Source organism: Polypterus senegalus, chromosome 7 (assembly GCF_016835505.1).
Source record: "Polypterus senegalus isolate Bchr_013 chromosome 7, ASM1683550v1, whole genome shotgun sequence".
Lineage (NCBI taxonomy): Eukaryota > Metazoa > Chordata > Cladistia > Polypteriformes > Polypteridae > Polypterus > Polypterus senegalus.
In genome coordinates this window covers 21955525-22532240 of record NC_053160.1, presented here as the reverse complement: position 1 = coordinate 22532240, position 576716 = coordinate 21955525, and the positions used below count along the sequence as shown (strand labels likewise).

At 39.4% G+C, this 576716-nt stretch overlaps 2 protein-coding genes across 2 annotated transcripts; one reads left to right on the top strand and one right to left on the bottom strand.

Annotated features, from left to right (window-relative positions):
- Positions 1-196109: 196109 nt before the first annotated feature.
- On the bottom strand, positions 196110-516057 carry LOC120532397. Its single transcript, XM_039758350.1, has 11 exons — positions 515944-516057; positions 467224-467273; positions 463271-463370; positions 450601-450689; positions 446390-446504; positions 398893-399015; positions 329486-329716; positions 260467-260625; positions 237527-237674; positions 227043-227177; positions 196110-197383 (listed from the first exon to the last, which is right to left on the bottom strand). The coding sequence occupies exons 1-11, from the start codon at positions 515977-515979 to the stop codon at positions 196902-196904; spliced, it is 1668 nt and encodes a 555-aa protein (XP_039614284.1). The 5' UTR covers positions 515980-516057; the 3' UTR covers positions 196110-196901.
- Positions 516058-516330: 273 nt separating this feature from the next.
- Positions 516331-545970, top strand: riok2 (RIO kinase 2 (yeast)). The gene is made up of 8 exons (XM_039758349.1): positions 516331-516512; positions 522838-522976; positions 523878-523994; positions 526587-526762; positions 528562-528650; positions 535353-535544; positions 537046-537138; positions 545473-545970. The coding sequence occupies exons 1-8, from the start codon at positions 516447-516449 to the stop codon at positions 545939-545941; spliced, it is 1341 nt and encodes a 446-aa protein (XP_039614283.1). The 5' UTR covers positions 516331-516446; the 3' UTR covers positions 545942-545970.
- Positions 545971-576716: the final 30746 nt, after the last annotated feature.

Below are 576716 nucleotides of genomic sequence, written 5' to 3'. Positions count from 1 at the left end.
CTATTTTCCCTCTCAACTCCATTTATTGTACTGACTGTACATGTTCTTTTGATTGTTTCAGAGTTGGAAAGAGTAGTAGGAGATGAAGAATAAAGAATATTCAGTAATAAATAATGTCTGTGTGGTCTGTGAGCCTAAATGCTTTATATTCATTTTAATCAGCAGGGGATGCTCTGAAAGAGCCAACCAAAAAGAGAAACCAAAGTATAACAAATAGACAAGTAAAGTAATAACCATGCAGCCTCTGCGGGGCTGTCAACAGGGCCAATGAAAGTATTCACCCCGTGGAAGTTTTCATATTTTATTGTTATACAGTGCTGAAGCGCAGTGGATTTAATTTGGCTTTTTAGACACTGATCAACAGAAAAAGACTCTTTAATGTTAAAGTGAAAACAGACCTCTGCTAAGTGGTCTTAATTAATTACATGTATAAAACACAAACTAATTGATTGCATAAGTATCCACTCATGTCAGTATTTAGTCGATGCAGCTTTGGCAGCCATGACAGTCTTGCATCTGTGTGCTCAGGTCTCTCTGTCTCACTATTAGTCTTCAACATCTGGAAAATGCAATTTTCCCCCATTCTTCTTTGCTAAACTACTCAAGCTCCATTGGGTTGGATGGAGACCACCAGCGGACAACTGTTTTTCTCTCCAGTGATATTTAATTCTGTTTAAGTTTGGCCTCTAGCTGGGCCACTCAAGAACATTCAAAGAGTTGTCCCTCAGCCACTCCTGGGTTGTGCTTATTGCCATTTTCCTGTTAGAAGTTGAACCTTCGATCCAGTCTGAGATTCTGATTGCCCTGCAGCAGGTTTTCATAAAGTATATCTCTTTACTTTCCTCTGTTCAGTTTTACTTCAGCCCTAACTAAACTCCCACTCCTACTAGAATTTTCTCCCATCTCCACGCAGGTTTTCTGGAGCTCAGCCCGAGTGACCATTGTAAGAGAGAAAAAGATACAGAGACACACACGTGAAAACAAACCCTGTAAAACTGCAAAAATAAAACAAAAAAAAAAAACATGTTAATCAAAAGGTATTGAAAAAATGTTAATTCACACAAGTTTGCCATAAAGATGGCGATGCCTTCCCTGTTGAGGTCTTCCAGGTGGAAGAGGCAGGTCCAGGTGGATGAACATGGAAAGTGACATCATCAGTGTTATAATAGTCATTCTTCCAGTCTGCAAAAGTGGAAGAGAAAGAGCGTTACTACACAGTGCCAACCCATAGAACGGCAGGGAATTGCCATCCAGCAGCCATACTACATGCACTTCAGAACAGGTCATCCAACAGAAGCTAAGCATGTTCAAGCATGGGAGATCAACAAGGAAAAAGCTTGGGTTGCTGCTGGAAGAGGTGCAGGGAGTGCTTACCCTGTGGTCTGACTGTGCATCCCAATGCCCCATTGGATTGACTGGGACACTGTGCTGTAAAAATGGCACCACCCTTCAGATGAGGTGACATGTTTGAAGTGTTTAAAATCAAATTTAAAATTAGTCCAGTGGATCATGACTGAACACGGAGACACAGTTGGAAACTTGTTAAGGTAAGTTTTTCTTTAGACAGAGAACCATATAGACATTTGGAATAAGCTACCAAGTAGTGTGGTACACAGCAGGACTTTAGGAACTTTCAAAACTTGACTTGATGTTTTTTTAGAAAAATTAGGTGGATAGGACTGGTGAGCTTTGTTGGTCTAAATGGCCTGTTCTCATCTAGATTGTTCTAATGTTCTAGAAACCGAGGTCCTGACTCTCTATGGTTATAAAAGATCCCTGGGTATCTTTTGTAAAGAGTAGGGTGTACCCCGATGTATTGGCTCAATTGCCAATCTCAGCCTAGTCATTTTGGACCCCTAATTAGCCATCTCTCTCACCACTCCACCACCTAACAGCTAATGTGTGGTGAACATACTGACACAAAATTGGCTGCTGTTGCATCATCCAGGAGGATTCTGCACATTAGTGGTGGTTGAATTTGCTTCCCACTCACTATGTAAAAGCGCTTTGAGTAGTGATAAAAGTGCTACATCTTCTTCTTCTTTTGGCTGCTCCCATTAGGGGTCACCACAGCGGATCATCTTCTTCCATATCTTTCTGTCCTCTGCATCTTTTTCTGTTACACCCATCACCTGCATGTCCTCTCTCACCACATCTATAAACTTTCGCTTAGGCCTTCCTCTTTTTTTCTTGCCTGGCAGCTCTATCCTTAACATCCTTCTCCCAATATACCCATCATCTCTCCTCTGCACATGTCCAAACAAACGCAATCTCGCTTCTCTGACTCTCAACCGTCCAACTTCAACTGACCCTCTAATGTCGTTATTTCTAATCCTATCCATCCTCGTCACACCCAATGCAAATCTTAGCATCTTTAACTCTGCCACCTCCAGCTCTGTCTCCTGCTTTCTGGTCAGTGCCACCGTCTCCAGCCCGTATAACACAGCTGGTCTCACTACCGTCCTGTAGACCTTCCCTTTCACTCTTGCTGATACCCGTCTGTCACAAATTACTCCTGACACTCTTCTCCACCCATTCCACTCTGCCTGCATTCTCTTTTTCACCTCTCTTCCACAATCCCCTTTCTTCCTCCTTGCTTATCCGTTGCACTTCCTGATTCACTATCTCCACATCATCCAACCTCTTCTCTCTCTCGTTATATTCATTCATCAGCCTCTCAAAGTACTCTTTCCATCTGCTCAACACACTCTCCTCACTTGTGAGTACCTTTCCATCTTTCTCCTTTATCACCCTAACCTGCTGCACATCTTTCCCAGCTCGGTCCCTCTGTCTAGCCAATCGGTACAGGTCCTTTTGTCCCTCTTTAGTGTCCAACTTCTCATACAACTCATCATACGCCTTTTCTTTAGCCTTCGCCACCTCTCTCTTCACCTTGTGCCTTATCTCTTTGTACCTCTCTCTTCACCTTGTGCCTTATCTCTTTGTACTCTTGTCTACTTTCTGCATCTCTCTGACTATCCCACTTCTTCTTCGCCATCCTCTTCCTCTGTATACTCTCCTCTATTTCCTCATTCCACCACCAGTTTTCCTTTTCCTCCTTCCTCTGTCCAGATGTCACGCCAAGCACCCTTCTTACTGTCACTCTTACTACAGGTGCTGTAGTTTCCCAGCTGTCTGGTAACTCTTCTCTGCCACCCAGTGCCTGTCTCACCTCTTCCGTAAACTCAACCTTGCAGTCTTCCTTTTTCAACTTCCATCATTTGATCCTTGGCTCTGCCCTCACTCTCTTCTTCTTCTTGATCTCCAACGTCATCCTACAGACCACCATCCTATGCTGCTTAACTACACTTTCCACTGCTACACCTTTGCAGTCCTTAATCTCCTTCAGATTGACTCTTCTGCATAGGATGCAATATACCTGTGTGCATCTTCCTCCACTCTTGTACGTAACCCTATGTTCCTCCCTCTTCTTAAAATACGTATTCACCACAGTTATGTCCATTCTTTTGGCAAAATCCACTATCCTCTGACCTTCTTCATTCCTCTCCTTGACACCATACCTACCCATTACCTCCTCATCTCCACTGTTCCCTTCACCAACATGTCCATTTAAATCCGCTCCAGTCACCACTTTCTGTCCCTTGGGTACACTGTTCATCACTTCATCCAACTAACTTCAAAAATCTTCTTTCTCACCCATTGCACACCCAACTTGCAGTGCATATGCACTAACAACATTCATCATCACACCTCCAATTTCCAGCTTCATAATTACAGTATTACTCTGCCTGACACTCTTTTTACCTCCAAAACACCCTTGACATACTGTTCCATCAAGTTCTTGGTCACCTCTCCCACTGTTGTTCCATTTGCCAGCTCTAGGAAGAGTCGTGGTTGTTCCAAATTATTTCCATTTAAGAATTATGAAGGCTTCTGTGCTCTTGGGAACTTTCAGTACCTGCACAATTTTTTGTAGCCTTCCCCAAATCTGCACCTCAACACCTGTCTTGAAGCTCCTTTGGCAGTTCCTTTGACCACACAGTTTGGTTTTCACTCTGATGCACTTTAACAGCTGTGGGACCTTCTCTTGACAAGTGTTTGCCTTTCCTAAACATGTGCAATCGATTGAATTGACCATAATGATGATCAACAAAGTGGGATGCAACTGAGTCAAATTTTAAATGTCACAGTAAAAGGGCCTGGATACTTTTGTCAATGTGATAGTTCTGTTTTTAATCTACTATATAAGAAAACACTAAAGTCTGTGGGGTGTGTCCCTGTCTCTTAGAGAAGTATGATTGGTCAGTTTGGGTTTGGTGTGATTGGTTAGTCTGACTTTGATGGCACAATCGTTGAGAGCCGATCTGGCTAGGAACTGCTTGTGTTGGACACGACAGAGACACTGATGCTGCTTTTCAGACCGTCAGACGAGAGGCAGAGAAATTTTTGAATCGCGGGCTGCATTTGCAATTCTCGTTTTTCAAAGTGTAAAACACAGCAGCGTGCTGTGGCAAATAGAGATGGGACAGAACTGGTGATATAACTTGCATTGGTCCAAACGTGCTTTGTCCCCTGGTGGCTTATGGTGATAGGTACGTGATGCTGCTGCAAAGTTTGATTCACTTCTGAGAGCAAATCCCATGGGGTGAGCCAGGCTATAATGCCATGCATAAAAAGTTTCAGAAGATGAAAAGAGGTGACGGTTTCATGCGGGCAGAAAAGGTGGCAGTGGAATGGCACGATGGCCTTGTCTCTACTACAGTCCACACTAACATGTGAGAAACAACAGACAATTGAAAAGTAGGCACCAAAGCAACACGTTGAGCAGTGATGTGGCAATGACTATTGGCTGGAGCGACATCAGACAGTGTAAAATGTATGTGAAGTCATAGAGTATGCAGGCTCATACAACATGCAAGACAAACATTTGTCAAAAGTAAATATGTTTTGTTGATTTGATATGTTAAACAATTGCTTTGTGTTCTTTTTAAAAATGTTAGTTTTGAAAAATATTCAGCCCTGGGAGATAAGAAACAAAAAAAAAAAATTAGCCCTAAAAGAGTTAAATCGCCCTTTAAAACCGTTCTCACCTCTCAGCCAGACTCCTTTGTCCTGTTAATGTGCCAATAGAAACAAACTACAAGCAGCTGGCTATTCCATCCCCCCACCGACTTCGAACGTACACAAACTTCTCCCAGCTCATGCCTCGATTATCTGGGAGTGAAGTGGAGTTTTAGAGTGGAAATAATAGATTGTTATTTGGAACACACGCATTTCATGTGTGTTCTGTTTCTACAGTAATCTGTGTAAACACAATGTTAAAACAGAAACTTTTTCATATTTTAGTAATAAATGTTATAAAATGTAGGCATAAACTATCTGTTATATTTATACCTTTTGTGAAAGTGTTTCTTTGATATTTGGACTTCAGGCTTCATGCATTATATAGTTTATGCCTACATTTTGTCATTTACTACTACAATATGAAAAACGTTTCTGTTTTAAAAATGTGTTTAGACGGATTACTGTAGAAATGGAACACACGTGAAATGCATGTATTCCAAATAATGATCTATTATTTCCACTCTAAAACTCCACTTCACTCCCAGATAATCAATCAAGGCATGAGCTCGGAGAAGTCAGTGGAGGATGGAATAGCCGGCTACTTGCAGTTTTCTTTATCTGCACATTTAGATTACAAAAGACGCTGGCGGAGACGTGAGAACGGTTTTAAGAAGTGATTTAAGGTGGGACAGATCTACGAGTTTTTTCATAGGCTCTGGTAATTCTAGTGTTAAAAGTGGGAGCACCAGCCAAGAGAGGTTCAGACACACTCGGATACCAGGGAAAGGTGCTGAGGGCACAAGAGAGCAAATAATTTTAAATTATTCAATTACATGGCAGGTAGCATGGCTGGTTTGTAATAAATTTGCCAATATTCATAAAATCCTGTTTTCGCTTTGTAATTCTAGGGTATGGAGCGTCGTTTAATGAGGGAAGTAATTAAATTAAACAAATTAAATTTAAGCATAAGACTTCAACATATTAAAACGTTGTGGTAGATAGGGGGCGCTCTCGCTCACTTGAACCCCTGTCCACGACTCCAAACACCAGATAAAAGTCCTCAAGTTGACTTTATTAATTCGCCACAGTGTACAAAACACCCTCTCCTCCACAATACTCATAAATACACACAATAATCGCTATAAACCAATCCTCCAGCTCCCAGACGCGTTGCCACCCTTCCACCCAGCTCAGCTCGCCATCTGGGAGCTCTCACAGTCCTTTTATATCTCCTGACCCGGAAGTGTTCCCAATCCCCAGTCCATGCGATTCTCAATCACTTCCGGGTCAGGTAAAAACTCTTCTCTTCAACCCGGAAGCCCGTCGCTCTTCCAATGGCGAACTTCCAGGTCATAGGGCACGAAGAAGTCCTCGGTCCTCCCTGCAGCTCCATCTTGTGGCCCCCATGGCATCCAGCAGGGCTGTGCATAAAAACCACATTGTCCATGATGTCCTGCTGGTCTTCTGGGAACCTCCATGCTGCAAGGAGGGCTTCACCTGGCGGCTTGGGGGTATTGGCCGGGATAAACGGCCGGCCATCCACCACAACGTGTAAAAATTGAAGGGGTCTGCATACTTCCTGAAGGCACTATATGTTCCATCAATTTATTTTGCACTATATATCCACCTAGTAAATATTACCTCATTATAAATAATCTTCCCACATTCAGAAGAAATCATATATATTGTACATAAAATGAGAATAAATAAGGTAAATACTTAAATAAGTTAAATATAACAACTATATTTTGCAGTAATCAAAATTACATTACAGCATAAAAATTACCTTGATTAATTTCTAAGTTTAAATTTTTATTTTTAAAAGTAAAATGTTACAGGGCCTCCCAAAAAGAATAATCAGAGAGTTTCAAAAAGTGAGTGCAACTGCCTGAGTGAGAAACATCAAGGCCTCAGAATAACCAGGAGGCAGACTTCAGAAGTCCTCAGCGGACACACAGCTCTATATGGCGCTTGCTGCTTATAATCAGACTCCAGGGTGTATATTTTCAGAGCTTTGTAGGAGAGCCTTGAAGATTATCTAAACTAGTGAAGTTACGAAGGCCAGCAAGTTCCTTAAAAAACAGCAAAACAGCCTTGAGCAAACTTGTGTTATCAGCCATCTAAATTTATCTAAACTGTCTTAGAATTTAATAAGTAGTCCTTCAAAAAAGATTTAAGTTTCACCTGAAATATTGGAGTGAAAGCAAAGTTACATTTAAATATGCAGCATAAATACTGTAAATCCTAAATGTTTACTCCCAGTGCTTATGTTTAACCATATACTGGGAATAGAGTGGAATAACAAAGTTTTCAGACGCCTTCACTTTTTTCACATTTTGTTAGTTGCAGTTTTATGCTAAATAATTTCAGTTCATTTTTTACCCACATCAGGTAGCACTCAATACTCCAGAATGACAACGAGGAAACAGGATTTTAGAAATATTTGAAAATTTGTTAAGAATAAAAAACTGCAAAATATCAGATTAGCACAAGTATTCGGACCATTTACTCCGTTCTTCACTGAAGTCCCTTTGGCAGTGGGGTCTTCATGGTCTCAAATGACAACATTAACATGGGTTTAAGGATTTTCTGCCATTCTCCTCTGCAGGCACTGAGTGGTGGCACTGAGGTTAGGGATCTGCCCCGACAATTGGAAGGTTGCCAGTTCAAATTCCACTCCATTGGGCCCTTGAGCAAGACCTTTAACATACAATTGCTCCATCCTGGGTATGACGCTAACATGCATCCAGTTCTGCAAGCGTATCCTTCAACTTGCAGGGAAAATTTGGGGATTGGTGGCAGGATTTTCATTCCAGCCACTGTAGAAACCTCACACTATTCCATTCCATTTGAACTGGTGTGGTGCTGAGGTGTCACCCATTTCACAACCGCACTTGGGTCCTAATTTGGCATCCTGAGATGGTTGGCTGTGCGGTGGGTGTGACAACACACTGTAACAGCGCATGCTCCCAATCTCTTCTCTGCAGATCCCTTTTCTGTCAGGTTGAATAGAGACCATCAGTGGACAACTTTTTTCAGTGGTGCCAGAGATGTTCAAGCCCATCTGGGCTGTGCTCCTCAAGGACATTCATAGAGTTGACCCTAAGCCACCCTTGTTTTGTCTTTGCTTTGTGCTTCGGGTCATTGTCCTGTTGGAAGGTGAACCTTCTGAGTCTGAGGTCTTTGTAGCAGGTTTTAATTAAGGATATCTCTGTACTTTTCTCTGTTTAGCTTTCCATCAACCTTGATTAGTCTCCCAGTCCCTGCTGTTGAAACATAGCCCTACAGCATAATGGTTCCTCCACAATCTTTCACCATGGGAATGGTATTAAATGGGTGACGAGTGGTACCTGGTTTCCTCCAGACATGAAGTTAAACTTAGTTTCATCAGACAAGACAATCTTGTTTCCCATGGTCTGAGAGTCTTTTGCATGCCTTTTTGTAAACTCCAAGCGGGTTTCTATTACTAAGGAGAGGCTTCTGCCTGGCCACAATCTCATAAAGCCCAGATTAGTGGAGTGTTGCAGTGACAGTTATCCTTCTGGAAATTTCTCCCATCTCCATACAGGTTCTCTGGAGAGAACATCAGATTTTTGGTCACCTTATCTTACCATGGTCCTTCTCCCATGTCTGCTTAGTTTTGCTCAGTTGCCACTTCTAGGAAAAGTTGTGATTGTCCCAAAATTATTCCATTTAAGAATTATGGTAGCTGCTGGGCTCTTGGAAACCTTCAATGCAGCAATGCTGCAATGTATTTGTAGTCTTGCCAGATATGTGGCTCAACACAATCCTATCTCTAAGCTCTGCAGGCAATGCCTTTGACTTCAAGGATTTATTTTTGCTCTAATATACATTGTCAACTGTGGGGCCTTCTACACACAGGTCTGAGCCTTTTCTAGTCATGTCCAATCAATTGAATTGAGCACAGGAGACTCCAGAAAATGTTATATAGAAACATCTCTGCGATGATCAATAGAATGGGACACACCTGAACCAAATTTCAAGTGTCATAGCAAAGGGCCTGAATACTTGGATCCATATTATATTCAAGTATTTTTTATTTTTAATCAATTGGCAAAACTTCTAAAATCTTGTTTTCTTTTTGTAAACTCTGGGATATTGAGTGCTCCTTGATGTGGGGAAAAATGAATTAAAATAATTTTCGCACAGGGCAGCAAAATAACAAAATGTGAAAAAGGTGAAGGTGTTCTGAATACTTTCTGAATCCACAATCTATGCTAAAGGCTATGTAGATCACTCATTGATTTCCTAATTGCTTTTCTAGCTGTGGATAACAGTGGCAATATGGTGAGGTCAAATGACCAGGCCACCCTATCCTCAGTAAGTTTCCAGCTCTTACTGACTAATTTCCAAGTATTCTTATGGCAGATAACATTTATAACCCATCCAGTCTGCCCTATATGCTTTCCCATTAACAGGAGTACTCCTCCTCTTATAGGCGCCCATAGCAGGCATCTGGGCAGATACCACATTTTTGTACCCAAAACAACTTGTTTCTCTTTTAATTAGAAGAAGAAGAAGTCTTTCAAATTTGCTGAGCTCCTCATCCCATCCCAAAACAAGAAGCCTGGCCACCCTGCAGAGGAATTTTATTTTGATTCCTTGCACATGCATTGATAGGGTTGCACTTCAATGTAAAATGCATCACTGTTGCCATTTTATTTTCAAGCATGTAGAGAACCAAGTAGCGTTTTCCTGCAAACATAAGAAATACAAGTTCTTTTAATTGGTATTTTAGGAGTCTAATAGGTTAGGGCCCCACTCCAGCCTTAACTTTCAGATATGTTTTTCTCCGAAGATCCTCCTCTCTGTTCCTGCCGCTAAGCAACATCTGTTATACAGCAGTCACATGATGGAGATGAAGGAAAACAAAACTACCAAGTTCAGAGGAGGACTATGTGGACACAAATGGAAACTTGTTAAGGGTAAATTGTACACAATTCCTAGAAAGTTATTCATACAGAGAAACATAGAAACATGGATTAAGTTACCAAGTACTGTGGTAGACAGTAGAACTTTAAGGACCTTCAAAACTCAATTTGATACTATTTCTGAGAAACTAGATGGATAGGATTGGTAAACTTTGTTTGGTGGAATGACTTGTTCTCATCAACATTTTTTAATGTACTAATATTCTAATAGCTAGCTCGATCTACGTGGGATGTCCAAGGTACCTTGCCCATTTGGAATGTGCATGTAATGGAGCGACAGCTGGCAATGTAGTCTCTGGCTTCCTCATTTGCTCGACTGCTAGTTTTGTAAAATAGCTACACAAAACACCCTAAACTAGGTTGGTACTCGTCTACAGGCCTCACACCAGGCAGTCAGACCCCAAACTCAAAAGGCAAGCTTTGGCCAGCACTGGTCCAAAATGAGTGAACAGCATGAAGAAGGTTGTTGAGCTGAATAGGCTGTTTTCTTCTGAACATTAGAACATTTAATGTTCTACAAACATACAAATTTAAAACAAAAGTACGTATGCAATATTTAAACACTGAATAATTATGAAATGCACAATATAAACAGTATATATTAAAAAGACAAATTAAAACTATAAATATATTCAACAAGATGAAATGGCAAATAATATTTGAAAAACAACAAAACCATTAAATAAACAATAAGCTTAAGCCAGTGATACAACTCCGGCTAAACCACAGCACCCTCCATAAAGGCCCCAAAAGTCAGCATGGGCAACAGTATAACAGAAAGTCACAGAGAAAGAAAACATGCTGTGGTATGTCTAATATGTGATTTGTCGGCCTACTTTCGTGTAGTATCCATTCACTTTCCATATTTGTAGGCAGATGCTGTTATTTCCTGGCACTTGTGGAAGCAAAGTGCCAAAGAAAAGATGGAGTGCTAACCAGCTCACCCCTTTTACTACAAATGTCCAGAAAATTGAACAAAAAAATAGCATGCGGTGGTGCGACAGAAAATAGGTGCAAAATCTGCTTTATTTAAGCCTCAATGGCTTCTCTGTACTTTCGGCTTCATCAACCTTCTGGGTTCTGGGTCTGGGAGTTCGCTCATACGGGATGTAGTTCCTACAGATGAGACACTATTTTCTAAAAGAGCCCATGGATTTGTATTAGTCCCAACCAGAAGAGGCATGGCTTATTTGAGTGGACACGTGACTGAGTCACCCTCCTTCTCGGAGCTAGTGAAGTGACCAAATACAGAGGAGTTGTGGGAGTGAAACGTGGAACAGAGAACACCAGTCGAGCAGCTGCATCTGGAGGAGCTGGAAAAGTCACATAGTGGTTGAAGGAAACCCAACCAGAAGAGAGTTGTAACACTCCAGCTGAGAGAGAACCAGTGCTTGAACATGGAGCTGCAAGGCATTATTAAGGAGTAAGTGTTGAATCTTCTGAATATTTTGAAGAAAGAAATAACATAATTGGGGCATTTAAAAATATATTAAATAAATGTAAATGAGAAGTCCAGAGCAATATGGAGCTTCCTAACGGTGATTGATGAGTGACGTCTTCAAAGCAATGCTTATAGGGTGTCACGCATGCGCGAGTAGGAGCCCGCGGACGGACCTTAAACCACTTCGAAAGACGTTCGCCGGCAGGGAGTGGCAGGGTACTAACCTTTCTCCTTTGTCTTCCAGGAAAAAAGACGCTCCGCCATTGTAACCTTCCCTCAGTACGTCCACTTCCGCCCTTCCTCTGCCATCTTCCTTGACGTCAGCAGTCCCATCCTCCCTCACGGTTCCTTCCCAGCATTCCTCCACTTCCGGCTCCTCCCCTATAAAATGGCGCGCGCTCTCAACGGCGTCGCGCATATGAACTGTTTTTGTTTATATCTTTGACCTGTTTTTTCATTGTGGAGTGTCCGCAATATACGGGGCCGGAAAACCCCAAAACTTTATGCTGTTTGTTGCTTCTTCTTTTACAAGGGAAAAATCTAAGAAACAAGAATCAGAAGAACCATTACTCAAGACAAGAGTTTTGCAGCAACAGGAATCCAGTGAAGAGACCAAAGCAAAGGAGCTGGAAAAATTTGATAGTGGTTGAAGGAATCTTCGCCAGGACAGTTGCAATATTCTAGCCGATAAAGAGCTAGTGCCTGATAAAGGAATTGTGTGGGCATAATTAGTAGATAAGGGTCAAATCCTGTAAATATTATGTAGAAAGAAAGGCTAACAAGATTCTAAAATTCTAATGTAATTGTTCTTGAAACTCATTTTATATTCCAGGACCACAGCTCGTTTTTGATGAAAAATCTCTCTCCAGATTTTAGCATCTCTGTAACTGAAGGCTGTATTGTCAATGGAAAAAAAGTACCTCAAAGCCACTTATGAAATTCAGTCATTTAACCTCCTTACTGTCAGACCCGAGTGTCACTTGGGCCGTAAAAACAGTTTTAAAAGCAATAGTCCCGAGTGTCACGCGCAAGCGTTAGGTCCAAGTATTACTCGGGCTGTAAAAAGTCTCAACAACCTTAGTGCCGAGTGTTGCTCAGGAAATGATGTAGGCGTGTCTTGTGTAAGTGACAGACCTGCGTGTTACCCAGGCAACAGTGTAGACACGCCTTCTCCTAGCCTCATAATGGAATCTTGTAAGAAACGTTTTTCAGCAGCCCTGGCGTTGCACGCTTTGACAGTGATGACGAAATGAATCTGCCTTTAGGCAGTGAAACTGAAATAGTGAAATCGAAAGTGGTTCTGATGAATCTGAAAGTGACACTCGTGTCAATCGCACATGTGCAGTGTGTTTTTGAAAAGCTGATCAGTGTGGAAAGAAAATCTGGAAGGAATCACACTACTATTGTCCCGACTGTGACGTAGTATATTTCGTATCCAAATCGTATTGTGTGATATCATCTATTGTTGATTTCTGCTCTCTACTTAGAATTAGAACAATCTAGACGAGAACAGGCCATTCAGCCCAACAAAGCTCGCCAGTCCTATCCACTTGTTTCCTCCAAGAAAACATCAAGTCGGGTTTTGAAAGTCCCTAACGTCTTACTGTCTACCACACTACTTGGTAGCTTATTCCAAGTGTCTATCGTTCTTTGTGTAAAGAAAAACTTCCTAATGTTTGTGCGAAATTTACCCTTAACAAGTTTCCAACTGTGTCCCCGTGTTCTTGATGAGCTCATTTTAAAATACAAATCTTGATCCACTGTACTAATTCCCTTCATAATTTTAAACACTTCAATCATGTCACCTCTTAATCTTCTTTTGCTTAAACTGTAAAGGCTCAGCTCTTTTAATCTTTCCTCATAATTCAACCCCTGTAGACCTGGAATCAACCTAGTCGCTCTTCTCTGGACCTTTTCTAGTGCTGCTATGTCCTTTTTGTAGCCTGGAGACCAAAACTACACACAACACTCAAGATGAGGCCTTACCAGTGCATTATAAAGGTTGAGCATAACCTCCTTGGACTTGTACTCCACAGATCGTGCTATATAACCTAACATTCTGTTAGCCTTCTTAATGGCTTCTGAACACTGTTTGGAAGTTGATAGCTTGGAGTCCACTATGACTTCTAAATCCTTCTCATAAGGTGTACTCTTGATTTTCCGACCGCCCATTGTGTATTCAAACCTAATATTTTTACTTCCTATGTGTAATACTTTACATTTACTGACATTAAATTTCATCTGCCACAAATCTGCCCAAGTCTGTATGCTGTCCAAGTCCTTCTGTAATGATATAACGGATTCCAAATTATCTGCTAATCCACCTATCTTGGTATCATCTGCAAACTTAACCAGCTTGTTACTTATATTCCTATCTAAATCATTTATATATATTAAAAACAGCAGCGGCCCTAGCCCTACTTGTAATATTTCTATTGCACTATTATATTGTATTGAGGATTACTTGTGTTCTGTTCTGTGTATTGTATTTACCTCCTTTTTTTTGACACCCACTGCAGCTTAACCTACCTGGAAAGGGGTCTCTCATTGAACTGCCTTTCCAAAGGTACATCCCATTTTTTCCCTACAAGGATGTTTTTGGGAGGTGTTCCCCATAGCGTCACTTCTTGTGTGATTTTGGGCTATACAAAAAATAAATTGTATTGTATTGTATATTTCACGGTGCTTCAAGATGTACTGCACAAACAGCACATTATTATTATTATTATTATTTGTATCATTATTATACTTTCTACACTTCTGAATTTGTACTTTTAACGTTTTGCACATTTTACAGTAGAAAGATGAGATTAAATAAATATGTCATCTTTCAAGTCAAAACATGCAGTGCTTTTTGCATGTCACGCTAAGAAGGTTAAACCTTTGAAGACTCACTACCACTGACTCTGCTTGTGATCTCATTTGGTTTTCCCTAAAATTAACTACTTTTATTATACCATGACTTTGCTTTGAAATTATTTGAAATCTTTCTATCTTTCCAATTTCCAGCCTCTTTTATTTGACTTGAAGCCACTTCCACGGGAAAACAAATCTGTTTTTTATAGGCATTTGTTAAATTTTAATGTAGTCAGATTAATCCAAGTGCCATGTTACAAACATTCCCTGCAAGCTGGTGCCAACAAAGAGTAACGAATGATGAGTTACTGGGCATTCCTCTCACTGAACATTTTTCAATTCCATTTTACACCCTGTGGAAATGAGACGTTCCTGCTGGGGGCTTCAGGTAACCTTGACAGCCACAGGATCAAAGCCAACCAATTTGGCAAAGACTTAAAAGTTCTTTATGTTCCAGATTGCATTAAGCACATGCTGTATGGTACATGATAACCCGTACTTGTTTCCATTCACCTGTTCAATCATTTTTTATGTTCTTTAAAGAAAATGTTGGGAGATGACTTTCCGTTTATCTTTGGGTTCATTTAAATAATAGCAGCTTATGCATTTTTAGTGTATTACAGCAGCTCAAAATGAAGTCTGACAGATTTGCTTTCATTTTTTAAATTCAATGACTCTGGAATATGTAGATGGGCAAAAGAGGTCATTTTAACGTGCCTTAGTTTTAATCTTTTTTGCTAGGCAATGCTCTTGACTTACATACAAAGTCAGTTTAGTAAAACAATTCTGTATGTTAGTTTGAACTTGCACTGAAATTGTCTGTTAATGGTAATATTGGCAAATGTGCATAATGATATGTTACTTATTTTTCATATAAACATTTTAAAGTTATTAATAGTTGATGTTGAATCCACATATACTGTTGCCAGCTCTGCTAAACAATGAGCATGCTGATAAATTATAATAGCAGGGAACATAAGAAACAAAACAGTTTTTCCAGTTTTTCATTGTTCTTAGAAAATAAGGTACAAAAGTACAAGATTTAGTTTTTAACTCCCGCAACACCCAAAAAGGAAAGAAACAATAAAAAATACCAATTTCTGTCAAATTTGTTTAAGTCATTGTCAGTAGAGGCCATCCTTGCAAGCTCTACTGAGTCTAATTTAAACTGTAGTCATTCATTAGACTTGCCTCTCCCCTTTATTCATTGGTCAAGAGTGCTGCTTTCAAGTCAAAAAGCCAGTCCCATGAGACTTTGGTTTCCTGTTTTGTGATGTGTGCTGATTATTCTGGAAGTACGATAAATCTTCGTGAATAACCTGCTTTGCGACACTTGCAGTCTAATCAGGCCTATTCATGGAAAAGCTCCTTCCTGCAGGTTGTGGGATCGAGTATGGACAGACATCAGGGTGTTGTATTCATGGCCATGTCCATCAGAAAAAAAAAATGAGATTGAGCAATAACAGGTCTGTACATGTGGTGTGTGTCTACCTGGCACAGAGAGGTGTGGCTCAACCATTGAACTCCAATCATGGTTTGCAATTGTTCCCCACGAATGAGGAATTTCGATGAAGTTTAGGTCATATGCTCACGCTGATTAAGTCCCTGCTGTTTGTACACACTGTTCATCGCTGCTATCAATTGGATGATTTAGTGGCGTCCTCAGATCAGCTCCACTGCAATCACTCACAGCCCGTGACAGAGCGCCTAGAAGATGATAGAACTTAACTGCAGAGGAAGTAAAAGTCGTAACAAGGTTTCTGCAGAGGAAACAGTGTTGGGATCATTACCAAGCCTCGAGGGGTCACAGGGGATGCCAGCGCGTCATGCTGAGGTGGTATCCCACCAGAATCTAACCCTATTTTCCCCATAATGTCAATGCTTCATATACATAGGGTTTGTTTCAAGACTGTAACACCTGTGGATAATGAGAATTGATTGTTTCTACTGTATTTAGCAATATTCAGGCAAAAAAGCATGTTTGGCATGTTCTAAGTATATGATTGGATAAAGGACATATGGATTGTACGACACAAGTAACATGAATTTTTTTTTACTTTCTTCCAAGGACACTTTCCACATTGTTAGCTGGTGTACAGCATTGGTCACTTTTGACATATCGTATCATAAACTTATTTCTTTCTATTCTGCATGAAAAAGATAAGATTGCATTTTTTCCTCAGCCATTGTGACAAACAACATGGGGTAAGTAACATATAAAAAATATCATTTTTGGATGGAGTATTCCTATAATGGAAAGTCAAATTATGTCAAGTCAAGTGGCTTTATTGTCATACCGTACAGGCACCATAGTATAGCATACAGTGGCATGAAATGACATTCACCAGGGGCCTCATGTATAAACGGTGCGTACGCACAAAAATGTTGCGTACGCCCATTTCCATGCTCACTTTGCAATGTACAAAAACTAAACTTGCCGTAAAGCCACGCACATTTTCATGCCAGCTCAATCCCTGGTGTACGCAAGTTCCCCACTCGGTTTTGCAAACTTGCGGCATTCAGCGTCAAAACAGTGGTTTTGTTCCAGTGTGGTTTCCCTTTATTTTTTAGATCCACATCCCTGACGCAGCTTTAACAAATACACTGAAATTACCCGCATATTGTTTATTAGTTTAAGGCATCAGATTGTAATTAACCTATAACAATATAATGGTCTACGGAATGGCCAAACTATTCCAAATACCATAGCTGCTTTAGCGTTGTTACTCTCACTGCACCTCTCGGAGTATTTATATCACTGTACCTGAGTGTGAAATCACAGCTCTCAAGCAGCTGATCGGAAACAGAATTATTGGTATACAGCATCAAGCAGACGCTGCCTCAGCCATGCGCTTCAGAGCTTTTCCTGTAGGGACCTCGCGGTTCAGAAACAGTTTCATCCCAAGAACTATAAACACAATCAATTAGTCCATCAAGTTCTCCAGGTATAACTGTTTGTACTTATTAGTACAATTACCTCACTGTAAACTTGCGATACAGTTATAATGTTGCATAACCTGAGCCACTTTATGAAGCGCGTATTTACAGATGATGATGACTGGCTTCTAAGTCGATTCAGATTTCCAAGTGCTATCTTCTTGGTGCTCTTGATATTGTGGGAGATGGCTGGGTCCCATTACCGGCTGGGACGCCCCTTCGACATATGTTCCAGGGGAGCTAATGGGGAAGAGAAGGTCCGGGCGGACTCAGGGGTTGGCTGCCAGACGCCGCCACTCTGGCTGGCACCACGGGTTGCAGCAGGTGGTAGGTGACTGGCCCAGGGGTGATGGGCTCAGAGAATCCTGCTCTGTGTTTTCATCTACCTGCCTCCTAGATGCCAAGGGGCGGGATACCTGTTGGTGGCCGGACGACTGGCCCATGGCCTCACGGGGCTCATCTGAGAGAGGGGCAATGTGGCCCAGACATCTGAATGAGTGAACTGCATTCTGTTTCAGTTAGTAGTGGTTGAAGCCGCTTGGGCTGAAGAAGGGGGTGACATTTGCCAGAGAAGATGCTATCTGTGAATGGGAAAGAACGGTGGGAAATCCATTACTGAGGTGGGATATTTTATAACTGGAAAGGCAGTGTAACTGTGTGCACATTTTCAGTAGTCTACCTCACAAGTGAGTTCCAAACAGAAAGATTTGAAATAAAGCTGGCATTTGAACCAAGACACCCAAAAAAGTAGTCCTAACCACTAATTCAATGTGCCTTCTAATTTATCTCTTTTTAAAGTCAACAATATTTTAAATATTTGCTGTTAGCTAAAATGTTCATGGGTGGCACGGTGGCGCAGTGGTAGTGCTGCAGCCTCGCAGTTAGGAGACCCGGGTTCACTTCCTGGGTCCTCCCTGTGAGGAATTTGCATGTTCTCCCCATGTCTGCGTGGGTTTCCTCCGGGCACTCCGGTTTCCTCCCACAGTCCAAGGACATGCCGGTTAGATAGTTTGGCAATTCTAAACTGGCCCTAGTGTGTGCTGGGTGTGTAAGTAACTGGTAACCCAGGGTCCCGACTCAGGGCACACCTGTCCCAGTGTTTGCGTTTTCAAATCTTCTCGGCTTTCTGCTGTAATAACATAGACCGGTGGCTAATTAAGACTGGGTTTTAGTAAACGTGAGTGGAGTGCCGGCTTTTACTTAAAAAGATGTCTTTTGATAACCTTTGGACTCAATGCTATGGTGAGCAGTCACACAGTGAAAAATCTCTTAAAAGGACAATTTCAAGTCACCTGTGACGGTACCTTTGCAAAGCGTATTAAATGTACAATTAAAATACCTCAAAATATTCTTTGAATGCCATCCTTTAAAGAATTTATAAACTTCTTGTCACCAGTGATGTCATCTAGACAGGAGCTAAACAGTAAATGTCTCTGTACAGTGTCTCATTGTTAGAGTTTTCTTGCACCTTTAGCTGGCATATTCTCCACCTTATGTAATTCCATTATTTTTATAAGACTGAAATGGATTTCTGTTAAATATTGCATATGAGGTATTTACGAAGAGTGACTAAGGTTTTATTTTTGTAAGTTCTTTCTAATATAAACTCATTCCTGGCCTTAGGCCCTCTATTAGTAAGACATTGCTTTAACAAATGTTATTTTTAGCATGCAGGTTTTCTGTGGAAAGCTGAATTCCTGTATTTGTGCCATCTGGTGCGTTAGTTTGTTAAAAGTATTTTAAGTAGAAGGAGTCAAATAACTTTAATCAGATTGTCAAAGGTCAATGGTTAGAATGCTCTGAAGCAACACTTAAAGAAGCAGCCAATTATAGTCATGAAATAGTCATGCCTTTCCATTTACTGTTATTATCTAATCATCCAATCATATGGCAGCAGCACAATGTGTGAAATACTGCTCCGGAGCTACAGTTAATGTTCACATCGAAAACTAGAATGGGGGAAAAAATGTGACTTCAATCATAGCATGACGGTTGATGCAAGACGGGGTGGTTTGAATATTTCTGCAACTGCTGATCTCCTGGGATTTTTAAACACAGCAGTCTGTGGAGTCTACTCAGAATCTTGTGAAAAACATCCAGCGAGCGTCAGTTCTGCAGACGGAAAACTCTTGTTGATAGATAGAAGGCATGGATGAGGCTCAACTTCCTTCAGCTGAACAGATCTAAAGCAGAAGCCATCTTAACTCTTTCAGGGCTGGTGTTGACTTTTGTCAAAAGGAGGAGTTGACGATAATCGGTAATCAGCTGTAAACTGTGACAAAACCAACCGTTACATTTTAGTTAAACTCTCTTTGGTAGAAGGAAAGTTAGCTTCATTGGTTTTGAACGAGATTTCCTGCACTCCGGTGGGTAGCAAGGGGCAGACAATGGCAAAAATGGCACTGACATCTGGCGAGAGATCAAAGTGAACGCGTAAAGCAAAATACTCTGTGGATGATGTTTTGCCTGTTCTCTCTGAATTGGACTAAGACTTGTCGGACTCTAATTTTGATACAAGTGATGAAAAACGAATATGAAGTTTTGCAGATTGGTCCTTAGCTAATCGTGGTGCTGAACAAGTTCATGTAGCTGACACAGCCTATGGCACTTTTCACCTGGGAGGAATGCCACTTAACAATGATAAGAGATAGAAACCAGATTGCAATCCACTATGACCGTGACCACTGCTGCTGCCCCGTGCAGCCATGTGAACACAGCCTGGCAGGCTTGCCTGCCACACATTCTTGGCAAACTGGCAGCCACAGCATGCATGCAGCAACAGACATTTTATTTTGATTTCTATGTGAAGCCATAGAATGATTTTTGGAAAAAATATTCAGCCCTCAAAGAGTTAATTGGCACACCACACCATCTTCGCTCTTCTACCATCACCAGTATCACTTTCTCTGGCGAAAACATTCCTCTTTCCACATCTGTTACCAATTTGGGTGTTAAAATGGACTCTCAACTCACCTTTGACACCCACATCAAACACCTCTATAAGTCATCTTTCTACCACCTCAAGAACATTGCCAATCTCCACCCAACACTCACCCTGGCAGATGCAGAGAAGCTCGTCCTTGCATTTGTCTCCTCCAGGCTGGATTACTGTAATGCGCTCCTCATTGGGATTCCTGGCGAGAGTATCCAGAGACTCCAGTATATCCAGAACAGCGCTGCCAGGATCCTGATGAGGGTGCGAAAGCATGACCACATCACTCCCGCCTGAAAACCCTTCACTGGCTCCCTGTCCCACTCAGAATAGAGTACAAGGTCTCCCTCCTCACCCATCAGTGCATTCATGGACATGCCCCCCTTTACTTACAGGAACTCCTCACCCCTCATACCTCCTCACGCTCCCTCCGCTCTGTACACACTAACACTCTCCAAGTCCCTAGAACCAAGCTCAGCAGCATGGGTGACAGGGCATTTTCATCTGTGGCGCCGAGAGTGTGGAACGCCCTCCCTAAATACCTGAGAGCCCCACAGTCGACTGATGCTTTAAAACGAAACTTAAAAACTCATCTTTTTAGAAAGACATTTTGTTAAAGTATTTTTATAGATTCTCTTGTTTATTACTTTGTTTTTACTCTGTAGCACTTTGAGATTGTTAAAATGTAAAGTGCAATACAAATAAAATTTTTATTATTATTATAAAAGAGGTCAGAAGAGAATGGCTGGACTGCTTCGAGCTGACGGAACGGCTATTGAGATAGAACCATACTATACAACTGTAATGAGCAGAAAAACATCTCAGCATGCACAACACATCGAATTTTGAGGCAAATGGGCTGCAACAGCAGAAGACCACATTGGGTCCTTATAGCCAAAAACAGAAAGCTGGGCAGCTGATGAATGGAAAAACGTAGCCTGGTCTGATGAATCTCAGTATCTGGAGAGGCACATAGATGGCTGGTGGTGGAGGTGTAATGCTTTGGGGAATGTTTTCTGGGCATACTTTTGACCCTGTAATACCAATCAATCATCACTTGACTGCCATGGCCAACTTGACTATTGTTGCTGACCATATGTATCCCTGTGTTGCCACAATTCACCCATTTTCTAATGGCTGCTTCCAGCATGATAATGCGCCATGTCACAAAGCAAAAGTCATCTCAAAATGGTTTTTATAAACAAGACAATGAGTTCAGCGTTCTTCAGTGGCCTTCCTAGTCACTGGATCTCATTACAAGAAAACACCTTTGGGATGTGGTAGAACGGGACATTCACAACATGAAGATACAGCTGACAGATCTGCAGAACTTGTGTGATGCAATCATGTCATCTTGTGTAATCTTTGCCATGAAGGTTTCAGAACAAAATGATGTCAGAGTCAATATTACAGTATGTTCGTGTTCCTAAGAATTTGCTCACAGAAAACTGTAGAGCAATCAATGAACCATGAGTGCAATCCATCCATCCATCCATTTTCCAACCCGCTGAATCCGAACACAGGGTCACGGGGGTCTGCTGGAGCCAATCCCAGCCAACACAGGGCACAAGGCAGGAACCAATCCTGGGCAGGGTGCCAACCCACCGCAGGACACACACAAACACACCCACACACTAAGCATACACTAGGGCCAATTTAGAATCGCCAATCCACCTAACCAGCATGTCTTTGGACTGTGGGAGGAAACCCACGCAGACACGGGGAGAACATGTAAACTCCACGCAGGGAGGACCCGGGAAGCAAACCCAGGTCCCCTAACTGCGAGGCAGCAGCGCTACCACTGCGCCACCATGCCGCCCATGAGTGCAATCTTGGAGGCTAATATAATGTGATGACCTGTCGAATAAGACATACAGGAACCACCTTACTAGGGGAGTCTTCCAAATGCCGACTGACGTTTTATTTGATATGCTGCAATATAAATGGGGCCCTTACACCGCCCATTGTCTGGGTCACAGGAATACCTTGAAAATAATAAAAACAAATCACCTTCATCCTGTTTGCCTCTTGCCTGCCTTTTAACCATTCGCACTTCTCACTCTGATGTTGTCTTCCTACCTACTCTAATGCTTGTCCTCGCCAACCACACACTACCCCTTTTTTTCTGGACACACTGTAAATTAACCCTGACCCCTGTCACTCAGTTCTCTCTAATAGGGAGGTGCCCTGAGTCCTAACAAAGTCCCAACCCCGCTTCCACTCCCCATCGCCCAAGCAGTAGCGAGACACGTCACAATAATAATGAAAAGTGGTTAATTTATTTAAAGGCAAGTAAAAGAGACCATACCCTCAGGGCCTACCTACAAATGCCGAAATCTCTCACTTAGAAATTTGGTCTATAAAACCACAATAGAAAAATCATACTTCCTGCCCACCCTTTTCAACCTCACTCCTTCTTTTACTCTGACCGTCAGATCTTCCCATCATGTGAAAAGGTCACTTCTTGGTACACCTCAGTAACCCCTCCTTGGGTCCCAGATAACATCACAAAAACCTGAAGCTACACGACTAGAACTTCCCCTAGAGGTATGTATGTGATGCTTCTTCATTCGTAATACATGGAAGATCTTCCCAGTGCTTTTGTAAAGCTAGAGTAAGTTGTCGCTGTTGTCTTGCAGCTTGGGGAATGCCAAGTCAGATAATCAAAGTTCTTATCTTTAACTCCTGATTTCTTAAGAGCCAGTTCCAAGATGGTGGCATGTTTTGCCTGTCACAATTGGTATCCTGAAATGCATTTGTCATACCCATCTAAAGTACATCCATCTAATTCACCCGACTGACCCTGGATGAAAGGGTAGACAAAATTATTTACACCTACTGTATGACCCATGTTATTATTATTATTATTAATAGTATTATTTTACATAGCTATTATCCAAGACAACTTGATTGATTGAAGTATAGATGCACCTTATCTTGAAGAGCCAACAAGCAACACAGAAATGGCTTAAAAACTTTGAACCTTTACACCATTACTGTTAGTGTGGTTGAAATTTAACATCTTATTAAAGAAAGAAACATCCTCTAACAGGTCAATTCAGTAATCAGATAGGAGAAAAGCTGTTCATTGTATCTTTTAATTACTCCTCAGCAAAATGCCTTGGAGGGAGCATTCTTCAGAAGATGTCCATTACAGCCTGGTCAGAATGATCAGAATGGTCAGAGAAACAAAGAATAGAAGTTCATCTTATAAACTATTGAATTTACATAAGGGGTGGCACGGTGGCGTAGTTGTAGCTCTGCTGCCTCGCAGTTAGGAGACCTGGGTTCGCTTCCCGGGTCCACCCTGTGTGGAGTTTGCATGTTCTTCCCGTGTCTGTGTGGGTTTCCTCTGGGTACTCCCAGTTTCCTCCCACAGTCCAAAGACATGTAGGTTAGGTACATTAGTGATCCTACATTGTCCCTAGTGTGCACTTGGGGGGTGTGTGTGTGTGTGCCCTGCAGTGGGCTGGCGCCCTGCCCGGGATTTGTTCCCGCCTTGTGCCCTGTCTTGGCTGGGATTGGCTCCAGCAGACCCCTGTGACCCTATGTTAGGATATAGCGGGTTGGAAAATGACTGACTGAATTTGCATACAGTGTCAATCAATGCATATATTTTACTCTGGTTGGTTCACTGGTTCACACCCAAATGATTTATATAAAATAAAAGTTTATTATATTATATTGTGGTTCTTCTTATACCTTTGAGTTGCGCCACCACCCTTGAAATTTCTGTGCATATATCAACTGTCCATTCTTGTTGCTTATAGTACATCTGCTGATTTCTTAGTCATCTCCATCCTTCAGTACATTTTGTATATTACATCAACCTTTCTTCTAGTACATTCTTTATTTACTTGACCATCTTAGTATTTTTCCTAAACCAAATCTTATATTTAAGTGTACATTTTGTTGTTAACTTGACCTTTATTTGGTTTCCCACATTTATTAACCCTTTATGCTGTTTCTTTAAGATGAATGCTATGTTACCCTAAAATTATTCTTTCACATTAGTCACGCTCAAATTGCCCCCAATCCGTCCTCAGTAATGAGTATCGATATCTCGACAACTTCAGTATGCCATTTAAAAAATAACAACACAAAACATTTTCTCTGAAACAAGTTTAATCCAATTCAGTGTTGTGGAGAACCAAAACTCATCCCAGAGACACTGGACACAGGGAAGGACCTATTTATGTACAACCACAGTTAGGAAAGCAATAACTTTGCATAGACAATAACCAGGATACGAATACAGGACACTGACTCCATGAAGAGGGAGCACCTGCCTCCACCTTGCTGCCCATGAATTTTACTAACTAAAGTAGTATGCTGGGTGCAGTTATTTTATATTTGTTCATAACTACTATCTTAAACATGGTAAGACTGGTGCTTAGTTGCACACATTAATAAAGAGAGGAGAGACAGGTATCTGTCTCATCTGTTCTAATGTCCTCTGAGACACCTTCAGATTGAAACACCATTACAAAGTCATGCTGTTACATTAGAATCGTGCTGACAGTAATTAATAAAATTAGCATTTACACCTGGGTTTCGCATAGCACAGCTGCAGCATTTCCAATGGCCTTGGGCTAGTGAACATGGTACCTAATAAAGCATTTCAAATAGAGGATCTGTAATTGTCTGTGTTTATGGTTAATTAGCTTCACCGCTTCAGATTTGGTCAAAGAAAAAAATCAGCAAAATTTTTAACTGTGCCGCCTAGCACCGTTCACCTAAGGTGGGTTCACATTAACTTACAAATTTACCATAAGTAATTTTCTAATGTTAATTTTGGACTTACAGTGTGTGCGCTTTTGTAAATGAACTGAGTTCATTCTTAACTGTCAGCATTACTTGTAAAGAACCCTTTGAGAAAGAAAGAATCCAGAGATTTCAAGGTAACATCCAAATTTGACTAGTAATACTAGCTGGTCATAAAGTCAGAGAGTGGCAATGTCGATTAAATGTTCGAGTAAGAATTTTACTGCACTCTGTACATTTGACAATAAACGTGGACTAAAATACTTTGTTATTAAAAGCAGTGTTTTGCGTGAGGTACTGTATTTAATATTTAAAACAGCCTTGCTTTTCCCTATTTTCATTTCATTAAATCATTAGGTCGATTGGCAACTTCAGATTGGCCCATGGTGAATGTGAGTACCAACTTAGTTACACACAAAGATGGACATCTTGCCCTCATGACCCTTGTAATGGTGGCGTTGCACATAAAAGGTGGAATCTGAGTGAGAGAGAGCTCGGCTGACGTCACCAGAAAGCGCTGTGCTCACAGTGTTCAAAAGTGGTATGTGTGAACCTGGAGCTGGAAGTTCTTCTCTTGGCTCATGCTTTAATGAGCTAGACATTGGAGGTTTGTGTCTAACCACCAGCAGTTCACCACAGTGCAAACCTGTGAACTGAAGTGTGAGTCTACAGCAACACACTTGGCGATGAGGTTGGGATTTGCACTATGGATAGGTGGAGTGTAGTTGCGGTGAGAGTGAGAGAGAGCTAACATCACTAGGAAGTGTTGTGCTCTCATTGTTCAGAAGTGGTATGTGTGAATTTGGGGTTTGGAGTTTTTCTATTGGTCCACGCTGTAAGGCGACCACTTCTGAGTCGGATATTGCAGGTTTGTGACTAACCACCGGCAGCTCACCACAGTTTAAATCTGTGAGCGGAGATATTTTGTAGTTTGAGTCTACAGCAACACACTTGGTGATGAGGTTGGGATTTGCACTATGGATAGGTGGCGTGTAGTGGTGATGTTACACAGATAAGGTGGGAGCGGAGAGTGAGAGAGAGCTAAACTGACATCACTAGGAAGCATTCTGCTCGCAGTGTTCAGAAGTGGTATCTGTGCAACAAGGGCTTCTTTTAGCTCACGCTGTAAGGAGACCCCTTCTATACCAGATGTTACAGATTTGTTACTAACCACCGGCAGTTCACCACAATGCAAATCTGTAAACTGAGTGTGGTGTGAGTCTACAGCAGCACATAAGGCAATGAGGTTGGGATTTGCACTGTGGATTAGGGTGTTTCACTGAAAAGGTGGGATCTAAGAGTGAGAGAGAGCTTAGCTGATGTTACCAGGAAATGCTCTGTTCACAGTGTTGCTCAGAAGTGGTATCTGTGCAGCTGAGGCTAGGAGTTCTCCTATTAGTCCATGCTATAAGGAGACCACTTATGAGCCAGACATTGTGGGTTTGAGGGTGACCACCGTCACTTCACTACAGTGCAGATCTACTAACAGATGCTTTGTGGTGTGAATCCACAGCATTATAGTTTTGAATTGGATTGAGTAGGTTTGAGAATGTAATGTGATATCATATATTTAACAATAACAACATTTGTACTCAGATATTTATCTCACAATATTTGTTTAAGTAATATAATTTTCTTAATGCCTTAGGGTGGCACCCTCATGCAGTAATTAGTGTGCCTGCTTCACAGCTGCGGTGTTATGGCCTATTTTATATCTGAGCAGTAATCTCCCTTACTTTCTGTTTTTTTACTGGGTGAGAGGAGGTTGGACTGGCACCTCATGGTTGACTTCTTCCTTGTTCCTAGGGCTATCAGAATACATTCCAGCATCTACAAACCTGAATGAGATTAAAGGAGATCTTTAATGATGGGTGGTGTCACATTACATCTGTTGTAATCTACGTTAATAGATCTTTCATTTTCACTTTTGAACCACTTTTGTAGTTGTTTTTGGTAAGAGCATTATTTGCATGGGTAGTGTAGTGGTAGCGCAGTATGGAGTCCAGGGTTCACATCCTGGGCCCTCCTTGTGTGGAGTTTGCATGTTCTCCCCATTTCTGTGTGAGTTTCATCCCACAGTCCAAAGACATGCAGACTAGGTAATGCTAAATTGGCCCTAGTGTGTATGTGATGTGTCAGAGTGGGTGGGTGTGTGTGTGTGCACAATGGAGTGGTGCCCCCTCCAGGGTTTGGTTCTGCCTTGTGCCCTATGTTAGCTGGAATAGGGTCTAGTGTTATGCATTTTCCATAGAATACCAGAATTGGCAGGTCCACCACTGGTGCCCTGTGCTTTTCACAGATGAGAGCAGGTTCACCCTGAGCACATGTGACAGACATGAAAGGGTCTAGAGAAGCCATGGAGAACATTATGCTGTCTGTAACATCATTCAGCATGACCACTTTGGTGGTGGGTCAGTGAAGGTCTGGAGAGGCATATCCATGGAGGGATGCACAGACCTCTACAGGCTAGACAATGGCACCTTGACTGCCATTAGGTATTGGGATGAAATCCTTGGACCCACTATCAGACCCTATGCTGGTGCAGTAGGTCCTGGGTTCCTCTTGGTGCATGACAATGCCCAGCCTTATGTGGCAAGAGTATGCAGGCAGTTCCTGGAGGATGAAGGAATTGATACCATTGACTGGCCCCCACGGTCACTCACCTGACCTCAATCCAATAGAATACCTCTGGGTGGGATACCTCAGACTGTCCAGGAGCTCAGTGATGTCCTGGTCCAAATCTAGGAGGAGATCCCCCAGGACACCATCAGTTGTCTCATTAGGAGCATGAAACATTGTCAGGCATGCATACAAGCACCTTGGGGGGGGTGCATACAAACTACTGAGTATGATTTGGACTTGCTGCAATGAAATTTCAGAAAAATGGACTAGCCTGCTGTATCATTTTTTCACTTTGATTTTCAGGGTGTCTTTTGAGTTCAGCCCTCTGTTGGTTGATAATTTCATTTCCGTCAAACGATGAGGCATCCTTTCGTTCTTAACACATCACCCAGTCGATATCAGTAGAGATAGCCAGCATATTTTTTTCCCATTGAGATCTGATGTGTTTTCAAAGCGTTCTTATCATTTTTGATCAATTTTTGGGTATGCTAATGCATCCAGATTTTTAATCCATTTATTGTGTTTTTTCCTGTAATAAAACTTGTTAATGATACATTTCACACAAATATTAGGAACCTTTTCTTCACACAGAGAACTATACACACATGGAATCAGTTAACAAGTAGTGTCATATGACTCTAGGGACCTTCTAAAATTGACTTGGTGATATTTGAAGAAATTAGATGGATTGGATTGGTGAGCTCCGTTGGGCTGAACAGTCTGTTCCCATCAAATGTTTTTCTAATTTTTAAATGTTTTTTCTAATTTCTAACCTTGACTTAAAAACATTGTTTTGCCCCTTGGTCATGGATGCTCAATCTTGTTTTGTCTCTAAACTTCACTATTACTTTTAAACACGATTCCTTGCCTCCCTTTTATCTCATACGTTATTTTTCACTTGCAATAATCATTGAGAACACTGTGTGCCCTTAAAAAATATTTTGAGATCTTGTTTTGCTGTGGGCGCCACCTTTCTATGTTTTTGCGGGTGGCTGTGGTTGTGTTTCTTTATAGGACTAGCAACCATTTCTAGTCGTGTGACTGGACAGTGTTGTGACCTGTGACATTATCACATGATCACTATGTAACAACGAAAGTGCACAATACAAATTATGTGTGTACTGCATTCAAATTCAAAAACCAAACCTAACATTCTATTGGATAGGGGCAAACAAAATTGCTAGTAACAATCTTCTTAAAGTTTTTCTTTTGACTGCAATTCTGATTCTGCAGCTAGACTTTGATATTCATTTCTTTCTGTTGTTTGGTCCCTGACTTTCTTCTGTATATTTGACATTTTGTTCTTATTTGTTTGCGCTACCACCATCTACTCAATGCACCGAAATGTTCTAACAATGATGGATGGATTAAAAGCCAGAAGTCTGTATGACCACCAAATCAAGTGACTCTGTGAGAACCGTAACTACAAAGAGGACTGTTTCATTTATGTTAGGTAGAATGCCTAGAGGGGACTGGGCGGTCCCGTGGCCTGGAACTCCTGCAGTTTTTATTTTATTTTTTCTCCAGCCGTCTGGAGTTTTTTTTTCTGTTTTTTCTGTCCACCCTGGCCTTCGGACCTTACTCCTTTTCTATGTTAACTAATGATGACTTATTTTAATTTCTTATTTTGTCTTTTATTTTTCTTTTCTTCATTATGTAAAGCACTTTGAGCTACTTTTTGTATGAAAATGTGCTATATAAATAAATGTTGCTGTTGTTGTTTTTTGATCTTTTTTTTAGTGAGGGAGAGAGGTTGGGAGCATGCACTGATAGCATGCTGCCGTCGCCCAACCATTATATATCCCCCCCCACCCCCCATATATGATGAACCACCTACATTGGGACCCAAGTGCAGCAGGTGACACCTCAGCACCACACTTGAACAGTGTGAGGTTTTTTACAGTGGCTGGAGTACCAATCCACGCCACCAACCCCTAAGTTTTCCCTGTAAATTGGAGGAACTACTTGCAGGGCTGGATGCAGGTTAACGTCATACCCAGGATGAAGCAATTGCAGGTTAAGCCTTGCTGAAGGGCCCACAGGGGAAGAGTCAGTTCTTGCATTTTATGGTGTTCAAACTGGCAACAACCTTCCAATTACTGGCACAGGTCCCTAGCATCAAAGCCACCACTGTGCTCCAGTGAAGAGGAAACTAAAAAAGAAGTTTAGTACAGCACTTTCTGTTTCTCCTTGAATGTGTATCCAGGTTTCTATGTTCATCTCAATCAGAACATTATACCAGCTTCTCAGAAATCAAATACCAATATGATGTGGGAAATTCTAAGAAACAGGACAAGGAACTTGTGAAGCCTCAGAGTGTGGACTCACTCTTTACAGAGTAGACACAGAAGCATTTCAAGGAAGCCACACCTAGTGAGGTCAAAGGAACATTGTAGGAAGTTAAGACAAGATGGTCGCCATAAGAATATGATCTGCTGCTTCCAGGCATCTTCCCTCTGCTGCATAAAAGGAGCTCAGAGCAAAGTACTCTTTTACAGGGCCAATGGACTCGATTTTTGAGCACATTGTTCATAATGTTCGTTCTTCAACTATGGGTTGTGTGCTCTGCGAATTTGGGTCATTCAGAGTTGTGATTCACAGTAGTACTCAATAACCAGGTTGCATATGGTTTGAAGGGCTTCTTGTAATGGGTCGCTGTGGGCAGTTTAAGCACACACTATCGCTTCACTGTAATCTGTGTCAGTGATTTTTCCAAGGTGGAAACCCCCACCAATGAATGACTGTCACTGGTGATTCCCCAAGGAGGATGGGATGTCTGAATGAATCAAGAGGATGACTACCACCGCCGATTCTGGGTTCCATAGACACAAAAAAGGGTCATGAGAAAAAAAAAGTTTAAGGACCACTGGCTCAGAACATGGTGTCACTTTGCCAGAACACCACTTTGCCAACCTTGATTATGTAGACAACATTGTCTTATACTGGTGCCCTGCCGGGGATTTGTTCCTGCCTTGTGCCCTGTGTTGGCTGGGATTGGCTCCAGCAGACCCCTGTGACCCTGTGTTAGGATATAGCAGGTTGGAGAATGACTGACTGACATTGTCTTATAGGACGCATTGCCCACAAACCAACAGACCTCATTAAAACAATTTAAATCAGAGGCATCCCATCGGGATCTGCATGTGTCTTGGCAGAAAATGAAACTGCAGAGTTTAGGGATCTGGAACAATACAGATGACATCATCTTCAAATTCAGAAAGTAGAAGAGGTCTTAGAGTTCACATAACCTACCTAGGAAGTGTACAGAGGTGCTCATCGGACATCATAAACAGAATCAGCCATGATGTCTAAAAACTCTGGAGCCAGAAGATCAAGACCACGACCAGAAAATATCAAAACCTGCGTTTTGCCAAACCCATTTTACTACTGGACTATGCTGTTCCCCAATATATAATGGCTTGAGTGTTTCTTCTTGTCATGCCAATGCCAGATACTCTGGCTTTATTGGTATGATTTTGTGTGGAACCCCAAAGTCATCTCTCACAATGCCCTGAAACTGATCAAGGGTATCATCGCAAATTGTCGGTTCTCACATTTCAGCCACTGTTCCAGCCCATGGTGCCACTGTGGTTGCTATTTCTCAAAAAACTGAAAGGCATACCCCATAAAGCAGGAAAAGACCTACAGGTCACCCCCATCGCACTTGGGTAGAGAAAATTAGGGACGGGACACCATCCAGCTTGCCTTGGAACTCTACCATCAGCTGCAGCCAAACATTATCAGCTCTACAGACCTCTGTTTTCTATATGTGACAATGAATGAATGAATGAATAAATGAGAGCAAAGGCCTTGCACAGAGAGGAATGCCACCCTGAACCAATATGGTTTGTAAACCGGAGGGTCCTTATCCCTCACTGCCAAGGTTGAAGAAGAACTCAAAACAAATCATTTGTTGTCCAGAAGAATTGCTAAAATGGACTCAGCTAGACCCGAGGTCTCTGGAATACCTACAAGTGGACTGTTTTGCACGTAGGCTGGTTTAGTTTTCATTTTTGCTCAAAATAAAGGTGTCTGTAACACACAGAATCAGTGGATAAATGTCTGTGCAGGAGGCATGTGTCATACTGACAGTTTCTCACCATTGCTATCATAAGAACAGAAGAATCTGACACCATTCCGTTCACCCAGCTCTTCTGGTTAGGTAACAGCTAAGTTGTCATCCAGATACTTTTTAAAAGTTGTTAAGCTTTACGCATCCATAAACTGAAATGACACAGAAATCTGGAAATAGCATCAATCTGCCTAAATGCAAGATTTTGATATTTTATTTACATTCACAGAATTTTCATTAAGAAAAAAAACCCAGACTTCAAAACGTCTGACATATAATTCATTCAAGGTCTCCTGTCAGCTTGACATTGTTTGTCAGACACGGCCAGCAGTCATTGGTGGGCTTATTAAACAAGACCTGTACAAATCCCCTAAATCCCTTCAGACACCCAGGCCAAATGGGTTTGTGAAATTCGCTCTCACACAATATTTATGGAGGCCGTGCAAAGAGAATGTCATGTCAGCAAATGTTTTGGTATTTTTGACAGAGAAAAGCCTTCATCTGTAATTTCAGAGAATTTGTTCTGTGATGTTGCAAAAATAACAGTCTTTTGTATTTATTATTATTCTTCCAAAGAAAAGAAAAAAAAAACACAAAAAACTTGAGTCCAGTCACATATTGCAAACTCTTGGAAAATAAATGGGTGTTTATATTTAACAAGAGACAAACGATCTAAGAAAATATGAGCAAAAGCTGCATTATGGGAGATTAAAAAATTGGAACTTTAATTCTCACAGCTGTCCTGCATGGATAACTAATGGGCTGATACATATGTCGTCACCATTTAATATTGACACATTTTACATACATAAGTTCCCAATTTAATTTGGGATAGTGGGAAAGCTGAAGGAAACCCGACAGCTCACTTAAACTCGACCAATTTAAAGTTCAATTTGAAAATATTGAGAAACAATCCTTAATGACGCAGGAAGAAAGTGCAGAGGGGGATTCAAAATGAGGAAGCTGGAGCTGTGATGCAGCAGCATTTACTATCTCCATACACGGCTGTCCTAAATGAAAAAAATCATATAAATAAATTATAAAATGCCAATTGTAATTATCAAAACTGTTTCATAAGTCTCAGCTAATCATCTGGCAATTAAGTATGATCCATTGAAATAGAAACACAATTTCTAAAATCAATATAACTGAATTCAGGGACAACATTCCAACATTTTTCAGCTTATGCAAAAATAGCAGCGACAGAAGCTTTCAAAATGATAGAACCAAAATACAAATGAACAAATCATAACTGAAACTAGGATGGGAAGCAAACCTGGAGAAATTAATAGGCCATGTGAAAAAGTAAGTACACCCCTTGGAAACTGTTAACTGTTCCAACATATCTAAACAAGCAAATAGTAGATCTTCATGCAAGACAATGTCTACAGGTAAATGTGCTATTCTTGAACAAACAGCAAATAAAACTGACATGGTGTTTTCATTTTCATAATCTAAAAAGAGCAAAAATGCAGATTTGTCACATGGGAAAAGTAAGTGCACCCCCTACATTTATCACCACTTCAGATCCATCAGATTAGAATCAAGTGTTCCAGCTTTGGTGCCAATTATCAGAACCTCCTTATGGATTATGCAGGAGGACCCCATCTAATTAAACCACAGATATCGAGGATTTGCTGTTCTCTTTGATATCGACATGTGTAGTGTCATCGTGCCAAGGCCAAAAGAGCTCTATAAGGCCATCAGAATGAAGGTTGTGTGTGCCTATGAGTCTGGCAAGGGATTTACAAATATCACCAAAATATTTAAAACCAATCATTCCACTGTAAGGAAAGTCATCTACAAGTGGCATGATTTCAAATGACTGCTAATTTGTCCAGCACTGGCTGGCCTAGCAACTTCAGCCCAAGAGCTGACTGTTGCATAGAAAATAAGTCTCCAAGAACCCCAAAATATCATCAGAGGATCTGCAGTTGGTGTTGCTTTACTGTCCAAAAAACATTAGAGCAAGACTACAGTTGGAAAAGACCAGACCTTCTGAATCAAAGGTAGAGTTGTTTGTAACAGTAGACATGTCTGGCACAAACCAAAGCCAGCATTTCAGGAGAAGAACCTCATACCAACTGTGAAGCATGGTGATGGACATTTCATGGGCTTGGGATGGGCAGCTTGCAGTTATCAAATCAATGATGAATTCTGTATCATATGAAAGTGTGCTTGAGGAGAAAGGCACGTCATCTGTCCAAAAGCTGTAGTTGGATCTTTCAACGCGATAATGTTCTGAAGCAAACTAGAAAATCCACCAAAGAAGAAATGGGGGATTATGGGCTGGCCAAGTCAAAGCCCTGATTTGGACCCTATTGAAATGTTTGGGGATTTAAAATGGGCAGTCCATGCAAGAAAACCCACACCAAACATCTTCCAGTTGAAGAGATTTTGCCTGCAGGGGTGATCAAAAATGTCACAGAGTTTTCCCACACCAACAACTTTGTTTTCAAGAACCAATGAGTTCCTGTATGACGTAGACCCTGGGCCACTTGTGGTGCCTGTCCACTTTGGTGTGTTGCATTCCCACTGCAGAGCAGGAACTGAAACCTTTATGCAAAATATGTGACTTGCAAAGAAGAGTGATGCAGTGCAAAGTGCAGTGCAATTGGGAGTTTACTAGGGCTCTCTTTATTGGTTTGACAAGCCCTGGACTTCACGGGGGAAGCAGTGCCTTGCATGGCACACCAGGAAAATGGCTATGAAGAGTGATGTGGTGGGGAATGTAGTGCTCCTTCTTCACCGATAACTCTCGAAAGTCCAGACTACTAACACATTTGTAAGCACTAGTGCTTGTGGTCAACCAATCAGCATGATTCAGCACCCGAGCCCCACCCATGATAGTTCCTGGTTGAACAAAAAGTATCTACTATACCCTGAAGTGAGAGATAAAAAGTGCAGTGCCTTGAACTACAAATGGCCCAAGTGGGAATGCTACAAATGTTCCTGAGTTTCTACAAAGTCCCAGGTTCTTGAAAAAAACTCCCTGCGATGGGAAAGCACCTAGAGATAGGTGGGCAGCTACAGTATACAAGACACCCACAAGAAGTAATTTCTGCTAAAGGGGTGATACCAGCTTCTGTGGCCAAGGGTGGACTTACTCTTTCCCTAGTAGATCATTACATCTATTGATACTGTTGTTGAATAAATGATTGAAAAGCCACATTTTCTGGTGTTTTTATTCAAGTATATCACCTTTATCTGGAGGCGTTGTTTACATGAAGGCCTACTGTTTGCTTGTTCATATATGTTGAAAAAGTTAAGAGTTTTCATTGGATCTACTTACTTTTTTCACATGATTGTAAGTTTATCACAGGGCATACATACTGGGGTCAATTTAGACTGACCAATCCACCTAACCCATAGCTGGAACTGCCATCAGGGTGACTTGGGTGTGCATCCAGGGGTCTTCTTCACAAAGGGTTCTTATCACATGCACCTAATAAGAGGAAATGGTCAGATTATCACTGGCAGGAACCCACCGCAACCTTGATATCCAGCACCCAATCATATCCCACTTCTATCCACACGATTATAAACCTCCATCCATCCACCCATTTTCTATCTGTTTTATTGAATTGAATTGAATTCCTTTATTGTATTTGTGCACAATGATATTCAATGTGCAATTCCTCCACAAAAACAAAAAAATCCCATCAAGTAAGAAAAATAGCACAATTAAACAATCCAAATATACAATAGCCGTCTTCCATATTAGTAAATCAGGACAGTGAGGAGGGCTCTGCCCTGTTCCCCACTCCTGATGTCCCGCTTCCCCCTCCCCTTGGCCCACAGCCTCTGTCTCGGATTAGCGTCACTATATCACTCCTGCAAGTGAACTCTGATTTTTAGTGCAATGTGAGAAGTAGCAAAATTAACCGGAATGTTCAAGCAAATTATAGAAAAACATCTGATCTAAATATGTTAAGTTGTTCTCTTGTTCGCTAGCTAAGCGGAGGTAAGGTACACACCCTGAGGCTAGCACGTGAGTCCTCCACTCGGCCCACTACATGTGTCTAAGATTTGCGCAAATAAATCGGTAGTGCAAGCAAACTACGATACTTAGTGCGATAAGAGAAGTTGCAAAATCAGCCGGAATGTACAAGCAAATTATAGGAAAAAACCCAATCTAAATCCGTTAAGTAGTTCTCTCGTGAAAAGCAGACATACAGACAGATAGACAGACGTTGGATTTTACATATTTATAAAGATGAAAACATAGGTACACCGTATATACATATAGTGCAAAGTGCTCTACTAAGAGCACTTAATGAACTGATTGAGTTTGTTTATAGTTCTTGGAATTAAAATGTCTCTGAGCCTCGAGCTCCGTGCATGAAAGGCTCTGAAGTGTTTGCTGGATGGGAGAAGTTCAAATAGACTGTGGCATGGGTGAGTGGAATCCATTCAGGTGCTGGTGGCTTTCCTGAGGTAGTGTGTGCTATAAATTGGTTTTATAATTTTGGTTAATGCCCTAGTCCATTCACGTATAGATTACTGTAAACCTATACACTCTGGCATCCCACAAAAACATATTCATCGCTTATAACTTATTTAAAATTCTGCTACTAGGACAATAACCTGTTCTAAATTCACTGAACATATTACAGCTATTCTTTCCCAACTTTACTGGCTCCCTGTTTACTACTGAATACAATAGGAAATACTACTCCACAACCTTAGTCCTCCCTACCTCACTGATCTCCTATAGACTTTCACTCCCTCTCGCTCCCTCAGATCCCCATCTGCAGCTCTACTTTCTGTACCACACATTCATTCTGTTCTATGGGAGCTCGAGCATTTTCTCATAGTGCTCATCAACTCTGAACAATCCTCTGTGCTCTCGACACAACCTGCTGTAGAGCTTTCTGATCAGCAGCTGTGCAGCTGAGACACCACACACAGATACAATGGGTTAAAATACTCTCAGGGGTACAACGATAGAAGGTCAGCAGCTCCTGAGAAGGGTCACAGGGAAGCTGCAGAGAATCCCAGCAAGCATTCATTTTAATAATATTAATAATTCTTTACATTTATATAGTACTTTTCTCACTTCTCAAAGAGCTTTTCATAGAGAGTGGGGAGCCATTTCAATCACCACTAAGGTGTAGCATCTACATGGATCATGGAATAGCAGCCATTTTGCACCAGTGCACTCACCACACATTAGCTGTTGAAGGAGTGGGAGACACCCAATTAGAGACAGAGGATGATTAGGGGGCCGGAATGACTTGGCCATGGTGGGCAATTTAGCCAGGATATCAGGATACACCCAACTGTTTACAAAGGATGCCCAGGTATCTTTTATGACCAAAGAGAGTCTGGATCCTCTGTTTTACATCTCCTCTGAATGACAGCACCATTTTCACAGCACAGTGTCCCTGTCACTACACTGGGATTAACATTCGGGCCACAGGGAAAGTGCCCCTTCCTGCAGCAACCCAAACTTTTTCTAGATGGTCTCCCATCCAAGTACTGGCTGGGCCCGAACATGCTTAGCTTCAGGTGGGTGGTCTCAACTGAAGTGCATGTGGTATGGCTGCTGGGCACAGGGCATGTACTATACAGTCCCTTGACAAGCCCCCAGTTCTATGTAATCAAACCTAAATGGAAAGCTTTTAAAAGAAAAATATTAGTGTGTAGGGCACAATCCGATCAATCAGTGTCACATAGGCCACGTTTATGAGACTGTATATTTGATGTGTAATTGTGCCACAAAAAAGGAAACTACAAAATTGATGGTCATTCATAGTAAGAGCCCAGGAGTGCGATGATACCTGATATTTACATCTTAAAAAAATTCTAAATGATGATTTGAATAAGCTGTAATAAAGCAGTTGAGATTCATCACGATTCATAATGCAACAGCATGTCTGGTGTTCAACTGGTCAAGGCGGGCACATGTCACTCGTCCTTTCAGATCACTACATCGCCTTCCTGAAGCAGCACATTTTAAGTTCAAAGCCTTGATATTTTCCCACAGAGTACTCAAGGGGTCAGCACTTATATATGGTGCCGTCACAAAGTATTTGCCCCCTCCCTGATTTCCTTTATTTTTGCTTCATCACAACACTTTATCGTTTCTGATCACCAAACAAATCTTTATATATAATACACTACTGTGTCTGTTTGTCTGTCCAGGATTTTAAATCACCTGTAGCTTGCAAACCGTTTCACCCATTGACCTGAAAATTGGTACACATAATACATGCCATCTACTATCCACGTTCGGGATGATGATTGACCTCCAAAGTTATTCCTCTTTTTATGAGCCGTTCTCATTCCTACTACCTTTGCCATCACTTCCCCCACCTCTTCATATCTTAAATCATTCTTGAGGCAGATTGAAGACTTTAGTGTCAGCTTAAGTGAAAAATTAAAGATAATGAACTAAGCAATTGCAACATAAACACTGACTTAATCAGTTTTAATGCAAAAATATGCAGGCGAAAGAAGAGAAGAAGCAGGCCATTAGGGTAGAGAAAAGAAGATCTGCTCTAAAGGCAGAAAGCACATCAACCTCTAAGCAAACAAATGTTAAACATACAGAGAAAGAGGATGAAGACTATGAATGCTCGTCAAGTGTATTCACTGCATGCTATCGTGCAGTGCACCGTTATTGGTTTAGTATAATGCAAAAGACAACCTGTGTAAATACAATACGCAGTTTGTAATTGATCATTTGATTAATTGAAGGAAAAATGAAGATTCACTAACAAACTAATTTCCCCCTCATTCACTTAATCAACCAATGATCCAATGATCCAAAAATTAAAATATAACAGGTGTGGCGGGTGGCTGGGGCAGGTACCCAGCCAGGACGCCCAGGAGGACCGGAGGACGGCTTGTGCCTCCTCCAGACCACGAGGGGGCAACCGTCCTGGTTGTGTTGGGGGCCACGGGGAGAGGGCTTGGAAGCCCAACCCTGTAGGGGCCCGTGGCCACCGCCAGGCGGTGCCCCGGTGCCTGAAGAACCCTGGACCTCAGCACTTCGGGGAAAAAGACTGGGGACACCCGGAGGGCTTCCGGGTGCACAGCTGGCACTTCCGCCACACAGGGATGTGTCCGCGGAGGATTGCCGGGAAGCAGCTGGAGCCCATCCGGGCTCATATATAAGGGGCCGAGAGCAAGAGTCGGGTGGAAGAGGATGGAGCTGAGAGAGAGAGGAGTGGAGGCGGCCAGGAGGAAGGCACTGGAGACTGTGAGGCCTGGACTTTGGGGGATCGGGGCTGGAGGCACTGGGTTGTGCACTGAATTCTGTTGTATATAATATTAATAAATGAGTGTGTTGGGTTCTAAAACGATGTCCGTCTGTCTGTGTCCAGGTCCCGTTCCACACAGGTAACATAAGATTAGACACATCCAAGCTCAATGGATGTCAGGCCTATTGAATTTTAACATCACTTCAAGAAAATGATCCAGCAATGTGAAGTTGGCTAAAAGGCCTCAATCAAAATAAATCCATCCATCCATCCATTTTCTAACCCGCTGAATCCGAATACAGGGTCACGGGGGTCTGCTGGAGCCAATCCCAGCCAACACAGGGCACAAGGCAGGAACCAATCCTGGGCAGGGTGCCAACCCACCGCAGGACACACACAAACACACCCACACACCAAGCACACCCACGGGCCAATTTAGAATCGCCAATCCACCTAACCTGCATGTCTTTGGATTGTGGGAGGAAACCGGAGCGCCCGGAGGAAACCCACGCAGACACGGGAGAACATGCAACTCCACGCAGGGAGGACCGAAGCGAACCCAGGTCTCCTTACTGCGAGGCAGCAGCGCTACCACTGCGCCACCGTGCCGCCCCTCAAAATAAATTCACATTAAAAACGAAAGTTACTTAAATATATCAGTTGCAAAGTTGCAAAGCAATCTTTAAAATCCTGGGACTCAGCATATCAGGAGCAAAGCACCAACTAGTTGTGATTATGATGAGTTCAACTCAGAGTATACTCAAGATCACTAACAGAGGGCCAATTTTAAGTCACCAATTAAATGTACCCTTACCTGAAGAAAACTACATTACACCACCATGCTACCTTATTGTGATGACATTTATAATAACTATTTATTTAAAAAAAGTTGAAGGGAGTTCTGTTATCATTGAAATTGGTTTGTTAGCACAAATCATAGAACCGGCATGCTATGTTTAAATCTTGTGCCTGGCCATTGTCTGTGTGAAGTCATCACATTCTCCCCATGTCTGCATAGATCTTTCTTTATTTTGCTTTTCTCTTGTTTTCTTTTCTGGTTCTTTTGCGGTGGCAATCTGTGCCATCACTACCTGATCAAAGTCCTGTGTAGTCACCTGTGATGTTTGAATGTTTGAATGAAAGCAGAAACCTCAACCTGCCATGAGGCCCAGTGCAGACAATAGTCTTAAAAAAATTACTACTTAAGAACATTTATGTTAGGCAGAATGCCCAGTAGAAGCTTGTGATATATTTTTTTTTCCTGTCCACCCTAGCCACTAAACCTTCTCATCAGATCATCATTTAGAAACAATTCTATATTTAAGGACTCTATTTCTCTTAATTATTTCTTTATCTTATGTAGAGAAAAGCCAAGCAAAATGACACCTTTTATTGGCTAACTAAAAAGATTACAATATACAAGCTTTCGAGGCAACTCAGGCCCCTTCTTCAGGCAAGATGGCTAACACGGTACAACACCCTTTATCTTATGTAAATATGCATTTTTTATTTTTGTATGTTTTTTATGCATTATTTTTCTTATCTAGTTTTTGCATGTAACTACTTCTTTGACATCTTGTCAAGCATTCTGAGCTGAATTGTTTGTATGAAAATTTTCAGTACAAAGTAATGTTGTTGTTGTTGTTGTTATTTCAGGTTTTCCATCCCACACCTGAACAAAGTGCAGTTGGAGGAATGTGGCTACCCTTAAAATAACCAAGCATGAGCAGTTATAGGTGTGTGTGTGTGAGTGAGTGTGAGTGGCCCCTTGTGACAACCTGGTCCCCTGTCCAGAGCTGCTTCTTCTCTTGTGGCTAATACTACTAGGACAGTCTGTGGCCCCATATGAGAATGTTAATTTTTTGTAAGAAATTTCCATTGTATTAATAAGGCATAATGCATGAAACTGTACATTTGTAAATAAAATGTCTATAAAACACCTCTCTAATGGATTAGAGAACTGTTGTAAAGTTTATAGTAACTTTAAATAAAAGTACTTCTAATAAAATCACAGGCAATGTTGACATTTATGACAAAAAAGGTGAGCAACATATTTTTTACCGAGCCATAAAGTTGGAACCTTGACAAACAAGATATATGAACATCTCAGCTATTAGGTAAGTGAACGAGCTTGATGAATGGAATAGTCATTTGTCAAGCCAGCCAAGAAATACAATCCTTTCGGAGTGTCCTGTTTCTGTCTTTCCAGCTCTAGAAGGAAACTCCCCTGGAAGGAATCCTTATGACATTCCCAATCTACCCCCTCAAACCAGAGTAGGATTACCTCTACTCCGAGGCTTTCGTGAATTGCTGAACTTCTCACCCTATCATAGAGTGGTAGCCCAGTCTTCCTATTGAAGAAACCTCATTTCTGTTGCTTGTACTTGTGATCTTTTTCTTTCAGTTGTTATCAATGGCTCATGACTAATCTTGATCAGCGAATTTCTCCAAAGTGTTATTCGCAGCGAACTGGCTGTGTTCGTGTTCACCCTCGTTTGTCAAATTATTTGCTGATAATTTGGCCGGTTTAGGAGAATTTTTTCCCCAACACTCCATAATGCGTACCGAGGCCAGCATGAAATCCCCCAGAGCTGTAACAGCCAACATTGGATGGGACCACCACTCCTTGAGTATATAATGCTGATCATTTGCATTACAGACTCTGTAGGAGTTAGTTAGTGGTAGAACAGATAAGTAAATAATGCAGGTTCTCAAAATTTTATTTTTATGAAACATATACAGTATAAGTAACAAGTTATCTCTGCTTGTCTCCAGATGTGCACGTTGACCTTCGAGTTCCACGTCAGTATAAGAGATGGAGGTGTGTGAGCCCATGCATACGTAATTAGCCACATGGAGATAAGAAAACAAACCTTGAAGGAGCCTAATACCCATGCCAAACACAGGAGACTCTATGAAATAATAATAATAATAATAATGAAAGCTTTATTACTATTTACAAGACATTTCATATTTTTTGATAGAAGAAAAAGTGCAGAGCATTACCACAGACAGTTTAGAGAGCCTTCAATGAGACTTCAAAAAACAGAACGAGCCAGCAGTTTCAATCATGACACACCACTTTGAATTTTCTGCCTTTAAAAGATCTATGTATTTTTTTGACTTTTAACTATGATTTTTGCATTTCCACTTTGTTCTAATGAAATCTATGATGGCGCGTCTCAGACAGCATTCTTTTTTCTTTGATCTCACCAAGGCACGGTAGTTAAGTGGTTGGCACTGCTTCCGCAAAGCTCAGGTCACCTTTTTTGGCCACAATAATCATTCCAGTATATTTGACAGAAGTTTCCATAGTCCTCAGGGACACATTAACTCTTTGAGGGCTGAATATTTTTTCCAAAAAGCACACAAAGCTATGGTTCCACACATAAATCAACATAAAACATCTGTTGCTATTTGCCGTGGATGCTGTTGGCGCATGTTCGGCATCTCTGGAGGCAGTGGCTTTGCAGGGGCACCTTGATGGCCAGCAGGAATGCACAGTGAGCTGGCTGCCTTCGGACAGCAGGTGGGCAGTGGTGGCAGTCACAGTGTGACACAATGTGGTTTGTACCTCTTGTCACTATAAGTGGTGTTACTCCCAGGTGAACGCAGCTACAAAAACATGTTCAACATCATGATCAACTGGGGACTGATCAACTGATGCTGGTACCTCACTTTCGTATTCAATGTCCATCTCCTGATCACTTGCATCAAATTCCAAGTCTGACAAGTCAAAACGTACATGGCGTATTTAGTCTCTCGCCAGATGTCGATGCCAGGTTGTTTGCTCTTTGCTACTCATGCAGGGAATCGAGGTTAAATCAACAAAGCTACTTAACTTTCCTTCTAGCAAAGAGAGTCAAACCTAAAGGTAAGGGCGAGTTTTGTCACAGTTTACAGCTGATTACCATCCTCTACCCCTGAATTTTGACAAAAGTCACCATCAGCCCTGAAAGAGTTAAACATGGTTGCATCTTCATAGTCCAGTCAAATCTCGTTCAGTTAGTTTTTCCCCACTCACTTCAATGCATTTTGCCGCATTCAGCAATATTCACAAACACGTTCATGATTTCTCAGAACTTGAGGTGAAGTGAACACCATGGAGTTCGCTCATCACTATTTATGACCCTAGCTGAGGACAGGGTTGTAGATTGACTGGTAAACCAAGAGTTTTGTCTACAGACTCAGCTCCCGCTTCACCACCATGGACCAGTACAGAACCCACAGAACAGCTACCACCACTCCAGTTAGCCTGTTTATCTCCCATTCCCTTTTTTCATAATTTTTCTTGCTTTTTCTGAAAATTCATTATGAGACATGTGTTCTAATGAAAAACACAGATTTTTAACAGATTGGGTATAAATAGCATCATACATATGCATCAAGAAAAGAAGCCATAAATGTGGGAGTGAATTCAGTGTACGTCTGATTTTTCTTGGTTCAGTATACAATACAATACAATAAATCTTATTTTTTGTATAGTGCTCTATAGGGTGCAGAGTGCTGTGAACAATTCGCAGTTGAAATTCAAATACAGCTTATAACAATGACTAAATATGGCACTGCTACGCATTTAAATGCAGATTTGTTAAAAACTGATTAAACATAAATTGAAACCAACAATGTCTGTTCATTATTTTAATTGATGAACTATGGCAAGTTGACAACATTGGAAATTAAAAATCGTAAAACAAAAATCAATAATAATGTCACAATCTTGAAGAATTTGGCCAATTGGACACCTACCTGCACCTGGGTTTTCTGTAGTGGATATGTGTTAACCATCCAATCTGATGAGAGAATTTTTCCATCTAATGATTCCAATGCCACTTTATCTGAGATGACTTCTTCATGCAGGACAGCAGCCTGGCAATAGAGTAGTGGCACCAAGTGCCACATCCAGATACCAAGAAGTGAAACAGAATAGAGACGGGATAGCAATAGTTTAAAAATATTATGATACTTATATTTCTATACAAATGACTAACACACAGAAATGCAGTATGCACAGTTAATCAGCAGCTCTAGTCAGGATATGCTAAACTGAAGCTGTGAGTCGTCAGCAGGATTTGTAAGCTGAGGTTGAAGGGGCATCACTTATATTAACAGGCAGATCACTCCACAGCTTTGGGACCCTGTAACTGAAAGCTTCACCTCTCACTGTTATTTTTCATTGGTATCTCAAGTAGCCTGGTATCTTGAAATCTTAATGTGCACTCTTGGTTTGTAAGTATTGATAAGCTCAGATAACTAGGTAGGGCCTTGGCCATTTCATAGTTTGATAGGAGGATTTTGAAATCAGCTGTAAGTTTAACTGGGAGCCAGTGTTTGGACTTGAGAACTGGAGGTATCTGTTTGTGTTTTCTGGTTCTTGTAATAATTCTTGCAGCAGCATTTTGAATTATCTGAAAGTTGCATAAAGAACCATTTGAACAGCCAGTGAACAACTCATTTCAGTAGTCAGTCCTAATAGAAATAAATGCATTAATTAATTTCCCAGTATCTTGCAAATTTAGAAAACTTCTTAATTTTCAAATATTTTTAAGTAAAAAAAAGACACGTTTTGGATTGTTTTGTAATGTGTGCTTCCAATAAAATGCTAGTGACAAAAATAACACCTACGTTGTGTGGTGATTCAGTAAAACTTAAGGCCATTCCAATTGAGAAAAAGAGCATGTTGTTGTGGTCGGCATCATTCCCACCAATAACTAACATTTCTGTTTTTTCTGCATTCAGAGACAAACAGTTCTCATCCATCCACTACCTTAACTCACTAACACAATTAATTAAGAACGGCATCAATGAAAAGTCATTTGGTCAGATATAAAGGTATATTTAAGTGGAGCGGAAATTAACATTATGTTTTCTAATGATAGTTCCCAATGGAAGCATGCAAAATAAAAAACAGTAAAGGTCCCAGAACTGTGCCCTGCGGGGCAACATATTTAACTCCTTGATCTAATGATGAGACACTGTCACCACATTTCTTGTTTTTATTAAAATTTTATTGATTTTATTGTAATCATTCCATACAAATAGATCAATTTTTACAAAGAATAGGATTGAAAACAAATCAACCCCTACCCATGTGAAAGAGAGCATGGCCAACGGAGTTAAACGTAAAGCTAGTAAAAATAAATAAATTGTTGAGTTTAATAGGCGGATAAAGATAAATGGAGAAGAAAAAGAAATGGGGAGAGAATTATTTCCTCAGTGCTTTAAGAGCTAATTCTAAAATGTTATTGATTAGATCCTGTCAGGTTTTGAAAAAGTTCTGCACAGATCCTCTAAGTGAGAATTAGATTTTTTCCAATTTCAAATAATATAAAACATCAGTTACCCACTGACTTAAATGAGGAGAGTTAGGATTCTTCCAGTTTAGCAAGATAAGTCTTCATGCCAGTAGTGTAGTAAAGGCAATCACAGTTTGTTTGTCCTTCTCCACTTGAAGCCCATCTGGAAGAACACCAAACACAGCTGTTAATGGATTGGGAGGGATTGGGACACCAAGGCTGTCTGAAAGGCACTTAAAATTTTTGTCCAGAATGATGTTAATTTGGTGCAGGCCCAAAACATGTGAGCTAGTGAGGCTGGAACTCGATTGCAACGTTCACAGGTTGGATCTCGCCCTGGAAAGATTTTGGACAGTTTTAAGTGAGACAGATGTGCTCGATATATAATTTTGAGTTGAGTAATTGTATGCTTTGCGCATTTGGAGCTCGAGTGAATTCTCAGCATTGATACCTTCCCTCCTTTTTTTTTTTTGTTCCTTATTTCACTTCATACAATTTCTTGTATTAGGAATTTGTTAGTTTTCGCATACCCCTTGGGGTCAGAGCACAAGGTCAGCCATTATACAGCGCTCCTGGAGCAATTACAGGTTAAGGGTCTTGCTCATGGCAAGCAGAGTAGGATCACTTTTGGCAGTGATGGGGATTCGAACCAGCAACCTTCTGGATACCAGCACAGATCCTTAGCCTCAGAGCCACCACTCCGCCCTGATCTGATATGTTGAGCGAGAGATCCTTTTCCCACTGTCCTCTTGGATCTTTGAAAGGGAGGGACTGTAAAATAATTGTATATATTACAGAAATGCTGTCCAAGTCCTCGAGACTGAGCAGTATTTTTTCCAGCATAGAGGAAGGTGGGAGATGAGGAAAATCGGGCAGGTTCTGTTTAACAAAGTTTCCAATTTGAAGATAGTGAAAGAAATGTGGTGCTGGAAAGTTAAATTTGGAATGTAATTGTTCATAGGATGCAAAGATGTTGTCTATATAAAGATCTCTAAGTAATTTACTCCCAAATGTTTTCCAGATATTAAAAACTGCATGTGTTTGCGAGGGTTGCAAAAGGTGGTTCTCATGCAGAGGTGCCACAGATAAAAGATTCCCCATCTTAAAATGCTTCATACATTGGTTCTATATTCTGAGTGAGTGAAGCACATTTCTGTACATACTGGTAACAATTCGATAAATAAGAACTAAACCAGATGTGCAGAGTGCCTGTAAGCCCAATGTAACTTTCCAGCTTCAGTAATAAAACAGAATGGTCAATGGTGTCAAAAACTGTGCTTAAATCTAACAACATAATAGCTGTGGAATTTCCTTCATCAGAGGATATCAGAAAGTCATTTACAACACGGTATGCAAGTATGCATTGGTTCCTGCAGTAGACCCTCCATTATTGTGGCAGTTGCAGTCCTGAAGATCTGATGATCAGTGTTGCAATCTTTATCAAAAAACAACTCAATTCAATTAAATATATCAATAAGTAATATTTATTCCTGTAAACCTAAATGTCTGCATGTTCCTTTTAAACTTCTGCACATACCACTGTGAGCCACCTGATTCCTTAAAAAAAAATTCTGTTTCATGCATATACTGATGAAATGCAGTGCTACATGAAAATTACTCCTGGATAAGCTCAGTGGCTGCGTCAGCGCTGTCAAGTCTTGGGCAGCTGCAAACTTTCTCCAGCTAAGCACCAATTAAAATGGAATGGCTTCTTGTGGGGTCTCACAGCTTAAAAAGCTTTGCACTTTTATTGAGCCTTGAATTCTCTCCAACACTTCCGGCAACTTTTTCTCACCGGCCTTGAGTGGCCTGAGCTTTGAATCTTCCATGTCTGCACATAATCCTCAAAGTTTGATTAAACCTTTCCATTGCAAGTGCAAAATACTTCCTGCTGTTGATTTTTCAAGTTCAAGTTGAAGTTTGCATTCTTATATACCAGAGTACGCTAAAGCTCTTCTTACTTACAAGTGTGAATCACATGTAACACGTTGCCTCTCTCTGGCACCATGATTAGCAAGTATTACTAGTCAAACGTGAACCTTGACTTGATTCCTTTGATTTTCACTTCATTAACTTATTTTAATTCAATTCCCAGTGGCCTTTCGGTAAATGCCAACAGACCCCAGATGGTTCCTTTGCTTTATTTCTGACTGATGTGTCTCAAACATGTCCACTCTCCTTGCCACACCCCATTACTCTGCAGCATCCCTGACTTCCATATGACTTCTCATTTCACGCCAAAGACTTTAGGGCAAGAGTGTGTAAGGTTATCTTCTAATTAGCCATAACCAGCTCATGATGTGACCCCTGTCCCTATTCCTTTTATATTCCTTTATTTCTTGTACTTCTTGTTACTTGTGTGCATTTTACTAAATATATCCTTTATGTTCTGCTCTCTGAATGACCTTCTTCATGCTTTTCTCTAATGGCTTCTATTCTAAATCCTTACTTGAAATCTCATTAGATTCAAGCCTTACTCACCGTTGTTTTAACATTGAGAAATGGTGCAGACAGATTAGATAGACCAGGAGATGAAACTATTGACTAAACCACACAAAAGTCAAAACTAGGAAAACAATACTATCTGATGTAAAGCCGAAGAGCAGAAACAAAAATCAAAGTCAAAAGGAAAGAGCTAGTGTTATGAAATGGAGTCTTCTACAAAGGCAAAATGGGTGTGAGGCCTCCTTAAGCTCCACAAAAGTCAAGCCAGTAGCTTCATTATTCTGCCCAGAAGAAGCACACGTCACTCCAGCCAGAACTCATATACTACCTGCCGACTTCAGCCAGCGAAATCCCCAAGAACGGGAAGTTGACTAAACAACTCAAAATTTTCCAAAAGCCCCACAAGAGGCGGGATAAACATAAACTTTTGGCTTGTATTAGAAAGGGAAAACAAAGAATCTTTACAAATGAAAGATGTATTTATAGAAACAGTAAAATACAAAAAAAAGCTCAGCAGAGCTAAAACACAAGCACAAGGAGTTCCTAAAAAAATCAGAATCCTTAATCAGAAGCAAGAAAATAACAAAAAGGAGTCATTTCACACAGAAAGTAGTACTTACAGGATACCGTTGTAAAATGAATGATCTCCTACTCCTCAGCCTTCTCAGCTTATTTAAATAGCTTAGAGGTGTTGACAGAACAAGGAACATAAGTAAACTTAAGAAGAAGAATAATAATACACAGTGTGACAGATAGGGGGTGCTGTCAACCCCTGAACCCTTAGACAACACGTCAGAAACCAAATAAAAGTCCCAATAATAAATTTATTAATACAATAATGTGCACAAAGCACCTCCACCTCCACTATACTCAATAAATTAATAATAATAACAACAATAATACACAATCCTCCACTCCCAGCAGCTCAGTCACTCTTCTTCCCAACTCGGTTCTCCCTGCTGGGTTTTCCCACAATCCTTTTATAGTCCATGGCCCGGAAGTGCTTCTATCCCTCAGTCCATGTGATTTCCCAGCACTTCTGTGTCAGATGAAAACTCCTTGTTTTCTTCAGCCTGGAAGTACGTCATTTCCTCCGTTCCTGTGACTGGCAAGTACTTCCGGGCCATACTGAAAATACAAGTCCGTTAGCCTCCCTGTAGCGTCCCCTGGCAGCCAATTATCCAGCAAGGCTGTGAATTAAAACTCCAAGGTCCATGATGCCCTGCTGGAATTCGGGGCACCTCCATGTTGCAGGGAGGGCTCCATCTGGCGGCTTGGGGGTATTAGCCGGGATAAACTGCCGGCCATAAACCACAACCGACAATAAAAATAACAAATATAAAATACACATACATTCACACTGATACATAACAACCAGCATTTGTTTGCCAAAAATTCACCTTACATTGGAATAGAGTTTTTGTAAGGTATCCACAAACTTGGACAATCAATCCCTTGAGATGTTGACTCATATATCATCAGGCTTGTTCACTGCCGTTGACTCGCAGCTTAATTAATCTAAGTTTGAAGATTTGCGCTGTGATGATTTGTTGGTGGTCAGCCATGAGCCCACAGCATCTGACTCAGAAGCAAGTGCTTTGCAGCGTGACCTAAATGGACAGCTCCTGGTCTCAGCCACACAGACACTATTTCTGAACACAATGAGCGGAGAACTTCCTAGAGATTCCTCTCTCTCAACCCCAACCTTTTCTATTAAGTACCACCGCTGCACTCAAGCCATCTACAGTGCAAATCCCATCCTCACCGCCAAGTGTTCTGCTGTGGACTCAAGGCATGAAGCATCTCAATTCAAAGGTTCACACTGCAATGAACTGTCGGTGGTTAGCTGTCAGCTTACACCCTTTGGCTCAGATGCGAGCGATTTGCAGCGTCAGCTTAACAGTGGGCTTGGCCACCCAGATGGCTGTTTGGACACTGTGAGAGGAGTGCTTCCCAGTGACTTCAGCTGAGCTATCTACATCTCTCAGCCCCAATCTTTTCTGAAAAACACCATCACTGCATTCTATCTGTCCACAGTGCAAACCCCATCCTCGTTTGTGGATTCATACTGCAAAGCATCTCATTTTGATTTTGATGATTTGCAGTGTGTTAGAGCTCCGGTGGTTAATTGCAAGCCTGCAGCACCTGTCTCTAAATGGTTAGCTCTGTCAGTTGGCTCTGAACACTGCGAGTGGTGTGACATCAGTTGATCTCTTGCTGAGTCAGCTTCCACCTTTTCCCACGCACATTACTGCTACACTCTGTATTTTAAAAACATTGATTCACCTTTTAAACCCACTTATTTAGGGTAGGCAGCTGGAGCCTCTCCCAGCAATCTTTGGGTGCAAGGCAGGAACAACAAGGACATCAGTCCATCACAGTCTAAGAAATCTACAGTAAAAAAATATTGAAGCTTGGATAAAAAATATATAAAATCTTCATTACTGCTGGGGCAGAACAGCACATTTCTGGATGTGACCAGGTACTGCCATTTGGATGTGTCATCTTTTCAAGTATGCTAATATTACCGATATATTTTAATATAAATATATATTAACTACTGTGAATTATGCACATTAAAAAAATAAATATTGATTTGATTACTTGTGTTGTACTTGTGCTCCAGAATGACTGTGAATTCATTATTTAAAAAATATTTAAAGCTAGTTAATCAGTAAGATATTGTAAGTGCCATGGAGAGCAGATGGGCATTCTAGCTGGATGAAAAAATGTTCTTCTTGCCCAGCATGAGGAGTATAAGGGATGGACCAGCAGAAGTCGGATGTCAGGAGCAGTTCCTTCCTTCATATGACAGGTGGCAGTAGACCTCTCGAGGCATCCCAGTTTCATGGGTTCATGGGAGATGGTGTCTGGAAGGGCAGCCCTATTGGGGTCCCTGGGTTCCATTTGAAGGTACTGTCAGGGGAGGATCCCTCTGGTTCCCAAGTTATCTGGAAGTGCTTCCAATAGGACGCATTCCCGGGTCCGGCTTAAAAGGGGCAATACTCATCAAGAGGGGGGAAGGAGAGAAAAAAAGGATCCAGTTTGTCTTAAAGTTGTTTATTTATTAACTGAGATACGCGGTGTAATGAAATCCCTTTATTTGAACAAAGGATTGTGTTGACCACTTCTGTGTTTGGGATTTTGGGCTCAGTTGCGCCCCCCACTGGTTACAACATGTAGACAACAACACACTGTAAACTAAACAAAATGACAAAAGTTTTGTGGCTGTGTTTTTATTAAAATCAGCAACAAAATCAAACCTGATGAAACGTCAACAGCTGAAATGTTGTGTTTCTACACAGCTCATGTAGACTTAACATATCAGGAATTGTTTTTGCAACTTTCTTTTTTATTCTTTTGGCATGGAATGATCCTTTATCTGTTTTCACAGATGCACTCTGAAGCTGCTCTTCTATAAATCTGCAAAAAAATCAACAGTTACTATTTATCAATGATTTATTTTAGTTTGAGTTTAGGGGTTGAACCTGACAAAATTTATATTTAATCAGATTTCTGTTACTGCAGTTGACACGTGAAAACTTCCTGCATCTGCCAAGAGGCCTAACTTGTTTAAATATTATACAGGGAAAAATAAAAAGTACAGAACAACGCAAATGTTTTAGGCCACCCAAGAAAACTATTTTTAGAGTGAGCTAGCTGGCTTGTCTGGGTAGTGAGAGGTTGTGTGCTTGTGATGTTAAGTGCTGCATTGTCAGATGGTGCAGCAGGGGTCCATTATTTGTAGGCAGGTGAGGGTGAACCTCCTTATGTCCAGCTGCAGATGTACTGCTCTGTCAGTTGCCCCTGAACTGATGCCAGTGTTCCAGCTCCAGAGCTCGTCCTTTATCTGTGCAGGATCGTCATTGGTTCTGCTTCACATTGCTCACCTGGGATCAGTGACAATACAATCTGACAGAATTTTCCTGACTCCATGGTGATTCTGCGCTGATGTCATACTCAGGCTAATGCAACATCTCCACTTGTCACTGCCATTGCAATAATACAATAATAAATCTATGGTTTACTTTGATTTTAAAGTCATGGGATGTTTTAGCATACTTAATCCCGAATGAGACATCAGTACATCACTGTTCACTATGACATGCATGCCAATGCTCAGTCACCCTTTGAAAACCAAAGCCATTAACATCCAGACAACCACGTTAAGGGGTAAACTCAGAGACTGGCAGGTCCGTGGACCTGTGGTGTTCTTGATAACAGACTTCCAGTCTGGCAGACCACAATCTGTGAGACTCAAGGACAGTACCTATCTATCTATCTATCTATCTATCATCTATTATATAGTGCATATCTATCTATCTATCTATCTATCTATCATCTATTATATAGTGCATATCTATCAATCTCTCTATCTATACTAATAAAAGGCAAAGCCCTCACTGACTGACTCACTCACTCACTCACTCACTCATCACTAATTCTCCAACGTCCCGTGTAGGTAGAAGGCTGAAATTTGGCAGGCTCATTTCTTACAGCTTACTTACAAAAGTTAGGTAGGTTTCATTTCGAAATTCTACGCGTAGCAGTCATAACTGGAACCTACTTTCGACCATATATACGGCCATAGCCTGCAGCTCGGTCGCTGCGTGAGGCGGAGTTGCGTCCCGCATCATCACACCTCCCACGTAATTGAGTGTCTGCCCATATAAGGTAAATATTCGCGTGTGAAGGACTGTGCTTATGCAAATGAAGATGAGATGGTCTAGTGTTTGGCACAAACTCAGCGAAAGTGCGAAAGAAACTTTTAAGTGCCAGGTCTTAGCTAACATTAAATAAAGCCGTGGACATCGCAAGATCACATAAGAGAGCGGCTCACGTGAAATGACTGTGAACACAGTAAGTAGAGAACAAGGAAGAGCTCCAAAGAGCGCTGAACAAAAAACACATTACACAATTGAGAAGGCAGCAAAAGAATATGAAGTGAGTGACGCATACAAGCATATTCATAAGTGCAGCTACTGCGGAAACAAAGCACGATGTAAACCGTAAGTTTAAATTAAGTTTATAGACACGCTGCCACTGGTGTTTGTCATGCCTACGACGAATACAATATTCGCGAAATACAAGTTTAATGAGAAGACACGAGGTATAAACGAGACTTTGGATCACTTTGTACCGGAGTTAAAATTGCTGTAATGGAGTTAAACTTGCGGGTGAAGGACTGTGTTAATGCAAACGAATACGAAAGCAAGGTGTAAAGCTTAACTTTAAATTAAGTTCATAGACACGCTGCCGCTTGCGTTTGTCATGCCTAAGACAAATTTGATATTCGCAAGATACAAGTTTACTGAGAGGACTAAGGGTATAAACAAGACTTTTGATCACTTTGTAACGGAGTTAAAATTGCTGGTGAAGGACTGTGCTTATGCAAACGAAAATGAGATGGTCAGGGAGTAGAATAGTGTTTGGCACAAACAGAAACTTTTAAGTGCCTGGTCTGAGCTAACATTAAATAATTGCTGGTGAGGGACTGTGCTTATTCAAACGAATAGGAAAGCAAGGTGTAAAGCTTAACTTTAAATTAAGTTCATAGACACGCTGCCGCTGGCGTTTGTCATGCCTAAGACGAATACGAGATTCGTGAGATAAATGTTTAATGAGAGGACGCGGGGTATAAACGAGACTTTTGATCACTTTGTAACGGAGTTAAAATTGCTGGTGAAGGACTGTGCTTATGCAAACGAATAGAAACCAAATGTTACGTTATTTTTAAAATGTTTCCTTTTCTTTTTCATAACTTCTTTAGCACACTTCTTCTCCGCTGCGAAGCGCGGGTATTTTGCTAGTCTTTTATATAGTGCATATCTATCTATTTATCTATCTATCTTTTATATAGTGCATATCTATCTATTTATCTATCTATCTTTTATATAGTGCATATTTATTTATCTATTTATCTATCTATCTTCTCTACACTGCCTACCTTTGGGATTTGGAAGGGAGCCCAAATACTGAGCAGAATTTCCAGCAGTTAGGAATAAAAGCAAACTGGACACCGACACCAGGTGAACTACAAGCTGAACTTAGAGCATTGTGCTGTGTCCACGTTGATCGATATCCTCCACCTTGATTGAGTTAATTCACAGATGTACAGTACAGTTTGTGTAATGTTTTAATGGAGACATTGAATTCTACATAAACATACTAACATTCAGGGGAAATCTGTACTTCTGTGTTATTAATTTTTTATCATGTCTTCAGTACAATATAACAGTCCTAGAAAGATGTGTGGGCTATAAATATTGTTATCATTGATTCAAGAGATGATTTTTAATTAACTTTATTTCATCTGAGGTAAGGTACTGTCATTCACAACACGTGTAAAAATTCATGAAGTTTGAGGAGAACTTGATTACCTTGGAGTCTGGTAATAATGGCCATTGCTTTATTGTTATTTTAGACAACTTGACAAATATACTGGTACATCAATAACACAAGGGCGAACACAATCTATGTAATGTAATGTAAAAGCTCTCAGAATGAGATTGCCTGCAGCCTCCAAGCTGTGATTTAGCACTACATCTTTTTATCCTTTATTGTTGTCTAAAGCTGGAATTTATCTGAAAATAGCTTTAACAAGGCAATTTAAATAAAGTAATACTAATATATTTAACAATAAAAACTTCTAAGAAAGAAATATTTTTAAATAAAGAGAAAATAACATAACATTATCAAGGGTTTGTCTGGGGAGAAGGTGCAGGACTGAGTTGCATGGAGAAGGCTGATCAGACACATCAACCACATACAGAAGTGGAAAAAGATGAAGAGGAGGAGGAAGAAGAAGAAGATTATCAAAGTAATTGAATCCAATTCAGGTATGTGCAAATCTAAGAGGACCCTGAGTGAGTGTGGACATTTGTGAGTGGACTGGTGTCCAGTCCTGGGTTGGTTTCTGCCTTGTCCCTGATGTTGCCTTACCACAACATAGAATGTTTATTAAAAGTATTCACCCCCTTGGGAGTTTTCATACTTTCATGTTATGCAACATTGAATCATAGTGTTTTTTATTTAGATTAGCTTCAAAAAGGACTCTTTATTCCCAAAGTGAAAGCAGATCTGGCCCTGCCTGTATAAAACCAGGTGGTCCCCAAAAGATGGCATCTGCTATTAAACCCTGAACTAGACCTGGATCAACATCCATGATGTTGATACAGTTTCCATGACACTGAAAACAATTCCATTTATTGGGCTGAAATGTCATCTTTTGCTGTGGCTATCTCACTCGGTTTTTGTTTTCTTTTACTTTATTAAATGTGGACACCCAGTTGGTGCTCCAACATTCTGAAGTGACTAATGCAAGTCTGTCCTCCAGTCACAACTTTCGTATATGTAATACTAGCTGTAGTTGTAAAACAGAACAAACTCTAAAAATGAATTTAAAAAATGTAATTCTGGCCAAGCGGAAGGTAGGTATGCTCCAATGTCAGATGTTGGCACTGTATCTAATCGTGTTCATCTCTGACGGGAGAGTGTCCCACATGGGGAGAAGAGCACATGGCTGTGATATCTGTGCCAATGAGCAGCTACCCTCTAAAACACATGTAGCTCTGATCTCTCTCTCAAAAGTGACAAACATTACTCCTTAACAGTCTGTAGATGATAATGTCTGTTGAATAAACAGGAACTGCTAGCTAAGCGGAAGAGAGGTACGCTCCAACACGTGACAAGAGGTAGAACGACTTGATTGGAGGATGGAGTGTGAGTGAGGAAGGCCCCGCCCCCTCCTCTCGGCCTGCAATCTTTCTCTTGGATTTGTGCAAATGAATTGGTGCCGCAAGCAAACTATGATACTTACCGCAATGAGAGAAGTCATAAAATCAACTGGAATGTTCAAGCAAATTATAGAAAAAAAACGTCAAAATCCATTGAGTAGTTCTCTCGTGAAAAGCGGTAAGACAGACAGACAGACATTGGAAATTTATATATATATATATTGTCACAGACGGCTGGGGTTCTTACCCGTCCGGGACGTCTAAAAGGACCAGAAGGTAACAATAATAGCATTTGGGTGAAGACAGGGCAACCGCCCTGGATAAAAAGAGGACCACGGGAAAGGGACAAAAAGATTTTAACCCGTTGGGACCCATGGCCACCGCCAGGGGGTGCCTTAAGCCTCGTCGGACCGGGAGAATTGTCACTTCCGCCACACCAGACAAGATGGTAGCTGAACCTGCCAGGAACGCCCGGAGTGCTTCTGGGGCAAAGGGCAGCACTTCCGCCACACCAGGAAGTGCTGCCGGAAGATCGTTTCCAGCCACCTGGAATGCATCCAGGCGGGAATAAAAGGGCCCGCCTCCTAACAGTCGGGGAGCTAGAGTCGGGAGAGGGAACAGGACGAAGATCCCAGGAGGAGATTGGCAGCCAAGGACTGAGAGAAAGAAGTCTAATTGTGATGATTATTGCTTTGTGCATCGTGTGGTGTTTCGGGACTGTATTTATTTATGTTAAATAAACGTGTGAACTTTATAAAGGTGTGGTTTCCGACTGGTGGTGTCTGGGTAAGTCTCACAATATATATATACAGATATAGATGTAGATATAGTGAAGAGCTGCCAGTATCTGGGAGAGGTCCTTCCAAATGTACTCTTTTTCCTCCCACATCCTCAAAGCTATGCACGTTAGGAGAATTGTCGATTCCAAATTTGTCCCTTAGTGAGTGCGAGTATGTGCATGCATGGGCACTGTGATGGACTGGCACCTTGTCTTGCTTTCAGTGCTACCATAGAAAAGTCACTCAGGGCCTCAGCCCAGTCCTTTTTAAGTAGTCACACAGAGAAGGAGACCGAGGGCCTCCCAGTCAGTAACTGGAACCTTGATCATTTGTGCAAAAGATCAACCCAGTAATTAAGCGGGCTTCTGAATTTTTAGTTGCAACATGGAGGGCATCGTATTACACAGTGCCAGGCTGTCTCTCTCTACCTTATCACCAACAATGCTGGAACAGACTTTTGTCTCCTGTGATCCTGAATTGAGTAAAACAAATATGCATCTACTAAATATGATTATTATTATTATACTGACTGGACCCATAAGAAACATTTGAAATATGGTTAGTTATCATTAGTTATATTAGCTTCTTTTGTTTTTCTAATTGGGGTAGAGGCAGATGAAGAGTCTTGGCCATGGTCATATAGTGTCAGTAATGGGGTTTGAACCCACAACCTAAGGGTTTGAAGGTGAATGTCTCAACTGTTGTGCCCCAGTGCCTGAGTTTTCAGGCCAGAATGAATTTGATGTAATTGGAGTACAGTAATATAATTACTAATAGCAACTAATAGTAAAGTGTTTTATTACCACAAAACAACTGTCTATGCATTTCACCATATGATGCCTGTACGGAAAGTATCCGGCCATGTAATATGAAAATAGATACATTTATTGAAGAAGATACAGAAAACATTTTACACAGGACAATGACGCCTCAGTCCCCATCAAAGTAGGCACCTTGGGACCTCACACAGTTCTCCCAGCGTCTCTTCCACTGTTCAAAACATTCTGCAAAATCCTCCTTTGCTGGAATCGCCATCAGCTGCCTCATCGTATTTTCCTGAATCTCATCGACAGTCTAAAATGTCTTCCCTTTCAAAGGCAGAAGTCGCAGGGTGCCAAATCTGGGGTGATTTGATGTTTTGCCACTAATTGCATCGTCCCTGAAAGCCTTCAGAATCATCCGAATAGTTTCTGCAGACAAATGTTCAAGCTTAATGCAAAATTTGATGCAGATTCATTGCTGTGCTCGCTCAGTCATTTTGAATGCGATGGCCACACGGTACACATGCTCTCTCAATGGTGTCTAGTGCCCCCACTGACTACTCCAGTGAAGTCATTATTGTTCATGCATGAGTGTTCCAGTCTGCTCTCCTTGGCTGCCAGGTTACATCGAAGCCACACAAAATGTTTTCATTATTAACAATGGATGGATTTTTCTGGACTCAGTATGTCACTGAGCACGCAATGGAAATACTTTCAAACTGTAAAAAAAAATGTCAAGATACTACTTGGAAAATCTAAGGCTGTTCTGTGACTTTGCTGAGATCTTTACAGAAACTCAAGAGGAGGATCATGAGACAAAAGAAAATGTGTAAATTTTATTTCTTTCTGATCTCCTTGTTTTGATTTCCACATTTTTCTCATGCCCCAAGAACGCGTACCAAAAGTGGCCATGCTGTGGATGTCAGAGCACGGGAAACAGAAGCAAACCTGACAGTGCAGCTTTCTTAGGACCGATTTATACTTCACGCTCAGAACGCGTACACGCCAGCACCATGGCTGCGAAATTAACGCGACGCATGCGCGAGTTGCAGTACCAGCAAAAAGTCGGGGGGCGCAGTGTGCTAAAAGTCGGAACATGACGTCAGTGTCTCTGTTTACTATCTACTGTACATGTGATAGAAAGCCTCTATGCAGATCCTACGGGATGAATGCTTCGATGTGGTGAAGCAAAATGCCAACATACAGATGCATTCGTGGTGCATTTATATTCAAGCTTTGCATATTCCCGATCGTAATGACACGATACATTTTAAAAGTTTCACATACCATCTTTTGTGCCATCTTTTTTTTTTTTTTTGCAACTTAACAACAGCAACATAATGTATAGCGTTATATTTGAGCCACTGAGAAAAAAATAAAGGACACGGTGAAAACGTGTATTTTGTGATTAAAGTGGAAACTTCGGCTTTAATCTCGAAATGTCCACTTTAACCTCGTAGTTTACTTTATCATTAATGCAGACCATCGTAAGTAAATCCCAGTTTTTAAACGCTACGAGCTTCTTGGACCTGACAGCAGCGGCAAGCAGCAATAGATCACCACACAGAACAAATTAAATGTATGATATTCCAGCTCTCTGCACATTTAGAATCTTTAGATTTGTACTTGATACCACATTCATGATGAAATGCATTAAAGTGTGTATGTTACATTTTACATATAATTTAGTTTAAATAATGAATACTGTTAATAATTACATACATGGGGGTGTCACGGTGGTGGAGCGACAGCACTGCTGTCTCGCAGGGAGTTATGTTGCTGGTATTTCCTGCTTGTATTCCACACTGTGCTCCGGTTTCCTTCCAAAGATATGCAGATTTGGGGATTTGGTGCCGCTAAAATGACGCTAGTGTATGCGAGTGCTTGTATTCACCTTGCGATGAGCTGATGCCTCGTCCAGGGACTGTTTCTCACTTGTGCCCAAAGCTTGCTGGAATGGACACATCCTTGGATTGATGGATTTAATCAATAAACATCCTTTTCAGAGATATTACGGTAAGGTGTCATCGGAATTTAATAGGTGTTCTAGGCAATTCACAACACAGCAAAGCCAAACATGTTCTCACCGTGATAGTATCTTGCACTGCCACCTGGCGGATTCCTCCAGATTTACGTAAAAGTACGCGCACAAGTATAAACACTACAACGCTTGCGTAGCAGGAGCGTCCGCTGCAGCATGCGTTGCGTGAAGTATAACTCCGGCCTTAAAGACCTTGGAGCAGTCATCTTGGTATTGGACAAAACTGAGGCCGCTGCTGCTGACCGAGCTCAATGGCGATCACTTGGCACCCAATGTGCCACCTGGTGCAGGAGGAACTAAGTCTAAGTCCTCCTCATTGTCTAGGAGAAACCAAGAAGACATTTTTGATTTTCATTTCTATGGGGAATACTCATGCAGCTCAGAAGATTAATACTTTTAGACCATTTTGACATAATTTAGCCTTTTTCTATCGATCAATATCAAAAAAGGCAAATGAATTTCACCGTGTTGTATAACAATGAAATGTGGAAACTTCCTGGGAGTGAATATTCTTTATAGGTATTACACAATCATTAATTAATTAACATCAGCGCACACCAACATACAGTGAAATGGGCTGTGCCACAATCAGTAAAACCACTAGGTGAGACCAGGTAACCCACCTATAAAGTGCAATGTGACCGACTAACAAACTTCACTTTGGGGTGGTCTGAGGTGGCTTAACTGAGACACAGCTCACCTGATATTACATATTTAGTATAAGACCTGGGAATCCTTCATATTAACAAGTAATTTTACCATCATGTCCAAATGCCACACTGCACAGAGATGAAGAACCGATCTGCTGATGTTTTATAAGTGTTAAGAAAACCAAAAGAAGCCTTTGTTATATTCTTGTTAAATAATAGTAAATTAATAACAGATGCACGGCAAGTGCACACCTTGTGCTCCATAGTCACTCAACAGGAGCGATCCCACGGCCTCCTCTTAAGCATTGGCCAATACGCTCCTTGCACCTGCTTCCTTTCCTCTAACACTGGCTTGCTTGTTCCAGCTTTTCTCTCTCCTTCCTTTAACCTCCTCTCTTTCTTGTCTGTCCTTCTCCTTGCCCTTTTCTCTCCATTTTCTCTCTTTTTGGATTTTTTCCTCTTCTGTCCCGTTCAGGTTCCTTTATCCTCTGCTTCCTATTTGGGTATGGGTGTGAGGAGCCACTCCCTCTGCAGCATCATTTAGGTGCCTGAATGACCCACCCGTCTCTGGGCAGTAAGCCATTTTCCCAATTAACTGCCGAGTGAAACGCACTCACGTACACCCACACCCCATTGGAGTCTGCACATGGGCACTATGATGTATTTAAACATTGGCCACCTTTTTCTGAGTTGCGAACCCACTATAGCACAAATACTCTAATTCAGGGCTCTCCAACCTTTTTTCCCCTGAGAGCTACGTTTACAAAATGAAAATGGCCGAGAGCTACTCCTGTTTTCTAACGTTTATTCTCATAGCTTATTTTGACCCAAGCAAACTGAATAAGCTTGTTTTGCTTGAACATTTATAAAATGTTGGTGTCCACAACTCACATGTTGCATTAAAACATCACAAATAGCATTTAGTTCACCTGCAAGTGCATTTTGTATGTCTGTATGCATTTTCTAGCATATCTCACACTACTGAATTAAAACATGAATGCTGTCAAAACCAAACAATGCAATTCCAAATACACAGATCTTCCTTATTCATTTGTCATTTTGTCACATGTCACTGTTTCACTTTATTCACAGGTCCAGTTTCATGTCTGATGTGTTTTTTAGTTAGTCAGATGACTGGCACTGCATGGAGTCACCAAGAGAGGCAGGTGTCTGGTGGAGTGGAGCCACTGAGGTTCACTCTTATGGAGTCTTTTAAATGTTTGTCTGTCAGTCTTGTTCTGAACTTTGATTTCATGACATTCATGTCAGACTCACAGAGGTATGGAGACCCAAACAAAGCAGACATTTTCAGAGCTGCTTGGTGAAGATTCTTGTAGTTATCTGGCTCTACTAAGCTCCAGAAAGGCTGAGAATGCTGTTGAGACTTTAACTGCACATTATTTTGAAGGTTTACTAATATATAATAAAGAAAATCCAATGTCTGTCTGTATGTCTGTCTGTCCGCTTTTCACGAGAGAACTACTTAACAGATTTAGATCGGGTTTTTTTCTATAATTTGCTTGAACATTCTGGCTGATTTTGCGACTTCTCTCATTTCGCTACATATCATAGTTAGCTTGTGGTAACGATTTATTTCTGCAAATCCGAGAAACACGCAGCGAGCCGAAGGGAGAGGCCTTCCTCACTCACTCACCAGCTTCGCTGCGTGTTCCGTAACTACGCTTAGCTCACGAATGAGAGAGCAATTGAATTCAACTTTGTTTGATATTTAAAATAAAGTGTTACTGAGGTCTTGATGAGTTTGAGTCCGGATATTCTCTTAAGTGTATGCCACATTGAAAAGATAGATTGCAATTTTGTGTTAAAAGGATCGTGATATGATTTTTTGGAAACACTGTCCACCCCTAATTTGACTAATCAAGTTTTCAAATTAATGTAGGATTCATTAGCCCTTTGCTGAGTTACTTGGAGGGCGGCACGGTGGCGCAGTGGTAGCGCTGCTGCCTCGCAGTTAGGAGACCCGGGTTCACTTCCCGGGTCCTCCCTGCGTGGAGTTTGCATGTTCTCCCGTGTCTGCGTGGGTTTCCTCCCACAATCCAAAGACATGCAGGTTAGGTGGATTGGCGATTCTACATTGGCCCTAGTGTGTGCTTGGTGTGTGGGTGTGTTTGTGTGTGTCCTGCGGTGGGTTGGCACCCTGCCCAGGATTGGTTCCTGCCCTGTGTTGGCTGGGATTGGCTCCAGCAGACCCCCGTGACCCTATTCGGATTCAGCGGGTTAGACAATGGATGGATGGATGAGTTACTTGGAAAGGGGTTGTGAGCTACCGGTAACTCGCGAACGACGTGTTGGAGACCCCTGCTCTATGCAGTATATAGTGAAGGGCTGCCATTGTCTGTGCAGGGTTCTTCTGCACGTATTCTCTTTTCTGTCCTCAAACGTGTGAACTTTTCAAAGAAAATAACATGAAGCTAAGCTCATTGTCAGCCTGAGATCACGTATTCCATGAGTTTTTACTGATCGACTTAATCTTTTAATCTTCTCCAATGGCAGCTTTTTCTCAGGTGCTCTCACCTTTGCTCTTCTCTTCTGCCCCGAATTTGTTTCATCCTTCCCCTCCATTTTATTTTACCCACTTTTTCCTTTTTTAGTTGCACACCTGATGAAGGATATACAGTCGAAATGTTGTGTCTTTAAACTTCTTTCCTTTTCATTGTGTAAATAACCTTTAACTTTTTTTTCCTTTGCGGATGCACACAGACGCATCAATACGCGAACTCCAAAGTTTAATTAATTTCAATTTCTTCCTTTTTGTAGGTTTTCTTAGCAGAGAATTAGTGATGATCATCTGCTGTAATTTCATTTTGTCAGTCAGAAAAAAAAAATTGCTACAAAGATGTATCTTGTGAAAGAGAAAGAACATTTCATACATAATACCTAATTGAACTGGATTCAAATTTAATTTGAAAATTCTTAGCTACCATGGATAAATAATTCAGTTGAATTCTTTGTCTAATAGATGCAGGAAAAAAAAACTCTTTATGTGTTGGTTGTAAACCATCCATTTAGGAATTTATGTTAACACAAAACACCTCAAAGTGCCTAAAAAAGCACTCACTAAAGCTACAGTTGCTTTCAGAAATGAAAGCAGGGGATCAATTAAAGCGAAGGCTATGCTATGTTTTTACACTCTGTTTCTAATTGTTTGGCCGAGCATTACATTTCTTTTTGTTCAACACAATTACAGCCAAGTGGGACAAAAGCAAACTGCCACTGTCAGCCCCTGATTGTCACAAACACAAAGGACGTTGAAACACCATGGACAGGAAGAGACTGAAAGGGTGCTTCATCACAAAGAACAAGCCGAGGAGGGCAGACCCAATGCCATTATTCACTCTAGACTCAAAATCAATTATGCCGCCTCGAATAGGTGTTAATTTATGCAAGCAAAAATACACAGCAAGTGTTATTAAGGCCATGAACTGTTCATTGAAATGTCTATCACTACTGCAGGATTTGGAGTGATGCGTGTTTGGCATTTCTGATTTAAATACGGTTTCCTCGCTTAAGATCTGTTATTCGCACTCCTGGTTTCGCTGTCCTGATTGTGAAGTAAGCTGATAATTGCCATGTGCCGTGACCCTGCATTCAATACTTTATTTAACGATCTTGGAACTTGCTTTCTGAAAAATGTTATTTTAAGTAAAAGATATTATGAAAATGACTTGCAGTTACCTTTCATATGGTAAATGATGGGTACACGTTACGGTAGCAACTAATGAAGGAAATTACTGTTTTTAAAGCATCCTTAGACAGATTACAAAAGCAGATTTATCAATTCTGTGCCGTTGTTTGATTACCAATGTAAGGAAAGCATGAGGGAGACAAAAGGTTGTCTAATGTGTTTTAGCATGTAGAAACCAAAACAGCATCTACTTTCAATTTATGTCTACAGGAAAGACTCTGCGTTTTGTAACGTCTGAACAACAGCAGCATGTCTCATTGCATTAGTCACTGAATGTAACAAATCTCCACTGTAGTAATGTGCAGAAGATTAAAACCATTCATCCATCTTCTGAACTTGCTTTATTCAGGAAATGGAGCTCTGAGCACAAAGCAGAGACCAGCCGTGGAGGGCATACAGTACCAGCCCCCTTCACATGGTGCGCTCACTCGTACCTGCTATGACTTTGTTTTGTTCTCATTTTTTCTAGCTTACTCAACGCAATATATTTTGCTCTTTAATCTCCCCTAGTTTGGTCTGGACTATGAGAAATATTTGGTTATTTATGGCATTAGAAAAATGTATTGTAACAATGATGAAATTATTTTGTGCAATTTTTGTTTAGTTAAGGGTGACCCCATCGTGAAGACATGGCTTCCCACCCAGAGGAAAAGTGGATGGCTTATGAGAATTAACAGAGATTCTCATTTATGTTTCATTTAAGAATCACTTTGTTACAGATGTTTCCCCTAAAATTCCTTAGGAGAATTAGCTTTAGAAAAAAATGAGATACAACTGATATAAAAGGAGTCGACATTGGGAATTTGGTTTGAAAAGCATGGCATATTTTGTGAGATGTCTTTTTAGATAGATAGATAGATAGATAGATCGATAGATAGATAGATAGATATGTAAGGCACTATATAATAGATAGATAGATAGATAGATAGATAGATAGATAGATAGATAGATAGATAGATAGATAGATAGATAGATAGATAGATACTTTATTAATCCCAAGGGGAAATTCACATACTCCAGCAGCAACATACTGATTAAAAAAAATAATAAATATTAAATAAAAAATATTAAATTAAAGAGTGATAAAAATGCAGGTATAACAGACAATAACTTTGTATAATGTTAACGTTTAACCCACCCGGGTGGAATTGAAGAGTCGCATAGTGTGGGGTCTCCTCAGTCTGTCACTGAAGCTGCTCCTCTGTCTGGAGATGATCCTGTTCAGTGGATGCAGTGGATTCCCCATGATTGACAGGAGCCTGCTGAGCGTCCATCGCTTTACCACGGATGTCTTGTTTTAATCTCTTTCAAGACTTCACAATTATCTAATATTCGACTGATGTCTTGATCTGAGTTGGCGTACAACATTTGAGATGCGATTGGTTACATTTCTTTTGTTTTTCCAACTGGAGAACAGGCAGATGAAGTTACTTCCTCATGTCACACAATGGTGTCAGTAGTGGGATTTGAACCCACCACTTCAGGATTTGTCTTAACCATTGTGCATGATCTAATCAGAGCACAACAATAAAAATTAAAGCAAATAATAGTATTATTCAGAAGCAAGAAGTAAAATTTTGTAATCATAGTTAAGTATTTTATTACCACAAACAGCAGTCCATGCATTTCATTAGATATTAATGAGCACACAAAACAAATACTTTCAAACTGCAAAAAAAAAATATATAAATAAATAGTAAAGAGAATCTGAGTCTATTGTGTGACTTTGCCGAGATCTCCCCTGAAACTCAAGAGCAGACACTTGGGTGGTATTTTTGCCCCAGGAAGCATGACACCAAAGAAAATGTCTCCATATTATTCCTTTCTGATGTCATTGTTGTCTAGGGGAAACCAAAAAGACAATAAGGAGGTCTCTTTTTTGATTTTTCATTTGTATAGGCAGTTACTTGAAGCGTGGTGTCTAGTCATCTGTTACTAACAGGTAGAGATGCATTGTCAAAATCGATTGATTTTGGTTGTAATTGTATTTAATACATCAGTAGAGTTGTACAGTTGAGGGTGCTTTATATATTATGGTGGAAGGAAGTAAAAACAGGTTTTTTGGAGGAAGTGGAAGTGATGTCATTGTTGGAACCAGAAGTGATGTCATCATGGTGGGACCGGAAGTGACGTCATCAGAGGGAGCCGGAGGTGATGTTACCGGGAACAAAATGGAGTGGAAACACTGTGACGGCCACACATTTTAAAGCTAAGTTATGGGTCTTGATAGATCATGTTATCTTTGTTTAAAAATAAAGGGAAAACTACCTCAATAAAAATTACTTCTTGAGCAATCTAATCCAGTAGAATTTCAGTATTTGACCTTGAGCCCATCTAATGATTTTGAGTTTTGTTTTGGCCCTTTATTTTTCATTTTCCAGTAAAATTCAGTGCTACCATCAAATTCTATTATTTATAATTTTCTGAAATGGGAAGTCCAAAACCATAAAACATCACTTCCTAAAAACAAAACTTCTATTAAGTGTTTCAGTTCAAATGCTTATCAAATAAAAAGGACAGAAACTTGAAACAAAACCAACAAAAGAACTAACTATTAATTAACTAAACGAAAATGTGATTCTTAGCTCTAGTTAATTCAGTAAACAGAAAGAAAGGTCAAACCACAAAATTCAACTAAATAAATTTCAAACTCAAAAAGTACCACAAACAAAACAATAAGCCTTCTTCAAACAAAGGTCAACATCCAAAAAAGTCTGTTCTGCTGGAGCCAAACAGAAAGATTTTTGAAAAGTAAATGTTTTCAGAGACACGCAAAGTTCATAAACCAGAAGGCAATTCTAACTTTAGTCAAAACAAAAAAGGTCAAAACTGAATCACAGTCAAAAATTAGAAAGAAAGAGGTCTTGTAATGTCAGAAAAATCGAAAGCAGTGATCAAGCAGGAGCTCACAGGTGTGTACTAAATCTCGGATAAACTAGAACCAAAATGTCAAGTTGCTGACATCATTGTTGCACTGTCCCGGGTGAATTGTGGAAAGCGTTACTCACTGTCGGTGGTAAATGACACAACATCCACAAAATAGTGGCACCCATTTTACAAACAAAACAGAATCAAAAGATAATGTAAAAAGTTCTGAACATTTTTATAAAGACTTTAAAAAAAACTGCAGGAGTGGGTTCATTGGGTCCGAAAACCTAAGAAAAGAGACTCAAAATCCATAAATCGCTTCAGAAAGTGCATAAAAGTCAATACGGAAATACATTTCCTTTTAAGAACTTCCTAAAGACTTTCTCATAATGTGAGGCAGCCATAAACAATCAAATCCACAGCAAGCAAGGCACATAGAGATCTTTTATAATTGCTTCAGGTCACTGCAGCTGTAATTGTGGAAGCACCTGAATGCCCTGATTCTGTACAAGGCACCACACCTTTAGGCTTGACATTAAATTAAGTTAACTAGTATTGCATCTCCACTGGGTAAATAATGGAATTTGGAGACAGAGCATGGTTTGATTAACAAGCAAAGGTCAATACCAAGAAGACAATGCTCTAATAAAAAAGCCCTGGACAAAACAACAAAACTATAATTTAAAGAACATAGAGGAGTAGTCAAAAACCAAAATAATTTCATGCAACCATGGTCAAAAGAAAGATGAAACCCATAGTCAGTTATCACAAACGTCAACACTTAGGAAGTGTATGATGCTGACCTTTATACCCTTGACCTGGTGATGTCATGTGCCACACACTTTCAGCTGAGCTTGTTAGCAACTGCTTGGCAATCAGACCAAATAGAACAAAATGGTGGTGCTCATATCTGAAACAAAATGGCTCCACAGCAAAATGTATTTATTTTGAACATTTCTAAGAATATGTCCAAATAAAAAAAAAAGATGAACAGATTGTGAATGACTGAAAATACAACGGATAAAAGAAAAAAAAAAAAAAACGACAAAAAGGTAAAAGTGGTGGAGCCAGGAACAAATCCTGTCATGTTCTGCACACTTTATTGGGTTGTAGATTTAGTTTGAAACAGTTAAATGTGCCATTTTTAGCCCTCAATCTACACTCAATAACCCATAATATCAATGTGGAAACATGTTCTCAGAACATCTTGAAATTTTAATAAAAATAAAAAGGGTCTCAATACTTTTAGAATCAGAATATGGAGTACCGATCAGGTGGTGACATCACAAATGTGTGCCTACATCATAAATAATTCACAAATGTACAAAATGGAGCATCATCCATAAGAGTGAGGTAGAGTACATTTACTGTACAGTACAGCACAGTTGTGACACAAATCGGGCAGGTAACACAGAGCATGTAGTAAAATCCCCATACAACATGGTTGTTACAGCTCTGTGATGTTAACCCTGTCCTTGCAATGCATCATGGGAGATTGGGAGAAAGGTGTCTAAGCTGGCTGCATGGTGAATTTTCAGACAAAAAATTTGTAGCAGTGCTAAATTTGGAGCATTGTAGTGATGCTACATGATTGATGTCGTCGTTAATGTACAGGGTGGGCCATTTATATGGATACACCTTAATAAAATGGGAATGGTTGGTGATATTAACTTTCTGTTTGTGGCACATTAGTATATGTAAGGGGGGAAACTTTTCAAGATGGGTGGTCACCATGGTGGCCATTTGGAAGTCGGCCATTTTGGACCCAACTTTTGTTTTTCAATAGGAAGAGGGTCATGTGACACATCAAACTTATTGGGAATTTCACAAGAAAAACAATGGTGTGCTTGGTTTTAACATAACATTATTCTTTCATTAGTTATTTACAAGTTTCTCTTTGTTTACAGCCATTAACATGTCGCAGAGGTTAACACGTGAGGAGCGGATAGAAATTGTGTTGATGTCTGGTGAACGCAGTAACCGGGTCATTGCAGCAGATTTCAATGCAAGACACCCTACGAGACCACCCATCTCCCATGCTACAGTTAGCAAACTGCTTGCTAAGTTTCGTGAAACTGGTTCAGTGTTGGATTTGCCAAAATGTGGATGCATGAAAACTGTCACTAATGAAGAAACATCAGTGGCTGTGCTAGCTTCATTCAGCAAGAGCCCACAGCGTAGCACTCGCCGCATGTCACTGGAGAGTGGCATTAGTGAACATCCCTTCGGCGGATATTAGCTACTCACAAATGGCACCCTTACAAACTCCAGCTACTGCAGCATCTCCACGAGGATGACCCAGATCGGCGCACTGAATTTGCAGAATGAGCAAAACAAAAATTGGAACAGGACCCTCAGTTTACGCAGAAGATTTTGTTCAGTGATGAGGCAAACTTTTATGTGAATGGTGAAGTTAACAAACAAAACCACCGCTATTGGTCTGACACTAACCCACATTGGATAGATCCCTCCAAGACTGTTGGAACAAAAAAATTGATGGTATGGTGTGGTATATGGGGTACAAAGATAGTGGGGCCATTCTTCATCAATGGAAACCTCAAGGCCACTGGATATGCGAAATTGCTACATGATGATGTGTTTCCCTCTTTATGCACTGAAGCTGGCACGTTCCCTGAGTTTTTCCAGCAAGATGGTGCACCACCACATTATGGGTGTCAGGTCCGAGCATTCCTAGATGAACAGTTTCCTGGAAAGTGGATTGGTCGTCGTGGGCCAGTTGAATGGCCCCCAAGGTCTCCCGATCTGACCCCCTTAGACTTTTATCTTTGGGGTCATCTGAAGGCAATTGTCTATGCTGTGAAGATACAGATGTGCAGCACCTGAAACTACGGATACTGGAAGCCTGTGCTAGCATTTCTCCTGCGGTGTTGCTATCAGTGTGTGAAGAGTGGGAGAAGAGGGTTGCATTGACAATCCAACACAATGGGCAGCACATTGAACACATTTTATAAGTGGTCAGAAACTTGTAAATAACTCATGAAAGAATAAAGTTACGTTAAAACCAAGCACACCATTGTTTTTCTTGTGAAATTCCCAATAAGTTTGATGTGTCACATGACCCTCTTCCTATTGAAAAAACAAAAGTTGGATCCAAAATGGCCGACTTCCAAATGGCCACCATGGTCACCACACATCTTGAAAAGTTTCCCCTCACATATACTAATGTGCCACAAACAGGAAGTTAATATCACCAACCATTCCCATTTTATTAAGGTGTATCAATATAAATGGCCCACCCTGTATTTTGAGTCCTGTCTTTCGTCGCGTTGTCCTATTTGCATGGTCTGTGTGTATGTAAATATGCTCCCCTGGAAACAAAAAGGGAAGGATAACACAGTGGAACCATGGTTCATCATGATAATTGGTCCTGTCAATCCCATCACCTGCATCCGGTCATTCGCTATTTAAACGAAAGGACAAAAAGAAAGAAAAAACATCCTGTTTTACTAGATTGCCGTTTCACTACAGAGATATGAGAAGACACCGCTTCAAATCATTCACACCTTTGTCTACCTGCCACTTTCAATGCCCGACAACAACAGCTTTGCAACGCAAAACCCTGGGGTTCTGGATTACTCCACGTACCGAGGATAAGCATGGGGAGACTGTTTCTTGTTGTTTGGGGAGAGGAGGAATCCATCATTTTCTTCCGTTTAATTTCCGTAGGGCTATATTTTCAGCTGAACCAGGTTCACAAATGTATCCATTTTCTGGTAAATCTTCTGGACTTTTATGTGCATTTCGTACTTTCTTTGTGTCTTATTAAGTTTGTGTTCAGTGTGGAGTCAGGGGAGGGTTTTACTGACATGCTGAAATTCTACAAGAAATCAACATATGATCAAAGTGGTGTTCATGGTATTATTTATTGTGACATTTGACATTGACTGGGAGGTTGGGCATCAAACTAAAAGAAGTGCGAGTTCATGGTGTTGTTTGTAGATGGATGCAAAAGTGGCTCAGACACGGGAAAGCAGAGGTTTATGATGTGAGGAACCTCATAAGAATTGGCTGATTTTAAGTGTGGTGTCCATTGGAGAGCAATATAAGTTACAAGGTGCATTAGCAGATAATCTTGAATCTGTTGAATCATCACAGGACAGCATACAGGTTTGGGCGGATTTCTGGCAGAAGAAATTTAATGTCAGTAAATGTAAAGTATTACACATAGGAAGTAAAAATGTGAGGTTTGAGTACACAATGGGGGGTCTGAAAACAGAAAGTACACCTTATGAGAAGGATTTAGGAGTCGTAGTCAATAGTCAACACTACCAACAGTGTTCAGAAGCCAATAAGAAGGCAAACAGAACGTCAGGTTATATAGCGCCTTGATGTGTGGAGTACAAGTCCCAGGAGGTTCTGCTCAACCTTTATAACACACTGGTGAGGCCTCATCTGGAGTACTGGGTGCAGTTCTGGTCTCCAGACTATGAAAAGGACACAGCAGTGCTAGAAAAAGTCCAGTAGGCTGATTCCAGGAGTACAGAGGGTGAGTTATGAGCAAAGATTAAAACATCTGAGCCTATTCAGGTTAAGCAAAAGTAGATTAAGAGGTGACTTGATTGAAGTGTTTAAAATTATGAAGGAAATTAGTCTGGTGGATCAAGAATGTGACTTTAAAATGAGTTCATCAAGAACATGGGGACACAGTTGGAATCTTGTTAAGGGTAAGTTTCACACAAACATTAAGAAATTTACACAGAACACCACAGACACTTGGAATAAGTGACCAAGTAGTGTGGTAGACAGTTGGAGTTTAGGGACTTTCAAAACCTGACTTGATGTTATTTTAGAAGAATTAAGTGGATAGGGCTGTATGGCCTCTTCTCATCCAGATTACTCTAACATTCTAATAATAATGTTTCTGATATTAAACGGCAGAAAGCAATTACTAATAACAATTTATAATGTCAAACTGATTGTATTTTGAAATGTTGTATTGTGTAGATGATTTGTCACTGTTTTTTTAAAACTTCCTTCATTTACAGTATACACTTTTTTTAAGCAGTTTTCCAAACTTCGTTTTCATGGACACCTTGCCAAAAATTGATGGGGCCAAAAAAGATAGGCTAATATATAACAGGAATCCAACACCAACAACAACAACAATAATAATAATAATAATAATAATAATCCCTATACTGGAGAAGCATGGGAGACACGGTCGCTTGTGCCTTTGACAGCGTAATGATGCCATGCAATTTAAAAAGATGCTTTTGAAGTTTAAAATTATGTGCGGCTGATTCCTTCCTTAGAAGTCAGCGTTCCCTCTCTTAGTGTGCCGCACTGATCAGCCTCATAGCACCCAGTCTTTACCGCGCTCCCTACAGCAGTTTCTGACGCTCCTTTGATCTCAACATTCACATCCAGCCTGAATATCTCCCAACTCTCCTTTTGCATTATTGATCTCAGAAAGTGACATTTTCACTCTCAATGTGTGAAGCTCAGCTTCTGGTGTCCATACCTCTTATTTTGTCCACTCAATGCACTTTCCTACCAGCTTTGTTATTCTGCCTTTATTCTCTTTTAATGTTTTTTTTTTTTTTTCTTTTTTCCATTACATTGTTTTACTCCTTTTTAAGTACATTGGCTGGGACACTAAGAAATGTGCTACATGAAAACAAATGTTAGCCATACAAGAAGTTGTCTTTCATCTTACTAAGTATGTAGCATGGTTGTTGAAATTTTGTTAAAAGAGAACTCTTACTGTTAAATAATTGCTCCTAGGCTGGTTTTCCTTTTCAAAGCAGTGCAGGGCTGTATATTACAAAGGCTGTGGCTTGAGATCATTTTTCTGTTTACACATAAGAACATTAGAAATGGTGGCACTAATGTGGTTACTGCTACTGACTCATAACGTAGATTCAAATTCAGTCTGGTTCTTTTCTGTGTGAAGTTTGCACATTGCCACCATGTCTGTATGAGTTTTTCTTGGGTACTCATATTTTAATCCACATCCCAAGCAGGGGTGGCTCTAGCCTTGTGGCGGACCTGGGCAGAGAAAGAACCGGTGGCCCCTTCGCCCGCCAATGTCAATATGGTATCTAATGCATGTCGGATGGCCACGTCCGTTGTGGACACTGCATAGCCGTGCTCATGACACACGTGTTTAACTTAGGATAAAGTTCAGGATTGCTCCTTGCTGTGACGCAATGAAAGCCTCCTGAGCTGCCTTTCTCTTTCGTTTCGAATAACCAGATTTGAAATCTCTTCATTATGCTTAGAATGGGTATGTGAATGTCTTGTGTCCCCTATCCAACCAGATATTCACTATGACTATTGCACTAACACTAATACTTTATTAAAACTAGGTGAAACATTATCTTGTAAGACGACTTGCCCACTTGCACTAGCTTCGCTTCAGCTGTCAGCTGTGTCGTTATTTTCTCTTTCTGCTTTATATTCAATATATATTGGTGTGGCGGCCCCTGGGATTTGGCGGTCCTATGCAGGTGCACGGTTTGCACATGCCTAAGGCAGCCCCTGCCCTAAAGACATTTGCAATGTTCTCATTACAAGCCTCATTGCTCAATTCTGATTTTTTGCTCAAATCGGATTTGCTTCTCTTGACGGTTCACATTCATAAGTACATGTGACCTGTACCTAAGTATGAGGGGGATACCCAAAAATAACCAGATTTGAAAAAAAAAAAAGTTCAATAATTTTTACTTACTGAAACTTTAGTCTCCTTCAAAGTACTCTCCGTGTAAATAAATGCACTGGTTTTCCCACTGGTGGAAACATTTTTGAAATCGCTGAAGAGGAATGTTGTCCAATACCTGCAGCGATTTTTATTTGACTTCCTCCACAGTACAAAAACACTTTCCTTTGAGTTCTTTTTTCATATGCAGGCACAAGAAATAGTCACATGGAGCAAAGATCAGATGAGTAGGGAAGGTGGCAAGAACTCCAAGACACACAAGTCAATTCAAAAATAGTCCAGCGATGATCTTTGTAAATTGCTTTGCAAACTTTTTCAACATTTTCAGTATTTCTAGTTGTGGGAGGCCATTCAGATCTTACATGGTCTTTAAGTGACATTTCACTCACCACTCGTAGACCTGTGTTTTACTTTAAGCTTCTTCTTTAAAAGTAGTTTCATGCATCACTACAGTTTCAGGAGCTGTTTTCCCTAAGAGAAAACAAAATTTAATGCAGACTCGCTGTTCTTTATGATCATCCATCACAAAAACTGCAGAACACGTTTAATAAGCACCAAGAAACACCAACATGGAACGCCGTACAAACATACAGAGCAATGACACTTGGCAGACTGCCACAGAATACTATAAGTATGCTACACCTCGCGGCGAAATTCGCAACTAAGTCTAGATTGCACACCAGGTACGGATTCCGGTTATTTTTGGATACTCCCTCATATAGTGTGAAGGCATCTGTCCTCCAAAAAGGCACACATTGATACATTTGTGCTCACATCATCTGTGTCACCAAGAACAATAAAATGTCATTTGTCTGAGATAAGTCATGCATTGTATTGAAACCGACAAAATATACACACTAGTAGCTAGATGTGCATCGCGTTTTGCTCTGGGGGATGGCAAACAGTTCTTCAGCTGTACCTAAGTAGGTCGAGAAAGTGAACAAAAGCCTGGCTTTTACTGTTCCCTGAGATTTGCTGGCTCTGCTCAACCAAGAGATAGGTGGGTCCGAGAAAGGAACCAGCAATGGTGTTATCGAGACTGTTGACACAGCTGTAGTTCTCCTCTATTGTAGCTCTCGCCTTGTTAGAGGTGTGCCCTCAGAGGTCGTGAACCCGCGTTTGAAACGTCACCCCTGAGGTTTTTTCCCTATCCGCGTTTCCGGATTCCAAAAACCCTTTTAACGCTCGATATTATGACGAGTTATTCTCTCTGCTTCGTTTCCTTATGGTTTTGACACTTGCCTGTGATTTTTTTAATTAGATTTTTGCTTCTCATTTTTGCTTTCACACGATGCATTAGACCTTACAGTTTTGACCCAGACAATACCTCTTTTCAGTACACCTACGTCCATGACCAACTTACATAGGAGTGTCCTTACTGGATTTAGAACTACAAACTATGTTTCATCGTGAGTTGTGTTGACTCTCCTGCAAACCTACAATCCTGGTTTCCCATTGGAGTTGTTTTCCTCGATGCCTTTTCTGTTCTCCTCTTCACTTTTTGAAAAAGAAGTCGTAACTTTGGCCCTGCTCGAGTTGAAATTACCACATGTCTCACATTGATGGCCACTTCACGTAATTTCCATTTTGAGTTAAAAATATCTTCAGTGACTCAAAACTGTCGAGGTGTCAGTCACTAATATGGTTTCTTTTATTCTTTCATCTTCTTTTACTTATAACTTTGGTCACTTTTGGAGTCTCACTGCCATCATTTAAATTTCTGAATTGGGTGCACCGTACAATGTGTGTGCTACACTATGGGACTGGTCACTGATCCAAACTACCAGCTTATTTTGAGAGTGTCCTTCAGCCTTTTCCTTCTGGTCCTTTGTCTTTAACTCTTTTTCTTTGCTAATCCTGGATCATATTTTTTCTCCTGGACCTCTCTTTCTGACTTTAATCTCATTTCTAAAGACTGCAGGATGTTTTCCTTGGGTACCATTGCTGCCAAGTTGGCACTAGCCTCATGCTGGAAAGACCCTGACTCTGTTTCTGCCAAGTCTTCCTTCTCCGACTTGCTTTACAGATTTAATAAGTCATGTGGCTCCAATATTAAGAGCGTCTGGTGCTCAGCTGGTCAAAAGCTTGGTGGCCTGTGGTCTGTGAGATGGGGATCTCAAAATCTTTCTTTGGCTTTACCTTTCAAATACTATATTTTTTTGAGCAGCCATCCTCTTTTGTGGTTGTCCTGGCATTGCCTGTTTTTATCTTTTTCCTGATATTTTCTTCACAAGGCTTTAGAGTGACACATGGCAGAAAGGTTAGTGTCTATGTTTTATCCATTCTTGTAAAGTTAGATGTTAACAATTTAATTCTTGCAATGTTTTAATTCCATAACAAATTACTCACATAGAAAAAAAATGTAAATGTAAATTAAAGAATTGGAAGTATTATATTGAACCATCTCTCTGTGTATGTACTTAGCTACAGTCAGTGCCAATTTGGAGCTCTAGGCAGGGTTAATGGATATCATCCTTCACTGTCCATAGCAGGTAGTCGGTATTATTAGACTCTGACAACCTGTGGTTGGGGCCCTCTCACTGTCTGGACCTTGTGTCCCTTCAGTTGTACAAATGGTCCCCCTTTGTGGGTGTACCATGGGCTTTAAGAAGCACACGCCACTTAGTGTATGAAGAGGGCAAACTTCTACTTTCATATACAGCATATACTGCCCAGTGTGTAATGGTGCTCACTCAATATCATCAGAGTTCGACAACCAAAAGGGGGTTCCCTGGGGAGATCCCTTCAGAGTCCAGAGTGCCCCTTTAGAAACTCAAACAGCACCCCTTTGTGCCCATGCCCACAGGTATTATTTTCATACTGGGAGGGGGGTGCCCCCTTGGGCTCTGGAACATGCATAGCTTAATTTTACTTTCATAAACGATGCCCCACAGATGATGGCATATGTCACCTACTGGACTGACCGAAACCTGTGCATAAAGACATCATTATCAAAACCAAATAATAAAGTTTAGGACCACAGGAGTTGGAGCCAGTATTAGGTCTGGTGCCAACCCATCAAAGGGTACAGTCATGGACAACTCCATACTTTAAAGAGGGTCAGTTTGAAATTGCCATTCAACTTAACGCACATACCTTTGGAATGTAAGAAGAAAGCCAGATCACCAAAAGAAAACTCCACCAGACAAGGAGAGAATGTGCCACAAAGACCATGACCAGGCATAGGAGTCAAACCTTGGGCATTGGATCCATTAAGGCAGTAGTGGTAACCAGTGTGCCACAAATAACCTGAAAATGTGTTTAGATATAACAGTCAAAAAGTATTTTTTTTTCCAGAGACCTGAATTTGACCTCTCGAGAGCTAAAAAGAGAAAGAAATGTAAAAAACTATATATAGTTTAGATTTACTCTCTTGTCTTTTGTGTCGCAGTGTGTCTAGAAAAAGCACAAAGGGTAATCAACAACAGTGACACTTCACCACAAGAATGTCAAGAAACCAAGGTCACTTGTGCAGCCTGGGAAACGACAACTTTCATGTCAGCAAGCGCAAATCCTGAGATGTGAATCTGCCTCTGTCTCCAAAGATAAAAAGCATCTTTTGAAGTGAGTTACCTTAAAGCACAAGCCCAGAAACTGTGCAACAAGCCTTTGATTTGGTCTAATGCAATCAATAGAGGAAAGATCATTTTACCCGAAAACACAGGGAACTACTTTTAAAAAAACTGCAGCACCCTGGAACAAAGGACCAAGGAAAAAAAGACGAGCTGAGAATCTAAACAACCATGATGGTCTTTTTGTAGATCACTCTGGTGTTTATTTGTATTTTTTAATTGTGAAATGTAAAATAAACAGTAGTAGCGATAATATATTTTTAAAAATATCTACACTGAAGGCCACAACAAAGTCAATATCGACAGGGAAGAAGTAAAGTGAACGACATACACTGAGTAGCACTATCACATATTAAATTCTGACAATAAACTCAGCATAAGCAAGTTTATAACTGAGAGGCGACCATTTCATCCATCCAGCCTGTTTGATTAGCTAACAAGTAAATTATCCCCATATTTGATCTGATTGTCTCTCATGAGATCTCTCCATAAACAATGATACTGAATGTATTTTGAGTGGCAGGGACTACTGTGCAGAGAGCACAAGAAGTGATCTATAAATAAGCAGGATCGAGTACCCAGACGGACACGTCACACCTCTCAGTCAATGGACCTTTACTAAATCTTATGGACATTTGCATGTGTTTATTCTCTCCTTTAGAATAAAATGCTAACTCAGGGCACAATTTGCTATGCCTAAGTGTTACAATCAGAAAATTAAAAATTATAAATGTTAGTAGTAATGCAACAAATATAAAAATAAAAGATCAAAAGTACCTAATACAGGTCTTCATAATTCTCAAACACATCATTAAAGTTATGGGTGGTGCACTGGTTAGTGCTGCCAGCTCATGATTCCATCATCCAAAATTCAAATGCCAGGCCTGGATGTTGTCCCTGTGAATTTTTCACATTCATAATCTTGCATGTGCATACATAAATTTGTTCTCAATGCACGCTAGTTTTCTTCTCATATTCCTAAAGAAATTATTATTAAGGTTAACTGTTGATTCAAAAGTGACCCCTGCGCAGGTTGGCCTGACAATGGACCAGCACTCTGACCAAGTTCAGCAAAGGGCTCAGTAAAGGCCCTTTATTTTGAGAAGGCTAAATGGTGGGAAAAAAATCCTTGTGAACTTCTGCTGTTGAACAGGTGAAAGTATCTTTACTGGATACATCACAATATGGTTTGGTAACCTTATTTTCCAAGATACTTTCTTCTAAAATTATTGTGGCTGATCTTCCATAGTTTCACACCATCTACTCCACCCAATGTCTGAGGTGAACTGCACTATTGAAAGTATCCTGACTGCATGCATCATGGTGTGGTTTGGTAACCATACTTGCTACGATAGCAAGCTCCTCCTATGGACAGACCATACTGCTTCTAAAATCACTGGGGCTAACCTTCCATAGAATCACATACCATCTGTTTCACAGGATATCTGAGGAGGGCTGCACTATTGAAAATATCCTGACCAGATGCATCATGGGAATGATTTGGTAAGGTAACCTTACATGCCAGGACAACAAGCTCCTTGCAAGGACTGTCCACGCAAAACATTAGATTAGATTAGATTAGATTAGATTAGAACAATCTAGATGAGAACAGGCCATTCAGCCCAAACAAAGTCTAGTTTTAAAAGTCCCTAAAGTCTTACTGTCTACCAAACTGCTTGGTAGCTTATTCTATGTGTCTATGATTCTCCGTGCAAAGAATTTTCCTTGAACAAATTTCCAACTGTGTCCCCGTGTTCTTGATTGACTCATTTTTAAATTGCTGTCTCAATCCACTGGACTATTCCTCTTCATCATTTTAAACACATCAATCCTTTCTTCTCTTAATCTACTTTTGCTTAAGCTGTAAAGGCTCAGCTCTTTTAATCTTTCCACATAACTCAACCCCTGTAGCCCTGGAAATTAGCCTAGTTGCTCTTCTCTGGACCTTTTCTAGCGCTGCTATGTCCTTTTTGTAGCCAGGAGACCAAACCTGCACCCAGTACTCCAGATGAGGCCTCACCAGTGTGTTATATACCTTGAGCAGAACCTCCTTGGACTTGTACTCCACACATCAGGGCACTATACAACCTGACACTCTGTTAGTCTTCTTAATGGCTTCTGAACACTGTCCGGCAGTTGATAGTGTTGAGTCCATTATGACTCCTAAATCCTTCTCATAGGATGTACTTTCAATTTTCAGACCTTCTCTTGTGTATTCAGACCTCAATTTTTACTTTCTACATGTAATACTTTACATTTACTGACATTCAGTTTCATCCGCCACAAACCTGCCCAAGCCTGTATGCTGTCCAAGTCCCTCTGTATTGATTCAATGGATTCTACATGAGCTGCCTATCCACCTAGCTTGGCATCATCTACAAACTTATCCAGCTTGTAATTTACTCTATATTCCTATCCAAATTATGTATATAGAGTGGGATGCAAAAGTTTGGGCAACCTTGTTAATAGTCATTATTTTCCTGTATAAATCGTTGGTTGTTACGATACAAAATGTCAGTTAAATATATCATATAGGAGACACACACAGTGATATTTGAGAAGTGAAATGAAGTTGATTGGATTTACAGAAAGTGTGCAATAATTGTTCAAACAAAATCAGGCAGGTGCATAAATATGGGCACCATTGTCATTTTATTGATTCCAAAACTTTTAGAACTAATTATTGGAACTCAAATTGGCTTGGTAAGCTCAGTGACCCCTGACCTACATACACACGTGAATTCTATAATGAGAAAGAGTATTTAAGAGGGCCAATTGTAAGTTTCCCTCCTCCTTTAATTTTCTCTGAAGAGTAGCAACTTGGGGGTCACAAAACAACTCTCAAATGACCTGAAGACAAAGATTGTTCACCATCATGGTTTAGGGGAAGGATACAGAAAGCTGTCCCAGAGATTTAAGCTGTCTGTTTCCACAGTTAGGAACATATTGAGGAAATGGAAGACCACAGGCTCAGTTCAAGTTAAGGCTCGAAGTGGCAGACCAAGAAAGATTTGGATAGACAGAAGCGAAATAATGGTGAGAACAGTCAGAGTCAACCCACAGACCAGCACCAAAGACCTACAACATCATCTTGCAGCAGATGGAGTCACTGTGCATCGTTCAACCATTCGCACTTTACACAAGGAGATGCTGTATGCGAGAGTGATGCAGAGGAAGCACAAACAGAGCCGCTTGAGGTCTGCTCAAGCACATTTGGACAAGCCAGCTTCATTTTGGAATAAGGTGCTGTGGACTGATGAAACTAAAATTGAGTTATTTGGGCATAACAAGGGCGTTATGCATGGAGGAAAAAGAACACAGCATTCCAAGAAAACACCTGCTACCTACAGTAAAATATGGTGGTGGTTCCATCATGCTGTGGGGCTGTGTGGCCAGTGCAGGGACTGGTAATCTTGTCAAAGTTGAGGGACGCATGGATTCCACTCAGTATCAGCAGATTCTGGAGACCAATGTCCAGGAATCAGTGACAAAGCTGAAGCTGTGCCGGGGCTGGACCTTTCAACAAGACAACGACCCGAAACACTGCTCAAAATCCACTAAGGCATTCATGCAGAGGAACAAGTACAACGTTCTGGAATGGCCATCTCAGTCCCCAGACCTGAATATAATTGAAAATCTGTGGTGTGAGTTAAAGAGAGCTGTCCATGCTCGGAAGCCATCAAACCTGAATGAACTAGAGATGTTTTGTAAAGAGGAATGGTCCAAAATACCTTCAACCACAATCCAGACTCTCATTGGAACCTACAGAAAGCGTTTAGAGGCTGTAATTTCTGCAAAAGGCGGATCTACTAAATATTGATTTCATTTCTTTTTTGTGGTGCCCAAATTTATGCACCTGCCTGATTTTGTTTGAACAATTATTGCACACTTTCTGTAAATCCAATAAACTTCATTTCACTTCTCAAATATCACTGTGTGTGTCTCCTATATGATATATTTAACTGATATTTTTTATCATAACAACCAACGATTTATACAGGAAAATAATGACTATTAACAAGGTTGCCCAAACTTTATAAATTTTTAAATCCCACTGTATATTAAAAATAGCAGTGGACAGCGCTGGCCCATGTAGAACATCACTGTTAATGTCAGCCAGTTCTGATAAGGTTTCTCACACCATCACCCTCTGCTTACTGTGTCTGAGCCAATTTTGCACCCATCTACAAACAACATCCTGAACTCTTGCTTATTTAAGTTTGATGCCTGACCTCTCATGTGCCACCTTATCAAAAATTGCTTCTAAAATCATTGTGGCTGATCTTCCACAGGTTTATACCCATCTACTCCACCTGATGTCTGAGGAGCACCAAATCCATCATGGGTGATGCCAGCCATACAGCTCATTCCCTGTTTTCACTTCTACTATCTGGTAAACAGTACCAGAACCTCACCACACGCTTCAGCTGCTTTAGGGACAGATGTCTTACTCCAGGCCATAAGGTCATTGAACTCCTGATAACCTGATCTTGCCTTTCCTGCGCTGTACCCACATGCTGCTTTACATGTAATTCCACAGTATGCCCAGCTGCACTTTTTTTGTTCTTTCCCACCTCTGTTTATTTTATATGTATGCCTTATAAAATTATACGGAACAAGGCAGAAAGGTTTGGGGAATCCACCCCATATATTGTCGTCAAAACAAAGAGTCGAATTTTAGAGTAGCCAATACAGACCGAGTCAAACATTAGACTGAAGTGAAGGGTGGAGGGATCGGTCTTATAGGAGCTGTGCAGGAAGAGGCAGGTTCTTAGGCGGAAGTGAGGTTTGTAGGAGGGTGTGGTCTGACAAAGGAAGTGGGTGGAGTTGTAGGTTGTCTTCCCTTCTGCTGGTCTGTGGAGAAGGAAGAAAAAGCATTAGTACCATTCATCAACCCTGCGCCTTATACCCAGTTAATCCCTTAGACTACCTCCCATGCGTCTGTGTGTGACAGTCTGTACAGTTCTGTTTTGCATTACTTTATATACATTAGGCCATTCTTCTGCTACTCTCATTTATTTATTTATACATCTTCTCATTGTCTTATTGCCCATATATGACCCCCTGAACTGACAAGACTTTTACTATTCTCTTACAGTGTATGTGGCAGTAAAGATTTAACCTAATCTAACCCGTGTGACCTTTGGTATGCCTATGTAAACCTTTGCCGTATGGTCTAAAACAAATGCTTTGTAAGTCAAAGTTAGAGAACAGAATAACTCACTATATTTTGTAATGGTAGCATGATGTAAAAGTAAACTTATGAGCCTACATTTGCTTCTGGTTAACCACAATGCCACATTATGTGCACAGGCAAAAAGTGCAGGGTTAGTTAATGCCTTCTACCTGAAGTTTCTGGGATTGCCTCCAGTATCCCATAACCCTTAATCTGAGTAATCAGGTTCAATTATTTTATTTTATGTTAATAGGTTATGTTAATCTAGTACCACATGAACCATGGCTGACTATATAAAATGTAACATAATTGTAGTTGCATTTTTTCCAAAATGACCAAAGTTCAGCAGCTCCAGCATAAAAATTTGATTCAACCAAAGCCTGATGCGCTGAAATGATTCTACAGACAAAATATCTTTGTTTTTAAAGGTTTTAGTTAAAATTCAAAGTAAAATAGTTCACACAAAAAAGAAAATTAAAATAGCAAAGTTAAGAAAAGTTCTGTTCAAAGCTTAAATCTTGTCACATTACAAATCATTACAATTCATTTCTAAATGTTTCTGAACTATTTCTAAATGGTCAAAAAACTATCCCATTTCTAAGGTGAAAATGGGTTTCAAGTCCCTGTTTACTGAGACCTGTTCTAAGCAACAACTGACACGATTAGCACATCGTATGTCAGTTATAGCAAGAAAGTTCTAACTCTTACTAACTTATTGGGGGAAAAGACTAGTGATGGATAGAGTAGCCAATTATTGTACTGAAGTAATAGTTGCGTTACTTTAAAATAATATTACTCATGTAGAAGTAAAAAGCAGGACGGATGCATTCAAGGTGGAGGTGAGATTACATCAGGGATCGGCTCTGAGCTCTTTCTTATTTCTAATGGTGATGGACAGGTTGACAGACGAGATTAGACAGGAGACCCCATGGACTATGATGTTTGTTAATGACATTGTGATCTGTAGCGATAGTAGGGAGCAGGTTGAGGATAACCTGGAGATGTGGAGATATGCTGTAGAGAGGAGAGGAATGAAGGTCAGTAGGAACAAGACAGAATACACGTGTGTGAATGAGAGGGAGGTCAGAGGAATGGTGAGGATGAAAGGAGTTGAGTTGGTGAAGGTGGATGAGTTTAAATACTTGGGATCAACAGTACAGAGTGATGGGGATTGTGGAAGAGAAGTGAAAAAGAGAGTGCAGACAGGGTGGAGTGGGTGGAGAAGAGTGTCAGGAGTAATCTGTGACAGACGGACAACAGCAAGAGTGAAAGGGAAGGTCTACAGGTTGGTAGTAAAAGCAAAAAGTATGGTGAAGTAAAAAGTTACTCAAGTAAATGTAACTCGTTACTACCCACCTCTGGAAAAGACTATACACTTGTCTATGTCTATGAAAGAAATTTATATTCTATTTAAATTAAACAAACATTAATATGAGTTTAACTCAAAGCTTAAACTTTCTGTGATTAGCTCTTACAGTAACAATGTGGTCTTTCTTTGTTTCTTTTATTTTAATGTCTCTGGTGTTTACTACATTTTTCAACTATAAAATGGATTTGGTGGGTACAGTAAGTGGATGGATGGATAAGTGGATGCAGATACTGTATGTATAGTTTCAAGTGATATAATTAAATTAGGTCTGTGCAGGTCGATTTTTGGCTGGTTTACCACAATGACATGCTTCTTCTTCTGATGCCCAGGGCCAACTCTACCATTTCAGCAAACATGGCGATTGCCTAGTAAACAAACAAAATACTAGGAAATACTTGGACTCAATATAATTATATTATTTTATATTATTTTTAATATTATTTCTTATGTCTTACAAGTAGCATCTAATGTTGAGTAAAATCATATTTCTTTTTTACCAATCCATTCATCCATCCATTCCTGTATCTGCATTTCCATTTTTAGTAATCTCATCTTGGTTGCCATTCCCAAGGATGGGACACTCCATTTCCAGACATGAGAACAAGTTCTATTCTGGAATGAAGCAAAGTGCTAATCCTCGTGTTTCGTATCTAAACAGATCTGAGCACATCATCTTTTTTTATTCTTATTAATAAATAATATGTCATAGAAGCTGCTGGAAAAACGCACTTGTTTTGCTTCATAGAACATTGTTTACAATCAGTCGTATTAGCACATATTGGCATGCCACTTTGACATTAGCTCAAACAAAACCGGGCACACTGGTGTCAGGCTGCTGAGTCAGATAAGAAGAACGCTTTTGACCTTCACTGGTTGTGCGTAAATGATTCCATTTATCTGTATAAAAGCTGCTCTTTGCTTCACTAGATATGGCAGCCTGTGATGACAAGCTAATCCTCAGATAAGACAAACTGTGGGCACAAGCCAGGGTCAGATAAAAGCTGACAGAGTCAACATTCTATTAAAACAACAAGGCTTGGAGATGAACAATTGGATCAGAAGGCAACCCTTTCCCTGCTTGCCATAGAACCTCCTCCTTATTGTCAGTGAAAAGTTGGCCAGGAATCTGGAGGACAAAAGTTTAGCTGGTGGAAAGCGGAAAATAAAGCAAAAGATCCAGAAGCTCACGTCTTCTAAAATGTATTAGATATCATACTGGTTGTTAAACTGACTAAACAGACAAATGTGACTACCATATGTTGTCTGATTGCATCATCATGCAATTGTTCACCCAGGAGTTTTATCAATTGTTAAACTATAACTGTTAAGCAAGAGATGGTCATAGTTTTACCACATTATTATAAAGCTTTATTTACTGCACATGTTTATAAGGCTGTTTCTAAGGAACAATAAATCAGTCATTAGACACCTGTGGAACCCAACTTGGGGTACCAATCGCATGAAGTCAGCATCTGCTCTGTTTCCACTGGTGACTCCATTTCCTCCTGCATCTCCAAGACATTCAGATGTATTGATTGATGGCCTGATGTTAATAGTTCAATCATGTATGCAGTTAATTTACTTGTCATTGTGATCTCTTAAAGTAATTGCTATTCAATGGCAAATATCATCCCATTATATAAAAAGGGTGACAGGGCAGATCCAAGCAACTATAGGCCAGTAAGCTTAACAAGCATCACAGGAAAATTAATGGAAGGAATTATTAAGGATAAGATTGAGCAACACATGACAAGGACAGGAGTTATTCTGAACAGTCACCATGGGTTCAGAAGGGGGAGGTCGTGTTTTACTAACATGTTGGAATTCTATGAGGAGGCAACAAAAGGATACGATCAAAGTGGAGCTTATGATATTATTTATCTGGACTTTCAGAAAGCATTTGATAAGGTGCCACATGAGAGGTTGGGCATCAAGTTAAAAGAAGTGGGAATTCAGGGTGATGTTTTTAGATGGGTGCAGAATTGGCTCAGACACAGGAAGCAGAGGGTGATGGTGCGAGGAACCTCATCAGAACTGGCTGATGTTAAGAGTGGTGTTCCACAGGGGTCAGTGCTAGGGCCGCTGCTATTTTTAATATATATAAATGATTTAGATAGGAATATAAGTAACAAGCTGGTTAAGTTTGCAGATGATACCAAGATAGGTGGATTAGCAGATAATTTGGAATCCGTTATATCATTACAGAAGGACTTGGATAGCATACAGGCTTGGGCAGATTTGTGGCAGATGAAATTTAATGTCAGTAAATGTAAAGTATTACACATAGGAAGTAAAAATATTAGGTTTGAATACACAATGGGCGGTCGAAAATCGAGAGTACACCTTATGAGAAGGATTTAGGAGTCATAGTGGACTCCAAGCTATCAACTTCCCAACAGTGTTCAGAAGCCATTAAGAAGGCTAACAGAATGTTAGGTTATACAGCATGCTGTGTGAAGTACAAGTCCAAGGAGGTTATGCTCAACCTTTATAATGCACTGGTGAGGCCTCATCTTGAGTACTGTGTGCAGTTTTGGTCTCCAGGCTACAAAAAGGACATAGCAGCACTAGAAAAGGTCCAGAGAAGAGCGACTAGGCTGATTCCAGGTCTACAGGGGTTGAATTATGAGGAAAGATTAAAAGAGCTGAGCCTTTACAGTTTAAGCAAAAGAAGATTAAGAGGTGACATGATTGAAGTGTTTAAAATTATGAAGGGAATTAGTACAGTGGATCGAGACTTGTATTTTAAAATGAGCTCATCAAGAACACGGGGACACAGTTGGAAACTTGTTAAGGGTAAATTTCGCACAAACATTAGGAAGTTTTTCTTTACACAAAGAACGATAGACACTTGGAATAAGTTACCAAGTAGTGTGGTAGACAGTAAGACGTTAGGGACTTTCAAAACTCGACTTGATGTTTTCTTGGAGGAAGCAAGTGAATAGGACTGGCGAGCTTTGTTGGGCTGAATGGCCTGTTCTCGTCTAGATTGTTCTAATTGTTCTAATTGTTCTAATTGTTCTAATTTACTTTTTGTAATGTTAAGCTTGCTTATCTTGTTATACAGAATAAATAATCAAAAGCCAGACTAAAACTACAGGACAATGTGGTAGAGACTCATGAAAACAACATGATTACTTAACAGCCTGAAGGACACTATTAATGGCATGCCTTATTTTAGTTCCTACTAGTCAGTTACCCTGCAGTTTAAATTAAACTAATTTATACAGGGTGGTCCAGATCTAATTATGCAGATCCAGATTGTCTGGATGACTTTGATTTATGCGGGGACAATTCCAGTTTGGCGTGAAGACGATTCTTCATGTCGTCAATTCGCACACTTCTCGATGGTCTGGGATTTTTCGGGTGATTTTCTATGTAATAGACTAAATAAGTTATAGCATAATGAAAATTGATAATTAGATCTGGACCACTCTATAGATTGTATAACGATGTATTAAAATGTTTTATGGCACAGCCAGAATGTTGTCTCGTCTCAAGTGTAGATAGATGAAGAAGGGGGCTCTGCACACCCCTGGAGGACGGGGTAACTCCTCCAAGGCCCCCTCTTGAACGCTGTTGCAATGGGAACAAATAAAGTTTACCTCCTCTTTGCTCCGTTAGATGCTGGACGGCTGCTGCTGCTGCTGTGTCACGTGATCTGCTTCTCACGCAGTACTTCTTTTATTTAAAAGCATGTACAGCACCTGTCCTTTTTGCTTAATGCCTTGTCTCACTTCTCCCCCAGAATGAATCTGTACAATTGTGTAACGAAAGCTTGATGATAGATAGATAGACAGATAGATAGATAGATAGATAGATAGATAGATAGATAGATAGATAGATAGATAGATAGATAGATAGATAGATTCCTTCTCAGGACCCACCTACCAAAGACATCACTTCCTCTTCCAGTCACGATGGACTACCCCCTTCCTGTCTCCACCATATAAATGCCCCTGTTTTCCCATCTGTATTCAGTTCTGTTTTAAACTCAGTTGTAGCCATGGTTTTTAACATTTTTTGCATTGCATTTTTCAGTATACGCGGGGCCATCACCAAACCATTTTGAATCTCCTGCTCTCCTCCAGTTTCATTACTGGGCAGCAAATATACAGGCGATAAGAACCTGGACACAAATAGAAGAACATACACAGGCTTGGACCGCAATAGAAGTAAAATCCTGCAGTACTTCTTTGTATTCCTTGCTCTGTGCTCCAATAAACACACGTTATCGGCAATACACTAATAACCCAATTGTGCTCCACTCACTTAGAATCTGGAACCAATGTAGAAAGCATTTTAAGACGGAGAAGCTTCTATCTGTGGCACCCCTGCAAGAGAACCACCTCTTTCAACCTTCACAAACATATGCAGTTTTTAATATCTGGAAAAAAACTTGGAATTAACTTGCTTAGAGATCTTTATATAGACAACATCTTTGCATCCTATGAACAATTACATTCCAAATTTAACATTCCAGCTACACATTTCTTTCACTATCTTCAAATCAGGAACTTTGTTAAACAGAACCTTCCAAATTTTCCTCATCTTGCACCCTCATCCACGCTGCAAAAAATATTGCTTAATTTCAAGGAATTAGACTCCATCTCTACAATATATAAAATCATTTTACAATCCCTTCCTTTCAAAGATCCAAGAGGACACTGGGAAAAAGATCTCTCAATTAATATATCAGAAAAGGAGTGGAAAGTAGCAATGCAGAGAATTCACTCGAGCTCCATATGCGCAAAGCATACAATTATACAACTCAAAATTATATATCAAGCACATCTATCTCGACTAAAACTCTCCAAAATGTTTCCAGGGCATGATCCAACCTGCGAACGTTGCAACCAAGCCCCAGCCTCACTGGGTCACATGTTCTGGGCCTGCTCCAAATTAACATCATTCTGGACAAACATTTTTAATTACCTCTCAGACAGCCTTGGACTCACAATCCCTCCTAACCCATTAACAGCTGTGTTTGGGGTTCTTCCAGAGGGGCTTAAAGTGGAGAAAGACAAACAAACGGTGATTGCATTTACTACACTGTTGGCACGCAAACTTATTCTGTTAAACTGGAAGAACCCAAACTCTCCTCTTTTAAGTCAGTGGGAAACCAATGTGTTATATAATTTGAAATTGGAAAAAATCAAATACTCAGTTAGAGGATCCGTGCAGACTTTCTTCAAAACATGGCAGGATCTAATCAGTAATATTTTAAAATAAGTTTATAAAGCACAGAGAATTTATTAATTTAGGTATGTTTACAAGCCTTAAATTTTACGCCGTTTGGCTTGCTCTCTCTCAGTGGTGGGGATCGATCTGTTCTTAACTCAATTCTTCTTTTTGTAAAAACTTGATTGCTTTGTATGGATTGTAATAAAATTAATAAAAATAAAAAAAATGAATCTCCTGCTCTCCTTATTTACAATAGATAGATGGACAGACAGATAGATAGATCTACACACACAAAAGTTAGTCATGTGGAGAAGATAGATCTGCAGAACTGCATCCTCCACTCCAATCTTTGTCAAATTGATTCTTTAATCTTTTTTTTACTTAAATACAATTTTTTATATTGTGTGATTAATTCTGTTTTTGGTTCTGTTTGTTAGGCCTCACAATGAAGGTTACCAGGGTTAAAGGGGTGTCCAGCAGATGAAACATATGACAAACAAAGTATCAAAGCCAGAAAAGCAGTCCACTAAGTCAAATCATGAAGGAAGAATCGTAAAGAGGATAATGAAAGCAAATGTCAACAGCCAGGGCAACTGAATAACAAGTACTGTTTTTTTCTTTTCTTTTTGTACTTGAGTAACTGTGATTTCAGATAAGGAAGCGTCATCACAGGTAGACTTTTAACTCATCATGTACATGATGTCAAAGCGCCTTGATAAAATGCAATATAAAAAGACCACAAAATATTCTTGCCTATTAGAAAACAATATTACATAAAGAAAATAATGTCAAAAATTAATATTGCAAACCAAAAACCTGAAATTACTGACAAAGAACAGTAGAATAGACTAGGTCTTACAAAAATTAATAAAGATACCAGTCATAACACTGTTTTGTCATTTCATTTATTTCATCACGCAGAAATCAATAATGATAACTGATCAAATGTTTACCTACGCTTGAATGTTGGGGCTGATAATATACACACAAGCTGACACACAGAGGTTCAAATTAAGGCTAATTAATGGAGAGGGTCCACACCTGTAATCCTCTTTGATTGTAATCAGTGTCTGTGCATAAACAGTCGATTTAAAATCATGTAGAGCTGCACTGACTTTGCTGGATACCAAACCACAGGGAAAGCAGAAGAACTGTCAAAGGACCTGCAAGAAAAGGGTTTTGATTTGTATAAATCAGTAAAAGGATATAAAAAGATATCTAGAGATCTGAAAGTGCCTGTCAGTAGGGTTCAAATTTTGACAAAAAAAGTGGAAAGTTAGGGGTTCTGTTCTTAACAAGCCATGGTCAGGTAGCCACAACTGCCAGGATCATTTGTCGAGATACCAAGAAAAACCCACAAGCCACTTCAGCTGAGATACAGGCTTCTCTGCAAAAACAGGTGATGTTGCTGTTTCAAGTTGCACAATAAGGAGGAACAAAAATAGGATGCATGGTCGAGTTGCAAGAAAAAAGACTTAACTGCGCCAACACCACAAACCAGCCTGTTTAAAATACGCCAAACAGCATCTTGACAAGCCTCACAACTTCAGGAACAAAGTCTTTTGGAGTGATAAGACCAAAATTGAACTTTATGGTCACAACTGTAAACGCAAGGAAAATAACAAAAAGTACACCATCCCTACTGTGAAGTATGAAGGTGTTCTGGATGTGTGTGAGCAACAGAAGCACAGGTAACTTAGTGAAAATGGATGGAAAGATGAATGCAGCATGTTACCGGAAAATATTGGAGAACAACTTCCATACATCAGTCAGGAAGCTGCACGTGGGACTCACTCGAATCTTCCAGCATGACAATGATCCAAAACACAAGGCCAAGTCGACCTTTCACTGGCTACAGCAGGAAAAAAAATGAAGGTGCTGGAGTGGCCATCACAGTCTCCTGACCTTAGTGTCATTGAGCCACTCTGGGGAGATGTCAGACGTGCAGTTCATGCAAGACAACCCCAAGAACATACAGGACCTGGAGGTTTTTCGCCAAGAAGAATGAGCAGCTCTACCACCTGATAAATTCAAGGGCCTCATCCACAACTATCACAAAAGCCATCATTGATGGCCTGTGGGGGCCTGTGATGATGCAGGTCCTCTTCACGCTCCCATCCGTCTTTACGGGAGCCCTTGAACCCAACACCATCAGTAATGTCACCGAGATGAGCTGACAAGTGAGGACAAATCTCTCACATGAAGCCAGGGGATATCCAAAAAGTGCCAAAGTGCTTTTATTAAAACAACAGTGTCCAAACAAAAGTGCAGTACATCTGGTTTCAATAAATAAATAAATACTCCCGAAAACAAGTGTCCAGTGGGGGATAAAAATCATCAATTAAAAAAAAACCCTTTAAAATGCGAGGTTAAAATAAAATGCAGAAGTAAATTACTCATTACTCTCCGGCCCACCTCCGTCACTCTTTCACCCCAGCTCACCCATTGCTCTCGCAACCAACAGAGACCCAACAGCCATGAGCTCCTAAAGCCAACCTCCATCTTGGCCCCCTTACGGATGTCACTGCCAGACCGACGAGGCTAGCTCTCTTCCCTTCATCCTTTGCGCACCTGTAGTTGTTCCTCAGATCCCTCGGGAGGACACCTGCCTTGCTCACCCCACTCACTCGAACTTTCAGTGGGGCGAACTAGCCCCCAGAGTGCAACCGGTTAACGCTCCTTTGCGGGGCCCCAGCTCATTTTGTCTCCTGCTTTAGGTGGCCCGATCCTACTAGGACTGCTCTTTCCCGCCCTTTAACCTCCTTTCTCTCCATTTTTCCATTTCTCCCCCCATCCTAGTGTCGACCTGCTTATATACATCCCTCCGCTCCTCCATGGGTACAGCGCCTAAATCACACACCGCAGGAAGTCAATGTGGCAATCAAGAAAGACCTCACCCACACGTGCAGGTGCAACTCGCACCCGTTACCTCATTAACTCCCCGAATCGCAATCGCGCCAACGGAGAACGGCACGGCTATACGGATTTAAAACCTGAGCTTTTTATTGGACTCGCTATACCACAGGGCCATACACCGCATTAAGAACTAATGGTATGCAAACTTTTGACAATCTCATTATTTTCCATATTGCTATGTTTTGTTTAATGGTTCTGCTATTCTGCCATGCCTTATAGTTTAACTTGGATACCATTAAAAGTAAATGAAATGTGTTTTGCCCGATCAGTCATCTTTTCTTTTAAATATGGTACACATCTCACAAATTCTGCCAGGGTATGTAAATTTATGAGCCCAACGGTAGATGGACATTAAGGGCATAGAGTTTTCAGACCGCTGCATAAAATGATATATAGAGACTTTAAAAAATGTACCCTAAACAGTTAAGCAGAATATCATAAGTTTCCCTTTTGTTTTCTGTGTGTGTTATCAACTTTTTTTGTGTGTGAGTTGTCTGAACTTCAGTAAAATCTTAAAAAATGAAGACATTTGGCCTGAAGATTATTTTTTGTATAGCAAGTTATACTAGAGACGGAATGCCTATCTGGTAGCTGCAGTTGAACTATTCTGAACCATTTGGAAACCCTTGTCAAATGCAGCTACACAGACAGTGGACATTCCAACGGTGTTTTACTCCAGGAATGCTGTTTTCATTTTCTTCATCTGTCCATATGCCAATTACAATGTTATCCGGACTTTATATTGTCATGACACTTCACCATTGAGATAAATTCTGCTTTAGTGTGTGTTTATGGATGTTTAAATGTCTTGTTTTGATCACTAACCAATGGCTTTAATCTTGCAGAATTTTTTCTTGCCTTGTTTCACCCATTGCGGTGGAGTGGTGGCTCTGAGGCTAGGGATTCTGCACTGGTAATCGGAAGGATGCCAGTTCAAATCCCGTAAACACCAAAAGTGACTCTACTTTGTTGGGCCCTTGAGCAATGCCTTTAACCTGCAATTGCTTCGTCCGGGGTTTAACATTAATCTGCATCCAGCCCTGCAAGTAGGGCCTCCAACCTGCAGGGAAAAACCTGGGGATTGGTGGTAGAGTTGGTACTCCAGTCACCATAAAAAAAACCTCACACTGTCCTATTCCATCTGAACTGGTGTGGTGCTGAGGTGTCACCCATGCATGGCTGCACTTGGGTCCTAATCTGGTATCCTGAGTTGGTTTGTCATGTGGTGGCCGTGGCAGTGTGCTGGATCAGCGTGTGCTCCTAACCTCTTCTTTCCCCATCCATGTCTAACATGTCTATCTATGCTCTTAGAACCCAGACTGCATCTTGGACCTGGTTGTGAAGAATCAACAGGAATTAATAGCCTAAACTGTATCCAGGATGGATTCCTTTGTCTTTCAGTCCAACTCATTTTTATATAGCGCTCTTCTCCAAACACAAGCTGTACTTGGAAAATTAATGACGCTTAGAGCTGCTTGAGTAACTGGAAAAGCCAAAATCAAATTCCTCAGGATTAGCATGCAAAGCATGTGTGCTGAATATCCTGGATCTGTGGACAGAATTATTGGGAAATGACGGTAATATGACTCCCAAGGGTAGAATAAAACCGAGAGGTGTTTGCTCTCCGCTCAGCACTTTGGCATGTTGCAGGACTTGGATTTGAACTGATTGGATTCAAAAGGTGTGATTGAAATGCTGTTGCCTTTAAGTTGGTCAGTACAAGCAACATCACTCATAAAATAAATGAGTAATAGGACATCAGTTCATATTCCACTCATAAATATCATTCTGTGGGACAACTTTTATTGTTCTGCCCCACATTTTGTTAGTTGAGACTGTTATTTGTTAAACCGTGCTTGCTTCCCCTTCATCTTGTCATTTATTAACACACCAGTCAGTCACGTCCCACACTCACAATGGTACTGTAAAAGTCTATGAAACTCACGTAAAGCACGTAGGTCACCTAATAATCATTTGAATACAATACAACCCATGTGTCTCACGTAGGCACTCCTTTATCTCTTGTTTCGGTCACGTCCAAAACGTATCCTTTGGGTATATAAACCCCTGTGTCTGGTTAGTTGTGGTACGCAGCAATTTGAACCTCTGTCTACGTGCTTCTCTTTGTCTTGATCCATTTGTGGAAATCACTCGCCTTGTAAGTGTCTTTTAAAGCTTTATTGTTTAACGTACACTGTCTGCTATGTATTGCTTTGTAAATCATTCTTTATTGTCTTTGATTGTACTCATGTAAATGCCTGTATGTTTCTTTTCTATATATTTCAGTTTAGATAGATAGATAGATAGATAGATAGATAGATAGATAGATAGATAGATAGATAGATAGATAGATAGATAGATACTTTATTAATCCCAGTTTACAATGAAGTACGTTCAGTAAAAGCCTTCAAGATAGCTCGCACACCCCTTGTCGTTTTTTATGTGGATGTGCCGAGTTGTTTAAGCTCTCTGTGGCTGCATTGCACAGACAGTGCGGAGTGAGGCAGAAAACGGACAGTGAATTCATTCGTCATATTGACAGCCAGCCAATTAGAATATCTAACAATTATATCTTGCAAAACCCCCCCGGTGAAATTTTAGAATAAATATGCCTCGTCTGAGGAGAGATATAGTAAGTAAGTGAGTAAGAAAGTAAGGAAAGAGGGAGGAAGAAGAAGGAACGAAGTACGTCCAGTAAAAGCCTTCAAGATAGCTTGCACACCCCTTGACGTTTTTTATGTGGATGTGCCGAGTTGTTTAAGCTCTCTGCGGCTGCATTGCATGGACAGTGCGGAGTGAGGCAGAAAAGTTATGCTTCATGGTTTTTTCGTTTTGAGGTTACTCCTTTGCCATATTGTCTTTCATTTCTGTAGCTGCACTTTTCACATTTCAGCTTGACCAGTCCACCTTAACCATTGTTACACATGTGTGTTGGAAGATCTCCTCACAGGTATGTGATAACCCACCAAGGCATAAGGGGACGCTGTCCCTAATATTCTTTCCTCCTTCTCTCATGGTAGCACCAACAAACCACCCAGTGAGGGCCTGTAGTCCTGCCTCTTCTGGTCTGTGCATTATAAGAAGCCTGGCTGCCCAGAAGGAGGCCTCTTTTCCGCTAACAGCAGACGGAGCTCCAGTGATCGACACGTATTCTACAACCAAAAGCCGGATACTTTGTTGTTGTGCCGGAGAGGCTGTTTACTTAGATATCAAAGAGGTGTGATATTTGTTTGGACTTCAGTTACTAACCAGGATGAGCTGATTGGTGTCCCAACTTTTCATTTGTGTGGCAACCTGTCATCCTGCAGCCAGGCAACACAGTGTACCAGCCCCTCGGGACCCCATTCCCATTCCTGTGCGGCAAGATTATAATACAGTATGCGTTACCTTAGAGTGGCAGCAAAAAGAAAAGAGAATGAAGAAATGATCTGGCAACACTACTTCCCTACTAGCCACCAACACGTACGGAGCGCACCAAGAGAAACAGAATGTATAACTGAAATAAAAATATTATTGTAAACAAATACATCCAATGCTGCAGCGCACCCCACCACACTGACGGATAACAATACTAGACACTCTACTAATGAAATGTGAGTACACATAGGACAAATGTCATAAAGGATTAACTAAGATTAAGAAAAAAGGCTCTTTGAATGTCTATTGGTAAAAATACTGGGATTTTTTATTATTTTTTTTTTATGTCTTTTATTGCAAAGGAAATGCTAAGCCATACCTCAATATGTGCAATGGAGAACAAGCAAGTGCATCTTGGGACTTAAGGACATGTCCTACTGTGACAGACTCAGAAAATTAAACCTGTTTAGGCTCAAGCTGAGGGAACTCTGTGGAGACTTAAACCAGGTCTTCAAAATTCTCAAAGGAAATGATAAAGTAGGTCCAGCACAATTCTTGCAGCTTAATGGTGAATCAAGCATGTGAGGACACCAGTGGAAATTCAGTAGAAAAGCATTTAAGGCTGAAGCCAGGGAGCACCTCTTTATGAAAACAGTTGTGGGGAGCTGGAATAAACTACCGAGACATGGAGTTAAAGCAGAAACCTTGATAACATTTAAGAAGAATCTGAGATTTTTGGGCACCTTAGCAATTTGCTAAGCAAAAGAGCTTGATGAACTAAAGGTCTCCTCTCGTTTGTCAAATTTTGTATGCTCTTAGCGTTTTATATTTGAAATTCATTTAGACAATTTTGCCAAGTTTTGTTGTCAGTTTGACAATAAAGAGTCTTTTTCTGTTGATCAGTGTTGAAAAAGTCAAATTAAATCCATTGTGACTCAATACTTTATAAGTATAAAATGTGAAAACTTTTATGGCCCTGTATACATTTCCTAAGGCTAAAATGGCTCATTCATATTTTTCGACATCTACTTGCAATGATTTAATTTCTTCAGGAAAAGAACCATAGAACCATAGACATGGAATAAATGAGCAGGTAGTGTGGTAGAGAGTAGGGCCTTCTCAACTTACTTTGGAGAATCGGTGAATGGGATGGGCAGGCTTGTTGGACTGAATGGCCTGTTCTCATTTAAACTGTTGTAGTGCCCCAGGCGCCCCATCCAGGACAGCTTCCTGCCTTGAATCCAGTATTAATGCCAGCCCACCACAAATACAGAAATAGTTCAAATGGGTTCAATAATGGATGCATGAGTACTGTTCAAGAAGTCTTTGTTTTCCAGTTGGACTCAAAAAAAATTCATCATATTTACTTTTAACTGTACAAGCGCAAGTATTAATAAATGCAGAAATCGGGCAGTGAAGTCGTATCTCAGGAAATCCTCTTGTTACTGCATGGTTTCTTATTAACTGATTAAGCCACGGATCTTCATCTTGGTCCTGGGGGACCCCTGTGGCTTTTTGTTTTCATTCTAATCACTTTCTTAATCAAAGGCTAATTGCTGCTTTCCATTAAATTATTTGCTTAATTAAATCTTTTGTCATCCTCTTTCTACACACAGTCTCTCATTAACGAATGTCTTAACTGTGCAGGACAGTCGGCTTGCTTGCCTGTGTGCTAAAACACCGAACCAGCTGAGTGTGAATTATCCGACACAATTTCAAATCCATCCATTTACAGAACATGCTAGCAACAACGGAAAAATGTAACTAACCCTGGATGGGTTGCCAGGCCACTACAGGGCATACATGATCGCTCCAGGCAGATTTATGTTAAGACAGCAATTACTAGGAGGATAGACAGGAGTCACCAAAAGATGAAGCACAGAAGTGGGAAGAAATACTGAAACCTGGGTAACACTTTAGTCTCTGCACCGCAAAATTGCATATACTGTATTAATCATATACTCTTATGTAGCAAGACCTTAACACAGGCTTCATTTTTTACTCTTATTAAACATCAGGTTATTATCTCTGTGGAGTGTGGCATATTCGATATGCTGGTAGTATTATTTGTGAATATGAAGGATTCACAGGTCTTATAATGAAGTATGCAATTTTCAAGAGAAAGATATCTCGCTTAAATCACCTCTAAAGTTATTTTAGCAGGTCACATTGTATCGATGGTTAACCACTTTTCAGAAGAAGTCTTAACTTAAGTTTTTGTTACTGTGGAGGATGGCCGGCTGTTTATCCCGGCCAATACCCCCAAGCCGCCAGGTGGAGCCCTCCTTGCAGCATGGAGGTTCCCAGAAGACCAGCAGGGCATCACGGACAATGGAGTGCTGGATGACATGGGGGCCACGAGAGGGAGCTGCAGGGAGGACCGAAGAGTTCTTTGTGCCCTATGACCCGGAAGTTCGTCATAGGAAGAGCGACGGGCTTCCGGGTTGAAAAGAAAAGGACTATTTACCTTGACCCGGAAGGAATAAGGACTTGTGGACTGTTGGGCAGGAGCACCTCCGGGTCAGGGAGTATAAAAGGACTATGGGAGCTCCCAGACGGCGAGCTGAGTTGGGAGGCACGGTGGCTAAGCGTCTGGGAGTGGAGGATTGGTTATTTGAGTATTGTTTATTTGATAATTGTGGAGAGGAGCGTGCTTTGTGCACATTATTATAAATAATAAATAATAATTGGACTTTTACCTGGTGTCTGACGTGTGGTCTGAGGGTACGAGGGTGCGAGAAAACCCCTCATCTGTCCCATACGTAAGAATAAGAGTAAAGGAATAATAATAGATGTAATATTGCAGTAACTATAATAAAGTGATACAGAAATCTGAAAACAGCTCAAAAGAATTAGACTAAAAATATTAAATAGAAATCATTGTCAGCAATAAGACATCTGAAACCAGAATTTCCTCAATCCAAAACCCCCCATTCACAAATATAAACTTTCAGGACATACGTATATCTGTAAAGTCACTGTTGCCACACAACACCAGTAATTTTCATTATGGATCCCCACAGGATAAGTTACGTCTGGAAAAATTACAGAGATAAGTGTGCCCTTGACAGTTACACAGTGTTGTCACCTCGAAACAGCCATCAAGATGTAGCTATGGATCCTACCCATAAGAAAAAAACAATTATGGTGGCACCTAGAGAAGAGCTGAAACTCTGTGCCTCATCTCCGTTTGGGATGACTGGAGTTACCAAACCCAGTTCGAGTAAATGGTGTATAAACATTTGGTTTGGGTGGGCATATTTAAAGACTTGCGTGAGAAATACCCTCTTGTTAAGAAAGCTTTTAGAGACAATTTGTCCAGAATTTATCGAATTCCTTAAACAAAAGTACAGGAACTGCTTTCCGCTTGATGTGGTTCAATGTGGGTCACACAGAGCATGGACAAGTTCTTTGACTGCCTCCATTCTTTCTCTAAATCCCTGGGAAAATGTCATTTTCACAAGAAATGATGAAATTGTACTAACACGTTGATCTGCATGGGACTAGTTCACCTTGCTGTTACATTTTATCAACTTTTAGGTAGGTAGCTTCGTAATCCCAGGAGGTGAGGTAAAGTAATCATTACTGGAGGACCTCTTTAATGTTTAAACTCTATTCAGATGGGATTCATTTTATACCAAAGGCAGAATAAATAAACTATTACTGGAAGACCTCTGTAATTTTAGTCCTGTCCAAACCGTTTCAATGGTGGAATATTACTAACATGTCGATACGGCTGGACTAGTTTAGCCTCAAATTATTATGTACAGACTTTTTGTGGAAAGTAAAAGGCTCCAAAATCTTTACTGACACTTGAACAAGCAGGCCTTAAAAAGGCACTGACATGAGTAATTTGGACTGGACTAAAATTACAGAGGTCAATCAGTGACAAGTTGCTTTATCTCACCTCCTGGTGTAAAACAAATCCTGTCCAAATAGGACTAAAGACTTTTAAAGATATTTTACTTTTAATTCAATACTTGGACCCCAGAAGCCGAGTGCCTCCATCTTATATAGGCAGGAAATGACAATTCAATAAAACACATCGCCTCCATTTCATGTGATTAAAAATAGTCATAGCAACAATAAACTATATGATCTGCCAAATGAAGGTAAAGACATTTTTTTTTAAAAGAAGGATCAGGAGATAAAATGTAATCAAAAAGCCAGGCCAAGTCTGATACCAAAAATCAATAAAGTGTGACATATAACTTAAAACATTAAACCAAAAACACTAGCAAAACCTTTCAAATCGTATTTGTAATTTCAGATAACCAGGAAGTATATGACGCTGACCTTTAACTCTTTGACATGGTGATGTCATGTGGTGCTCAGTTCTGGTTGACCTTGTCCAACAGCGTAGCAGCTGTCAACAAAAATCTCTCAAAATGGTGGCACCCAAGTGAAACCAAATGTCATTTCTGGAGAATGCTAAAATATATTCAATCAATACTGCAACTATTCATAACACTGCATGGCAGCACTCATGTAAAAACAGTGAAAAAAGGCAACGACCATTCAAGACCATAGAACAACAAGTGGAGTCGCCAAGATTATAAAACGTCCAAAATAAACAATGCATACAAAAATGGCTCTATCAGGATCTATTAGAAGAGAACATAACAATTTAGATTAGGCAGTTAATGTAAGATGCACTTTTTTATAATGTGCAAGAAAAACTGAACTGCAGGGGATGAGTTATGAGAAAAGATTAAAAGAGCTGAGCCTTTCCAGTTTAAGCCAAAGGAGACGAAGCGGAGACATGACTGAGGTGTTTAAAATTCTGAAGGGAATCAGTCCAGTGGGTCGAGACTGTGACTTTAAAATCTGTTTAACAAGAACTCGGGGACACAGTTGGAAACTTGTTAGGGGTAAATTTCGCACAAATGTTTTCTTCACACAGAGAACCACAGACACATGAAATAAGTGACCAAGTAGTGTGGTAGACAGCAGGACTTCAGGGACCTTCAAAGTTTGACCTGATGTTGTTTTGAAGGAATAACATGGGTAGGATTGGCGAGGTTGTTGGGTTGAACTGCCTGTTCCTGTCAAAAATTTTCAAATATTCTAATCTGGTGAAAACCCCACACATTCATTCTAAAAGTTAGAATGCAGAGCAAAACCTGCAAACAGTATGCAAAGTCGGGGTCGAATGAGATGAGGCCTCATGAGATGGCAGGTATCCCCAACGCAGCCTTTTATCGCTTACATCAATATTATAAAGCTAAAAAAGTAACACTTTTTATTTAAATTGTTCATCCTTGTACAAATATAAAAGGTCACCTTTAGCTAAACTGTACTAGGCCTAGCTAAAAATGTCCTTTTTCAACCAGCCTCCAGAGCACAAATTCTTTGACCTTTTATTGATCCGTGTGCTTAACCATACAACTCACATTCATCTATATTATATAAAATCTCACAACAAATATACGCTCTCTTCAGTCATCAGTGTCAGTTAAATTACAAGAGACTAGCTTTCAGGTGTTGGAGTTTTAGTATTATTGTTCAATGATAATTCCATTGGAGTTAACAATGGATCCTTATTAGCGCTTATGCCTTTCTTGCCTTTATCTACACCACATCTTCTTCTTTTTCTTTCGGCCGCTTCCGTTATGGGTTGCCACAGCAGATCATCTGTCCTCATATGGATCCAGCTCTCCTAAAGTAAATAAAGGTGCGAGTGGCAGCCTTTCCAGCAGCTCCGTGCATCAGTTTGCTGCTGCTGGACTATGTGAATTTCCCCTTGGGATTAATAAAGCATCTATCTATCTATCTATCTATCTATCTATCTATCTATCTATCTATCTATCTATCTATCTATCTATCTATCTATCTATCTATCATATAGTGCCTTTCCTTCCTATCTATCTATCTATCTATCTATCTATCTATCTATCTATCTATCTATCTATCTATTATATAATGCTGTATCTATCTATCTATCATATAGTGCCTTTCCTATCTATCTATCTATCTATCTATCTATCTATCTATCTATCTATCTATCTATCTATCTATCTATCTATCTATCTATCTATCTAAAGCTCCTTCCACAGCCACATGAACCTCATATTACAGTCAGACTGTACCATCCATTGCATACCACTTGTAATGAACAGCATTAAAGAATAATTTCAGTATTTTTTAAGTTGAAGTTATTTCTTCATAATTGATGTACATTTTAATTTGTCAATTAAAATTGTCTTCTAATGTGATTTGTTTTCTATCCATTTTTAAAATAACCTGTCTGCTTCAGCAGTTTACAATGGGGATGAAGAGTACCAGGGCTCAACCCTGAAAGAAGGGGCTTAAACTTACAAAGACCTCAATTTTTCAAGCCCAGTATGTTATCGCATATTAATCTGTGTCTTGAAATTGAATAAATGTAAAGCAGTGTACCTCTTGTCACACACGTCGCACAATCTCCTCATGGACTTGATCAAGTTATGTCGCTAACATTCTCTTCTCTTTCTCTCTCCACCACATCGAGAAACCGCCCAGTTAGGGCACTTAGCCCCGCCAGTTGGTTGATATAAGGCGCCCGAAAGGAGGCATCAATTGCACCACAAGCGACCCATCAAACGGAGCTGCAGTGATCAACCCTTATTGTACGGCAAGGAGCCAAATACTTTGTTGTTTTGCCCAAAATGCTATTTATTCTGATGCCAAGAGGCCTGATTTTTGCATGAACTTCTGTCATTAAATGGGACGACCCAGTTGGTGCCCCAGTTTTTCATTTGTGTGGTGGCCTGTCATTCCTACACCTGGCCACACACTTTAGAAAGTAATAAAAAAGTAAAGAAACTATTTGTGAAACTAGACCATTTTAAAAGAAAAATGGTTCTGCGCCTCATCTCACCCGATTATCTCTCCATTCATGACACTGAAACACACAGAGACATCTGTTCACAATTCAGTTCATACTTACCCAGAATTGCCATTTCAAATCGAGAGAACACTATGCTAAGTCCACATGGACAACCGCCAGGTACACGATTGATACCCATAACGCTACATCCATGAAGCAGCGACTAGTAACAATTGTTCTGTTTTGCCACCTCACATAACAGCTACTCATCTATTCAGTATTCACTTTGCTAGTAAACATTTCCATTGTTAATATTCTGCGTCTCTACATTTCAGGCCTCTTCAGTTGCAACTGCCTTGAAATGTCCCACCTGAAATATGTTTACGAACTGTAGTGGGATTTAGTAATGGGTGATCAGGAACACGTTTTCTTTTCCTTTTTGGTTCAAACAGTTATCTGTAGGCCAGTTTTCAGTGGGTCTTCCATTTACGTGTTCAGATCCAAACTAAGTGTGACAATTCATAACTTTAAGGCATCGTGATTACTGTAAGGAAGTCGCTGGAAACTGTGAATGCCTTGATTTTTAAGTTTTTGTTTACATCTTAGATATGCGCATTTTCACACTATTGTCTTGTAAAAATTGCTCTAAACTGCTTCAGACACGTGTTGGGCTTTTATGCTGATCAACTTCCTTATTTAAGTCTAAGCTCCACCACGAAGGAGGCTGTAAGTTAGCAGACAAGCGAACAGGAAATGTATTCTTACCTCAAGAAAAATAGTTCCAAGAATCTGTGAAAAAAAATAATTTGTATACTCGTGTGTAAGTCGAGTCTTGAAACCGAAAAATCGATCATAAAATCAGACCCCGACTTATACGCCCGTTCAAAAATACACTTCATTTTTTTTTCCATCTTCTTGCTTCCTCCAATCTCGCACCAGTTTCTCAGACACATCAGATTTTGTTGCAGCAGCACAGTTACCAATTTCTTTTGCCACTTCAACGACTTTTAATCTTTTCATTTAAAACCAGCTTCATATTTTCTTCTGATCGAACACTCCATTGTAGATAAGGGACGCTCTTACGATAAAGGTGTATGAGAGTGTGAGATACAAAAAAGATAAATCAGTGCAAATGTTGCTTCAGAACAGTTTGGGTATTACCGTGGGGTCACGTAGGCACAGTACATAGAATTAAAAAGGCCGTGTGCTCGGAGGTTACTCTCTCAGTTGGGCGTTAGCATATCATAATCTCTTGAACCAATAGCGTAAGTTTTCCATATTCGACTTATACGACCAACATTATAAAATACCGGAAATTATACGGTAAAATCAAGTCCCAACTTATCCGTGGGCGAACTTAAATGTGAGTTGTCACGCACGCGTGAGTAGGAGACCGCGGACGGATTTTAACACACCTGGGAAAACATTCGCTGGCGGGGAATGGCAGGGTACTAACTTTCTCCCTGTGCTTTCTTACAGAAAAAAGGACGTTCCGCCACCATAAGTCGGCTTTGCCCGCACTACGTTTACTTCCGCCCTTCCTCCGCCATCTTGTCCTGACGTCATTGGTCCCAGCATCCCTCACGGTTCCTTCCCAGCATTCCTCCCTCATAAAATGGCCGCCGACGCCATGCTTTGGCGTCTCGCATTTGAACTGTTTAGTTTATGTTTGACCTGCTTTTCTTTTTTGCATTATTGTGGACCGTCTACAATATACGGGGCCGGAAAACTCCAAACCTTTGTGCTGTCTCCTTTTGGAATTATTACAGAGTATATACTTTAATTATTACAAGTTACAAGGATACCTCGTAAATGTGGAATTCGTGTTTTCTTAAGTCGAAACCTTTGCTGCTGTAAAGTGGACACATTTGGTAAGTTTTAAGCCTTTTCTTCATGTTTGAATCCTGGTACTCTTCAGCCCCATTGTAACCGCAAGAACAGTGTAGTTTTAAAATTTATAATAAAACACTTCATTTTAGAACACAATTTTATGTGACAAATTAAAATATACCATAATTGGGAAGAAATCACTTTGACTTGAAAAATACCAAAGTTACCCTTTAAGGTGCCACTGCATGCCACTGTTCAAGGACCGCAGTGGCTCCTCTGCAGGTTCTCCTATTTTCATCTGATAAAAGTAACCAAAAAAGAACGCGGCCCGAGCTTTGCTGATGTGTAATGCTAATTTCATTTTCTGTACTCTGAAAGAAGTCATTGTAATGCGTGCCCAGGGCCAGCAAGGGTCCATTAATGAAAGGGCAGATTCATTTAAGGTTTTCCAAGCAGAAAAAGATGGCAGTAGAGGCAAAAGAAAAACACATACGCAGTGAAAAAATAAAACACCCAGAATATTCTTTTGATAAGAGAATTCTGGAAGTTCAAAGACCTTTGTGATCAGAGTTCACCCTGAGGTATTTATAGCTTTCTAAGTTTAATACAATCTTCACAGGCAACATGATCTTGCCGGCTACTGCAGGCTTGAATGCAGCAACAAATTCAATATCACTAAAGCTTTTTTTTCACAACCCACAGTGCAGCAAAATCAACTTAAAATGTAATTTTTTAAAGTTCATTGCATGTCAGCCCCTTTGTTTGAGGGTGTCAGCATGCCTCTGACAGATCTATTAGTACAGCAGTTAAAATACAGAACACTCCGTAGTCGGCTGGGAGGGATTTCAAGCCCCATACTTTATCGCAGTGTCATTTTCAGTGTTAATTTTCTTTATTTTGAACTCAAGTTGTCCATGTTGGTTGTCACAATTAATGAAGTAATGTTTGTTTTCTAGGAGTTCATTAGAATTGGAGCTAAATAGGCATAGAAGGCATGGGGGTGCAGTGGTGTGTGCTGCTGCCATCTTATGGATCCAGTGTCTGGGATTTGTTGAAGTGGAGTCTGCAAATTCTCCCCATCACTCAGTACTCTAGCTTTCCTTCCACATCCCCCAAGAGGGGCATTTTAAGTTGATTGGCCACTCTAAGTTGGCACCATGGGATTGTGGACATGAGTGACCCCTGTGATGGACTGAGTTTGGCTCCTGTTTTCCATCTCCTAATGATTTTGCCTCCTTCTTCACCTCCAAAATCCCTAACATCCAAAAGCAGTTGAAGACTCCTGAAGCATCTTCTGACTCACCTTTGTATCGTTCTTCTCTTTCCTCCTTCACCATCAGCCATGGTCCTGTGTCACTCACGTGCGCATGGGGAACAGTTCACAGGCTCAAATAGTGTTATTTATGAGCCAGACCAGGGGTTGATGCTCGTAACTGATCCTCTCTCCTCTCGTTTCACTGCAGTTCAGCCAAAGGCCCTGCCTCTCAGTGACATCACCACTGAACCACCCACTAACATCATTTCTGGTACCCAGAATTCTTCTTCCTGCCACGTCAGTTCCTGTTCTCCACTTCTTCCTCCTACCCACCATATTTATAGAACAGACTCATCCGGTTAGTTCAGTTCATTTGTGAACTCCAATCTTCTTGTATTTTGCCGATGTTTCAGTATACGGAGTGGCCATCCCCAAACCTTTATCTTGTCTCTCGCCTTATTTTTACCACACCTGTTCATGACTCTGACTTTTCTGACCTGCTGTGCAACTACAGACCCACCACCCGCACACTTCTTCTGACCATGTGTTTCCTTTAGAAGCAGAAGCTTCCTAGTTGGAATACAGTAAGTTCTTTTAAATTGCGACGTTTTAAGTAACCAGAAACTATATAGTGTGGTAGATAGGGGTGCTCTCGCTCCCTTGAACCCCTGTCCACGACTCCAGACACCAGGTAAAAGTCCTCAAGTTGACTTTATTCAAATGCCACAGTGCACAAAGCACCCTCTCCTCCACAATACTCATACAATACTATAATAATCACAATAAACCAATCTCCCAGACGCGTTGCCACCCTTCCACCCAGCTCAGCTCGCCGTCTGGGAGCTCCCACAGTCCTTTTATACTCCCTGACCCGGAAGTGTTCCTTGCCAACAGTCCACAAGTCCTTATTCCTTCCGGGTCAGGGTAAACAGTACTTTTGTTTTCAACCCGGAAGCCTGTCACTCTTCCTATGACGAACTTCCGGGTCATAGGGCACGAAGAACTCTTCGGTCCTCCCCGCAGCTCCCTCGTGGCCCCATGGCATCCAGCAGGGCGGTGCATAAAAACTCCATTGTCCACAATGCCCTGCTGGTCTTCTGGGAACCTCCATGCTGCAAGGAGGGCTCCACCTGGCGGCTTGGGGGTATTGGCCGGGGTAAACGGCCGGCCATCTTCCACAATAGATATAATGTAAAAGGCGATATCCTTCCCATAGTGATACGGTGGTACAAAAATCACATAAGAGAATTATAACTTTCTTTAATGACGATTTACGCGGCATAACAGACGAAAGGAAGTCATAGCAAGACAATATCAAGGTGGGATCTGGATCTGTAGAGTCTGCCATTTTTCGTCACTGCACTGAAAGGATTTTCCAAACGGATGACATCATCCATCCATAGTTTGGCTGTTGTCCAAGCCTTTTATACTGGCTGCTCCATGTGCCAGTCCTCTCTGGTCTCCAAACAAGGAAAGTAAAGGACTCAACCCCACTTCCAAAAATACAAGAACAGCACAATGCCTACACCTGCAGTTGCCCCCTTCATTCTTCAAACTGCTAAATGTAATGGTTTTCTAAATGCAGGCAGACTAGCCCCTGTGTGCCAAACTTGGCCTGCTCATGTGAATGAATCCATAAAAGTGTTTTACAGAGAGAGTAACATTAACCTTAATATTATAACAAACTTATTAGAACACCATGTCTTTTTTTTTTTTTTTGATCTCCTACATCTCTTCTCCTGTTCCCCCAGTACCCCGGGAGGTGGTATCCCTCTGGTATGGCTCCCGTTTGTGCATCTGCAAGGCTGCATGGGAGTTGTAGTTTTGCTGGGCAGCCTTGTTGGGGTCCTCAGGTGCTGCTACTGGGAGCTGCTGGGAGTGGACTCCCCTGTTACGTAGAGGTTTCACCTTATCCAGAAGGTGGTAATCCTGTTGCACCAGAACTATTCCAGGGTTTGGGTTAAAAAGCCTCATTTGGGAGTCGAGAGGAGATGGACAAGGCTTTCATGGAGAAGCGTGGAAGTGGAAAAGGAAAGAAAAGAAATTGTGACTGATTTACCAGGTGATAAAACTTATAAAAGGCATTTTGTTGAATAAAAATATCCTTTCCTGAACTCATTTGGTTATGATTGGCTGTTTGAGGTGCAGGTGCGCCCCCTATGGGTCACAGCGTACAAATGCAATTTCATTTTACATACATGAAGCCATTTGCATCTAACTTGTTGAATTAGATTGCAAACGGATTAACAGGCCAGAGACAAAGGGAACAGATTAAAGGAGAACGTCCCACAATGGAAGAAGTCATCAAGTTCAGGATCTGAGCTCAGATATTTACTCCTTCTAAATGATATTAATGATGATGATACAGATATAATGAGTAAATATGTGAATTGTGCACATAATTCCAAAATTAGAGCCATTGTAAAGACTACAGAGGCAACAAAAACACCTCAAAAAGACTTGACAGTTACTGAAATCAACTGGGCAAACAAACTGAGGAAGCATGTACCATAAATTAAAAGACCCATTGTCCTCAGAAATCCGCGAACCGGCCAAAAATCTGTGATATATATTTAGATATGCTTACATTTAAAATCCGCGATGGAGTGAAGCCGCGAAAGTCGAAGCGTGATATAGCGAGGGATTACTGTGCACATTTTTTCAGAAGATTTGTAGCTGATAAAATTTAATATTAGAAAATGAAACGTATTACGTATGAGAAGTAAAAATGTTAGATCTGAATACACAATGGGAGGTCTTCCATAGGAAAATGTTACTGCTCAAAAGTTGATCTTTGATGACTTGTGTGACTTCAAAGAGATCCTCATTTGTGTTTCGTTTAAGGTCTGACTTCGTCACCGATGTTTCTCCTAAAGACAAAAAGGAGACATGAGATACAAGTGTGGTAAAGGAAAGTAAAATTTGAGAATTTGGTTTGGAAAACACATTATATTTTGTGAGGTCTCTTTCTAGTCTTGTTTTAATCTCATTATTATTGGACTGATGTCTTTATCCAAGGTGACGTCCAGCACTTGAGATACGATTGGTTCCATTTCTTTTTCCAACTGAAGCACAGCCAGATGAAGAGACTTTGTTGTGGTCACACAGGTGTCAGTAGTGGGATCCAAACCTGCAGTAATGATAAAAATAAATAATACATAGAAAAAAACTGCAGGGTATATGTAACATTGGATACAAATGTTTTCCTGAATAGAAAAATGAAACAGATAACAAAGCATTAAATAGAATAAAGGACAATAAACCAGAGTAAAATACTACATTCAATACTAAAAGAAAAACTTAACAAATAACCTAATTTGTGATATAACAGACACACAAATTATCCTGAGCACCTGGACAGAGAGATAAACTGAAAGAAAGAGCAGAATGTTAAGTTAAAGTTAAAAGCCTTCCTAAATAGATGAGTTTTAAGTTGTTTTTTAAAAGAATGAATGGAGTCAGCTGATCTGATTAATTACGGGATGTCATTCCAAAGTCTGGGTGCTATGGAGATGGCGGTCCTGTCAAGTTAGTGTGAGGCACAACAAGATTATCAGAATCAGAGGACCTTAGTAGGCGAACAGGAGTCTAGTGATTTAGAAGTTCACTGATGTAGTCCGGTGCAAGGCCATTTAAAGCTTTATAAGTTACTAGCAGAATACCCGCGCTTCGCAGCAGAGAAGTAGTGTGTTAAAGAAGTTATGAAAAAGAAAAGGAAACATTTTAAAAATAACGTAAGATGATTGTTAATGTAATTGTTTTGTCACTGATATGAGTGCTGCTGTCATATATATAGACACAGACACACACACATACACAGACACATACACATATATACATATACATATATAGCAAAATACCCGCGCTTTGCAGCAGAGAAGTAGTGTGTTAAAGAAGTTATAAAAAAGAAAAGGAAACATTTTAATAATAATGTAACATGATTGACAATGTAATTGTTTTGTCATTGTCATGAGTGTTGCTGGCATATATATATATATATATATATATATATATATATATATATATATATATATATACATACATATCTACATATATACAGACACATATTTACATACACCTATATCTATCTATCTATCTATCTATATATATATCTATATCTATATCTATCTTATATATCTATCTATATGTATATATCCATCTATCTATATAATCTATATATCTATATCTATATCTATCTATCTATATATGTATATCTATATCTATATACATTGTAACCTTGAACCCGGACACAGGCAGACAGACATCGTTGTTTTCACCACACACTCGTTTATTTACAGTATTTACAAATCCCGAGCTCAACTCCCCAGTGCGCTTGCACCAATTCCCCAAATCCAGGCCTTACAATGCCTCTCTTTCTCTTCTCAGGCCTTACAATGCCTCTCTCTCTTTTGCGGCCCCTTATATAGTGCTCCCGGATAGTGCACCAGGTGTTTCCAGCATTCCCTCCTTGGCCACGCCCAAGCGTGGCGAAAGTGCCGGCTGTCCTCCTGGCAGCTCTCCGGGCCCCACAATAAGTCTTCCCCCCAGCACTTCCTGGTGTGGCGGAAGTGCTGGGCTCAAGGTTCCTCAGGCTCCAGGGCGCCGCCTGGCGGTGGCCATGGGCCCCTACAGGGTTGGGCTTCCAAGCCCTCTACCCGTGGCCCCCTATACAACCAGGGCGATCACCCCCTTGCGGTCTGGAGGAGGCACAAGCCCTCCTCTGGTCTTCCTGGCGTCCCGGCCGGGCTTCATCCCCGGCCAGGGACCACACGGGATAAACCGGAATCGGGGCGCCGCCTGGCGGTGACCTCGGGTCCCTACAGGGTTGGGCTTCTAAGCCCTGTACCCGAGGCCCCCAACCTAACCAGTACGGACGCCCCCTCGCGGTCTGGAGGAGGCACAAGCCCTCCTCTGGTCTTCCTGGGCGTCCCGGCCGGGCTTCATCCCCGGCCAGGGACCACACGGGATAAACCGGAATCGGGCGCCGCCTGGCGGTGACCTCGGGTCCCTACAGGGTTGGGCTTCTAAGCCCTGTACCCGAGGCCCCCAACCTAACCAGTACGGACGCCCCCTCGCGGTCTGGAGGAGGCACAAGCCCTCCTCTCGTCCACCTGAGCCCGGCCGGGGACCACAATATATATACACATATCTCCTTTGGGGTGCGAGGAGCTGTTGCTGGGGGTGCCAGAATCCATTGAGGAAGAAAAATTTAAAACATTATTTGTACAAAATCTTAATTTATTTATCCATTCCTAAATAATTAAATGGGCAGGCTATTTCGTATCAGTGCAATATGCTGCTTGTTAAAATGGATGACTCCCGCTCTTACGTGCACTTAGTGCTGCGTGGGTATTTGCTCAAGTTCTATTTAAATTTTAAATATAAGTAATTTTTATTTGGTCGACAGAAATATGTTTAGTAGGAATGAAAGTTAAATTTAGTCATCATTGCATAAATTTTTCTTCACCATAGAAATTTAAAGACTAAATCCAACTTCCATTCCTACCAAAGATATTTCTGGCGACTAAATAGAACCTACTGTAGTATATCCAAATTCGAGCTATTGAGCTGTCGCCTGCCTGCCTGAGTAAGCCTCGCCGCTCTTACTTTTTACCGTTCATTTAATCTTGGCTAGTCGGAAATATTATAACATGGAAGGAGGATTACACGAGTATGGCTTTACCAAAACAATTATTGATGTCGAATAAAGTATCCATGATTCCTAAAGCTTAAATTGGTGATCTGGTTTTCTGCGTTAACCTCATATTTTTTCATACTTCTTCCCAAACAGGGGTTGCGAGGGTAAAATGAATCGTTAAGCGCTGATATATATATATTGAATATATTAAAATAGTTTTACTATCAAATAATGCAAACAGTTCGCCCTAATTCTGGGCTCATCAGGCAGTACACACTCACTGCACCCGTCTCGAATCAACCTCAGGCGTCAGCGCTAAAGCGAAGCCTCTCATGTTCGCTATGGTGTGTGGGTCGTTTATTTGACAGTATGTAGATCGGGTATATATATATATATATATATATATATATATATATATATATATATGTATATATACAGGTATATATATATATATATATAACTTTTGAGAATGTAACGTATAGTTTTGTCCAGGAGGAAAGCAATGTTGCCAGGTTTGATGCATGGAAGTGATCACTCGTACTGCGTTCAGTAAGTTCTCGTGAGCTGCTATCTTGTGTGATGTTGCGATGTCTACGGCTTAATTTAATGTTATCTAAGACCCGGCAGTTTCTGGCTGCACTCCGGTTGTAATATGACGAAGGTGCGCGAACTCACTTTTAAGAATGCAAGTATAGTTGTCCAGGAGAAAAGCAATATTGCCTGAAATCAATGGCATCGTTTTGTAGGGTCTGTCCCTGACACTTATTACTTGTCATCGCGCAGCTGAGCCTTACTGGAAATTGGAGGCATCTGAATTGAAATGTGAGATCAGAGGGTATAAAGGGGACGCGAGGAATACATTGAGTGTGGAGAAACTCTAGAGACAGCGTGTGTATTAACTTGTGGATTTTCTGTGAGTATTTGGTGGCAGTGTGATGAAGTTGCTTCGGAAGACGGCGTTAGCCGCGGAGCTTAGCTCAGAGCGAAATGAGGTAAATGGGAAGGGAGATGATGACGTGACTCCCCCACCCGCCTTAACTGTCAATCCCCCACAAACACAGTCTCTCGGAATTTGCATAAGCACACCCCTTCACCTACAATTTTAACTTTGTTACAAAGTGATCAAAACTCTCGTTTATATCCTGCGTCCTCTCATTAAACTTGTATCCTGCATTACCTGTGGGTATGTGAAACACCAGCGGCAGCCTGTCTATGAACTTAATTTAAAGTTTAGGTTTACACCTTGCTTTCTTTCCGAAGTAGCAGCACTCATGAATATGGTAGTATATCTCACTCGCTCGCTTCTTATTGTTTCGCTGCCTTCTCAATTATATAATGCATGTTTTCTTCAGCGCGTTTTGGAGCTCTTCCTGGTTTTCTACGTAGTGCGTTGACAGTCAGTTCACGTGATTACGTGGGAGGCGTGATGATGTCACACAAAACTCCGCCCACCACTGCTTTCAAGCTGAACTCCATTACAGTAAATGGAGAAAAATACCTTCCAGTTATGACCATTACGCGTAGAATTTCGAAATGAAACCTGCCCAACTTTTGTACGGAAGCTGTAAGGAATGAGCCTGCCAAATTTCAGCCTTCTACCTACACGGGAAGTTGGAGAATTAGTGATGAGTCAGTGAGTGAGTGAGTGAGTCAGTGAGGGTTTTGCCTTTTATTAGTATAGATTAAGTGATTTTTATATTCAATCCTGGAAGGCGCAGGGAGCCAGCAAAGGGGAAGCAGGATGGGTGTGATGTGCTCACTGTTGCTGGTTCGAGTAAGGACTCTTGCAGCAGAGTTTTGAATCAACTGGAGCTGTGATGTAAGATTAGAAGGGGCACCTGCCAGTAGCGTGTTACAATAATCAATGCAGGATGTGATAAAAGCATGGACAATTTTCTCAGCATTAGAAAAGGAGAGGAATGAGCGAGCACGTAATATGTTATGGAGGTGAAAGTAAGAAAGTTTCTTAATGTGGTTTATGGGGGCGGAATAAGAAATGGAGGAATCAAAAATGACACCAAGATTCCTTGCATCAGAAGAAGGTCTGATGAGATCACCATCAAGAGTGACTGAAAAGGAGCTCATTTTCTTAAGTAGCGCTTTAGTGCCAATTTGCAGGAGTTCAGTTTTGTTGCAATTTAATTTTAAAGAGTTCTGCTCCATCCAGATTTAATTTCACTCAGGCAAGTTGTGAGCTGAGAAAACTCTGATGAAACTGCACTTTTGACATTGAAATAGAGTTGAGTGTCATCTGCATAAAAATGATAACCCAGTCCATAGCTACGAATAATATGGCCAAGGGGAAGCATATAAATACAGAAGAGAAGAGGGCCAAGGACAGAGCCCTGAGGGACTCCTTGTGTGACTGGCGTTGAGCTGGATCTGCTGTTGCCAAGACTAACAAACTCTTGCCTATCAGTCAGATAGGACTTGAACCACTGGAGGATAGTGCCGGAGATACCCAGCATGTTCTCCATTCTGGACAGTAGAATGTCATGTCTGACCTGAGTGTCAAATGGTGCACTGAGGTCTAACAGAATTAATATGTTGGTTTGTCCAGAGTCTGCTGCCATAAGGAAATCATTGATTACCCATAGCAGAGCAGTTTCACAGCTGTGCTGCACCATGAAACCAGACTGCAAGGGTTCCATCAAATTATTAGAGGTTAAGTAGTTGGTGAGTTGGGAAGCTACAACACACTCAAGAACATTTGACAGAAAAGGTAAGTGGGAAATAGGCTGAAAATTGTTAGGATTGTCAGCATCAAGACCAGCCTTTATTAACATGGGAGTTACAATAGCGATTTTAAAAGTGAGCGGCACAAACCCAGTGTCGAAGGATGTATTGATTGTTGTCATAACAGTCGGGATTATGGCATGAAAGCAGGATTTAAGAAGTGTGGTGGGGTTGGGGTCCAGTACACAAGTAGTCGGCCTCATCTTACAAAGCAGGTCATTAACAAATGCCGATGTGACTGGTGAGAACTTAGAGAAGGAGCTGGATGGAGTGGGAAGACAGGGAAGGATATAAATGGGGGATGGATTTATGTTAGTTGAATTATCCATCCATCCATCCATCCATCATCCAACCTGCTATATCCTAACTACAGGGTCATGGGGGTCTGTTGAAGCCAATCCCAGCACTCCACAGGGCGCACACACACACACACCCACACACACTAGGGACAATTTAGAATTGCCAATGCACCTAACCTGCATGTCTTTGGACTGTGGGAGGAAACCCATGCAGACACGGGGAGAACATGCAAACTCCACGCAGGGAGGATCTAGTTGAATTATTTAGATCTCTAATTTTATTGCGGAAAAAGTGGAGGAATTTTTCACAGACTTCAGTAGAGGAGGTAATTGGGCCAGAAGTAGTTTATTAACTACAGAGAACAAAACCCTTGGGTTATTGTGGCCACTTTCTATTATTCTACCATAATGGGTGTTCTTGGCTACAGTTACTGCTTCTCTGTTTCCTTTGATGGTCACAGAAAGCCTGGATGTGACCAGTGAGCCCAGACTTACGTGATTTTCTCTCATGGCGTCAGCCAGCTGCTTTCATAGATCGTATCTCTGAGTTATACCAAGGAGTTGAACGCTTAAAGGAAACCTCCTTATGTTTTAAAGGAGCTGTTTTATTTAATGCTGAATGAAGGGCTGAGTTATAGTGGTCAACGAGACTAGCTAGTGTTGACGGAATAGGTGCAGACAGACAAAGATCAGAAATGGATCCAAAAAGGATAGAGGGACAGATATTTTTAAGGTTTCTGTAAGAAATTTGACGTTAACAGGTAAGAGGAGGGAGAGATAATGAGACAGTGAAAAATACTGCATTATGGTCAGCGAGTCCCAAATCAGTGCTGTAAATGTTGGCAACAGATAATCCAGATGTACAGATCAGGTCCAGTATATGACCACCAGAGTGGGTGGGGAAAATCAACATGTTGTGTCACGTCAAAACAGTCCAGTAAGGATAGGAATTCATTTCTCAGTTTAGATGTGGGGATGTCAATATGGATGTTGAAATCGCCAAGAAGAATGGCTGTCTGGGAAAAGGGACTTAAGTGGGTTAATAATTCCGTCAGATCAGATAAAAAAGACGCATTGTATTTCAGGGGACGATAGACAACAATAAGTGAGACAGGACCAGATTTTGTTATTAGCTTAAGAGCCAGACATTTGAAAGACAATTGACTGTCAAAGGGGATTCTTCTGATGTTTAACTTCGATCTAGAAATTACTGCGACTCCTCCGCCTTGTCTTGAACTGCGAGACTCCATGAAGTGAATGTGTCCGGGCAGGGTCACCTCCGTGACAGATGTAAAATCATTTGGTTTTTGTAAGTTTCTCAATATTATATAAGTCCAAAGTCTTAGCCACTATGCCACACCTTTACTCCCAGAAGGAGTTTGATCTAATCGGAGCACAGCAATATAAATTAGAGTTTTGTAATCCTAGTATAAAGTGTTTTATTACCATAAACAACTAACCATACATTTCACCAGAGAATACTGAGCATACAATGCAAATACTTTCAAAATGCCAAAAACAAGTCAAGAAACTACATAGAAAATCTGAATCCATTGTGTGACTTTACTGAATTTTAGGAGAAGAGACTCCCAAGGTTGTTTTGTCTAAGGAGAAAAACCTGAGAAGCGGGAGACAAAGGAACACGTCTCCATTTTATTTCTTTCTGATCTCATTGTTGTGTAGGAGAAACTAAACACATAGCAAGGAGGTCTCTTTTTCGATTTGTCATTCCTGTGTGCTGGAACTTGAAAGCGCCCCTCATGAGAAGGACTTGGGAGTCGTAGCAGATTTGTCACTATACACATCTAGACAGCGTACCGAAACAAAAAGGCTAACGGAAAGTTAAGTGAAGGCCATGTCACATTGCACAAATTTTCCAGTGAATTTAAGTCATTGGCATAATCTTAGTGAGTTGGGGCAGTCACAACGTACACCCGTCACTGCTGGTCATGTAGTGTTATGACGAAGCCACAACAAACTGTTGTTTTTCAGTTAGAGGAGTTTTTGGGTGGAACAATCTGAAATTTCTTGCTAAACTTTTATTTTGAAAAGATTGCTTTGTGCAATTTGAAGACAGGAAGGACTTTTATTTTGAAGCCAAATGTTACAGGAAGGTTGCCACTGGGGAGAAGGGTGAAGATCTTCCATCTTTGGAAAACAGGCTTGTAATGGTGTTACACATTCAGAAATATTTGAATGTAAACCTTTTGGACTTTTATGACGGATTATAGCACAGTTGTGGATTCTAATTGAAATGAAGAACCTTCAGGATAATTCATCTAATGGAATATATTCACTGGATGATCTCAGACTTAAAAAAAAACTAGCATTGCTATTTAGAAAAAAGTTCCATTGGTTGGTTGGGTGAGATCAATCTTGGGTCTGCTTTGCAGAAGTGGTAAAAATAACAGACTTGTTTTTTCTTTAGTTTGATTTAATAAATTCTTAGTTTAGATATTCCTGCTGTAACGAAACAGAAAACAAGGACAAGGTAAAGGTTTGGGGATCCACCCTGTACACTTGAAAATAAGCGCTCAAAATTTAAAGAGTCATACAAAACGAGTAGTCTCTCGCGACTGAGTCTGAAAACGTGACTTAAGGGTGAAACAGAGGAGTGGCTTCTTTATTGGAAGCAGACAGGAAGAGGTGTGTCTTCAGTGGCACATCTGGAAGTGAGGTCAGTGACGGGTTTGGACGGGGGAGGTCTGTGGAGAAACCGGAAGTGATGTCAGAAGTGGAAATGGAGGAGGAGCTGGAAGTGGGATCAGGCAGATTTTCCTTCGGAGGATCGGTAGAAGAAGTGGGAGAAAAGGCATCAGTTTATACCACCAACCCTCGGTCTGGGGTAGCAATACAGTCAAGCCCATCGACTGCCTCCCATGTGCGCATGTGTGACACTGCATAAGTATTTCTTTGTGATTCGAATTTAAATCCTCAATACATTTAGTTTTATTACATAATATTTAACCCTTAAACCACTGGAACTGGCTATAGTTGGTTTCCAGTGCAATTTGTCAGCACGCCAGAGCTAAAAAGTCCGTGCCGTACATTCTTTGAGCAGCCAGCTCATGACCACTGGCGCCCCCTAGCGAATCAGGACCACTGCCCCTGGGACTGAGCCGCTGCGCTAGACTGGCCTGCGAGCCTCACCATTGGCCTCTGTGTGCTGCCAGTTCAAGCGCCGTTGGCTCAGTGATTTACTGAATTTCATTGATGACGTCAGTTGCGCTTTGTTCATGTAATATGTAATAATGCACTATATAGCACCCAGCCGAGCACAGACTGATGCAGAAGCATGTGCTAAAATCAAAGAGTATTTTATTTTTCTTCACCTGTGGGGCACGTCTTCCCCGTGAACCCCACAGGCAATACACAGTCCCAAAGCACTCAGTAATCAACAAACCCTCCTTCTGGCACTAGGGTGGCTGGCCCCTTTTATAGCCCACCCGGAAGTGGTCCAAGTGCTTGGCCACCTGGTCAAGGTGGGGCTGAAGACTTGTCCATGACGGCTCCAGGATCCACGCAACACCACCTGGCGGCCACCCCAGATCCCCACAGGGTTGTGGAGAACTCCATCTCCCATGGAGCCCTGTGGGAAAATGAGGCACCATCATCTTCCGGGGAGGCTGCCACCATGTGTCCTGGGGGAGGTACTGAGGAGCCCACGGCTGCTCCCCCGGACCATATACAGCTGGGGCGTCCCGGCCAGGCATGGGACCCGGCTGCCCATTACAAATAATAGATTGTTCCAGTAGTTTTTTAAATAGTTTTTACAGTTCATTGGCAGTGTGTAAAATGATCAGTGGTGCAGTAATTGTGATGGTTTTTGCATGAAAAAAATACATGTTCCATTAAAATTTCACATTTAATGGTGAATTGTGACGTTTCTTTAAAAAGTGCTGCAAAAAAGTATTTGGCGTCCAGGGGTACATCAGCCCCCAAGTATGTGGCAGTTTAAGGGTTAAAGTGTGTATAGCTATTTCTTTTGCTCTTAGGATCCTAGAACTCCACCTTGTTTTTCTGTAGCTCAGCTTGTCAGAAGATGTGGTAGTTGATCGTTACAGTTTGACATACCAAGTGGTTCCATCTAACTAGTGTGCAGGACCACCCTAATAAAATCAGACAGGTTTGACTTTGTCTTTAGTCGTCAGGGTGGGCTCTTTGTGCATGAGACCTCACAACCAATGAGCGCTCACTGAGAAATAAACTGCATATAAGGAGGGATAAAGAGCACGGGTGTTTTTGGATCTGACAAATAGAAGAGAAGCTCATCTGTCTGATGCGTCATGTTTTATGTACCATGATAAAGTGGAAAAAAGAAAATGAAAGGGCCGAGACTGCAGCTGAACTTGCCATACCTGTGAACCCTTTCCACAGGCACCAGCTCCATCAAGCAGCACATTATTGTCTGTCACAAAAAGGGGGCAAGCTCACGATACTTCAGAAATGTGAAGCTTTGCTGCAAGGTCATCACGATTTGTCATGTAATCTGACAAGAAATGTGTGCCAGGACCTGTGGCAGCCATACATGCCCAAACCAAAGCACCCCGACTGCCATGTTTAACAGATGAGGTGGTCTGTTTTGGATCTCAGGCAGTTCCTTTTGTCTCCACACTGCTCTCGCCATCACTCTGATGAGATTCATCTTTGTCTTGTCTGCCCACAATACCTTTTTTCAGAATTCTGCAGGGTCTTTTTTTGCCAACTGTAATCCGGCCATCCTGATTTTGTGGCTAACTAGTGTTTTGCATCTGTATTTCTGTTCATGAAGTCTTGTGCTGATAGTCGTCTCTGACACACACACACACATCGGCCCCCTGAAGACTGTCTCTGATCTGCCAGACAGGCGTTTGGGGCTTTTTCTTTACCATTGTGAGGATTCTCCTGTCATCAGCAGTGGAGGTCTTCCTTGGCCTATCAGTCCCTTTGTGATTACTGAGCCCACCAGTGTGTTCTTTCTTCTTCATGATATTGCAGAGATTTGATTTTGGTCATCCTAAGGTTTTACTGATGTCTCTAATGGTTTTAATCTTCTTCTTTTTCATCCTCATAATGGCTTCTTTGACATTCATTAGCACAGCAGCTCTTGTCTTCATGTTGAACAAATGGCAACCACAGACTTCCAAGGGTAGAAGTAAGCCAAGATATCTTATGACGCAATGAAACCCAACTGAGGAATCACAAACACCTGAGACGCCAATTGTCCCGATCATTGTGGTGCCCTGAGACGGGGGGGCCTTACAGAAGAAATGTCATTTCTAAATGCAGTGAACAAAATGTAAGCAAATCTCCTTCAATGAAAGTGCACTTTTATGATGTCTGAATTGTTTGATGTGTAATTTTAAACTGTGGAGCAGAGGTGGAAATCATTTACAAAAATGTGTCCAAACAGTCCCAAACAGTATTGGGGGGATTGTAATTGAACAATTTACTATTTTTATTCCTTTCCAGAAACGTACTTTTAATTGAGGATTAACAGTGCAGATTCATTACAAACTGCAAATAAATAAATAAGAGACAATAACGAGGAGGAAGTGGAGAAGGAAATGAAAAATGTTAACTAGAACAAGACCTGACAATTGGAGAGTATTATTAACAATTTGAAATAAAAGAGAGTTTATTCAGGCGTATGGCTTAATATTATTCTGCCGTCTCATTTCTTTCTCTTCCAGGCTCACAGTAATTGGATTTAATGGCTCTTGGATACCATTAGAATGCCAGTTACATATAACAGTTTGAAATGTTTCTTGTTACGAGGATTTGTGGTAAGTGAAGATGAACTTTATTAGCTAGATGAGGAAAGCCTGTCATTTCTCGTGTCCCGAATTATCTGTTCCATGCTGCCATTTCTTGTGTTTAGGTTTACCAGCACTGAAGAGGAAATCCACTCTCCTGTGCGTCTTCATTCATTTAATTTGTTAAACAGACTTCTTGGCAAACAAAATCAATCTGATAGGAAATGTGCAGGCCCCAGAATGCACCAGTTGTAGGTCGCTGTTCCATTTACATCATGAAGGAAGCACGGTGGCACTGTGGTTAATGGTCCTGCCTCACAGTTGCAGGGAGCAGGTTTCACTTGTCAGCTTGAGGTCTGTCATCGCCATGTCAGAGATAATTTGGTTTCTTTCCAAAACCCAAAAACACAATGGGTGTTGACTGAACCTCAAAAGTCACTTGATACGGAAGATTCGGAAAGGATTCAGACCCTTCTCTTTTGGCACACTTTACTGTGTTGCAGATTTCATTTCAAATGGATACATTTGCCATGTTTGCCCATCAATATACACTCAATAACTCATAATGACGAAATAGAAGGGTATTTTCAGAAAGGTTTGCAAATTTATTAAAAATCTAAAACTAAAATCTGCCATTCATGCAGGTATTCAAACCCTTTGTAAGAGCCATTTCCTAGTTACATAAGATTCATAAATATTTTACTAGATGACAATCTATCTATGGGAGGTTCCTATAACCCCCATAAGTTGAGTAGAGTTGGTATGTTCTAGCAATTTCTATCTGCTTTGACTAAACATTATTTTTCAGTTAGTGAACAGCCTTGCCATGTGTAAGGTGTAGAGGGCACATGGTTTTAAACCGTGCCTATGAGCCTACAGGCCTTGTGAGTGTGTGAAGTAACTCGTAAGACAACACGCTTATTTAAGTGCAGAGCCGTACGCTGAAGGCGTACAGAAGAAGAGGTTAAGAACTTCTAAGTACAGAAATAACTAAAGTTTATCAAGAAAAGAAGGTTGCTGAGGGTTGTGTTGGTGTTACTGGTGTTCCCTGAAGGAGGTGTTTCATCTCGAAGGGCACCCTGGATATCATCGAGAAAAGTCGCAGCGCACGGCTCAATGGCAAATCTGGTCTGTACCGGGAACTGAGAAGGACGGCTGTGAGGGCTCTGAGGGCAAATAAAGATGCGTTTGTTAGAGGAATCTGTGAGCAAGTGACGCACCATCTGTGGTCTAGCGACCCACGTCCTGCTTACAGAGGAATCAAAGCATTACGCACATCTGAATCTGTACCTCGGAGAGTCGCAGTCAGGGCGGCTGATGGAACGGTCCTTACGCATGACACTGCAGTTGTGACCCGCTGGGCTGGCTACTTTGAGCAGTTGTTCAAAGCTGATCCTCCGGCTAGGACGTTGGATATCTCTGGGTCCACGGTTCTAGAGGCTGATTCTCCAATTAGCTGTGAACCACCCAATCTCACTGAGATTGCACAGGTGGTGAGCCAGCTGAGGGCGAGAAAGGCTGCAGGGATCTGTGGTATCCGGGGTGAACTTCTCCAGGCTGGTGGTAAGGCTGGGTGTTGGGCAAGGTTGTGGGATCCAGCGGCTGTGGGGCATCTGTTGGTGAAGAAAGATTCACGGATCTTGACTTTGCTGATGATGCTGTGATCTTCGCGGAGTCAATGGAGGCTCTGATCGGGATGCTCAACAGACTGAGTGAGGAGTCTGAGTGTCTGGGCTTGCGAGTGGTCCTGATAAAAACCAACATCCAGGCCTTTAATGACCTCTTGGACACGGCCATCAGCAGTGTGTCTGTCAGCGGAGAGAGAGTGTTGACCTCGTCGAGAGATTTACTAACCTTGGCAGTGACGTTCATGACTCTGTTGACTCTTCCTATGAAGTCAGTAGATGGATTGGGAGAGCATGGGGGGTCATGAGGTCACTGGAAAGGGGTGAGTGGCGCTCCCGATATCTATGCAAAAGGACAAAGGACCAAGTCTTTAGAGTCCTGGTGCTTCCTGTCTTGCTATATGGTTGTGAGACATGGACGCTATCCAGTGACCTGAGATGAAGACTGGACTCCTTTGGTACTGTGACTCTCCGGATAATCCTTGGGTACCGTCGATTGGCTTTGTGTTGAATGAGCGGTTGTGCATTGTGAAGGAGCATCAGTTACAGCACTACGGCCATGTGGTGCAATTCCCTGAGGGTGATCCGGCTCGTAAAGTCCTCATTGTTGGGGACCTGAGTGGTTGGACCAGGCCAAGGGGTCGCCCACATAACACATGGCTGCGGCAGATAGAGGGTAATTTCCGGAGGGTGGGACTAGACCGCGTGTCTGCCTGGGAGGTTGCGAACCGGGATCCCGAGGTGTTTCACCGTGTAGTGGGTGTGGCAACGTGTGGTACCAGTGCATGATCCACAACTTGACTTGACTTGACTCAAGAAAAGCTAAGTTTAGAGAAGATACATTTTTCTTTTTTTTTGCCTTTTATTCTATGTGTGTAACTATCTTTCCTTTATTCTTGTGTGGATTATTTGCTTTTAACTTTTACTAAATATTTCTAAAAATTAACTTTTGGACTGAGAGATTCCTTTCGGCACACATTTTACCCATGCTTGAACTTACCTTATACTTCGGCGGCTACACCCTTAATTCAGTACGTTGTAGAAGCCTGTTTGGCAGCAATTACAGTTTTGAGTCTTCTTGGGTAAATCTTGATAACTGGATTTGGGCAGCTGATCCCATTCTTCCTGGCAGATCATCTCCAGCCCCATTAGACTGGATGGGAAGCGTCTGTAAATTGCCATCTTCAGGTCTCTCTACAGATGCTACAACAACAACAACATTTATTTCTGTAGCACATTTTCATACAAATGGTGTAGCTCAAAGTGCTTTACAAGATAAAAAATAGAAATATAAAAATAAGGTTAGGCGATAGTACAGTAAATAACAAAGAATAATGTAAGTTCTGATGACGAGGAGGACACAAAAAATGAAAAAAAAAACTCCAGGGCGCTGGAGAAAAAAAAAAAAAATCTGCAGGGGTTCCGAGGCCAAGAGACCACCCAGCCCCCATTAAGCATTCTATCTAACATAAATTATCACAATCAGTCCTCAGGTTTTCAGGCTTCACATTGAAGAACTTAATGATGATGGTCATGTTGACAACTGGACTTCCATCCTTCAATGTAGGGACTGCACGGTGCTTTGATCAGGTGGTGGTGGTGACGCAGATCACTATCTTTCAAAACTTTCTTTCAAAAGTAGCGTCCCCGGTCACAACTTTATCTTACACACACACACACACACACACTGCAGCTTTTGAAAATGAAAGCCGTGATTGTAACCTCTTCAAATTATCAGGTGGAACTCCCCAGTCTCTGCACACGATCATAAAAATAAAAGAGGAGTATGTCCTCCAAACTTTCATTTTTGGCCCTCTGAGACACAAACATGAGTAAATCTGGTTGACGCCAGCCATTACTGTAATAATAATAATAATAATAATAATAACTAGTGTGGTTTCCCGGCCGGGACACCCAGGAGGACAGGAGGAGGGCTTGTGCCTCCTCCAGACCGCGTGGGGGCGTCCGCCTGGTTATGTTGGGGGCCTCGGGTAAAGGGCTTGGAAGCCCAGCCCTGTAGGGACCCGTGACCACCGCCAGGCGGCGCCCCAGTGCCTGAATATGCCTGGAGCCCAGCACTTCCGCCACACCAGGAAGTGCTGGGGGGAAGACGACAGGGGACACCCAGACGGCTTCCGGGTGCGCAGCCGGCACTTCCTCCACACTGGGGCGTGGCTACCGAGGAATGCTGGGAAGCAGCTGGAGCCCATCCGGGTTCCTATTTAAGGGGCCGCCTCCCTCCAGTCAAGGGCAGAAGTCAGGTGGAAGAGGACGGAGCTAGAGAGAGGACGGGATGCGGCCAAGAGAGAGGCACAAAGACTGTGAGGCCTGGACATTTGGGGGAACGGTGCTGGAGGAACTGGGGGTGCACTGACTTCATTATTGTAAATAATTGTAAAATAAACGTGTGTTGGGTGAACATAAGATGTCCGTCTGTGTGTGTGTCCAGGTTCAAGTCCACAGTGGCGTAGCCGGCAGGATACTCCACCTGGGTCAAGATGGGGACCTGTTTTAGAAACAAATATTTCTGTGGACGACCCAGCGCAGCAGCGGACCCCACACACTCGCCGCAGGAGCGGCATGTGCACAACCCCGCAGGAGCAGTTTACCCCAGGGACCGCCGCCGGACTGCAGAATGGCCATCCCCGGGTGGCCAGGAAGGAGAACGGCCGTCGCCTGAGTGCAGCGGGCACCGAGAGTCACGCTATCGCGAAGAACGGCCCAGCCGGCGTGGCGACACAGAAGGCCACACCGAGGCAGGGGCCTCGGAGTGATGGGATCCGGGAGGTAAGTGCCCTGCCCTACAGTAATCGGCCCTTTGGGGTCGCACTTACCTTGTTTTCCACAGGGAGGGACGATCCGGATCAGCGTCCGTGGCAGGAGCACGCCAGGCCACGGACTGTAGACAGCGCGAGGGCGGCAGCGGAGGAGGCTGCGAAATCGCAGCAGCTGAAGGGGAAGGCGGTCGCGTCGGGAGAGACACCGTGTGACGTGGAGGATCGGCGCGACGCTGGAGCCTTTGGCCGACAGAGTACCGCGGGGAAGGTAGATCTTGCCGTCCCCGTAAAGCATGAGGGGGGATGCACCAAAAACGCCCGTGACTTTGTTAAGGAGGACCGGCATCAAGTAGGCGATTTCCCAACAGTGGACGCAGCGGTGCAGACGGTGAAGGGCCGTCCTCTGCGGAGGCAGAGAGAAACCCCTGGGCAGCTGGACGAGCCGACCGCGAGAGTGGTCCCGCTAACACCAAGAGGACGGGCATGGAACCTGCGGCGGAGGAGCCAACCAGGCAAGTCGCGGGCTGTCGGTAGGGGGGGTGAGCACTGCCGGTACAGAGACCGACGGGACGCTCGGGGTGAGTGTCCAGGCAGTGCTTCTGGCCCTCCCTTTTCTCTTTTTACAGGCCCGAAGCCCCAACGAGCGCTGGAACCGACGTCGTTAGGAACCTGCCCTCCTGGAACAGGCCGCTCCGCGGGAGGGCTCCCCGCCGGGAGGCCGATGGTGCCCCAGCTGGCAAGGACGGTGGAGGCGATAGCGGCACAGACCAGAGGAGCGCGTTGGCGTCAGAGGGGGTGCCGAAGTAGGGTGTCCCAGAGTGCCGTGTTGGACCCTGGGGACATAGTAGGACCCTCTATGGGGACGTGCTGCCCTTTCGGGAAGTGCCGCTCGGACCCACGTGTCTTCACTAGCGGTGGGGCACTGTGGTATCCAGCTCCAGCTGGAGGCACTGGGAAGTGCACTGACTTCATTATTGTAAATAATTGTAAAATAAACGTGTGTTGGGTGAACATAAGATGTCTGTCTGTGTGTGTCCGGGTTCAAGTCCACACTAGCCAACCCGCAGCGTACCATATGCCGCATAGTCAGACCGTTTTTTTAATGATTTTTAAGCACAGGGAGAAAATTAACATTTGAAAAATCGGTAATGTAATAAATCAGCAAGAAAAGCAACATTGTAACAATGCACGAAACGAACCAACACACAATCGTCTGTGCGGTGCTCAGGCGCGGAGGGTGGAACGGGAGGAGAGGAGAAGGACGTCCATTCAGCTCCCTCCGTCATGCTAGTCTGCTGATTTCTCGTCCAGTATGCACTGCCTGCTCATGTGTCCACCTCGTCACTCGAGTCGTTGTCATCTTTGTACAGTCCAGATGCAGCTGTGACTCACGTAGACTTTTCATTGCTCTGTGCGGTTTTGGGTGCCTTTCTATATATAATCCACCAAGACACCCGACCACGGTAGTAGCGAGGTGAGAGGGGGGTGTGTACAAAGTGCAGGAGCATCTAAGAAGACGCATGTTTGTCGGGGTGCGAATTGCTGTATGTAGCGTGTAAAACAGTTTGCTATGGTGCACGCAGTCGTGCGTCGTAACCGAAAACTCGGTTTTTAAAGACTGCTTACTTCATTGTGTTTTAACCTCAGTTGTAAAGGATTGTTTTAAGGATCCCATGGGATACCCCCTCGCAAACCGTTTTACACGCTGCATATGCCGATTCACCTCCACGAGAAACATGCCTCTATTAACAGTCAACGTAGCTTGGAGTAGCATATGACCTCTACGACAGACGAATATTAATGACGCCGTTTTTTCTGTGTCGTCGCGTCCGAGTTGGTGGGCGTGGCTCTGCGAGTTGTTGTCGTATCCAATGGTCTTGGAGTTGGTGGCCGTGGCTCCTCTCTGCGTGCGCCATAGGTGTCTCACTTGTCGGTGGCTTAGTGAATCCACGCCCCTTCCAGCGTGCTTTCTATGATTGTCTTGCCTTCGTGAATTATATATATAGATAATCAATCTGTCCATTTATATCACACTTTTCTCACTAAAAGCACTTTATATAAGGAGTGGGGTGAAACCTCAGCCACCACTAATGTGCAGCATCCACCTGAGTGATGTGACGGCAGCCATTTTTGTGCCAATACGCTCACCACACAAGCTGTTAGGGGTGAGAGAGATAGCCGCTTAGAGATAGGGAATAATTGGGGGTGGAATGACTAGGCCATAGTGGGCAGTTTAGCCAGGATATCGGGATACACCCCACTCTTTATGAAGGAGGCTCAGGGATCTTTTATGACCACAGAGGGTCAGGACCTCGGTTTTACGTCTCATCTGAAGCACGGCACCACTTTTGCAGCACGGCGTCCCCATCGCTGCACTGGGGCATTGGGATCCACACACAGACTTAACGGTATGTCCACCCTGCTGGCCTCACCAACACCTTTTCCAGCAGCAACCCAAGCTTCTCCTAGATGGTTTTCCACCCAAATAAATGGCTTAGCTAAAGGTGAGTGACCTAAAGTGCAGTTGGAATATATATTTGTATTAACCGATCAATGAATCAATCAGTCAAGCTCTCCTTTTATTGTGGAGTCTATCACAAAAAGCTCTTTAGAAAGTAATTAAGACCGCCATTGCAAATCATGCAGAAAGAGTTGAACAAAACAGGAGGTTTTCTACTGTAGACAGCAAATGAATTTTTGGAAAACCCTGCAATGACTTGATCCAGGACACATCTGCTGCGTTTCTACTTGTGAATAGTCTGCTTCATCTGTTTTCCTTGCTTAGTTTAAGCTCAAATAGGACAGAGCGCTCTTGAGTGACAATGGACCCCCGCTCTGAATGTCCCTAGTGTGAAGCTTCGAATAATAGACTGGATGCAAGCTCATTGTTGCCTGATAATGGACATGAAATTGGCTTTTGACCGAGTGAAAACACGCGTTTTGCAGTTGCAATAATGTTTTTGTTAGACGTGGTTAACCTCGTTTCACATTTGGCTTGCCTTAATCTCCCTCTTTTGACAAAGGGAGTTGTTTTAGCGGCGCTCCACCTCTCTTTTCTCTTACTGTACCGCATTACTCATTCTCCATTCCTCTGTGAATAGCTTGGCAGAAGACAATTTCATTTCAGACAATCCTTCCAATCTCCTGGCCTCTCCCTCTGGTCAATACGCGGCTTGTCCCAAGTCCCTGAGCTCTCCCTGCTTTTGTTAATGGAAAAGCTGAGGCCTTTGTGTCTGTGGCTCATGTGTGCGTGCGAGACGAGATTCCCCAGGGCTATTAGCTGACCAACTGTGTTTACAGAGCACTGGGGGTCAGCGGCCCGGTGGGATAACAATTTGACGTGCATTCATCTGACATCCTGGACAAAGGCACAGAGGATCTTTTGCAGTTTTAAAGATGCTTCCAATTGTGGCCCTCATAATGGAGCAGGTATTGTGATATCCTTCACCGGCAGACCAATAACTATAAGCTCTTACACGTATCAGCAGTAGTGAAATGACAGCACGGTGGTCCTCTGGGCCAATGCCACTCACTGCCTGATCTTAACACACGTTGGATTCAACCCCACATACCTCAATTAAACAAAATAGCTTTTTATTATGGAAAAAAATGATGGTTTGCAAGTTGCCTATACTGGTATTGTGAGTGCTGTGCAGAGAGGAGGCAGGACCTCTGTGTTTTTCCCAGTTGACTCTGGGGTTCGTCAGGGGTGTGTTTCTGCTCCTACTCTGTTCAATGCTTGCATGGACTGGGTGGTGGGCAAGGTTGTGGGGTCCAGTGGCTGTGGGGCATCTGTTTGGTGAAGAAAGATTGACTATTCTTGACTTTGCTGACGATGCTGTGGTCTTCACGGAGTCAATGGAGGCTCTGATCAGGGCGCTCGAGAGACTGAGTGAGGGGTCTGAGTGTCTGGGCTTGTGAGTGTCCTGATAAAAATCAACATCCAGGCCGTTAATGACCTCTTCGGCACGGCCATCAGCAGTATGTGTGTCTGTAGAGAGAGTGTCGACCTCGTCGAGAGGTTTACTTACCTCAACAGTGACATTCATGTCTCAGCTGACTCTTCCTATGAAGTCAGTAGACGGATTGGGAGAGCACGAGGGGGTCATGAGGTCACTGGAAAGGGGTGTGTGGCACTCCTGATATCCACACAAAAGGACGAAGGTCCAAGTCTTTAGAGTCCTGGTGCTTCCTGTCTTGCTACATGGTTATGAGACCTGTGTCACACACGTGTGATTGGGAGACATCTGAAAGGCCTTATGAATAGTAGTACCTCACCAGACCAGGGGGTGGCAAGCTGCACTAACTCTCTTTCTCAATCTTCTGCAGACCTTCCACAGGAAATCTAACCAGGTCCCAGCACCGTCGATGACATCACTTCCATTTCTGGCACCAGTGATGACGCCACTTCTGGGATAAAAAACATCACTTCCGGCCCCGGTGACATGGATGACATCACTTCCAGTCCAGAAGATGTCACTTCCGGTCCTGAGCTTTAAAGCTGCCATCTTTTCCTGTTATATTCAGTTTTGTTGTGGACTCGAACCTGTGATCATCTTGATCAATTTAAACCCATTTGCAGCCAAGGTACAATATACAGGTGGCTGCCCCAAACCTTTTTATGTCTGCGGTCACCTGTTTGTGACACCTGAGATGAAGACTTGACTCTCTTGGTACTGTGTCTTTTTGGAAAATCCTTGGGTACTCCTGGTGGTCATGGAGTCCTGAATGAGGCCCATTACCTGCATTGTGAGGGAGCGTCAGTTGCGGCACTACGGTAATGTGGTCCGATACCCCGAAGGTGATCAGGCTTGCAGGATCCTCACTACTGAGGGCCAGAATAGCCAGATCAGGCCAAGGGGACGCCCACGTAGCACCAGCAGATGGTGCAGCAGATAGAGGGTCATTTCTGGAGGGTGGGACTGGACTGCGTGGCTGCCTTGGGGGTTGCCAACCAGGATTGTAAGCTGTTTCATCCTGTTGTGGGTGTGGCCACAAGCTGTACCATTGCGTGCCCCCCAACCTGACCTGCAGGTTCTCATTGAAAAAGTTGTATTCATTTATCATACAGTATTAGACAGAGCACCCTTAATAGTGAACACCATGCCCAACATTAAATAACATTCTCAGAGCCCCTAAATCCGATTCAAGGTTACACAGAGCCAGAGCACATCCCAGCAAGCATTGGGTGCAAAGCAGGAAACTGCAGCTCCCAGTTTGCACAGTCCCACACTCACACCTGACCAGTTTGGAACTGCTGAAGACAGACACGTCACTGGGGATCTGGGAGGAAAACGCAGGGAGGAAATCACACACGGTGGACTCAGAAAGTGAAGACCCCTTCACTTTCTGCACACTTTATTGTGTTGTAACTTTTATTTTATATGGATATATTTGCCCAATACTCACGTGCAATGGGAGGACCTAGTAACTGCCATTGTTTATTTTAGTTTTTGGAGTTACTAGGACTTTCCTGATGTTATACACTCACCTAAAGGATTATTAGGAACGCCTGTTCAATTTCTCATTAATGCAATTATCTAATCAACCAATCACATGGCAGTTGCTTCAACGCATTTAGGGGTGTGGTCCTGGTCAAGACAATCTCCTGAACTCCACACTGAATGTCAGAATGGGAAAGAAAGGTGATTTAAGCAATTTTGAGCATGGCATGGTTGTTGGTGCCAGACAGGCCGGTCTGAGTATTTCACAATCTGCTCAGTTACTGGGATTTTCACGCACAACCATTTCTAGGGTTTACAAAGAATGGTGTGAAAAGGGAAAAACATCCAGTATCGGCAGTCCTGTGGGCTAAAAATGCTTTGTTGATGCTAGAGGTCAGAGGAGAATGGGCCGACTGATTCAAGCTGATAGAAGAGCAACTTTGACTGAAATAACCACTCGTTACAACCGAGGTATGCAGCAAAGCATTTGTGAAGCCACAACACGCACAACATTGAGGCGGATGGGCTACAACAGCAGAAGACCCCACCGGGTACCACTCATCTCCACTACAAATAGGAAAAAGAGGCTACAATTTGCACAAGCTCACCAAAATTGGACAGTTGAAGACTGGAAAAATGTTGCCTGGTCTGATGAGTCTCGATTTCTGTTGAGACATTCAAATGGTAGAGTCAGAATTTGGCGTAAACAGAATGAGAACATGGATCCATCATGCCTTGTTACCACTATGCAGGCTGGTGGTGGTGGTGTAATGGTGTGGGGGATGTTTTCTTGGCACACTTTAGGCCCCTTAGTGCCAATTGGGCATCGTTTAAATGCCACTGGCTACCTGAGCATTGTTTCTGACCATGTCCATCCCTTCATGACCACCATGTACCCATCCTCTGATGGCTACTTCCAGCAGGATAATGCACCATGTCACAAAGCTCGAATCATTTCAAATTGGTTTCTTGAACATGACAATGAGTTCACTGAACTAAAATGGCCCCCACAGTCACCAGATCTCAACCCAATAGAGCATCTTTGGGATGTGGTGGAACGGGAGCTTCGTGCCCTGGATGTGCATCCCACAAATCTCCATCAACTGCAAGATGCTATCCTATCAATATGGGCCAACATTTCTAAAGAATGCTTTCAGCACCTTGTTGAATCAATGCCACGTAGAATTAAGGCAGTTCTGAAGGCGAAAGGGGGTCAAACACCGTATTAGTATGGTGGTCCTAATAATCCTTTAGGTGAGTGTAAGGTAGTGGTGATGGCCAGATGTCTTCATTCCGGTCACAGCACGATGGAAGAAGTGAGTATGTACACAGTAATTTACATACTGCAGGACAATAACTCAGCAACCCCACTGACCAATGAGGAAAGACTGCCTACCAATGAAAACGTCGGATTACAATCACATGATTTAAATGCTGCGACTGTGTCACTGAAATGGCAGTATTGTGTATGCGAAGCTCATGAAAAATGAATTCTAGAGATTGTTAATTAAAGGGGCCACATCATTTTCTCAATTTGCCAAAAACCTGAAAGACGTGACACACAAGGTTTTTCCATAGTTGGTGAGAATACTCCATAACTCCATCCATCCATCCATCCATTTTCCAACCCGATGAATCCGAACACAGGGTCATGGGGGTCTGCTGGAGCCAATCCCAGCCAACAAAGGGCACAAAGCAGGAACCAATCCTGGGCAGGGTGCCAGTCCACCGCAGTACTCCATAACCCATAATGACAAAGTGACAGCAGGTTACCAGTAACAGCAGGTCTTTGGAGATGTGAAAGGAAAAGCAAAACACGCACAGGAAGAAAGAAAGTGCAAAACACACGCAGGCAACAGCTGGGCGTCGGATTCAAAGACAGGGCACTGGATCCATGAGGTGCCAACACAGTTCACTGGGACGCCATGCTTCCTCAGCACATTTTTATCTCCAACTCTTTTCAACTGAGACTGAATAATTAAAACAACAATCACCGCCTGTCACATTTAGGTGTTGGGTTACGAAAGGCGGATTGAAGTTTTGTTCAATTTAAAATCAGCAGTAAGGCACAGCCACATTCTTGGTAAAATCCTCAAAGTAAAAGATGGCATAGGCTGCCATTGGCATACATTTACAGTCAAGAGTTGTCCACTTTACCTGCAAAAAGTCCGGTTGTGATTAGGGTTATTTTCGAATTAATTTTAAATGTGTTTTTCAGGACCCCTTTTGTTATTTGTTTGACCAGTAACCTGATTGTTTTAATATTGTGCCCTTGTCGTTTTTAATGATATCATTTTTTTTAGCATTATGTTATTTTGGGGGTGGCACAGAGGTAGCACTTCTGCCTCAGAGTACAGAGACCAATGTTCTTGTCTTGGTTCCTCTCTGCGTGGAGTTTGCGTGTTCTCCCCGTGTCTGCTCCAGTTTCCACCCACAATCCCAAGACACGCAGGTTAGGTGGATTGGCATTTTTCTATTGGCTGTGGTGTGTCTGTGTGTTCACCCTGCTGTCTGGCACGATGCCTGCCTTGCATCCTATGCTTTCTGTGAAAGGCTCCAACTCCCTGTAACTTACCAGTGTTAGAAAACTGCTATGTCAGGCAGTCATTTTCTAACCCACTTAGTCCTGAACAGCGTCATGGGGGTCTGCTGGAGCCTATCCAACTAGCATAGGGCACAAGGCAAGGAATAAACCCTGGACGGGGTGTCATTCAGTGGCAGGGCAAACACACATCCACACACCTCAGCCACACACTAGGACCAGTTTAGCAAATGCCAGTCCACCTAACCTGCATGTCTTTGGACTGTGGGAGGAAACCGGAGCAGATATGGGAAGAACATGTAAACTCTATTCAGGGAGGTCCTGGGACATGAACCCTGTACTCCTTGCTGTGAGGCAGCAGCACTACCACTGTGCCACCCAAAATAGTATGCTATTTACACATTTATGTAAAGTCATCAGGCAGTGACGTGACCAGTTCCATCTCGTTAATGACATATTGTCCATTACATATAAACATGGCAGGGTTTACACACAAAGGTATCTCTCAGTGGATAAAGAAACTCATTGTTGAGGTTCTTGGTACCTCAGCCTCAAGAAACAAGTAGTAAGTTTGTTGTGTCTTTTGTCTTTTATGGTTTTCAACCTTTGTAAGTCTGATTATGTTAAAGAGGGTCTTGCCGACAATCTCCCAGTCCCTTTGACTTTAAAATTCTGCTTATGGTTTATAAAGCCTTAAATAATCTCGCCCCATCTTATTTATCGGAATGTCTGACACCTTATATTCCAAATCGTAACCTTAGATCCTCAAATGAGTGTCTCCTTAGAATTCCAAGAACAAAACTTAAAAGAAGTGGTGAGACGGGCGGCCTTCTGCTGTTATGCACCTAAAATCTGGAATAGCCTGCCAATAGGCTGATACGGTGGAGCTGAAAACACATTACTTTAACATGGCCTTCTCATAGCTTCACTGTAATTAAAATCCTGATAATCTGTGTATCCAACTCATTATAATAACTATTCATGGTGGCTCTTAAAACTGTACTAATCCCTACTCTCTCGTCTGTTTCCTTTTCCGGTGTCCTTTTACTACTGAAAGCGCCGAGATGTTCCAACAATGATGGATGGATTCAAAGCCAGAAGTCTGTATGACCATCAACATCAAGTGACTCCGTGAGAACCCTAACTACAAAGAGGTCTGTTTCATTGATGTGAGGTAGAATGTCCAGAGGGCACTGGGCGGTCTCGTGGCCTGGAACCCCTGCAGATTTTATTTTTTTTTCTCCAGCCGTCTGGAGTTTTTTTTTTGTTTTTTCTGTCCACCCTGGCCATCAGACCTTACTCCTTTTCTATGTTAACTAATGTTGTCTTATTTTAATTTCTTATTTTGTCTTTTGTTTTTATTTTTTTTTTCATTATGTAAAGCACTTTGAGCTACTTTTTGTATGAAAATGTGCTATAGAAATAAATGTTGCTGTTGTTTAGCTCTAACACTGACCTCCGTGTGGCGCACCTGAGTGTGCACTCACAACAAGTTTACTGTAGCAGAGCCATTCAATCATCTGCTATGAAAGTTAAGGGGTGCATTGGTGCCAGATACCAACGTGGACTCCCCCCAGCACAGGGTCATAGAAGTATGATTAATGTTGTCCGCAATAATGGGGCTCCAGTGGTGTTTGCGAAGGTGCATGTGCTCCACACACCTTTGGGAAAAGTCAAAGAGTTGTCATGATGCTGAGTGGCCGCCATTACCCACTTATGAAAGTAAAACTGTACACGCTCCGCACACCTCATTCCTTAAAGTCCATGATATATCCATTTGTGCTATTGGATGGGGTCCAAACACTAAGGAAGACCTCCCACCATATGTTGTTTCAACTGTAATAATAACAACTACCTGCTGTAGACAATGAGGGGCAGCACCTGTCAACCCCGCTTTGGCCTCCAAATGGGCTTCGAGCAGCACTGCACTGTCACTCAGTGAGGTCTACTCCTCTACAATTGTCCCCCAGAAGATCTGAAAGCCAAGTAACTTGAGTTACAGCAGCCAAAATGGCCAGGAAACACTGACCTAGATATACATATACTGTACGTGTATTCTTTTTTAAGTCTGAATCGTAATTTGATTATTAGGTGATTACTTGCCTGGTACCGCTTGTGGTTGGTCAGCCATGTGACAAACATCCACCACGTCCTCTCAGTTGCGAGAAGCAGCTCATAGACATGTGATACAATATCTGCCAAATAACACAAAGAGTACACGACACGTGTATCACCCTTATTGGGGCTTGTCAGGTGTGCGCACTTTTGCATATACTTACGAGGATCGAACCCCGCGTATAAATATATACAGAATATATATACAGTATATTGTCAAGCTTGGGTCACAAAGTTGCACAGGAGAGTACAGGAGGATTTCCGAGGAGTCGAAACTTTATTGCCGTTCAGGTAGATACAAACACAAGTCTTTTTCAGAAGCGACCCAGCCACACAAGGAACAGCTGTCAAACTTGACGCCTCAGCCCCAAGTCCTGGTTAAAAAACACAAAAAGTCTTCCTCTTCAAGGTGGTACAGCAGCTCAGAAGCAGCAACCGGAGCAGAGGGAGTCTGGGAGAAGAGAGACAGGAGAGTCGGACCTCGGGATTGGCCGCAGATCGGTCTTTTAAATGTTGGAAGCCCCGCACAAGGAGCATGTCGCTCGGCAAGCCTGCAGCTGAGTGTATTTGTTTCCCATTAAAAAACTGTTTAAGAGGGGGTTTCTGAAGAGTGGTCACGTCCCCCTACAGTAGCAACAGGACATACATTTAACTGGGACAATGTACAAGTAAGATTTAAAGCCAGTACTAAAAGTGCCAGAGAGCTGGCCGAATCTTGGCTATCAGACAAAAGCGGCATTAACAGACATTTGGACATAAACCCAGCATATGCAAACTTAAGAAGGACATATTCATAATAATTAATAAAACGTTACGACCAATACCCCCCAGGCTCCCCTCGCCATATATATATATATATATATTGCCTGTGATTCCTGTATGTCTAAGCATTATCCTCTGATGAAGGCTCCTGTTGGAGGCTGAAAGCTCAGGAATAAAAATTACTTTATGATACGTGATTCACTCTTTTTTTTCCCTTTGTGGATCTCCAGCTGCTAATATGCAAACCGTATCACAGACCTTTGCTTTCATATATATATATATATATATATATATACAGTGGGATGCAAAAGTTTGGGCAACCTTGTTAATAGTCATTATTTTCCTGTATAAATCGTTGGTTGTTACGATAAAAATGTCAGTTAAATATATCATATAGGAGACACACACAGTGATATTTGAGAAGTGAAATGAAGTTTATTGGATTTACAGAAAGTGTGCAATAATTGTTCAAACAAAATCAGGCAGGTGCATAAATTTGGGCACCACAAAAAAGAAATGAAATCAATATTTAGTAGATCCGCCTTTTGCAGAAATTACAGCCTCTAAACGCTTCCTGTAGGTTCCAATGAGAGTCTGGATTGTGGTTGAAGGTATTTTGGACCATTCCTCTTTACAAAACATCTCTAGTTCATTCAGGTTTGATGGCTTCCAGCATGGACAGCTCTCTTTAACTCACACCACAGATTTTCAATTATATTCAGGTCTGGGGACTGAGATGGCCATTCCAGAACGTTGTACTTGTTCCTCTGCATGAATGCCTTAGTGGATTTTGAGCAGTGTTTCGGTCGTTGTCTTGTTGAAAGATCCAGCCCGCGCAGCTTCAGCTTTGTCACTGATTCCTGGACATTGGTCTCCAGAATCTGCTGATACTGAGTGGAATCCATGCGTCCCTCAACTTTGACAAGATTCCCAGTCCCTGCACTGGCCACACAGCCCCACAGCATGATGGAACCACCACCATATTTTACTGTAGGTAGCAGGTGTTTTTCTTGGAATGCTGTGTTCTTTTTCCTCCATGCATAATGCCCCTTGTTATGCCCAAATAACTCAATTTTAGTTTCATCAGTCCACAGCACCTTATTCCAAAATGAAGCTGGCTTGTCCAAATGTGCTTGAGCAGACCTCAAGTGGCTCTGTTTGTGCTGTGGGCGGAGAAAAGGCTTCCTCTGCATCACTCTCGCATACAGCATCTCCTTGTGTAAAGTGCGCCGAATGGTTGAACGATGCACAGTGACTCCATCTGCTGCAAGATGATGTTGTAGGTCTTTGGTGCTGGTCTGTGGGTTGACTCTGACTGTTCTCACCATTCGTCGCTTCTGTCTATCCGAAATCTTTCTTGGTCTGCCACTTTGAGCCTTAACTTGAACTGAGCCTGTGGTCTTCCATTTCCTCAATATGTTCCTAACTGTGGAAACAGACAGCTTAAATCTCTGGGACAGCTTTCTGTATCCTTCCCCTAAACCATGATGGTGAACAATCTTTGTCTTCAGGTCATTTGAGAGTTGTTTTGTGACCCCCATGTTGCTACTCTTCAGAGAAAATTAAAGGAGGAGGGAAACTTACAATTGACCCCCTTAAATACTCTTTCTCATTATAGGATTCACCTGTGTATGTAGGTCAGGGGTCACTGAGCTTACCAAGCCAATTTGAGTTCCAATAATTAGTTCTAAAAGTTTTGGAATCAATAAAATGACAACGGTGCCCAAATTTATGCACCTGCCTGATTTTGTTTGAACAATTATTGCACACTTTCTGTAAATCCAATAAACTTCATTTCACTTCTCAAATATCACTGTGTGTGTCTCCTATATGATATATTTAACTGACATTTTTTATCGCAACAACCAACGATTTATACAGGAAAATAATGACTATTAACAAGGTTGCCCAAACTTTTGCATCCCACTGTATATATACGTATATATATAGTCAGATTACTAGTCAAAATTATTAGTCAAATTACTCCACCTTCACAATTCCCAATATAAACGAAATGCCCATTAACAGCTTTCTTCTGACCTCAACTCCTTCCTTAACCTCTTTTATCCTTTAATGAACCTGATTGACAAAAGGGCTGTGAACAAAATAGACACTTGTCAATCTCACTGATTGTCTTCCCGGTCACAAATGACCTTCCTTCTGCCATAATGAGCCCCGAGTACTCTTACTTGCTAACCCGGTAAGCAGAACTGTGTCTGTTTCATAAGCTTCAGCTTTATCCTTCTGTCTAAAGGTTTTCTGAATCAACAGTTTCATAATACTGTAGTGAGCAGTCATTCCAAGAAATCTCACGCCGCTTACTGTTATCTTTATATGTATTTCAGACACGGAGCCCTCTGAGAGATGCACTTGAGTTAGTTGACTTGTATGCATTTACCAGGTTGTGAATGTGTGTGTGTTTGTGTGTGTGTGCTAATTTGGGGACATTTAAGAAATAGGCAAACAAACAGAGACAAGCAGCTGGGGCATCGGAAAAGCGGGCTACCAGCCCTAACAGCTAACGAGAGTGGCCAAGGCCCAGGGTCAGATCTTGCGTACGCACACAAAGAAACTTGAAATGGACTGGAGGGGAAGTTGTTTGTCAAGAGTATTTCCTTCCCCAGTGCAATATATGACAATGCTCCACTGGCATGGACCCCTGCAAGGATCCTTCGGATTTGTAGTCATGAGTGACAACTCAGTCAGGGTCCTTGGGTGCTACCAGAGAGTCCTGCAGGGAGAAGAACTCCCTGTTTCGTTTGGCTTCCACCATTCAGTGCTATGTCAGTGCCAGAAGTACTCCAGGGTCCAACATAAAAGTAGCCGCTTGACCTTATCCGGGTGAGTCAGAGTCAGGAGACAGAGGACAAAGTTCACCTAGAGGAGTAGAAGGAGCTATTGTGGACTGAAGAGTGTGTTGTGGACTTGGAAAAAAAAAAAGGGATTTGTGAATGAAAAAAACATTTATTTACTTCCAGGACTGCCTTGGTGTGGTTGTGTTTGTGGTCTCAGTGGCACCCCCTGGAGGTCACAACATATTGTGAAGAAATCAAAACACAGAGAACTAGGATTAAGAGTTGGGGACATTCACCTTATAATGATTTATCTGAGAGTAGCTGTAAATGACTGATACCAGGTTGTGCAGTAAGTATGAAACATCCATCTATCCATCCATTATCCAACTTGTTATATCCTAACTACAGGGTCACGGGGGTCTGCTAGAGCCAATCCCAGCCAACACAGGGCGCAAGGCCGGAAACAAACCCCAGGTAGGGTGCCAGCCCACAGCAGAAATATGAAACAGACGTATGGCAAAATATTCCAGTTGCTTGGAAATCAGTCAGAGGAATTGAGTTGGCAGGAAGTGATATGAATTGATGAGGACAGAGATGATGGCTTCATCAGGGGAAGGAGGAGACGTCATCTTTTGGAGCCGGAGGTGAGGTGATTAATACGGGACCAGAAAGTATGTCTTAGGCAGGGGGAGGCAGAAGTGTAGTCTTTATGGGAGGCTGGAAGTGGCGTGTCGTCGCAGGACCGAGGTACTTCCTTATTGGTGTTCTTCTGTTTTCCTGGTGAAGAAAGAGAGAAGCCATTAGTACTCCGCTCTAATTCCCCATCTTTCGATCTTCCACGATCGTTTGAGCCCTTTGGCTGCCCCCCAAGTGCACGTGTGTGACAAAATATATAAGGGATGAGGGAGGTCCTTCAGCAGTGATGCCAGGGTGGCCCCGCCTCTTTGGGTTCCATCCACAAAACACACTTAAATGCACAATACAACATGCTAAATAATAAATAAACATAGCAGATATTACATTAAAACTTGAAAAATAATAATTCAACAATAACAAAAGCAACAATAAAAAGGAAAATACATATACAGTGGTGTGGAAAACTATTTGCCCCCTTCCTGATTTCTTATTCTTTTGCATGTTTGTCACACAAAATGTTTCTGATCATCAAACACATTTAACCATTGGTCAAATATAACACAAGTAAACACAAAATGCAGTTTTTAAATGATGGTTTTTATTATTTAGGGAGAAAAAATCCAAACCTACATGGCCCTGTGTGAAAAAGTAATTGCCCCCTTGTTAAAAATTAACCTAACTGTGGTGTATCACACCTGAGTTCAATTTCCGTAGCCATCCCCAGGCCTGATTACTGCCACACCTGTTTCAATCAAGAAATCACTTAAATAGGAGCTGCCTGACACAGAGAAGTAGACCAAAAGCACCTCAAAAGCTAGACATCATGCCAAGATCCAAAGAAATTCAGGAACAAATGAGAACAGAAGTAATTGAGATCTATCAGTCTGGTAAAGGTTATAAAGCCATTTCTAAAGCTTTGGGACTCCAGCGAACCACAGTGAGAGCCATTATCCACAAATGGCAAAAACATGGAACAGTGGTGAACCTTCCCAGGAGTGGCCGGCCGACCAAAATTACCCCAAGAGCGCAGAGACGACTCATCCGAGAGGTCACAAAAGACCACAGGACAACGTCTAAAGAACTGCAGGCCTCACTTGCCTCAATTAAGGTCAGTGTTCACGACTCCACCATAAGAAAGAGACTGGGCAAAAACGGCCTGCATGGCAGATTTCCAAGACCTAAACCACTGTTAAGCAAAAAGAACATTAGGGCTCGTTTCAATTTTGCTAAGAAACATCTCAATGATTGCCAAGACTTTTGGGAAAATACCTTGTGGACTGATGAGACAAAAGTTGAACTTTTGGAAGGCAAATGTCCCGTTACATCTGGCGTAAAAGGAACACAGCATTTCAGAAAAAGAACATCATACCAACAGTAAAATATGGTGGTGGTAGTGTGATGGTCTGGGGTTGTTTTGCTGCTTCAGGACCTGGAAGGCTTGCTGTGATAGATGGAACCATGAATTCTACTGTCTACCAAAAATCCTGAAGGAGAATGTCCGGCCATCTGTTCGTCAACTCAAGCTGAAGCGATCTTGGGTGCTGCAACAGGACAATGACCCAAAACACACCAGCAAATCCACCTCTGAATGGCTGAAGAAAAACAAAATGAAGACTTTGGAGTGGCCTAGTCAAAGTCCTGACCTGAATCCAATTGAGATGCTATGGCATGACCTTAAAAAGGCGGTTCATGCTAGAAAACCCTCAAATAAAGCTGAATTACAACAATTCTACAAAGATGAGTGGGTCAAAATTCCTCCAGAGCGATGTAAAAGACTCATTGCAAGTTATCACAAACGCTTGATTGCAGTTATTGCTGCTAAGGGTGGCCCAACCAGTTATTAGGTTCAGGGGGCAATTACTTTTTCACACAGGGTCATGTAGGTTTGGATTTTTTTTTCTCCCTAAATAATAAAAACCATCATTTAAAAACTGCATTTTGTGTTTACTTGTGTTATATTTGACTAATGGTTAAATGTGTTTGATGATCAGAAACATTTTGTGTGACAAACATGCAAAAGAATAAGAAATCAGGAAGGGGGCAAATAGTTTTTCACACCACTGTATATGTCACCCTGTCTGTAACATAACACAAATGTGTAAGACAAGTTGGCACCAATTCCACAAGGAGAACGCAGGTATCCCACACAGAGAGGGTCCAGGCCATCCCAGCATTGTTATTCAGTGTAACATCATGTCACCCCCATCTTAAATATCACCTATAATGCAATAAATAAACCTGTAAACATGTAAGTGAGCCGACATATACTTATACCATATACCACATATACTTCATGTAACGAGACATTATATCCTGACCTCTGAGATGCCAAACCATGACTGGAATAAAAAACTGGAGTTCACGTATATGGAAGTTTAAAAAAAAGATTATTAGTAGCAGAAAAAAAAAAAAAACACCAAGTGAGCTTATGGGAAAAAGGCAACATTGCAGACCGGAAGACACCGCTAACAGGCAGACTTTCCATTTTATCATTTGAAGTTAAGAAAAAAAAAATGTGTCTCCCATCATTATTTAGCAGCCTGGGTTCTAAGTCTGCTTTTAATTGAGCGGCTTTCTTGACAGGATGGCGGCTCCTCTGTGAGTGTTTGATGCCGCTGCTTGGCTTTGTGACAGAGAGCTAGCAGGAAGGTCGAGCAGAAAAAGACAACAAAAGCTGGCAAGGGAGGCTACAGTGGCGGGGGCAAGACTTGGAATCACTCCGTATCAATCATCTGCTAGGCTGCCTTCATTTCAATATTCAGCCCGAGCTCATTAAGCCGCCTTCCTTTTGCCCCTTGGTATAATTTACACATCACTGCTTGTACTTAAAATAAAAAGGGGGGAATGTAGAAAAATGACTGGGTCTGCTTTGCATATATGCAATTAGGATGTTCATATCCTTGTGTCTTCTCCCTGGGGTTACCCAAGATGAATGTGGCACACAGGAACTGTGGACGACGCTCCGCAAAGTTACTCAGGCTTTACAAATAACAGCCTTTGATTTATGAGCTGGTGACATATGGGCTGGAAATTGTAGAGTTTGAATAATTTTGATGATAATTGCTTGGGAGGCAGAAAGCTGATGATCAATAGTGTTGCTCTTGGAAGGCCAAGGCTATTGATTTTCTAAGACTTTAATTTCAGTTTCATTATAAGGTGAAGCTGAAGAAGGTTACAGTGCAAGTGGCAGCGTGTCAAGAGAGGAGGAAAACGTCACGTAGACATGTGCTTGTCACACCTGACATAGACAATTAAAGGACATAAAAAAAACTCCTAAATATGTCTGAATGGGACTCTGAGATTAGGTTGGGGAATGGAGGACTCAATGGAGTCCAAAATGTTCAGAAGGCCAAACATCTCTTGAGAAGAAGACAAAAGAAAGACTTGCATCATCTTATCATTTAAAAGAAGCAAAAAGACAAACACAATGGTGCATAATTACTGAGGCCTTCAGCACCAACTTGTCATTAACATTGTGGGGCAAAAAAATGATAGGCTACAATGTCTACTACATAAAAAAAAACCACTAAGATCTGTGAGCGGCTTGCCCCACAGAGCAGTCTGATTGGTCAGTTTGGCTTTGGTGACTTGTTCAAGAGAGAAGGTGCGAGTGACTAAGATACTCGTGCAGGAAAAAAGGAGTAGGAGGTGCGCTGAGAGTCACCTTCAAAGATGGGAAGTGTAAAGGCAGACAGGAGTTGGGCAAGGCGCCTCATAAATAATGAGTGTCTCAGGCGTAGGCTTTGCAGGAATGCGTTCGACCGACGGAGCGCCAGTCAGGAAAGGTTCAGACAGCTGTGGATACCAAGGAAAGGCGCTAATGGTACAGGAAAGGCAAGAGATATTAAATATTTTTACATTTATAACATACCCTGTCCTGTGATGAGCCCTGTGCTAGCTGGAAGAGGCTCGGGCACCAACCCCGGTAACCCTGTTCGAGGTGACCTTGTACAGAACTAAGCAGGTTGGATAATGACTGATTGACATACCCTTTCTTCAAATAAATAATAATTCAACAATAATAAAAATGTAGCAGTTGCAATGACGCTAAAATTCACACCATCTGAAGAAGGGGATTTGATTATTTTGTTTGTAGAGACCCAGGAACACACCCAGACTTGACCTGGCATGCACACAGTCACACACAGAGACACTGTTTGTGGCATAAAGAATAGATAGGTAACAATGAAATATATTAATTAAATAATGAAACAAAAGGAACTCATAATACAACCAACTCAATGGCCCTCCCCAGCTCCCTGATGGCAATAATAAATTACAAGTCTAACAGCGAATACTAAACAATAAACTCAAACAATAAACACTAATAACAATGCCCAAATGCTGTCCAGTCTAGTAGGAGCAGTTGATGGATGTGTGAAGGAAAAACCCTGTGAACAGCTTTCTGAAAGTGATGTAAAGTTTTGTCCTACCAGGTTCCTGATGGAGTGTGGAGTTTGAGGTGATTGGGAGGACTCCTTCTAACGAAGACGTATCCGACCACTGTGGTCTCACATGGACAGACAGGACCAGGACAGCACATGCATCCAATCAGAAACTTTAAAACAATGTGGTCAAGTCGTAATCCAGTGGTGTGTATGAGGTGTATTAATAAACAGATGGATGGCGTCTTTTAGGTTCCTTTTTAAAGGACCTGCTGGCTTAATCTTCCTCCCAGCAGCCCCTGTGAACTCCAAATCTGTCCAATAGTGTTATGGTGCCAGGGTCGCAGGGAGGACATATTAAGTAGCGCTGCTTCAATAATAATAATAATCCTTAAACTGAAGTAGCATAGGAGACACAAACACAGCAAAATAAAACATTATGATCATAGGACAGCATCTCTGAGGCCTTGAATGGATTTCTAAAGGCTGATTTAATTCAAAGTATAAGCATCTCTCAAATGTGGTTATAATAAATGGTTATATTCAAATTCCACAAAAATCATCCTCCTTTGTTCACTGTCACCTGACTTGAATATTACACCCTTCGCATATCCTTCTGGCACGCTAAAAAAGTTCTTCCTAGTCAATCTCTTGCTTCAAAAACTCTACCGTTGTGCATTGATTGGATGGTGATATTGCATTCCTTGCATAGACTGGGACACCATAAACAGGAATTATAGGTAAATGTTTAAAGATAATCATTATATGTCAATTTCAATACATTTAATGTATATGTTTATGGGGTGGCTGGTAAGGTTATGATTGTGTTGGCACCATCACTGTAATCTATATGTTAGGCTGATGGGTTAAACAGAAAGGTACCCTTTTCAAATACCTCTTTTTACTGCTGCTAAATAAAAATTTCTTTTTCATTCATGTGACAAAGATAGGACATATAAAATTGTGGCTGCAGCCCAGTACGTGTTTTTCTGAAATGCATGTATTTTTTCGGAGAAAATTGTGAAATCGCCATTGAAGTGAGCTTTAGTGTTAGTTTCACGAAACTGTACTTGAGAGTCAAAAGTTGTTCAGAAAAGCAGGGGGGAAACTTATGCGGCCAGAGGAAAAACAATGCCATCTCCATACAGGAGGCATGTGGGCACGGAGTTCAATCTCAGGACACTGAATGAGAGAGGCTGTGGTTCTACCGACAAAGCAAAAAAGTTACACTGAAGTGAAAAGGAAGATGTCGGTACTAAAGTCCATTGGAGGGTCTTCCTTACAATACTCTTCTTAGGTCAGCGATAATTACCTTATAAAATAAAAAATGAGTTACTGAGTGCTAGGATGATATTTTTTACTCCTGACCTAGTGGAGAAGCAGGCTTTTGCTATAAACTTTAATCACAAAATAAATGATACTAGAAATAATATAGTGCAGGGAGGTTCACTCGAAAGAGGCCCCAAATATTCTTTTGTAACCTCCCGTTAGGATGACGGAATCTGAACCAAAAAATACGCTCTATACCTTGGCATATGTGTAATTGATTGCATTACATGCGATGCTGGAAATGGTTTCTGTTTTCTGCCAGACACATTTCGACGTGGCGCTCCATGTTCCTGAACGTATCGGCAAGCATCTTGGGGGGAACAGCAGGAATTTCACGTCGGAAGTTTTCCTTCAAATCTTCCACATTGCGAGGCTTGTTCCTATAGACTTTTCCTTTGCACATACCAAAAAAGAAAAAAGCCTGGTGGTGTCAGATCTGGCGACCATGGTGGCCACCACCCCTTTGAAATGACCCTGTTGCCAAAGAAGGACTCAATTTCTGCCATTCTCCTTGCCGATGTGCGACACGTTGCTCCATCTTGCTGGAAGTAAACTTCTCTTAACTCACGATCATCCAGTTGATTCTGACATCACTTAAATGAATTGGTGACCCAGTAGATTTGCACCATGAAGACGTGCTGCTCAATTCTGTACACCACCACCCTGATGAGAAGTCGAGTGATTGAGTGGAGGGGTACGGGCGGTATGCACCCAGAAGTTGCAAATGGAGGCTAAATGTCACGACAGCTGTCCATTCCTACCTCATCGCTTCGACGCAGGGGCATCCCAGCTTGTTCGAAGCTCCATATACTGAGGAACACATTCAACGTTGTTTCGTCCAGATTGCTTCGTCCTAGCGAGAGATATTACAGAACATTTGGGGCCTCTTTCGAGTGAATCTCCCTGTACATCCCCCCAAAGTTAATCCAATTGAATCCCAGCATGCTCTTTTAAGCAAGTTAAATTCTATTCATTGGAAATGATCGACCCAAAGTACGTAGAGTAATTTCTCAACTGAAACCCTCCACCTGCGTCCTTGGCTCAGTACCAACAGACTTTTTTAAAGATGTCTTCAATGTCGTTATCGACAGTGTACAGTGTTTGACATAGTGAAGTCGTCATTAGATGCAGGGGTCTCCCCGAACTTCAATTGTTAAACCCCTGCTTAATAAAAATAATCTCAACTCCTCCGTTTTTGACAATTTTAGACCAATTTCTAGCCTGCCTTTCTTAAGTAGAATTCTAGAAAAGGCAGCTAATTAAGCAGCTTAACGATTACTTAAATAATCATTCTATTCTTGACAAATTTTAGAACAAATCACAGTACAGAAACTGCGCTGGTTAAAGTAGTAAATGATTTGCAGGTTAATGCTGACAGAGGTCACATATCAGTTCTTGATCTCTCATTTGACACCATAGACCACCGTATTCTAATAAATCACCTTAGACAACAGGTGGGCTTTAAATTGGTTTCGGTCTTACTAACAGGTAGAAACTTTTTTGTCAGTTGTGCTGATTGTACCTCAGAGACCTATGATATTACTGTATATATGGTGTACCACAAGGGCCTGGTCTGGGTCTGCTGCTCTTTTCGATCTGCATGCTTTCATTAGATCAGGTTATCTCAAGTACAGGGAGAGCTACCACAGCTATGCAGATGACACACAGCTTTATTTATCGATAGCACGAGAAGTGATTCCACTCCATTGGGCCCACGAGCAAGGCCCTTAACCTGCAATTGTTTTGTCCTGGGTATGATGTTAACCTGCATCCAGCCCTGTAAGCAGGTCCTTCCATCTTACAACAAAACCTTGGGAGTTGGTGGCAGGGTTGGCATTCCAGCCACCGTCAAAAACCTCACACGGTTCCAGTGTGGTGCTGAGGTGTCAGTCACCTGCTTTACTTGGGTCCCAATTCGGTGGTTTGTCATGTGGTGGGGGAGGCAATGAGCTATAAACGCATGCACCCAACCAACCTGATGACCCTGACGCTCTTGTTCTGTGATTCAGTGTTTAGCAGTATTTCCGAATGGATGAGTAGCAACTTTCTCAAACCAAATAAAGAAAAAACAGTCTTAGTGACCGGCAAATATGGAAATAACGAGGGTACTTGAAATAAACTTGATCCCTTCAGTTTAAAAGTCAAGTCGGAGGTAAAGAATTTAGGGGTACCTATTGACTCTGACCTAAATTTTAAATCACATATTAACCACATTACTAGGACTGCATTTTTTTTTAATCAAGGAGCAAAAGTTAGATCTCTCATAATTTTACAAGATGCTGAAAATTTCATTCACACTTTTGCTTTTAGTCAACTAGATTACTGTAATGCACTCCTAACGGGACTACCTAAGAAAGACAACAATCGGGTGCAATTACTGCAGAATGCAGCAGCCAGAATCTGAACTAGGAAACAAAATCCGAGCACATCACACCAGTTTTAGCGTCGGTACATTGGTTACCTGTGTAGTTCAGAATTGACTTTAAAATACTACTAATGGTTTATAAAGCGTTAAATAATCTTGGTCCGTTCTATATTTTGCAATACATGTCCCCCTACACTCCAAATCACAACCTTAGATCTTCGATTGGAGATCTGCTTATAACTGTAAGAGGCAACCTGAAAAGAAGAGGTGAGGCAGCCTTTTGCTTAAACAAACCTAAAACGTGGAATACTTCACCGATAGAAATTTGCCAGACTAATACTGTGGAACATTTTTAAAAAATTGCTAAAAATCCATTATTTTAATGTAGCTACATCCATCCATCCATCCATTATCCAACCCGCTATATCCAAACTACAGGGTCACGGGGGTCTGCTGGAGCCAATCCCACCCAAGACAGGTCACAAGGCAGGAAACAAACCCCAGGCAGGGTGCCAGCCCACCGCAGGGCACACACACACACATACCAAGCACACACTAGGGACAATTAGAATCACCAATGCACCTAACCTGCATGTCTTTGGACTGTGGGAGGAAACCAGAGTACCCGGAGGAAACCCACGCAGACACGAGGAGAACATGCAAACTCCACGCAGGGAGGACCCGGGAAGTGAACCCAGGTCTCCTTACTGCAAGGCAGCAGCGCCACCACAGCGCCACCGTGCTGCCCATGTAGCTACATTTCAGTTGTATTTCTAATAGACTATACTTGCCAAAGCCCGCCGTAGCATACGGTGGTGTAGAACAGGAACGGAAAACGATGAGAAAGTCAGAATTCAGTATAACAAAGGCTTAGGAAACCACCGTCACAGTGTAACGAAAATAGCAAGGAGGGAAACCAATGCCGATGGTCGAGAGAGTACCTTCCTGTAGCGGGCTACGGAAAACATAGACATATATAGATAGACACCGCATTCACTATGTTGCCCAGTTGACATGATAAGTCAGCGCGTCCGCACTATTGCGAGTGGCAAAAGTGCCATTTAAATTAATACTGGTAGACATGGAAACCGGGTTTTCTGATGAGAAAACAATAACGTTTTAAGCAGTATCGTTTACATACAACAGATTTTGGCGAATCGTTTACATGCAATTATTTATATCCATGTATACAATAAATGCGTGCGTTTCCCATGGTCTTAGAGTTGGTGGGCGGAGTTCTGTGAGTTGGAGGGCGTGGCTCTCTGTCTTGCTTGCCCTTAGAGTTGGCGGACGGGGCTCTGTGTCTTGCATGCGGTGTAAAGAGGTGCATGTGGACTTTTGCACAGACGTAAGGGACTGAGGCTGTGTTTGGCGAGTTGTTGCGTGCCTCGAGAGCGACGCTGGACTTGAGAGAACGGTTACAGTTGGCGTGCGTGGCTCTGTCGAGCTTATCCTATGGTCTTAGAGTTGGCTCTGTCTTGCTTGCGCTCACTGTCTTGAGTGCCCTCAGTGTCTTGCATGCCCTTAGTGAATTATATATATAGATGGGTATAGGAAAATCATATTCTTCAGAGATCCGCAATCTGTACTAATCCCCACAATACTCTGCTGTCTTTTCTGGTTCTTCTGTGCTATACCACCACCTGATCAAGTCACCATGCAGGCCCCTGAGACGATGGAATGAAGGCGGACACCCCAACTGACCACAAGACCAACTTCATCAAATCCTGTTATGTGAGGCAGGACAGCAAAGAGGAATGAATTAAGAACATTTACTGTATGTTAGGTAGAATATCAAATGGGGCTCGGTGGTCTTCTGGCCTTGGAACCCCTGCAGATTTTGTTGTTTTCCTTAAGCCTACTGGAGTTTTGTTTTTTCTGTCATCCCTTCCCTTGTTTTGTTGTTCCTTATCTCTCTATTCTAAAAAAAATCCTGGAGAGAAACAGTAGGGCGACGAGACGTGATCTTATAAGATCATGGAAGACACTTAAAAGACCCGCAAGACTAGAGAGATTGGCCACGGAGCGTCTTGCGGAGCTTAAACATGAGACTTTGTGCCAAGAGATTGATCCAGGACCATCTCACAATGACGTAGAACATGAGATTCTTGCAAGACACGCCGTACTTACAACCAAATAAGAACACAGGCAGCAACACACTCAGTCGTGTTTTGGCTTTGAGCAGACACAAATCCAGGGCTCTCAGCGCATATAAAGTGTATAAGGACAATACGTTATAAATGAAACGTAGACGACTAAGCGAAGAAGAAAGCAGCACGGAGAAAAGAGACTTAAAAGTGTTGGAGAGACAAAAAAGAAAAAGAATAATCTAGGTGCAAATTCAGAAAATAAGGAAAGTAATTATCAGCCCAGAACAAGTGGAATTGGAAAAAAAAGCACAACCAAACCGGATGTTGGCACCAAACACGTGCAGAGCAGGTTAGAGATTACAAAAAGTGCAATTCAAAAGACTCAAAAAAAAAAACATAGGCGCGAAACACTTGCAGAGCAAGATACAGAGTCTGAAAGTAGAAATAAAATCGTCACGACAAAATGGTGAGAGAGGCCAAGAGAGTGGGACGCGTACGTGTGCATTATGTACACATTATGTACTAGGTTATAACTGTTGTAACTGCTGATGGCATGCCGTGAACAAATAACTCAGTCGAGGGTTGGCATAACGCGTCGTATACAAAGCGGAATTACCTAAATAAGAAGTCTAAATACACTCAACTATCAAGATGTCTTGCTGCAATTCTTCCTACATATGCAGGGCGAGATCTTAAGAACTATCTGCGTGCCGCGTCTCATAATATTGACTTCTAAAATGAACATTATTATATATGCTTTAAACTAGTAATTCATATTTAATGAAACTTTTGCGATTTTGTTGACGCGATTTTGTCTGCACGATTTTGACGCCGCGTTTTAATGGCCGCTATTTTGTCGGTGCTCATATGTCTATCATGTAAATGTCGGGTCACGCGTTGTGCTACATTGTTGTATGAAAATGTGTTATATAAACAGTTGGCGTTATTTCTGATTATCCATTTGAGTATCTGGTTTGTGCACATATAATTCATATTACAGCACGCCACTCCATCCCATAATCACTCACATTTCCAGTAAGTGCCACACCCACAGGGTAGCAGCCAGCAGTGAAATTTCAGCCCATTCTGACTGCTGCTCCTTTACAAATAATGGCCAGGATTTCATAATTCTTATTAAACTGCCCCAGATGTCATTACCTAATAAAGATTTAAAGAACTGTTGAAATACACCGTTTTATTATAGTGCCTCCAGATATATTGTTAAAAAGCTCATTTTTATTGTTTTTAGTTCATAAAAATGCTCTTACATTTAGCACAGTGGTCACGTTAGAGGTTTTCAGCTTATTAAATTAGAGTGCTGAACATTTTATTGGAACATCCAAGATCTCTCTATGAAATTCACAAATCCTAACACAAAGCTTTTCTTTCCTTTTTCTTTTTTTTTTCCACCCAAAAATCTGTGGTGTTGACTTGTTGGAAGCTCACCCAACATGACACTGGCACGCAGTCTTTTCTGGAATTTTCTTTTAATGTGAAAAATAACACTCTGCTGGGTCTGTAGCGAATCAAAAATGCAGCCTAGAGTTGCTGTCTACTTTACTGGATGGACTGGAATTACACTGCCAGGAAAGAAAAAATATTAGTAGGCTCTTCCAAAGGAAAACTTTTTTGACATATTTTTCAAATAATAGCCCTGCATGGTTTTCCCCTAAAAATAAGTATTAAGAAAAATGAATGCTTGAAAGGGAAGAGTATAGGGAGAAGGCCTAAGATCCGATTTTTGATTTTTGAAATGACTTCCCATTTACTCCCCTCTGCTCGTCTGTTTTGTTGCCCTGTAAAGTCAAATGACTCTTTTTTGCTCTCTCATTGTGCCAAATATTTCATAGTGCGAAAGACTTTTGGGGACACCACTCTTTAAAAAATAAATCTCCTTTTATTAAATGCACAGATTCTTTTCTCGTAGAATACAGACATATATTTCACCTCTGCTACTGTTCCCATTTCCCTATTGTTACACTTACCAGCCTTCAGGGATGTACAATTTACAGTTACAATACACTCGAACCCAGGACTGCAGTCGGTAACTTTCTGTCAGATATCATCCAGCTATGACTGTCTCGGTGGCTTTTTACTTAGGAGTGATCTCTCTCCATCACTTTTAAATGACCTAGATGTTCCCATCCCCTGGCGATAAAAATAGAGCAAAATGTTTTAGCTGAACGACAGGTTTAATTGGTTTTACACAAATAAATAAAGCCAAATGAAAGCAAATAGAATGTGGCATTTCATACCGTGCAACCTCTTTTAATTCTGAAAGCAGATGAAATCAGCATTTTTCAATGATTTGCTTCAGAGACGTCTCTCCTCTCTGTCCAGTCAGCTCTTCTCTCTACTAGTCAGTGCTTCTTCTGACTTTATATTTACTTACTTAGTTGTCCAGTCCCATGTCTCTGGACTCATAATCTGAAAACCTGTCTCGCATCCCCCAAGCTTTCTTCCTAGTGGTTCTGGCAAAACTGTCTATGAAAAACTCATTGTTCGTTCTCGTTTCCACACTTCTGTAGTGTACATATGCTACATCACAGTCAGATGAGGCACTGATGCTTGTAAACTAAAACCAGTAAGAACCAGTTTATACGAAGAGCTCTTGTGAAAACAAGCAGACCTGACACTCTTAGCTGTGTTTTATTGCAAAGTGGCATGGAAAGCCATAAACATAGCAGTTCCTATTTATCAAACACATATTCCTAAAAGCTCTGGACCGACAATGCCTCAGTGTCTCTGACATACCGTATATCCTCGCGGATAAGTCGGGATTTGATTTTACAGTATGACCTCTGGTATATTATAATGTCGGTTTTATAAGTCGAATGCAGAAAACTCCCGCTATTGGACCAAGAGATTACGATATGCTAACGCCCACCTGAGAGAGTAACCACAGAGCACACGGCCTTTTTCTTCGATGTGGCCGAGGCAATGCGCTGTATCAGCGTGTCCGCCTAACCTCTCTCTCTCTCTCTATTGCGCCTACGTGACCACACGAACTGTTCTGAAGCGACTGATTTGTGTTTTTCGTAACTCACACCCTCATACACCTTTATCGTACATCCCTTGTAATATTTAAATATTTATATAGCACTTTTCTCACTATTCAAAGCACTCAGCGATTGTAGGTTAAAAGCCTTGCTCAAGGGCCCAACAGAGCAGATTTCCTATTGGCATTTACGGGATTCGAACCGGCAACCTTCCGATTGTCAGGGCAGATCTCTAGCCTCAGGGCCACCACTCATTCCTCTAGGATAGGGCGTTTAATCAGAAGAAAATACGAAATTGGCTTTAAATTAAATGTCATTGAAGTAGCGAAAGAAATTGGTAAATGCGCTGCTGCAGCAAAATTCGATACGTCTGAGAAACTGGTGCAAGATTGGAGGAAGCAAGAAGATGTAAAAAAAATAAAATAAAAAATTAAGCGTTGCATTTGTGAACGGCCGTATAAGTTGGGGTCTGATTTTCTGATTCCTTTTTCGGGTTTCAAGACCCGACTTATACGTGAGTATATACGGTATACACTTACTGTCAGCAGGCTAATTCTTTCTTTCAAAGATATTATACAGACAATTATCACAAAATACAAGAATTTACAAATACACTGTGCAAACAGCCATCATTCGTAAGCTGGATTTTGATTTGAATTACAGCAGGGTGCAGGAAGCATTCCTTGTAAATTACCGTCTGGTCTTTGCTGACTTGATGGGTTTATGCATTTCTGCCCATTTTGTTTGGCCGCACGTTCACACTGTGACCCTCCAATTCCACTTCATTCCAAAGGAACTCTACTACATGGAGATCTGGGGACTCTGTAGGCCATTGGAGTAAACTGAAGTGCACCGTCATGTTCATGGAACCAGCTTAAGAAGATACATGCTGTGAACGATAGGGGGCGCTCTCGCTCCCTTGAACCCCTGTCCACGACTCCAGACACCAGGTAAAAGTCCAAATGTTGACTTTATTTTTCTTCCACAGTGCACAAAGCACACTCTCCACCACAATACTCATATAAATCAACAATTCTCAAATAAACCAATCCTCCAGCTCCCAGACGCGTTGCCACCCTTCCACCCAGCTCAGCTCGCCGTCTGGGAGCTCCCACAGTCCTTTTATACTCCCTGACCCGGAGGTGTTTCTACCCAACAGTTCACAAGTCCTTATTCCTTCCGGGTCAGGGTAAATAGTCCTTTTCTTCAACCAGGAAGTCCGTCGCTCTTCCTATGACGAACCTCCGGGTCACAGGGCACGAAGAAGCCCTCGGTCCTCCCTGCAGCTCCCTCCTGTGGCCCCCACGGCATCCAGCAGGGCTTTGCATAAAAACTCCATTGTCCATGATGCCCTGCTGGTCTTCTGGGGACCTCCACGCTGCAAGGAGGGCTCCACCTGGCGGCTTGGGGGTATTGGCCGGGATAAATGGCCGGCCATCGTTCACAATGCTTAGTGAAATGGTGCTTTATTCCTGCTGGAGGTAGAAATCTGAAAAAGGGGAGATCGATGCCTTAACTCACAATGGTTCATAATAACACTAAGAGCAGACTTCCTATATTCCAGCAGACAAACTTGCAATGACTGAAAAGACCTTTTGCACAGAAGCAAAACTAGAGCTAACCAAAGAGCACCACTCAATCCTGGTCACCAAAACAGAAATGCAGCCAACCAATAAAGCACAATAAAGGTTTCAAACATCATGGCAGGTCCGTCTCTTTGCAATGATTTGACAGATTCTAACTTGTCTGCCATTCCACCTAATTTGGTAGCATCTGCAGACTTAGCCAAGTTGTTATTTATATTCTTGTCCAGGGGTGTGTATCCCAAAAGCTTCTTTATCTCATACTTAAGACCATTAATTAATTAGCAACACCCTTCATAATTAAAGTAATATATACTCTCATTTGGAAATTAAAGTGTGCAACTGACCTGCTCATTATTTTCAACATCATTCTTTATTTTGACTTTTCTAGCAATTCATTGACACCGTAGACTGTATCATCATGTGGGACAAGGCTATTCCCACAGACCATACCATCACCGCCAAAAGGCTGGACATCGTTTTCCATGATAAGAAGAGCAAGTCGGGCAACTCCATTGATGTGGCAATCCTAGATGACAACAACATCCTGAGCAAAGGGGCAGAGAAGGTCATCGAATTTAAAGACCTAGAGATCGAAGTCAGATGTATGTGGAACACGAGGACAAAATTGGCTCCAGTAGTCATAGACGCACAGGGAACCGTCAAGACCACGTTCCAAGAGCAGCTGGACAAACTCCCGTTTAGAGTCAACATGAAAGAGATCCAGAAGATTGAACCCCTCAGCATGGCCTGCATTCTTTGACGAGTCCTCAGCTGAACAACAAGCTGAGTTCAAAGCCTGCAAGGTCTGGTTGACCTATGACGAATGTACCAGCATACCACAGACCGCTGAGAGGAGGGTATAATAATAATATTAATAATACTGGTAATAATTGCTAGCAATATTTTGTCTCAGACACAGGAAGCAGAGGGTGATGGTGCGAGGAACCTCATCAGAACTGGCCGATGTTAAGAGTGGTGTGCCACGGGGGTCAGTACTAGGGCTGCTGCTATTTTTAATAAATATAAATTATTTAGATAGGAATATAAGTAACAAGCTGGTTAAGTTTGCAGATGATACCAAGATAGGTGGATTAGCAGATAATTTGGAATCCGTTATATCATTACAGAAGGACTTGGACAGCATACAGGCTTGGGCAGATTTGTGGCAGATGAAATTTAATGTCAGTAAATGTAAAGTATTACATGTAAGAAGTAAAAATGTTAGGTTTGAATACACACTGGGCGGTCGGAAAATCAAGAGTATACCTTATGAGAAGGATTTAGGAGTCATAGTGGACTCTAAGGTATCGACTGTCAGACAGTGTTCAGAAGCCATAAAAAAGGCTAACAGAATGTCAGGTTATATAGCGCCCTGACGTGTAGAGTAAAAGTCACAGGAGGTTCTGCTCCAGCTTTATAACACACTGGTGAGGCCTCATCTGGAGTACTGGGTGCAGTTTTGGTCTCCAGGCTACAAAAAGGACATAGCAGCACAAGAAAAGGTCCAGAGAAGAGCGACTAGGCTGATTACAGGACTACAGGGGATGAGCTATGAAGAAAGATTAAAAGAGCTGAGCTTTCACAGTTTAAGCAAAAGAAAATTAAGAAGTGACATGATTGAAGTATTTAAAATGATGAAGGGAATTAGTCCAGTGGATCGAGACTTGTATTTTAAAATGAGTTTATCAAGAACACGGGGACACAGTTGGAAACTTAAGGGTAAATGTCGCACAAACATTAGGAGGTTTTTCTTTACACAAAGAACGATAGACACTTGGAATAAGAGACCAAGTAGTGTGGTGGACAGTAAGACGTTAGGGACTTTCAAAACTCGACTTGATGTTTTTTTCTTGGAGGAAACAAGTGGATAGGACTGGCGAGCTTTATTGGGCTGAATGGCCTGTTCTCGTTCAGATTGTTCTAATGTTCTAATAATAATCGTACTTTGATATTGCATTGTAAATATAAAATTATAAGGTGGGTCATAAATTAACACAAAAGGAGCTCTTTGTAGCTTTAATACCTCTAGCCAATCTAAGTACATGATGAGTTAGTCAATCAAACTCACTATGTAATCAGACGCATCCTTTTCAGTGTGAAGGTGAATCACCCCATAGTACTAGCAAAGACAATGGCAGCTGTCCTGGAATTGTGCAACTGGTGAAGCAGTTTGAAACAGCGTCATCCAAGAAGCCAACTCACTGAATCCCTTGGACCATATCAGTACTCAGCAATTAGGAGAGAAATGCAGACTGCCCTGGAGTGAAATAATAACCTCCTTGGTCTGGTGCAGGAAGAATTGGAACACACAGGAATTTTGTTTCCAGTCCCACCGTGCAGCTTCTGATGGCTCTCTATTTCTATTCCACCAGTGGATTCCCGAAGACCGTTAGTGATGCACAAGGCCTCACTCAGCAAGGCTGTTGTGTCCAAATCTGGCCATGCAGTGATCAGGGTACCATTGTGCCATTCAGACAATTACACACAATTTCCAGCAGGAAGGGATGTCTTGCATGACAATAAGACTGATTTTCATGCCATAGCAGACATACCTGGCATTGTGTAACGGATGGAATGCTCATCATTATTCATCCTCCCAGACACTTGAATCCCATTTACACCTGCCAAAAATGGCTTGCAGTACTAAAGGTCGAGGTGATATGCAATCATCAGGGATTTTTTATAGACATTGTGGCCAAGTGGCCCAGGACCAGGCATGATGCTTACATCCGGTTTATCTCTGGAATGTGTCAGATGGCAAGGGATGGTGAGTTTGCTGGTGACTGTTTACTGGGAGACATTGGCTGCCCTCTTTGTGAATACCTGCTCAATTCAACGTTGAATCCCCAAACCACGACCGAGGAGAGGGTATAACACAGCACGCCCACACACATGCGCTGTTGTAGAGTGCGTGCGCTCTGAGCATGTGGAAGATGGGATTCCAGTGCCTGCACAAATCCTTAGGGGCATCCATAAGCCTTGGAAAACAACACCTCTTTCATTTTTGCTGCCTCCACCATAAGTTGTTTTAACTCCTCTTTTGTGAAGTGTTCCTTTTCCTATCACTGCTCACCATTGTTCTTTTTCACAAGGAAGCCATGTCACGTGACTTTTATAGATTTATACGTTAAGTTAATTTGGTCATTTAATTTATGTGCTTTTGCATGTTTTGATTGTTTTTATTATTATTATTTTTTACATTTGCACATGTCAGGTGTGACTATAGAACATATATTTGATGACTGAAATATGTGGGATTGATTTTCCTGTTATCAACCATCTGCTTTTCTGACGTGGAAGCTGAGGAGAACTCAACAAAGTACTCATTCATTAAATGTCGGATAACAAAGGGCTTTGGGAAATACTCACAAATCTCACATGCTCTTCACCTACATCTTTCGCTATCTTGTTCGTCATTCACTGAGGTTAAGCATTTGGCCAAGGATCATTTATAATCTCACGTTTTCATGGAAAATGGACATAACAAATTGTCTGACAGAATGTGAGTCTATGGCAACCATCACTGGAAAACAGCACAAAGTATCAAAACCCATCCATGAAAAAGTAGAAGACAGGACTCTTGACCAGTGAATGATCAATTGAAAAGCGTCTTCCAGTGTGATGGGGCTTCTTGTTTGTAGACTACTAGCGTTTTGCACATTTATTCATTTAACAATATTTTAGCAAAAAAATACCTTTGCTTTGCTGATTTTGAACATACAACTGGATATGTGGATTATGCGACATGAGTAAAATAAGATTTTTTCCATGGACGTTTTTGCTATTGTTTGCTGTTGTCCAGTGTTTGTCATCACAGGGTCCATTTCTATTGTGGTATAGCGGGTCCACAGCTCATGTCAAGAGGCCAGTTTTAAAAAAATAATCGCCGCGCTTGCAGCTTAGTGAGGGAGCGTCGTGGTTGAGTGGCTGAAGCAGTTTTGGGGGAATTCGTGGTGTGGGCGCTTCACACCTAAGTGCACAGGTGAGAATCCGTCCACATCCGTAATTGTTGCCGGGGCAGCTGATTGCTACGGCTGCCTCGTCCTCTTCATAAATAGAAATGCGAGGCGGCTAAAAAGGGGAGAAAGAAGTAAGAAGAAGGGAAGGAGAATGAGAAAGAACGATGGAGGTTGCAGGAAGAAAAGCAGGAAGCAGCAAAGAGAGAGAGATAGAGAGCGCCGGTGTGAGCCCAAGCAGGGGTGTTTGGCCGACACTAGGTGGGGCAGAAGGAAGTGGTCGCTCCAGCTGAGCGATCAAGGAGTTGGAGTGACCGGAAAAGAAGGGCAGCTGGCCGCGTAAGGCCAAGAAGGCAGCGGGAGTCGGGAGGCTTGGATGTAGAAGCCCCAACGTGAGCATCCTGGCCGTTGGTTTTAAAGCCAAGTCTCGATCAGGAGAGCGGAACCGAAGCCAGGGTTCGGGGAGCCTCCAGATCAGTCATGTGGAGAGATGGCCAGCTGTAGAAAGGGCGACTCTCCTGTTGCGTGGCCCAGATGGGAGAAGCAGAAGAACCGCCAGGTAAAAGAAGCACCAGGCTTTGTGTTGTTTGTAAGAGACTGCTTCAAGCATTGTTTTAACCTCATTGTTTTTAAAAGACCTTTTTCTATTTATTGGATTTTTAATCTCCACAATAGCACCTGTTTTTATAGATTATTTATTTATTGACTTTGGAGGCACTGCACTTTATTTATTTGGACACTTTGTTTTTGTTGATGTTTTTAATCAAAGCACTTGGCACTTTTTTTTACACCATCCCCTTGCTCCATTTGTTGTGCCTCACTGCCGAGCTCATCGGTGACATTACTGACGGCGGTGGGTCCAAGGGCTGCCGGACAGATGATGGGAGAATACAGTGAACCCGTATCGTCACATCTATCAGAAGTGTTATCTCATTTTTGGGTGTAATATTCCTCTAAGTCAGTTTTGACCCATCTGTGCACTGTGTCGTTAACTCTCACTTCCTTTAGTTTGGTCGCTCGTCTCTCATATGGAATCTTATAAAAAGCTTTCTATAAATCAAGATAAAGAAAATGATATATACTCTTAGATCGCAGGTTTTGGTTGCTTCCTCATTGAATTTGAGAGTATTAATGGACCCTTTTGAAACACATGAAACACACACCCATGCTGACTATTTACCAATATACCTTCATCATAATAACTATTCATGGTGGCTCCAAAATCCGTACCGACCCCAACTCTCTCTTCTGCTTCTTTTTCCGGTATCTTTTGGTGGCGGCCTGCGCCACCACCACCTACTCAAAGCATCATGATGCACCAACATTGATGGACTGTAAGCCAGAAGTCTACGTGACCATCATCATCAGGTCCTTCCATGAGAACCCTAAATCCAAAGAGCACTATTTCATTTATGTTAGGTAGATTGCCCAGAGGGGACTGGGTGGTCTCGTGGCCTGGAACCCCTACAGATTTTATTTTTTTTCTCCAGCCGTCTGGAGTTTTTTTTGTTTTTCTGTCCACCCTGGCCATCGGACCTTACTTATTCTATGTTAATTAATGTTGACTTATTTTTATTTTTTATTGTGTCTTCTATTTTTCTATTCTTCATTTTGTAAAGCACTTTGAGCTACATTTTTTTTTGTATGAAAATGTGCTACATAAATAAATGTTGTTGTTGTTGTTGTTACCTATTTCTGATATGGGGAGCTCAATGTTTCTCTCTTTTCTCGAATTGTTTCCATTAATGTTAGGCTTACTGTTTTATAGTCACTTGAATCAGCTCAGTCACCCTTTTTTGCATAACATTTAGTAACATTTGCTAACCTTGCGTGTTTAGGAATGTCCCCAGTGTAGAAATATTTGAAAAAATATGTGCCAAGGGTTTATAAATGTACTCGCTTAAGCACTCTAAGAGAGATGTTATCTGGTCGTGATGATTTGGTTGATTTTAGCCTTTTAAATCTTAGCAGCACTTCCCTCTCTAAAACTTCCAGATGACTGATTTTCTCATTCACAGTCCCTGCAACTGCTGGGAGGTTATCAATTGCTTCACATGTGAAAATTTCCAGAAAAATGCTACTTTAAACTATTTGCTTTTTATAGTCAGTATATATTAGTTTTCCCTCACTGTTTTAGCACACTTCACTTCTTCCTACCACAAAAAAACTGAAAGATCTCTTTGGGTCATCTTTCTCATTTTGCACAATAATTCAGCCTCCTTTAAGCTTTCAATACAATGATTAACTGTTGATCTTATAAGCTCAGCAGTTACCTGTCCTGGCCTGGCAGGAAACAGATAACTAATTTTTGAGACGAACCAGGAGATACATGAAAAAGGCAAAACGACAGAAACAAAGACGAGAGGAAAGGATCAAAGTCAAAAATCAGGCAAGACACGAAGATCATTTAGCAAAGAGAGTTTTGTTTTTAAGGATAAAGCTTGATGCATATGTTGACCTTTTATTGCGTTGTACCAATGATCTCGAACTTTAGGGACCACATCCCTAAAAAATCCGGGAAGCAACCCTAATGACATTTACGTAAAATAGTATCTAATATGGGAAAATAGCAATAGCACTCTAACATTCAGCCCTGATCATGACATAAATGCTGTTGTATACGAGCATATACTCATAGTATATGAGTTACTAGTTGTATATATACCTTATAGAGTTGTATTTTTTTTCCTTTAAACATTTCGTTCTGGCTCTACATTTATCCCCTACAGAGTTCCTTTTAATTTCTTACTACTTTTAACTTCAGAATGAACTTGTCCTAGATTGCATATAAGTGGCTTTTAAACCCGCTTTACTCTTAAATCTTTGTGTTGCTTTACTATTAGACATCGCCAGATCAGGTCAAGCACCAGGGTTTGGTGTGCACTCGTTTGATTTTAAGCAGAACGGTGGCTTCATACTAAAAGTGGAGGGACGGTAGACACTGAGGTGGCAACAAAAAGAATTCAAAATGAGCTGGACAAGCGTCAGAACTGGATGAACAACCAAGACCTGCAAAGTGCTACTCGTGGGCAAAGGGAACATCAATGATGTGAGACAATGTCTTACAGGAAACAACCCCTGAGAAGGATTGGCACAATGTTCTCATCATCTACGTAATGTGCAGAAGTGATTTAAAAGGTAAATAAAACAGGCTATATCATAAAAACTGTTCAATATAAATCAAGGGACTTTATACTCACAATACATAATGCACTAGTGAGATTACACCTGTAGTACCATGTTCAGTTCTGGTCACTTGAAACTGTGCAGAGGAGAACAACCAAGTGCATCCCAGGACTTAAGGACATAGAAGGATGGTGGCCATGATGCTAGGGATCTCTGCCGGCAATCAAAATGTTGCTGGTTTGAATCCTGTGAACGCCAGAAGTGATTCCACTCCTCTGGGCCCTTCAGCAAGGCCCTTGGTCTGCAATCGCTCCATCCTCAGTATGACGTTAACCTGCATTCAGCCCTGTGAGCAGGTCCTCCAACTTACTGCGAAAACCTGAGGGTTGGTGGTAGGATTGGCACTCCAGCCACCGTCAAAAACCTTACACTGTTCTAGTGAGGTGCTGAGGTGTCACCCGCCGCACTCGGGTCCTAATCCAGGTGGTTCATCGTGTGGTGGGTGCAGCAATGAGCTATCAGCGCATGTGCCCAACCAACCTGATGACCCTGATGCTCTTGGCTCTCCGATTCAATGTCTTAGCAGTATTTCCGAATGAACGAGAAGTAGCTTTCACAAACAAAATAAAGAAAAAACAGAAGACTTGATGAATGGCAAATATGGAAATAGTGGTACTGAGGTGTTACCCACTGTACTTGGGTCCCAATCCAGGTGGTTCGTCAAGTGGTAGTTGCGGTAAGGTGCTATCAGCGCATGGTCCCAACTTCTCTCTCTACTGTGACAGACTCAGAGAATTAAAATTGTTCATGCATGGGGACCTCATCTGGCTCTTCAAAATCCTCAAAGGCATTGATAATGTAGAATATTTTCAATATAATGTCACACACGTGTGCATGGGAGGCAGCTAAAGGGCTTGAGGAAGGGCAGCTCTGAATCAGACTGGGATGTAGCAGAGTGCACTGACTCTTTTTCTCCTTTTCCTGTAGACTTTTCACGGGAGATTCCACCTGGCCCTCTTGGCATCACTTCCGGGTCTGAGCCTATGGAAGGAGACCTTGCCGGCTCCGGCCCCTGTGATGTCACGTCTGGGCTCGAGCCTATGGTTGAAGACCCTGTGAACTGGGACCCAGACACAGGCAAATGGACAACATAGTTCCACCACACACTATTTATTTATAATAATATTTACAAATTCGTGCTCACAAACCCCAGTGCCTCTTGCACCAATTCCCCAAAGTCCAGGCCACACTCTCAGTCACTGTGCCTCTCTCTCGACCGCCTCCCGTCCTCTCTCCAGCTCTGTCCTCTTCCACCCGACATCCACTATTGACTGAAGGGAGGCGGCCCCTTATATGGGAACCCGGATGGGCTCCAGCTGCTTCCTGGCACTCCCTCTTGGAAACACCCCTGTGTGGCGGAAGTGCCGGCTGTGCACCCGGAAGCCGTCCGGTGTCTCCTGTCTTCTTCCCCCCAGCACTTCCTGGTGTGACGGAAGTGCTGGGCTCCAGGGTTCCTCAGGCACCTGGGCGCCGCCTGGCGGTGGCCACCAACATAACCAGGATAGATGCCCCCTCGCGGTCTGGAGGAGGCACAAGCCCTCCTCTGGTCCTCCAGGGCATCCCGGCCGGGGACCACAACCCTTATGAGCCGGACCCCTTTGACCTCACTTCCTGTCTTCCCCTTTAAAAGCCTCCACCTTTTCCTTATTCCCTCAGTTCTGTTTTGGACTCAGTTTTGTGCACAGCAGTGCTGTTTATATTTTCGCAACTTTGCAGCCAGGAAACCAAATATATAGATGGCTGCCCCAAACCTTACTATGGCTCAGAGTGGAGCTTGTGACAGTAAGGATGAATCAAGTACTCGTGGAAATTAAGGGGAAACCAGAAAGTTGTTCATACTCAAAGAGTTATGGCAATCTGGAACAAATGACTAATAAGAATGAATTGATGAGAACAAATTTCTTGTGTAATGCTGCCCCACAAATCCAGTGTCATGGATTCAAGTCCTTCATCACAGGTGTACAGGAGTGTTAATTAGCACCCCTGACATTTTCTCTTTTATGGTGAATGAATGAGTGGGCCCTGGGTTGGGCTGGTGCAATTTCGAGGCGCTGATGTTTCCAGCCGCCCACAAACCTGAAATAGAATAAGCAGGTTCAAGAATGCTTTGTTGTGATATTGTTTGAATTTGGTGACCAGATAAAAGTAAGTGGGTCACCTGTTTGCCACTCTATGGTAAATCATCTATATTCATTAGTGGGGAAGAGACTCTATTAAAATTTGCAAATAAAAAAGACAAGAAGATAAAAAACAAGATACGTACACGGTTGGGACTCCAGGGTGAACCCCGTATAACTGAGAGTTGAAAAGGCTGAAGACGTTCATGCAGATTGTTGCGGTAGATATCTTGTTCAGACAGGAGTCTTACTAGGACTGACCCTAAGATGGAGGCAGAGTCAGTTTTCAGAAAGATGATGTAGAAGGGCGGGTTCAGGAGGCCGAAGGGTGGAATGACATCACAGGTGGATTGTCTGTCAATCATCCGTTCTACAAAGGGAGGAGGAGAAAAGTGACAGCGCCACCCCCTGGCTTGGATTATAATTACAAGTAGATGAGCCCTGAAGTTGTCGCCCATGCATGCGTGTGTGTCACAACACAATGGCGAATGAAATAGTTGGGACAAACTACACGGATTTGAAGCAGAAACTCTGACAACCTTGAAGAAGAATCAGGATGAGATATCGGGACAGCTTAGCTATTAGCTAAACAAACGGGCGTCATGGACTGAATGGCCTCTTCTTGTTGGTCAAACTTCTTATGTTCTTCTGTACTGCTACCTCACACATCCAGTGTTATGGATCTGAGGTCTTCATCCTGCATGTACCGGAGTGTTTGTTAGGTTAATCAATGATCCTAAGATTGTCCTGTCAGGCACTCAGGTCCTTAACAGATAAAACTGGCAGACCCCAAGTCCTTGATAGAGGGATCGAGGTCAACGGGACAGTAAGAGATGCAGACACAGAAGTGTAATTTGACAAAAGGTCCAATTTATTGTGCAATAAATGGCTAAAACAGCCCCAAAAGTTGTGCACTGCAAAAAAGGCAAAGGAACAAAAAAAAAATATATATCAAACAGTTTATAGAATGTACTAAAAATGCCTCCCCCCCAAAAACAAAACAAAAAAAATGACTATGAAAATTGCACCCATCCAATTGTTGTTCCATCAGGGTCGACTACAGATTCCTATTATTAACAGACTCCGGACGTCCTACCCGCTCACACAGCTTATCCTTTCCCATTAGGCTTTTATAGCAACCAACTGACAAGGGTCCTGGACACCCATTGCCCTGTCATGTGTCTCGTGCCCCTTTATACCTGGGAGTTATCCGCACGCGCACTCTCACCAGATGGCGCTAGTTCTTGCTCACGTATGCTTCCCGACACCTGCCCAGGGCGTCCTCCACTGCGCCTCCTCAGTGGACAACAAAAGCAGCAAAATAAAAAACAAATTTTAAATTAAAAGCAAATGCAGTCTTAAAGGATTTATTGCTGTGCTCTATCTTGCTGCCTCGAAGCCCTCAGCAGCAAACAAGAGCCTGCAGAGGAAGCGGATAAGCGAGAGCCCGTCGAGGAGAGATGCCACTAAAATCCTCCCAAGACGCGTCACTCGGTGACCACTGACATTGTCCTACACTCCATCCTGAGCCCCATAAAGGATGAAGGTACGTGCCATTCCTCAAAGTTGGATGGACAGGGCACAGTTAATTCTACTCATTAGGACACCTCTGGGAGGAACTATAAACTGTCCTGCATGAAGCCATTAAGGACTAACATACACCTACGTTGCGGTGAAGGGAGTTGCATCTTCACATGTCCCTTTTAGGGCGAGCGGATGAGTAGGCCTCGAGTTTCCAGGCGAAGTTCTTACCTTTCACAGATGCTACTGGGATCGGTTCCAAGTCCCCAACAACCCTGAAAGAGAATAAGCAGGTTCAAGAACATTTTGTTACGGTATGGAATTTGAATTTAGTGGGCAGGCAAAACGAATTGAGACGTGAAACATGAATTATATATTTAAAGAAAAAAGATGGATTGTTCAAATATGACCTCTCGACAAGGAGAAGGCGTTGAAAATAAATAAGAGACGCACGGTGTTTGACATTCAGCATGTTTCTTAATGAATAGTCATGCTAATGGCCACATGGTTCTTGTAATTGAACGTAAATGTTTCGTTTCGACATAATCAGCAGGTCAGGAGGACCTTGTTTGCGTTATTATTTGACTGCTTTATTCACTCTCATATTTCAAGCCATTTTTATAGTTCAAAAATACGTCTCAGTTGGAAAAGTAATGTTAAATGCTGTTGTTTCTGCGCTGACAGAGGCATTTGGTTAATTATACCTAATTTAATTATTTGCCTTATTTAAAAAAAAAAACAAAACTAAACTAGCAGTTCATAAAGACAAAGCGCTTCATAGAGTAGAAAGTGTAAGGTGTGTCAGCTTCGGCCCTTAAATTATTTTCGCCTGTAGCCCTGGGAACTCTGTATAAACCTTTTAATTTCATTCTGTTCACTTTTGGTTGTATTGGGTTACGGCTCTTTCAAGGCAGCTGGCACTGGAATCTGTCCAAGGCTCCGAATGTCAGTAAGGATATAATCAGAGCCCAGCAGTTACAATCTGAAGGAAATGATTCATTTATTGAGGCTCTAATTACAGGTAATGAAACAGCTGGCTCTGGGCTCTGGATCCACGGCTGCCTTTCATTCCAACAGCTGTTCCTGAAAACAGTCCGGCCTCATTTTTACGCATGTGCTACAATCCAAGTGCCCCGGCGGGCTCTGACCCAAGAGAGTGCCAGGCTGCCATGTCAGTGCTTACAGCTCCTGCCCAATGATAATGTGACTCGTCGGGAGATTCTGCCAAGAGATGTGACACACCAGTCAGTGACAGAGAAGGGCGGACGCGGCCTCTGAAATCCCGTTTGGCGATCGGTCAGGATGAGGAGACTGAAAGGGAATTCCCATCAGGTTGGGGAGCATGCGCTGGTACAGCCGCACCTATCACATGATGAAACACCTCGGGATCCTGGTTGGTAACCCCCCAGGCTGACACGCTGTCCGGTCCTACCCTCCTGAAATGACCAGTCAGGTGTTACGTGGGCGTCCCCTTGGCCTGGTCCAGCCACGAGTCGGATAACCCTTGGAGAATCGCACCACATGGCCGTTACTGACGCTCCCTCACAATGCAGGTCATGTGCCTCATTCAGGACTCCATAAGCAACACAAAGTCAAACCAATGGTACCCAAGGATTCTCCGAAGAGACACAGTACCAAAGGAGTCCAGTCTTCGTCTCAGGTCAAAGGACAGCGTCCATGTCTCACAACCATATAGCACGACAGCACTCTAAAGACTTGCACCTTCGTCCTTTTGCATAGATATCAGGAGCGCCATACACCCCTTTTCAGCGACCTCATGACCCCCTCATGCTCTCCCAATCCGTCTACTGACTTCATAAGAAGAGTCATGACTGTCACAGCCGAGGTAAGTAAACCTCTCGTTGAGGTCGACATTCTCTCCGCAGACAGACACACTGCTGATGGCCGTGCCCAAGAGGTCCTTAAAGGCCTGGATGTTGGTTTATTATCAGGATTCTCGCAAACCAAGACACACAGACTCCTGATCAGGGCCTTCATTGACTCCACGAAGATCACAAGATCGTCGGGAAAGTCAAGATCAGGAATTCCCATGACGTGAAATAACGAGGACAGATGGTGTTAGGGTGCCATTGAGGTGTGTATTCAATGTGAGAAGAAGGATAACGTTCTAAAAGCAACATCAACTTAAAGAATCAAATAAAGAGTCAGTCAGTCAGTCAGTCATTGTTCAACCCACTATATCCTAACACAGGGTCACGGGGGTCTGCCGGAGCCAATTCCCTGCCAGCACAGGGCGCAAGGCAGGAAACAAATCCCGCCCACCGCAAGACACACACACACACACACACACCAAGGACAATTTAGGATCGCCAATGCACCTAACCTGCATGTCTTTGGACTGTGGAAGGAAACCGGAGCAAAGCCACACAGACATGGGGAGAACATGCAAACTCCACGCAAGGGGAACCCGGGAAGCAAACCCAGGTGTCCTTACTGCGCCACTCTACCGCCCTAAAGAGTTAGTATTATTGAAAAATTGCAAGAATTATGTAAGACAAGTAGATGCAAATTAGTCATATCAGAGGACACAGAAAACAGGCCAGACATTTCTAGGAGGATACAAGGCAGTGAATCAGACTTTAACTCTGAGTACGACTCGGGTTTGAAATTCTATGCAATTACGGTTAACCTCGAGTCTAACTCGGAGCGACATGTAACGATACACATTACAGGTTTAAACCAGAATAACACTCAGGAGATGGTATTCTGCTGCCATCTAGTGGACGAAAAAACATCATGCTGCAAAAAAAAATCATTTTACCTCTCTAAGGTAACTCATCAATATTCATGATTAGGGCGGAGCCTCCACTTAAAAACTGTGAGCAAACGAGACAACAAGTCATAAGGGGTTGGGGCACCAAGATGAACCCCACATAACTGAGAGTTAAAGACATTGAAGAAGTATATGCCAATAGTTCCAACGGGAATCTTATTAGGACTGACCCCAAGTCAGAGGCAGAAGTGGTGGGTTCAGGAGGCCGAAATGTGGAAGTGATGTCAATCATCCATTCAGCAAAAGAAGGGAGAGAAAACGCACTTAGTGACAGCACCCCACCCTGGCTTGGAGTGTAATTACAAGCAGATCTCGTCTTTCATGTGCACACGTATTTGACAAAACGCAATGGCAAACAAGACGCTGTAAGGGCAGTTTAAGAAAGGACTAAAATCTGAACAACTGCTCGAACAGAGGACAAAGAGCCTCTGACTTTGTTATAATGTCTGTAAAAGAGGAAATCGGACACCTGTGAAGTTACTGGCTTAAATAAAGCTCCTTGTAGTTGAACCCATGACTGTTTTACGTAGATGTGTCGGGTGTTTGGGTTTTGAAAATGTCTTTCCATTTAATTTGCATGGGTGCCTGAGGATCACCTTCCAGGCTCAGATAAGGCACCGACACTAATGACGCCATCTCTTTTCTCCTCTGTTGATCTGAGAAGCCACCCAAGAAGAGCATGGAAGCCACGCCCCTTCACTAAGCCATACCTCTTCCAGTCAGGACAACATTCATTCCGAAGGCTCCAGGAAGATGGTGTCTTAGTCAGAGGAACTACGTCCCACATGAGCGAACTCCCAGACCAGCTCGATAAAGCTGTGTGTACAGAGAAGTCGCTGAGGCTGATCCGATGCCGATTTTCTTCTGCTCCACTACCCGTTCATTTTTGTTTTGTTTTCTTGACGATAGCAGTAAACGGGGTGACCCGGGTTGGCTCCCCAAGTTTTCTTCAGTTCTCCACTTCCTTATTTGCCTTTCCATATTTGTTATGTTTTGAATGACTTTCACCGTTTCCTATCTTTACTTTGAACCGTCCTTCTGTATGATTTGAATGTTGTGCTCAGTATAAAATGACACATTGAGTCACGATTATCGTTTTGAAGTCCTTCCTGCATTTCTTGAATTCATGAAGAGTGCAGCTCATTCACTTTGTTCAGTACGTGCCATCTCTCTAACAGGATTTGTTTTCTGTGGTTAATTTGTTTCCAAGGGGGGGCATCCATGTGGCACTGCCAGCTCTTCCCTACTCAAGCTTTGAAATCCTCGTCTTTGTATCTCATCGTGAACGGGTGACTGGAGCAGAAACTTTCAAGGCTGCTCTGCGGGTGTCAATGGGTTGGTGTCCATCTTGTCATGGATCAACTTGTGAGTTTCTGTGTTTCTTTGTTATTTTATTAATTGTTGTCTACAGTCATTTGAAAAAGGAAGTACAATGTAGTGTATTAAGACTGTATGAACATCACGAAACAGTCTCGACGAGAACAGCCCAACAAAGCCGGACGTTGAGATCCACTTAATTCTACTAAAATAACATCAAGTCGAGTTTTGAAAGTCCCTAAAGTCTTATTGTCCACCACACTACTGGGTCGCTTATTCCAAGTGTCTATCGTTCTTTGTGTGAAGAAAAACTTCCTAATGTTTGTGTGAAATTTATCCTTAACAAGTTTCCAACTGTGTCCCCGTGTTCTTGATGACCTCATTTTAAAGTCACCATCTCGATCCACTGGACTAATTCCCTTCATAATTTTAAACACTTCAATCAGGTCTTGTCTTCATCTCCTGAAGGCTCAGCTCTTTGAATCTTTCCTCATAACTCATCCCCTGTAGACCTGTAATCAGCCTAGTCGCTCTTCTCTGGACTTTTTCTAGCGCTGCTATGTCCTTTTTGTAGCCTGGACACTAAAACTGCACACAGTACTCCAGATGAGGCCTCACCAGTGTGTTATAAAGGTTGAGGAGAACCTCCTCTGACTTGTACTCCACATTTCAAGGCGCTATATTCTAGTGAGTTTCTCTTAAAGTAGAATGAGGAGCTCGGCACACACAAAAATCTCCTACTCTTAGGAAAAACTAATATTATCAGGAACGGAACCAGACAGAACCTTAGCCCCAGTTTGATCCCCTCAGCTGGAGGTGTCCTTTAAGAATTTACAAAAGGAAATAACCACCCCAGCAATTATTTAAACAAACAAGAATATATATATTATAAATCAGTCAAACAAAACACAATCCTCCCCAAATCCGTAACAACTACACAAACACTAATTAATATGGCCGCCCCCTTGAACCCTTCTATAATACACTCCCCAGAAAACGGCAAAACAGAAAAGAAAGAAAGAAAGAAAGAAAAGGAAAGGAAATATCACCTATTTACAGACAGCACAAATATATTCACAGTTCATACATATATATATTGTGGCACGCAGCTGGGGGTGGTACCCAGCCGGGACGCCCCGGAGGACGGCTTACGCCTCCTCCAGACCACGAGGGGAGGACTGCCCTGGTTGCTGTGGGGGTCTCTGCCAGGGGGCGCCCCAATGCCTGGAGAGTTCTGGACCTCAGCACTTCCACCACACCTGGAAGTGCTGGAGGGAAGAAAAGCAAGGACACCCGGAGTGCTTCTGGGGATGCAGCCGGCACTTCCACCACACTGGGGAGTGTCAGTGGGAGATTCCCAGAATACACCTGGAACACATCCGGGTGCTTATAAAAAGGGCCGCCTCCCTCCATATGATGGCTGGAGTCGGGTGAGGAGAAGGACTGAGCTTGGTGGAGAGGAGTGGAGGCAGCCTGAAGAGAAGAAAAGGCAGAGAGTGTGAGAGGCCTGGACTTTGGGGGAGTCTTGGGGCTTTTTGTGTGTGTACTTATTGACTGTAAATAAATGTGTGGTGGTGCATAATACTGGGCTCATTCCACAATATATATACATACATACATATACAAATATAAATTATACACACACATTCCCCACACATTCCCCAGTCCCTTTTATATTAACTTTGTTTTAAGTTTGTAATCCAAATGGCCTGGGAAGTCTGCCGATAAATCCAATGTACAAACCAAATATATTCCACTGACTTGTTATACTGTATATGTGTATGTACATATATATATATATGTATATATATATATATATATATATATACATTGTGGCATCCGGCTGGGACGCCAAGGAGGACCGGAAGAGGGCTTGTACCTCCTCCAGACCGCGAAGGGGGCAACCGCCCTGGTCGTGTTGGGGGCCACGGGTAGAGAGCTTGGATATACATACAGTGCATCCGGAAAGTATTCACAGCGCATCACTTTGTCCACATTTTGTTCTGTTACAGCCTTATTCCAAAATGGATTAATTTCATTTTTTTCCTCTGAATTCTACACACAACACCCCATAATGACAACGTGAATAAAGTTTACTTGAGGTTTTTGCAAATTTATTAAAAATAAAAAAACTAAGAAATCACATGTACATAAGTATTCACAGCCTTTGCCATGAAGCTCAAAATTGAGCTCAGGTGCATCCTGTTTCCCCTGATCATCTTTGAGATGTTTCTGCAGCTTAATTGGAGTCCACCTGTGGTAAACTCAGTTGATTGGACATGATTTGGAAAGGCACACACCTGTCTATAGAAGGTCCCACAGCTGACAGTTCATGTCAGAGCACAAACCAAGCATGAAGTCAAAGGAATTGTCTGTAGACCTCCGAGACAGGATTGTCTCAAGACACAAATCTAGGGAAGGTTACAGAAAAATTTCTGCTGCTTTGAAGGTCCCAATGAGCACAGTGGCCTCCATCATCCTTAAGTGGAAGAAGTTTGAAACCACCAGGACTCTTCCTAGAGCTGGCCGGCCATCTAAACTGAGCGATCGGGGGAGAAGGGCCTTAGTCGGGGAGGTGACTGAGAACCCGATGGTCACTCTGTCAGAACTCCAGAGGTCCTCTGTGGGGTGAGGGAACCTTCCAGAAGGTCAACCATCTCTGCAGCAATCCACCAATAAGGCCTATATGGTAGAGTGGCCAGATGGAAGCCACTCCTTAGTAAAAGGCACATGCCAGTCCACCTGGAGTTTGCCAAAAGGCATCTGAAGGACTCTCAGACCATGAGAAACAAAATTCTGTGGTCTGATGAGACAAAGATTGAACTCTTTGGTGTGAATGCCAGGCGTCACGTTTGGAGGAAACCAGGCACTGCTCATCACCAGGCCAATACCATCCCTACAGTGAAGCATGGTGGTGGCAGCATCATGCTGTGGAGATGGTTTTCAGTGGCAGGAACTGGGAGACTAGTCAGGATAAAGGGAAAGATGACTGCAGCAATGTACAGAGACATCCTGGATGAAAACCTGCTCCAGAGCGCTCTTGACCTCAGACTGGGGCGACGGTTCATCTTTCAGCAGGACAACGACCCTAAACACACAGCCAAGATATCAAAGGAGTGGCTTCAGGACAACTCTGTGAATGTCCTTGAGTGGCCCAGCCAGAGCCCAGACTTGAATCCGATTGAACATCTCTGGAGAGATCTTAAAATGGCTGTGCACGGATGCTTCCCATCCAACCTGATGGAGCTTGAGAGGTGCTGCAAAGAGGAATGGACGAAACTGGCCAAGGATAGGTGTGTCAAGCTTGTGGCATCACATTCAAAAAGACTTGAGGCTGTAATTGCTGCCAAAGGTGCATCGACAAAGTATTGAGCAAAGGCTGTGAATACTTATGTATGTGTGATTTCTCAGTTTTTTTACTTTTAATAAATTTGCAAAAACCTCAATTATGTCATTATGGGATGTTGTGTGTAGAATTCTGAGGAAAAAAATTAATGTAACCCATTTTGAAATAAGGCTGTAACATAACAAAATGTGGGCAAAGTGATGCGCTGTGAATACTTTCCGATGCACTGTATATATATATATATATATATATATTTATATATATATATATATATATATATATATATATAAAAGAAGCGGTCTCACTGGCCTGGCGATGTTGAAGTCCGCCTCACCAGGGAGAATCTGCGTTAACGTCCGTCCATGGCAGACACCAGCATCAAAAATACAAAGTAAAGCCGTGTGCTCTGAAGATCATTTCTGGTTAGTCAGCACTCCTTTCCGTGCGCCTGACCCATTCATGTTACGGAGCCTTATTTGCTTTACCAACAGCTTCCTTTTTATATTCCACTTTCCCAGCTCCTTCTTAAACAGTCTTTCTCCTTCTTTTTAAAATACGCGCCTCCTTGCCTTTTTAAAGTTGGTTCTACTTACGTCATACAACAGCGCGTTTTGGCAAGGACCTACAGGCGTGGTTTGGCCCTCTGCTCCCCTTAAAGAGATATCCTCTAAGACAATCATTCCCTCGGACATCTACTGCAAAGGGAGCAAGCGGCAGAAACAGATAAAAGCACACAAAATAAGTGACAACCATTACAATATAACCTACGTTTGTGTTTTCTGACATTTTGGAGTTGAAAGTTGCTATAAAGTAGCAAACATAGATTATTGGGGGTTGTGCGATAAAAGTTAAAACAGCAGGGTGCTTGACCTACTTACTGAAACTGAACTGATACACCGCAAAAATTGACAACGAGGATTTAAAGAGTTATAACAAAGTGAGTCAACTGGCTCATTTAGGTAGAACTGATGAATTTAAGCCAAGTTCCGAATCACGGTCAGCTTGTAAAGATTTAATAACTAAACCATCAAATTATACCTAATCAGATGCATTAGTCAGAGATTATTAGTTCACCCAACCTTCATATCACAAACATGTTTGGTTAAGTAAAAAATATTTTAAATGATTTGTTTGAGCACAAAAACTTACTTTTTCACCTCCTTAGCATTAGACCTGAGCGTCACTTGGGCTGTAAAAACAGAGCTAAAAACGTGTTAGTCGTGAGTGTCACTCTGACGTTAGACCTGAGGATTACTCGGGCTGTAAAAGTGGCAACAGCATTAGTGACGAGTGTTACTCGGGCAACGGTGTAGGCGTGTCTCAACAGTCAGGCCTGAGTGTTACCTGGGCAACGGTGTAGGCGTGTCTTAAGAGTCAGGCCTAATCGTTACCCTGGCAACGGTGTAGGCGTGTCTTAAGAGTCAGGCTGAGTGTTACCTGGGCAACGGTGTAGGCGTGTCTTAAGAGTCAGGCCTGAGTGTTACCTGGGCAACGGTGTGGGCATGTCTTAAGAGTCAGGCCTGAGTGTTACCTGGGCAACGGTGTAGGCATGTCTTAAGAGTCAGGCCTGAGTGTTACCCGGGCAACGGTGTAGCAGCATCTTCTCCCAGCCTCATAATCCTAAGAAAGGCCTCTCATCAGCAGTGATGACGAAGTGAATCTGACTTCAGGCAGTGAAATCGAAACAGTGAGACTCGCGTCACTCACACATGTGCAGCGTGCTGTTCATATTGTTATTATTATTATTATTGTTATTAATTGCAAATGGATTTTTTCCAAAAGTACCACAGTTCGGCATGTCCAGTTTGCAAAATGGGATCCGGCGATTGCTTGACATGTTGAAATGATTCCACAGACAAATATCTTCGTTCTAAAAAGCTTTAGTAAAAATTCTAAGTAGAACAGTACACACAAAAATAGAGAAAAAAATGGCATTTCAAATTAAAGAATAGTTCTGTTTAAAGCTTAGAAATCTTGTTTCTAAACCATTACTAAACGTTCAGAAAACTGTACGCCTATCCCATTTCTGTACTGTAAATTAGTCTTTCAGTCCCTGTCATAAACTCACGTATCACACTGTGCCTTAGTTATAGCAAGAAATTCTCTCTCTTATTAACTTACAGGGGGCTAAAGGCTACACCATTGTCTCTATCTATGACTAGACACTAATATGAATTTAACTGAAAGTATGAACTTTCTAAGATTGGCTCTTACAATATGATTATTATACTTGTAGTGTTTTGCACGAGTTAAGGGCCGACATGTACATAAGTGTACGCAGTGTGCCGACTATACTTGCGCACTTACTTTAAGTAAATCTGGAGGACTCCACCAGGTGGCAGTGCAAGAAATCATCACGGTGAGAAAACAACGTCCGGTTCTCCTGAGTTGTAAGTTGAATCAAGAAAGATGTTGAAGATAAAACTTCTTTGCATTCCAATGCTGTAGTGAAGGAAACAAAAATAGGCAGCAAGAGGTACACCGCCGTATACTCCATGGGCGTTGTCGACTTTCTCAACCCAACGTACCTAAACAGTCAAAGTTTATTTAAGCAGGGCTGACAAATAAAGGTGACTTACTTGAATAAGTGGCACATAAAATTGATGTGGTGTATTCATTCTCGTTATCTAAATGATCAAAACTGCAGATTTGTCACGTGGGAAAGGTAAGTGGACCCCTACATGTCTCAACACCATCAGATTAGAATCAGGTGTCCCAGATGAAGTGCCAAAGATCAGGACCACCTTAGGGAGTACGCAGCAGGACCCCATCTAATTTAAACCACAGATATCAGGGGCCTGGTGTTCTCTTTGCTATTGATGTGTGTGCCCTCATCATGCCAAGATCAAAAGAGCCCTCCAAGGCCCTCAGAAAGAACATTTGGGACGTCTAGGAGTCTGGCAAGGGACTTACAAAGATCACCAATGTAATTATTATTTTTATTTCATAACTGCGATTTTGTTCATTTCATCTTGGCACAAACGGTACTCCATAGCCTTCATGATGTCTGATAAAACTGGGGGGGCTGTGAAGGATCCAAAAGTGACCCCGGCTCATTAAATGAGTCACATGACTGCTGCTACACGTGTCACCACGTTGGTGGCAGGGAGTCTCAATTTAAAGAGGATCTGCCGTGTTAGCCACCGCGCGTGCCTCTGAGGCCTTGGATTGTTATCTCTTCACCTGTTTCATTTTCGGCCCACCACGCACACACTTCACTTTCATTTCCCTCAGGTGTGTTACATAAACTGGATAATCAGCTTCAGCTTTTCGTTTCCACAGCTGAGGCCAACTGGAGGGTTTTGTTTTTAAATCTCATAATCCTCCAGTCCCAAATGGGCACCCGACTCACGGTAAACAACAATCTGCTAGCTGTGTGTGGTAAGCCCAGCCGCCTCGCTCTTGACAGGCTTCATGAAGAGAAGAGCGGCTTACAGCTGAAGGACTTTTAGAACTGCAAGTGGCTCAGCGATTAGTGCTGCTTGCTCTGGTTGCTGTCTTTGCAGAGTTTGCGTGTTCTCCTCATGTCCATATGGGTTTTCTCAAGGCTTCTCTTCAAGTTTAAGTTTGGTATTTAGCAAGTCAAAGTTATTTCTTCACAAATATACCACATACAGTATATCTGCCACACCAAACTGTGTTCTATAAATTAAAAACTGGTAATGAATTTTATTATAATAAATGTTTGTGGCTCACCATCTGTTGGAATGACAAATGCAATGCCTTTTATTACCACATGCATTACAAAATACATTCCAACAGATGGAGCCTCACAAACATTAACACTGCTTTTATGAATCCCATACCAAATGGCAAATACCAGAGACATACACATTGCATTTGTCATTCCAGTAGATGGCACATCACAAACGATTGTAGCAATGCATTTTATTAATACAAATGTTTGTGATGCACCATCTGTTGGAAAGACAAACACAACGCCTTTATTTTCCACGTGCATTACAAAATACATTCCAACAGATGGAGCCTCACAAACATTAACACTGCTTTTATGACTCCTATATCAAATATAATACAACAGAGACAAAAGCATTGCATTTGTCATTACAGAGGATGGGGCATCACAAACATTTTTAGCAATAAAATGCATTGCATTTGTCTTTCCAACAGATGACGCATCATAAACATTAACATTAATTTTACAAATCCCATTTCAAACGGCCCATTACAGAGACAAAAGAAATGCCATTTGTCATTCAAGGGGATGGCGCATAACCAACATTTTTAGTTATAAAATGCATTGCTTTTGTCACTCTAACAGATGGCGCATCACAAACTGTAACACTGCTTTTACAAATCCCATATCGAATGGCCTATTACAGAGACAAAAGCATTGCCTTTTTCATTTCAAAAGTTGGCACATCACACACATTTTAGTAATAAAATGCATTGCGCATCACAAACATTTGTAGAAATGCATTTTATTATTACAAATGTTTGTGATGCACCATCTGTTGGAATGACAAACACAATGCCTTTAATTTCCACATGCATTACAAAATACATTCCAGCAGATGGTGCATCGTGAACATTAACACTGCTTTTACAAATCCTATATCAAATGGCATATAGCAGAGACAAAAGCATTGCATTTGAGATTACAGAAAATGGTGCATCACGAACACTTTTAGCAGTAAAATGCATTGCATTTGTCTTTCCAACAGATGGCGCATCATAAACATTAACATTGCTTTTACGAATCCAATATTGAATGGCATATAACAGAGACAAAAGCATTGCACTTGTCATTTCAAAAGTTGGCACATTACAAACATTTTTAGTCATAAAATGCATTGCATTTGTCATTCCAACAGATGGCACATCACAAACATTAACCCTGCTTTATGCTGTTTGGTATGTCTCATATTAAATGGCACATAACGAGACAAAAACCAGTCGGCAGTGGGCTTTCAGCTGTTGAAGAGCAGTTATTTGTAAGACTGCAGGTGACTAGGAAGCGCAAATGCTGTCCACCTGAACGTTTCTGTCAACATTTTCATGTTCCTATTTAATCTGTTTGTCACCTGGCCTAAATGCCCCCTGCATTTGATAAAGATGTCAAATGTGCCGTTCTTCATTCAGTTCCCTATAAAAATTGCCATTGGAGCATTTGTGGTGACTTGTGCACTATCCTGGCATAAGTATGACAAAGAAATGAAATGCGGATGGATGGGACCACCATGTCATCACAGGTCACTGTGCAAACCCATTCCAACGGTGCAGCATGACGGTGACAGCATCACGCGGTGGGACTGGGAGACCAGACAGGGCTGAGGGAAAGCTGAATGGAGAAAAGTCCAGAGATACCCTCAATGTAAATCTTTTCCAGAACGATCAGGACCTCAGAATGGGCTGAAGATTCATCTTCCAACTGGACAAGGACCATAAGGACAAAGCAAAGACAACGCAAGAGATGTAAACATCCTTGAGTGGGCCAGACTTGAAACCAAACAAACGCCTCTGGAGAGACCTGAAAACAGCAGACCACCAATGGTCTTCATCCAAACTGACCGAACTTGAGCAGCTCTATAGAGAAGAATAGCAGAAAATCCCCAAATCAGGTGGGAGAAGCCCATCACATCAAACCGCAGAAGACCCCAAACTGGAATCGCTGCAAAAGGGAGCTCAACAAAGTACTGAATGAAGCGTCTGAATACTTGTGGCATTTCATTTGTTTTTAATATTTAATAATTTGCAAAACTTTCTCAAACCCTGTTTTGTTATTTCATTCTGGGGTATTGAGTATTAGATTGATAGAACTTTATTTGTCTCCAGGGGGGAAATTGGCTTTTTATAGAACTATTCAAATAAACAGATAGATAGTGTGGCAAGAAAAATGAAGGTGCAGGACAAAGCCAAATGCTTGGGGTGCCAACCGGGCAAAAATCCCATTTAACTGGGAACAAAGAACAAGAAATGAAACAAAACCTTCTTAAAGATGATATCGTCCTCTCTGGCGCTATTAATGAACGTTTCTGGCTTAAGTCAGCATCGGGTCTCCTTTTATACTGGGTGACCTGGAAGGGGCGGGGCTTCTGTTGCTTCAGTGCCCTCAATTGGTGGATTCTCGAGGCCGTGAGAGAAAAGGGAGACAAAACTGTGTTCAACGGCGCCCCCTCTCATCCCAGGTGGTACTACTTACTTCTGGCGAACCTGGAAAGTGGCCGCCTGGTTCACATGCACGACAATAGATAAAAATGTATATGAACACACCCCAGAATGACAAAAAAAAAAGAAAACGTCTAACTTGGTACTCCCATCACAGTGTTGCTTGATTGCGGAAAAATGTTTTTAAAACAAGGCTGCCATATAGCAAAATGTGTAAAAAGTGTAGCGGTCTGAGCACTTTCTGAATCCACTGGATCTATTCATTTGTGTCATTAATACTGATTGATTATTTGAAAAAATACAATTTCGCTTTTTGGACGGGTACACGTGAATTGCTTCATGTTGGCCCACTCCAAGTTTGACAGGTTTCTTAATTGTTAAAGCCCAATGTGATCCAATGTGATTTAATCCTTCCATTATACTTTATTACACGTGGAAGTGCGCCCACCCTGTCAATTAATTCGACCCAGAAACTTGCCAGATCTCAAAGTACAATTTAACCGAAGACTCCTAAATTACCACAACGGTTAAAATTGGGGTGGCAGCACCCAAAAACACATTACAGTTACTGACATCTTAGACAGAAGAGCGTGTCCAACCCTGTCAGGCAATTTGACCCAGAAACCTGCCAAATCTCAAAGTGGTTAAGATTGGGGTAGTCCAATGTGGCTCAACCCCATTAAATGATGTGTGCCCACCCTGTCAGGCAGTTTAACCCTGGAACCCGCGTCGGGCTCCGCAAAACTCAACTGCAATTTAACAGAAGACTTTTTTTGAACATTTCTGTTTACTTCTTTTTTGCCAGGTCTAATCCCCCCTGCAAATGATAAAGATGTCAAATTTGGCTTCTTTCATTCAGTTCCCTGTTGCGCACCATCCTGGCACAAATACGGTAAATAAACGAAATGTGGATGGTACGGGACCACCCTGTCATCACTGATGTCCCCGGCGCGTGTCATTCAAAAAGCCTGCGAATGAACGTGTCGCCGAGCGGGATGGCAGCAGAAGTCAGCAGTCAGCCGGCAGGACACCCGACGGACACGACGAGCCGAACGGCGCGCGCAGCTCTTTCTCATCTGAAGGCATTCGCATACTTTACTTTTATTATTATTTTTTTGGGTTTCTTCCTTTTTCATTTGCTTCCAAGGCAAATGGAGCGTGCGGCTTAAAACACGCCTGGCCGCGATGAGTGCGCCTCGGGTCTGAAATGCTGTTAGGCGGAGGTCAGAATGAAATTAGCGGCGATTAGACGCGGGTCTGCTCGCTGCCCAAGACGCACCCCGTGCCATAAAACAAGGTAATCATCTGCCGTGGCAGCTTCTTAATAACATTTCTGACGAATTGTTTATGTCCAAGGAAGTCATCAGAAAAGCTTTCTTGATTTTTTTTCCTTTTCTGTCTCCATAAACAAATTTGGAGCTGGACGTCTAAAAACAGAGCCCGAGTGTAATCGAGTTAGTGCTGCACGGAGGAAATGGCTGGCGGAGCGCCGAAAGGCAGCCGAGCGCAGGCAGCTCGTAAATTATTCACTAGCAACTTCTGAATTTGGGATAAAGTCGTTTTAAAAAAAAACATAATAAATAAAAATAAGCGAGAACCACTGGCACTGAGGCGACTTTAAAGATGCATCTTTTTTTTTTTTTTAATTCCATCTGTCAGAAATGATGAATGCGACAATATGACTTTAATAGGACACACTTGAGCTCTCATCTCCGAGGTGAGCGGAGGTCCAGAGGATGAGTGCAGGCTAAATGGGGAGGCTGTACAGGACGAGCACGGACACCAGCAATCCAAATCCAACGCTGTGATTCATCAGCCGCCTCAACACTCTTAAAAATGTCAGTCAGTCAGTCAGTCATTGTCCAACCCGCTATATACTAACGCAGGGTCACGGGGTCTGTTGGAGCCAATGCCTGCCAGCACAGGGCACAAGGCGAGAACAAATCCCGGGCAGGGCGACAGCTCACCACAGGGCACACACACACGCCGAGTACAATTTAGGATCGCCAATGCACCAAACCTGCATGTCTTTGGACTGTGGGAGGAAACCCACGCAGACACGGGGAGGACCCGGGAAGTGAACCCCGGTCTCCTTACTGCGTGGCAGCAGTGCTACCACTGCGCCATCGTGCCACCCCTCTTAAAATTGCTGCTTCTTTAATGGCACTTCATGCTTCTTTACTGGGTTGTGCGGCTCCTCAGAGAGCCTTTGCTTGACAAAGCGCCATTTCAGTCTAGGACGGGTTCTTTGCATATGAAATTAGTTCCTTTGGGATTTGAAAAGGTGCCTAATATGTGGACAAAACAGAATTCTTTATGTTGTAGTACACTCTTAAAAATGCTGTTTCTTTAATGACACTTTATGGTTTTTTACTGGCTTGTGTTTCAGGGCTGTCTTAACGTGTGGGCACAATATGCACTGGCGGGGGGTCCCAGGAGCATTAGGGCCCATGATGTTAGTGATGCCTATGTATTGTGTTGGACCACCAGGGCCCTTACCTGGCCAGGACACCTCGAGGTGGTGGAAGGATTGGGGGAGAGAGTTTATTCAGGACATTATCTCCCCCAGAACACTAGAGGGCAGTCCCCCTGGCTTGCAGAGGGGCTGGGAAGCTCAACCCTGTTGGGGCCCGAGGCCGTCTTAACAGCCTTATAGGCCCCCGGGCAAAGCAGTGCAATGGGGCCCCGAACTACACAACCACTCAGCAAGTCACAACATACATAGATTAGCGCAACTGCCCAGTGTGCCCATGCGTTAAGATGGACGTTTGCCGAGTCCTATTTGGCAGCACTTCCGCCACACCTCATTGGACACCTGGAGTCTTTCCGGGTGTCCTATAAAAGGAGCCAGTCATCACGACTTGGGGAGCCGGAGTTGGGAGGAGGTGGACGAAGCTTGCTGGGAGAGGAGTGGAGGCAGAGAAGGAAGAAGAAGAAGTAGAAGAAGGAAAGGGTTTTGTGCTGGACTGTGCATTTGGTGTTTGTGTACTGCACTGTGGGGAGCAAGAAAATAGCACCCCCCCCATGTTAATAAAAACGTGTGCTCTGATTGAACTTGTGTCGGGTTACGGCGGCTGTACATGGCCTGGTGGTCCACAGTATGTTTCTGGTTTGCTATTAAAACACAGCTTTGTCCGGGGGCCTATGATGCTGTTAAGACGGCCTTGTGGTTCCTCAACTACTGCTTGACCAAACACCACTTAATTCAGAGACGGGTTCTTTGCATAAAAGTTGGTTCTTTGTGTCTTGAAAAACTTCCAAATATATAGGAAAAAAACACCTGAAATCTTTAATGTGGGCTACCTAGCAGGACACTAAAAGATTAAGAAAACTGGGTTGAAGCTTCACCTTCCAACAGGAGAAAGACCCTAAGCAGGGCCGTTTCTGGGCATAGGTGGTCTAGGCAAGTGCCGGGGGTGCCCTCTAGTGGTTATGGCGCATTACGACATCCCCAGGTAGCGAATATTATTTTTATTTTGTTTAGAAAAATTTGTCTGGACCGGAGCGGAGCACAAAGAAATGTTTATGTTGTGCACTTCCTCTGTCTGCACTACGCATGGCACAATCTCCTGCCCAGAAACGGCTCTGGACGACACGCCATTTTTGTTTTTTTAACAATGCAAACCTATGAACACTCAGACTCAAAGCGGATGTCTGATTATACTGTTTTATATTATTTTCGCATACCAGCGATGTTCGGTCTTAATGGCTGACGACCTACACGGTCCGACAATAATAAGAACAACAACAATGAGGATGTTGCCAATCATGAAACTGTAGCATAGAAGAGACAGACATGGCCAAATAAAATGAAACCATCAGCAGGACTGTAGCTCTTGAGTGAACTGCTAAAAGCCGATTTAACTCACACTCTGATCGTCTTCCACATGAACACAAATTAAAACTTGTGTTAAAACCTAGCAGATATCATCCATTTTGACTCTCCACCATTTGTGAAATTCACTCTTGACACGCTAAAGCAGTTGTGCATTTTTTTAGAGAGGTAGATTGTATTATTTGGATACACGAGCATTCGGTAAATAGGAATTGTGGGTAAATATCATTATACTCTCGATTTCACTGAATGTTGTCATTATAATACATTTTCAAGTTATTGTATTAATTTAAATGACATGTATATGTTATAGTAACTTCTTAGTTAAAAAAATTATATATACTGCATATATATACGGCTCAAAAGAATTAAAGGAACACTTTTTAATCAGAGTATAGCATAAAGTCAGTGAAACTTATGGGATATTAATCTGGTCAGTTAAGTAGCAGAGGGGGTTGTTAATCAGTTTCAGCTGCTGTGGTGTTAATGAAATTAACAACAGATGCACTAGAGGGGCAACAATGAGATGACCCCCAAAACAGGAATGGTTTAACAGGTGGAGGCCACTGACATTTTTCCCTCCTCATCTTTTCTGACTGTTTCTTCACTAGTTTTGCATTTGGCTACAGTCAGTGTCACTACTGGTAGCACGAGGTGATACCTGGACCCTACAGAGGTTGCACAGGTAGTCCAACTTCTCCAGGATGGCACATCAATACGTGTCATTGCCAGAAGGTTTGCTGTGTCTCCCTGCACAGTCTCAAGGGCATGGAGGAGATTCTAGGAGACAAGCAGTTACTCTAGGAGAGCTGGAGAGGGCCATAGAAGGTCCATAACCCATCAGCAGGACCAGTATCTGCTCCTTTGGGCAAGGAGGAACAGGATGAGCACAGCCAGAGCCCTACAAAATGACCTCCAGCAGGCCACTGGTGTGAATGTCTCTGACCAAACAACCAGAAAGACTTCATGAGGGTGACCCAAGGGCCCCATGTCCTCTAATGGGCCCTGAGCTCACTGCCCAGCAGCATGCAGCTCGATTGGCATTCGCCATAGAATACCAGAATTGGCAGATGCACCACTGGTGCCCTGTGCTTTTTACAGATGAGAGCAGGTTCACCCTGAGCACGTGACAGAAGTGAAAGGGTCTGGAGAAGCCATGGAGAACATTATGCTGCCTGTAACATCATTCAGCATGAGCAGTTTGGTGGTGGGTTAATGATTGTCTGGGGAGGCATATCCATGGAGGGTCACACTGACCGCTACAGGCTTGACAAAGGCACCTTGGCTGCCATTAGGTATCAGGATGAAATCCTTGGACCCATTGTCAGACCCTATGCTGGTACAGTGGCTCCTGGTGCACAACAATTCCTGGCCTCATGTGGTGAGAGTATGCAGGCAGTTCCTGGAGGATGAAGGAATTGATACCATTGACTGGCCACCACACTTTCCTGACCTAAATCCAATAGAACACCTCTGGGACATTATGTTTTGGTCCATCCAATGCCACCAGGTTGCACCTCAGACTGTCCAGGAGCTCAGTGATGCCCTGGTCCAGATCTGGGAGGAGATCCCCACAACACCATCTGTCATCTCATTAGAAGCATGCACCGATGTTGTCAGGCATGTATACAAGAACACAGGGGCCATACAAAGTGCTGCGTACAATTTTGAGTTGCTGCAATTAAATTTTGGCAAAATGGACTAGCCTGCCACATAATTTTTCACTCTGATTTTTGGGCGTCTTTGAATTCAGGGCTCTGTAGGTTGATCATTTTCATTTCCATCAAACGATGTGGCATCCTTTTGTTCCTAACACATTACCCAGTCTATATCAGTATAGATATCCAGGAGGATTTATTTTTCCCATTGAGATCTGATGTGTTTTCAAAGTGTTCCTTTAATTTTTTTGAGCAGTTTATATAATATATATATATACAGGGTGAGGCAGAAAGGATGGACGTTTTTTACAAAATCACAAAATTGTTAATTTTTTCTTACAAAGAAATTTATTGAAAGATTTGAGGTTCATATTGAAATAGCATTTGACAATTTGTAGGGATGGAAATGCAGGTCTAAATGCAAAATACGCCTTACCGTACGATTACTGAGGCCAAGTTCAGAAGAATGCTTCTGAGCAGATCGACTTGGACTGCGCAGCAGGGCTAGTCGTACGCTTTCCACATTTTCAGGGTAGTGCGTGCGTTCGTGTAGCCCCGGCAGTCTTTTGTTCATTAGTGTACCTCGTGTACGAAGTGCTTTATTTAACCCAACGTAGGATAGTGTTACGAGGGGGAACAGCTTTATTTCTGTGGATATTAAAATGGCAACGAAACTCACGCTGAACTGCGGTAATAGATTGGTGGTTCTTGACAAAACAGTTGTATGCAAAAATGTGGTGTTCTATCATCCACGGCTCCATGGCTTCAACTAAAAAGAAAAAAAAAATGCTAAGACTTCGCGAACCTAATGCCACCTACCGCACATCTGTCACTCCACCTAGTGGTGAGTTCTAGCCATTTCAAAGACGTCCATCCTTTCTGCCTCACCCTGTATATATATATATATATACAGTGCATCCGGAAAGTATTCACAGCGCATCACTTTTTCCACATTTTGTTATGTTACAGCCTTATTCCAAAATGGATTAAATTCATTTTTTTCCTCAGAATTCCACACACAACACCCCATAATGACAACGTGAAAAAAGTTTACTTGAGGTTTTTGCAAATTTATTAAAAATAAAAAAACTGAGAAATCACATGTACAGAAGTATTCACAGCCTTTGCTCAATACTTTGTTGATGCACCTTTGGCAGCAATTACAGCCTCAAGTCTTTTTGAATATGATGCCACAAGCTTGGCACACCTATCCTTGGCCAGTTTCACCCATTCCTCTTTGAAGCACCTCTCAAGCTCCATCAGGTTGGATGGGAAGCGTCGGTGCACAGCCATTTTAAGATCTCTCCAGAGATGTTCAATCGGATTCAAGTCTGGGCTCTGGCTGGACCACTCAAGGACATTCACAGAGTTGTCCTGAAGCCACTCCTTTGATATCTTGGCTGTGTGCTTAGGGTTGTTGTCCTGCTGAAAGATGAACCGTCGCCCCAGTCTGAGGTCAAGAGCGCTCTGGAGCAGGTTTTTATCCAGGATGTCTCTGTACATTGCTGCAGTCATCTTTCCCTTTATCCTGACTAGTCTCCCAGTTCCTGACACTGAAAAACATCCCCACAGCATGACGCTGCCACCACCATGCTTCACTGTAGGGATGGTATTGGCCTGGTGATGAGCGGTGCCTGGTTTCCTCCAAACGTGAGGCCTGCCATTCACACCAGAGTTCAATCTTTGTCTCATCAGACCAGAGAAGTTTGTTTCTCATGGTCTGAGAGTCCTTCAGGTGCCTTTTGGCAAACTACAGGCGGGCTGCCATGTGCCTTTTACTAAGGAGTGGCTTCCATCTGGCCACTCTACCATACAGGCCTGATTGGTGGATTGCTGCAGAAATGGTTGTCCTTCTGGAAGGTTCTCCTCTCTCTACAGAGGACCTCTGGAGCTCTAACAGAGTGACCATCGGGTTCTTGGTCACCTCCCTGACTAAGGCCCTTCTCCCCCGATCGCTCAGTTTAGATGGTCGGCCAGCTTTAGGAAGAGTCCTGGTGGTTTAAAACTTCTTCCACTTAAGGATGATGGAGGCCACTGTGCTCATTGGGACCTTCAAAGCAGCAGAAATTTTTCTGTAACCTTCCCCAGATTTGTGCCTCGAGACAATCCTGTCTTGGAGGTCTACAGACAATTCCTTTGACTTCATGCTTGGTTTGTGCTCTGACATGAACTGTCAACTGTGGAACCTTATATAGACAGGTGTGTGCCTTTCCAAATCATGTCCAATCAACTGAATTTACCACAGGTGAACTCCAATTAAGCTGCAGAAACATCTCAAAGATGATCAGGGGAAACAGGATGCACCTGAGCTCAATTTTGAGCTTCATGGCAAAGGCTGTGAATACTTATGTACATGTGCTTTCTCAATTTTTTTATTTTTCATAAATTTGCAGAAACCCCTAGTAAACTTTTTTCATGTTGTCATTATGGGGTGTTGTGTGTAGAATTTTGAGAAAAAAATTAATTTGATCCATTTCGGAATAAGGCTGTAACAGAACAAAATGAGGAAAAAGTGATGCGCTGTGAATACTTTCCGGATGCACTATATATATATACACTAGCCGGTCCCTGCAGCTCTGCCCGCGTAGAAGTGAAACAGAACAGGGAGGAGGGCCCTGCCCAGCTCCCCACTCCTGACGTCACTCTTCCCCTTCCCCTCGGCCCACAGCCTCTGTCCCAGATTAGCGTGAATATATCGCTCCTGTGAGCAAACTGATTCTTAGCGAGATGACAGAAGTCACAAGATCAACTGGACTGTTCAAGCAAATTATAGAAAAAAACCCAATCTAAATCCGTTAAGTAGTTCTAGCTAAGCGAATGTAAGATACGCTGCGTGTCTCTCGGATTTGCACAAATAAATTGGTACCACAAGCGAACTATGATACATAGCACAATAAGTAGTTCTCTCATTTGCTAGTTAAGCGGAGGAAAGATATGCCCTGAGGCTGGCACGTGAGGGAGCCCCCCCTCCCCAGCCCACTGCATCTCTCGGATTTGCGCAAATTTTCTGAAATGGTACTCCTCAAGAGCGTATTTTTCTGAGACAGTCTTGTAAACAGTAACTCAATGTTCCCAAATTGTGAATTTAAGGTCCTAAATACTTCACTGTCTCTAGGTCTGGCAGTGATGATTCCTCTCAAAGCATAGGGGGTGGTTGGCCCATTTTCAATTTCACCTAGGGCAGCAGAAATCCGAGAACCCTAAGGACACAGAAAATGACAACACGGGAGTGACTTCAGGTTAACTGTGAATGTCGTTGAGTGGCCCAGATGTACGTATGCAGTAAGAGTCTTTTTCAAATCAAGACCCACTGGCATTTCACAAATCTGTTAACATCTAGTCATGAGGCCTGTTACAGGTCTAAATAAATAAAAGTTCACCTAGATTGGACTATTGGGAACTAAAAATGGTTCCCCTATGGCATCACTCAGAAGAACCGCTCTGGCACCTTTATTTTTATGAATGTGTGGTATGTTCTTGAAGCAGCTCATTGTTTTAAAGGCATCACCTTGTTGCTTTGCTATAGCACTTGAACCCTAAGCACAAAGCAAAGACAGCACAAGAGTGTCTTATGGACTACACTTTGAATGCCCCTGAGTGTCCAAGTCAGAGCTCAGATATGAACCCCATCGAACATCACTAGCGAGACTGGAAAAACACAGTCCACCGATGGCCTCCATCCAGCCTGACAGAGACAGAGAGGATATGCCGAGAAGAATGGCAGAAAATCCTCCAACATAGGTGTGCAAAGCTTCATGATGGGAGAACCTATGTGGAAATGGGAGAAATTTCCAGAAGGACAACTATCACTGCATTCTTCCACTGATCTGGACTTTCTGACAGAGTGGCCAGACAGAAGCCCTTTCTCAGTAAAAAAAAAACACATGGAATTCTGCTTGGAGTTTACAAAGAGTCACATGAAGGACCTTCAGACTGCGAGACACAAAATTTTATGGTCTGATAAAACCAAGATTAGTGTCATGTGCGGAGGAAACCAGGCACCACTCGTCACCTGTGCAATACCATTCCAGCATTGCAACCTGGTGGTGACAGCATTGTGCTGGGGACTGGGAGACTAGACAGGGTTGAGCAAAGTCCAGGGATATCCTTAATGAAAACTGCTCCATAATGCTCTGGACCTCACATTGAGCTGAAGATTTGCCTTTGGTTTAGTGTTGACTCGGTGAACATCTTGGAGTTGTCCAACCAGACTTGAACTCAATCAAACATCTCTAGAGAGATCTGAAAATAGCAGGCCAGTGGTGGTCTCCACCCAACCTGACCGAGCTTAAGCGCCTCTATAGAGAAGAATGGCATAAAATCCCCAATCCAGGTGGGAGAAACCTGTCACATTAAACTCCAGACTGGAAGTGCTGCCAAAGGGGCTTCAACAAAGTAATGAATAAAGTGTCTGAATACTTGTGTCCATGTGAGATTTTGTATTTTTAATACATTTCCAAAACTTTTAAAATATCCTGTTTCGCGGTGTCATTCTGATGTACTGAGTGTTGCTTGATTGGGAAATAAAATGAATTGAGTTGATTTAAGACAAGGATGCAACATAACAAAATTTTGTAAAAGTGAAGGGGTCTGAACACTTTCTGAATCTGCTGGATCTATTCAATTGTATCATTAAAATTGATTGATTATTTGAAATAATAAAATTTCACATTTTGGGCCTGCACAGGTATACGTGAGTTGCTTCATGTTGGGCCATCCCAACTTTGACAGTTTTGTTAAAGCCTAACATGATTTCAACCCTTCAGAGTGCCCATTGAACATCACAGTTTATTAGATATGGGAGTGTGCCCACCCTGTCAATCCAATTAACCCAGGAACCCACACTGAGTGGGACAAAACTAAACTGCAACTTAACAGAAGACTTTCAGTTTCCCAAAATGGTGAAAATTGGGGTGGCTCAATTATCAGCACCCATTAAACATTGCCGTCAATCACATCTGTTAGATACAGGAAGGCACCCACCCTGTCAGTCAATCAGATCCATTAGAGTGTCTAATAATTGTCTGCTTATTATTCCAAGAGCCAAGCTTAAAAGAAGTGGCCTTTTGCTGTTATGCACCATAAATCTGGAATACTTTACCAACAGAGATGCACCAGACTGACACGTGGATCTTTTTAAAAAATAAAATACTCCTAAAAATCCCACTTTTCAATTTGGCATTTTTTTTGTAGATACACTTTAGCTTTACTCCCAATACAATATACATGCAAAGAATTAGTAAATTCTTCTGGAATTTGCAATCTTTACTAATCTCTATTTTTCTAAGATTTGTTTTCTGGTTTCCATAAGGCCACCACCACTACCTGACTGAGGTCCCATGTAGCACCTATGATGTTCAGATTCAAAATGCTCCCATAAGAATTCTTATTACAAGAACAAGAAAATAAAAACACATAACTCCAGTTCTTAAGTCACTGCACTGCCTTCCAGTTAAGTTTAGAGCAGATTTCAAAACCCTCCTTTTAAAATGTAAAGCCTTAAATGGCCAAGTCAGGCTTACTTATCTGAGCTCATCATTACTTACAAACCAGAGCGCACATTGAGATCTTAAGATCTTAAGATGACGGTCTGCTTATGATTCCAAGGACAAATAAAATAACAGTGAGAGGTCAAGCTTTTTAGTTTAGGGCCCTGAAGCTGTGCTAGTTATTAATTCTAAAATATAAGTAATATGAAATTTATAAACTGTTACTAACCCTCTCCTATTCTGTTTCTCTCCTTGGTATCCTCATGTGGCACTCGGTGCCACTGCTGTACTGCCAGTATGGAAAAGTCATCTTGGATAAAGTAGCACTGGAATCATTGGATAGAAGGGTCCTTTCATCTGATTGGCCAGCACGCCGCTGACTCAGCTGTGGAATGGCCAGTAAGGGGGAGGCAGCTTGTTGGCCGAGGTCTCCAGGACCCTGACTGTGTTTGTCTTGTCTGACCCCTTTTCTATAATCTGGCTGTGGTTCTACAGTTAACTAATGGGCAAATATTGGTCTTTGTCATTTATGGTAATTAGCTTCTACTTTGTTTTTGAAGTATTTGAAAAAATCTGTATTCTCATATATGATAGTTTGGTATTTAGTGAGTGGTATCATCTATTCTTGCATTTTGCCTTGAGAGTCGTTACGCTGCTCTGCGGCTGCACTTGAAGAAGAGTGCTGTGTAAGAACAAAGTCGCCCGGATTGTTGTGTTGTACTTCTGTGTTGGCCATGATAGACTGATCATCTGGCTCTGTGAAGACGCTTACTTGTGTTCTGCTTTGTGTGTTGTATTTACCCCATTTTATGAGACCCATTGCATGTCCAGTCTACCTTGAACAGCATCTCTCTCTGAAAAGCCTTTCCCAAGATTTCTTCCATTTCTTCCCTACAAAGTTTTTTTCTTGTTTTCTTAGAAAGTCAAACATTTGATTGGCAGTACCAGGGGGGTGGACAATCGCTGGATGTGGAAATCCAGGTGAATGTGGACAGGCTGCCATTCCATCGCAGTAGCCACTGATATATGCCAATACTCACACAGGACTAATTTAAAATTGCTGCTTAGCCAAGTGATAGTTGCTTTCTTTTTGTCTTCAACCTTTTACAACAATATTTTCATTCATAACACCATGCATTTCTATACTGGAAACATTGGTACCCAGGGCAGAGAACAACCATGGCTAACCCATCTCACACTCATGCCAATTCAGAATCTTCAGTTATTCTAACATGCATAATTGTGTGAAGTTATCAATACCATATTAAAAAATCCATGCCAACACAGGGAGAACATGCCAAACCATATAAAAGATGGATGCCAGGCTGAGAACCGCACAGAAGTCCCAGGAGAGAACCAATGCATTGTTGTGCCACCTACCCAGCCATCTATCCTTCCATAATTAGCTTCTTTGTTGTCATGAAAACCTGTGCAGCACTCTGGTCTAAACAGTTATGCACACGTGCAAATTAACCTCATGGGTCTCTTTAGCACCTAAACAGAAGGCAGTATATAATGAGTACATGTTTATATTCACAGGTCAATGCTATCAAAGTGCAGACAACAAAGGAAAGGTGGCTAATTGGATGGCAACAACTTCCTAAACAATACATGAATGCGTATCACATGGAAAAATATGAGTGTTTTTATTTATTTTAATAAACACTACACCAACTTTGTGACCTTCATCAATAATGCTAAGTCAGTATTTCACGCAGTCTTTTATATACACATTTGCATCATAGCTATTAAGAGGCAGAGTGGCATAGTAGGAAAGACACAGGACTGTAAGCCAAACGGCTGTTAGTTTAATTCTCACCTCTGATGCACTGTGTGACCCTGAGCAAGTATCTCAATATACTTGAGCAATGGGAATTTTGGCGAATACAACAAACTGGTCTGAAGTCGACAGAGAAGGAGAAACAAGTTCGGAGTGGAAGTACAATGGAGAAATGGTCCCTGAGGGTTAGGAAAGCAACTGCAGACTATGCCTGACCAATTATTGTGGCCAAAATGTGACCTGCTCACCACTGGACCACCATGCCTCTGTGAGATAAAAATTATACTCCATACTCTGAGTCTTTTATGTCCCTCTGTGTCTCCCGAGCTCCTATCATTATGAATAACTAACAGCCGTACAGCATGTCATGCAGATAATCAGTGTTATGTACTCGGGCTGGGTGTCCTTCTCACTACCCTATCTGTGCTACATAGTGAGAAACATAACTTACATGACCAAGCAGTGAAGACATGTTATACTAAGGTTGTTATAATATTAAGAATTGTGTCACTGTATCTGTTTTAGATCTCTTTAAATGTATTTTTCATTCTTTTTCTGTATAACATGCCATGAAGAACTGAGCCAGCTTTAGCACAGGGTGTCAACTTTCAGAAGTGCTGGGATAGGCAAAGCATAAAGATAGACAAGAACAGCTGTTGTCAGCCCTAAAAGGCCTAAGTGTTATATGATCTGACTATCTGCTGCTTAGCCTAAGTTTGTCTACCTTGTTTGGCATTGTACTGGGGGATGTGGTCGTGTGGACACAATATAAAAGAACGCTGAAACCTTGCCAAGCTTTGAAGACCTGTGGGAGTGAAAGCGATAGACTCCAACACCACCTCCGTTGTGACAGAAAAAAGCCATTTCTACACGACCGAATCCCTGTGGTTTAAAATGAAATGTGACTGGTCTTCCCTGTCATTGTAAAGCAATGTAAGCCGCATTAAACAAGCTAAGTATATTCTGTCTTTTCTGTGACTTTGTCGCCGCCTATCGCCGAAAAGAGGGATATCGCCGTTATAATTTATACTTTTTTAAATAAAGGTTTATTAAAACGCCGCAATATAAAAGAACATATTTCCACGGAGCTAACACTCCCATCGGAAACAAGACACGACTACAATGAATCCATGCACAACAAGCATTTTTATAACAACAGCTAATGTACTGCTCAAATAAAAATACTGCATTTTTTTTATATACACATGTGCAGTGCCAATCTGGCTAGAGTATTGATCGGGTAGTGACATGACATATGTGTGTACTCACCATAAATGTTTCACACATAAGTGAAACAGATTGGACAATGTTGTAAAGTGTGAGATGGAGTACGCTTAAGTGGGAAACTTCTGTGCATGAAAGACACAAACTGGACAGGGGGTACAGATCAGGTAGTGACATCCCTATCTAACATGGCTGCTACAACTCTATGATGTCATGCTGGCCGTAAAAAGCATCATGGGGCACTGGGAAAAAAAGTCTGTCTAAGTCAACTGCACAGTAAATTGTCAGGGAAACATTCAGTGAACAATGTCACCGGCAAACGCAACATATTTGCCGAATAGAAACTGTTGGTGCATTCTACCGATTTACATTAATCTTTACACGATTCTATACACCCCTAAGTAAAGTTTGCGACATCAGCCTAGTAGGATTTAATGATAAAAAAACCAAATTGAAATAGGCAATAAAATAATTAGGATGCTATCACATATCACTGTACTTACACGCTTACTGACATCCGTGTGTAATCCTGGAATTTTTCTGGATGCTGCCCAAGTTCTTCATTGGGTCTACAATTGTCCTCTAGACAAGTGGTTCTCAAGCTCAGTCTTGGGGTGCCCCCTCCGGCAGCAGGTGTTTGTCTCAACCCACTTCTTCACTTAACTGGACTCCTGCCTTACTGAATCAAGCCGTTATTTCCCAGTTTCTATGTTTGTTGCCTCCATCTAGAAATTAAAAACTGATTACACTATATTTTTACTTATTGAAGCAGGAATTTAAAAGTGTTAGTGGGTAAAAATAAATTATTTTTCCTTTAAAGGATTTTTAATATTCTGGTCATTTAGAAAATTATTTACTGATAGACACAAGTGGGTAATACTGAAGTAGTTGCTACTTTCAGAGTCGTCTGTGCTGGAGTCTGCTCTGCACACTATTAATTACAAGTATTCAGATAAAATAAAGAAAGCAGTCTAAACAAAAAAGTGAATTAAATAAATAACAAAACAAACTAAGTATTTAAAGATACAGAAAAAATACAAAAATGTCTTAATTTTCAATAAGTGTAAATCTGACACTACTGTGCTTTTCCAAATGCAAAATAAAGGCAAAAAACAGGAAAGCAAATTTAACAATGAGATCTGTTAAAAGTAACAATGACTGACTGACTGAGAAACTGACTGGAACAAAAACCTGTAGCCACTGGGGACCCCCAGGACTGAACTTGACTGACCCCCTGCTTTCAACTCCCTTTGCTGCTTAACAGAATAAACTCAATATCTGTGCTCACGACGGTGATAACACCTCCTCTTCAGTGCCGTGATCATCAGGAAAAAAGCACTTAAGTCAGAGAGGACATTCTGGTGGGACAATAATCACCTCACAGCCCACCGAGTGGTGACAGAAAATGACATCAATGATATTTTTCCTGCAAAACACTACTTTGAAAAACGCTTGAAAAGCCACTGAAAAACATCCAAAATACACGCAAAAAATGCCAAACAAATGCTGGAAATTTAGCACGTCCGAGTGTGAACGGGCCCCTAGTTTTTATATAGGATGGTCCAGATCTAATTATGCAACTTTCATTACGCTATAACTTATTAAGTTTATTACATAGAAAATCACCTGAAAAATCCCAGACCATCGAGAAGTGTGCAAACTGACGACATGAAGAAGTCATCCAGACGATCTGGATCAGCATAATTAGATCTGGACCACCATGTATTCAATGCATTAAACGTTTCAATTTTCATTCACAAGCATTTTAAAAGCCTGCATGACAAGGACATCAAAAGAATCATACAATAATAATGGATTTGTAAGTGGATTTGAAGTCTGCTGTAAACTTGAAAGTTGCATGCAGTATATTCAAATGCAAGTCTTATTGAGAGAATAGTTATGTTGTTTAAGTATGTACATATATAAACTCTAAATGCTTTATTTATCATTTTTTGATAAGGTGCAGGGTGCTGTTTGTAGATGGATGCAGAATTGGCTCAGACACAGGAGGCAGAGGGTTATGATGTGAGGAACCTTTTTCAAATAGGCTAATATGGGTTCTCACAAGAGTTCAGTGGTAGTATTGTTTCTGTTTTTAATATATATATAAATAATTTGGAGAGGAATATAACTGTCAAGCCGGTTGAGTTGATACCAAGCTATGAAGACTGGCAGATAATCTGAAATCCGTTGAATCAACATGGAGGAACTTCGATAGCATACAGGCTTGGGCAGATGAAATTTAATGTCAGTAAATGCTAAAGTATTATTGCATGTTGGAAGTAAAAATGTTACATTTGAATACAAAATGGGAGGCCTGAAAATCGAAAGTACAGTGGTGCCTCATACTCCGAATGATTCTAACTTCGAACAGTCCAGAGTTTGAAAATTTGAGAGAAACATGATCCAGAGTTTGAAAGGTGATTCTATGTTCAGACTGTGCATGCAGTGAAAAAAATGGAGCAAAAGATAAACGTCAACTGTTGTGTACAGTCTTAGTGTTAGTACACCAGCGTAGGCTGACATACAGGCATAGCTCCCCCGCTTTATAGGGCCATCTTAACAGCATTATAGGCCCTGGGCAAAGCAGTGTACTGGGGCTCCTACCTACACAACCACTCACGGGAATAAAAATGTAAATGGTCGATAAAATCAAACATATATTTGTTGTATTGGTACTTCCAAAAAAAACTCAGTGTTTAAACATTAAAAAACACGCTGTACAGCAAATGTATGAACAATGTCACATGAGCCTTGAAGAACACAAAAATGTCAACATATAAATGATACTCAGTTAGTAAACCATACAGCATGGGGCCCCCGGGCAACTGCCCAGCATGCCCATGAGTTAAGACGGCCTTCCCCCTTTCTCTTACTGGAATCTCTGGTCCTGCCCTGCCAGTGTACTCTCCAGCCTGCTAACTCAATAGCTGTATCTGGAATGAGTGAATGAAGCGAAGTGTCTGTAATTAGCAGAATGCAACTGTACTTAATGATCTTATTTGCTACAACCTGTAGTTTCAATTTGTCCATCTTATTTGCGAGGGATCTTGAGTTGGTAACAAAAATAACAGGAAGGGGCGGCTTGTGTGGCCGCCGCCATAGCCTCGCCAGCATGCTAGCCCTGCAGCCCCACTTATGCCTCTATCTCCTCCTACCTGTGGGTATGGTAATCCATGGGGAGTCCCGACAACTGGCTATGTCAGTCGGGATGTCATGGACTGAAGAAGCTCTGCTTGCTGCATAATACTATTTTTAGGAGATTGTGTTGGCTGTAGATGTTATTCGCCAAGCAGACTGTCATTACGATGAACAGAAACACATACACAAAAGGAAAACACTGAAAGGAAGAGCACCTAGCCGCTGCGTCAACTTGCTCCACCATACATTTCATTTTATTATACAGTATTTACGCACTTTATTTATTGTTTTCATGTTTTAATTTATTATTTAGGGCATTTAATTGTGTTACTTTTACCTTAAATTATAAGAATTTGCTATTTAAGTTTATCAAAATGATGATTAGAGTCTGGGAAGGAATTAATTCACTTTCCATTATTTTAAATGAGGAAAACTGATTTGGACTTCGAACAATTCACAGTTCAAACAGCCTCCAAAAATGAATTAAGTTCGAAGTACGAGACACCACTGTATGCCTCATGAGAAGGATTTAGGAGACATAGTCGGCTCGTCACTATCAACTGCCAGACAGTGTGCAGACACCATCAAGAAGGCTGACAGAATTTCAGCACCCTGATGTGTGGAGTACAAGTACAAGGAAATTCTGCAAAAGCTTTCTAACACACTGGTGAGGCCTCATCTGGAGTACTGGGTGCAGTTTTGGTCCCCATGTTGTAAATGGGACATAGCAGTGCTAGAAAAAGACCAGAGAAGAGCGACTAGGCTGATTCCAGGGCAACAGGGGATGAGTTATGAGGAAAGATTAAAAGAGCGGAGCCTTTACAGTTTAAGCAAAAGGATACTGTAAGCCACCAGGGCACGCACAGCTGCCCTAACCCGGACACAGACAGGCAGGGGACAGATTTTGCTACCCAACACCTGTTTATTCACAATTGGGGAGCATTTCACCGTGCTCCCCACAGCACAGTGCACCAATCACCCAACAACACAATAGACAGTTCCTTCTCGCCGCCAGTCCTTCTCCCTCCACTCCTCCTCAGGCTTTGTCCTCTTCCTCCCGACTCTGGCCATTCAATGGAGTGAGGTGGCTCCTCTTATTCAGGTCCCAGGAGTATTCCAGGTGGCTCATCAGTATTACCTGGAATCACTCCCAGGTGTGCTTCAGGTCCTCTATAGGGCTCTGCAGCTCCCCCTGGTGGCCCCTATGGAACCCAACAGGGCTTCACCAAACTCCAGCTCCCAACATGCCCTGTGGGAATCCGTGGTGCCACAGCTGCCCAGGAGAGCTGCCCTCTAGTGTCCTGCATCACCGATGCTTTCACCCCTGGTCCTTGCACTCTGTTGTCATCCTGGCCAGGTAGTGGCTATGGCCACCCATCACAATATTTAAAGGAGACATGACTGAAGAGAATTAGTCCAGTGGATTGAGACAGATACTTTAAAATGAGCTCATCAAGAACACGTGGACACAGTTGGAAATTTGTTAAGGGTACATTTTGCACAAACATTAGGAAGATACATGGAATCAGTTACCTAGTTACGGACTTTCAAAACTTGACTTGATGTTATTTTGGAGGAATTAAGTGGATAGGACTGGTGAGCTTTGTTGGATTAAATGGTCTGTTCTTGTCTAAACGTCTCTAATGTTGTAATTGTTCTATTTCTAACACAGCATAACATTCCCAAATATGGGTAATCCAGATCAGGTTTGAGAGGCAGAAAAGCCTATTCTGACAGCATTGATACACAAGGCAGGAAACAACCTTCGAGGGGGTTCATCACAGGGTCAACTTACTCTGTCACAAACCCAAAGTCACGTTCACACATATCACCAGTTTAGAATGGCCAACTAACTTGACATGCACTGTTTGGATGATGGAAGAAAAACAGAAAATCCCTGTTTACAAATGATGAACATGCAACCTCCACAATGACAACAATCAAGTATGGGCTTCATAGGGCAGGAGTGCTAACGACTACGCCCCCCATTCCATTTATTTATCTATATATTTATATATTTGCTTATTTAAAGAGCTTCGTAGAAAGCCAAATTTCCCTCTGTGGACAAAAAATGTTCTGTTGTATCTAAAAATACTTCTAAGGAAAATGATAGTCCTTATATTTCTGTGATAAAAGCCACTGTAGATGCATGGCTGCTAGTTAATCCATCACCTGAAACGGGTTCAAATAGTTCAACAAAAGGCAGGAAACATAAATTACAAGAATAAAAAATTATTTTTTCTTTAATGTGTATCTCTGAATTTCAAAATCAATGCTCAAAAAATCATTCATATCACAGTAGTTGGCATCAGTCTGTGCAGGTGGCCTAGGTATTGTACTGTATATACTGTAAAGGTAAAGTTTTGGCCAAGAAATAAAAAATGCAGACTTTTTTACATCAAGGCATGTTATCATTTTTCTCTTTACAAAAACTTGAGAATGTATTTAAGAATATAAATATATATATATATATATATATATATATATATATATATATATATATATTAGAGTGACAGGTATGTCTATTTAATGGTTTACATGAACACACAATTTTAGCAAAACACACACACACATCAATGTTGTATATGAAAGTGCAGTCTTACCATTTTGAAAGCACTTACCTTATTTAAATTATCATACAAACACACCTTCAAGTTAATCAATTCACACTGATAAAACCACACATAGGTTACGGGCTACTTTAAGAACATATTTGCATAATATTATATATGCAATATAATATTGAGGTGCTTTAAATTAAACCTTTGTATGATTATTACAATCATGATGGCCCACTATGAAGAAATGTAAAATAAACATCTCTGAGGTAAACACATTTCATAGCTAAATATTGGGATGGCATGATCAGGTTGAGAAAGTAAAAAACAAAGTGTAAAATATTGTTTAGTTCTTTTACCAAATTGTCAAGTTATCACTTAGATAGTCCCTAGATGGAGTAGCCCATAAATGAAACATCTTTCACTGCAAATGGGTAAAAGTACCAAAATGGATTGCCCTTAATTGTTCAAGTGAACTGCAATTTAAGAATTTTCAAAAAGAAATTAAAAACTTGTCAGTATGCTGACGCCGGAGGAGCTAATTTAAAAAGGCATATACTCTGAATGACATCATACCAACAGTACTAAGTGAGGCTCAACTGCTTTGGAAACTCCAGCATTCTAACGATTGAAATGTTCCATCAAAATGCTATTATAATTAAGAACTCAGTTTAAGTATAAAAATCTGAAGAAATTATTAGTTTAAAGACGGGTCATGGCAAAACTCTCTTCCTCCAACAAGAGGATACTTGTACTTAGGTTTGCCAAGGTGGTCTCACAATATTCTTCATACTTTTGCTCCTGTGTGGGCTTTTTCCTCTGCTCAGATGGGATAGCCCTTGTGTAACCTTTCTTTCTCCAAGTGTGCCGTCGTCAGAAACTGGAGCTTTGGTGTCCATAAATTTTGCCATCCTGAGTGTGCTCAGCTTAGTTTTAGGCATGCTTTCTCTCCCAGCAGACGTTGTTACTAATGTAGGCTTTTCAACTGCAGTGGGATTATCACCTTCCCCTCCTTCGGTACTTCCAGCCTCTGATTTTTGGGAATGATGGCTAGAATCAGTGCTTCTCTCCTTACGTTCCTTTGTTAGAGCAGAAAGGTTTTCACAGGCTTGGTCGTACTCTGCCTTTAATGTTTGCAGTTCCCAAGATGCTCTGTCCCTCTGTTCAGAACATTCCTTAAGCAGTTGCTCTAGAGAACTGAAGAACTGCTTACCAAACTTAGAAAGAGCTTCATCACCTATAAAAACAAATCAAAATAAAAATGTTATGTTTAGACAAGAGAGACTGGAAATTGAGTAGTTAATTATTAGATGATGATGAGCTTATATGAATAAAAGTGACTATTCTGTTCAGCTGACTGAATGGCCCAAGCCTTACAGAACGGACTTTACTGTGTCGTTTATGGTTGCTAGTTGAAACCAATGACTCAGCTTGCATTGAGAACAGAGATTATTTAAAGATGTTAGACAGAATCAAAGGCAAAATAAACAAGCATAATTCAAGGGCAATAGAAGGAGATATCAAATTTGTAAAAAAGTTGGGAAAAGCTTTGGTTTCTGCTAGAAAAGGTGTTGATGAGGCCATCTGAGGTGCTTACCCTGTGCTCTGTATGTGGATCCAAATGCCCCAGTGCAGTAGCAAGGACTCTGTGCTGTAAAAATTGATGAGACCCAAAACCGAGGCCCTGATTCTCTGTGGTTATAAAAGATCAAAAAGAGTAGGGTGTATCCTGATTTCGAGGGTAAATTGGCCATCATGAGCTTGTTCATTTTGGCCCCCAATCACCCCATGGCTAACCATCTCTCTCACCCTATCACCACCTAAAAGCTAATGTGTGGTGAGCATACTGGCACAAGAACAGTTGCCAATGTGTCATCCAAGTGGATGCTCCACCTTGGTGGTGGTTGAAGTTGATCCCCACTGTTTATGTGAAGAGTTTTAAGTGCATAGAAAAGCTATATTCTTATTACACACTAATGCAGGTGCACTTGCAGCCATTAGTGATGACAATGTCTCCAGCAACTGCAGTAACGTCAAAGAAGTCAATGATATTCTAGATGCCGGACAACCAAAAAGGAAAACACAATTAAACAAACAACAAAAATATACTCAAAAACAAGTGCAGAAAAAATAATATGTGACAATGAAATAACTCATACCCATTTGAGAAAGGAGTCTATAAAAGCTAGGCAAATACTACACAAAGCTTTTACAATTCATAGTCATGAATGGCAGCATCAGTAATTTGGGCTTCTGCCTGTAACTGAAGTCATAAGTTGGAATCATGACAAAGCAACGTTAGAAGTTTAACAGATTAAGAGCGAAACCGATTAGTCCATCAAGCTTGATTGATAAGCTAATGTTACATTAGGTATATAAGCTATATAAGGCATATAAGACTAGTAACTCCATTACTAACCACAGGGCAATATTAGAGCATGAGAGCAGCAGTTAAAAAAGATATTAGGAAGGCTAAGAGAGAAACATTGCAGAGAAGGTGAAAGATAACTGAAAGAGACTATTTCAATATTTGAGTAGTAAAACAACAGTCAAACAGGCAGTAAAGAGTATTTAAAATGGTAAAGGCATGTCAGGCTCTAACGGCAGTGAAACAGCAAATTTTTTGAAGTTGCATTTTATTAACGTTTATACATGTGAAGAAGCCAATAACCTCACAAAAGTATTACGGACTACTAAGGAGGTACTTAGTGATTTGAAAATTGTAAAAGGAGAAGTACTGCTTGGATTAAATAAGATGAAATCTTACAAATCACCAGGACCTGATAACATTTATCCTCAGGTTCTTAAGGGAACTAGTGGGTACATCTGTATATAAAACCTTGGCACATGTTTTTTGAAAATTTCTGCACGCTGGGGAAATTCCTAAAGACTGGAGGCTAGCGATTAGTATCCCGCTGTATAAAAAGGGTGACTGGGTTGATCTTTGTAACTACAGACCAGTAAGCCTAACGTACATCAGAAGTAAATTAATGGAAGTAATTATTAAGGGAAAGATTGAGCAGCACATGGCAAGAACAGGAGTGTCAGCAAATACTCTGCATGGTTTTAGATGGAGAAGGTCACATTTCTCTAATATGCTGGAATTCTAGGAGGAACCAACAAAAGCATAAGATATGAGAGGCACATATGATAATATTTATCTTGATTTTCAGATGGCTTTTGATAAGGAGCAATATGACAGAAACAAAAAGAAGTGGGAATTCAAGGTGCGGGTATGTAGTTGGGTATAAAAGTGGCATAAAATCAGGAAGCAAAATGTTTTAGTGAGGGGAACGCTTTTAGAATTAGGTGATGGTGTCCCTGTTGCTCCATTTAATATACAGTCATATAAAAAAGCTTGGGAACCCCTCTTAATTCTTTGGATTTTTGTTCATCATTGGCTGAGCTTTCAGAGTAGCAACTTCCTTTTAATATATGACATGCCTAATGGAAACAGTAGTATTTCAGCAGTGACATTAAGTTTATTGGATTAACAAAAAATATGCAATATGCATCATAACAAAGTTAGACAGGTGCATAAATCTGGGCACCCCAACAGAGATATGACATCAATACTTAGTTGAGCCTCCTTTACAAATATAACAGCCTCTAGACGCCTCCTATAGCCTTTGATGAGTGTCTGGATTCTGGATGGAGGTATTTTTGACCATTTTTCCATGCAAAATCTCTCCAGTTCAGTTAAATTTGATGGATGCCGAGCATGGGCAGACTGCTTCAAATCAACCCATTGATTTTCGATGATATTCAAGTCAGTGGACTGTGACGGCCATTCCAGAACATTGTACTTCTCCCTCTGCATGAATGCCTTTGTAGATTTCGAACTGTGTTTTGGGTCATTGTCTTGTTTGAATATCCAACCCCTGTGTAACTTCAGCTTTGTGACTGATACTTGAACATTATCCTGAAGAATTTGTTGATATTGGGTTGAATTCATCTGACCCTTGACTTTAACAAGGGCCCCAGTCCATGAACTGGCCACACAGCCCCACAGCATGATGGAACCTCCACCAAATTTGACAGTAGGTAGCAGGTGTTTTTCTTGGAATGCGGTGTTCTTCTTCAGCCATGCAAAGCGCTTTTTGTTATGACCAAATAACTCACTTTTTGTCTCATCAGTCCAAAGCACTTTCTTCCAAAATGAATCTGACTTGTCTAAATGAGCATTTGCATACAACAACCCACTCTGTTTGTGGCGTGAGTGCAGAAAGGGCTTCTTTCTCATCACCCTGCCATACAGATGTTCTTTGTGCAAATTGCGCTGAATAGTAGAACGATGTACAGATACACCATCTGCAGCAAGATGTTCTTGTAGGTCTTTGGAGGTGATCTGTGGGTTGTCTGTAACCATTCTCACAATTCTGTGAATATGCCGCTCCTGTATTTTTCTTGGCCTGCCAGACCTGCTGGGTTTAACAGCAACTGTGCCTGTGGCCTTCCATTTCCTGATTCCATTCCTTACAGTTGAAACTGACAGTTTAAACCTCTGAGATGGCTTTTTGTAGCCTTCCCCTAAACCATGAGACTGAACAATCTTTGTTTTCAAATCTTTTGAGAGTTGCTTTGAGGATCCCATGCTGTCTGTCACTTTTCAGAGCAGAGTCAAAGTTGAAGCACAACTTGCAATTGACCACCTTAAATACATTTTCTCATGATTTGACACACCTGTCTATGAAGTTCAAGGGTTAACGAGCTCATCCAACCAATTTTCTGATGCAAGTAATCAGTACTGTGCAGTTACATGCTTTTAAATCAGCAAAATTACAAGGGTACCCACATTTTTGCACAGTCAGTTGTTCACATTTGATTTAATTTCATACAACTAAATACTGCTTCACTAAAACTCTTTGTTTGGAAAACACCCCAGTACTCAGATGTTCCTAGGAAATGAAAGACATACCACTGTTATCTTTTTTGTTGAAAGGAGAGTAAATTATTATGCAGACTGAGAGGGGTTCCCAAACTTTTTCATATGACTGTACATAAACGATCTGTACAAGATCAGACAAGAAGCTGGCTAAGTTTAAAGGTGATACCAAACTAGCTGGAATAGAGGAGTCGTCATTGTCTACAACCAGACAGTGTACAGAAGCAATCAAGGAGGCTAAAAGGATGTTATGCTATATATTTGTGGCAGATAACATGTAATGTAAGCATATGTAAAGTAGGAAGTAAAAATGTTAAGTTTGAATACACAATGGAAGGTCTGAAAATTGAAAGGACCCCATATTAGAAGGACTTACGAGTCATAATGGAGTCGACACTGTGAACTGCCAGACAGTATTCAAAAGCCATTAAGACAACTAACAGAATGCTACATTACTGTATTGTATACAGTATGATGTGTGGAGTACAAGTCAAGGGAGGTAATACTTAAGTTTTATAATACACTATCGAGGCCTCTTCTAGAGTACCATATGCTGTTTTAGTCTCCATATTAGAAAAAACACACAGCAGTGCCCCTGAAAGTTCAGAGTAGAGAGACTAACTGATTCCAGGAGTAAGAGCTATGACGAGAGACTGAAGGAGGTAAACCTTTTCTCTTTAAACGGATGGAGATTAAGACATCACAAGATCAAAATGTCTTAAATTATGAAAGGAATTAGTGCAATAGACCCCAACAACAACACGGGAACGCAGTTGTAAACTTAAGGGCAGATCTTGTACAAATAACAGAAAGTTTTTCTCACATAGGGAACCACAAATACATGGAATAAACGATCAGGTAGTGTGGTGGAGAGCACACCTTTAGAGACCTTCGAATCTCGACTTGATGTTAACTTGGATGATAACCTTGGTGAATCAGATGGACGAGCTTGTTGGGCTGAATGGCCTGTTCTCATCACAATTGTTCGAATGTTCTAAAATCTCATCTCACTTTTTAAAAGTTGTCAAGGTTTCTGCCTCAAATAAGAGACTCAGTAGTTATTTTCAGATGCAATTGTTTGTGTGAAGAAAGGCTTCTTTAACTCTTTATTGAATTCATATGCTCTTTTGGAAAGATGTTTTTAATGTTATACGATTTGCATATGATTATTGTGTTATTAATTTTCTTCACTGTTTTATTTTATTCGCTTGGGTACTTCCATCTTGTAGTACTTAATGTGGTGTACCGTAAGCAAGACATGATGTTGTTATAAAAGATGGTGGCATCCCTTCTTGAGCAATGAAAAATAATAGGGAAGGATTTTGACCTTTCTTTCATTTCATCCTCAACTTTAGCCAAGCACATTTCCATTTGACAATCTCCCGTTTTCCTTTCCATTGCAGATCTTGCTTATTCTTTCTTGTTGCTCTTTTGAATATTCCCTTAAATTTAATTTACATGTTTATTTTGCTCTGCCACTTTTTAAATTACAAGATAATTGTGACACCGTGACATCCTAAAGTATGAGATTCACTGTTTTTATATTTTTGGGTGACTCCATAACTTATAATTATGTAGTATACTACGGTTATGACTGCAGTATGCTCAAAGTGGACGTGTAGAGATGGAAGGATTAAGCTTACCATGCCTCCTGTCACACTGAGAGATCTTAAACCTAGAAATGTAAGCTCTGTGGGAGTATACCATTTTATTGTGTTTCTTTTTATGAAGTATTGACGTGGGCCTTTTGACCAAGAACCCTGTGCCCAGCATACAGGATGAGGGAGTATTTGGAAAAACATAAAAGATAAAAAAAGGCAATACAGTAAGTGGAATTGACATTTTATACTGAGAATGTATAGTATAACAGCGGCAGTGATTTATGTTTCAACTACTTTTAAGTTCTAAAAGCATGAAGTCTTAAACAAAAACAGTTATAAATCAGTGATGACATCTTACATGCCTTGGAATGTGTCAGGAATGCAGTAAATCTTCCTGCTGTAAGGGATCACCTGGTTCCCATCAGCAAACTTTCAGCAAGCATTGGATGCTTAGATAAGACTTCCATTTGGAAAGCCTAGAGCCACCTGACCTTGGAAAGCCAAAGGGCTCATACCATTGTGAGCGAAGTGACAGGTGCTTGCATGTTTTATATTTTAAGGGCTACTCAGCAGGTGTGAAATATTTAAATGGACAGACTTTTAAATATCAACATTCAAACTGAAGAGAATCGACTCAGTATACAGTAAAAAAAAAAGTTTTGTTATCTGCTTAAGAATTCAAGTGAAACACTTACGGTACATAATATAAGGTTACATTTAATCATTCATACATATGGTACTGAGAAAATGTCTTAAGACACTTGCAGTAAAGCAGGAAAGCTTTCAAAGATAATGACGTGAATAGTTTTTATTAATCAAACGATCTGCTGGAAACAGCAGTAAACAAAAGAAACACATAAATGAGACCAATATTTAGCATGAGCACCCTTTGCTTTTTCTTAGGTCCATTTGCATGCTGTTTCTAAAGGTTTTTGAGTGACTTGCCATGTTCCACTGGTTCCCTGGTGTTGAAATCAGGGCTCTGTGGTGGCCATGTGGTCATTTTCATACTGTAGGGTGAAGATGGGACCAATCAGATGCCTCCTTGATATTATGTAATGGATAAGAATCTGCCTGTACTTCTCGTCAGTGAAGGGGCCATCAGTTTCGTTTAAATCACAAGTAAACAGCAGTAAGCAGTAAACTGCCATAGGTTTAAATTTAAAGTTTAGGTTAGCAAAAACTAAAAAAAAGGAAATTTCACAATATTACAAATACAGTAGGACCTCGGTTCACAACCATAATTCGTTCCAAAACTCTGGTCGTGAACCGATTTGGTCATGAACCAAAGAAACTTCCCCCATAGTACTGTATGTAAATACAATTAATTCATTCCAGACCATACGAACTGTATGTAAATATATATATTTTTTAAGTTTTTAAGCACAAATATAGTTAATTAAACCATAGAATGCACAGCATAATAGTAAATTAAATGTAAAAACATTGAATAACACTGAGAAAACCTTGAACAACAGAGAAAACTAACACTGCAATAGTTTGCGCTATAGCGCTACCAACCGCCGGCTAAAAGCACTTTTTAAATGAGTTTTAAGCACAGGGAAAAAAATTAACATTTGAAAAAATCCGTAATTTAATAAACCACCAAGAAAAATAACATTGCAACAATGCACGCTACGAACAGATCGGCCTGTGTGTCTGCACCTCAGGCTGCCTCTGCGTGTGTGTCGCAATCTCTTGCGTGCTGCTCTCTCTGGCACTGCCTCTGTGTGTGTGTGTGTCTCTCGCACTGCCTGTGTGTGTGCGTGCCCCTCTCTGCGCTGCCTGTGTGTGTGCGGGTGCGCCTCTCTCGTGCTGCCTGTGTGTGTGTGTGTGTGTGTGTGTCGCACTCTCTCGCTCTCTCTCTTGCTCGCTGCACAGGAAATGCACAGGGAGAGACTGAACATGTACAAACCAAAAGAGAAACTGGCTTGTTCGTATACCGAGTATGTGGTTGTGAACCGAGGCAAAAGTTTGGCGAACTTTTTGGTCGTAAACAAGTTGTAAGTGTACCGGGACTTTCGTGAACCAAGGTTCCACTGTAGTCCTTTTTCAGGGAGCAAGTAATAGGTTACAACCTACAGATTTTCTGCAGCAATTAAAGTACATTAAGCCTTGAAAGTTGAAGCAGACAATTTGCACAGGTGTCCCAACTTGTGATGATTACTTAAAAAGCCTCTGTGTGTCTTAAAGCAGAGCTGGAGCAGACTGTGTTACTAAACCCTCTGAAGTACTACTTGGGCAATATTACACTGTAGAAAGTTATAAATTCCAGTGATAATGGCAAAACAAATGGCAATTAATAAATGAAATTACACAGACCACCATTACCCTTAAAAGTGTAGGCCTTTCATTTAGAGAAACTGCAAAAATCTCTCTATTATAAAAAAAATCCTGGAGAGAAACACAAGGGTGTCGAGACATGATCTTCACATTAAGATCACATGAAGAAACCGCGAGATGAAAGAGATTGGCCACAGAGCGTCTCGCGGGGACCTTAAACATGAGACTTTGTGCCAAGAGATTGACCCAGGACCGTCTCGTGATGATGTAGAACATGAGATTCTTGCAAGACACGCCCTAATTACAATCAATATCAAATAAGCCAAGAGGCAGCAAAACATTCAGTCGTCTAAAGGATTTGAGCACACATAGATCCAGGGCTCTCACTGCATATAAAGTATATCAGGATAGTACGTTATAAATGAAATGTCAACAACTAAGCGTAGAAGAAAGCAGTGCAAAGAAAAGAGACTCAAAAGCTTTGGAGAGAAAAAAGAGCAAAAAAGAAAAAGAATAATCTAGGTGCAGATTCAGAAAATAAGGAAAGTAATTATCAGCCCAGGAACAAGTGGAACTGAAAAAAAAGCACGTCTAATCCGGCCCAGAATTAAAAGACAGAGTAAAAGACAAAGCAGAACTTCATAAAGGTGTTAACAAACGTTGGCGCTAAACATATGCAAAGCAGGTTAGAGATTATGAAAGCAGTGGAATTCGAAAGGCTCAAAAAAAAAAAAAAATGGAGCGATAGACAAATGGAGAAAGTTATAGGATATGATAGTAGGAAAATTAGAAAGTATAAAAAAAAGAAAGTAAAGATCGCAGTAGCGCAAGCAAACAAACTGCCTCATTTAACTATACACTAACTTTGGTTTTGCATAATAATCACTGCATTATTGTACCTTAACACTTACAGTCAAATATGTAATATTCAATCATTTTCCTCAATAAATAAATGATCAAGAATAATATTTTTGTCTCATTTGTTTAACTGGTTTCTCTTTATCTACTTTTAGGACTTGAGTGAAAATCTGATGATGTTTTAGGTCATATTTATGCAGAAAACTTTCAAGCACAACTGTAATTCTACTTTATTCACATAATTTTACTTATTTATTATGTTCTATTATACTGTTATCTTTCAGTCTATGACTTGTTGTTAATCTAACTGATATTCTTCTAACTTTGAACAGTTTTTGATAAGCAGATCAGGATGCATTTCACTGCGTGTTGTCCTGTATAACTATGCATGTGACTAATAAAGAATCTTGAGAATTTCAAAAACGGGGTTTAACTCACATGCATTTATTGGTTACTTTGTAAAAAAAATTATTAACTGCCAATCTATTTGTCTGAAATTCCAAACAGAGAAACCAATCCTGAATTATGGCACAAAGTCATTAAACACATGTCTCATTGACCACTTTCAAAAGATTCAGCATGTTGGGACTCGAAAGATTCTAAATATTGTTTTTACAGAAGTTCTGAAATAAAAGTGAAACTAATGAAATAGCAACAATTCAAAGAAAAAAAAAATCTTATTAGTGTGTATCCGGAAAACCAAACATGGGGGTTGGCGAGCGAAATGAGCAGGGGGCAAAGCCCCCTAGAAAAATAAAAATAAAAGTGTCAGTGAGTACAGTGGTGTCCTGTACAATCCAAAGAAAATTGGAAACTAGAAGAAACTTTGACAGGAGGAAATCTGGCAGAACCAAAGTCACAACCCAATCATAAGACAAGTTACTGAGGGTCACCAGTTTGCATGATCACAGGCACCTCACAGCACCACAGCTTCAAGCACAGCTTAACAGTGCAGGTTGAAAAAAGCAAATCTTAGTTTCTACTAAGAAGAGGAGACTTTGTGCTGCGGGTTTGACAGGGCGAGTGGCAGGAAGAAAGCCATTGCTTAAAGGACAAAATAAAACAGGGCCTTGAAATACTGACTGTGGAAAACTGTATACTGGAAGAAAGTCCTATGCACCGATGAATCCAAATTTTAAATCTTCAGTTCATCACACAGGGTACTTGTACACCATCGAGTTGGTGAAAGGATGGTTCCTCAGTGTGTGACACCAACTGTCAAACATGGAGGAGGATGCAACAGAATCCTAGAGCATTACACTTCCACCTGAAGGGTTACCACAGTTTATATTGGCAAAAGGTGGCTACTTTGATGAATCAAATATCTGAATAAAATTTTATACACATAATGATTCCATGACTTATTTTTTATTAGCCATTGTTTATTTGTTCTATGCCTTGATTTCATGAAATATTAAGACATTATATACTGTGTGCAATTCCATAAAAATTGAAAAAACTGAGGTGTTCTAAAACTTTTGACGGGTAGCCTACATCTGTCACGAATGCATAGGGAACACGCCAGTAAGAATCTCGTTGTACACTAAATTCTCATGAGAATAAATTGGATGTTTAGTTTTGTTTTTGCTTCTGTTTATCCAATGTTTTTTGAAGGTCCATTTTAACTTTTTATATTCATGACTTCTGTATTTTTTTTAAATATTTTAAAATGTTTTAATATTCAGAGGCTACAATTAAGCTAGTTGTTTCAGCCTCTACCAAGCACATTTAAGAAAAACAAGTCGGTGTTTTGGAAGAGGAAATCTTAACTGATGGCATTATGGATAAGTATGAGTTTCTAATGGGCTACAGTGAATAACTAATATCATTTCAAAACAAAGACGTGCTTTTTCCACACAAGATATCAAGTCCCCAGGCTGTATTTACCTCACAGTGGGGGATTTTGAAGGGATTCCACTTTAACATCAGGCTGCAGGTCACCAGCTGTGCTGTAAGAGCAGTCTGACTGAGTGAGCCTGTTGTGTTTCGTTTCCTTTGTTAACAATCCCAGTTGATTACAATGCAAATGCAATCAGGTTCTATTGATGATGTATGTGAAAAATATCTTTTTTATTGAAATGCTTTTGACAGGATTTAATATAAAAATGAAACTAGTTATTACGGAAAACAAAAAAAAAATGATTCAAATTAAATGAATGGGATACCTCACTGTAGATTTAAGGATATGAAAGTACATTTTATTTTACACCCTTTCTTGTTCTATTATGTGTTCAAATTAATATAACTCTTATTTGCATTCTACTGTGTTTTCAAAATAAAGAAATAGAAACTTTAAAGTCTTTAAAAAGATTCAATTACCTACTTCATTTGCTTAATGTGGCTTGCTGATTTAAAAAGACAAAAATGAATACTGTATCAAGTGAAAGAGGCAACTGCCGTGAGACTGAATTGTTTCTTTGACAAGCCACACGATTTGTGTACATTTAACTCTTAATTTACATACAGTATGTACATGTGGTCTTATATAAATATCACAAATAAAAGCCATCACATAAATAATTGCAGTAACACGAGCAAAAAGCATAACAATCCATAAAAGGCTCATAAGAAATTTGACAAATGAAAGGGGACCATTCAGCCCATCAAGCTTGTTTGTTCAGTTAAATAGCTAAACTTTCCCAATATTGCATCCAGATTCTTCGAGGTTTGTCAAGGTTTCTGCTCCAACTGCATGTCTCAATAGTTTGTTCCAGGTTTCCACAACTGTTTGAATAAAAAAGTGCTTTCATTAACTATTGTGCCTAAAAAAAGGATTCACTCACTTGGAAGTTTTCACTTTTTATTATTATACAAGTTTGAATCACATTGGATTTATTGTGGCTTGTTTGACACTGATCAACACAAACACTCAATGTCAAAAAAAACTAAATTCACTCTGATTCAGTGTATAACATTAATTTCATTGATATTGTTGTAGCCATACCACATGTACTTCAGAATGGGTCATCCACCTGAAGCTAAGCTTGTTTGGGTCTGGCCAGTACTTGGATTAGAGAACAACCAGGAAATGCTTGGGTTGCTACTGAAAGAGGTGTTGGTGAAACCAGCAGGGGGCACTTACCCTGTGGTGTGTGTGTGTGTGTGTGGATCCCGATGCCCCAGTGTATTGACAGGGACACTGTGCTGTAAAAATGGTGTCGTCCTTCAGATGAGGTGTAAATTTGAGGTCCTGACCCTCTGTGGTCATAAAAGATCCCTGGGCATCCTTCATAAAGAGTAGGGTGTAACCCAATGTCCTCGCTAAATTTCCATCACTGCCCTGTCATTCTGCCCCACCTAATCACCCCCTGTCTCTAACTGGCTAACTGTTTCTCACCCTTTAACAACTAACAGCTAATGTGTGGTGAGCATACTGGTGCAAGAATGGCTGCCATTGCATCATCCAGGTGGATGCTGCACATTGCTGGTGGCTAAAGTGGCCATCCACTCACTACGTAAAGTGCTCTGAGTAGTAAGAAAAGTGCTGTATAAATGTAAAGAAAGAATTATTTATTTATGTCCTGGGTTAATTTTGTGAGTGTTGTTCCCCTACGATGGACTAGCTTCCTGTCCAGGGGATTGTTCCTGCTGTGGACCCTATGAAAGCTAGAATATGCTCCAGACCCCTGTGAATGGTATGGTATGGTATGTTCCTCCATATAAAAAGGTTTGAGACACACTCAAAGCCAGGATGCTGGATCTGTAAAGCAGTGGTACTGACCACTATGCCTCCAGTGTGAGTTTTACCTGAAACTAAAACAACCCAAGGTATAACTTGATTCTGAACCAATAAATCATTATTTAGCTCTGAATTTGGAATCATCCTTCCTGCCATTTTACCCATACTGTATGCCTATTCTGTGATGGACTGGTGCCATGACCACAGATTTGTTCCTGACTTGTGCTTGATGCTTGCTGCTTTTTTTCCTATGACCATGCTATTGAAAAACAGGTTTGAAAACAGATGAATGGTGGTCTGTTTTCAAACAAACAGGACCACTATTTTGGGTCCAACAATGAAATAGTATTTATTTATTCATTAAGTATTTAATAAAAAATAATTGCATACAATTAATCAATATCATTATGACAGTTAGTCATAAAGAAAGCAGTACAAACTGCTATGACCAAATTGTGATTTTTTAAGTTTAAACACGTCAGGGTCCCAACCCTTACACGGCTGATTTGATATAATTTAAGTGCAATCTAAGTGACAACATAAAATTAAGGATGAAGTTAATTTGTGGTTAACCCACTGTGATTTATGATGATGTCAATTGTTATACATGGTGCAGTATGTAAATAAACAATGAATATTTCATTGCATTGTAACAATGGAAATTGCATACAATTTTGCATTCCTGACAAATCTACTTGAAATTTCAAAACAGACATGAATTCTGAAATGTAACTAAGCAGGGAAAAAGAAACAGCTTGCTATGTTCAGAAAGGATTTCACATTTAGCCACTGAATCACCAGTCATTAGCTCAAGCTGCATTATCATCAGCACTTCTGACACACATGGCAGAGTTTCATAAAAGACTGTGAAGAGGTGTAACAGACCTCTTAGGGGCTTTTCAGATTCTTTTTTCCATTAGTTATGAAATTTAATTGGCTTGATGGCACACTGGAAGGCATATGAAGGCCTTCAGTTTCAATCCTGTCCTGGTCAATGTCTGTGTGGAGGTTACATGTTCTTGCTGTTACTGTTGTGGTTTTTCTATGGTATTCCACAGGCAATCTTAGGAATGAGTCTGGTGTGAGTCAATGTGAGTGTAAGTTTGCACCTCTATTGCCGCTACACTGTCTCGGAATGAGATGAGAATTTTTATTGAAGAGAATGAGGAGATGAAACATCAAGCTGAAGTCATAACCTATGACTTGATAATGGCTTCTCAATCAAGAATTGAAATTCTAATCAAAAGGCAAACACCAAAACACAATAAGCAAGTTTACTGACTACCAAAAAGTTTTATTTCAAGAATCACACACCGCCACCATTTATTATCCATTCTTGGATGCCAGGAAGTGTATGGAGCTAACATTTATACCCTTGCTCCCTAAAGACTAGTAATGAGCTAACCCTGCAGAATTTGCTTCATCTAGAGTTCGGCAAAATTGCAGAAAGGTTTGGGAATTTCACTGAACTTGACAAAATGCATTAAAATCGATGGGGAAGGAAAACCTAAACTAATTCTGAATTGATTATAATGGTGTAGTCGTCTTTTAAGTTTTCATGAGGACTAGGGAAGCACCTGCCAAGTGTACAGTGGACAAAAGTATGACATGAGCTGTGAGGCAGCAGTGCTAACCACTTCACCCTGCCTCTTGAGGTAAAACTGTGACATATCAGGCTGTATTGTCACTTTCCACAGCCAGTTCAGTTACAGAGAAAGCACACTTTCACCCAGACAGAAGTCAGAAAATGCTGGATCGACTGTGGTCTCACATCTCACAGTAATAAAAACCTTTTTGTGACTGTGACTGTGTGATGTAATGGACTTAACATGTTCAAGATGCTTGTTTTGCCTATCTTGCAGGGGGACGGCTTTTTACAGGATGCCTCTGAATTCTTTTAATTTCTGGAAGACACAAACAGATCAGTACTGCTTTGAAAATTAATTGAGTATGGCGTTTGTCTTGAATGAATTATCAAGAATACAGAGTGCTTTCTTTAAAGACCTGTTTTAGTTTAACATGTGTTTCTCTTGACCTGATCACACAACAATTTATCAATTTAAATATCAGAACTAAAAATGTTTTGCAAACGATGGCAGCAGGAGCAGGAGGTATAAATTCACCAACACTTTGTCCCTGAGATAACGGTGATAAAAATGAATATCAGAACATTTATTACAAACAACAGGAGCAGGAGGCATGAATTCACTGAGGCTTGGCTCCTCCCACAAGCCCAGTGTACACAAGAGGTACAGAAAACCCAATGGAGAGCAATGGAGTGGGTCAGACAAGGGATCCATCTGAAATACGAGTACTACAGTCGTCTGCTAGGGTTGAACAACTGGCTACAGGGTTTCTGCAAGAAGAAGGATGTCGGCTTCATCAACAATTGGAATCTCTTCTTGGAAAGGCCGCGTCTCTTCAAGCGTGATGGCCTGCATCCGAACAGTTTCGCGCCGGGTCCTCTCCAAAACATATCGAAGGTAATTCGTTTTTCTTGACTATCTATCTCTGCTCTTAACCCCTTCTGAAATAATACTGCTGTGCCAGGACATGATGAATGTTTAATAGAGTCTTCCGTTAAAGTTCACACCATTAATACTGTAATAAGCAATCTCAATGCACGTAGAAAACCTAGGAAATACGGCATAAACTCCAATAATCTAATTAAAATCACTATTTTAGAGGAACAATGTATTAAAACTATAAAACAGATTGCAGATTAAACAAAAATATACACAGAGCGCGCTAATAATAATAATTTAGTTCCTATTCCAAATAACAATAACGCATAGTACTCATCTCTGCACCTCCAAACATTAAATATGGCACTATTAAATGTCAGAGCTTTAACTAACAAAACGTTTTTTATCAACGATCTTATTAGTGATAAAAAAATAGATCTTATTGCACTAAATGAAACATGGCTGAATTCAGATGCCGCGTCAGTTTTAATCGAATCTGCCTCCGGATTACAGTTTTACTCATTCAAACCGCCAGGGAAAAGGGGCGGATTGGCTAACATTTACTCGAGCGATTAAAATGTAAAGATGTCAGTTTTGGTAAGTTCAAGTCCTTTGAGTATCTCGCCGTTGTTATTCATGGAGATTCTCAAGTTCTAATACTATCCGTGTATAGACCTCCTAAATATAACGCGCTTTTTGAGGAATTCTCTGACTTAATGTCAATTTTAATTACTAATTATGACACACTCCTAATAGTTGGCGACTTTAATTTTCATATAGATAATCAGTGTGATCTAAAAGTAAAAGAATTTATGAACCTCCTGGATTCTTTTGATTTGAGACAACTCATAAATCAGCCTACACATAAAGCAGGTCATACATTAGACTTAGTGATTACTAAAGGACTGAAAGTTGATATAAAACAGATCATTGATATTGGTCTATCAGACCATTTTCTTCTACTTTTTAATATAGAAATAATGATAAAAACACTCATGAGAAGCATATTGTTAAAAACGCTTCTTTGATTCGCAGCAGCTTTAAAACTTACAAACATTTTAAGCAATCAGTCCGTTTATAGTGCCAGCTATAATAGCGAGGACAATGTAAATAGTAAGGTGGAAAGATTTAATTCTAAAGTGAGAGCTGCTGTTGACATAGTTGCACCTGAAAAGACAGTGAAAAAATCTTCTAGCATTGGTATACCATGGAAGACCCAAAGAGTGTCTGATTTAAAGAGAACATGCCGTAGAGCTGAGCGCCAATGGAGGAAGAGTAAACTTACTATCCACCACGAAATATTAAAAGTCAAAATAACAGAATACAATAACACTGTCCGTCTTGAGAGACGCTGCTATTTCTCTAATATTATAAATAACAATGCTAGTAATCCTAGAGTCTTATTTTCAACAATTGATCGCCTACTAAACCCAGGTAGCTCAAAGGAATGCCTCCTAAGTGCTTCCAGTGAAACCTGTGAGGCTGTCGCTGTATTCTTCAATCAAAAAATTAATGATATTAGAAATAACATAGTATATCTCCCCAACACTAAGGATCCCCTAAACCCCAACATCCTGTTATAAACAAATTAAACTCTTTCACTAGGATAGATTTACCTGATTTACAAAAATAATATCTCAATTAAAACCCTCCACCTCGTCCTTGACCCGATACCAACAAGGTTTTTCAAAGAAGTATCAGGCGTGCTAATTGATAATGTTCTTGACATAGTAAATTCGTCACTAGATACTGGGGTCTTCCCAGACTGTCTTAAGACTGCTGTAGTTAAACCCCTACTTAAGAAACATAATCTTGACCCTCGCTCTTGAAAATTTTAGACCCATCTCTAACTTGCCCTTCTTAAGTAAAGTTCTAGAGAAGGCAGTCATTATGCAGTTAAATGACCACCTAAATAAACATGCTATTCTTGATAAATTTCAGTCAGGTTTTAGAACAAATCACAGCACAGAAACTGCACTCGTTAAAGTAGTAAATGACTTGATCAGGTAAATGCAGACAGAGGCCATTTATCTGTTCTCATCCTCTTAGATCTGAGTGCTGCATTTGACACCATTGATCACAACATTCTTAGAAATCGCCTTAGTCAATGGGTGGGCCTCTCTGGCAGTGTCTTAAATTGGTTTGAATCCTACCTGACAGGGAGAAAATATTTTGTTAGTTGTGGGAATTACAACTCAAGACACATGATATCCAATATGGTGTTCCACAAGGCTCTATCCTGGGTCCGCTGTTATTCTCAATCTACATGCTTCCGTTAGGTCAGATTATCTCAGGGCACAACGTGAGCTACCACAGCTATGCTGATGACACACAGCTGTACTTATCAATAGCACCTGATGACCCGATTCTATTGATTCACTAACACAATGTCTGACTAGTATCTCAGAATGGATGAATAGTAATTTTCTCAAGTTAAATAAAGAGAAAACTGAAATTTTAGTGATCAGCAATAATGGATACAATGAGGCTATTAGAAATAAACTGGATACATTAGGATTAAAAGTCAAGACGGAGGTAAAAAGCTTAGGGGTGATTGTTGACTGTAATCTGAATTTTAAATCACATATTAATCAGATCATTAGGACAGCATTTTTCACTTAAGAAACAGTAAAGTTAGACCTCTTTATCACTGAAAGATGCTGAGAAATTAGTTCACGCGCTTGTTTTCAGTCGACTAGATTACTGTAACGCACTCCTCTCAGGACTACCCAAAAAAGATATAAATCGTTTGCAACTAGTGCAGAATGCAGCTGCTAGAATCCTAACTAGGAAAAGAAAATCAGAACACATTACTCCAGTTTTGATGTCACTACACTGGTTACCTGTGTCATTCAGAATTGACTTTAAAATTCTGCTTATGGTTTATAAAGCCTTAAATAATCTCGCCCCATCTTATATATCGGAATGTCTGACACCTTATATTCCAAATCGTAACCTCAGATCCTCAAATGAGTGTCTCCTTAGAATTCCAAGAACAAAACTTAAAAGAAGTGGTGAGGCGGCCTTCTGCTGTTATGCACCTAAAATCTGGAATAGCCTGCCAATAGGAATTCGCCAGGCTGATACAGTAGAGCACTTTAAAACACTGCTGAAAACACATTACTTTAACATGGCCTTTTATAACTTCATTTTAATCGTAATTTAACTTAATCCTGATACTCTGTATGTTCAATTCATCATAACAACTATTCATGGTGGCTCTAAAATCGTACTGACCCCTACTCTCTTTCTGTTTCTTTTTCCGTTTCGTTGTGGTGGTGGCCTGCGCCACCTCCACCTACTCAAAGCTTCATGATGCTCCAACAATGATGGACGGATTAAAAGGAAGAAGTCTACGTGACCATCATCATCATCAAGCCCTTCCGTGAGAACCCTAAATCCAAAGAGGACTGTTTCATTTATGTTAGGTAGAATGCCCAGAGGGGACTGGGCGGTATCATGGTCTGGAATCCCTACAGATTTTATTTTTCTCCAGCCGCCTGGAGTTTTTGTTTTTCTGTCCCCTGGCCATTGAACCTTACTCTTATTCGATGTTAATGTTGATTTATTTTTTATAATTATGTCTTTCATTTTTCTATTCTTTAATATGTAAAGCACTTTGAGCTACTGTTTGTATGAAAATGTGCTATATAAATAAATGTTGTTGTTGTTGTTGTTGTTGTTGTTGAAATGAGCAGTAGGGGGCTGGAAATCTCTGCCGATCCAGGGCTCATTCATTTTTGTGAAAGTTAGACTGTCTACAGTATCACAAACTAATGGCAGCTGGGGACCAGCTGGAGGAAGGGTGCCGGGTCCACCAGCCAATAGGGCAGAAGCTTTAGTGTCAGCAACTTTGCCGGGGCCTGTTTAGACACTAGATTTAGGGGTGTCTGAGCGGGAGGGGCCTCTTACTTTCCTGCATCTAGATGATGGAGGACTGGCATTGTATGATAACAGGTGGGGTATGGGAATGAATGGAAGAGAAAGAGTTGCACACCGTCCACCTTTGCTTCTGCTCTCTGCTCTGTAGCTGAGGACCGGCTCCTACTGGAGCCTGTGATCCAAGAGATTGGCATTATATATTCTGGGTCATGCTGTCCCTACCAACACTGGCTGCAGCAGCTCTGTAATGTCACATTGGCCATGCAAAGCCTATCATGGCAGTTATTTTTGGATTCTTTAATGTTCAAAACCGCTAAATTGATTCATATATTGCGAAAAATGGACCACAAATCTCTACAAAAAAATTTCATAAAATGCCAAACATAACAGATGCCTATCTAAGGTTGGTACTGACTCTGCTCCCAGTGCTTCCAGAAGAGGCATCAGCTCCCAACGACCCTAAACTGGTTATGCAGGTTAGAAAACTGTTGGACGGATCAAGGATATAATTTCTATTCCTTATCAACACAGCATTAAAATGGATAGATCAAACCTTCAGCAAAAAAAAATTACCTTTGTTAAAATGAAATTACTTTAATCTTCAGAACCAAAAAAAGCAAAGAATACAGTAAAAATAATGCAGCTGTTACAAGACACAAGGAGTTCAAGGATTATTCTGAGAGGCAAAGGAAATAAGCAGGAGATGACAAAGGGAAACCAAAAATCATAAAACTGAAAGAACAGAAAGATCAGAGGGCAGAAAAAATAATCAAAAGTCAAAAACAGTAAAAAAAAAAACAAAAAAAAAAAACACAAATCTGATGCTAGGGTCTACTTGGAAGAGACACTTTCACTAATACAGCAAAAGAGGAATTACACCAAGAGATAATTCATAAACGAACTACCATTATGTTGCTATTGTCACTTCCTGTGACATCACTGATGTGACGATCATGATCATGTAACAAAAATTTTTTTTTTGATTATTAATAAATTTGTAAATGTTTATTAAAATATGTTTTTACTTTGTCATTGTGGGTTACTGAGTGAACATTGATGGAGAAAAATGGCGAATTTATCAATTTTAAAATTAAATCTACAACACAATGAAATGTGCAGAAGGAGAAGGAGTCTTAATACTTTCTGAATCCTCTGTATGTATGTGCAGTAGGTCCATTATAAGAGACGGCCGGCAGCTCAAGCCGGCTGGAACGCCCCTGAAATGGAAGGATGGGGGAAGGCAGCTCCCCTGGAGTGTAACGGTGCCCCGGATTCCCACAGGGCATTTTGGGACTTGGAGTTCGGATTCTTAGTCCTGAATGGGTACCGAGGGTGCCTGCCAGGAGGAGCTGTGAGAGGACCGGAGGAGCCATGCTTCATCCATAGCCCGGAAGTACTACCAAGTCACGAGGACGGGAGCCCTGAAGTACTTCCGGTCTGATTAAAGAACTTTAATTCTCCTTCTGACCTGGAAGTGCTGGCAAGTCACATGGATGGAAGAGTAGAAGCACTTCCAGGTCAAGGACTATTTACAGGTCTGTTGCAGACCCAGCAAGTGAGCCGGAGAGATTTCAAGAATTAAATATTATTGTGTTTATTGTGGTGGGGGTGCTTTGGGCACTATTTATTTAAAGAAAAGAAATTAAACAACTTCTTGGTGCTTTTAAAATGTGTTGTCAGTGTCTGTGTGTTGGGTTAAGCGCTGGTATAGCGCCATCTAGGGCGCTATCTATTGACATCACCTACTCATTCTCCATATTTTTGCAATCCTTTATTCATCTGTTAAATTGCCAGAAGCGCACGTTTTCAATAATTTACTGAAATCTCTCAATTGAATTATAAGTTAGGACGTAAACCTATTCTAGTAGCATCAGACACAATTCAGAAAGCTGCCCTGGACAAGGTGACAGTCTTCTTGCAGGCACATTCACACACACACGCACACACTCTCTACAACCTGATCCATTTGGAGCTGTCCGGTATGTCGGGTTATACAGAACCTACTAGAACATAAAGTGAGTTCAGACTTAAGTGGTGAGGCAAAGTTATGGGGACACATTTGTGGGTGTGATCTGTATAAAGTATGAGTGAACACTAAAGGAGCTGAATCTTTAAGCCAGTGCAGACTAAGACTAAGAGATATAATACAATTATTTAACCATAGAACGGAACACATAAAGTGGACAATGGCTGTTATTACACATACATGTACTTCAACAAGGAGTGGAGAAAATTTCACACAAATGTTAGAAAACATTTTATCACACAGAGAACAATAGGCACCTGTAAGAAAGCAGCAACTTGAGACCATTTCATCTTGGCACATCTTAAGGCCATGTCACATTACACTACTGTTACAGCGATTTTCAGTTGTAGACTTCATGTAGATTTTTGTGAGACGGAGGCAGTCACAATGTGCTTCTGTGACCATCAGTAATACAGTGTGACACACTCGGAGACTCAGTCTAACCAGTCTACAATTTACCCCAACAGTCTACAATGTGTCTTAAATTGCAGGGTGGGCTCTTTGTGCAAAAGAACTGACGACCAATGAATTACTAATCTGAAGGTACTGTACTGTACTAACACACACTTTGATTTGCTGACCCAACACAAAGGCAGGCAACATATCAAACAAAATCAGAAATTAGATTCCAGCACCTATTGTTGAGTTGAGACTGGGTGTTACTTTGTACCATTTTTTTCAAATTATCATTTCTTCCATGGAAATTTAGGGAGTGTGTCAAAGCAGTCTAAAACAATTCCTTTTAAGACTAAAGACATATGGATATCATTATTAATAATACATGCTGATTTGAACATTGTTCAGAGACACCGTATTCTTATTTATGAGGCGCTCTGAAACTACTGAATGAATTACTAATCTGAAGGTACTGTACAATCCATTCAAATATAGTGATGAGGAAAAAGGAAAGTGAATGTGGACCTCACAGACAGAAAACAAGCTCATCTGTCTAATATCTTATGTTTTATGTACCACAATAAAATGAATAAAAGAAAAAGAAAGACAGAGATTGCATTGCGGCTTGAATCAATGTACCCGTAAAGCCCTTGCATGGGTACAGGCTCCAGGAAGAAACACATTACTGACCTTCAGAAAAAGAGACGAGATTGTGATGCTTTGGAAATGTGAAACTGTGACAGAAAGTCATCTTTTGGTTGGCAAATTTAACATACCCTGCAGTTTCTAGCTGCATAATCTGACAAGATCACCAACAACAGTCGTCAAGTTTGACATCCTCTCCAAGAAGAAGGCAAGTCACGTGATGCTGGCGTAAACTAATAAGACTTATTTAGCTAAATGTTGTCTTTTTGTTTTCTTCTTCAACTTTTCTTGCACTTTAAAATTTATCTCTGTATATAAAGGTTGAGTGATGGAATCCCTTTAATCCAGGGGCTCAATAATAAAATATAAAAAATTTCTTGTAATGAAGGCAGTGCATTAGGAGTACATGAGGCTAACAAACATTGTGTGCAATATTGGTTAAATAACCAACAGGCTACTGCTATGTACTGCAAGGATAATGATAAAAAATAGTAACAGAGAGACCAAGTTGGAAAAGCCCAGTGGTCAACCAGGCTTAATCTGCTAGGCTTTCATTTGGATTCTGGAAATGGTTGCACTTTGTATTAGAAACTGACAAATTCTCTGTATGTTAGCAGTTTGATTCCTTCATATCATATCTTCCACTTTTTAATCTATAAAAATTCTCTTAATTAAATCAGAGCCCCCGAGTTTGTTTGTGGACATGTTTGCATGTACATGACGTAAACTGAGGCAACTGCCTCAGCTTTGAAGTTGACAAACAGATCAACAAACAGATGATAAATTTAAAGACTGAATATAGATAGTAGAAAAATGAAAAAAAAAATATACATATATAATACTTTCTTAGATTTGGAAGCTTCTATGGAAACCACATATTTCAAAGAGTAACACACACTTTGATTTGCTGACCCAACACAAAGGCAGGCAACATATCAAACAAAATCAGAAATTAGATTCCAGCACCTATTGTTGAGTTGAGACTGGGTGTTACTTTGTACCATTTTTTTCAAATTATCATTTCTTCCATGGAAATTTAGGGAGTGTGTCAAAGCAGTCTAAAACAATTCCTTTTAAGACTAAAGACATATGGATATCATTATTAATAATACATGCTGATTTGAACATTGTTCAGAGACACCATATTCTTATTTATGAGGCGCTCTGAAACTAGATTGAAATTTAGCCAGACAACATTACAACAAAAAACTTTTCATTGTAATGAAATGGTTTAAATAAAAAACATACAAAATATAATTCTGTAGTGGGTGGCACGGTGGCGCCGTTGGTAGTGCTGCTAGTGCAGTTAGGAGACCCGGGTTCGCTTCCCAGGTCCTTCCTGCGTGGAGTTTGCATGTTCTCCTCGTGTCTGTGTGGGTTTCCTTCCACAGTCCAAAGACATGCAGGTTAGGTGCATTGGCGATTCTAAATTGTCCCTAGTGTGTGCTTGGCGCATGGGTGTGGGTGCCCTGCCCAGGGTTTCTTTCCTGCCTTGTGCCATATGTTGGCTGGGATTGGCTCCAGCAGACTCCCGTGATCCTGTAGTTAGGCTATAGCAGGTTGGATAATGTTATTTCTTCTCAAATACATTTGCTCTGAAAACAGACTAGATATGAGAGCATACATTGGGCTGACCTACTTAAAAATATTAAGGGAACACGTAATCATCCCAGTCGAACTCTAAGTCAGTGAAGCTTCAGGGATATCAGTCTGTCCAGTTAGGAAGGATAAGTGACTGTGAATCAACTTCACCTGCTTTGGTGCAAATGAAAGTGACAACATGGGCGCTGGAGAGGTGACAGCAAGACACCCGACAAAAAGGGAATGGTTTTGCAGGTGGTGGCCACAGATACAGTGCATTCGGAAAGTATTCACAGCACATCACTTTTTCCTCATTTTGTTATGTTACAGCCTTTTATCCAAAATGGATTAAATTCTTTTTTTTCTCCTCAGAATTCTACACACAACACCCCATAATTACAATGTGATAAAAGTTTACTTCAGATTTTTGCAAATTTATTAAAAATAAGAAAAACTGAGAAAGCACATGTACATAAGTATTCACAGCCTTTGCCATGAAACTCAGAATTGAGCTCAGGTGCCTCCTGTTTCCCCTGATCATCCTTGAGATGTTTCTGCAGCTTAATTGGAGTCCACCTGTGGTAAACTCAGTTGATTGGACACGATTTGGAAAGGCACACACCTGTCTATATAAGGTCCCACAGCTGACAGTTCATGTCAGAGCACAAACCAAGCATGAAGTCAAAGGAATTGTCTGTAGACCTCCAAGACAGGATTGTCTCGAGTCACAAATCTGGGGAAGGTTACAGAAAAATTTCTGCTGCTTTGAAGGTCCCAATGAGCACATTGGCCTCCATCATCCGTAAGTGGAAGAAGTTTGAAACCACCAGAACTCTTCCTAGAGCTGGCCGGCCATCTAAACTGAGCGATTGGGGGAGAAGGGCCTTAGTCAGGGAGGTAAACAAGAACCCAATGGTCACTCTGTCAGAACTCCAGAGGTCTTCTATGGAGAGAGGAGAACCTTCCAGAAGGACAACCATCTCTGCAGCAATCCACCAATCAGGCCTGTATGGTAGAGTGGCCAGACGGAAGCCACTCCTTAATAAAAGGCACATGGCAGCCCGCCTGTAGTTTGCCAAAAGGCACCTGAAGGACTCTCAGACCATGAGAAACAAACTTCTCTGGTCTGATGAGACAAAGATTGAACTCTTTGGTGTGAATGCCAGGCGTCACATTTGGAGGACACCAGGCACCGCTCATCACCAGGCCAATACCATCCCTACAGTGAAGCATGGTGGTGGCAGCATCATGCTGTGGGTATGTTTTTCAGGGGCAGGAACTGGGAGACTAATCAGAATAAAGGGAAAGATGACTGCAGCAATATACAGAGACATCCTGGATGAAAACCTGCTCCAGAGCGCTCTTGACCTCAGACTGGGGCGACGGTTCATCTTTCAGCAGGACAACAACCCTAAGCACACAGCCAAAATGTCAAAGGAGTGGCTTCAGGACAACTCTGTGAATGTCCTTGAGTGGCCCAGCCAGAGCCCAGACTTGAATCTGATTGAACATCTCTGGAGAGATCTTAAAATGGCTGTGCACTGACGCTTCCCATTCAACCTGATGGAGCTTGAGAGGTGCTGCAAAGAGGAATGGGCGAAACTGGCCAAGGACAGATGTGCCAAGCTTGTGGCATCATATTCAAAAAGAGTTGAGGCTGAAATTGCTGCCAAAGGTGCATCGACAAAGTATTGAGCAAAGGCTGTGAATACTTCTGTACATGTGATTACTCAGTTTTTTTATTTTTAATAAATTTGCAAAATCCTCAAGTAAACTTTTTTCACGTTGTCATTATGGGGTGTTCTGTGTAGAATTCTGGGGAAAAAAATGAATTTAATCCATTTTGGAATAAGGCTGTAACATAACAAAATGTGGAAAAAGTGATGCGCTGTGAATACTTTCTGGATGCACTGTAATTGCTCTCTATAGTTTTGTATTTTGCTAGTGTCCTTGTCACTACTGTTACCATGAGGCGGTACCTGCATTTGATTCAGGTTGCACAAGTAGTGCAGCTCCTTCAAGATGGAACATCCATATGTGTCATTGCAAGAAGGTTTGCCGTGTCTCCCAGAACAATCTCAAGAGCATGGAGGAGATACCAGGAGATGGGCCATTACAGAAGAATGGCTGGACAAGGCTGTAGAAGTGCCTCAACCCAGCAGCAGGACCAGTATCTGCTCAAGAAGAGCACTGCCAGAGCCCTTCAAAATGACCTCCAGCTGGCTACTGGTGGGCTTGTTTCTGACCAAACTGTCATAAACAGACTTCAAGAGGATGGCATGAGGACCTGTGCTCATAGTTTGAGAATACCACAAATGGCAGCTCCATCATTTGCACCCTGTTTTCTCCACTTGTGAGAGCAAGTTCACAATGATCACACATGTGACAGATGTGAAAGAGTCTGAAGATACTGTGGTGAACATTATGCAGCCTGCAACATCATCCAGTATGACCAGTTCTGTGGTCAGTCAGTGATGGTCTTGGGAGGCATATCCTTGCAGTGTCACACCTCCATGTACTAGCCAATTGTACCCTGACTGCTGTTAGGCACCGGGATCGAATCCTCAGCGCCACCGTCAGACCTCACGCTGGATAAGTGGGACCAGGATTCCTCCTGGGGCAGGACAATGCCCGGCCTCATGTGGCTAGAGTGTGTAGGCAGTTCCTGAATCATGATGCCACTGACTGACCCGCACAGTCCCCTGATCGGAATCCAATTGTGAACCTCTGGGATGTTATGCATTAGTATATCCGAAACCACCAAATAACGCCACAGACTGTTCAGGAGCTCACAGATGCCATGATCCAGGTCTGGGAGGAGATCCCCCAGGAGACCATCGGCCGTCTCATCAGGAGCATGCCCAGACATTGTCGGCAGTCCATAAAGGCGGACATACACACTACTGAGTCACATTATGAATTACTGTCATGAAATTCATGCAAATTGGACACAGCCTGTGATTTCAATTTTTGAGTTTGGTTTTTGGAGTGATGTTGCACCCAGCCCTCAACGGGTTGGTAATTTTGGTTTTCATTGAACATTGTTGCATCATTTTGTTCTGAACAAATGACACAGTATTACTCAGAAAAGATTTTCCACTTGAATATTTTGTTCATCCAGATCCAATGTGTGATTTAAGCGTTTCCTTAATTTTTTTTGAGCATTGTACATATTCCAGCATTATTCTGACCTGGAACATGATTTGGTATTCACCTAATTCCTAATAATACAACCCCAATTCCAAAAAAGTTGGAACAGTGAGGAAAATGCTAATAAAACCAAAAAGGAGTGATTTGTAAATTCCCTTCACTCTGTACCATACTAAAACACTAAAAAAAATGATTTAATGTGTACCTTGTGAATTTAATTGTTGTTTTTTTTGGAAGTATACATTTAAATTCTCATATTTTCTTGCTGGCAGCCGCTCCTTCTTATATGATGAGTTAACCCAAATTTAAGATCACTCATTATCAAAGAATCACTTGTGCTAATTCATCTTTTTGAACTGTGTGGTCACCGGCCGGGACGCCCAGGAGCACCGGAGGAGGGCTTGTGCCTCCTCCAGACCGCGAGGGGGCGTCCGTCCTGGTTATGTTGGGGGCCTCGAGTAAAGGGCTTGGAAGCCCAGCCCTGTAGGGTCCCGTGGCCACCGCCAGGCGGCACCCCGGTGCCGGAATATCCCATGTGGCACCGGTCGGGACGCCCAGGAGGACCGGAGGAGGACTTGTGCCTCCTCCAGACCGCGAGGGGGCATCCGCCCTGGTTATGTTGGGGGCCTCGGGTGAAGGGCTTGGAAGCCCAGCCCTGTAGGGACCCGTGGCCACCGCCAGGCGGCGCCCCAGTGCCTAAATATCCTGGTGTGGCGGAAGTGCTGGGGGGAAAACGACCGGGGACACCCGGACGGCTTCCGGGTGCGCAGCCGGCACTTCCGCCACACTGGGGTGTGGCTATAAACGAATGCCGGGAGGCAGCTGGAGCCCATCCAGGTTCCCATTTAAGGGGCTGCCTCCCTCCAGTCATCGGCAGAAGTCGGGTGGAAGAGGACGGAGCTGGAGGGAGGACTAGAGGCGGCCAGGAGAAAGGCACAGAGACTGAGAGGCCTGGACATTGGGGGAATCGGTGCTGAAGGCACTGGGGTGTGTGAGTGCACTAAAAACTGTAAATATTTGCAAAATTAACGTGTGTTGGGTGAACATAAGGTGACCGTCTGTGTGTGTCTGGGTCAGCGTCCACAACTGTTTCAGGTTAACTCCTTGCTTCACCTTATACTACATTTCAGTTTTATCGAAATTGGAAATTAAAATCCTTCATTCCATACTATGAAATCCACTATTCAAGGAGTATATGTACTTGGTAGTCCACATTAATGACAGACTGTACTGGTCTCGGAACACAGAGGAACTATAGAAGAAAGGCCAGAGCAGGCTCTTCTTCCTTAGTACATTGCGTTCCTTTACTGTGGGACGTGACATCTTTCACATGCTCTATAACTCTGTGATGGCCAGTGTGATTTTCTACGCTGTGGTGTGCTGAGCTGGTAATATATTTTATGTGCTTTTTTTGTTTGATTGTTGAGTTTATGTCATTACTGGTTGGTCTATAATAACCCTAATGATATATTAAACTTCCCTGTGAGAAAAAAAACATTTGACTTAAAATAAAACAGTTCCATATTTATTGCAAATATGCAGTAGCATAACATATTATCCTTAAATCTACCATCATGAATCAAAGATTTGCCATTACATCTCCTTTCATGGGAACATCAGAGTTGATTTTTACTGTTAAATATGATTTTCAGTATTTGATTATACTGTTGTTAACTGTTAGCTTTTGACCATAGCACCCTTTGAAAGCATTTTAAGTAAATTCTCTTGATCTGTGACCCAGTCCTGCTGTTACTTTTGCACAAGGTCAAGTATTGATAAGAACCAGTGTAATCCAGAGTACCAGACTTCTGGGTCCGTTTATCAGTAACTTGCAATGACATGAGAATTGCCTACTAATCATGTACTCCTATAATTAAATGTATTTAAGAAGTGTACTCAATAGCTATAATTCAGTCGTCTCCTTCATGGTACTGCAGTGACTCCACGTGCGTGTCAATAAAGGTATTCTCCCAGTCCTGACATAGCTCCATGTATTGGCATTATATGCAAAGTTGGGAAATTTGGTTATCCCAGTATGTATTCAGCATATAATCTCTGTTTATCTTGGATGACTATCGCTAACAACCACCAAGTCAATATGCAAAATTGGGGAGGAAATCGATGACCAGCTGTCCTTCACTGACCATTTTGCAACTGTCTCTTGGTCTTGCAGATTCACTGCATACAACATCTGCAAGATCAGGCAGTATCTGATGAATATGCAGCACATGCCCTGGTCCTGGCTTAGGCTTTGTCAAGTCAGGACTACTGCAACTCTCTGCTGACAGGAGTACTATCATGTCTTACCAATCCACTGCAGATGATTCAAAATGCCCCGGCATATCTGGTGTTCAACCAGCCGAGACTGGAATATGTCACTAATCTTTTCAGATTATTATATTAGTTCCCTGTAGCTGGACGTATTAAGCTCAAATCCTTGATGACTGCCCACAGTGTAGACATTGGGTCAGCAACTACATATACTGAGACTTCTATGAGGTCCTATGTTCCTTTGTGCCCACTCTGGTCTACTGATGAATGAAATTTGTGATGCCACTTCTGTATGGCATCAAATATGAATATAAACTTTTTTCATATATAGCTCCTATCTGTTAAAACGAGCTGCACACCTCCATTCTAAATTTCAGTTCCCTCAGTGTGATTAAGTTGTGTTCGAAGACTCTCTTGTTCTGTGTAAACCTGTCTAATTGATAATGGCTTTCTCAGGTTTTTGTAAGCAAGGAAGTGTAACTAGCTTGCAATTTGTTCTGAGCTCTTGTCATGATCAATTTTGTACCCTTGTCCTGTAACACTTGCTCCTAAGCAGTCCCCCAGATTGATTTGATTATGTTGTCTAAGAGTCTGCTAAGGAAAGAAACATAAATGTAAAACACTTAACAGAACAGACAGTTGGTAAATCATTGGACTTAAAACCACAAGATCATCAGTTCAGTCCTGACATCGAATGTATTACGTGACCCAGGAGAGGTTGCAAAACCTGTAAACAACAGAAGATAAATACTGTACTATAACTAAGCTCCATTATGGCACCATTGGGGTGGTATCATTTATAGAAATCTGTTAATAGAAAATAAAATGCTTCGATTAGACAATAACTTAGAGGGTGAAAACAATAGAAATGTGACAACAAGGTTTCTGCACCATGCCACAAATTTTAGTCTTATAAATGTTACATTGTAATAGATAGATAGATAGATAGATAGATAGATAGATAGATAGATATTTAGATAGATAGATACTTTATTAATCCCAAGAAATTCACATTTTTTTTTTTTAGATAGAACCTGATTTGCAATGTCAGCAAAGCACAGGTTGCGAACAGCCACAATAATGCACTGCTGAAAACATAGGCCGTAGACACCATGATCATCAAGACTAGCTGTAATAAAAATGAACACTTTTTATTTGAATAGTGTTTGTTTACCTTCATTATTTGATGGCTTTAGGGCTTCCACTGCGTCCTGGATTTGTTCTGATCGATTTTTAAAAGCTGTTAGAAAGTCTCGAAGTGCAGATTCTGAAGTTGTTATTTTCAGACTAGAATATGACAAAAGTACATCTGTAAAAATAAAAGAGAAAGATGTGAACATTTTAATTCTACAGTTAACTGAAATATGATAACATCAACTGCACTGAAGAATGATAGTAACACAAGGGGCTACTTAGCTCTGTCTATCAGTCACTTACTGCTATGTACACAAAACAAGGCCTTAACTGTGGGAACACAAGAATATCTGAGGATTGTTGGGAGAAAGTAAAGAAATACTGTGAAATGTTAAAAAGGACTGGTAGTCAGACAAAGCAAAGGATCAAAAACCTGATATAAAAAAGTAGACTCGGTAACCAAGAAAAAAAAAGCAAGGCAAAAAATAAAATGAGTAAAATGAATTTGTTAGCAAAAACACAAACCCAGCATTAGGGCCTACTTGAAGAAAAGGCAGAAAAAAAACGAAATAATTAAAAGAAATTTGTTTAACGTGTATCCCTGACAGCTAATGAATACTGTGTCCATCGTGTATACACCATTACAAGGTCATAAGCGTAATGATCAAGGTCATATGACTTCAAAAGGCGTTGCGTATAAAAAGAAAATAAACTGTAAGCAAAAGTAAACTTTGTCAAAATTACAGCAAAATAAAAAATAAACCAGAGACATGGAATACTCATGTGAAATAACACTAACAATGCATTAATATAACATTAACAAATGCTCTGTTTGGTTGTAACAATTAGATAACCATTCTAACATTTCCAAGATGGATGAACTTTATTACAACAATCCTGAGGGAGTCCCACATAAGAACAGGTCAGTTCTCTATGCCAGGCCAAGTAAGGTTAGCAGAGATTTCAGTTTTAAAAACCAGGAAAATTTGCATAAGACAGTTAATAAAAGCATTAGTTTGCAACAATTAACATAAAGATAAATAGTATAATCCATAACACTCTAAATCTAAAGTTCCCAAAATAGTTAAATAGATTAAAAGTCTTTGGCAAACATCATTTAATATGAACTTCTTATACTGTATATAATACTACAGTTAAAAGTTTAAATGCCATAAGATCTCATCATCTCCATGGTAAATGTGCTGGAAACAAATGGTATAGAAAGTGCATGAAAGGCACACTCAAAACACTTTACAAACTCATGCATAAAAATTTTCTCTAACAATTCCTCCCTTTTTCTTATTTTTAGAACAACTAATTAAAGCTTTTAACACCATCACAGAAAGACAGCTATGCAAGAAAGTTAAGCTCCTCTTTTAAGTCTGCCCCCATATCTGCTAGTTTGTTCAATTGCTGATTCTCAAGTTTCATTCCCGGCCCACAATTTGTGAATTTCCCCTTGGGATTAAGTAAGTAAGTAAGTTACGTAAGTAAGTTACGTAAGTTACGTAAGTTACGTAAGTAAGTAAGTTAAGTAAGTAAGTAAGTAAGTAAGTAAGTAAGTAAGTAAGTAAGTAAGTAAGTAAGTAAGTAAGTAAGTAAGTAAGTAAAGTAAGTAAGTAAGTAAGTATCTATCTATCTATCTATCTATCTATCTATCTATCTATCTATCTATCTATCTATCTATCTATCTATCTATCTATCTATCTATCTATCTATCTATCTATCTATCTATCTATCTATCTATCTAATTGTTTAAGTCAGCTTGTTTAAGTCAGCAGCAAATATACAATTGCCAGAAACACAACAGAACAGTAATCGAAAGGAGAAAAATTAAACAACACAATTTGTTAAGTCAGTCCACTCCTGTGAGTGACCAATTTCCAGTCCAACCAGCTATGACTGAAAGCTTACTTAATTTCTCTTTCTTTCAATTTGTCCTGTTTCAATCTTGTCAGCTTTTAATTGTGTAGACATGTGTGTTGTAGTAGCATTAGTTACATTTTCTCTTGTATAAATCTCAGAAATGTGCTTCTGTAAACTTTTGCATTGTTTAGGATGTTCTTTTGCTAACAATTGCTGACCAATGCCAATGCAATACATTTTCCTAGGTTAACGTAACTGTTTAATTCCCCTCTATCCAATAGATACTAGTTATATTGGTTTTGCAAACTGTATGTGGTTTTGCTATTTTGTCTACAATTAGATCCGTCAATAGTACCATTCGTAGCAACACAGCCAGCTATATAGCATTTACTTCAAAATTTTAAAAACTCATCATATTATGTTGCCCATGACATTCTTCCCATATAATGTGTGTACAAGAATTACAAGGGAGAGGAATCCTTGTACAAACAAAATCAATCTTCCATCTATCACATACTCACATCCACAAAATTGCCCTGTTTATTTATCGAGCTCTGGTCTGTACTAGGTTCCCACCAGTGTTTTCCACCAAAGGCAGACAGTATCTCTGCTGGACAGTAGGTCTCATCTGCACCACTCTCACTGATGCAAGACTCCTGCCCCCCCCTTCAGGGACACATTGAGACTGCTAGGGTTGTGCCCATGCTTTTTATTCAGTTTAAACGTTTAAAACCTAAGCAAACCCACAAAGTCCCTGTTCTAAATTATTACCAAAATCACATGCAACATTTCTTTGGTTATTTTCTTGTCCATATGGCAAATGACCAGCCTTTTCACTGGAAATTGGGACAATCTCTTCATGTTTGTATCTTTTGAAAATGTATAAATGAATTTTCAGGATGTATTCTGAAGATCTATATTCAGATAAGAAGTGAGGAACTATAGAATGTGGCATAGATGGGAACTTTTTCTGTTTCAAGCATTAAATACAAAATTGAAATTTCTTTGTGACACATTTAGTGAAGACACACTTGGTGAAATGTGTGATGGAATGTACAGATACACTGATTGACTGAAAAGCCAGCCTGGACACTACCACAACATTTTAAAGAAGATGCCACCTCGATTTAATATAGTTGATTACCCCCCCAGCACACACACACACCAAATCAATGTCATTCCATCAGCAGCACCGTCGGCACTTTAAATGTAGTGAGAACTCAGTGCATCGCCTCCTCTGTCCATCCCTCCACTTGATTGCGTGTCTGCTACTCAGTCTGTGCAGCCGTGCGCTGAAAATCAATTTGGTTCTAGCTCAAAAATGTTTCCTGTTCTTTATCATTTGTAGATTTTGCTTAAAAGGATGAACTAGAAATGTCATTCAGTCTGTATGAGCTGCTGTTAAAAATGCTGCCCTTCCTGATGATAATGTGAAAATTTAAACTTGAATTGAACCTTGTAATCAGCAGGTTTCTGCCTACTGAATGAATTTAATTTGCTGCTGGAAAGAACTTTTGATTTAAGACTTATAGACTATTTGTTTGAAAGTGACAATTTAAATAATTAAGGTGAATCCAAGGATCAAGTAGAGAGCAGGGAAGAAAAAAGTTGTTCATCCATACATCCATTTCCTAAACCAATGAACCCATGTTTACAGCTGAAAGGGGCCAGCGCCTATCCTAGTTGTATTGGGCGTAAGGTAGGAAACAAACCTGGACAGAGGCGATTTACAATTAAAAATTTACCCAACAACTACCTCTTTGTCTACAAAAAATACTATTTTTTTTAAATTAATGAAATCTACATAAATAAAATCATAGTCTATTTGTTCAGGCAGAGTGGTGGCTGTGAGGCTAGTGATATGCGGAAGCAATCAGAAAGTTGCTGGTTCAAATCCTGTAAATGCCAGAAGTGACTCTATTCCATTGGGCCTTTGAACAAGGCCCCAAACCTGCAATTGCTTCGTCCTGGGTCTGATGTTAATCTGCATCCAGCACTGTAAGGGGGTCCTCCAATTTACAGGGAAATCTTAGGGGTTGGTGGCAGGATTTTCACTCCAGCCACCATTAAAAACCTCAAACTGTTCCATTGTGGTGGTGAGGTATCACCTGCTGCATTTGGGTCCAGGTGGTTCGGCATGTGGTGAGTGTGGCAACACACTATCAGTGCAGGCTCCCAACCTCTGTTTCATCCATCCATCATCCAACCCGCTATATCCTAACTACAGGGTCCCAGGGGTCTGCTGGAGCCAATCCCAGACAACACAGGGTGCAAGGCAGGAAACAAACTCCGGGCAGGGCGCCAGCCGACCACATCCCAACCTCTGTTTGTTCACCAATCATGCAATACTAAAAATTTTGGGGAATTGGGTAGAGGGACTGTAATGGAGGGGGTCAAGTGAAAAACCGGTGCTGATTCGGGGACTACAGTTCCCATTAGGTAACAGGAGTGCAACTGGGGCTTATGGGATTATCAGTGCGAACAGAGTTTTGTACCGGCCAAAGAGGCACAACACGTAAGACTGCAGTTACAGTTATGGTCTGAGTATGTCATTTTGTTTCATTGTGGGTAGTGTATTGCCAAATTGAATTTCTAAAAGAGTTTATCCCTGCTTCTTTTCATCTACCGTATACACTCATGTTTAAGTTCTCTCGCTTGATTTTATCATATAATCTCCAGTATTTTATAATGTCAGTTGTATAAGTCAAATGTGGAAAACTGACGCTATTGGTCCAAGAGATTATGATATGCTAATGCCCACCTGAGAGAGTAACCAAGGAGCACACTGTCTTTTTTTTTCCTATGTATTGTGCCCACGTGACCACACAGTAATACCCGAACTATTCCAAAGCGACATTTGCACCGTTTTGTCTTTTTTTGTATCTCACACCCTCATACACATTTATCGTATGAGCATCCTTTATCTAGAATGGAGCATTTGATCAGAAGAAAATATGAAGCTGGTTTTAAATTAAAAGTCATTCAAGTGGCGAAAGAAAATTGGTAACTGCGTTGCTATAACAAAATTCAATGAGTCTGAGAAACTGAAGCGAGACTGAAGGAAGCAAGAAGATGTAAAAAAAAAAAAAAAATGTGTTGTATTTTTGAAAAGGTGTATAAGTTGGGGTCTGATTTTATGATCGCTATTTGGGGTTTCAAGAACCGACTTATACATGAGTATATACGGTAGATCTTTTTCTAAGAAATATACAGGTACAAATGGGGTATATGATATTGTCAAACCCTTAAGGAGCAATGTTCCTTTCTCAAAAAACTTCTTAAAACTCAAAAAACACTTTTTAGTGAGTTTTGCATTTCCAAAACAAAGTTCAACATCAATTTTGTGAAACTTTATGCAGCTGGAAACTCACCACTATCTATTATTTTGTGATTTTTTTGCTCATAATAAAGCAGGTTTGGGTGGACAGATGGATGGATAGATCGATGAATATTATACAGTACATAGCCAACAGTGCAAGATTTTGGATGCTTGACAAGCCAGGGATGGCCTGCTCCGTGTTGATAAAACATGCTGTCACACACATGCACTTGAGTAAGGGCAGTTCCGAGGCATACCAGGATGGATTTCTCCCTTGTCTGCAGACCATTCACGGGAGATTCCACCTGGCTCTCTTGACGTCACTTCTATGACCGAGCCTATGGAAGGAGACCTTGCCGGCTCAGGCCCCTGTGATGTCATGTCCAGGCTCGAACCAATGGCTGAAGGCCTTCATGAGCCTGACCCCTATGATCTCACTTCCTGTCTTCCCCTTTAAAAGCCTGTACCTTTTCCCTATTCCCTCACTTCTGTTTTGGACTTGGTTTTGTGCACAGCAGTGCTGTATTTACTTGCTCAACTTTGCAGCCAGGAAATCAATTATACAGGTGGCTGCCCCAAACCTTTCCATGACTCTGAGTTGAGTTTCTGACAATGCAGATAAGAATTTTAATGCACTGTGTGGAAGTGACAATAACTCTGAAAACTGAAGACACTACAATTTTGACAAAAACAAAACATTATACTTTTGAAGGATCCAACACGATGATACATCTGCATATCATTACTAAGTACGTAAGAGACATGCTCAAGTTGTTGTTCAGAATATGGTAGAAAGAGAATGGCTGAGGACAGCTTTAGTAACTTTTACTGTTTAATGATAGCAGACATTTATTCAAGTCCATTTTAAAATGAGGTAGTTATAATTTTAGGCTTTCATGCCAATTTATCATTGTGATTTGTAGCAATCATAAATCAACACTAAATAATAAAGTTTAAACCATCTTCACTATGGACTTAGTGCTGGTGCTGCCTCCTGTAATAATATGGATACCTGAAGCAATGTCTGTGAAACACAATCCCCCAGCCCCTGATACTGTATATGCTTTCTGCAATCGAAAGATTCAATTATTCAACAAGCCATCCAGTTTAAAAATGTGGGATTTAACATCTACTTCTGGAACCACACTAAAGAAGGAAATACAAATAACTACCATTAATTCTTACAACCCCACAAGAAGTTATGGCAATTATAGAATAAATTAGACACAAAAAGAAAAAAAGTCTCAAATTATGACAGCAAACAAATTGATAGAGAGGTAGCAGAGATGGCGCATGTGATAATACCAGTTCAGCCAGCATTGACAAAAGGGTCAACTTTTCAAAAACACATATGTATTTGCTTTTGTTCCTTAACCCATTATAGAAATATACCCATTTACAATGCCAGGTACTTCGGCTAGTTAGAAATATAAAAATCAAATTATCTGGTTTCTCATATTGGCATTTTACAACATCCATCTATGTTATGAAACTGCTTTAATCATTACAGTATCTTGGGGAGCCCCCTTTTCCTAAAGCATTGATGGAAATCCAGAAACCATTCTTAGACTGGACACCAATCTGTCAACAGACACATTGAAATTCAGTCACAACAGGCCCACTGAGAGTTGCCAACTAACGTTGTCTTTAGAACACCAAAGTAAATGAGTGAAAATATTCAGGGGAAAGCTCAAAGAAACATATAGAGTCTACAAAAGGCACATAGAGTGCTAATGTAAAAGCACAAAGAACTGTACCACTATGCTGACCAATGATAAACCATTCAGCACATGAAGTGTAAAAAGTTAAATGTTAATGTAAACCACAAGCATTTAAAATAAGAGTGAGTGAACCTTTTATCATTACTGTTTTCACTCATTGTGATTGGGTGCCTGGCTTGTAAGAGTGCCAGGGATAAAGGCACTGCCATGGTAGCAGGTCATAACTGCAAGACATCTTGGTCCACCTGAAATCTTGCGGCCAGAAGGTCTTGTAACTTTGCTCCTCTCTCTCACTGGATGGAGGGTCAGTCATCCAAGGCACCCCTGGGTTTCGTGCCCTTTAGCATCAACAGGAAACAATACACATGATGAGCATTACAGGTTTCTACCCTGGTAACCTTCTTGTCTTGCTGTCCCTCTTCTTCTCATTTGTGCACTTAAGCCCTGACTAACAGTTTTCAGGGCTAACAAACCTATGGGGACCCCTACCTTTCCATACTATGAAATAAAAGATGTCACCTTTTGCTATTTTGGGATCACCATGGTAGTGCCCTTGCCCTGGGATCCTTCTGTTAGGCCAGGCATTCCCTCATACAGTCTACAACTGATTTATCACAAAAATGGATAATTAATGTATGATGTAATCTTCCAACCAATTAATAATTCATTTTAATTTATTTAATTTAATTTCAAAATATAATATTGCAAAAATACTTTAATGAGAATTATATTGGCATATTTTATTATTACAGGCAAGTGCATGACCAATGATTTATATTTTTCAACAAGATGCTTTTAATGAAATTGTGGTTTTCCATGAATACTATTAAAGCAGAGTTATTCAATTTTCATTTTATTTAAATTTTTTGTGGTAGTGCTTCATAACAAAGATTAATTTGGGATTAACAAAGAAGTTTTAGGCTACATTTAAGGAAATTTACTTTACTTTTCTCTAAGCATATTAACATATAGTATTATACTTATTGTATTAACACTAGCTGTGCTACCTGTCTAAGATCTGAAATCTAAATCTAAGCAATCTAAATCTAAATGTAATCTAAAATATAAATCTAAGTAATCAGTGTAGACCACAGCATTAACATTTTTTGTAATGCATGTAGTACGGTAATAAAATGCATTCCATTTGTCATTTAAACAGATGGAGCATCACAGATATCTGTAGTAATAAAATGCATTACTACAAATGTGTGCAATGCACCATCTGCTGGAATGGCAAATGCAATGAATATGCCTCTGTTACATGCCATTTAGTAAGGAATATGTAAAAGCAGTGTTAATGCATGTGATGCGTCATCTGCTGGAATGATGCATGCAATGCATTTTATTACTACAAATGTTTGTGATGTGCCATCTGTTGGATAGACTGAGACATGGCAATGGGATGGATACACAGATAGAGAACAACTTATCCTTTTATTAAGATGAACTTGTGAAACACATGGCCCTATGATCCTCAAATTAAACGAAAATAAAAACGGAGTTAAAGATAAAGAGCTGTTGATAATTCTTATGTTTTGTAAACAGTTACTTCTTTCAGTTCCTTTAGAAGCCCTAATGTATTTTGGAAACACATTCCTGTATTTTCAACATGAAAAAATAAAACTTGACATTGATGACATTGCTGATGCAGAAGTGGTCATTAAGGAAAACATCAATGTAAAGATGTAAAAGCAATGTATTCATATGGTTGGGATTCTCCACTATTTTACAATCTTCCTGTTTGTTGCTGTGCATTTCTGTGTCTGGGGCGTACCTGGGATTGTCTTGCATGTCTATGAGTCATCACCTAATTGACATGCTGCTTGATTGCTGTATATTCAGTATTACTTCTTGCTTGTAAATGTCTGCACCACAGAGAGTATTTTAACCCATTGTATCTGTGTGTGGTGTCTCACCAGCATAGCTGCTGATCAGAAAGCTCTACAGCGGGTTGTGTTGAGAGCACAGAGGACTGTCAGGGTGCAGCTTCCAGCCCTGGAGGACATTTATAGCACACACACTGCTTTAGGAACGCCACCAGCATCTGCATGGATCCCACTCACCCATGCCATAGTCTATTTGAACTTCTCCCATCTGGCAAACACTACAGAGCACTTTGCACTACAAGTATATATATATATATATATATATATATATATATATATATATATATATATATATATATATATAGTACCTATGTTTTCATAACGTACAGTATATTCGTATGTTTTATTGTACTATTTTTGTCATTTTATGGGAAGATAATTTTTTTTTTGTGGAGCAGTTGCACATTGAATCTCATTATACTGTGTACAATGACAATAAAGGAACTCAATTCAATTCAATTCATCTTGTCTACTTATTCTTTCTCATTCTTTATCCCTTAATCACCTTTTGCGATATGCTTGACAATTCTCTTGTTTTTTGTTTCTGCCATTATGTTGGCATTAAGAACCAGGTTAATACTATCTGATTTTTTTGAATTTCTAGAACATATCAAATCATAAGCTTTGAATTAAGACAGAGATGAAGGTTAATTTTATATACTGTATATAATATAGTCTGGTATACTGTGTAACAATGCTGCCATGCTTATAGGGATTAAATTAAACTGTGCAGTGATTGAAGCAGTGTCTATTTCCTCCTTAGATCTGACTCCAGGGGAGAGCTTGATGGCTAATGTTGGAGAATGGACTACTCAAAACGCAAGACTTCAGAGTGTAATACTGGCAGCTTTTGAGTTTTTGATTTTTTTTTGAAAGTGGATTTTCCCAGGTGGGACCCCACCTCTTTTGTGCTGAAAATGACAAAAGTGGGTGCAGGCCTCAACATTTCCTAAACCCTACTACTAATAACCAGATCTGGGACCCAAAAGTAGACTTGATTCCTAACTCAACAGGCAGGCTTCAACTGTCCAAAAATGAGGCTCAGACTTTTAAAGTTCGAAAGTATACTTTAAATGTCCAAAATCTAAAAGAATGTTCTTTAAAGAAGGAAACCATAAAACCTCTGTCTTAAATGACACAAAGAAGAATCATTACCAATGAAGAATTTATTCACAAAAAATGTAAAAAGAGAACAAAAATGGAAATTAGGCAAAATAGGGGCAAAAAGGATCTTCCTTAAAAGGTCCACCAAAGCAAACAAATCCATGAACAGTAGGAAAAATAAACAAAAAACAGAAAATAAAATACAATCCTCACATAAAGATCCTAACACTCCAACACTCAATGAACCTCTGAGGACCTCAACATCTCCACCCGAATATAAAGGTGGAGGGCTGACCCTCAGTACTGAAAACACGCTGCCCCAGCACACTGGAACTCTATTTTAGGGGACATGGCACAAAATCAAACATTTATATAACATGTAAAATAAAACATAAGAATACTCAGGACAGAAGCACATGCAAAATAAAGACATTTAAATAACAAGAAAATGAACCCAATAAATGAAACTACAGTATATTTGATCCATTCAACTTTAATTATTAAAATGGTTATTGGTGCATTGAAAACAGTACTTAAAGTACAAGACTAAAATGCTGTATAATAATAAACATTAGTACTAGAAAATAGAACAAGTATTTAATTCTGCATTTGCAGTTGAGAAACTGACCTTCTAATGGCGAACAAAGAGTCTCAGCTACATCTTTCTGAAAAGTCCTATAGGCCTTTCGAATGCCTTGGATTAGATCTTCAGTATATTTGATTTGGAAGCTGTACATGCTTCTGTGGAACTCGAGCTCAGCTTCTAATGCTTGCACCTTGGTTTTAAAACACAACACAAAGCAACAAGTTGTTAAATATAACTACTATCCAAAGAAACACTAAGAAAACAAATAAACACAAGTAATCTAAAACTTTTTTACACAAATATCTTTTAAAAGTAATCAAAATATACATGTTCAGCTTAGATAGATAGATAGATAGATAGATAGATAGATAGATAGATAGATAGATAGATAGATAGATAGATAGATAGATATGTAAGGCACTATATAATAGATAGATAGATAGATAGATAGATAGATAGATAGATAGATAGATAGATAGATAGATAGATAGATAGATAGATAGATAGATAGATAGATAGATAGATACTTTATTAATCCCAAGGGGAAATTCACATAATCCAGCAGCAGTATACTGATACAAAGAAACAATATTTAATTAAATAGTAATAAAAATGAAAAAACTAAAAATAAAAAAGCAGACAATAACTTTGAGTAATGTTAGCATTTACTCCCCCGGGTGGAATTGAAGAGTCGCATAGTGTGGGGGAGGAACGATCTCCTCAGTCTGTCAGTGGAGCAGGACGGTGACAGCAGTCTGTCGCTGAAGCTACTCCTCTGCCTGGAAATGACACTGTTCAATGGATGCAGTGGATTCTTCATGATTGAAGCTTGGGTGGTATGAGAGAGTTGTAGTTTACTAGCAAACTTATAGAGCAAATCCACAGAATTAGCTTGCTCAAGCTTACTATAAAACATACAATTTGTCCCTTTATAATTATAGTAAATCAACATAATCAGAATTTCAGGCTTTTATACTGAGTGGTCCCTAAAATGCAGCCTTTCACCCCAGTCTGCACTATAATCAATTAATCACAGATATTTTTACGGGTAATAATTATACATATAAAAGCCAACCTTTGTGAGAATATAGATTTTTTGGCAACTATTGTAGCACATTATTTCTAACATTTCAATGCATGTGGGATGCATTAGCGCTAATCGTTGAAGAACAACAGAATACAAATAAAAACAGAGTAACCTCCAGGCATTTTAAAGGAATTCTCCACCCAAAAATTATATTTTTATTATATGTTACTTGTCCCATGTAGTTTGTAATGACAGCCGAGAAAAAGTTTCAATCTCTTGTTTTCCTGGAGAATCAAGGTAACAAACTTTCTGATGGAATAGGTGTCTGCTGAGACCAATGCTAGACCACAGCAGGCAATATCAAAAATATCCATGAAAAAACCTCACAAGACTCATGTCACATGTCAATTCTTCTAGTTTGTTTTGTCTTTTTAGAGTAATACTGTATTTTACTCTACTTTCTCATTTTGTATTATTAATGTGTAGCCTTTGTCAGAATGCCTCAGATCTCACAGACTTATTACTGTTTATAAGGTATTGTACCATATAACTTCTCCCCCCCACCTTACATTCTACATTTATAACCTCAGGCAATTAGGTGTAGTAAAAGTCAAGCAGGAGTTAAGTTACACTTTAAATAATATATTATTGATAATATTCATAAATAATATCAATATGCAACATACAAGTGAAAATTGGCAACCATACAACCTGATAAAGGGTGATGTGTAGTTTTTGGCGGCAAACAGACTTGTAGTTACTTTAAATGTCTCTATTTAAGGCTTTAGTTTTGGCCAGCTATCTTCAGAACAGACCACATGCCTGTCTCAATATGGCTACAGAGTTGTGCTTCTCAGTGTGGTCTTTTTCATGGAAATGGTGTGAGAGATGCTCCTTCATGATAAGAAACAGCATACAGCAACATGTGGGGACTGGCAGGAACACTCAATAAAACTGAATAAAAAGAAAATCAAGTGACGGTGAGATACGAAGAAGGCAGCTTCGCCAGCGTTTGTGTGTCAGAACCCTTCGGGGGGCACGTTAGTATGCATCGTGGTACACTGCAGAGCTATAGCGCGTCTTTATGTGAAAACAGCCGTGTCAGATGGGGTTGTATGGATTGATTCTGAACGCGACTGAGAGAATGAAAAGTGAATTAAAAAAAAACAAAACAAAGCTAACCTTTACAAGGATCATACATTACACCGGCTGTTACAGACTGAAATCAAATGAATGCTTTTATTCTAAAATAGTAAGAATAAGAGCAGTTTACTTCTAAATTTATTATTTGCACGTCATGTTGTTACACTGTGGACCCTGAGCTTCGCAATTTCGTCTATCTGTATACTTGTATATGGTTGAGATGACAATAAAGTTCACTTTGAATTTGACAAAAGGATAGAAACGTCTTGTATATAGTAATAAATCTTTCATTATTATTATTATTTCATAGAGTTTCTTGTATTTTGTCTCAGGCTTCTTCAAAGTTTGTTTTTTTATCTCCACGTGGCTAATTATGCATGCATAAGGAGCACAACTCCTTCTCTTATACTAACGTGGAACTTGAAGATCGACCTGTACATTTGGTGACAAGCAAAGATAACACATTATTTATGCTGTACATGTTTCATAAAAATTTAATTTTGAAAACCTGTAGTATTTACTTATCTATTCAACCACTAAGTCCGACAGAATCTGCAATGCAAATGATCAGCATTATACACCCAGGGGATCCCACCCAGTGTTGGCTATCACAGCTCTGGGTGATGTTGTGCTGGCCTCGCAAAACATTATGGGGCACTGGGGAAAAATATGTCCTAAACTTGTCGAATTATCAGTAAATAATTTGACAAACAAGGGCAAACACAAACACAGCCAATTTGTTGTGAATAACGCTTTGGTGAAATTCACTGATCAACACTAAACATGAGTAACATAACATTTTTTTATGAACAACTGTACATTGTTCACTGTGGTGTAGCATTGGTCTCCATAGATTCTAATTCTCTCTGATAAGTTTCTTATCACTGTTCTCCATGAAAACATGAGATTAAACATTTTTCTCAGCCATTACTACAAACCATATGGGGTAAGTAACATAAAAAACACAGCATTTTGGATGGAGTAATCTTATAAAGTGGGGTACAGCTGGTCTACGGATATTATCAGATCAGTACATTATAATGTAATAGTAACATTGACTGAAATGTTTAAATGGAGCCCAGAGAAAACTGTACATATTTGGCTATGACAAGCAGCATAACAATGCACAAAATTATAATTATTGCAAAGCACAAGGGGACACTAAATGCAAAAAGAAGACACGGATCTGCTCTTTTACCTAAAAAATGGGAACTACATTTATTTAAAATAATTTATGTTCCATGTTTGTAAACCAGCATTTGTTAATTTTTGCTTGCCCTAATTTATCTTGTAAATTTTCCAAATTACAATGATACAAGCCCTGACCTTTTTAATTTTACACACTACAACATTCCTCCATTCCCTTTAATTCAATTCATGCTGTCATGGTTTCCTCAGCACCACTTTTTGGTTTTCTCTGGAAGTGTGAATTGCTACCTGCTGAGAGCATTTTTCTAGCAGCTTGAGAATGTCTCTTTATCCTCTTTCTACAAAGTCACTGATGTTTCTAAAAGCCCCAGATTCTGGTCATACCTCTCAAAGGATCATCCCTAAAAAGCCTAATTGAGGATTAATTCAACACTAGTGTTTAGTAATTGCAATCTGTGAACACGGTGTACTCGTGGTAAATCAATAAATCATTTTTCCCCATTAAAGATCTGCAATAGATAAACTGAGGTGGGGGTGACCAGCACTTTTAAAAAAGGTGAAATTTTTAAAAGGCATGCATGCAGTCAGTTTTTTTTTATATATCATATATAGAATCTTACAATTATGCCTTTGATGCACTAAACAATAATTCAAGCTAACTCCTAATATTAATGAAATAAATATCAAAGCAGAGTTTTTGTGTGCTGTGTATGGTTAAAGTTTAAAAACATACTCACTCTCAAATTTATTTCTTATACAAATTCTTTGATTATAGTAAGAATGCCTCCGAATTATTAGAATGTATTTATTGTGTGTTATCTATAACACCTCAATCTGTTTCACATTTGACAAAATTGATGTCTTTGGCGAAGAATCATTCAGGGCAACGCTTCTGGTATCTCTTAAGCGATCCTGCCTGATATGATAAGAGATGAGATATGAACTCGGCTCATTTGGATTACAAATCATCATCTCTGCCACTTTGCTAAAGGAAATGCCCATCATCCAGTGATATATTGGCTTCTTAGCATGATGGCACGTCTCTTCCACAGCAGTGAGCCTCTGTCAGCCTGCCTGCACACTGTCAGTTACACTTGTCTCAACCTCGGATGAGCCTCTAATGTAACTGGTAAGGAATCACTCAGGGCAACACTCTCAGTCTCTTTCAAGCCATCATCCCCAAAGATGACAAAAGTGATGGTGGGATTCCAAGGTGCCAACTTCTATCACTGCGCTGAAGGAAATCTCCATCAGCCAGTAGCAGACTTGGCTATTTGGCTATGATGACATGACTGTTGCATAGCAGTGAGCCTCACTCAGCATGTGCCTGTATCGTTGGTTAGAGTTGACTGTTGCTAAGTTTATATTATAATACCATATTAGATAAAGGATTAACAAACTACCCATCCATCAATTTATTTTGACCCTGCCTAATCCACTTCAGGGCTGGCAGCATAGGGTGCAAGGCTCAGGGGCGGCCTTAGGCATGTGCAAACTGTGCACCTGCACAGGGCCGCCAAACCAATATATATTGAATATAAAGCAGAAAGAGAAAATAAAGACACAGTTGACAGCTGAAGCTAGCTAGTGCAAGTGGGCGAGTCGTCTTATAAGTTAATGTTTCACCTAATTTTAATAAAGTATTAGTGTTAGCGCAATAGTCATTGTGAATATCTGGTCGGATAGGGGACAAAACATTCGCATACCCATTCTAAGCAAAATGAAGAGATTTCGAATACACGAATCTGGTTATTCGAAATGAAAGAGAAAGGCGGCTCACGAGGCTTTCATTGCGTCACAGAAAGGAGCAATACTGAACTTTATCATAAGTTAAACGCTTGTGTCATGAGCACGAGGCGGCTATGCAGTGTCCGCAATGGACGTGGCCATCCACTGTGCATAAGATACCATATTGACATGGGCGGGTGAAGGGGCCACCAATTTTTTCTCTGCCCAGGGCTGCCACGAGCCTACAGCTGCCCCCGCAAGGCTGAAAGTCTCCTGAGTGTGCCATCAGTTGACAAATGTATATCTTTATTTGGTATTTCTTCAGCATGAAAAACACTTTCCACTGACCACTTTCATCTCACTGATGATGTCACCAAAACAACAATGAAAATATGGTGGTGATCACACTGTGCGTTATCGTCATATGGATAAAAACAACCCCAAGATTCTTTAGTGTTAGTCCCAATGTGACAGTTTTGGTCTGATTTTTGATTTTTTACTTTGCCTTTAACTCCTTAATATTGTTTTGCCCTTTGATTTTGGTGGCCTAGCTATTTTTGAGACCTATTGAGTACATTGAGTACATGTACACACAAAACTGGGAGAATTTCAATAATTCAGTTAAAGCAGAAACTTGGTCTTTTAAAAACCTCTGTTTGCATGAACACATCCTCTTATGGAGTTTCCACTTGGCAAAATGCTCCAACATCATAAACTGTGTAAAAAAAGAGTTAAATGTCATCATTGGCGGCTGTGATTCCAAAAACAAGCAAGGAGCCTGTGTCTTTCAAGCATTGGGGGGAAAGTTGCTTTTAAAAGTAACTAAGTTATATTTCTCAATATTTACAAAGAAAAAAAGTTCATAAATATGTCAAATAGTTTCTTATTATAAAATGTAATGTGTTACAAAAAGTGCATTACCTTGGTGTTACTTTTTCTTCTTTTGTATGAAAAGCTGCACATTTAAATGGCCAGTATTTTTTATTAAATCCTAAATTTATACATGAACCTTCAACAAACTGACCTGAAACACATCCAATTGTGATGATTTTCTTGTGCTTTATAAAAATATTTAGTCCTTTATGTGCTGTGAAGTAAATAGTATCCATTCCCTTTAAACAATCTCGACCTAAGACGCTGAAACGTCCTGGTATGAACATTGGCCGCTAAAATAGATTAAAACTAAACTAACACTTTATGAATACAGTTCATGTTGCTAGACGGCATGCAGCACACTCTTTTCTGTTTGAATGTGCCAATCATTCCTCCAAAGGAGTAACATACTGGTATGTTTGCTATTTGCCTTATACCCAGTGCTGCTGGGATAACAATATCACAGTTATCTTTACTTCAGTACAATAAGTATTGAGTTAGGTTACTCGTTAAAGTAATTCAAGAATGTACCACGTGTTACTTTTAACGCATTTCCCTAACACTGCTCTGAAGATTGTGCCCGCTGAGTTTAGCACTGTATGTTCAACTTGTCAATATAAATATATCATTTTCTGAAATATCAAGACAGATTATGTCATCCAGGAGAAGGAATAATGCAACTGCCCAATAATCTAACTCTGGAAATTTACCTTTGTGGTAGCTTTTCTACCTGTGGCTGCTGGAAGAGTAAGCAAGGCTAGCACATTTGCAGGCTAACAGAGTGCAACAGAAATGTGCAGAGTACAAAATCCGTAACATTAACTTAGTTAAGGGTTTACATGACCAAATAACCAGCTTACTCGCAGAGACATCTGCGTGTGTTAACATAGTTTCTTAGAGGCAAATTATTGGATGTGTGAGTCTGTATTTTTATTTTCATGCTGTATGCATCGGAATTTCACCATGCGGTTAATACAGTGAATCTAATCTAATCTAATCTAATCCATCCATTTTCTAACCCGCTGAATCCGAACACAGGGTCACGGGGGTCTGCTGGAGCCAATCCCAGCCAACACAGGGCACAAGGCAGGAACCAATCCTGGGCAGGGTGCCAACCCACCGCAGGACACACACAAACACACCAATCACACACTAGGGCCAATTTAGAATCGCCAATCCACCTAACCTGCATGTTTTTGGATTGTGGGAGGAAACCGGAGCGCCCGGAGGAAACCCACGAGACACGGGAGAACATGCAAACCTCCACGCAGGGAGGACCCGGGAAGCGAACCCGGGTCTCCTAACTGCGAGGCAGCAGCGCTACCACTGCGCCACCGTGCCGCCCTCTAATCTAATCCTGATTTCTCAATCCAGATTACAGGTATACATTGTATTTTTGAAACCGTGTTTCTGTGAATAAAGTGCATGTAGACACACTCATTATGTCTCATAACAACAGTAAACAACAGACCCTCAAGTGACGAATCACTTTCACAGTTCTAATTGATATCCCATATATGAATACCCCAAAATTATACTACAAGAATTAACTATATATACTGCATGTACTTGTGATTTCTGACTTTGTAGGTCAAGGCATCTATGAACCAATCAAATCAGACCTTCTAATTTTTCTGTTTGTTCATGGTTAATACCTCATTCGGTGGGGGTCTATTTCTTTTTTAAGAAACAGTTGATGTTTTCGGAAGGCAAACAGAAGGAACTGGAGATGTAGGAAGTGTGTCAAGGTAAGCACTGAAGTGCAAAAAAAAAATAGTATGTACGGTCATGGTTAAAGGAAAAAAAGGACTAAGCTTAAAATGAGATTGTAAAACAGTCAAGAAAGGTGAATAATAAAGTGAATTAATCAGCTACATAAAGGGCCCAGAAGACTTTTTAAATAGAAAAGTCAATTAAGTCACAATAAGCACCAAGTGACAGCGGAGCATTACCATAATCAAGCAACGACAAGCAGGGAATGGGATTTCAGCTAAGTGCAAGCTTTAGGCTAATTTTTCTGTCTGTGAAGGTCTTCAAAAAAGATCTTTAAAGCCTACTTATTGTGAATGCTGTAAGAAAGAGAAACGTCAAAAAGGTTTGGGATGCAAAAGGCAATCGTGTTTGATGATGTTAAATATCAAAAAGTGTTCTGGAGACATGTGTGCTTTGCTCAGTGAGTTTGGTCAAAGAGATCTTCCTATTTGACGGAGAAAGTTCTCATATTTTTTCCTTGTGTAGCCTCCAGAAGAGATACACCAACCTAACATGTAGGACAATACATAAAGTATAAATACCATACATCTTCTATCGATGATCAGTTAGGTAGATGGTGAAACACGAAGGGGCCAATGTTCCAACTTTTTAATTCAAATGAACATAAAAGAATTGGATGTTCAAATCCCATACATCATTTAACACAGCTCTGGTATCAAAACAGATTTTTTAAACTTTTGCCTGAATTGTTATTTGCCAATGTAAGAACTGTCTGAAAAACAATTTTATTGGTTTTATTATCATGTTATCTAGTGCTTTGGATCTAAAAGCCATAGCATAAACTATGACTGAATATGCATTTAAATGAGATGTTTAGCTTTGAAAATAATTTGAACTGTAATACTGAAGTACTGCCAAATGTTAATTATCACAAGCTGGCAAACAAGCAGCTAAGTACAGTCTGTAGGTTGGAAACATATCTGTTTGTCTTTATTGCACTACAATACTAAGTGAAAAATGAGGAGAAACTCATCTATATATTCATTGTTCTGTAAGTGGGCAATTAAACACTCTGTTTTTTTGAGTAAGGATTATAACAAAGACATACAAATGTTCACAACTAAGCAGAGACCAATCAGTTCACATTGCTAAATTGATCAGCTACACTCAAAATATATCTTCCAATTAGTTTCTAACTAAAACACCTTCCACTTTGCTCTGAATTTGGAGTATTTACTGATTGAAAATGTGTTGCTCTGTTAAGACATCTTGAATACACTTCTTAAGCTTCTATTTAAGAAGTATCTAGATGAGATCTCGGGACAGTTCAACTCTTAGCTAAACAAATGAACCTGATAGACTAACGGCCTCCTGTTGTTTAGCAAATTTCTTAAGTTTTTTATTAATTTCGCTGCTTGAAATCTGAAGTTAAAGCCTGCATTAGAGTTCAACACATTTCTTCTGCTAGGACATGGGGGAAAGGTGATCGAACGTTTTCTCACAGGGAGAACCTCAGAAATGTGGAATACATCACAAAGCAGTGTAGCAAACAGTATTCATTTTGGGACATTTGAGTTGTTTTGTACACATTATGAGAACAAAAATGAATAAACTATATAGCCTATTGATGCTGAAATTATTCATATGCTCTGGCCAAGATTAATACATTACAGTATACTGATCTCACAGAGTAGATGACGCACGCACATAGCTACTTTGGTCTAACTAGTTATAAATATTTTGTTCGGTGCCTAGAACATCACACAATATTCAAAATCAAACTGATTAATGGCTTACAGGCAGAACATAATGCTCCAATGCCAAGTCTCTTCAAACTACTAGAAAAATCTTACAAGGTCATTGGTCTATTTTAAATTCCATCCAGGCAAACTGCTCAATTCTCAATTCTACCTGGGACAATTCATGTGTCATTTTGTATATGTTACTTTAATTAGCTGTTCTTAATTTGACCCATATTGGTATTTGTGCGTCAGTGGGTCCAGGGATGGCCATCCAGGTCTTATGCCAGTCACAAATACTCACTCTACCTGCTTTTTAATTCCAGATGGCTTCTTTGTAAGAGGATTGTTAATTTGCTGCAAAGTGGGTGCTAAAAAAACAGACCGGGGCCTCATTTATAAAGCTTACGTAGGCTCAAATGTAAGTACGCAACTTCCCACGCAAATGTCAAGATTTATAAAAGAAAATTTGATGAGGGAACACGCGTATATTTATGGCAACTCTGGCCCATGCATACACATTTCAGAGAAACTGGGAAATTACATCACCCTTGATGAAGCAGGGAAATGAAGCCAGATCAGCTAAATGACACATAATTTGCACACATAATAATTCACATCACCAAGCCGTGGGAGTGGATACCAGCTCAGCTGCTGGAACCTTACATCTTTCCCGTACCCTCAAAGCACAGAGGAAAGATGTTATGATGCCCTGCATGATGTTGCACTCTCAGGTGCAGAGCGCAACCAGATGCTCTTGAATGCAGGTGGCAGGGTATCAACGTGTCAGGATGAAGAGGCCGTTCTATCTGCCAATAAAGTTCTGTAGCATCATATGAGGTTGAATGGCATGCTCCATATATAAATGTTTCAGGGTGGCATTTGAGGTTGTTTCACACATGCATATTTACAAGATGATTGTGATTTATAAAGGGTAAATGGCATTGAAATGTGCCTACACCAGGTTTTATAAATCTGATATTTTTGGTGTATGGATTTGACTGTTTTTTGGTATGTGCATATTTTCACGCTCAAATGCATGCAAACTTTTATACAATTAGGTATTTGGACACTGACACAATTTTTATAATTTTGGCTTTATACGCCACCACAATGGATTTGATATAAAGTAATCATTACGAGACTGAAGTGTGGACTTTCAGCTTCAATTTAAGGGGTTCACTATAAATGTTGTATGAGCCGTTTAGAAATGACAGCCATTCTTCTGCATAGCCCTCCATTTCCAGGGGATCACAAGTATTAGGACATTTGACTGACAAGCTGTTCCAAAGCCAGGTGTGAGCAGGTCCCCCTACTAAGTACAAAAAAGGTCTGGAATTGATTATAAGCATGGAATTTGCATTTGGAAGTTGTCACTGTTAACTCTCAATATGAGGTCCAAGGAGCTGTCCGTGCAAGTAGGAAAAGGCCATCGTTAGGCAAAGAGAACAAAACAAACCCTTCAGAGAGGCAGCAAAAACACCAGGAGTGATCCAATGAAAATCTGGTATTTTCTATTTTCTCCCATGATGCCATATATTTTTCCTGTAAGGAAATGCTATTCAGAGTAATTTTGTTTGCAGTTCCATGGCAGTGCTACAGGCAGTATCAGAAGTCATCACTAAAGTGATGTTTGGTGTCATGGGGTGTAATGTTTGCTCCAAGGGGTCATTCCATCTTGTGGCTATAAAAAGACAAAATCATTTTTAAGTTTGTTCATGTTCTTCTTAAGATCCCTTTTTTATATATTATCTTTCTGTTTCTCTCAACTACAATTTTGGCTCAGGTTTTGGCTATGTTACTGACACTGGATTCATTATTTTGACGTTTTGTTTATCTCCTGGTCTTTCATTGTCGTGGCACAAGATTAACGCTGTTTAAAGTTTAAATTTGAAATCTCGGACAGAGATCTGAAGCATTGCGCTAAATTTTGTAGCGGAGTCTTCATGATGAGATGCTTGATGCCTCTTGTGAGACATTCCTTAGCAAAGGAGGAGTATGTTGTAACAATTCATGAGCAAACTGCTGAAACTATAAAATGGCAGTGTGATGCACTTGGGATTACTTAAAATAAAATAAAACAAAAAAAAACATACTTAAAATACTTACATTTACTTAAAATAACAAAAATATGAATATCGCTCTTAAACTAAAGAAATAACCTAAAACACACATATGGCTTTAAGAATATTCACATCAAATGAACAGAAAAAAGGTATTATAAAGCCCTATTTGGAGGAGATTAGTTTTACACCAGGAGATGGGGTAAGTTAATTATTGCAGGAGGACCTCTGAAATTTTTAAGTCCTATTAAGATGGGATTAGCTTTACAGCAGGAGGTGAGGTAAAGTTGATGCTTTAAAGTGGGTTGGCGCCCATCGGTACTTTGTACTGTTCTTGCCTTACGAGTACTGCTAATTAATGTATGCATACTGTCAGTTCACATCATATTAACAACCCTTGAATATAACAACACATCTGTTTACAACAAGGGGGGCACACCCCACTTTTCAATAAAAATTGTGGCCCCTTCGATTATTTATGCACATCAAGGAGTACTGCCAGTTCATTTTTTTCTACTCCAGGCAGTGACTAACATCATTATTTCCTCGAGGATCTCTGTACTTTTAGCCTCCCACCCCATATCACTCAAATAATGAAATTTTACTGACAGGTCTATTCACACAGCACTGTTATTTTTTAACTGACTTTTTATAGAAGGTGTCACACATACACACCTAAGGGTCGCCTTCCAGGCTCACTGGAGGTAAGCACTACCACTCTGGGACATGAGGGGGACTGTTGCTGAATGGTATTATCTCTTTTTATTATCACTGAGGGCAATTGACTCCACCCCTTCTGGTCTCTCTAATATAAAGCTGAGGTGCTCCTGGCAAATGCTGTCTCATTTTGCCAAGAATAGGCAGAAGAACAAAGCTCTTGCCTGAGTACTAAGCATTTTAAGAAAACACAGAGTCCTCTGTACTGAGAAATGAATGTGCTGTCCATAAAAAGTTACTGAGATGAGTGATTCGGACAGGACTAAAATTAAAGAAGTCATACAGTAATACAATAACTATTTTACCTCACATCCTGATGTAAAACTAATCCAATCCAAATAGGGCTTAAGACACAAAATGTTTTCCGTGTGATGTTGGAGGTTTACCAGTTCGTAACACCATAGTTTCTTCTGGCCTGACACCCAATGCTGCTGGGATAGACTCCACATCTTAGTGATCCTGAGCTGGACTGAGCAGATTTGAGAATGTAATGTCAGTAACAAATGTGTGACACTTGTGACGCCAAGTTGCTGAGTTAAGCAAACAGAACAAGTATGATAGTTCATTTGCCATTTAATTCATATGCTATTGTAAAAAAAAAAAACACATCTTATACAGACATAATGGGATGGGTTAAAATTGGACTGTCAATAACACAATGACTTGGCTTGTTTTCTTCACAAGATTAGAGTTAATGAAGAATGCCATGGATTTCGGGATCAAGCACGATCAATACTTCAAGCACTGTGTAAACACGTTTGAAAGGGTAGCCCATTATATTTTGTGTTTGGCAAGCCGTGGGCATTATGCTGTTGACGGAGTGAAAAATTCAGTCTTTATTCAGGTGAATACACTACAAAGCTTTTCCTTCAAATTGGAGCACATGAGACTTCTCTATCAAAACTGAGAAAAATATCTGTGAAACACATCTCAGGTTATTTTTGATTTCAATGGAGAATATGTGATGAGTCCACCAGAGGCTTGTTACTTAAGATCTGAAGTACGGTGTTTAACAAAATAGATCATTTGCTCAAACGCAATTGCTTCTTGCCCTTTATAAATAAAAGGATGTTGTGCAATGTAGAAAAATAAGCTTATGAATATGTTATATAAACAGAAAATTGATGCTCTGACCTAAGAGCTTCTTTAAAAATATGCAAAACGATAAAAACCCATAAGGAAAAATGACATTTTCTATCTTATTTTTGTAAATCTATGCAGGTTCAAAGGGCATTGCTTTCAGTTTATAACATGTATACATATCACATTTCTATCCTGTTTTCGGGTCACCTACTGATAGAGGATTTTCATTGTCTACCATGTTTTTATTGTTGTAGTAATTTAAGGCTATGAAATGTGTTTCTAAATGACAACTTACTCTTAACTGGCAATAAAACTGAGTTCCAAAGAAGGATAAAAAAACTCAAGTAACCCAAACAACTGCAAAGGAACATAGTCAAGAAGTATAAAAATTGTCATGTTCAGATAGTGAAAGTGGTGCTTAGTCTGTGAATAAACATTAATTATGGCAGCTTTAGAAAAACAAAATATCTTGGGATAACAAATAAGCCTGACACTCATGCAAACGAAATGCTGCATTTAATTAAAAGAAGATCTGGCAGGGTTTAAGTGAGGAGGCTTTTAATTTAATGTAGTCACTATTTAGCGTGAACATTCTTTTTGCCAAGATTTTCTCATTACTTTATATCATAAAGAAAAGATAGCATTAAAAACAGACATAAAAACACTTATTTGAATACAGATGAGCAGGAACCAGAGCCTATACTGGCAGCATCTGCCTTAAGGCAGGATGTGTGTCACCTGCAGGGCCCTCTCAAACACCCACCCACACTAACACTCACTTGGGATACAATTCAAATTTATATTAATTTTGACTTAACATCCTGCCTAAGGATTATTTTTGTCTCTTTCCTTTATTGCCAAGTTTTGCTTTCCCATAACTCTTAAAAGGGAAAAAGCAAGTACTGTATATATGATTGAATAGATGAATACAGAACACTCGTTTATTGTCTTGTCTGTAAAGGGGTTAAAATAATGTTTTTTTTACATAAACGGTGCACCACCGACATCAGGACAGCATGTTGCAGTTCATTAGGCAGGGGGACAGATGCCTTAAGAGCTCCAATATGACTTCTTGTACCTGGCAAGGAATGTAAATTGAGAGATGACCTTGGATAACAACTCCAATGTAGTGATGTAGTGGTATGGTTGATTTCACAGTACTTTACATTGAGGTGACAATCACATGGGATTATGGGCTGGGGATTGGTTGATGAAGGGATTTGGTATGGGAGCTGCCCATGAGGAAAGAGGGCCAAGTACTCCAAGCTGGCTGCAGAACGCAGGGAGCCTGGGTGGAGGCCCAGCACTTGCCCTGTTGAAGTAGTATGCAGTGGATTCGTGTCAATGTGCCGCCGGCTCAAAGGCATGGAGGTTACTGGAATGAAATGACAGACAGCAGGAAGAAAATAGGCAGAAAGGGCAGAGAATGGTAGCTTTTAATTGTGGCTAAGAAGGAGAACATTAACACCAGACCCAAAGGATAGCTTCAGGGTGTGGCAGAGAGAAACCCATGGTACTGCTCTGCTACTAGGAGATGTACCAGGGTAGGGAGTGAAACATGTATGAACGGTGGTTTCCAGCTGATGACCATGAAATTATCTGAAGGGCAGCACTGAAGATGAACCAGGCAGAGATGCCTGTAAGGTCTTAAAATAGAAAGTACTTCATCTGTGAAGGATTTAAGAGTTGTAGCGGATGTGTCACTTTCAACTGCCAGAAAGCCATTCAGAAGCCATTAAGAAGGCCTGCAGAATTTCAGGTTGTTGATGTGGAGTACATGTCCAAGGAAGGTTCTGCTCAAGGTTTATAACACACTGGTGAGGCCTCATCTGGAGTACTTTGTGCAGTTTCGGTCTCTGGGCTACAAAAAAAGTCATAAGAAGTGCTGGAAAAAGTCCAGAGAAGATCAACTAAGCTGAATCCAGGGCTACAGTGTTGAGTTATGAGGAAAGATTGAAAGAGCTGAGCCTGTTCAATTTAAGCAAAAGAAGATTAAGAGCAGACATGATTGGTGTGTTCAAAATTATAAAGGGAATTAGCACAGCGGATCGAGACTATTATCGAGACCCACCCGATCAAAGCACTGTGCTGTCCCTACATTGATGGATGGAAAGCCAGAGGTCTATATGACCATCATCATCAAGTTCTTCCACGTGAAGCCTGAAAACCTGAGAACTGATTGAGGTCATTTATGCTAGGTAGAATGCCTAGAGGGGGCTGGGCGGTCTTGTGGCCTGGAACCCCTGCAGATTTTGTTTTATTCTGGAGTTTTTTTTTTTGTTTGTTTTTTCTGTCCTCCCTGGCCATCGGACCTTACTTTTTATTCTATGTTAATTAGTATTGCCTAATTTTAGTTTTTCTCTTCTTTATCCTGTAAAGCAGTTTGAGCTACATCATTTGTATGAAAATGTGCTAAATAAATAAATATTGTTGCTGTTGTTATTTTAAAATGAGTTAATCAAGAACATGGGGACACAGATGGAAGCGTTTTAAGGGTAAATTTCTTCATGCACAGAACCAAAACTCATGAAATAAGTGACCAAGTAGTGTGGCACACAGTAGGACTTTAGAGATTTTCAAAACTACACTTGATGTTATTATAGAAGAATTAAGCGTATAAGACTGGCGAGCATTGTTGGGCTGAATGGCTTGTTCTCGTCTAGACTGTTCTAATGTTTACATTTTTGTATTGTGTTAAAACAGGACAGAGGTGATTATTTGGAGATGCAGCTGTTAAGTGAATAAAGGTAACGTGGTGTTGTGGATAAGGCGCGAGACCTCAAACTCTATGGCTGTGGGCTCAAATCCTGCTACTGACATATTGTGACCATGAGCAAATCAGTTTTCCTGTCTATGATCCGACTGAAAAAACAAAAGAAATGTAAACAAATGCATCTCAAAGGTTATAAGTCGCTTTGGATAAAAGAGTCAACCAGATAAGAAAAAACATACATATAAAACATGTAAACAAGAATTGAGTGCTAATTAATGGAAAGGCTAACACTGTGACTGACATTGCATTTGCTCAGAGTCTGACATGACTGGGTTAGGCAAGTATTTTAAAGCAGGATGTTAGCAGCAGGCATGTTACAGTTATGAAACAGTCTGAGGGCTGATGGGAGATATGTAAATACAAAAGCAAGTGCTTGTACAGTTAACTATGGATTGCATGAGCTTTATCCTCAGATGAAATAGCTATGATGTGCTTGCAAGGAGATATGAAGTAAGTGACTGCAACTTCTTCTAGTTAGTTAGTATAATCTTTGTTTAGCTTCTTAATCAAAGCAAAATTTGAAGGGTAATGCTCAGAAAGCATGCACCCTCAAGTAACCGGCACATGAATCATTGCTCTGTCTCTCTCTCTCTCCATTTATAAGTCAAAAATATCAAAATATCGGTAAGTATCGACTGTGACATTTTTAGAAAATTGTTTTAATTCGTACTGTATTTTCACAATCAATTCTACAGTTTTAAATACAAATACACTTCAGGTTTATTCTGACTTTTGACAGTTGAGCCTCATGGGGGGCTACCAATAGGCATGACTAGAGCTGCAGACCCATTTTTTATAGTATCTATTAGTATAATCTTGTAAACTGTTATGTCTGAGGTAGGGATGTGAAGTTTGTTGCTTTTCTACAGGTAAAAATGATTTTTGCAGTCAGTTAAATGTTTAACGCATTAAATCAGGGGTCTGCAATTATTTATACCTGTGAACCAGTTTTATTCTGTGCTGTTCATTCAGGGGCAGCACTCTTTAGCACTATAGGGCTCTGTCACTCCCTCAAGTTTTAAACCCTCGCCATGAAGTGGGCTGCCGTAGCGCGTTTTTTCATTTCATTTTATGTGTGATTTTAAAATTATATTTTATTCCATTTACTATAAAATGCAAGGTGCAGAACTTTTCAATTCTCAATTTCCTAAACAGTGGAGCTACCCCTCCATGTGCTCTTATGCACAGTGCATTATAGTAGAAACTGAATTGTGGGACTAAAATGAAGGTTGATTGGACCTGGCTGGGTGTGGTAGCTGCATATTTGATGGAGGCCTGTGCAGCAGCATGGTGCATTTTCCTTTGAGCTATATCATGAACACCTCTGCTCCGAAAAGCAATGACTCTGATTTGATGATTTGTTTTTTATTATTGGCTTTGCTGCAGTTTCCTGATACAGTTGATGAAATCAGCTCAAAATTCATACAAGTCTATATATGACTGCAGGTGGGTGGGAACTGTAGTTTTGGGATGGGTCATTAAGGTTAACATCAAGGTCTATTGACTACTATTGACTAATTATTTCTATGCTTTAATTACTAAAATTTCTATTATTTGTTTTCATCAATGTAAAGATTTTAATGCATATAGAATTACAATTTAATTAAATACTTTTTATTGCATTATATTATATACTGTATTGGGTATAGAAAATGGTATTGGATTTCAATACTTTTCTTAGTATTGTATCAAAGTTTAAAATGTTAGTATCATAACAATACTACTCTGTATTGTGCCCAGACAGCATTGCACAAGCACAAACCAAGAAGACATCTTCAGGACTGTAGCCTTTAGCACCTGACAACACAAGAAGAATGAAAACTGACTGCACAACTAGCTATTCAAGTCATAGTCTTCATTCACAGTGGTAAGACATATGGAAGAATGGTTAATTGATTCAATTGTGTTAAAAAAGTGTGAACGTTGAATTTGAAATATGTTTTTTTTATGGTAAACTTAACAGTCCTTATTTATATGTTAATTATGGAAGATAATGGTGAGCTCAAAGGTGAGCTCAAACCAAGTGCTATGGGACACAGTCTATAGGGATTATTGTAAGAATACTAATCAACAGGGAGACGGAAATGTGAGCAAACATAAGTTGAAAAATAGCAACCGTGAAGACAAACGAGAGCACAGCCAAAATCCAAATCAGAGTCAAACATCAAAACAGAGTTCAAAAGACTAACGCTTGGACCTTCTTATAAAGAAGCAAAGTAACGTCTTCACGTACCCACCATGGGATAAAGAGTCCTGTGATCGCCGCCATCTGGTAACGAAACTGTTGTGAACTCTGCAGTCATGTGATGCTACTCAGAATGTCATCTATACTAATAAAAGGCAAAGCACTAAATGACTCACACACTCATCACTAATTCTCCAACTTCCCGTGTAGGTAGAAGGCTGAAATTTGGCAGGCTCATTCCTTACAGCCTACTTACAAAAGTTAAGCAGGTTGCATTTCGAAATTCTACACGTAATGGTCATAACAGTTGACGACGTCCGCCATGTTGAACTTTCTTATTTATGGCCCCATCTTCACGAAATTTGGTAGGCGGCTTCCCTGCGCTAACTGAAACCAATGTACGTACTTATTTCGGTGGTATGACGCCACTGTCAGCCGCCATATTGAACTTTCCAACGTCACTAATTCTCCAACTTCCCATGTAGGTAGAAGGCTGACCCCATCTTCACAAAATCTGATAGGCGGCTTCCCTGTGCTAACCGAAACCAATGTACGTACTTATTTCGGTGGTATGACGCCACTGTTGGCCGCCATATTGAACTTTCCAACGTCACTAATTCTCCAACTTCCCGTGTAGGTAGAAGGCTGAAATTTGGCAGGCTCATTCCTTACAGCTTACTTACAAAAGTTAAGCTGGTTTCATTTCGAAATTCTACTCGTAGCGGTCATAACGGTTGACGACGTCCGCCATGTTGAACTTTCTTATTTATGGCCCCATCTTCACGAAATTTGGTAGGCGGCTTCCCTGCGCTAACCGAAACCAATGTACGTACTTATTTCAGTGATATGACACCACTGTCGGCCGCTATATTGAACTTTCCAACAGTTTTTGTTACTTATGGGGCCATGTTCATGAAATTTGGTACATGGGTTCCCAACACTAACTGAATCCTACTTACGTACATATATATACGGAGGTGATCACCATCGACCAAAGAACTGTCACTTACCGAGTGGTTTCCATGCCCGGAGATGGCACCTGCCTTTTCCATTCTCTTTGTTAAATATTGCACAGCCATAGCAGGCTCACTCTTGATATCCGGAGGAACATTGTGTCTTATGTATTGAATGACTGGGACAGGTTCAAGGTGTGGACTGGTGACGGTACAGGAGATAATTATACTACACAGGAGCACTATAAGAGTGAAATGCTTAAGCCCTTCACCTATGGTTCTGCATGTGAGTGGATGGCTGCCGCTGAATTGTTCGGTTGCCGCTTTCAAGTGTACCGAAATGGCCAAATATTTTACACCTTCCGACAACCGCCAATGCCTCTTAGACATCTTAGATTCACAGGTGACGATTTCAGTAGTGGACACTTAGATGTTTATGAATGTTTAAACTCTCAAAAGCTGGATGTGAAGTTATCGTTGAAACCGGTTGTATGCTTACAATGCTTGACAGATGCCGAATGTCTCTTCAACACAAGTCCTACAAATACTAACATAATTGAAACAAACCATGAAACTCAAACCGATTATGACAGCAGCAATCCAAGCTGTGAGATTTGAGGCAAGATTACTTTTCACATGGCCAACTGTACGTTGCATGCTCAAGAATAAGCTCATTGCACAGCTTGGTATAATTTCCCTCAGTTTAAAAAGGTTTAATTTTCTTCTTAATAAAATTTTTAAGGCAGTACTTTGCCGCTGCGAAGCGCGGGTATTTTGCTAGTGTAAATATATTTAAAAAAAAAAGATGCCAATAAATGTAAACTTTGCAAAATAATCCAATTAAATAATAAACCATAAAAATCAAAGTCTTGATTAAAAAACTAATACATTAAAATATGTATAAAAAAAGTTCCAAATACTACACACATTAAGAAGGTGTGGGTTAAAAAAGAAAAACAAAACAAAAACAGATAAGAGGGAATAAATGGAGCAAAATTTTTAAAACAATAAACCTGTTGCTCCTTTAACCTTCCTTTAAAGTTATTTAGTCCCTAACTCTAATGTAGTCGGCCTAATGTGTTGCCCATCAGCACACTGTACGTTCAGCTCATTTCTGTCAGCTTCCTTTCTGTTATCAATGACATCCTTTGGCAGTGATGTGACTGATATGGCACTGACATCAGAATTATGAATACTATTTAAGATGGCATTGTGGTAATGTGGATGCCTACGTTTTTTGATTAAAAACAAAATAATCTCTCTTTGTGATTGCTGTACAGTATTTATTTAAGGAAAAGAAGACAGGATTTTTTGTAGTGCTTTTCTGACCATCACATTTTAGTTTTCTATGCTGGGTTTTGACAATCCTGCATGGTGACATTTGGCTTTGACCTTGGCCTATTTTAGACTTTTCTTTGCTTCAGGTCCTGGTCTATCACTAAGCAAAATTCATAGGCCTGTAGGAGAAGCACTTTTCTTGCTCAAAATATGAACGGTCTGGATTTACAAAATTACTCAAAGGAATGGTTTAGAAATTTAAAAGGTACAATTGGCTCACATCAACTTTGTGCCCAAATAAGTTATGTCATTTACAGCACTTTTTCAAAGACCAATTAAATACATTCATAAATACTTGTTTGCCTAACTTTCTATAAAATATGCAGTGCCGAAACCACATAGCCTAAGAATGTAAACATTACATAAACTGACAGATCATCAGTCAAATCCTATATACATCTCACATCTTTTGATCTGCTGATTTACACACTTGCATCATAAATTACATAACCAAAACCAAAGCATGAAACATTTAGCAGAAAGGAAGTCAACAAACGTTCTGAACACTGTATCATTGTGTTTTTTCAACTAAAAAAGTAATTCTCAGAGATTCAGCAAACATGTCTAAAATATGTTATTAAGTGAGAAAACTACTATTGAAAGTGAAGAATTTCTTACAATACCAAAAGCAAAGAATGGATTTTATTGTGTGAAAAGCTTAAATGTTTGCATAGCAAGATATTCAGGAGCTTAAATCCAATTAAAATATGAGAAGAAGAATGTAAGAATTAAAAAAATTGACAAAAGAGAAAAGACCATTCAGTCTATTAAGTTCACCTGTGTCGTTAATAGCTAAGCTATCCCAATATGTCATCCAGATAATTTTTAAAGGTTGTTAAGGTTTATGCTTCTTCTACACGGCTTGGTAGTTTCTTCCAGATTCCCACAACTTGTTGAAGAAGTGCTTCCTGGCCTCAATCTGAAATGCATTCCCCCTTACTTTTCACAGGTGTCCTTGAGTAAGAGATGTGCATTCTGGCATCAGTTGTAAGTGCTCTTTCACTTAATTTCTACGGATGTCTTCACATACGTGATTTGCTATATCAATAACTCTGAAAATTTGGAAGATGTGGATTTAGTCATAACGCAGTTGTCTCTGCTCATGACTAAACAGGTTTATTTCCATGAGCCTGTCAAGAGTACAATGTGACCTAAAGTCCTGGGATGTACTTGGTTGCTCTCCTTTGCAAGTGCTGCTATATCATTTTTGTAGCATGGTGACCTGAACTGCAGACTGTACTACAGATATGGTCTCACTAGTGAATAATACAATGTAAGCATTATGTTCTTTGATTTATAGTCAACAGTTTTTACAGTATAACCTAACATTTCATTCATCTTCCTAATAGCTTCTGCACATTGCTGATAACATATCTAGGAGAGTTATGATCATACGACTGGTATGCCAACATAGGGGATTATTTAATTACTTTCTAAAAATATGTTTGAGCAATTATCTTAATTATCTTTTCTTATAATTTCTGAAGACTAATCACCTTTACTTTAGTGATGCACAGCAAGTAAAAGCAAACACCTAATTAGAAAAAGGATAAATCTCTCCCCAGCTAACTAGCACCCTTGGCTGGAACATGTGCACACATTTACTGGAACCAGGTGGAGAAGGAACCCATGAGCACTAGATAAATTCACTTGACAGACAGAGTCTGTGAAGGACAATTTACAGATTCTGAAACCAATTGTCTTTGAAAGTAAGGTGTAAGCTCTGTAATTAAATTGGGAATCAGTCAGTCAAGCAGCCACATGAGCAAAGCGCTCCTCATCATCCACTAGAAACCACCCCTCCCATTGAAAATGCTTCTAGGAGACTGTCAGGTATAAATACTATATGCTTTACTCAGTAGACAGTTCACGACACCTAATATTTTAGGAATTAAACGTACACATTGCTTATCTGTAATGAAAATTCACAAAGCTCTAAATGCTGGAAGAGGTTTTAGTCAGGCTAGATCATGCCTTCAAGTATGAATGTTTATTCTTTTCTTTTTTATTTCTCCCAGCTCCACTGACTGTCTTCTTCAGTAAACGTTTTTTACGGCGTAAAGGAGTGTAACAAAGGAAGCAATACTGGGGACGAATTTTGATAAAATCAGATGCATTAAATGATAAAAATGTGTTAAGAAGATCAGAATATACGATTAGAGGAAGCATCCTAACTATTTGCATAAAAAGGCAAAACAGAGGAATAAGAGATACAAAGCAGGTACTTTTCTGTTAACAGTGTGACAAAAATGGTGGTTTTTAACAAACTGTACATTATATATATGTATATATATGTAAAATGTGTGTGTACAGTGTGTTAAAGATACAGTGTTATATAAATACACACTGTATAGATGTACTGTATATACACTTGTAGACACATATACATACATGTGCAGGCACACACACACAAAGCATACAAAATAAAAAAGCCTTTACAGCAGCATCTCGAAAAAAAAAAAATGAAAGCTTTATTCAGACCTTCCAATCTGGCCCACCTGCTGCAATGCCATCAGCCGGGAATAATTTGCAGTTTTAACCAGTGCCTCGGCAGCTCTTTTTGCCCGCTGTTGAGGGGCTCCTTTGGGGACAGCAGGCAGCACTGAAAGCACACTCTCCACAGTCAATTCCTGGATCACCTGCTGCTCTGTTCTTGCCTGGAAAAGAAGTAACACAATCATGCTGGGAACATCTCGTTAATTAATAGCCTTTTGGAATGGGAATTCAGATTTGAAGGGAAAAATTGAAAAAAAGAAATAAATAAGAATAACCCAGGTGGCGAAGCAATTCTGAAATATATAAATCGTTAATTTTATTTGATGTTTAGTTGTCGCTACGTAAAGATTTTTAAACGGTAAATGTATTAACATCACTTAATTTAATTAGTTTAATTGCAGTTTCATTTAATTCAATTAGTTTAATTGCACTTTAACATTCAAAGCTGCATAAAGACAAAAATAAACACGCACACTGTAATACACACATGAACAATTACAAACTCTACAATAAAAATACCTTGTTCTTAATGTTCTTTCTTAGCATGTAACACGGGAAAATAAAGATTATTGCAATTGCCTATTTTTGTGATTTCCTCTCATATTATAAAGTATATATACACAGTACAACAACTATAACTGGAAGATCTGTGGTGATCTAAATGTAAAGACATTGCTACTGGGAATGCAGCTTGGATATTCCAAGTACTGAGGATGGGACTGATAAAGAGTCGCATTACTTTAAATAAAACTGTCTGTTCCATAAGCATTTGTCCTAGGGTAGAAATGCAACTTGAAGGTAAGGCCGATGTCACATTATGTGACTGTCTGTCAGATTCCTCGAACGCAGTCACTGATTGTTTTGCCGGATGATGTCAGCTTGAATGGCATAAAATTGATGCCTAAGTCACATTTACTGTTTGGGTGCTGACCATGGAGGAAAATCGTGCTTGCCGCTCTTTCAAAAAACCAATAGAGCCAGTGCTATATGAAGAGTTAACAGCTTAGGTGAGTTCAGCTGCAATTTCTGCATTTAATTCTTTTTTCCATTCTGCTATGATATGTAAAACATAAAACATCAGACAGACAAGCTTTTCTTCTGTTTTTGAAGTCCAAAGCCCCCTTGCTTCCTGACAAAGCACTGCATGAAGGACAAATGGCTGTGGTGAGTTCAGCCATAGTCCCAGACCTTTTTCTTTTTAATTCATTCTGTTTAAGGATACAAATTGAGAGATACCAGAAAGACAAGCATCTCTTCTGATTGCAATGTTCAAAGCAGCAGTGCCCCTTATTCCTAATCACATTCTATGAATTGCACTTCCAAATGAGCATTCATTGGTTGTCATCTCTCCTGCATACACAAGCCCAGATTTACAACTAAAGACAAAATTAAACCTGTTTGATTTTATCATAGTGAGTCACAGACTGGACTGAGTCCAGGTGTTTGGATGCACAGGTACACACTGACGTCTGCCTCTGGCTCGCTACGATTATGTAATGGAAGGCTATGACTGAAAATCACTGGAAAAGTCGTTTAATGTGACATAGGTTTAAGGGTCCAATGTTCCCTCAGAACACTAGAGGACAGCTGACTTGAAGGGTTAAAAAACACTTTCTGAGAGATGAAGAGACAAAGAAAGAGTGAGTTCAAGGAGGTATTGGAAATGGCAGTGCCTTCTATGTGTTAGAGGGCACATGGTATCCAGAGCAACACACATACTACCCATCAGATATTGCAAGCAGCTGCAAGATAGACCTCCTTTGCAACACTCATTTTCACCTGTGTTATTGATCAGAAATAATTTAATGTTATAGTATCATTTTTTTAGTTATGTCAAATATTGTAGAACATTTTGACATCTGAAGCAGATACATTAGTAGGAGTTCTAGCCTGCAAAGCAAATTAGAGGCTACTCCTGACCCCTGAAGTGATTTGGAAACTTGGTCAGAAATGTTCCTTGGATATGATTACCATCGGAGTGGTCTTTCAATAAGTAAAGAGCAACTGACAACACTAGACAATGATTTTTTTTTCTTCTGGAACACTATTAGCATGGATCGTGGACTATCTTAAAGAAAGAGCTCAGTATGTGCATCTTGGGAACTGCAGGTCTGACATTGTGGTCAGCAGCACAATGCTTTCTTCGGTCCTGTTCAGCCTGTATACATCAGACTTCCAATACAACTTGGAGTCCTGCCACGTGGTGGATTTTTGGAGGCCCAGGCCCCTCATGGACCCTGTGATCATCAGAGGTGACTGTGTGCAGAGGGTGCAGACCTGTAAATACCTGGGAGTGCATCTGGATGATAAATTGGACTGGACTGCCAATACTGTTGCTCTGTGTAAGAAAGGTCAGAGCTGACTATACCTCCTTAGAAGGCTGGCGTCTTTCAATATCTGCTATAAGATACTGAAGATGTTCTACCAGACGGTTGTGGCGAGCGCCCTCTTCTATGCGGTGGTGTGCTGGGGAGGCAGCCTAAAGAAGAGGGATGCCTCACGCCTGGACAAACTGGTGAGGAAGGCAGGCTCTATTGTAGACACAGAGCTGGACAGTTTGACATCCGTGGCAGAGCAACGGGCGCTGAGCAGGCTCCTGTCAATCATGGAGAATCCACTGCATCCACTGAACAGGATCATCTCCAGACAGAGGAGCAGCTTCAGCAACAGACTGCTGTCACCGTCCTCCTCCACTGACAGACTGAGGAGATCGTTCCTCCCCCACACTATGTGACTCTTCAATTCCACCCGGGGGGGTAAACATTAACATTATACAAAGTTATTGTCTGTCTGTTATACCTTCATTGTTATCACTCTTTAATTTAATATTGTTCTTTATCAGTATGCTGCTGGAGTATGTGAATTTCCCCTTGGGATTAATAAAGTATCTCTCTATCTATCTATTAGGTTTGAAGGATTTTGGCCTTCTGATCACAAAAAACACCTTTGTATTTTCCTATCACATACGATTTTATTGCAATAGCTGACATTTGTGATTTCTGCTCATGTTATAAGCATACATACACGGTACAACAACTATAACTGGAGCATCTGTGGTTATTTAAAAGTAGTAGCAGTGCTACAAGGGATGCCGCTTGGATATATTGTGAATGGGACAGCCATGTTAAAGTGTGGCACATAAACTACCTGTCGACCCAATAAAATTATTTTTGCCTCCCATTTATATAAAACTTGGGACTAATGAAATATTTTGTGAAGATGGTGAAAAAGGTTGGAGAAGGGTTTCGATATTTGAGACAGATGCTTTCAGGAATAACTGTGGATAGAGGAAAGCATTTTTCTTGGGCCTCAAATTAGACACATCATTAATGAAAAGCAGAAAATTTCATTTTGGTGTGTCTTCAGACCATAGTGTGTATGTATAAATATTTATCTATCTATTTATTTATGTAAAGAGCTTCCGTAAAAAAAACAAATTATTCTGGGGATAAAAGAAAGAAAGAAAGAATATCCATCCATCTATCTATCTATCTTATAGTGCCTTACATATCTATCTATCTATCATATAGCCTTACATATCTATCTATCTATCATATGTGCCTTACATATCTATCTATCTATCTATCATAAGTGCCTTACATATCTATCTATCTATCTATTATCATATAGTGCCTTACATATCTATCTATCTATCTTATAGTGCCTTACATATCTATCTATCTATCTATCTTAGAACATGGACAGGTTAAGGGACTCAAGATCTTTCAGTAAGTCAGACACAGGGATTAGACCTGTAGCTTTGCACTTACCCATCAAGCCACAATGCCTTAAATAGATAAAGAAGCCGGTCTAAGGAGCGCCCAGTCTATTCATAAATTTAACAGACTCCTCATCAAGAATAACATTTACTGGATTATCATGCCACATATTGTGGGTAAAAATTTTCTGTACCTCTGCCAAGCACTTTGATTTAAGCTTGTTAAATAACTTGGATAATTTCTTCTACAAAAAAAAAATATTATTATCACATAACATTATTTTATTCTAGAAAATCTCTAGAATATTCCAGGAAGATAAAAGAGCTCTTCCTGGAAAAGAAAACAATTGTACAATGCCTGGAGTGAAACATCAAGGAGGCTCTTCAAGGTATGAAATTTAGAAATGCTTGAATTGCTTCTTTTAGCTGTTCAAAAGAATTCAAAAAGATGCACTGCCTGTGGTTTTGCTGTAATTTCTATTTGTATGTAAAAATGACTGAATGTAAAGCCTATCAGAAATGGAAAAGGTCTCAGATCATAAACTTTATAATTTTTTTTAGTCTGCAGAAAAGAATGTAGATCCTCAAAGCTCATTCCATGTGTAAAAAACATGTATAATATTTTTACAATCTGTAGGACTTCATAGCAACTACTGATACACTGTCTACTGGTTAAAAATCAATAGCTTTATCTTTTTCCTTTTTTTATATTTTTAACCAAAATCTATTTTCTTATTTTTGGATCTACTTTTATGTAATAGTAGCCATCGTACCTGTCAAAGACAGATAACAGAATAGTTCAATAATAATATTTGCCACCTCTTGTTCTGTGTGTACCATCAGTGTCCTTCCTCTGTATTTGCGTGGATGTGAATGTTTCTTCACCAATGCACTCTCTCTCGAGTGCGTACCTGTAAAGCCTACTCCTCAGACTCTGCCATTTTTTAAGGCACCTTTCTCACCTCCTAACTGGTTTTTCACTTGCGGTCCTTGACTCTCTCAGCATGCCTCATACACCTTTACACCTCCGCGTGCATCTCACATTCACACTTTATCTTTCACCGCGTCACTAAATCAAAACTGACCAATCACACCAAAGCCAAACTGAACAATCAGATTGCTCAGAGGGATTGGACACACAGACCATAGTGTTTTATTACATAGTAGATTGTTCTTCATTGCGGTGGGTTGGCACCCTGCCCGGGATTGGTTCCTGCCTTGTGCCCTGTGTTGGCTGGGATTGGCTCCAGCAGACCCCGTGACCCTGTGTTCGGATTCAGCGGGTTAGAAAATGGATGGATGGATGGATAGAGTGTTCTTCTATTGTATGGGAAAAGAGCAGAATTTCTCTTGCAAAGCTTAAACTTTTACTTCAAGATTGTGAAAAACTTTGCTGCACATTGTGGCAAGCCTCATTGGAGAAGAGAAACTAGCTTTGAATATGAACCTGACATTTTTGTATACTATTATAAGCAAAATGTACTTCAAATTATTAACATATTTAGATAAGAACTGCTTGAGGTTTTAGTTTAAATAAGTGTCATGATTCTATGGTGCTATATGTCCAGAGGTATTTTAAATTTTCTTTTCAGATGGTATAAAAAGTGCTGCTTGGGCACGTATGTTTTGCTAATAAGAAGTGCATGCAAAATTACATAAGCACATACATTGGCGAGTCAGTAGAGTCTACAAGTTTCGCTTCTGATATCAGAAGTGTAAAACAGTTTTATGAGCCCAGGATGAGACCTGAGCTTGTAGCAGTGCCACATAAAAGGTTCGGTATTGACTTTTGTTCAGTATGTCCTGTGTAAAGTTTGCTTTTAGGTATTTGTTTTCCAAAATAATTGGGGCTATTACTTTAAGCAGGGAATGGTAGGATGTGGTGGGGCTTGGTGGGTATTGTAGTTTAGCATGTTTGTTGATTAATTACCCTATATAAATCCGTGGATAGGGCTGCCAGGGAGACAATTTTTTATTCAATCTTTCAGTCTATTTGTTTTCCATAAGAAGTCCCAGCCAGGGAACAGACTTCATAGCCAAAAACCAGGTTCTGTACCATCATTGAAGCTACTGGAGTACAGTTTCAAACTGACCTGTTTAACATTGCTCATCCTCTGGAAGAAGAACAACTCAGATTCTTTTGTAAACTTTGGGTCTTGATGTTAGGATTATGGATTATTTGTTTTGGGAAAGCTGTTTCTGTCAAGAGAGAACTCAGCACCATCCTTCTGTAAGCTTTCTGCATTTACCTCTGGTCTGTTCATCACTTTTGGAATTCTTAACTTGTTTGGGACTCTGTAATTACAGTTTGGAGCTCATGTTTGTTTATGCTGTGGGATCCAAAGAGGGTAAGCCGGGGAGGCACTGGTTATTAGAAAGAGGCACCAGAGTTTGTGCATTTTTAAAGAACAGTTTCCTGCTGTGATTTTTAAATCTAATTTTTTACAGAATTATTTATTGCATTTTAACCTTCACATGGAAACTGTGTTTTTCTATGGGTTGTTTATTTATGTATACACTAGCAGGAGTACCCGCTGTTGCCTGGGAATGTATAATGAATTTCCCAAATGAAAGAAACACAACATAGAAATAGAACAAACATTTTTCTGATTCACATGCTATTGTAATGGATAATACAAGTGGTTATTCCAGAGCCTTTGGATACACTATATTTTTTGTTTTCCCTTGTGGTGCCAAAATGAACAAATTCTGAGGATTGCATACTCTAGAACATGCTACGTAGAGTTGTCCATGTGAAAAGCATGGCTTTTCCAAATTGATGCCTGCAACTTGCAGTGATTGCCCTTGAGCCTTATTAATTGACATAGTAAAAGCCAAACAAACAGGAAATTGTAGCTGTTTTAAATCAAAGGGTAAATCATTCGGAATCAGCGGTATTCTTGGTATGAAAACATTTTCAAGTCTTGCGCAACCTGTTATGATAGTTGCTTTAATAATATGTATTGATGGAAAAGTTGCCGGCATTTCAAGATATGATTCTCTTCAGAAACTCTACTCATTAGTCGGTAAGCATAAAAGTCCATTGCACTGAGTTTCTTGCCAGCAACAAAGTTGCCCGTAGATGGATCTGTTTGTGGAATTCCAAAGTAATACCCATCTTCGCCTAGCCAAAAGATTAGTGGATACTGAACGGCATCATATGACTTGTGTGTGTCTGCCACACGCTGAAGACTTCTGTTCCTTTTCTCAATGATAATGTCCCGCTTCCCAAAGTCATTGCCTACCATTACAATGGCAACCTCATCAAGTGTTGGAGCACTGAATCGTCGGTGATGTTCTCCCTGTGGAATTTTGTCAGCTCTTACGACAACTTTATAATTATCTGTTGACATACATTGAAGTGCAGTCTTGAAAAGGGTGACATATGTGTTGTTCTGATATCCATCACAATGTCCAGTCTCAACTTCGGTATTCTGCTTTGTCTATGATGCGCTGTTGTGGAAAATATCTCCCATGAAGTAGATCTGAAGGAACTCAATTGTCCCTTCAGTTATTGGAAGTAATGATCCTATTGTATGGTAAACTTGACCTTGCACTTTGAATGTGGACATGAACCCATCCTCTCGTATTTGTTTAGTTGTACCAAAAGAAGTCATTTGAAAACAGGAATTGTACTTCCTGATGTTGTTCAAGAAATGCTTTGAAATTGGTGTTGATCCTGACATCAAAGAGTGTAGAGGTTCAGGTGGACGAAGTAGAGATGGCAGTTTCACCTTCCCATTTGAGTAACACAATCCCGGTGACTCTCCTTTCCATTTTAGAACTCTACAATGAACACAGATATGATCCATTCAGCCAGTAACAGCGACAGGATGTTCATGATATGCAACCTGTTGGTTATATGCGAAAGCCATATTTTTTAAATCGTCCTGCATTTGTCCACGTGTTGCATCAGCAGCCCTTCACCTGTTGGCAGACATACTGGTTTCCCTTTCTTGAGATGTTTTATCCGCTCTTGCATCACACATTTTTCCCAACCAAACATACCCCATGACCACCTCCTGGTCACAAAGGAGCCCCACGCCCAGTTTGGTGGCGATCGGACGCCCGCTGCAGATTTGTATGGCGGACAAACAAACATACATTGACTACAGCCTTCCTTTCCATTTCTTCAGATGTTTCATCCGGTCTTGCATCAGCAGCCCTTCTCCTGTTGGCAGTACGGGGACTTGTGCAGAACTGTCAGTGAAAAGGTGCCCTGCGCTTCACCCCGAACATTTTTCCCAACCAAATATACCCCATGACCTCCTCCTGGTCACAAAGGAGCCCCATGGCCAGTTTGGTGGCGAATGAACGCCCGGTGCAGATTTGTATGGCGGACAAACAAACATACATCGACTCTGCTTTATATATCTATATATATAATTCACTAAGGCGAGACAACCATGGAAAGCATGCCGGAAGGGGCGTGGATTCACTAAGCTGCCGACAAGTGAGACACCTATGGCGCTCGCAGGAAAGAGCCACGCCCACCAACTCCAAGACCATTGGGTACGATGACAACTCGCAGGGCCACGCCCACCAACTCGGACGTGACGACACAGAAAGAATGGCATCATTTATATTCGTCTGTCGTAGAGGCCACATGCAGTGCAGGTCAGGTTAATGTCATGTGCATGTCATGCACCTCTGAGCTACGTTGACTGTTCATAGAGGCATGTTTCTCGCAGAGGTGAATCGCCATATGCAGCGTGTGAAACGGTTTTGAGGGTATCCCATGGGATCCTTAAAACAATCCTTTACAACTGAGGATGAAGCACAATGAAGTAAGCAGTCTTTAAAAAACAACTTTTCAGTTACGACGCACGACCACGTGAACCATAGCAAACTGTTTTATACGCTACATACAGCTATTCGCTTCTGCGGCAAACATGCGTATTCTTAGATGCTCCTGCAGGAACACGGAAGACGTTTTTCTGCCCACCAACGCTCCTTTTCACCGGCCGGTGTCTACCCTCGCTCTCTAGGCATTCACACTGCCTGCCCATTTGCCCGGATGCAAAACTCACCACCACCCAGTTAGTCCCTTTCGGCTGTGGTAAGAGTCCGCATGCACATCTGAGCCACGCGGCGTTTGTTATGCCGCAGGTTCACTATTGTGTTCTACTGTATTTTGCTCTCTCCAGAGTTCCATCTTTTCATTCACTTACTGTTGCATTCTCACACCAACCCGTTTTAGACATCCGTGTCTTTCCAGAAGTGTTTAGCATTCAATAAATAATTATGCATGACATTGACCGTGCCGTGTCTACCCAGCGCCCCTAGAGAGTCCGGTATCTTGGTAAGCCGTTGAACCCCATTCGGGCTGCAAGCTGTGGAATTCTGGAAGGTACTAAATGTGACTCATACGCCCCACTCATTACGTAGAAAACCCCTACCCTTTGTGCACACCCCTGCTACCTACCGTGGTCGGGTATCTTGGTGGATTATATATAGAAAAGCAACCAAAACTGATTGTTTTGGTAAAGCCATCCTCCTTCCATTTTATAATTTTTCCGCCACTAGGGTATCCCATGGGGTCCTTAAAACATTCCTTTACAACTGAGGTTAAAACTCAATGAAGTAGGCAGTCTTTAAAAACGAGTTTACCTGGTTACTGTTTAATAACTTATGCATTTTTCCCTTGCACTCGCATGCACCATGGCAAACTGTTTTACATGCTACATGCCGCAATTCGCATCCACGACAAACATGCGTCTTCTTAGATGCTCCTGCACTTTGTTCACACCCCCCTCGCTACTACCGTGATCGGGTGTCTTGGTTGGATTATATATAGAAAGGCAGCCTTGGTTGGATTATATATAGAAAGACAGCCAAATCCGCACAGAGCAATGAAAAGTTTAGAGTTCCATCTTTTTATTCTCTTTCTGTTCTATCCTCAAACCCTCCCTTTTTAGACAACTGTGTCTTTCCACAAATGTTCAACCATCAATAAATAATTATGCGCCGTTTGTTATGCCGCGAATTCACTATTGTGTTGTATTTTGCTCTCTCCAGAGTTCCATCTTTTCATTCACTTACTGTTGTATTCTCACAGCAACGCGTTTTGGACAACCGTGTCTTTCCAGAAGTGTTTAGCATTCAATAAATAATTATGCATGAGATTGAGCGTGTGTCTACCCAGCGTGGGTAAGCCGTTGAACCCCATTCGGGCTGCAAACCGTGGAATTCCCACTAAGTGCGACTCATACGCCCCACTGGTTGCATCCCAACCCTTTGTACACACCCCCCCTCCCACCTCGCTACTACCGTGGTCGGGTGTCTTGGTGGATTATATATAGAATAGCAGCCAAAACCGCACAGAGCAATGAAAAGTCTACGTCACTCACAGGTACATCTGAACTATGTAAAGACGGCGACTCAAGTGACGAGGTGGGCACATGAGCGGGCAGTGCATACTGAACGAGAAATCAGCAGACTAGCATAACGGACGGAGCTGAATGGGCGTCATTCTCCTTTCCTCCCGTTCCACACTCCGCCGTGCACCCCATCCCTCTGTCTGGCAGGAGAAGGCGCGAGGACGGTGCGCCAGATTTCAGTCACGGACGATTGTGTGTTGGTTTGTTCCGTGCATTGTTACAATGTTGCTTTTCTTGCTGATTTATTACATTACCGATTTTTCAAATGTTATTTTCTCCCTCTGCTTAAAAATCAATAAAAAACCGGCCTGATTATGCGGCGTATGGTACGCCGCGGGTTGGCTAGTTAGATATAAAAGGCAAAGCCCTCACTGACTCATCACTAATTTGAAACCCATCCTCACTATTTGTGACTTCATATATACGTAGGAAGCCCAAATTTCCAATGCTTATCCTTTACACTATGCTTACAAACGTTAAGTATGTTTCATTTCATACCATGACCCGTAATGAACTTTTGAAAATAAAGTCTACTTTTTGGCAGTTCTCACCATTATGCCGTACAGAACTTTTGGAACTGACCTCTCCTTTTTGGAGGTTTCATTCCTTATTTCCATTAACAGACGATTTATTTCATGGCAGGGCCGCACAAGGGCCACCCCCGGTCCCCCTTCCTTTTTCCGCATGGCCGCTATTCGCGCACCAACCACGTGGTTGCTTCTCACATGGCCAACTGTACGTTGCATGCAAGAGTAAGTTCAGCAGACAGCTTGGTAATTTTACAGCCCGAGGGCAGAACTGCAAACGTTGTTTACAAAGAGATTCTTACAAGCTAAAATTGTACAAATTCACTGTCAATACTAAAATACACCTACGACAATTACACTGACAATCATGTTACATTATTTTAAAAATGTTTCCTTTACTTTTTCATAACTTCTTTAACACACTACTTCTCTGCTGCGAAGCGAGGATGGATGGATAGCTAGATAGATAGATAGATAGAAACTTTATTAATCCCCAAGGGGAAATTCAAATACTACAGAAGCAGCCTACTTATAAAAACAATATTAATTAAAGAGTGATAAAAATGCAGTGCAAGTTAAAAATGCAAGGGGGAGAGTGTGAGGCAGGTATAACAGATGTTGGAGATGGCTGGGGGGGACGACCCGGCCAGGAGGCCAAAGAGAGCCGGAGGAGGACTTACGCCTTCCCCAGGTCATGTGGGGCGAAGCTCAACCCTGTAGGGGCCTGTGATCACCACCAGGGGGCACCCCTATGCCTTTGAAGCCCTGGACCTCAGCACTTCTGCCACACCCAGAAGTGCTGGGGGGAAGAGGAGCAGGGACACCCGGAGTGCTTCTGTGTATGCAGCAGGCACTTCCGCAACACTGGAGCATGTTGGTGGGAGACTGCCAGGACACACCTGGAACACATCCAGGGCCAGAATCGGGAGGAAGAGGACAAGGTTGCCTGGGAGGAGTGGTGGTGCAAGAGGAAGGATTGGTTTGGTTGTGTTGGAAGTACTTTGGGACTGTGGGACACGGGGAAGGCGTGCCCCATGGGTGAAGAGAAAAACAAAAAGTCTTGTTGATTTTACACGTGCCTCTGCGTCAGTCTGTGCCGGGTTGGGCGCTATATAGTGCCTTCATTACACAGACAATAACATTTAACCCCCCGGTGGAATTGAAGAGTCGCATAGTGTGGGGGAGGAACGATCTCCTCAGTCTGTCAGTGGAGCAGGACGGTGTCACAGATGTCATACTGTCCAGCTCCGTGCCTACAATAGAGCCTGCCTTCCTCACCAGTTTGTCTAGACGTGAGGCGTCCCTCTTCTTTATTCTGCCTCCCCAGCACACCACCACGTAGGAAGAGGGCGCCACAACCATCTGATCATCTGCAGCATCTTATTGCAGATGTTGAAGGACGCCAGCCTTCTAAGGAAGTATAGTTGGCTCTGTCCTCTCTTGCACAGAGCATCAGTATTGGCAGTCCAGTCCAATTTATCATCTAGCTGCACTCCCAGGTATATATAGGTCTGCACCCTCTGCACACAGTCACCTCTGATGATCACAGGGTCCATGAGGGGCCTGGGCCTCCAAAAATCCACCACGAGCTCCTTGTTTTTGCTGGTGTTCAGTTGTAGGTGGTTTGAGTCGCACCATTTAACAAAGTCCTTGATTAGGTAATTCCTATACTCCTCCTCCTGCCCAGCCCACAATAGCAGTGTTGTCAGCGAACTTTTGCATGTGGCAGGACTCCGAGTTGTATTGGAAGTCCGATGTATATAGGTTGAACAGGACCAGAGAAAGTACAGTCCCCTGCGGTGCTCCTGTGCTGCTGACAACAATGTCAGACCTGCAGTTCCTGAGACGCACATACAGAGGTCTGTCTGTAAGATAGTCCACTATCCATGCCACCAGGTATGAATCTGCTCCCATCTCTGTCATCTTGTCCATAAGGAACAGAGGTTGGATGGTGTTGAAGGCACTAGAGAAGTTCAAAAACATAATTCTTATTGTACCACTGCCTCTGTCCAAGTGGGAGAGGGATTGGTGTAGTATGTAGATGATGGCATCCTCTGCTCCCACCTTCTCCTGGTATGCAAATTGGACAGGGTCGAGGGCGTGGCGGACCTGTGCCCTCAGGTGGTGAAGCAGCAGCTGCTCCACGGTCTTCATCACGTGATATCACAGCGACAGGCCGGAAGTCATTCAGCTCACCAGGACGTGATACCTTTGGGACTGGGGTGACGCAAGATGTTTTCCAAAGCCTCGGGATTCTCTCCTGTTCCAGGCTCAGGTTGAAGATGCGCTGTAGAGGACACCCCAGCTCCAACGCACAGGCCTTTAACAATTGTGGTGATACTCCATCTGGACCTACTGCTTTGCTGGCACGAAGTCTCCTCATCTCTCTGCTTACCTGGGCTGCTGTAATTGTGGGTGGGGGAAACTCTCTCCTATGCTGGTATCAGCAGAAGGGTGGGTGGAGGGTGCAGTACTCTGAGGAGAGAGTGAGAGTGGGTTAGGGTGATCAAACCTGTTAATGAAGTTGTTCATCTGATTTGCTTTTTCCATGTCTCTCTCGATGGTGGCACCCCGCTTCGATCTGCAGCCAGTGATGATCTTCTTCCTATCCCACACTTCCTTCATGCTGTTATTCTGCAACTTTTGCTCCAGTTTTCTCCTGAACTGCTCCTTCGCCGCCCTGAGCTGGACTCGGAGTTCCTTCTGCACGCACTTGAGCTCATGCTGATCACCACATTTAAAAGGCCCCTGATGCCACTTGTAATCCATGGCTAGTTGTTAGTATAGCAGCGCACTGTTCTTACTGAACCTACAATGTCCATACAGAAGTTGATGTAGTCAGTAGTGCAGTCAACAAGCTCCTCAATGTTCTTACTATGTGACCCCTGCAGGATATCCCAGTCCGTAGTTCCAAAGCAGTCTCTCAGAGCCTGCTCTGCCTCAGGGGACCACTTCCTGAATGAGCGTGTGGTTGTAGGTAGCACCTTCACTCTTGGTTTGTAGTGAGGCTGAAGCAGAACCAGGTTATGATCCGCTTTCCCAAGTGCAGGCAGCGGGGTGGCACTGTATGCATTCTTAACGTTTGCATACAGTCGGTCGATAGTCCTATATGCCCGGGTGTTACAATCCACATATTGGGAGAAGGCAGGTAATGTTTTGTCCAGCATCACATGGTTAAAATCTCCAGAGATTAGCACAAGCGCCTCGGGGTGCTGTGTTTGTAGTTTAGCAACAGCAGATTGGATGATGTTACACGTCCACACGAGGAGGGATGTAAACAATAATAACATATCCAAACTCTGTGGGCAAGTAATAGGGATGCAGACTTACAGCAACACTGTTTGAAGTCCCTGCAGCAAGTGGAGATTTTAATGTTTACATGTCCAGGGTTGCACCACCTTGTGTTCACATAGAGAGCAACTCCTCCTCCTTTCCGCTTCTCGCAGGTATTTGCGTCTCTGTCCGCTCTAACTGTGCTAAACCTGGGTAGCTCCACGTTAGCATCCGGGATGCTAGTTGTTAGCCACGTTTCACAAAAACACAACAAACTGCATTCTCTTTAGGTCCTGACATTTTTCACCAGCGCAGCCAGTTTGTCGATGTTATTTGGTAGTGAGTTCACATTTTCCAGGATCACAGCAGGCATCGAAGGCTTGTATCGCCACTTCCTCGGCAGCCGCTTAGCTTGTAGCTTTTTGCAAGCTTTTCGCCTCATTATCCTTTTGCTAGTTTATGATAGGACACACAGCAATCCTTGAGCACTGTTTGCTTTTGATGAATTTTAATAAAAGCACAAGACACTTTTACACCTACCCCTTTGCTGTAAGTGTGTGCCCTCATTTGCCCGGCTCATCTTGGATCACGACTATTGACTGTTTCGAGTTCAAGAGGCTCCATGAAGTAACAAAGGAGAGTGGAGCTGACCTGGACCGTCACAATATGGTATTGTAAATTACTGCTGCAATGACACCAGTTTGGATGAAGTGGTTTGAGAATGCTATACATCTTTAATAAAACTCAAAAACATGCTGACAGTGTAGACAAATGGCCAATGTTTGTAATATTATCAACAGAAAAACAGAACAGAGCTCTAGGAAATATATGTATGCAAGCAAAAAAGGTGACATTATAAAAGATTACTATCACTTGCAGAATATAGAATGCAGGTCGAAGGTTAAAAGCTTCATTCTTAACTGTGTAGGATAAACACCATCACATCCTTACATCCAGACTGCAGATTATTTAGCTCACTTGCATTAGTGCCTTTCCTACTGCTGACAAGTTAAACAGGGACATTCTCCCCCTAAATATCTAGGCATTGTTACGCCTACCCTGCTAAATATTTGAAAGTAGAAACTAACAGAGTGTGTTTCAAATACTTTAAGTTTGATTTTACCAGTTGTAATTACTTCCTAAATAAACTGGTAAGATGGGCTGTTAGACTCTCCAGATTACAAAAAAAAAATTGCAGGTAAATACAAGTGAAGTGAAATCTTATCTTGTTTTTCCTGGGAAGAGATACAAACCCTCAGATTAGTAGAGTTTAATCCTGCCATTATGCACACTGGCATTGTTAGAATATATGGACTGACCAAAAAGGCACTGCTGAAAAAAAGTGTTTAATAGTCCAAGAAAAAGTAAATCAAAGTAAAATATAATAGTTGAACTACAAGACGAAACAGTGCTCAGGGTCACTGCCTCATGGATTCTGTGTTCGGAGTTTGAAGCTCATGCCTGGTTAATGTCTGAATAGAGTTTGAACATTTTCCCTGTTCATGTTCGTATGGTCTTTTTGTCATGTTTTTTTCCCCGCATACCCAAAGATTTGCAGGTTAAGTTAACTGGCACTAAGTGTGTGTGAGTGTGTGTGTGGTGTGTGTGTGTGTGTGTGTATGTGTGTCTGCACTCTGCAATGCACTATTACCCGGTCTAATGTTGTTATAAACTTGGCACCTAGTGGCCTTGAATTGAGTTAAATGACTTTGAGACTGTATGAAAATGAGAATAAATGGCCAATGTTATGAAGTTTTATAAATGCTTAACAAAATAATTAATATAAAAATACCAAACACTGTCCTAATTACTTAAGAATGCCACATGGCAAGCAGACCCAGATTATTTTAGCAAATGAATGCTTACTTATAAAGTCCCTCTTTGTTAAATTACAAAATCCACCATCACATCATTTTTTAACATTACCTCATGTCTCTGGTGTAATAACTCATCCTCCCGACCTTGGCCATACTAATCTAAGCTCTCCCTTGGGAAACTTGTACCACCACCTGGATTTTGTCTTTACCCGTTTACAAAGGCTTTGCAAGTCGACTTTGTAGCATACCAATTAAGTGCTAATTAATTGGTATCAGCTCACATTTGAGGCTCCGTTTTCTAGCTGAGCTTTGATCCTTACTGACAGATAAGGAATCTATGCTGCCTCTCATTGTGTGCTTTGGATTACAGCCAAATAAGCTGCAAAAAAGTCTCCATGAGCAGACCAAAAAAAAAAAAATATATAAAATAAAAAATCCACATAAATGTTAACCTTCTCTTCCGTTTTCATTTTGTCAAGTTTATATGCTAAATTCACAAAGATGACTTCTATCAATAAATAATCAAATAAATAAACAATCCTGAACAACTAGGAAATAACATAATATGACAATTAGCACATTACTAAAGATTCATATACTAAAGAAATGCACCAAAGCAACATCATAAATGCTAAAATTTGCATATCTCACTAATTAGATCCATATTCTCAAAGCATATCACTTGAATTTATTATGCTTTAACTGCACGGTTAATCACAAAATAGCTGATTCTGCTTAAAAAATGCCACAGAAGAATTCTTAAATAAAAAAAAGAATACCTCTCATTAATAGTATAAAAATATTTCAACTTGCGTCTCTACTTGTGTATATAATTGATATAAATCTCTTTCTCTAAATATAGTTGGACAGACGGACAGACAGACATTACTATATATTAGTAATGGATAATTCACCCCTGCTAGGATGGACTCCTTTTCTCTTATGTAGCCAGAAGGCTCAGGTGACAAATGGATAGGAAGGGTGGCAGGGTATTCCCTGCTTTAGCCAGGAGGTTGGCAGAAGGTGGCATCCGTGCAGGGTTGAACTAAGGTTCAATACCTGGCCAGGAGGTCAGTGTGATGCAAGGATAGGGTCAGACAACCTGTCAGTGCTACATGCTCCCCCAGCATGCAGTGGCAGCATCCCAGGGCGACATTACCTGTATGGACAATCACAAATCATGCTGAGAACTGTAGTCTCATGGGGCACCCTTGTTGGGTTCTGTGGGTGTCACTAGGGGCTGTTGTAGGGATCCATGATCCCTCCTTTGCAGAACTTTCACTTGACCAGGAAGTGCTTCCAAAGGGATATGCCTTAGCAAATTTCAGGAGTAATGAAAATAAATTCCTTTGTCGAAAACAATTACTAATTACTAAATCTAAAGTGTACTTTAGAAACTATTTAAGAAAAAAAAATTGAATTAATGAAAAATACCACTCATATCAAACATAACAGTGTGTAACATATCTATTGAAGGGCTTTTGAAAAATGAGTTGTATGTTATTTTTAGGCATTTAGCAGTCACTAGGTTATTTTGAGTCTTTGGGACTAAATGACCAGCAGGACTGTGCAGTTCATTAAACCCGAATGCCACAGACAGAAATTAAAGTGGCCTGAGTTAAAGCTGCAAGAGACAAACAGAAGCAAAACAGAAACATTAAGAAGTAAAATAATCATGATAAAAACTTGATATGCATTTCTAAAACATTACAGACCAAGCAGCTACTGTGAAAGATGCCCCAGATACAGACAGACACTGAGACAGCCAGATGTCCAAACCACACACGTTTTATTCCTCAACACAATAACACAGTGCACAATTAACCACAATGCTCACAGACCTTTCCCTTCTTCTGCCGCCTCCACTCCACTCCTCACAAGCTCCGTCCTCTTCCACCCGACTCTGGCTCCGGAATGGAGTGAGGCGGCCCCTTTTATGGCACACCCGGATGTGCTCCAGGAGCTCCTTTGCTACGACCTCCAGGAGGTTTAGAGTTCACCCTATAATTGAGCTTTCCTTTTAATTAGTTTGCTGATTCGGTGGGCCTCTCTTGAAGAGATGTTACCAGCCCAGCACACCACAGTGTAACAAATTGCACTGGCCATCACAGAGTTATAGAAAATGTGAAGGATGTTACTTCCCGCAGTAAAGGAATGCAGTTTCCTAAGGAAAAAAGAGTCTGCTCTGCTCTTTCTTATGTAGGTCATCCATGTTATGAGACTGGTGTAAGTTGTCATTGATGTGGGCCCCCAAATACATAAAGGAGTGAACCACCACAACATCCCACTCCCTGAATAGCGACTGGGCTCATTGGTGCAGGGCAAGTCAATAACCAGTTCCTTGGTTTTGCTGATGTCAATTTGTAGAAAAATTATCTTTGCAAAAAGAAACAAAGTTCTTCATCTGACTCCTCTCCTCTGTCTCATCCCCCTTATCAAGACACCCCATTTTAACTCTCCTTCATCAATATGAAAACTTTTCTTCTACACCAATTTTAATAAATATTTTAAATAAGCCAAAATATTAAATCAAGGATACAAGAGCCCTAAAATTAAAAACAGAAGAAATGAATTTACAATAGTTTGTGTGCAACACAGTACTAAAGGTTGTACTAAGCAAAAAGAAATTAGAAGTGTTCTGCTATGAAAAACAGAGACATCAACTGGTATCAGTTACAGATGACAATTGCTGACTGAGAATATTTAGATTTTCTCTGATGTAATGGTGTATTTGACATATTGTCTGAAACTGAGCTTTAGTACAAGTTTCATTTTGGCAGAGAACTCTAAATTCCTCTTTATAGAAGATGTACAGTAATTACGCCTCTTACAAGATCTGCAACAAAGGCAATGCTAATTTTTGTGTCAAGGTAATATTTTCCTGTTTTACTCAGGCACTATTGGATGTTACCCAAGCACGTTACTCAGCAGAAAACTATGAGCATCTAACAGCTTCTGCTTTACTTCATCCATCTGGTGCTAACTGCTTCCTCTTAAAACAACTCGTGAGATCTTTTAAATGCTGAGAAAATTAGGAATTTCATGCATGATATTTATTTTAATTTATAAAAGTAGGAAGAAACTGATGCGATTCTAAAGATAAGAAAGACTTTAAATTAGATATTTGTTGAAAAAAAAAATCAAAATTTAAGCTTTAATTTATTTTACAGTAGCTGAACAGTGTGATGCATCGCAGCTCCCGTGGCCTAGCCTGGTTAAATGCATGAAGTTTGCGAGTTTTTGGGAACTGTCCAGTGTGGAGGACGGCCAGGGCCCTTACCCAGCCGGGACGCCAATGAACCAGAAGGACCGGGGGAGAGAACAAACACAGGACAGTACCTCCCTCAGGCCGCTAGATGGCAGTCCGCCTGCATTGCAGCGGTGCCCAGAATTCACACAGGGCAACATGGGACTTGGAGTTTGGGACAGCCCTGTTGTGTTCTGTGGGTGCAGCCAAGGGAAGATGCATAGCCTTATCTTGTCAGGCTCCTTCAACACCCGGGAGTACTTCCCAGATCTCTCCTTTGGTGCAACATAAAAGGTGGAAGTCAAAACTTGCCAGGAAGAGTGGAGCTGAACTGAGACAGATAGAGAAAAGCAGAACAAGAGAGAAGAAAAGACATTGGTGTGAGCCGTGTTTATTGTGTTGAGAACTGTGCTGCATGGGTGGGAAATGGAGAATAAAAATAGTGTGTTAAATTAAAAAAAAATAGTGTGTTCTGAAACTTGTGTCCACATCTGCCTGTGTTGGAGTTAGGTGCATGTAGCTACACTGGTTTTTTTGCGTCTCACCCAGATCTTAAGGAGCTATGGTTAAATGCAATCTCCGATTTATCGAGGTAGGAATGAGCATCCACCATAAAGGACTGAAGCCCCATTCCAGGTTGGTTCTCATCTTCCTTTATACACTTCCAGGTTAGGCTCAGATTTGCTATGAACCCCTAATGCAAAAAGCAGGTATGAAAAATAGACAAGCGGCTCAATCCTTATTTTGTCCACCACTATTAAAAGGATGCATCACTGCAAGGAAAATTACAAAGCAAAAAAGGATTACAGAACCATTATCAATTAAACAAAATCACTCAGTCAGTACAATAAAATTCTTCACATCCTCTTAATTTAATCCAAGTCTGAGAGGCTAGAGTTCATTTCCCAGTGTCAGGATCTTCAAAGAGTTAAATGTATTTTGGCACTATTTTGGAAATTCTTCCATGTTTAATTCATTTATTGTTTTTGTTCTTTTGTTTGCTGCTGCCTTAATGATGTCAGGCTGTGTTTCATGCCACATGTTTTAGTCAAAGATGCTTCATGATTACAGCATGTCTCTGCACATACATCAACTGGTGACCTTTCAGACAGGCTTATTTAAAAGCCAAGGTTTTAGCACAAACTTTGCCTGCACTTTCTCTAAACACTAAAATGGAAGACTACCTTCAAAAGGAATTTAAAAGAAGGAGTTTTTTTTTTAAAGTTCCCAACTGAGCATACATGACTACAATTTCCGGTTTGCTCCCTAATGAAATTATATTTGATAGACTGACTTTCAGACTTCACAAATTTATGTTTTTTTTAATTGTTTTGAACCTACAGCCCATGAAGCTCGTTTGTTTAGCTAATTGCTAAGCTGTCCCAATACCTCATCCAGATACTTCCCACAGGTTGTCAAGGTCTCTGCTCAAACTACATGGATTGGTAGTTTGTTCCAGATTCCCATAACTCTTTGTTTAAAGAAGTGCTTACTGGCTCCAGTCATAAATGCACTTCTCTTTAATTTCCACTGATGTCCTTGAGTATGTGATTCACCAGTTAGCTGAAAGAATTCTGCTTGTTCTACTTTATCAATACCTTAGAGAATTTTGAAGATTGGATTAGGTCCACACACAGTCTCTTTGCTTGAGACCAGATAGGTTTAATTGTTCATCTCTGGCACAGTAGCACATGTTCTTAAGCCCTGAACAGTCTCTGTACAGCTTCAAGTGCTGCTGTGTTTTTATTACAGCGTGGTAAGTATTGCACACTAGTGCATCATATAGTCTAATGTCCTAAGATTTATATTCAACAAATTTTGTGATATAACCTAACATTTTACTTGCCTTTTTAATTGCTTCTGCACATTATTTAGATGAAAATGATATGCCAACATAAACCCCTAAATACTTTTCAGAGGTTGCTTCCTTCAGGAGAGTGTCCCCCATTTTGTATTGTGGCAGGAGGCTGGGAGCCAGACCCAGACCCAGCCGGGACGACTGGAAGGACCGGGAGGCAGTCTATATGTCCCCTGGGACATGAGGGGGCAACCGGCCAGGATAGTGTGGGGAGCACGGGAATGGACTGTTGAGGCCCGTTGCCACCGCCAGGGTGCGCCCCAAGCCTCATAGAGCCCAGGAGATCTGCACTTCCGCCACACCTGGGAAGGTGAAGGAAGGACCTTTCAGGGACGCCCGGAGTACTTCCGGGTGGTCATGCGGCACTTCCTGGTGCTGGAAGGACATCAGCAAGCACCTGGAGCACGTCCGGGTGATTATAAAAAGGGCCACCTTCCTACAGTCAAGAGCGAGAGTCGGGTGCTGAAGAAGGACAAAGCTCCAGCGAGAGGAAGAAAGGCGGCCAACGGACGTTAAAAGGCCTGTGTAAGGGTGAATGGTGCGGGAGCACTGTGTGCCAATGCCGGACTGTGTTGGGGACTTTATTAAAAAAAGCGTGTGTTAGACTAGTACCAGGTGTCTTTCTGGTGGTGTTTTCTCACAGTATTTATAATTGATGTTCCTTTTGCCCATGTGTAGCACTTTGCATTTTTCTACATCAAACTACATTGTCCAAGTGTTTGCCCGGTTCTGAAGCTTGTCCATGTCTTTCTGAATTAGTTTTGCTGCTTCCTCAGCATCTATCAATCCTCCAATTTTAGTATCACCTTCAAATGTCACAAGTTTACTAACTACACCAGAATCAATGTCATATGAATAAATCAGAACAAGTAATGAGCCCAAGGATGGATCTTTGAGGGACCCCACATAGCACATTATCTGCTTATCTATACTTTTTGTCTCTTGCTGGCTAACCTTGAGATTCTTTTGAAATTTCTGCCATTCTTAAAACAATTTATAGTTTGAAAAGGCAGGAATCAACAGTGGATGAGAGCAGAGCCTACTCTCACCCACAACCACGGACACAAATGTTTGGGATGTTGAAGAAAAAAGTATTTGAAGGAAAAGCCAAAATGAAACATGGCGAGCAGATGCAGGGCCAGAATTTGAATAAATGTGTCTGGAGTTGTGTGACAGGAGCGGTAACCAATGTGCAACAAATAAAATCAAAAATAAAATACATATTAAAAAATGTAAAGGACACGAGCATGACTGGCAAGAAAGTGCAGGACCAAGTTGTTAAAGAAGGTTGATCAGTAGTGGGAAAAGCTGAAGAGGAAGAAGAAGAAGAAACAAATATTGAAAATACTGAGTCTGAAAGTGTATATAACAAATTTAGAGTTGTTGAATTATAAACCAAGCGCAACCTAAATCCTTAAAAAGGGGGCTAGGGTTTTATGTTGACAGAACATATTTATCTTCTAAGCAATCTACAGAAGCAGTTGAAAATAAAATAAAATGTTAAATTATACAGTAAAAACTGTTAAATATAAACTAAGAGAAGTTATGCTCAGATTATATAAGGCACTAGCAGACAGACAAGACTGGCCATCTAGCTCTGTGAAGAGGATCACTTGTGTTCTGTTTAGTGTGTTGAATTTACCCCATTTAATGACAACCATTGCAACCTTCCTGGAAGGGTCTCTCTCTGAACTACCTTTTTCAAGATTTTTCCCTACAGTTTTTTTTCTTTTGGGAATTTCTTTTCTTCTCCTCTTAGGGAATCAAGACTGGAGAGCTGTCATAAAGGGGATTGAGCCATTCTTTTGTCTGATTTTGGGCTATGCAAGAAAAAAAATGTTGCTGTTGTATTATTTCAGCTGATACTGGCAACTTTTAGTGAGATTGCATCAGTTTGTATTTTTTCTTAAATATTTACAGATAGAAAATTTTCACTCTTGACAGTGATCTCATCAGACCTTCTTCTAATACAAGGAATCTTGGTGTCATTTTTGATTGCTCCTTTTCTTATTCCACCCACATAAACCACATTAAGAAACTTTCCTACTTTCACTTCCGTAACATTTCCCACATTCGCTCATTCCTCTGCTTTTTTCATGCTGAAAAACCTGCCCATGCTTTTATCACATCCTGGATCGATTATTGTAACTCCCTACTGGCAGGTGCCACATCTAATCTTATATCACATCTCCAGTTAGTTCAAAACTTTTCCCCCTAGAGTCCTAACACCAGCAACAGTGAGCACATAACATTCATCCTGCTTCACCTCCATTGGCTCCGTGTGGTCTTACAGATTTGAATATAAAATTCAATTATTAACGTAGAAAACTTTAAATGGTCTCACACCAGACTACATCAGTGACCTTCTCCATTGCTATGCTCCTGTTCACCCACTAAGGTCCTCCGATTCTGGTAATCTTGTTGTACCTCACACTAACCTGCACTTTATGGGTGACAGGGCCTTCAGTTTTATAGTGCCCAGACTTTAGAATGACCTCCCAAAATTAATTAGATCAGCCGACTCCACTCATTCTGTTAAAAAAACAACTTAAAACTCATCTGTTCAGGAAGGCTTTTAACTTAACCTGACATTCTGACCCCTCTTTCAGTCTTCCTCTCTGTCTAGATGCTCAGGATAATTTGTGTGTGCATTACAGCACAAATGATGTTATTTGCTGGGCTTTTATTTTAGTATTGAATTTAGTATTTTACTCTGGTTTATTGTCTTTTATTCTACTTACTGCTTTGTATCTCCTGTATCTACAAATTTTAATGTTCTGTTCAGGAAACATCTGAATCCAATGTTACATATACCTGTTATTTCTTTATGAGGGTCTGTGAAGCACCATGAACATGGGGAAAGCGCTACATAAGTAAAATGTATTATTATTATTAAAATTAAAACTTTTACTAGCTTATATTGTAAGTTAGACTATTCCAGAAATATCTACAAAGATTTGTTGAAGCAGATATGGAGGTTTTCGTGTTTTTCTCTAACAGACAGTCAGAAATTTAATTTCTGCATACTGTACAGTATATAGATTTGCTTAAACATTAACTTGCATAGTGATGTGGTTTGATTGGAGGATGCTGAATGTGATGCAGCTTCAGTTTAAAGGTGTAGTTTTTTTTCCCTCAAAACCACACATAGTGGATAGTATTACTTAATCATTTATCAAGATGAAACGATAAAGACTTGCACTTATAATAATAAATAGAGATCACCTTCTGTAATTTGGTAGCAACCATCAGAATTCAAGTAAATCACATGTGGAGCTCCTACTTTCCCTAACTTACCCAGCCCAGCCCTGATACACACCTAAACAAAAGTAGCAATCTAGCATAGGCTGGTATTATTTAAAGCATCATGATGCGCCAACATTGATGGACTGAAAGCCAGAAGTCTACGTGACCATCATCATCAGGTCCTTCCATGAAAACCCTAAATACAAAGAGGACTGTTTGATTTATGTTAGGTAGATTGCCCAGAGGGGACTGGGTGGTCTCGTGGTCTGGAACCCCTACAGATTTTATTTTTTCTCCAGCTCTTGGAGGTTTTTTTTTTTTCTGTCCCCCCTGGCCATCGGACCTTACTTATTCTATTTTAATTAATGTTGACTTATGTTTATTTTTTATTGTGTCTTCTATTTTTCTATTCATTTTGTAAAGCACTTTGAGCTACATTTTTTGTATGAATATGTGCTATATAAATAAATGTTGATTGATTGATTGATTGATTTAGAGACTTTGATTTGTTTTTAATCAAGTTGTACAGCGATACAGCAACACTTCCCACATGCTTAATTTCTTTCAAACTACGTGTACTGGTTTACAGTCTTACTGGTTTACAGCCTTTCACTGGTTTATTCAAAGTCTGCACCACCTCACCTCTTTTATGGGCACAATCCTCTTCTCTTCAGACCTGGCGCACACTTCAGCACTTGCACTTACTGGCCTTTTAATGGCAGGAGCAGTTGGGTCAGTGGACACACCAGCCTGCTCCCTCAATGTGAAGGGGCACATCAAGAGGTGAACTCGCTTTATTCCATTGAGCCCTCTCTCCCACCATTACATATTGTCTATGAGAGAGGGGTGAAAGCTTTAGATTCGTCAAAAACTTCGATTTCCGGTTTTCGACATTTTAGGGTTCCCTGATACCGCAAACATTGATATCTCGATGATAGATGTGTGTCTGTCTGTGTGTCACAGGTTCTTCAGGTTGGTCTAGAGCTAAAATAGCTGGATGGGAATATACCAAACTCGAAACTTGAGCCTGTTATGAAATGACGATGTGCGGATTAGTTTTTGAGCCAAACTGTGCATGAGAAAGAGACAATCTAGAGGTACCTTCAAATACCATAATTCTGCAATTAATTATGAATTGTTCTTGTCAATTGGTATTGTAATGATCTATTTTATGATCAGAAAGATCAGCATCAGAGCAGTAAATAATTATTGAAATGTTATAGAATAGTTTGGGTAACTTGGTTCATAGAGCACAAAGCCTACTGAGGCTTATGTCCAATTTTTTTTTTATCAGTGCCCAAGTGTGAATGTTAGCTAAGAGGCCCACTGGCCAGCCTCATGTCACAGGATTTGTATCTGTCATATTATTTTTTACAGTTCTAGTTGATGGTTAAAATAAAGGACCAAAAGAAGGCTTAGTGAAACCACTTATTTTTTTCCAAAAATGGCATTCCAAACCAGCCGATTATTCTTTTGAGCCTATTTGAAACAACTGAAGAAATAAACATGAGATACACAGAGACTATGGGCAAACTCCATAATCATGCCCCAATTTTGAAATACTGGTGTATATATTTTCATACAAATTATGCAGCTCAAAGTGGCTTACAAGAAGAAGAAAGAAGAAAGAAAAATATAAAAATAAGATTAGGCAATACTAAGCAACAAAGAATAAAGTAAGGTCCGATGGCCAGGAAGACAGAAAAACACACACAAAAAACCAGAGGGCTGGAGAAAAAAACAGACTCTGCAGGGGTTCCGAGGCCACGAGACCACCCAGCCCCCTCTAGGCAAAGCAAGTGAAATAGTTTAGTGTGTAGACAATTTAATGTAAATTTTATGATTCTTGGTTGAGTTGGTTCAACTGGCAACTTTACGATAAGGGCAGCAATAGGCATTCTGCTCCACTTGATGGAACTCAACAGATCAAAAGCATTACAGACATTTATGAACTGTGTCAGATTAAAAGACAGCAATCACTTTTATAATAAGCTAGACTTCCATTCATATTCCAAAATGCAGATTCTAAAGTTAGGATCTTGGAAAGCCAAAGATCTCAACTCCACTGGGACATATTCTGACTCAAGACAGAGAGACACAGGTGGCACAGTGGTAGAGCTACTGCCTCGCAGTAAAGAGATCATAGGTTTGCATCCCAGGTCCTTCCTATGTGGTAGCGCTTTGAGTAGTGAGAAAATCACTATATAAATGTAATGAATTATTATTATTATTATTATTTTATGATTATTATTAACAGCCAACCACGGGTGAGATGCTACTCTATCGCACACACACATAGCAGCCATACATTATATTCACCTGACAGATATCAAGGAAGACCAGACTACCCTGGCACAAGGCAAATGGGCAGACTCCACATGGACAGCAACTATGGTCATGAAACCGTGAAGCAGCAGCAACCACCACTACACCAGTGACCCACCCATTCTCTAAACCTGTCACAAAAAAAATCTTTACATCATTGTAAAGCAAAGCAGCACAATGTGACTGTCTTTGGGAATAAAATGGAAACTAATGCTGGATTACCATAACATGACTTTCTGAAAGCTGCTTATTCTAATTCAGGGTCTTGGGGATGGAGCATATCCAAGCAGCATTGGGCAGATGGCAGGAATGGGCCCTGGACAGAAGGACTGGTTCATCACAGAGCCCACATATGCAGACAGATTATAACCACCAATTAACCTAAAATAATGTCTATCAGGTCACGAGAGGAGGTCTGAAATACCTACAAGAAGACAAAGCAACTCAATACAAATGGTACACAGAAGATGAAGGGGCATTAGATTCAATCCCAGGCTGCTGAACAAGTGACAATCATACTGTCCAGGTCATTTAAGACCATATGATAACCTTATTATTAAATTCATATATTTACTATTATTCTAAATGATAAAGGTATTATAGAATACACAGGGGATAATGATGATCAAAGGGATGAGAAAATGAGGAAAGCCAAAGTGGAGGTGGATGGATAAACCAGAAGAAGAAAAGGGCTCGACAGGCAAGGAGGTGCAGGACTGAGCTGTTTGAAAAGGCAGATCAAGCAGATTGACCCCACATAAAACAGAGACAAGATGAAGAGGTAGTAGAAGAAGAAGGAAAAGGTATTACAGGGTTAAAGCTAAAACAAAAAGTGTCAAACTGAACACGCACAGTGTGAGCCCTCCTTTGATGGCACAGACTGTGATAATTGATGCTAGGTTGGCAAATGAGGAGGTGTGAAATATGCTGGGTGAAGTCTGTTAAAATGATATGAAATGCAAGCATTTTCACTCCACCACAACAAACAGGACAGCTCCACTGTTAAGGGGTGGCACAGCTCCTCTCAGGAACAGAGCACTAACTAAAACGTTTATTATCACAAGTAAAGCAATTTGGATTTTTCAACACGCAAGTGCTAAATAGTTTGATTAATTAAGTAAATAGAGTCTAATACTAAGAAATTTCTTTCATCTTCATTAATACTATATTTTGAAGTTCTTATCGTGAGTGGTATGGTGGCACAGAGGTTAGCACAATTACCTCACAGATTCAGTGTCCTGTGTTCATATATAGCTTACAGAAATTCTCTGATGATTCTGCCCTTATGGGATGTATTGATAAAGGGGATGAGATAGAACAGAGGAGTTGGGGGGGATCTTTTAGTAGTTGGGTGGAGAACACCTTAACATCAGCAAAACTAAGGAACTGGTAACTGACTTTCACTACACCAAACAGCCTCTATATCTAGTCACTATTCAGGGAGTGGCTATAGAGGTGGTCCACTCCTACAAGTGCATGGGGGTCCACATCAATGACAGGTTGGACTGGTCTTGGAACAAAGAGGAACTATAGAAGAAAAGGCAGAGCAGACTCTTTATTTGGTTAGTAGACTGCGCTCCTTTAATGTGGAAAGTGACATCCTTCACATCTTCTATAACTCTGTGACGGCCAGTGTGATTTTCTAAGCTATGGTGTGTTGGGCTGGTAACATCACTTCAAGAGAGACCCACCAAATCAACAAGCTAATTAAAAGGGCAGGCTCGCTTATGGGTGCACTCTGGACCCAATGTAGGTTGTAGCAAAGGAGTGAATTAAAGCAAAACTGAGTGCCATTATGAACAATGCTGTACATCCTCTCTCTGACACACTAACACTGAGGACTTTCAGCCAAAGAATTATTCAGCAGCAGTGTGTCAAGGAACGCTATGGGGGCTCCTTTTTTTCAACAGCAATATGTCTGCATAATGCCTCACTATATATCTAGTTATGCATTTATTTATTTAAAGAGCTTCTGTAAAAAGCCAAATTTCAACCTGGAGACAAATAAAGTTTGTTCATTGGTTCAATTGATTTATCTATGTATCCATCCATCCATCCAACCATTTTCCGCATTCAAACATGGACGTCTTCTCTGCTAATCTTGGTGCAGTCAGTGATGAACAACGTAAAAGGTTTCGCCAGAATACTGCAACAATGGAAAAGCGACATCGGGGCAAGTGGAATCTAACAATGCTTGCAGACTGGTGTCGGACACTGAAACGAGAAGCATCAAATGCTGAGTACAAGTGAAAATCAGCAGCAAAACATTTTTATCTCAATTGATGTAATGCAATTTCTCAGCATCATTAAGAGATAAATTACTTTGAATTCAGTCAGTCATTTTCTAACCGGCTTAGTCCTGAACAGGGTCGCGGGGGTCATGGGGAACAGGGTCACGTAGGGTGTAAAGCAGGAACAAACCCTGGACAGGGCCCCAGTCCATCACCGGGCGAACACACACACATCCACACACTAGGACCAATTTGATATCGTCAATCCATCTAACCTGCAAGTATTTGGACTGTGGAGGAATCCGGAGCACTTGGAGGAAACCGACACAGACACGGGGAAAACATTCAAACTTCATGCAGGGAGGACCTGGGACGTGAACCCTGATTTCTTTACTGTGGCGCAGCAGCACTACCACTGTGCTGCCACTCTGAATTCAATAAATGTTAATTTCATGTTTCTTCAAATTCCTGTGTGATAATGTAAATATGAAGCATATTTGTGTACAGCTTTACAAAATATTCCTAAAATATCATTTCAACACAGGGTCCTATGGTTTAGGAGCTCCCAGTTAATTGTGATTATTGTGTGTGGTTATTGTTGGTCTGTGAGTCTCCACTTAGGTGATTCTCCCTAGGCAACTAAATAAACCCCCGATGACTAATTGCTGGTTCTGTACTTGTGATGTGCCCGAGGAAATCACCCGTATCAGGTATGCCACTGGGATCCCCGAGCCACTTAACTATCTGTGTAAGTAAAGGTTATAACATGGAAACTAGTCAGTGCATTTTTCTTGCCCATACAGCTTTTTTTCTTTTAATTACAAATTCCATTCAGGGCTTGTTCCTGCCTTATGTCTAATACTAAAGCCCTTAAAATTAATTAAGCAGGTTTAAAAATGGATGGATGGACTTCAGATATAAGTGTGTGCCAGATCTACTCGGTATGCTATTAGCTATTTCTTGAAATATCATTACAATAATATAACATTCATCTAGTTTCTCCTACACAGTGCTCCATCTGACCATCATCACACAGGTAACATTCAGAGAGGTACAGCAGGATGCGAGTTCTAATTTAAGGATTGGGTTCCATGTATGTTACTGTATCAGATACGCTATACAATCAAGGCAAACAGAACTGGCAGAGCAAAGTTTTCATATTTTTTTTTTTTTTAATAAAAAAGCTATGGATGTGGAGCATTGGTTACAACTGTTAAAGCGTCCTGGCTTTAAAATCTTTGCCTGGTGGAATTTGTCTGCTCCGTATTGTTTCTCCTTCAAGTACACTAGAGTCTCGCTTATCCGACATAAACGGGCCAGCAGAACGTAGGATAAGCGAAAGTGTTGCATAATGGCAGGTGTTAAGAAAAAGCCTATTAAACATCAAACTATGTTATAATTTTACACATTACGAACCTAATAATCATATTTTACAACAACATAACAGAATAAATCAACTGAAAAAATGAACGTACAGCTACAGAATTGTCTGAATATATACAGTATGTACTGTACTTAAAAAGTTCAGTCCAGTGATGATGTAAAGACTGTTTTGATCGTAGTCTGCTTTCCTGACAAGTGCCGTTTCTTCGCTGTCAAGTCTCACCATCTTTGCAGCATCATTATGTCGATTCCTGTAGCTTCTTCTTGTTGCTCAATGTAATTAATTGCAGTTTCTAGAGCCTTAACTCCGTCACTCATATAGTCAACATCCGTATGAGCGCATACTGTTTACTACAGCATTGTGACTGCGTGTGTGTGTTTGTGCTGTGACGTGCGAGTCCCTGTCTTGCACCCAAAAACCCGAAGCTGAGTCTCAGTACTTTAGCAACACCAGCTTTATTAAGCTTGAAACAGCAACAGCGCAGTTATTTATTGTAGCGGGATCTGCCATTCTCTTATACACAGACACAGCAGTCAGGCAGGGTCGGGGGAAAGTAATACTGAGCCCTGCGCATTTATAATGTTCCTTGTATCACCCATTGACGGCAGGCGCCTATAGCATGTCCACGATCTTTTCGGATTCGCTTTTATGGCAAACTGCTACAGCGCTGGGAGACTACGATTGCTTTGGGACGCTCTTCTGCGTTTCGTCCCGTTGGGTGGAATCCCACAAGAGTTTAGAAACTCACTCACACCAGCCATGATTCTTTTCAAAGGTAAAGTGCAGGTTAATTTGTTTTATGTATTTTACTTTATAATTTTGTATTAATAATTTTTATATGAATAGTTTTGGGTTGTGGAACAAATCATCTGAGTTTCCATTATTTCTTATGGGGAAATTCGCATTGATTATACTGTACGAGTGCTTTGGACTGCGAGCACATTTCCAGAATGAATTATGCTCGCAAACCGAAGTTCCACTGTAATTAGCTGAGGTAGAATCGGGAGCAACAAAAAATAGACTACGCTCACGCTTGTAACTTGCAGTTCTTGTTGCCGATTTGATGTGTTGTTTTTTTTGCAATGGGATGTCGGATAATATGGAATGTTGGATAAGCGAATGTAGGATAAGCGAGACTCTACTGTACTCCAATTTTCCTCCCACATCCCCCAACATGTGCACTTATGACTCTAAATTTGCTCAGTGTACCTGGGGCATTACTTGTGCAAGTGTGGATGTGTGTGAGGGTGACTCATATAACAGACTGGACCCAACGTTGTTTTAAACCTGAAGTCAGTGCAGCCAAGACAGACTCCAGTCTCTGTGGCCCTGAACTGGTTAAGGGAGTTATAAAATTGACTGATGGATGCAAGAAATCGTACTGGTTTTAGCCTTGAGTTTAAATCTATACAGTTCCATTAATAAGTTTTGTAATAGTGAAGCTGTAAACAACGCAATGCAATTAGGAGGAGTTCTTGACATCCAACAGTATTGACCCAGTGGTCACTCCCGTGTAAGTCCAGGGAAGGCAGTAGGAGCTGGATGGAGCTTGGCTTGGTTCGGCTTGGCTCGGATGGGAAGCCCTGCTGGAGAGCCATGGTCAGTACGGATCCGGGCCTGTAATAGATGCTTGGCTGTGCCTGTCAGTTGGCCGTCTCCTTTGCTGCGAGGCCCTGGGTAGGGTAAGCAGAGGAAACGTTGATTTTAAAGGGATGCACCGGGGACTTGATTTTAAAGAAAAGCTTCCTGCCTTAGGATTTTAACCTCGTTTTTAATGAATTATTTATGGGATTGTTTTTAACCTCCACAAACACTGTTTTAATGGACTATTTATTTATTGAAGAAGATTTCACTGCACTATTTATTTGGGCACTTTGTTTTGTTTGTTTTTATATTGTTTTAATAAAAATTAAAAATTAATAAAATAAAAAAAAATGTTTTAATAAAAGCACTTGAGCACTGTTACACCTACCCTTTGCTATGTGAGTGGCATCATTTGCGTGGCTCATCCTTGGTTATGTTATTGATGGTGGTGAGTTTGAGAGGACCCTGATGGCAACAGGGATTTTGGAGCCAACCCACACCCTTACATTTTGCCAATTTAGTATTGACAATGTACCTAACCTGTACATCTTTAGACTGTTTGAGGAAACTGAAGCACCCGGATGAAACCTACACAGGCACAGGGAGAATATGCAAACTCCATGCAGGGAGGGCCTGGGATGTGATCCCTGGTCTTCTTACTGCAAGGCTGCAACACTACCACTGTGCCGCTCTATTTAACCACAGTATTTATATCAAATACTAGCCGTTCCCCAAGGCTCTACCAGTGTGGTAGTGAAACAGGACAACCTTTAAAAATCAAAAAACAAAAAAGTATCGAAAGCTAAGCGGAGGCAAGTTACGCTCCAAAATATAGAGGTAGACAGACTCCACACTCCTGACGCCATGCTTCCCCCTCCCATTGGTCTGCAGCATCTGTCTCAGATTAGCGCAAATATATCGCTCCTGCAAGTGAACTATGAACTATGATTCTTAGCTTGATGAGAGAAGTCGCAAAACCAACCGGAATGTTCAAGCAAATTCTAGAAAATAACCCGATCTAAATCCGTTAAGTAGTTCTCTCATTTGCTAGCTAAGCGGAAGTAAGGTATACCGCCCCAGGCTGGCACATGAGTGAGGAGGGCCCTGTCCCCTCCCCTTGGCCCGCTGCGTCTCTCTCATATTTGTGCAAAAAAATTCGTAACGCAAGCAAAATAGGATACTAAGCACGATGAGACAGGTTGCAAAATCAACTGGAATGCCCAAGCAAATTATAGAAAAAAAAAACGATCTAAATCCATTAAGTAGATCTCTTGAGAAAAGCAGGCAGACATACAGACAGACAAACGTCAGATTTTATATATATATAGAGAAGTAAAGACTGTATGTTTTTTGTATGATGCCAGCTTCCACCCCAAGATTTAAAAAAAATTGCTCTGGACCCTCTTTTTAAGCACCTGGAAGTGTTTCAACTCTAATGAAAAATAAAAACAAAAGCAATTATGAGGCACAGAACACACTGCAGGACAGACAGACCCAAAACGAAATCCAGCACGTGGTAGGAAAAAAAACACACCCCAACAAAAACAGGGGGCTTAACATTCCCCACCTGAATGTACAAAGTCAGAGTGAGGACCTGCTTATGGTATCCTAGCTCCTAATGAGCGACAAAATTACATTCTGCTGTAAGACAAAGAAACAAAAACAAATTGGTGTAAAATAGACAGAAAATTAAACATCAAAATGTCTTGCACAAAGCTTATGTAAAGACGTTTATTAGTCGCAAAAGGAGTCAAATAATTACACATCTTAGATATCTATTCACTGTTCTAAGGAAGGAGATGGCTGCTGTCACTGTCAGTTTAACAATGAATGATTGCCAGCCTAACAAAGCTGTTAAAAAGTACAGAAATGTAAAATGCAGCAAGTGCTAAATGTGCTCAACCAGCAGAAGATCCTGGCATTAAGACTATGCCTAAGAAATTCACAGACAGATAACCCAATTATTATGTGCAGGAAGACATGCAAGAAATTCATATTTACAGGATAAAAGAAGACAATAGAAATTATAAGATGATAAGCTGTGAAATAAAAATGTATAATCTACTAACAACTGGCATTTTGTAGAAAAAGAAGAAAAACAAACAGGAAAGACATGTCATAGTTCAGGCCTTGTCTCCCGATTAAAAAAGTGAACTGGGAACATGGGGGGGTGGTTGAAGTGGTGGGGGGGAAACAAATGTAAAAATGAAGAGGGATGCCAGATTACTGAAAGCACACCGTTATCTTTCTTTTCAGAAGAATATAGAATATAATCAGCAGTACAGGGAGCAAGGAAGAAAAATGGCACTTGACTTCTGACTAAACTCATAATTTGTTCACTAGGCCTACTGGACACATTGGACAACATAATCATTAAAACAGAAAATTAATTCAAAGACAGCAGAACTGAGTATAAATCTCGAGAAACACTACAGAGTGTTGATGTTCCATCCAGATGTGATTCCTGCTTTCCACTGCTAGATACTCCCACAATCTTACAAATCTTATAAATCTTATCAAGTAATACCAGAATCTTATTTATGGACAGCAAGAAATTTAACTGCAGATAATGTTGGCATTAGCTGTTAAGTTTCTTTAATTGGATGTGAACATTTTTACATATGCTGGAAAAAAAGTTAATTATTTTTAAAGTAATTTATTTTAAAGCGTGATATAGAAAACATTCAATTAATTTGTAAGGAGCTTAATGTAGATGACACCATGTAAAATCCAATTTCTTCTCAATACAGTACTGGCTAATTCTTTAAATAATTAACACTGAATATTTGGAATACTTGCTCATTTTTATAAATTTTTACACAGTACACAGCAATAAAACAATTGTAAATTATTTAAAATACTTTGGTGATTACATTTTTTAAACTGCTCTTTTCATTGGCTGTACTTAACTTAAAGATGGGGTGGCTCAGTGTTACTTTCTCACAGCTCCACACAACTGACTTTGAATGTCAACCTGCTCATTGTATGCGTGAAGTTGGCATGTTCTTCATATGTGTTGGTGAGTTTTCTTCTGTTACTTTCGAACACAGAAATCTTGTGGGTGCCTGTGCCATGTCCCATCTGGGACTGGTTCCTAAATTCCACCCAGTACTGGATGGGGCAGTTTCAGGCTCTTCATAACAATGAACTTGGATTTAATGAGTTTGAAAGTGGATGCATGAAAGTTACTTGTGTAAATGCCACGGAGGAAGAAGAGGCATTCCAGTCAGGATGGAGGATGAATCCTTGACTGGCTAGGAGGCCATAATGGAAAGATAGTGGCAGCGTCTTACAATTTTCATCCCAGCCAGGAGAGAAGAATAATGGATGGACTGGGCGAATGTGGATGCCAGAGGAATTGCATTCCTCTGCAAAGCAGATGGCATATGTTCCTCTGGGCTGATCCCAACTAAGACACCCACAGGGTGGAACGGGAATTGGAGTTTGAAATGCAGCCCTTTTGGGATCCTTGGTTGCCATCAGAGGGCCCTGCCAGGACAGGACTGCCCAGGATGACCAGTGCTGTGACACTGGAAGCTGAACTGGGTCCTGGTTAAAAGAAGCACACAGCCTAAACTCGGAGAATCAAAGTTTGGAGGCAGCTGGTAAACCTCACCTGGAGAAGCGGAAAAAGAGAAAGAGCATTTACTGTGTGCATTATTAGAATACTGCTGGGTGTGTGTCACTTGAGGAGGTGTCAGAGACAGAAAAAAAACTTTTATTTGAACTCGGAGTTGTGCTCGGTGACATTGGGTCTAAGGTTCAGGGGTCAGTGGCACCCTGTTGTGGTTACACTTGCATAAATCAAGTTCAAATCTGCATATGCAACTTTAATGTAACTAAACTCATTGAATGTTGTCCCTGAAGGCTACACTGCACACTCAGCAGCTGCTCTTCACTGAAATAAAGGCAAGTCAAAAAATATTTCTTTGCAAAAGTGGAGCGTTCCTTCAGGAATTGAATATTTCTACATTTTTCCAGCATAAACAAGCAAAATATTCCAGAGAGAAGCAAATGGATATGAAACTAGTTTATTTATATTGACTCTACAAAAATAATTTAGGTGGATTGCTGGATATTGTCTGTAGTATAGTAAGGGGATCTTTGCTTGGGTGAAGCTACATGAATGCATGAATCAGGCAGTCACGGTCAGGGATACCAATGTAATAAAACAGGTCTTGACAAGTGACAGCTACTCTAAAATATCATAAAACTGATATGTAGAAGCATATGAAAACTAGGTCAACATGAACATTTCAAAATTTGCAGCCCTGACCTTTTGAATGGTCAGAGAAAGAACAAAGCAATATTCACCTGAACGTTTTAATGTGGAATGAGATCTACACCTCCATTCTGCTTACTGAGATAAAAAAGAACCTACTGTATGTCTCTAGCCATGTAACACTGAGAGGGAACAATATGTGCTGTTATGGGAAAAGCACTGATTTAGAGAGTAGATACAATTTTAGCATACTTTCACATCAAATACAGAAGCCGGAGAAGAGCAAGACAACAACGAATTCTCCAGTACAGTTAGTATTATTGGATGTTCTTTTGGTACAGACTGCCTTTATCTATCTAGCCACTGAAGTTCCTTATTACAATTCAGCGTTATAAGAACAGCAAAGTCTGCTTTTAAAAGACGTCACACTGTTAAGGTAGCTTGAGATAAAGAAAGAAAGCACACACTGACTGATATTAACATTCACCACTTGGTCACTCTCTATTTCAGGGGTACTCAATCATGGTCCTGGAGGGCCACAGAAACTACAGGTTTTAATTCCAACTAGTTTCCTAATTAGAATTCAGTCCTTGCTGATAATAAAACTTGGTATTTTACTATATGCTTCCTAGCGCTTTCATTCATCAAAGACAAATTTTAGTTAAATTGTAGATTAGAAGTCCTCAATTATAGACATAGACATCCACAGTGGCTTCAGGTTTTCAACCAATTTCTTAATTAGAGCGCAATATGTTTTTGGGCTTAATTTTAGTTATCTTGCCTGTTACATTTCAGAAACCTTAATTGCCAAAATAGTTTTTAGCAGCTGCATTTATGTTTTAATTGTTGCCTGTTTTTTCAACCAGACATTAGCTAATAATGACACTCAGATAACCAATAAACCAGCAGCTTTCCATTTAACGTGCTTCCTTTTAAACCGGTGCATATGTACCATGACGTATCTGGGTTAAAAAAATGTTTAGAAATGAGTGAGAGGGGGAACTGAAAGGACCGTTAAGTTTAAGTCTGTTGTAGTCCATAAAACACACGGATAATGCTCTCAGAGAAGGAAACTCAGTGCAATTAAAATTTCTCTTGGATGAATGAAATCACTAACACCCCAAAATAGTTAAACGTCAAGTTTCATTATCAGCAAGGACTGTCGACTAATTAGAAAACTGGCTAGAACAAAAAACCTGTAGCCACTGCAACACTCCATGACCATGACTGAATACCTGTCTTCTATTTCATATAGCACCTGTTTTCTATTTCATATAGCATCTTTCATAACATAAACCATAAAATGACAGGGTGCCCACAATAACACTCCTTGATTTTAAATGGTTACAAAATCAAACTTTATTGGAATATGTTTATAAATAAGATGACAGCAAGTATATTAACTCAAAACATTTCTTCTTTTCCACAAGTACCATGTTCTAGTTTGACGTAGTCTTAAACAATGTTGTTAATACAAACTGAAACTTCTGGACTAATATACAGTAGTTTGATCCATGCACATACTGTATGTTTGGGCCAAACCCAAATTTGTGCAGTGTAGTGAAAAGGTAGTCCCATTCAACCATATCAAATGTTTTTTCTGCATCAAATGATAATATCTCCAGGGTATTAGACTTTATAGGTGAATATATTACATTACATAGGTGTTGAAGATTGAAAGCTAAGTGTCTGCCTTTAATAAATCCAGTTTGACCTTTTGATATTACTGCAGGAAGCACTTTCTCAATCTTTCTAGGTAGAACTTTGGAGAGTATCTTAACATCATTATTTAGAAGTGAGATTGGTCCATATTATGTACATTGTAATAAGTCCTTATTTTTCTTAGGAAGGATGGTAATAAATACTTGGCGAACAGTTTGAGGTAGAATTTTATTGTCTCTGGCTTCTGTAAATGTAAGCTAATAAAGGGAGCTAACTTAATTGAAAATATTTTATAAAATTCAGCAGGGCAGCCACCGGGATCGCTGCTTTCCCACTCTGAAGTGAGTTTATAGCATCTAGTATTTCTGACAGTGTCAGAGGTTTATCTGATTCCTCTGCACTGACAGTATCTAGCTATGGCATCTCTGATGCATCGAAAAACACATTAGGTTGTGTCTTGTCTTCTTTAAACTAAGTAAAATATAAGGATTTTCTAAATTTGTGCATTATATTTTTATGGTCAATGATCTTGACAGTCCCCGTCTGAGTTGGTAATTACTGGTATTGCATTGTGAACTTCCTGCTTGTGGATTTGTTGAGCTAAGATCTTATTAGCTTTCTAACCATGTTCATAGTAGTGATGTCGCAATAGAAAAATGAGTTGTTCCACTTCTTTTTTTGTCAAGAGGTTGAATATTTTTGAAAAAAACCTTACTGAAAAATGCTTAAGTGAAGATACAGATGATGATGGGGATGAATCTCCTCAAGCCTGGTTGCAGAGCTGCTTAAAAAGTTTCTTCAGTATGCAGAGGTTCTACATCTTACTGATTTTGAGGGAAATGCAGATGCATTCCCTGTCTTAGTGCAGCATGCACCCCAAAGCATAATGGTATGATTATCATTAACAATGATTACATAAATGATCAATAACCTTAAAACTAGTGTAATGCTTACAGTACATTACACAATTGTGTTCTTTTCCCAGACTGATGTCCATGTTAATCTTAATTCCCCAGACTGACACATAAGGTTGTTTGTTCTCATTCCAAAAAAATATATCTGGCACTATGTTCTTAAGACCACTCCAAAAGAATTATGTAAAAGATACAATATTCATATCAAAAAAGATTCAGAATTTAATCTAATTCATAGCTGTCTGTACTACTATCATTTAAAAGATGCACGCTGATCTATATGCTCTGTACATGTAATTATATAGATCTTTTGTTAATTTTTAAATTGTACTATCACTGCTTTGTTAGCATTCTCACCATAAAAGGTATTACAGAAAAGGCTAGTACGCATTAGGGGTCAAATGAGACTGCTTATGTAAAAGCTAAGGGTATAGGCCAACACCAAATATCAATACCAAAAAAGAGTAAAGAATGGTACTGGGTTTTCAACAGCAGACATACGGTATGTGATGCATAGAAAATAAATTTCATTCAGTTAAGCACCGTGAATGAAACTAATGTTTTTTTAATTATGTAAGAAAAAGCTGTTACTTCTTTTAATAAACCCATTTATTAAAATTAACAACACGTTCATTGTAAATGTTAAGGACATTTAGCCTACATAGCATACAAATCATCTTAACAACCAAGTAGTTCAACAACAAAAAAAAAAACCTGGAGTATAATGGTACAGCAATTCTTGACTGCTAAGATAAATATCTAACTTAATTAAGTGTTGGAAATCTAAGATGTGGGCTCTTTGTGACAAACAGTGGCATTTCAGGTAAGTTACATGTTAGCCTGTTTTTTTTTCTGACTCAGAGAAAAATTCCAAACAACAGACATAATTCTGTTTCTGTTTGAGGCCTGTTTGAATTAATGTATAACAAAGATGAGGCAGGGAATTAAAGAGAATTGGAAGAGAATTAAAGGTGGCAAAAATTAAAATGTCTATGAGTGGTAGTGATATCAATAGTGTTATAATGGAGGAGGAAACTAAACACCAAAATTGTGTGAGGCCTCTAAAAGAACCACAAAAGAGGTCAGCATCTTTCCTACCTTACGTAAAATAGGTCTCACCCCAGTCAACCTGACCGCCTAACTCCACAGGCAGACTTTAGGCTTGTACACTCCCAGAACAAAATGAGGAGCAGACTTTTAAGGTTGAAATAACTTTTAATGTCCCAAAATATATCAAAGTGCCTCTCAAGGCAAAGAAACAAATAAGGAAATTTTTAGCTTGACAAACAACTTGAGAAATAATCTTTATAAAACAAGCATTTATGTATATACTGTACACAAAAAACAAAAAGAATAAAAAGGCAAAAAAGACAAAAATCTTGCCTGATATGGTAATCCAAGTAGAACAAGGCCCCAATATGAAATTGTAAGCAGAAACCTGTCATGTCTCCCCAGGCTGGGGTTCACATTCATTTTTGGTTTTGTCTATGTACATATCTCTTTGTTAGGCTGGGCCACCTGCCAATCACCATCAGGAACTGCATTCCGCACTATAAATCTGGAGTGTCGTCCAGTTTCTGGCAGATCTTTTTGAATACTTTAGGGAGCTTGCGAGTGTTTTTGTGTTTATTGTGTTTTCTATGAATGGCTGGGTCTCTGATGTTTCAACTTTCTGCTATATTTTTGACCTCATTTTTGGAATCTGCATTCGGATTTTGATTTGGATTGCCTTTGTATTTTAGGCAATTCCATTTGTCCTTTGTGCTCCATTGAGCTTAATTGAGATTGGATTACTATTGTGAAGAATACAACTTGCATTTTATAAAGATTTATTGCTTGTCCTTATTACTAGCTGGGGTTTAACAGTGATATCCCCTTGTAATGTGCATTATTGGAAGCGCTTTGGAACTCTTCAGTACTTAGGACTGCCAGTTCATGACAAAACAGAAGCAAAAATTTAGAATATTATAAAGATTAGTCACAACAGAACATACAGGTAACTCTCCAAACTTCAAAGAACCAGTGAATGGTCCCATCTTCAGAATATATGCTGAGGGTGGTCCTTCAACAGTTCCACACACAAAAGACAAAGACCATCAGAGAATATACAGGTAGAATACACAGATACTAAATAATAAATAAACAGAACAATACTATCATAAAAAATGCAATTACAAAATGCCCATAAAAAACAATAATTTAAAATTAACAAAGAAGGCACAAAAAGGAAAATAAACATAAGCCAGGGAAAAAAGTGCTGATGTAAACAAAATTTAGGACTGGAAATAAATTGGTGTATGTACAGCATTTTCTATTTCCATCCATCCATCCATCCATTTTCCAACCCACTGAATCCGAATACAGGGTCACGGGGGTCTGCTGGAGCCAATCCCAGCCAACACAGGGTACAAAGCAGGAACCAATCCTGGGCAGGGCACACCCACACACCTACGCTGCATGTCTTTGGATTGTGGGAGGAAACCGAGCGCCGGAGGAAACCCACGCAGACACGGGGAGAACATGCAAACTCCACGCAGGGAGGACCTGGGAAGCGAAGCATTTTCTATTTGCATAATGAAATAAAAATCACCAACTGATGTAAATAATTGTTAATTTCTTTGCAATGAAATTTGGCATAGATGCATGTCTAGATTTGGAAAAGTAATGTTTAAGTTAAATAGTTTGTGTCTTTATTTTGCTATGCAATGCTTGCTTACTGCTTTTAGTTTACTTTTATTTACTTTTAGTGTGGATTGAGTAGCAAATCAACAATAACCTTTTGTTTCTCTCAAAAAGCTGATTGTTCATTCACATAAACATAATAAATTGGGACGGTGAGAAATTAAAAGTAACTCCAAAGTATCCCACAATATGTATGTAATACTACCCTGCTCCTTTCTATAGGACTGTTTCTTAATATTCTTATGCCATTTCCTTTTCACAATGGATTGAATATGCTAGATCATTGCACTATAATTGTTATCAGCTGGTACATGAGACCATCACCACAGGTGATCCTTTATCGTTACTGAAAGGGTCACACAACTACTACAAGTGACAGCACAATAACTATGAACAATGCTTGTGTTATCTCCGCAGAAGGTGAGAAAATAGCATTGTGATGTTGCTAAAAAGCAATTTGTTTAAAATGGTGCTTTAATGTTTCACTTGACATAACTTTAGTCAGGCTGCAATGGGCATATGCTTTGGCTAACATACTTATATTTTTTTACATTATATGATGATTAGTGTTGCAGAGTCAGACATATGACACATGTGTCTGAAGACAACCACGAGTGAATTGTGCTTAAATGTGGGTGGGAACCATTAGGTGGTTCACTGAATGTCATATTTTTAGCCCAATCCAATGCCTCATGAAGCAGAGCTCAAAGTAGGGGTGGTTATTTTTAAACAGCAAAGAGCAACGGACAACAAACCTGAACTTGCCTTTTACAGTCAAAAAGTCTCCTAAAACGACCCTAGTTAAATATATGTGTCATGTGTGCAGAGAACCCATTACCTGTGCTTTAAAGGGGCCTGAGTTGCCTTGAAAGCTTGCATATTGTAATCTTTTTAGTTAGCCAATAAAAGATGTCATTTTGCTTGGCTTTTCTCTATGCTAAAAATAAACATAACCTGCATGTTGTATGGTTCCTCCCTTGGCTGGGGTTCAAATGCCGTTTCATGTCTATTTTGTCCATTGTTTATGTTAAAATTGTTGATTATTTAATTTCTTTATGTTTTTATTATGTGCCATGTGTTTCTTGAATAGTTCCTCCCAAGAGGTGGGGCCACCTGCCCGTGTTTGATAAGGGACAGCCCCTCAGCCATATAAAGGCAGGGACAATCCACAGTCCCATGCAGTTCATTGTGAATGTGTTTGTGGAGTTGGTGAGTTTCTATTGTGATTTTTTTTGTGACTTTGCTTCTTGGATATTGATTGGGAATTTATTTTTTAGATTTCCTTTTGAAGGAAGACATTGCCTTCTGCCTTTTGCGTAGTGCTCCTCGGAGCTTATTTTTATGCCACAAAGCATTTTTGTTAAAACAAATCTTTCACTTATAAAGCTTCTTCTTTTCCCTTTTTGTGTGACTAGCTTTAGTTTCAAGGTAATTCCCCACCTAGTTGGCGTTTTGAGTAATTTTTTTTTATTTTTTGCTTGGGAACTCTCAAGTTCATAACACTGCACAAGGAAAACCATTCAGTAAAATCACATTATACTTCAGCATACAAAGACACCACAGGGCTAGTAGTAAATGGGAACAATGTATATTCTGTTGGTCACCATTACAGTGTTACAGTAGAGTCAAGGTGAGGTTCAAAGAATTGGCAGCTTGCACCCATGAAAAGATTACCTATTTAATAAGCTTTTGAACTAAACATTGTGCTGTCACACCCAGTTTACTGAATTCTTCTTTAGTACATTGATAAAGAACAGCCACAGAAGATACCGATTTCTGTAGTTAATATATCCAAAATAATAAATGTGCCTAACAACACTGACACCACTCTTACATAACGACAGTTGAGGCTGCACAGCAGCCATCTTCTAACTGCATGTCTAAACGAATGACTAAAGTAAGTTAAAATTACTGTCAATTTGGAAATTACAAACATGCCATACCAGAATATAGCTGCTGCATTTTAACAAGTAGTTTAAATATTCTCTGAACTCTATTTACTGCTGTTCTACCACGAAGTGATGCAATAACAAAAATGAGATACAGTATATACAGTAAATTAATCAAACTTCAATAGATGACAACAACCTTAGCTTTTTATTTTTTTTGCTAATCAAGTTTTTTGTTCAGTTACTTTTCCTCTCTCTCCAACTTCTCATACTTAGTTTACACAGTTGTCAAATAACTGAGGAGAAAGGAGACACTGCAAGCCCCGAATGTTTAAAGTGCATCAACTGGAGGACACTGGAGGAGTGTTTTTAGGGAGAAACCCTGTGGGCGGAGCTTTTCCAGCATTGGATTTCACTGCTATACCCTACAAACGTTTTAACAAGTTTTCCCATATGTACACTCTCAATTGGAGTATCACATCTTGACTTGTTAAAGACTTGCAATATTTAAACTTATGTATTGTGTTAATATAAGAATATAGGACTACTGAAAGAGATGCAGAATTTAAGTAAATAAAATATGTGAACAAGACTAGGAAAGGGCAAATATTATTTTTAATAGGAGTTTAGCACAGCTGGGCCAGGCAAGTGTTTCAGGACAGTACTATGTATGTTGCTGAAAAGACACTGTCTGAGGGCAAAAAGGGGATTAATGCAAACAGTACCAAGAATGCAAAATCAAATACTTATGTATATTTAACATTATCGATTGTATGAGCTTCAGGCTCAGACAAAATAACCAGTATGTACTACTGAACAAGATTGTACAATTATGCTTTTTGGATTAAGAAGGCACTCTATACCAGGGGTGTCAAACCCCAGGCCTGGAGGGCAGCAGTGGCTGCAGATTTTCATTCGGACCTTTTTCCTAATCAGTGACCAGTTTTCACTGCCAATTAACCCCTTTTCCCTTCATTTTAATAGCCCTGTTTATAAGGATTCAGTCCTCTGAATTAATTTGTTTCTCCATGAAATGGCAGCCAAACAGAAATGAGACATGAAATGACAGATGAGCAGGTAAATTGGGGCTTCAAACTCCAACCAATCTATTAATAAGAAGCTGATTCTTGCTGTTAATTAAACTCATTATTTAATTCCATGGCTTGTTGCTGCTCTCATTCTGCCACAGCAGACATTTACAAAACTCTTGATTTTCTGTTCATCAAAATGTTTTGGTGACCTGAGAGATCAACCTTACCGAGACCTTCAATTTACTTTATATTTAGATATTGTGTCGTGGGCACAGGTGAGCTGGGTATGTGGTGGCTCGTTTTGTGTCTCATTACTGTTTCGCTGCTAATTAAAAAAAAAAAAAGACAACTAAGGGGGCCTGAGTCACGTTAATTAAAACTAAAGCAAAAGAAGTTAATTAGCATCAAAAACTGGTTACTAATGAAGAAAATGGTTAGAATGAAAACCTGCAGCCACTGCGGCCCTCCAGACCTGGAGTTCGACACCCGTTCTCTATGCTTTCAGAGATTTTGCAATGAAATATAACTTGAGGTCAACTTGTGGTCAGGCTGTTTAGTTGGTTATAGGGCTAAACTTCAGGCTATGTGACATGCTGATTCATGGTGCAGACCACACTAACAAGACTTCTCAAGTGTATAAAGACAAGCACACAGTTAACACCGCTGTTAAGCTTGCTGCATATAGCAGGGTACCCACGAACACAAGTAACTCATCATGGCAGCTTGGACTCTGAATGCTGCAACTGCTCAAGGCCATCTAACTGAGATGAAGCCTGCTGTTTATTGAGCCTTTGCCTCTCGGGTTGCATGTCTTTTTCCCACATTTGTTTTTGCAAGAATATATTAAGTATAAAACTAAATGTTTGCACTTGCTTCATTGAACTGACCTGGTGTTCACTGACATTAGTAGTCACTAAAGGGTTAGGGTCAGGTTCCTACCTAATTCAGGTCTTACAAGGACACAAAGGAACACCTTTGTGTAGCCCTCACAGCGGTGGAAAACTGAGTGAAGTCAAAGGAAAGGTGTAGACTGTAAACCATTGTCCCAGAAACATGCAGCGTGTTGCTGGAGGTTCCAAAAGGTACGTACTGCAGGGTGTGCAGCAAATATAAGGATAACAGACTAAGGTAATTTTAGATAGCAAAGAACCATGAGACTTACACAGTGCCTTTCATGAAGTAGTAACACGTATACATGGGTGAAACTATTCATGACAAAACAGCGTCAGAAGGAAGAAAGTACAGCACAGGCCATGTCACACAGCAGTGCATGCAGTAAATCAAAGCTAAAGGAAATATGTAAAACTTCCAATTTAATTTTGTATATTCAGATATATTCTAATTCCCGGAGATAAGCCTGCATAAACACAAGGATTGCAAACTTAATGAAATCAAACTAGTAACCAATCAGCGAGTGTATACTGGATATTGTTTGTAAAATCAGTGTGCCTGTCGTTCTTACTTTTAACCAAAATACAATTCTGTGTACTGTCCTCAGCGTAAACAGCAAAAAAACAATCATCTTAGATAAATAATGTGCCACTACAGTTGAATCTTCTCACTATGCCCAACAAACCACTTTGTAGGGACTGATAAGTCTTTCCATCAATTTTGTTTTATTCTGTATTAGTAGCTACCCATTGTCATTGATTTGCTGCCAGCCACCTCATTGTATTTTTCACACAACCCTTTAATTTTCTCTGCTACAGGCTCTTGTCTTGGACTTGGAGAAAGTCATATAACAAAGAGAATTTTGTGATTTATGAGTACTTGGGGGTTGGTATTTGCCAATATGAGTATAGATGAATAGTACTGGTGCACCACAAACAAGCACAAGAACAATATGGCTGCATTGGAAGCTTGGCAGAATCTTTCAGCACCTGGTGATGTCTATGAATTGTAGACTTCAAGCAGTCATTGCATGCAGGGGATATGTGACAAAGGACTAAATATGACAGCTTTAAAAGATCTGCCATTGCTGTGTCCAAAACATTACGGTGCCATGTAGAAAAAGTGTTGTCATATTTACGTGGTGTGACTGAAATGCATGTAAATCACCTTAAATGAAAGTCTGCAATGTGCACTTTAATCACATCTGATTATACGTTTGATTTGTAATTTTAAACTGTGCAGAAGAGGGGTAAATGATGGAAAAAATGTGTCTTTGTCCCAAATGTTATGGAGGGCACTGTAAATTGCACTTCCTGATTAAGTTGAATGTTGAATTTCATATTTATCCATTTAATGAACTCACTTGATCCAATTTCAAGGTTGTGGAGCGTCACAGTCTTTTGTAAGGTATAAATCTACGCTGGACAAAATGTTAGTACATCCCAAGGCACACTTTCTCAGTCAGAGCCTGTTCAGAGTCACTGTATATCCATGTACTCATCCATGTTCTAACCTGTTTCACCCAATGCATGACCATAGGTTCTGGAGTTTACCCTAGTAGAATTGGGCGCATGGTGGGAACCAGTCGCAGTTGGGTCACCAGCCAATGTCAGGGCATATTTGTGAATGTGCTCACACCCATTAACACTGGAACAGTTTATGATTGCCAATCAACATAACCTATATGACAGGTAGGAGAAAAACCCTCTCAAACATGAAGAGAATGTGCCAATATTTATGCAGACTGCGCCCAATTTAGAATCTGAACTCAAAACTCTGGAAATATAAGACTGCAGCTTTAACTGTTTTGCATCCTGGAGTTTAAAAGTTCACTTAATATGTTTTGTATTTCAAATGAAAATATAAAAAATAAAATCTAATTTGGATACCTACTAGTTTATACTGTAATCAGTAACAAAAAAACAGAAGCAGAAAAGAATGTTAACCCTGAGATATAAAAGAAGTCAGATATTTACTGCAAATTGGAAGCAAAATTCTAGCGACAGTATTTCTTCAAGAGTCGTCAATGATGCTTGTTAGAGATATCATAGTATCATTTTCCTCATGGCTGTATCTTGCTCTGCATTTCATCTCCAGGATTATATAGCTTTCACACAGCACGATATGCACTTCAAATGAACTAAATCCAGACCACCTAGAGGTTATTCCTATCCTGACCTGGATAATGCTGACATTTATATGGCGCATTGCTCCCATCTATATGCTCATTGTGTCCATTTGTAGAAGGACAAATGATCGGGTTTTGCAGAAATGCACATAATGATACATCCACTTAACTGCTAACTGTCTGCAAACTGTAATTTAAACTCACCGACTTCAGAATAATAAATTAAAGTCTTTCATTTGGCACAGAAATAGTCAGGGCAGCATGTAGAGCATTAAAAAAGATATTTGTGCTGAAAACTACGGTGTATATTACAGTTTGAGGACTGCTGGTTAGATTCTAAATCTGTCAGACAGCTGCAGCAATTTGAAAGCTTTATAAGATTTGAAAAAAGAAAGTCAAAGTAAATATAGTTTATATATCATCTGATGAAGTCTTATACGTGTATGCCTCATTAATGTGTGACAGAGCTTTTGATGTTAAACAATGATAATCTAGACATCACTCTAGCTAAATATAGATTTACCACCATGATAAAAAGAACAAAAAAACCTTCATTGCATCAAAAAAAAACAAAAAAAAAAACTATGAACTAAAAGTGACAATTCATTTTCTGAACACACTTGCTCTTTCAAAGGCTCATGGAAGGTCACAGCTCAACCCAGCTGTATCATCTGGAAGACAGAACCCTGTTAATGAAACAGTAGTGCCATACAGTGCATAGACATCCACATTGGGCTCATTTAGAGTCTTCAGTAAAGCTTAAAAGTATATATCTTTGGCAGGTTAAAGGAAACCAGAAATCCGGAAGAAAATCCATGTGCTTTAGAAGATAAGAGTATAAAATCAAAACAGAAATTGGGCATAGGATTGAATCTTGAACACCTCCTTAAAAACAACACCACTACTACTGTGGACTCACACCACTGAGCTTGTCAGTTCACAGATTTTAACTGGAGTGAACTGCAGGTGGTCAGCTGTGAACCTTAAATTTCTGGCTTACAAGCAGTTTTCTTACAGCATCATCTAATTAGTAAGAGAACCTTTAGTCTCGGCCATGCAGAGACTATTCCTGCATACCACGAGAGGAGCACTCCTGACGCCAGGTGAGCTCAGATTCCACCTTTGCTGTACAACACCACCATACTCTACCTGTCCACAGTACAATTCTCACCCATGTCACCAAGTGTACTGCTGTGGACTCACACCACATTGTCAGCGTTCCTCCCCTGGCTCGATTTCAAATGCCGCTTTTGTTTTTCATGTTCATTTTTGATTTCTTTATTTATTTTAATGTTGTTGTTCATTTTGTTCCTATGTATCTTCTTTTATGTTCAGTGTGCTTTGAGAGTGGTCCCACAATAGGCAGTGCCACCAGCCCATCAATGTGAAGGGACTGCCCTTAGGCCCTGTCCTAAAGGCTGAGGAAAATCCACAATCCTTTGCAATTCATTGTGAATGTGATTATGATGTTGGTGAGTTCTCTTTTCGATTATTCTGTGCTTTTTGTGATTTACTGGATTTCCAACAATTCTTGGGTTTTGTTTACTATTGGGATGTTTGTTTTGAAGGCAATGCCTTCTGTGCCTTTTGCCTTCTGCTCTTCAGTACTTACATGTGTTCAACACAGCTTCTTGTAAAAATAAACCTTTTTATGTATAAAGATGCTCTGTTGCCCTCTTTCGTAACTAGCCGGGCATTAATGGTATTTCCTCCTCTAGCGGGTATTTCTGAGATTATTTTGGGACTTCAATTCTTGGGAACTCTTTAGCTCATAACAACCATAAAGCATCTCAGTTTGCAGATTCACACTGTGGTGACCTGCAAGTATCTAATTATGCTGTTTTATGCCAGTTTTGATAATTATGTAGTTCATATGCTTAAAGTTGTTCTGCTATGTTCCTTTTACGTTGCAGGTGGACCAACAAGGTGGGGTCACCAACACGTTACCCACAGGGAACTATACCCAGATTGCCCTTAAAATACAGGTTGGGAAAGTGAATTCCTTGTGGTTCATTTGACTGTGCTGAAGTGGAATGTAATCTTACTGTGAGCATCACTTTGTTTCTCTGGATTTATTGATTTCTTTTGCACTAAATTCAGGACAATGATTTGCATTTTATATTTTAGATATGATGTGTAAACCACTTACTTTGACTATTTTTGTATATTTTTGTTATTTTTCCGTCTTTTTTTTTTTAAAGAACATGAGTTTTTAATGGATTTCTTTCCCTAATAAGATATTCTTCTTTTTCTGAATATATTATGGGACATTGAAGTATATTTTTAGGGTTTAAACTCCTTTTAGACCGGTGTAGGCCAGAGTTGGCCAGTAGAGCTGAGCTTTGGCCTATTAGGATGAGGCCTGTTCCAGGTACAAAAAGATGCCTAGCCTGGTTGGTGGATGCATTTGGAGGCCTCACACCCTGTTTTGCAAAAGAGTCTACTCTGGTTTATGACAGTAGACATTCCTTTTCTTTTTTGTAAACCTGTAGCTCTCTGAGATTTTTATTTCCTGCAATATATCTGTCTTTACTGGACTTCTGAAATGGGTCATTCTGATCATGCACAACAGCATCACTAACTGGTCCCCAACAGTCAGCAGTTAATCTCAAAAGTGTATTCGTTTAGAAAGCAGAACATGAATTTAAGACTGACGCACGTAACTCTCCTCATTTAGACTTCACCTATAAGGTCTACCATGCATGTATACTTGCAGACCTTTTTGGTGTGGAGACAGGTTAGGTTCCATTCTGAGAGTCACTCATTAAGGCAGGAATGAATTTTAAACTTGTGACCTTAAGGTTTCATTCAGTAGGCCACACCGCTGTATCAGACTGTCTGAAAAACAGTAAGGACAGCTTGTAAAAGATTCCCTAAAGCTTTGCTAAATCTTGTCGGGGTGGTTATGGCTTTCCTGAGTAAACTCATAGAATAAAGGATTCCAGCTACATGGCACGGCGACAGTGAAAACAGAATGGCTAAAGTGCTGTTCTGTCAACTACATTTGTCAACACTGCGGTCGTTCTACATCTCTTATACAGAAGGATTTCATGGAACATAGGAAGGAAGGAGGAAAAAAACCAAATTGACTTTGTCTTTTTGTTTCTTCATCCGTAGCCCACAAAGTCACTAATCCAAAAGATCTGCAACCACCCTTGACAACAACTGCCAGTCTTACCATAAAAAGGTCCCTGTTCCATTTTCAACTAGTCTAATTACCTGGGAAGGTAAAGAGAGAATCTCAAAGAAGAAGTAAAGGAAAATGTAGTCTTGTGTGGACAGACATGATTCTTGAATGAGAATACACATCTGGGGACCACCAATAAATAGTTTGCAGGGAACAGTAGTAAAATCCTGCTCTGTAAAGAATACAGCAACAGGGATTCATTCTAACAAACCTGCCCAGAAATTTCTCCATTCTGTACATTTTAAATCACCATTAATGATCCAGAGAGAGAGCAAAAAAAAAAAAAAAAGATGACGCTGAGAGAAAACGAAAAGCTAAAACCGCTGTTATCCATTCAGGATCTTAGTAGCACAAGGTGATTGAAACTTAATGATTAATTTGTAACATTACTGTATTGACATTGATATGAAGGGGTCCCCACAGCATTTCATGACACATTTCTGCTGAATAATCCATTGTCTAAAAGTCCTCAGTGTGTCGGAGAGGGGATGTGCAGAATTGTTCATAATGGCACTCAGTTTTGTTTTCATTCTCTCCTTTGCCACAACCTCTGGGAGTCCAGAGTGCGTCCCATACCTGAGCCTGCACTTTTAATTAGCTTGTTGATTCATTTTAATGAGCACTGTGACACACGTTTAAAATATGCTTCTGTCTGCTATGATATCTTTCTGTCATATTGACTATTGTATCATTAACAGTGAACATACAGTACAGTATAAGCATACTATGTCTTACAATGCTGAGGCTATTTGGCATGGCATGTTTGCAATTTCAGCTAGAGAGTAATGTTAACTTCTTTAAGTTATTCACTTAGACATTCAGTAAGAAGGTGGATGCACAATATTGTGGGAGCTGTGTAGTATATTGTATAGTACAGTATTCCCTCACTATATCGCGCTTCGACTTTCGTGGCTTCACTCTATCGCAGATTTTATATGTAAGCATATCTAAATATATAATGCAGATTTTTCGCTGCTTTGCTGGTTCTGCGGACAATGTGTCTTTTTACTTCCTGTACAAGATTCCTCGGTTGTTTTGCCCAGTTGATTTCATACAAGGGACACTATTGGCGGATGGCTGAGAAGCTAACCAATCAGAGCATGCAGTTAAGTTCCTGTGTGCTGAATGCGGTGTTAACCAGGAAGTCTCATCTCGCTCATTCAGCATCAACGTGTTTCACTGTGTAAAGAGTTAACTTTTGTGTCTTTTGTGTTTATCTTTGTGCGTAGTCAAGCCCTTCATTATGGCTCCAAAACGATCTGCTCCTGCTACTGGTTCAGGGGCCGTGCCAAGCGCTAACGGAAGATGTTAATGATTGGCAAAAAGGTAAACATTTTGGATATGCTGAAGGAAGGGAAAAGCTACACCGCTGTAGGACGCCATTACGGCATCAATGAGGCTATGATTTTTTTTATTTAAAAAGTAGGAAAGGAATGTAAGATCTACAGCCGTAGTGTCCTTTTAACCAGGGTGCAAAACGAGTTGTAAGTGGATGTAATAAGGCAGTAGTCTGGATGGAATCTGCTTTAGGGATTTGGATTGAAGACTGCTGGATAGAAGAACAACGGCGGTGTTACACAGTCGCCTGAAGAGCTTCTTTAGAAGAGCTGTAACGCTCTTCTTTGTTGTGCAGTAAAAATAAACTTATCGTTATCGGACAAGTCATCATGTCATTGTTGGTGAGTAACCATAATTAATTTTCTACGTGTGTTTATTGTCACTGTACACAATTTTTCTTGTATTGTACGTATTTATTGCTGGTGGCCTGTCTATCGTAATGGCTGTAACATATGTGATATCGGAGACATTCGATATCTTTAAAGTAATATTTAGGTTTTACTGTATATAAACAGTGTGTTTACATACATAATTTCAATGAATCTTACCTAATATGTAAGAGAATATAAAGGGTTTATGCTGTATAACTGTGCGGGGAATATTTATAAACAGTGTGGGAGAGTTTATAAGGGCTTAAATATATAAAAATAACCATACAAACATATGGTTTCTACTTCGCGGATTTTCACCTATCGTGGGGGGGTCTGGAAAGTAACCCCCGCGATTGAGGAGGGATTACTGTATATTAGTCAAGCGATTGTGCAGTTTTCTTAAATGACTGTCACCTGAGAAAATACAAACTTCTTTACAGGTAGCAAACTGGTGTAGATGGAATGTTCCAAACCTCACACCATGGCATAATAAAGTATTTAATGAGTGGATGGTGTAGTTGCATAGTGGAGACCACTTCAATGGAAATTGTCAGTCAGACTGTGTTGTCCTTAGCCTTTAGTTGGCATAAAGTAGCTGTCTAGGTGTTTCTGTGAGTCAAAAGGCTAAACAACACAGAGATTGCAATATGACCACATTTGTGGTCACACTGATCCATTCTGTGAGGCTTTTACATTAAAAAAACATTTAAGTTCAGAATGTTTCCAATAACACAAGAGCAATATTATCCATCATGTCAGAGTTTTCAATCCTATGTATGGTGTCAGTGCTGGGTATTCAAAATGAAGCAGCTGCCACTCAGGATTACAGCTGAGCAAATTATCAGCTTCAGTCATATGTCGAAAGTCAGCCCAATTGAATTACCTCAGAACAATATATAGGAAGAAAAACAAGACTGCGTGTATCTCCTCATTCTTTAGTAATCCCAAGTGCAAGACAGAAACATAAGAATGCATAACAGAATTAGAATAACAACAGACTGCAGATTTACAGCACGGTGTTGTCGTTAGAGTCAATCAATCAGAAAGACTTCATACTGCTCACCAGAGGTTCTAGAGTGTGGCTCCGTATGGAATGTAGTCATGGCTAGAAGATTAAAAATGAACTAAATGAACTAAGGGCTGCTGGTGGTTCTTTTGTCTCTAAGGCTTTCACAGGTTCAAAATGTAATATAATATTCTCTGCTTGTTTTTCAACTCCCCGAATGTCAGTGAAGCAGAAATTTGGCCTTTACATCCATCCAAATTTTAGTTTCAATAACCTAAGGGGTTTATATCTTAAATCCTATACATTTTATTGGTAAGGACAACACTTCTGAAGGAACCGCACCTTTCAGCCTATTATACAGCTCACTCAATTTATCCAAAATATCATTTAGTGTAGTTTTTTAAACTACACAAGTTGGTAATCTGTTTACTGAAGCCATCATTTTCTGTTTACCACTAATCCAGTTCAAGTAATGGAAAGCCTATCCTGGCAGCATTGAGCAAAAGGTAGGAGCTAACCGTTGATGAGGCACTTACAGTAACTATTGTAGGGTACACTCATACATACAATACCCACATTTACAATAACACAGCCTCTATGTCCAGTCACTATTCACAGAGGTGGTCCACCTGTACAAGAATTTGACGGTCCATAACAATGACAGGCTGGAACGGTCTCATGACACAGAGGAACTACAGAAGAAATGACACAGAACACTGTGTTCCTTTAATGTGGGAACTGATATCCTTCACATCTTCTATACCTCTGTGATGGCCAGTGGGATTTTCTACACTGTGGTGTACTGGGTTGGTAACATCACTTCAGGGGAGGCCAGCTGAATCAACAAAGTCTTTTAAAAGGGTAGGCTCAGTTTTGGGCTACTCTATGGACCCCCTGGAGGTTGTTGCAAAGGAGAGAATTTAAATAAGCCGAGTACCATTATGAAAAATGTTGCACATCCTTTTTCTGAAACACTAACATGGAGGACTTTAAACCAAAAAAAGTATTCAGCAGAAGGGTGTCAAGAAACACCCACTGGGGCTCCTTAGTACCCACAGGAACACATCTGCATACTGCCTCATTGTGACTGCCAAGTCGGTGTTTGCTTTTATTTTTTTCCTTTTTCGACATTCTGGTGTGTTCAGAACATAGCGTGTGAGTGTATACACCGTATTTATATACTATGTATATATGCCAAATTTCCTCCAGGGGACAAATGAGGTTTTCTTTCTTTCTTTTTCATATATTGCATATCTATCTATCTCTTTATCCCTCTCTCTCTATATATACTGAAAAAAGTATAACATTGATGTTGTTCATTCAACGTAAATTTTCTCTTTCGAAGCAACTTAAGATTAGTCATTTAGTGTTGTGGCTTGAAATATTTGGTTTCAGATCTCAATCAAAGTAAAAAAAAAATTTCTACCAAAGTAAGTTATGGTGGAATAAATAAACGTAAAATCCTATTTCAGTTAACCTAATATTTTAGGTTGTTCGTGTGCTGTGCGGGAGGGGACGTTTGTATTTTCTTCCAGTCGAACTTTCCAGCGTGATGGCTTTCCAACTGCCAAAAAAGAACAACTTAAAAAATAGATTTACTTCAGTATAAAACAAGTGAATTGCACCCAATCACTCTAAATGATTTGCCTCAACTCAAAAATTGTGGGATCAATAAGCTAAAAAGATTTATATTGGTTCAGACTGAAAATATTAAGTGTGAATCATTATCTTAATTATTTTAAGTTGAATGGAGGTTATACTTTTTTCAGTGTAGCGTATAAAAATGTCCTTTATCAAACAGTCACCTATCACTTTCTGTGCATAGTCTCAGACTCATCATAAACATTGGGGGGCAAAAAAAAAATAGACTATATAATAATCCAACAACAATAACATTTTAAATACTACTACTGCTAATGATAATAATAATAATGAGAACAAAAATCCTTCAACTGAAATAGCATAGGAGACATACATGTGGCAAAATAAACTTAAAATACTTAAACAACTTACACAGGAACAAAACTGGAACTCCAGGCTTTGAAGGCAATGCTAATGGATGATTTAATATAAAGTATAATTGACCTTACAGTAAAATACCAGTTATAAATTTAAGTTATTAAAATAATCACATCCACTCCTGGTATGTTGAAACAGTTCTCCATAATTATTCTCTTACAGGAAAAACTCTGATATCATGCACTGCTTGCTTGGTGAAATTGCATTCTTTGCATACATTAGCGAGGATACAACAATCATGAATTGTGGGTAAATGTTAAAAGACAATCATTATATTTTGATTACATTGAATTTTGTAATTATATTATGCTAGTCGGTTTATTTCATGGACCTATATTTAATTTTTATTACGGTTTAAAATGCTACTTGATTAAGATGATGATTGTGCTACCAATATCACTGTAAGCTACCTTTCAAACTGGCAGGTTACACAGAATTAAGTTACCTTTATCACAAATAGTGTATATTGCTGCTCACTGCAGATTTGTTTCACTCATGTGCCACAGATTCAATTTTTAAGAGAAATGCAAAATTAAAAAAAATAAGGAAGCCTGAAAATACATCTTACCTGGATGTGTTTTCTGAAATGTTTTTTTATAAGATTTTTATAAGAAAGTCTTTCAAACAAACATTTCCACAGATAATCAAATGTCAGTATGGATTTGAATTGCTTGCAAAATAATCTAAATAGTAAAAACAGACATGAGCCAAATAATGGAAATGGCTCTATTTTAACTCCAGTCTGAATGTAGTCTTAGTAGCCAGTTATGACACAGAGCCCCAAGAGCTCGTTTTGACTCATTTTTACAACTGCAACTTTTCTGTAGCATTGCTCTGGGACTGTTGGGGGGCATCACACCACGCTACTTTAGGATTGGAGGGGTGGTTGCCTCTATGCTCATACACATACAAAATGTTACACAGAGTATATCCAAGAACTTGATGGAATATTCTGGTCACAGAGAGACAGAGAGAATGAATGATTGATATATAACATCTGATTCAGCTAGTAAGAGTTCTTCCTGTTGCTTCTAGCTCATTCATGGATTGTCTGTTTAAAACAATGGTTAAACATCTGAGTACTATCTTGTTGGAAGTCACTGAGCCATCAAACCATTGCTGGGCACAGCTGAAATAACACAAGCTGATCTACAAACAAGAACTAGTCCTTTAGTACCTGAATTTTTTTTGATGATACTCATATGGCCTTTAACGGCCGTTTGTTTCAACAAGTTAAATCAGCAATGAAAGGAAAGCTAAGTGTTGTTTCCCTCTTATGTTTTGTCCTCTTCTGCCTGATTAGAGTCATGTGTGGGTGTGTTTTAGGGCTAGAATTTGGCTGCAAGACGAAAGATCCTATTTTTAAAGGAACATGTGTCCACTGCAAAATATAAATGCCACAAAATTATTCTCAAATTATCCCTTCCAAAGTGTCATTATTCTTTTTTCTTAGATCTGTCTCTTACCTTTTCCTTTCAAACAGTCAATAATTCTCCTACAAAGTTACCCATCCAAAGGAAAAAATAGTCTTGAACAGCTTGGTGTAAAACCACAGAAAACAAGTAAATGTTTGTGCTGAAAGGATAGCATTACTGTAACATCTGCTATGTCCCATGAGGGCCAAAGGTTCCATCTGATTAAAAGTGCTAATGTTGACAGAAAGCTTTGTTGTGGATAGGAAGCCAAATAAAAAAGTGTCTGTTCTGCCTGCTTAATTCCTGCATCACCAAAGGATGCCTTTGTAAAGTTCAGCCTCAGCCACAACCCCTAATATTTAGCAGGCTACAACTGCCAACAGCAAAATAGGCTCCAGAACTTAATCTACAGCATCATACTATAGGTAACATGCAATGCAAATTCAGTAGACTATAGTCCCTCTTATTCAAGTCAGAGTTTGTGCTCATTATTAACTAAAATTTATAAGAAGGCTGCGCAAATCCTGATGACAAACATACATAGACAAATTCTGCAAAATGTAGGTGTTATCTATTACAAAGTTTTAAACTTTAATATTGCCAATCATTCTATTTACAGTCATCCATCCATTTTTAAAGCTGTCACAGGGACCCAAAGGCTATTTCGGCATAGTTATGATACATCAGGGTTGTTGATCTGGATTAAAAGTATTGTTTGTTTAAATTAATCTTTTTGTTATCTATTGTCAGAGGTGGCTGAGGTGGCGACTCGGCCGGGACGCCCAGGAGGACCAGAGGAGGGCTTGCGCCTTCCCCAGACCATCTGGGGGCGACCGCCCTGGTTCCTTTGGGGGCCACGGGTACAGAGCTTCGAAGCTCCACCCTGTAGGGGCCCGTGGTCGCCGCCAGGGGGCGCCCCATGCCTTTGGAGCCCTGGACCTCAGCACTTCCGCCACACCAGGAAGTGCTGGGGGGGAAGAAGAGCAGGGACACCCGGAGTGCTTCCGGGGATGCAGCTGGTACTTCCGCCACACAGGGGCGTGTTGGCGGGTGATTGCCGGAACCCACCTGGAGCACATCCGGTTGATAATAAAAGGGGCCGCCTCCCTTCATTCGAGGCTGGAGTCGGGTGGAAGCAGGATGAAGCAGAAGAAGAGAGTGTGGAGGTGGCCCGAAGAAGAAGGCATTGTGTGGCCAGGACTTTGTGGGGTTTGTGTGTGCACTGATTCTTGTAAATAGACATTGTAAATAAATGTGTGGTGGTGGAAAAACAACATGTCTGCCTGTCTGTGCCCGGGTAAAGTTCACACTATACAAATTAAATTGTATGGATGTTTGTTTGTTCGCTAATTGCACAAATAAGGAGGAACAAGTTTTACTAAAAAATTCTGCACGTGCCTTGCCATTCGTCCAACTTAAAATACAGTATAGGCTATCAATCATATTGTGGAGAGTAATAATGGGAGAGGCAACCTAAAAATCACTACCAAAGTGGGGACTATAATTTTCATCAGGCATTAGGAGTTTGCTATGGCTCATGGAGGACATTGTGATCACAGTGAACAGTTCTCTACCAGCCAAAGTATAACCTTACTGACCACAGGTACATACAGTGTTTTCTTCTCAATTTATATGGTGTGGGCAGTAGAGGGTGCTGCCACACCCCAAACCTTGGACACCACCTCACAAACACAAATCGTAAAGGTCAACATAAGTGATTTATTTATACAAATTCTTCACAATGGTCTTGAAATACACACACAATACTTCTCTTCATCTTTTCCTCTCCTCCACATCCCCAGACAAGTGTTGTCCTCCTTCCACCCAACTTCGACTCGCTTGGATGTGGCAGGGTGGTTCCTTTTACCTTGGACCCAGGAGTACTTCTGATATCAGGGCATGTTGCTCGGAAGTCTTAAAGACAATGGAGCATAGTCTGAGACAGCACCTCCGGGTGGCACCCAGGGACCCCCCCACAGGGTTTCTCTACAGTAATACAACCCCTAGCATACCTTGAGGTCATCCATGGGTGTATCTGTCACCAGGGATGTTACCATCTAGTAGTTCGGGGAGTATGGAATAATTCCATGCCCTCTGTCCTTACTTTAAGCTGGCGTCACAGCTGGGCAATGTTCCTCCGTTATGTCGGGACGCCAGTGTACCCATTCCTTATATGGCATCTTATGACCCGATCTCTATGTAAGCAGGGGACCTTCTTTCCCTTTACAGGTCCGCTTTCTTCCTGTGCCTCCCAGGAGTGCACACAAAGAGAAGAAGCCTTTGAGTTCAGTCTGTAACAGCCGGTGTAAACATATACACCGTCATAATGGCACTGCCAGATCTAAACAACAGCATGCAAATTGCTTGCGTACTGAAGTGACTTTAGTTGCAGGTGGAAGTCCCATTTTACTTTATGGTGCTAAGCAGAGTGCAGCAGTCTATTAGCCAGCCAAAGTGACGTGAAGAAGCTGTCTGTTGTTACGGTCCTGCCTTTGTCCAGTCTGATAGCGGTCACGGGACATCGTATCTTTGATTTCCAGTACAACAAATAGTTCTGAGCAAGCATCAACCTCAGAGCTGCTCTTGTGAAAAGAATGGAGATAAACGCCATCAACTCGGAGAGGGACAGGCAAGTTCGTTGCATTACAAGAACATCACTGAGAGAATAAAACTGAATAATAAAAAAAAACAATCTCTAACTTTTACAAGTAGCTAAAATTTACACCGGGTGTTACAGAATCAAATCAAAATTATATTTTTATTTTATTATAGTAATAATAATAATCGCAGCTCACCACTCAAAACACGGAGCACCTGGTCTCGAACCTTTTCCTTTGAGTTGTAAGGTAGCAGTTCTTACCTCTACACCATTCAAGAATACATATCAACTTCCTGTCAATTGACATCTGAGCTTGGGTTTTTAACTCATTAATAGCAACATTTCTATCAAACGTTTTTTTTTTCTTTGGTTATATTCTTGAATAAAAGCGTATGTGTTTATTTGACATTTGGACTAAAATCTTCACACATTATACAGGGTGGTCCAGATCTAATTATGTAGATCCAGATCGTCTGGATGACTTTGATTTACGCGAGGACGATTCCAGTTTGGCTCGAAGACGATTCTTCATTTCATTAGTTCGCACACTTCTCGATGGTCTGGGATTTTTCGGGTGATTTTCTATGTAATAAACTTCATAAGTTATAGCGTAATGAAAATTGCATAATTAGATCTGGACCACCCTATACACTTCATATCATTATTTTAACATGGTAAAAGTTTCTGCTTTAGGTGTATGTGTTCAGCATTTCTTGCCTTGCATTTCCTTTCAAACTACATTTACCTGGATCTTTGTAGACATGGAACACACGCATTCCAAATAATGATATACTGTATTATTTACCCTAAACAACTCCAGGAACCTCACATGCAGATAAGGAGCCTTGGCTTGAGCTGTGAGAACTTTCTGTCCGCAAGCTGAGCTCCGTCAAGGCGGGTGATGGGACAGCAGGTTGCTTGCACTGATCAATGCATTTACAAAACAAAAGATGCTGATGGAGAGGTGCGAAGGAATTTAAGGTGGGCTTCAGGGATTCTAGTGTTAAATCTGAAAGAAGCTCTTTGAAAAGGTTGAAATCTCTACTAGGTTGTATCTTGTAAAGTTGAAATTAATGGTTAATGGCAATCAATGAGGGTATAAAAAGATATGTTCCTCACAAAACATTTTTAAGTTGTAAATGTCCTTAACTGAAAGCAACTTGACATTTGAATTCTTTGATGAAGGCATAAACAGGATCAATTGCCAGTTTACAACTAAAGTCTAGAAGGAAACAGATCAAGTAATTGACTATCTGCAGCACTCAAGTACATATCCAAGAATTATGTACATCAAGACAGTGCAAGGGTTAAAAAATTCTACTAACAAAATAAATGGCAAATCTAACTTATAGATACAGATGTCAGAAATGCATCAGCTTCTGCCCCAGGAAAACTAGATCACTGATAAATAACCACCTGCAAAATGAGACACAGCTGCAAATTCATTTATTTTGTTTGAAAGACAGATACCAAGACATTTCCACAAGTTTTCTAATTGAAATCCTCTGGAGAAGCTGGTTTCTGAAACTTTTTTCATCATGTGCACAACACGTTCAAGACTGCATTCTATTTTAGTATTTTCACTCGGAAAAATAGTCTACACTCACAGCTACATGCCATAATAATAAAAATATAACAATAAAAGTATAATTCACAGTTCTTAAATTCTATGTGAATGTTGTCGTGCAGTCCATGTCAGCTCCACACGGATCCATCGATAATGTAATTGAGGATGAGCCGGACAAATGAAGACACACGCAGTCAGCATGAGTTGCTATAAAGTGCTTAAGTGCTTTTATAACAAAATTAAACAATAATGTGTAAAAAGCGTATTGCTCCATACAAAAAATATTAAAAAGAGATGATGTGTGGAAATTAAAAGTCCAAGTAAATAAAAATAAATACATCTATAAAAGTGTGGTTAAAATCCAGGCATCTTCATGAGCCCCCTTACCTTTTTCAAAAACTGCTCAGGTAATCCCATCAGGACCTTGCACAAAGAGGAGACCCATCGCCGACAGATGCAGTCATCCTTTTATCCCAGGTTTGGGATGCCACCACCAGTCCCATGGCATCCTTAAGACACCACCCTGAACCCCACTCATGTCTTCCTCTGACAGTCCTTCACTGCCTACATGGGAGACGCTGCACAACAGGGCCTCTCCTACACTCTTGCGTAGCTCAAAAGGAGGTTTCTTCCTCAGTCCCACACTCAAGCGTAGGCTTACCGTTTCCTTCCCGACCACCTGCCTTCTTTCCTCACAGCATGGACTCTCCTGATCCTGCCTCATGCTTTCCTTAACCTCCGTCCTCCTTCTCTCTTTTTCCCGGGCTTCCTTTCCTACTTGTGGGCGCAGGTGCTCTTTATGATGAGGAATAGCGGAGTCGAGAGCAAGTGAGTGTAAAAGACAATCAACATGCTGCCCCCACTGAACCCCCCATGACGAGTGCTGCACCCACAAGCCCAAGTCTAGCAGCACCACTTACCATCAATTAATTTAAAATTGCTCAATAATCATGGACCTCACCAAACCACAACAGTATGTTATTGCCATGATCCAGTTGGCCTAACAAAAACAAAAAAGAAACGAAATAAATTGTCTGTTTAAGCCCACTGGATTTCTGATGGTATTTTTCCAATTGGTAGAGGTCAGGTACCCAAATACTAAATATACAATAATTGTCAAGTAACCTAAAATGTGTTATATTTCAGCTTAGGTTCCTCTCCCGGATGTGGTTCAGTTCTTAGTTTTATGTTATTGATTCTTTTGTTTGTATTCATTTTGTTCATGTTTACTTGTAATTGATTTTGTCTATGTATCAATGCCATTGTTATGTGCCTCGTGTTTTGTGGGTAGTCCCCCAAGAGGCGGGAGCACCTGCCCATCACCACCAGGGACTGCCCTCAGTTCTATAAAGGTGAGGATCTCCTTAGGTTCCTGGCAGTTCATGCACTACGGAGTAGTGAGTTCTTGTGCTTTAGTGATTTCCTGGATTGTGCTCCGCTTTTTGGCCTCACTTTGGATTTGTGATTTTGACTTCTTCATCTTGGATTGCCTTGCATTTTAAGACAATTCATTTTTGCCATTTGTGGTTCACAGACCTTCTTGCGTTTCAGTGCTTTTTACTATAAAATAAATATTCAAGCTATAAAAACTAGGACATTGACACAAACTGATGAACACATGCAAGCTTGGTCCACAATTGAAATAAAATCCTGCAGTACTTCTTTATATTCCTTGCTTCGTTCACCGGTAAATACAAGGTATCATCAATATACTAACAACCCAATTGTCCTTCATTCACTCAGAATATGGAACCAATGTAGAAAGCACTTTAAGTTACAGAATATTTTATCTGTGCCACCTCTACATGATAACCACCTTTTTCTACCCACTCAAACTTACACAGTTTTAAATGTCTGGAAAACAAATGGGATTAAATCATTTAGAGATTTATATATAAATAATATCTTAGCATCCTATGAACAATTACACTCCAAATTTAGTCTCCCATCAACATAGTTTTTCCACTATCTCCTAATTAGAAACTTTGGCAAATGAAATCTGCCCAATTTTTCTCACCTTCCACCTATTTCTATATTGATCAGTCTTGGGGACTGAGACAGTATTTCTATAATATATACAAACACGTTAAAGTCCTTTCCTTTTAAAGATCCCAGAGTACAGTGGTAAAAGGATCTCTTACTCAACATTTCAGAAACGAAGTGGAAGGCAGCCACTCACAGAATTCACTTGAGCTCCATATGTGCAAAGCATTCAATTATTCAACTCAAAATCTTTTATTGAGCACATCTATCTTACTTAAAATTGTTCAAAATGTTTCCAACCTGCAAACGTTGCAATCGAGCTCCAGCCTCACTGCACCACATGTTTTGGGCCTGCACCAAATTAACATCATTCTGGACCAAAATTTTTAAATGCCTATCAGACAACCTTGGTGTCCCAATCCCTCCTAATCCATTAACAACTGTGTTTGGTGTACTTCCAGATGGGCTTAAATTGGAGAAGGACAAACAAACTGTGATTGCCTTCACTACACTATTGGCACACATACTTGTCTTGCTCAACTAGAAGAATCCTAACCCACCTCTTTTAAGTCAGTGGGAAACTGATGTTATATACTATTTGAAATTGGTAACAAATCAAATTCTCACTTACAGGATCTGTTCAAAACTTTTTAAAAACCTGGCAGGACATAATCAATAATATTTTAGAATAAGCATTTATATTGCAGAGAAAGACTCCTTCCTCTATTTACTACTCTCAATTGTTTTACTCTGGATGTCAGCCTTCCTCGCTTTCTCATGGGTGGGGGTTGATTTGAATTTAGTTTTGTTAAATTTTGACTTGATTGTATGGTATGTTATATGTTTTTAATACATTCAATAAAAGATAAAAAAAAGGTTTTGCCCTATTACTAGCTGGAATGTTGGCAGTAGTATCTGCCCCTATTTGTCATTTATGAAACTATTTGCGAATTGCATGCTTTCGGACTAGTTTTTCAGAGCAAGACCAGAACTCAGCATCAGGAAAAACATGGGCCAAACCAGAAAAATATTTTGGTTGCTTTTATGTTAGGTCCTTTTTTATTAAAGACAAAGGGCATGTTTTGCAATTACTTAGTCATACGTTGCTTATATTGTGCCTATAATGCAGATATAGGCTTATTCAACAAGAAGCAGGGGACAAAAAGAGCAAAGCAAAAAAAAAAAATCCCACCCTAGATATGCCTTCCAGATCATACTTGATTCAGCTGTGTAGGTCTCTGTTACTAAAAACAAAAACAAAAAAAAGCACTTTCTCCAAAAGGACAAAAGCTCTTTGCTGTCTTTTTGGATGTTTTTTTAGCTATTTTTTGGAGGACCAGAATATTTTCTTTGTTTCCTCATCCAATGCACCATTAAGTTAGGGAAAGTAGGAGAGATGAGTGCTTCTCTATGGTACTTATGGACGGGCAAACTGGCAGGCTATCTCATGAGATGGACGGATATTCAAGATCTGTTCAGGTAGTTCTATTGAGGCAGCATGGTTTGTTTGTTGTGTGTTTATTTTCAGTTGAACTTATTTTTATATAACTATTTGCTAAGTACAGGCTCCGAGTCTTTCACATATTTATTACTACAGTATATTAGAACATTAGAACAATCTAGATGAGAACAGGCTTTTCAGGCAACAAAGCTCGCCAGTTCTATCTATTTAATTCTTGTAAAAAAAAGTTGAGTTTTGAAAGTTCCTAAAGTCTTACTGTCTACCAAACTACTTGGTAGCCATTTCCATGTGTCTGTGGTTCTCTGTGTAAAGAAAATCTTTCTAATGTTTGTGTGAAATTTACCCTCAACAAGTTTTCAACTGTCATTTTAAAATAAGAGTCTCAATCCACTGGACTAATTCCCTTCATAATTTTGAGCACTTCAACCATGTCACCTGTTAATCTTCTTTTGCTTAAAAGTATATTAAGAGTAATTACAAAATATACAGTATTTACATGTATAAATATGCAAATTACATTAAACATGCAGTTATATAAAACAGAGCAATTTCAACAATTGCCAGAATGATTGCCACAGTCCACGGTTGGGGATAACTGACAAAGCCATGATTCTGATGATTGAAGGCACCTTACTATCCTACCTCCTCTGAACATTGTTCATCATTATGGGATGGACTGTGTAAAAAGTAGAAAAATCATTCTTTTTATTGTTGAGTTCCAGTGCTCCCAATACCTCTGACATATTGCTTTTTGCATTAGCTCTTTTCATTATCTCACTTATTTTGTTAATAAATACACCTTTTTCCTAACTTTGGCCTTGACATTTATGCAGAGTTTATCCACAATGGTCTTTTTCAAATTATTCTAAAAAATGTGAAACTATGCTCCTGGACTTTACTTAAACCATGGATGTTTAAATTTGTTAAAATGGCTTTAGCCCACCTATTAATTTTATGAAGAATCATGAAAACCAAAAATAGCGATAAAGTCCTTCACATTTTGCTATATGCTGCTTTGTTCTGCACTTAGGGTCTATGGTGTCTCCTTACATTGCCTTACCTTAACATCCTCTTTCCTCCCTTGCTGGCTCCTTTACTCCTCTCAGAAAGCCTGTTACAAAAGGCTTCCTATAAACCCCAACCTCTCATTTCTCAGTGGTCTCAGGATGTTACATGATCTTCACCTCATTGCTGGGATACACTTTACAAAAATATCAAATTTTTATCAAGAACTCCAATAAATTTGTGCATAGGTCATATTTAACACCTCATAAACTACATTCAATGGATTTCAGCCCATATCCTCTTTGTCACTTTGCCCCTATTATGTCCCAGAGGTCAATGCCGGGAAGACATTACGCTAATAAACAAGTCCAGGATGTGAAACCAGAATTACAAATCAAAGAATGCAACAGAGTCAACAGCCAAAATAATTTCACATAACCAGAGACAAAACAAAAGACAAAAGTCGCACTCAATTAACAAAAGATTTTGTTGCCAAAAATCAGACTGAAACACAAACATGAACACTAGCCTCTTCTGTTTTGTTGTATCCACAAACTTGGACAAACAGAATGCATGAAATGCCGGTGGGCATATTACAAAGAATATGGTGCCGTCACAAAATGCATTTACTTTTAAACATTATTAACATGTCTAAATAAATATAAATGAACCCATTATGTTCCTTGACATCACAAATCCCTAAAATAACACCTTGGTTATTTTAAAGGCTAAGAAACAAGTGTAAAAAATTAAAATACATCACGGATCATGACACTAGGCAGTTTAGGTAAGTAAAAAAACACGTACAATTTGAACTTTTACACTAATGCACATCCAGACATATTAATGAATGGAATTTATGATTTATTATTTCTTTTTATGCAGGGAACCAACACAATGTTTAACAGCAAGCTGTCTGCATGACTGAAAACATTATAACATATATAATATGGTGCTGCAGCATGGGTGTTATGCATCATTGAGGAAAGGCAGAGTTGTTTTAAGATTGGGCATCAGGATATGACACATAAATCAGGAACCGATCAAAGTTTGGTACCAAAAGTCTATCTTATCTTTTGCCAAAACCAAAATTTGAAACCCAAAAATGTTGTCAATAAATAATAGCAAAAAATTCTGCAACCAGGTTAAAATAACAAAGACCAAAGCATGTTAAGTAATTTTTTGGAACTACACATGCTGGTTTTCACATGGGTGCTCTGATGATGTCACACTACCACTTTCCTAGAGAATTATGGGAACAAGTACTATAGCAACAGACTGCTAATGATAGAAAATGGTAATACCCAATCACAAAACAAAAACTGTGTTGAAGAATAATATGAAATAATATTCAACTGCTTTAAAACTTTTTTTAGAAGAAAATAAACATTAGAATCACTATCCTTAGGGTAAGAAACCACAGATTAGACACATACTTTGTTTTAATAAAAGACTAGAAACAAAAACAAACACCAATCATAACAGAGGGAAGGAAAAATATCTGAAAGATTAGAAGTTCTAATACCTTCAAAGAAAAAGCATTGAGATGCTAATCATAGAAAAAGTGTAAAAAAGTGCAACTGTACTCTATTTTAATATGCAAAGCCAAATGTGTTCTTGTCTGTTTTCTGTTCAACTTACAGTGCTCTCCATAATACTTAGAACAAAGGCACATTTTTTTCCTTGATTCACCCCTCTTGTCCACAGTTTTAAAATACAAATGAAACAACTCAGATGTGCTTAAAGTGCACATTGCATACTTTAATTATTGGGGATTTGCATACATTTCAGTCACAACATTTGGAAATGACAATTTTTTTTTTTACTTGGCTCCATTCATGGCACCATGAGTTCAGAACACAGCAATGGCAGGTCTATTAAAGCCATCATATTTAGGACTTTGTCACATATCTCTTGCATGCAATGACTGCTTGAAGTCTGCGATTCACAGACATCACCAGGCGCTGATGATCTTCTCTGGTGATGCTCTGCCAAACCTTTAATGCATTCATCTTCAGCTTCTGCTTGTTATGGGGGCTTGTCTCCTTAAGTTGTCTCATCAGCATGTGGAAGGTTTGCTCAATTGGATTTAAACTGGGTGACTGGCTTAGCCAATCAGGAATTTTACATTTATTAATTTTGAAAAAACTTCTGTGTTGCCTCAGCAGTATGTTTGGATCATTTACTGTATCTTGTAGGGTGGCGCACCGTCCAGTGATTTTGGAGGCCATTACTGGAATTTGAGCAGTTGAGATATTTTTTAAAAAGTTCAGAATTCATTGTGTGACTTCTGTCAGCAGTTACATCATCAGTGAAGACAAGTGTGCCAGGACCTGTCATACATGCCGAAGCCATAACACCTCTACCATGTTTAACAGATGAGGTGGTCTGCTTTGGATCTTGGGCAGTTCCTTTCTTCTCCACTTCTTCGCTCTTGCCATCACTCTGATGAGGTTTATCTTGGTCTCATTTGTCCATAGGAGCTTTTTACAGAATTCTGCAGTCTCTTTGAAGTCATTTTCCACAAACTCTAATCTGGCCATCCTGTTTTTGTGGCTAACTAATAATTTTCATCTTGTAGTGTAGCCACTGTGTTGCTGCTCATAAAATCTTCTGCTGATAGTTGTCACTGACACACACACATCAGCACCCTGAGGACTGTTTCTGATCTGTCGGACAGGTGTTTGGGGCTTTGTCTTACCATAGTGAGGATTCTTCTGTCATCAGCAGTGGAGGTCTTCCTTGGCCTATCAGTCCCTTTGTGGTTACTGAGCTGACCATGGTCTTCTTTCTTTTTAACGATATTCAGACAATTGATTTAAGTCATACTAAGTTTTTGCCAATGTCTCTAATGGTTGTATTCTTGATTTTCAGCTTCATAATGGTTTAATTGACTTTCATTGGCACAGCTCTTGTCCTCATGTTAATCAATGGCAATTACAGACTTCAAGGCTAGAAGCAAGCTGAAGTGTCTTATGAAGTAATGAAACATGTCTGAGGAGTCACAAACACCTGTGACACCAATTGGTGCCCTGAAATGGGGGGATTGGGTACCATGTATAAAGAATGTTGTCATTTTTTACATGGTGTAACCAAAATGAATGCAAATCCCCTAAAATGAAAGTCTGCAATGTTCACTTTAACCAAGTATTAATTGTTTGATTTGCAATTTAAAACTGCGGAGCGGAGATTGAAATCCAGGATAAAATGTGTCTTTGTCCCAAACATTATGGAGGGGACTGTATATGGTATTTCTACCTCTATTTTACTGATCCTAAAATACTATTACAATTTGTGAATCAGAGCTCAGTCAGATATACAGTCAATACTATATTCAAAACATTTGTGTTCCACATTAAATCAGATTCAGCCACTGTGTTTACATTTTTTACAAAATGCTTTTGGGGACTTTAGTTTTCATGACTTATGTAGGATCAGTTAGTTGCTGATGTAAAAAATTGTTGCAAAACAGCAAGCAATAAAGCCAATATTTTATTTCTTGTTACATTTTTGATGCCCCATGTCTCTTGGCCAGGCTGCTCCATTTGTGATATCGTTCTGTGTGTTTTCTTGGTGTGATGTGAACGCTTGGCTGGTGTGTCCCTTCTGTGTGCCTCCTTTTATTGCAGAACAGTATTCTCCTTCTAATGTCGTGTCTTGTCTGTGTGTATAAGCACACAGATGCACCATATGCATATAACATAGAGTTGGAGATTCACCAAGAGGATTTGGGTTGTGGCAGGTGACTGTTTCAGACTGAAGCTATACTCTGTCTTGCATTCAATAGAAATGCCAGTTTGCTTTAATTTCTAGCATCTCCAGACCAACTCTAGATAACGACTACGTAACATTGTTTAGGTTATGCACTTTTTATTAACTAACAGATTTGTTGACAAATAATATAGGAATGCACAAAATATGAACTTGATAAGCAAACTTTTTACCTTTAAAGATACATTAATAACTAAATGCTCAACAAAAATGATTAGCAAAGTATAAATATTCAGCACATCTTCAACTCATTACACAGGCAAGACACGGCAAGAATTTAAAAACTTACCCAAGGGGCAGAGGGGACTATAAGAGATAAAGTTAAAAGATCTAAGCAGGAGTCCTCTAGCGCCTTGCTGCAGCAGTTCAGCTGGTTGAGCAATCTGGCATATGCCGAAGGCATCAGGACGTGTCTGGCTTGTTCCGGAGGGTCTGGTCCAGGTGCAAGTAAAAAACTCACAGTTTCCTTCATTCCACACAGCTGTCCATACAGTCGGGTGAGCTTTGATTCCAAGGCACTCTAAAGAAAAAAGAGCCAAAGGCATTTGTGACAAATTGATCAAACTCAATATAGTAAGGCTTGTTTAATGAGTGATGTGTTATGAATACAAATATTTTAAAACATTAACAGAACATATAATTAAAACACTTTAAATGTCAATTGGTGGCATACACTTACAGTCCATGTGAACATGTTATTCAATTTTAGACTTATTAACAGTGTAACCAGTAGGGGGCGCAACTGAGCCCCAACGCCCAGACCCAACGCAGTCATAGGTTCAAATAATAGATTTTTAATCATTTATACAAATAAGCACAGCCACTAACCACACAAAACAATGAACCTCTTTTCTCTCTTTCCACCTCCAGGCAAGTGTCCTTTTGTACTGAATCTGGAACAGCATCCGGTGACCCAACATGATTTGTGGGGATCACTACCGGGTAGTCCCCCCCTAAAAAAACCCCTTTCGGCACCCAGTGACCTGTACTTCCACACTCCAATTCCCACAAACTCCTGCGGGAGTCCAAGTTGGGATACCTCCAGGGGACCACTGCAACCTAACATATGGGGGAAGGAACTGCACCCGGCCCCCAGCTTCTGCTGCTCCATTCCCTGGAACCTTCCGTCTTGGTAGGAGGTCATGATGTTGCCATCCAGCTGGGAAACCCGTCTGTCCTCCATGCTACTCACAAAAGATTTTAGGTATTAAACATAACAATAGCTAAAACCATTTTTGTGATAATTTTTAGTTGAAATATACAGAACTGCAATCAAATAATAAAATTTATTAAGCACTGCAGTGGTACCCAACCACCAAATACTTAATATGAGCAAGTACAATATGAGACGCAGAGCTGACTAGAATGAGGGATAAGGCTATCCATCCATCCATCCATTTTCCAACCCGCTGAATCCGAACACAGGGTCACGGGGGTCTGCTGGAGCCAATCCCAGCCAACACAGGGCACAAGGCAGGAACCAATCCTGGGCAGGGTGCCATCCCACCGCAGGACACACACAAACACATCCACACACTGTAATACAAATGAGTTTAACATCATCTCCACATATATGCTATTCCTGTGGGCACAGTGCTCAAAACAAAGTGATCAAGAAGAAAAATATCTCACGAGAATATCTGCAGCACTCTCCTAGGAGGTTTGCATGAGTCCTTCTTGATCTACGCCAGCAGTGCCAAGTGAGTGCATTATAACTACTGAAAGCAGGATAACCAGTGATGCAGGTACACCGACACAGGGGATTTCTATCTGAAAGCTGGGAAAATCTTAATTTGATATGAGGACAAATAGATAACAGGTACTGTATTTCTAAAAAAATAAATAAATAAACATATCAGGATGAAGAGACAAGTGAAAGTTTTGAAAAGTGGACACAAATTTACAAACATCAGACCACAAAAAAAAAAACCAAAAAAACAAAAGGACCAGTCCAGACCATAAACAGAAAGGTTACATGACTAATTAAGAGAACACAAATGACAGAGGGATCAGGGTTTTCCATATAGGTGAAGTACAGGGTAGGTATAATAATATATTAAAACATTTTTTGAGTGTATGTTAAATTTGTATTTCCCCTTGGGGACAAAGAAAGTATCATCTATCTATCTAGTAATTAGTGGAGCCTTCTGCTGAAGTTCTGTAAATGCTTCGTGTAGCTACTGATCAGACCTGCCAAGTCTTGATTTACACTCTCTTTACGTCTATTGTGACTTAGATGAAGATGAGATCGTAAGACCTGATCACACTATAATCTATTCATGCAGAAATTGAAAAAAACTCCAAAGGATTCACACACTTTTTTTTCCACATATGCATTTGCCTCATATTTGTAAAGCTTCACATTCATTTCTGTTTTATATATATATATTTTTTTTATTTTTAAATTTCATGTGCACACTTTCTTCCCAGTTCCAGTTATTAACATTCTTCAGGTCCACTTGTAGTGATGTACAAATTTAACAGATGAAGTGTCTTAAAAGCTGCAAGTGTCAGGCAGGATTTTCCGGCAAAAACAGGGACTCTTGCTGGGAAGAGAAGCCAGAATGCAAAGACAGCAATGGACTGGCATGCTGTCCGGAATGGATATGGGACTCTTACCCAGACAGGAGCTCAAAACAAATGAGCAATGGTGGAAGGGTTAAATACTTGAAAATGTTTATCCCCAAGATGGCAGAATCCCAAGACTTCAATAACCATATGGACACCTGCAGAACACGATGGGAGTTGTAGTGCCGTGAGTCAGTCCTGCTGGTCCCATGGGTGCCACCAGGAGGTGATGTGGGGATTCAAAATCCCTGTTTTTCGGGGCTTCCGACTGACCCAGAAGTATTTCCATCGGGCGATGCCCTGGCACCGGAAGTATTCCCAAGTCTTACATAAAAGGAACCCGTCCAGCTTCCTACAGGGCAGCCAGAGTTGGGAGGAAGGCAGGCAACAATAACTGGTGGGAGGTGGACAAAGAGAGAAGGGAAGGATGGAAGAAGAATTTGAATCCTAATTGCTTGTGCAAACTTTTGTAGAAAACCACTGTGAGGTATTTGATAATAAAAAAACTCTGTTTTGAACCCGTGACTGTATTTTGTGTTGGATGTGTCCAGGGTTTGGGGCTCAGTGGGACCCCGTATCTGTCACAACACAATCAATTCATTTTTAGATAAACAGTTTGAGGTTTGGTTATGCTCCACAGTCATAAGCAATCTTTCCAAGACTAATGCAGTATTTCTTACTTTCATTATCACCTACTGTACATTTGTGCATTGTCTATTTATAAAAAGGAAAATCTGACTTAAATTTAGAAAATAGTAGAAGGACAACAGACTTTATGGAAAAAATTGTGCTTTTATATTATATTTCCAAATTATGAAAACAAAATTAAATATGCTACTACCTTATAACATTTGACATTTTTTAGTTTTGTTTACTGAATGTTTTTGTGATTATGATAGACAGCTATTTGAACACAAATACAATTTCAGACTGACTGTACCACAAAGGAATTTGGAAAAACATGAATTTTAACTTTTATTGAATTCAGTGCATTTAATTGCTAAATGATGCTGACACGCTGTATTAGTTCAATTGAGCTGAAACTTCATTTGTATTTAGTATTTGATGCTTCTCGTTTCAATGCCCAACAAAAGTTGGCCGGTATTGATGGTCACTTGTCCTCTTACCACTTTTCAATCATTGAAATGTCCTGGCGAAACCTACCCCATATTCTTCACCAAGATTAGCTGGGAAGAAGTCCAAGTGTGAACGCAGAAAAGTAATCTTTAACAGCATGCTGCACTTTACGGATTTGTATGCTCGAAGCATGTTGTCAACCAGCTGGATGTAGTTTGTCTCTCTGTAGCTGCCAACACATTTCTCAACAATGTCCCTGAATGTTTACCATACGATGATTAGCCCCCCAACCCCCCCCCCCAATAGATCTTTGAACTATTTGTCACCAATGACATGTCTGATTTGTGGACCAACAAGAATGCAATCTTTAGCTTAACATCAGTTATTCATGGAAACATCTGTCCCAAATATTGAAATCGTTCACCTTCCTTGTTCAATGCTTTCTTGAAATTTTTCAACAGTTCAAGTTTTATATGAAGTGGAGCCAAAAATATCTTCGTTGGGTCCACAAGTGGTTTGTGTGTCACACCAAATGCTTATGAAGGATGCCAGTTCTTTATGATGTAATGAGATTCTTTAGCACGGCTGTCCCTTTCACAATACTAGTTATATCTGAGCTGCATCCTTTGTAGCTCTTCTACTACTTTTAGATAATAACTACAGATGCTCCAGGTGTAAATGTTGTCAGTATATGTTGTCACACACATGCACTTGGGGAACAACCTAAAGGCTTGTGTGATTGTAATTTACCGCTGAGATATGAGGGGGGACTGTGTAATAATATTCTCTCTTCTCCTTCCCCTCCTGCAGAAAAGACTGACATTTTAACAATCATGATGTCACTTCTGGGGTCAGACCAACTACACCCGCCACTTCCTCCCAGAATCCATCCTAAGACAAAACAACACCATTTTAGACAGACCAATTGATTGAATGCATGATGTCTCAACTTTTACACGTTTTGCATATTTTCAATACATAGGGTATGCCTTTGGGTGCCCCACACCAGAGAGGAAATCACAAATGTCAGCTATTGCAATAAAATGGTATGTGATAGAAAAATGCAAAGGTGATTTTTGTGATCAGCAGGCCAAAATCCTTATGATACACCTAAAAGTGTTCAGAAAGAAAAATATTAGTTGTTTTGTGTAGTTAGTTGCCCTTTTCTCATCGAAAGACCAACCAGATGGTCATTATATTCAAGGATCACTTCTGAACAAGCTCCCGAATCACATATGGGGTCAAAAGTAGCCTTCCATTTGTTTCAGGAATAGCAGGCTAGAACTCCTTTTTTTGTTCTTTATTTCGCTGTATACAATTTTTTATATTAGGAATTTGTTAGTTTTCGCATACCCCTTGGGGTCAGAGCGCAGGTTCAGCCATTGTACAGCGCCCCTGGAATTAAGGGCCTTGCTCAAGGGCAGAGCAGAGTAGGATCTCTTTTGGCAGTGACGGGGATTCAAACTGGCAACCTTTGGGATACCAGCGCAGATCCTTAGCCTCACAGCCACCACTCCTTCTGCTGTATCTGTTTCAGATGACCAAATGTTCTGTAGTATGTGCCATACCATTAAAATAGAAAATAATACCATCACATTTTCTGTGTTTAACAACACAGGTGAACAACAAGGGATGCAAAGGGGGTCCTTTTCCTTGTAGTCGATTGTTCTCCAGTTTCCTGCAATAGTGCAGTAGTATGGTCCCATGTGTTTTGCTTTGGATATCATGTGCCCTCCAGTACATAGAAGGTGCTCCCATCTCCGATACCTCCCAACTCACTTTTTCTTTGTTTCTCCATCTCTCAGAAAAAGTGTTTTGCAACCCTTCAACTCAGCTGCCCCGTACAGTAGTGTCCTGAAGGAGACATTAGATGACTTTTCCAGTGATTTTCAGTTGCAGCCTGCATTTACATAATCATAGCGAGTCAGAGGCAGATGGCGGTGTGCACCTATGAATCCAATCGCCTTACGTGATATACCGACCAACTCAGTCCAGTCTGTGACTCACTATGATAAAATCAAACAGGTATGATTTTGTCTTTAGCTGTAGGGCCGTGATTGTGTGTGCAGGAGAGCTGACAATGAATGCTCATTTGGAAGCACAATTCATGGAATGTAGGAGAAAGCGGCATGGCTGCTTTAAACCTTGAAAACGAAAGAGAGACTCGTTTTTCTGATGTTTTACACACTAAAATAGAATGGAAAAAAGACGATAAGGTCAGAGACTGCAGCTAACTCAATGCAGCTATTAATCCTTCGTACAGTGTCGGCTCTGTCAGGGAGCATGGGGGGTTTGGACTTCATATAATGTGATTAGGAATAAGGGGCATGGCTGCTTTGAAACTTGCAAACAGAAGAGAAGCTTGTCTGTCTTATGTCTCATGTTTTACATACCATAACAGAATAGAAAAAAGAAATAAAGGCAGAGATTGTGTGGTGTAGCGGGTCCACAGCTCAAGTCAAAAAGGCCACTTTTTAAATAAATAGTCGCCGTACTCGCGGCTTAGAGAGAGGGCGTGGTAGTGTGGCGGGAGCAGTTCCTGGGTGATTCGTGATGCGGACGGTCCTCGCCTTAGTGCACACGTAATTGATGCAGAGAACTACTAATTGCCACACTAGATCCACTAAATAATAGAAGCGCAAGGCGGCTAGGGAGGAAAGAAAAAACGGATGGAGGTTAAGAAGGAGAAAAGGCAGGGGGCAGGAAGGAGAAAGCCGGTGTGTGAACAGGCGAAGGTGCAGCTAATCAGTGAGCATGGGTGTTTGGCCGGCACCCTGGGAGCAGTCAGTAGTGGTCACTCCCGCTGAGCATTATTGAGGAGTGGGAGTGGCTGGAGGGAGGACGAGTTGCCGTATAAGGCAGAGAAGGCAGCGGGAGTCGGGACTTGGGAAATGAACCCACCCCCAGCGTGAGTGCCCTGGTCGCTGGGGAGCCCAAGTCACGGTCTGGTGAGGCCCACCGGAGCCAGGGATCGGCGAGGCGAATAGACCAGCAGAAAAAGGTCAGAAAGAAGGTCAGCTGCAGGTAGGGTAGCTACCCTGGTGCATAGCCTGGATGGGAGGGGAGTCACCAGTAGAAAGACACTGGGATTTGTTTCAAAAGACTGCTTCCAGCCATTGTTTTAACCTCGGTTTTAAAAGGATTTTTTCTATAATGTTTTAACCTCCACCTTTCACTTGTTTTTATGGGATTATATATTTGAAGATTTGAGACACTGCACTATTTATTTGGACACTTTGATTTTTGTTGTTTTTAATAAAAGCACTTTGCACCATCCCCATTACTTCATTGTTGTGCCTCACTGTCCAGCTCATCGGTGACATTACCAACGGTTCAGAGCTCCCAGAAACAAGACGGGAGCATGGAGTGGAACCCGCATCATCACAAATTGCAGCTGAACTTGCCGCAACTGTTACCCCTTCATACAGCACTAGCTGGATCAGGCAGCACGCTATTGGCTGTCAGAAAATGGAGTGAGCATGATTGGGCTGGATGGCCAGCGTGCAATCGGTAAATGTGATATAGGCAGCGATTTTAAATAATTTAAATTCACATTGTCTGGCGATGTAATCAGCACCTGTGGTCAACAAATATGACAAAGTTCTGGTCACCATTATTGGCATCTTTTCATTTTTTGCACAAATTGTAGAATATCTTCAAAATAAATGGAACTGTACCACATTTGTACCATCATAATATATTAATTAGATATCCAGAATATTTTATTTATTTTTCACCTTACATGTAGTAATTTCATAGGAGAAACAAGAAATATGACATGGACAGTAATAAAGGCACCCCTCTTTAATATTTGGTTGCACAGCCTTTGGCAGTGATTGCTGCATCCAAACATTTTTGGTAGCCATCTAAAAGCTTCTTGCACCTGTCATGTGGAATTTTCTCCCACTCTTCCTTTGTAGTTTGTTTAAGCTCTTGAATGATTCATTTCCCCAATTGCAGATTTCAGCTCTTTCCACAGATTTTCAATGAGATTGACATTAGGACTCACGGCCGGCCAGTTTAAAACTGTCCAATTTTTCAACCATTTTTGTTTGCTTTATGGATATGTGCTTTGTGTTTTTATCTTGGTGGAGAACCCATAATCTTTGACTCAAACCTAGTTTTCTTATACTGTGTAGTACATTTCACTCTAAAATACCTTTGTACTCCTCTAATTTCATGATTCCTGTGACATGTTCAAGGCCTCTATTATCAGTTGCACCAACGCAGCCACAACATTATGGATCCCCCATCATGCTTAACTGTTGGTAGGGTGTTTTTTTTTATCCTTGTAAGTTTCATTTTGCCATCAATAAACACATTGCTGGTGTGTATTGCCAAAAAGCTGTAGTTTAGTTTCATCTGTTCACAGACCTCTGTAGCAAAGATCAGTTATTCCTTTTAGGGTCTCTTCTTCAGCAGTGGGGTCCTCTTCGGCCTTTGCCCATAAAGCCATTCTTGGTTTAGGGTATGGCGTATGGTACATGTCAAAACCATGACTCCAGATTGTTCTAGCTCAGCCTTTAGGTTTTTGGATGTTTTACGTTGTGTGTTTTCCACAATTCACACCAACCTTAGAAGACTTCTCTCATCAATTTTCCTCTTTTCTCCACGACCAGGGAGATTTTTAACAGTATGATACTTAGCAAACTTCTTAATAAAGTTGCACACTGTTGAAACAAGAAGGTTAACGGTGTTAACAACCAAGGTCTTTGGAGATGGCCTTAAACCTTTTTTAGCAGCCTTGTGTTTGATGATGATAGCATTTCTGATGTTCTCAGAGGGCACACTTGTCTTCACCATTGTGAAAAAGTAACAGGGAAAATAACAAGAGGCTTTTTAAAGCACTAAAGTCACAATTAATTGGATAATTCAAGTCATGCGGGCACCTCCAATTTATTGGAGGTGAGTCTAATTTCCAGTTTATTCCACATGAGTCAAATGAAATAATTTTTTTCTCATTGATTTAAAGGGTGCCAATACTAGTGTCTTTCATTTCTTCTAGTTGTTTTCCATCTATTGTTTATTGTTGTTTCATGATTTGGTAAACGTTAACATTATTCAAAGTTATTGTCTGTTTTTACCTGCATTTTTATTACTCTTTAATTTAATATTGTTTTTTGTATCAGTATGCTGCTGCTGGATTATGTGAATTTCCCCATGGGGATGAATAAAGTATCTACCTATCTAATATGAGTGTCTATAGACCATAGCTCTTTCACTAGATTCATTTTTTCCCAGGAGATACTCTACTTAAATTTTATGGATGCCAATAATGGTGACCAGGACTGTACCTCATGACTAGAAGACGTGTAATGTGACGCTCACCTTACCTCCAAGCTGCTTTTCTCTCTCTCTAGCCACACTTTTCTACCCTGGGACAAAATGCTTATGGAGCAGCCATTATTATAAGGTAATGAGGACTCTTTAGCACGGCCATCCCATTCACAGCACTTGGTATATCCAAGCTGCATTCCTAGTAGCAGTGCGACTACTTTTAGATCACCACAGATGTTGCAGTTAAATTTGTTGTACTGTAAATGTATACTCATACCACAGGAGCAAACCACAAAAACAGGCAACAGCATATGATAGGTTTATGTAAATGTGTTTTTTGTGATCAACAGACCAGAATCCATAAGATACACCCAATGATACACATTAGATAAACCCAGTGTTTTCCAGGAAGGAAATCTTGGTTGTCTAGTGTAATGGTAATTAAATGCATTATAATCATGTTTCTCTTCATCTGAAAAAACACAATAATACTTAAAAATTTTGGGAAAGACGCCTACTATTTCATTTCCTGTATCATTTTATGTTACAGTATGACATGTCTGCAAAGCACTACAGCGCTATGCCTTTGTGGCATAAGCAAAATCAAGCCAGGGAGAAATAAAATCGAACAAACTTCTTTAAACAGGAGGCAGTTTTTTTGAGACTCATCTGTAATTCATTACAGCAGACATGCGAACAATTTGTAATGTGGGTTGCAATTTGGTTAGTTAAGGAGGTGCCCACTGGGCCTCAGAATTGCTGGAACATGCTAAACTGCGAAATTATTCCAGATGACATACTTCACCTCAAGGCACACCATAGCAAACAAGCTTAAAAGTGTTAACAGCTACTGAAACTGAATTCTTGGCCAGGTGTTAAGACACACACTGGAATCCATCGTCTATGCATGTTACACTTGAGATTTATTTATTGCATTTAGCTCTGTCTCAAATTGGAATGACCTGGGGTGAGAACATGGCTCCTCCGGAGAATAAACAAGTTTAAGAGCTGCATTATTTTCTGCTTCACTCAATGTTAGTAAAATAACAAAACAATATTTATACTTTAATTCTGAATTTTATATAGTGGCAGAATGTAGCACATATAGAATACTCTTTGCGGAATCATTACTATCTCATGGGTGGCAGGGTGATGCACTGGTTAAGCTTCTGTTGGTGGTTGATTCCTACATGTGAACATTCATACACATGTAGTGGTTGTGCTGAAACCAGAAACACAGCTACTGGGGCTATGAAGCAATAGGTGTGTGCCCCATATCATCCTAACAGAAACATCCCATCAACTACTCATTATCTATAGTTATGGTTATACATATACACTCACCTAAAGGATTATTAGGAACACCATACTAATGCGGTGTTTGACCCCCTTTTGCCTTCAGAACTGCCTTAATTCTATGTGGCATTGATTCAACAAGGTGCTGAAAGCATTCTTTAGAAATGTTGGCCCATATTGATAGGATAGCATCTTGCAGTTGATGGAGATTTGTGGGATGCACATCCAGGGCACGAAGCTCCCGTTCCACCACATCCCAAAGATGCTCTATTGGGTTGAGATCTGGTGACTGTGGGGGCCATTTTAGTACAATGAACTCATTGTCATGTTCAAGAAACCAATTTGAAATGACTCGAGCTTTGTGACATGGTGCATTATCCTGCTGGAAGTAGCCATCAGAGGATGGGTACATGGTGGTCATGAAGGGATGGACATGGTCAGAAACAATGCTCAGGTAGCCCGTGGCATTTAAACGATGCCCAATTGGCACTAAGGGGCCTAAAGTGTGCCAAGAAAACATCCCCCACACCATTACACCACCACCACCAGCCTGCACAGTGGTAACAAGGCATGATGGATCCATGTTTTTATTCTGTTTACACCAAATTCTGACTCTACCATTTGAATGTCTCAGCAGAAATCGAGACTCATCAGACCAGGCAACATTCTTCCAGTCTTCAACTGTCCAATTTTGGTGAGCTCGTGCAAATTGTAGCCTCTTTTTCCTATTTGTAGTGGAGATGAGTGGTACCCGGAGGGGTCTTCTGCTGTTGTAGCCCATCCGCCTCAAGGTTGTGCGTGTTGTGGCTTCACAAATGCTTTGCTGCATACCTTGGTTGTAATGAGTGGTTATTTCAGTCAAAGTTGCTCTTCTATCAACTTGAATCAGTCGGCCCATTCTCCTCTGACCTCTAGCATCAACAAGGCATTTTCTCCCACAGGACTGCTGCATACTGGATGTTTTTCCCTTTTCACACCATTCTTTGTAAACCCTAGAAATGGTTGTGCGTGAAAATCCCAGTAGCTGAGCAGATTGTGAAATACTCAGACCAGCCCATCTGGCACATACAACCATGCCACGCTCAAAATTGCTTAAATCACCTTTCTTTCCCATTCTGACATTCAGTTTGGAGTTCAGGAGATTGCCTTGACCAGGACCACACCCCTAAATGCATTGAAGCAACTGCCATGTGATTGGTTGATTAGATAATTGCATTAATGAGAAATTGAACAGGTGTTCTTAATAATCCTTTAGGTGAGTGTATGTAGCAGATTAATTTTAATGTAAGTAAATGTAAAGTATCACACATAGGGAATAAAAATGTTATATAGCGCCCTGATGTATGGCATAAAAGTCCAAGGAGGTTATGCTGAAGCTTTATAATACACTGGTGAGGCCTCATCTGGAGTACTGTGTGTAGTTTTGGTCTCTAAAGCAGTGCTATAAAGTCCAGAGAAGATCAAGTAGGCTGATTCCAGGGCTACAGGGGATGAACCATGAGGAAAGAATAAAAGAGCTGAGCCTAAAAAGTATGACAGGAATTAGTCCAGTGGATCGAGACTGTTATTTTAAAATGAGTTCAACGAAAACATGGGAATATAGTTGGAAATTTGTTAAGGGTAAATATCGCACAAAAGGGAGGCAGTTTGTCTTTACACAGAGAACCAAAGACACATGGAATAATTACCAGGCAGTGTGCAGACAGCAGAACTTTATGGACGCTAAAAACTCGACTTGATGTTATTTTGGAAGAATCAAGTGGATAGAACTGGTGAGCTTTGTAGGGATGAATGGCCTGTTCTCATTCAGATTGTTCTTAATGTTCTAATGTGTGAATTCTGTAATAAACTGGCATCCCACAAAGAATCTTCCTGTTATCTAAAAACTTTGTGTTTGGATCCCTACAACTCTGAGCTGGCTAAACAGGTCTGAAAATGGACTGATATCTTTTTTATTGAGGGAAACTGTGATTAAATTTAAATTTTTAATGTAATAAAGTAGGGCATACTTCTCTTTTCTGTTTAGGAAATTTAAACTGGTGCTTGAATGCAAAACTGGTATTTCTAGTACGATTTCTACAGAAAAATGGCTAATGAGGATCTCCAGGAGGAATGAAAGCCCTCATAAGAACACTTTGAAACAGCTAATGTTCAGTAAGCACAGTCACACAACACTGGCTTTTCAAGAATGTCAATTCACAGGACTGTGAACGGTACCCGGGCACAGACAGGCGGACATGTTGTTATGACACCACCACACGTTTATTTACAAATTATTTACAATTATGTTTGGTCACCAAGACCCCAGTTCATTGGTCACAAAGACCTAATCACGTGCACAAACCCCAAACTCCCAATGTCCTGGCCACAATCCCTTTCTTCGGCCCGCCTCCACTCTCCTTAGCTTCGTCCTACCTCCACCCGACTCCAGCACTGAATGACGGGAGACGGCCCTTTATGGGGACCCGGATGAGCCCCAGGTGTTCCCGGCAATCTTCTGGCCACGCCCAGCGTGGCGGAAGTGTCGGTTGTCCTCCGGCTGCTCCCGGGCACCGTCCCAGTCTTCCCCAGCACTTCCTGGTGTGGCAGGAGTGCTGGGGAAACAAATCCCAAGGCACTGGGCGCCTCCTGGCGGTGGCCACGGGCCCCTACAGGGAAGAGCTTCCAAGCCCTTGACCCGTGGCTCCCAAAACAACCCGGAAGGCGCACCCCACGTGATCCAGGCGGGCTCTGACCCTCTTCCGGTCCCTCCAGGCGTCCCGGCGGGTCATAGCCCCTGGCATCCCTGACAGGACTTACAAATTATTCTTTAGTTTTACTCATTCGAGAGTTATTAACATGACCTCCCATTATAATACTTTAAAAATTTTTACCATGCAGTGGACTGCATGTTCCTTTTTCTATTATTCAATAAAAGTTAAGTGATGCCCCTTTCAACAGCACCTTGCACATAACTTGAACTACAGTCATCTGTAATTGTAAGAGAGCAGCCAGAGTGAGACGATAGAGAGACACATGCAAAAATAACTTTTTCATGGAAAAACAGAAGCTCTTTATTATGTGCGTGCTGAAATACAGTCTTGTGCTAAGCAATACATTATTAATAAAATCAGATTTGTACACTGACTCACCCAAAAAGTAAAGTCCAATGAGAAATGAATAAAAATTAAAAACAGTCTCAAGTTCTTTTCACTCTTTACCGTCCCCAAACATTTCTGGTTTAAAGAGACTCCACTGAGCACTTCAACAGGATACTGACAAGCTCACAATACTGCCTCTTCTGCTCAGGGCATTCACAGGACTTCAATTAGCAGGCACTGCCATACCTTCTGTCTCATCTCAGGACATGTCAGAAGAATATTAGCAAAATCAATTAATTCCCATTTGCACCAGCAGCATTTGTCCTTCACAGTTTCTTGCCTCCACCTCAATAATAAATCCCAGGACTAAAACTCAGACACTACATCATTATCTTCTTCCTCTATTATGGCGTTTTGGAAGCATGCTATGCTGCACCGATAAACCATACCAAATAAAAGATGCAGCGTTTTTAATATGCTCGTGGGATGTCTGCAGCCAGTCCTGGTCAAACAACTCTCCAACCCCACCAATATATAAGTTTGCAATTCTGTGTTCAGTCTTCTGATTACACCTCCTATTTCATGGAGTCTTCCCACGCACACACATGCCCTAATGTCTCCATTACAGAAACCTACTCAGGTAAAACCTCTCCTGAGCCTTACCACAGGTTGATGCTACCAAAATGTCCTATCTAACTGGAAGACCACAATTTGTGTGGCTTAAGAACGGTGTATTGGACTTGGTCATGAGTATCACAGGGGTTCCACAGGGAGCTGTACTAGCTCCCTTCCCACTTACCAGAGATTAGATACAATGCTGACTCATTTTGACTTGTTAAATTTTCCGATAATGTAGCCATAAGAAGGAGAGTAAACATAAGACACTAATAAAGGACTCAACATCTATCTGCAGCTCAACATCAGTAAGACAAAGGAGATAATCATAGAGTTCAGGAGAGTTAAACCAACACTGCCCCAAGTTGTCAGTGACAGTGAAGATGTGAAGGTGGTGAAGACAGTGCATCTGAATGATAGACTTGAGTGGAGTTCCAACACAGAGAACATATACAAGTGAAGGTCAGAGCTGCCTGCATTTCCTGTGCAGGTTAAAGTTGTTTGGTGTATGCAGGCCACTCTTACATACTGTATTTTCTACTGTATTTTTCTAAGTGGTTTTGTGCTGGATAAATGGTATTACTGCAGGTGAAGCCAACAGACTAACTAAACTGTTTAAAAAGTCTGGTTCAATCTTGGGAGTCAGACTGGACTCATTGGAAGATGTGGTAAAACAGAGGTCACTCACAATGCTGCTTACTGTTCTGGACAATGGCTCTCATACTCTGTGTGAGGTTTTGGCAGAACTAAGACAGCTGTAGTTCTCCAAGGAGTACCGTGTGAGGTTGTTTCTACCCTCAGTCATCAGGCTCTCAGCTGAGGTGGTCTTGTTCACTCTTTGCTGAATGGTACTGCGCTGGTCTAGCAGACATCTTACCAACAACGAAACTTTTTGTGAAATATACTGTGCAAATGACTGTCACCCTCTACTTTCAATTTGTAACTGATGAGTATGTGCAATACTAATAACTTTTTACTTAGTAAAGATCAACACTTTTCTTATTTACTTAAAAATAACTAATGTTAAATGTGTACCTTCTCCTTCTTTAACAAATTTTTATACTGTCCTCAAGGCCTTCGATTGTCCATCATCCCCTATCAGCACTGCCTATGCCTCAGCCCTACAAATGACCATGGGCTTCAGAATGTTATGAGATTGAATGCACATGTGACATGAATTTATTAAATAATTAAGTTAGGTTCTTGTTGTTTGTCAATTTACAAAGCATTACGAAGAGAGCTCTATGGTACTAAACAGAAGTACATGAACACGGTTGAGTCTTGTAGAATTACATTTTACAAATCCTTCTTAGGAATTCAGACATTGCATTTTGGCCTGAAGAAACCTACTCTCTCTGACACCTAATAGAACAAGTAATAATTTGAGGTGATATCATAATGAATAAATCCTTATGTACTGTCTATCTCATGACATGTATGTCAAGCACTGGAGCCTCTGGTTGAAGACGGCGCCTCTTCAGTTAATAAGAACCTGTTTCATCACTTTCTGCAAGGCCAAACTAGAGACTTAAATTTTTTAAATTTTAGAAATGCCTACTTTGAAATCAAAGCTGAATAACTCATCCTTGCACATTCAGACTGACATAACACTTTCAATTGCTCTACTCACTTATGTGATGTTCGTTTTGTTTTCTCCACCAACCTGAACCACATCACTATCAAAATTAATAGCAGCTATTTGCAGATTTGCAGGTTCAGTGATTGGTTTAGCTCAGTCTGCTAAATGCTTACTACTTCTTTGTTTTTCTTTGTTGTAAAGGAGTTAAAATAACTTTTTTACATTATGTCGATATAAGGCTAACGTCATTTTAATTTGTGTGGGACGTTAAAATAGGAATACAAGAAAACATGTGGATCTCCAGTCCCCCAAAATCAAGGTTCCAGCCTCAGCAGTTCATAAGAACCATTAGGTTGCTGCGCTACGTCTGACATGCAGCTGATGCCAGAGCTGTCATTTTTCTTCTTTCTATCATGCAATCGGCTTCTGAAATTTGCCTCACACTCAGATGTTGCTGCTTCTTTTTCTACCATGTCACCTGCTCAATCAGGTGGCCTATGCAGTTTGCTGCAAGAAAGATGTGAACTCTAATAACTTTGTGGAGGTTGCTGCTGATGACATTTTTTGCTTCACTAGCATGTACTGTATTATTCTTTAAGCTTTAAATTAAGACCAAGGTCAAAATTCTAGTCCAAGCAGTTTACAAGTAATTGTGTGACAGATGGACACAACCATTAGGATAAAATATCTTAAAATAGGAATACAGATCAAATTCTGTTACAACAAATATCGTTATCACGAAGTATTTTATGGTCCTGACAGTTTCCTTATAAGACAGAGTCTGTATCAATCTTGTTACTATGAAATACATTCAGCAGATACTTTCATTATAACAAAAGTGCCCAAAAGGCCTTGAAATGCCTGAATGAATCATCCACAGAGCTCCCAAGAGAATGAATCATTTGTAGAGTAGGTAGTTCTGTGATCACAGCTCAGTTGTGCACAACGATCCCCGAATAGAAGCACTGTAAATTTTTCTCTTTCTTTGAACTTTCCTCATACTTTTTTTTGCTGCATTTGTTTTCTGTAGTTTTCATTGATACCTTTTTCTTATTGTTCATCAACATTTGAAAAAAATCCATTAGAATTTAACTCATTGTCACCCTCCTATAGAAATGGCAGATACGAAAAAACAACAAAAGTTCACATTAGAAAAAAAACTTGAAAGTTTTGCAGCTCTCGATTCTGGCAAAAAGAAAAAAGACGTTGGCAGTGAATTTGGACGTTCGCCATCAACACTGTGAACTTTATTGAAAGACTGAGGAAAAAATAGAAGAAAAATCTCAGGTTGCAAACCTTGGGCATCAGCGCAAACGTATGCGAACTGCTGCATTTGAAGACATCGAAAAAGCAGTTTTTATGTGGTTCAGTGATGCTCGTTGAAGAAACATTCCTATTAGTGGGTAACTCTTTCAAGAAAAAGCAAAGTCACCTTGGGCCATGAAGATTTCACTGCCAGCTGGGGTTGTCTAATTCACTTTCGGGATCGTTTTGGAATTGCAGCCAAAGCAATCTGTAGAAAAAGTCTGCAGCTCCAAATGAAAAAGCAAACGAATGGCGTGCAGGTAAAATCAGAAAAATCATTTCAGCTTATGAGCATGAAGACATCTACAATGCTGATAAGACTGGAATCTTCTACCAGCTGCTACCGCATCACACTTTAGCACTCAAAGGTGATCTATGCCGAAGAGGAAAAAAATCTAAACAAAGGTTGACAGCTATATTTGGCTGCAATTCAAATGGCAGCCACAAAGTTATTCCTCTCATCATTGGCAAGTCGACCAATCCTCTGTGTTTTAAGTATGTTACATTCCTTGGATGACTAAAGAGATTTTGGGAAACTGGCTGCGACAACTTGACAAGGATATTGTGATGTGCAAGTCACTGTCTTGCACCCCGAAACACGAGGATGAGTCTCAGAACTTTAGCAAAACCAGCATTATTTAGCTTGAAACAGCAAGAGCACGGTTATTTACTGAAATGTGATCTGCCACTCTCCTATACACAGACACAGCAATCAGGCAAGGTCGTAGCCAGGTTAGTGGCCAAGTACTCCTGTTCCCTGCATTTATAATGTTCCTTGCATCACCCATGGACGACAGGTGCATATAACACAACCATGATCGGCTTGGATTTACTTCTGCAGCATTCTACTGCAGCGCTTTGAGCCTGCAGTTGCCCTCTCAAATGCGGCAATCATACTTCGGTACGCACTTCGCCGTGTCATCCCATTGGGTGGGTCCCAAAAGAGTTCAGAAACCTCACAATATGAAGAAGAAAAGGAAGATTCTACTTCTGTTTGTACTGCCCACAGCATGCTTCCAGATTTAGATAATTTTCACGTTGAGCTCCTCCCACCCAATTGCATGGCAGTGCTGCAGCTATTGGATTTGGGCATCATTCGCAACCTGAAAGTGTATTATCGCAAGGGAATACTGATAAAGATTCTTGTCAGCATAACTTGTAGTCAGGAGGAGATGAAAATTAACGTGAAAGAAGCTATTGAAATGATTGCAAATGCTTGGCCGCAAGTAAAAGAAAGCACTATTGCGACAAATACAGAATCTCATTACTACAAAATTTTCATTACAACTAAATATTTTTTTAGGTCCCTGGCACTTCGTTGTAACGGAATTTGACCTGTATTAAGATGAAATGCAGTTTTTAGGTTAACAAAGCACAGAAATATGACTTCGAAATGATTGGGATGGGCAAGTGTTTTTAGGTAGGGTGTGACAAGTGTTCGTATTACTGTTAAATGAAGAATATAAGGGCTGATGGGAGTTTGCAAATTTAAAAGCAAATGCTTGCATAGTGCCATGACTATAGACTGTATGAGATTCATGTTCAGAAAAAATCATTGTGTCCTTGTAAGGAGATCTGAATTAAGTGATTGGGATTTTTTTTTTTTATAGATGACTATAATCTCCATTGGGTAACACTATAGTTGAGGTCAGTGTTTTTCAACCAATATCCCATGAAAGCATTTCCAAAAATTTGGGATGAGGTATGCTTACCACCGTACTGCATCATTTCCTCTTCTAACAGCTCCCTGTAAATGTTTGGGAACTGAGAAAACAAATTGCTGTAGTTCTGAAAGTGAATTGTTGTCCCATTCTTGCCTGATACAAAATTTCAGCTGCTCAAAAGTTTAGGGTCTCCTTTGTCGTATTTTCGTAATGCGCCAAATGTTTTCAATGAGTGAAAGGCCTGCACTGCAGGCAGGCCAGCTTAGCACCCAGACTCTTTTATTACAGAGCTATGCTGTTGTAATACGTGCAGAATGCGGTTTGGCAGCTTTCTGAAATAAGCAAAGCCTTCCATTAAAAAGACGTTGTTTGGATGGCAGGATATGTTACTTTAAAACCTGTATATATATCATTCAGCATTAATGGTGCTTTCCCAGATGTGCAGGCTACTCAAGCCATGTGTACTAATATAACCCCAAACCATCACGAATGCTGGCTTTTGAAATGTGCGCTGATAACAAACTGGGTGGTCCCTCTCCTCTTTAGCCCAGAAGACATGATGCCCATGATTTCAAATTTTGATTTGTCACACCACAGGACAGTTTTCCACTTTGCCTCACTCACCTCAGGGCTAAGAGAAGGCGGCAGTGTTCTGAATCATGGTTATATATGGTTTCTTCTTTGAGTGGTGGAGTTTAAATTAGCATTTATAAATCCTTCAACTGTTTTTCGGAAGTGTTCCTGAGCCCATGCAGTGATTTCCGCTGCCGAATTGTTTCAGTTTTTAATGTAGTGCTGCTTAAGGGCCTGCAGATCATGGCTGTCCAATACTGGTTTTTCCGGCTTGTCCCTTGTATAAAGAGATTTCTTCAGATTCTTTGAATTTTTTTAATGAAATTATGAACCGTAGATGATGAAATTCCCAAATTCTTTGCAATTTTACACTGAGGAACGTTATTCTTAAATTGTTGCACTATTTGGTAGTGTAGCCATTCTCAGAGAATGAACCCATCCTGATCTTTACTTCTGAGAGACTCCACCCGTCTGGGCTGCTCGTTTCATACCCAATCATATCAACAATGAACATAATTAGTTGTGAGAAGTTCATCCGGTGATTTTTTTATTACTACACTTTTTCAGCCTTTTGTTGCTGCTGTTCCAACTTTTCAGAAACATGTTTTTGGCATTAAATTTAAAATGAGTTTATAGTTTTCATAAAATATTACAATTTTTCAGTATCAACACTTGATATATTGTCGTTTTTGTATTATCAACTAAATATGGATTTAAGTGATTTGCAAATAATTGCATTTGGTTTTTATTTACATTTTACACAGCACACCAGATTTTTTGGATATAATATATATAAATATTAAAACTTAGTTAAAAGAAAACAAATCTAAACAGACATACCCAAAACACACCTAAATTATGCTCAACTACTTTTGATAATGACGTCATCAGAAAATTATTACAATTTGAATGAGAACTGGATATTTAGCCGAAAAAAACTCGTCAATCCTAATCACCCAGTTTTGAAGGTCGCAAAAGGCCTACTCTCTACCATATTATTTGGTGCTCTGCATGAAGAAAAACTTTCTAACACTTGTGCAACATTTACCCATAGCAAGTTTTCATTTGTGTGTCCATGCTTATGTTGAAGAATATTTTATTTATTTTTTTTAACTTTATTGTAATTATTTCATACAAATAGATAAATTTTTACAAAAAATAGGATTGAAAACAAGTAACTGAAAGAGAGAGCATGGCCAGTAAAACTTAAGGCTTGTAAACATACCTAAATTGAATAGTTTAATAGGGCAATAGAGATGAATGGAGAAGAAAAAAAAAATGCGGAGAGAATTGCTTCCCTAAGAGCTTATTCTAAAATATTATTGATTAGAACCTGTCAGGTTTTGAAAAAATTCAGTACAGATCCTCTAACTGAATATTTGATTTTTTCCAATTTCAAATAGTATAAAACATCGGTTTCCCAGTGGCTTAAAAGAGGAGAGTTAGGATTCTTGCAGTTTAGCAAAATAAGTCTGCGTGCCAAGAGTGTAGTGAATGCAATCACAGTTTCTTTGTCCTTCTCCACTGTTGGAGAATATTTTAATGCAATAGATGGGATACAATGTACAAATTCCTTTCAAATTAATAAGTGCTTAACGAAGTAGACGGATGTAGAATGCAGCTGAGCTCTTCAAGAATACAGACAGGAAAGCACAATGCAGTAAAATGAAGATATAGATGTTTTACAAACGTTGTTCAGTACAAGATGCACTCTGAATGGACATAGCAAATGGACATAGAGCTGATCTTTTTTTTTTTGTAAACTATCTCTTTACCCGTTGGTGCATTTTTACTTAATGGCAAGTATACAGTTGCTAATTCTTATTTTCAGCTGTGATAAGCGCATTATCTTATCTTGACTCAGGGACAATTTGATGCGTCCCCCTAAAGATTTTTTCTTATTTCTGTGTTATGAATCTACTATTAGAGTCCTGCATATGCTGATACTTTTAAAAGCTCATCTTATTTTGATGGCTAACTGAACTATTAACTAGTGTTTTAGTGTGGACAAAGACACTTTTTTAAATGCCGTAAAACCTCTTGTGCGGACGGAGATTGTTTAAATTTAAAAACTCAAGTTTTGTAACTAAAAATGTTGCAGTGTTGATGAAGCCTAAGCCTAAGTTTTTCTAGTTAATGAATTTAGTACTTTATACCTCGCACTCTTTGACGAAACAGGACAGTTACCTGGTTTCAAACTTCTTACGTTTATTTGACTATACCTCTTCTTCTGGTCTTGTTCAAACTGTTACTCTTGCCTTTTCCTTCCATGGCAGACCAAACAGAATTCATTTCTAACATTGTCACAAATGTGTCTAATTCAGACTAAAAGTAAGGCCATGGAAAAACCATAAAAAATAATAACAAAAGCCAGATTATGACAATGACTACAGAAAATACATTTTGCAACACAATATATGTATATTTTAAAGCTTTCATATGCAAAATCACATTATTCTGGAACAGTATTATCTACTGTAAAGTAAAGTATTTTCTTACTTCACTATTGAAGTCATTTAAGATATTATTTAAGGAGGATATGCAAGAATATGAATAATAAATCAAAGCTATTAAGACCGTGCTGATTTTTTCACACTAAATGTAGCTTGCAACTAGTGAAGTTTGTCTGCCCTTTTCTCTGTTATTATGAAACCAGCAGGGAAAGGTCAACAGAGTCAAGCCCTCCATGATTAATGTTGTAGAAGTGATTTTTCAGTCGGGCTCCAGCTTTGTATCAATCATTAAAACCCTTCACCCGCCCTTTGCAGGAAGTGCCCCCCACCCCTTAATGAAGGCAATTCCAACAGATGATGGCAGCAAACTAAAAAGAACATCTGCTTCTGCTATCCATGTGTACTTTGAGTCTACAATGCTACCATTATTGATACATTTAAAAGTTTTCTGAAGTAAAATTCCTCCAAAGATTAATGTACAGTATATTCATCCATTTTCTAAACTAGATTATGGCTGCAGAGAGGCTACAGCCTATCCCTGCAACCAATGGATACAGGGTAGGGACAATTCCTCGATAACGCGCCAGTACATCATAGGGTGAAAGCACACATATACACTGCTAATTACTTTTTAAATGTTATAGTACGTGGCATGTTTTAGAAAATGATTTTGAAAAGTAACAGGTTTCATTTCCAAACTCATAACTGCATATTCTTGACTCAGCCTAAAAGGCCTTAAATCCCTATAATCACTGAGCAGAAGGCTGGAAACGCACCTGGATGAAATGATAGTCCAGTGCCAAGCACATACTTAATAAAAGTTGATCCATTTGAAGCCTCCGATATGCCGAACTAACCTAACCTGCACAACTTTAGGGTGTGAGAGGAAATGGGGAAAATGATAAAATCCTGATGATAAAGTCATGTTTCGGGCTCTGCATTGCGCAAATACAACTTTTGGTAGCAGCTCTGCCTTGGAGTTTTCATGTTCTCCCCGTGTCTGTATGGATTTCCTCCGGGTGCTCTGCTTTCCTTCCACTGTCCAAAGACATGCGGGTTAGGTGAATTGGTGACACTAAACCGGACTTAGTCTGCGTTTGCTGTGTGTTCACCCTGTGATGGATTGGTGCCTGTCCAGGGTTTATTCTCGCCTTCCTTGTGCCCTATGCTAGCTGGAATAGGCTCAAATTCTCCACACGACCCTAGTCTGGGTTAGAAAGTGACATGGCTTTACTCCAGATTCGAAGGAATAGACTTCAAAGAAAAAGAAATCTTCGTCAATAAACTGACCAGGTCTCTGTCTCATCTGATTCAATAAAATTCAAAGACATCTTCTTCAGAGCTACTCTGATGCTGGGGAGTCTGCGTTTGCTGTATGTTCACCCTGTGATGGATTGGTGCCTGTCCAGGGTTTATTCTCGCCTTCCTTGTGCCCTATGCTAGCTGGAATAGGCTCAAATTCTCCACACGACCCTAGTCTGGGTTAGAAAGTGACATGGTTTTACTCCAGATTCGAAGGAAAAGACTTCAGAGAAAAAGAAATCTTCGTCAATAAACTGACCAGGTCTCTGTCTTATCTGATTCAATAAAATTCAAAGACATCTTCTTCAGAGCTACTCTGATGCTCGGGGGGTTGAGGACTTTCACGCAGACCTCTAAGACAGTGGCATTGTAAGCTAGAAAAAGAGTGCTTGAATTACAGAAAAAGTCCAAATTAGTGTAAGCTGCTCTAATTTTGGGAGTGTATGAGAAATGTAATGATTTACTTAATGAGGTAGAAGTACATAATAAACAAGAAGAGCTGCATCAGATATTTGAAATATTAAAATATGTGCTTCAACTTAAACGTTTAAAGTCTAAATATTTTTGAGTGTAATAGAATTTCAATTCAATTTTCACCCAATGAGATGGGTCCACAGAGTGCAAAACCCCTAGAATCAAGAATAGCATCATGTTTGTAATCACTGGCCTCGAAACAGTCTAAAATGATATCCCACATGCTTAAGTTTGAAATTTACAATATTAGGCCTTCTGAGAGTGGATCTTTGTAAGATAGGACCACCAGTAAAGTATCAAATATCAAAAATACGATTAATGTCATGATGAGCAACTTCAAAATAGCATAAAACAAGACACTCCACATGCCTATATTACCAAAACCCATTTTTTTAATTTTGTGAAAAGGAGTAACTTTGACCCTTGTATTCTATTTCGGGGGTGAAACCCCGGGTCAGTTGATGCAACATGCACAGCTTCGAGTCCTACTGATCATTTTTGCTAAAGACAGCGATTGGTTTACTCTTCATCATAAGGGTGTAAATTCCTGTACAGAATATGGTCTGAAAATGATGGGCTAGAATAGTGGTCTTAAAAATTTGATTTTGGAGGGCTGCAGGTTTTCATTTTAAACCTTTTCTTAATTAGTGACCTGTTTTTGGTACTACTGAACTTCTTTTGAATTAATCTGAATTGACTTCCTCTTGAAGACTCAGACCCCCTTAATTGTTTCTTATTCCTTAGTTAGCTGCCAAACAATAATGAGAAACAAAAAGAAGCCAAAACATGAGCAGCAAACTGTGTCAATCATACAGTATCTGAAAATAAAGAAAGATGAAGGTCTCAGGAATTAAAGAACGGGTTTAATTAACATCAACACTCAGCGCATAATTAAGCAGCTGCTTGGAGTGAAACTGGTTGGAGTTTGAGGCCCTGACTTAGTTGGTCTTCTGTTGGCTCTTTCGTTTTTCACTTCATTTCTGTTTGGGTGCCATTTATGGAAAGAAATGAAGCAATTCAGAGGAACAAATCCTAAAAAACAAGTCAATTGAAATGAAAGGAAAAGGAGTTAATTAGCAGAAAAGGTTAGAATGAAAACCTGCAGCCACTGTGGCCCTCCAGGACCAGACTTTGAGACCACTGGCCTAGAAGATATGTTTTTTTGGGTCTAGGGTGGCAAAAATAGGGGGGAAACCCAAAAAGCTTAACATCTGGAAGCTTCAAATGGTATATCATAACAGAGAGGTTTTCTTGTACTGGTTAGATAAGAGGTGTCAGACAAAAAAATAATTTCAAAGTGTAACAAGAGATTATATAGACTTTTGTAACTGTGAGATATAGGACTTGAGTGTTAAAACAGTAGAGCTATCATTTTTCTGACTGATGAATAATGGGTATTGTGAGATTTTTTTAACTAAATTTCCTGTTGTATCTATCCCAAAACAAAAGAAGAACATGCAAACTCTACACAGAGAAAGCAATCTAGGCAGACCCACTGTGCTGCCCTTCCAAAATCGTGTTGTTCTGTCAGAGATGTAACATTGTCCCCTGAATTCTCTTCTGAGGCTGTGGGCCCATGAATGTCTAAGTGATGATGCTGTCTCTTGCATTTCTGTCTTTACAAGAAGAGGATCAGATGGCGCTGGCTATGAGAAGACTGCATAAATCAACGCAATGTCACACTCATATTTGTACAGCTGTTTGTGCATAATGCACCTTCTACACAACATGCATGTTAAAAAGTAATTACACTCCATGGAATATTTTTCCTTTTTTAACATATGTAGACATACCAAGATTCGACCGTCATTTAAACGGTGTCTTTAGATTAAAAAAAAAGTGAAAAAATGAAAATTTTATTTACAATTCAATGAAAAATATAAAAGTTATATAAAGTAAGTCAACTTTTGGCTCTAATCACTGGTTTGACCCCTCAAGCCGGAATTTCCTATAACTGCCTACCATTCTCTGACATTGACTGGGAGAAAGTTTTTCCCACTACTCTATGCAGAATTCTTTTAGCTGTGTGAAGTTTAAGAGGTGTCTTGAATGCCAAGCCCATTTCAAATCCCTTTCAAAGCACCTCAATGGGGTTTGATTTGCCTTGGCTATTCTAGAACCTTCTATTTCTTTTTTTTTTCAGCAATCCTGCATATATTGGTATAGTAAGGTTCATTGTCATGCTCCAAGGTCCATTTTCATCTGAGCTTCAATGTTGGACTCACATTATCCACAGGCAATGACTTTATCTTGAGTCTTCAACACAGTTTATACGTTTTCACTGGGTCTTTTCAAAAATGTTAGGATTAAGAAATCTGAACAATTACCCTTAAATGCTGTACAACTAATAATAGTACATCAATCAATACAATTTGTACATGAGTTGAGTTGGAATCCATCTTGGGAACTGCAGGTCTGACATTGTGTTCAGCAATACAGGGCGCCGAGGGGACTGTACTTTCTCCGGTCCTGTTCAGTCTATATACATCAGACTTCCAATATAACTCGAGTCCTGCCACGTGCAAAAGTTCGCTGATGACACTGCTATTGTGGGCTGCATCAGGAGTGGGCAGGAGGAGGAGTATAGGAAACTAATCAAGGACTTTGTTAAATGGTGCGACTCAAACCACTTACACCTTAACACCAGCAAGACCAAGGAGCTGGTGGTGGATTTTAGGAGGCCCAGGCCCCTCATGGACCCTGTGATCATCAGAGGTGACTGTGTGCAGAGGGTGCAGACCTATAAATATCTGGGAGTGCAGCTGAATGACAAATTGGACTGGACTGCCAATACTGATGCTCTATGTAAGAAAGCTCAGAGCAGACTATAATTTCTGAGAAGGTTGGCATCCTTCAACATCTGCAGTAAGATGCTGCAGATGTTCTACCAGACAGTTGTGGCGAGTGCCCTCTTCTACGCTGGTGGTGTGCTGGGGTGGCAGCATAAAGATGAAAGACGCCTCACGCCTGGACAAACTTGTTAAGAAGGCAGGCTCCATTGTAGGATTAAAGTTGGACAGTTTAACATCTGTGGCAGAGCGACGGGCACTAAGCAAACGCCTGCCAATCATGAAGAATCCACTGCATCCACTGAACAGTGTCATCTCCAGACAGAGGAGCAGCTTCAGTGACAGACTTTTGTCACCGTCCTGCTCCATTGACAGACTGAGGAGATCGTTCCTCCACCACACTATGCGACTCTTCAATTCCACCTGCGGGAGTAAATGCAAACATTAATTTTATTTTTAATTCTTTTCATTTTTATTACTATTTAATTTAATATTGTTTCTTTGTATCAGTATACTGCTGCTGGATTATGTGAATTTCCCTTGGGATTAATAAAGTACCTATCTATCTATCTATCTATCTATTGAACCACCACAAGCTAATTTGGGTTGTGTTTTTAACTACATGATAATGTAAAATGCAATTTAAAACCATATATTTTATGCACTCAACACTAACGTAGTGTCACAGATGTGCATTTGAGGACTCCCTTGCTGGCTCTGATCAAGAATTCAGTGTCACGCAAGGGCAAGAAGGGTGCTGTCGCTAACTATCTCGTCTCCTCCATCTGTATTTCAAAGAAGTCAGCCCAGGAAACTGACTGTCCACACCCCCATCACTCCCACAAATCCCACCCTTTCCGGGTTGAAGCATATAAAAGAGTCCGTCCTTAGAAGAAGTTGTCTCACTCCCACCCCAAACTCTCAGCAGCTCCCAGTTAGACCTAACAAGAAAATGAACGCTGTTTAAGTGCCTGGTTTATGTTCTAATGCCACAGTGTGCCTGACTGTTTTACTGCCTTTTATTTATATTTGACAGAAGACAGAATTAAACAAGGTGGACCAGCTGCAGCTAGAACTGCTTTTGGGACCTTACAAGTCACTCTGTTCCACAATAGGTAAATTACATTGTGTTATAAACTGTTATTTTTGAATTACTGTGTCATGAACAAGAAGCCCCAAAGCACGTTAAGTCCCAAAAATATCCACAGGAGAAAATGATTTTAAACCCCTGCTAGTTCTGAGGGCAAGCACAGGATAATAAAATAAAAAGTTTATTCTCACAAAAAGCTTGGTTAAACTGTGAAGCTCTGAAGAGAACAAAAAGCATAAAGAAGTTGCCAGCAGCACAAGGCAATTGACGCAAACAAAGTCTTAATACAGAATACAAGGCATAGTCAGAAAAACAGAGCATGGTTTCAAAATATCAAAAAATAAATAAAATCACAGTACACTACCAAACACCCCAAAGCATATTCAAAATGAACCGTCAGAGACTGTGGAAGACGCTCTGGATGTAAAGGATGCAGGACAGTTCCTGGGGGTGATTGATAGGTGGCCCTGCCTCTTGGGGGACTACCCAGCAAACACAGGGAACACAACAAAGGCAGCTTATACAAATACACAAAATCAAAAATAAGGAATGATGCACATAATCAATATAAATAAACAAATGAACAAAAGAGACATGAACCATGAATCAGACTCCCAGATGGGGAGGATTCCTTGCTAAGATATAGCAGATTGTTACAAAGATATTTCTCTATTATAAAAGAAAAATCTTGGGACGAGATGGAATTTTTATCCTGCGACAAGATGTGATCTTTTGAAGAGAGACACTTTCATGTCCCGCGAGACGGTCAAGTCACGCCATACTTACAGCCTTTGGAAGCAAGCCCCGTGAGATGGTGACTTTTGCAAGTCACGCCCTACTTACAACCATTTTCAAAGAAGAGCACGGTCATCTAATCTCTCAGTTGTTGGAATGCTTTTGGCAGACACACTTCCTGTGCTCTCAGCTCTTAAAAATTTTATACATTCTAGATGACACGTGAACGACTAAACAAAGAAGAAAGAGCAGCACGTCAAAAAGGGACCCAAAAGCATTGGAGAGAAAAGAATGCAAAAAAGAAAGCTAAAAACAACAAAAATAATCTATGTGCAAATTCTAAAAATAATCTAAAGTAATAATCAGACCGTCCCACGAGACTAGGCTTTGTGCCAAGAGATTTAAGCACACCCAGCGCCGGAAAACGACAAAGTAGAATGTGGTAAAGAATTCAAAAATGTTGGCCTGATACCATGCAGAGCAGGTTAGGGATAATGGAAGTAGGAAAACTTGAAAGTCTCAAAAAATGATAGTAAAGATCGCATTAGTGCAAACAAATGGAAAATGTTTCTCTGTGAAATAACGGAACAGCAAAAAGAGATCAAAAAGTATTTGAGGATGTCTGGGGCAGAAAAGAGACAAGGCAGTGAGACAAAAGGACAGCTGCTGTACAGGCTTTTAAACGTTAGAAGCGCCGCACGAGATGCAGATCACTCAACACGGCAGCAGCAGCAAGCCAGCAGCTGATCAAGCAAAGAGGAGTTGGTGTGCTGGGGAGGCAGCATAAAGAAGAAGGACGTCTCACGCCTGGACAAACTTGTTAAGGAGGCAGGCTCTATTGTAGAAATAAAGCTGGACAGTTTAACATCTGTAGCAGAGTGACGGGCACTAAGCAAACTCCTGTCGATCATGGAGAATCCACTGCATCCACTTAACAGTGTCATCTCCAGACTGAGGAGTAGCTTCAGTGACAGACTGCTGTCACTGTCCTGCTCCACTGACAGACTGAGGAGATTGTTCCTCCCCCACACTATGCGACTCTTCAATTCCACCCGGGGGAGTAAAAGCTAACATTACTCAAAGTTATTGTCTGTTTTTACATGCATTTCTTATTACTCTATAATTTAATATTGTTTTTTGTATCAGTATACTGCTGCTGGATTATGTGAATTTCACCTTGGGATTAATAAAGTATCTATCTATCTATCTAAAAATAAACTATTTGTTTTCCATTGTATCACCATTTAAGCGGGGGTTTCAGAGGAGCGATCACATCTCCTGTTCAGCCCCCTCTTTACCACGTAGGGTAGAGGGGCAATGCCCCTACTTTAATTAAAAAAAAATTCTGACTTTCTGATGAACTAAAGAAATAAAAATGCTCCATCTTTCAAAACAGTTAACCACGTGTCCAAGCCCACCTGAATGTTATGCCATAAGCACCTTTTCAGACTTGTTTATTCTGTACAGCTTGCATAGCAAATATATACCACTCACACCTTCATTTAAAATGTGAAAATTACATTTATTTCAATGCTTAGAAAAGAAATTAAAAAAATCTATAGAACTACAGGAATATATTATGTTGTTAAGACTTATGCATACAAATGTTTGTTTAAAGATTTAAATAGCTAGATGATTTGAAAATAAAAAAAATAAAAGTATGCATATATATTTGCAACAGATGCTTGACTCTCCAGTAAAGTGAGTTTTGGAAAACAATGTGAACAATCCTATTGCTTTTTATGCACACAATTGCATATCTTGAAAGTAATTCATAGCATATGTATTCATCACGTATATCAAAAAACTGGCCATCAGTCAAAGAAATGGAGGCTGGTAATGGTAACAATATAAAAAGTCAGCAGAAACTGTCACAGATCTATGCAACATGTTTAATATTACCAACCATAATAGCACATCATTTGTTTACCATTAAACATTAAAGAAGCAAATACAATTAGATCATCACTCCAATGACACACACATAACAGGCCACAGAAAATGTAATTATCCCACCTTAGACATTTTCATTAATTATTTTACACACCCTGCTTTATCTCTCTGTTTCTCTTTTCACTCCTTCCCTATTCTTTATTTATCATTTTATAAGACCGAGTGAAAGCAGAATTTTTTCCATCAAAGCACATGGACAGTTCACAGCCATCCTGGCATTCACATCTGCTATAAAAATCAAAGGACAATATTTGACAATATTTACATTTACAAAAATTTATATATTCCACTTTCTGGATTGAGCTGTTCAGAATTACTGTATGTATTTTAATATATCATGGCAGAAGAGAGTGGCATCATGATGCATGATGGTTGGACATCAATGTAAGAATGTCAGTATGCTCTATACATGTGACAATACTACTACACCTGCTATGATTACTCCTAATGCTACTACTTACAAAAAAAAGCTCATATCATAGTTTAGAGAGGCAAAGTATATAATGGAAAGTGGAATATGTGAATAAAAATTTTAATTTGGGAATACGTTAATTCATAATGTCTGAATCTTCACTGGGGAGGCTTCAATAGCAAGCTAGTATATTCTCCTTGTTTTCACATTAACTTCCTCCATGTACTCCCTTGTCATAGTTCAAAGAAACGATGTCAATTAGTTTGCTGACACTTGAAGTGTGAGCATTAGTGTACCGTATTATGAACAATATTGGTAACAAAACTGGCTGCCTTGCACATGAAAGGCTATCAAGTTTAAAGCGATAACCAGGAGTGGAAATCAAAGATCAGTTCTGTTTGATTTGGGTAGAATATAAATCACAAGCTGGCTAAGTCTGCAGATGATAATTAGGTGGACTGGCAGATGATTTGACTCATTACATAGGGACTTGGATAACATACATTAAATTTAATTTGCCACAAGTCTGTAAGTAAATGCAAAGTAAAACAGGTAGGACATAGAAATATTAGCTTTGAATACACCATGGGAGATCTGAAACTTAAAAGTACCCCTTATGAGAAGGATTTAGAAGTTGTAGTGGACCCGATACTATCAACTGCCAGTCAGTGTTCAGAAGCCATTAAGAAGGCTAACAGAATGTGAGGTTATATAGCACCTTGATGTATAGAGTACAAGTCACAGGAGGTTCTGCTCAAGCTTTATAATGCACTGGCGAGACCTCATCTGGAGTACCGGGTGCAGTTTTGGTCTCCAGACTACAAAACGGACATAACAGTGATAGACAAAGTCCACAGAACCACAGACACAAGGAATAAGAGACCAAGTAGTGTGGTAGGCAGTAGAACTTGAGGGACTTTTAAAACTCAACTTGATGTTTTCTTTAGAAGAATAAAGTGAATAGGACTGGCAAACGTTCTTGGGCTGAATGGCCTGTTCTCATCTACATTGTTCTAATGTTCTATCAAATGTCAATACTCAAATACTACACTGAAAATCTCAGTAAGAGAAATCATAGCAAAGGTCAGAAATGGGAAATATTAATAGCAGAACTAAACGCACTTGATATTTCCTTTGATATTTGCAAATTTGCATGGTGAAACATTACCGCAGATAAGTTTTTTTTTTTGACATTCCATGATAGTTCTTTTAATTTTAAGATTGTATTAAGGTCGACTCTGTCTTTATTAAGAAATAAAGCTTTTAAGTTCTAATTTGAAAATAACCTTTCAGTTTTACAATGCACTGAAAGAATATAATTAACAAACAGAATTTAATTCTACTTCAGGGAAGACAGTGGGAAGTGATTCTCCTTATTAGTGATGAGAGACCACTATGAAGTTTATTGAAATCATGGAAATGTTGGCCAAACTCCGTGAAAAGCATCGAGGTCAAAGGGTAAGGAGGAACTGAAGCAGTTCTGAGTGTATTCTAACGGTGCTTTATGGCATTCAAGCAATTATTGATTGGAATTAACAAGTCCAAAGTATACCTAGAAAGCATTCCATACACCATTACACCCCCCACCAACAGCCTGGACTGTAGATATGTTAAGGCATTTTGGGTACATGAATTCATTCTGTTGGTGCCAAATTCTGAGCCTACCATCTGTGTGCCTCAGCAGAAATCAAGATTCATTAGAACAGGTTACGTGTTTCCAGTCTTAAGCTGTTCAGTTTTGGTGAGCTTTCTGTTATTGGCTGACAAGCTTTCTGTTATTGGCTGACAGGGGTGGAACCCAACTTTGGTTTTCTGCTGTTGTAATCCATCCACCTCAAAGTTCAATATGTTGTGCATTTTGAGATGCTTTTCTGCTCAATTGTACAGAGTGGTATTCTGAGTTACTGTAGTCTTTCTATTTGCTCCAACTAACTTTGACTGTTCTCCTCTGACCATCCTCACCACAAAGGTGCTTCTGCCTGCAGGACTGCTGCTCACTGGATACTTTTGTTTTTCACACCAGTCTCAGTAAGCTCTACAAATTATTGTGTGTGAAAAGACCAGTGGCCTCATGTATAACGCCGTGCAAAGAACTCACACTATAACATAGCGTAAGCACAAAAGCGGGAATGTGCGTACGCACAGAAAAACTCGAGATGCAGGAATCTGTGCGTACGCAAAAATTCCACGTTCTTCCGCTACATAAATCCTGATCAGCGTGAAAAGTAACACACGTGCATGCGCCTGATGTCCCGCCCCAACTCCTCCTAGAATTACGCCTCTTTAAATATGTAAATCAATATAAATAGTCCTTGAGCTCAGCATTCTGTGAAAAGACAATGGCAAAACTACGAGGAAAAATAGAACAATTTCAGTGAATACCAAGTGGAGGCAAGGAAAAACGTACTACATTTTGGTTTAAACAGTGGTATAAACAAGAAAAGGAAGCTGATCAAGTGACACAGCGTGTCGGAGAAACTCAAAAGCTCAAGTTCACAAAGTTGCATAGTGCCCGAAATAAAAAAGAAGTCACATATCAAAGTCACCGTGAAAAGGCAAGTCGTAGCCTACCATCTGAGTGTCATATGAAAGCTTATTAGGGTACAGAGAAAAAAAAAAGGCACACAGTGGGGAAAAAGCACGAAATGTTAACTTTAATCTCAAAATTTTCACTTTAATCACGTAGTTTATTTTATCATTAAAGTAGAACATCATAAACTTCAACTTAAAATCAATTAATTTACTAGTTTCTCGTTTAATTTACTAGTTTCTCAAATCCCATCGTAACTAAAGTAGTACGTTAAATGCTTTGTTTTATATTTGATCTTCTATGTGCTCTATATGTGTGAATCACTACGTATTTCTTAAACTGGCTTTCCCTTTCTCCGACAGGACACAGAATCCATTACATTCGTAATATTACAGCTCTCTGAATAATTAAAATACTGAGATGTATATGTGATATCTATTTCATGATGATAAGAATGAAAGCATGTTATTAAACATGAGAACACAGTGGCGCGGTGATTGTGCGCGACCTTTGATGAAATTATTGCAGCAGTACTGTCTCTTTCAAACGTACTAGCCTCCAATTCCTGTCCTTACTTTTCTTTCTCCAAATACCCAATCGCCACACAATCAACTCTGTAATAGACGTTAAGCCATCTGTAAGCTTACAACGACGATTCTTCAGACCTTTTAAGGAACATTGAAATATCTTCGTAGTACATGTTTAATTATTCTATACATCAATCCTTCCAGTGTCTCGGCAGCCCAGCAAAAAATAGATACAGCCTGTGGTAGGATCAATCTGTGAACTAGCTAGCGCTGCAGCACCGTGTCCTCACATGTTTAATTATTAACTATATAAATTATTTAAATGAAGTTAAAGTTTTATCTGTATAATATAACCAACACATTTTGCTTCATTTCATCTTAATGATATCGTCATCATATGTAAATACACGCTTTATAAAGTGGTGCAGGTTGTGCAATATTATAACTGTAGTGCAAGTTTACAGTGAGGTGATTGTACTTATAAGTACAAACAGTTCTACAAGGAGCACTTGATGGACTGATTGACTGTGTTTCAAGTTCTTGGGATGAAACTGTTTCCGAACCGCGAGGTCCGTACAGGAAAGTCTCTGAAGCGTTTTGCTGTGGCTGAGGCAGCATGTGCTTGATACTGTATCCCAAAAATTCTCTTTCCGATCAGATGCTGCTGTGATTCCCCACTCAGTGATACAGTGATATAAATACTCCGAGTGGTGCAGTAAGAGTAATATGAAAAAAGATGATCCACTGTGGCAACCTTTAACGGGAGCAGCTGAAAGAAGAAAAGAAGGTGCAGTGACAGTAACAATGCTAAAGTAGCTATGGTATTTACAATACTATGGCTATTCCCTGGACCATTATATTGTTACAAGTTAATTACAATCAGATGCATTACACTAATAAACAATATGTGGTTAGTTTCAGTGTATTTATAAACCCACGTCAGAAATGTGGATCTGAAAAAGAAAGATAAACCACACAGGAACAGTGGCACTGCTTTGACGCTGGGTGCCGCCAGTCTGCAAAACCAAACGCAGAACTTGCGTACGACAGGGTATGAGGTACCGTGGAAATTTGCGTGGCTTTATGCCAAGTTTAGGTTTTATACATCGCGATTTGAACATGAAAACGTTTGTATGTAACATTTCTGTGCGTACACATTTTTACATGAGGCCCCAGGAGATCAGCAGATGCAGAAATACTCAAACCAGTCTGTCTGGCAACAACAATCATGCTACAGTCCAAATCACTAATCACCAATTTTTCCCATTCTGGTGTTTGATGTGAACATTAACAGAAGCTCTTGACATGTATCTGAAGGATTATACGCATTGGCTGGCTGCTATATGGCGGATAAGGAGGTCTACAGGTGTTCCAAATAACCTGCTCAATGAGTGTATGCTCCCTGCAAATACATAGTAAAACATAATATCATCTCTTGCACATTATAAACGCAAGTAAACCACTAGGAGTGAAAAAAATGCAAATAGGAAGGCTGGGTGGCACAATAATTAGCACGTCTGCTTTCATCCTAATGAATAACTAATAATACACCCCATTCATAGTCTGAGTGAAGTTTACACATAAATCTGCTTTCTTAGCCATAACACAATGATATGCAGGGTTAATAAGAGAGTGTATGTGAATGATTGTGCTCTGCCAAATCCAAGGTTGATTGTCCAGTATTCCCAGGATGGTATTCTACTCCCTGTAACTCTGCAATAAGTATATTTTAGAAAATTAGTGGTTGAATGAATAATACTGCATTTATTTGTAATTGTCAGATAAAAAGTGTATGCAGAAAAAGAATTTAGAACACTACTTTTAAAATAGTAGGTGATAGACCAACCAGTGAGACAAATATTAATGTTTGAGGCAGCAGAAATCTCATTTAGAAAGTGTAATGAGCAAGCCCAGTATCACGAAAAGACCCTCACAGTCAAAGGCTCGATTGGTCTCTAGAGAGAAGGAAGCTTTCCTTTAGCCCGACTGGCTATGATGTTGGGTATACTCTGTACTCTGAATCCAGTGGACCAAGTTAACATCCTGAAGCTTTGAAGGAGATAATGCCCGAATGAATTTCCCAGAGATGGTTCCAATGGATTCCAATGAGTGTAAAGGCCATGCCATATTATGTGACTTTTCCTGCAATTTTCAGCTATATTCTTCATTTACATATTTTTAGCGAGTTGAAGGCAGCCAGTGGTGCATTCCTGTGACTGGCAGTCGCATATTATGACATACCTAGTAACTCACTCCAGCTCCACTACTCAGCCCGACAAAATCAAACAGGTTTGATTTTATTTTAAGTTGCAGGAGGGAGCTCTGTGTGCATGGGAGCTGACATCCAATGAATGTTCAAATGGAAGTACGATGCATATAATGCAGTGATGAGGAATAAGGAACATGGGTGTTTTGGACTCCACAAAAAGAAGAGAGACTCGGCTACCTGATGACTCTTGTCTTATGTTCCACAACAAAATGGAAAAAAAGAAAATGAAAAGGCAGAGATTGTGGCTGATCTCGCTGTTCCTGCTATCCCTTCATATAATGTTGCATTTATCAGGAAGTATGTTTCCAGCTGTGACAAGCCTGACTGTGCTGGAAGGTCAGTATGTAGTTGCTAAATATTACAGTCCAGTGATTTTCTGTCATGTAAATTAACATAGTCTGGTGACAAGATCAGCAACACTGACAATGACAATGACTGAAACTCATGTAATGTGGCATTGACTTAAAACAACCTAAATGAGTTAGCCAAGGTGTTTTTGACAGATTTGGGGTTGGTGACTCAATTATTACACAAATAAATAAATAAAAATGAGGCCTTCAGAAAAAGCAGTAAATGAGAAGAGTGCCTACCATTCATTCAAAAGACAAGTAGTTTTTGCTTCAGGAGCAGTCAAAGAAATCTAAATAATTTAGTTTCTTTAGCCATAACAAACCGTTACCAGCAAAATGGGAAATTTAACCATCAATAGATTTATTCAAAAAAAAGTAGTATACCTAACAACTTCTCAAATTTAATGAAGCTTAATATGTAATACATATGAAAATCATTTACCTAGGTCAAAGTAGCTTCGCATTATTTCTAATATACAGCAAATTCCAAAAAATGACATCCATCTGTGATCTGTATAATTATGCAAACAACCTTTTGGAAATATCTGCCAATAACTACTTTAGACAGGCCACAAACCAGCTATAGTTGGCTGCAAGTCTCTTGGTATCTGGCTTCTGATATTATAGACTCAATGAGCTGCAAGTCACCCATTCTAATTAAGTTATTTTAATAATTAACGATAATCACAAATAAAAATTAAATAAATAGCCTGTTTGTAAGATGTTTTCAAGGCAGAACTCACATTAATATGGCAAGTGACAAGAAGTGAGGACAGAAGAAAAAAAAAACACAAGAGTGGCCACAATCCAAAGTGAGTTGTTAAGAGATACTAGGGGGCAGTAACTGTACAGTTAGCTAATGACCTAGTAAAAAAAAAAAAATGAATCTGAGTCACCAGGCTAAGAGTACTTTTAAGAGAGACAGGCATCATGCAAGTTTTGTCTACCTTGCCACTGGATTGCATAAAAGAATACTAACAGGTTTAAATAATTGAAGTCTACTCGTCTTGGAGAAGGGAGGATTTTTCAGTGCCTGCTTATTAAAATGTAACCCAGAACTCAAGTGGGACAGAATAAAAAGTATATTGTGATTATTCATAGTCCAAGATGTAATTGTTTCCATGACTGACTCTGGAACATAACAACAGCATGTGGTATACTGTAAATGAAAGCTTCTAGTGTGGCTGGGAGCATTATCCTGCTGAAAGGTGTCATATCCATCGAGGATTACTGTTGCCATGACAGCATGTACCTAGTCTGCAACTGTGTGTAGGGAGGTAGTACACATCAAATTAACTTCCACATGAATGCCTGGACACAGGATTTCCCAGCAGAACATTACCTAAATCATCAAACTCTTTTCGTCTACCCATAGTGCATCCTGGTGCCATCTCTTCCCAAGGTAAATGACACACACATATATTTGGCTGTCCATATGATGCAACAGAAAATGGGATTCACCGGACCAGGTGACCACCTTCCACTGATCCAAGAAACACTCCCAATGCTTCCATGCCCATTGTAGATGCTCTTGATAGTAAACTGGGGTTAGCACGGCCACTCTGATTGGCCTGTGGTGCACTGCGGATGTGCAATACCACACGCAGCTGGATTTAAAGCACAGTGTGTCGTGACACATTACTCTTGCATTCATCAGTAAAATTACCTGTGATTTGTGCCACCATTGGTTTGTACCACACTGGCCATTCTTTATTGACTTCTCACATTGACAAGTCTTGGGCTATCCAACACCCAGTCATGGTTCATGTTTTTCCCAGCTCATAATACTGTCAGTAGATATGCACTATGGCTGACAATAAGCACTCCACAAGTCTTGCCATTTTGGAAAAGCTCTGATCCAGTTAACAGGCCGAAACAACTTGACCCTAATCAAAGTCACTCAGGGCTTTACACCTGCCCATTATCTTCTCCATTCAATGTCAGCTTATTGTCAAATATATCCCTAACCTTAACATGCACCATTGTTATGAGATAGTCGACAGCATTCACTTCTTATGGGATTGGTCAGTGTAATATATATATATATATATATATATATATATATATATATATATATATACTAGCTGTGTAAGCTGTGCTGTAATAAGCCTGGGGTCCTAGAAACTAATTGTCAAATCGTCAGAGAAAAAATTTTAAATGTAGAGATGTCAGGTAATTGAAAGGAACTACTCTGGGCACATTTCTCCTAGGAGGTTCTCATTTTGCAGACATGCTCACATCGCTTATGTATTAGCAGTGGGAGGAAAAGTACAAAGGATATCGTTTTGCTGATGTGCTCTTCTTGCTTCTGTATTAGCAGCTAAGCAAGTTTGTTTCCTCAGAGGTGGAGCCCTTAACCTGACTCCACTTCTCACTTCCAGGCCGGACAGACAGACACACACACTTCCAAGCATAGACGATATATAAAATTATTTATGGACCAACTATGTGAGCACACAGGACCTGGTGGACAAAGATAATAGCAGTATAGGAAGAACATGTTGAGATTTTCCATGTTTATTTGTTTTGGTAATTTTCTTAGTCCCTTCAATCACTTCTCCCTTGTGTTTTGTAATTAAATGATTCAATATTATAAACGCAGGGCTCATTTGTACTGATATGATTTTCCACATCCTAGCAGCTTCTGGTTTTCTACACAGGCCAATATGTTCATTCTTTAACAGTATGTATCTGTAAAAAAAAAAAAAGAATAATATATGGGGGTGGTCCACAACAGCTGCTAGTGGGTCGTCAATAAATTTAAAAAGAAGGTAAAGGCAAAATGCATAAGAAATAGTCATGTGTAGCAGTACTGATGAAAACAAACCTTAAAGGGCCCTCTTAGGTTTGGGATACACTTAACGTTATGCAACGTATGAGCTTGAGTATGCTGCTGCTACGTAAGCAGTGTACTGACTATACTTGCACGTTACGTTAAGTAAATCTGGAGGACTCTATCAAGTGGCAGTGCAAGAAATCATTACAGTGAGAAAATAACATCTGGTTTCTCTGAGTTGTGAGTTGGGGGTAGAAAGATGTTAAAAAAAAAAAATGTCAGATTTTTAAATGTATTGCATCATTACAATAGGGAATATGAGGCACTTGTTTTACCTGTGCAAGAAGAAATGGATGAAGAAAAGCACCATGAAGACATTCAGTATGTCAGCATTTAAGTTTGATGATATGCTTCAGCATGTCAAAACATTCATCAAACATCGAAGTCCGCAGACTGATCCTGTTGGAGCTGCAATGCAGCTTGCCATCACATGTTGATACTAAACAACAATGCTGACGTCACGATCAAAACACACAAACCTCCCATATTTTTGTTGGTACTGCTACCTGCGTACACATCATTTTAAATTCTGACAAAGTGCTCAAAGAATATTTCAATTATCCATCCATCCATCCATTTTCTAACCCGCTATATCCGAACACAGGGTCACGGGAGTCTGCTGGAGCCAATCCCAGCCAACACAGGGCACAAGGCAGGAAACAATCCTGGGCAGGGTGCCAACCCACCGCAGGACACACACAAACACACCAAGCACACACTAGGGCCAATTTAGAATCGCCAATCCACCTAATGAGCATGTCTTTGGACTGTGGAGGAAACCGGAGTGCCGGGAAACCCACGCAGACACGGGAGAACATGCAAACTCCACGCAGGGAGGTCCCGGAAGCGAACCCGGTCTCCTAACTGTGAGGCAGCAGCGCTACCACTCGCCACCCTATTTCAATTATACAAATGTTTAATATATGCATATATATATATATATATATATATATACATATATATATATGCATAGTGACAGATAGGGCTATCACTCTCTTGAACCCTTGTCCAAGACGCCACAAACCAGATAAAAGTCCAAAAGTAGACTTTATTCAAACAGCATAGTTCACAAAGCATCCTCATCTCCACAATACTCATTAAATCACAATACAAATCACTAATAAACAATCCTCCACTCCCAGACGTGTTGCCATTCTTCCACCCAGCTCAGCGTCTGGGGATTTCCCATAGTCTTTTATAGTCCCTGACCCGGAAGTGTTTCCCATCCTCCAGTCCATGATTCCTTATCACTTCCGGGTCAGATAAAAGTCCTCTTCTTCATCCCGGAAGTACGTCACTTCCGCTGTCGCTTTGCCTATGACGCACTTCCAGGTTATAGGGCACGTGACTTTCTGGGCCTCCCTGCAGCGTCCTCTGTTGGCCCCTGGGGTATCCAGCAAGTTTGTAGGGGAAAACACCATAGTCCATGATTCCCTGCTGGTATCCGGGGCACCTCCATGCTGCAGGGAGCGCTCCATCTGGCAGCCTGGGGGTATTGGCCAGGATAACAAGCCGGCCATAGACCACTATATATATATATATATATATATATATATATATATATATATATATATATATATATATATAGTCACTTTGAGCTACATTTTTGTATGAAAATGTGCTATATAAATAAATGTTGTTGTTGTTGTCACACGCATTACATGGGAGGCAGCTAAAGGGCTTGAGTGAAGGCAGTTCTGAGGCATGCCGGGATGTGGCAGAGTGCACTGACTCTTTTTCTCCCTTTCCTGTAGACCATTCCCAGGAGATTCCACCTGGCTCTCTTGACGTCACTTCCGGGACCGAGCTAATGGAAGTAGACCTTACCAGCTCCGGCCCCCCGATGTCACGTCCGGGCTTGATCCAATGATTGAAGAACACGTGCCCGATCCTTATGACCTCACTTCCTGTCTTCCCCTTTAAAAGCCTGCCCTTTTTCCCTTTTCCCTCAGTCTTGTTTTGGACTCAATGGTGTGCACATCAGTGCGGTTTATTGTGAGAAATAATGATTTTTGCAGCCAGCATACCAGAATATACGGGTGGCTGCACCAAACCTTCATCTGAGTATGTCTCATATTTGTGACAATATATATATACTAGCAAAATACCCGACGCAGCAGAGAAGTAGTGTGTTAAATAAGTTATGAAAAAGAAAAGGAAACATTTTAAAAATAACGTAACATGACTGTCAATGCAATTGTTTTGTCACTGTTATGAGTGTTGCTGTTATCAAGGATTTGATTATCATTATTTCTTTCAATCAGGTTCGTATTTGGAGGATGTGTTGTGTTCAAGTTACATTCCGTGTTTGTTAACCGTTGTAAAGATAACAGGTTTCATTCATCGAAGTGTTCACTACCCAAATCGCTACTCGTGAATCTAAGATGTTTAACAGGCATTCCCGGTATGAAGTTGTGGAATTGCCTCGGTATTTAGTGACAGCGTCTCTATGAACTTATGGATTTGCCTGCGAGTATCGAGTATTTAGCGACAGCGTCTCTATGAACTTGTGGATTTGCCTGCAGTATTTAGCGGCAGCGCCACAAAGTTGTTTCCATCTAGCTGCAACAAAAATGTACCACGACGTCTGACACGCCTCCTTTTACTGTTTTCTCACAGCTTGGATTGCTGCTGTCATAATCGGTTTGAGTTTCTTGGTTTGTTTCAATTACGTTAGTATTTGCAGGACTTATGCTGAAGTGACATTCGCATCTGTCAAGCATTGTAAGCATACAACCGCCTTCATCGATAACTTTGCATCGTAATAAATGAACAATAAAACAGTGGAGAAGCCGTGGATTAAATGAAAAGACTGCAGTTATCAGCAGGGAGACGTGAATACCGTGGCGAAGCAAAGAAGGTAATGAAGAGACCGGAGCGACAGACGGCCTTATATGGGCAGGCAGTCAATTACGTGGGAGGCGTGGGGATGGGTGACGCAATATAGGCAGGCAGCCAACTAGGTGGGAGGTGTGGTGATGGGGACGAACGCCCGCTTCACACGGCGACTGAGCTGCAGGCTATGGACGATATATATATGCGTAAGTAGGATTCAATTATGACCGTTAACGCGTAGAATTTCTAAATGAAACCTGCTTAACTTTTGTAAGTAAGCTGTAAGGAATAAGCCTGCCAAATTTCAGCTTTCTACCTACATGGGAAGTTGGAGAATTAGTGATGAGTCAGTGAGTGAGTCAGTCAGTCAGTCATTGAGGGCTTTACCTTTTATTAGTATTGTTAATAGACATTAAAATGCTTTAGATTTAAAAACTGAAATTATTGTGAAATCTGCAACAAAAAGTGGAACAAGGACTCAAAATAGGCAGAAACCCAGACAAGAAATAGACCTCTCCCATAGCAGCCTGGCCCCAAACTCAAAAGCAGGCATTATGGCTTCCATAAGTGCTTAAGCTTTAATATTTCTAAAATACTTTAAAAATTCAAAAATGCCAAAAATGCTCTTTAAGGCGGAGATCACCCTGTAACCTCTGTTTTGTAGAGACAAAGATAGAACAATGTTCTTGAAATTTAAAGAATTTAATAAATAACAAAAGACAAGGAAAAAGACAAAAAGTCCAATCCATAATCCAAACTCTGTAGCCTCAAAGGTGGTAGCAAAAAGCAAGCAATCCAGAAAAAATCCAAACAGTGTTTACACAATGATCCAAATTCTCTAACACTCAATGATCCACTGAGGGTCCTAACTCCTCAATCTGGATATAAAGGCTGAGGGTGGTTCTTCAGCAGTGACATCACTGTGACTTCATTTCTTAGGGATCCACCCATAAAGCACAATGACAATCACCATAAATCAAATATACACAGCACATACGCTAAAAATATTTAAACAGAACAATATTAACAAAAAATATAAAATGAGAAAGAACACAAGAGAAATTTTAATTTAAAAGTAACAGAAATGACAACAGGAAAATGGACTTAAGCCAGGAAACAAAACCCTAGTAGTAATATAATACAAATATTATTAATTGGAAACTTTAGTTAAAAATACATTAAAAGTATAAATTAAACATGCAATGGCTTTACAGAAGTTACATATTAATATTTTTCCATTAAACCAGAACTTTTCATCTAGATCTTCATACATAAACATGAAGCTGTGATGTCCTACCCAACGCCTCTCCAGAATGTCTTTATCAGCCGTTTGATCACAACAGGCAATCTTCTCCAGAACCTACAGGATGTTTGTTTCTTTTCCACTTGTTCTCACAAATTCAGCAGAGGACTCTGAATGGATCATGGGTGTTAAATTGACCACTACGGAATTAATCCTGACCATGAGTTGGGATTGGAATTCTATGCAATTATGGTCAACCATAAGTCAGACTCAGAGTGATGATGTTTAATGATTCACTTTACATTTTCAAGCCGAATAATGCGCAGGATAGTATTCTGCTTATCTATTAGATAAAATAACATCTCGGTGCCAAACTTCATGAATATTTCTATGTGTTTTTGCCACTCTGAAGTTATTCATTAATATTAATGAGTGCAGTGGAATCTCCAATTAAAAACAAAAGGCAAACTAAAAGACGTAAAGGCAGTTTTAGAACGAGCTTAATGATTTCTCAGTTTGTGCGACAGTGGTGCCAATGTGAACTGGTCATCTGACTTTGACAAGGAATGTGAAACTGATGCATGATACAGCACTGCATTACAAAACTGCTGTAATATGTCTGGTGAATTTGGTCAGATGAAGCTTGAGCATGGTACGGCAGTAATAATGGCAAAATAATCATGACTAAGTGCAAGGGCAAGCAAGGCGTTAATGCTTTATGCACTGTTCGCAGTGCAGCAACTGTCAATGTTTGTGTCATGCGAAATCTTGAAGTCACTAAGCTTTGCGCTGGTAGCCTGTAATAACACAATAAGTGGTGTCAACCGTGTGCATCAGACACTAACATTCTACCTTCTTTTTATGGGCAAGCAGCAGAAAAAACATAAGAATAGTGGGCAAAGAAACACGGTTCTGCTGTCGCAGTTGCAACGCTAGGTTGTGCGTTGGTGTCTCAAATGGTATCACACAATGGACATGTGCTAAATCTGCATCAGTACGGCAGTGGACATTAGACGTACCTTCCTACTGTATTTATTTTGACGTTATGGGATTTACATGTTTCTGTTACACATAGTAACAGTTTTTGTTATAGAAATTTCAAAATTTTTGGATAATTTTTTCTGAAGTTAAAATAAAAGCTAACAAGGTTACAAGAGACTCTTTGGCTTTCTCACATATTAGTTTGTTCAGGGCCATTCAGAGAAAAAAAAGTTTGTTGTCATCCATTGTTTGGTTAAGCATTGCTTATTACATTTTGTAACCGTTGTAAAGATAACAGGTTTCATTCATCGAAGTGTTCACTACTGTGAACGCTGGCCCCGGCACAGACAGACGGACATCAATTTGTCACCCATCACACTGTTTATTTACACTATATACAAATATAAAAGTCCAGTGCACACTCACAAACCCCAGTGCCTCTTGCACTGATTCCCCCAAAGTCCAGGGCCCACAGTCCTTGTGCCTTCCTGGCCGCCTCCCGTCCTCTCTCTCCAGTTCAGTCTTTCTGCCTCCCGACTTCCACCGCTGACTGGAGGGAGACGGCCACTTTTATGGGGAGCCGGATGGGCTCCAGCTGCTTCCCGGCACTTAACGGTGGCCACACCCCTGTGTGGCGGAAGTGCCGGCTGCGCACCCGGAAGCCGTCCGTGTCTCCCCAGTCGTCTTCCCCCCAGCACTTCCTGGTGTGGCGGAAGTGCCGGGCTCCCGGAATAAACAGGCACTGGGGCGCCGCCTGGCGGTGGCCACGGGTCCTTACAGGGCTGGGCTTCCAAGCCCTGTACCCGAGGCCCCCTGTCTAACCAGGACGGACGCCCCCACTCGGTCTGGAGGAATCACGCCTCCTCCGGTCCTCTAAGGTGTCCCGGCCGGGCTCCATCCCCGGCCGAGGGCCACACGGGATGAACCGGTATCGGGGCGCCGCCTGGCAGTAACCATGGGCCCCTACAGGGTCCTACCCAAATCGCTACTCGTGAATCTAAGATGTTTAACAAGCATTCCCGGTATGAAGTTGTGGAATTGCCTGCGAGTATTTAGTGACAGCGTCTCTATGAACTTGTGGAATTGCCTGCGAGTATCGAGTATTTAGCGACAGCGTCTCTATGAACTTGTGGATTTGCCTGCGAGTATCGAGTATTTAGCGACAGCGTCTCTATGAACTTGTGGATGTGCCTGGGAGTATTTAGTGGCAGCGTCACGAAGTTGTTTCCATCTAGCTGCAACAAAAAATGTACCACGACATCTGACACACCTCCTTTTTACTGTTTTCTCACAGCTTGGATTGCTGCTGTCATAATCGGTTTGAGTTTCTTGGTTTGTTTCAATTACGTTAGTATTTGCAGGACTTATGTTGAAGTGACATTCGGCATCTGTCAAGCGTTGTACGCATACAACCGCCTTCATCGATAACTTCGCATCGTAATAAATGAACAATAAAACAGTGGAGAAGCCGTGGATTAAATAAAAAGGCTGCAGTTATCAGAAGGGAGACATGAATACCGTGGCGAAGCAAAGAAGGAAATGAAGAGACCGGAGCGACAGATGGACTTATATGGGCAGGCAGTCAATTACGTGGGAGGCGTGGGGATGGGGGACGCAATATACGAAGGCAGCCTAACTACGTGGGAGGCGTGGTGATGGGGGACGCAACGCTGCTTCACACGGCAACTGAGCTGCAGGCTATGGACGTATATATGTACGTAAGTAGGATTCAATTATGACCGTTACGTGTAGAATTTCTAAATGAAACCTGCTTAACTTTTGTAAGTAAGCTGTAAGGAATAAGCCCGCCAAATTTCAGCTTTCTACCTACATGGGAAGTTGGAGAATTAGTGATGAGTCAGTGAGTCAGTCAGTCAGCGAGGGCTTTACCTTTTATTAGTATTGTTAATAGACATTAAAATGCTTTAGAGTTAAAAATTGAAATTATTGTGAAATCTGCAACAAAAAAGTGGAACAAGGACTCAAAATAGGCAGAAACCCAGACAAGAAATAGACCTCTACCATAGCAGCCTGGCCCCCAAACTCAAAAAGTAGGCATTATGGCTTCCATGGGTGCTAAGCTTTAATATTTCTAAAATATTTTAACCCCTTAACGCGCACACGTACCGGTCCCGGGACATAACAGCGTTTTAAAAACGTTACAGTAATGTGTGCATGCCCATCTGCCATGCATCTCGACCTACTACCCATCAAATGAAACTTCAAAGTCTCGTCTTACCGATGATATAAACCATTTTGACACACAACAATCACAGCACTGACACTAAAGCCTTTTTTACAGAGAAGTACATACTTTTAAGAGTTGACTTTCCCTACCTTTGAAGACCCCCTGCAAGTCAAACATCAATATTTCCGAGCAGTATTGATCCCATTCTGTCCGTAAGGCTCCAGCGAATATAATCCAGTAAAACGATTAGGTCCAAAACACACGATATATCCTCAAAGGGACAAAAACTCCAGAAAACGTTTCATAACTTGAGACTAGCTACGTAATTTTTTCATTTCTATTGATCATATCAGACGTAATTTGTTTCTGTCGGCGATAACCATGCTACCGCATGTAACACGGAAGTGTTAGCTTCTGATCGACACCTAAGTTGGCCAATTACGACGGGTCTGGGGTTGACTGGCACCTCAGATAGCCAACAGTGTCACAGACAGCTGAACGATGACGTACAACTCCAAACCCTGGTAGAATCTACCAGTTTGATTGGACACTGTGAGTGACACTCAAAACTTACAGCCAATGAGCAGCCGAGCATTTTGATATGTAACTTGCCATACTAACTTGTAAACAAAACGATCGGAGCTGCGCAAGGTGGCATTTGTGCCAGTCTGCAGAGTTGGTGCGTGGTTGTTTATTGTGATTTCGCCAAGTTTTTTCGCATTTTAAATATGAATAAAAGTAGAAGTTTAAACGTAAATACACTCTCGATTAAATAATAGATGCATGTACGCGGCGTGAAAGTAATCAATCGGCCCAGGAGACCTCTAATGGCAGAGAGCGACATGTGCCACGCCCTTGTGCTTTCTGCTTGCTTGTGATTGCTGCCATCAAGTGACACATGGAAAAACGCTGAGGTTTGTTGAAACAGTTTGTAAAAAAAATTTATATAGTTTGTGTGCATTTTATAAAAAAAAAAAGTAAAAAATAAAAAATATAAATATATTTTTGGCCCATAAGACTTGTATTGACTATTTTTACATAGAAATGTGTATTTTTTATTGTTTTTATTATTTTTATAACTAATAGAGTGACACTGTGTGTAGATATAGATTCCTTTAGGTGTAAGCTTTCAGTAGAGCCCTCATTGATATCTGTGGGTTGAAGCATTCAAAAGTTATTACACTTTTTCCATACGTTCCAAAATGTGGATAAAAAGCACCTGGGCATGCCCACATAAAAACTGGTGTAAAAATGTCATTTTTACAGGTATTCTTTTCAACTTTGAAATGTGAGTAGTCAACAAGTTATTCTGTTGGTACCTAGTGAGTTTCTGTCCCCACCTACCTACTGCAGCTTTATTTTCCTTTATTTTCCATAAAAAAACTTAGGCGAGAACAAAAATTCGTTTTTGTGAGTTCTAATGCGCATAACTTTTAAACAGTCACACCTACAGTGATTCTGACTACTAAGGGTGAAACTAGAGAACCTTTACAAAGAGACCAAACATGTGTTTATACTCCAGATAGAATCATTGCTGTTATAGAACTAATTTGGAGAGGTCGAATTACAAGCGATTTAGCAAAAATGACCCCGCTTGATAATTAAAAATTCAAAAATGCCAAAAAATGCTCTTTAAGGCCGGAGATCACCCTGTAACCTCTGTTTTGTAGAGACAAAGATAGAACAATGTTCTTGAAATTTAAAGAATTTAATAAATAACAAAAGAAATATCAAAAGACAAAACAAGGAAAAAGACAAAAAGTCCAATCCATAATCCAAACTCTGTAGCCTCCAAGGTGGTAGCAAAAAGCAAGCAAACCAGAAAAAAAATCCAAACAGTGTTTACACAATGATCCAAATTCTCTAACACTTAATGATCCACTGAGGGTCCTAACTCCTCAATCTGGATATAAAGGCTGAGGGTGATTCTTCAGCAGTGACATCACTGTGACTTCATTTCTTAGGGGATCCACCCATAAAACACAATGACAATCACCATAAATCAAATATACACAGCACATACGTTAAAAATATTTAAACAGAACAATATTAACAAAAAATATAAAATGAGAAAGAACACAAGAGAAATTTTAATTTAAAAGTAACAGAAATGACAACAGGAAAATGGACTTAAGCCAGGAAACAAAATCCTAGTGGTAATATAATACAAATATTATTAATTGGAAACTTTAGTTAAAAATACATTAAAAGTATAAATTAGACATGCAATGGCTTTACAGAAGTTACATATTAATATTTTTTCCATTAAACCAGAACTTTTCATCTAGATCTTCATACATAAACATGAAGCTGTGATGTCCTACCCAATGCCTCTCTCCAGAATGTCTTTATCAGCCATTTGATCACAACAGGCAATCTTCTCCAGAACCTACAGGATGTTTGTTTCTTTTCCACTTGTTCTCACAAATTCAGCAGCGGACTCTGAATGGATCATGGGTGTTAAATTGACCACTACAGAATTAATCCTGACCATGAGTTGGGATTGGAATTCTATGCAATTATGTTCAACCATGAGTCAGACTCAGAGTGATGATGTTTAATGATTCACTTTACATTTTCAAGCCCGAATAATGCGCAGGACAGTATTCTGCTTATCTATTAGATAAAATAACATCTCTGTGCCAAACTTCATGAATATTTCTATGTGTTTTTGCCACTCTGAAGTTATTCATTAACATTAATGAGTGCAGTGGAATCTCCGATTAAAAACAAAAAGGCAAACTAAAAGACGTAAAGGCAGTTTTAGAACGAGCTGAATGATTGCTCAGTTTGAGCGACCGTGGTGCCAATGTGAACTGGTCATCTGACTTTGACAAGGAATGTGAAACTGATGCATGATACAGCGCTGCATTACAAAACTGCTGTAATATGTCTGGTGAATTTGGTCAGATGAAGCGTGAGCATGGTACTGCAGTGACAAATGGCAAAATAATCATGACTAAGTGCAAGGGCAAGCAAGACGTTAATGCTTTATGCACTGTTCGCAGTGCAGCAACTGTCAATGTTTGTGTCATGCGAAATCTTGAAGTCACTAAGCTTTGCACTGGTAGCCTGTAATAACACAATAAGTGGTGTCAACCGTGTGCATCAGACACTAACATTCTACCTTCTTTTTATGGGCAAGCAGAAGAAAAAAAACATAATAAGAATAGTGGGCAAAGAAACACAGTTCTGCTGTCGCAGTTGCAACGTTGGGTTGTGCGTTGGTGTCTCAAATGGTATCACACAATGGACATGTGCTAAATCTGCATCAGTACGGCAGTGGACATTAGACGTACCTTCCCTACTGTATTTATTTTGACGTTATGGGATTTACATGTTTCTGATACACATAGTAAAAGTTTTTTGTTATAGAAATTTCAAAATTTTTGGATAATTTTTTCTGAAGTTAACATAAAAGCTAACAAGGTTACAAGAGACTCGTTTTGGCTTTCTCACATATTAGTTTGTTCAGGGCCATTCAGAGAAAAAATAAGTTTGTTGTCATCCATTGTTTGGTTAAGCATTTCTTATTACATTTTTGCAGTGTTGTAACACAATACAACTGTGCTTTGCAAGCAGCCAGATGAGAAAATATTGGCCACCTGCCAGCCATCCTTGACTTCATCCTTAAATGGGCAACATGGGCCAACCTTCTTCAACTAAGAGACTCTGTGCTGCCACCTGTTGGACCTCTATGGCCTATCACTGTCAGTTAAAGGGTCTGTAACCCTTGATGGATGCTGCTTCAGCTGATCTCTTAACCATTAATCCTATACAGCTTGTCATTTATCATTCAGGATGAAACATGTTCCAACTCTAATGCTCGGAGATTAATACAACCAAAGAAAAACACTAAAAAACATTACTGCACAACTAAAAATAGAAATGACATAAAATATTTTTTTAATTATATTTTTTAATTATATTAAGTCAGTCATTTTCTAACCTGCTTAGACCTGAACAAGATCACGGCATAGGGCACAAGCAGAAACAAACCCAGGAGAGGATGCCAGTCCATCGCAGGGCGAACACATACACTGGCCAATATAGCATCACAATTTACCTAGCCTGCATGTATTTGGACTGTGCGAGGAAACCGGAGCATCCAGACGAAACCTGCACAGACACGGGGAGAACATGCAGGGAGGGATCCAGGACGTGAACCCTGATCTCCTTACAGCAAGGCAGTGGCACTACCACGGTGCCACTCAGAATTATATTAAGTATTTAAATAAAATATAACTTGTAAACTGAAATATTTATAATTAGAAAACTATTACTCTCTACAAATCCTTTGTAGCATCCTGTTCTGCCTTTATCTTTGTTACTACAACAATCAAGCAGAGGAACATGAAAGAAACAATTCCTTTCAGTCTACTCTCTCCATTGAATTAATCCCAAAGAGAAAAAAAACAAGTCCTCTCATGTCTAAAATGAAATAAGCGGCCTCCAAACATTTGCAGATCAGCCTCTAGTTTACCTCATTAACACAATCTGTTCGGATAAAATGGGAAAAAAAAAACATTCAAGCTGATGCTCTAGTGATGAGACAAGCTACATGTGCAATATAAAAGGATTTCCAGTTACATTACCACCATCCCCTTAAGATTTGGTGACTGCTTTCAGCCCCTGATACATAAAAAAAGAATCAACTCTTTGTATCTTCTCTTGACAGTCTAATAATCTTATAATGTTCCCTAATAGATGAACTTTTAAAATGTAAAAATGATTAATTTATCCAAAATGCTTTTGGATTTAGCTATAACCAAATCTTTGTGTTAAAGGCACACCATTTCACACAGTGATTAAGTCAGTCGTCCATTTTCCAAACTTCACAGTCATGAATAGGGTCACAGGGGATGCTGGAGCCTGTCCCAGATAGCATATAGTAGAGCGCAAACCAGGAACAAGGACAGGGTGCCAGTATATTGCAGGGCCAAAGTGATTAAAACCGGATTACAATCACTCATTACAAAGGTGCAGAGGTTATTAGCACTTAGGGTATTACACCTCTAGGTGACCACCTTCAAATTCTAGACCAATTGTGTGTGGAAACTTAATGTTCTTCCCACGTTAGCATGTTTTTTTTCTACAGGTATTCCAGTTTTCAAACATCATCCCAAAGACATTAAGCATTTGCTTAACTAATGGCTCTAAAGTGATCCAGTATAATGTTGAACTTGCCCTGTGAAGATTTTGGCTCCTAGGGTTGGTTAAGTCCCAGTGCTGCCAGGCACCAACTACTGGCACAAAGAATATCACAGCAACCACCACAAGGTGGTGCAGCACCCCTCTCAGACCTCCACAAAGCCAGCCACAAAATATATATATATTTAATTTTTGAAAACATTTATTTAACATTTATTAAGCTAAACAAAACAGTGAGAGACTGGTATGTCATGCAGTGTAACGTCACAGGGAGCAGAAAGATCTGAAAAAGCTAGCTAGTATATGAAGACTTACATCATAAGACAAAAAAAAAATATTTCTAAATGGTGCTCAAAGCAAGCAATTGCCAAACTATTAAAGAGAATATCTACTGCATGCTTAAATCATCAGTGTAAGTGAGAGCTGGCTAAATGCTACCAGTGTCATGAATGGAGCAGGTCACCTCGTGTGACTTGGGCAGAAGAAATTGCTACAGATTGGAATGTTTATGGACGGGTCTCTGAGCAGATGAATTATTGTAATTCTTTATGTATATGGGTATCAGTCAATCGTCTTTACTACATCAGCCTTTGGTACAGAATGCAGTGGCAAGATTATTGAGTGGCACTAAAAAAAGAAGTCACACCACTCCAGTTTCACCTTCCTTTGATTGGATCTTGGTTCATTTTAAGGGTTGTTTAACACTTATTATTTTTTAAAGCTGTAATTGGATAGGCCACACCTTATATTGTTGACTTGCTTTAACCCCACTCCACCACTAGGTCACAAAGATCATCATGACAATTATTGCTAGAGGTGCCTTAATTCTAATTAAAACTTAAAGGAGACTGTGTCTTCACAGTAGCTGCCCAGAGATTTTGGAACAACCTACATCCCTTAATTTAGACTTATTCCTTCCATTACTGTTTCAAAATGTAGACTCAAAACACAAAACTTTTCTGTAGCTTTTGAGTGTATCTAGATGTATGTTATCATACTTGTTTTTTGTATTAATTTGCCTGTGCTAATGATTATATGGTTTGTAACTTTGCTTTCCTTTCCCTTGCATTTTATCTCTTATACTAAAATAGATGGTTCAAATCTAAGCAATAACTTTTGCATTGCACCATTTATTGGAATGTGTTTTATATAGCATGTAGTATTAAAATGCATTTCATTTGTCATTCCAATAGATGGCACATTACAAACATAATAAAATGCACTGCTACAAATGTTTTTGATGTGCCAACTGTTGAAATGATAAATGCAATGCATATGCCTCTTTTCTATGCCATAAGCAGTGTTAACATTTGTGATGTGCCATCTTTTGGAATGAGAAATGCAATGCATTTTTTTGTACTCTAAATCAGTGATTTTCAACCTTTTCTATGCCTCGGACCTCTAGAGAATTTTTGCTTTATGTTTGCACTGTGTACAAAAGTAATATCACAGTTGAAGATGAAGAATTCAAATTTCTAATTTCTGAACCATATACGGTATTGCAGGTGAACAAATTAAAACAAAATAAGTTTTAATTTAAATATAAATTGAGAAAGTTACCTTTATAAACCTCACTAATCTTGTAAATGTTTCCCCAGTGAAGCTTAAACACTTGATTGACAATCCGGGGGTTGGGGTATCTTGAAATGAATCAAATGGTGCGCAGAAATGACATAAAGATCAAGGGGTACAGTGGATTGGAGACCCACATAAAGCAATGGGTGTCAGAGTGCTGCTAAGCAATTAACAGTTGTCGAGTTTATCTCCCAATAATACCTGCAATGCATTTTAAAAATAGATGCGCTTCACAGTTCAAATTGCTGCGCTACTGCCAGGACTGCCCGCAGGAGAGATGGGCTGAGTGGAATCATGAGAAAAGGAAAAATGTCAAACAAACCTCAATATGAGTGACGATTCATGATCATGACTTGCACAGAAATCAATGTTAGACCTCACCCTTCTCAGTGGATCATGGCAAGGTCCAAATTCTGTTCTCTTACAAACATTACTTGCCTTTAGAAATGCTCTGCCTGCAGCAAGTAACCCATGAGAACAGGCATTGCTGCAGCTTATTCACTGGCACAACCTTCCTCTTTGTCGAACCCCATGAAATGCCATCTTGCACCTCCTGGGGGTGTGGCACCCCAGGTTGGAAACACCTGCTCTAAATGTTTGTGATGTGTCATCTGTTGGAATGACAGAGACATAGCAATCAGAGAGACACACAGAAACATGTCCTTTTATTAAAGTGGAAGTACAACACTTTTATTAACACAATTGTAATTTTTAAATGTGCTTTATGAAAAAAAAACTTACTTGTTCACTCTAGTTCAATTCAAATGCAAGTACTGTTGAATTGCTAATAAGCCCTTCCATTATTTTCAGAAAATGTAGACAATTACTGGACATGGCAGTTTGCTCTTATATAAGTCAGCCACCAAGACCGCACAACTATTCCCACATTAATTCACGCATATATGCCATGCCCACTGTGTGTCTGGACATGAAGAAAAACAAACATTATAAAAATAAAATGCTAACATTTCTTTTTAACTCTGGTTAGAATGCATCTTTAAATACACAGGTGAGCCTGTGTGCATATTTCAGTGGTGTACCTCTCATTCTGAAAACATCATTCCCTTTTAAACTACACTTTCTTTCCTTTTTAGAATGCATATTTTTTCCTTTTGGAGCAGGCCTTTCCTTTTAGATCAAAGTAGAAGGTGTTCCGTATTGGCAGTTCAGTGCTCAAGGGACAAAGTAAATTTATTTTCCACTGTCACAGTTTATATTACTGATTGAATTTTATGCAATAGCCTCAGAAGGCACTGGCGATATGATGCTAACTGCCTGCATAATTATCTAAATATATGTTTAAATTACATGAATTACAGACATAATGCTGATGATTTATCACTATGGGATTTGTATGGAACTAGGTCAATAAAAACTCAGAGGCTTTGGTTTTAATGATAAAATTAAGAAATGAATGCTTTCAAGAATGGTTATGGGCACATTCTCCATGAAATGGCCCACTGTGCCTTACTAAAAATATAACTATTGCCAGAGTTTGTTTTGGCTCTGTTTCCAAAATGGGCTGAAAGTACCAGGGGGAAAAGTAAAAAGAGGGTTGACAGGATGCCTCAGAGCCTGCTGTGTTGTCTTTCCACAGAGATGGGATAAGCCGGGTAAAAATAACCCAAACTAGGAAAGTCAGAAAGCACTGCCCTTCTCAATAAAGGAATATAAAGACAGACGATCCTGCATTAGAGACTATCCCAGGCATCAAGGCGGGAATCTAACTTGTCTGTTGGGCAAAAGATTAAAATGAAAAGCTGATTAGTTTGTTAAAATGAGTCTATAGTGGGGTGTATATCTAGTATACTGTATAAGTTGATACTGTACATATTTAGTATGTTTTGATTTGTAAGCTAAACAAAGCAAATGCAATATTAGTGTTTCAGGAGACACAATTTATTATATTGACAAGAACAGAGGTACTTTGATGTTTATTTATACAACACAAATAACCCCCTCGCTCCAAACCAGGTCTTTACGACTGACCCTGGATGTGAAATTCACGGCAGGGGTATTGGTGGAAATTGATGTGGCAAGACTGACTGTTTTTGAATGCACATGAACCTATAAACCAGGAAGGCCATAAACTGCCCAGCTGGCAGGAACAGAAAACAACTAAACAAAGCAAATGGAGGATGAGTTGTACCTGAGAACTTCCACTGGTAAATGGTCCAGGAAGGGACAGGTAAACTAATTCTATTGGTCTAAAGCTATGGCAGTTTGCGACTGGTTTTGAATCAGAGGCCTTTCTGTTCCACAATGCCCCACTGGTTCATGGTTTATGATAAGAATGGTATAAAGTTTGTATTTACCGCTCTCTTTCACTATCTGGCAATGAAGAGAAAACCATGATGAAGACAAATCTATCTAAGCAGCCATATTAAGACAGGCATGTGGCTTGTATCAATACAGCATTCAAAGGCCATGAGGTAGCAAAGCATGCTAGACTGCAGATAAGTTGAGAGCCACCTATGGATGTAAGATGTACTGCTACTTAGACTAATGGTATGGTTTATCAACATTTATATTGTAATCTGCTTCCTTATTATTTTTGGGCATATTATAAATAATATATACAGTAGTTAAATATGTAACTTAACTCCTGCCTGTTTCTTTACTCGAATTTGTCTGAGGTTATAGATTTTGGAAGGAGTGCTAAAGTACCTGACGACAGCGTGCTAAGTGTATGGAATTTAAGACATAAGACCGAATAAAGAGCATAAAGGGGGAAAATAGGGTCACCATAAGACCCTATAAGACAAAACAGAGTCTTACAATAAAAGTGACTAGAAAGCATGGTTTTAAAAGAAAATATGTCAACGCCTTGAATTTGGTTTGTCAAACACCTCCTAATGTTAATGATAAAACACAGATAAATATTATTGAATATAAGCCAATCTTCAATGATACTTACATGTTTTATTTACATTCATATTACAATTTTAAATATTTTTCTTTGTGAAACATTTCAACCAACAGCGTTTTTGGCAAGTTTTGAACATTAGAACTCATATTTTCTAATACCCTTACCTTAAAGAAAAATGAAGAGGGCATAAAAGTATAAGAAAATAATTATTACAGGCCACTGCCTCTACAGATAAATAATTCATATCACAAAGTCATTGTAACATTTATTATTTAATGACTTACTGAATTCATTCAAACTAAAGGTTAGCATATTTAGTGATCCATTTCAAACGTAAAGCTTTAGAAACTGCTGACCTTATCAAGAGGACTGTTCATTGCAGTTTTATGCCTAAATTCAAAGATGACTGATTAAATTACCCTAACAGTTAGGGGTAATTGATGGAATGGTGCCTTGCTCAGAATGACTTTCAGTGCTGCACTGTTTTAATTTTTACAGCAGGCTACAGAGCACTGCAATCACCTCAACGATAATGAAGTTTATGAAAATAGAAAGATGGGTAGATTGATAAATATTTATTTATGCAGGTGAAATATCATTACAATGAATTGTAAGTATGACAAGCTCTGCATAATGAAAATAGATTCAAATACTGGTGTATGCTTTATATCAATTTTATAGACAGAATACAGAATAATGAAATTCCTGGATACAAAAAGCACAGTGCATGGATCATCTTTATAAAACATAACGCAAAAAGGATACTTATTTTACACAAAAAATATCTAATGTATTAATTTTACAAGCTAAATTCTGAACAATCTGCAACAAATTTAGACTTTCCAATTAACCAAGAAAGGGGTTGGAAAACCACAGCTGATTCAGTACTATTTGGAACTTTCTCAATATAATAGGTTCTGAACAAGCAACATTTAAAAACTTGACCTCATTGACCTGATCAGGTGAATGCAGCTAGTGAACCCTAAGAAGATGTTGTAAGTCAATTTATGCCTAGCAATGAGCTGGCATCCCATTAAAGGATTGTTTCTGCCTTGTGCCTGTTGCTTGCTGGGATTGGCAGCAAGTGTTCCACAATCTTGCTCTGGATAAGACTGACAGATGAGTGGACTGCAAGAAAACAAGTTAGGGGTCTGTGGCAGTGTGCATGTTTTTAGTTTTTCAACTGAAACAGTTCGCTTAGGCTCGGGTTCTATGGGTGCTCACAGTTGCAGAGTAGGGCAGCCACAGTGCGTTCAGTGTGGTGCCAAGTTGATTGGTTAATTAGTTCAGTTGTTTCACATTGGCACTCTGCAGGTGACAATTAATTAAAACATAGCTCCCACGGAGGTGTATAGGAAAGCCTGAGGAAAACGATAAAGAAAAAAGAATGAAAGGAAGCAGTCAAGGAAGAAAGCAGGAAAAAAGACAATAGAGAGTGTAGAACTGAGCTACATCTAGTGTGGAGAGAAGGTGGCAAAGTGATGAGGGGAAACCCTGAAGTGCTTCCTCTATTGGTTCCATATTCTGAGTAAATAAAGAACAATTGGTTTGTTAGTATAATGACAATAACTTGTATTTACTGGAGTACAAAGCAAGGAATATAAAGAAGTACTGCATGATTTTATTTCTATTATGGACCAAGCTCGCATGTGTGTTCATCAATCTGTGCCAATATGCAAGCTATAAAAACCTGGACATTTGCTGCCCATTAATAAAACAGAAAGTTGGGTCACATGTTCTGGGCCTGCACCAAATTAACATTATTATGGACAAAAATTTGTAATTACCTTTCAGATAGCCTTGGACTCACAATTCCTCCTAACCCATTAACAGCTGTGTTTGGGGTTCTTCCAGAGGGGCTTAAAGTGGAGAAAGACAAACAAATTGTGATTGCATTCACTACACTTTTGGCACGCAGACTTATTCTGCTAAACTGGAAGAACCCAAACTTTCCTCTTTTAAGTCAGTGGGAAACCGATGTGTTATACTATTTGAAACTGGAAAAAATCAAATACTCAGTTAGAAGATCCGTACAGACTTTTTTCAAAACATGGCAGGATCTAATCAGTAATATTTTAAAATAAGCTCATAAAGCACAGAGAATTTATTAATTTAGGTATGTTTACAAGCCTTAAATTTCACTTGCTTGGCTTGCTCTCTCTCTCAGGGGTGGGGATCGATCAGTTCTTAACTCAATTTTTCTTTTTGTAAAAACTTGATTGCTTTGTATGGATTGCAATAAAATTGATAAAAAGGAAAATAAATAAATGAATAAAACAGAAAGTTAGGTAGTTCTGTGCCCCCTTCTGCTTTAGCTCATTGTAGTGTCACCCTTTGGATGCATGGATATTTCAAATTCAAAATAAATGAGGTTATGATTGAATCTAATTTCTAAAGAAATGATTTGTTAATGTATATGGGGATGCTTTGGAATAGAAAAAGAAGCTTGGGAAGGATATTCAACGTGACAGTGTTGATTCTCCCTGCTAAAGTGAGATGGTGGATAGACCATCTATGCATGTCTGATTTAAGTTTTTCCATGCAGACAGCAATATCGTGTTGAAAATGAGCTTTATATTTACTTGTGAGGTATACCCCTATGTATTTAAACTGATCTGTGATGATAAATTGGAAGGTGTCGAATCTAATGTTGTGTGTTAGAGAGTTCACTGGAAAAAGCACACTTATATTCAAATTAATTTTGAGTCCAGACATCTTTTGAAAGTCTGCTAGTGCTATTGGACTGCAGGCACAGAATTGTGTAAGTCTGATATATATAGTACCATATCCTCTGCATATAGTGATATTTTATCTCAGATGCATTTTGAATGTGAACAGCCAATGGCTCAATGGCAACTGCAAATAGCAGTGGTGACAGGGGGCATCCTTGTTTAGTACCATGTTCTAGTTTGAAGTAGTCTTAAATAACATTGTTAATACAAATTGAAGCTTTAAGACTGGTTTACAGTAGTTTGATCCATGCACATATGTTTGGACGAAACACAAATTTGTGCAATGTGGTAAATAGGTAGTCCCATTCAACCATATCAAATGCTTTTTCTGCATCCAAATATAATACGATCTCTGGGCTCTTAAACTTTATGAGTAAATATATTACTTTAAACAGGTGTCCAAGTTTGGAAGCTAGCTAGAACTTTGGAGTGTGTATTAACATCGTTATTCAGAAGTGAGATTGGTCTGTGTGATGCACATTGTAATGTAATGAGTAATTTGTCTTAGGAAAGATGGTAATTCATTTTTTGCAAACAATTTGATGCTTTGTTTATTGTATCTGGCTTCTATAGATGTTGCTAATTTTAGGGAAGCTTACTTAATTGAAAATATTTTATAAAATTCAGCAGGGTAGCCATCAGGGCCTGCTGCTGTCCCACTCTAAAGCAAGTTTTTAGCATCTAGTAATTCTAGTAGTGACAGTGTCAGAGGTTAATCCAGTTCCTCTGCCCACTAGCTGTGCTTTCTGTAATGCATCAAAAATGCATTAAATTGTGTCTTGTCTCTAGGTACTCTCTAAATGCGTGCATTATATTTTTACAGTCAAAAATGTTATCCTCATCTGTGTTAGTAATTACTGATATTGCACTGTGAACTTTCTGCTTTTGGATTTCTTAAGCTAAGATCTTATAAGCCTTCTCTCCATGTTCATAGTAATGGTGTCACAATTTCCATTTCTTTTGATGTCAAGAGGTTGAATTCTGATTGCAAAGCCTGTCTTTTCCTATACAGTGCCTCTTTTGGAGACCTGGTGTGTTCTTGATCTATTCTTGTAATTTCACTAATTAATTTGGTCACCTTCTTGGTTTCCAATTTATTTTTGTGAGAGAGATATATAATTTAAGATGCCAGCTGCAAGATAAGTATATGGGGCATAGTGATTTTGAGTTCCATGATCAGAAGGGCATGGTCAGAGATAATAATAGTGTCATACTTACAAGATTTGATCATGGGCAAAAAAAATGTTATCTTTAAAGAAATAATCAGTTCTTGAATAACAAAGATGTACTGATGAGAAGAAAGAATATGTTCATAAGTTTGAATTTAGAAAGCTTCATGGGTCTAATAAGTTATGATTGATTACAAACTGTGTAATTGTTTTGTAGTGTTAGATGTTATTGCCACTGTAGCTGAACACCTATCCAGGTCTGAATTAAAACACAATTAAAGTCTCCAGCCATTATAATTTTATGAGTGTTCACATTAGGAATGGATGAAAATACGTTATTAATTGTAACAGAAACAAGTAAATAACAAAAATATTGCCATAAGTACAGCAGAAGATGTATGTCTGTTGTCCATTGCTGTACTGATGCAGATTAAGCATTTCACATGATATGCTTTGTAGCAGTCACCAATGCACAGCCCAGTGTTACAATTCAGGATTCCAAATTCTTCATTTGTCACATGCATAGTTATACAGGACAACACACAGTGAAATGCATTCTGGTCTGCTTATCAAAACTGTGCCAAGTTAGAAGAATATCAGTGACATTAACAAAAAAAGTCCTAGATTGACTGATAACAGTATAACAGAACATAATAAATAAGTACAATTAAGTGAATAAAGTAGAATTAAGTGTTAAGGTGCAACCGTGCAGTGATTATTGTCCAAAACCAAAGTTAGACAGGTGCATAGTTAAATGCAGACCAATTCCAAAACAAGGTAAGGGTAGACGGCATAGTACAACTTACAGTGGTCTAAGTATGTGGAGGGTCATGGATGAAATGGCATGTTCTGATTTAACATTCTCATTGCTTAAGGATAGAAACTATTTCTGAGTCTCTCCGTCCTAGCCAGGATGCTACAATATATTTTGCCTGATTTTAACAGATGAAACAGGCTATTGTTGGGATGAAAGGAGTGTTTGATAATCCTGAGAGCTCTGGTCCTGCATCTTCTGGTGTAAATGTCCTGCATAGATGGTAGACCTGACCTGCAGCAGCGTTCTGCTGCATGTATCACTCTTTGTAGGGCTTTACGGTCCTGAACACAGCAGTTTCCAAACTGTAAAGGATGTAATGTTCTGTGTCAGGATACTTTCCACAGTGCCAGAGTAGAAAGTCTTCAGAATCCCTGAACAGACCCCACACTTCCTAAGCTATTTGAGATGGAAGAGTCTCCGCTTTGCCCTTTTGGTCTGAACTTGGATGTGTTGATGGTGATGGTGTTGGAAACACAGTTACCAACTCTCACTGCCTGTGTTTTGCCTGTGAGGAAGTCCAGCACCCACATACACAAGCGGTTGTTGAGTCCTCAGTCCCTCAGTTTCACAAACAGCCTACAGGGTATTATTGTATTGAATGCTATAGTCAATGAACAACAATCTCACATAGTTCCCCTCTTTCTTGTCCACATGGCTGGGGGTGGTGTTCAGTACGTGGGAAATGGCATCCTCCATCAATCTGTTAGGACAGTAGGCAAAATGGAGTGGGTCAATGGTGCTTGGGATGGAGGATGAGAAGATGTCTTTCAGTAGCCTCTAGAACACCCTCAAGAGACGCTTGGATTTAATACCAAGGAGGTTAAGCACTATAGGATAAGCGTTATCTGGTCCCCGCAATATGCTTGATTTCAACCTACTTTATCTAAGCAGTACTTTTCTCTGTAAAATTTCCAACTCACTACATATCTCTATAACAGTCCCTGTAAGTGCTGAGTAGTTACTGGGCTCTTCATACATGAAAACATCAGGAAGATGTGAATTTAGAATAAATGAACAAACAAGGAGGTAGCAAAATGATACTCAAAATTAAAAATATCTAACTGCTCCTTGGACCTAACTAAAGAATAATTTGCCCAATGACAATAGGGCAAGGTGTCTACAGTATGTCACTTATCTAATGATGTATTTTAATAGAAAGTCCTGTTTCTTACGTTTCTGCTTTGCCCTTAAAACTTTCTGCTAGCCGAGTGCTTGCCAGACCCTTTCCTCCTAATTCAACATTCCATTGACTAATGGCAAGTAGGGGACTTTAAAGCACAAGCCAGGGACTACTTTCAAGTGAGTCCCTGGCAAATTAAAATCTTGCATGTGGTCAGTAAGTAATAGTTGGGAAACTTGAGTTGAGCTTCTACAACTCTCTCTAGCTGCCCCAGGTGTATCTGCAGTCTTGGACACCATCTTCCCTTTAAAGGTCCAGGAAGGATAATGGTGACTGGTCCCCTCTCAAGGACCAATGCCAGATATAACTGGTTTTGTTACTTCCACCTACTCTAAGAGAGAATGCTGTACTGACAGTCCCACGCGCACTACATTATATATCAGTCTTAAGTGATGTTGGTACAGCTATACTGAGACATCTAGGCAAATGTCCACCTTCAGGGTGCTTACTTGGATGTTTCATAGCCCAGATCAGATCAGTTCTCAGCCAAGTGGAGGCACACACAATTCCTTACTTATAAAACCTAACTTTGAGAAAAAAGTCTGACTTTCCATACTTTTGATAGCCAGCAAAATTAACATATTCTGAGTTTTCTGCTGATATCATATAATATTCTATTCCTCATGACATATGTTGTTGCTCAGCTAATTGAGATATTACACCTGCTCCAATATCCACTATACTGTAACTCCTTCATTCTATGCTCTCAAACCCACTTAATCCAAATCAGTGCCGCAGCATCCTATACTAGCAGTATTTATCCTGGTTCATACCTCAATGGCTAATTTATGCTACAATAGTAATATGGCACAAAAAGAAACTGTATGTGTTACCAGGATGAAACCTGCCCAAAAATATGTGGAATGTGCTGGCGTCTGAATAATAAATAGCATGCAGTATATTAGCAATAAGAGTGCATAAACAGACAAATAAAGATAAGAAGCAGTTATTCTAAATGTAAGCTACATTACCACACACAGTACTTTTGAGACACAAGGCAATTACTGACCTTTGCATCAGGCAGTGAAATACATTTTCTAAATTATTATAATTTTGGAAATAGGCACAGTGAACTGCCAGTCCATTATTCAGCCTGGCCACCTCTCAGCTCACAGCTGAGAAATTGTCCATATTACTGCATGATATTTATCACTAGATAAAGCTGAAGCATTGATAACAAAATTCCAAATACCCTAAATATCTTGAGTATAATTTGATTTTAATGGTATTTTATTTAAAATTAAGATGAAAAGTGATAGAAGGATTTGAAATTATAATGGGATGTATTTATTCCAGCTATTTCTATAAAATGAGTTATTATTATACTAAAACATATGGGCACAACTTGAAGCTGATAAACGTAAATTTTGAACAAACCACATTTTCGTCACACAAAAAAGACACATGAAATAGGTTACTAATAATGTTGATCAACAAATTTTGGCAAAAAATTATTTGCAGCGAATTTGCTGCATTCACGTTCACCATTGTTCATAAAATTATTAATTGGTAATTGGTAATTCAGCCAGTTTAGGATAACTTTATCTCCAGCACCCCATAATTCCTTGCGAGGCCAGTGTGACATCTCCCAGAGCTGTAACAGCCAACATTGGATGAGACTGCCCCCTAAGGTATATAATGCTGATCATTTGCATTACAGACTCTGTGGGAGCTTAGTTATTGGTAGAATAGATAAGTAAATAATGCAGATTCTCAAAATTTTATATTTATGAGACCACTTCAAAAAATTGAATGAACCAGGGGCTTCAATCATGACACACCATTTTGAATTTTCTGCATTTAAAAGACCTACGTATTTTTTCTGACTTTTGACTACAAATTCAGCATTTCTGCTTTGTTTTGATGAACTATATGATTATGCATCTCTAACGGAGTTATTTTTTGTTTGATCTCATGGAGGCATGGTGGTACAGAGGTTGGCACTGCTGCTTCACTTTTCAGGTCACCTTTTTGGCCACAATAATTAGACCAGTATAGTTGGCAGACATTTTCCTAGCCCTCAGGAATACTTTAAAGATGATTGCACCATTATAATCCCATAAAATCTAGTTCAGTAGTAGTAGTACATCCCCATTGACTTTTTTGCCAAGTTCAGCGATATTCGCAAACACTTCCATGATTTCTCCAAGCTCGAAAATCATGGAGCTAATTCATCACTAGTTACTACCTACAGTAGAATCCCTGTATCTGCAGGTGATATGTTTTAGACCTACTGCGAATGCCTGAGAAGGTGTATAGTATCGAATCCTACACATACTTCATTTTTCGTTTACTTACATAAATATGCTAAAGTTTAATTGATAAATGATGCACAATAAGACATTATCAACATTAAGTAATAATAAAATACATTGTACATTATTGTACTTGTGCTCTCTCTCTCTCTGTCTCTCTAAAATGAACAAGATTCTGACATTTAAGGGCTCATTTATACTTCACGCTAAGAACGTGCATGCATCATGGCTGCCACGCGTTCCCAGCGTTCATTTGACGTGTCCTCTGAGCACGTCCTCAGAAATTAAAGCGACGCATGCACGAGTTGCAGTAACAGCAAAAAGTAGGGGGGCGCAGTGTGATAAAAGTTGGAATGTGATGTCAGAGTCTCGGTTTACTATCTACATGTGACAGAAAGCCACTTTGAGGATTCTACGGGATCGATGTTCGCGCTTCAATGTTTGATGAATGGTTCGATGTGGTGAAGCAAAATGCCGACATATAAATGCATTCGTGGTGCTTTTATATTCAAGCGTAATGACACAATACATTTTAAGTCTCACATATCTTTTGTGCTGTCTTTTATTTTTTTGCATCTTCACAACAGCAACATAATGTACAGCGTTGTATTTGAGCCACAGAGAAAAAAAAATTAAGGACGTGGTGAAAAGGTATATTTTGTGATTAAAGTGGACATTTTGGCTTTAATCTTGAAATGTCCATCTTAACCTCGTAGTTTACTTTATCATTAGAGCAGACCATTGTAAACGTCATCTCAGCTGTTAATTGCTAGGAGCTTCTGGGGCTTCCTCCTGACCTGACAACGGCAGCAAACAGCAATAGATCACCACACAGAACGCATTAAATGTACTGTATGATACTCTCTGCACATTTAGAATCCTTAGATTTATACTTGATATCACTTTCATAATGAAATGCATTAAAGCATGTAAGTTACATTTTACAGATAAATCATGAATTTCATTTAAATAATGAATACTAATAATATTTACACACAGCTGTGCAGATTTGGTAGCACTAAAATGTATGTGAGTGCTTGTATTCACCTTGCGATGAGCTGATGCCTATCCAGGGATTGTTTCTGCCTCATGCCCAATGCTAGCTGGAATGGGCACATCCCTGGATTGATGGATTTAATCATTAAATATCCTTTTCAGAGATACTGTGTCATTGGAATTTAATGGGTGCTCCAGGCAATTCACAACACAGCAAAGCCGAACCTCTTCTCACTGTGATAATATCTCGCACTGCCACCTAGTGAATTCTTCCAGATTAACGTAAAGTACGTGCGCAAGTATAAACAGTAAAACGCTTGTGTAGCAGCAACGTCTGCTAGAGCATGTGTCGTGTCGCGTCAAGTATAAACCTGGACTTAGCTTAACCCTCAAGTGATAACGGAGCAATAAAAAATATGTTGTATACACAAACAGTTTATACACATTTTTACATTCCATTTTTACATTTATTTCTTAAAAAATATCTTAGCCTATTGTGAGTACTCAATGGCTTCACTGTTCTTTGTTGTTTTTACTGATAGAAAGAACTTTACAGTTTCTGTTAGGCTTTGAAGAACTGCCAACATCAATACATTTACTTTGGCACTTTGTGGGCCATTATTAAGTAAAATTAAAGTTTATTTTCAGAATAACGCTGCGATGACACAGCAACATATGTAGACGGCGAGAACACTTTAGGCTAAAGGCTGGTTTATACTGTACTTGACATGCTGGCATGGCAAAAATGATGTCAGACACACAGGCTTCTTCCCGTACACCAGCAGGGTTTTTGCCACATGCTATGCATAGAATGTGCTGATCATTCATTTCTGGAATTTTCCATTTAACATTTTCAAGCCACAGCAAACTGGAGATAACTGAAAATGCGGAAACCAAATCCATGGATATGGGGGTTCTACTGTAGTACAGTAGACAGCGGAACTCTGGAGACCTTTAATTCTTGACTTGAAATAAACCAAATAAATAATATTTCCTCACATTTATGAAAGAATAATTAAGCCGAGTGTACCAGACTGAAGCAAAAACAAGTTCAGAATGAGCAGATTTTAAAATGGAATTAGATTTACTTGAGAAGAAAGAAAGAAGTTACCAATATTTGAATGTTGCAAATGTGTCTACGGTCCTCAAGAAAGAAGATAAAATGTAATTCCATAATTATTGTTAGGTTCTACATTATGCCTGGCTTTGCAGTTCTGCCAGTTTTGCCCTATTTCCCCTCATGTTGTAACTCTTTCAGGGTGGATGTCGATTATTGTTGAAATTCAGGGGCAGAGGATGTTAATTACCTGTAAACTATGACAAAACTTGCCATTACATTTTAGTTTGACTCTCTATGCCAGAACAAAAGATAGCTTTGTTGAATGGACCTTGATTCCCTGCACATGCATTAGTGGTGAACAGCAAAAAATGTTTTAAATGGCATCGATATCTGATGAGAGACTAAAGCAAATGCACAAAAAAATTCTAAAATGGCGTCTATATCTGATGAGAGACTAAAGTAAATGCACAAATAAATTCTAAAATGGCGTCTATATCTGATGAGAGACTAAAGCAAATGCACAAAGTGGACGAATTTGTAGAATTATTGCTGCATCAGACTCTGACTTGTCAGGCTCAGATTTTTATGCAAGTGATCTGGAGGTGGGTTAATGAAAACAAAAGTAGAGGTACCAGCATCAGCTGATCAGTCCCCAGCTGATCAGATTGCGGAACATGTTCATGTAGCTGATGCATCTACAGCAACATTTGCCTAAGAGGACTGGCACTTACGATAATGAGAGGTACAAACCAGATTTCGTTGCATTGCAACTGCCACTGCCACCATCGAGCTGACCCCATGCAGCAAACAGGTGTCTACAGCACCCTCAGCACACAGCAACAAATGTTTTATGTTGGTTTATATGTGAAACCATTGCTTTATGTCATTTTCATAAAACTAAGCTTTTTGGAAAAAATATTCATTCCCACGAAGAGTTAATCTAGATACAAATGGGTGGGGTACTTTGAAATGCATCAGAGGGTTTAGATGCTGCAGCAATTAGGGCTGGAGTCACCTGAAAGAACTATAAAAAATTTCTTTCTGTCTTTATTCCTCCGTCTTCTCATTCTTGTTTTGAAAGGTCTTTGATTTCCTTTAAAGTAAGGTTTGTAAAGACTTAAGGTATAGATTATTCTTGTTTTGATCTTGGCTCTGATATTATGATAAACAAATTTCTCTCGGTACTGATGGACATAAGATAAGGTCTGAGTACATTTTTTACATGAAATAAGGGGTTTTGGACCTTTAGGATTATGATCTTCACATTTATTTGTTGCTTTACACAATATTTACAATTTTGATAACATCACAACATTGTTTATAGCTGTGATCTTTCCCAAAATCACCTGGGAATATGTGAAGCGTAACATTATACAGAGTGCTAGCATAAAGACCAGTATTTTCTAATTTGTAGTTTCCAATATTAGGATTCCTGTGTTGGTGTGGTTTGTGTTATTTTGTCTATTCCTGTTTACAAACTAATATTTTCCTGATTAAAAGACTTCGGTTTTGCTTACCATTTCAAACGTGACGACTGGTTCACTGTCTTTTTTGGTTTCGACTTGACCACATCTCATCTCACAATTATTTTTCACTAAAACCTTTACTGTCTCGCCTTGAGTCAGCACAGTCATAACTGAAAGTCATGAAATAAATAAATAAATAAAGCCCAGAATGTGAACATTGCAGGATTTCATAGACAAGAGGGTACACATAACCAAAAAAAAAAAAAAATACACACAGATATTAAATGTACTCAAGGAACAGAAAAAATGTATTTGTAACCAGAAAATACTAACAAGAAACATCACTAAAGTTATTTTTCTTTGGAAAAATCTGAAATCACAGAGGATATGTATATTACAAACACAAAGCTCCTTCATATTGGGTCATGTTTTTGAACTGAAGACACAACTCTTGGCCAATGAATGATTAAGAAAGGCAGGTCTTTAATTCAAAAGTGTGACTCACTTGTCAATGGACATCTCGTGTGTGGACCACTTTCATTTTCTGGAGTTATTTATTTAGGAAACCTATAGCAAAAAGTGCATATGTTTTTTACATTGTGAGCATGCAACTGGATGACTTGATGAGTTGATTTAAGTGACACAAATAAATTGAGATTTTTTTCATGGATGTTTTCGATATTATTTACTGTTGTCCAGGCATGCTCACTATTCAGAAACCTTCTTATGTCATTTTTCCATGAAAACATTAGATTAAATATTTTTCTCAGCCAACGCTATAAACTACATAAAGTAAAATATTAAAAAAAAAACCTTTTGGGTGAAGTATTCCTTTAAGAAAACATGCCTTCCATGTTTCTAAAGCATACTTGAGACAACAAAAGTAAACTGGAAATAATACATTTACCACAAACTCTTGGGATTATTTTCTTGGGGATACATTTCTTGCTTGCTTGTCTGATCAAATCAGGTGTAATGAGTTGAGTTATGACAACCCTCATCCTTTATCCAATCTTGTTTCTTCAGTGGTTATGTTCTGCCACAGCTTGATTTATTGTAGGTTACCACAGTGCAAAGCTTAATAACTTACACGTTTCTCTGACACAAAAATCAACAGTTGCTGCATTGTGAATAGTGCTTATGGTGCTGTTTTTCTTGTCCTTCCACTTGATTGCAATTATTTTGACCTTTTGCCACATACCTACCTACCTACACGAGGAACGTTCACATGACCAAATCCACCATGGCAGTTCTGTAATAAAGTGCCGAGTGCATCAGTTTCAATATCTGTGATGCCGTCTGATAACCAGTTCACGTTTTCATCACTAAAGGTTCAGTTGCACTTTATTCTAAAACTGGCTTTACAGCATCTCATTTATATGTTATTGTGTGCTTTGGTTGAAGGCTCTGCCCCACTAATGAATATTGAGTTAACATTGAGTGGCAAAACCCATAGAAATATTAATGATTTTTTTTTTGCAGTATGATATTATGTTATCCACTAGATGGCAGCAGAATACTCTCCAGAGCATTACTCAGGTTTAACACTATACATTGGATCATAACAACTTATCTCAAGAGACACTTTGGGTTAACCATACTTACAAATAGAATTCTGAGCCCGAGAGATGCATAGGGTTATCGCCAAGGAGTTTAAAAGAAAATGGCAGCACTTACTTTCCTGGTCAAGAAAAACGTGACAACTGTGGCATTTTATTAAGGAGTTTTTCCAAGTATCTAAGTGTATTTTGACCAAATAATGATAAAATTGCTTAAAATATAAATTCTAGAAATAAAAATATACCAAAAGTAAAATTATTCTAAACTCAAAAACAATATAATTTAAATCACAATAATGTCCATATTGCATCTGAGATGCCAATGAATATTCTACCCCAGAAAATGTTGGGGGATACTTTAAGAGAGGAAGAATCGGGATATGGAATGAAGTCTAAAGCCTTGCAAAGTTCTAAACTGGAAAATGTAACTATTGTGCCATCCAGCCAATTCAAAATACCAGAAATCAAAGTCAAAAGAAAACAAAACACTAAGTTGTAACAAGAAGATCGATAAACAAAAAGCACCATGCATTAAGGATTTCTATCCAGAACTCAGATAACCTTGAAGTCTTTGAGTTGAACTTTATACTCTATAACTCATAACATCATGAGCTCTGGTCACCCTGCATAGCAACAGTACACACAGAAAAGTCAAAATGGAGACAAGGACAGAAAACAAAATGGCATTGCTGAAAGATGTCAAAATATTGTAAATGTCATAACATTTCTTTTATCAAAATAAGATTCAGCAACCTATACATTCGAACATGAACTAGAATGAAGAAAAAATTAAAAACAGAGCTGTAATGAATTTTTTACATAATCAAATCATAACATAGAAGGCTTAGTATACTAACTGTACTTACAACTTTTTGCAGATTCAAGTTGTTCACTTTCCCATAGCAAAGCTCCAACAAGGTCACTTCCTGTTTAGTAAAATCTTTCCCAGGAATTAGCCAGGGCATCGACAAGTTTTCTAAGTTAGCTACCTGTGAGAAAAATGCACACCGTGTAAGGTTCACAAGTTATCTTAACTCTTTAGGGCTAATTTTTTTTTTGTTTCTTATCTCCCAGGGCTGAATATTTTCCCAAAAACTAACATTTTTTAAAAAAGAACACAAAGCAATTGTTTAACATATCAAATCAACAAAAAATATTTACTTTTGACAAATATTACTGTCTTGCATGTTGTATGAGCCTGCATACTCTATGATTTCACATACATATCACATACATTTTACACAGCAAAGTCCTGCAAAGTCTGATCTCGCTCAAAGCAGCCAATTTCAGTCATTGCCACATTGCACTGCTTACAATACGTGTTGCTTTGGTGCCTACTTTTCAATTGTCTGTTGCTGCACTTTCTCACATATATTGTTAGTGTGTACTGTAGAGAGACAAGTCACCCTTTTGCCATTGTGCCATTCCACTGCCACCAAGTTTTCTGCCCGCATGAAAACCGTATTGTCACCTCTTTTCATCTTCTGAAACTTTATGAACTTTATGCATGGCATTATAGCCTGGCTCACCCCATGGGATTTGCTTCTGTTTATTACAGAAGTGAATAAAACTTTGCAGCAGCACGTACCTATCACCATGCTGCATAACCTGTCCAAAGCCACCAGGGGACAAAGCACGTTTGGACCAATGCTCCCTGAAGTTATATCACCAGTTCTGTCCCATCTCTATTTGTAATACCACAGCACGCTTCATCTCGTCTTTTGTTGTGGTTTACACTTTGAAAACGAGAATGCGATGCAAACGCAGCCCGCAATTCAAATTTCTCTGCCTACCTGTTTGTCTCGTCTGACGGTAGCTGAAAAGCAGCATCAGGAGAGAGCAGCCTGAAGTACAGCAGCTGGTGATCTGTCGTGTCCAACAGCAAGCCATGCCGTCTTGTGAAGTCCAGTAGCCAGATCGGCTCTCAACGGATCAATGTCTGTGTATTTATCCCACGAACCTTGCCGTAGATGCATCAGCTGCGCGAAGGCGCTCAACTGGCAGCAGATCTGCTGGCACGGCATCGGCTGGTGTTTGATCAGCTGATGCCGGCTTCTCACTCTCTTGCTCGATCTCCTGATCACTGTCAATAAAATCCGATTCTGAAAAATCAGAGTCCGACTCGCGATAATGCGCAAAACATTGTCTGCCGAGTGTTTTCTTTTCTACACTTACTTCGCTCCCTTTTCACATGTCGATGCCATCTTGCCATTGTTTACATTTCGCAACTCACGCACACGCTAGGATTAGTTGCCGAGTCAACGAGTCTAGCATTCCTCCAAGCACAGAGGGAATGCCTGTGACGTGACAGTGAGATATGTCGCCATTAACAGCTAATTATCGCCTCTATCCCTGGATGTCGACTTTAGTCGACATGCGCCTCAACCCTCCTGTCGACAAAAGTCGACATCCGCCTAAAAGAGTTAAGTTATTTTAAATGCATTGTTTGATAATTATAAATTGTCATTTAAGCTGATGCATGTGCTGAAGAATGGGAATGAAACTGGAACAAGCTCCTTTTGTCAGATTGTTTTTTCTTTATTCAGATAATTACACGATCACTTAAAAAGGAGAAATGTATGCTTCTGGAAGCATATCTAATCTCATATAGAGGTCATAACATATATTGTTTACTCTACAAATTGGTTATTTAGAACTTTACCACACTTGAAATCTTTAACAGTTTCAATGCTTCTCAGAAATAAAAAATAAATAAATAACAAAATCTCATAATAACAGGTCTTTCCATTTCCAGAAAAGCAGCTGAAGTTTTCACATTTATTTAAATAGATGTCAGTACCCTTCAAAGTTAACAGCAGTTGTCAAGCTACCATTAACCTTCCTCTATTTTCCCTCTCATTGTTTTACAAATGCTAATAATCATGCTTCAGTTAGAGAGGCGAAATTCGACAACTAAGACAATGAGAAAAATGAAGTATCTGATCCTCTTAAAAGAGAAAACAATGAAATGGCAAAATGAATAGCAAATTTTATTATACAGTTGAAAAGGTCAATTTATTCAAATAATTTCAGATATTACTTTACCTTATACATCTATGTTCTCTCAAATATAAAAAAAGCATTTTATTTTCAAAATAAATCCTGTGTGCTTCTTAATCAGCTATATATGTATACTTTACTCAATTTCAATCCAAAACTGTAAAGAATATGAAATGTCATCATTCATAGCTGTCGATAAGTACCTTTTATTTTCAATTAAATAATCCATGAAATAAACTGACCACAGTTATCATGCCAGTTATATCTCACAAGCCTTCTTATTCTTTGAAACTACATTTCATTGTTATATTTTTGCTATTATACACCCCCATTTTGATTTTAGTAATTATGTGTAAATATGTCTTAAAATCATATATCAAGTTACAGTAACGAATAAACAAATTATTGTGTTGTTCTTGTTTATACTGAAAACATCTTTCAGACATTCACGGGTGTAAGTTGGAAAAAGTCTGTTGACCTCTAGGCTGATGACTTCAAGACAAGCTAACTGGAGTCAGGTGGAGGTGTGGCTTAGACATACTTTAACCTATAAAAGAGACTCAAACATTCTGAATTTGCTATTCACAAGGAGCATCTGCTGACGTAAAAATATGCCTTGTGAAAAAGAAGACCTCAGAAGATCTATTATCAAGGACTGGTGATTTGCATAAAGCTGGAAAAGGTTACAATGTAGTTTCAAAGACTTTAAATATTCATCAGTCCACAGTTAGGAAAATTGTATATAAATGGAGATGAGTTAGTACGCTGGCTACTCTCCCTAGAGTGGGCCTCCAGTCAAAATTACATCAAAGGTACAACACAGAATATTCAATTAAGTAAAAAAGGATCCCTACAGCAACATCTAAAGGCTTGAAAGGATCATTGGAACAGGTTAACATCTCTGTCCATGAGCCTACCATATGCAAAACATTGAAAATGAATGGTGTCCATGCCTCTGCTCTCTAAAAAACTACACTCCTTGACAGAAGCTTGCCAAAGACCACCCTGACACTCCACAATCCCATTTGAAAAATGCTTTATAGACTGATTAGGGTGATGTCGAATTATTCAGGAAGAATACGCAGTAGTACATATGGTGTAAAAAAATAAGATACCATATAAAAACATGAATACATAATTCCAATGATGAAGTAGTATGGTTTAGAGAGCATCATGAGTTTGGGTTGCTTTCCTGACTCAGGGTCAGGACAGCTTGCATCACTGAGTGGAAAATGACTTCCCAAGTTTATTAAGGGATTCTATGGGATAATGTCAGGGTGGCTGTCCATCAGGCGAAGCTCAGGATAAGTTGGGTGATATTGCAGGACATTAACTCTTTCAGGGCGGATGTCGACTTTTGTTGAAATTCAGGGGTAGAGGACAGTAATCAGCTGTAAACAGTATCATGCTGTTTAAGTTACTTTCTTCAAAGTTAGCTTTGTTGATTTGACTTAGGTTTCCTGTGCGTGCATGAGTAGCAAAGAGCAAACAGCCCCTCAAATGGCATCGACATCTGGTGAAAGACCAAAGCGAATGTACAAAGCAAAACACTCTGTGGATGATTTTTTGCATATCATATCACTGAGTCAGACTCTGAGTTGATGTAAGTGATCTGGAGATCGAAAACGAACGTGAGGGGCCAGCATCAGCTGATCGTGGTGCTGAACATGACCATGTAGCTAATAGCTAATGCACCTACGCCAACGTTCACCTGGGAGGACGGCCTCTTACAATGACCAGAGGTACAAACCAGATTGCGTCACACAGCCAGGGAGCTGGCCCACCACGTATTCCTGCTGGTCAATGAGCTGCCCCTGTGCAGCCCCTGCTGCCAAAGACGCCGAACGGGCACTGACAGCAGCCACAGCATGCGGCAAAAGACATTTCATATTGATTTATGTGTGAAACCATTGCTTTGTGTGCTTTTCAGAAAACTGGAAAAAATATTCAGCCTTCAAAGAGTTAATCCTAACCATCAAAATAAATCTACCACAGAATAGCTTAAAAAAAACAAGAAAATCTGCCTTTAGGTATGGCCCAGGTAAAGCCCAGACCTTAACTCAATGGGGATGCTGTGGAATGACCTGAAGAAAGCTGTTCACACCCATTACACCAAGAATATGGCTGAGAGATGAAGCAGTTCTGTAATTAAGAAAGGTAAAAAAATAATCTCCAGAATGTCATGTAGGTCTGATTTGAAACTGCTGGAAACACTTGCTTGAGGTTACTGGTGCCAAAAGAGGTTTGACAAGTTATTAAATCCAAGGATTCATTTACCTGTTCTACAGCACAACGTGAATGTTCAATGGGTGTGTTCAATAAAGATATAAAAGATGAAAATTGTTTGTGTGTTATTAGTGTAAGCATATTGTGCTTGACTAGACTTGTGACTTAGATGAAGATCGGATCATATTTTATGACCAGTTATTTTTGATTTGATTGGATATACTTTGTTAATCCCCGAGGGAAATTGTTTTTTTGCTTGACCTCTGGATCAATTTTCAGGTTAAGGCCCTTACCCAAGAGCCCAATGGAATAGGATTCCTTCTGGTAGTAACAGGATTTGAACTGGCAACCTTCTAGATACCAGTACATATCCTTAGATATAGAGCCATCACTCTGCCCTAATACTGAAAACCAGGTATGTGAAACCCTTGGAATGACATTTTCACCATTGTATAACATCTACGTATGAAATGCATTAATAAAGTAAATTGGGATCTTAATCATTAAGCTTTATTATTAATAGTCCTAGCTGGTTTATAAGCTGTTACAGGATGACTACGGCCTGTTATATGCTGAAAGCTTTTATTTGAATATTCTCACTACACAAATGTAGTTGCAACTGGTGCTCTTGTGAAAGTAAAATTAAGTACAGTAATTATTATCCACATCCACTGATGAAAGATTGTAAACAAATTTTCGGTGTTAGATTTACTGCGTGATCCTGACATCCTGTGTTCCAAATCCACTTTAAAAAAAAGGAAAAGGGTCTGTGTGTCTGTCTGGTTGCTATGTCTTGCTCAAAGATGGAGCATCATTTTTTAGTAATAAAATGTATTGCATTTGCAATTCCAGCAGAGGGTGCAACACTGCTTATACAAATCCCATATAACAGAGACATGTGGTATGCATTGCATAGTGCACTGCAAATGTTAATGCTTAGGCCTACTTTGATGGTTTCAATCTGCCTTAGAAGGGTAGCATAGCTAGTGTAAAATAAATAAGTAAGCAATTTTAGTAGAACGGCACTTCTAATGCCCATTGAGAAGTCAAGCAAAATGACACCTTTTATTTGCTAACTAAAAAGATTGCAATATGCAAGCTTTCGGGGTAGCTCAGGCCCTTTCTTCAGGTAAGACGAAGGGGCCTGAGCTGCCCCAAAAGCTTGCATATTGTAATCTTTTTAGTTAGCCAATAAAAGGTGTCATTTTACTTGACTCTTAATTCATCCAAAATGGCTAACACAGCACAACACCCTACCCATTAAAAAGGTGTGCACTAAAGGAAGCTGCAATATAAAATCAAATATGTTTGATTGCCTGTTGTTTAAGTTGCTCTTTAATACAGCATGTTTGAGCTCTAAGTCAATATCATCTATAGCCATACTTTATTTAAAAGGACAGCTACTATGCAAAAATACTGTGTATATTGTGGCTGTGCTTTTACTACAACAGTTAGATTGCACAAAACCTTAGACAGACTGTGTCATTGTGAACAGTGTTCGTTTTTCTTGGAATTGGATTATTTTCATCCAATCTTTCTAACATGTGCTCATGCCATCAGAGTCTAACACAGTGTTTCACAAAATGGAAGACCAGCTGCTGTTACTCTCATTATAGAATCCCTTTGAGACCCAAGAAGACTTTTTCTTGTTTGTTCTGTTCTTATATTTTATTCCTTTAACTCTGAGTTTTTGACATTAAGAAAAGACGCCATTTATCAAATTAAAGGACACATTGTCAGTTTAAAAAATTAAGCTTGGTTGATTTCTAAGAAAAGATTACTTTGTCATCTACACATAAGAAAATATATCTTATCAATAAGCATTGTCTTAGAGGTAAGTTCTCAATATCCATTCAGCACTGAACCGGATTGCTCCAAGTCAGGCTCACTTGAAAACAGAGCCTATCTTGGCATTAAGAACAATCTGGATGGTGTTGGTGAATTCTTCTTTCAACATTTGCTACTGTTTTGAACTATTAAACATCGCTTTTGATTTATTATACTTCATGTTACTGGGACATTATGGTTTTATTATGAGCAAGTTGTCACATGTTGTCGTTGGCAACCATGTTCCATTGCTGTTCACATGTATACAGTAAATGCCTATGAAACATGCTTCATCATCACGTGCATAATCTATCCTCTTTTGCGTCATGTTTACCCCCGAAAAAACAAGTCAAAAATCTTGATGATTTTTTTTTGGCAATAAAAAATGTTATTAAATTAACAGGCAGTCATTCTCTAACCCGCAGGGGTCTGCTGGAGCCTATCCCAGCTTGCATAGGCTGCAATGCAGAAACAAAACCTTGACAGGGTGCCAGTCACATACATACACACAAACCTACACACGCACATACACATACATCAAACCCAACCACACACTAGGGATAATTTAAGACCATCAATTTGCCTAGCCTGCAACTCTTTGGACTGTGGAAGAAACTGAAGCACTCTGATGAAAACCCATACAGACACGGGGAGAACATGCAAACTCCTTGCATGGAGGACCCAGGATGTAAATCCTGGTCTCTTTACTGAACTGCAGCAGCAGTACCAGGTGCCATTGTACCGCAATTACATCAGCATAAACATGCAAATACCAAAACGTTACCATACACTACTATGCTGATGCAGATTTAGCACACATCCTTCATGTGATGTTTTGAGAAAGTCACCAATGCAAAGCCCTATGTCACAATTGGGACAGCAGAAGTGTTTCTCTTTGCAAATTTTTCTTATATGTTTTCTGCTTCATGACAGGTCCAGAATGTCAGTGCCTGATGAGTACAATTCATGTGATCCTTGTGTGTAAATTTAAGGAATCTGTATTTCAGTACGTAAATGAATAATCCAAGCAAAAGCGATATTTATATATATATATATATATATATATATATATATATATATATATATATATATATATTTTACAGTATATATATAGTTAAAAAATGGTCCAGAAAAAGGTTTAATCTCAATTTCAGCAATTCATGCTGAATGAAGAGAATAGTTTCTGATATAAAACAAGTCTATAGTGACCATAGACAAAAACAATATTAAAAACGCTCATGACAACATTTTATTTGCACCACATAATCCATATCTTAAGTTGCCCAGTTGTTTGCTCAAAATGTCCCAAACACATGTACTTTAACTATTTAACAATATTTTAGCAAAATATTGCTTTGTTTTGTAATGTTTTGCACATTTCCAGAAAGAAACTGGATAACTGACATGTGAATAATGCAATACAAGCAACACAATTATTTTCTTTCTTCCATGGACATTTTTGATATTGTTTGCTGATGTACAGCAATGGCCACCACCAACTTCTGTTATGTCATAAACTTCTTTTTCACCACTCTGCATAATAAACAAGATTATTTTTTTCTCAGCCATCACTACAAAGTACATGGGGTAAGTAACATGAAGTGTTCTCCAAATGTTTGGGACAAAGACACTCTTTCTTAAATTACCCCTCCACTCCACAGTTTAAACTTACAAATCAAACAATTCAGACTTGATTAAAACTACACTTTACAGGCTTTCATTTAAGGGGATTTGCATACATTTTGGTGTCACCATGCAGAAATGACAACACTTTTTGAACATGGCCCCCCATTTCAGGGTTCCATAGTGTTTTGGACACAGCAATGGCAGGTCTATTAAAGCCATGATAGCACTTTGCCATATATCCCTTACATGCAATGACCACCACAGACATCACCAGGTGCCGAGGATCTTCTCTGGTAATGCTTCGCCAAGCCTCTAACAGAGCAATCTTCAGTTCCTGCTTGTTTTTGTGGGCTTGTCCCTTTAAGGTTTCCCTTTAGCTTATGGAAAGCCTGCTCATTTATATTAAAAATGGGTGATTGGCTTGGCCTTTCAAGAATTTTTGATGTTTTAGCTTTGAAAAACTCCTGTGTTGCCTCAGCAGTATGTTTGGACTGTTATCTTGTCGTAGGATGAAGTGTCGTCCTGGGTTTCGAGGCATTTACTGGAACTTGAGCAGATCGGATGTTTCTCTACACCTCAGAATTCATTGTGTGTCTGCTGTCAGCAGTTCCATCATCAATAAAGAGAAGTGTGTCAGGACCTGTGGCAGCCATACATGCTCAAGCCATAACACCGCTATTGCCATGTTTAACACATGAGGTGGTTTGCTTTGGATCTTGGGCAGTTCCATTTCATCCACACACTTTGCTCTTGCTGTCACTCTGATGAGGTTCATCTTTGACTCGTCTGTCCACAAGACGTTTTTCCAAAATTCTACAGGCTCTTTTAAGACTTTTTTTTGCAAACCGTAATCCTGTTTTGGAACTAACTAGTGGTTTGCATCTTGCTGTATGGCATCTGTATTTCTGTTCATGAAGTCTTCTGCTGATAGTCTTCTCTGACACACATACATCTGCTCCATGAAGACTGTTTCTGATCTCTCGGACAGGCATTTGGAACTTTTTCTTTACCATTGTGAGGACTCTCCTGTCATCAGCAGTGGAGGTCTTCCTTGGCCTACCAGTTCCTTTGTGATTACTGAGATCATCAGTGCGTTTTTTCTTCTTAATGATATTCCAGACAGTTAATTTAGGTCATCCTAAGGTTTGATTAATGTCTCTAAGTGTTTTATTCTTGTTTTTCAGTGCCATAATAACTTCTTTGACTTACATTGGCACAGCTCTTGTCTTCATGCTTACAGACTCCAAAGAGTAGAAGCAAGCTGAGGTATCTTATGAAGCAATGAAACCCACCTGAGGAATCACAAATACTTGTACCTGTGATGTCAAATGTCCCAAAACATTATGGTGCCCTGAAATGGGGGGACCATCTATAAAAAGTGTTCCAAAGTGTTACATCTATACCAAAATGTATGCAAATCCACTTAAATTTCAGTCTGCAATGTGCACTTCAATCACAAATGAATTACTTGACTTGTAATTTTAAACAGTGGAGCAGAGGAGTAAATTAATTGAAAACCGTGTCTTTGTCCCAAACATTGGGTGGAGGATTCCTTTAAGTAGATTTTTCAGTAAGTTACATTATGTTATAAAGAGCCCTGCGATGAATTAGAGCCCTGTCCAGAACCCAGCCTTGCATCCTCTTGTCCCTGTGCTGCCAGGATAAACCGTAGTCTCCCACGACCTTGAACTGGATTAAGTGTTTTTAAAGATGTTACATTACATTATGAAGTGACTGGTCTTACTTACAGAGTCAGTTTCTACCTTGTGCTTAATTATAATGATGAAGGTATAGCCTACAACATCCCATATGCCATTTCACCTGCAATGAAGAGTGTATTCATTGGAAAGATTTATTATACTTTTTCCAACAATATACTTGACTGGCATAAATCAAAAACATTTAATCCTGATCTTATTTTTCTCTGACTGTCTGTTTGTTTTCTGTTAATTAGAAAAACGCAAGTTGCTTCACTTTAGACTGCTGTCAACAACTAATCCAGAATTAATCCTGCCAATTTCTATCCTCTCACACAATCAGTTTATGTGTAGATGAGCCTACAAGCTACTATAATCAGTGCCTATTCAGAGCTGAAGCTCTCAACTCACACTGTAGGGCTGTAGGCAAACATTTCAATGCTAAGGTTATTTACATATTTCTCAGACCTGGTCAAAGGTCAAATTTAGCTCAGGAGCAATGGCCATAACACAATAACAAATCTTAGACAGGGCTCCAGTCCATCACACACCCATGGCAGTCCAATTTTAAGTCACCAATTTAAAAAAATGCAAAGCTTTGGTATGTGAAAGAAAATCAGACTACCAAGAGAGAAAACCAACAATAACACATAGTATGGCAGTTGTTGCCCAAAAACGTACCTATGCAAGGATATGAACCAATGATGGTAGAGTTGAGAGGAAGAAAAATTAAGCACTATGCAAAACACTGTCTAGTTCAAAGGTTATTTGTACAAAAAGGTAACTTTCACTTAAATGTATAAAAAGTCATCAAAAATTGTTAAAATTTAGTAATCAAAAAACATCAAAGCAATCAGAAAGCTTGCTATGTTTACTAAACAGTGATCAGTAAAAGAGAGGAGAGAGGATGGAAGCATGAACTGATAAAGTGCATTGCCACACCCACCCCACAATGAACCATGTCAGGATTCCTATTTAGGACCTGAATGTAGCCATGCAACAGGCGACACCTCAGCACCACACTAGTTTAAATGGAATGGTACAGTGTGAGGTTTTTTAAGTGGCTGGAGTACCAAACCTGCCATCAACACTGAGTTTATCTGGCAAGTTGGAGGACCTACTTGCAGGGCTGGATGCAGGTTAATGATACCCAGGACAGCACAATTGTAGGTCAACGGCCTTGCTCAAGGGCCCGACGGAGTTGAATCACTTCTGGTGCTTATGGAATTCGAAACAGAAGGCTTCCAATTGTTGGTGCAGATCCCTAGCCTCAGAGCCACCACTCCAACTTAAAATTACTGTCAAAAACATACAATCATCCATTCATTAACAGTTTCTTGTAATCAGTTCTAAAAGTGGAAGGTTATAGCCTATTCTAAAGGCATTGTGTATAAGGCCCTGGATGTGGGTGCCAGGGTACCCACTCATATAACTGTTGCTGCCCACCAATTTGCTCAAAGTGATGCACCCATTTCAGCTATGGAAGAGAGGGAACAGCTAGAACCCCAATCAACTGAGGGAGTTTTCAATGAGATAAACTCTGAATATCTGATTTAGAGGCCTCGGGTTTGCAGCCAGCCAGTAGGCACTTTCCCACCACAGGAAATTTTTTCAGGGACCAGGGACTTTTTACAAACTCAGGAACTTTGTAGTATTCTCACTGAAGAAATCGGGGCCTTTTGTAGTTTCTAGTTTTTAGCTTCTACTCCAGGGTATGTATTTTATACATAAATTATCGTGTATTTGGCTAGAGCAATCCATTGTGCTGATTTGTTGACCACAAGCAGTGGCACAATCTTACAGATGTGTAAGTAGTTTGTACTGTACTTTGGAGAGTTATTGGTGAGGATGGAGTGTTGCAATTTGCACTGCAACACACTTCATAGCGGCCTCACTAGTGTGCACCGCACTGAAGCAATAATCTCTCCCATGAAGTCACAATCGATTCAAAATAATAAAGGTGGGAGTTGGCCCCTGGGGAACCTTTGATCACGCAGTACACTTCATAGCCACCTCCATGGTGCACCACATCAAAGCAATAAGTGGGCTTGTCGGGGGGTCAGTGAACTCCTGAACACGCCTCACTTTGCACAGCATAACTTTTCTTTGCATGTCAGATATTTTGCATAAAGGTTACAAATAGAGAAACACTTTTATAGCTACTGTATTAAACCTTATACAGTACTTCGTAACATATTGAAAAATGAAAGAAGAGTTAACAGTGTCTAGGAAAGGTGCACTGAAGGACATCTTCAAATACATACACATCATTGATTTTTACACATTAAATAATGACGCAAGTTATTGCTAGATTTTGGATAGGCCAGCATTTAATAAAGTCATTTGCAGTGAAGTAACCAACCAAGCACTTAACCCAGAAGTTGTTCACAGCTACCACAGTAAACTAAGCAACCATCCCTCAAACTATCTGTCTTTCTCCAATATATTTAATAAATACTGCAGTAGTATTTTTTAACCTTAAAACTACTTAGGATGTGCAGCAGACAGCTTGTAAAATTTGTGGAGCCTACTTAAAATTGCACAAGAATTGCAAAGACGGGATCAATGACAGTTTCCAGAAAACTCATGCTTGAAGATACACCCAAAAACGTTCTTTCAGCCATTATGAGAAACTCTCTTTCCATAGATATTTATCTCTGCTGGGACACAGACTGCATTACAGCTGTAAGTAAGTAAGCCAAGAAAGCCTGTCATACCCAAGGACACTCAGACATAAAACTTGGCTGTGGCTTCGTCAAAAAAAAATGTAAAATACTCTACGGGCCACAAAGCAATTGCATCAGAGCAGGAATGTCATTTCATGACTTAGAATTGAACAAGGAGAAGGATGAATGCACTGAAAGTTGGACAGAACACTTTATAACACCCTGGGAATGGCTGGTTTTGGTGAGACAGCCACAGGAAATGGCTCTGATCTTCACAACTCCTTTTCAGTGATCTAGCAGGGTCTTTAATGTGGTAGATCATCAGATGCTCTACGCGATTCTAATAAAGTCTGAGGTTACTTTATACAATAATTTAAGCAACTCCATTAATGCTGTGCAGAACCTTTTGCTTGCTTGTAAGTACAATAGATTCAGAAAGTATTCAAAACCCTTGACTTTCTGCACACTTCATTGAGATGTAGATTTAAATTTAAATAGATGAATTTGACATTTTGCTCATCCATCTACATTCAGTACCCCATAAAGATAAAGTGAAAACATGTTTTCAAAAAGGTTTGCAAATTTACAAAACATCAAAAACTGAAATCTCTTATTTATATAAGTATTCCGACCCTTAATTCAGTAAATTATGGAACAGCCTTTGATAGTACTTTGATGCAGAGGAACATCCAGATCACAGCTTTAACACCAGCTATTTTTGCCTTGGTGAGTATGCTGAAATTGGTGTGACAATTCTTCTAGCTGATACAAAAAATCTAGCTGAAGCATGCATACACTTCAACAGACTGTCACTTTGCTCAAGGTTATTTGTCTGTTTCTTCCTTCGATGATCCTGGTCTCTTTTTAGGAGGAGACCGGAAGTGTGTCCCATATGATACACACCACGAGCAAAAGAAGATACACAGGGCAACCTGTTTAGTCCAGAATGCTCAGACATGATGTAACAAGAACATCCTTTACAAGCAAGATGTCATGAATGAAAAGCTTAAGAAATGTTCTGACCAGAATCAGGACAGATTGCTGCATTTCATTCTGAAGAAAAGACCTCTGCCTGAGAAACTGTTCAAAGATTCATTTTTTTAGAGGGGGTAAAACACATACACCCCAGAGGTACAGAATGACAAAAAAGAAGTCAAGGACAAAGTCAAATACTTATTACAAAAATACAATCAGCATGCTTTACTCTATTTAATTAATGTAAAAAAGATAAAACTACACTTTAATTTGTGGTCCTTGTGAGACAAGCAAATGCAAGCAACCAGAACACATACACATGAGCTTGTCCTGTGATGGACTGAATCCTCAGTGTCAGATCCTTCCCTGCTCCTTATGCTGCCAACCACACCATGGCCATACAATGGAATATGTGGGTTCAAACAATAAATTAATAAAAACAAATGATATATACTGTGTATCTATCTATCTAAATATATGTACAGGATACAAACAGCAATGTGGGCACACAGCTTTACCGACAAGAAAAGAACCGCAGCAACATCTGCTAACAGTGAAGCAACCTGCAGATGCCAATTACATGATAGGAATACATAAAATGACAGCCCTGCATTTCCCTGCACACAACCTGCTAATGCGCATAAACCACTGAGGCTGGATCTGCTGAGTGTGAGGCAAACGGCAGGAGCCCATTACATATTAAATGAAAAGGAAGAATAACAGCTCTGGCCTCTGCAATGTTATCATTGTTCGTGTCTTTCTTACAGCACAGGGAAAATGATCGAAAATATCAACATATGCTGAGTGTGAAGCAAATTACAGAAGCCGATTACATGGCAGGGAGAAGGTGAGGGATGTCTCCAGAATATGCTAAGCATCAAGGACATGCAGCATGGCAACCTGCTGGTACTCGTGTACTACTGGAATCATAATTTCTTTTCGTGTGTGATACAGGCTGCTCTAGTAACCTACTGGGCTGCTTGATGGCACAGCACTAATGGATCCAGCATTCAGAGTTAAAATGCTGCATCCATTCTGTGCAGAGTCGCAGTCTTCTAATATCTGTGTGGGTTTTCTTCCCATAACCCAAAAAAAGTGCAGATCGTATTAAATGGCAATTCAAAATTGGCCATATGTGGTTGTGGGCGTGTGCATGAATAGATTCTTTAGTTAACAAGTGTCCTGTTTAGGGTAGTTTTTACCATATAATTCGAACATTTAATTATTAAGAATATCCACACTCTCCTTTGCATATCTAGAAGGTTATTTTCTTCTTTAAAACAAATAATTCCAGGAAAAGCTTAGGATCTCCTTGATCATGAAATAAGTAGTATACTAGAGAAAAATAAGATATTTACTAAATGGAAATCTTTAAGCTAAATAATTTGCATAAGTGGGAATCAAAATCAAAAAACAATGAAATCATAAACATTATAATTGGAAAAACTGAATCATCAAAAAACTAAGAGTGTCCAATTAAACGGAATGAATGTGCACAATATAAAGACAGACCTAAACCTAATATTCTAAATTAAAAAACCAAGAAGATGTTTGTTGCTCCAGTCTAAATTTTCATTTAAGGTATTCAAGGCTGTGATGGGTGATGGGTTGACTGGAATGAGAGTCTCTGCATCGCTTATGCTGGTGCCAAGTTTGCCATCTGGTATGTACCTCTGTTTCATGCTGCTACTGCATTTCCTCAAGGGACTCATTTTCCTGACTCTCATTCTCAACAGGAACAGGATAAGCCAAAAATCTGTCAACTTGTTTTTAGAGGAAAAATACAACCTTAAAAGTTTTTTTTGATGGCACCTGGCAACTATCACCTGAGTATTTAATTTACATGAAACAGAAAAAAAAAAAAAAAAACAATCACATGAGCTTTGTTTGCTAGTCTGTAAAAATGACAGCATGTACAACTGTTCCATTTATCCAAATCAAGCAGTCATACTGTGTTAACAGTTGGAATGTTGATATGTTCTCCAGACTGGTTAAGTATTTTCTGAAGGTTAGTAAGTTGCCTGGCCTGCTATTATGTGTGACTGAGTAAAACCATTAAAATACAGCCACTGACATGGAATAAATAAAATAGTTTATTTTTATATTAAAAATATCATTTCAAAATCTTTTTGTAACTTTTTGATAGCTCTGAACCAACGCATGCTATCTCTAAGTTTCTTTTTCTATATGTAATAAATGCTGCCATTGAAAAGTGAAATTAGAAATAAATCTAATATTGTCAATAACACTTCTAGCTCTAGGAGATTATTTAAGAATTTTAGCAATAAAATAACAGACAAGCAGTAGGTGAAGTAGTAATATATATATTGTGAAAATAAAACAACACAGACATCATAAAGATTGGGGGCAGAAACCCATATATTGTTTTCCTGGCTGCAAAAGTTAAGTTTTTGAAGCACGATGTACATAAAACAGAGTCCAAAACAGAACTGATTATTACAGACAAAGATGGAGGCTTTAAAGGCTCGTAAAGGAAGTAACATCATCAAAAGGGCCGGAATCGGAATTGATGTCTTCTGGACCGAATGTGACGTCAGCAAAGGGGCCAGCACCAGAAGTGATGCCTTCTGAGGTGCCGGAACCTTGCAGGATTTCCTGGGAAAGGTCTGTACGGAACTGAGAAAGACAGTCAGTGCAATCTGCCACTCACTGGTCAGATGTTTTATTACAATTACTCCAGCCCTTTAGCTGCCTTCGACTCGCATGTGTGTGACAATGCAGTGATCCCTCGCTATATCGCGCTTCGACGTTCGCGGCTTCACTCTATCGCGTATTTTATATGTAAGCATATCTAAATATATATCACAGATTTTTTGCTGCTTTTTGCGGATTTTAATTTATGGTACATGCTTCCTCAGTTGGTTTGCCCAGTTGATTTCATACAAGGGACGCTATTGGTGGATGGCTGAGAAGCTACCCAATCAGAGGACATATTACATATTAAATAAAACTCCTCAATGATATACGATATGCTTCCCATGTGGCGCTTCGCATACTTAAAAGCGCTAACAGCCCGTATTGATTTTTGATTGTTTGCTTTTCTCTCTCTCTCACTTTCTCTGACATTCTCTGCTCCTTACGGAGGGAGTGTGAGCAGAGGGGCTGTTTGCACAGAGGCTGTTTGCCTAGAGGATATGGACGCTTCTCTAAAAAATGCTGAAAGACTACCTCCACATTGCTCCATTCTTTGCGGACACTTTATTGCGGTGCTTCACATACTTAAAGGCCCAACAGCCCTATTGATTTTTGATTGTTTGCTTTTCTCTCACTCTCTCTCTGTGACATTCTCTGCTCCTGACTCCTTTGAAGAGGAAGATATGTTTGCATTCTTTTAATTGTGAGAAAGAACTGTCATCTCTGTCTTATCATGGAGCACACTTTAAACTTTTGACTAAAGGGTGTTGTTTCATGTCTAGAGGGCTCTAATAATGTTAAAAAAACGTATTTAAAAGGTCGTAAACACAACTGAAAAATATTAGATTTATAAATAAAGAATCCTACTTCGTGGAAATTCATTTACCGCGGTGGAATCTGGAACGGATTAACTGTGATAAATGAGGGTTTACTGTATAACTGTGCGGAGAATATTTATAAACAGTGTGGGAGAGTTTATAAGGGCTTAAAATATATAAAAATAACCATACAAACATATGGTTTCTATTGCTGATTTTCACCTTTCGGGGTGTTCTGGAATGCAACCCCGCAATCAAGGAGGGATCACTGTGTGTGTGTGTGTGTGTGTGTGTATATATACACACATATATATATACATATATATATATATATACATACATAAATATGTAAGAGAATCTGCACCTGGAAAATGCCCATACAGAACTTCCGCCACACCAGGAAGTGCTGCAGGAAAATCATCAGTGTGCACCTGGAGCACATCCAGGTGCAACATAAAAGGGGCCGTCTCACTCTATTCGGGGAGCCGGAGATGAAAGGTAGAACACAGAGCTTTCGGGAGAGGAGTGGAGGTGGCAGAAGAGAAGGAGAACAAAACGAAAGAGAAAGAAAGGAAATGACTGAGTAATTTTGGCAGATTGGTGCATTTTGTTGTGTGCAGAAAACAACAAAATAAAAGCGTGCGTTTTTAGGACGGTGTCTGTTTGTGTCCGGGCTAAATCTTCATAATATATATATTGTGGTACATGGCCGGCCTTTTATCCCGGCCAATACCCCCAGGCCGCCAGAGGGAGCCATCCCTATGACATGGAGATGCTTCAGATTCCAGCAGGGCATCATGCTCTATGGAGTTTTCCTGTTAAGCCCTGCTGGTTAACATCGGAACCACCAGGGGTCGCTCCAGGGAGAACCAGGGACTGCTATTTGCCCTACACCCCGGAAGTACTTCCAACTCACATGAACAGAAGGAATGATGTACTTCCGGAGTGAAAAGAAAGGACTTTTATCTGACCCGGAAGTGATAAGGAATTATGGACTGAAGGATGGGAAACACTTCTGGTTCAGGAACTATATAAGAACTTTGGGAACTCCCAGACGATGATTATTGTGTATTATTGTAATTGTTTATGATTATTGTGTATTATTGTAATTGTTTATGAGTATTGTGGAGGAGAGGGTGTTTTGTGCACTGTGGCAAGTAAATAAAGTCATCGTTTGGGCTTTTACCTGGTGTCTGGAGTCATGGACAGGGGTTCAAGGGAGCAATAGCGCCCCCTATCTGTCACTATATATATATATATATATATATATATATATATATATATATATACTCAGCAAAAAGCGTCCTCTGACTTTCAACTGTTTTTACTTTCAGTAAACTTAATGTGTAAATATTTGTATGAACACTAAAAGAGTCAACACCATAAGACATAAACTAAAAATGTTTCACAATGTGTCCCTGAATGAAGGGAGGCTCAAAATCAAAAGTACCAGTCAGTATCTGGTGTGGCCACCAGCTGCTTGAAGTACTGCAGTGCATCTCCTCCTCATGGACTGGACCAGATTTGTCAGTTCTTGCTGTGAGATGTTACCCCACTCTTCCACCAAGGCACCTGCAAGTTCCTGGACATTTCTGTGGGGAATGGCCGTAGCCCTCACCCTGCGATCCAACAGGTCCCAGATGTGCTCAATTCCTTGATGATAAACACAAATCCGTCCATCACCCCTGGTGAGACAAAACCGTGACTCATCAGTGAAGAGCACTTTTTGCCACTCCTGTCTGGTCCAGCGAAGGTGGGTTTGTGCCCATAGGCGTTGTTGCTGGTGATGTCTGGTAAGGACCTGCCTTACAACAGGCCTACAACAGTCCAGCCTCTCTCAGCCTATTGCGGACTGTCTGAGCACTGATGGAGGGATTGTGTGTTCCTGGTGTGACTCGGGCAGTTGTTGTGGCCATCCTGTACCTGTCACGCAGGTGTGATATTCGGATGTACCGATCCTGTGCAGGTGTTGTTACACGTGACCTTCCACTGCGAGGATGATCAGCTGTCCTTCCTGTCTCCCTGTAGCTGTCTTAGGCGTCTCACAGTGCGGACATGGCAATTTATTGCCCTAGCCACATCAGCAGTCCTCATGCCTACCTGCAGCATGCCTAATGCGTTCACGCAGATGAGCAGGGACCCTGGGCATCTTCCTTTGGGTGTTTTTCAACATTATTGTTGAAATACACAGTCCTGAAAATGCATGGAAAACATTGTTTAAACCCTTTACGATTTGTAAAGTTATTTGCTGAATATATATATATATATATATATATATATATATATATATATATATATATATTTATAACAGTAGAACCTCGGTTCACTTTACCTTTAAAAAGAATCATGGCTGGTGTGAGTGAGTTTCTAAACTCATGTGGGATTCCACCCAATGGGACGACACGCGGAAGAGTGTCCCAAAGCAATCGCAGTCTCCCAGCGCTGTAGCAGTTAAGCCGTATAATCGCATTTAAAATATCACAGACATGCTATAGCGGCTGCCATCAATGGGTGATACAAGGAACATTATAAAGATCCCGCTACAATAAATAACAGCGCTGTTGCTCTTTCAAGCTGAAGGCGGCTGGTGTTGTTAAAGTACTGAGACTCAGCTTCGTGTTTTGGGGCGCAAGATGGGGACTCGCACTTCACAGCACACACAGTCACAATGCTGTACTAAACAGTATACGCTCGGATGTTGACTATATGAGTGAGGCACTCAGATGGAGAATAGGAGACAATTGCCCTCAAGAGAGAGAGAGAGAGAGACGCGCTGTGCATGAGCAAGAGAGATAAGGAGAGCGAGCGCGAGAGAAGGAGAGAGAGATGCGCTGTGCAAGCAAGAGAGATAAGGAGAGAGAGAGAGAGGCGAGAGCGAGCAAGATAAGAGAGAGAGAGACATGCTGTGGGAACAAGAGAGAGAGAGAGAGACATGCTGTGCAAGCGAAGCGAGATAAGGAGAGAGAGAGACGCGCTGAGCAAGAGAGATAAGGAGAGAGAGAGAGAGAGAGAGAGAAGAACCATCATCTCAGTTGTGATCACATGACACTCAGCAGACAAAGTGTATCCATACTGCTCGTATTGCAAGACATCGCTCGTTTATCAAGTCAAAATATATTAAAAATTTTGCTATCTTCAAAACACTCATAAACCAAGTTACTGTAAACCGAGGTTCCACTGTGTGTGTGTATATATATAGTGACAGATAAGACACCAGATTAAAGTTAAATAATTATTTATTTTATAATAATAATGTTGACAAAGCACCCTCCACTCCTTAATTCTCATAAACTATACTATAAATCCACAATACTACAATTCCTCCTACTCCCAGATGCATTGCTACCCTTCCTCCCGACTCAGCTTGTCCATCTGGGATTTCCCAGAGTCCTTAATAGTCCTCGACCCGGAAGTGCTTTTGAACCTTCAGTCCATGTGACTTCCTAGCACTTCGGGTCAGATCATAAGTGATCCCTTGCTCTTCTTTTTTTCATCGCAGATTTTATATGTAAGCATATGTAAATGTATAATGGATTTTTCGTCATTTCCTCTGTCCCTGTGACCAGGACACTATTGGCGTACTTCAGGGTCCTCAATGCTATAAGATACATATCTCAAAGTCTCTGAGACTGTCTGCAGCGTCCCCTTGCAGCCCCCATGGTATCCAGCAGGGCTGTGAAGGAAAACTCCAATATCCATGATTCCCTGCTGTTTACTTTACTCTCTCTCTGACAATGGGCACCTCCATGCTGCACGGAAGGGCTCCATCTAGCGGCGTGGAGGTATTGGCGATAAACAAGGGATGAGCGGAGAATATTTATAAACAGTATGGGAGAGTTTCTAAGGGCCATACCTCACTAATCGCCTAACCGAGGATTACTGTATATATATATATATATATATATATATATATATATATATATATATATATATATATATATATATATATATATATATATATATATATATATATATATATATATATATATATATATATATACACATATAGTAACCAAACACAACTAGAACAGACACAATAATTAACAAAATATCTTCAATCAGGTTTTCTTTCTTGTGATCTGCACAATTCTTAACACAATCTTTATCATACTTTATCTCCTTACCATTCCACCCTGGCAAATGTTGACCTCCCCCTCTCCCAACTTTGAGTCCCTGAGCAAGGTGGAAGGTTTCTTTTTAAACTCCACCCAATTGTACTTCCCACATAAAACCTGCCTCCATGAAGCAGTACCGGCTCAGACAGAACAACCCTGGGACAGGGATCTATCTTCTGACAGCTCCCCTGGGATACGGTATGGAACCCAACAGGGCAGGCCTATGGAACAAGGCAATCCTACCTTCATGCCTCCTGACTGTTACAACAATAATAAACACATTCTTTGACACTGGCTTTGTGCCAGTCACGTTTAAAATCGCTTCTGTAAGCCAATGGTAAAAAGGTCTGGTCTTGATGCTAATGCATGTTGCAGCCTCCCAACTCACCAATTACTTAGCCTCTAATAATTTGATGGAACCCTTTCAGTCTGGTTTCAGAGCACAGCACAGCTGTGAAACTGTTCTGCTTCAGGTAACCAATTATTTCTTATGGCAGCAGACTCTGGATAAACCAGTATATTAATTTTGTTAGATCTTTCTACGGAACTTGACACTGTCAGACATGACATTCTACTGTCCAGAATAGAGAACATGCTGGGTATCTCTGGCGCTGCCCTCCGGTGGTTTAAGTCCTGTCTGACTGACAGGCAAAAGTTTGTTAGTCTTGTGCTGGTCACACAAGGGGTTCCTCAGGGCTCTGTCCTCTGCTCTTCTGTATCTATATGTTTCCCCTTGGCCATATCACTCGTAGCTGTGGACTAGATTATTATTTTTATGCAGATGATACTCAACTCTGTTTCAGTGTTAAAAGTGAAACTTCAAAGAGCTTTCTCAGCTCACAGCTTGCCTCAGTTAAATTAAAACCTGGATAAAGTATAACTTAAAATTAAAGTGCAACAAAACTGAACTCCTGCAAACTGGCACTAAAACACAACTCAAGAAAATCCTTTTTGATAATTCTTGATGGTGATCTCATTAGACTTTCACCTCTATAACATATCCCGTGTTCGCTCTTTCTTCTCCTTTTCTAATGCTGAGAAACTTGTCCATGCTTTTATCACATCCTGCAGATGTCCCTTCTAAACTTATATCACATCTCCAGTTATTTCAGAACTCTGCTGCACGAGTCCTAAGATGGACCAGCAAGTGAGCACATAACACCCACACCACACTGACTACATCAGTGATCTTCTCCATCGCTAGGCTCCTGTTCACCCACTAAGATTGTCTGATTCTGGCAATCCTGTTGTGCCCCACACTAACCTGCACTCTATGTGTGACAGGGCCTTCAGCTGTATAGCACCGAGACTTTGGAAAGACCTCCCAAAATGAATTATATCAGCTGACTCCATTCATTCTTTTAAAAAACAACTTCAAATTCATATGTTCAGGAAGGCTTTTAACTTAATCTAACATATTGCTCCTTCTTTCAGTTTACTTCTCTGTCCAGATGCTCAGGGTAATTTGTGTGTGTTTGTTACAGCACAAATGATGTTATTTCTTGAGGCTTTAAGTATTGAATTTAGTATTTTACTCTGGTTTGCTGTCTTTTATTCTATTTACCACTTTATGTCTCCTGTATTTATCTTTTGTGTTCTATTTAGAAATGTCTGTACCCAATGTCACATATACTCAGCTGTTTAAATAAGCGCCTTGAGCATGGGAAAGGTGCTATATAAATAAAATGTATTATTATTATTATTATTATTATTTAATAATTCCCATCGTTTCCTTAAGGTGTCCTTAAAGAGGCCTACCACAAGGGATTCCACCAAGTGTATGGGAGGCTGACCAGAGCATGGAAGGCAGCCTCGGGCCGTTAACTATCCCGGTTGGGCAGCCGGCTAAACGTTTGCCATCCATTACTGCAGGGTTACTAGTCCCAGTGTATTAGCCCATTTATGCCTGCCTCCTAGTTGGGACAGAGGATGTCATACCTCCCTACCCTACCACTTGTTATGGCAGCATCCAGACAAGGTACGAAAACAGGGTCCATTCTAGTTGGGACACCAGTCCATCCATTACAAAATATATATTAGATAAACTTTATTAATGCAATGGGGGATACAGATTCACAGGACAAATACAGCCAATAATAAGTAAGCTTGAATTAAAAATACCTCATACTTATTGCCTTGTCTGGATTGACAGCTTTAGGGACTCATGAGCCTATCCCTCATTTCTACGAGTATCCATATCTCAATACTGTTTTCACTACTCATAGCCAAACAAACAATATTTGTTGCCAAATTAACTTTTCATGGAAGATAATACAGTCAGCCAGGGGAATTCTGTGCTACCGTAATCATCCTTACCATAATAAAAGTAACACCAAATTTGTGAGGAAAAACAAATCTATCATAAAGACATTTTAAAATGTTCTTTGGAGCTTGGAGTTTAATACAGTACTTTCTTTAATGGTATCCTAACAAAAGACTGCTACACGTGAACACATGCGCCTAAGAGATTACATTGCATAGCAAATGCTATAAAACCAAAATCTTTAATGAGCGAAATCATGCCCATATTGCCCAAAACATTGAGCATCCACACCTGACTCCTTCTATTAACCTTTGGCACTCTTCCTCTTTTACAGCAATTTTGTTCTAAGTACTCTTCCATGTGGACCATATGTGCTGGCGGAATTTAATGCATACACAATTACTTTTGAATAAGCACATGTGAATTAAAGCACATGCTGCACTAGACATTTTTAGGAGAACAAAAATATTTTCGCCTTTTTTGGAGCAGCATAAGCCATTTTAACATTTTAATGAGTTCAGGGGGCATCTTAACAGTTTATAATTGAGGAAGACAAGTCAGGTATTTAGAAAGAAACATTCTGATAACATTTCCAAAACAGCAGCCTAAAGGCATAGAATGCAATGAATCTCTTTCCTTAGTGAAAACTGAATAATAATTTCTCAGCTTGTGAGAATGAATTCATTATCAATTTTTATTTTGGCTTTTGCCCTGCAGGGATTTCTTAGAACACAGCTGTGAACCCCTAAAATACTTTCTCTCTTTCATTTCTTAACGAAACAAAGAACACATTGCTGGCAGGAGATGCTTCTTGAATTCCAAATTAGATGCGTAAGGCGTCATATGCAGCTAACAGCACACAAAGTCACACAGCTGAAAACCACATCAAATCATTTGTTTGTGCCGAGTTACAACTCAAAGAAGATAAAGAATAATGTGACTTCCATTCAGCTCTGTATTCAGTCTTTTGTTTATCTTTTTACATGGAAAATTACTTTTCTTATATTAAAATAGCTTTTGCACTACTTTAATCAGAGTGTATAAAATGTGTACTTTTGTCCTGAAATGGATTATGGATACAATAGAGTGGAGCAAAGGTCAGTATTGCTGTACCAGGATCCAGAATCCTCAAATTCAATTCCTTCTGATTTTTTCTTTGTGTAGTTTAGCCGTTCTCTCAGTGGCTGTATTAGTTTCTCTACTGGTACTCTGGTTTTCATGTCCCAAATACATGCATTTTAAGTTGAATGGCAACTGTAAACTGGCCATGTGTGACTGAGTGTGTTAGTGTGTATGTATGTAAGTGGGCCCCACAATGGACCTGTGCTATAACTAGAGTTAACTCTTCTCTTGAGTTTAGTGCTACCAGGCTTCATCCCTACAACTTTAAACAGGATTTAAAAAATTTTGAAGACATAGTGCCTTTCATCGCATGGGTGTGCAAAGGAGACAGCTTAAGGGCACTGGTGATTGCAGTTCCCTGCCACTCCAGGGTTTGGCACTGTGTCCTATTGCTTTTTCTCTTCCTCCCTCTGCAGACTGGAAGATTGACAGCTGTAACACCTCTAAGGTCACTTTCAGTGTCTGTCAGGCTAGACCCGCCTCTTCCTGTCAGTAGGACTTGAGACAGGAAGATCTGATATCTTCAGAGACTTGAATTGGAAACTCACGTCTTGAAAGATTATTGCGTGTTTCTTTTGTGTTTGTTACAGTTCAAATATATGGAGTCACTAGGGTGGTGAACCAACTCTTTATCGTGCTCTGTCTGTTTTCATACACTTTATAATATTACTGTCATGCTATCAATAATTTAATATATTACCATGAAACACACAGACCCCCTGTACTCAAATAAAAGTGGTTTATACAGGGCAAACTGAACTTTTCCATTTTGACAGCACAATATTTTGTCTTCACCATGCAAAAATACAGCTTTACAAAGTGATCACATTGGTGATTTTACTTCCCAAAGTAGTCATTGCTTGTTAACATGTATTTTTCTCTTGATCTCGCTCTTGCATTCTGTATCCTGTATTAATCATCTTCCGTGATGCATCTGACAATCAGTAGATGACGCTGCTCTTTATATTCCTTCTTCCTAACATTAACGACAGGTTGGAGGCACTATATAAAAACTTGGCAAAGCAAACTCATTTTCCTTCGGAAACTGCATTCCTTTAATGTGGGAAGTGACATCCTTCACATCTTCTACAACTCTATGAAAAGCAATACGATTTTCTGTGCTGTGGTGTGTGGGTCTGGTAACATCACTTCAAGAGAAGTCAACCGAATCAACAAGCTAATTAAAATGGCAAGTTCTGTAATAGGATGCACTCTGGACCTTCGAAGGTACTAGCAGAGGAGAGAATTAAAACAAAACTGAGTGCCATTATGAACAATGCTGCACATCCTCTCTCTGAGACAACAACACTGAGGACTTTCAGCCAATGAATTTTTAAACAGAAGTGTATCAAGAAACACCATGGGGGGCTCCTTTATACCAACAGCAATACGTCTGCATAATGCCTCACTGCATTACTTTTTAGTTATTCTGGTGTGGGTTGAGACCAAAGTATGTGTGTAACTTTATTTATTTAAAGAATTTCCTCCTGAGAATAAATAAAGTTCTGTCTATCTATCTATCTATCGTGCCTTTCATATCTATCTATCTATCTCTTTAACATAGTCAATGATCAAATAACCTAATACTTACAACTGATTATAAAACACAACGAGGAACACAACAGAGAACTGTTCATTTCTCCAACAGGATCCTGCATGCATACAGTTTGCACATTTCCCCTCTGCCTCAGTAGGTTCTGACTGTGCATTCTGCTTTCTTTGACTGCTTTGAGTGACTGTGTCCTGCAATGGAATGTAATGAGCCAGACTTAATAGACAATACTTCTGTTATTGGAATTATGAGTTCAGAAAAGGGATGAAAGGAAAAGGCTTCAAGACTTGCTTTCCTTTACCTACAGTTTTTGCAAGCAGCATATTTCGTAAAGCTTTTAAGGCAAAAAGAATGAAAATTTACCCACATAAAATGCTAATTTCAGTCATGAAAAGTTAAGTCAGTCACTGCCCTGAGATTTTAAAAGAAAACTCAAAATGCTATTTCAAAGAGTCTGTGATGAATAGACACTTCCACGGTTAGTTCCCACCTTTTCCCTAGCTCCATGACACACTAAGCCAGATAAATGTCTTGAAAAAATAATGGATGGATGAAGATATCAAAATATATTCAGGTTTTTTTTTAATCAATAAACTGCCATTAAAACTGAAAGTGACTTTGATTGTGGCTAGCATCATAACAATGATAAAAACTCAAGTACATCAGTTAATGTTAACACTCTGCCATCTAGTGGTGGAACTGAATTTTACACTTACTGATTTATAAAAATTTTCTTTACTAAGATACTGTGCTGTTCAATGGGCACTTATTTTTTTTAAATATCTAACATTAAACAGTATTTTTGTTTTTCTCTCCATAAATGATCATATACTTACTAGGTCCTGCCATGAATTCCAAGGATAGAGAGAGAATATTAAATTGACTTTGAATACAGATTTCAAATCCTAAAATTATTAATTGCAAATATAAGGGTTTTCCTTTCAAAATATTAGATTTTTAAAAGATACATAACATTCTCACAGCTGGCTAAAAACAATTCAAGATCGTGGGGTTTTAGAGTCTGGCAGCATTATGTATAAGGGAAAGGAACCTGGCACCAACCATTGCTCGACCTATTCACACATGCACAGTGACAATTTAGACTCACTAACATACATTGTTGAGGACATATGAACAAAATTAAACTACCTGGAGCAAAACTGACGCACACAATGGTAAAAAATGCAGACTTCACACAGTGACCAGGCATGGAAATTAGAACTACGGTACTAAATCCTTGAGGCAGAAGTGCTAAACACTTTGCCACTGAATGAAAGAAGAAATTAATAAAACAAATCTGCACATATAAATGGGTTTTGTACCAGCTTTAACTGACAGATAAACCACACCAGAAAGAAAAGTCTCTTTTCGGCCTAAATTAATATGCAACTGCCTCCAAAATCCAGCACATCATTTTTATCCTGCTACAGTCAGGTTATGTTGACATCTGCTCCTTCATAATGTTTTCATTTTGTAAAGAAGAATATAGGCCTAGAAACTGTGGCCACCTTGTCAGTGAAAAGCAGTTGCAGTTGATGAATCAAAATTTTGCTGTCACCACACACAGGATTGGCACGGAGTCTGAAAAAGCACTTTGGAAGGTACAACAGAAACTCTTCTGTAGCACTGATGAACTGATAGATTTGAACTGAAAGAAACAACGGCCACCATTACTCTACCTAGACGGCAGAATGATAAATACAAATTTTTCACGTTAGTTTTGGTGCTCTTCCAAAAAAATGTAATTAATGCCACTACATGCATTACTCATAATGCTAAAGAGTCTCTTCAGCAAGCAAGCAAAAAAAGACAACATTGAAGTGAGGATTACGCTGACTAAATAAGGTTTTGCAATTTGGTCCTATGCCACATTTTCTGGACATGAAAGGCTGTCCTAAAAAATTTAATTCTGAAAGGGCTTACATGAATGTATGTAACTTGGATGTATGTGTTCTGAAATCAAAATTCATTTAATTACATAAAAATATAGAATATTGGCTTTATTTTACAAAAACAAAATGAGTTAGTAAAATGTATTCTTGTTTTCTTTGCCATTTTCCTTGACCTTACTCGTTTCAAGGCTCACAGCTGTTCTGCTACTTATATGATCTAGCTATATTTAATATTAGTATAAATATTTCAAACAGTGATTTAGATTAAATTACCAAATATTGTAAAAATAGTGAGAACATCAGCTCACTACTGTAATGGTATAATGCCTTTAAAAAGTATTGTAAAGCTTGTAAGTTTTCATATTTTATTGTTATACTGTACAACACTGATTCACAGTGGATTTAATGTGGCTTATTTACATTTATCAACAGGAAAAGACTATACAGTATAATATACAAGTGAAAACGGATCTTTTAAACTGGTCTAATTATAAATATAAAAGACAAAATACATTTACATTTATATTTACTTATTTGGCTGACACCTTTATCCAAGTGACTTACAACCTTTATAATACAATTGGTTATATTTCTTTCGGTTTTCTAGTTGGGGCACAGGCAGGTCACATGACTTGCTCAGGGTCACACAGTGTCAATAGTAGGATTTGAACTCACAACCTCAAGGTATGAAGTCCAAAGCCTTAACCACTACACCACGCTGCCTAAAGAAGCAGAGGCACAAAAAGTGAACTCCGGATCTCCTGTTTACAAGGCAGGCACTTTAACCAGCTAAGCCGTGGCATTGCTCATGTTTAATTGCATAAGTATTCGCCCCCTTCAAGTCAGTATTTACTGGATGTGTTTTTTTCAGTACAATTTATTTCTTGTATTAATCCAAAAATCACACAAGTAATGCCTCAATGGGCTTTAACAGGTCCTGTTATTTTTTTTTTTGACAGCCCCCTAAGCCTCGACTCACTTAGAAGACAAGGAAAAACTCAAAAGAAAATCATTCTTGGACTGGAGGAATAAAGAAATCTTGGGAAAGTCAATTTAGAGAGAGACTCCCTGTCAGGTAGGTTGGGCATGCAATAAATGTCAAAAATGGGGTAAATACAACATACAAAACAGAATACAAGTAATCCTCTAAACTGGTCCTTGTCTAGCATGGCAACTACGTTTTTGTGGACAGCCCGCTCTGTGCAAATTTCCTGCTGTGTTATAACTCTTAACATTCTTACTGACTGATTTAACTGGACATTCCAGTAAGTTGGACATTTCCTCGTTTCCATCCCTTGACTTCTGCTTTTCAATCACCTTTTAAATGGAGTTGCTTGGAGTGTTCTTTTGTCTTCAATGTGTACCTCAGGCTACCATATTGACTTACCTCAAACTGGACCTTCCAGATACAGGAGCATTTATTCTGCAATCAATTGAAACCCCTGACAAATTATCTCAATTGAACTAATTGTGTGACTTTGAAAGCTATTTGGTTGCATCAGTGATGGTTTAGGTATGGCATATTAAACGGTGGAATATTAAAGATGTCAACTATATTAGTTTTTATATTTGTAATTGGGGTGGTGCAGTGGTAGCGCTGCTGCCTCACAGTAAGGAGACCTGGGTTCGCTTCCCGGGTCCTCCCTGCGTGGAGTTTGCATGTTCTCCCCGTGTCTGCGTGGGTTTCCTCCGGGTGCTTCGGTTTCCTCCCACAGTCCAAAGACATGCATGTTAGGTGCATTGGCGATCATAAATTGTCCCTAGTGTGTGCAGTATACAAAGGATACTGATGCTAAACTGAATTAAAATGTGTGAAGAAGAAACAGCCACAATCCTGTTGAGATGTGTGGTTCCATGAAGGTTACCGGTTAAGTCCCTACCAATAGTTGGCTAGTCTTGCCGAGCCAACCATGAGTGAATTTTGTTTTAATGTGGTGGGAACAATTAGATGACTCACAGAGCGTCTCATTTCTAAACTAATCCAATGCCTCATGAAGAAGGCGCTGAAAGTAAGGCATGTGATTTTGGGGGCAATGGTGCTCTTGCTAACTTGGTCCAAAAAATCGCAAGCTTCTGATTCTGATGAACTGTCTACTGCCGAAAATGTCTCCTAAAAAGAGCCCTATTAAACATATAAATATGTGCTGCATGTATGGAGATCAAACAGAAAACATAAAAATAACCTGTTGGAAAGGAAAAGCCATTCTGTAAATTTAGGTTATACTTTGGCATTTGAAGACATTAATGGACTAGTGGTAAAACAGAACTATATGTTGTTGCTGTTGTTAACAGTTACCAAATGCAAGACTGAAAGAACTGCCAACTGTGTTCATAAAAATATGAATTGCAAAAGATCCATTCAAAATAAACGGTGTGTCAAACCCCATCAAACAGGGGTGAAAAAGATCGCCATTAAAAGAGCTGATAACAAAGAGCCACAGGAGATACCAATTTCAATATTTAAAACACTCAAATCCGTAAATGTGCCTAATGACACTGATACTACGGAAGAGGCTACACAGCATCCACCTTCTGACTGCAAGTCTAAACGAATAACTAAAGTAAGTTAACATTACTGGCTAACTGGAAATGGAAACGTGCCATGCCAGCTGCAGCATTTTAACACACAGTAAGTAAGTCCATAGACCACAATGCTTCTCTAAAGTCTGTTTGCTGTTGTTATGCCATATAGTGATGCAAATGACAAAAATATATTGTAGCAGACAGATGTTCTTCTCAAATGTGTAGGGCCAAGTACCTTAAGTGGTCTGTGTGGGTGTTTATCTGTCTCTTCAATCACTCTGCTCCTTACAACTTGCAAAATAATTATTAAATTTCAGTTACTTTGTGCTACTGAGCTATTGATTTATTAACAAATATTTTACCTTTCTACTCTCTCTTAGCATCAAGTCTCTTGTTCAATTTATTTTTCTCGCCCTTATTTTTCATAGTTATCATGCATATTTTTCTAATACAGAGTTAGAAATGGGACACTGCCACCCCTAAAGTTTATGGTGTGTCAACCGGAACAATTACAGGGTGAGTTTTTAGGAAGAAACGCGGCCTTTTCAGCTGAATTGACTGAGAACCAGATTGTGCTCTAATCCTCAGCATTTTGTTAATATTAGTGGGGTAACCAGACCAGATGGTACAATGCTTGTGGGGACCTCGACTTAAAAAAGTTTGGGAACCCCTGCAGTAAACTGGTTAAACTTAGTCAAATGACACTTGTACCCAAATGTTACACCTTAAACTAAAAGAGTATATAGAACAAAGAAATCACAGGTGCTTTGGTTTCTTAGCCTTAAAAGTTTCACTTACCAGTTTTTTAAGTCACACATTAGTTATATTTATTTAGTTTAGTTTTTTTTATATTTAAAAATGAAATGAGATCATTTAAAGACAATCTTTAAAATTTGGCTTCATTTTTTAAGAACGTCAACCTCAGAAGGGTTGCTTCAGTGCGCCATACAAACCCTCTACTTCCATACCCACCTCACATTTGAAAAATCCTAGTTTACTGCAGTCTATTGAGGATTAGTTTATGGGTTTATGAAGGCAGACTTGTTAACTTATTTGGAAAACACAAAACGTTACAGGAGTTATTATTTTGAACTGAATCATATCACAAATTGTCAGGTACAAAAAAATTAAGTTGAAATGACAAGCTCTAATAAAGACCAAGTGCACTGTTCATATTTCTCTCTGTCTGTCTCTCTCTCTCTATAAAAGCACTGATCATTTGCTTACATTAAAGGGTTTGTCTTTTGGTCTCAGTACATATTTGTGGTTTCATTTACACAGAATGTGACTTTAAGAAGCTATAACATTCAACTAATAAAACCCACATGGGAAGTAAAAATTAGTATTCTAACAAATACTGTACAGTCTAAAGTCCAGTGCAGGCCATTTATAAATAACCTTTGCGGTTCAATGCTCATTATGTTAAATGAAACATTTACATGACTGAAATAATGATTCTGATACAGATTTTGAGGTGGAGAAAGTTCTAATTATTGCACAGAATTAAACTTTAGCATTAGTGTCAAAGCATCATCACATGGACTTTACATTATCTTCTGCTGTTGTGAAGAAAAGTCCATAGCAATTCTATTTAAATAAAAAAGAAATCCATAAACATACATAAAAGATATAGTGTTTCTTGATTAGCTTGCATAGTGACATAGCAAGCAACATTAAAACATGCAGCTTTTGAAACCGAGATGAAATCCTGCATTTGCATGTTTAGAAGCAACACAATGATGAAATGATTAGTAGTTATGCTCATACTTTTGTGGCCTGGATTTAATTTCAAGCCCTGTATTTGTGTGGAGCTGGCATATTTTTCATGTGCTAATGTGTGAGTTGTCTTCTGATACTATTGCTTTCTACCACAGACTAGAGGTTCTGTCTGGATTTACAGTGAATTAACTGGCAATTCAAAATGGCCCCGTGTAATAAAGTGCAACTATGTGGGTGAATGAGACCTGTAATACATTGTTTTCACGCTCGGGTGTCCTTTCTTGGCTTGGCAGTAGTTACAGACAATGCAGTGTGTAATGACTTAAACTCTCATTAGTGATTTTGTTTCCAGGACCACTTACAGTACAGGAAACCTTTAAATTTTTCTTTATATAGCTATTGTGACAGTCTGTTTTCTGTCAGTATATGTATATATATATATAAACAAATATATATAAATATATATGAATAAATGTGCACAAACAGCATGGCAGCAAAAAAAATCCTGGAATCACACAGGAGAGGAGTGTTGCTCTAGAATCTGCCACCAGGTACTATAGACCTACAGCTTGCTGAGGCCCATCATGCTGAGTTGATCAAGTGTGCATTTCTAGTATTTATTCTACAATCATGACCTGGTTGATTTTTTTGGGGGGGGGTCAAATTGAACATTGTCTTGGTGTTTGCATCCTTCAACATTTAAAGACTCTTTATAAAGAGTTTGTTCCCTTGTGGACAGACTATGAATCGATGACATTACATTGAAATGCTGAGTCATCTATGGCAGGGGTTCCCAAACTTTTGGACGTTAAGTACCACCTGAGGTTAAGTGAACTGCGTTGCATACCACCCGAATTTTTAACAAAAAAATTAAAAAGAAAGTACTGCAATGAATGATTAATTCTTAATTAGGTAATATACAGCAAATTCATGACACTGACTACAATATTGGATAAATTTATGTTAGTACAACTGATATGTAACTATTGCGTCTTATTTCAGTCGCTTGAAAAACTATTAAAAATTGTTGAAAGGGAGGGAGAGCTGTAAGGGGGGTTCGAGTCTAAATCGCCCCGAAATCTGAATAAAAGTTAAAGAATTGGAAGAAATTATGCATAAAATTAATGAAAAAATTTGTGCATGTACATAAATTGATAAATTCCACCCCGAAACTAAATCCTGCCTTCGGCCTGTATGTGACGCAGTTACCGAAGACGAAATGGTATCGACTTTGTTCTTAGATCTTGTGACTACGATGCGATACAGTGGCAGTGCACGTATAACAACAAACGCGAGTGGTTTCTGTGAGGCAGGGTTACCGAAGACTAAATAGTGTCGGCGTTGTGCTTTCATCTAGTGACCAAAAGCTCAAACAGTGAAGAAGTAGAAGTTGACTTCTGCGAAATGCAATTATGGTAGCGTTAAATGAACTAAATACTGATTCGAATAATAGGTTTTATTTATTCAGATACTGAAATTTCACACCATACTAAATTTGGGAATCCACGTATTATTGTATTTAAACAGTTTCATTGGTTTTTCCTCACAACAGGCTTGTCATAAAGGGTTTTGCACAGATAAATTAAATTTCAGGGACCACGATGCGTACCACCTGAAAAGGCTCCGCGTACCACTGGTGGTACCACAGTTTGGAAACCGCTGATCTATGGGAAAGCATCAGAAAAAGTGTTCAGAGAAATGGTTCACCCAAAACTAGATTTCTCACCATGACAGCACACCTGCAGACACTGTGTTGTCAGTCAAGCAGTTTTTGACCAAACATAATGGGGTTGTTGCTTTGCATACCTGCATTGAGATTATGAGATCTTGCTCCCTGTTCCAGAAATTAAAATTGATGTTGAAATGAAGAAGATTTGCCACCGCGGAAAAAATCCAAGAAAAAACACAGAATGCTCTAGACAGGTAAACAAAAGATAAGTACAGGAAAAATTTTTCAAAATGGGAGATGCACTGGGACAAGAGAATTGCACCTCAAGGAGAGTATTTTGAAGGTTACTAAAAGTGAACTGCTGTAAGCTTTACAATAAAGCTTTGTTTTTTTTTAATAACTATTTCAGGAATTTTTGGGTTCCCCTTTGTGTGTGTATATGTATAAACATATACATATATACACACAGCCATACAGCATACAGTATACATATACAGTATGTATATGTGTATATATACACAGACACACAAGTCTAGAATGATGGAAAAGTGGAAATTGTGTGATGTCATTTTATGTTTTGATGCATCAAGTTAAGAAAACAATAAACGGCAAGTCAGCATACAGTCTTCGATCTGCTTCTCAGAAGGATGGATCTCCATACTTATAACCATACCTTTAACGAGGCCGCTGTAGCCATATTATCTTTTCTGCACGACAGTGCTTTTCTTTTGACCTTTCCACATTTCAATTAAAGGGCACTTCCTCCAGGACCCCAACCCTTCGTTTTAAGGACATAACAGTTCTAGAAAAAGTGCAGAGAAGAGCGACTAGGTGGATTCCAGGGATGAGTTATGAGGAAAGATTAAAAGAGCTGAGCCTTTTCATTTTAAGCAAAAGATTTAAAGGAGACATGATTGAAGTGTTTAAAATTATGAAGGGAATTAGTCCATTAGCTCAAGATTGTTACTTTAAAATTAGTTCATCAAGAACATGGGAACACAGTTGGAAACTTGTTAAGGGTAAATTTCGCACAAACATTAGGAGGTTTTTCTTTACACAGAGAACCACAGAAACATGGAATAAGTGACCAAGTGGTATGGTAGACAGAGTAGGACTTTAGGAACATTCAAATGTAAACTTGAAGTTATTTGAAAGACTTAACTGGATAGGACTGGCAAGCTGAATGGCCTGCTCTCATCTAGATTGCTCTAATATTTAAAAAAATATATTTTCTTTCACAATACAGTATATTATATACTTTTAATAGCTCTGATATTAAAATCATGCCAATGTAAGTTTACAACACCGCATAATATAGTCAATCACTTATGGGTTTGTTTTTCCAACAGCCTGTTGGTTTGGTGAGATGAATTAACGTTTAGAAATATCTGAAGAAACATTTTAAGAAATCTTGAAATAACTGCCTTAAAATGAACTGATATCTGATAAAACATTTATTCAAATCTCAAATGTACTATCAGATATCAGAAATAACTTTCACGACATCTTAAAATGACATCCAGGTCACAATGCATTTCAAAATATCTGGAAATAACATTAGTAAATGTAATTCAAGATATCTTAAAATGACTTCCTATAATATTTTCTATGTTTTTCCAAACACTTCCTGTCCTTAGTACAGTTATTTAAAGATTTCTCAAAATGGCCAGAATATCTCAAATTATAATCAAGATGCAGAATCTCAAAATGCATTTCACTTGTCTTCACATTGACTCATGTTAGAGAAGAATACATTTTAAGATGTGACCGTTCACTCCTAACCCATTAACAGCTATGCTTGGTGTATTCACAGATAGGCTTCAAGTGGAGAAGGACAAACAAAACAATTGCTTTTAACTCACTATGAGCATGTAGACTTACAGTATCTTGCTCAACTGGAAGAATCCCATCCCACCTCAAAAGCTTGCATATTGTAACTTTTTAGTTAACCAATAAAAGGTGTCATTTTGCTTGACTTCTCACTACATTCATGATGGCTAACAAAGTACTACACCCTAGTACTTTTGGATGGGGTTGAATTTTGGCTTGTTAAGTTTGACTTGATTGTATGGAATGTTATTTGCTTCAAATAAAATCAATAAAAATAAAAAAAAAGATTAAAATTCATTTCCTGATATTTTAAAATATATTTCAAGGTTTCTCAAATTTAGCGGCACGGTGGAGCAGTGGTAGTGCTGCTGCCTCGCAATTAGGAGACCCGGGTTCGCTTCCCGGGTCCTCCCTGCATGGAGTTTGCATGTTCTCCCCGTGTCTGCATAGGTTTTCTCAGGGTGCTACGGTTTCATCCCTCAGTCCAAAGACATGAAGGTTAGGTGCACTGGCGATTCAAAATTGTCCCTATTATGTGCTTGGTGTGTTGTGTGTGTGTGCCCTGCGGTGGGCTGATGCCCTGCCCGGGGTTTGTTTCCTGCCTTGCGCCTTGTGTTGGCTGGGATTGGCTGCAGCAGACCCGTGACCCTGTAGTTAGGATATTGCGGGTTAATGGATGGATGGTTTCTCAAATTTGATTACACGACATCTGAAATGCATCTTTAACAAGAAAGGAAGTGATATCAAGATACTTGATTATCATTTGGGGATTTCTAAAATACTATTAAAGTTGCATTTCCAGACATATCAAAATAGTTTCAAGTTACAAAATAGCTCATCCTTACAGACAAAGTGAGACAAACCTGTGTCAAAAAGTGAAAATCTATTAAAAATTCTAATGCTAAAACCAAGAAATAAATCTACTATATAGAAAAAAAAACTGAGAATTTTCACCGTATATGATTTAAAATAATATAAAGCAATATGTTAAAATGATTCAAACAAAACATGACAAACAATACCACAAAATACCTGAAAAAGTTATATAAAATGCAACGCCAATTTATATATATGTACACAATATAATTTTATTGATATCTACAAAAGAGCTACATCTCAAAGTCTAACAAAAGTAATGCTTCATTTTCCAGACCACTTTTGTTTAAGCATTTGCCAGGAAAAGGGATCAAAAATTAATTGTAATGTTAAAGAAATACTAAAAAGAAAGTCTAAAATTGTATACATAATTAGGAAAACAATTTTAAGGACAGAAACCAAAACTGTCCTCAGCTGCAAAAGTGAGAAAAGCTGTGTTTACCATTTACATTTCATTTAGCCAACAATTCATTGTCGTCATTTATTTAGTGGAAAACCGCCAAAAAAGAACAGTCACCAGCTTGGCTCCTTTAGAGTGACCCACATCAAAGACGAGAGTGTGTTAATTTGATTCCAAACGATGATGGATTATTGTCTGAGTTTTGGAAGTGTGATAAATAAAAGCAGGCAGTTTAATAAACCTTTAAAATGTTTCCATGGATCTGTCACTCCGTAATACAAAAGCAGACTCAAAGAAAACAGTCTTCTTATTTTTAAGGACCCACCAAGTTGAGGACGGGTACAACCTTTGAAACAACTCTGATCTTTCAAATAAAAATGAAACCTCTCAAAAGATTGCTATTGAAAATATAAAAATACCATAAGGTCAGTGAAAAAGATGTGTCACTTCAGATTGGGTAATATACTTACAATACTGTCATGGAGCTGTCAAAGCTAAGAGACTTGGTGAAGTGGGCTGCCATTACCCTTACACAAGCTCTTTAAATGCTGTGTTTGGTTGCTGCATTATGCATTTGTAAATGACATCATAGACTCTTATAACATGACAAAATATTAACCCTCCCTGAATGTGGCACCAGTTCATCATGGTGTTCACTCACACCAATTTAGAATCATGAATTAATCTAATCTATGTGTCTTTAAGAATATGAGTGCAAAATCCCACTAAGACATGGAAAGAGCATGCAGACTATGGCATGTCATTTAAACTGAGTACTGTAAGCACTGAGTTATTGTGTAATCCATTATCTGGCAAACTTGTTACAGCATAGAGTTGAAAGAAAGACGAGTTTCCATATCATCAAGCACAAGGCAGGATCGAGCCCGTGAATAATGTGCTAGCACACTGCAGGCCACACAACCACACTCAGTCATACGGGACCAGTTCAGAGTTGGAAATTGACTTCATTAGCAAATCTTCAGGATGTTATATTAAAATTCCAGAAGCCAGAAGGGGGAAAAATACAGACACAGGAAAAAACATTCAGACTCTACTAAGACAGTAAAGCCCAAAAATATTAGTAAATACTGTTGTCAGTAAGTAAAAAGAAAAGACATACTCAAACTTATTTTATGTCACAAAACATGAACATTCACCTCAGTAATAGTGATACTATTTTGGAGAAATACAGCAAATAGGATTGTTGAACTGAACGGCCTGTTCTTGTCAAAACTGCTGTAATGTTTAAATTTAAAGGCCATGCCGTGTTTGTTGACTTTTCCAGCAATTTTCAGCCATAGCCTTAGCAAGTTTGGGACACTTGGTGGCCTGTTCCAATGAGGATAATTCGCATAATGTAACATACGCACTGACGCACCCCAACTAGTCCGCAGGTTTGATTTTGTCTTTAGTTACATAGATGGGCTGTGCATGCATGAAAGCTAAAACTAATGAATGCTCATCTGGAAGTACAATTCATATAAGACAGCAACAAGGAATATGGAATGAGGGTCTTTAAGTCCACACAAACAGAAGATTAGCTCGTCTGAAATCTCATATTTTTACATATGATGACACAATGGAAAAGAAAACATGGCAGACACTGCAGCTGTACTTGCTTTACCCGTTAACCCTTTGTATAGTGCCAGATCTGTGGTTATTGGCTGTTGCAGAAAGGAGTAAAAGGACTATGCTGGAAGGTTGGCACTCTCTCTGTAAATTTGATATGCTTCGCGATTTTCAATCATTTAAATTGACATGGTCTGGCAATATGATCAGTAACTACAGCACGCAAACCTGACATACCCCACAACAAGAAGTCATGTAATGTGACATCGGCATTAAGACAGTCTACTGTAGGTAGATTTCTGAATGAATACACATTGACGAAGTAACCGTGACACTACAAACGATGGATTGTGAACCAAATGATTTCATATACGCTATGCTGTACTGTGTGCTGTTTGCCTTCCTGTATATAGAGAGATATTTTAAAGTGATAAGGCCTGTTACAGTCTTTCCTTTTTTAATATAATTACCCAATATAGACTCAAACAAGCCTAAGTAGGACACTGGCTTTTCCCAGGGCTCCCACATACTTTAGCACACATATGTACACATGACTACACATACAAAGTAAATAGTTGCCTTTTCATACTAAACTGCCTGCCACATGATTTGCAGATGTGCATTTCTGTTTCTCCTTCAAAATATTAATGTGTGTATCTGCAGCATATGCACAGTCGATGCAGAGACAACAGCTGCTCCACATACTAATGGAATCATCCAGCAATAACGTCAAAATGATGTCATTTTGTCCACATGCACAATTCCAGATCTGCATATGCAACCATGTACTCACACACACTTGCACGTTCACTCACAGTACTAAATCAACCAGAAATCAAGTCTTTAAACTGTCTGAAACAAATCTTAATCAGCTGAGCACAGAAACACCACAAATAGGGAAAGTCCTAGAGTCCAAACGATGTAAGGGAACACTGAGCCAAAATACACTCAATCCTAAAGGATTATTAGGAACACCATACTAATACGGTGTTTGACCCCCTTTCGCCTTCAGAACTGCCTTAATTCTACGTGGCATTGATTCAACAAGGTGCTGAAAGCATTCTTTAGAAATGTTGGCCCATATTGATAGGATAGCATCTTGCAGTTGATGGAGATTTGTGGGATGCACATCCAGGGCACGAAGCTCCCGTTCCACCACATCCCAAAGATGCTCTATTGGGTTGAGATCTGGTGACTGTGGGGGCCATTTTAGTACAGTGAACTCATTGTCATGTTCAAGAAACCAATCTGAAATGATTCGAGCTTTGGGACATGGTGCATTATCCTGCTGGAAGTAGCCATCAGAGGATGGGTACATGGTGGTCATGAAGGGATGGACACGGTCAGAAACAATGCTCAGGTAGCCCGTGGCATTTAAACGATGCCCAATTGGCACTAAGGGGCCTAAAGTGTGCCAAGAAAACATCCCCCACACCATTACACCACCACCACCAGCCTGCACATTGGTAACAAGGCATAATGATCCATGTTCTCATTCTGTTTACGCCAAATTCTGACTCTACCATTTGAATGTCTCAACAGAAATCGAGACTCATGAGACCAGGCAACATTTTTCCAGTCTTCAACTGTCCAATTTTGGTGAGCTTGTGCAAATTGTAGCCTCTTTTTCCTATTTGTAGTGGAGATGAGTGGTACCCGGTGGGGTCTTCTGCTGTTGTAGCCCATCCGCCTCAAGGTTGTGCGTGTTGTGGCTTCACAAATGTTTTGCTGCATACCTTGGTTGTAACGAGTGATTATTTCAGTCAAAGTTGCTCTTCTATCAGCTTGAATCAGTCGGCCCATTCTCCTCTGACCTCTAGCATCAACAAGGCATTTTCGCCCACAGGACTTCCGCATACTGGATGTTTTTCCCTTTTCACACCATTCTTTGTGAAACCCTAGAAATGGTTGTGCGTGAAAATCCCAGTAACTGAGCAGATTGTGAAATACTCAGACCGGCCCGTCTGGCACCAACAACCATGCCACGCTCAAAATTGCTTAAATCACCTTTCTTTCCCATTCTGACATTCAGTTTGGAGTTCAGGAGATTGTCTTGACCAGGACCACACCCCTAAATGCATTGAAGCAACTGCCATGTGATTGGTTGATTAGATAATTGCATTAATGAGAAATTGAACAGGCGTTCCTAATAATCCTTTAGGTGAGTGTACTTCTATGTCTTCTGTATTAGCATAAAAAAATCATTCCACTTCTATAGATACATATAGTGCAGAGTGTAACATTTTCCTGTGAATAAATCAGGTAAAGTCAGTAAACATGAGAACAGAATAGATACCAAGAATACACTTTGTGCCTAGGCTTGGTGACATACAAAATGAACCTGCACAGTTATTAATAAATGCTTATTTATCACAGCTTACTTGTTTTACATACAGTTGTGCTTGAAAGTTTGTGAACCCTTTAGAAATGTCTATATTTCTGCATAAATATGACATAAAACATCATCAGATTTTCACTCAAGTCCTAAAAGTAGATAAAGAGAAACCAGTTAAACAAATGAGACAAAAATATGATAATTGGTCATTTATTTATTGAGGAAAATGATCGAATAGTACATATTTGTGACAGGCAAAAGTATATGAACCTCTACGATTAGCAGTTAGTTTGAAGGTGAAATTTGAGTCAGGTGTTTTCAATCAATGGGATGACAATCAGGTGTAAGTGGGCACCCTGTGTTATTTAAAGAACAGGGATCTATCAAAGTCTGCTCTTCACAACACATGTTTGTGGAAGTGTATCATGGCACGAACAAAGGAGATTTCTGAGGACCTCAGAAAAAGAGTTGTTGATGCTCATCAGGCTGGAAAAGGTTATAAAACCATCTCTAAAGAGTTTGGACTCCACCAATCCACAGTCAGACAGATTGTGTACAAATGGAGGAAATTCAAGACCATTGTTACCCTCCCCAGGAGTGGTCGACCAACAAAGATCACTCCATGAGCAAGGCGTGTAATAGGCGGCGAGGTCACAACGGACCCCAGGGTAACTTCTAAGCAACTGAAGGCCTCTCTCACATTGGCTAATGTTCAGGTTCATGAGTCCACCATCAGGAGAACACTGAACAACAATGGTGTGCATGGCAGGGTTGCAAGGAGAAAGCCACTGCTCTCCAAAAAAAACATTGCTGCTCATCTGCAGTTTGCTAAAGATCACGTGGACAAACCAGAAGGCTACAGGAAGAAAGTTTTTTGGACGGATGAGACCAAAATAGAACTTTTTGGTTTAAATAAAAAGCGTTATGTTTGGAGAAAGGAAAACACTGCAGTCCAGCATAAGAACCTTATCCCATCTGTGAAACATGGTGGTGGTAGTATCATGGTTTGGGCCTGTTTTGCTGCATCTGGGCCAGGACGGCTTGCCTTCATTGATGGAACAATGAATTCTGAATTATATCAGAGAATTCTAAAGGAAAATGTCAGGACATCTGTCCATGAACTGAATCTCAAGAGAAGGTGGGTCAGGCAGCAAGACAACGACCCTAAGCACACAAGTCGTTCTACCAAAGAATGGTTAAAGAAGAATAAAGTTAATGTTTTGGAATAGCCAAGTCAAAGTCCTAACCTTAATCCAATTGAAATGTTGTGGAAGGACCTGAGGCAAGCAGTTCATGTGAGGAAAACCACCAACATTCCAGAGTTGAAGCTGTTCTGTAAAGAGGAATGGGCTAAAATTCCTCCAAGCCGGTGTGTGTAGGAATGATCAAACATTACCGGAAACGTTTAGTTGCAGTTATTGCTGCAAAGGGGGGTCACACTTTTGCCAGTCACAAATATATAATATTCGATCATTTTCCTTAATAAATAAATGGCCGAGTATAATATTTTTGTCTCATTTGTTTAACTGGTTTTTCTTTATCTACTTTTAGACTTGAGTGAAAATCTGATGATGTTTAGATCATATTTATGCAGAAATATAGAAAATTCTAAAGGGTTCACAAACTTTCAAGCACAACTGTAAACAGCTGCAATAAGTCTCTAAATTGTCACTGTTATTCTTCCATTAGCCAGTGTCACTTTACATAAATATTGTAGCTGATGTTTTAAAATGTCCTATAATATATGTTTTTTAAAGTGTGAAACAAACTGGAATAACTGACTAATAAATATCAGAGACTTTTTTTTAGCATCCAGTGTCTGCTGTTACAATCCTTTGCTTTTTCAATTTAGGGATTTGCTCTTAAAACTTGTACTGTATATAGTTTACACTTTAAAAAAGCCATCTTTTGTGCAGTAGACTAACAAAATAAAACTGGTGCAATATTATTACATTATTGACATCTCCTTCATACAGTGTATGTGATGTTTAATATATGGAGCTTCTTGAACTTTTGAAACCGCTTTTCCTGGTGAGGGTTGTGGTGGGAGCTTCATGATAATAAAACAAATTTCAATATACTGTCACACACATGCAACTAGAAGCGAGCTGAGTGGACCAAGTGGAGGTAATTACCCGCCAGGCCAGGGGGTGGCGAGGTGCTCTAAACCTATTTCTGTTATCTCTTGCAGACCAAATATGGGAAAACCTGCCTAATTTAACGTCATTTCCAGTTCCGGTGCCCAGACTGACGTCACTTCCTGTTCTGGCACCCAGACTGATGTCACTTCCGGTTCTGGTCAAATGACATCACTTCCAGTTCACGGCATATAAAACCTCCATCTTTCCAAACCAGTTCAGTTCAATCTGGGAACTCAACCAAAGAACAACCTCTTGTTTTCTTTAAACCTGTTGAAGCCAGGGATAATATATGGGTGGCTGCCCCAAACTTTTCCAGTGTGTTGAGACTCATTCTTTCACAATACAAATTTTAAGATGTGGGCAGCACTGTGGATTATCAAGTGTAATTGAAGTTTCATAGCACTTGCACCCTGGTTTGATCATCAGTTGGGGTGTCTTTTGTTTGAAGTTAGTATATTCTTCTTGTTTTTAAGTGAGCATCCTCCAGTAAACCTGCTTCATTGGCAACTCTGAATTTCTCCGAGTGAAGGAGGGAATATGTGAGGATGTTCGAGCTCAGTGATGTAATGCCATGAACATTAGATCAATTGTGATTAAAACAGGCAATTCAGCCCCACAATCTCATCCATTCTATTCACCTTGACTGTCCAAAACAACATCAACTCAAGATCTGAAGGACCCTAAGGTCCTGCTCTAAACTATACTACCTACTAATTTATTCCATGTGTCTATAGCTCTTTGCTTGAAGAAAAACTTCCTTCCATTTGTATGAAATCTATTCTTAACAAGTTTCCAACTCTTGCCTTGTGCTCTTGTTGAAGAATTTATTTTAAAGTAACAGTTTGGATCCACTGCATTAATTCTCTTCATAGTTTTTAACACTTCAGCCACACCATCTCTTAATCTCTACTTCTTGTTATCACTATAATAAGCAATGCGTGTAGGTCAATATGAATTATTTTGCTGTTCTCATTTTTCTAAAGACTTAAGATTTGATGGCTAGAGGACAATATGACAAATTTATAAATGTTTAAAGTGAAACAATAAAAACAGATCAAGCTAAAAAAAAAACTTTTTTTAATTTATGTACAGCTTTTGACCACAATTAGGTTAAAGGAGGCTCCTTACAAAATAAAGTGAAATATGAATAAGCAACCAACTAAAAAAATACACACTGGGCTCATTATACCTAAATATTGAAGAATTGTTTTTAAAATGTAAGAGGTTATGCAATTAAAAGGCCAGGTTAAATGCAATTAGCTACTCTTAATGTGGAGAAACTCTGTAACTAATGCACTTCAAAAACAAATGTACAATGAAGTCAGATAAATTATTGGAATACTGTAATCTGAGAAAATTATACAACCAATGTGCGCCAGTTAGACCTTTAATGAGTTGTATATGTGGTTTTAGTCACTATGATACAAAATAAATAAATAAATAAATAAAACCATAAGAACATAAGAAGCTTGATAAGATGGAAACCATTCAGGTCATCAAGCTTGTTTGGGCAGAAAATAACTAAGTTGACCCAACAAAGTCAATCCAGGCAGGAAACGGCCTATACTGCTCTGAATTCAAGAATTACACACCTTAGCTATTGAAAGGACAATTATAAAATATATCTGGACTCAAAATAAATTTGAATAAAAGTGTGTTTTTTCCAGTGAATTCTCTAGCACACAATATCAGACTTTACATTTATCTTAGCAAATCAGTTTAAATATCTTGGGGTAAATATCAAGGGTTTTTTCTACAAAATGTTGCTGTCTACATGTAAAAAATTAAACAGGAAGCAAATAGATGGTCTACCCTCCTTCTTACATTAGTAGGGAGAATCTACATTGTTAAGATGACCATTCTTCCCAAGCATCCCCATATACATTAACAAATAATTTTTTAAGAAATTAGACTCAATCATAATTTTATTTATTTGGAATTGGAAAACTCCATGCATCCAAAGGGGCAATTCTACAATGACCTAAAGCAGAAGAGTACATGGCAGCTCCTAACTTTCAATTTTATTACTGGGCAACAAATATACAATAAAAAATAAAATAATATAAAGACCTGGACATTGACATAAATTGATGAATATGCACAAGCCTAGTCTTGCAGTATTTCTTTATATTCCCTGCTATGTATCCCAGTTAATACAAATTACCAACAATACACTAATAATCCAATTGCCCTTCATTTTCTCAGAATATGGAACCAATGTAGGAAGCACTTTATAGGCGCTTTTCTACTGCATAGTACGGCACGACACGGTTCAGTTCAGCTCACTTTTGGGGGATTTTCCACTGGGAACAGTACCTGGTCCTTTTATTAGTACCACCTCAGCTGAGGTTCCAAGCGCGCCGAACCGTTACCAAAACGTGACGTGTAAACTCTGCTGGTCACTGATTGGCCGGAGAAAATCGTCATTACTGCGTCACTGAACTTGCGACACGAGACACAACAGACCCGCTAGATTTTTAGCACAGCCAGCGAAGGTTCGGACGCACAATTTTCTTTTAACCAAAAATGGCGGTTTCGTGGTCTATTGAGGAAATACAGACGTTCCTCTCGTTGGTAGCCGAGGAGCGGATCCAGCGAGAGCTGGATGGGCGACGCAGAATGAAACGCTTTTCAGGAGGTCGCGTGCGCGCTTACGATGATGTCACGGCAGTAGAGGTGGCGCAACTATAACGACACGTGAATAATCCCGCTCACTCTAAAGCGGTACTAAACTGCAGTCGAAACGCAAACCGAGCCGAACTGAGCCGAACCAAGGTGAGCTGTACTGAACCGTGCTGTGCCGTACTATGCAGTGGAAAAGCGCCATTAGACAGAAAAGTTTTTATCTATTGCACCTCTACATAACAACCACCGTTTTCCACCCTCTCAAACATACACAGTATTCAATGTCTGGAAAATGTCCGGGATTAAAACACTTGTGGATAGATAATATCTTAGATAGATAATATCTTCTCATGCTATGAAGAATTACGCTTCAAATTCAGCTTCTCATCAACACAATTGTTCCGCTACTTTCTTGCTAGAAAATGTGCTAAACAGAAGGATACCTTTCCTTTCTTGTTCCTTTTATGGAGCACCTTTGGTTGCTGGCTCTTTTTTCTTTCTCTTGAGTGGGGATTGAATTTTGCTTTGCTTTGTTAAGTTTTACTTGATTGTATGGACTTTTATTTGGTTCTAATTAAAATCAATAAAAAAATAAAAGAAAGGGACAATTCTGTACTAACCGTATATGTTTCTTCAGGTTTCTCATCAATAAAGTAAATACATAAGAATTGTTTTAGTAATAGAATGAACTGTATGCTTACTAGCACCAGTGGGGGGGAAAAAAGAGAAAGTAATGGAAAGCTTGAACAAACTAATGAGTTTGTTAGCTAAACGGAGAGCCTGTCAGCATGTGAAAGTTAAATACTGGGTAAATACAGCTATTAGCCAACCAACTGATTTTGCAACATTTATGCTTTTACAGTCTTTCTGACTTTAACAATTATAACACATGAATAGAAATACGCAAAAGTACAGAAAAATCTGTAAAGTGAAGACGCTTCAAAAATAACAAAATGAAAAGTTTATAAAAAGCAGTAAACTGACAAGCCTAAATCAAATAAAAATTTAATGTAACTACCCTTTGACTTTAAAGCTGCATCAGTTCTCTTAAGTACACTGTCATAAAGATTTCTATGAAAATTATCTGGTAGTTTCCCAAGCATTTTGGAGAATGTCACATGTTGCAAAACTCTTTTTGTTGAAAATAGACCCTTATGTCTTTGGCCGTGTGCTTGAGGCCATTGTCCTGCTGCAGAATGAAATTGGGACAAATCAGATGCTTCCCCAAAGGTATTATATGATGGCTGAGAATCTGATTGTACTCCTCAGTCTTTTTGTTATCTTTTTTTAATAATGCACTGGGTTAAAGATGTACAAAGTAATCACATTTTCATCTGTAAAGTGGTCATTTTCCTAATATGTTACATTACAATTTAAGTAATTTCATGGAAAATAAACATTTGGAAATATGCTCTTTACTACTGACATATTAATGCAGAAAACACATAAACATACAGTATGTACGTACAGAAAACATATAAGCTCATTCAGGTCAGGTAGGCAGCACCACCATAAGACGTGAGGGGGCGCTACTGCTAGCAGTACAGTTTCATCCCTCCATAGCCTCGAGAAGACGCCTAATAAGGGCAACAGACTTCACTCTCATTGTCCATAGAAGGCCCAAACCTTCCGGTCAGATATGTATAAAATTGTATGTTTCCAAAAGGAGGGCATCAGTGTTCGACCCAAACCTATTGCAGGATGGATCGCCCAAGCCAGATCCGCTTTTCAGAGCTACCTCAGCTAGGAAAGCGTAAACCAAATTGTTCCAGGCAGTTTTTGAATTGCACCATTGCACTGTTGTTGATTTTCAATGTACTTTTTGTTTATTTGGATTGCCTTGCATTAAGCAGGATGGCCCAGTTGGTACCCCAACTATTCATTTGAATTATGTATACGTACTATTATTGTATCATATTCAAGTTGCAGTATTATATAGGCATCCTGAGCTTGTAATCAGTAAAGATCACCATATAAGAACAAGCTGAACTAAACAGAATAAAGATGTATTGATAGTGGTAGAAAGCTTATCAGTCAGAATTATAGCAACTCTGTAGAATTCCAAAAAGCCAAATAAGTTTATAAAAACCAAACACACAAATAAAGAAAAGATTAGCTAGGATAAATAACCCATTCCAAGACTCCTCAAGAGGCAATGCTAAAAAAAAAGAGTTCCCTGCAAGTATAGGATACTGGACAATAGCTGATAGTTTTTCAAATTACTTTTCAAATCTTTCCTCACCTTGTTGTTCCTGTGTAATCTCTGCCTGATTTTGCCACACAAGTCCGACAACTCTTTCAGTTCAGAACGTGACACAGCAATTTCTGTGGACTGATTCTCATGACTTATTAGTAAACTGTTCAGGAGAATAAAAAAAAAGGAAGAAAAATACATGAAAAGTCGGTACATCCTATTCTGCTTAATAACATCTTTAAAAAGGAAAAAAAAAACAATTTTCTTGAAGTTGTTAATCCATGTTTTGGTAAAGACATGGATTATATACATATACATAGTAAAGACATGGACTATAAACAAAGTGCATAAAAAGCCATACAAACATTCAGTTAGCACATCTTAGAAACAATGGAAAATGCAGTATTTCATACAATAAATGAATATCTTTACTGTTAACTGCTTAATTTTACAAATGTTCAATATACCAGTTTTGTGGAGGGTTCCATCTTTGGTCATGTTTTAGTAACATGTGCTCAAGATAAAGTTAAACTACAATGTTTGATTACAACAGGGAGAAGAGTGCTTAGGGACAATCAAACATCTATGAAACACGTATATTCCTAATAAACGCTTAATATAATTTTTAATGATTCACCTCATTCTCTGCACTATTAATTTTATTTTAGCAATCTGACATGCAACAGAAACATGCAATGCAGAATACAAACAATGTGATAAAAGAAATCATTTGAAACTCCAGCAAGTAAGCTGTAAGAAGTAACCCCACAAGAAATAAAATGCAGTTTGTTTGTGACTGCTTACATTAACCACTGATGCTTCTTTTTCAAAACTCACAACACACAGGGGAAATTCCTATCGATTGGAAGTTGGCAAACATTATCAAATTATTAAAAATAAAGGTGGTCAGCTCATCAAAGTAACCATAGACCATTAAGCCTAACTGCAACTATGCAACTATAGTTAAATTAACTGAAGCAATTATTAAGAAAAGGTGAATTGGCAAACAGTCCAAGCAACATTGATTCAAACAGGGGAGATTATGCTTAACTAAAATGCTGGAATTCTAAAAGGAACTTACAAAGCATATGACCAGAGAGGTGCAGATGATATTATTTATCTGAATATTTTCATAAGGTATCACATGTGAGGTTAATCATTAAACTACTAAAAATTACAATTGAGGGTGCAGTGTGTAGACGAGTACAAAACTGGCGTAAGCACTAAAACACATATGCACTATCTGACAGAGGTAGAATTAATTTTAGAATTAGATGATGTTAAAGATGGGACTCCTATTTAAGTAATCTGGACACAAATATAAAAAAGATTTTTAAATGTATAGATGATACCAAAATAGGTGGAATGACATATAATCTAGAATCATCCAAATCAGTACAAAGAGACCTTTTCAGAATACAGGGGTGCACAGATTTGTGGAAAATGAAATAATACTTTTACTTTTACGTACATTGTATGTGCAGGAAGTAGAAATGTTAGATTTGAATACACAATGACAAATTTGAAACTACAAATTATACGTAGGACCTAGAAGCCATAGTAGATTCGTCACTATCTATATCCAGAAATTTCCAAGCTTCAAAAAAGATACAGCAGCAATAGGAAACATCCAGGGGAGAGCAATTAGGCAGATTCCTGAACTACGCGTTATGAGTTATAACAAAATACTGAAGTAGTTTAACCTTTTTAGGTTAATCAAATGGCAATTAAGGGGTGACAGAATTCAAGCATTTGTAATTATCAAAGTAATTAGTATGATCCCAAATGTTACTTTAAAATTGTATTCTTCAACAAGAACATGGGAATACAAATGGAAAATTGTTAAGGGTAGATTCTGTACAAATGTTTGAAAGTTTTGCTTCTTTTACTTTAGGGTCTTACAAAAGTCAACTCACTGTTAATTTAGAAAAAGTAGACAAAATTAACTGCTGAGATTTGTTGGACTAAATGGTCTGTTTTAGTCAGAATTCTCCTAATGTTCTAAATAAGCATTTCTGTTTTATCGCATTGCATATTTTTCTCTTTCTTTGACTCATATTTTCGTTACTTCATTCAAAACACAAAAAAAAATTCTCCTTGGCCTTGATCTTGACATGAACCCTATGGATATCCTTCTTTGGTATATAGCTCAACTTATAATATGTGTAAAGTGCCATGCCATATACTTACATTTTATGATATTCAAGGATTTGAGAACATTCCTCTCAATGAATGTACAATCAAAGTTATAATTTCAAACATACTCAACATTCATTTAGAAACCAATGACACATGAAAAATATTACTAAAACTACACAGACTTGCCACAGGCAATGATTTTGTGTTACTGTTTTTAATGATAAACATTGTCTTCATTGCAATAATTGAATGCTTAATTGAGATATACTAAATTGAATTATGTTCACAATATCTTCAGATTAAACTATACATAGTAGCATCTTTACCAAATATTTTGTCATGTCACCACACTATTGGGCTGTATTGAAAAGGTAGGTGTGTGTGTATGTTGGGGGGGCAATATGTTTCACTCCGGAATGTCTCAATGGTCTTGCGATTTTATTGTTTTCTTAACAGACTTGAGTTATTTCGTCTCTGAAATAACTTGCCACTAACAAAAGTAATTGACACCCATTATTCTTAATTACATAAAATAATACAAATGAAAATGGGACCCTTAGCTTCATATTTTGCTGCACAACCTTTAGATACCTCCATCTATCCATTATCCAACCCGCTATATTCTAACACAGGGTCAATCAAATAAGTGATTCCTATAGTTCTCAATGAGAATTCTACTACTCTCAACAGGTAGTTTGGCCCACTCAACCTGAGCAAACTGCTCCAGCTGTGTTAGGTATGAAAGGGGTCTTCTCCAGACTACATGCTTTAGTGCTTTCCATAGATGTTCAGTAGGATTCAAATCGGGGCTCATAGAAGGCCACTTTAGAATAATCCAATTTCTGTTCTTAGACATTTAAGGAGCTTTTAGCTGCGTGTTTTGAGTCACTATCCTGTTGGAGAATTCATGACCTGTGACGGAGTCAGAACTTTCTGACACTGGGTAATATGTTTCACTCCAGAATGTCTCAATGGTCTTGCGATTTTATTCCTTAACAGACTTGAGGCACTCCATCCCAGGTGCAGCAAAGCAGCCCCAAGACATAACCAAGTTTCCTCAATGTTTCACAGTAAGTTTGGTGTTCTTTTCTGTGTGGGCATTCTCTCAAAAGCATTTTGGCTTGTCAATAAGCATTTTAGTAAATTACAGTCTGGCTTTATGTTTTCCTTTCAGCATTGGAGTCCTGCTGAGTCTTCTTCCATCGAGCCCACTGTGACTCAAAAAATGAAAGAGTTTCGCTTGTATCTCTTTGGAAGTTGTCCTTGGCTTTGGGCTACCATTCTCACTATGCTTCTGCCCATTCTGTGGTCGATTTTCTCTTACAGCTGTGACCAGGAAGGTTGGCTACAGTCCCGTGGACCTTAAACTTCTAATGTTGGAACAACTGTTGGAACATCATGCTGCTTGGAGATGGTCATATAGCTTTTGCCTTTTACATGCTTGTCTATAATCTTCTTTCTGATCTCCTCAGACAACTCCCTCCTTTGCTTTCTCTGGTCCATGTCCAGTGTAGGACACACAATGATACCAAACAGCAGAATGACTACTTTTCATCATTTAAACAGGCTGAATGATTAATTGCACAATTGCAGACATGTGTGATTCTAATTAAAGAAAACAACTACTTTGAAATTTACTGGAATCCAATTTTTGGTGATCTTTTCCACTGGTAACAAAAGGCCATTTTAGAACATTTCTGTAGAATAAGCAACACTTGATCTCTTTTCACACTTCCTTTACTTGATGACACATCAAAGGCATGAAAGTGTACATGAGACAACTGCTTTTCAATTAATCACTTTTCAGGAGTCATGCGGCATCTTTTCAATGAGGATACAAACAAATTTGTCCATGTCTGATTGATAGACAGAAAGATTGTGGAATGCATCAGAATAAAATATAACATGATAAAAAAGCACACCATCAGTCATTAGCAGTTTTAATTTCAGTCAAAGCATGCTATACAGATTTCGTCTACTCAGTCTGTTTTCCTTAACAACCATTAGTTTTGTAATTATTTTTGTAAATACTGTATACCATGCATGGTTTTAATTTCAGGGACAGTGAATATTGCAGATGTTGACCTTCACTAAAAACATATGTAAATGTAATGTAGTACCTTATCTTGTCATTGAATGACTGTAGTAAGTTTTCAACTTCCAGATTTCGTGATGCTTGAGAACTTAGCCCCTCTGCAAGAAGTATTACCTTAACATAGGAAAAGAAAAAATAAAGTAAACAAATTAAAATATACAGAAGCATCCACAGTATTAGCATTAACAAAGCTTACACAAAAGGGAGTAAGCTGATATTATAGATAGATAGATAGATAGATAGATAGATAGATAGATAGATAGATAGATAGATAGATAGATAGATAGATAGATAGATAGATAGATAGATAGATAGATAGATAGATAGATAGATAGATAGATAGATAGATAGATAGATAGATAGATAGATAGATAGATAGATAGATACTTTATTAATCCCAAGGGGAAATTCACATATATATATACACATTATATAAACTACTGAAACCAGTCTAACCAGTGTTTAATTTCAGAATTCAAAGTTTTGCTTCTATTCTGTTTGACCCTATTAAACAAATGTTTTATAGGTATTCAATGAATTGAATGCCTTTTCTATGAGAGGGTACTGTACTGTACTCTGTTATCAATTTAATCATTTTAATTCCTATCTAATAATTTTATAAAAGGTCAAATTACTACTTTCACTGAATGGCTAAGGCCATTGTGATCTTAAAATAAAATAAGGCAAAATTTTTAAAATTACATTTGCAGTAAACAATAAATTTGGCATGTATGTGGTCAAGTTTTCTTGAGCACTGTTGTTCTCCATTAATTCCTCTAACACTGATTCAAATATTTAGTCTTTCAATGTGTGACATACTAATTAGGGAATCCAATCCTGAATTCCCGGCTGAATGGGAACGGCCAAGCTCGCATAAAAGTGTAAAAATCGATCAAGAAAAAACAGAGTTATAGTTGAAAGTAATTAAGTGGCACATTTTTTTGGCCCACGGTGTAGTGTGTTGCTCATTAATTCAGTCAACAACAGACCAGCAGCAGTCAGTCTCCCGTCTCCCACTAAGACCGAGCACAGTGGACTGGGAGGTGTCTGCACTCTGCAGCTCACGAATACCGGCAAGGGGCAGAGTTCGTTGACGTCTGTGGCACGTGCTGTTGACAGCACAGGCTGGTGTCTTTATCAGGCTTTGAACAGCAACTTGAAATTGCAATGCGTCAGTCTGTTGCATCCGCATTAGCTGTGCCAAGAAACTTCCCAACACAGAATGATGACAAGAAACTGGATGCATCAGTAAAAGCTGAAATGGCGGTGTTTCAGAGCAACGGCAAGCGCGGGTGTTGTTTAGAACAAGTTTATCAGTATTTGATGACTGTGCCGCCTACTTCAGTGGAGGCAGAGCGTGCTTTCTCAGCAGCTGGCGTACTCTGCACGAAGGTGCACTCTCGCCTGGACGACCACACACTGGAAACGTTGTGCTTTCTACGCTTTTATTACGCAACTAACTAGATGAATGTATTTATATGATAGCATGAACTGCTTGTAGTTAAGGTTAGTCTTTTATTTGTGTCAACATATTGCAGTAGTTTTAATAAAAATAAGTGTTGGTCGTTCTAAAACCGTTCACGTGCGAGATGCCCGTGCACTGTGTCATTCACGGGAGCCCAGGATTCCCGAATTCCCGGGAATGGATAAACCCGTCCGGGAATAGATTCCCTAGTACTAATGTATGCAACCGTTTTATTTTTTAAAGACGGCAAACCTTCATATATCATTAACATTAATGTAATCTATACTAATAAAAGGCAAAGCCCTCACTCACTCACTCACTGACTGACTCATCACTAATTCTCCAACTTCCCGTGTAGGTAGAAGGCTGAAATTTGGCAGGCTCATTCCTTACAGCTTACTTAAAAAAGTTGGGCAGGTTTCATTTCGAAAATCTATGCGTAATGGTCATAAATGGAACCTATTTTATCGTCCATATACTACAATAGACTTCTGCTCGATGCCCGTGGGAGGCGGAGTTACGCCTCCCACATAATTTAGTGCCTGCCCATATAAGGCCGTCCATCAGCGGCAATCCAATAGAAACACTGCCGCTAAATATTCACGGGTGAAGGACTGTGCTTATGCAGAGGAAGATGAGATGGTCAGGGTGGTGTTTGGCACAAACTCGGCGAAACTGCGAGAGAAACTTTTAAGTGCTGGGTCTTAGCTAACATTAAATACAGCCGTGGACATAGCACGAGATGGCACCAGCACAGCTGGGAAACTTCGATGCATGTACACCGAGCGGCTCACGTAAAATGATGCAGTGCACAGACAAAAAGCAACAGATCCAAAGAGTGCTGAACAAAAACCGAATTACACAATTGAAAAGGCAGCAAAAAATATGAAGCGTCTGATACATACAAGCATATTCATAAATCCAAAACAAAGCACACGTTGGAAAAAGTCAATGTCCCGCTAAAGGAAGACAGTGTAAAAAAAACCCGTGCATGCAGTGTGTCAGGTCTCAGATAAAGAAGAAGACGAGCTGTTTATTGATGCAGTAAGAAACGAATCGATGAATGAAACCTGTCATCTTTACAACGATTGACAAACACGGAATGTAACTTGAACACAACACATCCTACAAATACGAACCTGATTGAAAGAAATAATGATAATCAAATTCTTGATGACAGCAACACTCAGTAACACTCACAAAACAAATACTGTATATTGACAGTCATGTTACGTTATTTTTAAAATGTTCCCTTTTCTTTTCTAGCTTTTTAACACACTACTTCTCGCTGATACGCGGGTATATATATATGTATATATATATATCCCGATCTACATACTCGAATAATGGATACTTTATTCGCCATCAATGATTGTTTTGGTAAAGCCATACTCAGTGTATTCATTAGATGAACGGTAAAAAGTAAGAGCGAGGAAGGATGACTTATTGAGGCATGCAGGCTGTAGTGCGTCAACTCTATCTGAATTGCGATCACATTTGAAAAAGATATCTTTTCAAGTTCTATTTAGTCCATATGAGTCAAACTCAAGGGTCGCGGGCCACATCCGGCCCGGCGTGTAATTATAACCGGACCCCGTGATCATTTTATATACTGTATTATTGTTATTAAAGCCCGGGTATATGAAGCGCTGGTAACACAATAAACTACAGATCCCATAATGCAGCGCTTCAGCTGCCTTGCCGAACACTTACCGCGTTAATCAAGTCTACCTTATGATGCTGCAAGTTATTGCGAAGCTAGCTCACACGATGCTGAAGAGAAAAGTTGATTCTGAAAATAGAGCCTTTAAAAACCGATGGGAGTATATGTTTACTGAACCCGTGTGTCTCATTTGTGGAGCTAATGTGGCTGTAATTACAGAATTTAATCTAAGACGGCACTGAGAGACAAAACATCAGGGTAACCTGAATGCAATGCAGAAGATACAGAAAGCAGCATAATTAAATAAGAATCTGACACTTCAGCGGACTTTCTCTGTTGCCAAGTAATGTTAAACCAAGTCGTCACTACGGTGTTCCCAAATACACACTTTGCTGATAAACCGAGCGCACTGAGTTTGCACTGCGCTTTGGTGACTTCGAAGAACAAAAAAAGTCCGTCTACATGCGGCTCGAACCTTGTGCATGTTTGGTAGCACATATCTGTGTGAGAAGCTCTTCTCAGTGATAAAGACTAACAAAACAGCACACAGGAGTCGCCTCACTGATGAGCACCTGCAATCCATTCTGAGAATCTCCACAACACAGAACCTCACACCAAACAGAAACGAACTTGTTGCCAAAAAAAGATGCCAGGCGTCCAGCTCTAAAATGACATATGAGCAAAGACAACTGAATGATTTGATTTGTTATTGCTGAAAGGAACACATTTTATTTATATTTCTAGGTTTTGTTATGCAGCATGTTCATATTTGAATTTGTATAATTTTGACAGGATATATTTTTATGGAGAGCAAAATCTTTTGGGATATTTAAAATCTAAGTTTATTTTTTATATAAAATTACATAAGAGTAAAGAAATGTGAATGTTTGTTCTTTTAACGTTTACTTTATTTCTAACTTGTATAATTTAGACAGGATATATTTTTATGGAGAGCAAAATATTATAAGTTGTTTAAGGTTTGAGTTGATTTATTCACGAATAATATTCCTGTCTGTTTTTACCATTCCTACCAAAGATATTTCTGTCGACTAAATAAAAATTCCTTCTATTTAAAATTTAAATAGAACTTGAACAAATACGATAGTTCATAATATCCACGCAGACTTGCGTAAGAGCGGAGTCATCCGTTTTAACAAGCAGCGTATTGCACTGATCTGAAATAGCTGTGTGTGTATATATGTAGATATGTATGTATATGTATATATATGTTTATATATGTGTGTGTGTATGTATGTATATATATGTATTTGTGTGTATATATGTGTGTGTATGTATGTATGTGTGTATGTATTTATGTGTGTGTGTATATGTATGTGTATATATGTAGATATATATATATGTATGACAACAACACTCATCACTCACAACAGTGACAAAACAATTACATTGACAATCATGTTACGTTATTTTCAAAATGTTTCCTTTTCTTTTTCATTGCTTCTTTAACACACTACTTCTCCGCTGCGAAGCGCGGGTATTTTGCTAGTGTATATATATGACAGCAACACTCATATCAATGACAAAACAATTACATTAACAATCATGTTACGTTATTTTTAAAATTTTTCCTTTTCTTTTTCATAACTTCATAAAGCGCAATTGTTGTGTTATGTTTGTACCTTTTGTGAAAATGTTTCTTTGATATTTGGACTTCAGGCTTCATACATTATATAGTTTATGCCTACATTTTGTCATCTACTACTAGAATATAAAAACGTTTCTGTTTTCACAATGTGTTTACACAGATTACTGTAGAAACGGAACAGACATGAAATGCGTGTGTTCCAAATAACAATCTATTATTTCCACTCTAAAACTCCACTGCACTCCCAGATACTCAATCAAGGCATGAGCTGAGAGAAGTTCGTGCACGTTCTAAATTGGTGGGAGGATGGAATAGCCGGCTGCTTCTAGATTATCTTTATCAGCACATTTAGAGGACAAAGGACACAGGCAGAGAGGTGTGAAGGGATTTAAGAAGCAATTTAAGGTGGGACTGAATTACGAGTTTTTTCGTAGGCTCTGGTAATTCTAGTGTTAACACACTACTTCTCCGCTGCGAAGTGCGGGTATTCTGCTAGTCTATATATATATAAAAGCCAAATACCACTGACTCACTCATCACGAAATCTCCCAAACCATGAGGACGTGCTAAGAAACTGTTTTAAAAATTTCGTGGTACTAGAGCAAAATTTCTTATAGTTTTTTAGACCCGTTTATATGTCTTTCCACTTTTCATGAGGGAACTACTTAACGGATTTAGATCGGGTTTTTTTGTATAATTTGCTTGAACATTCCATTGATTTTGCAACTTTCTCATCACGCTAAGTATCATAGTTCACTTGTGGTACCAATTTATTAGCACAAATCCAAGAGAGACTCATCGGGCTGCAAGGAGGGGGGCAGGGCCCTCCTCACTCACGAGTCTGCCTTGGAGCGTAACCTTAACTCCGTTTAGTTGGTGAACGAGAGAACTACTTAAAGCAAATTATAGAAAAAAAAAAAGATGTAAATCCATTAACATTCTGGTTGATTTTGCAACTTCTCTCGTTGCGCTAAGAATCATAGTTCGCTTGCAGGAGCAATATATTTACACTAATCCGAGACAGAGGCTGTGGGCCGAGGGGAGGGGGAAGAGTGATGTCAGGAGTAGAGAGCTGGGTGGGGTTTCACTAATACGCAGGCGAAGCCGCAGGGAATAGCTAGTATAATATATAATGACCAGGAAAGGTGGAGAGCCTTTTGTCTAACATTAGAAAGTGATTGTATTCTTGAACAAATAAAGACCACAGACTCTGGAGAGGTTTAAGTCTACCAGAATTCTGTTAGAATCTGGACACCTTGTTTTCATCTCTTCATCGATTAAATGAATGACATTACTATTAGACTTATTAATTTTATACAAAAATTTAGAAGGATATTCAGTAGTATCTGTTTTTATCTTTGTAAATATATTTTTAGCACTAGTTGAACACGCAGACCTCCTACTCTCAAATAGATTGCAAATGAAAGGATTGAAGCTCACCAATACAGTATAATGATAAACTTGAATATGAATTTTAAACATAGAGGCTCCAATAGATGTCAAAGATGTGGAGCTGTTGACTTGTTAGTACATATGTGTTTGTCTAGTTCTCAAATAAAAGAGAATGGAAAACATAGTGAGAGGCGGTATCATGTGGAAGTCAAAAACAAAAGAAAAGTGTTATTGGAAAAAATAAAAACATAAAGACTAACCATTACAAGAATGTGGTGAAACATTAAACCAGAAGCTTTACGTACTGTGTGTTACAGCTGTAGTGGGTCCAGTGTAAAAGAGGTGAGGAAGTATGTGTCAACTTGTGGAAGCTGTATGTCATCTGTGTGTGCATGTACTTTGTATTCTTATTTAAGTTGCTTTCTATTTGTAAAAGCTTAAGAGCATGGACCACAGGGAGGGGGCACCAGGTTGGCTGGTATATGGTGTGGAAGAGATTGCTACAGAACTCTTTTGTACAGGACATCACCAATAGCAGTATCCAGTAATGTTATAAATGTGATGCAAAATTGATTGATCCAAAGCAACAAACTGGACAAAAACATCAGCATTGAAGCCTAAAATTAGTACATACTTAATACACTGTGTGATTAAATAAATGTTTACCACCAAAAAAAATAAAATTTACTAATTACTTTTCCTCACTGAAATGTGCTGTCTCCCGTTGATCTATTTCTATCACATTCTAAAATAAAGAATCTCCATGAGCTATATAATAAAAAATCGGGGTGCATTCTGTTCCATTAAGGCTTGGGTCCATTGCTTAGTTGGTGTTTTGTGTCTGTGTGTTTTTAAATCCGCCTATATTTTTTTTACTTCAAAAATTGGTTAATGGTGGTTCTTGATCCATATTGCAAAGTGAATGGTGACATTCGGGTGGACAACTGTGGTGACTTTTTCAAAAATGCAAGGTTGTGCATTTCAAAGTTATTGACAGGTATGGTGTACACAGTAAAATGAACTGTACGCTTGACCAAGTACATGACCGTGGGCTGAATGCTGCACAGATGATGTCAAATATAACATCATAAAACGTAGTTAATAGGTTACACTAGTACTTAAGCCACTTTTGGACCCATTCTTTTCTAAGAATAAAGGGGGTGTTGTTTTGTAGATGCAGGCTGGTTAAACCTAACCCACAATGATGTAAAATGACAGGAGATACAGTAATGCAGGTCACAATTTAGGGGGTGCTGTCACCTTGTTCATGAGTGGAATGTGGTAAGAAGTTTGTTAGGTTTTATAAATACCAGAGTCATGTGAGTAATAAAGATGATCCGCCAGCCTGTGGAACACAGGTTGCATTCAGCACCTGTTGGTGTGTTTCTTATCCTGTCAAGTATGTGGTTTGAACGTGTGCACCTCTCACGCAACACAGCAATCTCAGTTACTTCAACAAAATTAACGCCATTGTCATGAGTTACCGAGGTTGTTTCAATGTCAGACCTGCGGTGTGATTGCCTGACCATAGATAACTTGCCTTTCTTGTCAGTGGTGCAAGGGGTGTTCATATTGTGTGCGTGTCATCAAGGGCTTCATTGTGAGTGGTGTGTAGCTGTGCATGTAGTATCAGAGCAGAATTCTGCAGCCACCATGGCCCACATCATCAATTTATGGCTCACACTGCACATGCTGCATGGCTGCACTTTTGTTGTTTGTAGGCATGTTGCACTTCAACAGGGTATGTGGCTGTGCATATCCTGTCAGGTCAGGTGCATCGTTGCATCTGTGCAAGCGAAAGAGGAATTCAAAGCCAAATTTCAGTGTTACCATGAGGTAGACGCCAAAATTATGGGTCACATGGTATGTATTATGGTATAAGTTGTCACTTCAAAGGAAGATCAAGCTTCAAAGGCCAGGGCTGGGTGTTTGTTTTGTGACAGATAGACAACCCTTATAATTTTTATATATAAAGATTGTCATTTCTGTAATCCAGCTACATTCAATGTATGGAAGGTGAGATATATATATATATATATATATATATATATATATATATATATATATATATATATATATATATATATATATATATATACTATTATAGCGAAGCCCGCCGTAGCATATGGTGGTGTAAGAATAGGAACGGAAAACGGTGAGAAAGAAATTCAGTATAACAAAGGCTTAGAAAACCACCATTGCAGTATAACGAAAATATCAAGGAGCGAAACCAATGCCAATAGTCGAGAGAGTACCTTCCTGTAGCAGGCTACAGAAAAAATAGACATACATAGATAGACGCCACATTCACTGTGTTGCCCAGTCAACACGATAAGTCAGCGCGTCCACCCTATTGCGAGTGGTAAAAGTGCCATTTAAACTAATACAAGTAGACGTGGAAACAATTTTTTCTGATGAAAAAACAATAACGTTTTAAGCAGTATCGTTTACATACAACAGATTTTGGCGAATCGTTTACATGCAATTATTTATATCCATTTATACACTAAATGCGTGCGTATCCCATGGTCTTAGAGTTGGTGGGCGTGGCTCTCTGTCTTGCGTGCGGTGTAAAGTCAACGTGGCTCAGAGGTGCATGTGGACTTTTGCACAGACGAAAGCGACTAAGGCTGTGTTTGGTGAATTGTTGCATACCTCGAGAGCGACGCTGGACTCGGGAGGAAGGTTACAGTTGGCGTGCATGACACTGTCGTGCGTATCCCATGAGGTGGAAGGAGGATTAGAGTTGGTGGGCGGGGCTCTGTCGAGCTTATCTCATGGTCTTGGAGTTGGCGGGCTCTGTCTTGCTTGCGTCACTGTCTTGCGTGCCCTTAGTGAATTATATATATAGATTATTGGATCATCGTAACTTAATAGTTGTCATTTAATTCAGAGGAACAGATCTGCACTAATTCTCCCAGCAAGCTTCAGAAATGAAAAAGTGAAATGTATAGATAAAGATAGAGAAATTGTATATTTAGATGATATAACAGATGTAAACAACATACATTTTTTGTAATGTGTATTTATATATATTATCACAGCAAAACAGTAGTGTGCCGGTGACAGTGGAGTGATCACCGGCCACTTTATTAGTTACACCTTGCTAGCACTGGGCCACTTTGGCCTCCAGACTGCCGTAATTTTTCATGGCATAGATTCAGCAAGGTTCTGAAAACATTCCTCAGGGATTTTGGACCATATTGACATGACAGCATCTTTCAGCTGCTGCAGATTTGTTGGCTGCATATCCATGATGCGAATCTCCCGTTCCACCACATCCCAAAGGTGCTCTACTGGATTGAGATCTGGTGACTGTGGAGGCCATTTGACTACAGTGAACTGATTGTCATGTTCAAGAAAAAAATCCGAGATGATATTGGTTTTGTGACAGGGTACGTTATCCTACTGTAGGTGGCTGTCAGAAGATGAGTGCACTGTGGTCATAAAGGGATGGACATGGTCAGCAACAATACTCAGGCACACTGTGGCATTTAAATGATGCTCAGCTGGTACTAAGGGGCCCACAGTGTGCCAAGAAAATATCCCCCACACCATTACACCACCATCATCAGCCTGAACCGTTAATACAAGGCAGGATGGATCCATGCTTTCATGTTGTTGATGCCAAATTTTGACCCTACCATCCAAAGGTCACAGCAGAAATCGAGACTCATCAGACCAGGCAATGTTTTTCCAATCTTCTATTGTCCAATAATGTTGAGCCCATGTGAAGTTTAGCCTTAGTTGCATGTTCTTAGCTGACAAGAGTGGCTGGCATCCGTTGTGGTCTCCTGCTGCTGTAGCCCATCTGCTTCAAGGTTTGATGTACTGTGCATTCACAGATACTCTTCTGCATACCTCGGATTGTAATGAGTGGTTATTTCCATTACTGATGCCTTTCTATCAGCTAAAACCAGTCTGGCCATTCTCCTCTGACCTCTAGCATCAACAAGGCATTTTCACCCAGAGAACTGCCGCTTACTGGATATTTTCCGTTTTTCTGACCATTCTCTGTAAACCCTAGAGATGGCTGTATGTTAAAATCCCAGTAGATCAGCAGTTTCTGAAATACTCAGATCAGCCCGTTTGGCACCAACAACCATGTCGTGTTCAAATTATATCCATGTCTAGGCAAGTCCATAAAAATTACTAAATAATAATAGTAAAATCAAATAGTTATGAATTTCGACAATTGATTAAGCCTTTTTCAGTAAGGGTTCTTTGTGGCACTGAATCAGATTTTAGAGTTTTTCACATAAAGATTTTTTTATCGGTTATTAGAATGTATTCTGTGGAGTTTTCATTGAGATTTTGTTTTCCCCAGGGCACCACCTTGTGTTGCCATCATCACAGCATGAAAGACATTTACTAGGGTATGTGGTTCTGGATGTTACATAGCTGATGTCATGAATGCAGCGCTATGTTGTATGTGAAACTATCCATGTTTCTGGATATCAAAGAAAAAGCTGTCTTTGTGGATGTGTTAGTTGTGCTATTAAGAAGTACTGGCTCTGGCTTCTGCTTTGACTCTCGGGATTTATATTTCAATAGTGATTTTCAAAAGGATTGATCTGTGGTCTCAACTTTCCCTTTACACTTGATAGCCTTTCATGCACAAACAGAACTCTAGCTGAGTCCACATATTCAGATAATTTTCCTAAAACATTTGTGACACTGATAGCAGGTCCCTTATTTTGTCACCATTTTCAAATTTCTATACCATTAGGGTCCAGAAACTGTACAACTAAGATGGGCAGCTTTAGTTATTCTTGCAGAGTCTTATGCAACAGCTCCTCGGTATTCAGCTAAATACTTAATGTTGAAACTTCCCACTTCACTTACTACATTTTAGCCTTGGGGCTTCAAACAACTGTGCTACTTTCTTTTTCAGGTTCCTTATGTAGCCCCTCTAAATCTAATATTTCATTTGGTCCATCGCCAAGCTAGCTATCCTCCTTGAACAAGCATAAATCCAGGCATGAATGGCCCTATACTCTGCTCACAGCATTCTACAGTACAATATAAAAAGTATAGAAGAATGAATAATTATCACAGGCTAGAGTAGCATTTGTAATATAGCCATGTACAGCATAGAATCTGTTCAGCACAGTTTTATTCCCAGGATTTGTACCATATGTTTTGTGTCACAATGTACACAATAATAATGGTTTATTTCAGTAAGGTCCTTTTGTCACCTTTTCTACTCCATTTTGTTTTAAATATGCTTTCAGGGTTGTTTTGCTCATATTTTTCATCAGGGTAACAGATGATCTGCCAAAATGTGTATATTCATTTTGAGAGAAAACTGAAAACATGCAAAAATGTAAGTGTTTGATATGGAAACAAAAATCTAAACATATTTTCCCACCTGAAATGAGGACCAAAGATAAAACAAAAACCTTTTTTTTTATTTTTAAATAAGACCATGAAAGGACTTAGACGTTTTGTGTTAACATATACAATGAGAAATGAAGCTAGCACAGTGAGACACATCTACAGTTAGCAGTCAGAAGAAACATTGTGTAAACCTCCTTCACATGCTATCACAGTATGACAACTGTAAATACAGAAACAGGGTGTAGAGACAGCTGGATGTAAATATATGTTATTTCCCATTTCATTGTGACATATTTTTAAATTGCTTACACAATAATATGATGATAATTAGAAATGCCCCTGAAGATCAAACTGAGGATCTGTTGATAAAAAGGTGCCTTAGAAAGCTGAATCTTAATGGGTCTACACAGCAGCCTCAGCAAAGAGATACATAAAAAACCCACTAACAATACAACTTACTGTTTCATGTACATGAATTTAAAAATTTAGTTTAGTCTTGAGAAAATCAATAAGAAACGTAACAACTGTCACACATATGCATCAGAGGAGCTGAGAGGCCGTCCAGTGAGGGCAACTGACCCCAGCCCTTCTGGTAGAGCTGCCATAAAATCCGGGCATCCTGTCATTTACTGACTAACCCGGACAAAGCCCCACTAGCAATGACTTGACTACATAGCTCATCCATTTACCATTTGCCTGAGTTTTCCCACTGAACCGCATTTTGTTTTGTTTTTGCTTTTCTCTCCAGACAATGAAAGAGTTGGTGCCCCAAAATTTCTTGGAGTCTTGAAACTGTCATTCCTCCACCCAGCAACAAAACACTAATATTACAAAAAAACTATAGTAATAATAAGAATAGCATGCATTTTGTATTAAGAACATTCAAAGTTTCTTATTTTACATGATTTTCAAACAGATAACCAGAAATAACTACCTCAAAAAAATAACAGCCAGACCTAAAGTACTTGATATCTTACAGAATAACAAAATTTGACTGCATCCTTTATATTGTTCTTACAAAGGCAATATTTTACCCACACAACTGTACAGAGATAACTATAACGAAATAAATGAGGCATTTCTTAAAAAAAGCATTAGTTTTGATGAAGTGCTGATATACAGTATATAAGCAATACCTTGGGTTTCCGTCTCTAAATGTAATGAGTAATATAAAATAATGTGAGTGCTACTTCTGAAACACGCTTATTTAAAGCTGACCGAGTACTCACCTGTCTTTCTAGCTGCATCACTTGCGCCTTTAATAAATTCACCCGCTTCTCATCATACTTCTCTCCGCTGCCTTCATTAAGCAGCTGCTGATATTGAGACCTGTGTAGCATATTTTAAATATAACTAAATGTCTATTATAAACTTTTTAAAAAATACTGTGTATATGAACTACAGCTTTGTACACAATGCAAACTTTTTTCAATACAAAGTGAGCTTTTTTATAAAATAAAATGAAAGTTAAGTTACATTCATTCCATTTTTACATAAATAATAATAGGAAATGGCACTTAAATTGAATCACAGTTTCAGAAATGAACATTACAGTATATTTTCAATCCTATTCACTGGACACAATTACTATGACTTTATAGCACAGAATGTTACTGATTCTCTCAGAAGACCTTCTCTAATTAAAAAAACATGTCAATAATGACAAAAATATTATTATCCTTCCACTTTTTTTTATAGAAACTCAAAATTTTCTCTGATCAAAGATGAAGCTGGCAAACACTTGTTTGGCATCTGCCATTTTTTATTTCCAATTTAATAGAACAGATACTTTGTTTTTGATTTATGACTATATTATTTTAAAGAAAATTGCATGGGCAAAATATTAGTATCTTTGACACTCTCTTTGGAAACAACAACTGCAATTAAGCACTTTCTGTAGCTATGAATGAGATATCAACTCTTCTCCAATGGTCATTTTGGCCCACTCTTTTAAAGCAAACTGCTCCTGTTCTTTCTGGTTTGGCAGATGCCTTCTCCCAGATGAGAGATTCAGCTTTTTCCACCATTGTTCAAAAGGGATTCAGATCAGGACTTAAAGCGCATCACTTCAATGCAGTGTTTTCTTCTCAACCATTCTTGAATCCTTTATAAAGTATGTTTTGGGGTCTTTATTCTGTTGGGGGACCCATGACCTGCAGCTGAGACACAAATGTCTGACATTGGGCCTATACATTTCACTCCAAAATGCCCTGAACGTCTTCTGATTTCATTGTGCTGCACATGATTTGAAGGTACGCAGTGCTAGAGGCAGCAAGGCAACCCCAAAACATCACTGACCGTCCCCAACTTTTCACAGTAGAGATGGTGTTCTTTTCTTTGAAAATGTTAATTTTGCTTTTTGTGAACACAAAGTTGGTGTCATTTATAAAAATCTGTTTAAAGAACATTTTTCCAAAATTTTTGTCAACACTCATTTTAGCAAATTGTACTTGACCTTTTTTGTTGTTCTGTTCTTGAAGTGGAGTTTTTCTGGGTCTTCTACCATGAAGCTCATTTTAATTCAAGAACAAATTATGTGACTTGAAATTGTTGCACCTTGTGCTTGAAGGTCAGCTTGGATCTGTTTTGAAGTTTTCCTTGTTTTTTTTTTTCTACATCGATCAAAGTGTCTTGCTCTTCAATCTTGGCTCAACTGCACTCATACAACTGCATCCAGAAATGTTAGCAGCAGTTCCATGATCTTTGATCATCAAGCTGTTCGGACATGGTCTTCTAGCCTTCACCTTAGCTATGTTTGGCTGTTATCTTCTTTCTTACCTTCTCAGACATCTCACTGCTTGTCCTTCTCGTTTCCATACTTAGCATGATGCACACAGGAATATAAAGCAGCTAAGCAAGTTCATTTCTGCATTTTCAACTGAGTAATTATAAGCCACCTTTGATATTATTTAAAAGAGGATCACTGCAACACAAGTGCTTCTTATAACTTCTAATGGCTTACAATAATTTTATCCAGGTCATTTTGGAATTGTTTTGTAGAATATGCAAGAATTTAGTTCTTTTCAAACTATTTTTGTTTTGTTTAACTGCAAATCAAAGAAATGCATGAATAGGTGACAGAATTTCTTCTAATTTCAAAGAACATATGGTGCATTAGTTGAATAAAATTCAAAGGTACAACATATTTTAGTCCTATCTATAGGTGGGGAAAGTATTCCCCATGATTTCAAAGTTGAGATGCAATAGTAAAATTATTGCCATAGCCTTTAGGACCAGGTAAAAAAACACCAGTCAAAATTACTACTTTTCTTATTAGAAAGGGATCTGGGAATTCTTTCTTTAAGAGCAAACCGGGAGAGTTTGTCAATAAACAGTCAGGGCCTAAATACCAAACAATGTGAACTAAACATCAAAATTCACAGGAGAAAACAATAATAGATGTCAAAAACTCCTAAAGCTAACTCAAAATCCTTAACCCTTGTTACATCCAAAAATGATGGTTTTGTTTGAGAAAGTCAAAGCTTGGACGTCAAAGTGAATGCACAGCCATCTTTTAAAACTGGTGCATGATACTATCAGATTCCATGCCCACACGTCATCATACACCATGCCAGAGCGACCAACAACAGACACTGTTACTATGAACAAAATGGCAACCACCAAGAAAATAACACAGACAAATATACAACAAAATGGCACCAAAGTGATGTAATTAAAAATAGACAATAACTTCAAAAATAAAAAGTAACAAAATAAAAATGTGATCATAACAACAATATTTAGCTGGTCTGACTGTTCAGATATTATTCAGTGAAAGCTTTGCATTGCAAATTTAAACCTCTAAAATACATGCAGGATACAATTGGCAAAAAAAGACAACAAAAATTAAATTAAATACAATAGAGTCCATATTTCTAAAACTGGAACTTTAATAGGATATTATAGGTAACCAGCTCAAGGGCATAAAAGAACTAAGACTAAATGGTATGAACTGAACTGTTATCCTAGAAATTCAAATTGCTGTTTAGTTAGTCATCCACACTGTTAAACAATCCAGCAGCAACATACACTTATTATTTAAATTTTATAGCAGCTTTTTCTTTTTTTTACTGCAATTCTAGAGCTTTATTAAGCAAACAGAAGAACTCAGAAGGATAAAAGTGCAATGTTGTTTACAGGGATATAAAGACATATAATAAATATCGAAGTGGGGTTATTTTTATATTATCTACTGGACTGTGAAAGGGTGCTGATGGTGCTAGTATTTTTTATCAGTAGACACAATAGCACAGTGGTCAACACTACTGTCTTATGGATCCAGCATCCTATGTTTGACTTAATCACCATTTCTGTGGTGTTTGTACATTCTCTCTGTGACTGCTTGGGTTTCCTAGCACATTGTAACATGTTAAGTTACCTGATGACTTTAATTTGGACTGCATGTGTGTGAAAGACAGTCTTGAGACACTCTGGCATCCTATCTAGGCGTGACATTTTCCTGGTTCTCAATGCTGCTGGAGGAGGCTTCAGTCCTCTGTGGCACTGAATTGGATTAGTGGGGTTGGAGAATGTATGTACTGTATATACAGTATATTTTACTTTCTTTCCTTTCTTTTTCCCTTTGTCAACCTAAATTTGATTACTCTTGATAAATTGTGTTTTAAAAAGCTAACAAACTATTTATTAAAAAATAGTAGGCTTCATGCAAATGTAATACTGTGTACAAATGTACTACTGTACTCTTTTCTCATTTTGAATTATTACCGCTACAGAATAAGTCTTACATAAAATTATGTTTTGGTCAGTTTTTTGAAGATGCCTAAAATCCATTTGAGCTTTGTGTTTTTTTCTTGATGATAAGATGAAACCATCAAATCTAAATGAGCATTTTCTATGTCAATATCCATATGGACATGAATGCTCCTAAACCCAAGATTATGATCTTCTTCTGGTGCATGTAGTTATTTGAACACCCAGGTATCTTTAACTGGTGAAGCCAACTAAAATAACATTAGGGGCCAGTCTTCAGCAGACTTTCTTTGTCATGGGATGCCACACATTTTCAAGTAGTCATAACTTTACATTCATTGAACCGTAAAGTGGAATGATGAGTAAGGATATTACATATGCAAAAGTAAACATTAAAATAGTGTAAAATAATAACATTCTTACATGTTAATAATACAAAACATTTACAGCATACAAATTAAACACAACTTACTTCAAATCTTCAAGATCCTGCTTTAATTTGATGTTTTCCTGATTAAGTTTCTGTAAAGAAAATGATTAAAAATTAGTCATTCTACAGTAAAATTACAGCTGCAAAATTAATTATTTCATAATTACTAAGATTCTTAATTTTAGAAACAGGAAAGGAAACACTAGGTTAGAGGTCTGGAAATTATGGTAGGTCCTCCATTGGATCTCCTTCGAGTATGGCTTTATTTGGCTAAATTTTTACTTTAATATGCAAGTAAAAATGTTTTTCACACAGGAAAATAAAAATGTCTTATTCAAACATATACATATCTTAATACTGTAATCCTAATTGTAACATGCAGTCAGGAGTATGATTAGGCTTCTTCTCCTATGGGGACTATTTACAGAATACAGGAAAGGGATTTGGCCAAAGTCAGAAATCTCCTATTCGATAACACAAAAGGTGTACTGTAGGTTAGGATGATTGGGACAGAGCTTTCTTAATTATAACATGCAATGAAATTATGTTCTCTGTGAAAGGAAATTAAATGTCTGTTGGGATTATATATCTGCCTACTGCCAGCTGGAAAATTTAAACCAGATATAAATAAAACTAAATTTAATTGATGTTAATGCAACTCACCTATCTACAACTATATGAAGAGACAAACCAATGTAACCAGGACCAACAAAAGGTGTAGTATTAGTTACTTTAAAGTGCAAATTATATACATGCGTGATCCTAGATGGATCCAAGAAACAGAGAAGCCCCTTATGATATCATTTTATACAGAACCTGAAGAATTGTATTGTTTAGTGAAACAAACTTGACGGTGTTGGGAGTCATGGATAGCCAGATTCTATTCAACCGGTAGCTGATGCAAGATTTGGACCTTGAGGTTATTATTATTGTTAGAACTAGGGGGCTTACCCCCTGCTTGCGCTACGCGTCAGACACTTCGCGTTTCATCCACTCGTGTTGTAAAGAAGGGAGCTGAACAGACCCCAAGGAGATGCAGTCGCTCCTCCGAAACTCCCTCTTAAACGGTGATACAATGGGAAACAAATATTTTTTTTTACCTCATGTTTGCTTGATCAGCTGTTGGCTAGCTTGACCTGCATCTCGTGCAGCACTTCGAACATTTAAAAGCCTGTACAGCAGCTGTCCTACTCTTTGTCTTTTATTTCCGCCCCGGACGTGGTTAAATCTCTTGGCACAAACTCTCATCTCGCGGGACGCGAGTTCTTGATATTTTTTAGTTTATAATCTAAAAATGGAATAAGAATCGGATAATCTAACAACATCACATTAAAGTTCGATAAATTCTGAAAAGAATGATACCAAACATATATATGTAGGTTTTAAAATAATCCCAATTTAAAGCGTGACAAAAAACGTGACATAAAAACATCACATAAAATTGTTGCACTTTTACTGTAGGCTTAGGATTTTATATATATAGCGTAGATTTCCAATTTGCTTAAAACCCTTATCCAAGGTGACTTATAAAATTTCAGACATATAATTGGCTAAATTAATTAAATTGGAGCCCAGGCAGATGAAGTGACTTGCTTATGGTCACATGGTGTCAAGAGTTAGGATTTCAACTCATAACCCAAAGTCTAATGACTTAACTACAATGCCACAATTCTGTCACTTTCATACAGAGATTGTAGCAAGGTTCTACATAAAACAATGACTTCACTGAGCACAGACTAGTTAAATACGGTAAGTTTTTATTGTGTTGAACTTTATTGACTTTTGACAATTACAGTAGATACATGCAGGAACAAGTTAAAATATTCACACTTCTATTTTATGTTATTTCTTCTTATTTAAAACACAAAAACACAGTACACTGCTTGCATACATATCATAGTGATAGATTTTACTTTCAGGCTGTCTTGATTGAATGTATTAGTTTTCTCAATTCATATCTCAAATGACAAGACAGCAGCAAGTTGCAGTGCTGACAACATTATTTTCCCCCTTAAGTTTTGATTAAGGCAACTCATTTTACTTATAGTGCCCTATCAGATGACAAATGAAATTAATTTATTTTTTATTTTACCTTACTCCAGATTTCACAATTGCTACATGCTGCTGCTTTCTTCTCACCAGCATTCACAGTGACAATGATCATAAAGCTGACATTCTACCCAGCAAACCACTTCATGCTCATCAAGCAGTCTTACTTTTGTAGTATATAGTCAGTGTATATAAAAATGTACATATATATATATATATATATATATATATATATATATATATATATATATATATATATATTATATAAAAGATTACATTCCAAAATATCCTAATTTGATTTAGGGACCAGCACCTATCCTGGCAGCATTACGCACATACGCATAATATAAGTCTGTAATCAGTAAGGATCGGCCTCTAGTTAAGCAACTGGGCAACTGAGTTTGAACAAAGAAACTGCAGCCACTGTGGCCCACCAGAAGCAAACTCCAATACCCATGATCTAGCATATTAGAAACATTCTTGACATCATATGCAAAACTATTAACTTTTTTTTGCTCCAATATTAGCTTACACCATAAGATCTTCAATTTAGCATTATTTTGTCCACTTACAGATCATGTAAAGTTAATTAAATCATGAAAGTTGTTCTGTAAATCAACATTTGGATCCATATATGGTGCCATCTGCAATGTTTGGGACAAGAACACATTTTTCCTTGATTTACCCCTTTGCTCCACAGTTTAAAATTACAAATCAAACCAATTCAGATGCGATTAAAGTGTACATTGCAGACTTTAATTTAAAGGAGTCTACATACATTTTGGTCACACCATGCAGAACCGACATTTTTTCTACAAGCAGCCGCCAACCCTGTCCCCCACCCACCCCGTCTCCCTGATTTCTGTGACGGCAGTTGTTACAAACATTATGGTGGGCACTGTAATTTCACTTATTCATGCTGTGTTTTTCATGCAAGTGCCATTCTCCTTGTTCCAGTAATACTTTGTTAATAAAATAACATGCTTTAAAGAATAAAATTCATTGGTTAAATATAATCAGACCTGAACATAAACCAATCAACTAATGCATAACACATTTTTTGAAGACAACAAAAGACAAAATATACCAAAATCTAAACATTGTAATCAAGGGCTCTTTTCTGGGTATTTCATAAGCAGGGGGAAAAGTATGAAAAAAAGATGTCTCATTTAATTGGGCTATTAAATTGAATAAAAAATCAACAACAGAGAGAAACACTTGAAATATTTTTGAGAAGAAATAATTTCATTATATGCTACAACTAGTCAAATAACAGGCCAAAGAATTGAGCCCAGTGGTAAAGTCTAGTATAAAATTCAAAGTACATCTCTTCATGCAGGGGGTTTGCAGGGAAGGCAAAGTTACTGATGTCCTTTTTATAACCCCTACCGGGTTCTCACAAGCAGAAAAAACAAGTCATGCTGGAAACTAACCGTGACAAAAGATTCCTTGAAAGACATCTGGCTTCACAAATGCACAGAATGCACAGTGTCTAAACTGTGGGAAAGAAATTACAGCAGAGCCCCTAAACCAGATGGAGAATATGCAAGGCTGGCTGTTTTTTCTATAATAATAATGCATTCTTTAATTACATTTCAAGAATAGAAATTTCCAAATTTTGGGAAATTAGCACCTGTTGATTTTAAGTGGCTTATTTCTTTCCTTTATCCATCCACTTTTGTGCAAAAAGATTACTTTTACACTATTGTGAAATATGTTTAAAATGTTAGCACTTCAGTATAATCCTCACATAGCTTCTAGAAATGTGATTGGTGGTTTTAGTTTTCATTACAATCTGAAACAAAATACTGAAGAATCAGACACCTTAGGATTACTGCTGCAACACTTAAAAGGCACATGCAATAATACTAGGCCATCAGCTAGAGTATACCCCAACTTGCTATGAAGTGGAAAAGACTGACCCCTGCATAGTGCAGTTACACTACTGCTATCACCAAAATAGTCTGCCATTCTTATGACTTGTAGCAGACATTGGACTAGATAATGCATTTTAAGGACTACTTGCATCCTTCTCCACTATGCTTGAGATTTCTCCTACTACTTGGCGACAACTTTAACAGCACACACTTGAATTTCATGTGCTACTTATAAAAAGCTCCCTTACTTGCTCTACTTGTTCTACTTTCTACCATCTCTGACATTCTAATTCTTCACAACTACAAACATTTCTAACTATCTCCAGATTTTTTGAAGATAGCTTTTGCCTTGCCCACTCATGTCATTTTCGTACATGAATGGCATTCACTTTTATCCATCCATTTCAGCTTGTTGTTAAGGAATAAACCTTGATGACAGATTCTTGTTCACATTTCCTTAGTACACTTTGGCAATCATATACAAAGGAGCCCAGCAAATATATAATAAACTAGCCAACCAGCCTAGTAGTAGTGAAACAGGACAATGAGAAGGGCCCTGCCCAGCTCCCTACTCCTGACATGACCTTCTCCCTCCCCTCGGCCCACAGCCTTTGTCTCGGATTAGCGTGAATATATCACTCCTGCAAGCAAACTATGATACTTAGCGTGATGAGAGAAGTCACAAAATCAACCGGAACATTCAAGCAAATTATACAAAAAAAACCCGATCTAAATCCGTTATGTAGTTCTCTCGTTCACTGGCTAAGCGGAAGTAAGAAACACCCCGAGGCTGGCGCGTGAGTGAGGAGGGACCCGCCCTCCTCCCCTCGGCCCGCTGCATGTCTCTCAGATTCATGCAAATCTGTACTGCAAGCAAACTATGATACATGGCGTAATGAGAGAAGTCGCAAAATCAACTAGAATGTTCAAGCAAATTATTGGGGGAAAAAAAAAACCTCAAATCCGTTAATTAGTTTTCTCGTGAAAAGCAGACAGATATACAGACAGACAGACAGTGGATTTTATATATATATAGAGATGTATTTAACAAGGAGACCTGGGTTCGCTTCCCAGGTTCTCCCTGTGTAGAGTTTGCATGTTCTCCCCATGTCTGCATGGGTTTTCTCCCGGTGCTCCGGTTTCCTCCCACAGTTCAAAGATATGCAGGTTAGGTGCATTGGCGGTCCTAAATTGTCCCTAGTGTGTGTGTGTGACCTGTGATGGGCTGGTGCCCTGCCTGGGGTTTGTTCCTGCCTTGCGCCCTGTGTTGACTGGGATTGGCTCCAGGAGACCCTGTGTTAGGATATAGTGGGTTGGATAATGGATGGATGGATCTTTAGCATATAGATGATAACATGAAAATAGTAGGCAAGCACATTGTTCTTAAAAGATAAAGTAGGATGAACTATACATTAATAATGGGAAATATTCATGACTAGCAAAATACCCGCGCTTTGCAGCGGCGAAGTACTGCCTTAAAATTTTTATTAAGAAGAAAAGTAAACCTTTTTAAACTGAGGGAAAATATACCAATAATTATTTGTTAAGGATCTCTTTGTATACCACGTTGTCAGTTCGGCCCTCCGGTTGTAATATGACCAAGCTGTGCACTGAGCTTACTCTTGAGTATGCAACGTACAGTGAAAAGCCATGTGAAAAGCAATCTTTCCTCAGATCTCACAGCTTGGATTGCTGCTGTCATAATCGGTTTGAGTTTCATGGTTTGTTTCAATTACGACAGTATTTGTAGGACTTGTTGTGTTGAAGTGACATTCGGCATCTGTCAAGCGTTGTAAGCATACAACCGGTTTCATCGATAACTTCGCATCCAGCTTTTGAGAGTTTGAACATTCATAAACATCAAAGTGTCCACTACTGTCACCTGTGAAATTTAAGATGTTTAAGAGGCATTGGCGGTTGTCCAAAGGTGTAAAATATTTGGCCATCTCAGTACACTTGAAAGCGACAACCGAACAATTCAGCAGCAGCCATCGACTCACATGCAGAACCATAGGTGAGTCAGTGAGGGCTTTGCCTTTTATTAGTATAGATATTTCCTAGAGGAGCATCTGCATACTTTAAAGCACATAGACAAAAGTCTGTATAAAACACCTTTGTTACACTGGTAATCTTATAGCACTACTTCAATGATAACAGTAAGTCAGCTAGAATTCTTACAACAATAATCACTTATTTAGGACAGTTAGAAAAACTTTCTAAGCCTAACAGGATTTTCTCCAATATTGTTCCATAGTTGTACATTCCCATTTTATAGTCCATTATAAGGTGCTTTCCCAGTGCAGGAACTTCTTTCAGGAACAAGGGACTTTTTAGAGACTCAGGAACTTTTTGTAGCTAATTTGTTGACCACAAGCACTGGCACCATCTTACAAACCTGTAAGCAGTTTGGACTTTAAAGATGGAGCACTGTACTTTGCACTACATCACTTTTATAATCACCTCCCCGGTGCGCCACACTATGCACTGCATCAAAGCAATAATCTCTGCCATGAACTCGTAATCGTGCCACATAAGCACAACATCACTCTTCATAGCCGACCCACTGATGCATCGCAACATGCACTGCAATGAAGCAATAATCTCCCTCATGAAGTCCCAAGTGAACCTCACTTTGTACAACATCACTCTTCTTTTGCACGTCACACATCTTACAAAATCCCTGAAGTGGAGAAAGGACCCATAGCGGCATCATCTACAAATCCTTTGTTACTACATGATTCCTATATAACAATAAAATAATGCCAGCCTCATTTGATCAGGGAGCATTTCAAGGGTTTCTGCATAAGTATGTAAGATTAGGAAGAAGTGGTGTGTAACTCAGCTATTAACTACCTTCCTCTCTTTCAACACTGAATGGACAAAAACATTTAGGAGAACATCTGATGCCACTTCCAGTCCAACAAGAGAATTCCCACCTCGTCCCACTTCCACAGCTATATAAACGATTACCAAACCAAAAGTCATGTAATACCAGACCATGCCAGAAACGGAGCTAACCTCGTCAAGAGCCTTTCTCACACCATAGTCCGAGTATTTGTATTTTTGTGGTTGTTTTTTCGTTTGGCATGTAGCCATTAAATGGGACATCCAACATGGACCCTAACACTTTATCAGTGTGTTTCTCTTGTCATAATAAGGATTTTGAAAGGAAATGTGTAGATCTTCAAAATCATTTGGAAACTCCAGTCAAATTTCCACACAACAGCTCCAGGTTTAGCAGCTCCTGAATAAATATTAGGACAGTGAAGTAAAAAATATCCCTTTGATCAAAAAATCATTTTACTCTACATTAAATCATATAGATAGGAAGAAATCTGAAACAAGGGTAATGTTAGACAGATAGATAGATAATACTTTATTTGCCCCCAAGGGGAAATTAAAATTTCACAGAAGCTCCAAATAACATAATTATAATAAAAGCAAACTACAACAGCCCTCCCCAAACGCAAACTCACATAAAACTTCTGGCTTGGATAACAAAGAGTAGCCACTGTCAATATAGGCTTGCAGGTGGCAGTAAGATCAGGTCAGACCTGCTCAGATTCTGCCACAGGTTTATATTTAAAGATACTAATATTTGGATAGAGAAATGTCCACAAAAAGAACAGGTCTAATAGGCCTTGATTCATTGTTTAAAGTTACCAGCATTAAGAATGAATCATCAAAAAGACATTGGTACGGAGTGAATCATTTACATTGCTGAGTCAGCCAGGGTAATGTAACTTACTTTCTCTGGCAGTGACATAGACAATTTAATGCCTGGATCACACATTTAGGTTTAATTGTACTGCGTTTCCTTTTTCATTGCTGCACATTCACAAAAATCTCCAGTCCTCCTTCTGCTTTTTCGACTCAGTCTGATCAAACCTATTTAGCATTAAAATAGCATCTGAAATAAGAAATGTAAGCCAGTTTTCTGCAGTACCCAAATATTACAGTACCTGAGCTTGCCATAACTTGCTATGAGATGTAACAGTTCAAACAACTTATATGAAAATAATAGAATATTTCTCATTATATGAATTCAGTCCAGCTCTGAATCCCTTCCACTTTACTTTAGTCCTCGCTCCGGATCTTCACTTCTTCCATCTCCAGACGAGCTTGTAACTGTTATCCTTGCTCCGAATATTTGCCCTTTCGCCCAATTTCATTTATGGATGAGCAGCTATTCCAAAGGAGTGTAACATGGCTCTTTAGGTTGCAGTGATCACAGTACTACCAAGTAACTACAGCAATTTTTTAATACATCACACATTCGGGTTAGGTTTAGGCAGTCATCTGAACTTTTATGGTGACTGTGTGACATTTCGCAACATTGCTGACAGTCTGAGAGACAGTTGAGGTAGGCCGGTGCACGGGCCTGCATTGATAGCAGCATCTCTTCAGTTTAGGTTAAAAAATGTATTCAAAAATGTATGGTAACAAGCCAGAGGCTAAATCTTAACATTACTAATTAATAGCACTTAAACAATTAATAATGATTCTAAATAAACTGTAAAAAGAGAAATAGAGAGAAACAGAGCATCTGTAAATGCTAATACATGGGGCAGTGTCCAGAAGAATGTTCTATAGTTTTGCCCAAATTCATTTATTCATCTTAACTTTAGCAATGTTATTATGTACTGTATATTAAAAAAACAGACCTGAATGTCCATGCAGAGCACAATACATAAAGTAAGTTCAGTTGTCATTCCTCACCACATCTTCTCTTGACCCAACCATGCTTAAAGCCAAGTAGCCATTTAATGACAACTATAAGAAGTGCATGTCGTAATCTTGCCAGGGTTTTAATTATGTTTAAATGCAGGCCCCAAGAAGTAACTGAGACATTAACTACCTAAATGTGGCAGCTAAAGCCCTCATGTTAAGTAAATTGTAGAGCTGTTTATTTTAATTGTCAAAGTCATCAAGCTGAATGTTTGCAGTGGCCTCACTCATTTCTTTTTAATCTCTGTCATACACTTCATACAACACACTCTAAATTCCAAAGCTGTTGCCACCTAACTGATTTTGGAAGAAAAGCAGCAAATGCTAACTCATTCTGTGCTATGACTGAACTATTTCCCTGAAAACATAAAAAGATGTTTGACTTGAAAGAAAACACTTTAGTTCTTTAAGGCAGACTGAACTCTTTTATTAAACTTTATTTGGACAAGAAGAATGCAAGCATAGAGGTACCCTGTATAATGCATGAAGTTGTTAGCAAAAGCTACTAAACTCAAAAGTAGTGTATGACTGCAGTCATTTTTCAAGACTTGTCATTAAGTTCGATTAACTTGTGTAAAGCAAATGTTTTGCCTTCCTTTACAAAGGTGCGACTTGTTTGAATTATTAATCAGGATCTTTACACTTATTAATTCATGATACACATAACATATAAACAGGCTTTAGAATGAACGGTAAGAAAAGAGTCACAATAACAGATGTTTACCATGTTAATATGGGTTAAGTGGCTGTATTATGCATTTTATTGTATTATGCAACATGTAAACAGATATTTGAACAGCATAGCTAAGCAATTCAGCTTTATGGACTGAATGGTCTCCTTTCATTTGTGAAATTTCTTATGTTCTTATACATGGTGCTGAACTACAGTTTTGAAAAAATTTCTGTTTTTTACCTTTCCTGCATTTTATAACTCTGGTGTTCCACCCATGGAGACACAGATACCCAATACAGATGTAATTCCTGCATCATGCCAGAAGCTGTCTGATATGCTCTAATCCTTGTGCACCTACAAATGTAAAATCTAGGCAGAGAAAATAGATTAATATTTATTTATATTATGTTTACACTTTTACAAATGAAATATTATGTGTTTTCAATTTAAAAGCTTGATTTCTTATCACGTTCCTCTTGTGCATGGCAGCATTTTCTTTGAAGTGGCTTTTTTTTGGTATTGTTTTAGTTAATAATATTTTAGGCCAAATACATGCATTTGGGAATTTGTGAGCATTCAACTGGATGCCTGAAGTTTGGATTATGTGATATGAGTAATTGTAACATTTTTGCTTGCATGTTTTGATATTGTTTGCTGTTATTGAATCTCCATTGATGCTCATTTCATCATAGAATTTGCGATCGGTGTTCTTCATTAAAAAAGAGTTTAAAAGATTTTCTCCATTTCTGCCATCAATGCATGGTAAATAATACATGCAAATATCATTTTTGAATACAGTGTTTCTTTAGGAGGGATTTTGGATGTCATTTTTGGCTTCATGACTTTCTCATTTTTATTGTGTCAGTTATGATTTAGTCAAGGTTTTTGCTCTGGCTTAAGTTTATTTTTTTGCTTATGTAGGCTGTCTGTTTTTTTATACATAATTTTGTATATTGTGATATTAATTTTGTTTTTGGTTTTGTCTTTGAATTGTTGTAATTTTATGATTTTCTTAGTTATTTTGTTTCTATGTAGTGCAGCTTGTGTTCTGCCATGCCTCCTGCATGTAGAGTCTAAGAAGGTCGGACCACCTAATTACGTAGCTCTGATTTCGGTCAAAGCAGTACTTAAGCCGAAGCTTTAGGATGTTTCAACACCTTCAGCATAGTAGTGGTTATTATGTTTTCTTTTTGATTCAACTTGTTTCTATTCATTATTGGATTCTCTGGCTTTTGACTCCCACAAAGTACTGTTGTGCTTATTGGATGTATTTGCTTTACGCAAAACCTAATTTCTGCTCCTTTTTGCCTTGCCCTCTGTTTTTGTCATTCAATGGAATCTCCTTAAAAATTCTTTGATATAAGTTTGTGTTGGATGAGAGGTTTTTGTGAACATTTTGAGACCTTTATTATTTAACAGCCTGAGTTGTATTTTGGGCCTGGGTATGCCAGAGAAACCTTCCATTTGAGTTTGGGGTTAGGCTGACTGAGCAGAGGCCAATCCTGTGGATCCAAACTTAAATAAGAACAGGTCTGGCCTTTTGTGAGTTTATTGCGGCCTGCCCCCCTTTTTGTGCATTGCGTGGAAATATTTCACAATAGTGCCTTGTTTAGTCATTTTGGTTTTGATAAAACAAAGATTTGTCCATGACCCAGGCCTGTCTGACTATGAGTGAAGTAAAAGAAAAACTCACATTCTTTCTGCAATATAATTCAATTTAAATATTTCAATGTCTCTAAGGTTTGAAAGATATTATGAAACAACTCTCAAAACAGATCTAAAAAAATTCTGCATTAGTTTAGGTTTGATAGTTTACCAATATTAAAATCTTTTCAATAATATATAATAGCTGTGTTACACTGATACTATAGCACCATAAAGGTTAAAATATGCTGAATCACATAACATTTAAAAAGCCTCAATGGTGCAGGTCATGTATCATTTTACACTCAACAGCCAGCCAGCCTTTAGCACAACTCTGGATTTTTTATTGGACATTTATGACAAGTGAGCAGCATTGATCCTGGTAGGAAGTCCAGCAGACATGACACTTCCAGTGCCAAAACAAGGAGCTTAATTAGTGAGCAGTTCCGGTCTGACAGTCAAGGTCATAACCTCCCTAAGGGAATAATGAGCCAGGCAATGTTTGGGGCTTCAAGCTAAGGCCCCTGTAAACAACAAGAGTGCTGCATATCGCATTAGAAGTGCTAAATTGTGAAATTCAGGTGACCGGACATTGAACCGTAGACTTGGCACAGACAAGCTGGAATATTCACAATCAAAGTAGACTGGATTAACAATGTATTGAATGTTTTGTTTTTAGCAGATAATGAAGTAAAAAAAGAAAGAAATTCTGTAGACCAAGCTAATCCACATGGAATTAAATATACTGCATCTGCCCAAAAATGCAGCATATGTCAGTAAGTATACATCTGAAGCCATAACAAATAAAAAGTAATAATTATTAATTTAATACTTAATTACTAATTATGCCAACATGGTGAAGTAAAAACATCAGAATGATAAATGTGGATTTCTGACTAAAGCACAGGACTGTAAGCCATAAACTGCTTGTTAAATCCCTTCCACATTAAGTGACCACGGTTAAGGTAAATCACTAAACCTGTCAACAGTACCAATGTAGTTTTAAGTGTCTCAATCTGAACAATTTAATGAAATTTTGGGGTCACTAAAAGCCAGAGGTCCTCTCCACAGAACCAAATGCAAGACTGGAATCAACCCTGGACAGAGAGAGCCAGTTACCTCAAACAAGAGCAGTTTAGAATCAATAAACCAACTAACCTATTCATCTTTGCAATAATGGATGAAACGTAAAATAATGTAAAAGTAAACATTTTATTGCAATAACAATGTAAGTTGCATGGAATCTGATTTAGGGCAGTTTATATAAATAACACTTGAACATATGCATTTAACTATCCATAAACAGCAGCCCACAATCAGCCAATTTAACACAAAACACACTTGGGTCTGCAAATTGGTACAGATAATTATTAAGGTTGAGATCATGCAGCTAACAGCCTGTGGATATGTAGTTTTATGAAATTTAATAGCTCCAGTCTTGACTGACTCAATACATTTAACAGATAGAAGAGTGTGCTGAAGTTGAGTTATATGGCGTCACTGTCATTTATATACAGTACAGTGATAATCTTACTTGCATGTGCTAATTAACTTCATGCTTCGCACCATGATTAGTGAATATAAATACCTTACCTCAAAACTTACCTTACCTGAAAAATGTAAATAGGAGAGTGTACCATTTTGAAAAGGGGAGATAGTTTTTGGAGTGAATGACCAGTAAACAAGATTTGTAATTAAAGTTTGAAACAAGGAGGTCAGGCTGCTCTTTCACCAAAACTAAACCAATTCACAAGAATCAAAAACATTTGTTGCAAGACGTCGTTACCCAAATGATTTTGAACAAAATAAGTTATGAGGAAAGTCTTTTAGAGAGTTATCCACAAACTCTGATACAGAATGGCTCTAAGGGAACCCTTTAACTCTTTCACATAATTGATGCCCGACGTTGTGACCCTCTGACAACCAGGACCAGCATCATGATGAGTAAACAAAATGTTGGCAGAAATGCAGCAAACATTTCAGCAAGGTTAAACTGCCAGCCAATCTAAAAATAAACATGACAAATTGATTCCTCACTGGTGACAAGTACACCTAACTGAATTTGCTTTGCCTCAACTTCAGCAAAATCATGGTATTTTTCAGGAACTTTACCAAAGTCAGCACAATGCACTGAAGTAAATGGGAAAAGAGAAGCTGAACTAGTTTTGAGGGGATTAAAATGGTGCAATGGTCTTTTAAGTGTCCCTGACAGCTAGGGAAAGTCCGCCAACTATGTTGAACTGATTATTGTGACCAAAAAGATGTCTGGAGTTGTGAGGCAGCAGGGCTAACCAATTTACCACCATGCCGCTCTGAGATAAAAAAAAAAATCAACAGAATTATACAGCAGAAGAATAAAATGTCTTTCAGATAGGAAGCTTGAATGAACTAAGACTGCCTCTCCACAGACTTGAAAGTATGTATTCACCTCTCTGGAACCAAAAAGTACAGTTTTGTTTTGTTTTTTGTTTTTTTAACCTGATGCTTTTTGTTCATTCACTGCTGCTACTTCCAAATAAGCACAACACTAAACCACATGGATTCTCACTCCTTCCTGTTTGCATTAACTGTGTAATATTGTTAAAGGGGTAGACTCATGTATTACACACAGGCCACGTAAAAGTCCAAAAAAACATTACGTTTAAGACACAAATACATTGACAGATTGCCAGTTCACTTCTGTGTGTGCATTTCGTGTTTAAATGTATTCACGTGTTTTCAGCTGACTTTTAGCTCACTACTAGGATCAGTGTTGTATACTCAAGGGGCTGTTCCATCCAGCATTGTTCTGCTACAGCTCTGTGATGTCTTCCTGGCCTTGTAATTCATCAGGGGGTACTTTAAACAAAAACTTTATCTAAGCTGGTCATATGGCGAATTTCCACGAAAATATCCGTCAAATGAGGTCACTGGTGAATACAGCATATTCAAATTTCAGAGATAAACACTACTATTCACCAACAAAAACTCCATAACAACCATTTAAACAGCTAAAATATTCCAAGTACAGTCTGACAAAAATAAAAACAATGCCAGCTCATAACAGTGCTGTTTGGTCACGCAGTAATACCACAGAAAGATTTATAAGCCACATAAGAAAACTTTGTAACTCACTGTTAGCTTTATGTGGAGAGAGTATACAAATCAAGGAGCACTAGGTAATTCCATCTTGTCCCTCATTAGATCATTCATGTTAACAAGAAACAGAGGATGAACATGGATGGGGACAGTACAAGATCTGAAAGTACCTTTTATGCCAAGCGCCAGAGAAGAAATTCATGAGAACTTTACATGGAAGTTGACTTTAAATGTTCATCACAATTCAAAAATAAGTCAAACACAAAACGTTTCATGAAAGTGACAATTGTCATATCCTCTAAAAAACTGACATCTGCAACTGTCCTTAATTACTTGCTGCTATACTGAGTCCTTACACTATATCTGCATAAAAGATTCAACAAGGGCATCCTGGGTCAGAAAAAGTGGCTTTACGTAGTAAAAACAAAGTGAATTCGGAGTACAAGTCAAGTCAAGTCAAGTTGGAGAGCATGCACTGGTACAGTGTGTTGCCGCACCCACTACACGACGAAACAACTCGGGATCCCGGTTGGCAACCCCCCAGGCCAACACACGGTCCAGTCCCACCCTCTGGAAATGACCCTCTATCTGCCGCAGCCAAGTGTTACATGGGCGACCCCTTTGCCTGGTCCAGCACCTCGGCCCTCAATAATGAGGATCTTGCAAGCCGGATCACCCTCCGGGAATCGCCCAAAATGACCGTAGTGCCATAACTGATACTCCTTCACAATGCAGGTAATGTGCTTCATTCAGGACTCCATGAGCAACACAAAGTGATACCAACGGTACCCAAGGATTTTCTGAAGAGACACAGTGCTAAAGGAGTCCAGTCTTCATCTCAGGTCACTGTATAGCGTCCATGTCTCACAACCATATAGTAAGACAGGAAGCACCAGGACTCTAGAGACTTGGACCTTCATCCTTCTGCTTAGATATTGGGAGCACCATACACGCCTTTCCAGCGACCTCATGATCCCCCCCATGCTTTCCCAATCCATCTACAGACTTCATAGGAAGAGTCACCAGAGACATGAATGTCAATGCCAAGGTAAGTTAACCTCTCGACAAGGTCAACACTCTCTCTGCAAACAGACACACTGCTGTTGGCTGTGCCCAAGAGGTCATTAAAGGCCTGGAGTACCCAAGAAAAATAAATTACAGATAGGACACTTATTGACACTGTGACTGGGTTAGGATTCAGAGCTGTGGGTCAGCAGTGCTAATCACTGCGCTGACTTGTAAATTACTTTGCAAAAAACAAATGTAAGTGATGCCATTTTTATTATTTCTTATTTAGTTAAAACAGAAAATTACCAGGAATGAAATCACCAATTTCAGATGTTTCAACAGAAAAATAACAATAAAAAGTCTTCACTTTAATGTGTGCATTTAGTCATACACATTAACTAACTTCAACTGGCACGTGCCAAGATCTGTTTTTTGTCTTGCACATAATGCAACCCTAAACTGGTATAAGCGGATTTAGGAAATTGATGGAGTAAGTAGCTTCATTCTCTACCCTTCACCTGCACAATTGCTTTATGTGATTTTGATGCCCTTCTGCCTACCACCAAAACAAAACAGCTCCAAATTCCTTGAGAGTCATTTCTCATCTTAGAATCAGAGCGTAAAGTTTTGTATGTCCGTTTGTTGTAAGTGTCAGCTCAAGTTATTTCCACTGGGAATGTTCTTTTCAAATGTGCCTTACACTTCGCACAGCATGCGCTAATCGGCTTCAAAAGCGCAAGATGCAGCTGCTCAGAGGCTGAAGTTTCATACCTCATACTTAACCTTATTTCTCAGAAATATTGACTGGCTTAAGTCTCCAGCCACTAGGAAAACAAATAATGAAGAGGGTAAGCATTAGTAATTGGACAGTACTTTGTAAAATGTGGGAAAAGCTCAGACATGGAGTAAGAGTGACACTCTATGGCTAGAGATTGTCAAGGGAATTGTCATAGTTCATGGAAAAAAAGCTTGAAATGCTTACCACTCCCAAAAAAACTGCATTCTCATTATACAGTTTACACTTTCTTAGAATTAACTTTCTGAAGTTAACTTTGTTTTAAAAAGAAATTTTTGGTTTCTTAGCATATCCTAAATGCCTTGTGTAAATATGGGAAGAAGAGTAAGTGGGCTGTGTGATGGACTGGTAATGTACATTGGATTCAGAAAGTATTCAGACACCATCACTTTCTGTTCACTCTACTGTTGTAGATTTAATTTTATATTGAAAAATTTTTAATTTTTTTTTTACCCAACAATATACAATGAAAAACCCATAACGAAAAAGTAAATACATGTTTTCAGAAAGGTCTGTAAATGTAATAAAAATCAAAAAGTGAAATGTCTCATTTCTAGAAGTATTCAGACCTTTTGATGTGTCACTCCAAATTATGCTCAGGTGCATCCTGTTTGCTTTAAATATCCACAAGATGCGTCTAAAACTTGACTGGAGTTCACCTGTGGCAAAATGAATTGACTGGATATCATTTATCAAGGAACACACCTGGGTATATAAAGTCCCACAATTCACACTGAATGTCAGGACAAAAATCAAGCCACGAACTCCAAGAACTCCTCTGTGGTCCTCTTTGATCAAACTGTGGTTAGACATAGATCAGAGAAAGGAGATAAAAGCATTTCTAAATCTTTGAGTGTACCCAGGAGCACAATGACCTCAATGATCATTAAATTAAAGAAGTTTAGAACTACCAAGACTATTTGTAGTGTTGGCTCTCTGGCCAGAATGAGTAACCGGGCAAGGAAGGTGACCAAGAACTCAATGGTCACTCTAACAGAGCTACAAAAGTCCTGTGTTGAAATGAGAGAACCATCAGTCACTAAAAAGGACAACCAGCACTCCATCAATCAGATGTTTATGGGCTGCAGCCAATCTTGCCAAACAACATTTAAAGGACTCTGATAGCGTGAGGAAAAAGACTGGTCTAATGAGAGAAAAAATGGACTTTATAGACAGAACACCAAGCAGTATATTAGTTGAAGACGTGACTGGTTGCTAGAAGAGTACCTTCCTTTCAAACACAGTAGCATGTGACGTCATCGGCATGACATGGTAAATATCAGCATGACTCTCCGCTCTCGGCTTGGATTAAAAATAAAATTAAAAAAAAAAAAAAAAAACAACAATACCCTTTGCACCTCTTAAGTCTGTTTCTCTGGTTTCAATTCTCTTGCATGTCCCTTTTAACTATTATGTTTTTGGTTTCAACCTTCTGATCCCTCTGCCATACCGGTTTTGACTCTCGTTTTGCTTTAAGACTTGCCTTCATTTCCTGGTCTTGAATACTTTCCCCTCTTATCACTAGTTTGGCTCACCCATAACAACTGTACCGATGGTTCACCTTTCAGAAAATCAATAACCTGAAGAATACAGTGAAAACATTAAAACAAATTTAAAAAATACATTTTTAATAAAAAAGACAAAGAAGGATGTACTTAATTTAAAAACACAGAGTAACTGGGAAGCAAAAGACAAGATGTAGGCGCAAGCAAGAACCAAAATACTTTTAGATAGATAGATAGATAGATAGATAGATAAATAGATAGATAGATAGATAGATAGATAGATAGATAGATAAATAGATAGATAGATAGATAGATAGATAGATAGATAGATAGATAGATAGATAGATACTTTATTAATCCCAAGGGGAAATTGCATAGTAAGGAAAGTCGCAAAAGATTACATTAACCAATTCAACAAAAATATATAGGGAAAAAGTTGACAACTCACTATTATCATTTATGACAGACATGACAGTAGATTGCTTGGGCAGGTGGCTTCAGAAGGTACGTGAAGACTGCGTCACAAAGGCAATGATAAGAAAAAAAAAAGTGTTTGCTTAAGGATAAGCATCACCTGAGATTGGAGTTTCTAAAGAATTAAGGTGTGCTTGTTAATGATATTCTTGGCCCTGAAAACTTTGGTACTTTCTTTTAGACTTCGAGTTTGGTTAGTGTTTGGGCTTTAGTGATAGCATTTTGACTTCTTGGTTTCGACCCTTTGCTGGCATTTACAACTTACTTCTGATCTGTTTAAATGACCAAGTCTGCTCAGCATCCTCCTGGCAAAATACTCACACCTACAGCAAACATGCTTTCATAAAATATAATTTCAGCACAGAATGGGACTCTTGAGTGACTACCTTTCTACATTAGTACTCCTGAAAATTCTAATATGGCATTTATCACATTTTACAAATCTTTATATACAATATGTCAACATGCATTTGTATATATTCATTAGAACAGTGTTTCCCAACCTCGATCCTGGGGGAACACTGTGGCGGCAGGTTTTTGTTCCAACCAGCTTCTGTTTTTAATTGGACTCCTGGGCTAATTAAGTGACGTGTTATTTCCCAAGTTCTGTGTTTTGGGAACAATATAGAAATTAGAAAACTAAGTTTGGTAAAACAACATCTCTCTCTATATATATCTATATCTATACCTATATATATATTTATTAAAATGTACCAAGCAGTTATATGGGAATAATGAATTTTTTTCTTAACAATATTTTCATCTTGATTTTCATTCTACTTTTCTAGGTGTTCTAATTATTTTATTAATCCATTATTTACTAATTAGTGGATCTGATGCTAAAGTAGTTGCAGCCCTTGATTATTCCGTGTTGTTTGCCAGCGTGTCTGCTCTGCTCATTTTTAGTAGCCATTAATAAGATGCAACGAAAGGGAAAAACTGCACAGAGAAAGTTCAAAATATAATGAAATCAACAAGAGAGTTAAGCATTTAAATCTCTAGCAAAAGCAGAAATATTTCTAAATGTCTTATGAATGTAAAAACCATGCTGTTGTGCTTTTATGAATGTAGAATAAAAGAAAAATAATACCAGCTAATTATCCACCAAATAAGAACAGCTACATTTTTTTTCTCTCATCTAGAATCAGAGTGCAAGTTTTGGGATTTTTTTTTTATGTGAATTTGTTGGGCTATAGTATCTTAACACACTATACAGTAGCATACTGTATGTCATGTTAATCTAAAATATGATTTTAGTACAGCAGGGAGCTGTTGATCGATGTTGACTTTTCTACACCAATAGTACTGAAAATTCTAATAAGGTATTTTATGATTAAACTTTCATTAATATGAATACATTCATATTCAGAAAGTACATTCATATATAAAACAACAAGAAGTCTTATTTTTATGGAAATATGGTAGCAACATGTCCCATTTTGCTTTTGTCCTATTTTTGTTTTTATTTTTGTTCTTCTGTCCTATTTAAAACCCAACCACATAGATTAAAAATGATGTAACTGACAGGAGCCCTCATAGCAACCCTCCATTTATATAGTAACACCAAACAGATCAAAATGTAAACAAAAATTATATGTTTAAACAAAATAAACTACAGGAAGAGATGAACACAAAGGGAAACAAACCACTAAATAAACAAACCAAGAACCATGCAGTCTCTCTGAGTTTGCCTGCACAGATAAATTTTCCATCTGTCCAGTAGGGTGGCTTCTCCCTAAGCACACCACAGTGCCCCCACACAAGCATTGATTGTTCATATTCCAACTGAGCATGGAAACGTATTGCAAACTGACCTGAGAAGCGTGCTCTTCAAGCAATTAGCATCAACTTCTCTACCATCATCCTGTTGTGTCTGGATGGTTTCATATTTGTAGGTATTGACTCATATCCTGACTGCATCACACTCAAATGAGAATTGCACAAAAGCACGCCAGAGATCAAATTCAAATGACCCAAAAAGGACAAAATAATCCACAAACAGAACATGTGCAACCCTCATGTCCTGAACTGGAAGCTCTCCAAGTCTTGGCTACAAGCCTACATCTTCATATACAGTACTGTCCATTAAAAATATCAACAATAGTAAGGGGAAACAAAATGCACCCCTGGCAGAGTTGTATTGCTACCTTAAACAGATTAGACTTAACAGTAAGAAGGCAAGCACAAGACTGAATAACACAAAACAGTAGCCTGTAAACTCTGAAGTATTAACATACACTCCAATTTTTGATATATTGTATGTTTTAAAAATTTTAGCTCAGGTGGGTCACTCAATTTGTTTAAGGTGAAACGGTGAGTCAGACGGAGTGGTTGAACCAGAAACCCCATAGTTAAGCATGTGTCTGAACAACTAGGCCTCACTCCCTGATGAAAAAGCCACAAACTCTCCAGTCCCACAAAACACATTAAAACAGATTTGGCAAACTACTGTAAATACTGTACACAAATATTTGTAATAAAAGCTTGTCAACGTAGTCCAGATATTTACCTTCTTTTCAGCCACCCACAGTATGTGAATACTGAAAGTATTCTGTCTATACTAGAAATATCCCTCAGCCCATTTTTTTAAATAGGTTCCACTTATTCTAGCTTTCCAATCCATGGGAATGGCATGAAACACTCAGTGCATTAACATGTACGCACATAGTCGGGTTAAGGTGAAAAACCCGATTAGGGCAGAAACCTGGAGTCTTAATAATCTGCATTTAAGTGTAGATGTAATCTTCTGGAGTTTTCCTTTGGCAAAATGCTCCAACATCATCTTCTTCTACCTTCACTATTAAGGTCTAGTCAGCAATCTTGAGTCCATTCATAATCAATGTCTCCAATTTTTCCAAGATGCAAGAGCAGCTGTTTTGGAGGAATGAGCTGAATTCATCCCAAATAGAGCCACCCACACAAAATTCTCAGGACACTTTCACTACACATTTGGGCTTCCCACACACAGCTAGTTGAAGGCTCAGCCATTTCATCCAACTAATCAAACTGGAGAATTATAACCTCAGATAAGATGACAGCAATACAAAATCAATCATGGTCTTTTAGTCCAAAGAAGTCTGAAACAAACTAAACACATAAACTAACATTCCAACATAATGTCTTATAGACACTTTGAAGAATGGAAAGAAATAGCTAAAACAGAAAAAAACACCCCTGTTAAAAGTAGTTTATCTGTGGCACTTTGAGTAGAAGAGGCTACTAGACCATTACAACTTAAGCCATCTATATTCACAAAAATCAGACAAGCTTGGAGGTTTGATACCCTTTGGCTTTAAGACAAAAACATAATTCTGGGCAGAACAAGACTAAAATTAGTAAATTTGGATTTTTTCATTTTTTAATAAGAGATATGTTTATGAGTGCAACCTACATTCTTTTTTATCATAGCACAAGGGAGTGACAAGGCGTTCCACGTGAGATGGAACAGCTAGAGTTTCATCACTGGCTTAACTTTCTTTTCTTTACTTTTGATTTCTTTTGTTGTTTTTTGATTGTTATTCTATATATGTTTGCTTTTACCTTTGTGTACTATACCATTCTTGTATAATAAGCGTTTTATATTTTACTTTAATTCTTTTAGTTACTGTATTATACAGCAATGTTCCTTGTTTTTTGTATGTTGTAAGTGGGAGAGGGCCTTCCGTCATTGCAACTGTGTAAATGCTGACCGTTGAAGCATTAACTCGTTTTCAAATTTGATTTTTAATCTAAATTCTTAAATATATTAAAGAACATTGTTTAATTTAACAAATTTAATTTGTTTAATTCTTCCAACTCTCCACTATTATGATTTTTTGCCAGTCTGGTCAATTTCGCCCTGTACACTCTATGAAGCCTTCTTCTTGAGTTTGGGGCTTGGCCTCTTATTTAAAGCTTAATCTTGAATTTGAGAGATTTCAAATCATACCAGCATTGTTGGAAATGCAAGCAAGAATTTCACTGAATTCTGTGAATGTGACAATACTTTTACTACTACTACTACTACTACAACTACCACCACATGATTTTACCTTACCTATGTTCTGCAAATATGGCAAAATATACACTCAGACACAAACATATTCCAACCCCTCTTTTTACTGATTCTCTATACCAGTTCTACAGAAAAGACTTACTATATAGAAACCATTGGTACAAATGCATTATACAATTATCCCCTAAATATTGTTATTTATATATAAATATGTAAATATTTTCATTTCCAACATGCTATATCCTAACACAGGGTTACGGGGCTCTGCTGAAGCCAAACCTAGCCAGCACAGGGCGCACGGCAGGAACAAATTCTGGGCAGGGCTCCAGACCACCACGAGACACACACACACACACCCACACATCAAGCACACACTAGGGACAATTTAGGATTGCCAATGCACCTAATCTGCATGTCTTTGGACTGTGGGAGGAAACCGGAGTACCCGGAGGAAGCCCACGGAGACACGGGGAGAACATGTTATCCACGCAGGGAGGACCTGGGAAGCAAACTCAGGTCTCCTTACTGCGAGGCAGCTGCACTACCACTGCGCCACCGTGCTACCCATGTAAATATTTTCAATAAAGGAATTTAAAATTGTTAATCATTAACTTGACTGATATTTAACTGTACAATATTTTGTTATGTTTAAAAAAAGCTACTATAACGCTATTTTTCTCAAACAACAGGGTAAGAAGTACATCACTGTGCCACCCAATAAGAGTTTACCTGGACACAGATGGATAAATCTTACCTCTACCTAGAATACTTGCTCCAACATGATCCCCACTAGCAAGATCGACAGTCTCCAGGAAGGAAGCCAAAGGTCATTATATCTCAGCTATTCAGGATTATACTATGTTAGCTTTACCTACCTCAAACATCAAATTTAAGGATATCAAAGTATAAGATGACCAGCAAGAGATCCATTAATCCACATATATATGTGCCTGAATCATTGACAAAGCTGGTTACTTTGATCCACATAACAGATTCATTTTGTGACACTGCTGCATGTCAATTAATCCGTTATTAATACAAATATATATGCTATATATGGAAAAAACTGCACTGTGTATTTAAGATCTGCGACATGTTTTCAATGGAAGTGTCAGACAAGAACAAATTAAGACTATTTCAGAAAAAAAGTGGAGAATGTCCCCACAGTTTAAGAGGAGACTTCAGAACAGTATTCATATAGGAAAATTTACTGTACAAAAATATTTGCTTAAGTCCTAACGCTAAACTAAACTTTTATGAAAGGTATGAAAGCCTAACCTCTATGGGCTTGGTGTCATTTATCACATATTACATATGTACATATTAGGGTTGTCACAATGCCAAAATTTCAAACTTCAATACAATACTAAGAGAAGTATTGAAAATCCATACTATTTTCAATAGCTTATACAGTAAATAATGTTACTCAATAAAAATGTATTTAAATAAATTGCAAATCTGAAAACATTAAAATCTTAACATTGATAGAAACAAAATATAGAAATTTTACTGCAGTCTTTTGTAAAAGAAAAATGTTTTTTAAACAATAAAAAAGTAAAAAAGTATTTTTTTTTAAGATTTATAGAATGTCCCCCTTATCATAAGGCACACATCTATCTGCTAGTTTGAATAGGGAAGTACAGAAAACAAACCTTAGCAGTAAAGTGAGTTTTTTTTTTTTTTTATTTTCTTTGGAGAAATGTTAAAAGCAATAAATAGAGACTACCAATATAGCCTACTTATTTTCTGAAATGGCACCCCCCTCAAGAGCGTATTTTTCTGAGACAGTTTTGTAAACAGCCACTGCTATAACTCAGCATTCTCAAATTGTGAATTCAATTTCCCAAATACTTTGCTGTCCCCAGTCCTGTCTCTAGGTCTCAATGTACAGGTCTGGAAGTGATGACTCCTCTTAAGTGCGTTAAAAGATGACAAAGAGAAAGTCACAAGAAAAAACAATTAAGATCAGGCAATAATATTTAAAGAATAAGTAACACCAAAGCAAGGTAAGGTCAAATGGGTTGAGAACTGAAAAAAAATCTGCAGGGGTTCCAAGGCCAAACGACAACTCAGTCCCCACTGGGCATTCTCTCTAACATAAGCGTTCCTTAATCAGTCCTCTTGGCTTTCATGATACACATGATAGGATTCAAATGAAGTTGGCCTCATGGATAGATTAGACACTCGCCTTCATTCCATCATCTCAGGGGACTACGCGGTGCCTTGATAAGTTGGTAGTGGTGCAGATCGCCACCACTGAAGAACCGGAAAAGACAGCAGAGAATAGTGGGGATTAGTACTGATTGCAGATGCCCATTTTAAAATAATGGGCTTTTAGCAGTTTTTTTTTAAATGTTCCACAGTATTAGCCTGGCGAATTTCTGTTGGTTAAGTATTCCAGATTTTAGGTGCGTAACAGCAAATACGTTACCTCAACACTTATTTTAAGCTTGGCTCGTGGAATTATAAACAGACCTCCAATCGAAGATCCAAGGTTACGACTTGGGGTGTAGGTGGATAGGCATTCCAAAATATAGGACGAAGCAAGATTATTTAATGTTTTATAAACCATTAGTAGTATTTTAAGGTCAGTTCTAAATGACACGGGTAACCAATGTAACAATGCTAAAACTGATGAGATACGCTCAAATTTTCCTTTTCTAGTTAAGATTCTGGTTGCTGTATTCTGCACTAATTGAAAGTTTCATAGGTTGTCCTGTTAGGAGCCCCTCAAAGCAAAGGGGTTGGCAAGGCGCCATTTATAACTTCACCTAGGGCAGCAAACATCCTAGAGCTGGCTCCGTAAACAGCACAGAACAAAACTGACCCACAAGTAAAAAAATAATTGTAGACTCCTGTCTTAATATGTTAAACGGTTAACTAGCTACAAAAACCATTTAACCTGTGGAAAAAAAAAATAAGCGCCACATCTCTACTTCAAACACAACAGTTTACATATTGATACTTATTAATGTTTCCGTAATTTAGAAATAAGATACCACTTGATACTGACTCGCTTGCAGAACTTGCATACAGGGTTGCAGGTATCTTGTCATTTTCCATCCCCATTTGCTACAGTCAAAGTATTCCCAGACACCACTCCGGCAGCCCTTTATGTCAATTAAGAATGCTGGTGGATGCTCAGACACTGATGAAGTGGCCACCTTATGAACAACTCTGAGTGGACAGAAAATGGTTATAACCCAAGCCAAGGCAAATGGGAAGTGCATTCATAATAGTAGGCTGTAGAATAAATACCATGAAAAATACTGAGTAATCTTAAAATCGACACTTATAAATATTTCGATACTTTTGACAACCCTAGTACATATTACACAAATGTCCTGTTCACTGAAAACTCTCTACAAATAAGAATATAAAAAAAAAATACTTTAAAGTTTGACATGCTTAGTGTGCTATTCACTCATTATTTTAGATATTATCCGATTACCCAGAGCACATAAACATCTATTCACACTACTTCTTGATTATATGATACTAGCAAAATACCCGCGCTTCGCAGCGGAGAAGTAGTGTGTTAAAGAAGTAATGAAAAAGAAAAGGAAACATCTTGAAAATAACGTAACATGATCGTCAATGTAATTGTTTTGTCACTGTTATGAGTGTTGCTGTCATATATATATATATATATATATATATATATATATATATATATATATATAGTGTGGCAGTAGGGGGCGCTAGTGCTCCCTTGAACCCTCAGGTATGACTCCAGACACCAGGTAAAAGTCCAAGACTTTTTATTTTTTCCCACAGTGCACCAAGCACCTTCCACACTACTCATACAAACAATCACTAATTCCAACACAATAAACCACTCCTCCTCGCCCAGACACTTTGCTCCTCTCCCACCCAGCACAGCTCAGTGTCTGGACTGAGCCACAGTCCTTTTATAGCCCCTGACCGGGAGGTGTTCCTGTCCCAGCAGTCCACAGTTCCTTATTCCTTATGGGTCAGGGCAATCAGTCTTTTACTTCACCCCGGGAGCACGCCATTCCTTCCCGTCACGTGACCGTGACGTACCCCCGGGTCATAAGGCACAACAGAGCCCATAAGTCCCCCCACAGCGACTCCTGGTGGTCCCCAAGGTATCCAGCAGGGCTGTGTATAAACACTACAAAGTCCATAAGGCCCTGCTGGACCTCGGGGCACGATCCTGCTGTCGGGAGAGCTCCTCCTGGCGGCTTGGGGGTGCGGACCGGCCTGGGAAGCCGGCAGTCCTCCACAATATATATATATACTAGCAAAATACCCGCGCTTCACAGCGGAGAAGTAGTGTGTTAAAGAAGCAATGAAAAAGAAAAGGAAACATTTTGAAAATAACGTAACCTGATTGTCAATGTAATTGTTTTGTCACTGTTGTGAGTGATGAGTGTTGTTGTCATATATATATATATATATATATATTTACACACACATAAACATATATATATATACATATCTATACATATACACATATATACATACATATATATATCTACATATATACACATACATATACACACACACATAAATACATACACACATACATACATACACACACAAATACATATATATATACATACACACACACACACATATATAAACATATATATACATATACATACATATCTACAGTACATATATACACACACAGCTATTTCGTATCAGGGCAATACGCTGCTTGTTAAAACAGATGACTCCCGCTCTTACGTGCAAGTCTGCGTGGATATTATGAACTATAGTCGACAGAAATATCTTTGGTAGGAATGGTAAAAACAGACAGGAATATTATTCGTGAATAAATCAACTCAAACCTTAAACAACTTATAATATTTTGCTCTCCATAAAAATTTATCCTGTCTAAATTATACAAGTTAGAAATAAAGTAAACGTTAAAAGAACAAACATTCACATTTCTTTACTCTTATGTAATTTTATATAAAAATAAACTTAGATTTTAAATATCCCAAAAGATTTTGCTCTCCATAAAAATATATCCTGTCAAAATGATACAAATTCAAATATGAACATGCTGCATAACAAAACCTGGAAATATAAATAAAATGTGTTCCTTTCAGCAATAACAAATCAAATCATTCAGTTGTCTTTGCTCATATGTCATTTTAGAGCTGGACGCCTGGCATCTTTTTTTGGCCACAGGTTCGTTTCTGTTTGGTGTGAGGTTCTGTGTTGTGGAGATTCTCAGGATGGATTGCAGGTGCTCATCAGTGAGGCGACTCCTGTGTGCTGTTTTGTTAGTCTTTATCACTGAGAAGAGCTTCTCACACAGATATGTGCTACCAAACATGCACAAGGTTCGAGCCGCATGTAGACAGACTTTTTTTGTTCTTCAAGTCACCAAAGCGCCGTGCAAACTCAGTGCGCTCAGTTTATCAGCAAAGTGCGTATTTGGGAACACTGTAGTGACGACTTGGTTTAACATTACTTGGCAACAGGGAAAGTGGGGCAAATTGCACTGGTGCATTTGTGTCTCCCATAAAAGCAGCTTCACTTGAAATCACTTTGTGATTGTGCACGGTTAAAACGTCCGCTGAAGTGTCAGATTCTTATTTAATTATGCTGCTTTCTGTATCTTCTGCATTGCATTCAGGTTAACCTGATGTTTTGTCTCATAGTGCCGTCTTAGATTAAATTCTGTAATTACAGCCACATTAGCTCCACAAATGAGACACACGGGTTCAGTAAACATATACTCAGCCTCCCATCGGTTTTTAAAGGCTCTATTTTCAGAATCAACTTTTCTCTTCAGCATCGTGTGAGCTAGCTTCGCAATAACTTGCAGCATCATAAGGCAAGGCAGCTGAAGCGCTGCATTATGGGATCTGTAGTTTATTGTGTTACCAGCGCTTCATATACCCGGGCTTTAATAACAATAATACAGTATATAAAATGATCTGCGGGCGGATATAATTACGCCGGGCGGATGTGGCCCGCCCTTGAGTTTGACACATATGGACTAAATAGAACTTGAAAAGATATATTTTTCAAATGTGATCGCGCAATTCAGATAGAGTTGGCGCACTACAGCCTGCATGCCTCAATAAGTCATCCCCCTCGCTCTTACTTTTTACCGTTCATCTAATGAATACACTGAGTATGGCTTTACCAAAACAATAATTGATGGCGAATAAAGTATCCATTATTCGAGTATGTAGATCGGGTTATATATATATATACATATATATATACCAGCGTATCGCAGGAGAAGTAGTGTGTTAAAAAGCTAGAAAAGAAAAGGGAACATTTTAAAAATAACGTAACATGACTGTCAATATACAGTATTTGTTTTGTGAGTGTTACTGAGTGTTGCTGTCATCAAGGATTTGATTATCATTATTTCTTTCAATCAGGTTCGTATTTGTAGGATGTGTTGTGTTCAAGTTACATTCCGTGTTTGTCAATCGTTGTAAAGATGACAGGTTTCATTCATCGATTCGTTTCTTACTGCATCAATAAACAGCTCGTCTTCTTCTTTATCTGAGACCTGACACACTGCATGCACGGGTTTTTACACTGTCTTCCTTTAGCGGGACATTGACTTTTTCCAACGTGTGCTTTGTTTTGGATTTATGAATATGCTTGTATGTATCAACGCTTCATATTTTTGCTGCCTTTTCAATTGTGTAATTCGGTTTTGTTCAGCTCTTTGGAACTGTTGCTTTTATCTGTGCACTGCGTCAGTTCACGTGAGCGCTCGGTGTACATGCATCGAAGTTCCCAGCTGTGCTGGTGCCATCTCGTGCTATGTCCATGGCTGTATTTAATGTTACCTTAGTCCTGGCACTTAAAACTTTCTCTCGCAGTTTCGCTGAGTTTGTGTCAAACACCACCCTGACCATCTCATCTTCCTCTCCATAAGCACAGTCCTTCACCCGTGAATATTTACCCGTGGCAGTTTGCTATTGGATTGCCGCTGACGGACGGCCTTATATGGGCAGGCACTAAATTACAAATGCCAGCGGCAGCCTGTCTATGAACTTAATTTAAAGTGTAGGTTTACATCGTGCTTTGTTTCCGAAGTAGCAGAACTCATGAATATGGTTGTATATGTCACTCGCTCGCTTCTTATTGTTTCGCTGCCTTCTCAATTATATAATGCATGTTTTCTTCAGCGCTTTTTTGAGGTCTTCCTGCTTTTCTATGTACTGCGTGATTACGTGGGAGGCGTGATGATGTCACACGAAACTCCGCCCCCACGGCGTTGAAGCTCATCTCCATTACAGTAAATGGAGAAAAACTGCTTCCAGTTATGACCATTACGCGTAGAATTTCGATATAAAACCTGCCCAACTTTTGTAAGGAAGCTGTAAGGAATGAACCTGCCAAATTTCAGCCTTCCACCCACACGGGAAGTTGGAGAATTAGTGATGAGTCAGTGAGTGAGTGAGTGAGTGAGTGAGTGAGTGAGTGAGTGAGTGAGTGAGTGAGGGCTTTGCCTTTTATTAGTATAGATACAGAATATAAGGATTCACAGACAAAAAAAATCTGTGCTATTATAAATTGTTCATGTACGGACAAAAGAAATCAGTACTTAGTAGGCTATACTGAAAGAACAGTTTTAAATGTTCTAATAGTCTAGTATAGGAGTTCTAAACTACATTATAAAAGCACCATTTAAACTAGTGGTCAAGATAAACGGTTCATATTGAACATTTTTGGCTGCCTAAAAACTAAATATACATGCCAGAAATAATATCTATGTATTTGTATAAGGCTAGAAAATGTACATTTTGCACTGCACCACAGCCACAAATTGTACCAGATATTTTTCCAAAAAGTTGTGATCAAGCTATAGACGTGTCTTTAAAACAGCTTAACTTAAACTGATTAAAATAAGAAAAATTGCAAAAAAGAAAACTTTTACACTTGAGGACCTAGGAAAACATTTACACTGAATAAAGTAATTTTTATATTTTCAACCAGGAAATATCTTTATTAGTGTGCAGCCTTCAACTCCTAACACTAAACCAATAGAAAACAATTACTTTTTTGTAAGAAGCCTTGGTAAAATCAGTATGGTTTCCCTTTAATTGTACCCACCCAACAATCTGTTATCGTTTAAAGAACTATTAGATAATGTAACAGTAATTTTCACATCTAAATTAATATTTTGAATGTACACTTGACTTTTTTGCGATCAAGTAACTTTGGTGCAGCCGACATAATTTACCCTAAGAAATTACCATGTTCATTTTAATTATTTTGAAGAGCAAAACCTAACTCTCAGAGGATTAAGCTATGCATTATTAGGGCACTAACTTTAAAAGTGTTTCCCAGTATGGGTCTTTTCATACTCCCGAATCTATACAAGTTGTTATTCACGGAATCCATCCATTTATCAAAAAGTGTTCTAGTCGCACCACACCCCTAATTAAAAGTAATTACTTGTTTGAAAATGTGAAAATTGTTTTTAATTATGTTCATGTCTGAAACAGCAGCTGCACTCTGCAAAGTCTTAAGGCAGCTGGACAGCAGAAAGTGACGTCACCGTCTGCTAAGCTGAGCACAGGCTACCCAAACACAGGAGCACAGATGAGAAGGGGTTTTCGGTAAAGCAGATCTATGTGCTCAATGACGGGAAACACAGAAATGATGAACAGTTACAGATGGGAGAATATGGAGGTGTCCAGCCACAGTTAGAGACATGTGATTAATTAAATGCAATTCAAACACATAAACACGTACATTCTTCAACCCACTTCTTAATCCAACGCAGTCACCGAGAGCCAGAATGATCAAATGAAACAAATCCTTTACTTTAAACAATGGTTGTTTTCTCAGAGATTAAGTGCAATGACTATACAAGCACAGCTAGAAGATGATGTTCTACAATACAAGTGTGTAAAAAGAAGTACACTTCTAATTCTATGGATTTACATATGAAGGCATAACAAACAATCATGTAATCCTCAAACTCTTTAAGTTAGATATCTCTTATCTCAGTTCACAAAGAACACAAAACAGATTTTACCTTCTCATTTGTTATTTATAAAAGCCAACATTCAAAACCATGTGTGAAAAAGTAAGTACAACATATGATTCGGTAGCATTTGAAAACCCCTTCAGCAACAATAATTGTTTTCTACCTGAGTTTACCACTCGCTTGTACCACATTGGAGGAACTCCAGCCCACTCTTATGTCATTTCACTTCACTGAAGCTTGAGACCATTTGTTTAGAAACAGCCTCACCACAGCATCTCAGAGAGGCTGAGATCTGGGCCAGGTTTCCCAAACATCTCACACCGGTTAGAAGGAACTTAACACCAGTGAGAATGGTTTGTAAGATTCTCACTGGTTTTCTCAATAAAGAGTGACACAGTCATATGTGAGAATTGCTGTATTTGTAAGCAGCTCTCAAAGAATTGAATGTATAAGGTACTTGTTGCATCAGTAGGTAGGAAATGGCGATTTTACTACATGCTGTCATGATCTGTACTTATTATGAATATTTTTTTAGCCTTTATCCTTAGAATACTAAAATAATAGAGATAATTCTGTGGGTTTTAGAGTTCAATGAATGAAATGGCCAGTCGTTTTTTTTTTTTTTATTTAAAACAGTTTAGAAGACAATATTTTTTGAAATACATTTGTGCTGTGGCACCACTTTACTTCTATTACGTTTGCTATTTGTGATGCAGGGTTGCTAGTCTGTTCCTATGCAGGAAGATCAGGTGGCTATATTGTGTGACAGCTTTACCACGATGGTATAGAGGTCAGCATTATACACTTCCTAACTGTCTAAGTTTGTGGATAAATCAAAACAAACAAAATTACATTGAGTTATTATGGTTGAAGATACATGTGGCTACAAATTCTTCTCTGTTCTTTGACTTTTAATCTTGATTTTTGGTTTAGGCTATACCAAAATAATAAATCAAAATGGAACGAATGAATCAAGTCAAGGATTTTAACTAGCAAAGCGACCTCAAAGAGACCAGGACAAATAGGTTAGGGAACGCTTCCACACTGCACGATGCAAAGTTATAAATACAGTAAGTCTATCTAGGCAGAGTGGTGGCTCTGAGGCTATAGATCTGCGCCGGCAATCAGAAGGTCTGTGGTTCAAATCCCGTAAATATCAGAAGTGTTGGGCCCTTCAGCACAGCCCTTAACCTGCAATTGCTTTGTCATGGGTAGGACATTATTCTGCATGCTTCAACTTGAAAGCATTGGCACTCCTGGTACAACAACTTGGCAGCATTGGCACCCTAGCCATCATAAAAAAAAAAACTCACACTGTTCCAGTGTGGCGGTGTGGTGTCACCCACTGCACTCGGGTCCCAATCCAGGTGGTTCTTTGTGTGGTGGGTGTGGCAACGCACTATCAGTGTTTGCTCCCAACCTCCTCTCTCTATCTAGCATATATTATGATAATTGTCTGTTATGATATATTTTAAAGATTAGTTTGAACTTGATGTTTAATAGAAGGAAACAGCATTCTAAGTAAGCATATGTTAGTGCAAAAAAACTCCCAGAATTTTTAGTAATGTTATTCTGATAAGAACTTCTTTTTAGCACTGCCCTGTGGCCATCTGTAATGGGGAGGGTTGGTGGCTCTACATAACAATAGAAGATAGAACAGAGATGATACAAAAACTTCTTGTAATTGGTCTCACAAGAGTGTTAACCTCCTGAATTTGCAGTTTCTGACATGGTTTACAAGTGTGCCTTTGAATGCAAAGCTGTCACTTATGACATTGTTTAGAGGATATGCTTTTAACTACAGAGCTCACTTCTAAACTGCATATAAGTCTTTAGAAGCATGGGTTGAGTTCATATGAGCTTCAACTATTGAAAATAGGGAAACTTTAGATCTTCTGAGCCATTCCCCCAAGAAGAATGGGAGAAGAGACAGGAAAAATGCATGAAACTCTATAATAAAAGGAAAATATAAAATCAGATGATAAGCTGTCTATGTACAGAGCAGATCCGACAGAGAGCAGACAAGAGGGAGCTGACCAGAAAGAAAGGAGGCTTCATTATAACTACAAGATCAGGAGCCACCTGAAGGACAACACATCTAGCACTATCACGGTGTACAATTTTGATAGCCCCAATTTGTTTTTGTTTATGGCGCTAGCTACAATATTTAAGATGAAAATTTATTAAGCCTGCTTCCTAGCTTGTACGATTTGTTCTACTTTACCACCAAGAGTTGAGAAAACTAGTTTTTTAGTCAGCTATGTTAATAGACTGTTTAAGAAATAAGCTACAGTGAAAGGCACTCCTGGGTGAAGTGTACTGGATCATAGGGCTGGGTGTAAGTGCATTGCAACTGAGAACTGTATATCCCTAAAGTTTAGTAAGTGCAAGAACAGGTAAACATGGACAGCAAAAAAAGGTGTAATGTATCACTGTAGTTATAACTGTAGAAAAGAATCAGTGCATTTGGTAAAAGGGGATTTGTGTTTTAAGGAGAGTTGTGTGCAAAAGCATCTACCACGGTAAAATATTTGGTGCTGAGATGCAGTGAACAGAGTCATTGGATTTTAAAGTGCAATAAAACATTAAAAAACAGGACAATACATACTGCATATTTGAAACCCCACCCTTAAACATGCAAATTCTGAGCTGCTGTTTTTTGACATAAAGTTCAGCATTCGGTATAAATGTTTTCATGTTTCTGATTCTTTAAACAAAACATTTAAGAATTTTTTTTAGATTTTTACACACCTACTAGGGAACTAAACTGAAATACTTTTTAATAAAAACACATTTTAGGCTCAAATATTGAAATAATATTGTATTAAGGAGTTTATAGCAATCTTCACACACAGAATCAATTACTTTTGGACTTTTATATTAGTTTTTTCACTGTGTCAATACCTTCTCTAGTGAATCTTCTTCACAACACATTCAAAATATCTTACTGTATATCCAGCTTTATTCCAAATGCTCCACTTCAAATTTGATCAGATCTGTATAATTTGTTCATTTTGCCGTCCAAGTAAAATCTGTAATCTTTTCTAACACCTCTTAAAAGGCATCAGTTTTCGTTTCCCCTACTTTCTTGATGATCCAGGTTTCACAGCCATATGTTATTACTGGAAAGGACCATTGCCTTGACTAGCTGGACTGTTGTTGTAGTAACAGCTAAAACCTTGTTAAACATCAGCTAAGGGCTTTGTGATTTACATGATCAAATGTTGCACAAATGTAATTTTTCTTTACTTTCACAGTGTCGGATTCAGGGTTTGTGTTTTTACTGGTACTGTTTTATATAATAAATCATATTTTTCATTACTTTGAATCTTGAAAGCCAAGTCACTTATACAGAATATTCTTCTGTAGAAAACAAAGTTGTATCAGTGTGCAGACATTTTTTAGATACAGCAATAATGCCATTTGAGTAATTTGAAATGTACACAGCAGAATCATTTGTGTTACATTAAATCTTTTAAGTGTATATATAGAAGCATTTTTTCATATACGCACACTTAAAGGTTACTTTAACATAAGAAAACATACTGTATTTTTATTATGTATGGAATTGAAACAGAGATGCTGCTTTTCTTTTAATATCCATTATAAATCTGCACTTCCTTCAACTTCTATACACTGTATCTCAAAACTAATTTCTTTCTGTGCAAGAAACAGGGATATTACATTTCTGCGGTTCAGATTGCTCTGTGTCCATAAAAAAGCAGCTCAAATGAAGCAGTAAATCAAAAATCAGCAATCAGAAATGAAAAGGTAAAAGCAACTTTGAGTAAGGTAATTGCAGTGTCAGAAAAAAAACGCTAAATAACCACTGCAAAATACAGTACATATTATTTGCATAAATTATTCACACAAAAAAACAATTTCCGAACATGACAAGTAACTCTTAGATGAATGAAAATGAAACTGAATTTAGCACTTCCCTCCATCCTTCTGCTTTCTAACCTGCTTATTTAATTAAGGGCAAAGCAAAGTCCATGCTTATCTCCGCCTCACTGGGTACAAGGTAGGAATTAACCCTGGATGGGACACTTAGAGTCTTCAATTAACTTAACACGCATATGGTAGGAGGTATAAAAGGAAACCCAGAATACCTGGTGGAAAAAAAATCACAAGACATGGTAAGAATGTGCAAACTTCACATGGACAATAAATGAGAACAAGGCACCAACTCATGACACTGGACCTGAGAAGCAACATCTCTAAATACCATGTCACCTAGACAAATTTAACACAAATAATGTCATGTACATGAAATTATGTTTATCCTTCAATATATTAAAAGCTATAGTCTGTTAACAAAAAATAATATGTTTTATTGTTTCTACAATGTTACTTAAGACTCTTTTGGAACAGTTGAGCTGCTAGATAGTGCAAATCATATTTTCACAAACCTATGGTATATCTTTACAAACACATTGAAAGGGCAGCTACCTTTCCAAGACTGACAAAAACAGCATGGGCCCACCGCAAGCTCACGGAAAACACCAAAGTCGAGATGTATATTGCCTGTGCACTGAGCGCAATGTTATACACAAGCAAAGTTTGGACAAGAAGAGCAGCTCCACCCTTTCCACATGTGCTCCCTCAGGTGTATATTCATTATCACTTGGACAGATAAGGTCACCAACTCAAGAGGGCAAGGACCAGTTCCATCTTTACCTTTGTCAAGCACAGAGGTATACACTGGCTGGGTCACGTTTCACACATGGCCGATGGTCACATACCAAAGGACCTCCTCTTTAGAGAACTGGAATCTGGTAAGAGACCAAGAGAGAGACCCCAGATGCACTACAAGGATGTCTGCAAGCATGACCCTCCGAGAAGCACGAGGTAATGAAGGGTGTCCAAAGGAACGAGAAAAAAAGTGATACAGGAAGCTGACGATAAGAGATCCCACAGGAAGTCTCATGTTTAAGACATCAGAGCTCCCATAGGCTTGGTTTATACTTCACACGATGCGATGCATGTGCCTATGGATGTTACTGCCATGCAAGCGGTGTACTGTTTATACTTGCGCAAGTGCTTTACATAAATTTGGAGGATTCCACCGGGTGGCAGAGTGAGATATCATCACAGTGAGAAAACAATATTTGGCTTCTCTGTGTTGTGAATTGCCCGAAACATCCATTCATTTGAAACGTAAATTACGTATGACCACAGAACATATTATAATACACTACGTGTGTATGACCTCTATGTTATTGTAAATGCTCTTTATTTGTTGAAAAATAAAATTGGTAATTAACAAACTTATTTTATAAATACTGCATTTTATTTTTTTCCCTTGCACTCAGTAAGCGAAGCCGCTGGGTAATCAGCTAGTTAAGTATAAATCAGGATTCTAAATGTACAGAGAGCTGAAATATCATATATTTAAAGTGTTCTGTGTGGCAATTGCTGCCAGCTGCTGCTGTCAGTGCAGGGGAAACCCCAGAAGCAAATAGTGATTAACAACTGGGTCGGTTTTAAGACGACATTTACGATATTCTACTTTAATAACAAAATAAACTAAGAGATTAAAGTCAAAGTTTCCACTTTAATCACGAAATACACTTTTTTTTGTCTTCACTGTCTCTCTGTGGCTCAAATACTCTTTTGTATATTGTGATGCTGATGCGAAGGTGCAAATAAAAGACAGCACATAATGTATGTGAGACACTTAAAAACTTGTATTGCCTGTGCGAGAAATAGAAAAAAAAAAAAAAAACACTAATACATTTGTATGTCAGCATTTAAGTTTGATGATTTGTTTCACCACATCGAACCATTCATCAAACATTGAAGCAAGCAAGATTGATCCTGTAGGATCTGGAAAGTGGCTCACTGTCACATGTTGAGACTCTGACATCACATTCCAAACTGGAACACAATGCTCCTCCAAATTTATTCCTGATACAGCAACTCACACACAAATCGCGTTATTTTCTGAGGACGTACTCAAAGGACGTGTCACTTGAACTCTGGGAACGCATGGAAGCCATGATGCGTGCATGTACACGTTCTGAACTTGAAATATAAACCAGCTATTAGTGTCCTGCTGTACGCAGTGTGACAAGGGCTGTCACGCATGGATTGGACTTCATTGCCACAGCAGATGTTGTAACATCCAGTCCACCAGGGGTGCAAAAGCATGATCCCTTGAAACTGAAGGCTGCCTACTACTACTGCTTAAGGTTCTGTTAAGAAAGTTAAGCTTCTAGATTGCACCAATAATATCTCCACAAAACTAAAGTACATTTTTACATATCGAGTCAAGTGAATTATGTAAGCTATGTGTTTAGTAGTAGTAGTAGTTCAAACAGATAAATTATTGTGTTTTAAAGAAAGTAAGATTTTTATCAACAAACAATGAATGAATAAGTAAAACTGTTGTATTCCGATTTGGTTTCTTGCATGTTTATAAAATTTCATTCTAATTATACCTTTTTCCCTTCACAAGGCAGATTGAAACATACCAATTTATTTTTCTTTTTAGTTTCTCATATACAATGTATAGGGAAAGTATTGTAATTGTCCAAAGATTCAATGTCGAGATTTTGATGAAACTCGACATTTCAGACATCCCAGAGTCTGAAAATACCATTTTTGGAATTATGTCGTGTATGTGTGTGTGTGTATGTAAACACAATAACTTTAGTATGCTTTCACTTTGGTCAACCAAACTTTGCATACAAGTATTAGGTACAAAACGTAGATTTCTATCAACTCTTGAGCTATTTCTGTTAACCAGAAGTGGTACTTTACCTTTTATTCATGCAGTGCGATTTATTCAACTTTACTTTTATAATAATTGTTCAGTATATTATTAATTTGATTTGACTTGTTGTTAATGGTTCTTTCATGTACATAATATAAAAATATAATCATTCTCTTCTGGTTTACTTCTCAAATATCCATCCCCATATCTGAGTACTGTATATGAGAAAGTCTAGGTGAGACCACTCCCGATTTTTTACCTGTATGAAAGATTACATTTTGAATAACAAACTCAAAGCTAACTTTACATTTAACTCCTGAACAGAGTTCTGTCTGTACCTGTTAAATCTAGTGTACACACTATTACTGACCTAGTGTACATAAAGCCAAAAATGTTTTTAAATATGCCTTCAAGAAGGAATGTGTTCTGTTTACCCAGCTTGGCAACAATACTTCTATAGAATGATCAAACCTTAACTGACCTTCATACTGTATATCTCTATGCCTAGCATTTTTTATGAGGTACTTGTCAAAAAGACAGCTGTTCCAAAAAAAAAAAAATGAAGTGTCTTTTGTCATCCTTTTGTTTACCTACTGCGGCCCACTTTTAACAAACTTAATTACAGACTGTTTGAACCATAATGTTGCTCTTACTACAAATGATTTCCTGTGTCCCACAGACATTGTTACATGACCTCAAGTTTTAAGAACCACTGTTGTAAAGAAAATGTTTACTCAATATAAATGTAATTTCCATTTGTCTCCTAATTTCCTTGATCTGGAAAACAGAAACAAAATCATCTGTTCTTAAAAAATCCTTCATATTCAAATTCATTAATTTTCAAAAATGTCATCATCATTTCAGAAAAAAAAATGAATTGAAATTAAGACAATACAAGATTGCACAGAAAGCTAGAAAGGATTTATGACTTTCCGAAACCAAAAGTCCTACAGACTCTGGAGCAGCCTCACAAGCAAAAGAGGAAGAAGCCCAAATGGATTACAGTCCCTTAAGGGCCAATTTACTATTGTTCTGTGTGTCATGCCTGAGAAAACTGGACCACTGAATTTTGCCTAAAAAGAATGCAAGTCCTGCACGAATGCCCAATCCAAGACTGGCCATGGGCTTTGGATTTAGCTAAATTCTTAATTAGAAACCAATTATTGAGACTAATAAAGGGTATCATTTCATCAGACAGCTTCATTAGCTTATTATTTTTGATGCTGTGCTAGAAATACTTATTAGTAAGTTTTTTACCTTCATGGTAAAAAATACAGCACTATACAGTACAGTACTGAGCCAACCACAAACCTTAAATTTATTTCTTTAATTTTAATGTAAATACACTGCTGAAAAAAATTAACTTAATCATCACAGTCGAATACCCAATCAATGATACTTAAGGGCTATCAATCTATAAAGTTAGGAAGCATAAGCAATTATGAATCAATTTGAATAGGATATGATTTTTTGTCCTATCCCATAGTAGGACATGAGAAATACTTATGAAGTGTTATGCATGCAGTCTCAGGTTTGAAAATCAATGACGATTTTATGGCACCCGAACCACAAAGTAATACTCATGATGGCTTCCATGGAAATCATAATGGTGCTTTATAGTTTTCTGATACTAATGCAAAGGATTAACCACAAAGATAATAACAATTAGTAATAATAATCATAATCATAATAGTAAAATTTAAAGTAAGAAAGATGAACACCAGCTATTGGGTTTACAAAAAGAGATAGAAATTTCTTCTGAGGGTATGCTGAATTTCAAAGAAGATGACACCTGGGCGAGGGGGCATCATTACATTCAAATAAAAGGTTTATGCCATTCTCATGGAGTGCACTACAATCATGCACTGCACCAGGCCACTTCACAACAACATCAATAAAAATACAGTTTGCATCCTTGACCACCTATGTGTTGATACTATGATATCACTTTCAATTCACGAATGCATGCTCAACCACTCTTGGTACAATGATCTTTATATGAGTGCCATCAATCACACCAGCATCTCCAGGAAAACCAGGGATTTGCATGAATGCAGCCTGCTTTGACATTATCTCACATGGAGTGGTGGGTAAATTCATAAATCATAAAACTCACAAGTTCTAAAGGCATTCAAAGTTTGGTGAAAATTCAATAAAGTGATTGTCTATGCCATATCTAAATCATTTCTAATGCAAAGCTGTATTTTCCCCATGCCAAAAAAATGTAACATTACCAACACTTTGATTCTGGCTGACAGCACCTGGCTTCTTCATGTGACATATAAGATTTGTTGCAAAAATTATTCCATCTCCGGAAAATTAAAATCTTTTTACAAGTTCATTGTTGTCCAGCATTTACAAAATATTACACCTTTACCAGAATGTGCATGCTGATCTCTGACTGAATGCAATCTTCTGGCAGCTCCTAAGTCATGGTAACGTTAGTAGTTTTCTAAATAAGGAAAAATTATAAAATGCTATTTCTCCTACTGCTAAGAGTAGGACCAAATTTGCGTCAAGACCACCTATATTCCCAGGATCAGACTCATGTAAGATCAATTTTGGGACATGCCAATGAGGATGTTGGCCTGTGTTTATGGGTCTGTTTTCAAGCCTCACTCATTTTGCTATTTTGTGGTGCCAGAATCAGAACATCAGCCACGCTAGTCTTCCAGAACAAGGATTGGGCACATCTGCAATTGAACGAACTTGCATATAGTGCTTAAACAATAAGTAGTAACTAGTAATATAGTGCTGAGCCCTATTATGAGGGGTTGCCAAAAGACTTGTTCAATTTCACAACATGAAAACATTGAGTAGAAGCCATTAGAAAGGGCACCCTGGTGACATGAAAGTGTGAAATTCCCATAGAAAGTAAGAGATAGACGTAGATATGACAAAGCAGAAGAACCTAAACCAATTACATTTAAGGACCGGAAAAAAATAATTAAAAACATAAGAAGTTTGACAAACAAGAAAAGGCCATTCAGACCATGTATTTCTTCTAGATAACCAATAGGTAAGTTGTCCTAATATATCATCCACATTCATTTTAAAAGCTGTCAAGTTTCTGCTTCAAACAACACAACATACTATAGTAAGGTGTCCTAGATCCTCAGGTCACTTTGTGTGAAGAAGTGCTATCTTAAAAGTCTAAATATGCCCCTTAATTTCCATTAGTGTTTTAAAGAACGTAATTCACTATCAAACTGACAGGCAGCTTCTAAAATATGCAGTATACATTGGACCATTCTATCCTTTTTTTCAGAAATCAAAGTTGCAAGATTTTTCAAATTCTAAATGAAGAGTGGTTTTCCATTCAATGTATGGTTCTTATTAAAAATTCACAAGTAGCAGAAAATAAATATATTTTACAAAAATGGCTTAATCTTAAAAATCAAAGGAATAAAGGTATGTGTCTTGGTACAATACTATGTCCATTAGTAACGTAAGTACTTTGGAAAATACTGGACAGAGTTCTTTTAATAGGAATTAAACAGATTAGCAATACTTTATAAGACTACTACCATGTGTGCAAATATTAATCAATCAGAAAAAATGAATCAGTTAACTGCTCCTGTCAAATGGAAACTCATATTATAATGCACTAATTACTGGCAAATGTTCAAACATCATTTGAGTCTATAACACAGAAACAAGCAAGAAGTGAGTGAAAAGGAAATTGGCAATGCTAATACCTAGATGTGTGCTCATTCCAAAAGTAGTCTGTTCCTATTTAATATGTATTCTTTTTCAATGTTCATGCTGCATATTAAAAGTATTTAAACTTTTATAAACATTTTTTCTCTTTTCTATGAAATTGAAAAGTACATGAACAACTTAATGTGGATTATTTACCTTTGAAAAATGTAAAAAGTACATAAAATTAAATAAAATCGTAATCTGTAAATCTTCTATATACAGTATGATCCAAATTTAAAACAGGAAATATTGAATTCTGCTATTACTCGGGCCTCCTGAGTCAATATTTGGAGAAGGTCCCTTTTACGTAACTCACAAGGATGAGCTTTTTAAATTACAGTGCCATCCAAATTTTCCACCCTTAATTTTTTGGTTTCATTCTGTTATGCTACAGCAGTTTAAATTCAGTTAAATTAAACTATTTTCTTTCCCAAGAAAGACAAAGGATTTTAGGAATTTGGGCAAATTATTTAAAACTAAACAATTTAAATATCACACTAACACAAGTATTCGGACCATTTGATATGGCACTTGAAATCTGGTCCATGTACATCCAATTCTATTGTTCATCACTGACATCTTCTACACCTTGTTTGGAGTCCAGCTGTGGTCAATTTAATTGATTGGACATGATAAGGAAAGGCGCACAAACCTGTCTATAGAAGGTCCCACCATGGATAATATGTATCAAAGTAAAAACCAAGCCCTTAGACTGAGGAAATTGCCTGAAGACCTTAGAGATGGGACTGTTATAAAGCACATAATGCTTAAATGGAACAAGTTTGGGACAACAACAACTGGTTGCCTGGTCAAACTGTGTAGTCATGGGAAAAGGGTCATGGTAAGAGAAGTGACCAAGAACCCGATGGTCAATCTGAGTGAGCTGTAGAGAACCTGTGTGCAGATGGGAGAAACACCCAGAATGACAACTGCAACTGCAACAATCCATTAATCTAGGCTTTATAGCTAGGTGTCTAGATGACACATGAAAACCCAGGTGAAGTTTGCAGAAAGGCACCTAAAGAACTCTCAAACTATAAGAAACAAGATTATCTAGTCTGATAAAACCAAGATTGAACTGTTTGGCCTCAATTGTAACCATCATGTCTGGAAGAAACCAGGTGCTGCTTATTACCTGTGCAATACCATTCTAAAGGAGATGCATGGCAGCATCCACAACATGCTGTGGGGTTGGTTTTCTGTGGCAGTGACTACGAGACTAATCAGGGCTGATGAGAAAGCTGAATGGAGTGAAGTACAGACATATACTTATTGAAAACTTTCTCCGGAATTCTCTGGACATTAGAGTGGGTCAAAGGTTTACTTTTCAACAGGACAATGACCTTAAGCACAAACCAAAGACAACAAAGTAGTGGACTATGGTAAACTCTGGAAATATTCTAGGGTTCCAGAGCCAGAGCATGGTCTTGAACCTAATTGAACATCTATGGAGAGACCTGAAAACAGTTGTCCACTGACAGTCTGAATTCAATCTGACAGAGCTAGAGAGAGTCTGCAGAGAAGAACAGCAACAAAATCCTCACATCCAGGTGTGTAAAGCTTCTCACATCAGACCCAGGAAGACTCCACATTGGAATTGCTTCCAAAAGTGTTTCAACAAGTAAAGGGTCTGAAAAGTTGTTAAAAATAAAAAAGTGAAATATCACATTGACACAAGTTTGCAAATATTTTCTAAAATCACGTTTTTGCTTTGTCATTCTGGGGTATTGAGAGTTGCTTGATGATTAATTTAAATAATTTTATCATAAGACTGCAACACAACAAAGTGTATAAAAAGTTAAAGGGTCAAAATCGTTTCTGAAGGCACTGCATGTGTCAGTCTGAACATGTGAATTCCAGTGGTTGTCTAGCTAAGTCCAAAAATTTTCTTTCACAGCCCACCTGAGGGACTGCCCATAAATAAAGTCATGACGACACAATCTATGGACAATCTCCAATAAAAACAGTTAATTTTACAAGCTTGAAAGACATTTTATTAATAAAGGTATCAAAGGATAAATCTTAAATTTAATTAATGTGAACGTTGAGATTGTTTTTCAGCACAGATGAGATTGATACGAGGATCAATTTTCGAAAGACAGATGTACATTTCCTTCTCGATCATTTGAAGTCACTTGCGTTTCTTAGACTTCATTTCCGCAAGTGTTCTGTTATCTGTTTTTCCAACATAAAATATATTTTTTTAAACATTATCTTTTTAATCAACCAAAAGTTCAAAAACACTAGCAATTTTAAATATTTTACAAAAGTTTTTGCCGCGCCCCTAGAAAATTCCACGGCGCACCAGTTGCCCGACAGTGCTTTATTGCATTAATGCTTGTTTTTGGAGGATGCACTGTTATACACAGATTCATAGATGAGCAATATTTTACCAGGTTCTTTATAAAGGAATTTACTGTACATTGGGAGATTTTTATTACATGTTTTCTGATTAGAGCATTTCAGCATTGTAATCCAAAATGTGTTGTAAAAATTCAAACTTTTCATGATGTTGTTTTTGAGAAAGAGCATATTAAACTATTTTTGCACTTTCTAGAAATTAGCATGGTTAAGATTAACAAACTGAAAACACATTCACTACATATAGGTAAGCACCATTCAGCTAATTATGAACTTTTAGAGAACTTTTCTAGCTATTCACACTAGAGCCTGTTTTGGCATATAAATGTAAAGTACTACATGTAGGAAATAAAAATGTTTTATTTGAATACAAAATGAGAGGATCTCAAAATTCTGCTAATGAGAAGGACTAAGGAGTCATAGGGGGCCCATCACTATCAACTCCCAGTCAGTGCTCAAATGCTACATTATATGGCACGAATTATAGAAAACAAGTCACATGAGGTTATGCTTAAGCTTTTTAAAGCACTAGTGAGGCCTCATCTGGAGTACTATGTACGGTTTTGGTCTACAGGTTATAAAAAAAAAAGATCAAAGTGCTAGAAAAAGTCCAGAGAAGAGCAACTAGGCTGATTCTGGGACTGCAGGGTATGAGTTATGAGAGAAGATTAAAGGAGTGGAAACATTTCAGATTAAGAGGTGAAATTACTTAAGTATTTAAAATTATGAAAAGAATTAATACAGAGTGGATCAAGGTTGGTACTTTAAAATGAGTTCAATGACAACAAGGACAGAGTTGGAAATTTGTTAAGGGTGAATTTTACAATGGAAATAAGTTTCATACATGTATTTCTACTGATACTGTACTATGAGTTATGAGAGATAGATTAAAGGAGTGGAAACATTTCAGATTAAGAGTTGAAATTACTTAAGTATTTAAAATTATGAAAAGAATTAATACAGAGTGGATCAAGGTTGGTACTTTAAAATGAGTTCAATGACAACAAGGACAGAGTTGGAAATTTGTTAAGGGTGAATTTTACAATGGAAATAAGTTTCATACATGTATTTGAAACTGATACATATAATTGCCAATGAGTAAAACATTCCTGCTGTAGCTCAACCCTTATTGCAAAACATCGTTTTAGATGAAACTTTTTATTTTGAATTCATACGGGTAATTAGTAGGAACAATGGGAATTCTGGGTATAAATATAATTTAACCCTGTAGCACACCCTGTAAAAATGGTAGCTCCAATTAGACTTGAATGTAACATTTTGATTTGTAATCTTGTACCATTAGAAAGTTTCGGAGGGCTTAGATGAAAAGCAATATAGAGTGTATTACGGTTTCCTTCTACTTATTACACACAGCATTGACATTTGCAGGCTGCACATTTACATGGCCCATGGAATTAACTCTAAGCGTTGTACAGAAAAGAACAGATGAATACAAATAATACAGTAAATTGTACAATGTACAAATCCTCTATGTTAACCTCTTTAGTGAACTGTCCAAGCATTTAAACTGACCAAGACATGCCATCATCTCTAGTTTTTGTTGTACTTAGGCCATGAAGTTGGCTGGCATGCTGTATTGTCACTTGCCAGTTTCTGCTTTGTGGACCAGAGTGTAGCTGTGCATCGTGGTCTGACCTCCAAGGGGACACCCCAGTTCTCTGCAATATATAAGTATGTGTAATTAAGCGTGACTGCTAATCCATTCCAGTTTGAATTTGTATGCATTACTGTATACACCATATCATGAGGAGTCAGAAGAAGCCGTCAGAACAGGGAGTATTACGTGTACATAAGGAGGCCACTTGCTACCCACATCTTCTTTGAGTTTTGCCTAACTTTCCTTCATTCACTACACATCTCATTTTCCATGCAGATTACGACCTTGTTTCTTTTTTCTGTACAGGGCAACTGCCCTTTTTCACTCGCCAGCAGTCCCATTTTCTTTACACTCATCTGCTTGCAGTGTTCAGCTGCATTAACTGCAAGCTACACTTCTCTGTGCGATCACCGCTGAGGCAAAAAAAGAAAATGCTGCCTAAAAATACCCCACTCACTACAGCATTACAACTGACAAACATCAGCATATTAAAAAGAAAAATCATGAATCAGTACATAGTGTATTCATTTTTATATAACATCACCAAATTTCAACTAAATCAGTCAAAGCATTTTTGAGTTTTTGGAATATTTACCTTGTCTGATGAGGAGGTTTACCCCAAAATATTGATATTTTGAAATGTCCTTTCTTAACAGTTACCTAATGCCCTAGATGTATCATCCTGCCAAATTTTAGCTTTTCAACTAAACGGAAACTAGTCTTTTTGTTGCTGACTGAGGAAATAATTGAGGGATGAGCCAACTTTGCATAGTTTACTGTCAAATAATGTAAAGTCATGATCAGCTTCTCGCAACTGAAGAGCACCGTGACGGACGTTTGCCGACTTGCAGACCAACCACAAGCGTTAAAAAGTTCTGTCTTGGAGTTTGCTAAAAGACACCTGAAGGACTCTGAGATGGTGAGAAATAAGATTCTCTGGTCTGATGAGACCAAGATAGAACTTTTTGGCCTTAATTCTAAGCGGTATGTGTGGAGACAACCAGGCACTGCTCATCACTTGTCCAATACAGTCCCCACAGTGAAGCATGGCAGTGGCAGCATCATGCTGTGGGGGTGTTTTTCAGCTGCAGGGACAGGACGACTGGTTGCAATCAAGGGAAAGATGAATGTGGCCAAGTACAGGGATATCCTGGACAAAAACCTTCTCCAGAGTGCTAAGGACCTCAGACTGGGCCGAAGGTTTACCTTCCAACAAGAAGGAGTGGCTTCACAACAACTCTGTGACTGTTCTTGAATGGCCCAGCCAGAGCCCTGACTTAAACCCAATTGAGCATCTCTGGAGAGACCTAAAAATGGCTGTCCACCAACGTTTACCATCTAACCTGACAGAACTGGAGAGGATCTGCAAGGAGGAATGGCAGAGGATCCCCAAATCCAGGTGTGAAAAACTTCCCCATCTTTCCCAGGAAGACTCATGGCTGTATTAGCTCAAAAGGGTGCTTCTACTAAATACTGAGCAAAGGGTTTGAATACTTAGGACCAGGTGATATTTCAGTTTTTCTTTTTTAATAAATCTGCAACAATTTCAAAAATTATTTTTTTTGTCTGTCAATATGGGGTGCTGTGTGTACATTAATGAGGAAAAAATAATTTAAATGATTTTAGCAAATGGCTGCAATATAATAAAGAGTGAAAAATTGAAGGGGGTCTGAATACTTTCCATACCCACTGTATATATATATATATATATATATATATATATATATACACATGAGGTGTGGCAGAAAAGTAAATGATTTTTTATTTACCAAAGTTTTTATTTTTTTCAAACATCAATGTTATCCCTTTCAAAGTAGTTCCCTTGGGCAGCTACACACCGATGGAGACGTTGTTCCCACTGTTGGTAGCAGCGCTGGAAGTCTTCAACCGGTATAGTCTTCAGCATGTCCATTACACTCTTTTGGATGTTTTAGGAAAGTTTAGGAAAAAGGAAAAAGTCACACGGACTGAGGTCAGGTGAATAAGGGGGCTGGGAAACCACAGGAATGCGTTTTTTCGATTCTTTCTGTTCAATTGTGAGGTTTTTCGGCACCATTTTGGCACAGACCTTTTGCATGTGCAAATGTTCAGTCAAAATTTGATGAACGGTAAATCTGTTCAAATTTAATTGTTCACTCAACATTCTTAATGTTAAACGACAGTCTGATCTCACAAGAGTGTTCACACTTTTGATGTTTTCATTGGTTTTCAAAGTTGAAGGCCTCCCTGAAAAACTTGAGCTCGGGATAAAGAATGTTCCCCATAGGCCTGTTTTAACTTTTCAAACGTCACACTTGCCGATTCTCCAAGCTTAACACAAAATTTAATGGCACAACGTTGCTCCAAATTCCGCTGTTCCATTTTGCGTGACGCACAACCAAAAACACAACTTTGCTAATAGAAGTCACAAAAATCACGTAGTTAACGGAAGGAGTTGAAACTCGCACTGAGCTATGGGAGGATACTGATACACATGCTCTATCAAGGACAACAGCGCAGCGTTGCCAGATCGCTTGCAGTGTTGCCAGTCTCATTACTTTTCTGCCACACCTCGTATATATACACATACAGTATATATATACATATATATATATATATATATATATATAAATATAAAATATACACTGTCAGGCACACATGTCTAGGAGGCATCCTTAAGGCTCTACGCAGGTAAGCAATACGAGGCACCCTTGTTAATGCAACATATCTTTCTATCCACAGTTATGAAGAACGTAGTCCAGAAGACAACTGATGTCACTTCTGGGGCCATGTCATTAGGACATGCCTCTTCCAGGAATCAGCTCCATAAAACCACCAAGGACTGGATGGAGGCACTCAGTTGAAGACTAACAGTGACTGAGATGGACCACTCAGAAACATTTCTTTGTTTTCATTATTTTAACACACCTGTGTGTTTTTTATTTTGGTCCCCTTTTTTCCAATTGTTCCCTGGATTAAACGGGGCCCTCTGGTTCCCCAACACTCTCTGTGGAGCCTGTTATTCTTACACTACACATGCCGACCGTGCATTACTCTATGAAAACTGACAGTTTACAGATGTGTGATACAAAGGACAAGGTGAATTGTTTGCACTTTTCTTGTTTGCTACATGAATATGAGGTACAAAATAGTTTTGGAACCCCAATCTCTTTCTGGAACTTCTACTCATGTTAACCTTTTTGCAACTACAAAATTAACTAAATAATAAAAGTGTTTTTTTTTTTTTTAATTGGCTCCGTGAAAAAAAAACTATAGCCACTTGACTGGTATTATTTCCATAATCTGACCCTTAATGAATGGCCATTGACTACTGCAATAAGCTCTTACCCAAGCCTTCGAAAATGAGTGGACTGTATAAATACACAACAACAAATACTTTCTCATCGGCTATATTCAATCGTTTATAAGTATTAAAAGGTGGTTTGCCTTTTCAAGCAGCGTATAGGAAGTTTGTATACAGTACTACTGAACGCTATGTCAGTAACTTTCCAGCCGTTACGTCTACAAGTGCGGAGAGCTCAATTCACGCCATTCGTCAAGATTTCGTGATGCCTTACGGTTGTCAAGTCGTAATGACCAAACTCCCTTACCGATCTGGAGTCGCCACTTGGACCTCCGGAGGACATTGTTCCGTTCTGCAGGTGTGCAGTAAGTTTTACATGCGTTAGCTGACAGTTGGAAGAAAATCCCCAGTAGTTGCTTGTCTGCTCTTCAGCTTCCTATCAAATTAAAGCATCTACACTGACGCTTCACCTAGGCAGCGAAACCTAGAAGGGATATAAAAAGTAAATATTAGAAAATGTATTGATTTAAGTGTGAACTGTATCTACTCTATAAATATAAATCATACATATAGCTATAAGTGTGATGTTTGTTGATTAAGAAAACTACTTTCATTTGTTATCGATAATCCAGAAAGAGAAATTTTTATCTGTAAGGACCTATTTCGACCTTTCACCGCTGACGTAGAGGGAAGGGGCTGTGGCCTCGCACGTGTGTGGTGGAGGAAGTTTTGCTGTTGGGGTGTTCTGGATTGTAGTCTGTTTTACTTTTTTGGAAATCAACACGTTTTTGAGCGAAGAGGATTGTAAAAATGGGGAAATTAAATGTTGTGATCCTGCGCTACCTTTCGAGGGATGATTTTCGAGTCCTGACAGCTGTAAGTTGACTTTGGGTTTAGCCAACGCTAGCTAGTACCAAGGCCTTAGTGTGCCGTCTTGTGTTTTGAGTAGTTACTTTTACTAAAGTAATTGGGTAAATCTCTTACATAGTTAGTTAAATATTAGCCGTTAACGCGGTTCTAGTAATGATTCAGTACTTGCTATAAGGGAAATTCATTTTTGTAGTAATATCAGATCCTTCCAGGTTGATATGAGGCAGCACCAGGTGTTCATCTGTTAATGTCGAGTTTCCTAGTTGGAATATGTCAGGTTGTGTTGCCGCTTCATAACTGATATTCTTTCAGGCTAAGATTGCCTTTTCTTGTGGAATTCGCACGTTTTTTTCACGGCTGTCATATTATGTATAGTTCAAATAGACCAGTAAGAGATGCCATCATTGTGAGAGAACTAGCGAGATTGTGCACAGGACATGTCAGCTACTTGTCAAGAAGGCTCACAACGCTTAGACTTCTCTCAGGTGTTTCCATCAGTCCTCTTGTGCACAGTCTGGCTGTAACTGATAGGTAGATAGTTTTAACTGTATTTGTTCCCCGGGAGAAATTTGACTCTTTACAGAAGATGAATAAATAAACGTGTACACCAAAATGACTAAAAAGAAAAAAAAAATGGATTCGTTACAGTAGAAAGTGTGGCATTATACGGGCGTGTTTCCGTTTATTTCAAGGAGTTCCAGTTTATTAACACACTCGTGCAGAATGATACGTTATCTGAAAATACTCAAGTGTGTCAGAGAGAGAATGTGCAGCATTGTTCATAGTGGCACATAGTTTTGTCTTCATTCCGTCCTCTGCTGCTACCTCTAGGGTGTCAAGAGTACATCCCATAACTGAGCATGCATTTTCAGTTATCTTGTTAATGCAGTGGGCTACACTTCAGGAAATCACACTGGCCATCACAGATGTAGAACATGCTAAGGGTGTCACTACCCACACCTACAGAAGGGCAGTCTCCTATATAAAAAAAGGTTGTTTTGTCCCTTCTGTGCTATATGACCAGAACAGCCTGTCATTGATATAACAAATACCCAAGAGTTCTTGTAGTAGCACCACCTTCCCAGTCACTCCCAGAGTAGTGCCCAAGCAGCGGGGCTCATTGGTACAGTGAAAGTCAGTAATCTGTTTCTTGGTTTTGCTGCTGTTAAGTTGCAGACAATTCTTTCACACCAAGAAACAAAGTTCTCCACCTGACTCCTCTGTCTCATCTGCCTTATCAATACACCCCATAAGTGCAGAATCTTCTGAGCATTTCTGCAAGTGACATGACCTGGTGTTATATTTATCATAGGTCTACAGAATAATAAGAATGCTGGAGAGACAAACAAAATCTGCAAGGGTTCTAAGGCCAAAAGACCACCAAAGTCCGCACTGAACATTCAGTCTAACATAAATGTGCTTAAAAGTTCCTTGTTTTTTTTTTAAAGCTTCGTCCTTGGAGATTTGAGGCAATGGGTCTCATTGACTGTAGTGTCCAGATTCATTCCAACATCACAGGCAGCTGCACAATATTTTGATCAGATGATGGTGGCACAGAAAATTGATAAACAAAATATGAAAGTGTAGAGGTTAACAACAACTGAAAATCCATGAAATATATGATACAGTATTTCAATGCATGTTTATTTTTCATTTATAATTTTTCACAACTACCACAATTGCAGAACAGGGAGGTCATACAGAAGAAATTAAATGTAACAGTAGATGCTTTAGACTGCAAGTAAGTAAAGATAGTAACCTAAGACAAATCTATTTTTAAAGGTGTGATAACTTATTTTGAGAGTTATTAAAATAGTTCTTGATCACTATTCAGTTTTTAATTATAACCATAAATGCGCTCTATGTATCTAGAGTTTATCACTAAGTGAAATACATTTTATGTATTACTCTAGTGTTGTTCATTATAGAAAAAGATTAGCAGGGCAGGTACAGTTGTTAGTATTACTGATTATTGGGTACATTAACAGAAAAGATCAGAAGTTTTGATGTGTGTTATACTCCCTACTCATTGTGCTACAGAGTAACAATGTGTTACACACATATTCTAGTAGTTGTTCTCTGTACATGTTCTCTGTACATGTGACAGTAATGACCCTGTAAGCCTATAAAGCCTTGCAGTGGGTGATGAAGACAGCCCAAAATATTACCACAACCTAACTGTCTTCTTATAAAAGGCAAGCGGAATTAATAGATACCTCAGCCATCCTGTGCAGTCGCTTTTTTGACTCCTTCCTTTTGGCAAATGGAATGACACTAATGGTACTCGCATCAGTAGATTCAGGGATAGGGTCAGTCCACATATTGTAAGGTTACTGAACCACCAATCAAAATAAGAATTATTTTAACAAAAACACTCTTTGCATGTGCATTTATGTACATATGTATAATTTAAGCATATAATAGCAAATGTACATTGTGCATATTGATTTTTTTTTGTCTTTGTTGGTGTTGCTGTCTCGTTGTTCTAAGAAGACATGGAAGTAAGAATTTCACTGTACTTGGCAATAAACTTGAATTTAAATTTTTCTTAAACACACCCACTTAAGATGTGTGCCAATACTGCATTTTTTTTCTCCAATGTGCAAAAAATATATGGGGGTCAGTGAGCTCAGAAAATGAGTACTGGTATGTTCTTGTCTTCCTGCTTGTGTAGTTTGCCATATGGCTTTGCGGCACTCAATTCTCATTGATGCTTGAGGAAAGCCTGACTTTTATTGTCCATGCTCACCAAACCATACAGGTTTTTGTGTCATCTTTCCTCACTACTTACATAACATTCAGTGTATAGCAGCTCTGCATAAAAAACTAGTACGGCCCCAGCAAGCATGATGCAACTGGACAGTTCTGGTGGGCGCAAGTGAGCTCTTAAAAAGGTAACGGGCAAGACACAAATTGATGGCAATCGTTCATCTGTCTGTTAAAACACTGTTTCACACATTTGGATTACCAGTTTATTATCTTGGATTAATGTTCCTGTCTGGATGTATGGTCTGTCTCATGCCTGCCTGTCTGTGTGAGTTTGTACAGATTGGACATGCCTTCTTCAAAGGGAGCATTTCTGATCACCTCATCCCACACCGCATCAGGAAACTGGTAGTACAAACTTTACATTGCTTACAGCAAACAGTTAACAGAATTTTCCACTCGCCATCCATTGTCAACTGCCTCTGCTATGTTGGATCGTGTTTTGGACATTTTCATTAGTGTTTATTGTTGTTGAGCTGTTTTATAATTGCTGTTGGGTATTTGAGGAGAGCCTTTTAAATAAAGGTGTTTTGTTATATTTCATGCTCTTTTTTTTTTCGTTTGATTAATATATTTCATTATTAATTATCGATTCATTTGGCCAATAACTGTCTCTGACAGTGAGTGTGGGCATGCTGGGTCAAGGGCTGAGTGTGTTCCTGGAATCCCCACCATAAAATAAACAATTCCCTTAGTGTCACCACAAACCCCTACATGTGTGTGCTGAAGTTAGCTCAGAATATTACTTACTGAAGCATGGCAAACAGTACTCTTAAAGCCCTCAGCCACTCTACACATTCACCTGCCTCCCTCCAGTATTCAAGACCATGAGCACTTGTACCACTGCATTCGGAGATGATATTTATTCACAGCTTGTAAGGATTCTCATCAGCTGTTCGTATTGATAACTGCTTGAGTGTACCTGATCAGTGTTATCTTCTGATGTTAATCTATGATGTTTGCTTTCACTGTCCGTTGCTGGTATTATGCAGTTGTCCCATGAGGTGCATGCAGATAAGAATTCATAGTACACATAAGAAGAAATCTAAACTAGAAAATACAAACTGCAATATTCACTATTTCTGTATTTAGGTTAACAGTTTGGATCAGGAAATAAATATGACTGTCCTGGTGGTAGACACCCAACAAGCTGCTTGGAATGTCCAGTTTAATTTTTAACAACTTTGCGATGAGTCTTTGAGAGGTTTGATTTTCAGTCCTAGGGAGAATCTTTTTGTGTGGATTACAGCTAACAACCAGTTAGCACCCACCCGGAACTTTAGTACACAGTACACATATAATGTTGCAACAAGGTACAAGGAACATGGGTGCTTTGGACCTTAGAAACAGTAGAGATGCTAATTTTTCTGATGTCTCATATTTAACAACAACAACATTTATTTATATAGCACATTTTCATACAAACAGTAGCTCAAAGTGCTTTACATATTAAAGAATAGAAAAATGAAAGACATAATTATAAAAAATAAATCAACATTAACATCGAATAAGAGTAAGGTTCAATGGCCAGGGGGGACAGAAAAAACAAAAAAACTCCAGACGGCTGGAGAAAAAATAAAATCTGTAGGGACATATTTAACATACCACGGTAGAATGGAAAAAGGGGGACAAGATTGTGGTTGAATTCATTGTACCTGTAAACCATTCACATGCACACCAGCCCTTCAGGCCTCACCTTATTGGTTGTCAAGAAAAGGGGTGAGCTTACGACACATTGGAAGTGCATAACTCTGCTGGAAAGTCAAGTCGTGTAAATTGACCTGCTCCTACAACAAGATCAACGGCTGTAGTTGTCAAGTCAGACATCCCCCTCTGTCTAGAAGTTCTGTAATGTGACATTGGCTTTACTTGTTAGTGGCTGAATTTTTTTCCTTTATCATGGGAAGCATGCAATTCTACTGTGTGGCAGTGTAAACTGGTGCATGAGTTCTTAACTCACTGTATTCATGCTAAATGAGCCTCTCCGGTGGCAACACCGAAACATAACAATAATGGCCTAGTTAATTGTATACAACTTTCTGAACTCTCTCACAATTTATTACATTTATCACACCAGTTAACTAGTGGGGGAAGGGGGGGGGGGTGAGAGCTTTTAATTTGTTCTGTATTTATGTTATTAATATTGTTTGCCTCATAATGACATTATTGCATTCATTTGTAGTAGGAGGGCATTTTAAAACAAAAACATAAATGTTTTGATGAAAGGAAGCAATCCAACCTGTCCTAGCATATCAAACATTATTTATGATGAGACCTACAATGATATTTAACTTCTTATGATTTAAATTAAGGTGATTCCTCTCCTTCTTCCTGAATTCTGTATTTTAAAATTAAAATGGTTAGGCCCTAACATTTATTTTGTCAGGAACCACCAGTGTATGGGACTGCGTGAATGAAAAGACTGGTTGAATAGGCATAAATTTATGAATTAAGTATAGACAGTCTCTTGATGTGCACTCACACATCTGTGGAGCAGTTTAGTTTTACTACTAATCTTTGTAAAGTGAGAGGATATGTTCACAGTCCTGAAGAAAAAAAAGTGTTTTCTGTTAATATTTTTGCATAACACCTTTTTAAATAAGAGTGTAAATGTTTCCATTTCTTTTATAGTAACTTTTATCATGATTGTAATTAGCAATTGCATTACAAAAAGTGAATCATGAGAAAATAATTTGATAACCATTGCCAAAATCCAGCACATACGCTTGAAATGTAAAAATAAACCAAAGACGTTTTTAAACCATCCATTCATTTTCTAAACTCGCTAATCTGGAGGCAGGTTGTGGGGAAGCTGGCACATTGCAGAAACAACCACTGGACTTAGTGCCAGCCCACTGCAAAGTGAACACATACACACCCTCACACATCAGTGGCCAATCCATCCATTCATTTTCCAACCTGCTGTATCCTTACTACAGGGTCACGGGGGGGAGTCTGCTGGAGCCAATCCCAGCCAACACAGGGCGCAAGGCAGGAAACAAATCCCGGGCAGGGTGCCAGCCCATTGCAGGGCACACGCACACACACACATACCGAGCACACACTAGGGACAATTTAGAATCACCAATGCACCTAACCTGCATGTCTTTGGACTGTGGGAGAAACCGGAGGAAACCCACTCAGACATGGGAGAACATGCAAACTCCATGCAGGGAGATCCTGGGAAGCGAACCCGGGTCTCCTAACTGCGAGGCAGCAGTGCTACCCTCTACGCCACTGTGCCACCTGTAGCCAATCCAAGAGTTTCAAATTTAAACATTATATTAAAACTAATGGACGTTAATGGAGCACAGAAATTAAATAAAAGTTCAGCAATAAATCACTGCAGCATGGCGACAGACCATCCAATAACTCTTTAATGTTTGTTTTGAAGAGGAGATCAGTATCTCTTTAAAATTCTTGTAAACAGAGCACATTCATTAATGCTAGACATTACAAAACCAAACTTATTTTCATCTATTAACAGCAGATATATGACCTGAGGATCACATCACAAGTGGATTGACAATAATGGCTGACTTTCTTTATTTTACTTTGTGTACAGGTTGAAATGGGAATGAAAAACCATGAGATTGTACCAGCTAGCCTTATTGCATCAATTGCCAGTCTCAAACATGGAGGATGCAATAAGGTTTTAAGAGAGCTTGTCAAGCACAAACTTCTGGCTTATGAACGTACCAAAAGTAAGTGTTACAAATGTGGTCCAATATACATATGTGAAATAAAAATGAATTGTTTATCATACTCTTTAAATATTTTAGGAATCAAATGACATGAAATATAAATAGATAATTCTAACGTTTAAAACAATGCATTCTGTAGCAGCAACAGAAGTACTCGCCCAGATCATAAAGGGGTTAAATTACTGCATTCTCATCTGTCAGATAAGAAGCACAACAGTTCTTCCATCTGTCCATCAGTACATTTTCTTGATAGCTTACCTCGCTTAGGATCATTCTAAAATTTCTTCCATTATTTATAAAGCCATTTCCTTCAAGCCTGTAATGCATTTCCAGCTAAAGCATTTGTAATTGTATATTTCTGTTTTAAAATTAAAGGGTGAGGATGGCAGTTTTCAAGTCAAAGTTATTTTTTCTCAGTTATGTTCTACATTCATTTACAGTTAGAAATTGAAAAAAATAAACACCTTGCCTGTTTTTGTGGTTTAAAATGGGGTCTTTGAGACACTCCATTGCACACAAATCAACTGCCAGCATTTGAATAACATTTCCAGAAATCTGTCTATGCGTGCAAAACATTTTTTGTTCAAGCTTTGTTGCCATCCTGTAAAGGAGAATTATGTTACATTTGAATTAGCCTATACCTCTATTTAGTCATTTTTTTCCAATTATAATGTTTAAACATAATTTAGAATTTCAAATCTGATAAATGTACATGTATGTTTTAAAACAAAAGATGGTTTTAGTAACAAAAAATGTTTAGTTTCCACTACTAGTAAAAGTTAAATTGAATATATTTGATATGGGAACATTAGCTACTTTAACATTATAAACCTTGCTCATTTTTGTAGGTATGCATGTGAACACACACAGTAGATTTTTTTTCTTTTCTTTTCCTTTCCAGCCGTGCAGGGTTATCGCTTGACTTATGCAGGTTATGATTATCTTGCACTCAAGACCCTTTCCTCCCGTGACATCCTGAACTCTGTTGGAAATCAGATGGGAGTAGGAAAAGAATCAGGTACTTCACATAAAATAATTATACCTTCCATAGGATCACCATGTGTAAGCTTTGTTACTGATTGTGCAGAGTGTTGAATCTGTGACTATATAGCTAACAGTATTCAAAAAATTGTAATTGACTTGTGGTATATGATTACTTATTTCTCAAAACCTATTGCAGCATTAGTGGAAGCTCACTTAAAAGATTTACTGGTTGACTAACCTCTGAGTTAATCTTGCAGAGTATAATATTTATTAAATGATTAAAGCATTGGGCTGCAATTCACAAAGTTTTTCAGTTCATTCTCCACCACTGACACATTGTATGACACTAAGCAAACATTTTAACTTCGACTGCTCTAATTAAACAGTTGTAATTTTTGTTTGCTTTTTAAAGTTCTTTTGAATTTAAATTAATACAAAGAATTTATCATATAATGATTTTAAAACATTTTCAAGAGCGCAGTCCAGCTATTTACTGCAGCATTGTGTTCATAGTTGTTTTAAAAAGAATTATGTGGTCAAAGACTACAGTTTCTTTGTCCTGATCATGATAAAAGAGAACCCCCTAAAGATACTAAAAATATAGTACATTTTAACTGTTCAGTTTTTCATGTATTTTATTGTTTGTAAATGTATAAAGTTTTACAGTGCATTTACTCCATCTACTATTTTACTATTTCAAAGGCTGAAAGCAGTGTAACTATCCGTCCTACATATTTGCTAATCTGAGGGAATTTATGGAGCTTTTGTGTGACACACCATCAGAAGTATTTTAATACTGTTTGTTCATATAAAATTATCAGTTAGATCTTATACCAGTTATATATTGCTTAAAGCAAAATTGTTTTATATTTAGTCAAGTGTGAATTAAGAATTACAGATACCTGACACACCCAAATGAAGCTGTACCAGACAGCAGAATGCTACAAGAAGTTTTAATGTGTTGGCAAATGTTCAACAACTTATTACTTATTAATAATTATTTTGTCATAAGCTTTTAATTATTTATGCAGGTTCTGTAAATCCAGTATCATGTATCATTTCCAGACAGTATTTTTGTTCTTGGAGTAGGTACTTTCTAAAATTGGGATAGGCAGACATTTTTTTTGGTTGAGGGAAAAATTGTCAATAATAAGTCTATCCTTATATACAATATAATTTGATACTATCCATATGTATGGTGTTCACGTCAATACCTCGACTCAATACAAGTTAGAAACATGCAATGGGACTCTGCCTCTGTAGTTAGAACATAATGTGGCAAACGCGGACGCAGTATTGCATGATTGGCTAAGAATGTTCGAATGCTTCAGTGACGCCACTGGACGGCCGAGTATAGTAAGTTGCCGTTGGTTCGAGCAGATAACAGTAAGTTTGGTTGGTTTTTGGAACGTTGGTTTGGTGGGGCGTGCTTTCCAGGACTAACATCGTCAACTGACTTAAACCCTTCGACAGCTCCGGAACCGTAAGTAATTTAGAACGTATCGCCATTTGCTTGGTACGTCGAAATCTATCTTTGGGCAGTTCGGTTTTGGCATCCATCCTTCTGACATCTATTGGTAAACTGAGTAATGACGGCTGGGTATTAACAACAGTCATTGTTTAAATTTTAGCCGATCTCAGATCTAAAATGACCATAATTACATAATTATTACCCCGACTCTGATTAGAGTCGTAAAATATAGGTTGTTTTGAAAATTTGTTTTCATTAAAAAATCAAATGAGGTGCGCCGAAGAGCTGAGTTCACGTCTCGCAGCCCCGTTTAAACAGGAAGCTCTTCATTACATTGGCCGAAAAGGTCTGTTTTAAGCACAAATCGGTGCCATGATAACAAAATCATTTCAAGGACTTAAAAAAACAAATAATTCTTTGCAGAGAAAGTATGGATTTCACAAACGTAGAATTTGTAGCCCGATTCGATCAGGCTCCCACTCGCTAGTATAAAATATAAACCAACATCAAAAAAACTGAAGTACAGGAATAATTTGTTTTTGGACATTCAGCTAATGGAAAGTATTTTTTCTTACAGCTTTTTTTTTCACATTTGTAAATGGTGCACTTTATACTAATTTGTGTACAGACATAAATTCACACTCAAACCTCCGCCTTCAGGGGCCCCTCTGCCAGCCAAATCCACCTTTTGTAAATTTGGCATTCCAAAATTCATATTAACCTACATACTTCAAGAACTGATATTGTTCAAGGCAATCAAGCAGCTAAAAACATAAACAGTTAACAGGTAAAATTTTGGTTTTATTTATGTTTTGGATGACACTGTATGGCAAATTATTATGCATACACCAGCCAACTGTAGCATCGTTTTTTTCAAGAACACCTGATAAGGGCTAGAATGTCAAATCATTCTACAAGAACACTTAATGTATTGCTTTCAATTGTGCCATGAACTGAATGTGACCATTGTCCTGAAGGAAAAAAACTAAAGGAAAAACTGACTTTCTAGTAAAGCTGTTTAAGAAAAAGACATTTTTTTTTACTACATGTGACTATATGTTTTAGTGTTCACGTAAGTATTCAATATTCCTTTTATTTTACTAATATAATGTAATCCTATGTATATTAATGCAAATGTGTTTTGTTTTCTTGCAGATATCTACATAGTAGCAAATGCTGAAGAGATGCAGTTTGCTTTGAAACTTCACAGACTTGGTAGAACCTCGTTTCGAAATCTGAAAAATAAGCGTGACTACCATAAGCACAGGAACAAGATGTCATGGCTTTATCTTTCTCGACTTTCTGCTATGAAAGAATATGCATACATGAAGGTAAACTACTTAAAGCATTTTTTTTGTTTAGTTTTTTTACTTGCCCTGTGTTGTTTGTAGTGATAGCCAGGATAAATTTTTAGTCTCATGTTTTCATGCAGAACAGAGATAATAAAGTTTCTGATTTAATGAGGTTCAGTGACGATCATCAAGGCCAGTGCTGAACAACAGCAAACAATATTAAAATTTCCATGTAAAAAAATATTAAGTTACTCTACGTGCCAGTTATCCACTCATATGCTCATGGCCTCAAATTTTTTTTGCAAATGTTTTGTTAAATAAATAGTGCGTAAAAATAAAGCGGGTTCAAGTAAATTTAAGCTTTTGAATTGAAGATACACTTCCCTCCTCGCTCACTGGTCAAGAGTTCTGTCCTCCAATAAAAAGCTTGTATTGGAGTAGGAAAAATAAAAACTTCACAAAAGCATTTAAAATTCCAAACAAAAGTGGCCCCACAAAGATTTCTAACAAAAATAATATAGCAGTGTCGGTTTATGGTAAAAGGACGTCAAGTGGCACCGTTCCATACTTTTATGCAACTTAAGGTAGCTCTTAATTATGTAGAGTCGTTTTGGGGGTAGGTTGTTTTGTTCGGTTCAGCATGAGCTTTTGAGAGTCAACTCTTGTTGCTTTGCCAACCCCATCAGAAGGGCACTGCAGAGCAACATAATATGATTATGGATACTGTTTCATTGGTTAGATGTTGGTAAAATAAGCTGCAGCAGAATTATAATCATACTTAAGTAAGGTGTTCTGAATAATTGAAAAAGTGGAAGCCATGTGTATTGGTTAGGGAAAAAAATAAAATATTTTAATATGCTTTACACATATTGTTTTAATATCAAAACATTTGTGTCATACCAAAAAAGTGAGGGGCCACGAAAAGGAGATACATATTTCTGTAATGACTGCTACACACAATTTATTTCTAGATTTTGACCACTTTAATTCTTGCAGAGCAAAATACTTTAAGACATACAGCACTCTTTCAGTTGTTTGTATTAAGGCTGAAATAATGATGATAATCGGTAACAAAGATATTTTTTAGAATCTTGTTATTAGTTAGTTTCCTTGTAATATTAACCACATTTTGAAGTATGGCAGAGATGGAGAATGTAAATATCTTGGAAAGTTGAAGGCAGAAGAACTGAAGTCAATCAGAGTGTTGCGGTGGGTGCTGGAGCCTATCTCAGCTCACATAGGGTAGGGTGCAAGGCAGGAATAAACCCTAGACAGGGACCCAGTCCATCACAGGGCAAACACACACACTCACACACACCAACCACACACACTAGGGCTAATTTAGTATCACCAGCCCACCTAACTTGCATGTCTTTGGACTGTTGGAGCAGACATGGAGAGAGCATGCAAACTCCACGAAGGGAAGACCCAGGATGAGAACCCTGGTCTCCTTACTGCAGCAGTGCTAACATTGCACTACTGTGCTGCCCATAAGAACTCTAGTGTGGAGTCATTTTAACTTTACGTCTGGTAAGAACCATGTCTTGCAGAATCTGTTTAAAATATCAAATTTAGCAATTGAGCACAATTGTGATATGGAAGCACTTGAAAAGGAAATAAACAGTCATGCTTGGAAGCGTTCCTTCTTCATGTGCAGAGCTGTATGATGCTTGGTGTGATGTTCTGGTAGTACAAATATGTGCTTTGCCAATTATGATGGCAGTCATGGTGATTGTCATATTAAAGATTAATCAAAGACAGAGGCAATATTAGGTATGTTCCAAGTCACTTTTTTTTAGCATGAGTATTAAAATACTAACTTAGTGCTTTGTTTATAGGCTTTGTATGACCGAGGATTTCCAGTTCCTAAACCAGTGGACTATAACAGACATGGCGTAGTAATGGAACTGATCGATGGTCATCCCTTGTGAGTATCTGTAGTAGCTAGAAAAATAAAGAGTCCTCTTAATGTGATTTTTTTTTGCAGCTTATTTAATCAAATTTGCCATTTTCACAATTGTTTGGCTTTAAAAATTCTATATTTTAATATATTCTGTGAATGTTACTAATGTAACAGTGTGTCTGACTTTATGTATTCTTGAAACCATCTTGGGATACAGAAATTGCATTGAAAATGTGAACAGAAAGGATTGTCAACTTTTATATTTTAATATCACTTGCTTTTTATGTTTTAAGGACCTTTCAAGTGTGTAAGTCTGTAAAGTAGAATGTACATAGTTGTCCATTTTTCCCCATGCCTGTGCACACAGTGGTCGTGCTCCTTGATTTGTTTTCTATGGCAGCATGTAATGCAATTACTGAATCTGTCTTTCAGTGATGATGTGCGCTTTTTATGCACTTTCATGCAGCTACATTTTTTTTATTTAATAATTTCTAGGCTTGTTGATTTATTTCATTCAGTTATATCATGTGTTCATATTTGATACATTGGTTGTGTGATTGTTTAGTGGTAGCATATACACATCTGAAGAAATCTATTCTGCATATTGATTTACTTTTAAATGCAGTGTTTTTTGTTAAGTTTGTGCATTTAGCTATTTAATTCTTTCATATTTTTATATTAAACTTTGACTTTTAACAGTAAGGGTTTAAAATATTTCTACATATACATAGAAAAAAGTGGTTCACTTATCCATTTCTGGGTATTTTATGCTGTGAGACCCCTTAAACATTAACAAGGGAAACCTGGTGTAATGTACAGTATTTAAGTAAGATATGAGAAAAATTCTCAGCAGAGTACAGGGCATTTTGGCTAACCACAATTATTACATAGTGAAAAATAGGAAAAATGTTGAATAGCCCAGGAGCAATGATATTAAAACCTTACTGTGTAGGTCAGTTTCAGTATTAAGAACTTTTTTTTCCAATTTTTATGTATACATCCTTCCAGATGCCTTATTGTTTTAGAAGTCATTTCTGGTCCAGATGTTTTCTCATAGAGAATTCCTCTCTGTATATTTTGTTAATTGCTTGCAGTCAATATTTGATATCATCTGGGATCCTACTTAAGAAAAAGGTTTTAAAACTACTCTAAACCATCCATGAGAAGGATGTGATGATTTGTTTTTACAGCTGAGGGCACAGGGTCATTTTGGGAACATAAGGAAGCACCCTATGACCTGCTATGCGCTGACTGAACCCTTCAGTAGACTGTCAGCAATTTCAAAGGCATAACATGGCACTTTGCCTGCCTGATAATGTGCATGTTTTTGCATCTTCAGAAAGAAACGTGCTTTTAATTTTATTCAAAAATCAAAAACAGAAATAAATGTTTACAAAAAAAAAAAAAAAAGGTGAGGGCACATCTCCGTTGTCTGCAATTTATTCTAATTATTCATCGCTTTGGACAGCTGTGGGCAATTTATTTAATTCATCTTTATTCAATTGTTGCTTACTGATAATAGAGATAATACACATACAATAGAATATCTAGGGAGTCAAATTTGTATATAAAACTTTTTTCTTTAAGTTCATGCATACAGAAAATATATTTAATGGCTGTAACTAATCATAATTGCCAAATATCAGGATCGTCTTACTCTGTTTTGACCTTCTTCCCCAGTGGTTCACAGGTGTAAAAAGTAATGTGTTAATAAGTTTAAGTAAAAAGTTTGTGTATGTTTGTGCCAATGGCAAAGAAAAATGAACCTTGCATTTTGGTTACAGTATGTGATTCAGGTCAGGTTCAATGTTAACTATTCAGCACTTCACAGTGTATGTGGTCCTGTTGTGAATCCACTTCTGTCAATTCTCTTGCTTATAACAGATTTTAATGTAAAAAGTAATTTGCCCCTTTACAATGGAAGAAGCTGTATACTGTATTTTAAAATTTCCCTGGTGCAGACTTTTTGACAAAATCCCAATGTTCAATATTTTTAATATCGTGTTTTTGTATAATACAAACATCATAATTTTAAAATATGCTATTTCATCTTCAGGCTTCTATATAAATATATCAGGTAGCGGAGCATGCACAAGTATTTAATGTAAAAAGCCATAATTAAGAAACAATATCTCTTATTGTGAAAAAGATGTCAAAGGCTCAGTTGCCTGTAGCTTTGTTAAGGATGCTCCATTTTACAGGTTAATGACTTTTTTTAAGCAATGCAATATTCTTTTCACTCACATTAAATTTACATGGAGAGAAAAAATATGTCATTTTTAGCCCGTGCTATGCAGATTGTGATCAACAGCGACTTTCAACTAAGTTCTGTAGATAGTTTTGTTATGGGGAAGAGGAGATGGCATTTTAAGCGAAATACAGGTAGTACAAAAAGTGCACTGGTTAGCATTACAGCTTCTAATTCTTAATTCTGAGTTTTGGCATGCATGTTGGTTCACTGTGCAGTGAATTGGAATCCAGTCTTGGTTCCAACCTTGTACCTAAAAGCTTCCAGGATAAACTCTGAACCTCAAGACTGTGCTGGATTAAGTGGGTTTCATAATGGATATATGGACAAAGGGTGGTTGTTGCAGCATAATCTCTGTGTAAGCAGAGTGGATCCTCTTGTCTAATGAAAGTTTTTGGATGCTAAATTAGTTCTCCACTTGCTGTACTTGTATTAATATTTTTGAGGAAAAAATACATTTGATTTTGTAAGTTATTCTAAAATGTCCAGAGCAGTTTGCTATTAGCAAATGTAATGTGGATGACTGAAACCGGATACTAACAAACTGATAAGAGCTTTTTGAACATTCCATAATCCACACTGAACTGTAAACACGGCGTGTGTGTGTGTGTGTGTGTGTGTGTGTGTTATTTTCCTTTCTTAAACACCGATGTCATTTTTTTGGTGATGTAAGTTGTTTGTCTCTATCATAATCACAATCATTCTATTGTTTTTGGATTGCCTCTAGGAAACAATATGTAAATCCTAAATCTGTTACTGTCTGTATGCAGTTTACATTGTCTCCCTGTGCCTGAATGAGATTTTAGTGGCAATAATAATTGTAAAACTGTTTCATTTTACAGTGGTTTTCTTATACCCAATAAAAGGAAGAACCCACAATAAAATAACAATAACAGAATCATCAAAACTTAAGTTACAAAGGTACTACATGTAACAAAAATCATATAGAATGGGCAAAAAAAAGAAACAACCTAGGAAACTTGAAGATAACCAAAGTTTTGTTTTTTTTTTCCCCAAACATCAACGTTATCCCCTTCAAAGTAGTTCCTTTGGGCAGCTACACACCGATGGAGACGTTGTTCCCACTGTTGGTAGCAGCGCTAGAAGTCTTCAACCGGTATGGTCTTCAGCATGTCCGTTACACTCTTTTGGATGTTTTCTAAAGTCCCGAAATGACGTCCTTTTGAGGACATTTTTCAGTTTAGGAAAAAGGAAAAAGTCACACGGACTGAGGTCAGGTGAATAAGGGGGCTGGGGAACCACAGGAATACCTTTTGAGGTCAAAAATTCTGTTATGGAGAGGGCAGTTTTTCGGCACCATTTTGGCACAGACCTTTCGCATGTGCAAATGTTCAGTCAAAATTTGATGAACGGTAAATCTGTTCAAATTTAATTGTTCACTCAACATTCTTAATTTTAAACGACGGTCTGATCTCACAAGAGTGTTCACACGTTCGATGTTTTCATTGGTTTTCGGTTGAAGTCCTCCCTTAATGGTGTTCATCTTCAACGTGTTTTCTGCCTTCCAAAAATGATTTGTGCCAGCGAAAAACTTGAGCTCGGGATAAAGAATGTTCCCCATAGGCCTGTTTTAACTTTTCAAACGTCACACTTGCCGTTTAATGGCACAACGTTGCTCCAAATTCCGCTGTTCCATTTTGCGTGATGCACAACCAAAACACAACTTTGCTAATAGCAGTCACAAAAATCACGTAGTTAACGGAAGGAGTTGAAACTCGCACTGAGATATGGGAGGGTACTGATACACGTGCTCTATCAAGGACAACAGCGCAGCATTGCCAGATCGCTTGCAGTGTTGCCAGTCTCATTACTTTTCTGCCACACCTCGTATATACAGTATAATATAGCATTTTTTATGTAGGTAGATCATTTCGACCTGGTCATTTTAAAAGTAGTTCGCAAGCCAAAAAAGTGTGGGCACCCCTGCTGTAAAGCATTCATACTTTTATTGGTACTTTAAGAATGAGGCAGGTTCACAGTACTGTAAACAGTTGAAATAACTGTGGTGAAAATTTATTATGGAGTGTAATTTGTCACCTCATTTCATTACTCTAGTTGTACAATCTGACACCCATAAGGCGATGAGATCCACCAACAGCTGTCATTAAGTTTGATGTGCATTCCAAGAAGAAATTGTGTAATTTACTAGCAGCTGTGTTCGGCTCTTTTCTAATGGATTAATCTTTTACCATTTTGTTTACTCAAGTGAATGAATGTAAGTAGCAGTCATATTCTTCCACCCGGTTGACATTTTCCAATATGTCATCTAAAAACAGTTATTTCAGTTACTTGGAAAGGCCAGTGGTATCCATTGCTAGAAAGGGTCAATTTTATGCCTGTCTGCTATCTTCATAAAGTTAGGAGAGGAGAAAGGATTTACTTTTACTGTGCATAACATTAAGTCCTGAAATATATTATGTGCATTGTTTCCAAAAGAATTCAGGAACGGAAGCATTTAGGTACATGTATATTCATATATTCTTTATTCATTCCCTGAAGGAAATTTGCTCTGTCCGTATTGTTTTATTTATTTATTTTTGTTTTATTTATTGATTTTTGGTAATCATACTTTTGTAAAATTCTTTCCAGATATCATAGTGCATTGAATATTGGTTTGTTTAGGTGTTTATCCACGTCTTACAGAATGTGTTGTATACAGTACCATCTTTCTTAACATATGAGAAAATATGGCTCATGTTTGTCTTTTTGTTGCTACTTGCAGTGTGACAACATTATTTACTTTCCCAAAGGAGTAAATAGCTATAAGTGAAATACGATCTTTACTTGGGAATATTTGCACACCCTAAGGAGATAAGAAAGGCAGTAACCTCAAGGTTCCAGTTGAAAAGTACAATCAACCATACAGTTTGACATTGTTAGCAATGGTTGAAGAAAAAAAAAAACTGTTAATGTAGCCCAGTTCATTACAACATCACTACATGCAGTCCTGGCATGAACATTATGTGATGGGATAGTTTTGCCAGGTTACGTGTCTGTCATTCATATTCTGTAGTAGGGACCAGAGGTGAAACACAGAGTTGGAGAAAACGTGATGTTCTCGAACCAGCTTGATACAATTTAGGGTAACGGGGCTCTGGAGCTTATTCTCACAGAACTGAGCTTAAGTCAAGAGCTATCTCTGGACAGATGAGTCTTTAATCTTGATAGGTATATATTGCCTGTCTTGGACTATTGTTTGAATCACAGTGGATTTAGTGTGGCTTTTTTGACACAGCGCATCATAAAAAGACTCTTAAATGTCAAAGTAAAAACAACCCACTGCTAATTGATCTCAATTTATTACAGTCATTATAACAAAATAATAGCTGTAATTCATTGTTGTAAACCAGTAAAACATGAAAATGTTTTTGACAGCATTTTTGTCTTTTACATATTATACCACTAGTTAAAGACTTTTGGGATTAGAAAGAATTTTGGGATCAGATTGGAACACGTCCTGAAAGCAGTATTATAAATCCAGTGGATGCTGTAGTTTAGTGTTTTGAACAAAACCTGAGCCCATGAGATAACCTTTTCATTTTAATGTATGAAGAATTCATCTTTGATTTCGGTTTTCCAAATTTGCATGCACTTTATTTCAAGTTGATTCATTAAGTGATCCTGTTTTATTTAGTTCATTGTGTGTGTATTACTATGGCCAAGGAATATTTCTTGGTGTCAAAGAAATTACTGTGCCTGGCCATCCTTCTAGCCTCTTGCTAACAGTCTCCAATCAGCTTACTTTTTATTCTGATCTTATTTTATTTTTCTCAATTGTCTCAATTTAATTGGTGGTGCATTTTTTTTTAATAATTTGTACTTTGACTTTGAAACACTGTTTTCAGTCAAGGTTAGATTGTTGATTAAGTGATAAACGAGCAGAATTTAATTATTAATTTTAGAGGTGTTGATTGTCAGAAGAATTAAGAAAGGTAATTTTATTTTTGGGATACTTTAACACAAGCTTTTACATTGTTTGGAGTTTAATTATGTAGCACCTATTCATTTGCAGTCGTCTGTGTTATCCAGCTAAAGACACAGAAATTAAACAAATTTGCCTATTCATGCTATGGTTTCCCTTAATGTAAAGGAGCTAACTGATCCCTGCTCCTAAGATAAAGCACTTAACTTTGATAGTTATGTACACAACGTATGTGCATCAAGCAGGCCAAACACTTGCATCAGTTAATATCAATGTGCATTTTTCCTAAAGATTTGCTAATTATTAATAATTGGCAACTTTATTTAAAGCTAGGATCATTAGAATCTCTGGTGGTTTAGAAAGTGACCTGTTTGACCCTTCATATACATTTTTAAAGAAATCCACAAAAAATAAACACTTTTGTGACTCCAGTAGTTCCATCTTGTGATCTGTAACACAGCATCATCTTCGCATCACACAGAGCAGTCACTCTACTTGGCAGCAGTCTCTTATTTTGTGTTTTTTACTTTTTTAGGTGTCAAGTACGTCACATTGATGATCCAGCTTCTTTGTACAGTGAGTTAATGGAACTAATTGTGAAACTTGCAAATCATGGCCTGATTCATGGAGATTTTAATGAATTCAACTTAATGCTGGATAATGAAGATCACGTCACAATGATCGATTTTCCTCAGATGGTCTCTACATCTCACCGGAATGCCGAATGGTTTGTGTCCTTACATATGTTTTAGTGAGTTTAAGAGGTGGTGTGGGTGTTTGAGAGGAATATGTGACTGTCTTTTTGTAGATCTTCCACTCTGCTGCCAATGCTTAATACTGTTGTAAATCCACTTGTTCTTTGAAGGATATTAATTTCATGAGAATCGGTTGTAACTTTAAAGAATTTTGTAGGACTTCAATGGGAAAATATTTTAGATTTGTATTTTTCCTGACAAATAATTTTCTTTCAATTATATAAAATAATACTGACTGACTGTATTCAACGCCTTGTCTCATGTTGATTTTAAACATAAAGGAAAACTTTAAGAAATAATTTTGGCAATATTTTAATGTAAGTATTTACAGCTTAAGGTGAATCAAACACTTATTCTTATATGAATTGAAATGAATGTGAATAAACAAATAAATGCATAAATATGAGGCTTAGGCTAATAGGTAATAGATAAATATTATGTTAATTCCGTTTGTGTGCATATATTGGGCTTAGAAATATAATTTACAGTAAAAAGTGCTACTCTAATAATCCACCTTGACAGAGTCCTTCCTTCATTCTCAAAAGATATTCAAGTCATCAACTATCTACCCAAGGTCCTCAAAACAGTTGGGTATCTCTGTTTCTGAGGTGGATTTCCACAAACACTGCTATACTATGATAGATTAAATTTACTTTACTTCTCTTGCTTGACAATTATGCTTTGAATAATATGTTGCATTAAAATGCATCCAAATGGGAGTAAGCTGTTGTAAATGTCCATTCAATGGCAACTAAAAACCATGGCAAAAGGTGCAGATAAAAATTCACATTTAGAGCATCCAAGACACCTGTAAACAGCCATTATATTCTACTTAAAATCTGACTTTATGTAATATTCTTAGCTTTTTATGCATAAAATTTATATCATATGGTATAATCTATATATATAAAAGTCAGTGTGTGTATGTATGTATGTTCCAGCATCACTTACGAATGACTGGAGCAGTTTTCATGAATCTTGGTACACATGTTTCTCATTGGTCGACTTAAAATACTGCAGGGTGAAATCAGCCCTAATCCCCCTCCTCTTCTGGGTATGGTGGGGGGAGGATGATCTTGCAGTCTTGTATGCACGTTATCATCCAGTTGACACTCTGAACAACCACCAGAGGGCAAACAGGAGGTGACTACCAGCGTTCTTTATGTTTGAGCACCACCGCGCCCCTTTTGCTTTTGAAATTAAATAGAGTTGGCCGGTTCTGAGTGCCAACTTGATGATAACATACATACAAGACCGCAAGGCAAGCACATTACTGAGTCTTCATTGTTTGTTAATTTATTTTTATGGTTTTGTTTTTTTTATTATTATATTTTTCTCAAACAATTAAAAAAAAAAAAAAACACTTTATTTTGTCCCTGGCAACATACTAGACCGAACAATTTGGAGTTGTTACAATTTCAATTGTGGCATATTATTATTGGTTGATTTTCTATATCTGTTTCATTCATTTAGGTATTTTGACAGAGATGTGAAATGCATACGTGATTTTTTCATTAAAAGATTTGCATATGAAAGTGAACTTTATCCTACTTTTAAAGATATCAGGTTAGTATTCTGTTTGTACTCTTTGTATTTTAATAAGATGGTGCATGTTAGATGTAATAGGAATTGAAAAGCAGTCTGCCTATTATATCAAAATAGTGTTAGTGTTGTTTTTTTGTGTCAGACTTGGCAGATGAAAATGAAAATTTAGAATGTGTATGGGGCATAATGATCTAATGGAGGCGTGAAGTTATGAGTTGATAAAAATGAATGTTATGGGGAAAATTAATGAGTGAAAAGGTGAGCCATTATGGATGTCAAAGGGGCCATTACAGAAGACACTGTGAAAACTAGAACAAAGAAATTTGTTAGATATCTAGTCACCAAAGGACTAAATGCAAATAATGAATGCTAAACTGTTGTTAGCCTTGCTTTTTTCCTTCATTTAAATCAGAGCTTCTAAACTGAGTGTCACAACATTGCTTTAAGGAAGTCTCAAAGTTTTAAATTTTAGCTTTTAACATACAGCAAACAAATCTGCAATAGAGATATCAGATTAGCCAAAAAAGTAAGATTCTATTGAAATAAATACTATGTTCCAGAACCCCCCGCGATAGGTGAAAATCCGCGAAGTAGAAACCATATGTTTCTATGGTTATTTTTTATATATTTTAAGCCCTTATAAACTCTCCCACACTGTTTATAAATATTCCCCGCACAGTTATACAGCATAATCCCTTTGTATTCTCTTAGATATTAGGTAAGATTCATTGAAATTATGTATGTAAACACACTGTTTATATACAGTAAAACCTAAATATTATTTTAAAGATATCGAGTGTCTCCGATATCACAGATGTTACATGTTATGTTACAGCCATTATGATAGACAGGCCACAAGCAATAAATACGTACAATGCAAGAAAAATTGTATACAGTAAATGTGTGTACAGTGACACTAAACGTACGTACATGTACTAAGTACTGTAAGTAGAAAATGAATTATGATTACTCACCAACAATGACACGATGACTTGTCCGATAACGATGAGTTTAGTTTTGCTGCACAACAAAGGAGAGCGTTACAGTTGTTCTAAAGGAGCCTCTTCAGGCGACTGTGTAGCACTGCCGTTATTCTTCTTCCGGCAGTCTTCAATCCAAATCCCTAAAACAGATTCCATCCAAACTACTGCCTTATTACATCCACTCACAAATTGGTTTTGCACCCTGGTTAAAAGGACACTGCGGCTGTAGATCTTATATTCCTTTCCTACTTTTTAAATAAAAAGTATCGTAGCCTCATTGATGCCGTAATGGCATTCAACAGCGGTGTAGCTTTTCCCCTTCCTTCCGCATATCCAAAACTTTTACCTTTTCGGCAGTCGTTAACATTTTCCATTGGCGCTTGGGCACGGCCCCTGAAGCAGGAGCAGATCGTTTTGGAGCCATAATGAAGGGCTTAACTACGCACAAACATAAACACAAAAGAGCACAAAAGTTAACTCTTTACACAACGAAACACGTTGATGCTGAATGAGAGAGACGAGACTTCCTGGTTAACGCCACAGAATCGAATCCGGCACTCTGTCGCTGAGCCATTCAGCACACAGGAACTTAACTGCGTGCTCTGATTGGTTAGCTTCTCAGCCATCCGCCAATAGAGTCCCAAGTATGAAATCAACTGGGCAAACCAACTGAGGAAGCATGTACAGGAAGTAAAAAGACCCATTGTCCGCAGAACCCTCGAAGCAGCGAAAAATCTGCATTATCTATTTAGATATGCCTACATATAAAATCCGCGAAAGAGTGAAGAGTGAAGCCGCGAAAGTCGAAGCGTGATATAGTGAGGGATTACTGTACAGGTAGTCCCCAGGTTACGGACATCCGACCTACAACTTACGAACGGGGCCACAGCTGCGATGCATGCACCTCAGTAACTGCCACTCCGTCATCTTCGGCCTGGGGGTGTTACAAGCAGAGGCGGGAGGGAGGGCGATTTCGCTGCCCGTGCAGTGTAGTGTCCCTCTGGCCGCTCCCGGCGGCAAGTGGTTTCACTGCCCGCCCACCACACACGGCTGCCCCATTCGTTCTTGGTGGGCGGCTGGTATTGCTGCAAGCGGTGGCTAGAGGGGGGCAATTTTGTTGCTTGCGCAGTGTAGTGTAACCTCGGGCGGCTCCCGGCGGCAAGCTGTTTCACTGCTCGTCCACCACACACAGCTGCCCAGTTTGTTCTTGGTGGGCGGCTGGTAATGCTGCAAGCGGTGACCCGGTTGTGGTTGAATGGAGGCCATTGAGAGTGAACGGGGCGGTGGGGGTAGCATTGTAGTGTGCATCGGATGGCTACCTGTTGAATGGGGCGATTCACTACCCGCCTTTTGGCTGCACCGTATTTGTTCTCGATGGGCGGACATTGCAGTCAGCATACTGTAGTGGAGGTGACTGTGAGGTGGGCTGGTGATGAACCGCCCCTCACCGCTCCCATTCATTCTCAGTAGCAAGCCTGCTTGTACTGTTATGTATATAGCAGGAAGTTGTCTCTTGTCAGTACATCAGACATGGTGCCTTCCTGCTGTGATAGCGTGTACAGTGCTGTGCAGAAGAGCTCATCTTAATCTTTTGTCTTCACCCTTCAACAATGTCTCTGAAACACAAATCTGATGCAAGTGCTGGTGATACAGTAAAGAAGAGAAAAAACATCACCATTGAAAATAAAGTAGAAATAATAAAAAGGTCAGAGAGAGGTAAAACTCCATCATTCATTGGCCGAGCACTTGGTTACAGTCGTTCAACAATAGCATTTATTACAATAATGTACCTGTTCTGACTTACATACAAATTCAACTTAAGTACAAACCTACAGTCCCTATCTCGTACGTAACCCGGGGACTGTATACAGTGCATCTGGAAAGTATTCACAACGCATCACTTTTTTCACATTTTGTTATGTTACAGCCTTATTCCAAAATGGATTAAATTCATTTTTTTCCTCAGAATTCTACACAAAATACCCCATAATGACAACATGAAAAATGTTTACTTTAGATTTTTTCAAATTTATTAAAAATAAAAAAACTGAGAAAGCACATGTACATAAGTATTCACTAGCCTTTGCCATGAAGCTCAAAATTGAGCTCAGGTGCATCCTGTTTCCCCTGATCATCCTTGAGATGTTTCTGCAGCTTCATTGGAGTCCACCTGTGGTAAATTCAGTTAATTGGACATGATTTGGAAATGCACACACCTGTCTATATAAGGTCCCACAGTTGACAGTTCATGTCAGAGCACAAACCAAGCATGAATTCAAAGGAATTGTCTGTAGACCTCCGAGACAGGATTGTCTCGAGGCACAAATCTGGGGAAGGTTACAGAAAAATTTCTGCTGCTTTGAAGGTCCCAATGAGCACAGTGGCCTCCATCATCTGTAAGTGGAAGAAGTTTGAAACCACCAGGACTCTTCCTAGAGCTGGCCAGCCATTTAAACTGAGCGATCGGGGGAGAAGAGCCTTAGTCAGGGAGGTGACCAAGAACCCGATGGTCACTCTGTCAGAGCTGCAGAGGTCCTCTGTGGAGAGAGGAGAACCTTCCAGAAGGACAACCATCTTTGCAGCGATCCACCAATCAGGCCTGTATGATAGAGTGGCCAGACGGAAGCCACTCCTTAGTAAAAGGCACATGGTAGCCCGTCTGGAGTTTGCCAAAAGGCACCTGAAGGACTCTCAGACCATGAAAAACAAAATTCTCTGGTCTGATGAGACAGATTGAACTCTTTGGTGTGTGCCAGGCATCACGTTTGGAGGACACCAGGCACTGCTCATCACCAGTCCAATACCATCCCTACAGTGAAGCATGGTGGTGGCAGCATCATGCTATGGGGATGTTTTTCAGCGGCAGGAACTGGGAGACTAGTCAGGATAAAGGGAAAGATGACTGCAGCAATGTACAGAGACATCCTGGATGAAAACCTGCTCCAGAGCGCTCTTGACCTCAGACTGTGGCGACGGTTCATCTTTCAGCAGGACAACGACCCAAAGCACACAGCCAAGATAACAAAGGAGTGGCTTCAGGACAACTCTGTGAATGTACTTGAGTGGCACAGCCAGAGCCCAAACTTGAATCTGATTGAACATCTCTAGAGGCGCTGCACCGACGCTTCCCACCCAACCTGATGGAGCTTGAAAGGTGCTGCGAAGAGGAATGGGTGAACCTGGCCAAGGATAGATGTGCCAAGCTTGTGGCATCATATTCAAAAAGACTTGAGGCTGTAATTGCTGTCAAAGGTGCATCGACAAAGTATTGTGCAAAGGCTTTGAATACTTATGTACATGTGATTTCTCAGTTTTATTATTTTTAATAAATTTGCAAAAACCTCAAGTAAACTTTTTTCACGTTGTCATTATGGGGTGTTGTGTGTAGAATTCTGAGGAAAAAAATGAATTTATTCCATTTTGGAATAAGGCTGTAACATAACAAATTGTGGAAAAGTGATGCGCTGTGAATACTTTCCGGATGCACTGTATATATTCAAAATATGCTCAGAATTACCTTAGATATTCTGCATGGTTCATTTACATTTGTGCTATATGTGTTTTTCGTTTATATTGCTTCTTATTATTTTCTTTTTTTCTGATAGTGTGTTTGCAAAGCGTGACATGCTTATGATTTGTGAACAGTTGCTTACAAAAACAAGTGAAAGCTTCTATCTTCAAACCTCTATCTTGTGACACTAGGAAGACAGCACTCCACGAAAACAGGATTCTCTGCATGCTTAAAGAAATGTGTCAAGAGAAATCATATGTGTTAAAATTGTGTTAAAACACAATTTTAAAAATACATCTGATGAAAACAGTTTAGGTGCGTGGTACCTGACCAAGTTTGGCACCAGCTGAGTTGCAGGAAGGAGATGATGGTCAATGAATTACATGCAGAACTAAACTACTGTAGATGTTTCTCTTTCTTTTTTTTTCATTTTATAATTATGGAGAAAAAAGTAACACCGGTAAGCTCCATATTTATTTTTCACTAGCTAGCCTAGCTCACAATAAATTGTGGACTATTGGTCTAGCACTTAAATAAAAGGGCAGAAGCATCATCTAATTTGAAATGAATTCCACAGACTGCAACTGCTGTCTTCAATGCCTACAATATCACTGGCAACACGATCTCTCAAAGGAATCTTTTTTGACATATTTATTCCAATAAAATGTGTTGCATTCTAAATTCTAATAATGGCAAATATCTATATATATAATTCACTAAGGCAAGACAACCATGGAAAGCACGCCGGAAGGAGCATGGATTCACTAAGCCGCTGACAAGTGAGACACCTATGGCGCACGCAGGAAGGAGCCACGCCCACCAACTCCAAGACCATTGGATACGACAACAACTCACAGAGCCACGCCCACCAACTCGGACGCGACGACACAGAAAAACCGGCGTCATTTATATTCGTCTGTCGTAGAGGTCACATGCAGCTCCGACCCACGTTGACTGTTAATAGAGGCATGTTTCTCGTGGAGGTGAATCGCCATATGCGGTGTGTAAAACTGTTTGTGAGGGGTATCCCATGGGATCCTTAAAACGTTCCTTTACAACTGAGGTTAAAACACAATGAAGTGAGCAGTCTTTAAAAAATGAGTTTTCGGTTACGACGCACGACTGCGTGCACTATAGCAAACTGTTTTACACGCTACATACAGCAATTCGCATCCGCGACAGACATGCATCTTCTTAGATACTCCTCCACTTTGTACACACCCCCCTCCCACCGTGGTCAGGTGTCTTGGTGGATTATATATAGAAAGGCAGCCAAAACTGCACAGAGCAATGAAAAGTCTTGGGTTAAAACCCAATGAAGGAAGCAGTCTTTAAAAACCAATAAGCCTTGTGCCTCTGTTTCATTACCGTCTCACCTGCTTCACCAATGCAGGCCCGAACAGCGATCCGGCGTCATTCCCATGACCGCCGGGCAGCCAACCGGGTAACCAAAGTCTTTGGGTTCAGGGGGGAGTATGGTTACAAAGCTGAAACTTAAAGGATTTGACGGTAGGGCACCACCAGGTGTGGAGCCTTTCGCTTCATTTGACTCAACACACGAAACCTCTCCCAACACGGACAGGATTGACAGATTGATAGCTCTTTCTCGATTCTGTGGGTGGTGGTGCATGGCAGTTCTTAGTTGGTGGAGCGATTTGGCTGGTTATTTCCGAAAACGAACAAGACTCCCGCCTGCTAAATAGTTACACGACCCAACAGAATGGATTAACGTGTGTCTACCCGGCGTGGGTAAGCCGTTGAACCCCATTCGTGATGGAGACCGTGGCTTCCAATTGTTCCCCACGAAAGAGAAATTCCCAGTACGTGCGGGTCATACGCTCGCACTGATTACGTCCCTGCCCTTTGTAAAGCCCCCCCATGGTCGGGTGATTTGGTGGATTATATATAAAAAAAAAGCAGCCGGGACCGCAAAGAACAATGAAAAATCAACGTGGAAACCGACTGAGGCGGTGTTTGGAAAATGAACAGTCAACGTGACTCACAGGTGCGTGTGGACTGTACACAGACGAAAGCGACTCAGGTAGGGAGTTGGGGGCGGGCAGTGTGTACTGAACGAGCCCCGTTCAACCCCATCCTTCACTTTAGAAGGAGAAAGCGCGACGGCGCTCCTCCGGTTTTCAGTCACGGACAATTATATGTTGGTTCGTAGCGTGCATTGTTGCAATGTTACTTTTCTTGGTGGTTTATTAAATTACAGATTTTTCAAATGTTTATTTTTTCCTCTGTGCTTAAAAATCATTTAAAAAGCGGCCTGATTATGCGGCGTATGCTACGCCGTGGGTTGGCTAGTAATTGATACTGTAACATAATTAAGGAAATTTTTAAATAGAAAAAATGGTAGCAAGCACTAATCCCACTCAAGCCCATTGACCTTCAGAAAGAATGAAGTTCCTTGTGGTTTCGCTGCAGGAGTCTCAGACTCGGGTCCTGGGAGGCCAGTGTGCCCGCTTTATACCTGTTAATGGAATTTAGTTTTTGTTTATAGAATGTATTCCAACTCTCATTTTCCCACATTAATGAGGGAAGACCAGCAGAATGTTTCAAGGACTCAAATAAGATTAGTATTCTATCTGTACTTTTTTTGTATGTCCTACATTTTTTCTATTTAAAATTTTCTTTATTAAGTTATTGCATCAGTTAGTCTGTTGTCTCAGTTATATATGGTATTGCATGCTTAATAGTAGTGCTAATGTTTCTGATGTGCCATTTGTTGGAATGAAAAATGCAGTCTATTTATTACTTCATGAATTACAAATATATTCCAGTAAATTGGGCACTACAGACTTTAAAGGAGGAAGCAGGGAGCATCCTCTAATAGCGTGTTGCCGCACCCGCCACACAATGAATTACCTGGATTGGGACCCAACTGCAGCAGATGACCCCTCAGCACCACACTGGAACAGTGTGAGATTTATTTATAGTGGCTGGAGTGCCAATCCTGCCACCAACCCCAGCGTTTTCCTGGCAATTTGGGGGACCTGCTTACAGGGCTGTGTGCAGATTAACGTCATACCCAGGACAAAGCAATTGCTGGTTAAGGGCCTTACTCAAGGACCCAACAGAGTAGATTTATTTCTGGCATTTACAGGATTCAAACTGACAACCTTCTGATTGCTGGCGCAGATCTGTAGCCTCAGAGCCACCACTCTGCCCAGACTTTAAAGCTGTTCATAATAAAAAATAAAAATCAGAAATATTTTGCTGTATAAAAACATTACAATGCATAAATTTTACAGATGCTTGATAATAATATGCAAATTAAGTTGTCTCACATTTAACCTAATATTCAAGAAATTTGTAAAACTCACCAGTCATATGTGAGTTGCTAACTGAAAAAAATCTTTCATTTGCAAATATGAACCTGGCTTTTTTCTCTATTGCATTTCTTAAAATATAGCTACATACTTCAGTAGACAGGCATACTGCGCTGGGATGTCTGGCAGAAATTTGGAAGATCTTGGTGTGTTTGAAAAGCTCTGATTTAAATATTTGTATTTCAGTGCTTGAGCTGTATAGACATTGGCTACTCAGGATCCTACTCAAGAGAAAGCAGCTATAAATAATTTATGAAGTAATACTAAAATATTGTGTTCTTATGTGTTTTTATAAAATGTTTATATTAAAATGTTCAGAATTTCAAACATCACTGAAAGTACATACCCACCACTTTATTAAGTCTATATGTTGGAAACTTATCTTTGTCAATGCGTTATGCTATATTTGAAGAGAAATTAATACCTACTTCAGGAAAAAAATGTTTTATTACAGATATTTATACAGTATTAAAGCTTTTGTAAGAAGTGATATTTTTCTAATTGGTGTTTTTCTGCTTATGCACAGAAGGGAAATGTCACTTGATGTGGAAATAGCTGCAAGTGGTTATACCAGAGAGATGCAGCAAGATGATGAACTGCTGCACCCTGAAGGACCGAATGAAGAATGTGAAGATGGGGACTTCAAACCAAAGGAAGGCGATTCAGAATCTAACAGTGAAGAAGAAAGCAGAGGTGAAAGTGAAGTAGTGTCATGCCTGTCTGAACATTCCTGTAAAGCATTTAACCATATGGAAGAAGATATAGATCTGACAGAGTTCAAACATTCTCTACTGGAACTTGAAGGACAGAGTTGTGAAAGGAATGATAACTCCAGCATAGGCTGTTCTGTAAATGATTCTTATGAGGAAGCGGACATGCTGAGCAGCACAGCAAATCAGCAAGAGGATACAAATGTAGACAGCTGGACATCAGAGAAAGAAGATACATGTCCTGATTTAGTTGATCCCTCAGTGACCAACATGGAATTTTGGTAATGTTATTTATCATTCACTTTTTTTCTTCTGTAGTGTTGATGAATTAAAGGGCTCTTTCATTATTTCTTAGGCATTGTTGGTTACCTTTATTTTAAAGAAAATAGCCAAAAATGAATCTCAGTGAGGGCGGCACGGTGGCACAGTGGTAGCGCTGCTGCCTCGCAGTTAGGGGACCCGGGTTCGCTTCCCGGGTCCTTCCTGCGTGGAGTTTGCATGTTCTCCCCGTGTCTGCGTGGGTTTCCTCCGGTCGCTCCGGTTTCCTCCCACAATCCAAAGACATGCAGGTTAGGTGGATTGGCGATTCTAAATTGGCCCTAGTGTGTGCTTGGTGTGTGGGTGTGTTTGTGTGTGTCCGGCGGTGGGTTGGCTCCCTGCCCAGGATTGGTTCCTGCCTTGTGCCCTGTGTTGGCTGGGATTGGCTCCAGCAGACCCCCGTGACCCTGTATTCGGATTCAGCGGGTTAGAAAATGGATGGATGGATGGAATCTCAGTGACACAGAATACATTATTCTGCATAAATTTCTTCTCGTCCCTTGCTGCTCTTTCTAATAATCTAATACCGCTTTTTAGTAAAAATATGTCTTAAAGCATCTGTATCAACAATATAAAACTGAACCTTTCAAATTTCATTGAGGCCCTGTCATACACTGGTGCCCTGTCCATGTCTGTTTCATGTCTTGCACCCAGCGCTGTCAAGATAAGCTTCTGCCCCTGCTTAATCCTAAATTATATTAAGCAGATATGAGTATGCTATGCTGTAAATGTTTTTATTGTAACATTAACTTCGTAACATGCACACATTTGTTGCATGTTATGTGTTGGACCCTGACCTGAAAGGTAAGAACCTGATGGAATAAAAAATATGCTAAAACAAGGTCCTGTCCATTAGTTGTTCATTTTATTCACTTTGTTTCCTTTTACGCCACTGTGTATTTTGTTGTCGTCCCCCGCCCCCCAAGGCCTTGAAGCAGCAAGGAGGAGTGGTGTGTACCACTTATAAAATCATAGAAGCCATTCCTCCTAGTATTGCTCACTGAAATGGAAACACTGAAAAAGCTTCCCTGACTTGTCACACTCCTTTGTTTGATCTTTGTTTTGGTACACTGTTCAGTCCTTACTTTTCTAATGCACTAGTTTAATGAATACATGATGAGGTTTGTTAACATGGATGCTTGTTGGCTATTGGGAATTAATTATTACAGTTCTCTTTATGTTGCATGGTTGTATTGATATTTTGTTTATATCAGTTTGACAAAACTTTTTTTATGGCACTAAATTAAATAAAGTGTATACATTTTCTATTGTAATGTGTATGTATCTAGTAAATTACTAGAGGCTCTCTGACTAAAGGATCTGATCTGGTAAGTCATAGGTTGCTGGTTTGAATCCTGGAAGTGACAGAAGGAATGCTACTCCATTGGGCCCCAGAGCAAGGCCCTTAACCTGCAATTGCTCCAGGGTCACTGTACAAATAGCTGACCCTGCGCTCTAACCCCCATTTAAAAAAAAACAAAAAAAAACTGCAGAGTAAGATGGGGTATGTGAAAAATGATACATTTCTAATACAAGAAATCGTATATGGTAAATAAAGGATTAAAATCACTAAATTCCTTCTGTAAATTTGGCAGTTGTGAGGTTCAAAGGTTTCTCATCTAAGTAACATTATTCAAACACAGTAAAATGATTTAAATGTTTTTCTCTTAAGAAATTATGGATAATTTGTCTGATTATATATAGTCACTGACTACATGTTTTTTTCATGACATGTTTGGAGCAAAAAGTTGTTCAGTCAATAGCTAGCCACCCATTAATGGCATGTTTCCATAGTGACTAAACATTATTATGTAATCTAATTAAAGTGGTCTACTGTGTGTTAATAATTTTGAGTTGGGTGGTATCCAGCTTCCAGTTTTTTTCATGTCTTTTTTCCCCCATGTTTATTTTTGTTTCTTCCTTTTTTCAGTTTTTGTCATCAGCCTTCTAGAATAGTATTACGCCATCCATATTGGTAGATAATTTGTATAGTCTTTTGTGTTATATGGAACTATGTAGCCCATAAACAGCTTATGGAAACAATGAGCTGTTGCCATCACAATCGTTTGTGCATGACATCATCAGGTTAGTGCTTGATTTTAAACCTTAAGAAAAATTAAATAAACAAAGGGCTGATACTTGTATAGTGTAGTATAAGCAAACAAAACCCAAACAACCTTATCACATGTGTGTGTGGTTTTTTTTTTTTCCCTCATCCCAATGTACTGGTTATGATTTACTGAACTCAAAACAGTTTTGCTTGCTTGTTGAATGATCTCCATTTACTAAATATTCTTATCATAACTCCTCTTAATAATAATAATAATAATAATAATTCTTTGCATTTATATAGCACTTTTCTCACTACTCAAAGGGCTAAGCAATTGCAGGTTAAGGGCCTTGCACAAGGGCCCAACGGAGCACAGTCCCTATTGGCATTTACGGGATTCAAACCGGCAACCTTTCGATTGCTAGTGCAGATCCCTAGTCTCAGACCATACCACATATTTACCATAATTCAAAGCAAGCATATAGGGAAATTAAGCTTGAGAAAAGCTGAAAAATAATCAGAATGGGAGTTCAGGCTCTGCCTACCCCCAAACAGACTAAGCACGACTGGGGGAGGCGCACAAAGCCTGCAAGTCATAACACGGGGGCAGAGGTCAAAAATATATATACAGTTTAAAAAAAATTTTAAACCATTTTATCATAAACTAAATTCAATATTGTTAAATAAATCAGGGATTTTGGGGATATTAAAGAAGTTAAATAAATCCCTTTTGCATATATATAGTGGGTGCGAAAATATAAAATAAGGTGTTTGGGGCTCTTTTAGCCTCATAATTGCAGTTGGTACTTACGGTATATTTATTGTGCTAAAGTTAGCTAATTATATAGCTTTTTTCTTTTTTATTAGTGTCCAGTAATCACAGTCTTTATCATTAAAGTTCGTTAACTTGGTATCTTTTCTAAATAATAATAATAATAATAATACATTTTATTTATATAGCGCCTTTCCCATGCTCAAGGCACTTACAGAATATAAGAAAGAACGGCAGGGTATACAGTATATAGCATAGTACAAAGCAAATTAATAAATAAGAAGATTAAGACAGTAAACTCAGAGAAAGCCTAACAGACAACAGAATTGATGGTCTGCACACACACACACACACAGGTTACATGAGCATCTTGACAGAGAGGTAAACTGAGAGAAGGGAATGAAGTCAAATAGAGCTAAAAGCCTTCCTGAACAGATGAGTTTTAAGTTGTTTTTTAAAAGAATTCATGGAGTCAGCTGACCTGATTAATTTCGGTAGGTCATTCCAGAGTCTGGGCTATACAGCTGAAGGCCCTGTCACCCATGGAGTGAAGATTAGTGTGGGGCACAACAAGATTGCCAGAATCAGAGGACCTTAGTGGACGGGCAGGCACATAGTGATGGAGAAGGTCACTGATGTAGTTTGGCGAGGTTATTTAAGGCTTTGTAGGTTATTAGTAGGATTTTATATTCGATTCTGTAAGACACAGGGAGCCAGTGAAGACGGAGCAGGATGGGTGTGATGTGCTCGCTGCTGCTGGTTCGAGTAAGAACTCTTGCAGCTGAGTTTTGAATAAGCTGGAGCTGTGATATAAGATTAGAAGGGCACCTGCCAGCAGCGAGTTACAATAATCTATGCGGGATGTGATAAAAGCATGGACAAGTTTCTCAGCATTAGAAAAGGAAAGGAAGGAGCGAACACGGATATGTTACGGAGGTGAAAGTAGAAAGTTTCTTAATGTGATTTATGTGAGTGGAGTAAGAAAGGGAGGAATCAAAAATGACACCAAGATTCTTTGCAGTAGAGGCAGGGCTGATGAGATCACCACCAAGATGGACTGGGAAGGAGCTCATTTTATTAAGCTGCATTTTAGTCCCAATTTGCAGGAGTTCAGTTTTGTTGCAGTTTAATTTCAAAGAGTTCTGCTCCATCCAGGTTTTAATTTCACTAAGGCAGGTTGTGAGCTGAGAAAGCTCTGATGAAGTTCCACTTTTAACATTGAAGTAGAGTTGAGTATCATCTGCATAAAAATGATAGCCCAGTCCATAGCTACGAATAATATGGCCAAGGGGAAGCATATAAATACAGAAGAGAAGAGGGCCAGGACAGAGCCCTGAGGAACTCCTTGTGTGACTGGCGCCGAGCTGGATCTGCTGTTACCAAGACTAACAAACTCTTGCCTATCAGTCAGATAGGACTTGAACCACTGGAGGGCAGTGCCAGAGATACCCAGCATGTTCTCCATTCTAGACAGTAGAATGTCATGTCTGACAGTGTCAAATGCTGCACTGAGGTCTAACAGAATTAATATGCTGGTTTGTCCAGAGTCTGCTGCCATAAGCAGATCATTGGTTACCCGTAGCAGAGCAGTTTCACAGCTGTGCTGCACCCTGAAACCAGACTGAAAGGGTTCCATCAAATTATTAGACGATAAGTAATTGGTGAGCTGGGAAGCTACAACACGCTCAAGAGCTTTTGACAGGAAAGGTAAGTGGGAAATAGGCCGGAAATTGTTAAGATTGTCAGCATCAAGACCAGACTTTTTTAACATTGGGGTTACAGAAGCGATTTTAAAAGTGAGCGCACAGAGCCAGTGTCAAGGGATGAGTTTATTATTGTTGTAACAGTCGGGATTATGGCTTGAAGGCAGGATTTAAGTAGTGTGCTCATCTAGGTTTGTTGCTACACGTTTTTTGTTTTTTATATAGTGTTGTGTAAAGTAGCTAAATAGCAAATCAAGATTTTGTTATCCTTCAGGCCAGGTGTGTTAAATATTTATGTTATAGTTGTGTCCCTTAAGCATACTTCATATTATACAGATTTTGATTAGTAAATTTTTTTTTCTTTAATTTTTTTCTATTTTGATGTGTAAAATAGTTTGTTTGGGACTTGGATATTATTCTAAGTAGTATTTATGCAAACTTAATCCAACTTTATCTTAAAGCGTTTGAATTTTTGTTTATTTCTGTAGCATGAGTGCCCCTCTGTGGTACAAATGTGTTCTTGCACTGAAATAAATTGGCTTAGGGTTGTCCTCTTGAAATAAGTCGTTAACATTTAGAGACAAATGTATCTATTTCAAGTGAATTTTAAGATGTCTTGTAATGTATTTTAAGATATATTAAAATGAATTATGAATATCTGGTAAAATGTTTATTTTCTGATATTTTAAATGCATTTCATAGTGTATCTTAAAAGAAACCCTGATCACTATTAGAAATATCTCAAGTGTATTTTGAGATGCACTTATTGTAAAATAACGTGTATGCATTTTGAGATATCCCAAGATGACATTCTGTGAAGTGTCTGTTTCAAAAGAGCTACTTGTCATTTTGAAATATCTTGAAATGCGTTTGATATATCTGACAATGATCTGGTTGCTATTTCATAACATTTTAAAATGCAGTAAAGATATCTTATATAAATGCACTTAAGATATTCAGTTTCCTTTCTCTGTATCCAGCAGCTAAATTGCCAAGTTGCTGCTTTCCTTCCCATGAGAAGTGCCACCTGAGATAATGGGAGTCTTGGAATCTTAGGTCACAAACATTTAATCTTCTTATTGAAGCCCATCACATACTGTACTTAATTGTTGACTGCCTAGTGCGCACTGTTGTGATTTTATCTGATTTTTATTTGGCTGTGTAAATCCCTAGAGGTTCATTTTCGCTAGAAGTGCTGCTGACTGGAGTTTTTGCTTTTCTCTCCTCCATTGTTAACTGGCCATATTTCAATTATAAGCTTAACCAACATATATTGTTATGGTTTTTGCTAATTGTAATGAAATTGCTTTGTTTTACAGTGTATTCAGCCTAATTTGTGCATTCTAATTGTGTATGCAAATGAAATGATTTCGTTATTTGGTCCAATGTATTATAGACATATACAGTAATCCCTCGCTATATCGCGCTTTGACTTTCGCGGTTTCACTCTATCGCGGATTTTAAATGTAAGCACATCTAAACATATATCACAGATTTTTCGCTGGTTCGCCGCTTTCTGGACAATGGGTCTTTTAATTTATGGTACATGCTTCCTCAGTTTGATTGCCCAGTTGATTTCATACAAGGGATGCTATTGGCGGATGGCTTAGAAGCTACCCAATCAGAGCATGTATTGCATATTAACTAAAACTCCTCAATGCTATAAGATATGCTTCCCACGCTGTGCTTGTTTGCTTCTCTCTATCTTTCTCGCTCTCTCTGCCTGACGGAGGGGGTGTGAGCAGAGGGGCTGTTTGCACAGAGGACACGGACGCTCCTCTACAAAATGCCGCTTTATCGCGGTGCTTCTGTATACTTAAAAGCATGTATTGATTTTTTGATTGTTTGCTTTTCTTTGCGAGCGTTCTCTCTGACATTCTCTGCTCCTGACGCGCTCCTTTATGACGGCTCCTTTGAAGATAAGATATGTTTGCTTTCTTTTAATTGTGAGAAAGAACTGTCATCTCTGTCTTGTCATGGAGCACAGTTTAAACGTTTGACTAAAGGGTGTTATTTCATGTCTAGAGGGCTCTAATAATGTTAACAGGGTGGGAGAGTTTATAAGGGCTTAAAATATATAAAAATAACTACACAAACATATGGTTTCTACTTCGCGGATTTTCACCTATCGCGGGGGGGTCTGGAACGCAACCCCCGCGATCGAGGAGGGATTACTGTACTCATGCAAGTCTCCAAGAACTTGTAATAATTTATAAAAAATGAAATGAAATTAAGTAAATATAAAAATGAATGTTTCACATACCTAAATTACATTATATTTCTTCTAATTTCCTCTTATCTTAAAATGTGGGTTTCCTCCATCTGAGACATTTTCTAAGGACTTTGTTGAGATATGACACATTCTTCAAAGAAATTTGTTGAGACAGTTTAATTTTCGGTCAGTCACCTTAAACATATTGCGCTGTACAAAGTCTTTAAAATGTTAAGATTTACCATTGAAAAGCATTGGTGAATTTACAGACTCATCCATATTAAAGCAGCAAAACATTATGTGTGACTTCAAATGAGAATTAGTTTACTGGTTTAATTTTGCCTTGAGAGCAGATACTTGAAGAACTTGTATATTTTGTATATTTTTCTGTTTTATTCATCTGACAGGCACTAAGATGCCCAATGCAAATGAGTCGAACAATGGACAGAGCATCAGGCACAAGCAGCTCATACATCAGTGCCTCAACCTGTTGCTTTAGATAAGTTAAATAATAGAGCACAAAAAAGTAACTTCCATGGAGATCAGTGGAAGGGGAAAGTAATTGTGTGCTCATATTTAAGACTGAATTGATTAAACAATATTATCTACAGATTGTTATTGTAAAGAACCAACATTATCAACCTGCAGCTAAATGTTATTTGAATGAATTACCGTAGTTACATGGGAATGGTGCAGCTGCCCTAACATTATAAGCACGGAACTGGTTTAGAAATGGACAGTGGTGTCAGGAGTTGGGAGGCTTCAATGGCTTAACATGAACTTTCAGTCCCAGGTAGAAAATGAACAATCGTAGCAAGCCCCTGATCTTCTTGCCCATCGTGTGTCATTCGCATTTGCGTAATACAAGAAGTCAGTTTCTTTTCCAAGTTCTTATTTATATCATTTTAACGAATTACTGTGTTCTAACTAATATTAAAAAGTAAACAGGGAGCTTATTTCAGTTTCTTTTCTCCTTTCATAGGTTAATATAGATAGTGATTTTTATGCTAGTATTGGTCATAAGGTATTAATAGATATTTTTCAATTGCTAGTTATTAGATACTGTTCTGTTGGGTGTACTTTCAAAAATACTATTTTTAAGAAAATTGAGGAACAATTAGTCAAAGAACCTCCACCATTAATACACCTGAATTGCAGACTGCTGTGTATGAAAGTTATTCAGCCAGCACAAGTTTATTTGTGCTCCGTTTTTAACTCTTTTGTAAAGTACTGTTAAAAAGCACATATGTAATATAGTCTACTAGCACATGGAACTGCATTCTATTATCACTATTACTTTTGCATATGACTTACTGTTATAAATAAAGCCATTTAAAAAGCAAAAATGTAACGACTGACTGTTGGATGAAATAAATAAAAAATGTGGAATCTTCAACTTTCATATCAGTTAGCTTAGTCTAACCTGTTTTGAGCAATCTAAAATGCATTTTAGGATATGGAAAAATAGTTTCTTGGTATATTAAGATACTTTAAATAAATTTTGAAAAAATAGGAAAGTCTATAGATGGTGAATTGGAAATATCTTAAAATCGTTTTCAGATATTTTAAAATGCATTGAAGGTTAATGTTAGATATGTAATAATATATTTTGGACATATTGAAATGCACAGGAATGTATTTTAAAATATCTTAAAATATTTTGAGATGCATCGAAATACATTGTGAGATATCCAAATTAATTTGTGAGATCTCTAAATGTTAATTGGTTTGGCATATATCTGCCTTACTTTATGAAGTCCCAACTATATATAAAGTGTCAATAGTATCGTCTGCTTTGAAAACACAATTTTAAATTAAAATAGTATTTTACTTAGAACATTTTAGTTCTGTTTTGTTAAATATCAGTTGAATTGGTTCAAACACTTCTTGATTTAACATTTTATGATGATTCTGCAAAATATTTTAAAGCATAATTGAGCATAGGGAAGAAACTGGTTATTCTGACTTAAGCACTTAGCTCACATTTAAGTTGTCCAAATATGTCATCCATTCAATTTTTTATTATTCGGTGAATAGATTCATACATGCTTTTTAGCATAAATCAGCATATTTGTAAATTGTACTCTTAAAGAGGTCTGCCACTTTTTTTTAAGTCAGGTTCATTGCATTTTGAAGTGAAGACTTGACTATTAAGTCTTTGTGTCGTATCCGTCTATAAATATAACAAGAAAATACAGTGAGTGACTGGAGCATCATTACAGAATGGAAGTGATAGAACACAAGCCGTAGTGTAACTAGTTAAAACATCTAGGAATTGTATATGCATATTTTTATGTACCATAAAATGTCCCATTTTAAGTTATTTTAATTCTGTGACTTTTCAAATTATAAATATGTGGTTCTTACTGAATGGAGATTTGTCTATTATGTGGTTGGAAAAAAAAAATTTTTTTCTGCTATACAGCCGTGCAGAGATTGAAAATGGTGTGGCTATTGGACATTTCTTTTGAATAACCCTGTACGATGTCTACTCTGAGCACACCACCACAGCCAACCCCTGCAGTTCTCCATTTACAGCTCCTGTGGTTGAGGACGGAGGATCGACTGATAGGATTCATTGGTTCCCTCTTGACATGTGCAGTATATTTTAGTACTATAGTAATCATTATTTTCATATTTTATCCATGTATTCAAGAATTTCCTTATTGCTACATCATAAGATAAGTAAAAAGGATGGGGATCCCTTTCTAAATGCCTATGAGAGGTATTCATCTTTTTTAAAGTTTTTGTATTTTATTAAATACTAGCAAAATACCCGCGCTTCACAGCGGAGAAGTAGCGTGTTAAAGAAGTAATGAAAAAGAAAAGGAAACATTTTGAAATTAACGTAACATGATTGTCAATGTAATTGTTTTGTCACTGTTGTGACACTGTTGCATATATATATATATATATATATATATATATATATATATATATATATATATATATATATATATATATATATCCACATATACACACACATACATATACACATACATATACACACATACATACACACACACACAAATACATTTATATAGAAGGAATTTTTATTTAGTTGACAGAAATATCTTTGGTAGGAATGTAAGTTAAATGTAGGCATCATTGCATAAATTTTTCTTCAACATACAAATGAAAAGAGTAAATTCGCCTTACATTCCAACCAAAGATATTTGTGTCGACTAAATAGAACTTGAAAAGATATATTTTTTGAATGTGATCGCAATTCAGATCGAGTTGACGCGCACTACATCGAGCCAGCATTCTATTGTGGTTTCGCCTGCGTGCCTCAATAAATCACCCTCCCCTCGCTCTTACTTTTTTACCGTTCATCTAATGAATACACTGAGTATGGCTTTACCAAAACAATCATTGATGGCGAGTAAAGTATCCATTATTCATAAAGCTTCAATTGGTGATTTGTCTTTCTGCGTTAACCGCATATTTTTTCATACGTCTCAAACCAAGGGGATGCGAGGGTAAAATGAATCGGGAAGCGCGCATACATACTCAGTGCACCCTCTCTTGGGAATCGAACCTCGGACGTTGGCGCTAGAGGCAAAGCCTCTACCATTGTGCCACGGCGTGTGGCTTGTCTATTTGAGAGTATGTAGATCGGGTATATATATATATATATATATATATATATATATATATATATATATATATATATATACACCCGCGCTTCAGCGGAGAAGTAGTGTGTTAAAGAAGTTATGAAAAAGAAACTATAGTATATGGATGAAAAAATAGGTTCCAGTTATGACCATTACGCGTAGAATTTCGAAATGAAACCTGCCCAACTTTTGTAAGTAAGCTGTAAGGAATGAGCCTGCCAAATTTTAGCCTTCTACCTACACAGGAAGTTGGAGAATTAGTGATGAGTGAGTCAGTGAGGGCTTTGCCTTTTATTAGTATAGATAAATTAAATCCCTTGAGATTAAATGTTTTCTTTTTTGACACTGATCACCAGAAGTGTACTCCCTTTTGTCAAAGTTAAAACGGATTTAAATTAATTTAAAAAATAAGAGCAAAATATTCGATAATAAAATTTGAAAACTCCTGGGTAGGATGGGTGAATACGTCTTATAGGCACTGTGTCAAAATTGTTGTGGATTTCTAGTCTGCCTTTCCCATTGACCAGTCCATGCATCACTGGTAAGTGTGTGTGTGTCACCAATGCTACTGGTTGACCCTGAATACCATTTTGACATGACAGCAAAAGTTATGGCCCTTCCCTAAAAACAACCTGAAAAGCATCCTGTTATCACAGCTGGGAAGACCTTTCATTATTACGACTGTTCGTATATTTCAAAACCAAATTATTTATTTTGTATTTTTATCATGTATTGCATATATTAAAGACCTCCGCCATCCTACACTGTCACATTTCTCACTCTTTTCTTCTAGTAAACAGTACAGGACCATTTGCACTCAGACCAGTATGTTCAGAGAGAATATCTGTCTAAAGGTTGTCAGAATGCTGAACAGTCAGTCATAATGCAGATATTTTCATTTTATTATGCACATTAGACAAATCTGCACTTGAACTAGCAAATTAACATGGAGAGATGGTTTAAGATTACTTTCCACATGGAGTATCCACATGGGCTTCCTCTTGTATTACGGTATCTTTCAGTAAATTGTCTTAGCACTAATTTGCCGTTTGATGGGGAGTAGAGTGACATAGTGTAGTGTAGTGAGTTGATATTTGTCTTGCACCCCCATTCTATTGAAATATGTCCTGCCCATGTTGGCCATGAGCTGGAGTAATCTAGTTGGTACGAAGTGTGAACTAACAGATTTTATTACTGGGGAATGTATTGTGTTGCTATAAGTAATGTAATCCCGTTACTTTTTGTAACTTAATGCTTCCAATTCTGTTTTTAAAAATGTGTGATGCCATGCAAATCACTGTGCACTAACCAGCTAGGTGATGTTTTATTTCATTTAGTGGATCTCATGCATCTATTGCAAAGGACATTCTGATACTTCTATCCCAAATAAAACAACCAACAAGCCTTTACATTTAATCAGAATATTCAGTTATTCTTTCCTTTAGCTTAGTGAATCTTGCACATCTCTAAACCTTTGCTATTGTTGTCTGGTGACAGTCTGGGCCATTCTAGGTTTGTTTTTTATTTTGTTTTTCCTATTACAGAATTTTTTTTTTTTTTTGGCTGAAGTATTTTATTTTGTGAAATTAGATTTTTGTTATTGAACAATAATAGAAATATGTTAGGAAGTACAGAGATATGTAGGTTTCAAACAAGAAATTATAAACAGAGAGGAGGAAATCATAAAAAATATTTTGTGCATATAACACTCCATCTGAAGAAAACTTGGAGATTAAGAGTCTCTTTAGAGAAGCAATGTCAACCAATGGACAGAATCCACCTGTACCAACTCTTGCCATTTTGTACTTCTGAGTTCATACGAAGATACAATCAATTAATATTTGCAGCAGAGAACTCTAGTTGGATCAAGTCGAAAAAAGGTGGACTTCCAAAGGTTAACCTCCTTAGTGTTACATTTTTTCTCAAAAAAAAAAAGTATAAAAAGCATCACATTTTTTGGCTTGAAAAATGTCATATTAATTAAATCTCGTCTTTCTACTGTAAAACATGCAAAACACAAAGTACAAAGTCATAAGTGTAGAAAGTATAATAATGATACAAATGATAGTAATAATGAATAATAATACTAAAAATAATGCTAATACCAAATATACTGTCAAAATGTGTCATTTGAGTGGTATATCTTGAAACATGGTGATACACAATCCAACGTCAAATTCACGACAATAGTTGCATGATTCCTTGCAGATTTTCTATCCAGACTGATCAGCTTTTGAATACCACACTGCACATGTGTGATTGACACGAGCATCACTTTCAGATTCATCATAATCACCTTCAATTTCACTACCTGAAAACAGATTCACTGCATTAACTCAGCTCATGTCACCATCAAAAGGCTGCTCACAAACATTTCTTACAAGACGCCATTATGAGACAAGGAGAAGACGTGTCTTCACCATTGCCCGGGTAACACTTGGCTTGTCACTTTTGCAAAACATGCCCTGAGTAATATTTGGGTCTAACGATTACTCGAGATGCGTCTATACTGTTGTCAAAAAGACTCTCAGGACTAACACTTTTAGCACTGTTTTTAAAGCACAAGTAACGCTCAGGTCTAACGCTAAGAAGGTTAAAGGAAGTTTCATGGGGGATACCCTTCTGTGGTAGATTACAAGGTAAAGAAGAGAAATCTAAAAGTAGGAATATATTAGACAAAGAGGGATGTTGATGGATAGGATAGATGGTGGAAACTTCTGAAAATGCAGAGTAAATTTTATAAATTGACAACAGTCCCAAAATTTACATAAAGCTGTGCCTGGAGTTTTAACTTGCCAGAACTAGAAATAAGCATTAGTGGACAATCCCATGGCATAGTGCTTACAAGGGGTGACATATGAGCAATGTACTAATTTATATTTTTATGGTTGGGATTTTTTGGAAGATGGAAATATTTTTTTTTAAATACTAAATTCCTTGAAATGTACAAAGTAAAGGGAAGATCCCATTCATAAATTCATTAATTGGTAAAGGCTGGTAGGAAATGCTACATAACAACACGTATAAAGCATAAACTGGTCTTGAAGTTGGAGTTAAATAGGAGAAAATCTATGGAGTTGATGAAATGGAAGTTGCTTTAAAAATTCACATCTGAGTTGCTGGTAGAAAAAGAAAAGAAAAAGGAATATCCAAATAGGACCTCAAATCCTGAAAAGCCTCAATTGATTGTTATCACAGATGTTCACAAGAGTCTATATGCCCCAATTCACTCATGTCAGGAAAATATAAGATTTGCCACGAATGCCTAAGGTTTGATTATGAAAGACAACAGTTTATAAAGCTACATTTAGCAGGTGTTTTAAATATCTGTTGACCGCATGACAAATTACCAGAGCTTAAGAGACCAGAGGACTCTTCAAAGTGTCTTAAAAGGAAGAAATTACAGAGGTTTTGGAAGTATTAAATGAGATGAAATGAACTGGCATTCTGTCAGGGATGGTGGCTGCCTTGTGGCTGATGTTACATGGATAGGCTTCAGCCCCATAGAACATTTTAATCAAGAAAACACTGAAAAACTAATTCTAGCTTTTATTTATATTATTCATATCCCTTTTCTTAAGAGTTTCATTTCAGAAGGGAATTTATTAAAGAATTTAATGTGATTCCCAATTAAAATGTACCAATATACTTTTAGAAGAAACCAGGCAGTGAGTACCAAATGTGAAAAAAATGAGAGCTGAATGTGTTTTTAAAAACCACACATAAAGGTATCACACAAACTCATGTCAAGTGCCTTTTGTTTAATGCCTGTCAATGTCATAAAAGCTTCCCTACGAGTGCCTTTTACCTAATGTACATTAGTAACACAATCACAGTGATTCTTTTTAACATGTAAAAGGTCATTTTAAGACTTGCAAGGTTTAGGTATTAAATGAGAAGCCTAATGCATTTAGAAACACTGGGTCCATTAATAACTGCAGAAAGTAAAGGCAAAATCAATTGCCCTAGACACAATCCTTCATTAAATCCTCAGATGAAAACAGTGCTTGTGTACCTTAAGCGGTTAAGGCTGGCCAAGAAATGTAAGGCCTGTGGGATGTAGTGTTTGTCTCTTCTTGCTCACTACAGATTGAGTTACACATGTTTTGGAAGGGAGTGAATCTGTCTTGAGAGCAGGATGTGGATCTATTTGGCTTATAATGCATATGTCAGTAATATAATATTTCCATCCTCAGGATTCAGTGCCTGCTGTGTCAGACAGGTTTATTTTCTAACTGTTCCACTCAAGGGTATTGGATTTTATACACAAGTTCATAACAAAACAAATGCACATTCATATGTAATACAATCTATGTATGTGTTAAATATACATTTAAATATTTAGGTCATTGTCTTTAAAAACAAACGTATTCACATAAAGCTAAGTATTTCTACCACTTAAGAAGAAAGGGTCAGTTCTTCTTGTAAAAGCAAGTGTTAACTTCAGAATGCAGCTTAAATGTAAGTTGAACTCGCCCAGCTCTGACACTTATTGAAAGTATTCAAAGAACAAAACATTGTCAGAAATTGTCTTGCATAATCCTTACTTTTACTGAAAAGAATTACTAGCACAAATGATTGAAAAGAGGATCGGACTTACTATGCTAAATAGTTGTTTATATCAAATAACACAAACCAAATTTCAATTTCTTAGAGTGGAAAAAGGTTTTTGAAATTACACTGTATGGACAAATATTTGTGGACATCTGACCATAACACCTGTATGAGCTTGTTAGACATCTTATTCCAAAACCTTGAGTACTAATATGGAGTTGTCTCGAACTTTGTGCCTATAATAGCCTCCACTGTTCTGGGAAAGCTTTCCACAAAATGCTGGAGTGTGTCTGTGGGAATTTATGCCCATTCAGCCAAAAGAGCATTTGTGAGGTCAGGTAGAAGGCCTGGCTCACAATTGGCTTTCCCATTTATCACAAAGGTGTTCAGTAGGGTTGATGTCAGGCCTCTGTCAAGGGCACTCCAGTTCATAAGGGAATGGATCCCCCTTTTTTCAGAGTGGTATGGATCCACTGCTTTATGGTGGGTGGGGTGACAATAATTTAAAAGACACTGTGCCAGTTCAGGGACGTCTGGGGTGAGTATAGGTGTCGCAATTATAAGCATTGTGATATATACACACAGTTGGAAACTTGTTAAGGGTAAATTTCGCACAAACATTAGGAAGTTTTTCTTTACACAAAGAACGATAGACACTTGGAATAAGCTACCAAGTAGTGTGGTAGACAGTAAGACGTTAGGGACTTTCAAAACTCGACTTGATGTTTTCTTGGAGGAAACAAGTGGATAGGACTGGCGAGCTTTGTTGGGCTGAATGGCCTGTTCTCATCTAGATTGTTCTAATGTTCTAATATGTATATTTTTTTTTATTTGATATTGGCTGTTTAAAAGGGCTATTTCAGCCTTGTTAAGCCCTGGTGCCTCCTATTTTTGCTGTGGTGTGAAATATAAAATTTTGGCTGCTACAGAGCCATTTGGTCAATTATCAGCCTTCTTTTTACCCCTTCTTTATTTTAATTTTTATTATTTGGCAGCATTGGACTTTCTGCATTTATGGAGCCCTTGCCAATAACTGCAGTTATTGAAAGTTTTAGTTATTTATTGAATTTTTCCTGATTTCTCTGAGACATTTGTCAGCATGTTTGAGGATTTTGGAAAGACGCATCTCCATTATAAAAAAATAAATAAAAAAGCTAAAATATGTAACCTCTGCAATCTTGAATAGAAAGCACTACATGTGGACCTAAATTGAGTCTTTAGAAAAATAAAATGAGACAACAAAGTAAGTTTCTCCCCTGAATACTTAAAGGTAATGAGTGAAGCAAATATTGAAGATCATTGTTGGGGAAAAAAAGAAAAATCAAATACCAGTAAGCATCTAATGAATGGGTCATTATAACAAGTGTTGAGCATATTGCTAAAAGACAGGACAAACTTTAAGAATATACTGGATAAAATATTGCTGAAAATTCAGAATTAACTAGGCATACAAGACTGCTGGTATGAGTGGTCTCCTCTATTTAACGGAAACCTAAATTTGGGTTGATAGAGAGAGGTTTATACAGTATATTGTATGTATGTATATATGTTTGTGTGTATGTATTTAGCTTGTGTTTTTTGATTTATCCATATTGCAGATAAATTTGAGTATGTTTAACATGTGTCTCTCTCACTGTAATTTGTAGAATTTGGACCTTAGTGTGCAATTCTTATTTTTGTTTGTTTCTGATCTTCTGCTTTTTAGGCATTATATATGTTTATTCTGGTAACACATTTATATTTCTCCATAGTTGTCTATATTATGAACCTTTCTTTTAGCAGTTATACTTTTTTGTACATATTTAAGTAATTTAATTAGTAACAGGGCAGCACAGTAGAACAATAGTTGGTGTAGCTGCTTCACAGTTCCATGGTCCTATGGTTAAATTGTGCTTCAGTCGTCTTTTGTGTGGAGTTTGTACATTCTCTTTAAGCATATGTGGTTTTTCTTTTTGGATTCTCCAGTTTTCTTCACACATCCTCAAAGGCGTACACATTACATTAGTTGGCAATATGTATGTGTGTGTTGGCCCTGCAATGGACTGGCACCTCATCCAGTGTGGGTTCCCACCTTATGTAAAGGCTGCCAGGATATGCTCTGGCCACCCACAACCCTGAATTGGATTAATTATGTAGGACTGAGAGTGTTGTGTTTATGTTACAAATGATTGCATTGTAAAGCCATTAGGGTGCTGACATTTTTTCCAAATAATATTCGAGTACCATGAGCCGTCTTATGCATTTCTGTCAGCTGTAGTTCATTTTTTGACATTGTAGATACATACTTGCTGTAGTTCATTTTTTGACATTGTAGACAGTAGTTACAAAATAATAATATTTAGCAAATGTTGTTTAGGTTGCCATGTACCAAATGATTATGCCTGAAAGCTTCTGAATGGTTGATTTTTTTTTTTTGCTGCCAACTGCAAAATCTCACATTTTAATAACTGGATAATGTCTTGGTGTTGCCATAAATCTCTAAAGGAAATTCTTTTTGATTTCTTACAGATTGTTTATTTTTAATTTGCCTGAATTATGTTTTTATAGTCATTTACCATTTCTCCAAATCAAAATATATAGAGTTAGGGTTTGGATGAATGCATGAGAGGCTTAAACCTGTTGTATATTAAGTCAGTTTTTTATGTTTCCAAAATGTCTGAAAAACTGTAGTATATTTCAACCCATATAATTAATTTTACATTATATTTATCATTCGTCTTTCAATACATATAAATATTTTTTGTTTTGTTTGTCTGATCTTCTAGGAAATGGTGAAGCAAAAAGTAAAGCGACAGATGTCAAAACAACAAAAGTTTGCACAGAGAAGACGTTTGCAAAAAGGAGAAGCCAACTTGATTACTAAAGAAAGGCGAGAGAACATGCAGAATATTAAATGGAGTCTGGAGGCAGCAAATTTCTGGGGCTGAAGTGTGCTTTATGTAACTGACGTTAGAAGAAGTACAGAAGTACCACTAAATTGTACATAACATTGATAGTAGCAACATTCAAATGGTGTTACCTTTTCAAAATCTGTTATCTATAAAATAATCTTTCAAAATATAACTATTGTTTGTTTTTTTTTGACACACAGAAATGGACATTGATTAAAGCTGACCTCATTTTGAGGTGTTTCAGCTTAACCTTCATTTCCTCCTTTCTTATTCTTGGTATTAGCCCTTCATTTGGGCTCCAGATACTAGTTTTGGCTTTTCTTTGTTCTGCAGCTGTTCACAGTACCCCTTCCATCTATTCTTGACCCTAACATGCTCACTTGAGACCACTCCTTGCTCATCTTTTGTCTGCTTTATCAGACTAAAATCCTTCTTAGGATTTTATTATTCTGAAAATCCTACTCTCTCCCGTGTGTCTCCAGTTTTTCATACCCCTTCATCAAAGACTCTGACTTGGCTCCAGCTACTGCCCTCTCTGCCCCCTTGTCTGTCTGTCTGTATCCTCATTGGTATATGTTCTCTTTTCCTTTTCTTAGCCGTTATCACATCCTACACCTCTGTGTTCCACTGCCTTGTCTCTTTGACCCCAGGTAGTTTCCTTCCTGTCATTCTACCCAACACCTCTTCACCTACTTTCCACTTTGATATTTATCTCCCTCCTTTCCTGCACAATCTCAAATGGCTGTGCTTCATGTAACATTTTCTCCCTAAACCTGTTCCTAAGCCCTGACTCTTTTAACCTCCACCACCTTATCCTTGGCTCTGCTTGCTCTGGTTTTACTCTACCTGGCGATTCTGATTTTCCAGTCCGTCACCACCACTTTATTCTTCGCTGTCACACACATTTATGATGTTATAATTCTTTATCTTTTTCAAATGCAATCTTCAACACATTCAAAAGTCTACTTGGCTTTCTCTTCTCCACTATTGTAAGTCACAAACTGATTTTCTTTAAAGAAAAATATGTTCACTATTGTTAAATTAAATGTCTTGGCAAAATCTGCTCTTTCCCCATTTCCTTTCCCCTAATCCCCCATCCTCCATGTACTGTCCCTATCATCTCCCCACATGCCCATTTAGATCACTACCAACAATCACTTTTTCTCCCTCTTGTACCACTCTAGGCTATTCATCCACTTGTCTCCTCTTCCTCACAGGCCACTTGAGGAGCATACGCGTAAATGACATTAATTGCAGTCTCCTCAAGGCCAGGCTTGGCCCTCTTTACCCTCACACTCCTCGTGTTCAGACTGACAAGACTGTACTTCAGTTCTTTGAATACTACTACTGCTACAGATTATTAAAAATGCACTGGTACATCTGATGTTCAAGCAACCGGGGTGAGCACGTGTCACTTCTCTCTTCAGGTCACTCCACTGGCTCCCTATAGCAGCACATATTCAGTTCAAATCCTAGACATTTTCCTACAGATTAGTCAGTGGGTCAGCATTAAGTACTGTATATGGAGGCCTTCTTGGCCATTGAGGTCTGCTGATGAAGATCATCTACTGATGCCACCTCTGTACTCCCTCAGTGTGTTTAAGAAGCATTTGAAGACTCTCTTGTTTGGTGAATTTCTGTCTTAACTGAGCTGTTAGGTTTTTTTAACTTAGGAATTATAACTCACTTGTATTTTGTTCTGAGCTTCTCAATTGTGACAATCAATTTCGTAACCTTTGTTACATAACACTTGCTCCCAAACAGTCCCCGGGTTGATTTTTACTCATTTACGTTGATCTGATTTGTCAATCTCTTTGGAGAAAAGCCTTCTGCTAAGCCAATAAATGTAAATGTAACTTTACTATCCCAACACCATTTCTTCCTTGCTTATTCACTCTACTGTATTACAACTTCTAGCCTCCACCCAAATCTCGTGCCTTACTCCCCTTCCTTCTAGTTTCCTGCACAGCACACTCCTACCTTCCTCCTATCCATCAAATTATTTCCCATTCATTGCTCCAATATTCAGTCTCCCCACTCTTAGCATTCTCCTTCCCCATCATTTTCTTCTTCTGGACTAATTTCTTTAACCAGGCCCACCTTTGTCCTGGTAGCGCTCGCACACTTTGCTGACGAGGGTCAGGAGAGGCCTCTACACTTGATCAACAGGGTACACCCAAGTATTTTCCAAAAGCGATTGGACGGATTTCATTAGTGAAGGTTTAGGCTAGTATTCCAGACGGATGCTCATCCTGACAGTAACCCTCTGTAATAGATAAGGGGCGCTCTCGTCCCCTTGAACCCTCAGATCAGATGTCAGACACCAGATAAAAGTCCAAATTATTGATTTATTCATACAATAAAGTGCACAAAGCACCCTCCACTCCACAATACCCCAATAAACAATAATACACAATAATCACAATCCTCCACCCTCAGACGCGTTGTCACCCTTCTTCCCAACTCAGCTCAACGCTGGGACATCCCACAGTCCTTTTTATAGTTCTTGACCCCGGAAGTGCTTCTTTCCCTCAGTCCATGTGGTTTCGCAACACTTCCGGGGTCGGATATAAACTCCTTTTTCTTCAACCCGGAAATACGTCATTTCTTCTGTCCACGTGACTGGCACGTACTTCCGGGCTGTAGGGAAGATATTCCTTGAGCCTCCCTGCGGTGTCCTCTAGCGGCCCCCATGGTATCCAGCATGGCTGTAAATAAAGACTCCATTGTCCAGGATTCCCTGCTGGCATTCGGGGCACCTCCATGCGGCAGGGAGAGCTCCATCTGGCGGCCTGGGGGTATTGGCCGTGATGAATGGCTGGCCATATACCACACCTCTCAGTTAATCAGGGCTTGGGGCTGGCAGCTTGTTGGGCTGGTGTGCCCCCTTAGTGGCTAGATTAACCATATTTATTTATTACAAATAGCTTGTTGGACTTTTTAACAGGTAGAATTCAGGTAGTTAGGATTGGCAACAAAATAACATCATCACAGGTTGTAAAAACAGGAGCTCTACAAGATAATTGTCTGAGCCCAAAGTTGTGATCACTGTTCACTTGGGACTGTGCAACCAGACATGACACTAATGAGATCATTAAATCTGCTGATGACACCACAGGCTCATTCAGATCAACGGTAAGACCTCATACCATCAGCAGATCACCAGCCTGGCTGACTGAAGTTAATATCAGCAACCTCAACTTAGACAAAACCAAAGAAATGATTTCGGACTTCAGGAGGTGTGAGGTGGACCACTCGCCAGTCTTCATTGATGGGGCAGTAGTGGAGCATGTGGGCAGTTTCATATTCCTTGAAACTGAACTGATCACAAAACACCATTACCATACCCTCGTGGGGCCAGACATGATTCTCAGATGAGAATACACTTTATAGCAGGGGTCTCCATCATGTTGCTCGCGAGTTACCGGTAGCTCACAAACCCTTTCCAAGTAGCTCGCCAAAGGCTTAATGAATCCTGCTTAAATTTGAAAACTTGATTAGTCAAATGTTTCCAAAAAATCATATCACGATCCACAATCTGAATTGCAATCGATCTTTTCAATGTGGCATACACTTAAGAGAATATCTGGACTCAAACTCATCAAGACCTAAGGAACACTTTATTTTAAATATCAAACAAAGTTGAATTCCATTGTTCTTTCGTTCGCTAGCTAAGCAGAGTCAATCAGGAACACGCAGCGAAGCTGGCGAGTCAGTGAGGAAGACCACTCCCCTCAGCCCGCTGTGTTTTTCTCAGATTCGCACAAATAAATCAGTACCACAAGCGAACCATAATACATAGCGAAGTGAGAGAAGTCACAAAATTATAGAAAAAAATGATCGAAATCCGTTAAGTAGTTCTCTCATGAAAAGCGGAAAGACATTGAATTTTCTATTTTATATATTAGTAAACCTTCAAAATAATGTGCAGTTAAAGTCTCAACAGCATTCTCAGCATTTCTGGAGCTTAGTAGAGCCAGATAACTACAAGAATCTTCACCAAGCAGCTCTGAAAATGTCTGCTTTGTTTGGGTCTCCATACCTCTGTGAGTCTGACATGAATGTCATGAAATCAAAGTTCAGAACAAGACTGACAGTCGAACATTTAAAAGACTCCATAAGAGTGAACCTCAGTGGCTCCACTCCACCAGACACCTGCCTCTCTTGGTGACTCCATGCAGTGCCAGTCATCTGACTAACTAAAAAACACATCAGACATGAAACTGGACCTGTGAATAAAGTGACACACTGACATATGACAAAATGACAAATGAATAAGGAAGATCTGTGTATTTGGAATTGCATGGTTTGGTTTTGACAGCATTCATGTTTTAATTCAATAGTGTGAGATATGCTAGAAAATGCATACAGACATACAAAATGCACTTGCAGGTGGACTAAATATTTTTTTATGATGTTTTAATGCAAAATGTGAGTTGTGGACACCAACATTTTATAAATGTTCAGGCAAAACAAGCTTATTCAGTTTGTTTGGGTTGAAATAAGCTATGAGAATAAACGTTAGAAAACAGGAGCAGATCTCGCCATTTTCATTTTGTAAAAGTAGATCTCGGGGTGGGGAGGGTTTTGGGGCTTAGGGGGGGCGGAAGGTTGGAGACTCCTGCTCTGTGGAATGCTACTTGTATGCTACTAAAAAAGACCAAGTATTTTTAAAATGTATTTTTAAAAAAAATCACTTTCATCCAAAGTTTTACGTGTCAAATTAAAATTAGTATGTCATGATTGCGTAAAAATAAATACTGTATCCTTGAAACTTAAGCACCATGTAGTGCAATATTCAATACTGCCAGCAGATGGTGCTAAAGATCCAGCGTGAGTGTGAAGTTGGACTTCCGGTCTTCCCAAACGTGATGAGCTTCACGCAGGCACACGTGACATTCAGAGTTCTGCCTCCAGAAGCAAGTTGCATATTTACAGAGGCAGCTGTCACACAAACAGCGGTACGTCGTCAAAGGAGTGTTTTGTCTCCACGTTCTCCTATGCAGGAAGTTCAAAGTGCACAGCTGCTGTCCTAAATGAACTTTGACTGTTTGATGTGCTGTGCGAGTCCCTGGCTTTATTACACACTAAGATCACAAAGAGAGAATTCAAGTAAATAGAAGCAGGAACTCTGCAAGTCAGGTTTCAATGGTGAGAGGTAAAAACTTAAAATCACAGACGGTGTCTGCACCACTTTAATCTAATTCTTCTTAATAAAAATAATCGTTTGATACAGTTATAGAATACTTTTTTTTACAATTTAAAGCAGGTCAGGGAGTGTGAAGCCACTTCAACCACCACTAATGAGTGGCATCAACCTGGTTGATGCGATGGCAGCCAATTTTGCATCAGTACGCTCACCACACATTAGCTGTTAGGTGGTGAAGAGGTGAGAGAGAGAGACAATAAGAGACAGGGGATGATTAGGGGGCCAGAATGACCAGACCATGGAGGGCAATTTAGCCAGAGCATCAGGATACACCCTACTCTTTATGAAGGATGACCAGGGATCTTTTATGACCACAGAGAGTTAGGACCTCAGTTTTACGTCTCATCTGAAGGACGGCGCCATTTCTCCAGCACGGGGGCATCGGGATCTACATTTAGACCACAGGGTAAGTGCCCCCTACTGGCCTCACCAACAGTTCTTCAAGCAGCAAGCCAAGCATTTCTTGGATGGTCTCCCACCCAAATACTGGCTGGGTCCAAATGTGCTCAATTTCAGGTGGATGGTCTCATCTGAAGTGCATGTGGTATGTCTTTCATTTTCTTAATAAGTAGCATCCCTCTTGGGGTTGTGAGTGAATCTGTGAATGTGGAATGAGCAAAAGGAGGAGACTCCGACTGTCAAACACTGCAGTTTAGACTCATGCCTTTTACATCATGGCCATTAACTTACAGCGCTAATATAGTACATTTATATTTAATTAACACATACTATGTATGGCTTCATACTTAAAACATATCCACTTTCAATAAAGGATAAGTGTCTGTGTGTCAATTTGGTTGCTATGTCTCGGTCATTCCAACAAATGGCATGTCACAAACATCAACACGGCTTTACTGAATCCCATACCAAATGTCATGTAACAGAGACATAACAGAGTGCTTGGTACACAGCAAAAGTTAACGCTGAGGTCTGTGTTGATTACTTCGATTCAAGCCACCTTAGACAGGTAGCTCAGCTAGTAGTTAATATATACGAGGGGGAGTCAAACTAAAGTTAGACAATGGGAATTATTAGAAAATGAAACGTACCTTCACAAAACTGATCATGTCATATCTCAATGTCATCCCCACCCTTCTCAATGCACCTGTGCCACCTGCCTGGGTTCCAGGTGAGAAAAATGTTTTGTCTCATTCTCACTACCACTCTATCTATTATATAGTGCCTTTCATATCTATCTATCTATCTATCTATCTATCTATCTATCTATCTATCTATCTATCTATCTATCTATCTATCTATCTATCTATTATATAGTGCCTTTCATATCTATCTATCTATCTATCCATCCATTTTCTAACCCGCTGAATCCGAATACAGGGTCACGGGGGTCTGCTGGAGCCAATCCCAGCCAACACAGGGCACAAGGCAGGAACCAATCCTGGGCAGGGTGCCAACCCACCGCAGTCTATCTATCTATCTATCTATCTATCTATCTATCTATCTATCTATCTATCTATCTATCTATTATATAGTGCCTTTCACATCTATCTATCTATCTATCTATCTATCTATCTATCTATCTATCTAGTAATTATACACTCACCTAAGGATTATTAGGAACACCTGTTCAATTTCTCATTAATGCAATTATCTAATCAACCAATCACATGGCAGTTGCTTCACTGCATTTAGGGGTGTGGTCCTGGTCAAGACAATCTCCTGAACTCCAAACTGAATGTCAGAATGGGACAGAAAGGTGATTTAAGCAATTTTGAGCATGGCATGGTTGTTGGTACCAGACGGGCCGGTCTGAGTATTTCACAATCTGCTCAGTTACTAGGATTTTCACGCACAACCATTTCTAGGGTTTACAAAGAATGGTGTGAAAAGGGAAAAACATCCAGTATGCGGCAGTCCTGTGGGCGAAAATGCCTTGTTGATGCTAGAGGTCAGAGGAGAATGGGCCGACTGATTCAAGCTGATAGAAGAGCAACTTTGACTGAAATAACCACTCGTTACAACCGAGGTATGCAGCAAAGCATTTGTGAAGCCACAACACGCACAACCTTGAGGCGGATGGGCTACAACAGCAGAAGACCCCACTGGGTACCACTCATCTCCACTACAAATAGGAAAAAGAGGCTACAATTTGCATGAGCTCACCAAAATTGGACAGTTGAAGACTGGAAGAATGTTGCCTGGTCTGATGAGTCTCGATTTCTGTTGAGACATTCAAATGGTAGAGTCAGAATTTGGCGTAAACAGAATGAGAACATGGATCCATCATGCCTTGTTACCACTGTGCAGGCTGGTGGTGGTGGTGTGGGGGATGTTTTCTTGGCACACTTTAGGCCCCTTAGTGCCAAATGGGCATCGTTTAAATGCCACAGGCTACCTGAGCATTGTTTCTGACCATGTCCATCCCTTCATGACCACCATGTACCCATCCTCTGATGGCTACTTCCAGCAGGATAATGCACCATGTCACAAAGCTTGAATCATTTCAAATTGGTTTCTTGAACATGACAATGAGTTCACTGTACTAAAATGGCCCCACAGTCACCAGATCTCAACCCAATAGAGCATCTTTGGGATGTGGTGGAACGGGAGCTTCGTGCCCTGGATGTGCATCCCACAAATCTCCATCAACTGCAAGATGCTATCCTATCAATATGGGCCAACATTTCTAAAGAATGCTTTCAGCACCTTGTTGAATCAATGCCACGTAGAATTAAGGCAGTTCTGAAGGCGAAAGGGGGTCAAACACCGTATTAGTATGGTGGTCCTAATAATCCTTTAGGTGAGTGTATAGTGCTTATCTATCTATCTATCTATCTATCTATCTATCTATCTATCTATCTATCTATCTATCTATCTATCTATCTATCTATCTATCATATACTGTGTTTCTATACAGCACTTTTCTATTTTTCTATCCATTTTTTATAGTGCCTTTTCTATTTATCTAGTACTGTATCTTATCTGAACAATGAGATCAATTACAAACGTGAGCGGCCCACTGATCTGTGACGCTGGTTTGAATTGTAAACCTGCAGCCACAGAAATACCCCGGACTGAACGTGAGAACTACTGGTCCAGAGAACTGAAAACTTCAGGGAGATCATCAGCACAGTAGTGACGTTTTTGTAAAAGAAGGTGAAGGAGGTGGAAGAGAAGATGGAGGAGGAGGAAGAATAGAGGCTGTAGCTGGCTGAATAGAGGGCCCACTGATTTGTGTGTCTGCCTCTCAGCTCCCAGCCTGTCCACCTTCTGTGTGGATGTTTTCCGCTGTCTCTATGCACTTGTAGGATTTCTTCCAGATACTCCAGTCTCCCACTGACACCCTGAACATGTGAAGGTCAGGATGGTTGATGATTCGTATTGAAACAGGTAAGTAAGGCTCAAATTCATCCAGTGTGGTGGAGGTGCTAAATGAACAAGCAAGTTCAGTACCTTGGGCTACGTCCACACCACCGCGCTGTCATTTAAAAATGGTGTTTGTAAACAGAAACAATTTCCATCCAACTTAGCATGTTTGTATCATTTATGAAGGGACACTGCCCTCCATAACGACACTTTTTTTTCCTTTCTTTAACCTCTGCTCAACAGCTTCAGAGGTTCGGATTATGCACTTTGTCACACTCACCACACGACAAACCACCTCAGCACCACACCAGTTCAAATGGGATAGAACAATGTGGCTGGAGTGCCAATCCTGCCACCAACCGCCAAGCTCTCCCTCTAAATTGGAGGACCTGCTTGCAGATTAACGTTATACTTGAGACCAGTGGTTCCAGACCAAATTTACGGGGGCGGGGGCAGTGTTTTTTTCATGGGGGCACAGAACAAAAAAAAAAAAGGCAATATTTATTTGTTTAATATATTAAGCGAATTTATTTGGAGCACAAACAAAATGAATTGAACATTTAACAATAAAACATACAGATGAATTTGAAACAAACGATTTTACATACTGCACAATGCACAATAAAACTTTTAACAAATTTTACTTTGTGTACAGTAACATTTCTCTTTTTTGTATGCAAGATATTTTTCTTTTTATGTAGGTATGTATTTATTTTGTTATAAACTGACCTTTTTACAGCATGAAACTTAATTGTAGACTCACGTTTTCTGTTCAGTTCTAGCACTGGCAACACAGTAGCCTGTAACGTTATAATAACAGTATTCTGCGTTTGTGATTTCTTGCAAAATGGTCCACAAATGCTTCAAGGTTCAAAGCCTTGGATTCAATGCTAGTTCCGGTTTCCGTGCCAGCGCATATCACCGTAAGTAATTAATTAAAATTTTATCTCTTCAGCACGGGCCAGTTCTACAGGGCCCCCGTCTAAAACCGCCTGTGCTCGGGACAGAGCTATTGCAGGTTAAGGGCCTTACCCAAGGGCCCAACGGAGTGGAAACACGTCCAGCATTTATAGGATTCAAACTGGCAACCTTCTGATTGCCGGCACACATCCATAGCCTCAGAGCCACCATTCCACCTGTTTGTTTAAAATTACAAACAATATTTGCATACAATACAAATAATTACCAACATGTCAGTCACACCATGTAGAAATGGCAACACTTTTTCTACACGGTCCCCCCATTTCAGGGCACCATAATCTTTGGGATGTGGCAGTGGCAGGTCTATTATTAGGACTTTGTCGAGTGTCCCTCACATGTAATGACTGCTTGAAGTCTGCGATTCACAGTCTTCTCTGGTGATGCTCTGCCAAGCCCCTAATGCAGCCATCTTCAGCTCCTGCTTGTTTAGAGGTCTTGTCCCCTTAAGTTTTCTCTTCAGCGTATGGAAGGCCTCCTTAATTGGATTTAAAATCAGGTGACTGGCTTGGCCATTCAAGAATCTTCCATTTTTTAGCTTTGAAAAACTCCTGTGTTCTCTCAGCAGTCTGTGTGGACTGTTATCTTGTTGTAGGATATAGTGTCGTCCATTGAGCTTGGAGGCCTTTACTGAAAGTTGAGCACATCAGATGTTCCTACACTCTTTGGAAATCATTTTGCGCCTGCGATCAGCAGTTACATCATCAATGAAGAAAAGCATGCCAGGACCTGTGCCAGCCATACATGCCCAAGCCATAACACACCCAGCACCGCCATGTTTAACAGATGAGGTGGCCTCCTTTGGATCTTGGGCAGATCCTTTTCGTCTCCAGACTTCACTCTGATGAGGTTCATCTTTGACTTGTCTGTCCACAAGAACTGTTCCCAGAATTCTGCAGGCTCCTTGAAGTCCTTTTTCTCAAACTTTAACCCGGCCATCCTGTTTTTGTGGCTAACTAGTGGTTTGCATCTTGCAGTGTGGCCTCTCTGTTTCTGTTCATGAAGTCTTCTGCTGATAGTCATCTCTGACACACTCACATCGGCCCCCTGAGGACTGTCTCTGGTCTGTCACACAGGCGTTGGGGGCTTTTTCTTTACCATTGTGAGGATTCTTTTGTCACCAGCAGTGGAGGTCTTCCTTGGCCTGGCCAGTTCCTTTGTGATCACTGAGCCCACCAGTGTGCTCTGTCTTCATGATATTCCAGACAGCTGATTTAGATTTAGGTCATATCTAATGGTTTTATTCTTCTTTTTTCAGCCTCAAATTGATTTCTTGTGACGAAGTGGGTTCTGCTCCATGCTCCCACCTTACTTCTGGGGCCTCTCAACCCAACACTGTCAGAAATGTAACCGGATGAGCTGTGCAACAAGGACATATCTAACTGAGCAAGGGGAATTTGTAAAGGTGCAAAAGATACTTTTATTAAAAACAGTCAAAGCAAAAAAGTGCAGTGCTTCAAAACATCAATAAATAAATAATCCATAAAATCGAGTGATAAAAGTAGCGGTTAAAAATCCAATAAATATTCCTTTAAAACGAGGTTAAAAACAACAGGCTGGAGACTGTGCTCTTTTAAAACCCGATGCCTTCTTCCTTTTGCTGGCGGCTCCCCTGCTTCTCCCATATGGGCTTTGGAACCTTCCTGCATTTATCAGCGAGCCTGCTGTCTGTCGTGTGGTGGGTGCGGCAATGCGCTGTATCAGAGCGTGCTCCTAACCCCTCCCTCTCTCGCTCGCTCGCTCTCTCTGCTCCTAACCCCTCCCTCTCTCGCTGCTCTCTCTGCTCCTAACCCCTCCCTCTCTCTCGCTCGCTCTCTGCTCCTAACCCCTCCCTCTCTCTCGCTCTCTCTGCTCCTAACCCCTCCCTCTCTCGCTTGCTCACTCTCTCTGCTCCTAACCCCTCCTCTCTCTCACTCGCTCTCTCTGCTCCTAACCCCTCCCTCTCTCGCTTGCTCTCTCTCTGATCCTAACCCCTCCCTCTCTCACTCGCTCGCTCTCTGCTCTAACCCCTTCTCTCCCTCCCTCCTAACCCCTTGCTCGCTCTCTCTGATTCTAACCCCTCCCTCTCTCTCTCTCTCTCTCTGCTCTTAACCCCTCCCTCTTTCTCTCTCTCTCTGCTCCTAACCCCTCCCTCTCTCGCTCTCTCTCTCTCTCTCTCTCTCTCTGCTCCTAACCCCTCCCTCTCTTTCTCTCTCTCTCTGCTCTTAACCCCTCCCTCTCTCGCTCTCTCTCTCTCTCTCTCTCTCTGCTCCTAACCCCTCGCTCGCTCGCTCGTTCCCACACTGACTCTTCACTTCTCCAGCCTTTCTCTTCTTCCCACTAACCTCTTTTCCTCTCCCTTCTGCACTTGCGCTTCTCCTTTTATAATGGGGACGTGGCACAAGTGTGGCGATTAGCAGCTCCCTGCATCAAATACGGACATGGGTGATCACGCACCTGTGCACTTCAGTGTGGAACCACCCATGCCTGGTATCGCACCCGGGAACCGCTCCAGTCACACTACCACGCCCCCTCCTTAAGCCACGAGTGCGGCGATTATTTAGTTAAAATTGCAGACAGTCGTGGACCTCACTTTACCACATTTCTTTGACTTTCATTGGCACAGCTCTTGTCCTCATATGGAACAATGGCAACTACAGACTCCAAAGGGTAGAAGCAAGCCGAGGTATCTTAGGAAGCAATGAAACCCATCTGACGAATCTCACCTGATGCTGCCCTGATGTGTTGGAGCCCATGTATAAAAGTGCTGTCATTTCTACATGGTGTGACCAAAATGTATTCAATTCCCCTTAAGTGAAACTTTGCATTGTATAATTTAATCATGGTGTCTGAATTCTTTGATTTATAATTTCAAACTGTGGAGCAAAGGGAAAATGTCTCTTTGTTCCAAACATTATAGAGGGCACTGTATCTCCATCCACTCTGAAATGACTGAAATTGCATATTAAGGAGATGTTTGTCTGCACTGAGTAAATAGATAGATAGATAGATAGATAGATAGATAGATAGATAGATAGATAGATAGATAGATAGATAGATAGTAAGGATAGATATGATAGATAGATAGATAGATAGATAGATAGATAGATAGATAGATAGATAGATAGATAGATAGATAGATACTTTATTAATCCCAAGGGGAAATTCACATACTCCAGCAGCAGCATACTGATAAATAACAATATTAAATTAAAGAGTGATAACAATGAAGGTATAACAGACAGACTATAATTTTGTATAATATTAACATTTACCCCCCCAGGTGGAATTAAAGAGTTGCATAGTGTGAGGAGTAGGCACACATCATTGGAATAAATCCTTGAAGAGATGGTAATGCCGCCGGCCACAGGATTTGCCACAAAACTGTTGCGACTGTTAAATTATTTTTCGTCTGTGCATATATGCAGCATTTAAACTGAAAACAAA

What these genes read in the sequence shown, in the direction of transcription:
- LOC120532397 (XM_039758350.1), bottom strand. Translation starts at nt 515,979, where the DNA reads ATGTCCTCCGGAGGTCCAAGTGGCGACTCCAGATCG. An exon ending in TCATTCAATGACAAGATAAG is followed by an intron (nt 446,505 to 450,600) that starts GTACTACATTAC and finishes TCTCCTGAACAG; the next exon opens with TTTACTAATAAGTCATGAGA. An exon ending in ACTTGAATCTGCAAAAAGTT is followed by an intron (nt 329,717 to 398,892) that starts GTAAGTACAGTT and finishes TTTTTTCTTTAG; the next exon opens with AGTGCCTTGGAATCAAAGCT.
- riok2 (XM_039758349.1), top strand. Translation starts at nt 516,447, where the DNA reads ATGGGGAAATTAAATGTTGTGATCCTGCGCTACCTTTCGAGGGATGAT. An exon ending in GGCTTATGAACGTACCAAAA is followed by an intron (nt 522,977 to 523,877) that starts GTAAGTGTTACA and finishes TTTCCTTTCCAG; the next exon opens with CCGTGCAGGGTTATCGCTTG. An exon ending in TCTCACCGGAATGCCGAATG is followed by an intron (nt 535,545 to 537,045) that starts GTTTGTGTCCTT and finishes TCATTCATTTAG; the next exon opens with GTATTTTGACAGAGATGTGA.